This window comes from Homo sapiens, chromosome 6 (assembly GCF_000001405.40).
Source record: "Homo sapiens chromosome 6, GRCh38.p14 Primary Assembly".
In the NCBI taxonomy this organism is placed as follows: domain Eukaryota; kingdom Metazoa; phylum Chordata; class Mammalia; order Primates; family Hominidae; genus Homo; species Homo sapiens.
This window is the reverse complement of record NC_000006.12, coordinates 90484557-91061272: the sequence shown is the minus strand read 5'-3', so window position 1 is coordinate 91061272 and position 576716 is coordinate 90484557. Positions and strand designations below refer to the sequence as shown.

The following is a 576716-nucleotide window of genomic DNA, read 5'->3' as shown; positions in this document are numbered from 1 at the left end:
TATTACATTGTAATATATAATTAAATAAGTATCCAACTCACCATAGTGTAGAATCAGTGGGATCCCTGAGAGTGTTTTCCTGCAACCAGACAATCCCTTCTGGGGATAATGGAAGACAGTTACACATCATCAGGAATTAGATTACCATAAGCAGAGCGCAACTTAGATCCCTGGCATGTGCAGTTCACAATAGGGTTCACACTTCTATGAGACTCTAATGCCACTGCCCATCTAACAGGAGGCAGATCTGAGGTGATAATGCGAGCCATGCGGACATGCTATAAATACAGATGAAGCTTCACTTGTCTGCCCACCACTCACCTCTTGCTGTGCAGCCCGGTTCTTAGGTCACGGATGGTCCAGCACGTATCTGTGGCCTGGGGTTTGGAGACCCCTGGTTTAGAGAATGCAGACCACAACCCAGGTGGCTGGTCTGCCTGACCAAACTTGCTTCTGCTTTCAATCCCAGAAATGGTCCAGTCCCTGCTGGGGCTTGGCTACAGCACTGTTTGACCTTGAAACTGCAGCAAAAAATCATCTGCCAAGAGGTCCAGAATGAACTGCCCACACTACTGTCTTGGAGAAAAGGCTTGTCTGTTGGCTGACATTAGTCTCTGCAGTTAACCTGAAAGTTGCCCTGAAGCACTGTTCTAGCCTTCTTCAGCTGAGGTCCTAGCTCAGAGCTGTTCATACAAAGACACAGGAGACTTGCCCGTATATCACAGCCAGAGAGTCTGAGCTTCCCTTATGAGCTAGCTAACCTTCATTCCACAGATTCTGAGGAGGCCCAATAACAATTCCAGCCCCTCACTGCAGTTGGGGAAGCAATCCACCTGTGCTAAGCTCTGCTGGGAGATTTGTACCTGTTTGGACCAATGAGACTGGGCTCTCCAGCCTCCATCACACAACAGATCTGAAGGGGGCCCATTCTCAGCTCTGGCCCCTCCTGCAGTAATCGGGAAACCATCTCACCTGTGCAAGGACTTCCTGGGAAATACACATCTCTCTGAGCCAAGGAGCAGGTGCTCCAGCCTTGGCCTCAAGGAATCCAGTCTTATATCTAGCCTTCAGTTGGGAAAGTACCCTGTCTGTGCTGAGACCTGCTAGGAGACACGTGCCTCCCTGAGCCAACAAGACAGACTCTCCAGCCTCTATCCTATAGCAAATCCCAGGGGACTCAGTCTCAGCTACAGTCTGCAGTTGGAAAACTATCCTGGCTGTGCAGTGTCCTTGTAGGAGAAAGGTGACCCTTTGAGCCAATCAGGCTTTCCTGCCTCTGTCCCCTAGGAGATCCCAAGGGGGCCCAGTCTTAGCTCAAACCCCTCCTGCTACAGTTGGGGAACTATCCCATCTGTGCAGGTACCAGCTGGGTGGTGCACACTGTCTAAACTAATGAGACAGGCCCACCAGCGTCCTTTCCACTGCAGATCCTGAAGTTGGTCCAATCTCAACTCTAGCCCCTCTCACTGCATCTGGTAACCCATACCAGCTGTGCAGAGATCGGGGAGTCATGCTTGTCTTAGCCACTGGGGTAGTCTTCTAAACTTAAGTCCCTGGCTTGCACTCCCACACAGCCCCAGTACTCTCCTTAAGTCTTCCCCAGATCCTTCTGGACCAGAAAGCCATGTCAACCTTGCCCTTGTGAGACTCATGGCAAGCCTGGGTTTAGAGTGTCCTCTAGTGCAGGTACCTGCACAGATCACAAGCTCTGAAACACAACAGTCCATCAGCTTAGAGTCCTTGAAAAGACCTCTGTAGGACAGGTGAAAACAAAGACAGACTGCAAATACTAAAATAAATCCCTAATCCCTAAATGTGCAAAGATCATTGTGCATCCACAGACATCAAGAACATTCAGAAAAATATGACCTTACCAAACATACAAAATAAGGTGTCAGAGACTAGCCCCAAAGTTATGGGATGTGCAGTCTCTCCGACAAAGAACTCAAAATAGCTGTTTTAAGGAAGTTTAATAAATATTTTTAAAAGAGAGAGAGAGAACCAGTTCAGAAATTTATCAGAAAAAAATTTAATACAGAGATTAAAGTAAGTTTTAAAAATCAAACAGAAATCATGGAGCTAAAAAAAGTACAATGAATGAAATGAAAAATGCAATAGAGCACATCAACAGCAGAGTTGATCAAACAGAAGAAAGAATCAGTGCTCAAAGACAGGCTATTTGGAAACACAATCAAAGAAGGTAAAAGAAGAAAAAAATGAACAAGCTTACAGGAACTATGGGACAACTTTAAAAGAGTAAATATTCAGATTATCTAAGTTCGAGGGAACTGAGAAAGACAACAAGCAGAAAGGTTATTCAGTGAAATAATAGAAAACTTTACAAACCTGGAGATAAGATATAAATATCCCTGTATAGGAAAGTCAAAGGTCACCAATCAGATTCACCCAAATAAGAATATTCCAAGGCATATTATAATCAAACTCACAAAGGTCAAAAATAAAGACAGAATACAGAAAGCAGCCAGAGAAAAGAAGGAAGTAACATATAAAGGATATCCAATATGACTTGCAGCAAATTTCTCAGCAGAAACCCTACAGACCAGGAGGGAGTGAAACAATATATTCAGAATGCAAAAGGAAAAAAAAGCCAACCAATAATACTATACATTACTGTACCCAGCAAAGTTATCCTTCAGAAATGAGGAGAGATAGACTTTGCCTGACAAACAGAAGCTAAGGGAATTTATTGCCACCAGATTTGTCCTACGAGACATGTTGAAAGGAGTCCTTCAAACTGAAATAAATGAACGCTAATATGATTATTATAGTAATATTGTAATTGTGGTATTTAAACCATTTATATCTTCAGTAAGAAGACTAAAAAATAAAACTACTTAAATAATAGTAAATAAAACAATTTGCTAAAGTTAAACAGTATAAAAAATGTAACTTGTGACATCAAAAAATCAAAGTGGGAAAAAAAGAAAGTTAATAAGTACAGAGTTTTATATTTTGTTTTGTGTCTTTTTCTTTTTGTGATCAAAGTTATATTGGTGGCTGTTTTAACTATATCATATATATCATTATATATATATCATTATATATATATCATTATATATAACTATATATAATTATAACTATAGGATATTTTTTTTAGCCTTCATGATAACCAGAAAGCAAAAATTTATAATGGATATACTAAAAATGAAAGGCAATGACTTAAAACATATTAGCAGAGAAAATCTCCTAACCACAAAGGAAGGGAAGCAGGAAGAAATGAGGAGATGAAAGAAAGAAAAAGAAGAAAAAAGAAGGGAAGGGGAGGGGAGGGGAGGGGAGGGGAGGGGAGAGGAGGGGAGAGGAGGGGAAAGGAGGGAAGGGGAGATTTTATCTAAGCGTGGCAAAAAACACATTTTCCTCATCAGCACATAGAACATTCTGCAGGATAAACCACATCTTAGGCCATAAAACAAGTCTCAACAAGTTCAAAAAGTCAAAATTGTATCAAGTATATTTTCTGAACACAATGGAATAAAACTAGAAATCAATAACCAGAGGAACTTTGAAAATTGTATAAATTCATGGAAATTAAACATGTTCCTCAATGTACAATGAGTCAATGCAGAAATTAAAAAAGAAATTCTAAAAAGTTTTTGAAACAACTGAAAATGGAAACACACATACCAGAACCCATGGGATACAGCAAAAACAGTACTAATAAGAATGTTTCTAGCAATAAACACCTATATCAGAAAAAATAGAAAGACTTCAAATAAACAACCTAATGATGTACCTCAAGGAACTAGAAAAGCAAGAACAAACTAAACCCCAAATTAGTAGAAAAAAATAATAATAAAGATCTGAGCAGAAATAAATGAAATTGAGAGCAATGTATACAAAAGATCAACAAAATTTGAAGTTGGTTTTTTGAAAAGATAAACAAAATAAGCAAAACTTTAGCTAGACTAAGAAAAAAAGAGATGATCCAAATAAAATCAGAGACGAAAAAGGAAACATTAAAACTGATAGCACAGAAATACAAAAGATCATTAGACTCTTATGAATAACGATATGCCAACAAATTGGAAAACCTAGAAGAAATGGATATATTTCTGGACATACACAACAAGATTGAACCATGAAGAAATAGAAAACTTGAACAGCAGAATAATTAATAATGAGAAATTCAACAACACATTAAAAAGATCACTCACCATGATCAAGTGGGATTCATCCCAGTGATGAATCCCAGTTCAACATATATAAACCAATATACATGATATATCATCACATCAACAGAGTGAAGGACAAAAACCATGATCTGTTCAATAGCTGCTGAAAAAGTACTTGAAAAAATTCGATATCTCTTTATGATTAAAAAAAAAACCTAAACAATTTGGATATAGAAGGAGCATACCTCAACAAGATAAAAGCCATATATAACAAGCCCACAGCTAATATCAAACAAATGGGGAAAAATTTAAAGCCTTTCAAAAAGTTTAGGAAGAGAGCAAGGATGCCTACTTCCAACACTTTTATTCAACATAGTACTGGAAGTCCTGGCCAGAGCAATTAGGCAAGATTAAAAAAGAAAGATCATCCAAGTTGGAAAGGAAGCAGTCAAATTATCCTTGTTTGCAAACAACATTATTTTATATTTGAAAAAACCTAAAGACTCCCTTGAAAAATTATTAGAATGGGTAAATGAATTTAGTCAAGTTGGACTATACAAAATCAACCTACAAATATCTGTAGCATTCCTGTAAGCTAATAGTGATCAATCTGAAAAACAAATCAGAATGTAAACCTCACTTACAATAACTTCAAACCAAAAAATACCTAGTAATAAATTTAACCAAAGAAGTGAAAGATCTGATGAGAGAAATTGAAGAGGACACAAAATAATGGAATAATCCCATGCTCAAGTATTGGAAGAATAAATATTATTAAAATGTGCATACTACCCAAAGTAATCTACAGTTTCAATACAATCTTATCAAAATAAGAATGATATTCTTCACAGAAATAGGAACCTCAATCCCAACATTTATATGGAATCACAAGAGACACGAATTAGCTAAAGCAATCTTGGGGGGAAAAAAAGCTAGAGGGATCACACTACCTCATTTCAGATTATACTACAAAGCTATCATAACCAAAACAGCATGGTACTGGCATAAAAATAGACACATAAGCCAATGGAATAAAATAGAGAATGCAGAAGTAAATTCACATACTTACAGCCAACTCATTTTTGATAAAGGTGCTAAAAATATACATTGAGGAAAGTATAGTCTCTTTAATAAATACTGATAGGAAAACTGGATATTCATATGCAGAATGAAGCTAGATGCCCATCTTTTACCACATAAAAAATCAATACAAAATGGATTAAACAATTAATTGTAAGATCTGAAACTATGAAACTACTAGAAGAAAACGTTGGGAAACACTACAGGACATCAGTCTAGAGAAGGAGTTTTTGGGTAAGCTCTTAAAAGCACAGGAAACAAAAGCAAAAATAGACAAAAGGGATTATATAAAGCTAAAAAGCATCTGCACAGCAAAGGAAACAATTAACCAAGTGAAGAGACAACCTATACAGTGGGAGAAAAATATTTGCAAACTATTCATCCAAGGTGTTAATAACCAGAATATATAAGACACTCAAATAACTCAACAGCAACAAAAGTAAATAAATAATCCAATTTTAAAATGGGCAAAAGACCGGAATAAACAGTTTTCAAAAGAAAACATACAAATGGCCAACAAGTATATGGAAAAAATGCTCAACATCACTAATCATCAGGGAAATGAAATTCAACACCACAATGAGATATCATGTTACACCAGTTAGAACGGCTATTATCAAAAAGACAAAAAAATAACAATTGCTGTTGAGGATGCAGAGAAAGAAGAACACTCATATGCTATTGGTTGGGAAGTAAAGTAATACAGCCATTATGAGAAACAGTAGGGAAGTTCCTCAAAAAGCTAAAAATAGAACTACTATATAATTCAGGAATCCCATTGCTGAGTATATAATCAAAAAAAAGGAAATTAGTATATAGAAAAAATATTTGCACTCCCATGTTAATTAAAGCATTATTCACAATAGCTAAGATTGGAATTAATCTAAGAGTCCATCGATGAATGAATGAAGAAAACATGGTATGTATACATAATGGAAAATTATTTGGCCATAAAAAATAATGAAATCTCATTATTTGCAGCAACATGGATTGAATTGGAAGTCATTATTTTATATGAAATAAGCTAGTCACAGAAAGACAAATATTACATGTTATCACTTATATGTGGGAACTAAAAAAGTGGATCTCATGGAAGTACAGAGTAGAATGGTGTTTACCAGAGGCTGGGAAGGGACGGTGATGGGGGGAATATGGAAAAGTTGGTTAATGGAGTTTATCCCAGTAATGCCAGGTAGGTTTCTCATTTGAAAAATTGATAAATATTATTTACGATGTTGGCAAACTAAGAAGGGAAAACTATGATCATCTATTTAAATTTTTTAAAAAAACCTTTTTATAAGATCCAAAATGAAATATCTATTCCTGATTTTAAACAAAAATATCTCATCAAATTGGGAATAGAAAGAAACATCCTCAGCCTGATGAAGTAGATCTTTGAAAAATCTATAGCTAACAGCATCCATAATTGTGAAAGACTAAATACTTTCCCCCAAAGATGAGGATCAATACAGTGATGTAGTCTGTAACACTTCTATTCAACATTGTTCTGGAGGTTCTACCCAATATAATAGGCAAGAAAAACAAATGAAAGTAATCCAGATCAGAAAGAAAGAACAAAATAACTTTTATTCACAGATGACATGACATCTATCTGGAAGATTCTATGGAATATATTAAACAGTTATAAACTAATAAGTGAATTTAACAGGTTGCAAGATATGAGACCAACATATAAAAATCAATTGTCTTTTGATATACTACCCATTAAAAAATGGGAAATGATATTAAGAAAACAATGTCATTTATAAATAAGTAGCATACATAATATTTAAACACTGAGAGGTAAACCTAACAAGGTATATGCAATGTACAACATACAATGAAACTACAAAATGTTGCTGAGAGAAATTAAAAGTGACTTAGAGAGTTACACCATATCCATGACTGACAAAGAAGTCTAGAATTCATACAGAAACTCAAAGAACCTGGAATAGCCAAATCAACTTCAGGAAAAAAGAACATAGCTGGTGAACTGCACTACCTGACTTTAAGACATTACAAAGCTATAGTAATCAAGATAGTGCAGTATTGGTGTCAAGACTGACAGATAAACGGAACACAATAGAGAGTACAGAAATAGATCCATACACACGGTCAACTGATTTTCAATGAAGAAGCAAAGACAATTAAGTGGAGATCAAAAATTGGTGCTAGAAAAATCAGATATCCATATGCAAAATATGAAATTTGATCTATACATCACATCATAGACCTAAATTTAGTATATAAAGCTTTAAAATTTCTAGAAGAAAGCACAGAAGAAAAGTCCTGTGATGTGAAGTTAGGCAAATATTTCTTAGACAAAATATCATATCAAAAAATTCATTTTTTAAAGTAATAAACTTTATTAAAAAAAACCTTTTGCTTCTCCAAAATTATTGTTAAGGGAATGAAAAGAGAAGCCACAGACTGGTAGAAAATATTTGCAAATCATATATCTGACAAAATACTTGTATCCAGAATATATGGGAACTTCAAAACTCAGTAACAAACAGCTCAATTAAAAACAAACTGGCAAAAGATTTGAAGGAAAAAAATTACACTACCAAAGAAGATATATGGATGATAGATAAGTACACAAAAAGATGCTTAACATTATTGTTCATTAGGGAAATGCAAAACAAGGCCTCAGTAAGATGCCACTCCACACTTCTTAGAATGCCTAAAATTAAAATGATTGATGGTATCAAGTGTTGGCAAGAATGTAGAACAACCGCAACTCTCATGTACTGCTGGTGGGAATGTAAAACTGCAGTCACTTTGGTAAACAGTTTGCCAGTTTCTTAAAGAGTTATACATACACTTACCACAGCACCCAGCCATGTCACTTCTACATATTCACTTCTAGGTATAAACAAATCATGATTAATCAATGTCAGCCAAGATGGCCGAATAGGAACAGCTCCGGTCTACAACTCCCAGCGTGAGTGACGCAGAAGACGGGTGATTTCTGCATTTCCATCTGAGGTACCGGGTTCATCTCACTTGGGAGAGCCAGACAGTGGGCGCAGGTCAGTGGGGGCATGCACCGTGCGCGAGCCGAAGCAGGGAGAGGCATTGCCTCACTTGGGAAGCGCAAGGGGTCAGGGAGTTCCCTTTCCGAGTCAAAGAAAGGGGTGACAGACGCACCTGGAAAATCGGGTCACTCCCACCCGAATACTGCGCGTTTCCGACCGGCTTAAAAAACGGTGCACCACGAGATTATATCCCGCACCTGGCTCGGAGGGTCCTACGCCCACGGAGTCTCGCTGATTGCTAGCACAGCAGTCTGAGATCAAACTGCAAGGTGGCAGCGAGGCTGGGGGAGGGGCGCCCGCCATTGCCCAGGCTTGCTTAAGTAAACAAAGCAGCCAGGAAGCTCGAACTGGGTGGAGCCCACCACAGCTCAAGGAGGCCTGCCTGTCTCTGTAGGCTCCACCTCTGGGGGCAGGGCACAGACAAACAAAAAGACAGCAGTAACTTCTGCAGACTTAAATGTCCCTGTCTGACAGCTTTGAAGAGAGCAGTGGTTCTCCCAGCACACAGCTGGAGATCTGAGAACGGGCAGACTGCCTCCTCAAGTGGGTCCCTGACCCCCGAGCAGCCTTACTGGGAGGCACCCCCCAGCAAGGGCACACTGACACCTCACACGGCCGGCTACTCCAACAGACCTGCAGCTGAGGGCCCTGTCTGTTAGAAGGAAAACTAACAAACAGAAAGGACATCCACACCAAAAACCCATCTGTACATCACCATCATCAAAGACCAAAAGTAGATAAAACCACAAAGATGGGGAAAAAACAGAACAGAAAAACTGGAAACTCTAACAAGCAGAGCACCTCTCCTCCTCCAAAGGAACGCAGTTCCTCACCAGCAACGGAACAAAGCTGGATGGAGAATGACTTTGACGAGCTGAGAGAAGAAGGCTTCAGACGATCAAATTACTCTGAGCTACGGGAGGACATTCAAACCAAAGGAAAAGAAGTTGAAAACTTTGAAAAAAATTTAGAAGAATATATAACTAGAATAACCAATACAGAGAAGTGCTTAAAGGAGCTGATGGAGCTGAAAACCAAGGCTCAAGAACTACGTGAAGAATGCAGAAGCCTCAGGAGCCGATGCGATCAACTGGAAGAAAGGATATCAGCAATGGAAGATGAAATGAATGAAATGAAGCGAGAAGGGAAGTTTAGAGAAAAAAGAATAAAAAGAAATGAGCAAAGCCTCCAAGAAATATGGGACTATGTGAAAAGACCAAATCTACGTCTGATTGGTGTACCTGAAAGTGATGGGGACAATGGAACCAAGTTGGAAAACACTCTCCAGGATATTATCCAGGAGAACATCCCCAATCTAGCAAGGCAGGCCAACGTTCAGATTCAGGAAATACAGAGAACGCCACAAAGATACTCCTCGAGAAGAGCAACTCCAAGACACATAATTGTCAGATTCACCAAAGTTGAAATGAAGGAAAAAATGTTAAGGGCAGCCAGAGAGAAAGGTCGGGTTACCCTCAAAGGGAAGCCCATCAGACTAACAGCGGATCTCTCGGCAGAAACCCTACAAGCCAGAAGAGAGTGGGGGCCAATATTCAACATTCTTAAAGAAAAGAATTTTCAACCCGGAATTTCATATCCAGCCAAACTAAGCTTCATAAGCGAAGGAGAAATAAAATACTTTACAGACAAGCAAATGCTGAGAGATTTTGTCACCACCAGGCCTGCCTTACAAGAGCTCCTGAAGGAAGCACTAAACATGGAAAGGAACAACCGGTACCAGCTGCTGCAAAATCATGCCAAAATGTAAAGACCATCGAGACTAGGAAGAAACTGCATCAACTAACCAGCAAAAGAACCAGCTAACATCATAATGACAGGATCAAATTCACACATAACAATATTAACTTTGAATGTAAATGGACTAAATGCTCCAATTAAAAGACAAAGACTGGCAAATTGGATAAAGAGTCAAGACCCATCAGTGTGCTGTATTCAGGAAACCCATCGCACATGCAGAGACACACATAGGCTCAAAATAAAAGGATGGAGGAAGATCTACCTAGCAAATGGAAAACAAAAAAAATGCAGGGGTTGCAATCCTAGTCTCTGATAAAACAGACTTTAAACCAACAAAGATCAAAAGACACAAAGAAGGCCATTACATAATGGTAAAGGGATCAATTCAACAAGAAGAGCTAACTGTCCTAAATATATATGCACCCAATACAGGAGCACCCAGATTCATAAAGCAAGTCCTGAGTGACCTACAAAGAGACTTAGACTCCCACACATTAATAATGGGAGACTTTAACACCCCACTGTCAACATTAGACAGATCAACGAGACAGAAAGTCAACAAGGATACCCAGAAATTGAATTCAGCTCTGCACCAAGCGGACCTAATAGACATCTTCAGAACTCTCCACCCCAAATCAACAGAATATACATTTTTTTCAGCACCGCACCACACCTATTCCAAAATTGACCACATACTTGGAAGTAAAGCTCTCCTCAGCAAATGTAAAAGAACAGAGATTATAACAAACTATCTCTCAGACCACAGTGCAATCAAACTAGAACTCAGGATTAAGAAACTCACTCAAAACCACTCAACTACATGGAAACTGAACAACCTGCTCCTGAATGACTACTGGGTACATAACGAAATGAAGGCAGAAATAAAGATGTTCTTTGAAACCAATGAGAACAAAGACACAACATACCAGAATCTCTAGGACGCATTCAAAGCAGTGTGTAGAGGGAAATTTATAGCATTTAATGCCCACAAGAGAAAGCAGGAAAGATCCAAAATTGACACCCTAACATCACAATTAAAAGAACTAGAAAAGCAAGAGCAAACACATTCAAAAGCTAGCAGAAGGTAAGAAATAACTAAAATCAGAGCAGAACTGAAGGAGATAGAGACACAAAAAACCCTTCAAAAAATTAATGAATCCAGGAGCTGGTTTTTTGAAAGGATCAACAAAATTGATAGACCGCTAGCAAGACTAATAAAGAAAAAAAGAGAGAAGAATCAAATAGACACAATAAAAAATGATAAAGGGGATATCACCACCAATCCCACAGAAATACAAACTACCATCAGAGAATACTACAAACACCTCTACACAAATAAACTAGAAAATCTAGAAGAAATGGATAAATTCCTCGACACATACACTCTCCCAAGACTAAACCAGGAAGAAGTTGAATCTCTGAATAGACCAATAACAGGATCTGAAATTGTGGCAATAATCAATGGCTTACCAACCAAAAAGAGTCCAGGACCAGATGGATTCACAGCCGAATTCTACCAGAGGTACAAGGAGGAGCTGGTACCATTCCTTCTGAAACTATTCCAATCAGTAGAAAAAGAGGGAATCCTCCCTAACTCATTTTATGAAGCCAGCATCATTCTGATACCAAAGCCGGGCAGAGACACAACCAAAAAAGAGAACTTTAGACCAATATCCTTGATGAACGTTGATGCAAAAATCCTCAATAAAATACTGGCAAAACGAATCCAGCAGCACATCAAAAAACTTATCCACCACGATCAAGTGGGCTTCATCCCTGGGATGCAAGGCTGGTTCAACATACGCAAATCAATAAATGTAATCCAGCACATAAACAGAGCCAAAGCCAAAAACCACATGATTCTCTCAATAGATGCAGAAAAAGCCTTTGACAAAAATTCAACAACCCTTCATGCTAAAAACTCTCAATAAATTAGGTATTGATGGGACGTATTTCAAAATAATAAGAGCTATCTATGACAAACCCACAGCCAATATCATACTGAATGGGCAAAAACTGGAAGCATTCCCTTTGAAAACTGGCACAAGACAGGGATGCCCTCTCTCACCACTCCTATTCAACATAGTGTTGGAAGTTCTGGCCAGGGCAATTAGGCAGGAGAAGGAAATAAAGGGTATTCAATTAGGAAAAGAGGAAGTCAAATTGTCCCTGTTTGCAGATGACATGATTGTATATCTAGAAAACCCCATTGTCTCAGCCCAAAATCTCCTTAAGCTGATAAGCAACTTCAGCAAAGTCTCAGGATACAAAATCAATGTACAAAAATCACAAGCATTCTTATACACCAACAACAGACAAACAGAGAGCCAAATCATGGGTGAAATCCCATTCACAATTGCTTCAAAGAGAATAAAATACCTAGGAATCCAACTTACAAGGGATGTGAAGGACCTCTTCAAGGAGAACTACAAACCACTGCTCAATGAAATAAGAGGATACAAACGAATGGAAGAACATTCCATGCTCATGGGTAGGAAGAATCAATATCGTGAAAATGGCCATACTGCCCAAGGTAATTTACAGATTCAATGCCATCCCCATCAAGCTACCAATGACTTTCTTCACAGGATTGGAAAAAACTACTTTAAAGTTCATATGGAACCAAAAAAGAGCCCGCATCATCAAGTCAATCCTAAGCCAGAAGAACAAAGCTGGAGGCATCACACTACCAGACTTCAAACTATACTACAAGGCTACAGTAACCAAAACAGCATGGTACTGGTACCAAAACAGAGATGTAGATCAATGGAACAGAACAGAGCCCTCAGAAATAACGCCGCATATCTACAACTATCTGATCTTTGACAAACCTGAGAAAAACAAGCAATGGGGAAAGGATTCCCTATTTAACAAATGGTGCTGGGAAAACTGGCTAGCCATATGTAGATAGCTGAAACTGGATCCCTTCCTTACACCTTATACAAAAATCAATTCAAGATGGATTAAAGACTTAAACGTTAGACCTAAAACCATAAAAACCCTAGAAGAAAACCTAGGCATTACCATTCAGGACATAGGCATGGGCAAGGACTTCATGTATAAAACACCAAAAGCAATGGCAACAAAAGCCAAAATTGACAAATGGGATCTAATTAAACTAAAGAGCTTCTGCACAGCAAAAGAAACTACCATCAGAGTGAACAGGCAACCTACAGAATGGGAGAAAATTTTCGCAACCTACTCATCTGACAAAGGGCTAATATCCAGAATCTACAATGAACTCCAACAAATTTACAAGACAAAACCAAACAACCCCATCAACAAGTGGGCAAAGGATATGAACAGACACTTCTCAAAAGAAGACATTTATGCAGCCAAAAAACACATGAAAAAATGCTCATCATCACTGGCCATCAGAGAAATGCAAATCAAAACCACAATGAGATACCATCTCACACCAGTTAGAATGGCAATCATTAAAAAGTCAGGAAACAACAGGTGCTGGAGAGGATGTGGAGAAATAGGAACACTTTTACACTGTTGGTGGGACTGTAAACTAGTTCAACCATTGTGGAAGTCAGTGTGGCGATTCCTCAGGGATCTAGAACTAGAAATACCATTTGACCCAGCCATCCCATTACTGGGTATATGCCCAAAGGACTATAAATCATGCTGCTATAAAGACACATGCACACGTATGTTTATTGCGGCATTATTCACAATAGCAAAGACTTGGAACCAACCCAAATGTCCAACAATGATAGACTGGATTAAGAAAATGTGGCACATACACAACATGGAATACTATGCAGCCATAAAAAATGAGTTCATGTCCTTTGTAGGGACATGGATGAAATTGGAAATCATCATTCTCAGTAAACTATCGCAAGAACAAAAAACCAAACACCGCATATTCTCACTCATAGGTGGGAATTGAACAATGAGATCACATGGACACAGGAAGGGGAATATCACACTCTGGGGACTGTTGTGGGGTGGGAGGAGGGGGAAGGGATAGCATTGGGAGATATACCTAATGCTAGATGACGAGTTAGTGGGTGCAGCGCACCAGCATGGCACATGTATACATATGTAACTAACCTGCACAGTGTGCACATGTACCCTAAAACTTAAAGTATAATAAAAAAAAAGGAAAAAAAATTAATTTATCTTGCTTAACCCAAAAAAAAAAAAATCGTGATTAGGTAAATGATGGATTCCATACAATGGAATACTACTCAGCAATAAAAAGGAATGAACTAATGATACACACAACAATATGGATCAATCTCAAAATAATTAAGCTGAGTCAAAGAAGCCAGACAAAAAAGGGTACATTCTTTACATGTATGAATTTATATAAAATTCCAGAACATGCAAAGAAATCTATACTGACACAAAGCAGATTAGTGGTTGCCTAGCGATGGAGATGGGGCAGGGAAGGGGAGGAGGAGGGAGCTGAGGAAACTTTGGGGGGTGCTGGATATGCTTATGCTTATTATCTAATTGTGGTGATCGTTTCACAAGTTCATTCATCTTCAAACATCGAATCTTACCTTCTAACATGGACAATTTTTGGCATATCTATTATGCCTCAATAAAGCTGTTAAAAAGAGAGAAAAGACTTGGCTCATTCAAAATTAAGGGTGAAATGTAGATCAGAAATGACTCCCAAGGTTAGGCAAGCAGAAGTCAGTTTTTGACCTTTCCCAGGACACTAAAAGAAAAGAGATATTCAAGAAGTAAGTGATTTTAAAAGTATTAAAGGGCTCAGAAATGTCATCCCAAATATGATGGAGAAAGGCAAGTAATTTGGCATTTTTCAGGCACCAGCGATTTTCAGGGACACCATCTGATAAGAGGGATATGAAAGCAAGTTAAAATTAGCTTGAGAAATAAATGGAATTATAGAAGCAGATATGGTTAAAAACACCTTGATAAGGGGTTAAAAGAAATGGAATTAGGGAATACAGAATCCAGGACTTTGAAGGCGATGTACAGCCGCAGGAGGGATTTTCTGAGATGTGAATACCTGAGCATGTTTGAGGGCGGAGAGGAAGGAGCAGTGGAGAGGCACACGAGAAGGCAAAAGAAAAAAAAGAAGAGATGAAGCAAAGTTCTAAGTAGATAGGTGGATATGGATCTAAGAGTAAAAGTGGATCAGGACACCACAGAAAAGAGGAAACACTTGCCTTCCATTCAGAAATAAAAGAAAACAGTATTTATTTATTTATTTATTTATTTTTATTTTATTTATTTATTTATTTATTTTGAGATAGAGTCTCGTTCTGTCGCCCAGGCTGGAGTGCGGCGGTGCCATCTCGGCTCACTGCAAGCTCCGCCTCCCGGGCTCACCCCATTCTCCTGCCTCAGCCTCCAGAGTAGCTGGGACTACAGGCGCCCACCACCACGCCCGGCTAATTTTTGTATTTTTAGTAGAGACGGGGTTTCACCATGTTAGCCAGGATTGTCTCAATCTCCTGCCTCGTGATCCACCCGCCTCGGCCTCCCAAAGTGCTGGGATTACAGGCGTGAGCCACTGCGCCCGGCCGAAAACATTTTAAAAAGAAAGATGTATAGAAATGTAGGGTAAATGTGTCGGAGGAAAAGAAGAATTTGTGAAGGGGCTCTGTCCATATAATGAGAGTTTCTATCTTATCAGTGAAAAAGCAAGCCAAGACAATTTGCTGAATTGTGCTAGGAACTTTAGAAGAGGCCTAGAAATGTAGAATCATTTCTATGGGAACACCCAGAGATAAGTAAAAGTTTGGGGGTGTTATATTGAAGGCTCAACCAAGTTTATAACAAAAATTATTATAAAGCCGATAAACAAAGAAATGGGATTTTTTTTTTTTTATTCTAGAAGCAAAAGCAGAGAAAACAAATGTTTGGTTCCACCAGGAGTTGGAAGTTAGCCAAGTGGGTTCAGCCAAAGGTCAAGAAGGAGACAGAATTGCAGCTGCTTCTTAAAGTGTATTTGAAATGGTGCCTCAGTACTGACACATCCATCCACTCACTGAAAAAAAATAAAAATACTCATTTAGGATCTGGTAGAACTTGTGTTGTGGAGCATGTAAGAACAACTAACTATCTTCAATGAAGGTTAGCAGTATATAATCACTGGGAGAATAAATACATTTATTGATTCCTATGCTTTGTTGTGGACATTAGGCTGCAATTGAATCACAGTATCTTAGAACCAGAAGAGATTTTGAGGGTTATAAATTTCAACACTCTCATTTTATTGATGAAGAAACAGACACAGAAAAGTCTGAAGATTTTTCCAAAAGTAATAGGAAATAGAATAACATCTTTCTGGCTCCCAGTCAGTATTTTAGCCATTCACCAAACCTCTTTTTCAAACTTTCTGATCAACATTTAAAGGTATTTATATTGCACATTATACCTGAAAATACCAAAACAAGTCTGTTATTTTATGAAATAATTTTGATTAGGGAAACTCTGCTCTAACAGTGAGTTTTAAAATATGCTAGCCATGGCTATATCACCTACTATTTTCCAAGGTAGTTAAATTAAGTGTGTTTTAAATTCGAGACAACACCAGTATTAGACTATACTTATTCCTAGCATATTCCAGCTCTGATACTGTTTTTTTTATATTTACAATTGAAACTATAAGCCTATTTTAAATAGTGCTATTTTACTGCCTATTGTTTCCATTTTCTAACCAATTTCCTAATTAAAGTAAATGCCATATCAGGATCTGGTTTGAACTAGACACTTTGAGATGATAACAACAAAAAAGAAGAGCGGGAAGTTATTCCCAAATGGGAACATGAGATTATTGTAATTACTCCACCCTTACCCAAAGGATAAACTCCAAACTCATTATGATAATATGCAAAAAGCCTTTCATGACCTGACCTTATGACCCCTTTAGTCTCATCTCCACTTTCTCTCTGTTCCAGTCATATTTAATTACTTGCCACTCCTTCATGTGCTCAACTCTTGTATTTTTGTGGAGCAAGCCATTCCCCACCTGGGTCACAGCATAATAATCCCCATTCGTCCTTTAAGATCAAAGGCTTTCTGTGATACCTTGCCTGAGCTCCATGACACCTCTGGGAAGGGTAGACTACTTCCTATTTTGTGCACCTAGTTCTTTTATGAAAGCCACTAATATTCTTTCTTCCTTTCTTTTAGTATATTGATGTGTATGAAATTGTGATTCCTTAGAGGTCAAGAGCTATGTCTTATTCACCTTTAGTTTCATAACACAATAACACAGTTCCTGGCCCACAGAAAGTGCTTAACAACTGTTGAAAGAACAGATGATTGAATTAATGAGCATGTCATAAAGTTCTAGTGGATGAGAGAATGAAATGAGCAGAATGTTAAGGTTGAGAAGGTGAGTCAGCATGGTAAACTACGTAGCCTTATTTCATCCCGTGTCTGAGCTTTAATCTTCTAATTCAAATTCCATTAATATATAGAAGTCTTTGGCTTTGAAATATTAACCAGCAATAAAACCACCCTCTGGCACCACTGGATCTCACAGTGGGAGAATAGGGAATCAGCTGCCTGTAGAATTCTTTTTAAAATTAAATTTTCAATTAAAAGAGTAGGGAATTTCCATTTAAATAATTTTTGTTTTGCTAGAAGCCTGCAACCTAGAATGAATCAGTCTCAAAAATAAATAAATACCATCAATAATTTGAATTAGGAAGCTTCAATCCCAACTACATAAAGCTGCTTATCCTCTAGGAGAAGCTTTTGGTTTCCTCTACCAGTCAGTGTTTTACCTCACTATTCCAGAGCTCTGTAGGTCTTATCTTAGGAGGATCTTTGACTCCTTAAATACACATCAGATAAGCTTCAGAGCTGGACTGGTCTTTAGAGATACCTAGATCTATCCCTTCATCTTTACAGATGAAGAAATTGAAACCCAGAGAAGGCAAGTGCCCAAAATCATATTCCCTGCAAAGCCAAGCCTTTAACCTCACTCCTAGACCTTGTCCTCAATCCATCAAATGTAAAGTCAAAAGAAGACCAATGCAAATAAGGCAGTATGTACATCAAACCCAAAACACTACTGAACTCTGCCATTGTTGGATAACTTGCATCACCAGAAATGCTCTCAATGTTCCATCAGTCATTTTTCAAGAAGCTAGTTTGAACAAAAAATCTCACCCTTTACCATTTGTGCTACTAACATGCTTCTTTGTCCCACTCCTTTACTCAGTCTTCTCTAAAAAGGGGGACACTTCATGCTTCGTTCCCATTTACAAACTGAGAAATGACTCAATAAACCTTATAGCCCTTTGGTCTATAAAGTACTCGCTTTATATGAAATAATCACCATTCTTTTAACTTCACCACTCTTGAGTCTACCATCCTCCTTCCCGCTTTAAGGTGGTAATTATAGTAATGACCTCACCATCAGGTATTTCTTGGGAATTAATGATCAACTGAGGTTAATGGCCCACAGAATAGCCATGGTCCATCAACTCCACCCAGCCTGTCATTAATCCCCAGGAAATGTCTTGCTTCCCAATTGTTATGGCTTCATTTAGACTCTTTTCATTTTCATCAAGCCTTACAATATTGCTACATCCACCAAGAAGCTTTGTGTTGTATTTTATTAGCCTATGTTCTAATGGTTCAGCCAGAGTGGTTTCCCTAACTGCTGATTAAATAAAACTAGAATGTACCTTATTAAAAGTTACCTTAAAACCCATTAAACATCTCTAGACACTTTAATATTTTACACATTTTTATATAACTTTTAAATCAACAACTGGGTTAGGGTACTGTGTCCTTAAGGATACAGCCCTCAACACTCCCTCCAATTCACCCTTAGCATGCTCCTTTCTTCGCCTCACAGAATAAATCTAATCACTATTTTTACAAGTTACTCTCCTGGGCTCAAAGCAGTTTTTTTTTTCTTTTTTTTTCATTATTATTATTATACTTTAAGTTTTAGGGTACATGTGCACAATGTGCAGGTTAGTTACATATGTATACATGCGCCATGCTGGTGTGCTGCATCCATTAACTCATCATTTAGCATTAGGTATATCTCCTAAAGCTATCCCTCCCCGCTCCCCCCACCCCACAACAGTCCCCAGAGTGTGATGTTCCCCTTCCTGTGCAGTTTTTAAACACTAACTGATCCTTATATCCCTTACAAGCAGTTTGCAGACATTAAACAGCCCACACTGTTCCCACCTCTTTTACTTGCTTAACATAAAATGCTCATTTTACTCAGAGTTTCACAAAGCTTCGCTGGCCCTTTTTTTGTTTTATCTCCTTCTTTGGTGTGATGAATGGCGCTATAGTAAAGTTACGGAAAGTAGGAGTAGAAGGCATGGAGAGAGAGGTCTAGGGGCAGCATTTAACAAACCAGAACTCTTTCAGCATCAAAGTCAATTTAAAAAAAAAAAAAAAAGTACAACCAGGTTCCTACTGTGAGAAAAAAATATGTATTATCAACAAATAGTACTTAATAAAAATAAAGGTAAGGGCATCTGTATTGTCATCTTTTCTTCTGAATGTAAAGCATAAGGAGGAAAGTCTGGGGGCGGGGGTAGAGGAGAAGACCAATGCCACCTGTTAATTCTAGAAGTTATTTTGATACAATTAAAATGCAATAACAAATATTGAGGGATTCAAAAACAAACTGAAGGTGACATACAGAGGCATCAAGAGCACCCAGGAGACAAGACCTTTAGTCTTAGATCTGTCATTTATGATCTATATGACAAGTTATTTATTCTCTTTGGGTCTCAGCCTCCTCATCTAGAAAATAAGATGTTACACTAAATGTCGTCTTAGTTTCTTTTCAACAATAATATTTTATAAGTCTCTGAATTCATCTAGTAACTAACAGTCATAATAGAATTTGATTATATATGACATGCATTTTTTCAAAATATTTATGTTTTTTACTCCAAACTCATGTATTGACACATATATAGTCATATATATACACATATATGTATACATATATACATATACATACACATATATATCTATCTAATACATATATACATATATATGTATTAGACATATACATATGTCTAATATTTGTTTCCCAAATATTAGAACACATACTACTAGGTAAACAACGTATAATATACAGGTAATAGCACAGTGTTAATTTTTTTAAAAATGGTGATGGAAACATGTGACCCCTGCTCCCATGCAAAGTAGCTTAGACTCTAGCAGAGCAATCAGAAAATAATATCAGTAATGGCAAATGGAGATAAGTAAGAAGTAAAGGGGATAAAAACAGAGAATAAAGTGGGGCAGGAGGTAGCTGAGAGGCTGAGACAAAAAGCAGAAAAAAACTAGTCGTGTATTTAAGCTTAGGGTAGCTGGACCACTGGGTTAGAAAGCAAGAAGAAGGCAGGCAGGGTGGAGTTAAATTAGACCTCATAGTTCATAGCAAAGAATTTTGCTTTTATTTTAAGTAAAATGGGCACCTACTGGAAACTTAATTAATTTTTGAAAGTTAATTTTTGACCTTTCCAAGGAGAATATAAAAATTGTTTTATTTAACCAGAACATTAGAAGCAAAAGGTATTTCAGGTCTATCAAAGTTTGAACACAACTTTTAAAAATCACATTAAAAATATACATGTCAATATCTACATTAGATAAATGGCTACAATTTATTGAGTTATACTCCATCCTCTATGTCAAATTTGTACTTACATACAGAAGCCCCTGGTTTTTTACCTCCAAGAGGTGACAAAAGTATATAAAATATGTCACAATTTTTTGGAAAGGGTTCAGAATTCAGTTATAAGTCAAATGGATTTATCAAGAGAGAATGGAGTCAATCTGTACAGATATGCGACTAATAGAATGTTCAAAGACAAGAACAAGAACCAAACGTCAGTAAGGGCATTCATGAAGAAAAAAAGCGAACTATGTTTGGGCAGTAAAATCTCACAAGTGACAGCAATAAAGGAGCTTACTTTGGGTTTCAGGAACTGTTTGGTATGCTCCAGACTACTATGTGAGATAGAATCTTCCAAGGGAATTGATAAAAGCTTCAGCATTTGGGACTTTTAAACCCTGACTGGATAGCATATTAGGAGGGATTTTCAAGGAATCAGTTCTGCACTGGGAAGAAACTGAGCTCCATGACATGTTTCATCCTTCTACTTCTCTACTGTTCAATAACATTTTAAAGAATGGGGGAGGGGAGATTCTTCGGAATTCTTTTTATCTTCACAGATATTGGGTTTTATTTTTTTCCTCTCAAGCATAACTATACTAGTACAACTAATAAAAGTGAAAAATATAACTTGTATTATACCATTGCAAATTCAGATGTGTAGTGGATAAGATGACATCAACAAAATAGATGCAATTTGCAATTGACTGGAACTTAAGTAGTCATGAGTTTTTATTGAGACTTAAGGTAAATAATTTAGCTCCTTTGCAGCTCAGATTTTTCAACTGAAAAATGGGAGGACTAGGGATAGATCTCTATACAGCATGTTTACATGTTAATCATTGGTCTATGTTTATAACATATTTGCCAATATATAACATGTTTGCAACATAAACAAGTAATAAATACATGCATTAAATCAACATATGCATACTGTTCAGTCAAAACTCTTTCCTTAGGAAATTGAAATTGGCTTAAGCAAAAAAAAGGAAATATGTTAGTCATGAGGGTAGATCCAGGCACAGCCGGATTCAGGAGCTCAAATAATGTTTTCCTGAGAAAACTTTGAGCATGAGTATAAGGGTTGGGATTGAGGTGTAGTAGTGCTGGGAAAAGGCAGAAGATATAAAGGCATTCTGAGCAAGGAAAAACAATAAAATCCATTGCAAATTCAAACATACTTTTTTACTATGGATTAGGTTTAGCTGATAGTAACAGCAACCCATGTAAGATAGAATTTGATTTCTCTTTTTCCAAACAATCTAGATGTAGGCACTCCAGAACTGGCTTAGAAGCTCCTCTGTCATCTGCAAGCCAGGCTATTTCCAACTTTCTACTCTGCCATCCATATGGCCCTTGTCTTCCTTTTCCAGGATGGAGTCCTAGCCAATATATCCATATTCCAAGCAACAGGAAGGAGGAGGGAAGAAAGGTGGCAATGGGACTCAACAGCATTCTTTGAAAGAAACTACCTGAAAGTAGTCACACTAGATTAGACTCCCATTTAATCTCTTGACCACACTCAATGGCAAGGCATGCTGGAACCTGTAGCTTTTATTCTAAGCAGGCATGTGTCACCTACAAGTTGGGGATTTTCAGAAGGAAAGTCACATATTGGAGAAAGAAACTATTTCCCATAACATTGGTATACACACTCATGTAAAACATAAGTGCTGTGATCAGTATTTTTGTCTGTGTTGTTCACAATCTTGGTTAATCCCAGATTGTGAAACAGTTCCTAAAATATAGTAGGCACTCAATAATTATTTGTTGAGAGGATGAATTAGTGAATACATGCATGCATACATAAGTGCAAGAACATCTAAAATGTGTTACAGTAGTAGAAGTATACCAAAACTCCTTCATGGATTGCAACAGCATAAAGAACAACATAAAAGCAGATTTTTCATATTCCACCGACAATATGGAAAGAATGTCACACAGGTCTGGATTGCTGTTCCAGATTCACTACTTACTAACTTTGTGAACCTCGGAGATTTATCTCATCTTGCTGACCCTGAAGATGTAAAACTGGGTCCAAAAATCTAAATGTACAGGATAATTTAATGGAGTTAAGGGATACAAAAATGCAGAATAGACTTCCCAACACATAAGAAACCCTTAGTAATTGACATTTCTTTTCCTTTTTCAATTAAATTCTGTAATCCTCTAAAAACTTTGGCCAATTACTGCAGTTCTCTCTAAGATTACCTCCAAAAGATTTCTGCTTCTGAAAGTTATCCTTGGATGGGATTGATTGGTGCTCATGGCATATAAGAGCAAATGCAGATTTTCAGCCCAAAGCTCCCTTTGGTAGATTGTTATATGCAAATATGCTAAAGTTAAAGCCCAAAAAAGAAAGCCAATAATGAGCAAAGCCTTTAAAAAGAATGTTAAGTTTTGGAACCTGACTCTGTTAATCATGGACATCTTTTTGTTCTTAGATATATTCATGTGCATAAAATAAAGTATTTATTTTAATATGAATTGCAGGTTGTCATACTTTGCTACTAAGGTAGAAAAATCTAATTTGAAGAAATAACAACAAAATGATGGAGAAATATACCATAACATATTTCCTTAAAATTACAAACACAAAATAAAACATGAAAAAAACAGCCCACCTAATTTTTAAAATCATATTTTTTTAAACTGAAATAATTTCAAAAAGAAAAAAATAGACTACCAACTAAAGTAGAGTAGCCTGATCAAGATACATTTTATCTTTGAGGAGTCATCTAAGAAAGATTTGTGGCTAAGATGATCACTAAAGGTTGAATTTACTGGAAAAGCTCATTCTGAAGTAGGTCAAGAATTCCTCCAAAGCAGTAGATACAGTTAAAAACATCCAAACTGTCAACTGCAAATCGAGTAACAGTGTTGATCCTGCAAAATTTTCTCTCTGTCACTATGAAGTGAACTAAAAAATAAATAAACAAATAAATGAATAAAAGAAAAAGAAACCAAAAAAATGGTCAACACCATGAAAACTATAAATTGCTTTTAGGATTTATATTTTTCCATCCTTCTAAAGGTAGCATTTAATAAAATAATCTGAGTCTTTCTCCAATTCAATCATAGTAAAACAGAGATTCCCAAACCCAATTTGCTATTATTTCTTCAGCGTTTTAAGCACCCTTTATCCTTACGACCAGAGTCTCATTATCAGAAAAGGTATTTACCGGTAAGCCCAATAACTATTATGAATTTTTGAAGAAAAAGAACAATGACCTGCAGCTGAAAGGTTTTCCCTCCTAAGCCACTGTGTGGACAGCCTGTACAATGACACTAATCTCTGAGAATTTTCTGGGGCCTGTATTTGTGGGGAATTTGTTTCTTCATGGAGAAGGACAGAGAGGCAGCTGGCGTTTGTTGAGCACTCCCTCTGTGCCACACGCGTTACATACATTATAGCATTTTGTCTTCAAACAACCTGGGCAAATAGAAGTTAATATTCCCATGTTACATGTGAGAAACTGATGCTCTAAAAGAAGTGGTAACTGGCTAAAGATAACCCATCTAGGAAGTGTCAGATCCTGACTCAGGCAGGTCTTGGTCTTTATTGAGACAGGCCTCTGTCTTTCCAACGAAACAGCTAAATCAGCGTAGAAAGCTGAGGAAAGGTGGGGAAAAGATACACTTTGTCAGGAAGAAGTGAAAAGCCTTCTTGTCAAACAAACTGGTCATAACCAAAGGCTTTATAAGAACCCTGGGTTAGCAAAGAACTTTTCAGTCCCCCACAAGCTCTTCTTCCTGCCATCTCATGTATCCACAGCCACCACAGATACCAAATCAAACCGTGGAATCCCAGAGATCTTCTGGGGAGCAAATATTTACAGAGACTTGACGTCAAACTTGCAACTAAGGCAATAACAAGAGTCAGATTTCATTGAGTAGGCCCTTTCCTTTCTGTGATCAGGACGGTAGTAAATACAATGGTAATAACATCTACCACTTATTGAGAGCTTACTAGGCACTGTGGTAAGGCCATTACAAGCATTATATTATTTCATCTTCAAAAAGCCTTGTGGGGTAAGAACTGTGAGTTCATTTCTCAGGTGTAGGCAATGTGGCTTAAGATGCGAAGCAGCCCAGCGGAAGTCCCACAGCTGTCCAGCCTCAGTGTGGAGACGGGAGGTCTGATCTGTTGGACACCCGAATCCACATATAGGGGTGCTGGGTGCCTCAACCACTACTTGATCCCCTGTGCCACTTCACCCCACCTTCTCCCAAGGATGGGTTTATTCAGGCTTCAGGGTGGACACCACAGAAATTGTGGACAGAAAATTTTCTCTAATTTATGCCCTTTTTCTGTAATTTATACAATGCATATAATTTATACAAAAATGTCTTCTTTCAGCATTTCCTTTTATTGAAATCAGCTTTTTTTCTCCCTTTACCACCCTTCTAAGCTCTACATAATATGTGTTCATAATATTAAAAAGTCTTTTTAGCCTCAAAAGTAAGGTGGAGGTTTCATTCCCAGCCTCTCTTAAGCAATATGATTTGCAAACAAAAGAGACCCACTCATGAGAGAGGCACAAATCTTTTCCTATTCACGTTCTTCATTTATCTCCTTTGGAATATTTTTCCATTGCTTTGTTAGAGGAGTGTCTTAGTATCTTTCCCCCTTTTATTGCATTAGCAAGTTCTCATTTATTTTCAGTCTTCTCTTGTTATCAGCATTGTTTCCTATCTTAAAAGCAGAGTTATAAGTTCTCTGTCCCCTTAGACTTTATAAGATAGCAAAAATATAACTCTATGGAGACTTTTGCCTTACTCATTTTTTTACTCAGCTTGCATGTCAGAATCAAATCATTCTAGTATTAATTGATTGAAAAAACTGGTATACTAATTCATAACTAGAAATAAAAGTGAATGGTTTCGACCTTGTCTTTAAGGACACATATCGTCAAATCCATTTGGGAATTCTATTTTTAAGAATGAAAATAGCCAGGTGAATTTTGTTGGTGTGTCATTTCAATAGATAGGTGTCAGAAACATAAAATACATTTGTCTCCTTTTTCACAGAGGCTCTTGGACACTGTTCTGTGTTATGAATCTCTAAAGTAATGAAGCTGGCTCCTACGTGTTTCAGTTGACAATCTCCTTCTTGCTTTCACAGTGCTTTTATTTATACACTCATCTCTATCCATCAGTGGGAGTATCCATGAAATGTCCCACAATATTTTAAATCAGAATATTGTATGACCTCAGAAAATTTAACTGACAATTTTTAAAGCACATAACTTGGGTAAAGAAAATACAACCTCTGTTATCGATAGAAGGCATTCCTGTTTATCCTGCCAGTCATCCTGATTACTTGAATCGCAGGATGACTTCCTTTTAACTGCTAAAAATATCCTCTCTAATTTGGGTTTAAAGGGGTTTCTAAATTATCTGTATTTCCTTTTCACATTTGGAGAGTAAATACTCTATAGAAACTTGAAAATTACTTATAAAATTAAAGCAATGTTTTAGTGATGTGACTTCCTTGGTTATTTATTCATTTTTTACCCAGTGAAATAAAGGATTATCAGGTATATTTCAGGCACTCCTGCAAGACTGAAAACACTTAGCAGGCAAAGTAAAAAACTGTCTTAGGTGGGAGGCTTCCAGTCACACCTTTGATATAAATCAACCAGAAAGCCTCAAGACACAACACCGGGGTATTAGCTTATTGGTTTGGAATCATCCCACTGCAGACCCTAATATAGAGCTTCTAGAAAGTCAAATATGGACAGCAGGTAGTTTCAGTTGTGGCAGATCCCAGCTGAGAAAGAGGAAAGCTTCTGTTGTTGTCACAGATAATCTGATATTTCCGGCACTGTCACCAGCTACAAAATCCATGTTAAATCCTTGCTATATAGAACAGTCATGTTTTTAGGATTACTAGGGGAAGATCAGAGCCCTAAATATTCACTAATTGGATTCCAAATAGATGATCTGATGCCTATGACTTTAGAGTACTAACACAGAGGAGAAAAATCAAATCTATCAGCCCTTTTCTCGCTGAAAGAAGAGCTTCCATTTTTCAGGCTTTAGGGAGTGTAACAGGAGTAGCAAATGCTCTTAATCAGAGGTAATTAGCAGCACTTTAAAACCCCCTTCACAGGGCTCTGGGGGATTTTTGGCCTTAGCCTGTGTGTCACCATGTTCTCTAGTCTTCAAGGGCAAAATTTTCCCCCAAAATGTATTCCATATTCCTAAATAATAGATCAAAACCTTATCCTGTGTGACTTCAAGAGTCTAACATTTCACCAAGTTCTCCTCCCCACTGAGGGCCCTCTTAAACATTCAATAAACAATCAGTGGAGCAGAAAGTCATAGTGTTCTGCACACAGTAATGGGTGCAACAAACAATTTCCCAAGAAATGAATGAAAGCAGAATTCAAAGGCTATTCTCCATCAGCCTACCTATGACACTAAAATTGCCATCCATCCCACCCCCAGGTGGAATGAATTGTTCCTCTGTGCTCCCAGGAGGCAGCTACATTCCTCTGTTGCATACAGTACCTACCACCGTATAGTGTGGAGGTTTGAGTTTATGTGTCTCTCTTTCTAAAAGACCCTTCAAAGCTTATATAATATGTTCTTCTTAGTTGAATTGACACCTAGCAGAATTCCTGGCATACCAGCGGTGCTTTATAAATGTTTATTATTTAGCTATTTTATCTTTCAAGGAAAATCCTAAGAGAGTTAGTTAGCTGATATAACAACTTCAGCCAAGCACTTATTTGTGATAGACCTAAATTGCCTCAAATTCAGTATGCTGGTAGACTAAAATATCATATTTTCCTCTCTCTTAATGCTAGAGGACTCTTAAGGTTTTTCACATTCATGGAGGAGTCAACAATATGAGTGACTAATTTATTGATCTCCTACTATGTGCTAAGTAGGAGAGAGAGGGAGGGAAAGAGAGGGGAGGGAGAGACAAAGAGAGAGAGGGACACTCATTTAAGCCACTTAACATTGTAAGGTAAATATTTAGTGTGAGAGAAAATAGACTGAAAAAAGAATGTATTGTACAAATTAGACATTTTTGAGATTCATAGTAATGTATTTTTTAAACTAACACAATCACATTTTAAATATATTTTTGCTGTTTTAAAATCTTTAAAACTGTACTTCTTGCTGAATTTTATCTCATATCAGAACATGCTTTAAGTCTATTTCCTTAATTATTCATTTTATAATCCATATTTAAGATTTTTTTTAAAGACAGAAACAAAATGTCTACGCCCCAAATAATATTTCTGTCATCCTGCCTCATATTTCACAATGGTCATGAATGAGTTTACCGTCAATCTTCCTTTACCCAAATGTAAATCCTCTAGGTCACTATTTTTCAAATGTTTAATATAGACTAAGAATCTTTTCTTCGGACAAAATCTGGCCATATCCATTTTAAAACACACACACAAAACCACATCTCCACTTCCCAGGTTGCCGCCAGGGCTTACTGTAGAGGTGGAAGCTGTTGTCCTAAGGACTAAGTTGATTCTTACTAAGAAATGAGGCTCTTAGAGAGTCTTCTGCTAAATAAACATCAAGCCCCACCTCACAGATATTTTATGCTTAAAACAAATAGCCAGGAAAAGTTTATTTGCACTGATTAGTTTATTTAAATAACTCCTATATTTCTATACCCATAAAAATAGACATTGGTCCCCTTGTATCTGTACAAGTTAAAATTAAGAAAATTGAGCAGATGATTTAAAAAGTAATGTGTTCAATTATTCTTCTAATTGTGTTTGATTTCTTGAGATTGTCGCTGTAAGTCTCACTGGGTCAAAAATACACAAAAAGTCTACAAGATACTTAAATAGCAACTCCATAGAAAATAACAATGTACTATTTTTGTTTCATTTTAGAGTTTGCAAGTTTATTTTATGTGATATTTAATTCTTGTCCAATGCCAAGCATCCTCATTTTGCAGATAAAGAACTAATGCTCTTTCGTGTGGCTGAGAAGAAAATAAAACCAGTAAGAGTAGATTCAGAATTAAATTTTTGATTCCCCAAAAGACTAGTATTTTTCTACTGTTTATTGTTAAGGAATAATTGTCAAAAGGGTATAATCACAACTTTCAGACAAACATAAAATGAATGCATGTCAAGAGTTGAATATAACTCATTAATTAATGAGGTAGCCAGCAAGATGATAAAACTGGTCCAAAGATCATTGAAGAAGCTAGGTACACATAGACAATTTAATAGATTTCTGAGCTAGATATGAAATTGGTTAGTGTCTAACAGAGCCATAAACCAAAACGTTTAGGGTTATCGGTTCTACATGACAAAAATCTACAAGTTAACCTCTGCCAATATATGATTTTAAAATAACCCAATAATTTTTTTAAAAATCAAGTTCAATTCTGTTCTGAAAGAACACCCAGTATTCTCTTTTGCTTATTTCTACGTTCCAGATAATTTTCCTGACAGTATATTATAGCTGTCTTACTATAGACAGAAGAAAACCTAAAGACACATTGCTATGAAGTTTCAAATAATGGGGAATTGGTTATGAAATGTTGAGAAATTATAGTACAGAGAAAACTTTGCCTGAAGGCATTAGGAATAGTAGCTATTAATTTTCAGTAAGGGAATCAAGAGTGTCTGCCTAAAAGGAAGAATTGCAAATAATGCTAGGCTTGGAAAATAACAGCTACAGCCATAAACCAAAAGCATGCCTCTGTGAGTCTATTTTCATTGACTATCTCACAGGGTTCCTGCTCTGTGCCAGATAAAGCAAGTATTCAGACAAAAAAAAAGACAAAGTCCCTGCCTGCCCTCCAGGTTTCACCATACAGTGGGGAAACCAGTTCTTCCATAGTAATCTGTAGCAGACAAGCTCCTGGGGAAGCACAGGTGACGGGCATTGGGCTCCTACTGGGAGAAGCAGTAAAGGGATTAAGAAAGACTTCCTGGAGGAAGCAGCTAGCCCTTGTGGTTTGAAGGAAACAGAGCAGTTATTAGTGAGAAGGGAAGGGAATTCTATGGAGAACAGATGCACAGGCTTTTGCAGTGTTCGTGTGACGTGTGACGGAGCAGGAAGTTGGGAAAGTGTAGTGAGAAACAAGGTTGAGGAGCCATCAACAGGGGGACAAGTTGGGAGCTTCTCTGAGAAGATTCCTCCTTCCTGCAGGCAAAAAGGACTATTGTAAGATTTTACCTCAGGAAATAAAATGGTTTAACTGGGTCTCTGGCTGGGGGATGAAGAATATACTTAAAGTGGAGGGACCAGAAACAGGGAAACCAGTTAGGAAACTTAATGTGGTATAAGGTAAGGAGGTGACAATGGAGATCAGGAAAGTCTGATCCAAGGCTGTACTAAGTTGGGGGAAGATGTTACGTTTCCTGCAGATATTCCCCTAACTAGCTCTTTCTTCTCACTTTGTTTTCTTCTTTGGCAACAGAAAAATAAATGGTTTTCTGCTTCATGGGATGGGTTAGCTGGAGGAGAACCATGACCAACTCCCCTGGGAGCCGAAGGCAGGAGACAGCAGGCATCCCTGAGATCTCTGGCGAACCCTACAATGGCCCCTGCTATCCATGGCAGCCACCTCTCCATCCTCACTGCTCTCATTCTGTCCTGCTGCCCGACTTGAAGCAAGATACATGTATTTCTTTGCCTCATTTTTCAGTTTTCACACTGTGGGCTCCATCAATGACTTCTAGAAGAAAGCACTTGTTCGGAAAAGATCCATCCATGTAAACAGAGCACTGGGGCTTAAGCAGATTTATTCAGCAGTTTCTCCACAATTACCCACTTCTTTCTCAGGGCCAAAATGTTGAATCAGCTTTGAACTCCAAATGAAACCCCCCACGTATTTGCTGGGTACTTCATTTTGAAAGTAAGGGAGTCAGGGAGAAAAATATTACCTCAGACTCTGCAATAAAATAAATAGAAAATATTTTTCTCTACCCGAATCCATCAGCTACCCCTGCCTTAGTTCTTCCTCAAACTTTCCTGTCTTAACATACCCTAGGAAAAAACAATTGTTAGTCTGGTTGCTGTTTGTTTTTTGTTTGTTTGTTTCTTTTGTTTTCTTTCTTCTTCTTCTACTTTGTTTTTTTTCTCATTTCAAGGTACTTAGTAAAGTCAACAACAGTTACTGATACATCTCATTTGACATATTCTCAGTCAAGGGGTGCCTGAAAATGAAAGCACAAAGGCTCAGTTGAAATATAGAAACATCCCATAGGTGCTGAGTACCTCAAAGATGCTTTCTAATTTTGTACCCTTCAACACTTGAGAACTTTAATTAAGAAAGGATATAAATATAACAAATGTGGAAGAATTCCCTGAAGTTTAAGATAGGGACCCCAAGATTATTCCAGGGATAAAAACTGTGCCTTGAAAATTCTTGATTGACTCCACTAATGAGAGGCTGAGATTTCTTCCGCATAACCCTGTGCTTGTCTCCCGATTAATTTCCTCCTGTACTTAATCTTCAGTGCATGACACTTTAACCACTAGGCTTATTATTCTAAAAATAGTATTCTAACTGTGCCATCTTAGCAGATTTATATGTGAAGATCTCATTTCTACATGATTTCCTTAGTTGTTTAAATATTAATATCAGACGTGCACAAAATGAAATAAACAACCATACTCACAGATAAGTAAATTTTCATCCAGTTCAATTTCCCAACTCCTATATGTAAAAAGACTTTCACGTATTTTCCCACTCTGAAACCTCTCTGGAATTGGTAGATATTCTTTTATGGGAACAAAGAGGAAAGTCACTATGTTTCCATCTGAGAGCAGTTGTGTATCTCTATCTATACAAACAGATCAACGTAGCTCATTCCACACCACCTTGGGCTGTGCGTTGTCAGTGTATTTTTATGACAACTTCTAAGATAAAAGTAAATTATGGAGGATTTTATCGAGAATCTAGGTTAAGAAATTTATTATGCCAGGGGAACAAGGCAAGAGTCAGGCATCAAGACAGAATCAGAGGGAACAATTTAGGTGTGGTAATAAGATGAGATTTATGTTTCAATCCTCTTTTCTCTCTTGGCAGTGTTAGGTGAATAGATACACAGAAAGACATTTCAGTTTACATAAAACCTTTACCGGGAAAATGAGACATCCTAACACCTCACTGTACTCTACTGAAAGTACAGTACTTGCTGTCAGGAATGTGGTTCCCTCAGTGTATCAGATTTTCCTAAAATTGTAACGTGATCCCCGCTATTACCACCAGCTGGAAACACTGCCCTGATTCCTGGGCACACTGCTCCCTCCCTCACGAACAGAAGACTCAAATGGCCAGAATGCAAGATGAGCTTGGCTCTTTGCCAATGTGCCCAGGAACACATTATCAATAAGAAAACCACACCGACCTTGGATTTCTCCTTTGCCAGTGCTCAAAATAGAGGTTCTTACCTCACTCTCTGTCCAGAAAAAAAAAAAAAAGTCGAAAATTACCCATATATTTTGAGGCAGCATTGTTAAATAAATTTCTGAAAAAAAAAAATCTCAGTGGCTTATTACAGCACATTCTAAAAGTTTTTCTCTTCCTCAACATCATAGCTTTTTAACCCTCATGGTTTAGGTGTGAAACAGAAAACATTTAATCATCACTTCACAAGTCTGGGAAGGCATAAACACAGGTGAATGATATTATACTGTCAATATTTTTAAAATACTGATTCTAATGAGGTTCCAGTAAGCTATTTACACTTTCTTGTGCATTGTGCAAAGACCCTTGAAATTGCAGTACTTAATTATATGACAACAATTTTAAGATGGTCAGAAAAATATCACACTCCTCTGACTTTATCCTCTTACCAACCACAACAAAATAGAGAAAAAAGATGGAATATGTGTAAATTGAAAAATCTCTTGGCTGTATATTGCCTAACACAACACATTTGCTGCTATGTATCAGTAATGCCACAAATTCATCCATGTCATCTCCAGACCTCTGGGTCATTCTTCATCCTCTCAAGTCTGTCTCCAGCCCAGGATCCAGTATTATCCTACAAATAGGATGCAATATGCACATGATGGCTCATTCAATAATGTGGCTTCTTGGTTCCTTGTCGTCTCTATCTCCAGAGACATTCTCTTGCACTCATATGCAGCCATCCACTTTATGCCAGTATTAGAGACTCTGACTCCTCTACTTCTGAAATAAATTCAGACATCTCACTCTGCCACCACAACGTTGTAACCTTCCAGCATTCTTATACATTACTACAAATAAACTGTTCTTTAGGATCTCCAAACCACATGCCAATCTTTACTCTCTATTTTTTAATCAATTTCCTATCGGTTTTATTTTCCTATGCAGGTTAGTCCCACCACCCTGCAAATGTTGTTGACCATGTCATCAATTTCCTTTTCCTATTGTCTTTCTGTCCACCCACCTGGAAAAAATACAGAAAATTCAGTGTCTATTAGACTAGCCAGATTGTTGCCAACATTAAGTAACAGTCACCAATATCAACACTGTCCAGATACGATGCTATATTTCTCTGGTTGGCACTCTTTCCAATTCTCCGTTATAGCTATTTCAAACATTCTGGAACTGAAGAGACAATGCTTTTCTGAGATACAGATGTTGGGGTTATTGGCATATAGTCAGTAAGTGAAGCTAGGGAAGTGGATGCATTTGCTCAGGGAGAATGCGAGGAGTGAGAAGGACATGGGCCCAGGAAATAGCCCCGAGTAACACCAATAATTTAACTGATGTTTAATAGAAGGGAATACTAATTTGCAAATAAAACTCACAAGAAATGGCCTAAAATGCAATGGAAAAATACTAGGAAAATGTGGTGTCACGGAAGCCAAGTGAAGAGATTATTTCAATAAGGAGGCATTGGTGAAAACATCACAACTTACTGATCAGTCACATAAATACTGAATACCAGCCAGCCAAGTTTAAAGAGTCATGTCATGGATGACCATGGAATGGGAAGTTTCAGTGTGAAAGTGGGTGCAGATGTCAGATTTCATCAGGTAGAATTCTAAGAAGGAGCTGAAGAATTGAAAAAGAGCATAATCATTTCTGATAAGAGGTTTGACCAGGAACATAGCATGAAAAGTGCTAATCAGAGGGAAGTATAGACTCGAAAAAGAAGTTCAATATTACTAAAAGACCCCATCTTTTTAGTATTTAAGAGTGAGTGGAGAATTTATGGAAACTGGCTGAGATTGCCTCTAATGACAGAGAGAGAACTAGTCCACAGAGCTGATTGGAAAGGGACAGTGCTGAGAAAGATGGAATTGTATCAAGTGAGTGTCCATCAGTTGTTCCAAAAGCCTTTATGCTCTAAATCCTTCATTCATTTTCCATTGTCTTTAGCATAAACTCAAACCCTTCAGTGTAAATTAAAGCTCCTTCCTAGCCTGGCACCTGCCTAGCTCTCTCCTGGGAAGTCGTCCTTCCGCCCTCACCCCCTCTGCCCCCAGACTCCCTGCTCCAGCCACAATGACAGCCTCTTGTTTCTCTGAATGTCTGTCCTACTCTCTTTCACCTCTGTGGGTTTAGATACAGATTCCATCTTCCAGGGATGAGATCTCCACTATTTTCCTGGCCAGCAAACACTCCAACTTTCATCTTATAATTGTTTCATCAAGGGAAGCCTTTCCTGTTCCCACAAACAAGGTCAACGGCCCTACCTCCACGCGTGCATACAACTTGCACTTTCCCATCCCATCTTCCTTCTCATAATGTCCTACAGCTAGATCTGCCTTCACCACACATTAGAATTCCATGAGAGCAGAGACCACATCCATCATATTACCAAAATTTCTCCAACAACTAGTACATTGCTTGGCAGATAGTTGCTTAATAATACCATGTTCCAAAATGACAAATTAACACATTTTAAACAATATTCCAGTAAAAGCATATGCAATGTTAACTGAGATTCTTGAAACTAAGGGTATTTTACCTATTACTATTGTGGCATAAAGCATTTTTAATAATGTTAATACCTCATACCATACTTTTCTTTTTCATAACATATTTCATATTCTAACATAATATGTAATTTATTTATTCAGCATGCTTATTATCTGAGCTCCCTTTTTGTCTCCATGAGGGTAAAAATCTTTTTCTGTTTTGCTTATTGATGCATTCCTGTATAATGATATTCTGACACATGAATAAATAAAAGAATGAATGAAGTGTATAGGTAGTGGTTCTGCACATCATTTTCCTTAATTAGCAATTTTATAAGCTTTTCACAACTATGTCTGAAAGTGTATAAAATAACTCACATATTTAAACACAATACAACATAACATTTGTATTTCAAATAAGTTGAATATACCCAAAAGTAGCAGAACTTTCAGTAATTAAATTGGAGAATATTACATTTCTTGGACAATTGATTCAACACTAAGTTTATTAGTAGATAAGGTAAAAGAGAAACCTGTTGCATTACATTGTTTTTATTACCCTAATAACAAAAAGAATAAAACTTTCATCTGTAGAAATCTGCTTTTGCAACTATTCTCATGTAGGAATTTATGGTAAGAATCCTTGTATAAATACACATTCATACAATGGATAAAATCAAAAATTACATTTTTTTTTACCAAAGGCATAAATATAATGGGCAAGAGGACAATTCTCACATCAACAGAGGGCACACCATTTTATCGTAACTCAATGAAGGTATTTTTGTAAAAGTCTGATAAAATGGAGTCTAGCCATTTTGCTTTTGGTAATCTAACTATATAGAGAAAGATAATCCTTGATAAAAATGAAAATAGAGACAAATTAACTATAGTTAACTATAGTGGAAGTTTAAGAGACAAAACATAGATGGCTTACTTTTTAAAAAATAATTTTATCATATTAGAAAAGCAATACTTGCTCACTGTTCAAAGTTTGAGAAATAAAACAATGTATACACACGAATCACCTAAAATCCTGCCACTCCAAGCGAACTTATTTTGGTATACAGATTTCCATATAAATCCACCACACACACACACACACACACACACACACATACACACAAACACGCAATCCTTAGTCAGGTATAGGCAAAGTGAAATTATAGATCTCCCTTGAGTTAATAATTCAATATATTTTTACACAATTATATGTACTACTATGTTTTAACTGAAATAAGGTCATAATATGCACAGTGTTTTATAATCTGCTTTTCTCCCTAATTACAAGTACAACATGACCATCATCCACATCAGGCCAAAGGGCATGTGCTTTTATGCAGAATATATACATATATATATTTTTTTTAATTTTCTCATATTTCTTTACTATTGATTCATTGTGATCTTACCTTTCTACATCATACAGTGTAGAACGATAGAACCTGAGCCCGAAAAGGTTTTAATCCAACTGTCTCCTCCCTTCAATAAAGTGAAGAAGTATCAGTGGGTCTTTGCTTATTACCTCATAGTCTGAGTATGAAACAAGCCACTGAGTCAACGAAAATATTTTACCTGCAAAATACATCTCTAAATACCTAAGTAAGTTATCTGTTGACTAACACAAGCTAACATTAAAAATAAAGTATGCCCTCTGCCTAAGGGAGAATGCCAATCTTAAGGAATCTCTTTGGGATAACTATGCAGTTCAATATCCTTTACAGCTCCAATTTCCTTTTATTCATATACCATCAAAATATGGTGGAAATTCTAAAACCACAGTTCCAGCTTGACTCTAAAACATTACATGAATTGTATCTGTTTTGTGCTTCAAAGTGACGGTTATATAGCTTACAGTAAACAGAACCAGGTCTCTGAGTTGTTTATCAAGTTGTTTTAATAAATATTTTAAAAGAGTAGCATTAAGATGCCTGTTTGATATGATTTGGAATCACATCTCATGAGATCCTTTCCTCTTGTTATGATTTTAGCAGCAGTATTTAGAGACATACTTAGAAATATACATATATATTTCTAATATATATATTTCTAATTTACATTCATATTTCTACTTTGGAGAGAGAGAGAGTCATCTCTGGGTATCCATGGATTCAGGATCTCCCAAGGATACCAAACTCCACAGATGCTCAAGTGTCTGATATAAAATGGCATAGTATTTGCATATAACCTACGCACATCCTCCCATATACTTTATATCATTTTTTAGAATACTTATAATACCTAATGTGATGTAAATGCTATGTAAATAGATGTTATGCTGTATTGTTTAGGGAATGATGATAAGAAAAAAAACCTATACATTTTCAGTATAGACACAATTTTTTATTAATATTTTCAGTCCATATTTGGTTGAATCTACAAATGGGGAACCTACAGAGACGGATGGCTGACTGTGTGTGTGCATATGTGTGTGTGCATGTGTGAGTGTGTGTGTAAAATAGAAATATAACATTAAAATATTGAGTGTCTAAATCTGCCTACGTAGATGACTTCTACTTGTTGTATTAGTAGTTAATGATGATTTGATACTGCTGAAAACATTCTCAAGCTATTCTGACACTTTCATCAATAAGATGAAACCGGGAACATCAGTGATTAACATACCTAACTGTCTAAACTTAAGTCATTCTTCACACAAAGGATTAATTTGAGAAACCCCAGCCCTGCACTTTAGGCTACTGAGGGAAAAGGTAGCATGTATTTCTAAACAAGGTCTAATAAAATAACTGGCCAGCCCATCTGAGATAAAAAAGTATCTTATTTTTATAGATGAGATGGAGTACAATTTATATGAATTTTGAAGAAGTTAACTCGAGCCAATCGTTTAGCACGTGAAGGAATTCACTCCTTATATTAGTCTGCTTGGACTGCCATAACAGAATACCAGGCCACTTGAGAACCATTTGCAGGTGCTTCAGTTGAAAACCCCAGCTAAACTCTTAGCCAACAGCCAGCATCAACTGCTTGCCATGTGAGTGAGCTATGTTTGCTGTCCATCTCAGTGCAGACTTCAAATGACTGCACCTTAGCTGACATGTAATTTCAACCACATTGAAAGACCTCAAGTGTGATCACCTCTCAGATGACCACAGTCAACCCACAGAACTATGAGAAAGAACCACAAATCATTGTTTTAAGCTACTAAGTTCTGAGGTGGTCAACAGGAAGAAATGCTCAATTTGAGGTTGTTTATATCATTACAATGTAATTCTTATCTGGTTCCCCACAAATAAATAAATACACATTCAGAAATATCTCCTCTCAGCATGGATGTGTTACGTGTGTGCACACATATGTGTGTATGTATGTGTTCAACATGAGGAAGACAGTGGAAAGGTTGAAACTGTGGAAGAGACTGAATTTTATATCTAGGTGAAAGGGAAGCATTAAAAGCTTGCATGAATACAGGCAGTAGTAGTAATCATGAAAATATACACTCCCTAGGGAAATTTCTAGAAACATTTGGAGTTATTTAACTTCTGCATGATATGGTACTGGGAACTCAAATGGCAAGGAAGTATCAGCTGCCATCAGCTGAGGTTTATCCATTTCTCTACATAAGGGACAATCAAAGCTAAATATGATTTATCCACAACTCTGTCTTACCTGCCTGTCTCCAGTGCCTAAAATCATATGTAGCACATAATACGTATTCATAAATATTTGCTGGTTGTTCAGCACATAAGAAAGAAGATCATATTAAGAACTATTTAAGGACTCATTCCTTATGGACTCATGCCTTAAGGCTCAGTAAACTGAGATACTCCCATTCAACCTTTTCCTTCATATCCCCAAAAAAAATCACCACTGTAAGAATGAGACTAGGAAATGATAAATCACTAACAATCTGTTCATACAGATAAAGAATATGGATGCTGATGATTTGATAGTCAGTGTATTGGTACCACAGTTCAAAGTATATACCTATATCTATTTTCTTCTAAATTTATTCATGAAAATGTTATTTCTTTAAAAGAATGAGATGATAAAGCAATTTCAGAGGGTGCTTTCTTATTTGGTATAGTCAAATATTCCTAGAGAGTGCTTTTGGATTAACTTCAGATGAAGAGCTGATAGAACGATATTTCAGTTTAAAATTTCCAGAATTAGTAACTAATAATATTTTTAAGTACACACCCACAGACACATTTTTAATTTATTCCTTCTTCTATCCAAAACAGATTGGAGGCCATTGACAACATCATTGTGAAATGGGAAAGGTTCTCTTGTCCCCTCGCAGGGCGTGTGACAAGGGGAGTGGCTCGCTTCTTCAGTGCCCCGCTGCTCAATCCTCTAGGGGAGCATACAGATGTGCAGGCTGTGGGGCTCCGACCCCACAGCGGTGTCTAGGAGTGAATGTTTATAGCTGAAACCCCAGTGGGTGTGTGTTACAGGGTGCTCTTTTAGTTTAGCTGTCCATAGGCTGCGTGTGTTAGCTCAATTAAACCCCTGCCATACGGCAAAGACAGAGGGCTTTCTGTGTCCCGGGGTTCTTGTCTTGGTGTACGAGAAGAACCAGATCACACATGGGCTTGGAGAATGAGTACAAGGTTTTATTGACTGGAGTAGCTCTCAGAAGATGGGGAAGCCAGAAGGGAGATGGTTTTTCTCTGGAGTCCGGCAGCTTGATGGCCTGGGCTTTCCTCTGACTGCCCCAGCCAAACTCTGCCTTTTTCCACTGGTAGATGGCCTGCTGTCGTCTGTTGTGCACTCTTCTCCTAGCGTGCTACCCTCGACATCTTCTTGATGTCTAGCCAATTGTGTCTTTGTCCGCCTATGTGTTCCTCTCCACGTCTAGCTGCTTGTGTCTGCCTGCTAGGGTCTCGGGGTTTTTATAGGCACAGCATAGCGGCGTGGCAGGGCAGGATGCTCTTCGGAAATACAACATTTGGGCGCAAAGGCAGGAGTGCCTGTCCTCAAACAGGTCCATGGGCACAGGCTCAGGGGTAGAGCCGTAGCCAGGGACCATGCCCTTCCCTTCCCAGCACTTCCCTGCCCCCTTTCTATATCAATTCCATCAAGAATAAAATATAGAACCAAGAATAATAGGAGGACTCAAATAAACTACCCACAAAATAGTGCACAGGCATTGGGCCTAAACTTCAAATTTGCTTCAGAGTTTTCTAACCTAAAATTCAAGAAAAGATTATATAGATTTCATTATCAGAAAGCACTTTAAAGATATACTCAGAGTCTCTCTGATTGATTCCAAATGACTAAGGGATTGTTGCATAATGTATTTGATGCAATCTATACATTATGGATTTGTAAGAAGATGAATCAATACTGAGATGAGTAGGTTCACAGTGAAAGGTTCATTCAACATGGAGACTCTGGTCTTTGGCTAAAGATAAATATACATGAGGAATGCTCTTCACATGGCAGATCTGAATTAACAAAGCATTAAACATAGAGATAGGTGTTAGGAATGTTGGTACACTGAGTCTAATGGCATAATGGAAAGTTCTGCACTCAATTCTATCTGTTGAACAAGTTTTATTAAAGACATTGATACTCCGCTGGTAACATTTGAAAATTATGTGTAACTGGAATATCATTTAATATGTTGGATAAAATCATCAGAATTAACAAGAAAAAAGATTTTAGCAGATTGAACTAATGGGCTATCTTTAAGGAACATACTGATGGCCATGTAAGTGTCCTCAAGTCAAATGCAGATGTCAGATGAAAGATAAGGAGAAATGGGATCCACATGGGACTATCTATGCTTTCACTTAAGAGAAAGTGAAAGCTCACTGGGCCCCAAGAATGTATCTGAGTCAACTAATGCAGCCACGTGGAGAAAGAGAGAAAAGTAACCCAGGTCTCAGAGATGCAGAGAAATAAACTACATGGAAGGAAGAAAAAGTTCAAGAGAGCAAGGGAAAAACCCAAGTTTGTGCTTTTTAAAGTACAGTGACTGTACCTGCTAGTAATTTCAGACTAAATAATGTCTTAGTGCTGAACAAGCAGATTGAAAACTTCCCCCACCTCTATTGAGAGAAGGCTTAAAAAGGGTGATCTCAGTTGTTTGGCCCTAGAGCAGGGAGAGGGGCATTCTTCTTCCTATGTGCCTTCACATTTTTCTTCCTTAGCCCATTGAACATGACAAACAAGCCAATGGCTAAGCAGGAATAGGACTAATCATTTCCAGGAAAGAGCCCATGATTATGGCTGGGGAGACCTGGTCCCACTTTACTGAAGCCATTTCTCAGTATCTACATTATTCTTATGTCCTTCTGAGGATGCTGAAATGGGTGGTCTAGCTGTGGTGATGTCCCAAATGTCAAAAGGAATAATTTAATAAGTATTAACATAAATCAAAGACAGAGTCAACAGGGTGTTGAAAGGTCATAAAACACATTTTACCTGAAAAATAGCTAAGGGAACTGAAGATGTTAAGTCTATAGAAAAGAATGCACACAGGACCCAAAAATCTTGTAATATTTAATAAAGTGTCATGTGGTATATGGAAGGCAGATTAGATATATTCTGTAAGATCCCAGAGAATCAAAATAGGCCTTCTGGATAGAAGTTAGAAAAAAACAAATTTTTATTTTATTTAATGTAACAGTGCTATGATGGTTTAATCATTCTTTTAGGAAACACACCATAGTGTCAGGCAGTATACAGAGTTCTGGCACACAGCAATGCTAAAGGCAAAACTCTTGCCCTTACAGTATATTCTGATGATGGAAATCAATACATGTAAAAACAAATAAAGAAATTATAAGTAGTTATTATTGTTATAAAGAATGTGATCAGGGTGTTGTAAGAGCCTGTAACTGAAAGAGGCCTTTCTTAGGAGGCCAGGGAAGTCTCAATGAGGAGCAGAGGATGGAATCAGCCAGCCATGGAAAAAGCTAGGAGAAGACAGAACAATAAGGAAAAGAGCCAGAAGCACAGAGAGCTTGGTTTGTTCAAGGCACAGAGAGAAGGCCTGTGCAGCTCAAGCAGAGTGAGCAAAGGGAGGGAATAATATGAAGTGCAGTCAGAGAGGAAGGCAGGAGCCAGGTCCTGCAGGACTTTGTGGGAATGGTGAGGAGTTTTGATTTTATCCCAAGGGCTTTGTGATGCTGCCTCTTATGAGCTCTGAACAGAGGAGTAAAATCATCTGAATGTGTAATAGGAAAAGAATAACAGAAGACCAGCAGGAAAATTGAAGACCATAAATAACTGTAAATTACTTTCTTGTCTAGACATAAAAGAAAAGGAATGAATAAAGATAACAGAGTCAGTAGGAAACAAGAGAAATATGGCAGCCATCCATGAAAATAATTGAGTTAATTCCCACCTGGTGGAATTAACAAGGGTTCTGTGACATAGAGACAACAGAAAAAAGCAGGGAAAGCAATCAGTGATAACTGCAGGGCACATGAAAGGAGGCTGAGGAAAAGGAAATTTTCTAGGGTGAATTAGAAAATATTTTTATCCAACTATATCACTGAGGTATATTGGTGTGAGGGGCTCAGCTCTGGGGAAGGAGTAAACTACTGTTCACCCCAAAGAAGAAACAGCCAACATCAAGCTGAGAATGGATAGATGTCCTTATGGTCAGGAATGCCCTGGAAACAATGGGAGCCTGAGTAGTAAATCCCAATGGCTCATGCCCACTGAGAAAAGAAATAAAACATTTATGTTGCTGCTTCAGAGGTCAAGTTGATTGCAAGAGGTGGGAGTGGGTATGCTATGAACTAAATTGTGTCTTCCCAAAATTAAAATGCTGAAATTCTAACCCCCAGTGTGATAGTATTTGGAGATGGGACCTTTGTGGGGTAACTAAGGTTAGATGAGGTCCTGAAATGAGGCTTTCATAATGGGATCAGTGCCCTTATAGGAAGAGACAACAGAGAGTCTGCTCTTTCTCTTTGTTCACACAAAGCAGAGGTCATGTGAGCACACAGTGAGAAAGTGGTCATCTTCCACCTAAGGGGAGAGCCCTTACCAGAAACCAACCATGCTGGCACCCTGATCTCAGCCTTCAAGCCTCTGGAACTGTTGGCTAAGTGGAGATGAAATAAAGTTTTGTTGTTTAAGTCAGCCAGTCTATGGTATTTTGTTACGGCAGCCCACGCAGACTAATACAGGGTATTTGTTCCAAAATGAGGGTTGCAATGCATTCAAACTTGTCTTTTGGGGCATAGTACATGAAAATGGAATGCACGATTAAAGTCAGCTTCTAAGCAAAAACCCTAAAGCAAATAACTACCTAATTATCAGTCAGTTATGTTAATTTTCAAAATATTAGCTGCCCATCCCTGGAGAAGGATTATGCTTTGGTGTCTGAGGTGGCCTTGGGACTATATCTCTGGCAAATAAAATATGAACAAAAGTGACATGTGTCATTTTCAGATAGAAGCTTTAAGATCATGGGTGTAGTCTACCACAGTTCATCTGTCATCTCTGCCATGAGACCAACAGAGTTCCAGATAGTTGCAGCCATCCTACAATGGACACATAGCATGAGCAATTTACAGATGTAAATCACTGAAATTTGGGGTTATTTTTTACTGCAACATAAATTACAATAGTCTGATTTGTTCACCATTCCTCCAAATAATACATCTAAAAAGATGAGAAACATACTTAGACATAGAGCATCATTGCTTTGCTCAGGTCCATTCTTGGGGCCTAACAGTCCTTGATTTCTTTGTGTGGTTAATGGATAATCCTAACTCATTTTGGATGCAGAATGTATTTTGTTTTGTTTTGTTTACTGGGGGACTCATTACTGATGTTGGCTCCAGTGCTGGTAGGAGCCAGAACTTCTCTAAATAAATATTTGTAGGGGGCTGGGCACGGTGCCTCACGCCTATAATCCCAGCACTTTGGGAGGCCGAGGTGGGCGGATCACCTGAGGTCAGGAGTTCAAGACCAGCCTGACCAACATGGTGAAACCCCATCTCTACTAAAAATACAAAAATTAGCCGGGCATAGCGGCTTGCGCCTGTAGTCCCAGCTATTCGGGAGGCTGAAACAGGAGAATTGCTCAAACCCGGGAGGTAGAAGTTGCAGTGAGCCGAGATCACACCACTGCACTCCAACTTGGGAGACAGAGAGAGACTCTGTCTCAAAAAATAAAAATTATAATTGAAATTAAAAATATTTGTATTTCCTGTTCAGAGTAATCTTGCCTAATGAACTTTATGGAGTTTAGTGCAGTGGAAGCATTGATGAAAAAGCTTAAAGGGGGCCACTAGAATCAGAAAGCCACAGGATACATACATTTATGCCCTCAATGAATTCCATGATATAATCCTTAGGTTTCCTTAGGCACAGAGTCATAAAAGGAGAGCCAAAAATCCTTTCTATTTATATGCCTTTTTCTAGGATTTATGCAAGTGAACACAATTCCTATATAACTCTTGATGATCCAGAAAGTGGCTGCTGTGGTTTAAATGTGCCATCCAAAGTTTAAGTGTTGGAAATGTAACCCTAACGTGACAATGTTGAAAGGTGTGCTCTTTAAGAGATGGAATAATGTCATTATTATCTCCATGATTCTCTCCTGAGAATGTCATTATCATGGAGATAATAATAACATTCTCAGGATAGTGGATTTGTTATAAAACCAGGTTCTTCTCTCTCTCTCTCTCTCTCTCTCTCTCTCTCTCTCTCTCTCTCTCTCTCTATCTATCTTGTGTGCTCTCACCCTCTGCCTTCCATTATGGGATGATCCATCAAGGAGGCCCTCACTAGGTACTAGCCCCTTGACCTTGGACTTTCCAGCCTCCTCCAGAACTGTGAGAAATAAATTGCTTTAAATTACCCAGTCACTGGTATTCTGTTACAGGAGCACAAAATGGACTAAGACAGTGGCCTCAGAGTCAATCTGGGTGGCCCAAAACTTCCTGGGTACTGATGATATTAGAGCATCAATAAGCCAGAAGAACATATGAGAAGTAGAAACTGTGAAATATGATATCCTAGCTGCAAAGTTGTAGCGTATTTTATATACAAATAATCCTATAGCAAGATAAAGGGACAAATCATGCTACCAACAATGTCCCTATCTACTTGGTTGATGTGCTCTGTTTGGGTATCAGTCTGTGGGTGGTGGGCTGAGGGAATGTAACCTAAGGATCTGAAAGGTTTTCTCACCCATGTGAGAGTGGCAATTGCCTCAGCATTCCATGCCTCATTCTACACTTCAATAGCACTATGAGATATGTTGAGTTATTATTCCCCTTTTAGAGATGAGGAAACTGTTGTTCTCTTGAGATTAACATCTGCCTTGGGCTAGCTGCCTCTGGGTAGTCAAAACTTTTTAGGAGATTCTCAGAAGTGGTACCTTGTACCTTTTGGTATTTTGAAATTCTTATAGAAGGCATCTGCCTGACCATTTGGACTACCTGATAATGAAAAACAGAGTTTCAAAGAATGATATCCAATGCCTCTCCAAGCAAAGTACCTAGGCTTCTAAATTCAAGCTAGGCTGTGGCAATAGGCCAAGATAAGAAAAGACTTACTTGCTAGCTGTGATAAATGAAGCCAAGGAGGATGATCCAGGAGGTGTTATCCAAGGACAAATTCAAAATAAAGGGCAAAGTTTTTAACTGATAACAAAAATATCATAGCAAAATCACTTTCATGTCCCCTCTCTAAGTAAAATCCTGCTGGAAATTCTAACCTTTGGCCTTTGTCTTTCCTCAGACTCAGCTGTTTTGGGTTTGTTTTGTCTTTCTGAGCGGGGAGAGGGCCAGCTATCCCCCAACAAGATATGAGATTATCTCTTGGGGAAGTAAAACTCAGAGGCAACTTCATGTTAGAAATTCTCTACACAATTTTTGAGGTTCTGTTTTTCACTGTGACTTTCTTAAAGACTTTTGTTCCATAAAATCATAAGCTTCGCTTTGTTTTTTTTTTTTTACTTTGATGGGATGTTCCTAAACTTCATCTGCTAATAAATATTTGCCAAATTAAAATGAGCCTAACTAAATTGAAGACTAAAATTATTCAGTGGAGGACCAGACCATTTGCTTTATTTTCAGGGTGAAGAAGACCTGGATTGCTCTATTCAGGTCTCTTAGAAAAACAGGCATACACATGAGTTTCTAGTATCCTCAGCAACACACTACATCATACCTTACCCTGGGTAATCCTTCAGAGCACTGTCAGCAATCACCTCAAAATCCCTTCCCTAAAGACACATACACTTGGAGATTTACTCTTATCACCTACTCCTCCCTACTCTTAACATGAATGATCTCAAGGCTTTTGGGGGGAAAAATCAAAGTATCTATCTTTTTTTTAAGTTCCTTTCAAAATGCTTAGGGACCAGTGACAGAAGGAAACAGCACTGTTAATAGTTCCCCTGAAACCTCTTTTTGATCTAAGCTGTCCTCTTAATGGAGAGCATACCAATGATAAGTATCTGCATTTGCCACCTCCAAGAGAGTCCATGGAGGCACATCAACCATGCCAGGTAGCAAGTTGGGTTCAGACACAGTCTCAGGGAGCTACCTGGAGGGAAAAATAAATCTAGTCTCCCCTGTTTGGGACTAAAAATTATTAAATGAAATAAGGTTGGTTAAGATATGTGGCACAATACTCAGGGGTATTTTCATGTTTAGAAAACCATGGAAATAATAAAATGGATTGAGGATCATATTATTAATAGCAATTGTGTAACAATAAATGACTAGACTAGAAATCTAGTATTTTAAATTGATTAATATGAATGTGTCAGTAAGGGTATACTAGGGAAGCACAGAAAATATAGATGATACTGACTTCATATGAATCAACCATAAGGCAAAGAGCAGCACCAAACTCTATAGTTTACTTAACTTAATTTGGATATTAGCAATTACAGCTCGTGCTTTCAAATTCCATAAAATGCAAAGCTACCATGAAATAGAATTAACAGGGAGCTTTAGAAATTCATTAAACCAAACTTTAGTAGCAGCATCATTTTTTTGTCTAATCCAGGAATATATGTCTGTGCATACACTATTTATGATACCATTTGAGACTTACATAAAATATAAGTTGAGAGAATGTGTTGCGTTCAGTAATTTACAAAGGAAGAAAATAACAGCAAGGGGAATTGAGAACAAACCTTGTCTTTTCTCTTACTGTAATATACAGATATTGCATCTGTGGCTTCTAATACAGATTCTTAATTTGAGCACAGACAAGCGTTGCACTGTGAAGAGATTAAAGGGGTATCAGAGGGAAGAAGTATAGATGCTGTTTCTGGTGCATAATCATGTTTGCAAACATGTTAATCAAATCTGGGTGCTTGCTAACTTGATAATTAAGTTTACAAATGATTGGAAATATTTGCCACAGAAAGATTTAAAGTCATTCCAGAAATCCTAATGACAGCTCTAGCAATATGTGTATGCCTCTTGAAGGCCCAATGAGGATAGATGGTATTAAAAATATAATTGGCTTTAAAGCACATTAGATTAAATTTTTTCCTATGATTCATTCTCTCTTCTTTGTATTCACCTTTCAGGTCATTTTCTGCTTCCTGAACAACATACCCATAACTCAAATGAACTACCATGTGAATTTGCTTATTTTTATTCAGTCCAACTAGTTCCAAAATATTTTGTTTTCATTTAAAACTATGAGCTCTTAAATTAAAAGGTTAAACCTTCAAATTAAGTAATATTTAGAAAAAAAGCTGTCAACGGTATTTGAAATCTGACAAAAGGCACATTATTAAAAAAATAAAAAAGAATTTAAAAGACCAAAGTATAAAGCAATTGGAAAATTAGTTGAGGTTGCTATAAATTTACAAAGAAAGGAAACTTCACTTACCAGGTCCAATTTTAGCTTTTCCATGTAGTTTCATAGCAGACCTGACATATTACATTTACATGACAAATAAAAGCATTTTGGGTGAATCAGAGTTTTTAAATGATGCATGAACATTCAACTGCATTAAATGAGTTTCTAACAGAATTTCCAACCCCCTGTTGGCAGAAAAACATGCCAACTTCCCAATTTTGTGTGGCTGCAGCTTGCAATACTGCATGGAGTATTCTTTTGAATTCACACATTAAAATGAGGTCAAGGGTCTTAGGAATAAATTGGTTGGCAAACAATAACAATGGTGCCCTGGTCTGACCTTGTTCATAATTGTTTGCACAACAGAGCTGAAGAGCAACAACATGGTTAATCTGTGCATGTTTATTTCTAGCCATCCAGGGACCTTAAGGGTCAATATGATTTACTAACATTCACTAAAAGTTATTAAAATTGTTGTACAAAGTTGATGGAAAGGTGTTATTGCTTTTGTAATAAAAAATGACTTTCATGGAACAGTTTATACATAACTTTTATTAGATTTTGCTTCCCATCCTCCTCCTCACCCCTTTAGAGTTTCACAGTTGGTAACAGTTGATTATTTGTGCTGTCTAGTGGCATTCTTTATTTTTTATTTGTGTAGTACCATGAATGTGGATAGTACGTTCCAGGACTTAAATTATAAATGAGGGAGCTCTCTGCCCCAGATAGCTCCAAGGCTCCTGTCTTTACAAAGGACACCAGGAGGAAAGCAGTTCGATTTGCCCTCAGAATAATATGATCACGGTAACTGTCCAAATTAAGAGATTTGAATGATACTAGAACTTTCATACTTCTCCAGATTACTCCAGGCAGCCAAAGAGGGCTGTTTGAAATTGCATCAAATGAATTGTTAACTGATTTTTTTCTACTGAAAATAGAATTATCAGTTTAAAAAGATCCCATAGCCACCAGCAGACCTGGATAGAACAGCAAAAATGAACAGCACAGAAGTCCAGCAAAGACTACATACAGGTGTAAAAAGAGAGTGGGAGAAGAAAAAGAAACAGAGATAAAGGGCAGAAGGTAACAGATTATCCTAATCACAAAAACATTTATTAATCACAGCATCAGGCTAGATAAAACATAGATATGGCTCCTGCCAACTGGGAATTTAACATCTAAAATGTTACTCGAAGAAAAAAAATAAAGTTATTCAAGAACAAACTTAGAAAAAATAAGCCATATGAGGAAAACATAAATGCAGTAACTAGCAGAAAAGACCAGTTTTAAAAATTTAGTTCAATTAGAATACTCTAATAAGATATGACAATTACAGTCATACGTGTCCAATATAATCTATGTGATGTGGTCTCATTGCTACCATGCGTTTTATTGCCCACTGCTTCAGACCAAAGCATAAAGCAGAAAAAGTATCCTATCTAAACTGTGTTTGGTCTTTAGGGAAAAATAATAGGGCCACATGATTCTTATTCAGGTTTTAGCAAGTACCTAATAACAGTGCAATATATTCTTAAAAATAAACAAGTGACTCCAAAATTAAAATTATTCATAATTCATTATACGGAACTCTAGATTTATTTTTCACTTTAAGTACATTTTAGTAGTTTACATTCTCTCTCACTGGATGCATAATATTTCAGATACAAAGAAATACCCATCACGTTTCTATCATTAGAACTCAGTGCATAATCTCAGAAAACATAGTTCATCATTATAAAGTAATTTTAAATTTTAATTTAGGTTGTAGGTTATTTTCTTCTTTAGGAATAAGAACAAGAAACTGTAATGAGATTCAGATTAAGCTAACGTTTATTGAACACTAAATATGTGCCATAGACTGTTATAAGTGCTTCTGCAGTAAAATCAAAACCAACAGAATTTTTAATTTGTCACTATGAGAAAATGCCAAGAGAAGTATAATTATCTAGCAAGAAGAAGAAAAAGTAAAGGGAACAATAGTATCAAGGATTCCCTATGTCTACCTAAGGGAGAACAAAAGAACATATCAACATACCTGAAAAATATTAATGAGAAAATAAGGAAAATTTCAAAGTAGGACTTATAACTTAAAAATAAGCACATGAAGTTAAATTTCTTTCCATTCTTCTGTGGGAACTCATTTTAAAGCAGGACGAGGAAGAAGAGAGAACAATGCAAACACCATCCCCAGTGAATCTGACATGCCTGAAACTCTGAATCACAAAATAGAAGAAAACCCTAGCAAAGCACTGAAGTTCAAAAAATCATGTGGGAAGGGAAGCTATAGAAATCAGAGAAAACTTGCCAAGGACAAATCTGAGAGTGGCAGATACTGAAGTTTAAAACAATACAAAGAAAACAAACAAAAATAACATATTTGCAACAGTGGGAATAGACAGTGGAGACTAGAGGCAGTACTTCACTTGATCCCACTTGGCACAAACTCTAGAGAAAGTAGAACAAGAGGGGGTGGTTCAGCCTCTAGGGGTGTGTCTGAGGGACAGGGGTTGGCAGTGGTAAAAGAGGAAAGATTTGGCAATATGAACAGCCTTGGAGTGCATATAAAATCTCTTTTTTTCTCTCTCTCTCTCACACACACACACAAACACACACACACACGCACCCTATAGGAAGAATTCCAGCTAGCCCTGGCCACTCTCTACCATGAATATCCTGCAGTAGAAGGTTAAGGAAAAACTGTAGTCAAGAATGAGAAATAGTATAAAAGGAATGAGCAAAGAAGCTACACAATACCACAAGGATAAAATTATGGAATGCTGAAAATAGAAATGGCAGATGCAAAATGCTCACACACACACAACACTCAGTAATAAGCAAATAAAAAAATTTGACCTTGAATTTTCAAAATCCAATGAAATAATTTGCTTAATAAAAGAGTACACAGAAGAAAACCTGTGCTCAAGAAAACGTGTAGTGAGTATGTCTGTATGGGTGAGTGTGAAGCAATGATGTGGACAATCATAATAATGAATGTCTGAGTGGAAGCAATACAAGGGGACTCAGAATTGGCGAAATCATAGTAAGAATAATAAAAAGACAAATTTGAGATAGCAAATATAATAAGTGAAGTGAAAATAAACAAAGAATTAAAGGGAATCTGGAATGAAAATTATTATATTAAAGATTGGCAAAGAGAGCACCAAAATACAAAATAAGTGTTTGTAAATAAGAGAACCAGGAAGTCCTAGCCAGAGCAATCAGGCAAGAGAAAGAAGTAAAAGGCACCCAAACAGGAAAATAAGTCAAACTGTCTCTCTTCACTGATAATACAATTCTATACCTAGAAAACCCTGAAGGCTCTGCCAAAAGGCTCCTGGAATTGATAAACAACTTTAGTAAAGTTTTAGTACAATAATCAGTAGCATATCTATACACCAATAAAGTTCAAGCTGAAATCAAGAAGGCAATCCTATTTACAATAGACACACACACACACACACACACACACACACACACACACACAAATAAAATACCCAGAAATACATCTAACTAAGGAAGTGAAAGACCTCTACAAGGAGAACTAAAAAACACTGCTGAAAGAAATTGTAGATGACACAAACAAATGGAAAAGCATCCCATCCTCATGGATTGGATAAATCAATATCATTAAAATGGCTAAACTGTCCAAAGCAATTTACAGATTCAACACTATTCCTATCAAACTACCAATGTCATTTTTCACAGAATTAGAAAAAAACTATTCTAAAATACATATGGAACCAAAAGCAAGAGACTGAATAGCCAAAGCTATCCTAAGCAAAAAGAACAAAGCAAGAGGCATCACATTACCCAACTTCAAACTATACTGTAAGTCCACAGTACCCAAACCGCATGGTACTGGAAATAAAAACAGACACATGGATCAATGAAACAGAACAGAGAACCCAGAAATAAAGCCACACATCTACAACCAACTGATCTTCAACAAAGTCAACAAAAATTAAAAATGGGGAAAAGATACTCTATTCAATAAATGATGCTGTGATAATTGGCTAACCAAATGCAGAAGAATGAAACTGAACCCCTACCTCTCACCATACACAAAAATTAACCCAAGATGGATTAAATACTGAAATGTAAGACTTTGAATTATAAGAATCCTAGAAAAAAAAAAAACTAGGAAACACTGTTCTGGACATCAGCCTTGGAAAATAATTTATGACTAAGTCCTCAAAAGCAATTGCAACAAAACCAAAAATTGACAAGCAGGATCTAATTAAACTAAAGAGCTTCTACTTATCAAAAAAAATATGAACAGAATAAACAGACAATCTACAGAATGGGAGAAAATATTCGTAAACTATGCATCTAACAAAGGTCTAATATCCAGAATCTATAAGAAACCTAAACAGTTCAACAAGTAAAAACAAATAACTTCATTATAAACTGATCAAGGACATAAACAAGATACTTCTCAAAAGGAGATGTACAAATAGTCAACAAACATAAGAAAAATGCTCAACATCACTAATTATCAGGGAAATGCAAATCAAATCCACAATAAGATAACACAATAAGATACCATCTCACTCCAGTCAAAATGGCTATTACTAAAAAGTCAAAAAACAATAGATGCTGGCGAGGCTGCAGAGAAAAGGGAACACTTATATACTGTTGGTGGTAATGTATATTAGTTCATCCTCTGTGGAAAGCAGTTTGGAGATTTCTTAAAAAACTAAAAGTGGAGCTATCGTTAGACCCAGCAATCCCATTACTAGATATATATCCAAATGAAAATAAATCTTTCTACATAAAAGACACATGCATTCATATGTTCACTGCAGCACCATTCACAATAGCAAAGACATGGGACCAACCCAGGTGCCCATCAATAGAGGAATGGATAAAGAAAATATGGTACATATACACCATGAAATACTACACAGCCATAAAAAAAATAAAATCATGTCCTTTAAGGCAATATGGCTGCAGCTGGAGGTCATTATCCTAAGTAAAGTTAACGCAGGAACAGAAAACCAAATACCACATCTTCTCACTTACAAATGCAAGCTAAACGTTGTGTTATTGTGGACATAAAGATGGCAACAGTAGTCACTGGGGACTACTAAGCAGGGAGTGAGAAAGTTTGCAATGGCTGAAAAACTACCTATTATTGGGTATTATACTCACCACCTGGGTAAGGAGCTCAATTGTATGCAAATCTCAGCATCACAAGATATAAACATGTAACAAACCTGCACATGTACTCTCTAAATCTAAAATAAAAATTGAAATTATACATATAAAAGAAAACCAAAGTAACAGAGCAGTATAAGTATTTAAGGATATAATTCAAGAAACTTTTCAGAAACAGAAAGGATTTGAATCTATGAAATATAAACACGCTATGTCCCAGGAAAACAAAAGGAAAAACTCATACAGAAAAATCAATCCAAAGGCATTTCTTAATAAAGTGACTGATTTCTGTGAGACAAAAAAAGATGTCAGACAGAATAATAATAATAATAATGTTACCTATAAAACTTAAAAAAAAAAATCTGACTCATACTAGATTTCTCCCTAAAAATACTGAAAGAGAATGGGTAATTCCTGCAAAGTATTCAAAGAAAAAAAGTGATTCATAATTATATTTCTAGGCAAATAATTTTTCAAGTAAATGAAAAGACATAAGCATTTACACACATTCATTTAAAATAAATTAAAAAAATTCAGCCAACAAAGTAATGAATGGAAAAACTTTTTGAAAATGCCTGGCAGTGACACAGAGTCCATTTCAGAGTAAGAACTAAGATTAAAGCAAATGTGAGGATGATGCTTAAGTAAGAGAATAAAAATGTCATATATGCTGGGAAGGACAAGGGGAAAGCAGAACTTTTAGAGCTGGAGGAGGTCAAGACATTTTAGTTGATAAATCAAATAATAGAGCTTAAGTTTATTTGAAGTTATAAGCATGAAAACTGAAAAGGAAAGAAATGAACAGAAATGAGTTCTGTCATTATTTAGTAAGTATAGCATAAAATATGACAACATACCTACAGCAAAACATATGTTTCATATAAAAATACAAATGAGATAAACTTACCTATTAAAATAGATTTTCAGATCAGACTACAAAGCAAATCTCAATTACATGCTATATTCAAGAGAAATACTCAGAACATAGTGACTCAGAAAAATGATAGAACTAATAAATAAACACAAGAATTGGCTATAAACACACACACATATGCATACGCAGAGAGTTAATTGATACATCACTAAATATCACTCAAAACAAAAACTGAAAAAGCACAAATATGCAAAATAGAAAATAATTATACAAAAATAACCCCAGATACAAGAAATCAAAAGAATCTTAAAATACCAATGTGCTTGCTTTTTGTAAATAATTTTAAAAACTAGGTTAAAATGGATCATTTTCTGGAGATTATAAATTAGCAAAATATCACAGAAGAGAGAGAAATTGTGATAGCTCATTACAAGTTGAAAACATTACTAAAGCTCAAAACCTCCTCAGTATACTGAGCCTAAACAGGAAAGATCAGAGGAACAGATAACTCTAATACTATTTTAAAAGATCTAAGACATATTAACATAATAAAAACTTCGAAAATATTTTTAGAACAAAAGAGTCAAAGATATTTAAAATCAATCTCACTCTGAGTATGGCTGCAAAAATACTAAATAAAATGTTAACAAATAATATAATAATAGATAAAAAATAATTTTCCATGACAGCATATCATTATTTTAAGTATATGAAGGAAGTTCAGTGTTAATATTAATTTTCATACTAACAGATTTAAAGTGAAAATTTATACTATTATCTTTATGGAAGCCTAAACTCATCAAGTAAAATTCAACAGTCAATCTTGATGAAATAAAAACTTAATAAAATAGAAAAGCTATATTTTTTCTAATATTATGCATATCTTAATATGATAATATGCATACCATATTTGACCTAAAAGCAAACATCATATTTATAGGAAAATATTGAAAGCTGTTCCATTAAAGTCAGAAACACAATTAAGTTATCTTTTATCACCACTATTATTTAATATCATTCTGGAGTTGCTAGCCAAAGCAGTTAGTTAATATAATTACATCAGAGGGATATGATTTATAAAGTATATAAAATTATAATTCTTTACGGATGATCTTTTTAATCTGGATATTTGAAGAAAATGAACTCTATCATGAAACAAAATAATTCGATGAGGGGATGACTTGACAAAAAATAATAATAATTGGTAGAATATAACCTTCATGTTACAAACAACAATCACTCAAAAGCTATAATGGAAAAAAAAGTCTATTTTCATTAGCAACTAAAAAGATAAAATTTACAAAATTATTATTTTTCCCCCAACCCCAGTACTTATTCTTTGCTTCTACTTTAAGTAATAGAACTCTCTGAGTTTAAACCATAAGCATGTTTGCTCACCTGAATACCCGGACACTCCATGTGCAAGCCTTTCTTTCAGCTAGGTGTGCTATATGCTTATTTTGGGAGCCAATAAAGGTAAGCAAAGGTAATATGGGAAATGTCCTAATCATCTCCTTGAAGATCCTAGACCACTCTTTTTCCCTTTCCAACAAGATCCAAGATAGATGTGATGGTATTAAACTGACTTTTACCAAAAGAGTAAGTACACCCTATAGAACAGTAAAGCAAGAAGAGAAAAGCAACCTGAGTCTCTGAAAAATCTAGAATCATGAAAATAAACTTACCTTGTTTGTTTTGCTTTGTGTGTGTTGTTTGTTTGTTTGCAATAACAGCTGAGCCCATACCATAACTGACACCAAAAAAAGGGAAAAGTTCTATATGCTGTATATGGAAAAAAATGTTTAAATACTACGAAGTGACAGAAAAAGCTTAAATAATTGGAGAGTTGAAAGTCACATCATGTCTTAAATAAGATGTCAACATCACAAAGATATCCATTCTTCTCTGGTTAATCTACAAATTTAACATGATCTCAACTAAAATGCCAATATATTTCCTTTGGAAACAATAAACTGAAATGAAAAAATTGTTGTATAAAATTATCCATGAAAATTTGTAAAACAACATTACCTGTTAGATAATAAAATATATTATAAAGTAATATGGTACTGCTATATGAATGGAAAGACAGAACAGTGGATTCGAATAAAAATTCCATAGCAAATTTCAGTGATAAACTTGATATTTCAAATAGTGAGAAAAAGATGGATTATTCAATAAATGGTATGGAGATAACTTTTCAGCCATATGGGAACAAATAAATTGGATCCATATCTCACATCTTACACAAAGATAAATTCTAGATGATCAAAGATTATTAAAAGATTAAAAAATGAAGCCCCAAAATGTTTGGAAAAAGTATTTCTTATAATCTAAGATTGGGAAAAGATTTGTTAAATATGAATTAAAACTAAGTGTCGTAAAAGAGAAAAATTAATAAACTTTACTACATTAAAAAATATATGGCATAAAAATGCCTTAAATGGTCAAATGGCAAATAGCAAATGTGGCTAATATTTCGAGTTTATATCAGAGACATTGGCTATTTTTTACCATAACAAAGAAATCATATAAATTAACTAGAAAAAAATAACCCTTTAGGGAAAAATGAAAAACACTGACTTTAGAGAAAAGAAAATACAAATATCTTTTGAATCTGTGAAAAGACAATGACTTTCTCAAGAAGAGAAATAAAAATAACAATTCCAATGAGTAATAGCTGATTCAAGGTCTGGGGGCAGAAATATACAAGATGTACCTGAGAAATCTTGTTGTGCCAGAAAGCAATGAGACTATCAAGGACTAAATGGGCCATGTCAGAGGGACACAGGAGGAAACATGAAGGGGATGGGATTGGCCAATATGTGACAATTTGAGCTTAAAAAAGAGTAATGGGCCGGGCGCGGTGGCTCACGCCTGTAATCCCAGCACTTTGGGAGGCCGAGGCGGGCGGATCACGAGGTCAGGAGATCGAGACCATCCTGGCTAAGGTGGTGAAACGCCGTCTCTACTAAAAATACACACACACACACACACACACACACACACACACACACACACACAAATTAGCCGGGCGTAGAGGCCGGCGCCTGTAGTCCCAGCTACTCGGGAGGCTGAGGCAGGAGAATGGCGTGAACCCGGGAGGCGGAGCTTGCAGTGAGCCGAGATTGTGCCACTGCACTCCAGCCTGGGCGACAGAGCGAGACTCCGATTCAAAAAAAAAAAAAAAGAGTAATGAATGCAAATGATGGAAGAACACGAAACAAACAAGGGTTCATATTGATAGCGCCCTCAAAAAGAGAAGAAGGAGAAACTAAAATTTAAACAAAACTAATTTGGACACCACTGAAAATAACTAGGGCTCTAAATCCTTATTCTGAAAACAGGCAGTTAAAAGGAAATAATTTTTTCTGCCTTTCCTGGATGAGGTATACTTCAAGAAAATTAATTAGCCCTAATTGGTGGGGGAAGGCAATCCTTTACGAAGAATTCTAATGAAGAAATGTGGAGGCCGGGTGCAGTGGCTTACGCCTGTAATCCCAGCACTTTGGGAGGCTGAGGTGGGAGGATCACGAGGTCAGGAGATCGAGACCATCCTGGCTAACATGGTGAAACCCCGTCTCTACTAAAAATACAAAAAATTACCAGGCGTGGTGGTGGGCGCCTGTAGTCCCAGTTACTCGGGAGACTGAGGCAGGAGAATGGCATGAACCCGGGAGGCAGAGCTTGCAGCGAGCCGAGTTCATGCCACTGCACTCCAGCCTGGGTGACAGGGCGAGACTCCGTCTCAAAAAAAAAAAAAAAAAAAAAGTGTGGAAGAAAAGGTAGAAGTTTTATTAAATCACCATTCTACAAATCCTCATAAAATAATGAATTCAACCAGTGATCACATGGGTAAAGCCATTTTATAAAAGGTAAATGGGAATTTTACAAGAGAGATAAGCCTGTGACTGCTTGAATCCACTGATCAACAGGCTAATTGACACACAAAGTGACAAAAGCAGATGTTATGTGTCTCTTGCTTCGATGCATATTGTAATGTCTATTACATCACTTGTCTTTGCCAAATGTTGAGCCTGAATCTAATCAAATATCAAGTGCCAATTTTTCTCCACAAAGGATAGATGAACAAGTTAAATTATACCACAAGGAAGCAAACAGACAAACCAAATGTGGACATTCTGCATACAATTAATCCAGTTGTTACTAGACAATGGCAGGTGGTCAAAAGGAAAGGACACTGTTCTAATTTGAAAGAGAGTTAAGAGACATAAAAACCAAACATAATGGGTGAATCTTATGATGATCCTATTTCAAACAAACCAGTTTTAAAAGAACAATTTTTTCCCCACATCTGAGGAAATTTCCTTACAACTTTTTTTAGATGATATAGAGCTATACGAGTATTGCATTGTGGTTATACAATAAATGTCCACATGTTTCAGAGATTCACGTTGAAATACGGGGTGAAATGAAATAATGTCTGGATCTTCAAAATACTTCAGCAATGAAAAGAGAAAAAAAGAAAAAAATAAGACGAGGGGGATCACTGAAACAAATATGGCAAAATCCTGATAACTGTTGAATTTGACAGATGGCTATCTATCTGAAGGTTCATTCTTTCTGTTTGAGTATCTTGGGGTTCATTTTTCAAACCAATCAGTTTGAATTTAAACCTGTGTAAGAAAAAGTTACTCTCATGAAGCTAGTGGAAGGTTAAACCGATAAATCCTATATGGAAAATATGGTAACATTTATAAAAAATTTAAATGCACGTGCCCAGCATTTACATTTCTAGGTGCTTATTCTACAGATATATTCTCATATATGCAAAGTGCCATTCATTGGAGCAGTTTGTAGTGACAAATGATTAAAAACTACCTTAAAGTCCATAACTAGAGACTAATCAAAGTATCGTGCAGCCAGACAAGGGAACACTCTCCATAAAGCATGAGGAGAGAACTAGCTCAAGCAAAACAACAGGCAAGATCATCTAAATACTACATATTTTTTAAAGTGATTAAAATAATTTTGAGGTTCACTTAAGTACATGAGTAAACTTTCTAGAAATTAAGGAAATCCCCAAGACTAAGCAGTAGAGTTCAAGGGACTTAAGCTAAAGCAACTGGCTTCCCTGAGGGCACTTACCAAGCCTGTTGACCTAGAATGAGGTTTCTCAGCCTGGGCACTAGATAATTCTTTGTTGGGACTGTCCCCTACTTTGTAGGATATTTAGCACCTCTGGCCTCTACCTACTAGATACCAGCAGCACCTTCTAATTTCCCCCAGTTGTAATAAACAAAAATGTCTCCGGTCTTTGCCAAATGTTCCCTGGGGGCCCCACTTTCCCACCCCAGGACTGAAAACCACTGCTCTAGGATATCAGTACTAAAGGATCTTTGGAGGACAAGAGTAAGAAGACCTCCCCCCTAAATAAATCTTAACACCAAGGAAAGGAGGAATAAATATGAAATCTAACCAGTGAAGAAAGAGAACAAGGAAAATGATCTATCTTTGCTTTGGCTATGAGTAGAAGGAAAAAACCCTCCCATGAGAAATTATGATCATGAACCAGTTTTCACATGGATTTTAATGCCCATATTGATTCTATCTATAAGATTTAAATAAATAAAACACAAGTTAATATTTTAAAGCAGACATGTTTTGGAAGCGGCAACTGACAAGCAGAAATACTCTCAGAAATATCCTGCATTTCTATCCTCAGTAGAAATGCAGTCTTCAGGTAATTCTCACAGATAAAGTTCCAATAAACAGAAACTCTCAATAAAAAAAAGCTAAATACTTGATTAAGCAAGGTACCATGAGCAAGGTCAGTAGAAACAGCAATCCACAAAACCAGGCACAAAAAGACATATAAATATAAGAATTATCAAATATAGACTACAAAATAAGTATTTTTAATGTATTTAAAGAAATAAAAGAATTGAAAACAAATATTAAAACAGCAATTATCAAAAATTACCAGAAAAAAAGAATAATTAAATAAAACATCTAGAAATTTAAAATATCTTTGAAATTAGAAATTTATTAGAATAGGATATGACAGTAAATTAGACTGAAATGAACAATTAGTGAACTGGAAGCTAAAACAGATAAAAGTTACTCAATGAAGCACTGAGTCAGAAAACATGAAATATGGTTTAAGAATAAAATGAAGGATAAATGAGTATGTCCAATATTCATTCATCAGAATTTCTGAGGGAATCCATAGAAGAATGGAAGCAAGGTAATATTTGAAGAGATAATGACTGAAATTTTTCCAAAATTGTCAAAAGACACCAATCCTCAAATCCATGAACTACAACATATTTCAAGCAAGTGTAGTTGATATTCTGAGATGTCATAATAAGAATAACAATAGTAGCTACCATATTGAGTGCTTTCCCTGCACTATATATTAAACCATAGTACATACATTATCTTAGTTGGTAGCTTTTTAAAAACAGAAAGGCAGATGGAACTGCCTGATAAAGATTAGACATTAAAAGAATTTTATGAGACAACCAAAACCAAATGCAATGTTTGGACAATGTCTGAAACCTGATTCAAGCAAACCAATTATAATTATATTATTTTGTCTCTCTCTGTGGCAAGATTTAAACCCATACTTGGCTGACTACACCAACTTTGCCCCAGAGTTATGCAATGTATAAACCACACAAATATCTGAAAGTTTCTCAGGTTCTGTACTCTTTCTTTTCTTAAAGAAAAAAAAAAAGTAGTTTGATATAAAAATATTTTTTCGAGCTCCTACTGGAATAAATGAAAATGAGCATAATGACAACTAAGGTCTAAATTATGGACAGGGTAAAGATAAAGAAAAATTTATGATGAATAAATTATCAAAAAGCAATCAAACTAATGACAGACATAGTTGATTCATTTCTATTTACAAAGAGTTATCCCATAAGAATGTAATGCACTTGGTAGTTCTGTCAGAGGTTCTTATAGCAAAGATGCAAGAAATCTGTTTTTCATGTTATTATTTTAAACTGAGATATAAAATGGTATGCATAAGGAGACTGTATTAGTCTGTTTTCACACTCGCTATAAAGAACTGCCTGAGACTGAGAAATTTATAAAGGAAAAAGGTTTAATTGACTCATAGTTCTGCAGGGCTGGGGAGGCCTCAGGAAACTTACCATCATAGTGGAAGGCAAAGAAGAAGCTAGTACCTTCTTCACAAGAGAGAGAGCCAGGAGGAGGAACTTCCACAATCTTTTAAACTATCAGATCGTATGAGAACTCATTCAGTATCACAGTAACAGCATGGGGGAACCGCCTCCATGATCCAATCACCTCCCACCAGGTTCCTCCCTCCACATGTGGGGATTACAATTTGAGATGAGATTTGGGTGGGGACACAGAGCCAAACCATGTAAGACACAATATGTCTCCATAGACAAAACGAAAAGCTTTTTACATGCCTTTCTTACAGCTTTGCTACAGAGAGATGAAGAACACATCTCTTTCTCTTTCCATCACCACTATATTGTTCTTGTGCCTGAGCAAAGATAAGTTCCAAATTGAGCCCTGGAAAGGTATTTACTGTCAGGGACCCCAAGGGATGAGTGAAAAGGCAGAGAAGACTCAGGATCACCATCAATGGACACTGAGGTCTACTTTTTCAACAAGGTACCACTAGGAAAAGAACAGCTGTGGGCAATAAGGAGGTTGGAAAGTGAGAATAATTAGAATTTGGTTCTAAACTGAGAACCCAAGAGATGGGTACCTCTCTCCTGTGATTCTTGTACTGGGTATTAAATAGGTAGCCCTAAATAGCTTATACTAAACTGAGATAGATCTGATTCGCACACCCCATGAATTTTGCATGCCCAATAAACATTCCCAGTGCTGAATCTCTAGTTGTATTATACTGGGCTAAGTCGCCTGAATCCAAAGTTAAAGAAAAATAAAAACTATCCAAATGAATCTAACTTCTTTACTAATTTTATTTGGATAAAGAGCCAAACTAGACATTTTATTCAGAGTACATGTAAACAGAGCAAGGTAACTGTCACATTAATTTCATTTGCTAACTTTTTATTCCCTTTTCTCTAACTGGACCCTTCTGCTTTTAATGATAAACTTATTTAACTTTCTATTTAACAGCCTAGATAGGTATAAATGTGTTTTAAAATATTTGATTTGATTACCCTAAGGGAGAATTTGGTAGAAAAACATTCTGTCAGAAAGGGGAGAGTGTTGCTATGAAAACAGGCAACTTGGTTAGTTTCCTGCTCATATGAGTGTGTGCCTGCACTCAGGGAAAGTGAGAGCACCAGGGCAGTGAGTAGGAAATATTTTATTAGAAGAAAGTCAAGAGGAAAAGGCATGAGTGCTGTTAGTATTCCCCATTTTGTAGACATACACAAGGGAGCAGGAGAGCATAAACACCTTTCATTAATGCATTTCTGTTGTTGAGACATGCAAAAATTACACCAGATCAGAAACGTATAAAAGAAATTACCCGAGGCTGAGGCACTAGGATCATGAATTGATTTGTAACAGATTTCAGATGAATTGGAAAGAAGCCACCTACTCAGTAATGAGGAGAAAAGATTAGGTTAAGTTGCCACTTGTTTGTTTGTTTGTTTGTTTGTTTTTAATAATCTTTTTTTTTTTAAACAAAGATGAGATAGAAAAGGTATGCTTTAAATCTTATTTATTTCCAACATCGCAGGCTCCTGGTTTATGCTTTAGCATTCTTATACATGGTCATGTTTCTGGCATCTTTAAAAAGAAGAACAATTAAATATAAAAAATATTATTTATCCATGGGATCCTTAGTGTTTTAAATAAAAAGTTATTAGTTAGAAAATGTCTTGCAGGCTGGACACGGTGGCTCACGCCTGTAATCCCAGCACCTTGGGAGGCCGAGGCGGGTGGATCACCTGAGGTCAGGAGTTCGAGACCAGCCTTGCCAATATGGTGAAAACCTGTCTCTAGTACAAGTACAAAACAATTAGCCAGGTATGGTGGTGTGTGCCTGTAATCCCAGATACTCGGGAGGCTGAGACAGGAGAATAGCTTGAACCCAGGAGGTGGAGTGGAGGTTGCAGTGAGCAGAGATTGTACCACTGCACTCCAACCTGGGCCACAGAGGACTCCATCAAAAAAAAAAAAAAAAGAAGAAGAAGAAAGCAAGAAAGCAAGAAAGCAAGAAAGCAAGAAAGCAAGAAAGAAAGAAAGAAAGAAAGAAAGAAAGAAAGAAAGAAAGAAAGAAAGAGAAAATGTCTTATGGTTGGGAGAGCAAGGAAGCAGGAGGAAGGGGAAATGAGGAGTAGCACATACCTTCTGTGTAGTGTGCTAGGTGTTTCACATAACTCTCACAACACTGCCAGCTGGTAAGTATCCTGCCACCCATTTGAAGAACAGTCAAATGAGACAGAAAGAGGTTAAAGAATCCACTGAAATCATTCTACAGTAAGTGGTTAAAATGCAATTTAAACCTTGATTATCTCTAGAGATCTTTCTGTCATTGGCTATTTGGGCAATTTGCTTTTAATAAATAAACCTTAAACATGAACCTGAGTGGCATAGTCCTAAATATGTGAAAAGGCAATCGGTGAGAAATGGTTTGGTGGTGTCTGTTGCAAGTAGTTTTCTCTCTGGTTAAAATCATAAGTCAACTGTTACTGCTATGCCACTCACTATCTCCAATTTACATAAATTATTCCTTCTAGACAAAAAAATCATTTTTGAAAATTGTTCATCTATTCAACAAATATTTATTGCGTACCTAACTATTCCATGATTGTGCTGTATATTGGAACATTGACAATAAATAAAACAGACCAAACAGACAAAACAGACATGGTCATGTATATCTTACAGTCTAGCAGGAGCTGACTTTATCATCTATTCAAAATGTAGAAAAACATATTTTCAAATATTGACTAATGCGTCTCCACAAACCAATAGTGTTTTCTTTCTCTGTTTATCAATATAGTACTACAACTTTTTGCAATACAAAGAAAACTGAATGAAACAAAATCAGATATTGTGACCCTCTGAATATAGCTAGGTCCCTTATCTCAAAAGATTGTCTAACACAAATAACAGAGAATAACAAAATCTAGTTTGGTCATCATAAGTCTTTCTCAGACTTTCCAAATTGGTCATATTATCAACAAGATGCTTTTTCTGACACAATTAACAATACTTCTTAACTTTGAATTTGGAATTTTCTGCATTTCAAAAGCATAGTATTAACAAATGACTACTTCATTGACTCATTTAACAGAAGTGTCACTAAACTTATATTATCCATCTTAGTCACATATAAAGAAAAGAGATTTTGGCAAGTACTGATACAACTGTGTAGGAGGGAGATTAATGGAGAGCAAATTGGGGAGTAATTAATCAACCCGCATAAGAAAATGAAAAGAAGAAACAAAGATGCAAGATTTGACAGGAAAATTCTAAGCTCTTTGTACTTGGCACCAGTCAAAAAAAAAAAAAAAAAAAAAAAAAGAGGCATAATAGGGCTGAAAAGTTCATGAATATGCTCCAATTAATCTGTATGTGCACTGAAATGCTTTTTAGTTTGGTTCATTTAAATCTGAAATTCCCTTCCCCATTGATGTCAGCCAGTTAGCCAAGATGGTGCATTACTGTTATGATCACTGCAGCGCACATAATTTAGATTTATCTCTTTGGGGACTCGACTCCACCCCCTGCTAGCTAATATGCTCACCATGTTTAATGATGCAAAAAATTTCCCTGAGTACAGGTTATTTATCTTTATCAGGGGCTGCGTTTGGCTGGCTGGCTGTTATCAGCAGAATATTTGTTCCTAAGTGGTTGGTTCTTATACATATTCCGGGGCAATCCTGAGGCCCATATTATCACTTAGATTTGCAATAAAAGTGTTTCAGTTCTTTAGATACACCTTAGTAATACTGATTTGTGAGTTTGAAACAGCTGAAATTATGATCCAGTCTATGAACCCTGAAATCATTGTCATGAAATACAAAATCAATCTAAAATCTGAGAAAAGAATTTCTTTGGGGTACTTTGGGATATACATACTGAACAACACAGGAATATGAATATTTAATAAGGAAAAGCGTTATAAATGATCTTCCAGTAATTATATTGTCAAAACATAATCTGAGAAGAAAAACTGAGGGATGGGCAAGCAGGTCCAAATACAATAGTCAGTAACCACTGACCCTCATCACCTTTCCTCCAAAAATAAATGAGGAAAATAAAATGAAGGGTCCTTGATAAGACAGTGAACAAACACAGGCAACTGGCGCCTTTCCCTGAACCCAGACTCAGAGATGTACAGGATCAAAGGAGATGTGGATAGTTCTGAGAGTACAATATTTTAAAATAGCAACAAAATGCTAGAAAGACAGAAAATTTTGATTTATAAGAGCATGAGAGGGTTTGGGTGAATGGTCTGGGTGTCAAGAATTTTTTAGTTGAGCTCTTTTTAGCTCTTTAAATTACCTGTGTGGATTACTATCCACCCACCTAAAAATCAAATAGAAAATGAGATTTTATTCACAATATAAATAAAACTATCAAACATCTAGCCATTATTTATTAAAAAATGCCCATGACCTTTAAAAAGAAACTTTTAAAACTCAGACTCAGAAAAAAATGGAGGAAATATTATGTTTGTGAAAGAATGACAATGCTACCTGAATTAATCTATAAACATAATTATAATTAAATTGCATAGGAAATTTCTAAGAAAACTAACAACTTATTTAAATTTATATAAAAAATGAAAGATGCATCAGTAGGGAAGTCCATTCTGGAAAACAACAAAAAAGACAAAGAATGTACCTAACGAAAGATCAAGAAATTCTGCAGAGCCCTAGAAATAATTTTTAAAATAATAACAATATTATACTAAAGTTTATACACCAGAAGAAAATGAACAGACTAGAAAGCAAAAAAACTCATTTAAATACCGAAAATAAAAGCACCACAAATCAGAGGGAGATAGCTTAGTAGATGGAATCGAGAAAACTGACTCAATATAGAGAAAAATAAAGCCAGACTCCTATCTCAATCCATGTATAGTGGAAGGGCTGATGGGTTAAATGAACAAATGTGAAAGGTAAAACTCTAAAGATAAAAATTTTAAAGGCAAAAAAGTAGGAGACTTGCTTTGTAACCTTAAACAAGACCCCAAGATGACAAAGCATTAGGTTAAAAAAAAATCAAGTATCAAAATTAAAATTGTCTTAACAAAATATCTCAAAGTTACAAAATGTGATATGCTAGGAGAAAATGCTTGCAAAGTCTTTGAAACACAAAGGATTAATATCTAAACTACTATAAAAGGACTTATAAATTAACAAAAGAAAGACAGAAAATCCAATAGATCAATAGATAAAAAAGCAGGCTGGCGCGGTGGCTCACGCCAGTAATCCCAGCACTTTGGGAGGCCGAGGCGGACAGATCACAAGGTCAAGAGATCGAGACCCTCCTGGCCAACATGGGGAAACCCCGTCTCTACTAAAAATACAAAAACTAGCTGGGTATGGTGGCACCTGCCTGTAGTCTCAGCTACTTGGGAGGCTGAGGCAGGAGAATTGCTGGAACCTGGGAGGCGGAGGTTGCAGTGAGCTGAGATCACGCCACTGCTCTCCAGCCGGGTGACAGAGCGAGACTTCTCAAAAAAAAAAAAAAAAAAAAAAAAAAAAGCCGATATAAATAAAACATAAAAGAAGTAGAAACCCAAATATCTAAAATGTATATGAAGAGACACCCAACCTCACCGATAATCAGAGATATACAATTAAAACATCAATCAGAAAACATTTCACATAATACAGATATTTGGCAAACATTTGGAAAAACTGATATTCACACTTATCGCTGGTACAGACATGCTCAAGAGAAGCTTGACAGTGTTTAATAAAATGAGGTATTATATATGTTAAGTACTATAGCCCAGATGTATCCCAGAGAAGGAGAATGTCCATTGTCAACTTATTTATTGGAATAGGAATAAAATGAGGTATTATATATGGTAAGTACTTATAGCCCAGACATATCCCAGACAAAGAGATTGTCCATTGCTAAGTTATTTATTGGAACAGGGAGTTGGAGTCAGCGGAGGTGACCATTATTAAGAGGAATAAATCAGTAAGGTGTGGTTATTGCATATGATGGGATGTAAAATTGCCATTTCTACAAGATCTCTGATCACTTGGTGCATTTGGAATACCCTTCCCATGTTTGCAAGCATCTCTCACTATTTGAGTCCCACCGCATCAATGTCAGAAACTTGCTTTCTCAGCATCCTTTTCAGCTAGGTTCAGGCATATGACCTAGGCCCTGATAATGAACTGCACCTGTGCGAGACTGTGATTCAGAGGACAGTGAAGAAAAGGGTGTTAAGAATCAACTCATGTGCAGATGGTAGAATCTTGGAAACAACATGCGGATTTCAGAGGCATCATTGGCAGAGGTCCAAAAGGCAGCATCCCGTGCCCACTGCAGTGAGTTGTGATGCCCATGTAAATTGCTATGGCAAATAGAGTATCCACTGGGCCATCCAGGATTGTATTAATAATTGGGACATCATTTCTGCTAATAATGCTGGCACCTTGATCTTGTACTTCCAGCCTCTAAAACTATGATAAAATAGATTTCTGTTGTTTAAGCCAACCAGTCTACGATATTTTCTTATAGCCGCCCATGCTGACTGAGACAGCACATATTCCTCTAGAAATGGAGGGATACTGAGGTGGCATAAAGGTAAAAATTTTCACATTACATTGTTGAAGGCATTAAGCCATACACTAGAAAATACTATTTCTCTCTGCTCAAATAGTGAAATTTGGTAGCAATTTTTAATGAGCAATGATTACAAAATGATTATGGTTTTTTTCCTGGTACATTACAAATAAAAATATTTGTTATAAGACTCTTCGAGGAGAAATTAAAACTGGTTATGACTCTTTAAAATGTCAAGGTCATGAAAAACAAGGAAAGACTGAGAAACTGCTACAAATTTGAAAGAGACTCAGGAAACATGATGACTCAGTAAAACATGGTATCCTGAATAGGTCCTAGGACAGCAAATGGCCTGACATTACTGTTTCATGTCATTTATTACTGTGATTCATTGTGACTCAGAATGAAGCACCGTCTACTTGAGGTCCCCTCCCTACTACCCTGCAAACTCTCCCAACTTTAGCATTAAGAGCCCCAACCTTCTGTAATCGTTATCCTGCAATCTAAATTTTGCAGGAACTTAAGGCACAGCTAAAGTTCCATCTCTTCTATGACACTTCTATGATTAGCACAGACCATGATTTCTATCACAGCTTGGAAATCCAGAAAGCAGTTCAAACCTTCGATATATCTTGAATTGATTGTATGTTACCTTTTGCTTGTTTCTAGAAGTTCTTGAAGTTATATCTGGATATCAACATATCTTGAAATCCTCAAAGTCAGTTATCTCCTAGTTTTTGTTGCATGTGCATGTGTGTTTTAATCTTCTATCGTAGCTAATCTGCTACTGCTGTACAATCACCATATAATGTTATTTTCTTCACTATTTTATTGCTCAGAAACGTATATCATTCATATTTATATTTGTGAAGGAAAATAACTGATATAAAGATGTAAATTAAGTGCAGTTTTCAGCAAAATTCTCATTGCCATTTAGTTCGGACAAAATCATGTCCAAATTCTGGGGAAAACACCTAAATGAAGCAATCTTCACAGGAAGCTGTTGACCTGTTAAAACACCATGAAATACAGATTATACTGAAAGGGGATTTAGTTGTTTACTCTTTGATTCAACTGTTCAGATAATGTACTTTCATTTAAATCAGAAGTTAAACTTGAGAAAGGTAGTGGTATTTTTTACACAGGCCTAATGAGACATTAGTTCAGTGGCACAGGTAATATAAAAAAGGATAAAGCGATACTGAGAAGACTTAGTTACACTGACTCATGCCACGTGGCCTCCTACAGAATTATTCTGGGAAAAGGCTACTTTTCAACAAAGTTGCCTATCTCATCAACCTATATATCTGTTCTTCTCCAGACTCTGCCACCATAGGGTAGAATATTGGCCATTGCAATTGCCAGCCCTTTTCTCAGAATTTTTCACCACCCTACATCCAAAGGTTTATGTTCCTTCCAAAAATGTGCACAAGAAGGAAGCTCGAATGGCTGGATCCTTGCCTCCCCATGTAAAATGATCTCAACTTAGAATCCTTTTATAACCAACATATTTATATAATGGAGGCATTCTGAATTCCTGTTAAATAAGCTTTTAGCAAAACTAAAGATAACAACTAGATATTTTCCATTATTTATTTATTAACACTTCAGAAAAAAATCTAATTGTTTGCATATTGAAAAAGAAAAATAAAGCAAAGTTTGTAAATGTACATACTTTGACGAAGAGGAGAGATTAAAAGAAAAAACACAAGTTTAGTGTTCAGATGGTATGTGAGAAGTTTATTGACCTAGTTAGGGCAAGTCTAACACATAAACATGTGCAAATATCTCAGTTATTTAACGTGATTGGATGCTGGTTACAGACCAGGGTCTATCTGTAGGAATGCTGGTCCCTGACTGCAGTGATTCTGCCCCCTGTGAAATACAATCTGCTTTCCCTTTGACAGCCTGATTTATCTTCCATTTTTCATCTTCCTTTGATGTGGTTGGCAGAACAACCCTTGTCCTATGGTCTTCTCCAAACTACCTGGAACAAACTCCACTCCCTTTACTTTTGGCAAAGTGTTAAAAGGGAGACCCTCAAGTTCCCCTCCTGATATGATTGGTGATTACAGTTGTTGTGCCATCAGACTCCAGATGATGTGTTCCCTTCTCTAAGCTGAAGGTATAAAGCAACAGAGCAAGGCCACATGCACCAGCAGATATGTCTTAGATGGCTACTTAATATGTAAGATGCCCACATTTAAAAATCAGGAGACTTTATATAAAATACAGATTTTCAACTTATTTTGAAAAAGGGAAGCATATGCAGAAGTCTACCATAGCCCATGCATCTGCAATCAGGAGGGATATCCCCCTTAAGCAGGATGGGCATACCACAGTGGCCACAGCCCGGTCCATTTGCTGTGCTCCCTCACACTAAAGCTGAGTTTCAGCTGCCAGTTACCACTGAGTTTTTGTTGTGCCTTTTGTTACATCTGATGAGCTTCAGTTACTATATTCCATGTCTGGCACCTGAAGGCAATTATGTTTATGACTTCTGACCATGACTATAATTCAACTGTCTCTGAACATCAGAGACCTGGCCATTGGGTTATAAAGGTAAACTGAGCATAGTCGAGAAAGTCTAGTTTGTTCACCACTGTATCCTAGTGCTTGCATAGTGCTTGGGACGCAGTGCAACATATATTAGATGGGACATCCCATTGGATGGGACATATATTGGATGAATGAACCTAAGAGTAAGGAATTATGTTTTCTCTCTAGCCTGTTTCAAATCTTGTTCCTGCCTAGGATTGCTTAAGCACCACCAGCATAGTCTCCTTGCCCAGGTAACTTCAACTCTGTAATGGGTTAAATGGTGAACCCTCAATACTTTGGACTGTGACATTATTTGGAGATATAATCTTTAAAGAGGTAATCAAGTTAAAATGAGATCCTTAGAGTGGGCTTTAATCTAACATGACTAGCATAGAGACAGACTCACATACAGAGAGAATGTCACCGGAAGGTGAAAGCAGAGGGCAAGGTACTGCTTCTACAAGCCAAAAATGCCAACAATTTCCAGAAGCCACCAGAAGCTGGGGGAGAGACAAGGAACAGATTCTTTCATAGACCTCAGAAGGAACCAACCTGCCAAAGCCTTGATCTTGGGCTTCTAGCCTCCAGAGCTGTGACAGAATAAATTTTTGTTCTTTAGCCACCCAGTTTATGGTACTTTGTTACACTAACCCTAAGAAACTAATACGAAAAGGGACTAAAACTTCACACTCCAGCCAAGTTTACCTTCTACCTCCCTACAAGACTCTGCTTCCCTATTCTGTAGGACTGCTGGATCACTCCCTTCCTGGTCATTTTTCGATACATGGGAATATTCAGTTGGTTTGAACCTCTTGTTAACAAAACACTGTCATCCTGATCTGTTTCCACCCAACTCCAAAGTCTGATAAAGCAGAATTCTTAGAAATTCCTGAGATGTACATACTTTGAGGTTGGAATTCCATGCTCATAGGTAGATATAATTTATAGGTGTGTTTCAGGAAGAGTAGAGAAAATAATAATGTTTATGCATCATGGCAATGATGAAAGGCAAATTCGTGTATACCTTTAAGCATTGTTGTCTATTTATTAAAACATACCATTGGTGGAACAGGTCTGAAGAGACTAGATAATTTCAGGAAAATCTTGGGATAGCTTTGCAGTCTTCATGAACTTTTTGAATTTCTATTAATTATTCTGGCTTTTAATTTTTACATTAATTTTTGTCATTTACGCTTCTTCAAATTATTTGGCAAGATTTTTAGGAATGTTAAAATTTTGCTTCTGCCACTAAATGAAATGATCAAAAGCAAATTGGTCACAAATGAGTGGTTCTAATCATGAATTAAATAACACTTTTGAATACTAAGCTAATTTCCCTCCCCAACCCCAATTTTATCAATTTTTAGCAATATTACATACTGACTAAAATTTATTTGTCAGCAAATGATTAATTCTTTTACTAAACCATGCTTCTATTTTCCCTTAAATTTCAGCAGCTAAAATAAAGCTTCCTTCATTTAAAAATATGCAACGGTAATGAAAAATAGTTACAGTTTTTTATGTAAAGACAGCATTAAGATTTTAAGTTTAGTTTTAACGCTGGAATGTGAACAAATAGTGAGCCATAATTGTCAGGATCATCTTCATTAATCATAAGCATTACTCTTTCATTTATCCCAAAGGCACCAATTCATAACTGGAAAGTCCTTTTTGCTTATTTCAACTAATCATTTAATAAAGGTCAAGCATGTGTCAGTGGTTGGTTGTTGTCAATGTAAAAACAACGACAGAGCTATTGCTTTACTTTGATCTTTGAACAGGTCAAATAAACGTCACCAGTCAAGTTTTTAAGTTACCAAATAGTGACTTAAAATATTCTATTTTTATCATTTTTCTCACTTCTGCAATTTAGTAGACTAACAAACGGTTTCCAAATGTATTGATAACTGGCGATAGGTTTGAGCCATGGGAGTGAAAATTAAGGAATAAATATGTGCCGTAATCAGTTTGAGTAGACCAGTTTTTCAAATCAACCTAAATGGTTCTATGTGAAACTTAAGTAATAGTTTTCCCAAATTTGACAAGCCTAATATGACAAAATGGAAACTGAAAGTCAGTGTAAAATTCGGTGCCTCTTAGTTAAGTGAATGACATGCAAATTATAACTAAACTTTGGATATCTTGAATCTATTATTATATAGTCAAAATCTCAGGGATAATAGTCTTTCAGGCCTGGAAGAAGCATAAGGATTCAATGATTCAGTGAGCCCAAAGATAAAAAGATAATCATTTTAAAGTGACTCTTGGATGTTTCCCTGGGAAATGAACAACTGGAGTGTCATCTTCGATGATTAGCAAAGTTAAATGAAGGAAACACTTGAAAGACAAAGGCATTTATTCTGGTTTCTGGCCTCTTAATCTTGAGAAAGTCTTAATGCATTCAGGTGGACACATCCTTTACTAAAAATGGACTTCAATCAACAAGAAAATTTAGGAGTTTGAAAGAAAAAAATGGCTGTTTTTCTTAAATAGATATTAGAGAAAAATAAGGACACTTCAAAGATCATTTCTTATAATATGCCCAAACATTTTGAAAGGCATGACAATGGGATGATGGCTGTCACCTTAGGCTACCTAAGGACCACCAAAGAGTGTCATTCAGAGTCTAGCAACACTAGCAAATGAAAACGCTCAAATAACACTTACTTTGAAAGGAACTTCTCTCTGTTTTGGGAAAAATGATATACAGCAGCATTTTCAAAATGTGCAGAGGTGGAAAAATAAAGAGTTCAGCTAAAATGTTTAGACCATTGTGGGAAAAGGCCCAGTTTAATGTGCTTTTCAATTCTGAACACATTGGCAGTGCTCAAAACACATTACAAAAGTAATAACATGATAATGGAGTTGGGAATCCTGTAAAGGTTACATAGAATTCAATTTACAAATCAAAATGCCTAAAAATCAAACTTGGGCCAACTGCCTAAAGGTATTGGATTTTTACCACATTGAATAAGACAAGCATCTCATAACCATGAAAATAAACAGTGACCAATATGACCAGGGCCTAATTTTAAACTATTCAGACTCTCTTTAGCTATTCTTCCTCACTCTTTAAAAAAAAAATTCCTGCAATTTTTATTGAAATCTAAGCTGAGAGTCTAGAAAATCTGAGTGTTTGGTAATAGCCAAATATTTCTGAATGTGAGAAGCCAGAAAATGGGATAGCCTGAAAAGAGAAAGAGACGCAGTGCTTGTCAAACCACGTGATCCCAATATGATTGTCAGCAGTGGAATTAAACTCCCCTCAAAACAAAAACAAAAAAACACTGAACTTGAAACCAGTTAAATTAGGTTATTTAAGTTATTTTAAAGTTTTTAAAAATTATTCTTGTGAAAATGATTTGTTTCCTTTGGCAGCATATGGCCTGGGAGTTTGTAAGGACCAAATGAAGGTGCTGGGGCTGTTTAACAAAGAAAGAGAAGAATCTGAAGTGAAGCCTTCTCAGTGTGAAAGTAAAAAAGGAAGCTGAAAGTAACTTTTCCGACCAAGGACAGGGCAGACAAAGTTCTGACTGCTGGGAAAGTATCATTCCACTCCATCAATGAGATCTGCCTTTCTTTTCCTCTATTAATGGATCCAAAGACAGGGAAACTGAGGCAGAGGAGAAAGATATGACTGGAAGGCCACCCCCTGCACTCTGGTATGTGGTGAGAAGAAAAGGTAGGCAACTTCAAGGTAGAGGACAAGCTTCCGGAAAAACTTTTGGCCCCCAGTCTTAGCTAGGATTTTCTAATGATCCTGGGATGTGTACATTCAAATATAAAGAGGCTTCCAACAGAAGAAAATTCAAGGAAAAATTTAAATGATGTTTCTGAAATATGTTCAGGTTTAGAGTACTTGCTTATGGCAGAAAATCGTCTGTTCATTTAATGTAATTATATGCAATTGGGGAAATTTTATTCCTCAATTTATAATTTGGGTAATATAGAATTAATATCACAGGCATGGTTGTCCAAGTGAAGAAACAAAATGCTGAACAAAGAAGCATGGTTGTTTCCTAATTTCATTTGTATTCATTTGATACTGATTTGCAAATTTTATTGTCTCCCAGGACAATAAGGTAAGTGAAAGTAATTAGTTATCAGTAGTTAAAGAAAAAAATGTAATATTTGGAGCGCACACATCAGGCACTATTCACAGCACTTTGCACTTTGCATATCTTGACTCATTTAATCCTTTCAACAAGAATAGGAGACAGCTCTTAGTGTTATCCACATTTTAAAGATGAGGAAACATTAGGAAACGAAGAGAAATATACATTTAGAAAATGATATCCATTAAAATAATGCTTTCAGAAAAGTTAGGAAGATCACGTATTTAATTAAGTAGAAGAACATTTATGGTTCGTTTTGTGGAATAATAGTACGTAAGAATTACTGATTTAAGCAATAATTGATAATGTTTAGAGGAAAAGTTATCAAAAAGACTTAGGTACTTACTGGATTTAATCATTTGTTTTCTTTTCAAAGTTCTGCACATTTGTTTGGGAAGTAATCTTTGACTTTTATATTTTACAAGACGTTAACCATGAAAGTCATTGCATAGAATCTCAGTTTCAATCTTGGCCTTGTCAAGTTCTGGTTGAGGATTGCACTTTTGTTCTCATGCTCACCTCATTCTCTTTGAAGCCAAAGTTAACTCAGGAAAAACAAATAACTTCTATAATATGTATCTTACAAATCAAACTAAAAAGTTTCAAAATATTATAGCAACTAAAACTTTAAAATACGTCTATTCCCAAGAGAGTGCACATGGATAAATTTCATGCTGATAGGATGCTAATAAGATACATAGCAAAGTCCATGGAAAATAGTGAGTCAAGACATTTTGAAAGTAAAATGCAGACAGAAAAGGTTGTCCAGGATATCCAGATTATATCTGGCAGAGTGTTTTGTATATTTGAATCACTTAAATATTTATTGCATTAAATATATGCATGAATAAAGGAGAATGAGAACCAAGTCCCCTTTTCCAGGTGGGAAAAATACAAGTAAAAGTCATTCTGAGAAACTGCTCTCTCCCACCAAATATCTTTATTATATTTGGAGAGCATGATGCCTAATGTCCATGACATCCAAAATCACAACAAAAATGACCAAAAGCCCTGCTCCTCTGGGAACCAGGCTCAGAGATTGTATAGAGAAAGAACTATGGAAAGTTCTACTTAATGCTGTAGCAGTGACTTTAACTATATAAGAATAATTGCTTTGATGATTGGTCAACTTGGTTCTGCTGATTTTTGAAGGATTAAAAAAGAAAGTCACTTCTTCTAGCTACAAATTTATGTACATATCTTAAATAATATCCTTAAGATGTATTCTAAACTAAGATGCCAATTTAGTTAAACAAAAGGCTTAAATAACGACAACCCTCACTTTCTGATAGTACATTCTAATAGAGACTTAAAAAGTATGTTATGAGAATTAATTCAGTTCTCCAAAGAAAAAAATCATACTTTTAGAAGTTTTTCATCTTTTTGGTACTTATACTGGGCATGTACAATTATAATAGCCTTTTACCAATTAAGATCTTGAGAGAACAGTGACTGTGTATGCGCCTTGGGGGTGAAACATAGGGATTATGTCATTTACCTCTCCCCTTACATATTTTTATACTCTCCAAATTTTCTTTATTGAAAACATTTAACTTTTATAATAAAACATAAATATATGAACTGGATATGTATCTAGATAGAGAAATTGATAGATACATCTCAGAGGAAAGAAATCTTGGATGACAGGCACTTCTCCCTTTAGCTTCTCCACAAAGCCCTATCAGTATAAAACCTTCAATCATGTGCTTATGATTTCTGTATATCATTTATTGAAATCATTATAGGTGTACTATTCTATAGCATTATGACCCTTATAAAACTTTTAATATAAATTAGAAAACAATGATATAAAAATAAATATTACCGGAAGTTCAAATGTTTTCTTTTTTCACTACAATGCACTATTTTGCCTCCACAAAGTGACATATATTCCACTTTGGGTTCCCTTGCATTAGACTGTAAAGCAAAAAAAAGAAACAAAATAAGAAAGAAGAAGAATAAAGGAAATGGTATGACACTATGACCTTGGAATTTTCAACATAGAACTCATGATAATTGGAATGTGAACTGGACTGTGTGTGTATGTCTGTGTGTGTGCACACACGTGTGGACACACACATATATATGTTTTAGAATTGACCTAGATTTTAAAAATCTAAAAATATTGCCCTAGTCTGAAAATATGTTATAAAATTTCAAGAGAAGAAGCTAAGATGGTATTAGTTTTATTGAAAATATGCCTAAAGGTGTAGTATTTTCCCACAAACTTCAATGGTTTGCTGATTTCCTGGCTTTTGAAATCTATGCCTTTTAATTGTATTTATTCCATTTTCCATTTCTTCAGTTTGCTATGACTCCCCTCCTTTAATCTGTTACTCGTAGGTTTCGATTTAGACACCACCAAATCACAACTCAACACATGACCTTGGAGAGCCTCTATCACACTTCTTCATTCCTGGAGAAGTTAAGATTCTCAAGGTCATACAGGTAGCAAATGGTAAACATGGGTTTAAAACTCAGGTTTTCTGTCTGTAAATATAGTGTCCTTTGGAATACTACAGATTAAATTTCCTTTTAACATTTTGAGCTCATCTGGGGAAAAAAATCATATATTTACACAAAATGTATGGCACTACCTCATTCTAGCTAATCTATGCCGACTGAAAGTAGTCTCTAAAGATATTATAAACACCGTTATGTTCTGGTTCATATAAAGCTAGCAATTTTTAAAGTTAAGTACTTAATGCCAAGTTTCCTGGGAATAATTTTCCCTTTATACTTTAGGGCAATGCTGTGGAACATATTGAAAGGCCAAATTTTGCTAAACTATTCACCTTGCTTTTTTTCCTCCTTAAACTATTCTTGGTTTATTTCATTTAAGCATAAAAGTTATATTCTAAGATGCCATGTATAAACCCTTCCCAAAACAAGGTTTGAGTCTTTTGTCTTTATTCAGGGTCAAAGCGGAAAGTTCTAAGAAATAGGAATTTTATTGAATGATAATGATGTATTTGAAAATCCTTGTTTTAAACTGAGAAGCGTGTTAAAAAGAGAATATTAATGGCCATTAGCATCATACATTTAAATGCTTTTGTTTGAACTAAAATTCCACTAACCATAGCTATGTAGTTCTTGTGAATAACAAAGTGAACTTAAAGCAATTATCTGACAAACATTAAGGTGAAGGGGGTATTTAAAAGGAAATATACTATAAACACAGGACAATTCTGTCATAAGATTTTATGAGTGCCATCAGTTAATTCATTCAATGAACATTGCTAGTGATGCTTTGCCTCCTCACTTTGCACTCAGAAGCAGGCCAAGCTCATGTGATAGCAGACAGAGATGTAAAACCAGAGCCAGAATAAAATATATGTGCAGTGACAGAGTTGGGAAGAAAATGCTGTTTTCTTTCTGTCAGCGAATGAGTAGCTGGTTGCCACGTACAGCCCAGGAAAAGGACACTCCAGATCCAAAGATGGCACACAGTGTCACAGAGGAGTGAATCAACTTTTGGTTTCCAGATTTAGAGAGAAATTTAGAGCACTTGGAATGCAGGAATTAGAAGGGCAGTGGTGAGATAAGAGAATAGAGAGCTTGTTTGTGGCCAGGCCGGCAGCAAAAGACTGTGAGTTTTATACTCTAGTCAGGAGGGATCTTTTAGGGATGTGCACACAACAAGTGCATCGATTGTAGTTGGCTCTATATTTATTCAGAACCACTCAGATCTGAGGGGAGGGGAAATGCAGCTTTCCTTATTTCCTATAAATCCCTTTATTTCCTATAAATCTCCATACTAGCTGATGACAAAAGTAAAGAATAAAATTGTGCCAGTTAAAGATCACTGGTTGGAGGAGGCTGTGTGAAGAGGGAGGCAGGGATCAGAGGGACATGGTCACAGGACCGGGAGTGCCTGGAGCCACCAGAAGCAGGAAGGGGCAGGAAAGAGCCTCCCGGAGAGATTCCAGAGGGGATATGACCCTGCTGACCCCTTGATTGCAGACTCCTGGCCTCCAGGACTGGGAAAGAATCAATGTCTGTTGTTTAAGCCCCGAGTCTGTGGCACTTTGTTACAGCAGCCATCGGACACTGACACAGATGCTAAGCTTGGGAGGGGCAGTGGAAGGATTGGGGCCTGGTAGGGGCTGTCCTGTAGGATGCAGACAGCTGAAAAACACTGGACTCTCAGGCAGGGTGGAATATGAGGACTGTAAGGTGATCTGGAAAAGCAGGAACCTGGGAAACATGCAGGCCCAGTGAGGATGGCGGGATTGGCTGTAGGAGGCCTCAGGTTCACCCTCACCTAAGGCTTGGCCTGTGGGAGAGAAAGACAGCAGGAGGCACAAAAAGGCAGCTGGAACATCTGGAAACCTGTGGTGGAAAAAGAAAGGGACCCAGAGTCTGAGAGACATGACTTATAGATCCAGCTCTGCCAGGAATAGGCCATACAGCATTGGGTAGCTTACTTGTCCTCTCTGAGCCTAGGTTTTCCAAAGGTTCTTTTATTAAAGACTGCAGATAGACACAAAGGAAAACTGGGCACAAAGGAAAACTGTGTGTGTGTGATGTGGTCAGGGCCTGAGTGAGCGCCCTTTGGACATGGAGCAAGGGTAGAAAGAGGGCATGGGGGAGGGACGAGGGGAGGGAGGGAGGGAGTGCTCATGGGGTGCTGGAGAGGGGGTAGGGAAAAGGGAAAGAAGAGAGAGAAGAAGGTGGGAGGTGAGATGGGGAAGGATGAAAAGGAGGGAAACAGGGGTGTGCAGGGAAGATCTGTCTCGGAAAAGAGTCAGCCAGTGACGCCCCCGCTGTGGAGCTGGGCTTGGGCCTGTCTCAGAAGAAGGAGGCAGCTGCAGTGGCCAAGGTGGAGACTGTGGGTCAGGAAGAGCTTCCAGGCAGGAGAGAGAACTGCTCTCGCGGGTGGGTGTCCCAGCTGAGCAGCAAAGACACCAGGCAGGAGGCTGCACCAAGGGCGGAACCTGCACTCCAGCCAGTGTTGGGGTCTGCTGGTCTTATCTGGCATTTGCTCAGATGATGACACTGCCAGCAGCGACAGGGGAGCCCACAGGTGCCTCAGACACCAAGGAAGGGAGCCTTCCTTGGGAAGGATCTGAAGTCCCGAGAGGTTGGAACAAACTCTGGCGTTTCCTTTTCCTGTCTTCCTATCCCTTGGCTCTAGACTCAGGTGTAGTCCCAGGAAATGGGCAGCAAACAGATTGCCTCATGCCCAGGCTTTTGGCCAGAAGATGGAACAGGTGATGTCCTAAGAACTGGAAAGTACTACAGACGCAATAAAGAGAGAGGGAGAAGAACTAGGGAAACCAACCCAATAAAGTGTTTCTGAGCTCCCGGTCTCATCAGGTTGAATGTGCATGACATGATCCTAACCAGCACACCAAAGACATTGAAAATGCCGCCAAGGGACAGGCCCATCTCAGGCCCCAGACTGGCCACTGGGTGGTGCACACAGGGCAAATCTCAATGCTGCTGCAAAGACTTCAAAAATGGAACTGACATCAAAACCAAAACTCAGAGAAAGCTGGTAGAAACCTGTGAGCTAGTTTCAACTGGATCAATTTCCTACAGAAACAAATATCAACATTCTCCATAGGATTTAAACAAGACCCAGAATCTCATAGCATAAAATTCTAAATGTCCAGTATATGATCCAAAATGACATGGCCCCTGAAAAGCAGGGAAAACTTCAACTAGTGGAAAGGACATTCAACAGCTACCAATGCCAAGATGACCTCGATGTTGAAATTAGCTCATGAAAGCTTTAAAGCAAGTGTTACAAAAATAATCCAAAAAGAAGGGGTGAACACTATTGAGATGAAAGGAAAGATAGAAGGTGTCAGCAAAGAAACAACCTATAAAGAACCACATGAAAAACTCAGAACTTTAAAATACAGTAATCGAAAATTTAAAAACTCACTGTATGGGCTCAACAGCAGAATGGAAATGACACAGAAACATATGAGTGAACTTGAAGATACAGCAATGGGCCAGGTATGGTGGCTTATGCCTGTAATCCCAAGACTTTGGGAGGCTGAGGTGGGAGGACACTTGAGGCCAGGGGTTCAAGACCAGCCTGGGCAACACGGCAAGACCCCATCTTCACAAAAAATAAAAAAATTAGCCTGGCATGGTGGCACTTGTCTATAGTCCCACCTACTCTGGAGGCTGAAGCAGGAGGATCACTTGAGCCCAGGAGTTCAAGGCTGCAGTGAACTATGATTGCACCACTGAACTCCAGCCTAGGTGACAGAGTGAGACAGTATCTCTAAAATAAATAAATAAATAAATAAAATAAAGCAATAAAATTATTCAACAGGAACAACAGAGAAAAAGATTTAAAAATGAACAAAAAATCCAAAGCCTTTTCATGATAAAAATACTTAATAACTAGGAATAGAAGGCAGCATCCCCAACCTGATAAAGAGAGTTCGCAAAACATTCGCAAGTAACTTTCTACTCCATGGTGAAAGACTGGGCGCTCTCCCCATGAGATCAGGTAGAAAGCAAGATATCCATTCTGGCTACCTCTGTGGTACGTTGTACTAGAGGTTCTAGCCAGGACAATTAAGCAAGAAAAAGAAATAGAAGACATGAAGATTGTAAAGGAAGAAGTAAAACTCTCAATTTGCAGATGATATAATCTTATATATAGAAAACCCTAAAGAATCTACAAAAAATCTTATTAAAGCTAATAAACCAGTTGAGCAAAGTTGCAGGATGCAATGTCAATATACAAAAAATCAGTAGGATTCCTGTAGACCAGCAATGGATAACCCAAAAATAGAATTGAGAAAAAAAATACCATCAATAGCATCAAAAAAATAAAATACTTAATAAATTTAACCAAAGAAGCACAAGACTTATTCACTGAAAACTGCAAAACATCGTTGAAAGAAATTAAAGGAGATCTAAATTTTTTAGAAAAGATCATTGGTTTCTTCTGGCTTAAAAACAATGCTACATATTTAAATCAATGCAAAGTTTAAACTCTGTTAGGGCTAATTCCTCCTTTTCAGGGTCTCTTTTCTGTATTTTCTGTTCTGAGTTTATGTTTGGTAGCAGGACAGTAGAGTTCATGCATTATCAAGGAGAAAGAAAACAGAAATCTAGTCAGCTCCCTTCCTTCTTAGTCCTTGCCAACTTCATCGAGAGCTGTGTGGATGTGCACTCAAGTGTGGGTGCTCCCTCCTGGTCTTTTGGGTTATCATGCTTTTGACTGAATCATACCAAATCATGCCCATAGAAGAATCACACAACCATGCCCTTTGTCATGAGTCCATGAGCTGTTTCCCAATTGTCTCCCACAATGGGCAGAGAACATTCTGGCCATGGGTAACTGGGAGGCTACTATTCTGCTCCATGTGTCTTGATACCTTTCTCCATCATCCTGCTGGTAGCAGCCTAGAGCCTGACAGAGCTCTCCTCCAAGAGATTTGCAGTTGCCCCAGGAATATACAGGAAGTGGGGGCTCTAGTTCCAGCTTTCCTTGATTCGTCAACCCTATCTGAGTTGTTCTATAATTTCTTCATTTCAAGAGTTGTAACAATTAAGTATGAGCCTAGACATACACATCCCAGCACCTCCCCTTCTCTTTTCCCCTCCAAGTTGCTCTCCTAGCACTGTAATAGGAAAATTCAGTCAATTTGTCCATGTTGGAAGTTTTCTCAGTGAAAACAGAATGCATAACCATTCATTTAAGTGAAGTATGAGGCTCAACTATCAGTGAAATAGTCATCTGTGCCTACAGATATATAAAATTCTATATGCTATGGTTTGTCCAGACAAACATAGTGTGTAAAAGCCAAACCCATAGGGGGATATTTTTGAATCTAGAAAACCCTTTCATCTCAAAAGTCCAGTGAGTTAATAGCACATAAATGCCCTTCTAATTATATGAGATACTAGGAAGTGTCTAGGCTAGGAATGTGGTGATAGCGTTAGATACGGGTTGTTAATAAAATAAAGCATGCAAGAAATAATGGGGCCACAATTAAGAGGCGCACAATAGAGTTGAGGAAAGAGGCAAAATCTGAGTGATATTTAAATATTTAAAAGGTGGAGTTGACAGGGTCTGATGACTCACTGGCTATGGAAATGTGGGGCTAAAGGGATTTGAGGGTTAGTTGAAGGTGTGTGTGTGTGTGTGTGTGTGTGTGTGTGTGTGTGTAAGCCTGGTGGGTAACAATACCATCAGTCTTGATTAGGGATATAAAACTGATGGATGGGTTGGGGAAACAGGTAAAAGAGGTTTAAGTTTAGTTTGAGGTGTTTACATTTGGGCCTCTAACACCACAAGGTGACCAGTAAGCATATGTTATATGAATGAACAAGTATATCATAGGGATGTGAAAATGCATAGTCAATGAACCAGTGTCTAAAATTGGCTTCTCTTTCTTCTCCAAGTAAAATAGAATACAAAACCATTCATTTAAGTGAATTATGAGGCTAGCCTAACAGTGGAACAGCAATCCGTGCCTACAAAAGAAAAGCAACAAAAAAATGATGTTATGCAGATATTTCCAAAAGCTCAAACATGGACTATTAAATGCAAATGTCTTTGCCTTTTCTATTGCATCCTAACATTTACTCAAGAAATACTTCATAGGGAGTTAACAAAAATAAAACTAAATGATAGGCTTTCTTTTCCTCTATCTTTCATATTAATAATTCACCCAAAAGGCCTAAAAACCCAAATCATCATAATTTAAAGCAATTCATTTTAACCTGCCAACAAACTTAGAATGAGAGCCTAAAACCTAAAAATGAAAATGGGAATGAGTTAACCCTAAGTAGGAAACCAAAATAAATTAACATTAGGCTTTTATTTAGTCCTTTGTTGAAAATATAGGGCTAATATGACAGGGCCCTGAAGCAGGAGAATTAAGATGAAAGTAGCAATATCACACAGGGAAAAAAATTCACAGTATTTCTCTCCTGCCGGACAGTTTAGTCCCATCATTCATTTCATATCCCCAGGACTCATTAATGAATGAAATGGAGATACCCAAAGGACACAGTGAAATTCTTCAACAGAAATTAAATAGAGAAAATAACAGGTTATGGAACCCACATTCTTTCTAGTAGTACATTAGGGTTCCTGGAGCTACAATGGACACAGCTGGCCTTGCATTTTTTAAAAATTGCCTTTAAAAAGTCATATGTTCAAAATCAGGTTTTGATTTCTGTTTTTAACTCTTTTATATTCATTATTACTAGAAATAATGAAAGCTTAGGTATGTCTAGTGTATTTTCACAAAACTATGAATGAAGGATTAGATAGCAGAAGCCTGAATTTGGACTATAATTGATCCTACTGTCGATTATAGCTTTAAGGAATATGGCACTTTTAAAAGGTAACTAGTTTATAGTCTGTATCTGAGACAGCCTTGGGAACAGGAAATGAGAACCGACTGTGGCTGAGTCAAAACACTGGCCTCCTCTACCCAAGGCACAGCTCAGAGGGGTCACTCAGACTACAGCCTCATAAGCCAGAGACATTCAGTGTTCGTTTCCTAGGGCTGTCATAACAAATTACCACAAACCTGGTGGTTTAAAACAACAGAAATTTCTTCTCTCACAGTTCTGGAGGCCAGAAATTCAAAATCAAGGTGTCGGCTGAGTTGCTTCCTTCTGGAGGCTGTGGGGAGGATTACTGTCTCATCCCCAGCTCCTGGTGGCTGGCAGCAATCCTTGCTGTTCCTTGTTTTGCAGGCACTGCACACCAATCTCTGCTCCATCTCTACGTAGCCTTATTTTTTTTAGGCTCTCATCTCAATCCTTGTTAGTTACATATGCAAATATCCTGCTTCTGACGTTCCAGGCAAACATGCACATTAGGGGACATTTTCAACTTTTCAACTCACTATAGATGTTTACCAGAAAGAAAAGGCAAAGCTGAGGGAAGAAACTTAAAGGACCAAGAAGACATTATCATGGTTAATAACTGAAAGTCAGCAAATTATCAGCACCAAAACATGCAAACACCAGAACTTCCACATCAACCCTTTCTACAAGTAGAAGTGCCAGTAGAAAAAGTAGCAGAAGTACAAGAGGTATACATTGATTAGACCCCTGGGACCTAGATGGCTTAAATCCTGATGAAATCACACAGAAACATAACAGGCTAGAAGGAAAGATACCATAATCAGTTTAAATAGAATGGGTGCACATATTTGGGCAAATAGGATTTTTTTAAGTATTTGTCTAACATAATTTGGTCAATTTATTTATGCTGATAAATAAATTAATTGATGTTGAAATTATAATTGAATGTTTTATCATTAAACGGATACCCACATACTATTTTTCCAGGAATTGTTAGTTTTTTTAATTTCTAAAACTTTCCAGACCTAAGTCACTCTGTGTCATGTCTTAAAGCTCTACACATTAGTAGGTATGAGCTACAATACATAAAGAAAAATTTTGGAGAGGAAATTTTCCAGATTCAGTTTGAAATTTTACTAAAACTTTTATCATGCTAGATTATCATTTTGTATATTTAGCTTGACTTCTATCTACTTGAGGATGCTATAACTTATAATCTTAATGTCTTTTAGGAGATTCAATCATTCAGCATGTAAACTAATCAATCATTTAGATGGTAGGAAATGCTATAAAGGAAATATAAGAGGGTAATGAAGGAAAGAGTGCAGTGTGGGTTGAGGTGTGAGGCTTATAATAGTCAAGCTAAGAAGTAAATGATGCAAAGATCTGGAGATAAAGCATTCCAGACAGAAAACACAAGTGCAGGATCCTACAGTGGAGGAGTCGCTGATGAGCTCTCAACAGCAAAATCCCACCAAGAAGCTAAAGGCATGTTGGCAAGCCTGCCATCAGGTTCTAAGGTCAGAGATGAAATGGAAACTAGCTTCATAGAGGAGCAGGGTTGGCACCATGAACTCCAAGAGAAAGAAGTGCACTGGCCCACAGGCTTGCCCAGGATAAAAGAAATCAAAAGTTCTAAAAATATTAACATGACTCAAGGCCACAGGTCCAGGAAGAGCTGATCAGGTCTAGCATGTGGTGCAGACACCTAACTCCTGGAAAGAGCTGCTTGCATAAGTCAGGCTAAACTGCTATGACAGAGTCCTTAAATACAACAGATTAAATTAGACTCTCATGCAATAAGCCAGAGACGAACATTTCACGGTAAATGGGGGAACCTTACCATCCTTAACACATGCCTTCCATCTTTGGATGTGAGATGGCAGCTCCAGTTGTCACCACTTCTCAGGCAAAAGGAAGAAAAAAGTGAAATGGAGGAAAAACAGTTCCTTTGCTTAAGGGCATAATACAGAAATAGAACAGATTTCTCTCACTTTAATTTTTTTTTTCTTTCCAACTTTCATTTTAGGTTCAAGGGGTACATGTGCAGGTTTATTCCATAGCAAATTGCATGTTGTGGGAGTTTAGTGTACAGATAATTTTGTCACCTAGGTAATCACACAATTTCATTGTCCAAATTCCCATTTCATGTGTCACATAGCCACACTGAAATGCAAAAGGCTAGGATATGTGGTTTCTTGTTAGATGGCCTCCTGCCAAGGTCAAATGGATACTGGAGGGCAATTAGCAGTTTCTGACACAAATACGGAGACAAAAATTTGTAAAAGAGGTTATAGTTATGACTAGGGGTAGAGATGAGGATGAGCTGTCCCCAAAGCATCATCCCAGCTCCTGAATAATGTCTGTCCCTCATCTGTCGACAGATGAGGATGACAAGAATAGGAACACTAGTAAGTAGTGACCACAGTATGTGGCTACAGTTGTCACTGAGACAATCCCAGGATGGTCAGTAACCCACAGGGAAGCAGGAGCAGAGGCCTATATCAGATTGAAAGAAATCTCCAAGACCAAGCATACAAATTAGAAGGGCTGTGTTTTCAAGCATCCAGCATATGGGTGCTAAGCCAGGGAATAACTGTAGCTTTTATTTTTATTAATTGTTGTGTCCTCTAGACTGAGGAAAATGTCCTGGGTAATATTACTTATATCAGTTAAAATTGTTTATTATATACACATATTCCTCTCTATGCAAATCTATTTGGTTCTTGAGTATAAATTGCTATAGTTTGGATACTGGTTTCAGATAGAGAGAAGTATTAAGTAAGCCAAAAATCTGTCCTGAATTTTACACAAGGAGACATCAGGCAGCAAGAAATACCTATAATTAAATTATGGGACATAATATCACATGTCCTACTGCTTCCATGTTTCACCATGAAAGTTTTTTATTGGCATAATTTTTATTGTATTCCATTTTACTATATTTCTGGTAACTTTCTCTAGTTGGTTTTCATTACTCCAAGTAAAACTACCTATTTCTTGTTCATTCATTATTCTAAGTTGTTAAGAAAATGTTCAATTATCTTGCTATTCGTGTATCTAGGCACAGGACTTACAAATTATCTAAGGATGACACATCATTTTTTTCTCTTTATAATTACCACCAAGAATTTACAAGGCAACTAGTTTATATTTTATATTGTTACACGTTTTATGAACCTGTGTCACATTCCTTGAAAAATACATCTTCCCCTATCCCTTAAGTCATTTGATTAATAGAAGAGGTTGAAAAAGATATACAACCAACAGCTCCCTCTCCCACCTCAGTGCCTTAATGGCTGGTCCCAGAAAGAGGCAAGACAAGTGAAGTAAGTACATAGGGGCCGGTTTATAACCAATTGTTTCAGATTACACCTAATTCTTGCTGGGCTTGGAAAGTGCGCTTATATAGGACTTAGATTGGAATCTAATCTAATTTAGTGTCACAATCCTAAAGAATTGAAATGACCTCAATATTAGTTCTCAAGTAATGACAATGACCCTAGTGGTTGAGCAGTTGAGATGCCGCATAAAGAAGCTCTATCATTGGCTGGGTCAACCAGTCTCTCTCTCTCTCTCAATCTTTTCCACCCTGCACTTTCCTTCTCTAACCTCCCACTGCACCCTTTGGTTTCCCTATTGGAAACGCAGGATTCTCTCTCACCCTGAGTCAGCCTTGACTAAGGTAAGCTATAACTAAGTTGCTCTATCAAAACCACTTTTAGATGCATGGAGAACTCTATACCCTCTACTTACTCCTTTGAAAATATACAATGAGCACTCACTATGTACCAGGCTATTTTCTAGGCACTGGAGAGGCAACAATGAAGAGGCAGACAAGATATCTTCTTCCCATAGAATCTACATTTTAGTGGTTTTGCTCTTTAAATTATCCATACTATAGATCTAATCTGGATGTTAACCTTTGGCTTCCCACACTGATTCCCAAATGTTGGTTGATATGCTTTCTCCTTCATCATAAGAACTCATTTGAATAACAGGTCCTATATGTTTGAGTTTCAAAGCCAAGTCCCATAGTTCATAGGATAATTTCTTAGCTTTTATCTTTGTTCTAAGATTCTGCTCTGATAAATCTATTTTCCAGTCTTTTTCTATGGCTTGAATTCCTCCCAGCTCTTGCCAGTTTCCTGAGTTAAAACCCAGAAACATTTCATTAACACCAAATATTCGAAAGTTTGGGACTGGATACCCACCAATGGTTGGCCCACCTGGTCTCTGAACATTATATCTCTGAGTCCTACTGTTATATTCAAGTCACCAGATGAGACCTGGTGATACCATTGTAGGACTTGTAAATGCTGTTTTCCTGACCATCACTAGAGATTGCTAAACTCTCATGGACTTTATGCCTTTACCACTTGGCTGGACATCCTTTTTCACATTTGGGAAAAACATCCTTATCCTCACCCAAGTGTCTGTTGTTAATCCATACACATCTGTGTCATCAAATAGAAAACTGAAGGCAAAACCATAGCCCCAGAAACTCCTGTATCTGCTTCTCTATCTCTTCAAGTACATAGACTACACACTATTTGTAAATTGCCATCCAAGGTTTGTCACTGCACAAGGGAATGTAAATCTTTTCAATTATGACTGATAAACACCATAAGTTTCTGTGGACCTTGGCTCTGTGGTAACAGCTGTCCCTTTGGAAACACCCTACTCAAAATAAATGTGCAACAACATTGGTCCAAAAGCCATTAAAAGCAGCAGTTGGTCATGAGCTAACATTTTATTGAAATCCAACATATTGGAAAAACACAACACATCAAAAAAATTAACCTTAAAGTGAAATACTTAATTAAAATTATATTATCCCTTGCTCTCTATTTTTATCTGTAAGTGCATTGCTAACTGATGCTATAACTTATTTCAGCTCTTCCCCTAGTAAAGTGTAACATATCCATCATCCTGAAACACTTAAGTTACAGGCAGTTTACTCACATTAGATCTCATTAGCAATTATACTAGTGTTCAAAATACATTACCTCATTTGTCTCATAGCCCATATAGTTTTTACATAATGAATTAGACCAATTAGTCTCACATGACATAAGGAAATCTTAAATAACACTGTCCTTACTTTAAGACAAGCTTGACTGAAGTGCAATGAAAGAAACTATAAAATTAATTTGTTTTGTAAGATAGTAAAGGGAATTAGATAACCAAATTTCAAGCTAAATGATTGTGGTTGGGATTGGGCACAGAGAAAAGTAGCCAAAAGAAGGACAATGCTTCACTCAGTTCGGTTTTTGCAAGACATAAATTCATTATTTGTATAGCTAAGAGCCATGTCTAAATGTCCAAACTAACTTGCTTATAGACTTTTCAATTGAGGCCATTATTGTCCTTTGGGAAAAACCTTGCTGATTGTAATCAGCCAAGAAATTTACAGCTATTGCACTGATCAATAGCTAGAAACTTTTGGAAGCACAAAGCCAGCCCTCTATTCATGTGTTTATTTTGCCAACACAAAGTTGTTTCTCAGTGTCCCTGATACTCCCTTCAAATGACTCTTTCCAACATCGAATCCAATTTCTCATCCACTGTTAGTATCTCTATCTTCAAACTTCAGATAGAATCATAAAACACACAGGGTTAATAGGTGTTACTCAACCAAGGGTACATTTTACTCTTAGGAGGCAAATCTTAAAGGCTCCCAGCACTCCATCTGTGCTCTCTGCGACCCTGGAAGGGTCCTGTGCCTTGGTGCTCATCAGTATAGTAATTATCTGTCGTCTTTGTAGATCATAATTACTTTCCTCATTGTTCTATCAAGGACTGTCTTTGCAATGAAATGACTGTGAGCCTGTTAACTAGTCAAAGTGCCCCTAGTCTTCCATTTATGGGCATTATAAATTGTGTCACCTAAGGAGTCAACAGAAGATACAAATCTGGTAGCAAATCGGTTCCTAAAAATATGCTCAGGAACCTAGAGGCAAAATTTGACCCAATCATTCCTCTTTAATCAAGGTGACTCTTAATATGTCTCTTTTAATGTCATAGTAGTTAAAGATAATTTAGCACTGAAAGGGAAAGTAAAATAAGGATCCTGGGTCAATAGGAAAAGAGGTTTTCAGAGAACTCTCACATTATGAGAATGAATCTTCCTCTTCCTTCTAAACCAAGCCTCCTTTTCGAAGGAAGTGTACATTAGAGAAAATAAATCACCAAGACAGTAGAATTAGAGTCTTTTGAACACGACCATTCCTACCATTTTCTTCTACTTTTACAAAAATATTTCACATACCAAGTTATCTACCAGACTTCACTAAAGCATGTGCCTTATGTTCCAATTGCATCTTTTAAACTGGCATAATTAAAAAAAATAGGCTTTTAAAAATACTTATCACTGGCAATTTGAAAAATGTTCACTCCAGCACTTGCTATTCAGAGTTGAACTCAGAAAGTCAAGAACATTCCAAGTTAACTTGTCTTTTTCTCAACTCCCACAATTCCACCATATTATACCTGGTGGGCAACTCAGGGAATCTTGTGCCGCTGCCTTAGGACAAAATAGAAATGTAAATTCTGAATTTGCATCCTTAAGAGAACTTTAGTATTGCTTTAAAAGCTCAAAAATAACCCAGTTTTACCAAATGAAAAATGCAGAATGTGCTCTACACAGGTGGTTGGAAACTTGTTTTAATTAGTGGTTTTTTTTTTAAATAAATTCCTGGTATTTAACTTTTTGATGGTCACATTTGAAGATCCCTAAAATTACAAGAAATGAAATAATCACTGCCCCCCAACACACACACGCAAATTTTGCAGTCTACATAAAGAAGTGGTTTATGCATGCAAAACAAATTTCAAGACTGTATCAGAAATGATAACCTAAGGTAACAACTGACACTATTAGGGAGAGAAAAGATCAAAGTGAGACAAAGAAGATGGCAAAGATGGAACTGAGTATCTTTACTGCTAGGGAGGTTTGGCTATTTGGATATGGTTCAGAGATCCCATATGTTCCCTCAAGAGAATTTTTAACTTTGTCTAATTGATCTCCAAGCAAAACTCAGTCCTTCTCATGTTTAAGAGCCTCCCTGGCACAAAGTGGCCTGTGGCTCCCATCTGCCCTCAATAAGTGACTCACACTATGTGGCCCAAAGTCACACAATGAGGCTGTCTTGAAGAACAGGCAGGAGCTGCTTTCTTCTTTCAAAATACTATGGTCATTAGAAACAGCAGATCTGAATTGCTACTCTTACCCTTATTCCAAATACTTATCCCTTTATTATTATTTAAATTATAAAGTTCTGTTGGTTTCCTTGCTTTCTTTAGTGGATGTCAAAAGCAAAACAAGGCAGACAACTCTCTGATGATCACTCAAATGCATGGCCTCCCTGTGCAGTTACTTAGCATTGTGTATGCTTGGACAACATAGCCTTGAAAATCTGTTTAAAGTTCTCTATGTATTAAGATGCTGACAGTGTAAGTACCCTCTCCTGTCATTTCTAAGCCCAGTGGATTTGCAGTGAGAGATCTATGTCATTTGGGTTTTATTATCATGACTCTAGGCCCTCCACAAAGACACTTTCTTCAATCTTTCCTGGGCTTTAATCATTCAGTTCTCTAGTCCTATGAGTAGCCTGTATGCAGGGAGATCCTGTACTTCTAACCAAATCTAGACAGGAATAACTGCAATAAAAGTAATGAACATTTATTGTATGAATATTATGTGCCAATCACCGCACCATGGAATTTATGTGTAATAGCTCATTTAATCCTCACAACCATGCTGCAAAGTCACTATCATATCTCTATTATATGGATAGGAACCAAGGCTCAAAGAGTTTAAATGACTTACCCAAGGCCACTTAAAGATGATTCTAATCCATCTCTGATGCTGAGGTTCAAATCACTGTAGGGCCTTGTTTGGGAATGAAAAACAAGTCTCTCTTGTTCACACTCTCCCAGAAAAGTGTCTGCCTATTTTCTGTCTGTTAGAGTCCCATAACATACAGGAGAACGTTGTTTCTGCTCCACATACTCTGAAGACTGTGGAAAGGGCTCCTGAAAACCTGGCCAACATGGCAAAATCCTATCTCTACTAAAAAAAACAAAAATTAGCTGGGCATTTTGGTGCGTGCCTGTAATTCCAGCTACTTGGGAGGCTGAGGTGGGAGAATCGCTTGAAACCAGGAGGCGGAGGTGGTGGTTGCAATGGGCCGAGATCACGCCACTGCACTCCAGCCTGGGTGACAGAGCGAGACTCTGTCTCAAAAAAAATAAATAAATAAATAAAAGAAAATCTAAAATCTCAAAGCTGAAAGTGACCTTAAAGTTTAATTAACTCCAAACCCTTTTGTTTTTAAAAATGTTCTTAGTGTCAAGCAGTTCCTTATTGGCAGAACAGGAATTGGAAGCTATAAACTTATTTCAAATCTAAATAGTTACTGTTTTCCTGTTACCTCATGTAGCTGCCACATGATTTTAAATACTTTTCTTGTTGAGTTATTTAGAATAGTGAAGGTAACATGAGCTTTTGTAATTAATAAATACCAAAATTTCATGGGCTCAACATATTCATCATTCATTATCAGTTTAGTGTGGATGTTTCTGCGTGGCAAGTGGCTTTTCTCTAGAGGGTAACTGAGGAGCCAAGGCTGCTATGGATATCGTGGATTCATCTTCTGGTATCTCAGTGTCCTCTGTTTCTGGCTAACATAATAGGATGGAAAAGATATTCTTGGACTTCAAAATGGAAGTGAGGCTTATTTATGCCCACATTGCATTGGTGAAAACTAGTCATGTGTCCATACCTGAATGCAAAAGGGACTGGAAAATTTATTCACCATCCGATATCTGCTTTCCAGCAAAATAATCACTCTGGGGAAGGGAGAACATAAGTTTTTCGTGGATAGCTATCCATCTCTGTCATATTTGTTTTTCTGCCACATCCCTCCTAGATAACAAATTCCACTTTCAAACATCTACTAGTGAGTTGAACTAGAAGACTTCTAAGTTGTCCTAAACATCAAAACCTTGTAGGACAGATTGGATTATTTTTCCCAAACTTTTCTTCCCTCCATTAAGAGAATCAGACTTCCATGCCCTTGGCCATGAGTACTTGTCTTCCACTATGGGCAGAGAAAACATTTTACCACCTCATTGATACTGGAATTGATAAGATGACTGGCTTTGGCCAGTGAATGTGGGTGAAAGTGACAGTGTGCCTGTTCTACAGTTAAGCTTTAAGAAACATTACATTTGTCTGCCAGCCTCTTGTTTCTCTGCCACCCACTGTGAGAAGAACACATACCACAAGTAGACACTCTTCCCAGAGCAAGTAGTTATATGGAGAAAACCTGAACCCAACCTCAGTCTGGAAAAAAGCACAGCTGATTTCGGCCAAACCCAGCCAAATATGAAGCCAAAAGAAAAAAAAAAAAGAAAAGAAAACAACCACCTCGTTTTATAAGCCACTAAGTTTAGGGGGCTTTTTTGTCATGCAGCATTACTTCAGCAATAGATGACTGATGCAAAGAAATTTGATCATTCTATAAGTAATTATCAGCTGGCCTTCTAGGAAGGAATCTGTATGCAAAATGACCAGCTTAGATTCAAGAAAATCAAAAGTTTATTTGACCAGAAAAAAAAAAAAGCGGGTTTGTTTTCCATTGATGTGACTAGAAGCATTTCATTGTTTTCAATAGTTTTAGGAAAATGATATCTTATTATCTTTTATTACTAGAGGAGAGTAGTTCCCCTCCAGGAATAAGTCCAAGAACCCATGGAAAAGAGGTAGGAACGCCAATTGAAAAGTCCATGTTTTTGCCCAAGGTGGCATAAAAGGCATTCCTTGGGCCAGTGAGGAGGAAATAAAACTTCTCTGGATTTCTTGCTCAATTTCTTACTGAACCATTAAAACATATAAGCTCTAAAGATGGAAATTGTTTTCTTTTAATTATCATAGAAACATTTTCACATATATAAAAATTAGCTCTGTAGCCATGTGTTTCCCTAATTGTACTGATTCAAAGGATAATAAAATTTTTCTTACCTCTGGAAAAGCCAAACAGTTAATCCCAGGACAGGCACCTAAGTTAGCACTGAAAACAGGAAACATGACCTTTCTACATATTTACACATCAAAGGAGAGGAAGACCAGAACTTAGAGACATCTCTAGGTTGGAGACACCTGGACCTATCTGGCTCCTGGACACATTTTATTTCCACACCAAAGGGTTTGAGTTAGGACTCAAGACCTTTACACTTCCAAGGAAACCTGTTTAGGAGGGAAGGGGCAGCTGCCTCTCTACCTTTTATAAGCACAGAAAAATCCTTTTGCCTCATTTCTAACCTATGGAGTGTCTGGCTACTCACACAGGGTATTTGACTTGGTTTTCATCACTGTGTCCCAGGGATAAGTCCTGAGGCAAGAAGACCAATGCACTTATTATTTACTGTGAGGTAATTCATAAGAAATCTGTCTCTGATCCATAATGTTTCATGTGTGCGTTGCTGATAAAATTAATAAAGATGAATATTAGAAACTCAACAACAACAAACTAGACTTAAAGAAGTAATACATAACCTTTGTCCATTTTATAATTTTTCCTGACTTTGGCCCTAATCCCAGGGCAATTAATGCTAAATGAAGTACCCTCTTATTGTCTGCAAAATCTTGAAGAGGTGACGAGCACAGACTGCATATGGCGTAAGTCTCATGCCACAATAGCTAACAAGAAACTGAGAACGCCTTCCAGCAACCAAGTGAGTGAGCATGGAAAGAGCTCCAGCCCCTGTCAAGCCTTCAGATGACAGTATTCCTGGCCAACAGCTTGGCTGCAACCCTGTGGAGACTCTGAGCCACAACCATCAAGCCAAGCCACTCCTGAACTTTTAACTCTCAGAAATTGTGTGAAATGATATACACACTTGTTATTTCAAACTGCTATTTTGGGGTAGTTTGTTATACAGAATAGATAACAAATACCTGCATGTAAAATACTTTTGAGGACTATATGACACAATCTAATCTCAATAAATATTAGCCTTACTACTAGTTAGCAATGACTGTGCTACTTATCTCATAATCAGGATGCTCTTCCCTCCTGGACATAGTATCTCAGAAGTCCCTGAAAACCAAAAGAGAATGTAACAGAGCTAATATTTGAAAAAATACTGTCTTAGAATATTTCTAACTAACAAAAAAAGATGAGACTATAAATTCAGGAAAACCAAGAAATTCCAAGCAAGACAAATTTTAAAAGTATTCATACATATACACCTCACAGTGAAACTATAAAAGGCTGAAGACAAATAAAAAGTCTTGAAAGCAACCAGAGAAAAAAGATCACCTTCCAACATGTAATTATTTGACTGCTGACTTGTTCTGTAGCAACAATGAAAGCCGTAATAACAGAGTGGGTTATCTGTCATCTTTTAATTTCTAAAGTAATCACATGGAAGAAGAAAAATAGGGCATAAATTTCAAACTATTATAGGAAGAAATGTAAAAATTTTAAAAATCAGTTCAAAAATGCAAAAACAAAAAAAACCCCAATCAACAGTGAGACAAATGGAGAGCATAAAATAAAAAGCTGGATTTAAACTCCAACAGATAAATATGATAAATATCCAGGTGAAAACCATGGTTTCAGAATGCAAAAAGAATCCCACAATACAACTATATGCTCCTTACAAGAAATATTTTAAAAAGAGCAAAACAAAACCTTAGAAACTTGGAAAGTAAAAAGATGGGAACTGTTACAGAATGCTAACACCACTGAAAAAGCTGTCATATCTATACTAATACTAGAAAAAATACACACCAAGATGAAAAGTTTTATTAGAGTTAAAGCCACTTCATACAGTAAAAAATTATTACCATGAAGATATAACAATTTTTAATATATGTGTACCTATCTCAGAATGTGCACAAAGAGGGCATGTGAGCACATGGAAAGATGGCAGCCACCTACAAGCCAAGAGAAGAGTGAAACCTACCTTGTCAGCACCCTGATCTTGGAAATTTCCAGCCTCTAGAGCTGTGAGAAATACACTTCTTTATTTCAGCTACCTGGTTTGTGGTATTTTATTATGGTAGCCTGAGCTGACCAATACACTGAAACAGACTTAAGGAAAAAAATATATATATATTATATATATATCTGAAAGCAATTGAATCAGTCCTCAAAAGTATTTCCACAAATAAAACTCCAAGCCAAGATGGCTTCTCTGACAATTTTTACCAAATACTCAAAAATCTGTTGTTCCAATCTTACCAGATCTCATCGAGAAAATAGGGGGAAAAACAGAAGAACCTTACAAGTCATTGAATGAGGCCAACATTACCCTGATAACAAAGCAAACATGAACAATATAAAAAAGAAAAGTACAGGTCAATCTCACTCAGGAAGTTTGATCCAAAATTCCTAAACACAATAGTAGTCAATTAAATTCAGCACTATAGAAAACAGATACTATATCATGACCAAGTTGGGTTTACTCAGGAAATTCACAGTTGATGTAACACTTTAAAATCAAAGCAATTTACCACACTAACAGAGTAAAAGAAAAAAAATTATATAAAAATCAACACAATAGAAGAAGAAAAATAATTTGAAGAAATAAAAATGCTTTAATGATTTATAATTAGATAACAATATTAAGTGACTAGGCAGCAATGTTACACAAATATAAAAATCTCTGAGGGGAAAAAGATATAACTTTATTAAGAAATATTAAAGGATACCTAAATGTATTGGGAAATAGATTACCCATGGGGGTTGAAAAAAATCAATATTATAAAAATGTCAACTTTCTTAAAATTTATCTTTAGATTCAGTGTAACCCAATCAAAATTCTAGAAATTTTGCCTTACAAAAAAGGAAAAATGGCTCTGAAACTTTATATGCTGAAAAAAGCCAAGAATCAAGACAACATTAAATAAGAAACACAAATTTGGAAACTTATCCAAATCATATATAAAGATTGATTATAGAACTTTAGTAATTAAGGCAGTGTAATAATGGTGCTAAGATGGAAAAACAGGCAAATGAAACAAGATAAAAAGCCCAGTACCTCCATGTTTGCTACAGCACTGTTCACAATAGCCAAGATTTGGAAGCAACCTAAATGTCCATCAATAGATCACTGGATAAAGAAAATGTTGTAAGTATACACATGGTGGAATTATGCAGCCATAAAAAAAGATTGTTATCCGGTCATTTGAAAAAAACATGTATGGAACTGGAGGTCATTATGTTAAGTGAAATAAGTCAGGCATAGAAAGACAAACTTCCCATGTTCTCATTTATTTGTGGGTGCTAAAAATGAAAAAAATTGAACTCATGGAGACAGAAAGGAGAAGGATGGTTACCAGAGATTGAGAAGGGTAGTAGGAGTTGGGAGAGTGTGGATGGTTAATGGGTATTTATATATATAAATACAGTACTTTTATATATATAGTATACATATATAGTGTATATATAGAGTATATATACACTATATATACACATATATACATATATTATATATGTATATATACACACTATGTATATACTATATATACATACTATATATACTATATACTACATAGTATGTATATATACTATATATAGTATATATAGTATATATATACACACACTATATGTAGTATATATACTATATACACAATATAGTATATATACTATATATATACTGTATATGGTAGATATATGGTATATATACAGTATATATACACCATATATAGTATATATAGTATCATATTTATATATGTGTGTATATATACTATGTATAGTATGTATATACTATACATAGTGTATATACATATACAGTATATATACTGTATATATAGTAAATATGTATATATAGTATATATACATATATGTATACATAGTATATATACAGTACATATATAGTGTATATATACAGTACGTATATAGTGTATATATACAGTACGTATATAGTGTATATATACAGTACATATATAGTGTATATATACAGTACGTATATAGTGTATATATACAGTACGTATATAGTGTGTATATATAGTACGTATATAGTGTGTATATATACAGTATGTATATAGTGTGTATATATAGTATATATATATACTATATATATAGTGTACACTATATATACTATATATAGTGTACACTATATATAGTATATATAGCATATATAGTATATATAGTGTATACTATATAGCATATATAGTATATATAGTATACACTATATATACTATATGTAGTATATATAGTATACGCTATATATACTATATATAGCGTACTATATATATACTAAATATACACTATATATACTATATATACACTATAAATACTATATACTATATATACTATATATAGTATACATAGTGTATATATAGTTACTATATATAGTGTATATAGTGTATACTATATATAGTATGTATAGTGTATATAGTGTATATATACTGTATATAGTTTATACTGTATACTATATATAGCATATATAGTATATAGTATAGTATATAGTATATATAGTGTATAGTATATAGTATATATAGTATATAGTATATCACATATACTATATATACTGTATATATATACACTATATGCATACTATATATACTGTATGTATACTACATATACATATATATGTATATATACAGTATATATACACTATAGTATATATACTGTATATATATACGCTATAGTATATATATACACACATATATAAATATGATACTATATATACTATATATATATGGTACCCAATATATATTTTAAATGTTAAATTATTTTAAAATGTTACATCAACCATGAATTTCCTGAGTAAACCCAACTTGGTCATGATATATTATCTATTTTCTATAGTGTTGAATTTAATTGGCTATTATTGGATTGTTCATAACACAGAGGATAAATGCTTGAGGGAATAGGTATCTCATTTTCCATGATGTGATTATTATTTATTGCATGCCTATATGAAAATATCTCATATACCTCATAAATATATGCACCTACTATGTACCCACAAAAATTTAAAAATAAAATTTTTTTAAATTCAATGAAAGAAAGCCCAGAAAGAGACTATACATATATATATGGACATTTCCTTGAGAACAGAAGTGTTAATGCCAATCAGTGAAAATAGGTCAGACTTTGTTTTAAACAGATATTGGCAGTGCTCTGTGGCTCCTGTCTATAATCCCAGCACTTTGGGAGGCTGAGGCGGGCAGGTCACTTGAGGCCAGAAGTTTGAGACCAGCCTGGACAACACGGCAAAATCCCATCTCCACTAAAAATACAAAATTCAGGCAGAATTCAGAATTCATTAACCAGGCATGGTGGCACACACCAGTAATCCCAGCTACTTAGGAGGCCGAGGCATGAGATTTGCTTGAACCTGGGAGGCAGAGGTTGCAGTGAGCCAAGATCTGGGCAACAGAGTGAGACCGTGTCTCAAAATAAAAATAAGCAGATATTATTGGGACAATTTGATGTCCATATGGGCAAAAATTAAATCATCATTTCAAAGCATACACACAAATTAGTTCCAGGTGGAATAAATATCTAAGACTTAAAGGCAAGGTACTAAGCTTTGGTGTGATAATAGAGGAGAATATCTATACAACTTCAGAGTAGGGAAAATTCCCTAAGTAAATCACAAAAGCCCTGATAATAATGTACAAGATTGGTAAATTTAACTCTAGTAAGCTAAGAACTTCTGCTTATCAAAAGCATCACAAAGAGAGCAAAAAGGCAAATCACAGAGTGGAAGAAAACATTTACAATACATACAAATATGTATATTTTAAATATACAATTTATATACATACACACACACATACACAATTTAAAATTGAGCAAAATAATCAAAAAAGCATGTCCAAAAACAAAAGCACCAAATGGCCAGTAAACATATAAAAGGAGATTGACCTCACTGGTAGCCTGGGAATTACACATTCAAACAACTGCAATGAGATAATACTATATGCCCACTGATTCCTAGGTATCTACCCTAGAGAAAACATTTTGGACATACGCCCCCAAACACCCATTTAAACATTGTTCTTAGGAGACCCAAATTGAAAATACCTAAATATATACTAGCAGTAGAGTGGATTAATGACTATGGCTTTCCAGAATGCAGTATTAGGAACTACCCTTGTGAATTAACTGTGGCTATATACAATATCAATGGATCTTACAAATGTGATATTGAGTAAAAGAGGAAGACACCATAGAATTCAGACTATGATTTAATTTAATAAAGTTCAAAAATACATAAAAATAGACTATATTGTATAGGCATGCATACATAGGTGGTAAAATACAAAGAAAAACACAGAAATTATCACACAATTCAGAGTAGCCATTTCCTTTAGAGGAGGGAGAGAGTTATCACAATGAAGGAATGCGTAGGAGACATTTCAGGTCTTGGCAGCATTATATTTCTTGACCTGGGTCATGGAAACTTACAAGTTCTCTTTCTATTACTTATTAAACTATGTATTTATGTTTTATATATTTTTCTGTATATATGACTTACTTCACATGAAAATATTTTTTAAGTTTAGATGAAAATATTATCTTATGTTTATTTATTTTCTCTAGTAAGTCAATCCTAAAAGCCACACTATTATTCTTTAAAATTTCCATACAAGGTAGCTATATATGTAATATATAACATGCCAGTTGGTTTCTTACTGAGTCAAGGAAAGAGATGAAAGTAATGATTATATCAACAGATTCATCCAGACACTAAAAATGTAAGTGTAAAACCCTTTGGATAAGTATACTCTTTGGATAAGTAATCATGATTTTGCAGCATTTTAAGTTTCCTCTGAGGTAGTTCAGTGATGTGGAACTGAATGATTAGCCAGTTCTTCAATGTGTAACTTCTCTTACCTGTGAAGAGAGGCAGAAAATGAAGTGTCTGGAGTAGAACAAAAAATTCTCGTTAGCTGAATGCTGAGAGAATGGCACAAGTGGCTATTTGTGAGATTCAAATATCACTTAAAGAAGTCCCGAGGGATATGGAAGTTCCTATTTCTCACAAGGTTGATGGCTATTACCTGGAGATCTTTAATAAGCACAGCTGGTAGGCTAATGGGACACAGAAATGTAAAGAGGCACAAAGATAATTCCAAGAACAGTTATGCTTAGGGAAGTCCCTCTGCCACCCTTGTTTAAAACTATCTTTTCTTTCCACCTCTCTTCTTTGCTGTCTTGGACTGACTCCTCACTAACTACTGACCTTTCATTTATCTGCCCAGTTTGCAGTCAAAATGGTGATGAAGAACTAAGGAAGAAAAGGATATCAAATGACATCAACCAAAGATTTCTGATTCCAGCAACAAAGGAGAATTAGGGACCACACTCATCTTGCCACATTAAACAACTAGAAAACTGGACGACACCTATGAAACAATGGTTTCATACACTCATCTAGAGGGAACACAAGACCATGACACCTGAGAGAAGGGAAACAAATAAGGTGAGCCCTGTCATTGCACAGGCTTCCTGCCTGAAGAATTTTCAGGCCACAGAGCAGAGAGGAGGAACTCCAACAGATTTCAGTTGCCCCACTTAGTTGAGGAGACAGAGATTACAGTTTGGAAAGACCAAGGCAGTTAAAACGTGTAGGGCAAAGTAGCAGAGAGGAGGAGGCTGTCCACAGACTGAATGCTGCCAACATGCATGAGGGTTACTCTAAGACTGGCTGAGCTCTGCTTTGTACATGTAGGAGGAAAGCTACCTGAGGATAGGGAAGAAACCACCAGAAAGGAGTAGTTAATACCTAGAGCTTTCACAGGGTTGGGAATCGTTTTGCTGTCAACTACTAGAGGGATAAGACATGCGTCATTGAGTGGAATATTCAGAGAGTATTACCTCAGCAATGGACTAAATTAGCAGTACACTAAAGCTGCTCTGGACTTGCCCTGTCAATGCTTAAAGGAGAGTCTCAAAAAGATCTAATTGAGTCTATAAAACTTACCTGCACACCAAAATGAACACATCATTATTTAAAAACATGTAATAAAATCCAACAACCAATAGTATATGACTCACAATGTATGCCATCCAATCAAAACTCATGATGTCTGGCATTCAAAGAATGATAACACTCTGCAGGTTACCCGACATGCCAAGAAGCAGGAAAATATGATCCAAACCAGAAAAAAAAGTCAATCAATGGACACAGACACAGAAATCACAGTGAAGATAACACTAGTAGACAAGGATGTCGAAACTACTATATGTACACTTTAAACATTAGAGAAGACAGAGGAAAGCATGAATATCATGAGGAGATAAATAGAAGATATTACAAAACACAAATGGAACTTCTAAAGAGGGAAAATATAGTATGTGACATAAAAAATACACTGGATATAATTAGCAGATTAGATACTACAATAAAAAAATCAATGAATTTGAAAGCATAGCAATGGAAACTCTTCAAAATGAAGCTATGAATTGGGAAAAAAAAGACTTAAGAAACTGAACTCAGCATCAGGGTTCTATGGGACAATACAAAGCAGTCTAAAATATATACTTGAAGTCACAGAGGGAGGCAGAAAACTATTTTTTAAAATAATAATATTGAAAATTTCTCAAATTTGATGAGAACTCTAAACTCTTTAAGAACCTCAACAAACCATAAGCAGAGTAAATCTATGAATTTAAATAGAAAACTAAATAAAGGTGAACTATTTATATAAAAAGAGAAATAAATATTATTATATATAATTCTATATAAAGAAATTGTTAAGAAATATGCAAAAGTAGAGTGTATAAAAGAAAAGAAAACCTAATTTGCCTCAGTATATGACAAAACAATACAGCATATGTGGTAAAACACTTCTAAAAGAAAATGAGATTAAGGAAAACGGCCTCCATCTCCATCCATGTCCTATCCTTAGCAAGCTAACCCAGAAAACCAAATACCGCATGTTCTCACAAGTGGGAGCTAAATGATGAGAACATCTGGACATAGACGGGAGCAACACACACTGGGGCCTTTTGAAGGGTGGAGGGTGGGAGGAGGGAGAGTATCAGGAAAATAAATAATGGGTACTAGGCTTAATACCTGGGTGATGAAGTAATCTGTACAACAAACCCCCATGACACAAGTTTACCTATGTAACGAACTTGCACTTGTACCCTGAACTTAAAAGTTTGAAAAAATAAGTGTGGCAAATATTTCTAATCATTACAACAGAGAGAAAATACTCTTAATGAAGAAAATGTTTGTCCTAAGATTTTAGGGTTTTTTGTTTTGTTTTGTTTTGTTTTTTAAGATGGAGTTTCACTTTTGTTGCCCGGGCTGGAGTGCAGTGGCATGATCTCGGCTCACTGCAACCTCCCCATCCCAGGTTCAAGTGAATCTCCCACCTCAGCCTCCAGAGTAACTGGGATTACAGGCACCCACCACTACACTCGGCTAATTTTTTTGTCTTTTTAGTAGAGATGAGGTTTCACCATGTTGGCCAGGCTGGTCTTAAACTCCTGACCTCAGGGTGATCCACCTGCCTCGGCCTCTCAAAGTGCTGGAATTACAGGCGTGAGCCAGCACACCTAGCCTTAAGTTTTGTTTCACAGAATCAGATCCTGAGACAAGGATTTGTGTAAAAGTCATTAGGAAAATTGTCAAGGATTGAGGCAGAAGGACAAGAAAGGAAAGGAAGCCAGGCAAGGCTGAAATATCAAGCAAATACGTGCAGAGGGTAACCTAGGGTCATTCATGCAGGAGACTTCCGACACAGTGCAAGTCACACTTCAGATTTGTCTCCTCCCTCATGGGCTGAGGGAGTTTTGGTGTTTATAGCTATGTGCTTGCCAGTCAGCCCTTGGTTGAGGACACCACTGCCCACCCCTTAGGCACACAGCAAATCTACTTCTGGAAGCCCCTGTGCAGAGAGATAAATATACTTCTTGTTGGGAGAAAGAACATAATCAAAGCCAGTGTCTGAAAAAATGGGAAAGAAATCTGAGGGCATGTGGGTGAAGTACCAATGTTTTCTGCTACAGTGTTCTTTAAACTAAACTAAAAGAACGACATTCTTATAAAAAGAAAAAGTAATTCGCCAAAATAAATAGAAATAATCAATTGACCTAACAAAATATATTGACTCTCACAAGTAAATATAATGAGAACAATAAGGAAATAACATGTTACACTTATCCACTGGAAAAATTTTAAAAGTCTGTTGATACTCTGGGGGAAACGGTACTCTTGCTAAATGCTAGTAGAAATATGGGTTGAGGTAAACTAATCTGGAAACATACCTTAAATGATGTATTCCATTAAGCCAGCAATTCTAATTCTGAGAACCTGAACTAGGGAAATAATTACACATGTGTATAAGAATGTGTGCAGACGTATGCTGAAAAAAATATTATTTATAATAGGAAAAGGTTGACAAACCTAAATGCCTCAATTTAGAGATTTGTTTTTTAAAATTTCAATGCATTTGTAAAATAGAAAATTAACACACCCATTAAAGTGATGCTATCAATTTTTATTTGTTAAAAAAAGATAGCACTAACGAACTCTATGATTTATAAACACATGCACATACATACTCACCCTGAATTGCTTCTAGAATTGTTTCTTACTCACCTATATTGTGTCTAGTCAACGACCATATTTTCAGCAGTTCCCAAAGTAACTTATCTTTGAAAGAACTGAGTCACTTTACTTAATTATAAGGCAATTTGAAAATCATCCCAAGTGATGTGATATAAAAATGTACTTATAATTAAATTAATTAAAATGATTATTGTGTTTAGAAATTCAGAACATCCTTTCACTCAACAAAAATATTTCTTGGTAATCCCAACATTTCTTCTGCTTCATTTGAAACCAAGGTTCTCCTGTGATTATTTCATTTTTCTCCTGATTTTGACTGATTCTGTGGGCCCACAGCCATCACACTAAATAAACTGCATACAACAGCAGAAAGCTGCTGCCTCTCCTAGGAGATATGTTCATTGCTTGCTGATCCTGTCAGGGGCCTCCTTCCAATCATGTGAACTGGGACATTGTAGAAACACACCAACAGAAGTACATGCTATATTTGTTTTTTCCCAAAATAACCATCCTTCAGACTCTTAAATCATGACTTTTATGACCTCCTAATGATCAGTGCCTGAAATCTCCAGGTTCTCAAAGCCCCTTCTAAAATGCAACACAAGATGCATTGAGCGTGGCTGGCACAACTGATGTCTGACATTGCTTGACTTGGGAAACCTACATCTGTTCACATAGTCCAAAAGTATACAAAGTCTTAGAGCAAAAGTGTGCCTGTTGATTCATTTTGAACTTGTATTACCCAAAATGATAAGGTATTTTTATATGAACTACCATCAAGCAAAATCTAGCCAAATACTCCGTGAAACTAACTTAAGATATTGATCTCCTATTAAATTTCTTTCTTTTTTCCTTAGTCCATCAGTATTATTTTAATTTAATTTCCTTAGTCCAACATATTCACTATTTGGTGATTTATAATCACAACTTTTATAAACAAGCACTCTTTGTCTTCCTTAGTATTTGTAGTATGATATAGGTTTAGGTTATTAAATAATGAGACAGAAAAAAATTAAGGACAGAGAGCCTTAGAGATATTGATACAAGAGAGTCCAGGCAGTGAAGAAGAGGAAGACAGGGGCTTTAAAATGCTGGTAGAGAGCAGAGACTCCAAGTTACACATTTGATCTTTGGAGTCCTTGTTACCCTTAAGTCCATATATGTTGTTTAGTTTAATTGATCTTGACAAAGCAGTGATGCTCTCTCCTCCAGAAAAGGACAGAAACAGGTTACAAGATTACTTGGCATTTACAAATAAAGCTAACTCTACCCGAAGATAAACTTTAGCCAGAATTTATTTTTGCAATTTCTAGTACATTCAGAGAATAATAATGGGTAATACCACCTGCACATTTACAGAATTAATATATTTAATAAAATATATTGGCTGGCTCCTCCTGCCACAAGGAATAGTTTCTTGTATGAGTACCGGTGAAAAGACATCTGTGTTGGGTCACTCTTCCAGGGTTAGATTCTAGCTCTTATACTTAATATGTTAATCTCAGATAAGTCATCTTAACCACTCTGTGCCTCAGTTCCTCAGTTTACGCATCTGTAAAAATGTTTACCTCTCTGTAAGAGATAATCAGCACTAACATTTATTGAGTATTATGTGCCAGGAACTGTTCTGAGAGTTTTAGATATTTTAATGTATTTAATCATCGATAAAGATAAGTGCCCGTTTCACCAATAAGAAATACAAGACACAGAGAGGTTAAACACTTGCCCAAGCTCACACATTTAGTTAAGTAACAGAGCCCAGATTTAAAACCCAGTCTGGATCCAAGACATAAGCTTTTATTTACTGGACTATCCTGATTCTCTACGGGGTAAAAATACCACATACCTCAAAGGGTTAATATGAGAATTATAAGAAACATTATAAGAAAAATACTTGGAATCATTAAAGTTCAAATATGTATCTATTGTTACTATTGTTTTAAAACCAGACATTTTTGTGCCTCCAATAGCACATTCCCCACACACCTTTCAAGGGATTTTCAATGCAGCACAGGACAGCTTATCATTTTAAAATACTACATCAATTTGAACAGTTTCAAAATGATAACAATTCATTTCAAATATGTTTTACATCTAGTATTGTAATTTGCTATAGACACGTGCTAATTCATACCATACCACATCTACTGAATATCTAAATAGAATTTTCACAAATAGAATTAATTAGAGAGATATTTGGAGAGTTTAACATTTAAAGAAATCTCAAGATAAGTGCTTTTTCAGGCAAATAGTTCTTTTGAAACAAAAATACTTTACCTCACCTTCCCACGTAAACCTATGCTTGGTAGTCTCAGGGCAGAGCAAAACTAAGGTGTCAAATGACAAAGGTGGATGTGTCTGAGCTGTTAGCTACCTGAGGCCACAGAGCAGTGATGGAGGAGTGTTTGGGTCACATGTCTACACTCATAAGCAAGCAGCCAGCCACCAATTCCAAAGAAGAACCTAAAAGAAAAGAAAAAAAAAATGCCATCAAACTAGCAGGCCAAACTATGCGCTAGTGCAAAGTGTAAAAACGGAGAGATAACACAAAGGTTAGAGAGAAAAATACAATCCCCTTGCTTTGTCATTGTGTCATCTGTCGGCGAGTATGAAGATTTCTTTGCTAAGGAGTTGCCTAAGCCTCTGAGATACTCAAAGGCATAAAAAGTGTAGTACTCTTTCTTCACAAAGGAGAGGACTGAAACACCAACCAGCATAACCAATAGGCTTAGTGACTCAAAGTACAGCATGGACAAGGAGCCAGAGAAAAACCAAGAAGTAGGTTTACGAGTCCCTGAACAAGGCCAATAAATCCTTCAGCACATAGGTGTCAAGGCCTCAGTCTGTGCACCAGATGCAGCTTGATGGATGGGTTTATCTGCCCCAAAAGGCATATAGAGATTGTTCTGCCTTTGGCCCCACACATAGGTGAGACAGAGTTCTAGTGTTTTCCCCCTCCAGCCTTTTTAAAATGTATTACATGTGTCCCACTCAGTATTTCCAATTCTTTGCCTTCCAGTTTTAGCACTAAATCTTAGATCCAAAGTATACAAGGAGTGTGTTTACTATGCTTAGACTTCCAGGACATCTTACTTTTGAACAAAGTCCAGAAAAATATAATATCTCTATTAATTTGACTCACTTGAAATAGAATGATATCTTTTCCTCCTGTGTCTCACAATAATCAGGATCAACTTAGCACATTTTGGAGATGTTTCCAGTGTTCTTCCAATCACTTATAAAAGATAGTATTTAGCAGCACAGACCCAGGAAATAGTCCAGTGTGTCTCAGGCATACTTTCTGTTCACTCACCACTATCTATATAGGTCAGGTTCAAATGCTGGCCAAAAAGGTCCAGAAGTGAATTATAGAATTTTGTCATAGGAGAAATTCAGCCCACAGAGACGTAGCTTTATGAATTAGAGAGAGCACAAAGTTTAGCTCTGCTTCCAAAGAGCAAAAAAGGGTAACATATGTGGTCTGAATCAATAGAAGAATTAGGGTAGAAGATAAAGGGAGATGTTCAAGGAGCACACTGCCCTGATAAGCACTGAATTCCTTGCCTGGATAATTTGTCACCAGGGATGTCCTAGATGGAATAGTACTCTCATCGGACCATGCTACTCAGCCATCTTCCAAGTAGACCAAACATCCTGCTAACTCAATAGCTTCATACTTGCTGACCTCTCTTCTTGGACTGCTCTTCTCTGAGACCTTTACATATCCCATCCCCTACATCTTCATCCATGCCCATGTTTCATTTATCCCAGGAATGCAAAGATAGTTTGTATAAAAAATGAGCCATTAATGGAAAATATTATGCTGACAGATTAAAATAGAAAAAACTAAATGATTAGCTCAGCATATGCAAAAACAAGTTCAACAAAATTCAAGACTCATGATTTAAAATAAAATTGTTAGAAAGTATAATGCTGTTCTAGGAAATTTTCTTGACCTCACCAAAGGCATCAATCAAAACCCACAGCTCCAGTATACTTAAAGATGGTTAAGAAAGATGTGTTATGTGTTTTTTACCAGAATAAAAATTTCTGATCTTAAAAAAGTAAAATAAACCTGCAGCAATCAGCAGCCTGTGACTGCATAATACTGACATCAGATAAAAGACACAAAAGCCTTCTATTATAGTTTCCATTCAACTTTGCACTATATATTATAGATGATGCAATAAGACAAGAAAAATAGAAAACATAAAGGCTGAATGAAGAAATAAAACTGCTTGCCTATGCAGAAAATTGAAGGAGACTTACAAACTTATGATTAGGGCTTTAAAAGAATAGAGTACTTCTATATACCCATATATACAAATCAAAAATTATAAATGAAAAAAATACAACCTTCCATTTAAAATGGCAAGCAAAATCTTTAGCTTCTTCAAAATACACCTAAGAAATAAGACTCAACATTTTTATGGATAAAAATATAAAATATGAGGAAAATATAAGTGAAGCACATAAATTGTGACCTAAATAGAGCACTATGTCATGCTAGTGGATTAGAAGGCATATATAAAGATATAAGTTTCTCCAAATTCATCTGTATCACCAGTGTATTCAGCTTATAATGCCAACAGAGTTTTTCATGGAACTTGACACAAAAGAGCAAAATGTCAAAAGTAGTTTATTTTTAAAAGAAACAAAGTGAAAAAAACCGTAACAGATATTAAATGTATTTTAAAGCTATTTTGAAATACGCTATTGATGCAAGTTAAACACGTTGATGAATCAAACAGAATAGGAAGCTCAGAAAGAACACTTTGCATATATGGCTACCTTTTACATGACAGAATGGACATTATAAATCTATGAAAAAATTAAAATAGAGCACTCAAAACTTTTGTTGAGATAATTGGTTATCAATACGGAAAAAATAGAAACATACTTCACACCATAAATAACAAATTCCACCTGAACTAAAGATCTATGCATAAAAACCAAAACTCTTATAATTTTCATTAAAAAATGTAGGCATATGCCTTTACCAACTTGGGTGAGGGCAGAATTTTCTAGACAAGTTGCAGAAAAGCTCAACCTATAAAGGAAACAACTGATGCATTGAACTAATTATAAGATTTAAATTTTTTCACAAAAAGATAGTATAATCAAAGTTAAAAGACAAGTCACAGACTTGGAACAGTCTGTTACATCAATAAAACGAATAGATAATTAGTATCTAAAAATACTTAAAGAACTCCTTCAAATCAATAAGGAAAAGAAAACTCAATAAAAAATGGGCAAGGGATGGATGGAAACTGAGGAGGAATAGCAAATGGCCAATAAACACTTGAAAAAGGCTCTCAGCCCAATTGATAATAAAATGTAAACAATGAGATGCCATTCATTCCCATTTCACACCCACCAGATTGGTAAAAATGTTACAGTTGGCAAGGATGTACAGCAATGGAAATTCTCATGCACTGACATTAGGAGCGTGAATTAGCCTGACTGTTTGGAGAGCCATTTGGCAGTAACAAGTAAATCTGTTGGTGTTCATACCCTGTAAGCCAGGAATTCCTCTTCTGAGTGTTCTTCTTCAGATATTTTTGCATATCATATTCAGGCACTGCACGCAAAAATGTTCATTTTCTTTTTATACTTCTCATTGAAAGAAGTAAATACTCATCAATAGGAGAATAGATAAATATATTATGGCATATTTAGACAATAATATATGATATAGCAGTTAAACATAATTTTAACAATAAGAGCAAATACATAGTGCTTACAATGTATTTGTAACACAAAGCCTTGTGTTGTTCTAAGTGACTTATATATGTTAATTTATATAATATTTAACTGTATTCTTATTAATATTTAATATTAAGCACAAGTCACAATAGTAGCAAGCCTGAGAGATTGGTATTATTATAATCTCATTAATAGAGGAGGGAACTGAGGCACAGAAAGAGCAAATTATTTACCTGGTCATACAGCTAGTTAGTGGCAAAGAAGTATTCCAATGCAGTCTAGCTCTTAACTTCACTAACCTACTACTTCCAAACTAAAAACAAAATTGTATAGTATGATACCATTCATATTTATTTTTAAAACTGAAAAATAATATAAAATTAAAAGATATGGTTATACATTGCAGAACTATAAAAATATAAATCACATTTATATTTATTATATAATTTATAATAATAACATTTTATAATAATTTGCAATATATAGTCCACATTCCAAATGTCTTATGCCATCCTTTACTTCTGATTCAAATCTCTCCCAGGTAAAGAAACATGAGGTCATCAGCTGCGATAAAACACCTGATGATGTACTTCTCGCTTCAGTTCACTCCCTAAGGCAGTGAACAGATATGGTCGGGTAAAGCAGTCACTTCCAGCCTCAGTGTCACTGCAGCCATAGTACAGTGGTCTTTGATATGTCTGTGACTATAGCAGGAGTGTTTGAAGAGACTAAGAGTGGAGAGAGGTGGGGGTCAAGAAAGGGAAGCGAACACCACCCCTTCTCATATCAGGCTTCAAATCCACCTGTCCCAGCTTTACATGGGTTTGTGCAGTCAAAACCACCAGTTTGGGCTTCACTACAGGTTCAGCCTACAATGTGGACACTTCAAAGACTTCAAAGGTAGGGGACACAGTACTGTATCTGGAGTGAAACCAAAAAATGTGAGATTTAGCAAAGCTTTCGGAGGGTGGTCCAAGGGCTTGAAGTGATTTCCACTTAAATACACTGTAAGTGAGTGAACAAAAAAAGAATCAAAAAATAATAGGCCAGAGAAAGAAAAAAAATCTCATTTTTCTCTTTTGTTAATGCTATAGAAATATCAATGCTGGGGGCTTGGTGAGATTTTATAAAGTCTGATCCACATATCTGAGCCTGACTTTCAGCAGCAAAATTCAGGAGGCTCTACTTTCATGCTTTTCTACCCAGTTCCATTTTTAAATAATTGATAGGTAAAAGGAAAAGAAAGGAAAATCTAATAGGAGGCTGCTCTATGCCAAGTTACATGCTAGGTGTTCAATTATGTTTTATCTCATACTCATAACAACCCTATGAGGTAGCACAATTATCTCTTATTTACAAATGAGTAAACTGAGGCTTAAAGTGGCTAATTCAATTTGTTCTTCTAAGGTACAGAACAGAATTCAGTCCAACATTTTTGAAGCTGCGAAGCTCATGCCTTTTCACCATGCCATGTGGCTTTATGATATTTGAATACAAAAATGGCCTAATGTAAATAAGCCAAAATACCATAATTACTACTAGTTAAAAATACTCATTTTTTAATTTATGTACAAGCTAAAAATGTTTCTTTGGATCTCCTGAAGAACTCACTGGGGGTGTATATTGTTTGAATTTGGTTTCCTGCAATATGCTTAGTGGTTTCATAAGGTTTTAACTAGTGCCCATCAGTAGTAATGGTGTGTATTGCAATGGGGGCTTGGGGGCTCTGAGTCCATTCTCTGAAGGTTTTCTGGCTTCTAGTGTTTGGGTTCTAAACAACTAGGAAAACAAGACATGGTTACAAGAGCCTTTCTAATTGGAAAATATAAGGTTTTTAAAACCAATTTCTCTATGAACTGCCCTGGCAAAATGAATATTGTTTAATTTTCATTTTGTATTAAAGACCTGGAAACCTGAGTAATATAGAAACTAATGATGAACTGAGCCAAGCGGAGGCTCCTTTGAGAGCCATAGCAATGTATTAAAACAAGAATTATTTTGTACACTGTGCTGTACTTCAACATCGGATCCTCAGCAGACTGCAAAATAACTTTCTAGATAATGAAATTATAAAAGAATTTTAATTTCATGTTAGAACTTGTATTACAAATTATTAGGAAAAGAAACAGGGGAGGAAATAATTCAAGCAAATTCCTCCTGTGGATCACCAAACTGGAAGGACTTTCTGCTTAGAAGACTTGTGAAAAGTTTCATCAGAAGCAGCAGAAATACTTTACATTTTCTAAACACAAAGTCTGTTTAAGAGCCATAGGAATGCATGTAAATGTCAAGGACATTTGAGGGCTATAAGTCAATAGCACGAAAAAGGGTCATTTTCACAATTATGCTAGACAAACATCACACCGTTTTAGGTATTAGGTTGGTGCAAAAGTAATTGCAGTTTTTGCCGTTACTTTCTCTTTTTTTTTTTTTTTTTTTTTTTTTTTTTTTTTTTTTTTTTTTTGAGACGGAGTCTCACTCTGTCGCCCAGGCTGGAGTGCAGTGGCACAATCTCGGCTCACTGCAAGCTCCGCCTCCCGGGTTCACGCCATTCTCCTGCCTCAGCCTCCCGAGTAACTGGGACTACAGGCGCCCACCACGACACCTGGCTAATTTTTTGTATTTTTAGTAGAGACGAGGTTTCACTGTGTTAACCAGGATCCACCCGCCTCGTGATCCACCCGCCTCGGCCTCCCAAAGTGCTGGGATTACAGGCGTGAGCCACCGCGCCCAGGCTTTGCTGTTACTTTCAATGACAAAAGACACAAATACTTTTGCACCAACCTAATACCATCGTTGCTTATTAAAAGGGATCATTGGATCAACAGCGAGGAGCTAAACATCATCAAGAACATCACATTCACGTTTCTGTAGGAGTTGATCCTGCGCAACCACATTCTTATAGAGGTAACGAGCTACCCCATTGCCCACAGAGCTGCTTCGCAAACATAGCTGATTTCTCTGTATAGACTTGGGATTTAGTCTATATGGAATAACTTGTGTACAAACCATCCTCAGTTTAATGAGGCAAAAGGTATTTCCTCAAAAATCTAAGGCAATCAGAGCTGATGCTGTAATAGAAGAATGTTTAGGTTGTTGTCCAATGGTTGGAATCTTCCCCATCCTATTGCTCTCTCATTTCAACAACACAATTGAGGGAAGTAAGTGTTCCCCTGGTGACTCCCTCACACTGTTACAGGATCCCTGGAGTGTCACTTTTCTGGCCAGAAACCTGTGGCCGGTGGCACCTTTGCCCGACTTTTGCTCAGGCCTGCTGGGCTCATTCCACCCACTCAGCCAGGCAGGCTGTGCTAGGCTCATGCTACTGACCTGGATCCACACCTGCCAAGGGTGAGCCAGGCGTGGAGTGGCGAGGGGTACACGAGCCAGTGTGAGTTCTGGCCACTGCGCATAGTCAGATGCTACTGCCGCGGGTTGGGCAGCTCCATGTACCGTCACAGGCACCAGCTCTCTGCAAGGCTGTGGCTGGACCAGGCACACTGCAACCAGCTTCCCTGGCTGGCAGCAGGCTGGCAGCAGGGAATACAGTGGTGCTTAGAAGCTTGGAGATGCCAGGAACTGCAGGGCCTCAAAGAGGGCATTACAGCCCTGGCTCTGAGAGCTCCCAAAGAGCCACAGCTCTTCTCTCCTCTTTGCCTGTAACATGGAGAGCAAGGGGCATGTTTCAGCCCTGTTTGTATTATCGCTCTTTTAGTCTTGCCATTCAGCAGGTGCCAAGTTCTTGTCCTGCTACCAGGAAGAATGAAGTATGCAGACAAGTAGGGGGTGAGCAAGATGAAGAAGAGCTTTATTGAACAGTAGAACAGCTCAGAAGAGACCCGCAGTGGGCAGCTCCTCTCTGTAGCCAGGGAGTCCCGACAAGTGTTCAGCTCCCAGCAGAGAGGGTAGTTGCTCTCTACAGCTGGTTGTCCCGTAGTCTCCTCAGCTCTCCTTCCTCTGAGTCTGGCTGAGTCCAGGGTTTTATGGGCCTCAGAGGGAAGGAAATGCACAGATTTGTCCGTGGGCAGCCATGGGCTGGCCAGGAAAAGGCACCACAAGTTCCCACTTCGGTCTGTAGGACTGGCACCCCAGCGTCCAGCCTTCAGGCCCTCTCTGGCATGAAGGTGGGGCCTCACCAGGGACCCACTCCCTTTGCCCAGAAGCCTGTCTGCCTCCTGCCACTGTCCATGGTGCCCAGGCTGCTCACGCCAAGGGGAACCTGCAGGCCAGCAGGTAGCCACACTTACACTGCCCTTGGGTTCCTCCCATACTCATCCATGCCCAAAACCTGGAGGGGCCAAGGCAGCATGGCGTTGGTGTGTCAGCAGTGCACCAAGTCTGTGCACACCCAGCCAGGCTGTGGCAGTGACTGGGCTCAGCCCCAACCCCACTCTGAGATTGGACAGGGCACCAGGATTAGGGAGAGGCCAGGCGGCGGGAGAAGACACTCCCCAGCCTGCATGGGAAAGGGGGGCCTTCCCAGGCACTCATGGGTGCAGACTGCAGAGACGCCCGGGTCCTGTGCCTGGGAAGGCAGAACTCCCATCAGCTCAGTGGAGCATGCGGGCAGCCCTGGCTACACCTCCTCCAGCCTGGGGCAGGAGCTCCAGGTTCTCTCTTAGGCCCTCTCTGCCCGCCCCTCCATGCCCTACCTTGCTGCTCCCGCGCTAATAGGCGGCTCCGCCTGGCCTCATTGCGGCGGCTTCCGGGGGCGGTGGGCTCCTAGGGGATGGCTCTCGCTTGTCCCCGGCTCCCGCTGGCTCCATGGAGCGCAGCACCACCCTGGGCCCAGCTCTGCCTCCTCGCTGCACCCTCCCCGCAGCAGCAGCCGGGGAGAGCAGCAACATGGGGCCAGGGTCCGAAGCAGCAGAGGGTCCAGGCCTGGGAGCAAATCCCGCCCCACCGTGCGAGGGTAGGGGCGGCTCAGTCAGCTGCATCGGGGATGTGGGGCACAGGGGACCAACCACTGCCATTGCTGCTCCTGCAGCCACCCCTGCTGCCACTGCCCACGCCTTCCCGGCTGCAGCCAGCGTGATGGCAGTGACGGCTCCAGATGGCCGGCAACTGCCATCAACACCAGAATGAGAGAGTGAATGAAAGCCCCTTCTGGTAGTTGGTCAGGATTTTTGCTGGCCTACAGGTAAAGTGCCTAACAAAAATCCCAAGCTAATTCCAGCCTGTCATAGATGGCTATCCCACAACAGGACAAAAGACCACTTTCAGGGTATACAGTATATTTCATCAAAATGTGCTCAATACCCATTAGAATAGTGTGGGTCATAAATAGTCATAGCTATTAGATAATGTATCATTGAAATTACATTGAAATTAATAATGATATTATAATATCATGTATATATTGAAACATGCCAAGGAAAGCAAACACATTTACCTATTTATATATATATATGTGCATATATATGTATATATACATGTATGTACATTTATATGTATGTATATTAAATTCAGTATAATTTGAAAGCTTTGAAAAGTACTTGAGGTGGCAAAGCAGAAGGATAGTAAATTAGTTTTTATTGACATTGGTAGATTTAGGCTACAGCTTGTTTTTTCATTCATTAGCCTAAAGAGAAAAATTACAAAATTATGCATAGTGTTTTATCTACAAAACAAATTTATAACTAAGTCGTCTAATGTTAAAACTGACGTTAAATGTCTTACATAAGTCCTCACAGGGCTAAAAACTTGATCTAGACTGAGAAAACATGTAGACATGAAGATAAAAGCAAGAATAGTACATTCGGTTTCATGTTGGAAAATATATCTACCTTAGAGCCCATGTTTCAATATCAGCTATGTAAACAAGTCTTTAAATCAATTTTATTCTGAATTCATTGTTGTATTCTGACCACCTTTAACAGACCTTCAGGAGATGTGCAATCTACTGGAAATGTGCACCAAAAGAACTTTGGTGGCAAAAAAAAAAAAAAAAAAAAAAAAAAAAAGCATGCTCCTCAAGTTCTCTCCTGTTGCTTTGGAGCAGACAGATGGACGTCTATCTTAGTGAAAAGCTTTAAGAGCGATTCCTATGAGACGCAAAAGCTGAGCATAGGGTTGAGAGCGGAGCCCCAGACACTGACCAATTCTAGCCCCCTACAGAGGACTTGTAGGACCTTGAACAAGCTACTTAACCTTTCGAAATCTACAATCTCCTTATCCTTAAGGTAAGGACAATAGTGCCTGCCTTTCGGGGCCATGAGGAGAAAATGAGATAGCACCTGTTAATCTCTCAGTGTCATTGTGGGCTGGCCTATGGAAAGCATGCAGGTGCTGGGTTTTCCTACCTGCTATAATTTTCATCATTCTTTAATTATTATTATATGCATCTCCCTTGCAAAAATGAACACATGTAGGTTGGGTAATCTTTGACATTTTTAAGTTAATTCTTACTGCGTTTGTCCTTTTCCCAGTCAGAGTTGTGTCCTGTGTTTTAGGGCTGAAAGCAAAAGTTGACTAAAACATCCCTGGGCCACCCCCTGGCTTTGGTTTCAAATGCTTAAATTCATAAAGGACTTTCTCAAAGACTTTTCAAGGTCAGGTAGAAAGTGGAGAATAGCAGGGCCTGTGTCTTTCTCCACAGTGTGTCCCAGGAACATCTCAGGACCACAGAAAGCAATTGCTTTGTGGTGCCCCAAGTGAAGCTGGTTTGGAGTTCTCAGGCTCAGCAAATATTTCTGAAACCAACCTGGCCTGGAACAAGAAGAACCACCATTTTTTGAGAACCATAATGACATCAGTGTGACCACTGTGACCTGAAAACAAGAGGGCGGTCTGTGAACATACTACTGCATATATTAGGTTGGTGCAAAAGTAATTGCTGTTTTTGCCATTGCTTTAATGGCAAAAACTGCAGCTACTTTTGCACCAACATAATAAAATTCCGGGCTTTTGTATCAATCTTCCCAGGAAGGGAGACATAGTAACGAAGGAGACTAAATTCCCTGCCACCCTGGTGTGGTGGGCACTCAGGATAACAGAAAAATAATACAGAAAAATACAGAATAATACAGAAAGATAATATGACATTTCTTGCACAACTGCATGTGTTAGTATACATATGCTCATATATGTACACGTGCACACACATTTATACATAAGGAGAAACATCCTGATTTTGGTAATTCTGGCAGATGATGGAATTCTTACTTTACAGACTGAAGTGAAAAGATGACAACAATAGCAGTATCTATTCTGTGCAATATCCATACAAACCAGAATTAAACTGATCTAACCTCCAAAAAATTTTCACCATTCACATTACTGCATTTAAAAATATCATATCTCAGAGGGCTCAGTAAGTTGATTGCTTATTGACTTTCCGGTGGGTCCATATAGTGTAATGAGTCTTTATATCTCTGTTTTTATATTGCTTATTGGATTTTTAAGATTAAACAAAGCCTATGAGAAAAATTATAGTGTTGGAAATTAGAAGAGGTGGTCAAGTGAGTACATTATTATCCTATCAAAAATACATTTAAATTTTCCAGAATAAATATTAAAACACTAGAAAGGTTACTTTTTAAAAGCTTCTTTTATAGAATTTGAAGAATAAAGCTTCTTTTAACAAGCAGTTCTTTATAAATTGACTATCTTTTTACAATGTTAGTTACCATAATACAAATTTCTATCGCCATGTAAAAGACTAACGGCCTTCTCCAGATTAGGTAATAAAGTCAGTTCCCAACTTGAATGAATTTGTGCCATTATATAAGAATTATAATGAGACTTTCCTCCTGGAATTTAGAAATAGCAGAAAAATTTCATGTTTGACTATAAAACAGTATAATCAGAATATTATTATAGAGGCAAAACTGATGACGACACCCCTCTATTTAAAATACTTTTAAGTGACTCCATAGGTCAGTGGCTAGAGCAATGGTCTTGTGAAACACTTCTAAGGTTTCCCATTATTCTTAGACTAGAGACCAACATTTTCAATATGGACTGTAAGTACTGCACTGGCCTCACCAGCCCAATCACATGCCACTCTTCCTCTTGGTTTCTGTCTCCACAGGCTTTGTTTCCTTAGCCAAAAACACTTATCTCCTGCCCATCTGGCTCCTCACTGGGCTAACTCTGTCCTATTCTTTCTCCTATTGTGTGTATTCTAAAGTATGCTACACTGGTCAGGCACAGTGGTTCACACTGTAATCCCAGCATTTTGGGAGGCTGAGGTGGGAAGATTGTTTGAGCCCAGGAGTTTGAGACCAGCCTGGGCAACAAAGTGAGACCCCATCTCTACAAAAACTGAAAAAGTTAAAAATAAAATAAAGTATGCTACATATCACCACAACATTCATTCTTCACATAATCAGTCATTCAGTGTTTGGCTTCCCCTAAGTGGTTCACTTATTCACTGCTGTATTGAGCCCTAGATTGAGCAGCAACAACTCAGAATCCTATTTGCTGAAGGAGTGACTGATGTCCCCGTGACACCTGATCCCAGCTTTCACTCCAGCCCTCTCCTCCACCACATAGAGACATTATGAAAGCATCCCCTTCTTGCAGTGAGTGAACAGAATCTCACTCCTCACCATAATAATTGCTCATGTGTTAGGGACCCATTCCTATGTTATTCTCAAATACTACATTTGCTTTGGGAAGAGTTGTTGTTGTTGTTGTTTTTAATTTCACCAAGCCAGCTTAAACTAAAAAATAATAATAAACTAAAATAAACCTCTACTAAGATTTAAATCTTCTTCTACTCTCTGCGTGTTTTTCTTGATAAAAATCATCCTTGAGAAACAATAGTGCTGAAGGGTAGAAAAGCCTCACAAAGAAGACACAGAACAGAGCACAAAGAAGATGATTAAAATCTGTATGGTCCCTAGACATAAAACCTTTTTTTTGAACCAAATCACCTTTATAGAAATTTTTGAATCAGGGAATGTACATTTGCCAGAACAAACAGCTCAGAACATGAATGAACTACATAAATCAGAATATAATCAGTTTTCACTCTGCCTGTTTATTGCTTCTGATGAAATTCTCTTACCAAGTCCTACTGAATTTGCCATTATCTGCTGTACCTGGGAAAAAAAATGATCCCAAAATACCCTAAATAATATTTGAAATGTATTTTAAATCTGGGGTCTATTTGGTTAGTGAGCTATATTACATTTTAAATACGATGCTAGACTATTACGTATTTATTTTCATAGTTTTCTTTACTGATTTGGCACAGTTTAGTTCAAATTGTACTCATAAAACCTAAGACAGACAAATGTTCAGGTCACATTTATTCTGGTCTTTTAAACTGCTCTGTTGTAACTACACAATGAAGCTAAAAGAGACATGGCTTTAGTAGCTGTGAGGATTTCTATTCATTCATGCCAAGTTCCACATTATATTTATCTCCTTGCTATCACTCAAGTACAGGCTCAATTCATTAAAAAATGGTCTTTGTGCTACCCCTATGAATCCATTCTTCTGGCTATATAAAATTAACTCCAAGTTCCCTTTGCATTTGTCTCAAAGTTTTTTGTTTCTTTGCATTCTTTAGTTGTATTTCTTCTATTGCTGAATGAATGGGAAAGAATTTAATTTGTAAATTCTGAGTCTCAGGTCCTCCGGGAGCCTATCTCTGCCTTAGGTTCCTTAGACCAAGGAATTAAAATGTTCCATAAGGTAGATGTTTCTGGACTGTATAAAGGGACCTTTTTTCTCTTAGCCTTAAATTACTGGACTATGAGAGTCAAGTTAATTTTCCTTCAGCTTTTTCTGCTGGGAGTGAAACATTTCAAATTTAAAACCATTTTTCTTTTTGTAAGCCTCAAGTGAATTATAGTTCTATGTGTTCGAGTATGTAAGTCAAAGAAAAGTAAAGTGACAATTGATTGTGTCATCTAGCCAAAAGATAGCAGAGATTTACTCACTCTGGTTGAGATTCAGGGTTAGGTCATGTAATACGATGACCCAACCTATCATAAGAACCAGGACAACTGCCAGTTTCATAAATCAGGACAACCGTGCCTGAGGGAGCGGTACCTACCAGAGTGATATCGCTGCCCCAGCCCCGTCTGGTACAGCTATCTTGCTGAGACAGCACACAGGATCGCCAGTGAAAGGCCTTCCCCATTTCCAATTACTCATTCATGTCAGTAAAGGAGTATGCCACTGTGGGGAAAAGCTACTTTTTTTTAATGGGGTATAATTACATTAAAATATGTGTTAAATTGCTCAAAATGAACTCATTCCTTCCCCCACATACCTATTCCATGTTTGGAGGACCCAGGTCCAGGGTGGCAAGGGGTTTAATCTGGCATTTCCTTTCATGAGCAAGTTATCCTGCAGCAGAGTGGCTCTGTGAGTAGCTATGAGAGAACCATAGTAGAGTGGCTATGTGATTGCCATCATCCAGCCTAAAACCATCAGGAAAATCTGCAGACTCAGAGTCAGGAAACAGAGGACCCAAAAAAAGGGAGTTCTAGGAACTCTTATGTCCTTCTGTGTTTTGAGCTCAAAAGAATTCACTCCCAGGAAGAGTGAGAAAGGCAGCCACCACTTTAGTAAACTCATTCTCCTTCTACTGCTGATTTGTAAACAAGCAGGAAATCATCCATGAAGAGGCTTCTGAGAGAACTGTTCTCAGGCTGTTTGACTTAGGATGAGGAAATGTACTTATAGGGAGGTTTTTCTGAACAAAAATTGCATTCATTTGTATATTTCTGATATCTCAACAGGCAGCCTAAAGTCTCATAAGCACTTCTGAGGTGAGTAGTTTTAGGAATCCAAAAGGATGAATGAGAGAAGTGAGAAACAGGAAGTGGGCATCAGGAGCCTAGGCCTGCCATTAAAGCCTCAATAGATTTATAAATTGCCTAACATATAAGTAGGATGAAAAAAGGAGCTAGAGTTATTTTTGGTTTCTTCTTCCATTTGTGTTATTTCCATGATCAATTACGTATGTTTCATGGATAGAGTTTCATTAATCATACACCGTATTTATTAAAAGCTGAGCAAATATGAAGCCTGAGTGTCGACCTTGGCTAAGATGAGGAAGACTTCTTCAAATTGCAACACAACATCACCATCTAGTGTCCAAAACCTGAAACTTAATTCAGTATCACTGACCTATAAAATCACGTACAGCAGCCTCAGGAAGAAACCATATTCAACAGATAAGGAAACTGAAACCCAAAGAGCTAAAATGATTTGCTCGTGTTCATAGAGCTGCAACTAGCCCAATCCTGGTTGCCCAAACTCAATTCAGTGTGACAAGGGAACATAACAGCTATTAAGCATTCAGATATTCTCAAGACAAAAGAGAAGATTCTCTTTTATAGCAGTCTTCACCTTTAAACAGATCTACCCTCAAGTTAGTGTATTAGAAGATAGCTACAACGGTATCAAATGTGGACAACTAGTTAGGAGGAACTTAATATAGATATAATTAATATAGATATAATTAAACAAACATCCAAGTTTATTTAAACAGAATAAAACAATAAGAACAGACAAAACTATAACAGCATTAGGTAAAGTATTTCCCAAAGGGCTTTAGTTAATAGCCTGTAAGATTCAGTACATCAATATCAAAGGAAATATATACCTTACTCATTTAATATTTTGCTTGGAAGTCAAAAGAAATGTTTTGAGTGTTTGTTTATCATTACCAGCTGTTCTGTCTAAACCCTCAAGAGATAGATTATAAGAGGAACTGAAAACAAGGACTATGGTGAGTCTCCTAATATTAATTGATGACTCTCTTAATATTCTATTATACAGATAAATTCTTCTAAACATCACATTTTAGCCTCTTCTAAGGTTTGTACACATCTATATCATTTATGAACCCATATCTAGCAGGATGTTTCTGTATCACAGACCTCAGGTTACTGTGGACTAGATTGGAGAAAGTGGGAAAGTACTTGGATGCAGTTTACTTTTCCATCTCATTCACAGATCCAGCATCAAGCAGATTAAATGTCAGTCTCTGTCCCTGCTTGCCCCAAAGGCAGGTTTTGTTCTGAGGTCTTCAGCCTCCTTCCTCCCAGCTGCTCCTGGGTTATCAGCAGCTAGTGTTCAGTACATACGGTGGAGACAGCTAATCATGCTAAAAATGCTTATGGCAATCTTCTGCCTTATGCTTGTTGGCTGACCTGTTATCTTTGTGCTTCTTCATGCCTTAGCTGACCAGTTGTGACAAAACCCCCTGCCAACTTGCTTAGCTGGAGTCCTGTCAGGGCCTCCACTGCCCTTCCCGCCCCAATTCCACTCTTGCCTGAGGGTTACAAGTTTTTAATCAAAGCCTTAATGCCAGGATTCTTAAGAAGGGGCAGGGAGCTTATCAGAATCACCTGGGGAGATTTTCCTAATTATAGCCCCCCACACACCTCATCTTTTCCTTACAGAGGGAGTGTTCCGTAACCCTCAGGTACATTGAGGAGGGAAAAAAGAAGTTGAAACCCATTGGCTTCAAGCAATGAGAGTAGTGAGGTTAATCTTCTTTTGATTCAGATGGAAAATATCTCAAAAGAGGGAAATGAAACCTTGTCTCCTAAGGATGAAACTATAATAAAACCTTAATTAATTTGGACCCCATTAATTCAAAACGTGTGATAATTAGAAAAATGGTTAGGTTAAAGTTTACCTTTCCTCTAGCTAGGGGAAAAGTGGCTGAAGATTACTTCCCTGTACCTAGGAAAAGTGAATTTGCTAAGCAAATTAATATTTCCAAAGAGAAAAATGTTTAACTGATTGAGCAAGTAAGTAGTTTTCAGGCAATTTAGGTACATTCAGCAGACAAACAAATGCTATTGTAATTATAAATGATCCCTTTCTAGTAATAGAATAGGCTTGCCCAAGGTTCTTTCCTAGGCAGCATTCTAGAAATAAAGTTATCCATTGGAAGTAATGAAATTAAATTTATTTTTGGACTCTACACAATTCTGACTGATGTTTTCTTCATTTAGAACAAACTTCCATGGTTTTACTGAATCCTACCTACTGATAAACTCAGAAAGCAACCCAAGTATCCCTGGCGCCTTGTTTCAGCCATCAAATGTGTGCAAGTAGTATATGTTCAAGTTCTTATTTCAGCAAAGAGAAATAGTCAACGCTTGGGAAGGAGTAGGAAATCAGGGGCAGGGGGTGAGGGGAGGAAGGCTTCACAATATATACATATAATTGGTTGAAAAATAAACATATGTGTTATCTGGAGTTTCTTTTTCCGTTCCATAGGTTATAAAATGGTCTTACTTGGGGTGAGAGGGGAATCAGAAGCTGTGTGATCAAAACGTCTTGAAAAACAGAAATGATGGTTTAGACAAAGTCAAGTGGGTTGCTTTATGCAGGACTTCTAAGAGCCTTTCCTAAGCAAGTGGGCAATGTCTATTTCTGAGAGAGTGGTGTGATATTTCCCAAAGTTATCTTCAAAGGGAATCCTGTCTTCACTGAGCATCCTGGGAACATTATTCCCAATACTACAAGGCCACTCTGGGAAACACTAAACCAGTTGTGTAGCAATTTATAAATAGCCTCAGAATTCCAATAGTTAACTAAAGATTTTCAGTTTACTATTTCTGTTGCCTAATTACTTTAACGCAGTTAACAGAAATAATAACAGAAAGTTATACCCCATATTATTATATTTATCCACCCTATTCCATTTGAGTTTCTTACAATTGCTGGCTGTACCCTGAGGCTCTATGAACTGAAGTTCCTGTGGTTTGATTTAAAATATTTTAATTAAGTGAAGCTTTCTGCCCCCAGGCTTTCTAAAGCAATTTTCAAAACCTCAGAAACAAACAAATAAACATCATACCAATGGTGTTACCACTGAAAAACCACAACCATTTCTAGGCAGGCATTTCTTGCTTTGTTGTACTAAGCATAGAAGTATTTTATTCCAAATGACAACAATAAATCATAAAGTTAGGCAAAGCAGTACCAAAGTTATATGCCTTAGGCATCATGGGAAATACAAAGCTCACCACAAAAAAACCTTCTGAAGCTGAAGAAGTCATTTTATATAGCGTGTATTGTGACTATCTAATTTAGGACTAGGGTTATCAAAGTTTTTCTGATGAAGATTTTTTTTCTGATTTCCCATAAAAGTGTTATGTTTTCATTTTAGGAATATACATGTGCATTTTCTTTTGGTTTCTGGAGGGAATCAACAAGGGTTTCAGGACATACATAGTAATGTTTCTCAACTGTAGTCCCAGTACCAGAAACTTTAGCATTCAGGGAAACAGAAATGCAAATTCTCAGACCCCCAAGTCAGACCTACTGAAAGGGAAATTTTGGAGATGGAGCCCAACAGTTGGTGTTAACAAGTTCCTCCAGGTGATTCTGATGTTCACTAACGATTGAGAACCACCCAGTTAGAGCAGAAGCTTTGATATCATAAAGACTTGGATTTGAAGTCACTTAATGGTTCTAATCCTTAGTTTTCTTGCCTATAAAATGACTTTGAAAAACAGTAACATCACCTGCCTCAAAGGGTTGCTTTCAAGAAGGGAAAAACGAGATAGACTCTACAATGCCTGGCAGCAGCCAGCTTGAAGACAGAACAATTAAGTCATTTATCAGCCCACTATTTAGGGTAGAAGGGAAGCCTTCATTTAGGGAGAAAACTAAGCTTTCGTCTTTTTCCTGCAAATATCATTCTCGAACAGCCAGCTCAGGGACCCCTGGTATGCTGTGAATCCTTTCAGTTATGCTCCCAAATTTTGTTCAGTGTATGAAATTGGTCCTTGCTACTCAAGTGCATATACTTTTATTACCACGGATGTCAGAAAGAATTTTTTGCTGAGTGGGTCTTGTGATTTAGTAAGAGCAAAACTACAGCTTGCTGTGAGTAAGGTAAAAGACAGTGCACCTTTGCCCAAGAACGATTTCATATTGACTGGCCAGGCAAGAACTTGGCCTCTGGAGCACTGCGGGAGTGTTCTCAGGGCAGTGAAGAGGGGACAGTGACAGGTGGGAGTGGGGGTCCAAGAGGCCAGCGTCAGGATGAGCACTCACAAGGGCCAGGGGCAGTGACCTCTCCATCTCACCCCTCTGAAGGGGTCCACTCTTCTTCCTCATTTTATAGATGCAGAATCTGATGACGAGAGTCATTAAGTAAGGGGCCTAGTGTCACTGAGCCAGTACCCAGAGCTCCATCTGTCTACCCTTCACGGCAGGCCCGTCTAGCTCCCAATCCCTGGGGTGCTATTATGAACACGGTGCCATTATAGTCACACCATAGCGGTGATTGGGTTGAAATTATTGCTGAATTGCTTAGTTTTGTTTTGAGCTTTTGAATTCCTTCAAGTACACCACTAAAATTTCTAATATCCCAAAGTGTGCCAAGAACACAGAAAGGATGATAAGCAGTGGGCTAGGTTTTAATGGTAAGTTTCTACTCAGTTATTCTGCCCCGGTGCCTTGCCTTTGGAAACCACATTGCAAAGCTTCAGCCTCCTTTGATCCTGACTCCCACTAAAATGAGTTTCTCTAAAGCGGGTTTAAAACTCATATTTGTATTCTACCTTGAATGCTTACAGTGACCCATAGTCTCATTTCCCATCTTCCCCTTTGGAATTCACCCTGTGGCTTCTGTTTCCTGCTTCCCCAGTCTGAATTCTTAATTGGCCTTATCTCCCCCTCATCACCTCTGGCCCTGCTGGTAACCAGTCCCTAGAGAAGAGCTGGCAATTGTAACAGAACAGGGAGTGCTTTCCTCTCATTTGCTGGAATGATCCGGGGACTGGGTTCTGCACGCCAGAAATCAATTGAACCCATACAGCTTAGCACTTTGGCAGCTTTTCGACCCCCACCTGCTTTTCCAATATCATCTTATCCGTTCCCTTCTGATCCAATCCATTACATGAAACTGAAGTATACTTCATTTATTAGCTGCTCTTTTAAAATTCTGTTAAGACAGGGAACGGAAAAAGGCAGAAAGAAAAATGCTCGAAAATGGAAATTTTGGTCATTTTGGGAAAGGGGTGTTGAAGTCTCCGTACTTGAGGGGTTTCATTATATACTTCAAAGTAAAATTAACGCTATTGCTGAGTTTTATTCATTCCTTTCAAAATACATATCCATGCTGGCAGCATCCCACCTCTCACTCTTAGTAAACTCGCATTTAAGACTGATTGATCCTCTTATCTTTCACTAAGACTTCTTGGCCTTTGAAGAGCATTTCCTGTGTCATTAAGATTTTGATTTCCAGTTCTTGAAATCGACAACAAACACCACTTTCCTAGTTTTATGGGACAGTTGGGCCCTTGTCATTAGCACACACTTCAGGTTTCTGAACTGACATTTTGTTCAAGAGTATAACAGAAGAGCTAATTATGCTGCATCTCTGCTGTAGAGCTTTTGGCCTTGTAGAGGTATTCAGAACTTCGCAACTTGGGTTGGGTGGTTCTCAGGCCAAGGAAATCCCTATAGTTCGATGACACAATTAGAACGGCCAAGGCCTCCAGGATGTTTATCAAAATTACCCTCAGAATTTATCTCCAGAAACAATAAAAATAGAGATAAAGACAAGGTGAAGTGGGTGGGGTTTTTTTTTCCAAGTATTTCCTCATCAACTTAAATAAAAAGTAGAAGACAGCAAATTATATTCGCAGCTGAGGTGTTTTTTCTCTATTGCACATAGTTATCTGGTTTCAAAAACCAGTCACAGCACACACAATGTCAATTGCTGGAACTTTGGGGAAACAGAATGAGAGCACCTTGTTTTAGGAAATTATCTGTCTTAATTTTGAATCCACCTTAGTCGTCATCACTGGGGATTTGGAGAATGCTAAGCCCCTCTGATTTCTGACCCAGAAGGCATACAGGGGTTTTTTATGCTGAGGTTAATGTCACAACCTACGTGTTGAAAAGCATTTCCGACACTTCTTCTACAAAGTTAATCAGAAAATCCTAGTTCCTCTAGCGAAGCGTTAGCTGAAGGCCTCAAACGTGGCGATTAGGCACCAGCTGCATTTCTCATGTGCCCTCCTGCTGAACTTCCACCCATGTCTTAAAAAGAAGCCTCCAGCATCTTAATCCTAACTTCATGTCACTATTTGAAAGGTTACTATAGTCTAGACTTTCTTCATAATCTTCCAAAACAGAGTGAGTATTTTTACCCAAGCTGGAGATAGGAAGAGAAGAACAAAGCTCTTTTCTCTGTCCATGGCTCAGGCTAATCAAAGTTTCAATCACCTTCCAGCAACTTCCTGAACGGAAACCAGCCAGGTCTCTCATTTCTTTATCTATCGTGGCCTCGAGATAGCACAAACCAAAGTGCCATGGATTGTTTTCCTTATGATTTACGGAATCTTTCTGCTTCCTCTCATATTCACAGTATCCTCTCTTTAACTGAACAGCAGCCCCTACAATTGGGCGGCAGCATTCCTAAAGATTTAAAAAGTCTACAGCCCGAAAAACAAAGCCAATAGACATTTTTCATGTTAAATTCATGAGCTAAAAGAAACGTACAATGTTCCTCATGATATAATCTTTTTCCTCTTAGAGCTTCTATTCCTAATAGAATTTTTTTTTCAATTGTGATTATTATTTTTGTTTTCAGTAAATGTTACCTCGTCCCATCAGGGAAAGGTGAAACCCAAGACTTTCAGATGTGAATTTATTGTTGCTTCACTTTTCATTATGTGTTTAAATTGATATCTGGTAGATATATTTATAGTCTTGACTATTTCTGTTAAGACAGCAGCAGTATAACTGGCTTAAAACAGAAAAAGTAGAAAATGGTAATCTGTGATTAAACTCACATTCCGTAGCCTTCCAGCCAGCCACAGGCTAAGAGAAAAGGTGGTTTTCAGTTGTAGAGAAAAGAGTCAAGGGACACGGGGCAGGCAGGCTATGGTGGGGGCACTTTGAGGTATTTTAAAGCTGTGTCGGAATGTAATGATAAGCTCTCTCACAGAAGCAGCAAAGATCTGTGAACAATCCCTTTCTCCGAACTGCTTCAATTTATATCCACAATTGGTCATTTACGCTACATGTAGATGTGGTAATTTCCTTGACCATTTTAAAAAGTGAAATCTGCTAAGGATTTTTAAGAATTATTTTGAAAACTTATTACAACACCGGGGCTCATTCAGGGGCACCAGCCCCAGGCTTCTATTTCCATAGTTTCTCTTCACTAACCAAGGAGAGTACAATTGGTGTTCACCTATCAGCTAAAGTGACACATTTTGGTTGGATCCCTGTGAATTTATACCTATTTAATTAGGATTCATATACAATATGCTCTCTCTTCTTAATATCTTCTTTTCTAGCTTTTGATCAAAAAAATGAGAAAAAAGACAAAGCATCTACATTTTTGGCATATTAAAAATATTTGTTCTCATTGACAGTTCTTTCCATGGCAAATGGCATTATTTTGAAAGAAAGCTTGATTTCTTTACCTTATATTTGCTGGGCTTTACAGAATAGGATCCTGTTACCATTGAGGAAATGTTTTGGGACAATAGTTTTTCATGAGCTCCAGGAAAAAGTTATATAAAATTGTCAATCTCAAAATTTACATGAGTATTTTACATTAACATTTTTTCCCATAAGATTTCTCTGTTCTTTCTTCATTGTTAAGCAATTGTCTGTCTTGCAAAAAAGTATTAGCCAGATTTTCATAGTTAGTATTCAGACATTCTGATGCAAAACAGTACAGTTAGTACTATTTCATATGAAACCATTTGGATTTGTATCTGGTAAGATTATTTTTACTCATTTTTTTAGTCCCTTGTTCACAGTACCCATTTAAAGTCATTTATGGATTAATTAATTGACAAATGAATGCGTGCATGCCTTATGGTCCATCAAAATTTTTTTTAGCTTTTTATAGTATATGAACTTTCTGTGCTGTTGCTGTTTCTTTACAAAAAGGCCTTCTCATACTCAGAGGTCTATATACTTAAAGAACTTTTAATAATGTCATCAAAGAAAATGGACACTTTGAATTCAAATTCTAGCTCATTCATTTACCAGCTGTGTGATTTTTGAAGTTAAAAAAAAAGGAATAATAATACCTACATGGTAAGGTTGTTCTCAGAGCCAGAAATAATGTGTTTTAAATGCCTGTCACACAGCAGGCATTCTATATATTGATGTTGGCATTTTTTTAGCACTAGAAAAAAAGTCTTAAGAAACCCTGAGCACCTGCCACACTCACCAACTCCTTCTGAATAAAGCATCCATAAACACTTCCTTAGGCATGATCCTTGGTTTCTGAGACCCCACTGTTTTTCCTAGATGCCTAAATCAAGGGTTAGTATCTGAATCTAAAGCAGTCTGACATGCATTGGCCATCAGCCTGTGGCATCACCTTGTGCGAGAAGAAATTCACACAATAACAAGACTGCAATAAATAAGGACAACCGATCAATCCTATCCTCTCTTCTCTCAGGGAGTTTGAATGTAAGTCACCCACAGATCAGATGTGGAGCAGAGCTGATGTGAAATGGTTTGTGGAGAAAAAGCGGCATGCAGAAGCTCTCAAAGAGCCAAAACAAGAGGGGGAGTTAGGAATAGCATAGAAGCAGATTCAGTAGAAGAGGCTGAAAGAAGGTGACTTGAGAATGAGGAAGTGATGGACAAACCCACTCCAAGGTGCTGCCTCCTAGAGTGGCTACTGCTGTCCCAGAGCATGTCAGATCTCCTAGCTGTTCAGCTGTGAGCAGCCAGTTGCCTGTGCCTCATTATTTCCCATTATATCTATCCCTTGTAATAATTCACCCCCCACAGGTCTTGCCTCTGTTCCTTGTGACCAACCTGTGTATTACCCACATGGTAATAGGGAGCAGAAGGTAGAAGCCAGAGCAGGAGTGAGGGGTGCTGACCGATGGTGGGGGACATCTCACTTTGTCAGCTTTTTATTCTTTCCCCTCTTGCTTCCATCTTTCACCTGCACCACTCAATCCACCACAGTGTTGAAAAGGAGCACAAAGGTCACTTATGCTAACTGGTCATGGGGACATTTGTAATTCAACATTCAACATTAATCCCCCTTCCTAACTATACCCTAAATTTTCTTCTTTGAAAACTTTCCCCTCCTCCTTTAAGAAGGATGGTGAATCCAACTGCCCTGATCCCCCTCCCATGATGCTAAAAAGGTCTCTATAAAATTCTTCAACTATCTTATGCCTCTTCTCTTCCTTATTCCGCTAAGGAGTGAGCACAAGTTTTAAGGTCAGCTAACAGATTCTTTCTCCAGAGATTTTAACCCTTAAGCGGAGAGACCGAGGTCAGAGGAGCAATTGACACTCTTATTTTCCCATCACTTTGCCCTTCATACTCTCTATCTGGCCACACCCTCTCCTTATTGCTCCTTAAACACATTTTGCAGCTCCTTTTCCTTCTTTCTGCCAAACTCTCCCCACAGGGTTTCTAGTACCTTCCTCAGTATTCTGTTCTGTTACTATATTTCCTTTCAGAACTCTTCTTAGCACTTATCACTTCTTGGAGTATTACATACTTATTTATTTATTAGTTTTGTGTCTATTTACTCACTAAAATATAAGAGCACAAGACCAGGACTCTTGTTCATTCCTTGTAGTATCCCCCTGCCCAGATCTTATGAGTACCCAATAAACATTTATTAAATAAAGTAGGAATTTGTTCTTTCCATTGATGGTGTCTTGCCTGTATTGTGGAGTGGTTTTGCCAACTAGACCTTTTGGAGTTGCCTGGATTTTTCTTTTTTCCACCATAGGTCTACTAGACTCTATTAGCAACTCCAAGCTTTCACAAATCCTTTCAATACATTCCCTTCTTGCATAAGTTGCCTAAGATATTTAATTTTGCTTTTAACAAATGAACCCTAGTTTACACACTTCCTAATCAATGCTTGAATTACAAAACCCTGAGTTCTCACCTGAATTCTGGGCAGGCAACAAAAGAAATGGGAAACTCATCATCCCACAAGTTTTCATCTTAGAAAATGTTTTTGTTCCATTATAGATCCTACTTCTCCCATCTGGGACAAAGGTAAACCAACTTAATGCCTCCTCCATTGATCAAAGTAAATCAACTTAAAGCAATTGCCTCCAAGACGGTATGAGTTATTGGTATCTTTAAACTGTGGGCACTAACTTGAATTCCAAAACAAGGAACTTAGAAATCTAAAAATAATTTGTAGTTTTTTTATGAGCATTGGATGACAAAGGGACAATTTACTTAGGTTAGCTTCCTTGTGGTGCTTCATTCCTACTCCAACTTCTGATATTTTCCCAACATTTTATACCTCTTCCTTTCTCCTTTATTAGAACACCAAAAAGAGAGAGAAGAGAAAGCACACTAAAGAAAAGAGAAACAAAGAAAAGAGAAGTAGTAGAGCAACCCGAACATTGTTTAGCAATTTCCATCCACACATTTCTCTTCACATGTTACTTTATCATAAGTCTGAATGTGTACTATTGTGATGGTTTGTGTATTGCACCTTATACGTAATATATATTACATAATATATAATATATATTTCATATTTATCTATATATTAAAATATATATATAATATATAACTTGGCTAATTGTGACCTCATTCATCTAACATACATTTATAGAATGAATAAAATATCTTCATTTCCTAGAAGACTTAAAACTTTGAAATTGTAAAATTAGAAAAGATTTAAGCTCTTTGGCTCAGAGAAGCAGGACAGATAAATAGAAAAGTAACCTGATTCCAGGGTAAATAAAATTATGCAGTAAACTAAGAAATTTGGAACAGAAAGAAAGTTCCAGACATATCTGTGAGAACAGTCTCCAACATGAAACAGGACTAGGTTTTGTATCCTAAAACTGAATATACCTGTTCTTTATGTAGTTTGCATTAGGTTATCCTTACATTTGTAGTAAAGAGGTTTTGATTGTACTAAAGAAAACCAGCCCAATAGCATGTAGCTGCTGTGATGATTCACCACCTGGAAAAGTAAAAGAAAACAAAAGGTCCATATTCCTAACGCCATAGCCATGAGAAGAACCTTAACATGGCATGAGCAGTAAATCAGCATCAAAACTGAGTCTCCTCTTTCCTTTCAAAACCCTAGCTTCATGTTAGTTTACACACCCCTGGCATCAGTTGCCCTGGACATCTCTACTTAAATTCTGCTCCACTGCCCTGCTTTCTATCAGACATAAATAATTCCTATTCTCACTACTTCTAATCCTCTTATTTCCTTCCACAAAATTATACTAATCTGAATCTTCCTATTCAAATGTTTCTTAAAACCACTTTTAAGAAATTACAGGTTGAGAATCCCTAATCCTCATAGCAAAATCCAAAATGTTTGCCAATCTGAAACTTCCTGAGGGCTGACATGATGCTCAAAGCTTCCGATTTTGGATTTCTGGATTAAGAAAGCTGAACCAGTAAGTATAATGTAAATATTCCAAAATCTGAAAAAACATCAGAAATCTGAAATGCTTCTGATCCCAAGCATTTCAGATAAAGGATACCCTACCTATATTAGCTAACCCACTTACTGACATAGTTTTATCATGTTGCTAACAATAAAAATATGAAAAGCAACAGTATGCAGCAAAAGCATTGGCCAAAACTTGAAAGGAAAATTTGTTTTTACAAAAATTTATCTCCATGATATCTATACTCATCTTCTACTCCTATAGCTAGGTCTGGCTTAGAAGTGACAAACTTCTAAATGCAACAACTATCAATTCTAACTCAACTTTTAAACTGCCCCTCAGTTATAATATCAATAACCTTCAATCTGTCTCTCATAACACTAGGCAGTCTTTCTAAAATACAAGTGGAGAATACAAATTCTGGTCCATGAACACAGATATGCATATGTAAAATAAAGGACCCCCATGAATATGGACCCTTTTGTTTTCTTTTACCTTCCCAGGTAGTAAATCCTCACAGCAGCTATATGCTCTTGGGCTGGTTTTCCTCACTACAATCAAAACCACTTTATTACATTTAAAAACTTCTCAAATCTGCTGAATAAGAATCTTAATATTTTGGAATTTAGAAAAAAGAGGTCAAGGCAAATTTAAAAAAAAAATCAATAAAAAACAGTTTAGCTGTGGTTTATAGGGGACATAAATAAACAAATAAATCTGCCTTGTGCTAATGCCTTTGTAACTATTGTAAGATGCCACAGTGTCTTGCATTCTGCAGTCTTCAATCCCAATATTCATATTTAGTATACTGCTATCCTATTAATGTTCACATACATACAGTAAATTTGTAGAAAGTTCAAGTCAAAAATACTTCCCCCACCTAAATTCAACTCAGTAGCTAAAAAATGGGAATAGAACATTGATTTTTATTCTAATTTACTATTTTAATTTTGGAACCTAAATTGTTTTGGTAGCAAAAGCAACCATACTTCTGATATCCATCAACATTCAAAGCAGGATGCAAGTCAGGAGCTTGTGGTAGTCATCTGTACTACCAGATTAGTACAGATGCTATCTGAGAATGAAGACTTCAGGAAAGAAAGCAGCACCTGCAGAAGGACAGAAATGGATTCCTGCTTAGATGATCAGGGTAGCTAGACCTAGCTGTGAAACCCACATATTATCCAAACATTAGGCGAACTCACATATTATCTAAACATTTCATGTGTATCAGGCAATACATTATATTTTAGCAATATGAGTTCAATTTCTAGCACTGCAACCTGAAGAATTAGGACTAATACAGCAACCTATTTATGAAATATCAAAATGAACAAAGAAATCTAGAAAAGGAATGGTCATTCTCCTACGAAAAACATACCCATGGATATTGGGGACTTGCCAAGCTTTCTTTGTGGAAGTTGCTAGAGATTAGTCACTACCTCATCTAATCACTGTAGTCTGCCCCAACCCCTCTCCTAATAGAACTTCTCTACACCCCTGAGAATTCAGAGTCTGTTTACACAGCCCCAGTGAATGGCGGCTGAGCTGCAGGACCTCTTCCCAATCACAGCTGACTTTACCAGGAGTAGTCACCATACTCAAACTAGCCAGTCCAGTTCTCTCTCTGTAAAAACTAAAATTATGTAGTCTCTGGTGATTCTTAAACTAAAAGGACACAGCTTGGTGTGGACATTTTATACATGTGCTCATTTTAAAAAATCAGATGAATAAGAAAAAACAACTTGCTGCAGAAATAACAAAGAATTAAGCTAGTATCCAACATGCATCAGAGAGACCCGGAAAAACAGTAGCTCCCTTGGTCTTAGACTTATTCTCCTTCTATATTCTGGCTATAGGTCTAAGTTCTGGTTACATTGTTTGCCCTTCTAATAATTCAATATATTTTTCCTTGCAGCTTGAGCTAGTTTGAATGGGTTTTGGCTATTTGCAACCACTCTCTCTCTGAAAAACAGATTACCTAGTATATGTAAAATATTTGAGGTATTTTAAAGAGAAAGTTAAATCAATTCAGAGTATGAATAAAGGTGGTCCCAAATTTTAGGTTCAATTTATGCTTTTGGCAACTTCAACTTTAAGAGAAATTCCACAAAGGTAAATCCCCTTGTCCGTGCACTGTGTGTTTGCAGGTAGTTAAGTGCAGGTCCTTAGCTTTAGCTATTTGGACATTAATGAAAACCATTCAAATGATTCAATACAGGCAGAGAAAAATGCAAAACAGTGATAGGGACTATATTTTTAAAGCATTATCTCAGACAGACCTATGAGTACTTGCCACCAGAGTGATCCTTCTAAAACCCTAAACTGATCGTGCCTTTCCTGCTTCAAATCCTCTTATAGTGCATCATTTATTTTAATAGAAAATGCAAACTTATTGGTTTAGTGCTTACCTACTTCCCCAATCCCATGTCTCACACTCAGTTCCTCACATATACCTTACAAGCACTCCTCAGTCTTTCAACACAGTATCCCAACTCTAGAATAAAATGAACACATTATCTTGGGGTCTAAGGGCATTGCCAAAACTGCTCTTGCAAGCACAAAATTTATATGAAATACTCATGCTTGGTTGCATAAATTTTTACATTCTTTTCAATAACATATTCAAATATTTTGAGATATATTTCCCAAGAATTGAAAATCCATGAGTTTTAAGATTGTCTAATTTATTAACTATCCCTGATGTCTGTTAGAGTGCCTAGCACAGATTAGGTCGTCAATAAATATTTGTCAAACCAATAAAAAGTAAATTTTGGGGGGTAAATAAGGTCACATCTATTCTGTGGCCTTACATACTCCTGTAACACAAGTTTGTCTGACAGCTTGAGAAGAAGTGCTCTGGTTATTCTGAGTTGTATATTTCCTGACTCATTCCTACACACTCTTCAAGATACCATTAACTATCATCTATTGGGAGCCTTCCTTGCCTTCCTGAGGAGCACTTCTCCTGTGCCCTGTAAGCATCTCTAGCATAAAATGCAGTATACTGTACAGTAATGATTTGTCTACTTTGCTATCTTCCCTACAAGATTAGAAACTCCCTTAGGTTGTGATCCATGTTTTGTTCCCATCAGTAGCTCCAGCACCTGGCCCATTGAAGGTTTGCATGAACATGGTGTTGAATAAATGAATGAAAGAGTCAATGATTCAGATCACCTGGAATAAACACGTGGCTGCCACCATTATACTTTTTTGTTGGTCACCACTAAATGCAGATATCAGCAGTATGAGACATGGTAAAACCTGGGATATCCCTCTGGCTGATCCATCATCTCTTACCTTTCCTTTAGAAAAACTGAGTAGAGGATGAAGTTATATAACCAGAACACTTTAGATGCAGACACAATAATTTTTAAACTGTGTTTGTGCCAAGAGCCACTATACACTACTATTTCTTCCATGCTTATAGGGCTTATAACAAAGTAGTCATGAACTAACAAAACACTGATGCCCTAAGAACAAAAGTGCAGCCCTCTCCTCTGATCTATTCCTTCAGCTGCTTGGCCTGTTACTCAAAGAGGCCCAGTTACCACAGCCAGAACCTATACCCAGTTGTGACCTGTCATAAAGGAGTGTCAAACTTTATTCTTAGCACAACTAAGTATTTAAATATGTTGGAAAATTAAACACTGATGAATTAATCTGACATCCCAAATATTTATCTTTTGCTTTAGAAACACCAGAGGGAGAAAATCAGTAGTTTATGCAGTATGGGTCATGAGTACATAGAATAAACAGCCAATCTCCAGTGCAGCTTGCACCCTTCTCAACAGCAGGAAACCCTTCCAGCATTACTGTGTCCTTTATAATCTATAACACTTTGGGGAATCTGGAAATTGTTTTGCCGCCAAAGCATATAGGGGGAAGGAGGGGCAACACGCCAGCACCTCTTAAAGCAAGCACAAAAGTGCCATTCTCTCATCCAGCAAAACAATGAGATTAGCTCTTTTATCACTAATTTTTTACTCTCCTTGCCTACTTTGTAAACACGGCATGGATGACTTTGCTCCTTATCAGCCGCAAACTGAATCTGCCTTTGTCGAAGCACTGTCAATCAGCAGCCTCTCTGTGCATACACTCAGTGATATACCCAACTGAAAAAAGACAGACTTTCAATTTCCCCGCAATAACAGAAAAAACATAAAAATAAACTGAATGAAAAACAGAAAAGACTCTTCTGTACAGTGTAATCTAGGGTTCATTTACTCTGCTAGACAGAATGAGATTAAAAACCAATGAAGGTCAAAGCTATTAACATTTGGATCAGAGGGCATTTTGCCTGTTAGGATCTAGTTAGACTGGGCCTTTGTAATTGCCCAGTTTTTTTCCAACATGTCATGTAAACACTAACATTAGCTAAAGCCTGAGTGGGCTCAGGCTCCACATAGGCAGCTTTATCTTTGATTAGCAGCAAAAACACGTAATTCTTTATATATCAATTTGAATGGTCAATGAACCTCTTCAGTTTTGCTAGTACCACTTGATTGTGACATTTCCAAATGGACCATAATTTGATTTCCCTTTAGAACCCTTCTGCTGTTCATTTTTTAAAGTATATGATTGACAGCTTCCTTGCATACTAGGCAACTTTGAGGGCCAGCACATTAGACTTAACAAAGAATGCCCTTGATCATCAGGAAAGACTAAGGAAATTTGAGTGCTAGTCTAGAAGATAACCTTTCATGATTAAATTACTGTCAACATACCATGAAACAGCTCCTTCCTCAAGCTCTGGCAGTAACATCTTTCCTTTGTTCTTATGTTTCCTGAAAATGAAAGCTGAACTGTGAGAGCACCTTCTAGACAAAACTTAGCACCCTCTACTCACATTGTCTATTCCCATTGCAAGCAAATAATGCATGGGAACTGTGTGTGTGACTTTGAATGCATGCCCAAGCCCTTCAAAAAAAGCTGAACAATATTTACATTTCTATCAACATTGTTACACGTAAAGGAAGCTTTTCCACCTTCCATGTCTCCATTTTCTTCTCTACCCACACAAACACCTCTGTCCTCATGTCTCAAATCCCCTTGAAGTCTTCCCTGACATCACTAAATATCAGGAGCTTCTGATGTTATGAATGTACATAACACTTCCAGACTTTATTGTAGACTGATGTGGTTTGCTTTTGTTTCTTGTTTATTCATATAAGAGTCTAACATTATAATTATTTGTTAATTTCCATTTCCCCTACTAAGCTCTGAGCTTAATAAGGTAGGACTATGTCATCTATGTTTTTAATATCAGCATCCAGTCTTGACACTGAATCATTGAATAAACTAATCCTTAGAAGAGCAGAGACCATTTCAGAGTACTATTCTTTTAGTCCCAATGACACTTTAGTTATTTAAACTAAGCAGGATGGCTGTATGTGTTACCCATATCTTTATACTATTCTTAATAAAAAGTTACATTCGTATGTTACATACAAATGTTGTATTGTAATTTCTGTAGAGTCAGCTTACCTTTTAGATTATGGTTTAAATTAAATGTCATTTGTTGCATTATTCTTACTGCTTGCTTTGGCTAGACAGTTTCATTGCAATGAATTAAATCCCCAGGAAAGCTAGCTTTGAAAATAGGAATTCTCAAAAATCCCAGCCCAGATTGGGAAAAACTATAATAAATTCAAACATCTACCTTTTGTCCCTGTCTCCACTTTTGCTTCTCAAAGGATCATTCCATTCTCTCCTTCACTTCTATATGGGACATCACTGCCACCTCAATAGGGTGGCTTCAGCCGCTGAGTCTACATAATATTGCAGAGCCAGAACCCAGAAAAATATGAATTGCTCTGTCCACATCACAATTCAAACTTTGGGGATGAAAAAACTAGTTGGCCCACTTTGGTTTATGCTTCTACCTCTAGTCCAATCATTTATGGACAAAGTCACAGGATACATACGCCTACACATTCTTTAAGAAGGGAATGGAAGAAAGCACACACCAAAAAGACATCTTCATTACATGTATTTCTGAACATTTCTACCACACACAGGAAAATCTGAATTCATTGTTTCATTATTATTAATCCAACCAATATTTACTGAGTACTAACTGTTCAAGTTTCTAAGATAGATTCCCACACACAAAGATGATTTGTAGACTCAGGGCAGGAGAAATACATACTCCAATGTATGGAGTATGCATGGAAAAAGATAATTAAAATATATTGTGATGTGATCAAGAGTACTGTCATCTTTTTAACAAATAATGCTGTTGGAATGTTTGGACGTTCATATGCAAAAAATCACAACTTTGACCCAAACCTTACATTTTACACAAAAATTAGTTCCAAATGGATTATAGACCTAAATGCAGAATGTTAGACTGTAAAATGTTTAGAAGAAAACATAGGAGAAAATCTTCTTGACTTGGAGCTAGGCAAGGAGGTCTTGTATGTAGTACCAAAAGCATAATCCATAAAAGGAAAATTTAATATATTAAACTTTTGCCCTACCAAAGACACTGCTAAGGGAACAAAAATGCAAATTAGAGATTAAGAGAAAATATTTGCAAATCACATATCTGATAAATGACTTACATCCATAACATATAAAGAATTCTCAAACTCAATAAAGAACTCTCAAACTCAATAGTAAAAAAAAAAAATTTAATTTAAAAATCTTTTTTTAATGGTCATAAGACTTACATAAATGCTTCACCAAAGAGAATATATGGATAATGAATAAACACATGAAAAGATGTTCAACATCACTAACCATTGAAAATTACTTAACATTAAAAAAATTCCTTAATGTAAAGATGAAAAACCACATTAGCATCTCAATTGAGGCAAAAACACAAATAAGTAAAATACAATTCAATACTTCTTCATATGAGAAAATCTTACTAAGCCAGGATTAGAAGGACAATCTGATAAAGATTATCTGTCAGAAGCCTATAGCAAAATCATACTTAATTATCAAATATTAAGAACATTTTCTTTACATAAGAAAGACAAGAATTGCCACTTTCATCATTTCTATTCAACATTGTCTTATGGATCTTAGCCAGCAATGTAAGAAAAAGAAATAAAAAGATATCAAAATTAGAAAGGAGGAAACAGTCACTAGTAACAGATAATAAAATTGCCTTGTTACCTACTTTTTAAAACATATTTTAAACTTTGTTTCTGATAACCCTAATATCTGGACCACATCTAGGTATGATTCTATTCTCTGAGTTTTGTCCTGGCTTTCCCTCATTTGGTTTTGTGTCCTGATATGCCTGATCAGCATTTATTGAATGTTAGACATTATAAATGCAAAATTGGAGAAACTCTGAATGATATTTTCATCTTCTAGGGAAAGTTCACATTTCTTCCAGTTGGCAGTTAGGGTTGGAGCAGATCACCTTGACCTAATCCAGGAAAGAGTGATTTCAAGACTAGATTTCAGGCTTCCCGAGTTTGTCTTTACTCTTAGAGTATAGCTTACAGAGACTTAAAGCGTGAAGCATTCACTAGGGCCTCTCGTAGAATTCATCTACAAAATAATCTAGGCCTATTGTTTTCTTGGGAGAAATTGGTTAAAATGCTAATTTGAATTTCAATGATAGTAGGACTATATAAAGCTTACTTTTCTGTCTTGTCAGTTTTTAATACATAATTCATATTTTCCCAGAATTTTCCTCTATAGTCTGTTTTAAAATTTATTGAAAATAATAAAATCATGTTTGCAGTATTATAATATTTTCTTCTTATCTCTGTGGTAGCTGGTTTCCTGTTTCATTCTATAAAAAATTGTGTCTTCTCTTTTTTTAAATGTTGATCAATCTTTCCAGAAATTTGTATAATTTATTAATCTTTCCAAGAACAAATTTTGACATTATTGTTTCACTTTATTGTATCTTTGTTTCCCATTTCAGTTGTTTCCCTATTTTTATCAATTTTTTCATTCTACTTTCTCTATGTTTATTTGGGAATTAATTTTATAACTTCTAATATTAGCAACTTAGTTCATTAACTGTCTTTTTAACTAACATAAGCATTTAAAATTATAAATATCCCTTGAAACACAGTTGTATCTCTATCTAGCAAGTGATGAAGTGTTTTCAATTAACATTCAGTTAAAAGTATTGTTAATATTCATGTTTTGTTTGGATCATAACTTTTTTAGATGAGTAGTTTATTATTTTTTCTAAGTATAGAGCTGTTTGGGAGTATCTCTTTGTTACTGATTTTTAAGTTGATTGCATTTTGATCAGATAATGTAATATATGTGATACCAGTACTTCGAAATGTGTTGACATTCACTTTATTGCATACTGTATATCTTTTATAAAAGATCTGTGTTTGCTTGAGGAAAACAAATATAATTGCAGGCTCATTAAATCAATCTTATTGAGTTGTTCAATGTCTTATATCCTTACTAAAACTTTTTTACCAATTGGTTATAGAGAGATCTTTTGGAAAGAGTTGATTTGACAAAATTTGCTTTATGTATTTAGAGGTTCTTTTATTACGTGCATGTAAGTTTAAAGTTTTCAATCCCTCTGGTAAACTGAACCATTTATTGTTGTGTGGTCATCCTCTTTATTGCTGTATATGGTTTTGGTCTTTATGTCTAACTTTTCTAATGGTAGTTTAGATAACTCAGCCCTTATTTTGTTAATATGTACTTGGTTTATATTGTTTCTTTTATCTTCAGCTTTTCTGTAACCTTAGATTTTAGTAGCATCTTTCATAAAGAGTATATAGTTTGATTTTTTAATATATACTACTTGACAATCTCATTTATTGGTGAGCTTAACCCAATACATTTATATATCTGGATTTCTTTCTATCATATAGTGTTTTTTCTTCATTTATCATGCTTTTATACTGCTTCTTTCTTCTTTGGGATTGTCTGCTTTTAAACTTTTTCTTACCCTGTTTTTTCTCTTTGCTAATTTGAAATTTATAGTTACCATTTCTATTCTTTCATTTTACCAAGATATTTAGAATAACAAAATCTACAGTTAATGTATATCTCTACCCTTCTTCCAAAAATTACTGGGATTTTAGAGTGTTCTGACTTGTCTGAAACCCCACACCTAGATTACATGCTACTTTGTCTAATTCTTTATACTTCCCTTGTTAGTGGTATTATTTCTGATTTTTATTATTTATTATTGCTGTTTTAGCAAACTCTTGTTTTCTAGGTTATTCATAGTTATCTCTCAGCATTTTATACATTTTATGTTATTATAGATCCCCTTTTGCTATTAAATGTTTGCTTTAATTTACTATTGCTTTATAGGGAATGTCTCTTTTCTCTCCATTTCTGTTTAATGTCGCCTCTTTGCCTTTGCTATTCTACATTTACACTATGGTCTCTGGGTATGTATTTCTTTTTATTTATCCCACTTCTTACATTGATGGATTTACACCTATTAGACATTATCTCTTTAAATATTTACTTGTTTCTATTCTATTTTCTTTTTTGGCAACTCACTTACTTCTGGGTCTTTTATTGAAAAATCATCCTTTATATTTTAAAAATATTTCATAAATTTTATTATATGTTTCTATTCAAATATAGTCTTTTTAAAACAAAATTTATGTTTTTCTATTGAAGCTGTTCTTATCAGATTATGTTCTTATACATTTGACTGTTTTTAATTGTAAGTTTACATTTGTCTAAATTTAATGTAGGTGATTCCTAAAAGGCCTGAACTAGGAATATTTTTCGTCAAGGAAGATTCACATTTGCTTCTTCTTGATAGGTTGGGATACTACCACACTGAAGCCATGCTATTAAATTTCCCCAAGTATAGATTCTCTTGTCTTTAAGGTAGCATAAATTCAAAGCCCCAACTTGCATTCTTAGTCAGAATATGTTTCTTGATCAAGTCCCTTCACAGATTTGCAAACACTGTATTGCGCATCATTTCATAGACCTATAGGTCCCTCATGTGTCCTAGCCTTCTATATGTGTCTCAAGTAGTCTCAACAACCCCTATCCATTTGTCTGGGCCCAAGACTTAGTCTCTTCTCATTCTAGGTGACTACTAATTTTTGAAATTCTGGTTTCTTAGTATTGGCTTTTGCCCCCTAAGACAGCAACATCTTCTGCATCAGTGTTAAACTATCTGTATAGTTTTAGCTCTTCTTCAATATTTCCAGTGTTCACAAATATTAACTCTCTTGTAAGCTTAGCAATACATCTTAAATTATATTTGTTGTCATTTAGTCAGTATCTGAGTGTTTTATGTTAATGCAAGTCTTTATAGAATGTCTTGTCTGCCATACTGCCAGAAGCAGTTATGTGTTATTACTAGTTTTTAAAATGTATTGTCACCTAAAACTTTACATTTCTGTTGCTATTCCCTGAGCATTTAAAAAAAGAATTTTTTTTCCTCTTGTAAATTTAGTGTTTGGTACCTATTAATTAGACCTATCCTATCCTATTCATTATGATACTTAGGTCTTCTTACCCAGACTTTTTGTCTACTTCATCAGTTATGAAGCAAGAGCAGTGAGTTAATATTTCCTACTATGAATGTTTCTGTATATTACTCTTTGAATTTCTTGTCATTTGTTTTATAAATTTTCATGCTATGTTACTTAGTACAGAAATCTTCACTGTGAACTAACTTTATAGAATACCTTTTTCATGTTATTTAATGTTTTTGCTCTAAATTCATTGCAAGCTCATATTGATTTCAATCCTCTTTTAATGGCAGTCCCTTACAATGCTTTTGCTTATCATTTATTTTCTAATATTTCTTTGCTTACTTTGTTTTCCTCACATACAGACATAGTTAGATTTTAGCCAACTACCCTTAAACCTTTCTGTCTATGCGACAAAAAAAAAGAGAAACTGCTAGGTTGTTTTTTCCTTTTAGAATTTGATAATGGGATAAGGAGCATACTTAGATCTGAAAATAAATTTCAGTATTGATATTCTTCTAATTAGTTTTCTGACTTTTAGCACTTTCAGAAAGCATTGGCTTATATTTTCCCAGAAGTTAGATTAGAAAAATAACACCTTCCCTGTTTATCATTCAAGGTTTCTGAAATATGAATACAGAAAAGCTGCTATGCTTTAAAGTGGTATATTATATATAATATACTACCACTTTCAAAATACATTTTATCTTTCCCTGTTAACTTAATCAGGAAGAGCTAAATTTAATCTCTCATAAATTCATAGCCATTCATGAAACAATCCAGTAACTTCCCCATTTTACTATGTCATAAATCATGGTAGGAAAGCTGTGACCACCACTCTGAACCACCAGAAAGTAAGACTGCTTTGAGTATAAGAGACACAGCCATGCAATGTGTCCATTGCATGATAATTGGTGAATTGTTTCTGTGTTACTGATTAAATTGGAAAAAATACATTTTGAGGCATTTCTTTATTCCAGATACTAATTCTGATTTATGTTTTTGGAGTATTTTATTTGTATTGTCTGAGGGTCTTCCTGTAAAAATGTTTTGACATCTTACTTCTGTATGTTTTATGCCACTGATTTCTTATACAATGTTCTTATGATTCATGGTTTCCATCTTAAGTCCTTGTTGTTCTTTCCCTCACAAATATATTGTGCTCGCTTTATGTTTCTGCCTAGAGAATACTATGTGAATACATGTGGTTTCTGGTATATTTCTTAGGCTATTTACCGAAAAATTTATTTTGGCCTTTATTTCATTTCTATAGTCTACGGCCATTGTTATACTCAATAAGGAAGATGGAGTTCAAGGAATTTATTGGCCAAGAAGTTTGAAAATACTGGCCCATGGAAGGCCTATATAATTTTTTCATTATCCCTCCCCCAAGATATCTGTGGCCAAGAATTCCAGGGTAGATATTAGGGAGGTAAATTGCAACTTAGTCAACGAGAGTTATGAAATCTAACACAGAAACATTGGAAAAATGATTATATTTTTGAAACTTTTAAGCCTGTTATAAATTACAGTTTTACAGAAAAGCACAATCTAATTTCAATTTACCTTTCTGCTGGGCAAAAGAAAACAAAGTAAGCACGCAGAAATAAGTCTGGATGTTTCTAGTCTTTCTTCCCCCCATGAAATGGAGTTTTCTTCTCTAAAATTGGAAGCATTTTCTAACAGATTTTCTGTCAACATTTAAACAGAGTTGCAGGTTAACAATCCAGGAAGTCCTGTGTGATCATAGAATACTTGAGTCAGAAAGGTTAGGCCTGAAAGGACCTTTGGGTGTCATTTAGCCCAGTCTTCTAGATGGCAAACCTGAGGTAAATTATTAATAAAGAAAAGTTTGTGGTTAGATTTCTAAAGAAATCTTTATGAGAAAAATATTTATAAGGAAGCATATTGTAATTTGTGAGAAATGTACAAGTATGTGAACAAGGATTTAGACATCCAGTTCTTAATTGTCTGCTCCATTCCAATTTACTTTTCCTAGTACACAAGAAAGCCAAAGTCAACGGAAATTGTAACAGCAGGAAAAGAAACCATCATCTAAGAAATCTGATCACAAGTTTAATCCCCCAACTACTATAGACTTGGATCACAGATGTTTTTAGTACTTCCAGGGAGGTTGTGCCTAACACATTTCTCTCAAGCTGATAAAGGCTCACAGTTTATTTATTTTAGAAAAACATTCTAAAATAAATCATGTTATGGCACTACAGCAAAACAATATTCTTTTGAAGTGGGGAAAGTTTTGTAATGGGCCTCCTGAGTCTCTTTCCCACATGGACTCTTAGCACCATTAGTAAGGCATCATTCTTTCAGATGACAGGAAAATGCTTATGCTGGTGGACTTGTGGCACCTTAGTTCCCATGTTTCTGTTAGAGGTTGAAGTTGCTTGATGAATTACAGAAGTTACATACAGCAATCGATATCTACAATATGATAGGAGAAACATACAATGGTGGTTATTCATGGTAATATAGGGAGAGACTCTGCTTTTACCATTTCTGCTGTTAACTTAGTAAGTGGCTCTTTGCACTCTGTAGACAGATGCCCATGAGTCAACCACTTCTGCCTTAAATCTCACCCTGAAAATCACTTTGAAACAAGCTTTTAAAAACAGATAGGAGTGTATTAGTCTGTTTTCACACTGCTACAAAGAACTGCCTGAGACTGGGTAATTTATAAAGGAAAGAGGTTTAATTGACTCACAATTCAGCATGACTGGGAGGCCTCAGGAGACTTACAATCATGTTGGAAGGGGAAGGGGAAGCAAGACACCTTCTTTACAAGGCAGCAGGAAGGAGAAGAGTAGCAGAGTGAAGGGGGAAGAGCCCCTTATAAAACCATCATATCTCATGAGAACTCACTCATTATCATGAGTACAGCATGGGGGAGGCCACCTCCATGATCCAGTCACCTCCACCTGGTCTCTCCCTTGACACGTGGGGATTATTGGGATTATGGGGACTACATTTCAAGATAAAATTTAGGAGAGGACACAAAACCTAATGATATCATTCCACCCTGACCCCTCCCAAATCTCATGTACTTTTCACATTTCAAAACACAATCATGCCTTCCCAATAGGTCCCCAAAGTCTTAATTGCAGCATTAAACCAAAAGTCCAAGTCCAAAGTCTCATCTGAGATAAGGCAAGTCCCTTCTGCTTATGAGCTTATAAAATCAAAAGCAAGTTAGTTACTTCCTAGATACAATGGGGGTACAGGCATTGGGTAAATACCCATTCCAAATGGGATAAATTGGCCAAAATGAAGGGCTACAGGCCCATGCAAGTCCAAAGTTCAATAAGGCAGTCATTCAACCTTAAAGTTCCAAAATAATCTCCTTTGACTCCATGTCTCACATCCAGGTCACACTGACACAAGAGATGAGTTCCCATGGCCTTGGGAAGCTCCAACCCTGTGGCTTTGCAGGGTACAGCCCTCCTCCTGGCTGCTTTCATGGGCTGATATGGAGTGTCTGCAGCTTTTCCAGGTGCACAGTACAAGCTGTCAGTGGATCTACCATTCTGTGGTATGGAGGACAATGACCCTCTTCTCACAGCTCCACTAGGTGGTGCCTCAGTGGGGATTCTGTCAGGGGCTTCAACCCCACTTTTCCCTTCTGCACTGCTCTAACAGAGGTTCTCCACAAGGGCTCCACACCGGCTGCAAGCTTCTGCCTGGACATCCAGGCATTTCCATACAACCTCTGAAATCGAGGCAAAGGTTCCCAAACCTCAGTTCTTGACTTCTGTGCACCCACAGGCCCAACACCATGTGTAAGCTGCCAAGGCATGGGGCTTGCACCCTCTGAAGCAACGGCCTGAGCTGTACATTGGCCCCTTCTAGCCACAGCTGGGTCACAGGGCACCAAGTCCTGAGGCTACACAAAGCAGTAAGGCCCTGGGCCCAGCCCAATAAACTATTTTTTCCTCCTAGGCCTCCCAGCTTTTGATGGGAGGGGCTGCCATAATGGCCACTGACATGCCCTGGAGGCATTTTCCCCATTGTCTTGGTGATTACCATTTGGCGCCTTGTTACTTATGCTAATTTCTGTAGCCGGCTTGAATTTCTCCTCAGAAAATGGGCTCTTCTTTTCTATTGCATGCTCAGGCTGCAAATTTGCCAAGCTTTTATGTTCTGCTTCCCTTTTAAATATAAGTTCCAATTTCAGATCATCTCTCTCAAGTTCAAAGTTCCACAGGTCTCCAGGGCAGGACAAAATGCTCCTAGTCTCTTTGCTAAAGCATAGCAAGAGCAACCTTTGCTCCAGTTCCCAAGAAGTTCCTCATCTCCATCTGAGACCACTTCTGCCTGGACTTCATTGTCCATATCATTATCAGCATTTGGCCAAAGCCATTCAACAAGTCTCTAGGAAACTCCAAACCTTCCCACATCTCCTGTTTTCTTCTGAGCTTTCCCTCCAAACTGTTCCAACCTCTGTCTGTTACCTAGTTCCAAAGTCATTTCCACATCTTTGGATATCTTCATAGCAGCAACCCACTCTCTGTGGTATCAATTTACATTATTAGTTCATTTTAATACTGCTATAAAGAACTGCCTGAGACTGGGTAACTTATAAAGAAAGCATTTTAATTGACTGACAGTTCAGCATGGCCAGGGCGGCCTCAGAAAATTTACAATCATGGCAGAAGGTGAAGGGATAGCAAGGCACCTTCTTCACGAGGCAGCAGAAAGGTGAAGAGTGGCAGAGTGAAGGAAGAATAGCCTCTTACAAAACCATCAGATCTCATGAGAACTCACTATCACAAGAACAGCATGGGGGAAACCACCCCCATGATCCAATCACCTCTACCTGTTCTCTTGACATATGGGGATTATGGGGATTACAATTCCCCCCATGATCCAATCACATCCACCTGATCTACCTTGACACGTGGGGATTATGGGGATTACAATTCAAGATGAGATTTGGGTGGGGCCACAGATCCTAACCATATCAAGGAGCAACAGAAATTTCCAATAATCTTGAAAGTTTAGGCAATGCTGTGGAATGGGCAACTTCTACCTTAAAGAGCTGTGACCTGGATTTTTATTTGTCTTACTTGTTTCTATTCCCCCTTTGTTATTTTCTCTCCCTTTAGTATAGTCATATCTAGTATTATTCTAGGAAACACTCCCACCTCTCCATTAAACATATTCTTTGAAAAAAATGTAGTAGACCATTTACCCTGAAGTATAATGGACAGATAGTTTATTGTGCCAACCTCCCTAAAGGGAGGGGATTATTTTAAACAAGCAATGTTAAAAATCCTTTTAAGTATCACAGTACCCCAGATTATAACTGCTTACTACTAAATCAACAATGCTACTAACACACCAAAGTTGAGTATTAATAAGTAAAAGGGATCTAATAAACAAAAAATACTCTTTTTAGTATGAATCTGAAAAATCAACAACCAAAAAACAAAAAAAAAAGAAAGAAAGAAAAACTTCAGGAATACACTCATTCTCTGGAATCAAAGTTCAGTCTCACCCCTTTTATTTCTAGAATGAACAGTCTCAAGAAATGTCTATAATGGGCTCTGAGATGAGGTCAAGAATGAGGCCACATGCACTGTTCCCCATTTCTGGCTGTGAAATGTGCTATAATTCACATACATCTCTCCCCACAGAGGTCTAAGGTGAAGGAAGCTATATTTTGATACAGTACTTTGGGATATAAAACAAGTATGGAAAATACGACCAAAGATATTTAGCTCAATAAATTAGTTCTTCTCTGAACTCTCCCTTAAGAAGTAAATAACTATGTATTAGATATGCTTTATGTTCCTAAAAGCTTAGTTTGCTGACTCTAAGTGGAAACTATATACATTGTTCTTTATGGTACTTTTATACAAGAAAGTATAAATAATTTCCCAACACTAGTTCATTAATCCTTGAACACCTCATCAGGGGGATGGTGAGGAGGAGGGCGAGGAGTATGAGAAACACATGATAAATGTGCTCAGTGGGGTGGTTAAGTTTCCTAGTACTGATTTTATTTTTGTCTTGAAACATAAAATAGTGCATGAGTCCTGCTTGAACTAAGAGTAGGAACAAGAACAGCCCCTTACTGCTAGCTTTGAACAAGTCACTTTGATCCCTATGTCTGAGCTACACACACCTCTGAAATAGCAGGGTTTTGTAAAATATGTCCAAATTTCATCAGGCTTTGATATGTTCAGATGAACTAAATTATTGCAAAGGCACTTGGCCCCATAAGGTGATCTCAAATGGCTACCAAAACTTCATCTTAAAATACGCATGGAAATTATAAAATACTGTCCCATAGAAAGGTCAATTTGTTGCTAGATCCACAAATTCTAATATTCCCAAACACTAGCACAATGCAGACTACGTAATTTGCAGGCAGGATACAAAATGAAAATGAGAAGTCCCTTGTCCAGAGAGCAGAAAGGAAGCTTTTCCTTTCTTTGGCAGTCTCGTCCTTGACCTATCATGGTGTTTTGCGTTTGCTCTAGTACTGCACTCCCTCAGACATGCCTAGTTCCATTCTTTACAGAGATCCAATATGGTGTGAGCTGCTTGAGCTTCAGCTCCTGCCCACTACTCTAACTTCACATTTCCCCGTCCATGGATATCCCACTATATGTTTCAAGATAAATTTCAAAATCAAAATTATTATTTCAGTATACTTTAAAAGCATTTATGTATGTTAGAGAGGGGAAGAATATGTCCTTCTACTCAACTACTCCATCAGGGAAAACTTCTACCCAAACTTCAAAAATGCAAATTTTAAAAACCAAATGAAAACGCTGATTGGAATTATGTGCTATAAGACATGAATTAGTACCTTACATTTGATAACTGAACAGAAGCCTTAACTATCTGAATTAGTTAAGTTTCTGAATAATTTTCTCTGTTTTGTTTGTTGTTGTATTAACACATGAAAGAGCCCTGAGTCCTTAGATCACCCCTGGGAGGGTGACTTACTATAAAACATAGAAGTTATTTTCTCCCACTCAGGGTAAACATGTCCTTGGTGTGTCTAAGATCTGGGTTCTCACTCCTGTGGGACATCAGGCATGTCCCAGGTCCCATCCCTTTGGAGAAGAGTTATAATTAGATTCACATTCCTTTGAAAGGCCCAGCAGACCTGGTCCAGGAGTGGTCTCACAGAACACTGGTGCAGGGTAGATAAGCAATATAGGCAGAGGGAGCCACAAGGGTGACTCGAGATGCCCACAATAGGTAGCAGTTGCATGGGCCGGGGGACATAAAACTGGTTATAATTAAATTGGGGAAACTAGCCTGAGTATTATACAACAGTTCATATTTGTTTTATTATGGTAGCTCTTCACATTTGAACTAAATTCTCACTATCTGAACCCAGAAGCTGAAAAAATTCAGAAAATGAAGAAGTACACACCCACAAGGATGAAGTGCTTTGTCCACCTCCCATAAGAAGGAAGTGGCTGAGGCTATCCCAGAACCTAAAGCTTATTATTTTAAGTCTGTTTATATGCACAGGAGATAAGATTTCATGACTTTTCTCTGAGTAAACATTATACGACAGAAGCTAAGTGCTGCTACAATCACTACAATTGCTGAATTGCTGTCCATCTTTTACAAATGATAGATAAGGCTCATTTATCATTTAGTCATTTATTTTACATACCTCTGTTTTCTTCTCAGGTGTCTGCATCATTCCCAATATTATCATTATAAGGATATACATAGCAGATTGAAAGCTAATGATAAAGAAGTGTCCATTTAATTTATATTTTGTACATACAAAATATACTTACTTTTATACAGCTTCATCGTCATAAACATTGTTTTCCAACAATAAGTCCAAGTATCTGGTGATTTTTTTTTACCTTCCAAGTGCAGAAATCTTATCTTTAGAGAGCCATATACAAGTGGAGAAGAGTTGGCTATTTGTACAGTGTGACTTAAGAGATTAACAGTACCCCTACTGACATCTAAGAAAGGAGGTGCCATTTCTTCCCAGAGGCTGGACCACTCAACAAGAGAAAGTGGGAAGGAGACAGCAGGCTTCTGTATAAAAAATCAGAGGCAAGTGGAGGAAGCAGTGTTTAGTGAGCCCCAGAACAGGGCAGGTATGGTCCTCAGTCCTTTCCTGCTACCTCATTGAATCCTCAAAACACCTTTCCAGTCTGACAGATGGGGCAAAGGGCAACAGGGGTCTGAGAAGATCATTAATATGCCCAGAGCCATACATAAAGTGAGGGCAGAATAAGAGCATAAATCAATGTATGATTAAATCTCAAGCTCTGCTGTTTCCATCTAATCCTGCTGCTACTTCAACAGCAGCATAAAACACATGTGCGCACGCGCACACACACACGCGCGCACACATTTGCCTAGGAAGCAAAGAAGAGTTCTTGGGGTTTTATTTAGCTTTCTTACAACATCCAATTATCCCAATTTCATTTATCAGATAAGGGGTTGTCCTGTCCTGGAAGACAAAGAGAAGCTGACCCCAAGACAACTAGGTAGAGAATAAATCAGTCTAAATGGAAACGATGATGCCAAGGGGGCCTACAAGGCAGAGGTTCCTCAGCAGATGGAGGTCGGAGGGCCCTAAACACAGTCTTTGCCTTTTCTTCCAGGTGTGGGCTCCAGTCCTTACTGCATTTGATATTTCCACCTACGCATCCCTCCAGCTTCTCCTGTATCCATCCCTTAAGCCCCACAGCATCCAGACCTAGAAATCTTCAAGGGCTCATACCCATATTTCTTTTTAAAAGTTCAACAACAACAAACTCTCAATATGAATATGAACCTTTTATTTCTTCCTGTATGCTCTTTTTCTGTTAGAATCATCCTAAAAATAAAAGGAAACGAAATCAATCCTATTTCATGTTCGGATTTCAGCAATGTGTGAGAATTATTTGAGCCATTTCCTTGTCCTATATAGGGAAATATGTTTTCCATGACATGGTTGGCTGGAACCACATAGGTAAAATAAAATCTTTAAACTACTTCCCTTCAGATCCAGAAATGATGAGCAATTTGACATCCTGTATCCCCCCAACTACAAACTAGAAACCTCTCTGTCAGAAGCTATTCTTGCAATATTATACCTCTAATGTTATGGGAAGTTGTTTGAGGCAAAAGGCAGCCGTAATAATGGGATTGTGTTTTGAAAAAGAGCTGGCTCTAAGGCCATGCTGTAAATGAAAAACATCATAAAAGGAACGTTACCACTCTTAAAAAACAGTGAGACTGCTGGAATAACTCATTGCAGTCTATTTTTATAGTCCCCTAATTCTGTTTTTAAAATCAAATGCAACTCTAAAAAAATAGCTCACTTCAAGTTGGGAAGAAAGCCAAACCTATGCAGTTTATAGAGAACCTCAAATCTTACCTGTTAAAATTCATTCATACAAACAAGCATGTATTGAGTACTAACTATATGTAAAGTATTGAATTAGTTGGTGCAGAGCACTGCCCATGCAGTATTTGATAATCAAGTAGAGGAAATAAGACCTATCCATAAATGAATGATAGAAAGTATAAGGAGCTAAATGCCCTAAGAAGAAAACAAAGGAGTAATGGGAGTGAGAAGTTGGAAAAAATCATTTCTGGCTGTGGGGATTCTGGAAGGTTTTATGAAGGAAGTGCATTTGGGCTAACTCTTGGAGGATGGGGACAAAAAACACCATTGGCAGGAGACACAGCTTGAGAGAAGGCAGACATGTAGTTCATGTCCATAATCCCAGCAGTTTGGGAGGCTGAGGCAGGAGGATTGCTTGAGCCTAGGGAGTTCAAGACCAGCCTGGGCAACAAAGCAAGAATCCATCTCTATAAAAAAATTAAAAAATAAAAACTAGTGCATGCCTGTAGTCTTACCTACTTGGAAGACTGAGACAGGAGAATCACTTAAGCCTGGGAAGTCAAGGCTGCAGTAAGCTATGATCGCACCCCTGCACTGCAGCCTGGGCAACAGAGAGAGACACCATCAAAAAAAAAAAAAAAAAAAATAGGAAAAGAAAACGAAAGAAAAGATATGGCAGATGTGACAGTGTGGAAAGGCAAACAATTTTATTCACCTGGAGTCTGAAATAAATTCTGGAGACAAGGCTAAAAGATAAACTAGGGTATCATCTGGAGAAGACAGGATGGTGAGGCCAGACATGCAGCAAATCACCTAAGCAGAAAGCAGACTAGGAAGTTCTAGTTGGCTGCTTGAGTCACCTGCTTTTAAGGAGAACACAATGGGGACTTACAAATCTAATACATAGTCAAATAATAAATATGAAGGTATGAAAACAATTTTTTGCTTTGGTTGTTATGATGTTCAAAGTTAACTCTGAGGCCCTTCTGTAGCAAAGAAAGAGGACTCGTTGCACTTACTTTGTAAACTCCCTAGTTTCTGGTTTCATCTTAGTTTTCTTAGTCTCATTTTCCTATTTCCCCACATAAAAATATATTTCACATTACAGATTTTTATTATAAAGCAATAATCTAATAAACAGATACAACATAGAGATATAAAAGGACAAAGGAGGGAATGGGAGGGTATGCCTCCAAATGAGTTCATTTTCCAGAAGTTATGTAAGTAACACTTTCCAAACATTATATACTGTTCTATGTAGTATTCCCTAATAATCATTGACTAACAAGTTCTATAATTGCTGAAGCCAGAAGCTTGTCCCATATGTAATTTTATATAGCTCTTGCTCTATAAGTACAAGTGAACATTACTTTATGTAGTACCATGTCTTTTATAAAAGAAGAAGTGAAATTCTTACCATGGCATTGTTAGGCACTGTCAAGCAAAAACGTTTTGTTTTTGTTTTTTTTTTACCAGATTCAAAGCAACAGCCAGATCTACTTCCGCAGTGCCCCAAAATTAATGTCTACAACAGCATTCTGATACTGCCAAGTCAGAACAATCTGGCATGCCCAAACATGACATGACCATTTTAGTAGCAGTGCTGATGGATCATGAACCATGCACTCTAGGACATGAAGGACCTATGCAGCTCCAGCTGATTCATCCTTCATATCCTCCTAAATGAGTGGGTATTTTGTCTTCATTAAGATATAAATCTGAGTACTAAATATTCAAACTTGGATGGAGCAAGGTGGCAGAATAGAAGCCTACACATTTTTAACCCCGACAGGAACATCAAATTTTAACAACATCTGCACACAGAAAAGCACCATCACAAGAAACAAAAATCAGATGAGCAACCATAGTACCTGATTTTAACTTCATATTGCTGAGTCATTCAGGAAGGTCAGAGAGACAGTCTTGAATTCCAATGCCACTGCTTCCTTATCCCCTGGCAGCCGCCAGTCTATGCACCTGGGGGAAAAAGAGCACAGCAACTGAGGGACTTTTTATTGGACTCAGTGCTGCCCTACCATAGTGGAGAGTAAATCTGTGCTGGACTCAGCTGGTTCCCATGCATGGAAGGAACATCTGGACCAGTCCTAGCTAGAGGTGAATCACCCATCCCATCAGTGGGAACTCGAGTTTCTCAGCAAGCCTGGCAACCGCAGGCCAAAGTGCTCTGGGGTCCTAGGTAAACGGAAAGGCAGTCTAGGACACAGAGATTGCAATTCCTAGGCAACTCCTAGTGCTGGGTCAGGCTCAGAGCCACAGGACTACGGTGGCACATGACCTAGGGAGACACCAGCTTGAGGGCTGAAGGAGTGCTTGTGCCATCCCTCCTCCAACCCCAGGCAGTGCAGCTTGCAGCAGTGAAGGTGACTCCTTCCTTCTGCTTACTAGGAGGGAAACAAAGAGTAAAGAAGATTTTGTCTTGCATCTTGGATACCAGCTCAGCTACAGCAGGATAGAACACCAGTGAGAGTCATGAGGTCCGCATCCCAGGCCCTTCTAAACACACCCTGGGCCAGAAGAGAACTTGCTACCTTGAAGAGAAGGACCCAGTCTTGGCAGAATTCATTACCTGTTGACTAAAGAGCCCTTGGACCTGTAATAATCAGCAGCACTACCCAGGGAGTACACCGCGGGCCTTGGGCTCTGAGACATGCTGACTACAGGTGTGACCCAGAACATTCCCAGCTGTGGTGGCTATGGTGCAAGACTCATTCTGTTTGAGAAAAGCAGATGGAAAACTAAAGGGGACTTTTCTTGCACCTCAGAGACCAGCTTGGCCACAATGGGGTAGAGCAACAATCAGGCTCTTGGGACCCCTGAGTATAGGCCTAGGCTCTTGGACAGCATTTCTGGACCTGCACTGGGCCACAGGAAAGCCCACTGCTGTGAAAGCTGAGTCCCAGGCCTGGCAGTATTTACCACAAGCTGACTGAAGAGGTTGGGCTTTAAGTGAACATTGCTAGTGGCCTGGCAGAACCCCTCCATGGGTTGTTGGTGGTGGTGCCCATAGAGAGAGGCTCCCTTGCCTGTGGAAAGAGAAAGAGAAAGGAAGAGCAAGAAGGACTTTATATTGTGGTTTGAGTGCCAGCTTAGCCGCAGAATAGAACATTAGGCAAATTTCTAAAGTTTTTATATTCCAATCCCTGGCTCCCAGACAGCATCTCTGGACATATCCGGGGCCTAGGGGAACTCACTGACCTGAAGGGGAGGATACAAACCTGACTGGCTTTGCCACCTGCTGATTAGAGCACTAAGGCCTTGAGTGAACATAGGTGGAAGCCAAGTGTAGGTACAGCAGGTCCTGGGTAAGATCCAGTGCTGTGCTGGCTTCAGGTCTGACCCAGCACAGCCCCAGTGGTGGTGGCCCCAGGAGTGCTTACATCACCTCACCCCCTATTCCAGGTGGCTCAGCACAGAGAGAGAGACTTCGTTTGGGAAAATGTAAGGGAAAAGAACAAGAGCCTCTGCGTGGTAATCCAGTGAATTCTTCTGGATCTTATACAAGACCACCAAGGTGGTACCTCTACGAGTCCACAAAAACCACAGTGACATTGGGATTGGGGCCCATGTCCCTTTGGATACCTGGAAGCCTTCTCAAGCAGCACAGTCATAAGCCCAGAATGTGACAACTACAATAAAAACCTGACTCTTCAGTGCCCAGACACTGACGAACATCTACAAGCATCAAGATTATCCAGGAAAACATGACTTCACCAAACTAAATAAAGCACCAAATACCAATCCTGAAGAAAGAGACATGTGACCTTTCAGAGAATTCAAAATTGCTGTTTTGAGGAAACTCGAAAGAAATTCAAGATAACACAGAGAAGGAATTCAAAATTCTATCAGATAAATTTAATAAGGAGATTGAAATAATTAAAAAGAATCAAGCAGAAATTCTGGAGTTGAAAAATGCAAGTGACATACTGAAGAATGCATCAGAGTCAAGAGCAAAATTGATCAAGCAGACGAAAGAATTAGTGAGCTTGAAGACAGGCTATTTGAAAATACACAGTGAGAAGAAACAAAAGAAAAAAGAATAAAAAAACAAGGAAGCATGCCAAAAAGATCCAGAAAATAGCCTGTAAAAGAGACAAATATAAGAGTTATTGGACTTAAAGGGGAGGTGGAGAGATAGGGTAGAAAGTTTATTCAGAGGGATAATAGGAGAGAATGTCCCAAACCTAGTGAAAGATATTAACATTCAAGTAGAAGAGAGTTATAGAATACCAAGCATCTTTAACCCAAAGAAGACTACCTCAAAGCATCTTATAATCAAACTCCCAAAAGTCAAAGATAAAGGATCCTAAAAGCAGCAAGAGAAAAAAAATGAATTTTCAAGCCACTCACGTATGCCCCTAATACTTTCTGTTTACTTCAGCATTGCTTTAGTTGTAAACTAGCAAACGTCAGGGATTATATCTATTTAACTGTATGCATGCTGAGACAGGTTAAAAGTAAATATGAAACCAATGACCAAGTGGTTTGCCTTGTTCTAGTTGAAACATTGTTGTATCCATGTGAAGCAGTAAGAATGAAAATAAAAAGCAGGGATAATTAGAGTTGAAGTTCCTCTAGCTCTATAAATATTTGCTATGTGCATTGGGAAGAGATAGTTGATTACACACATGGTCGGCTGGTTGGCTGTTCTACCTATTGCACAGTATCTTCACAGCTATTGAAATAGATGCTTAGTTGTGAAATACATGCCTGCACCCTGGGTGTGTATGAGAGAATAGGGGGAGTGTAATGTACTCCTATACCAGCCTACCCAGGGGCGCAAAGATAATCCCTACTTTTAAACATGGATACATTTCCTTAAGTGATTTTCTTGCATTTTCTTGCATATAGATTCTTCAGCCAATATCGTCCCCAAAAAAGTAATATCAAAAAAATAAAAGCAGGAAGCTTTCACATTTCTACCTGCATTAACATGGCAGAACACAATAGTTTTGAAACTGTTTCTGCTTAATAAACACCCACATTTGCATTTGAAGAGTACCTCAGGGTGCCATAAAGTCAATACAGCATAGATAATTCTGAAGCCAACCCTTCTCCTTCTCTGAAAGGTCTTTTGACTATAAAAACCAATTTTAATAAAAGGTATCTGTGTCCATTACACAATATACTTCATTATAACATGTTTGTCCAGAAGACCAACTTTAAGAAATTCACAATACATTAATTATTAGCCATGACTGAGTACAAAAAAAAAATCATGTGCTCACGGCTCTTCTAACAATGGGTAAAAACAAGAAATGGAATTAAGTTAATGTAGGATAATTCCTTAGTTGCCCATCTACTCTGGTCATTGTAGGAAGAATGGGGTTAAAAATGAAGGTCTTCTCATAATCTGTTAAAGACACTAACAAAGATATTGAAGAGAAAGCCACACAGGGAACACTTTTGGCTAGAAGTAATAAGATTAAATGACAGTACTCTAAATGAAACTCCAGAAATGTCTCTGTTCATAGCAGGAGATGGAAAAAACTAGGATCCTTCATCCAACATGCCCCAAACTAAGATTATCAGCTCATCTGAAGTGACGAAGCTCATTGTATCAGTCCATTTTCACACTGCTGTAAAGAACTGCCTGAGACTGACTAATTTATAAAGGAAAGAGGTTTAATTGACTCCCAGTTCAGCATGGCTGGAGAGGCCTCAGGAAACTTACAATCATGGTGGAAGGTGAAGGGGAAGCAAGGCACCGTCTTCACAGGAAGGAGAAGTGCAGAGTGAAGGGTGAAGAGCCCCTTATGAAACCATCAGATCTTGTGAGAACTCACTATCAGAAGAACAGTATGGGGAAAACCACCCCCCATGATTCAATTACCTCCACGTGGTCTCTCCCTTGATACGTGGGGATTATGGGGGTTACAATTCAAGATGAGATTTGGATGGGGACACAAACCCTAACCATATCACTTTTAAATGGTGAAAATTTATAAAGCACACATTAATATCAGAAATTTAATGTGTTTGCAATTAGAGCTATTCTTCCACATTTTTGAAATATTACTTCTTCAGAGAGGCCTTTCTTTACCACCCTATCCAAAAGTAGCTACTTCCTTCCATCTTAGTCTTGAAAACCTCTTTTACTTTTCCTCATAACATTTATCTACCACTGACATTTGTATGCTTTTTATGTTTAGTGTGTGTCTTCCAATTAGTTTGTAACTTCCAGGACAGTGAGGATTTTACCTGTTTGCTGTGCCTAGAACAGTGCCTGGCACATAATAGGCACTCAATATTTGTTAAGTGAGTGGATGAATTAATCAAATTGAACAGGAATTAGGTCAATAGGAGTCTCTCCCTCCTTGTCTCCCACTGTGAATTCCTCCAACCGTGAGGGCAGTGGGGCACCTAGTCCCTAAGGAGTGCTCTGTAACTATTTTGGAGGTGACTGGTGTATAGACTTCCTACCACTCCTGTAACAAATTATCATAAATTCTGTGGCTTAAAACAACACAAACATTATTTTACAGTTCTGTGATCCAGAAGTCTAAAATCAATCCACAAGCTGAAAATCAAGGTGTTGGCAGGGCTTAATTCTTTTCTGTAGCTCTAAGGTGCGTCTGTTTCTCACCCAGCTTCTAGAGGCTGCCTGAACTCCTTGGCTGGTGACTCTCTTCCACAGAGCAAGTCCTTCTCACATCTCATTCTTCTGACCCTGTTTCTGTGATCACATCTCCGACTCTCTTCAGCCTCCCTCTTCCACTTTTAAGGACCCTTGTGATTATGTCAGGTCCACCTGGATCATCCAGGATAATCTCATCATCTCAAGATCAACTGATTCGTAACCTTAATTCCCACCTGCCATGTAACATTCATACTCACGGGTTCTGAGGATTAGGATGTAGACTCCTTTGAGGGGCCATTCTTCTGGTGGGTCAATGAGTTGGTGAGTAAAAAAGCAAGTGAGATCTGAGAGAGTGAGTGCATGCACCCACAAGCCAGTGAAAAGACTGAACTACACCGTGGCTGAGTAGGTTATATAAGGCTGGATTAGCAAGGCCTAAAATACTCAAAGATGTTTTGTTGTTGTTTGTTTTTTTGTTTGTGTTTTTTTTTTTTTTTTTTTTTGAGACTGAGTTTCAGTCTTGTTTCCCAGGCTGGAGTGCAGTGGTGTGTTCTCGGCTCACTGCAACCCCTGCCTCCAAGATTCAAGTGATTCTCCTCCCTCAATCTCCTGAGTAGCTGGTATTACAGGTGCGCACCACCAAACCTGGCTAATTTTTGTATTTTTTTTTTTTTAGTGGAGACGGGGTTTCACCATGTTGGCCAGGCTGGTCTCGAACTCCTGACCTCAGATGATCCACCCACCTCAGCCTCCCAAAGTGCTGGGATTACAGACGTGAGCCACTGCGCCCTGCCCAAAGATGTTTTTACTTAAAAAGGAGACACGGGCAATCCCTGAATCCACTTTTGGTCAAGGAATGAGATAATGAAATCTGAGTTTCCCAAACACTAGTCAGTGTTAGATACTTCAGAGAGAAATGGAACTAGAGGCAGTGAGACCAGAGAGGAAGAAGGTGTGAAGAGACTTGGACATAAGAGAGATGGGTCTGAACTAGGGAAAAGAAGAGGATCAATGTGAGACATTCTCCAGAAAATGACTGAGTGATGATGGGGGACCAAAGAGACACAAGTCAACGATGTCTACAAGACTTTGAGCCTAGGAGATTGATGAAGAGACCAAGAAGTAGAAAGTGGAACTAGCGTTCAGACATGAAAGGTATTTGGCTCTTGGAACTTGAGGTGACAAGATCTCTAGTTCAGTTTCTAGCCAACCAAAATTTGGATAAAACGTCAGGGCAGAAAACCATCACTTTAGACTTGGAAGTAAATAATAGTCCCCAAGAGGTAATGTGATGATAAAGAAGCTTCCTGGCCTAGCTGCAGCCAGTCATCTTGAGTTTGGTTTACTTGGAATGAATCTCACCTGCATTCTAAGCTCTTCACTCCATTGTCTACCATGCCTGCTCTCACAGCTCAGCACAGTCATCACAGACACCTGTAGATGGGCCATTCTTAAGGAACAGTCACCTGTGCTCTGATTTCTGGTGCTCAGCCATATCTTGATATCCTCCTGGGCTCCAGCCAAGTTCAAATGAAAGTTTGGGTTATTAATTTCTGTTTCTGATCTCTGACCACTGTCACAGATGTCCCTAAGCCCTTGTTAGAACTCCTGTGTGTGAATCCTTGCTGTTTCTTGCATCTACGGAATGCTTTTTCCCTGACCTCTCTTTAAACTTTATGGACTTTCTGCCGTTATGATCTCTAGTGCTTCATCATGGTTTTTCCCACTATTTGCCTGTACCTTGATTTTCTTATCCCGTATTTACTATGATCTGGAGGTAACTCAGCTCCCTGCAATGCATAGAACAAAACTCCCAATCAGTATGCAGAAGCACATGGATGTGCCCCATTGGGTTACAGGTGTGCCAAGAGATTGCTATCCTCAGACCACATTCCCATCACCTTCAGAATCAGGCAGCCTCATCTGGGAACCCCCACGTGCCACACAATTATCATCACTTTCAGCACTATAAAGCACGAGTCTGTAGTAAAGATTGTAGAGAGGATGAAGAGCAGAAAGTAAAGTCAGAGGGGAGAGAAAGAACCAGGAAATAGAGTGTCATGGAAGCCAAAGGAGAAAGACATTTCAAGAAAAAGGAGGAGGCAGTAGTGTCAACTGCAGCAGAGCGGCCAAGAAGAATGAAGACTAAGAAAAGGCCACTGGGTCTATAATTTTGTAAGTTCATTTTTCATGTCAAGCAAACAGTAGATTCAAAAAGGAAGTGTAGGGCTAAAGGGAGCTAGAAAAAAGGTCAACTTGATGCCTGAAGAAGCAAAAGAATGTTAAAAGGTATCAGTAATGCTTTACTAGTAAGTCCCAAAAATATGCCAGAAAACTTAAAGCTATCTTCAACTAGCAATAACATAACTAACAGAAATCATTTACATAACTGAGGCAGCTTATTAAGCCAACCATAACCGTCAACATTTGTTTAAGTATCTCAAAACAAAAAGGAATGAGAGGCAAGAGCTTAAGATACATAAAAATTAATCCAATTCACAATCAAATGGAAATGCCATGGGCCCAGAGAACATTTATGTGTGGGATTTTGTTTCAAGACCCTAAATTTAACAAGCTGAAATTAAGTACCATGGCATTCAACAGTTAGAAATAAGGAACTTCCCTTTAATGGGATATTTTCATTTCATTTTTAAAATGAAGAAGAAAATAGGAACAAAGCATCCTTAGTCTCCAGAGAAGCAAGTATTTCTTGTGCTATAAAGATAAGCTTTGTAATGGGGTAGAAGGGAATTGAAGTTATCCCTTCTCAGCCTGCTTCACAGTCCCATCCAGGCATTCCAACCCAGACCATGTTTCTTGCTTGCAAATGGAGGCTTGATGCTGCAAGTTGTACAGGCAGCTATGTAAGCATGAGTGAGATTACATGTCTTTGGGAAAAAAACCAACTCATATTTGCAACCTGCATCTCAGTACACAGGAGTGTTTTATTAAACACCCAGTTGCCTGTCTCCAATGGGAGGCAGAATGATAAAACAGAATTGAGTAAGAGCTTTGGATTCAGACAGAACTGAGTTCAAATATTGACTTCAATACTTAACTGCGTGATCTTGGGCAAATTACTCTCCCCAGATCTAGGTGTAGCACTTTTAATATCTAACTTAGAGTGTTACTGTGAGTGTTACTGTATATAAATGGCTTAGCACACAGTTATTTGTACTGGTTCTTACCCCCTCCTTCACCTTAATCCATTTTCCACTCCTGTTCCCTGTAGAACCATTTTTCAACCTTGGCCCGCCTCCTCTGACCTGACCTCTGTCCTCTTCAGCCCCATGTTCTGAATGGTTTAGGGCTTTCCAGTAGGCCTCTCATACTCTGGCCCCAGCTGACATTTCAGTCTGAAGATCTACTAGGAGTTGGCTCTCTGGGAAGCTAAGTATCAAGGGAGACAAAATACCAAGAAAAGAGCAGTTAAATGACGTACACACCAATGCCCATTCAACTAGAATTGCTGGAATGAAACCAGCGTCACTCAGTGAATGAGCAGGACAGTTTTCAGCAACCCAAGTTGCAGTCAAAAACCCAAGCAATGCAGTCTTTTATTATCTGGAAAGGTACTCTGGCCAGCTTGTATCTCCCAAGTCACTGCAGTAAGCAACCTTGCAAACCTAATAAAACTTCAAAAGACCCAATAAACTTAGGGGAAAATAAGTCTCCTGATATACATCACATCGTTCTCACTGGGCTTGGCTTTCCTCATCTTAGTGCAAACTCTCAAAGAATTGATCTAAGACTTGATTACTTGATTACCTAGAAGCAAAGAAACAACATGGAAAAATGTTAACTCATTTTTCACCTTCTTATGTATTAAATTTATTACTGAAAATATCAACTGATGACAGGAAAAAAGTTAGAGGAAAATGTGACTGGATCAATTCAAATACAGGGTAAAGCAAAGCTACTTTGCCACATATGATCAAGCAATGAAACTGAGCTCTCTGTAAAGTTTTAACTTCCTGCTTGCTTTAAGGAAATTTAACAACACATTCAGAAAACACCTTAAATCAGTAATAAGTAGCTCAAATTGTAAAAACTGATGGAAGAGAATGTGCTTTAAATCCTATTCCCAAAAGCTTGAACTCTTTTGAACCATTTCAGTAATTTAATTAAGAAATCTATTAGTGATAAACTAACACATTCTTAAGTCAGATTAACAGTACTCAGGACATAACCATGATTGATGGCTGTTGGGTAACACAAAGATCATTCCTAGAGAGAAGATATTATTCTGAAGTAGCCTCTTAGATCATGTACCCAGGGTTGTGATTCTAGGTTCAAAAGATTTATAACTATACATATCTTACAAATAAAAATAAGACAAGGAGAATAATAGAAAAACAGAAAGTCAGTGTTAGAGGAAGTCTAGAATTGAACGCTTACGATCATTGAGGAGGAGACTGAGGCCTCAAACTTGCCCAGTAACACAACCAGTTATTGGCGAAATCACAACTAACAGGTGTTCTACTGACACCTGGTCCAGGCTGTGGATGTGTCATATTGTTACTACCGCATGGCTCAGGCAACATCTAATGACTGGGGTCTCTGCTGAGTCTGCTGGCTCAGCCAGTCAGTCCATGTAGGGTTCAGTCACAAATCCCCAGTCTATTCAAAGCCTGGCCTGCCTTGTCCATCTGTCAGCTCAGACAGTCATGGGGTTTTCATGATATACCAACCAGTCTATGGCAGAAATGAAATAGCAAAGTCCCACTGATTAAAATTTAAAAACACTAATATCCATTATTTAAAAATCAAATTATACAGAATATTTAAAAAAGGAAAGTTTTCTGTCGTACTCCCCATTCTGAGTTCTGCTACTCTTTGGAGTCACAGTTTAGTCATTGGTGGTCATAAATATGTCCAATGTCTCTTTCATGATTTCTCAATTATAGATATTAACTTTTTGACTCAGTGATACAAAAGCTGAGAAAATTACCTTAATTATATTTTCTCCCTTTCCCTCCCCAACAGGTGTTATTAGCACTATTATTTTTAGTTTTTCTACTGCTTAACTTTATAACTTTAAATAAGATCTCTAAGCCTTCATATGTTATTTCATTAGCTTTTAATTTTCTCTCTTGACCATCCATTACATTAGATGAAGAGATTACAGCCCCACCCTACATCACATCTCCTGCCTACCATCTATTCCTACCTCCTGACTTCTGTCAACTTGACCATTACTTTCACTTCACAGGGTTTATAGCATTCACATTCTGTTCTGTAACTATAGTTTAATATTCAATGTTTTGTTTGTAGGCTGATGTTAAAAAGTGATATTCAGTTGAAATAGCACTCAAATATTTTGATGATGATTATTTTTCACTACAGAAACAAGGCATGTCATTGGACCTGAAGAGAATGAAACACATTCTTAACAGCACCAAATCTCCAGGGAGAATGATGCAGTGTGAGCATTTGAGTACTGAGGCACCCCAGTCTCAGAAGAGCATTAGCATTAGAGCCCACTAAGAAAATCTTCCTTGTGATAATTATCTAGGAAAAAAAAAGCTTCTTACTGCCTCAGTATATTTTAATGTTCAGCAGACATACAAAACTCTGCTCACTGCAGCCAAATCTAGCTGCAGATATTTAAAGCAATATCTCAGATTTTGCATAAACAAATTAAAGTTTATAGCAAAAGAACTGCAACAAAAAGCGGGAGCTCATATTCTACAAAGGGCTTGTACCTTCAAGTTCAACTTCTGTTTTTGCTAAATAAATCATTGTGAATACATCAATATATTCCCTGAGCCTCAGTTTCCTCATCTTAAAAAATGAGGTTAAAACCACCCTTCACATAGGCACATTGTGAGGATTAAGTTAGAAAATATATGGAAAAATGTATCACAAATTATAAATTGCTATGCAAGCACAGGTATTATAAGGAGCACAGGATGCTGCTTCCAACAAAATTGAAATGCAGTACAGATGCCTAACATCAAGTTAAGGCCATTTGGAGATAAAACAATCAAAATAGTAGGTGCACAAATTGGTGTTACATTCCAGGCAGGAATTTAAAACTGCTCAACTTGACATTAAGAAACCTGCTGTTTTAGATAACTTATTCAATACATCAATAATTTTATGCAAGACACAGACTCAGCAAGGAGCCTTGTTCCTCCCTGCTGATTGTCAAGGACAGTAGTTGCAAGAACTACCAAATGGAGCATTTCATTGGTCAAGAGAGGACAAAATAAAAATGGGCTTTAAGGTTTTGTGTCATGAACCTACACCTGAGTCCATGTCAATAGTAAAGAATGAACTCAGAGATCATTTCAAGTCTCTTCAAAGAGAATTTTTAAATGTCTAGAAATGTAGGTTTGTTGAAAACACCGTTAGTGCAGCTCTTTGGACAGTCTTCCCAAATGTTAATAACAATCCCTTTTATCAGTTCCAACACATACAATACACAATCCTACAGGGTTGCTAGAGTATCATTCTAATTCAAAGGACTATGAAGACCAAAGAATCAGATCCAATTACCCTAGGGATGTAAAAGTGAATCCTAGGTCTAATGATAGAATTATCTATGGCATAGGTTACTTTGTATTCCACTAAGAACCCCCAGTTCCAAGAAAAGAGAATACCGAAGAATATTATTCCTCCAACTCAGGGGGAAAAAAAAAAATTTTAACTTAAGGGTTCCATGTCAGTGCTAAGAGTTTTCCTTCCGTATGTGCCTTTTCGTAAGGTTAATACAGACAACCCTGGGGACAGAAATCATTAAGCTCTTTCTAGGGTCTGCTGAGACCAAAATATGCCCAAGAAACATCTGCATACCAATAAGCCAGTTGCCATCCAGTGCAGGAAGATCGGACTCATTAGAACTACAAACCTGCTGAACTCTGGTCATCTTCATTCATATTAAGAGGATGTCTCTTTTACCCTTTATGGCAACTGGATTTTTCCTCAGCTGTTGATGAGAAGAATCTCCGTCTTTATTGAGTAGATATTTCCCTCAAGTGTTGCTCTCCTTAATGGCAATTTTACCCTATTATGTGTATTTCCCAGGGAGCCAAAGAATGTTAATGAATGTCAAGCCCACATTTCTCTCAGTGGCTGGATTTCCAAATGTGGTTAGAGCAGTGGACTGCTGCAAGCGCTGATGCTAATCAGGCTCCATCTGCACAGGAGGCTGCTTGCAGAAACAGACAATTATTTTGCTCCGTGCAGGGCTGCTTGGGGAGGGGGAGCAGCTGCAGAGAAGTAAATTCCCAGGGCTTAGGATGATTAGGGCCCCCCCAAAGTACACTTAAGTCTTTGAAATAAATACCAAAAAAAAAAGTTTCCAAAAAGCATGAAAAGAAAATCTTACTCTTTGGGTCCCTTTACCATTTATTTCAAAGCCTTTCCATCAGAGGAAATATTTCTCTCCAACTGATTCAGGGACGAGGGCCCAGGCATGGAGAGCTATCCCACTGAGTACTCAGTAGTAGGGGAGTAGCTTTCCCTTTCAACTAAATGAAGAAGTTCTGGAAAAGGAAGCCACAGAAAATGCTGTGCCATTGACACTTGAGAGTGAAGAATATTAAATATCTCACCCGTTGAGTAATCGTTTCTCTACTGCAGTGTGCCCAAGGGGGGAAGTCATAAATGAATTACTGATCATCATAGGAATGTTGAATTTACAAACCACCAGACATGCTCTCTGGTGGCCTCAGTTCCTCAAATGGACAAATTTATGGCTCTTTAGATACTGGGAAACTCTAGCCCAAGTAATCATTTGACATCATTATTTTGATGTTGAGAAAATAATAGATGATTGTGCTTCTCATGTTTCACCTCAAGCCTTGAAATAATTTGAGGGAGGAGAGGGACACATGCACGCCACCAGACTGCAGGGATCACAGAGGCAATCTGATAACTGCAATGTTGGATAATCTAAAGTGCTGCCCGTTTCACCACATACCACTTCAATACGAGTTTGACTAACAGAAAAGAGCAATTGTCACATCATCCCTCGACCCTCAGAAATTCCTAACACACTATTTTGGGTTCCTGAAGAAGAAGCAAGATCAGACCAGAGTGCCAGGGTTTTTGTTCAATTTGGAAATTTCTAAAAGCCTCGTGTGAGCCTCAAAGAGGAGAACCCTTGGAAGGTCAGGGACTTGGCCCGTCCTAGGTCAGTGAGGCATTCATTAGCTTTTAATTTTCTCTCTTGACCATCCATTACATTCTGGAAAACCAGGGCAGAGCTGGAGCAGCACAGAGGCTTTCCTACATTCTGCAGTTTCCCTGGTGCCCCCAGATGCTCCTGAAATAAGGCAAAATCCTTACAGGGCACAGCTTTTACTGGTGCTCCAGAAAAGACTAGAATCCCCAATCTACTCCACTCTGAATGATTTGGGGAGAGGCCTAGGGTCAGAGTAACAACTCACTAAGGCAGAAAGAAAGAGAACAGAGAGGTCTCCACACACAGCTGGGTACTTGGCACCACCAAACAGAGACTCAGTTCTGAGATCCACTCAACGTCAGTGAAGGCTTCCCTGCCAAGGAGCCTGCCAAGGCTTTTCCTGAATGACTATTTAGCAAACTGATAAAATTGGCAGGGTTGTATTAACACCTCCTCTGGAAGGATGGACCCGATAGCAGCTGACACAGAAAAGCGGATAGAGGGGGGAAAGATCTGCCCACTAACCAAGAAAGAGGAGAGACTGGAAAGATGACAAACACCTGTAACCTACCCCCTACTCCACCAGCCTTGAATAAGAGCAGAAAGAAATAAAGAAATTAAAGTGAAAATTCGTCCTCCAAGAAACAACAACCGATGAGGAAAATAACTCAATTTGCATGTATAGATAGAAATTATAGAAATGTATTGCTCTGATGTATGGTCCAGAAATACAGAGGGAAATGATGTCACTGCCTACAGCAAGTCTCCTTGCATCCCATGCGGATGACCTGGCCACAGGAAACCCTGGCAGTGTGACAGCACAGACGCTTATCTTAATCTCGATCCCATGAACTCACCTGGCTTTATGCTAACTTCACTTCTGTGCTCTATCCTTAATCCTGAGTGACGGTTGTGGAGCTAGACTAGGAAGCAGACAAAGCTTCTGTGGACTTGATGCAAAATGTTTTAAGAGAACTTTCACTTGAACTGCACTCTGATGTTAAGGTTTAATAATATCTTCCCGTTTGTTGCCTCCTTTAATCCTCACCATAATATTCAGAGGCAATTCTCCTGTCTGTGGGGTAAGGATTACAAGTCTCATTTCTCAGGTTCAAACAATGAAGCAAGGAAAACATAAGTGAGTTTTCTGAGATTACTCAGCTTCTTAGTGACAGCAATGGCATCGGAAACTAGACCATCCAAAGCCCAGTCCCACCCTCTCTCCACCAGCTCATTAGCAACCCAACAAAGAAATCCCCGAGACTCCAATGGGCAATGAAAGCAAGAAAACAAATTAAATGTGAGGTTCCTTATGGTTTTGATGTTTATGTTGTTATGCTTTGTTTTATTTTATGCACAAACAAGAATAGCAAAAAAGGAAACTAAATGGAGGCTGAAGCCTCCTCCTCTGTTAATGTTACAAATGCCATTTGAAATCGGCCTTTACTGCACATAGACTTGGAAGCCACAGCTGACCACTGAACAGTTGACGAGGCATAAGTGAGATGATGCTATAGGGAAAGGCCTAGCCCTAGAGCATGGTGCTTTTGAATTATTAACTGGTTTACTGGTTTTGCATTTCATTTGTCTGGTGGTTCTCCTCCTGTCCTGTCCTGCCTTGCACATTTACAATGTTTCCCCTTTCCTCCCTCGAGTAGCAAGGCCATCTGATACTTGCTTGTTGCACAGAAGAGGAAGCAGCCACTCAGCAGCCCTCCACAAGCCCTTTCCCTCACGCATGCCACAAGGCCTCCTTGGAGGGATATCGGGGTGTAAGGGAAGCATCCTCCAAGTCTCGTTCTGGCCACTGAGTTTTCAAAGTTCAGGCTTCCCCAACAGATAGAGAGGCCTCCTCACTCCTCCCAGTCTTAAAGAGTCCCTTGTGCCTTGGCTGAGATAAGGGAAGAGCAGACAAGAATCTGTAAAAACTCATCTTTGGTGAGCCAAACTTATCTTTGGTGAGCCCTTTTATGAGCTGAATTGTGTCTCCCCAAAATTCCTATGTCAAAGTCCTAACCTCGAATGCCTCAGAATGTGACTGCATTTGGAGATAGGGTCTTAAGGAAGCAATTAAGTCATTAGAGTGAGCCCTCATCCAATATAACCGCTGTCCTTATAAGAAAAGGAAATTTGGACATAGGTTCAGAGAAATAACCATGTGAAGACACAATGAGAAAGCAGCCATCTGCAAGCCAAGGAGAGAGGCCTCAGAAGAAACCAGCCCTCCTGACATCCAGCCTCCTGAGTCGTGGGAAAATTAAATTCTGTGGATTAAGCCACCCCATCTGTGGCACCTTGTTATGGCAACCCTAGCAAACTAACACTAACCTCAAAGAAAGAAATCATTAGTCTTCCCAGCTGGTTGTAAGCCAAGGCCCTAGGGTGAGAGAGACACTTAGAAAAGTGGCTTAGCTTTTTTATACCTTCTTCATTCATCATATAGCAGACTCTCAAGGATTGTTTACTATAATTGTTACTCAGAATGAAAACCAGATTGTCAATTTTTCTGTGACCCCTCAAGGTACCTCCGGGCAGTAAATTCTCAATAAATGACAGTATTGGTCCACTCTCATGCTGCTATAAGGACATACCTGAGATGAAGTAATTTATAAAGGAAAGAGGCTTAATTGACTCACAGTTCAGCATGGCTGGGGAGGCCTCAAGAAGCTTACAATCATGGCAGAAGGGGAAGCAAACACATCCTTCTTCACATGATGGCAGCAAGAAGTGCAGAGTGAAGTAGGGGAAAAACCCCTTACAAAACCATCAGATCTCTTGACAACTCACTCACTATCACGAGAACAGCATGAGGGTAACCACTCCCATGATTAAATTACCTCCCACCAGATGTCACCCCAGCACTATTCAGATTACAATTCAGATTACAATTCAAGACGAGATTTTGGGTAGGAACACAGCCAAACCATATTAAGAACCAACTAAATGTTCCAAGATTAACTGTTTTAACAAAGGGGAATTTAAAACATAATACTCATGAAAAATAGTAAGTTCATATAGCTGCCCGAAAAGCAGGTGTTTTGAATTGCTGACCATCTAGCTGTTAAAACAGGTACAAATAAAACAGAAGTCATAGCTTAAGACAAATTGGAGTCACCTGTTTAAAATAGATTAAAATGGGGCTCTAATGGTGTTCACATACCATTATTTAGCTGTTGGTATGCACTCAAAATATCATGGAAAATGAAGCACGTTTGGACTCAGAAACACAAAATATCATTATCTAGCAAATGCTACCACCTCAGAAAGGAAAATAAAAAGCAAGGGACTGCATTTTATTTTGCATTAATATATGACATTTTCTGTCTCAGGGAAGTTCAGAGCTGTGGTGCTCTTTTACTGTTTATGTTTTGTGTGTGTGTGTGTGTGTGTGTGTGTGTGTGTGTGTTACCTTTTTTCTTCTTATGCATTATGGTTGGATGTAATGATTGTGAGTAAAGTTAATTCTTAGAAAGGAACAGTCTTACCTCATACATATTAATAAGTGCTTTCTTTGAGAAGCAATGACAGCCCTTGATACATTTTGACGAAAATGAAAGGGGAAAAAAAAACTGGCACCACTATTAAGAACACCCCTGAGGTGATAGAGAGCCACATCTTTGATACATCAGCCTTGGTCTCAATGCACACACTTATTAACTCACCTGTGCACCAAGAATTAGAATGAGCTCCTTCTTTAGACACATATTCTTAACAGCGGTCCCAACAGACATGCTGGAACCAAAAGCAGGGCTTCCATGTGGGTTGGGGTGTAATTTTCTCACAGTCTCACAGTACAGTTTGTACCGACAGCATCTCTCAGCAGATTAGAGACAAGCAGCATGGAAGTGATCGTTAAAAAGCTCAGCAAGGCCAAAAGGGTGGAAAAAAATATCTCGGCTCCAAGCAAAATGCCGTCCTTTACTAAGAGAAGGGCATGAGGTTGTGCCTTCCAAATTATTGCCTCAAAGATACCAAACTATGTGAAATAGATACACAGGGACAAACGAGTGCCAACTCCAGATATCCACATTTATATGACTAACGTGCCTTTTCCCTCAGCGAGCCTCGGAGTGCTTTGCAAACACTGTCTCATTAATCCCCTCCGACTCCCTGAAAGGAAGTTGGGTGCTGGTAAGTACTATTAGGTCACTGTAGTTAGAGATGCAGCAACACAAAGAAACCCAACTAAGTGCTGAAAAGGTTTCAAGAATGTAATGCCTTGACTCTCGGGCCAAAAGCATCCACTGCAGCAGGGTCGTAATTTAGAGGAAATAATAAAAAAGAAAGTGGATGCAAAACACCCTATAAGTATTTTTCCTCCCTTTACTATTTGGCTCTGTATTAGCCCAGATCCTTGAACTCCCTAGAAAGTGACACCCACAGGGATGACAGTTGATTGCAGGAATGCTGGAAAGAGGAGGCAGCCTGGGGAGCTGCCTCATCAGCTGCCAGAGCATTAGAAGTCCCGGGGCTTTGACTGCATGGAAACTGGGGATGGGGGCTTAGCAACATTCAAAACCACCTGGCTCAAGGAGCCTATTTAATAGTCCTTTGTTCTTTCCCCTAATAATACTTTTTTCCCCTAAAAGTAGAATAGTAATAATAATAGCTAACTTCACTGGTTAGCTGTTGCTGCATATCAAACCAATCAGCTCTTCGTGCTTTTAAACAATGATCATTTACTATCACTCATACATCTATGCATTGGCTGAGGTTCGGCTGGTCGAGGCTGGACTCTCTGGGCAACTCTGCTTCAGGCTGCAGCACCTGGTGGCCCCACTTCTCCTTTGACCACGTTTAGGAAACCAGATGACTCCATCTCTAACTCAGAATGTATTTCCAGTCACACCTCTGTTTGTACTAGGGGTTCAAGAGTTAAGCCATATAAAAATGAGGGTATCTTCCAATAACTAGATACTGAAAGGAAAAGATTCTGTTTCTCAGGGGTGTTTGAATACCTTCAGTTTGATATTATTTAACCAATATAGACAAAGGAGTCAAATATCTGGCTTCAAACACCTTGCAGTCAGTTATTGGCTTATTAATAACCCACTACAAAAGAGGAAACGGCAAACATAAATAATGGAAGCAAGAACTAACCCATTCATTCTGCACCAGTGCTGTGGCATCACATCAGGGTTTAAATATATTATAAACATCTAGTCAGAATAAGAGGTGATCCCACCCTGAAGAAGCTTAAAATCAAGTAGGTTAATTTTGTAGCTCAAGCCGTTCATTCTCATGACATCAGATTCCTTGGTAGTTTCTGGGGCAACAGCTAAAAGCTTCAAAGCCCCTGGCCTAGAGCTCTACATGTCTCTAAGAATAACTCTCCCATTAATTCTCACACAGTTTCATCACTTTCCAGATCTATAACAAATTAAGAAAAAGGCATTAAAACATGAAAATTAGGGGAACACAACCCCTCAAAATAGTGGAAAGCACTGTGAAAGATGAACAGTGAGAAAGAAACTGATGAAAGAAAAGCGGAGTATATGCATTCACAATGCTCAAAACTAGAAATGTCCCCGAGACACGTGTGATAAGAAGCCTGTGGACTCGCTATTAGATGCATGTGGCAGATACAAACTTCCAACCTTAGTTTTCCACTTCATTCAAATATTTTAATTGGAAGTTCTAACACATCTTAAGTTCAAGTATTTATAGGCAGTATTATTAAAATTCACAGATCTTTTTTAGAGTACCTCACATATACAGCGATATGACCCATGAAATGTGATTTGCAAGTCCAGATGCTCCAGCTGTGATGGAGGCCATATCTCCCTTCCTACACACTCCCATATCACTGCTCACATTTTTATTTCACTGCGGTTGAACAGGGCCCTTCATTTCATTTAATTAAAGCCCGAGGCACCAAATAATCTATTTTAAAACTAATTCTATAACTAATTTACTTTAAGTAGGTATTATTGAAGAATTCAGTTCTTACTTGCAGCAGTTCTTACTTTTTAGTATAATGAACTTTCACACAAATTGTATGGTACCTAGAACCCATTACTTGACACTTGTAAGCAGGTGCCCAGATTTATCAGCCTGCTAAATAACCACACCCGGTCATTCACTCCTAAGAAATTAAACAAATGAAGCAAGTCTGGATAGGCAGATACATTTTCAAACCTGTTAAATTCACTCAAAGCTGAAAATTATTATAAGACCATTGGCAATTATTATCATTTATCATGTTCATTTGACAGCAAAAGAGATGATGTTGGATGATTAATTAGATAGATTTTATGCACTTAAGTGAAATTGAAAAGAAGAAAATGAGAACTTCAAAATGCACTACAACTTCTGAGAGAACACACTGCTGGAGGATTCATATATTGAGATATCAGATCCAGTATAGTGAAATATTTATTAGAGCTAAGACTTAATGTCCTATATAGTTCTAATGACATGGGTTTCCTTATAAGAAAATATGAGACTAATTCTTCTTTCACAGTAATGCAAACAATAGCGAGATAGTTTAGTGTGAAGAATAGCATACTTATTGAATGAGTTATATCACATAAATATGTTTGAAGATTTCCTCAATTTAAAAATGACATCACATGCTTCATAATTTTTTAAGACACTACTGGCTCAAAATAGAACTCTTACTTCATAGCCATTATACTTTCTTTCCACCCCCTGTCATTGATGTGTATTCTCTACTGCAATCTTAAAATTGGTAGGAGCAGAAAAACCCAAATTTTGAAGAAAAACACAATCTCAAGGTCTAAGCCTACATGGCAAAAAAAAAAAAAAAAAAAAAAAAAAAAAATGCAGATATCACCCTACTTAGAATCAAGTGTAAATCAAAGTTGCAAGTTAGATACACTAAGGAGAAACTTCCCTGAGCCATTCACATAAGACTACAGCCAGAATTGAGGGACAATGAGTTACAAATTAAGAAAACACTTATCAAGCCATTGTTCTCAGAGAGAGACTTTAGAGAATAGTAAAATATAGTACAGACTCCAAGGTGCGAGTGTTATATACTAATGACATGGGTTTCCTTATAAGAAAAGATGAGACTAATTCTTCTTTCACAGTAATGCAAACAGACAACTGTAGCAAGGCCTGAAGCTGGTAAGAAACAGAACAGCTTCCGAACTAGTCCACAAGAAGAGAAAATGATGAGCTCCACAAAATGTTTCAAAGTGACAGAAATTGATTTGATCCCAACAAGAGAACAAAGGCCACCAAAGAGATGGTGGGAAGAGTGTTTACATGCTGAAGAGCTGAGTATTTGCATCTTTTCTATCTAAAATAAAACTACTACAAGGTTATGCATAGGATCTTAAAAAAAATCAATACTATAGTATTGCAACATTATGCATTCCCTGCATGGTCAGCAGAATTGCTTTTGATGCTGTATCTGCTTTCCAGGTATGCAATGAAATATGGCTAGAAAAAAAACTGAGTCTTAATCATTAAAAGGTTATTTGTCAATAATCATAATAATAATAATAATAAACAACTTCATCTCCCTTATGTAGCAATTGTATGCAGCAATTAATGATATGGTTGGATTTCTCAATAAACTGCCATGTTGTCACTCTCTTCTGAATCATTATAATTCCCATATTACATTCCCTATTCTGGTTTTGTATAACCACCGGGTTAATCTTTTCTGGAGAGAAATTCTTTTTTTTCCAATGCAGTTTAAAACAAAGGAACTGTTATGTGTTGTGTCTGTTTTAGATAGCAACTTTCTGTGGCAATGGTTTTATTATGTGACTAAAATGACCACTTTCTAAAAGAGCAACAAGAGTGTAAATGGCATAGTTCAAAATCAAATACCTGGCCTCATGAAAAAATAATAATAACCTCAAACCTATAGTACATTTAAGCCTCCTAGGGAAAATATCTTGAAGACTCATTGGGGACAAATTCTGGAATACTGCTGTTAAACATATTATGGTTCTCATGGTCCCACTGCACATGAGATATAACCCTCTCCATCAGAGCCACCAGCACAATTTGAGTGAATCTTGATTGTTGCACCTCAATAGTGGAAATAAAGAGGAAAGAAAATCCGTATGCTACTTGACCCTGTCAGGCAAAAGAAGATTCATAAGCCTATTATTTTATAAATGCAAGAAAGTGCATAAGAACATAACTCATCTTCCAAATCCCATTTATTAAAGTTAAGTGAAATCTTTTCCTTATAGATCTTTTGTTCAAAATATTTTCCTTTCAATTTTTATGAATAGTCATTTGTTTTCATATTTTAACATATTGAGATATATTTGGTGGTAGTTTACTAAATAGCATGATTTATTTCACAGGTGAGGAATGCACATTTGTTAAATGTATTCATGGATTTTTCTCTTCTAAGCAACAGTATGTTTTCCCTCTGTAGAAAATACATAGAAAAATCTCATCATATAGAAAATCTCTCTCTCTCTTACGCAACACACATCTTCAGAGTGACCCATAAATCTCTGAGATTCAAATGCCCAGCTTCTTCAAAACTAGGTCTGTTTAGGTCTACCAATTAAAATCGCCTTAGAAATTACAAGAGACATTTTCTGCATTACGGAATGTAATATTGGAAATCATAAGGCCATATCTCCCCTTAAATGGCTGAACTATATAAAAAATAAAAATCAGACTTTTGAACACAGCTATCTCTCAATGAGTTAAAGACATAGATGTGAATCATCCAAAACAGAATTTAAGCCAAACTACTTATTGTTGACTCTATAATATTATCTATTATAGATACTTGCCTATTCTGATGTATATTTATATCAGAATTGTATTCAAAATTATGTAAGGTGGGATAACATTGTGGAATATTAATAGATTATTTTCTCTCCCACCAATTTGCCTATCTAAACAGCTATTCAACTCTGTATCCTCACCTCAAGAAAGGGCTATGGTCAAAAATAAAGGATTCTTTATGATTTGGTTTCCAGAAACCTATACCTATTAAGAGATAATACGATGGAGCAATTGGATTCAGGGGATTATGACGGACGGGAGGCAGGACTAGATTTCAGCTCCGGACAGAGCAGCATGCAGAGGCTTGCACTGTGAATTTTTAGCTCCAGATCAACTGCAAGAACAAATCAGCAATCCCAAAAGGATCCACAGACCCTCTGAAGGAAGCAAACTGCTCCTGCAGGACCCGGGAGACCCCCCCAAAACTGTGAGTGCCCCAACTGTGGATGTGGGAAAGGGAGACCGTCCTCTCCTGAACACACACCCTGACGGGAGAAGCTGAAGGTCTGTTTGTGGGAGAAGTTTCTGAGTCAAGTTAGAGATCTGAGCGAAATACAGGGGTAGAGGAAGCAGCAGAAAGGCGCTGGGAGCTCGCTGGATCTCCAAGCTGCCCATTCCTGCTTGACACCATAGAGATCCATCGGGAGGGTGGCCAGAGGAGCAGGGGGTAAAACTCCACAGGGAAAAGGAATTCTCTAGCTGAACTTTGTAACAATTTGAATGGGGTGAGAAACATCTTGGCCAGAACTCAGGGCAGGGCATGAATCAGGCATGCAGACTTCACAGGGAGGGAAGAACTAAAGCCTTTTTCTCTTGCAGCTGGGAGGCGGGTAGCCTCGGGCAAGTTTTCAAGCCACCTCACCCTCTGCCTGGAAACAGACTCGGGGCTGTCCAGGCTCGGGGCTTTTGGCGGGGGGCACAGTGGGCTTTTGGCGGGGGGCACAGTGGGAGTGAGACCAGCCCTTCAGTTTGCATGGGAGCTGGGTGAGGCCTGTGACTGCCGGCTTTCCCCCACTTCCCTGACAACCTGCATGACTCAGCAGAGGCAGCCATAATCCTCCTAGGTACACAACTCCAATGACCTAGGAATCTCACCCCCGTCCCCCACAGCAGCCGCAGCAAGACCCACTTAAAGAGAGTCTGAGCTCAGACATGCCTCGCCCCACCCCCACCTGATGGTCCTTCCCTATCCACCCTGGTAGTGGAAGATAAAGGGCATATAATCTTGGGAGTTCTAGGGCCCCACCCACTGCCAGTCCCTCTCCACACTTAGCTGATGCTTTCTGGAAAGCACCACCTCCTGGCAGGAGGCCAACCAGCACAAAAATAGAGCATTAAACCACCAAAGCTAAGAACCCTCACAGAGTCCATTGCACCCTCTGCCACCACCAGAACAGGAACTGGTATCCATGGCTGAAAGACCCATAGGCGGTTCACATCCCAGTACCAGTCTGGAGCCAGGTAGACCCACTGGTTGGCTAGACCCAGGAAAGAGGCAACAATCACCGCAGTTCAGCACACAGGAAGCCACATCCATAGGAAATGGGGGAGAGTATTCTGTCAAGGAAACATCCTGCAGGACAAAAGAATCTAAACAACAGCCTTCAGCCCTCAACCTTCCCTCTGACAGAGCCTAGCCAAATGAAAAGGAACCAGAAAACCAACCCTGGTAATATGTCAAAATAAGTCTGTTCAACACCCTCAAAAATCACACTAGTTCACCAGCAATGGACCCAAACCAAGAAGAAATCCCTGATTTACCTGAAAAAGAATTCAGGAGGTTAGTCATTAAGCTAATCAGGGAGGGGCCAGAGAAAGGCAAAGCCCAATGCAAGGAAATAAAAAAAATAAATAAAAAAAAAAAAAAAAAACAAGAAGTGAAGGGAGAAATATTTATGGAAATATATAGCTTAAAGCAAAAACAATAAAAAATTCAGGAAACTTTGGACACACTTTTAGAAATGTGAAATGCTCTGGAAAGTCTCAGCAATAGAATTAAACAAGTAGAAGAAAGAAATTCAGAGCTCGAAGACAAGATCTTTGAATTAACCCAAACCAATAAAGACAAAGAAAAAAGAATAAGAAAATATGAACAAAGCCTCCAAGATATCTGAGATTATGTTAAATGATCAAACCTAAGAATAATTGGTATACCTGAGGAAGAGGAGAATTCTGAAAGCCTGGAAAACATATTTGGGGGAATAATCAAGGAAAACTTCCCTAGCCTTGCCAGAGACCTAGACAGCCAAATACAAGAAGCACAAAGAACACCTGGGAAATTCATCGCAAAAAGATCTTCACCTAGGCACATTGTCATCAGGTTATCCAAAGTTAAGTCAAAGGAAAGAATCTTAAGAGCTGTGAATCAGAAGCACCAGGTAACCTATTCAGGAAAACCTATCAGATTAACAGCAGATTTATCAGCAGAAACCCTGTAAGCTAGAAGAGATCAGGGCCCTATCTTCAGCCTTCTCAAACAAAACAATTAGCTAAGAATTTTGTATCCAGCAAAACTAAGCATTATATATGAAGGAAAGATACAATCATTTTCAGACAAACAAATACTGAGATAATTCGCCATTACCAAACCACCACTATGAGAACTGCTAAAAGGAGCTCTAAGTCTTGAAATAAATCCTGGAAACAAATCAAAACAGAACCTCTTTAAAGCATAACTCACACAGGACCTACAAAACAGAAATACAAATTGAAAAACAAAAACACAAAAATAAAACCGAAGTACACAGGCAACAAAGAACATGATGAAAGCAATGGTACCTCACATTTCAATACTAAGATTGAATGCAAATGGCCCAAATGCTCCACTTAAAAGACACAGAACTGCAGAATGGATAAGAACTCACCAACCATCTGCTGTGTTCAGGAGACCCACCTAACACATAAGGACTCACATAAACTTAAAGTAAAGGGGTGGAAAAAGGCATTTTATGCAAATGGACAACAAAAGTGAGCAGGGGTAGCTATTGTTATATCAAACAAAACAAACTTTAAAGCACCAGCAGTTACATATAATGGTAAAAGGCCTTGTCCAACAGGAAAATATCACAATCCTAAATGTATATGCACCTAATGCTGGAGCTCCCAAATTTATAAAGCAATTACTAAAAGACCTCAGAAATGAGATAGACAGCAACACAATAACAGTGGGGAACTTCAATACTCCACTAAGAGCACTAGACAAGTCATCAAGACAGAAAGTCAACAAAGAAGCAATGGTTTTAAACTATACCTTGGAACAAATGGACTTAACCTATATATATAGACTATTTCGTCCAACAACCCCAGAATACACATTCTATTCAACAGCATGTGGAACTTTCTCTAAGATAGAGCATATGATAGGCCATAAAATAAGCCTCAATAAATTTAAGAAAATTGAAATTATATCAAGCATTCTCTCAGATCACAGTGGAAGAAAACTGGAAATCGACTCCAAAAGGAACCTTTGAAACCATACAAACACATGGAAATTAAATAACCAGCTCCTGAATGAGCATTGGGTCAAAAATGAAATCAAGGTGGAAATTAAAACATTATTCGAACTGAATGATAACAATGACAAAACCTATCAAAACCTCTGGGATACAGCAAAGGCAGTGCTAAGAGGAAAATTCATAGCCCTAAATGCCTACATCAAAAAGTCTGAAAGAGCACAAACAGACAATCTAAGGTTACACCTCAAGGAACTAGAGAAACAAAACCAAACCCAACTGAAGAAAGGAAATAACTAAGATCAGAGCAGAACTAAATGAAATTAAAACAAACAAAATACAAAAGATAAATGAAACAAAAAGCTGTTCTTTGAAAAGATAAATAAAATTGATAGGCCATTAGCGAGGTTAACCGACAAAAGAAGAGAGAAAATCTGAATAACCTTACTAAGAAATGAAACAGGAGATATTACAACTGGCACCACTGAAATATAAAAGATCATTCAAGGCTACTATGAACACCTTTACCCACATAAACTAAACAACCTAGAAGAGATGGATAAATTCCTGGAAAAATACAATCCTCCTAGCCTAAATCAGGAAGAATTAGATATCTTAACAAACCAATAACAAGCAGTGAGATTGAAACGGTAATTTTAAAATTACCAACGAAAAAAGGTCCAGGACCAGATGGATTCACAGCAAAATTCTACCAGACATTCAAAGAAGAATTGGTACCAATCCTTTTGACACTATTCCACAAGATAGAGAAAAAAGGAGCCCTCCCTAATTCATTCTATAAACCAGCATCACCCTAATATCAAAATCAGGAAAGGACATAATAAAAAAGTAAAACTACAGACTGATATCCTTGATGAACATTGATGCTAAAATCCTTAACAAAATACTAGCTAACTGAATCCAACAACATATCAAAAAGATAATATGCCATGATCAAGTGGGTTTCATACCAGGGATGCAGGGATGATTTAACAAATGCAAGTAATAAATGTGATACACACATAAACAGAATTAAAAACAAAAATCACATGATCATCTCAATAGAAGCAGAAAAATCATTTGACAAAATCCAGCATTCCTTTATGATTAAAACATTCAGCAAAACTGGCATACAAGAGACATACCTTAATGTGATAAAAAGCCATCTATTACAAACCCACAGAGAATGTAACACTGAATGGGGAAAAATTGAAAGCATTCTTGCTGACAACTGGAACAAAACAAGGATTCTTACTCTCACCACTCCTCTTCAACATAGTACTGGAAGTCCTAGCCAGAGCAATGAGACAAGAGAAAGAAAAAAAATGGCATCCAAATTGGTAAAGAGGAAGTCAAACTGTCACTGTTCACTGACAAAATGATTGTTTACCTTGAAAACCCTAAGGACTCCTCCAGAAAGCTCCTAGAACTGATAAAAGAAGTTAGCAAAATTACCAGATACAAGATATGTACACAAATCAGTAGCTCTTCGATACACCAAGAGTGAACAAGCAGAGAATCAAATAAAGAACTCAACCCCTTTTACAATAGCTGCAAAAATATAAAATTCTTAGGAATATCCCTAACCAAGGAGGCAAAATACCTCTACAAGGTGAACTACAAAACACTGCTGAAATAAATTACAGATGACACAAACAAATGGAAACACATCCCATGCTCATGGATGGGAAGAATCAATATTGTGAAAATGGCCATACTGCCAAAAGCAATGTACAAATTCACTGCAACCCCCATGAGAATATCGCCATCATTCTTCACAGAATTAGAAAAAACAATTCCAAAATTCATATGGAACCAAAAAAGAGCATGCTTAGCCAAAGCAAGACTAAGCAAAAAGAACAAATCAGGAGGCATCACACTACCTGATTTCAAACTATACTATAAGGCCATATTCACCAAAACAGCATACTACTGGAAAACAAACAAACAAACAAACACATAGACCAATGGAATAGAATAGAGAACCCAGAAATAACTCCAAATACAGCCAATTGATCTTCGACAAACAAACAAAAACATAAAGTGAGGAAATGACACTCTTTTCAACAAATGGTGCTGGGATAATTGGCTAGCCACATACAGGAGAATGAAACTGGATCCTCATCTCTCACCTTATACAAAAATCAACTCAAGATCCATTAAGGACTTAAAACTAAGACCTGAAACTATGAAAATTCTAGAAGACAACATGGAAAAAACTTTTCTAGACATTGGCTTAGGCAAGGATTTCATGACCAAGAACCCAAAAGAAAATGCAATAAAAACAAAGATAAATAACTAGTACCTAATTAAACTAAATAGATTTTCCACAGCAAAATGAACAGTCAGCAGAGTAAACAGACAACCCACAGAGTGGGAGATAATCTTCACAATCTATTCATCTGACAAAGGACTAATATCCAGAATTTACAACAAACTCAAACAAATCAGTAAGAAAAAAAACAAACAATCCCATCAAAAAGTAGGCTGAAGACATGATACACAATTTTCAAAAGAAGACATACAAATAGCCAACAAACATATGAAAAAATGCTCAGCATCACTAATGATCAGGGAAATGCAAATCAAAACCATAATGTGTGGCCGGGCACAGTGGCTCACACCTGTAATCCTAGCACTTTGGGAGGCCGAGGCGGGTGGATCACGAGGTCAGGAGATCGAGACCATCCTGGCTAACACGGTGAAACCCCATCTCTACTAAAAATATAAAAAATTAGCCGGGCCTGGTGGTGGGCACCTGTAGTCCCAGTTACTCGGGAGGCTGAGGCAGGAGAATGGCATGAACCTGGGAGGCGGAGCTTGCAGTGAGCCGAGATCGCATCACTGCACTCCAGCCTGGGCAACAGAGCAAGACTCTGTCTCAAAAAAAAAAAAAAAAAAAACCACAATGTGATACCACCTTACTCCTGCAAGAATGGCCATAATCAAAAAATCAAAAAAACAGGAGATGTTGGCATGGATGCGGTGGACAGGGAACACTTCTACACTGCTGGTGGGACTGTGAACTAGTACAGCCACTATGGACAACAGTGTGGAGATTCCTTAAAGAACTAAAAGTAGAAGTACCATTTGATCCAGCAACCCCACTACTGGGTATCTACCCAGAGGAAAAGAAGTGATTATTTGAAAAAGATACTTGCACACACATGTTTATAGCAGCACAATTCACAATTGCAAAATCGTGGAACCAACACAAATGCCCATCAATCAACAATTGGATAAAGAAACTGTGGTACATATATACAATGGAATACTGTGCAGCCATAAAAAGGAATGAGTTAACAGCATTTGCAGTGACCTGGATAAGATTGGAGACTATTATTCTAAGTGATGTAACTCAGGAATGGAAAACCAAACATCATATGTTCTCTCTGATATGTGGGAGCTAAGCTGTGAGGACGCAAAGGCATAAGAATGATACAATGGACTTTGGGGATTTAGGGGGAAGAGTGGGAGAAGGGCAAGGGATAAAAGACTACAAATATGATGCAGTGTATTCATGTGTGATGGGTGCATGAAAATCTCACAAATCGCCACTAAAGAACTTACTCATGTAACCAAATACCACCTGTACTCCAATAACCTATGGAAAAATAAAATAAAATAATTATTTTTGTTTAAAAAGACATATAATACCATGCACCAAAACTAGATTCTTCCAGCTGGGTTGGAGGGGAGAAGGAAAAAAGAAAGACTTGAGTTTCTGGGGGAAAGGGCGAGATCTGAAGAGCCATGCAGGCAAGATCAACAGACACCTTAACAACAGCCCTACACTGGGAGCTTGTATGAGTTGCCAAGAGCCAAGTGGGAATGGAATAGTTATCCATAGACTGTCTACCCTTCCCTGAAGAGAGCACTATCCCTCGCCCAGGCCCAGAGGCTAGAGGCTGCACTGGGTTGTTCTTTCAAGGTCTGCTAAGGATGGCCCCTCAGGAGCAGCCTGGCTTGGCCTTGCCCAGCAAGAAGGATGCCTTCCTGTTCCCTGTCTTACTCACTCTGAGCAGAGGATGATGAGCTCACAGCATCCCACAGGACCAGAGAAGGTCATGGACTTTCAGAGTAGTATAGGACCTAACGGGGTAGTATAATGCATATATTCTGAGACCCCTGAACAGAGACAACGTTTATTCACCCATTTATTTAGATGCTTTATTTAGATGTATGCTTTACTTAGATGATGTTAAAATTAGTTTGTAGCAAACATCCTGAATTCTGGGGGCCACACCTTGCTCCCATTCCCACCCAGGGAGCATGCTATATTAAGGAAGATAATCCCTAAAGAAATATCATGTGAGCTTGTGAGGAGTGGAGATCTCAATTTGACTTTATGGAACATCCTTGCAAACAAACCACTGTGTCCTATCCTAGGGGCATCCACACCAAAGTAAAGGGTGAGAGGGAGAGAACAAGGACCCAAAATCAGCTCACACTTCACATTCTGTATCTTAGTGCATTTTCCCTCATCACAGAGAGCTCACCTTCTCCCTCCCTCCACCGTATTTCTTCAGTATACTGGAGTTTCCCTACTCAATAATACATGCACCCCTGTAGTTAAAAATGCTAAAGTTTCACTAACTGGACATCTTTAAGAGAAGAAAAAAGAAATGGCAAGGGGATATATTCTTCACCTAGTAAATAAGACCAGTACCTTTGATTTTATCTTTGAAGGTCTCGTCTTCAGAGGTTTTAGAGCCTATTCACGAGCACAGATACTTAATTATTGAGATAGATTACATCCGCACAACCAAACATATTGCACATAGTCCATTTGTCTTCTGGTGAGCTCTCTTCACGTTGAATTATTTAGTTTTCATCATTTTTGATTTTCTAAAGGTTAGATGTTAGATGCTGATAGTGATACTGGAGAGGATGAAGAAATCAATCTTAAAGTCATTCTGAGGCAGAATGAGACAAGCAGTTTGTCAAAGTTGGCCTCAGTAAGTGCCACATTTCCCCCCAACCCTTACAGCATTTGACTCAAAAATTACAAATTTATCATAACATTTACACTGGCAGCACTATCTTTGGGAATTCTGTGGAATCTTTCTAAGTAAAGAAGAGCAGCAACAGCCAGACATTCATTTGTTTACTTTCATTGTTTTATGCATTCATTTACTTGTTCATTCAGCAAATGTATACGGAGCAGCCACATGTGCCTAGAAAGTCCACAGAGAGAGGGAAATGCTTGAGCTTTGTCTTTTAGATCAAGTAGGTGCTTGCCAAGTGACCACCAGGAAAAAAGGGGAGAATTCTAGGCAGAGAGACAAGCATCCGCAAAGAAACAAAGCACAAGAGAGCATGTTGGGAAGACTCCAAGCACTTCAGGATTGATGGACAGTAGAGTGCCAGGGTTAGAGACCCAAGGGAGATGTGGCTGGAAATGACAGCAGGAGCCATGCAGAGAGATTGGCAAGATCACTGTGGTCATAATGTGGCAAGATTTGAGACAGACAAAAGTGTTAGAAGGCTGTTGCCGACAGTGACGGAAGATATATTTAGAATTTGACTCTCTGCAATATTTCAGTAAATAAAATAAGTGCTGATTCTTCACTTCATGCCACATGATCATAAATTCAGGACTCGTTCTAGCTCCCATCTGTATAAGGTATGACTTACCTGGTCTAATCTACAAATTTTTTAATTTGAACATCAGTTTGGGAATTAGTGCACCTAATTGCAGATGCTTCTCTTTAATAACTAAATTATTAACTTGGAAACTTAAAGAGGCAACTAAGAAAGTTAATAAAAGTCTGGACAGAACCACATAGAGTTTACTAAATTTACAAACAGATTGAAAGTACCTTGCAAATCTAACTATAATGTAAATCTGGGGCAATCTTCCTGCCTTTCTCTGAGGTGCATTGTGAATTCCCTAGTCAAGTAAATTCACAGGAGAGGAAAAGTGTTCACCTTAGTTTCCAGTAGGATTTGCAGTTCCCAGATGAGAGCTGCCTGCAGTCCTTTGCGGATCCCATACTGTACCACTTCCACATGCTTTTCTGCATCCAGAGCTCATAGGTTTCCCATGTTATTCAGGGGGCTGGTCTCTTCCTTGTATTGATGCAGATGGCAGCAAACAATTCTTGGTCTCTCACTTCTCTGGGCAATTGAGTCAAGATCTGACTAAATCAACTGCATTTCTAAAAGATTAGCTATGGCTGGGTATGGTGGCTCACACCTGTAATCCCAACATTTTAAGAAGCTGAGGCAGGAGGATTGCTTGAGGCCAGAAGTTCAAGATTAGGCTGGGCAACATATCGAGACCTGGTCTCGATAAGTAAAATAATTAGCTGGGCATGCCTATAATCCTAGCTACTCGGGAGGCTGAGGAGGGAGGATTGCTTGAGCCTAGGAGTTCGAGGCTGCAGTGAGCTATGACTGTACTACTGCATTACAGCCTGTAAGACAGAGCAAGACCCTGTCTCTTAAAAATAAATAAACCGAACATTAAATATTTGCATTATGTTAATGAAGGGATTCACACACATGCTAGGAAGTCAGCGTTCATGATCCTTGCCCTAAAAGTTCAATAGGAAATGTGCCTGCTACAAATGCCAACTCCTCTCTTGTGTCTGTGCTGTAGGAGGGGGTCTTAAGCCTTCCTAGCTTTTGGAAAGGAAGGAGAGAATTCTACTCTGTGCACCTACTGAGAGGTTTCCTTCTATTGCCCTGAAGCCCTCCATATTTTCTTCCATTGCCATGCTACAAAATCCACAATCAACTACTGCTAAGAGTCATTTTGTGTCTTCTTATATTTGTGTATTAGTAACACAGCCTCCACATCCCCCACCTATAAAATAGAGAAGGCAGTGTTTACATCTAATCCCTAGTATAAGATCTCTACCTCACAGTAAATAACCTTGGAAGCCAAGAATTGCCTTATTCACGGTCAACCTAAACAGATGTTTTTCAACATCTAGTAACAGCCAAAAGAAACTGCTCTATGAAGCTCCAAGTTCTGGGCCTGTCCTTTAATTATTTCACTAGCCTAATAACAGGATAAGAGGCTAAATGAAGTTAGGATTGACTCCACCGATAGGTATGTTATAAACCGCTAACAACAAACACCTACATTCCCACTATCTAAGCAAAAATAGGGACAACTTTTAGCAATTTTTTTTAAAACCACCTGGAGGAGGGATGCAGGGCAAACAGAAAACTTTAATCACAGATGCCAACCCTGGAGATGCATTTGATAGCAAAGTCTTTTCCCTTCATGCCTGCATTAGTGTGGCAGCCAGAAGAAAAGCAGATTTTTCCTGTGGGTGGAAACCATATGCTTCTGAGTAGCAGCAGAGATCAAATTCAACTCCTCTGTCACAGCCTGCTCCGTTCAACTCTCTTTCCAGCATCCTCCTTTCAAAGAAGTTCCCAGGTATGAGCTGACTACAGACCCCTCTTTTCCCTGTTCTTTATCCGACAGCTTGGTTTTGAAATGAAGAGGTTGCTGAGGCATGTCTCAGCTCAGCGTGATGGATCCATACAGTGGTTATTTAAATGGGCTGTTGTTCCAGGCTTGCCTGGAATGTCTATAAAACATATGACAGAATTCTCCATTTCTCCTGAATCCCCCTTTTTTTGGTCATTTATGAAGAGACAAGCATTTTAAAAAATAATAAATCACAGCAAAAGCTTTTGTGAGACCTGTCTATAAACTCAGAGTAAGCATGAAAGCCAAGTAGGGAAGGCCGTCTCTCTGACAAGCAGTCATTATTTGGGGAAGCATTCATGTCACCAGACAGGAGTTAGAAGCTGATGACTGAGGGGCAATATTCTTGATACAGTTTACTTTTCCTAGAATGTGTGCTAATTAACTCAGGGGAAAATTTATTTCCTATCTTTGACTCAAAATTCAATCCTCCCCCAATTCATTTTTACTTCAGGTTACTTTGCCTCAGGACAAACTCCTTAACAAACTACCCTCGCAGGTTTGAAACAAGTAGAGAGGAATTAGGTATTGGCAAGCAGCCCTTCTTTATTAAAAGTCAGACCTGACTACTTCCTCTTTCTGAGGCAATCGTGATTCCTTCCAGCTTCACAAAGATCCAGTCGAGGGTTCTCCTTCAAATGATTAAGGATGAGACCAAGATATGCTTTCAGAAAAATGTTTTTCAAGCAAGTCTATCTTAACGGTAGCCATGCAAGAAGCCATTTTGAAAAAAAAAAATCATACAATTATGAAATCTCCCTACACCTGGGGCATCAAATGCCTCAGCCTCTGGACTTTAATTTATATGCATCCTCTACACCAGACTTTTGAAGGGAAAAGTTTTAAAGGGTTGAATCTGTCATTTTTATTGTCTTACTAGCTTTAAAATCCAAAAAATATAGCAAATTTTTGTTTTTTCTTTTATTTATTTGAAAAATAGATACTAATTTTCAGCAATTCAAGCAATTCAGAAAAAAATGCCTTTTCCTCAAGTGAACAAATACATGGAATAAAAATTGATGTTTTCCTTCTCTTCAACCCTCTACTTCCTAAATAACTTAAAGTTTGCAGTAGAACAGCAATGTCCCCAAATCCACAGTGTACACCACTGAGTCCTTGAGGGACTTAGCATGTAAGAACTAGCTGCATTTTCTCATGGCATGCACCAAACAAAATTGCTAAAAGTAAAATTTTCTAAACAAAGCAAGCTAAAGATTCTGAAGAACAGTGAACATCCAGAATTGTGGAGTAGCTAAAAGAAGTCCTGGAGTCTCCCCCAACCCCCTTGTGCCTCAGACTATCTTCCTTGAACTTCCTGAAATATCACTGTTAAATGTGCATGACTTTAAATTAGCAAGTCCTTCTAAAGGAAAATATTTTTGCAACGGTTCTCAACCATTCGGGGATCCTAGAATCTTTTGAGACTCATTGAAAGCTACTGATACTTTCTATAGAATAAGGCGCATAGTTCCTCAAAGACAGAATTTCGCCTATGGTTTCAGGGGTTCGTAAACCTGAAGTTAAGAAATTCAACCCCAGTGTCAATTGATTGAAGAAGATATTTTCTCCACATTAGAACTGAATAAGCATATCGACAAAGAAGATGGATGAGGGGAGGGGTGGGTGATGGAGGAATGAGGTTCCATGAGCACACAAGAGGCAAAACATAGGTGCTCAGGAGTGATGGGGTTTAAAAAAACTCTGCTTCATGCGAATGTCTAGAACCAACTCAGCATACATGTAATGTATTTTTTCTAAAACATTCTGTTCTTTTCCCTGATTATTATGATGTTATTTGTATACCTATTTTTCAGATGATCATATTAAGGTGAAGAGGGCATTTCTGACCAGCCGTTCTGTGAATCTTGGGCAGAATGACATTTACATCCCCTGGTTATTGAGCTAAATCACAGGCAGTCAGAATGTGATCTTATGATCAGGGCTGGACAAGGAATATGTGTGAAGTAATTGCTGCATGTGCTAACAATCTGTGCATCTTAACAGGCCCAGATTAACTGAAAGGGAAGACAGTGAATACCTTCATTACATTTTATTTTTCCAAATGTTTGGTCAGGTTGGAAGGGCAGTGGTAATGGTAGAAGTGCATAATGCTGAATTTTATCTATGAAGAGAGGCTTCTGGGAGTACAACAAAATATCATGTTTGTATGCTTTAGGATAAATTACTGAAAGAGTCATAAATCCTGTTCTTACTATTTTCTTATATTTTCAGACACCAAAAGTTTGCTTTGAAAGCATTTAAAATCGGAGAGCTTTAGTGAAGCTAAAGTTTCCCGAGAAGTTATGCCCAAGAACTGACATCACAGCATTAACCCTTATCTTTAAACTCGGGTCATTCCTGTTCTCACATTGTCTAAATGTACCAGAAGCTTCTTTTCTTTCCTTTAAAGATTTTGACTTTTGAAAAGAATTTTACAAGTTCAAAGCACAGTGCACTGCAACTCTGCCAACTTGTGATATGTTCCGCCTTCCCCCGGCCAGTGGAGACTGAGAACCTTTCAAGTCAGAATGAGTTCGATATGTGAAGAGAGAATGAAAGAAAACTCCAAAGAGGCTCAGAGCAGCAGCTGCCCTTACTAAGAACTGTTGCTGGGAATTCAGCGAAGAAGGAAATGCATGTGCCACAAATAGAAATTCTACTGAGGAGAAAAACCAAGACGCCGTCTGCCTTGTAAAATTCCAACCCATGTTGGTTTGAAGTATGGTCTGTAGTGATAAATACAGAAGGATAAATACAGAAAAACGGAAAATTAAGAGAAACCTAAGCAAAAGGTGGAGCAATTTTTATGAGATGACAAGCTCTGTCTGACTCAGATAGCCATGGAGAAATGGAGATAGTCAGAAGGAATGGATATGCTGAGGAAAAAAGCGATCAAGACACACATGTCAGAGAAGTGTCACATTGATTTCGACAGACTGTAATCTTTTTCCGTTTTTTAAAAAACACTGATAGAGTAGATAGTTTGATATCCACTCTGAAACTATCAATTTAACAGCTACTGAAGCACGGAGTAACGAGATGTCAGAGTCTTCCAGTCAACTTTTAGGTTTGTTGAAAGTTCCATCCATGAAAAAACTGGAAATTGGAGGGAAGAAGGGATGGATAGATGTTTTGTCTTATAGGAACAAAAAGAAGACATATAAAATTGAACTTTTGCGAGGAAGGAAAGTCTAAGACAAGGAATAGAAAGTCTAGCATATTTTAAACCATAATTAAAGGAAATGTTAATCCAGACAACTTTCGGAGAAGCAAAAACTTGTATTTATTCCTCTCTGAGCCGAAATGGTTTTTGTCTATGTATAACAGCGTTTCTCGGGTTTTATTTGGGATTTAGAATGCTAAAATACTATTGAGTCTGCTCTTCAGACCAAAAAGCCATAAACAGTTGGTACAAAGTAGATTAAATAGCCCCTGAAAATCTGAGAAAAGGCTCTGAAGTAAACCTTGCTATTTCAGCAGACAGGCTACCCTCGCCATCATGTGGCAAATCTCAAATAGGGCTGGTGCTGCAATCTGGCTCAGCAGGCACTGCCCAGTGATAGCCCTCTGACCTCCTAGTTGCATAATTATAATCACAGAGAGCTGCTCACAAAGAAAAAGTAAGTGAGAAAGAGAGAGAGATAAATCAATTCCCCAGAAAAATATACTGCTGACGCCAATCATAAAATGCCCAGAAGGAGAAAACTTTCTTCACTGCCTGGGGAGAACAACGAACAATCTCAACAAGTTAAAATGTGGCTGGGATATTAGCACAGGACTAGGGTACTTTGTCAATAGTTCTTTTTTGTTTTTTGGTTTTTTAATCAAGTCATGATTCTGCCACTTCAGTTTGCGAATAGAGACACCATCAGTAAGTTTAACAAATGCTTTTTCCTATTTATTTTGTTCAAGAACTATGGATTATGAGAAAGAGACAAAGGAACTAGATTGTTAGACTGTGATCTTGTTATCAGCAGCAGCTCATGTAAGGTAGGGTCTAGGGTATGGCAATCATGCTTCAGCTCACCACTGCTACCAGGTCGTGAATGTGTCTCCATTATCTGCAGCCTTGGACTTCATGGGCCAAGACATCATTTTAACAACCCTCCCCCTGCAAGATCTTTTTCATATCTGTATTGGATGGAAGTAGATCTAGTCTAACCCAAAGCTCCATAAAATATTTCTTCAGATCTCCATAGGCTCATCAAAGATATATATTCTATTCACCACATTATTCATCTCTCAGGTTACCCTTGATGACCTTCCCTGAGACCGAGATCCACATCTAGGCATTGATCAATGTGATTTCTTCCTCTCCAAGGTTAAGGTGGAATAATTGGGTATGTAGGGTGAGAGAATGGAGTGAGGGTCTAGTTAAGTACCAGATTAGATGTGAAAGGACAGAGATTTTCCATATGTTTATCCTCCTCTTCTAGTGATGGACACACAGTTCAATTCCTTTTCGTGCTATGCAACATGACATATAACTTTATATATATGTGGTCTGAATCTCTCCTTTTCCTCATCCTTGTTATCTTTGCCTTGGAACAGTGATACTAGATAGAAAGGAGGAGATCCGAGATATCTAAACATGCAATTTAATATGACTTTGGGTGTGGGAGGTGGAGGTGAGGGCTGGAACCTGGAGTGACTTCTAGATTTCTTGCTTGGGCAATAGGTTGGATGGTGGCACTATTCACAGAGATTAAGAATCTAGAAGAGAAATCAGGTTGAAGAAATATAATGTAATAAATATTATATACTTCGAGTCTCAGGACTCAGTAAGCAGGTGAAGATGCCTGCTACAGTACTGAATACAGGCTCTGGAATGCAGAGAGATGTTTCATTGGGAGAAGTAGACATGAGTCAACAGCATAAAGATGGGAGATAAAGCCATGGGAATGAATAGGATCACTCAGAGGGAATATACAGAGTGAAAATATGTTGTGGTCTGAGACTCAGAGAACACCAAGAGTATGGGGCAGGAAGATTAAGAAACCACAAACAAGGTATATTCATTAGAGCAATGCTAAGTATTCCAACAGATAAACCCCCAAATCTCAGAAGCTTAACTAATAGAAGTTTACTTCCCATTCATATAACTCTAGTACAGATGTTCCCGGTTAGTAGACAGCCTTCCACATGGACACTTAAGAACCTCAATTCCTTCCTTCTTGTGGCTTTACTAAATGGGGAAAGAACGAAGATAGAGAGTCAGGTGAGAAGTTTTTGGGGCCAGAACTGGGGGAAGCATACATCACTCCTGCCCACATTCTGTTGACCAGAGCTCCATTTTCATGGCCACTTAATTCCAAGGGAAGCTGAAAAATATCATCTAGCTGTGTGTCTGGGAAGAAAATAAAATGGGTTTTGTAAATAGCCAGCCATTCTCTTCTTCACAAAAGGAAGAAGCAACAAAGAGGTAAGCAGAGATTTTTGAGGCAGCAGTGTGTTGTCTCAAGAGTAAAGGGAATAAAAAGAGTTTCAAAAATAAATGTATTTTTAAATTGTGATGACTATAACACTGTCACAAAGATCCTCCTTTACATGTAACATTTTTTATCTGCTCAATTATTTTCTTAGCAAACATTCATAGGAATAGAATTACAGGGTCTCATAGGATGAACATTTTACACTTATAAATTCAATTTGGCAACTTTTTCAGCCATAACCCAAGGCTCACAGCACAAAGAGTTCAGTTTTGATGCTTGCCATCATTTACGCCCACAGAGTCATCTGGCTAATGGTCCTTTATTGCCTCTCTGCAAAACCTCATCCATCAGCCCTATTAATTTTTTTCCATCAGTGCTGTAACCATAATCTGCTCTGGCCATCTATTCTGAACGGCACCATCATCCTTCAACCATCTAAACCTCCTGAACACCAGCCCCTGCACCACTGCCTGGCCTCTCCACCGTCCTCAACCTGTCCGCCATGGCCCCTGGCACTGCTGTTTCATAACCAGTCAATTCCTCTATATCTTCAGCTTTCCCCAGCATCGCCCTGACCTCTCTTTAATTAAGACATGGTTTTAATTAAAACCAGGACTTTCTCTGAGAACACTGTTCCCTTACAGTCTCAGAAGACTGGGTGTTTTTTATGTCATACCTTATCTACTCCAAGATCAGAATGTTCTTTTGTCCACTTCACTCCACTTTCTGACCATTGTGCCTCAACCCAAAAGAAGAAAGAAAGAAAGGAAAAAAGGAAGGAAGGAAGGAAGGAAGGAAGGAAGGAAGGAAGGAAGGAAGGAAGGAAGGAAGGAAGGAAGGAAAGAAAGAAAGAAGGGAGGCATGGTGGCTCACACCTGTAATCCCAGCCCTTTAGGAGGCTGAGGTGGGCAGATCACGTGAGGTCAGGAGTTTGAGACCTTCCTGGCCAACATGGTGAAACCCTGTCTCTGCTAAAAATACAAAAATTTAGCTGTGCATGGTGGTGGGTGCCTGTAATCCCAGCTCCTCGGAAGGCTGAGGCAGGAGGATCACTTGAACCTGGGAGGTGGAGGTGGCAGTGAGCCCAGATTGCACCACTGCGCTCCAGCCTGGGCAACAAAGTGAAACTCTGTCAAAAAAAATCTAAAAATAAATAAATATATATTTTATATATATATATATATATATATATATATATATATATATATAAAATAAAAAAATAAAAATAAAAAAGAAGGGAAGAAGAAGGAGAAAGAAATTCTCCTGCACTTTTGAGGCCTAGCCTATTTGGCTCTACTACCTTCTCCCTCTCTGTCAGGGAGGTTTCATTAGGTGTGAGATAAGAAAGCTTTCTGTTTTCCCAGATTTCTCAACAAGTAGAGCCTACTACTGAGGATAAAATGCACGAAATAACCCAACCCCTATCCCTGGGACCTCTTTCCCTCCTCACCTCCACCATCCCTGTTCTGAGATTAGAAAAACGCCTCTCCCCAACCTTTCTTGGGATTAATAGACAGAAGCCTTCTGTTATCAGATTGGACACTCCAGCAACAACTCCCAGCACTGATATGATGAGGGTTACAAGGGGTGCAGGTCTTTTATGGGGCACAAGAGTAGTAGAGTTGTGAAGGAACAACCATCTGTCTTCCTCCCCATATCAGGTCATGGAAGATTATTCCAAATATGCTCTTCTCCTTTCAAGATGAGGGGATCTCTAATCTGCCCTTCCACATCCACTAAGTCAGGGACTGGTGATGACAAACTCCCTAAATATGTTGGAGCTTCTAAACTCTGAACAGGCTGAAGGCCTGATAATGCAGGCCGCTGGCAGGAATTTGGAGATAGGAGAGAGGGGTGGCAAAACAAGTAAGGAAGTAGAGAGTGGGACTAGAAGGTTGGGTAGACTATATTCCCTCCATCTCAGATGGCAAGGGTGAGTGAGTTTCCATGTTGGGGTGGTTTGGACACTTGCAGAAGGTGACTAGCTCTCAGTCATCCTGCTATTCACCCCCAGGACAGCAAGCTAGTTCAATTACCTTCTATAAGATGACTTCCAAAGGTGTAGCTCCAGGACTAAGGGCTTCTCTGAGCTGCAGACATGCATGTTTAGTTACTTGTTTCATCTCCCCACTCAAGTGTCTGAAAGCCATCTGCATTAGTTTGATAGGGCTGATGTAACAAAGTACCACAAACTGGGCAGCATAAATATTAGAAATATATGGTGTCACTGTTGTGAAGACTAGAAGTTCGAAACTAAAGCGTCGACAGAATTGGTTCCTTCCGCTGTGAGGGAAGGATTTGTTCCCAGCCTGTCTCCTTGACTGGTAAATAGCCATCTTCTCCCTGTGCCTCTTCACATCATCTTTCCTCTATGTGTGTCTGTCTCTGTGTCCAAATTTCCCCTTTTTATAGAACACCAGTCAATCCCAGCACTTTGGGAGGCCGAGGTGGGCGGATCACGCGGTCAAGCGATCGAGACCATTCTGGCCAACATGGTGAAATCCCATCTCTACTAAAAATACAAAAATTAGCCGAGCATGGTGGCACACACCTGTAGTGCCAGCTACTCGGGAGACTGAGGCAGGAGAATTGCTTGAACCCAGGAGGCGGAGGTTGCAGTGAGCCGAGATCATGCCACTGCACTCCAGCCTGGTGACAGAGCGAGATTCTGTCAAAAAAAAAAAAAAAAAGAGTCATATTGGATTAAGGGACCACCCTACTCCAGTATGACTTCATCTTAACTAATTACGTCTGCAACAACCCTATTTCCAAATGAGATCCTGGGGATTAGGACTTCAACAAATGAACTGGAGTTGAGAGGACACAATTCAATCCACAATAGCATCTCACATTCAACCTGTCGCCAATTGAACTCATGATCTCTCCTCCAAAACCTGATCCTTTCCCAGGGTTCCTCATTGCAATGAATGATGCTACTATCCATCCAGCATGGAAGCCAGGCTTGCCATTTCCTGCTTTTCATTTTTTGTTTTGTTTTCCCCCACAAACTTTGCTCACTACTCTATTCTGGCATGTGCAAATATTTCTATAATCCATCCACCACTTTCTCCTATATCAACATCTTCCTGGTCTAAGCTACCATCTCTTTCTTGGCCTCCTGTAACCAGCAATTTCAATGGTTGTCCCTACTCAGCTACTGATTTTTTTTTCCAAATGCAAATCAAACTATGTCATCACCACCACTTAGAATAATTACATGGCTTCTCATCTCCCCTGGACCAAAATCCTTATCACCTACTTTCTAGTCTTATCCTTCCATGCCGCCCGCCATTCCCATTGTACTTAACTTTGCTCAAATGTGAACAATCTCCTTCCCCTGCCTTTCTCCACTACCCACATTTAGTTCATTCTTATTTTCCATTAAGTCAGTCAGTCCAAAACCAAGTGATTTCTAGGTGACTAGGTGTGGTCTAGTCACTTGGGGTACACTGATGAGCAATTTATTAATTCCTTCCCTGTGGAGCTCACAGTGGAAGCTCCTAATGGAGGAGACAAACAATGAACAACAAACCAAATAATTGGATTACATAGTATGTTGGAAAGTGATAAGGGCTATGGCAATAAAGAAAAATCAGGAAAAGATTGGAATGAAGTGGGGAGGACATGCAGAAGGGGAATATGTGAGTGACAATTTTAAATAAGGTGGTCAATACAGGACTTACTGAGAAGACGACATTTGAGCAAAGGAGGTGACAGAGTTAGCCATGTGGGTATCTGGGAGAAAGAACACTCCAGGCAGAGGAAACGACCAGCCAAGGTCCCTGGGAAGTGGTACACCTGGCATATTTGAGGAATAGCAAGGGGGGCATTTAACTGGCACAGACTAAACAAGTGGAAGAATCATAGGAAGCAGAATGACAGAGGAACAGTGCTGGGAGGGCACAGATCATGTATGGCCTTGTAAATCCTTGTCAGAACTTTGTTTTTTACTTTGGGTGAAGAGGAGATCATCACAAGGTTTTATGCAGAAAAGAAATAAGATCTTACAGTTTAAAACATATCATTCTGGCTTGCCCTATTGAAAATAGACCTTAGAGGGCAAGGGTGAAAGTGGGAAATCCAATTAAGAAGCTATTAAGTAATCCAGGCAAGGAACGACAGTGGCTCAGACCAGAGATGGTGGTAGCCCAAGTCTTAGGACAGTACTTGGCAAAGAGGCAAGATCAATTTGCAATGCCACTGGCTAATATTACTGTGTAAGATTTACCATGCACATTACCCACATTCCCCTACAGGCCCTTCCAGCCCAAAATGCAGCTCTCCTTTGTGTATCTTTTGCTAGCACAGAAATATCTAGAGTCCTTCATTCCATGCCCTCAATGTCTGGTTTCCTGGACCTCACCAGATGACACCAAGGGTCCTCATGCTCTATCCCTCTTTGCCACTGCTTACCTCTGCCCCAGCATGCTAAGCTGCACAGTTTATTTCAAACTACTGTTCCACCTTCTGACTCCCTAACTTTCTCTTCTCATCACAATATCGCTCATACTATTTCCTAGTGACTCACCTTTCACTTTCTCTTCACTCTCCCAGGTCAGAGTTTAGCAGGGACTGCATCTTAATCACACTGTGCTTCTCTCCATGGATTTTCCTGGAGCTGGCCCTTATATTTTGTGTCTGTACTCAGCGATCAGTCTTAGTCAAGGGATGCTCACCTAGACCTATTAATCCCACTGCAGCGGAGGGTCACTGTGCCAGTATTCATTAATTCTTTCTCTACTTCCTCCCCCATATGTTTCTTTGTCTGCTTTCTTTCTCCTCTCTTGTCTGAAAATGGTCCTGAATTCCCTTTTTCCCTTTTCTTTTCCCTTTCAACCTCTGACAGTTTCTGCTTATTCATGTCTCAAACCTCAAAAATATATTTGTTAACCTTCATCCTGACCTTTCTTTACAAGGACTTGACTTGCCCATTCATCCACAAGCAATTGCCAAGGAGGCCAGATAAGTTAGTGTCTGCATCGAGCTCTTCTGAATGCTCTTATCAACACCAGGAGCCCTTCAAAACGAGGCAGCACATAATGCTGTCTCTCTCCACTTAATGGCAGGTGCCCAGTGAATCAGTAATATTGTCCCCTATTACCAGAAAAGGATTAAGGACAATACAATAATATTTCATCTAGAACTTTACAATAAGCAATGTCACCTTTTCAGAACACAGCTTCGAACTAAGAAGAAAGTAAAGAGGTCTCAAAGCAGCCAAAATATGCCACTAACTCCAGACACTAAAGCTGAGGCACTTGACTCATAGGAAAGCCACCTGGGGTTTTATCATCAATCATTTATGCTTATTTTTCCCATGATTCTGAAGAGTGGGGAGCTGATTTCCAATATCATAGCTAATTAGGAGTAACACATATGAAGGAGGGACATAGACTACCTAAGGCAAGAAAATGTTTAGCAGTGAGATGAAATAGTGTGCAGTCTGGGAGGACAAAACAGCTGTAAAACTTAGAACTCAAACTGCACAGACATGGAGTTTATAGGTGTAGAGCGAAGCATGCTCAGATCAGAGGTATGATGTTTTGACAACATGGGCCTAAGAGGAAGAGGATAAAGATACTGGGATGTTGGAGTGGTGGGACAGCAGAGGGTCTGAGTTTGTACATGAGGGGCTTTCATGGCCAAGAAATGATGCAAGGACTCACAAGCCTCCAGTGCTTCATTTGCCCTGAGGCCACACCCCCATCCACCTTCTCTGCACCCTATTCTGAGCCCACTGATTTTCACACCTGATCACATGTTCCAGAGGCACGGAAGAATTACCATAGCTTTCCTTGTGGTGGGACAGTGTTCCACTCACCCTGTGAGGCCAGCCAGGGATTTCAGCACCTGTGCTGACCACTAGCCTATTCCATTGTGACTTCCTATGCCAACTTCTACACCTGGTCCTTTCAAACTCAACCAGCATTAATTGTGAACCTACTACAAGCTTGGCACTGTCCCAAGAGCTTTCACAAAGGTAAGAGCACTTGATCCTCCCTGTAATCTGTTGGGGAGATATTGCCATCCCCATTTTATAAAAGTGAGAACTGAGGTTTGCTAGCAGAGGAGATAAGACTTAAACTCAGTTCTACCAACTCAAAGCCTGTGGTTGTTACACAACATCATGCTACCCCAAAGTACATGCAGACATAATACCAACTCACTCCCGGGGTGCCCATCCATGCTTCAAACCACTTCAGTGATCCTCTTCAGAATGCGTTTTCTTTATCCTTTTTTTTAGAGAGCCAAAAACTGTATGTTTTTGAAAGTTTCCTGGTGTTCTGTTGGTTACAGAAAATTATCCAAGTCCAAATACTGTAATATAGGTGTTGAAGATTAGATTAGAAGGATTTAGAAAAAGTTTCTCAACACTGCTGATCTGCAACTTACCTACCTCTAGGTTATTTATATTTAGCAAACAATATATTAAGCAAAGTCACATTTTTGGTGAGGAATGATGTTCGCATGATTCCCAAATGACATAGGCTACGTGAAAACAGTGAGCACAGGGTGTGGCTTATCTCCCGAGTGGTTTAGTGATGCTTCATTTGTTCACTAGATTCTGGCTTTGTCTGTATGCTAATGATGGTCAAAATCAGTAAAACACAGAGTAAAAATATTCCAGCTACTATCATTGCCATAACTGCCAGTTTCCCACCTGTATTCAAGGAGTTTCCTCAAAGGCACTTTAATGATATCAGTTGTTTAAGCTGATGTAAGCCCTGGGAGGGAGGGAGGCAGGAACCGAGATGTATACAATTTTAATAGATTTCTATGTGTGCATCACATATCTGGACTTGAGCATTTCATATATTCCAGTCTAGAATAATCACATCCTTGCTGATTACCCAGTTGGTCAGTTTCTACATTCCCCTTGGCGCTCTTTTTATCTTCTTCTAATGTAATGGATAATGCCTTCAGCCTTCTGCAAAGTTTACTCTGGTTAAAGCAGCAATTATTCACATGCTTGTAGAGCAGCTGTTTTCTACACAATCTGGCCTTAAATCATATCCTCAAAAAAAAATCCTTATTCAGTTTCAAGAGGGAGTAAAAGAGTGGCTAATAGAGTCACCCTCTTGATGTGCATATCATAAATCATGTCCATTTCTGTTACCAGTACACATGAGGAAAGTAGCATCTTTCTCAGTACAAAAACTTCTCTAAAGTCTGCAGAAGAGTGATCAACACAAAGGAGCCCTGCATAATGCATATGTTGTTTTCTACTGCTTGTGAAGTATAGTGGCAAGTCATGCATTTTAAACCATCCCATAAACCCCAAGGAAATGCTTCCTGACCCACTAAAATTGCCCATGAATGATAACTGAGGCTTCTTATTTGAACATAGTAATCATGAAAATGGAGAAGAAAAGACAGAATAATGAAATATAGCAGGATCTTTTATCTTAATAAATATTCATTCATCCGTTCAACAAATATTTATTAAGGAATTACTGTGTGCAAACCACACTGGTAGGAACTGGGTTAGGGGTTGGACAAAGGAGGAAACCAGATGGATCGGTCATTGTGTAGCATTCAGGGTCCAGTCAGGAACAGACAAACCACACTGGATATTTCAACAGGGTATTTATTATAGAGAATTGATAATGCGGGTGTTAGAGAACCGAAACGACCTTTTAGAAGGAAGGTTGGGGCAACATAGACTTCATAATTGCAAGACGCGGTGCATTCTTGGGCTGAGGAAACATAGGGAAGGACCTAGAAGCTAGAGGAGGGCCCACTCAGAGCTGGGCTCTAATATCTGAGCAGGGGCTTCTACTTAGCAAAGCTCACAGGACAGGCCTCAAGGAGCTGGGGTCCAGATGCCTGAGAAACATGGATGATGCTGGTGCCTCTGAGGGACACTATGAGGTGGGTTCTGGCATTTGGAGAGAAGCTGCAGGCTGGAACCAACTGCTACTGACTGAGTGATGTGCCATCCTTGGAATATCGTTTTCAGGAACATGAAGCAAACAGGAAGAAACAATTTCCGTCTCCCTCCCACCTCTTCCTTCCAGTTTCTCCACCTGGTGCCCCTGACAGGAAGCAGCCAGCAAACCAGACGTATGGTTTGCATAGTATCAGCCCCAGCTTCATATGCAGAGTGAAAAAGGGCAAATTGAGCAGAGAGTCAATAGCTTAATAACCAGCACGCACGGCTTACGTTTTCAAATCTAGTAAGGAAGATAAAACACATGTGCAAATATAAAAATTAGTAAGCAACCTAACAGGTATAGAAACTGTTGTAAGTGTCCTGTGAAGAACATATGTATTTCCAAGTGGGGAAATCAGGAAAGCGTTATAGAGGGGTGGATTTTCACATCCGCCTTGAAACAGGATAAAGTTTTAATAAAATAGAGAAGATTAAATAAAAAACACTTCAGGCGGAAGATACAGTGTGAGCAAAGATGGAGTGGTCAGAAATCACAGAGAACAACAGATTGGGAAGTAGGCTGGAAAAATATTGGAGAGGGCTTTGAATTCCAGATTAAAGAATGTTCTGAATTTTTATGAATTTTTGAACACTTTGAATACTTGACCTTGACAGATTATTTGAATTCTAGGAGAAAAGATTCCAATGTAGTGCAGAAAGTTGGGACATCTCTTTTTAGAGGAACAAAAACCCACAAGATAAAGCAGATTGTAAATTCCCTCAAAAATCAAGTGACTTTGCAATTCTCTGCACTGGGCAACAATGCCAAGCTCTCTAGGAGTAGCCAGTATATTGAAGAAGTGTCAGACATTTCACGAAACTTACTGTGGTGTTTGGACCATTTGCAGTTCATTTTTGGCATGGTCTATAGGTGGAGACATTTTCCATTTAAATCTCTGCCCAGCTGCTGTGTGCACAATGGTTTAAATGGCACACCAGCTGCGTAATGCAGTCATCTGTCTTTCCTAAACATGAACAAGAATACCATCAGTTCTGTGAATAAATATATTTTTTTCCAGTTAGGGAGGTTAACACATGGAAGATTAACTTCATGCGGTGTGCCATTAACCACATATTCAGGGGTGTGAAATGACAGAATCAACTTGGAGTTGGGGTTCTTCATTGGAATCCATGGTCTTACATAGTGGTGGGCAGGTACACTGGCTTGGAGGATGGGAGGGAAGAGCCCTGACTTTTCATGGTGTTGGCTGATTTTTGTGGTGTAAATACTCCCACCATGGCCAATTTAAGCTTTCAACCTGACGTCACTGACTGAGAACTTGGGAAAAGATATGCAAAATTGGCTTTCCCAAGCCAGTCTGAGCTAACTCCAGCACAGTGCTGGTAGGTGTTAGGTGGAGGAGGAAATGATGAGATGCAGCCAACTGCAAGAAGCCTAGAAATAAGGACTACAATTTAAGCTAAGCGAGAGGAGAGACACAGATTCAGGAACCAGCAGAACTTGAGAGAAGTATTGAAAGCCCTTGAAAAACAGTGATCATAGGGAAGAGAAGATGAAAGAACTGACCAAAGATGACCAGCCATAGTCAGCTGTCTCCCTGGTGATCTAGCTTGGCAAATTGTCTGACCTACTTTATGGAGAATGAGCATTTTATCCCCTCCCATAGCTGACCCTGATATTTTCCATATAGAACTTGGGAAAATAAGTTGTTGTCAGTTAAAACTTCTGAAGCTAAGACACGTGAATTTTATATGAGAAATGGGGCCTATGCGTAGCTTCCATTTTTTTTATTTGAGAGATCAAATGTTTTCCTCATGACTTTGAAAGATGTCCCATTTCTTTGTACTGAATAGGTTAATAGTACAGATAAATTTCTACTGTAGTATTTCTGATGCTTGGCCTGACAGTCCTATGTAGTCAATTGCTAATGGCCTTGTTCACAAGCTTGAGTCTGGTAAAATATTTAATTCAGCCATAAAAATGACTACATTAAAAATTAAATTAATAATGATTAAAATTAAGTATTAACTATTCAATTAAATTTAAAAATAAATCCAGGAACTTTTAATTCTCCTTATGGAGAGAAACAAACAGTGTTAATATGCTTGACAAACAATAAATATTTAACTTCATATTTACACCCTATATGGAGAAGAAAAAAGTTAAAATTTGATATTATGTTATAAAACTGTCTGTGGCTGTGCTTTTACAATGCCCTTGAGTTGAACTAGAATGCTGATGGAGAATGAGCTTGCATTTTCAATCAAAGAGAAAGCATATAAACCAGAGCCAGGAGTAGGTATGCATTTTCATAAACCAGGGCGGTCTAATCATCTAACACAGTTTCTCATGGAAAGCAAAGGATGGGGTGCCAGCAAATTATTAAACTACGTGGCATATTCCCCTCAAACACAGACGTGAGCACACTCACAGAGAAGCAGCAGCTGCAGCTGCAGCAGTGAAGGTAGGGGCTAGTGACCAGCTCCTGCCTTGCAAACAATGCAGCATCCCCGCCTGGCATTTGGAGGATCGCCTTATGCTTATTCTGCCACCTTGTGTGATGCACATATATTACAAGACAAAACATCTTCAGACACTAGTTCTATTAGCCCTTACTTAACACGCTGTTTTACTTCATTTAAAAAAAAAAAAAAAAAAAGAATTGTCCTGCTTCAAGGTTTACCCCTACCAAATCATTGGCGCAGCTGAAAAACTGACTTGACTCCTGAGATAAATATATCTCAGGAGTATTAGCTCATGGTGCAAAGGCACAGACACTGGTCCACAAAAACACACCGGCAAGGATAGGCTCATAAAGATGTGAGCATGCTCGCACTAGGCTCAGATGGCCCTTGGTCTAGGTCACCAACACAGAGATGAGTTGGAGCACAGGGGACCATGGCATTTATTTCCAGTCTCTAAGAAAGTGACCAGTAGGGCAACTGTCCTTGGCATTAGCCCATCTGTCTCATCCACCACTGTTCAAGCCTCGAGGCCAGTTCCCACATGGCTGCGGCTGCACTGTTTTTGCTTTTGCTTAGTAACAGCAGCAGTGATTTGGAACAAGACATTCCAAAGGACTTATCTGACCCCTTTGACTCAACGTAGGAGGATGAACCCAACAGCCAAAAGTCGAGCAGCATTTGGAAGTAACAGACACTGTGAACTGCTGAGCCTACCGAGCAGGGACACAGTTACATCTCCCAGACCACCCACTCCAGACAAATGTGTAGTGATAGCAGGACAACTATCTTTAGACAGAACATAAAGACGTGTCGTTCTGATCTGTTTGGACAAGGGAACCGTACTGTATAAACTCTGGTTTCAAAGTAAATGTCATATTTAATTTTTGGCATTACTGATTCCTGCTAACACTATCTTAAATACTGCCACACTGGAGTAATGGCTATTTAAATCACAATACTTGGAAAATATTATTATTTTTAATAATATTGCTTCCCCTTGTAAGTGCTGTATTTGCTGATAAAATTGCTCTTTTGATTTTTAGAAGTATATCTGAAATCTTATTAGTTGTCAAAGAAAGCTTATAATGACCCTGATGAGGTGTGTTGTAAACATGTGCAGGAAGCCCTTCTTAGGAGGTGGCTGTATCTGTGGAGAGAGGACTGCAGCTCTGGCACCTGTCAGGCCTGGGCTTGAACCTCCACTCTGCCTCTGGAACAAATCTCTCCAAATGATTTCAACTTTCAATGTGTAAATGAGACATAATAATACCTACCTTGGCAGAGTTTCTGTGAGTATTGGCTGTAATAATACATGCAAAATGTCCAACACATCATAAGAGGCACATGATAGGTGGCTACTGCTAAGTTATCAAGGGCATTCAGTCAAGTGTGCTCAGAAAAACAATTGCAGAGAGAAAGGGAGAGACAGACCAGAATTGTCTTACACCTGAGACTAAATAGGATGCCTAAATCTTATACGTACTTTGATATCCCTAAGAAAATAAGGGTTTTCCACCTTTTAATCTTGTGGTTATCATTTATTGACAAGAACTTCACAGGGATGTTATATTATACTATGTTATGTTATATGATTTTATATAGTGCAGTAAAGGTCAATTTGTGAAATTCCTACTCAAAATTTAACAGTATCAGCACTGACAGCATCGTGGTAATTTACTGGATATTTTCATGGTCCTTATTGCCCAAGTTTCCTGTCGCAGAAGAACTGACGTTGCTGGATTTGGAGAGGTTAAGGTTGCTGCCTGACCTGATAAATTCTCTCTTCAGAATCATCCCAGTGAGACCATTAAGAAAAGGTTGTAGAGAGAGGTTTTATTAAACGAAAGCAGCAAGGAACCCTGAACTTTGCATGTGGAGGGAGCATGAGAGCCTCTGCCCGCAGTGAGCATCACCTCCTCCACTTCAGATCACAGGGACCCAAGAACCCCCCAGGACTAGATTCTGTCCCCTCCCTTAGCACTGTGCACCCTCTTGGCTCTCCAATTCAGACCTGCTCCAGACTGGGAGAGGGGCCTTTCTTAGCCTCCTGAGGCATTGGCAGAACTTTCTGCATGTCCTGGTTCACAGCAGCAGTCACTCTTTCCCGCAGTCACTAGGATTCTTCACACCCGCTGTCATCACGGACGCCCATAGGAAAAATTACCTTCCTCTAAGCACACTCCTCTTTTTTTCTCAATTACAGCATCCCAAGCAAAATGCCCCTAACTGGCATATTAGGAGTGTGCAAGACTTGCCATTCTCACAACTTATGAAATGCAGGGATGAGGTGAGCGCTGCCTACATCCTTCTGCTCTTTGTCAGCTTGTCCCTCAAGAAAAAGAACGACATCTCAATCACTGTGCCTGAGCTTCAATACAGGGACCACATGCATGAGCATAGTTATTCCTTGAATGGCCAGATGAATGAACACAGCCCTGTGTTAGGCACGAAGTTTTCCAATAATTATCAAGGGTTAAACTGTTCTGTTTTAGCACATATTCTTATTTTGCCTTATCTTCCAGAATGACATCTAGTGATCTTTTAAACAGTTTCTGCCACCTGCTTCTATATTTGTTATCATCCATTTCTTCTCTGTCAGAAATCTTTGTGTTATATTTAACTGGATCCTAACAGAAATTTAACATCTCCTGATCAGCATCTTTTAATTAGCATATTGAGCTTTCCTGAATGTCAGGGTAAATTGCAGTATTCATCGAAGCTACTAATACTGACAGAATTGGAAAACACTAGAATATTAAAACAACTGGTGCAAATCGAAAATCAATTTCCAGAGAGCCCCTACAAGGTAGGAAAACAAGAAATAATGACCAGAAAAAATTATTTCTGTTTGCTTGAGAGAAATGTCAGAATCTTTATGCAAAATGATTAATTTTTTAGAAACCCATGAGGCTTCAATAATGCACATCTACTAATTTGGTAAAGCATGTAATGACATGTGAAGTGCTTAGAACACTGCCTGACACATAACAAGTAAGCAGTCAAACATGTTATTAAAAAAGAATTTTTTTAAAAAAAGCTTACAAATATTTAAGAAGGTCACAAAGAAAAAAAGGCATTAACAAGATTAGAAACTAGATGCACAAAAGAAATAAGAATCTCAAATTGTTCTGCCTTTTAAAACTGTGATTTAATTGGTGCTTGTATTACCACAAGGAGACAAGACACCTAACCGGATCTCCATCTCTGTGGAAAATGGAACCAGAAAAATATGGACTTAAATTTGAAGGATTTGTACAACCTAAGGTAAAGAGATCCACAAAGTAAAGATGAATCAACACTATAACAGTCTACCTAAGGAGATTTCAAGATCTGCTCCAAAATATATTTAAAGAAAATGTTAGTTGGACTTTCAGGTTAACCTTATTTATCAATGTAACCATATTTATTGATGACACAGAATTGACTGGGATGAAGAAACCTTTCTAATTCTCCATGAAGTTCCAGCAATTGGTGATTTGTATGTAGTGAAGCAAGAAGACCCCCCAAAAGAGTCTGAATTCCTCTTCCTTGCCTAGAACAGCAAAACAGAAAACAAAACAAAATTACATAATCTGAGCATCAAAAAATGTGCACACCCAGATGGAATAGAGGTTCAAAGGAATTCTGTAAAAATCAGGACAGCCCTAATGTGCTTACCTGTTCCGTTTGGCTTCTAGGAGCATTTGTCTTTGTGGTACCATTTCTGCATTCCTCTTGTCTATCTCACTCTGGTAAGCAAGAAAACCAAAAGTATAGAAACATTCTTTTCAGGTGCTTAAGAGAGCAAGAGTCTATGTATTCCAAATGTTGACTGCCACAGAGATAAAGCGTGCCAAAACACCAGCTATACATGATCTTGCTTCCAAGTCTCTGGGGATGAAAACCTTCCAGATTAAGACTGAATCAGCCAGAAAGCAGAGAAGATAGATTCTGAGCAGTACTTGTTATGGGAGAAAAATACATTTTTTTATTTTTTAGACTTACAATCAAGATCAGTGGATTGAGACCATTTGGGACTTGTCAGGTTTGACAATGCCCCTTTGTATAGTAGCAAGGGTTCTGCAAATTTCTTACAAGATTCTAGAGCAGTGGTTCTCAAAGTGCAGCCTGGGACCAGCAGAGTTAGAATCTCCTGGGAACTTGTTAAAATACAAATTCTTGGGTCCCACCCATATCTGCAGGATCAGAAACTCTGAGGGTGGAGCCTAAAAATCAGTGTTCTAAAAAGCCCTCCAGTGGATTCTACTGCCTGGTGATGTTTCAGAACCTCTGTTCTGCGGTTCTAGGGTAATGGTACAAGGTTTTCTGGGACCACATTTGGACTCATCCTTAGCCGGAAGAATCAGGACAATCATTTGCCCATTCTAGTCTATCATAATAGAATACTCTGGTATGAAGAACCGAAGGATGCAAGGGAAATAGGTCAATGGTTCTGAATGACTGAAGATAATTAAGAAGAAAACAAAAAGGTCACAAAAATCGTGACATGATCTACATCAGTACATGATGCTTATATGATGAAATATGACCTAATTTGTTACAGCTGATGTGTAACTAGGTGATGTTGATGTTAGATACATCCTGAAATGAAACAAATCACCTACTAAAAACTGAAACTATTTTGGGAAAGATAAGACTATGTGCCCTGAATCTTGGCTGTATGCTCATATCAGCTTAGTAATTGATGCAGAAATTTACTAGCTAAATATGAAACAGTGAGCAGACCAGTTATGTTATACATGGCCACTGGGTGTGGTTGGTGTGTGTTAGTATCACCGCCCCATTCATAGAAAAAAAAAAAAGCCATATGTGTTTCCTAAATCCAACACTGACACTAAACACAAAAGCTACATGTAAAGAATGCAAAGAAAAAAATAGAATACACTCTTTGGCACAACACATTAAAATCGTAAGTAACATATTCAACCTAAAACCCCACTCATTAAAAAATAATTTAGAACTACCCTCTTAAAAACAATTAGGTCAATGAGGAAATCAATCTATATAAACAAAAATAATTTTCTATGTATTTATTACAGAATTTGAAGGCTATATTTGGCACAGTCTGAAGTAAAATATATGCTATAAGGTATATATAAAATTTATTTTGGGGAGTTACTGAGGAGCACCATATTGAAAATAAACTAGTTCTTTAAGAGCAGCTGTAACTGAAGAATAATGTAAAGATAGACAGATGTTCTTTGTGTACTTTGTGGCCCTGGGATCAAAGAAAGCAAATAGCCCTTTAAACATAAACCCCAAAACTCTGTTTTTTACAATTGCAAAAGCAGACCCTCTACATTGCAGCTGCTGCAATGTAGGTAACTGTTCACGGGGATACTCTACACAGTGATCTAAGACCAGGAGCACTGGGTCCAGTGTTTCTCCTAAGCCACTTAGTTGTTTGCTGGACTCAGACCTCAAAACCTGGGGCCACCTGCTCTCCTGGACCACAGTTTGCTTTGTGTCTTTTGATCAGTGTAAGGCAGAAACTACAGAATATCAAAAAACAGACAGCAGTGTTTCTTCTCCTTTTATTTTCCACCTAATGTGATGCCAAGTACTGTCTTGATATCACTCATCTTTCCCATGCCCCAGTGATAGGAGATTTTGATAATCTGAACATTCTGGGTTCTGCAGCTGTTAAGACTGGAGATGAAGATGGACCCAAATAGGTTTTTCCTGTAGCCTATGGCCAAGACTCACAGGGAGATGATCAGGAGGCAATTCCAGCCAATAGTGAAATAAGACCCCATTTATTACTTTCCTGGGGCAGGTATCAAAATCTATAGTTATACACAGTCATAACCTTGTGTAAAATCTTAATTGGGGTATAAAGGGAGAGGTTTTCCTCCAACTTACTTATGGAGACATTTGCATCAAAGGAATAAGCAAGCAGGATTTAAAAACAGAAAAGCAGCTCAACACAATGCGTCAGACCAGACTCTGAAGCCAGACCCGTGGGGTTCAAGTCCTGGCTCTCACTAGCCTCTCTGCCCTGGTTTCCCCAACTGTAAAGGGGGAAATAATACCTATCTCCCAAGGTTTTTAAAAGATTAATTGCATTAATATTCATAAAATGCTTAAAGTGATGCTTAGCACTTACTAATTGCATTAATATTTGCTAAATAAATGTAAAGTGGCTTTAAATAGACACTTTGAAGGTCACATATATTCTCTTCTCTCTGAGCAAATAAGATGCTAAAATTTTACAAGGATTTCAGTGATTTCGGCATATCTTGCTTCTCAACAGTCATCTCAGACTATTAGATCCAGCAGATAAAATTAGAAAGAAATAGTAATGCATAACAGAGCCACAAGTCTTAGGTTAATTTAGAAGAGTTTTCTCAAGATCTTCAACAGTCTAGCTAGTAGGGCAACAAAAGGTTATTTAGATACAACAAAGATGAAAAATGAAAAAATATATTAAACTTTCTGAAATTCATAGATCTACTCACAGGCAAATTTATGGCCAAAGGTATTTATTGCTTAAAAAGCAAAAGAGAAAGGACAAATCAAATTAATATTTTAGGAAATCAATATTTAGGAAAAGCAAATGGCTTCAGAAAATGGAAATGTCATAATAATAAAATCAAAAGTTAGGAGAAAAATTGTGGAGTTAATAAGTTCAAGCAGTAGCTCTTATAAAAGAGAGGCAGAAACAGTGCAATTAGAAGAAAGGAAAATATAGAAAGACAGTTGCAGAAAATATTTACGAAGTATAAAGTATGCTATGGATAATTATAAGAAAATGAATTTGGTAATCTCACCAAAATAGACAATTTTCTGGAAAAAAAAACATAAATTACCAAAATTGATTTAAAAACAGAAAGAAAACTTTACAAGAGCAATACTGAGGAAATTATGAATAGAGTTATTAAAGAACATCCCCTCTAAAAGCCTCAGCCTATTAACCAGGGAATTATTCCAGACCTTCAAGGAACAAAGAATTCTGCTGTTGGATACAAACAGTTACTGTATTGAATAAAACATAGGAAAATGCTCCGTCATCTAATGGAGCAAATATAAAGACCTGATACCAAAACCTAACAAAATTGGTGCAAAAATGAAAATCATATGCCAATTTCACTTATGAATATAGATGCAAAAATCTCAAGTACTGTAAAGTTTAGTAAAGACAATTCAAGGTATTTTTTTAAAATAATCCACCAATCTCAAGTAGGTTTTATGCCAGGATTCCAAAGAGGGTTCAATATTGGGAACTTTTTGTTATATCATGTCGTATTAATAGACAAAATAACACAAACTAAATTGTTCAACAGATACTTAAAAGACACTTAGTATTCATTCCTTTTAATAACATCTTTAAAAGAGAGATAAATGGCTACTTCCTTGGCACTATTAATAAAATATTATCCATAGTAGTCCCAGCATTGTATTTTATGGGGATATATAGTATTTTTTTCCAAATGCGAGTTCCCCAGAGCACTGTCCTCCAAAACGTTAATATGTGCAGTTTTTTTCAAAAAGAATGTAGGGATCCCTTGTTCAAATATGTGTGGAAAATGCTGAGTTGAACAAAGTTAAATATATATCTGATGGCAGGACTTCTTGGAAACATTAAGACAGTGGTGTGAATTCCAAATCTCAATGGAATGCAATGTTTTTTTACTCAAAGCACTGGTCCCCTCAGAACACAGTTGTGAAAATGTTGTCCTAGAGGGATTCCTTTTACATTCAAATAAAACATGGATGCCTGTTATCTCTATTATTACTTATATTGATTTAGAAAGTCTGGCTGGTAAAAGAATAATGTGGAAGCAGACACAATAGATAAGAATAGTAAAGAAAGTAAAAAATACAGAAAATATATATCATATAATCATCTATAATTATATTATCTATAATTATTATGATTCATGAATATTCCCAGTAGCAATAAGACATATAAAATTCACGAATGTTCTCAATGAGAAACATGGGCTATATGAAAAAATGTAAATATTTATGAAAATAGAAAATATTATAATAAGTGAGCAAGCACATGATATTTCTGACTGAGAAGGTTGAATATTACAATCAAATCCTATTTGCATTTTCAGGAGCTTAGAAAGACGACTGTCAAGTTTACCTGAAAAATATAAAATGAGACTAGGTTCTTTCATACCTTGATGGTATGATTTAAATTACTAAATTCTTTTGGAAAGCAACATGATACAGCAAGTCAAGAGTCTTTAATCAGAACTACCCAGAAGTTGCACTCTGGAGTTCTAGCCAAAGAAAATAACAGAAAATCTGTAAGCGTTATGCGTGCAAAGATGTCCCACATTACATTATTTATAAGGGCAAAAACTGGAAAGAGCCTTAATGATAAGAGCTACCATTTCCAGATCACGTATTGACTAAACACATGACAGATTTTACAGACATGAAGACTGAGGCTCAGAGAAGAGAAATAACCTTCCTTTGACCATGGAGCAAAAAAGTGGTTGAGCCTGCATTTAAGGCCAATTTCTGGGCAAAGTCCATGTTCTCTTCATTGTCCCATGCTGCCACTAAGGCTATAAAACAAGGGACTCTTTAAACAAATGTTCCTCATCTATTCTTCAAGGTATTATGACTCGTCACAATTAAGATGTTGAAGATGTTGTAGTAAAATGAACAATATTTATAATATAATGTAAAATGTAAAGAAGCTATCAGTATATATGTACACTGTAACAACTAAAGAGGAAAATCCACAAGTCCAGAAAAAAGACTGGAAGGAAGAAATGCTAGTAGTCTTGTGTTAGCATGGAGACTTGTGGACAATATACTTTTTCTTGTTTCCAATTGGGTTGGTAATATATTACTTTTATCAAACAAAGACAAGCTCATAAATTGAAAAAGAAGTAAAAACATTGTAACACACAAGAGTAAATTTCATGAGAGAGGAAAGGTGCCAGAGCTGTGTCTAATACAAGCTGTGTTTCTTTCACATCGACTTGTATGACTTTATACATATTAGGAGCTAAATAAATATGTGGTGATTAGATTGAAGCATATCCACATATTATATTTAGCCTTTTGCAAGAAACTTAATGCTCACCAAACAGCTTTGGACAAGAAACAAAAACCTTATCTGATTGAAATTACAAAGGAGATAGGAAAAATACAGTATCCATTTTGAAATTTGGTTTCAACATTGTATTCTATTGATTTTATAATGTCCAGAGCAGCTAAATGCAACAAACGCATAATGTGCTATGCAATATAGTCTCTGAAGTTACTTTGGTCATCACCTAAATTTCAGAGAAAAGGTAGGGGACATAAAGACACTATCGAAGAAAATTGATTTTTTACAGCTAATAACCTTGTGCTTGGTGGCAGAACACAGTATCAAAATCACCATTTTGTGTTCAGATAATTTCACCAGCCTCCCCTGCTGTTACCCCGACACTCCCACAGCTCTCCATCTGCCGCCAGCTACCTCCTGCTCCTACACATTCTGATGACCACACAAGTAGGGTTCAAAACGTGACCCAGTAATTTGTATTGCATCTTTGATCCTCAGCTCTGTTTCCACTGTGATAGAGAGACTAAAGTTTCAGGAAGGGAAAAGTGGTGACTTATCTTTCAGGGAAATTGAATTTTTCCTACTAGAGGTGAGAACACTTGAGAGGACACTTTATCCCCCATACAACATTTCCCCTACTTTAGGAAAACAGTTTGGCCTGGAATGGATACAACATACTCTAGATACAACTCCCAGCTCTCCTCTAGCAAGGTTATTTATTACCAAATGAGTCCTCCTCCCAGGGTTAGATGAAATAAGCCCAACACCAATAAACTCTAGAGAATAGTCTTAACATCTGGATTAAACCTACATAAAATGCTAAGAAACACTGAACCACAGTCAGATGCTGGCAGTCCCCTTGAGGAGACTGCCAAATATCCACAATAAAGGGAGGGCACCAGAAGAGCCAGATGAGTTACTCATGAGCTCTTTTCGTGGCTTCTAATCTTTATTTAATCTTTCACTCATTTCCACTCATTGAGCAGGACTGACCAGGCTGTGGTGGAGACACAGGGTAAGAGGGTAGCTAGTCTGTCCGTGTGAGAGAGGCATGTATAGAATTCCATATATACAGAACAACAAACCTCCGAGTTCTCACTGAAGAGAGAGGTCAAGACATACCAGCAGTGCATTGAAAGATGGGCAGTATTCCAACAAGACTTTTTATTTTGTCTTTCAAAACAAAACGATTTAACAATTTTAAGAACTAACCAGCTACATGCCCAACACTGAACCAAGCAGTTGGGAGATAATGAGCTTAAATAATGTAGTCACTTCATGAGTTTCAGATTTCAGTAAACACACACACACACACACACACACACACAAAATGGAAGTTTAGAACAAGAGTCAGGGGAGAAACAAACAGAAATTGTGGATTGAGCTAAAGCCAAGAGGATTTTGAATATATTTTTTGAAGATTCAGGATTATCATAAGGAAATACTCTCATGATTGCCAACAGCAGAAGAAAAGGAGTAATAAACAATCAAATTCATTAGTGGAAAGCACCTATTACAGACTTGTGTATCCATTACTATTTACTCAATTTACTTTTGAATAAACAATTGTTATTTTAAATTTTCCATTCAAATAGTATTTGCTTGCTCCTCCTTCTCCATCCTTCTTCTGACTGATGTATCTTCCCTGGACTCACTCCATCCACCTCTAGACCAAGAATCCCACTCCCTGGGGCTGATATCACTCAAGTATTACTCCGATATAAGCACTTTGTACCAAGCATAAATGACAAATAGATTTAGTCCTCTCAGAAGGTTTTTACAAACTCATTATTGACCTCAAGGGTAGCAGTTTTTAGAAATAACCATCTTAATGCAAATGAAATTCAGGAAATCTCTGCCATTTAGACATGTTCTGTAAGCATCACCCTCTACCAGCCCTACACCCAACTCATGAGCTTTGTGATTTTGCACCATAGTCAGTTTCTCATAAAAATCTAGAACCCCAAGATTAATACAAAATTGACATCAGCATCAGAATTCTTTCAATGTTCTGGGTCTCTTCCACTATGTTTCTTAAATTTCTTCATTAATGTTAACTTTGTTTCTAAATTAATTTTATTTATTTATGTATTTATTTATTTAGACAAAGCATTTCACTGTTAGCCAGGCTGGAGTGCAGTGATGCAACCATAGCTCACTGCAGCCTCAACGTCCTGGGCTCAAGTGATCCTCCCAACACAGCCTCCAGAGCAGCTGAGACTACAGGCACATGCCAACATGTTGGCTAATTTTTTTTTTTTTTTTTGAGATGGAGTCTTGCTCTGTCACCAGACTGGAGTGCAGTGGCGCAATCTCGGCTCACTGCAACCTCCACCTCCCCGGTTCAAGCGATTCTCCTGCCTCAGCCTCCCGAGTAGCTGGGACTACAGGCACATGCCACTACGCCCAGTTAATTTTTGTATTTTTAGTGGAGACAGGGTTTCAGCGTGTTGGCCAGGATGGTCTCGATCTCTTGACCTCGTGATCCACCCGCTTTGGCCTCCCAAAGTGCTGGGATTACAGGCGTGAGCCACCACATCTTGCTGTGTTGCCCAGGCTACTCTTGAACCCCTTGGCCTCCCAGTGTTCTGCAGTTACAGGTGTAAGCCACCATGCCTGGCCCTAAATTAATTTTGAAAGCCGCACTTGCCACAAACTGTAACTTCAGATTCAAACAATATAAAGACCTCAGAGATTCCCAACTTTTCTGGATTTGTTTTGTTTTCAACACATATAGCACTGGAAATTAAATTGACTTTTTTTATTTAAAATCCCAGCACAACTTAAACTGAAGAAAAGAAACTAGTAGTATTCAGGTAACCCAGAAGTCACATTTGCAATGAAAGAAAAAGGAAATTAGTTTGCCCTGCCACATCTAGTTTAATAGTATTTTCCCATACATAAATTAGAGATCAAGAAAAGCAAAGACTGTATGTGGTAGAGATGGATATGCTTCAAGATCTGTGATCTCAGAAACTCTGCTCCAAAAAATTAAGAAGATCTAAAAGAAGCACAAGATATGGGTCTAAAACTATTTATAATATAGATAAAGATGTTAATACAGCTATATAGACATAGCTACATAGACAGCATTCTACCAATGACCTATATTCTGGATTTAAGGTTGTAATTCAGGAACACTTCAAAATGATCTCTAAAAATAAATGGTAACTTTCATGAGTGCTCGTATAATAGCAGTGAAGAGAGTAAAATGTACTATCATTGCTAAGCTAAGGAAGGATTGCCCCAGCAAAGAAGAATGGCTCCTCTGTGCCTCATGAGGGGCTCCTGTGTGATTATTATGTATGATTATATACATAGAGGTGAAGGGTAATGGATAATGCTCTCTCCCAAAACTTGTCATCAGAGCTGCTGTATTAGAAAATTCTGGGTAATTGATCCAAGGGCAGAGATATTTAATCTGGGGCAGCAATGAAGTCAGCCTAAGAGATAAATTAAGGTGTCCTTAGTCTAGTTAAACTCTGTTCAAAATTGCAATTACACTGATGAGAGGATATAGCTTCATTCATTTTCTCAAAGAGCAAATGTGGATATTACTTTTTCCCCATTTGGGAACAAAAGAGAAAGGGAGTCCATACACTCTCTGTAGAGAGATTTCCCACATTTATCTTCTCTTTCTCCATTGGCCATGTTGACAGCAATGATGCAGTAAGAAGCATACATCTCCAAGTTTACATGAAGGGCTAAGTCAAGCAAAGAAGATACTTTTAATTAAGAACCAAATGGTACCTTTAATTATTTCCAATGTTATAAATAGGATGAATAGAGGACCTGTGGCTTAAACAGGAAATCATGATTCAGACAGGTGGTTGCCACATAGCTGTTATGAATTCCTGGAGCCATCTAGAGGGGAAAAAAGGAGAAGAGGAGGAGAGGAAAAAACCAGGACTCACTTTCTGAGCATTAGCATATGATAAGCACTCTGTCTCATGCTTTACACATAGCATGTGCTATTATGGTATGGCTCTACAACATAATTCCAAGAAAAATAGAAAAGCCATTCAAATTTTTAAAAATCAATATAAATGGAAGACTGGTTACATTAAACTGCAAATAACAATTAAGTATAGATGAAAAGGATTTTTTTTAAACAATTTTCAAAGTGATTATTTAATGTACTGATATATAATTGATAGGTTTAGTATTTGGAAGAACTTACTATTTTAAATTGTTAATAGTAAAAATGTGCCATTCCAGTCTGGATTCTGGGAAAGGACAAGCTTTCTAGTTCCAGCCTCTTCAGAGGCCATGTGAATTAAGGCTCATCACTACCAGGTGTTTGCACTTCACTTTAATTGGCACAAAGGTATGTATGGGAGAAAAATTGCCTCTGCAAATATTGCCCACCTAAAGTTTAAAATTCAAAAGCAGTGCTTCTCAAATACTACTATTATAAGGGTCCCCTGAGTGTGCGTGTACATGTGTGTGCATTAAATTCTAATATAGCAGATCTGGTGTGGGACCTAGGATGAGAAAATTTGGCAAATGCCCCTACATCAGATGATTCTGATGTAGGTGGCTGGGATCTTGCTTTAAAAGTATTCACTTGTTATTTAATGGGTGCCATGATAAGATGACATTGGCCATAATTACTCTCATAGTCTGAAGACTGTGTTTCAGGTACAGGAAATTGAACTAGCTCAATCAATGTTGGCTAAATTTATTAATTAATTGACCCAGTGAAATCAAGATTGAAGCAAAAATCCCTGGAAAATATAATCAGGGTTATCAGCTAAGGTATAATGAGCCCAAGTCGTTGTAATCTCAAATTTGGCTGCAGATCCTCCTTATTCATCCACATTTTCACCCTTCTAACCTTTTCAAAAGACCAGCATCTATATAAACTGCTTTTATTAATTCCAACTAGGACAAATTGTTACTTAGCAACAAACTTGGAATCCCCATGCTCTGCAGGGCTGGGGAGGAGTCATCACTACATCAAGAAAGTCAGAAGCTGTCTGCTGCGGCAAGCCACGCCTGTGCCCACAATGCATCATGTCTTTCTCACTCCTTCACTTGGCTGGGACTAGCTGTTCTGTAACATCTTCCCTGTTCTTATTCTTCGCTTCCTGCCTTACTGGCAATTTGAGAATCTGTCTCAACCTGCTGATACCTGTGGGCCAGGTGAAAACTTGCATGCTCTACATTTGGCATGCCATAGCTCTGAAGTTTTCCCAAATCTGTTTCTACAGACAGGAATAGAAATTTCAAGAAATGCATCCTTCCTGGCAAGAATATGTCTGCTGCAATGCCAGAAGAGCCTCCTCCCACTCCCAGCTGACTCCTTTGGACAGCCATAGTCTTCTCTCTCTCTCTCTCTCTCTCTCTCTCTCTCTCTCTCTCTCTCTCTCTCTCTCCCTTTCCCTGATGTCTGCATGCTCATGATTCACTGAGTATGCCCTTCACATTAGCTCTGATGGAAGGTAGGCTTGTGCCCTGAGGAGATAATGGGCCAATCCACCTGAAGAAGTAAGCCCTCTGAATGCCTGAGGCAAATTGGTACCTGCCCAAGAAACATCTCAGCAGTAACATTTGGGCAGTCCCACCCAGTCGAATCAGACACAGTCCTCACATTCCTACTCACATTTTCTTTGCCATTCTCAAACTTCAGAGAAGTGTAATGCACTCCAGCTAAGCTTGTCTGGAAACTCTTTACTTTCATCTTCACGGAAAGAAAAGATTTTTGAAAAGAAAATTTAAATGAAACTTCAATCCTCATTAACCATCCCTCCACAGGGAGCCTACTGGCAATGAATCACAAGACTACCCTGCCAAATGGGAAATGTAAGCTGATGAACTGGATTTGAAATCTTAAAGCCAACCTGGGCTGAGCAGCTCTGGCTTTTGTGGACACTGAAGCCTGCAGCCCATGAGGAGATTCCTCTGTTACACTCAAAAGACAGCTTAGCCAGGCATGGTGGCTCACACCTGTAATCCCAGCACTTTGGGAGGCCGAGGCAGGCGGATCACCTGAGGTCAGGAGTTCAAGACCAGCCTAGCCAACACCATGAAACCCTGCCTCTACTAAAAAAATACAAAAATTAGCCGGGCATGGTGGCATGTGCCTGTAATCCCAGCTACTCAGGAGGATGAATCGCTTGAACCTGGGAGGTGGAGGTTGCAGTGAGCCGAGATCACGCCATTGCACTCCAGCCTGGGCAACAGAGCAAGACTCTGTCTCAAAAAAAAAAAAAGGACACTTTAGCAGGCATGAAGAAAACTTGTCTTTATCATTCTGTCTACTCTTGCTCCAAGACTTATTTGTATTTATCAAGCATTTTTATTTGATTTAAGTAAAGTACATTAATGAGAAAATAAAGTCTTTTCTCACTTCACTTTCTGCACCACCTGAATTTCTGTGCCCTTTGACCTTGCAGTAAATCGCAGTAACATTCAGGAAAGCCAAAGAGTTAAGAAAACTAAGTCTTGATTGGGACATAAAATTTAAAAAAAGAAAAGATTATGCACAGAGATGCAAGGAAGGACAATAATCATATGATATACTTGCACAATATTTACTAATTTTTTCAGAAATTTTACATCTATTGTCCTTCTCAGTGCAATTACATCACCCTTTCTGCTCTGAAATGTTTTTCAGATATTAAAATGCAATTGTAATTATTTCTATAGGAAATAGCAGGCTGAAAAGACCAAACTCCTATATGATTTCTGGTAGTGTTTTTCTCTTATTTAAACTGGATTTAATGAGCAGTCTTCTATGCTCAATAGGGAAACCATAGCAATACTCCTTTCTACAATTACTGATACTGAGTTTCTGCAACCAGTTTTCTCTCTCCTGTTTTCACCAACTCACCATACATACAGTCTTTTCTTTCTCAATCCAGCTTCCTTGCTGCACCCCAAGTTCGCTTTGTCTTCAAAGTTCACACCGACTTTCAGTAATATAGTCTTACTTTAGATACTTTCTCTTTAACAGTAAATGACACTGTTAGATTTTTACATTTATGGTAGACACACAAATTTGGAACTAAATTAATAATTAGAAGAATAAGTGTTACTATTTATTGAACACTTTGAGTGTGCAAGCTATGGACCAGACCCTTATATCTACCTGGTAAAGTAACTCCATGGCAAAATAGGTATTATACCCATTTGATAAACGATAAAACTGTAGAGAGGTTCAATAACTTGCCCACTTTCATATTGCTAGTAACTGAAAAACTGGAGATTTAAAATAAGATCTGTTTGGTGGTAATGCCCTTATTCTTAACCATTATTCACACCCTCTCATGAGCAGACAGGAGTCCTCTTCTTTTCCAAGAAATCTTTATTTAGACTTGGCATTACTAGCTAGGGAGAAAACATACATAGGGCAATAGTTGGCACTCATTTGTTTGTTTGTTTTAACCATGGCCATAATTTCCACTGCTACTCTTGCTGTTTACACATCTCTTAACTACGCAAATGCTATTAATGTTTCTTTTAATTTCATGTTTCATAAACAATAATATTCAATAAAACACCCATAGCACAATCAAATGTGCCTATACAAACACTCACTGCATACTAGTTTTAGGAATTCTTAAGAGTAACAATGTTGATACTATTTTTTATTGGTGCTCCATTGATATAGAATTGGCCTATCTTCATAAAAAGCATTAATTGTAGATGCCTGCAATTGATTTTGATATTTTTATTGCATGTGTTTTGCTGTGGTGGTAGCTGTGTGTTTTAAAGTTGATTCCCATCTCCACTCCACCCCCACCCTAGTACCTAGACAGTGTTTTGCCCATGGTGGACATTCAGTAAATGTTTATTTGATTTGGCTTGAACTACTTTAGAGACACATTATGCTCCAGAATGCATGGAAGAGTGAAATAATCCATCCAGCGAGCTGTTAATCTGCTAAGCTATCAATTAAGGGCACAGCCATCCATAACAGCAATCATTAAAGACTACTAAGTCATTTACCTTGAAGTCTGTAAAACAGATTTCTGTTGGCAGACTTGGACAGCTCAAAGCATCTGCGATATGAGTGAATAGGTCAATAATCCATACATTAAATGGTTGCTAAGTACTAAAACTCTTTGAAATGATAGGCCATTAAGGCTAAGACAGTTTCATTTAGGGATATAAAATTCACTTTTAAAACAGTCTCTAGATATGAATTTCTATGATAAATCACCGAAGATGTACCAAAAAAGGTAGGTATTCATTCACTTACTCAAAAAGTATGTACAACAGGTTTTTTGAAACTGTTACTTTAAGCAAAATTACATATAAAGAAACTAATTTTACCATAGGTTAATTGATATAAACAAGAGTCAAGTACATGTAAAAAAGATTCATAAAAAACAAGTAAGACAATTACTTAACCAGTTATTCCAATTCAGGGTCACAGGTGGCTGGAGCCTGTCCCGCAGCTCAAGGTGCAAGGCAGGAACCCAACCTGGCCAGGATGCCATCCCATCATGGGACACACTCACGCATACACCCATACTTCCTCAGACTGGAACAATTTAGATACACCAATTCACCTAATGTTCACATCTTTGGGATGTGGGAGGAAACCAGAGTGTCTGGCGAAAAACCCATGCAGACATAGGCCACAGCTGGAAATCAAAATTTTTTCTCATCGATGTTATAATAAAATGACACTGAATGAAACAACGTTATTTGAAGGACCTGCTGTATTGTGCACCTGCCATAGCAGTGTAATGCAAGTTACAAAAGATACAAGTTATGAAAGAAAAAAATGTTGTCCTCAAAGAGTTTACAATCCAGTTGAAGTCTTTTCTAAACAGATGCATAGTTCAACAAGTATAAATCTGTATTGTAAATGGGCAGCATCGTGAGACATGGAGCCTATAATGTGAAATGAGGGTAATGTGCCATTTGAGGTGAGCTTGGCTTGGCAGAAGGGGACTACAAACACTTTAATGAAAAAAGATATAGAAACTTACCTGAAATTAGGGGATCGCACAGAGAGGTAGCAACCACACTGTCTCCTCACAGTTTCCCAAGGCCCCTCCCTAACCTCGAAAAGTGGTGTATAGCTACTAGTGATACTTTCCAAGCAAGGTAGGGACTTGTCAGTTCCATAAAGCTTAATTTTGCATTGTAACATAGTTCTTTTATACTTGGAGGCTTACGTCCCTATGCAGAAACACCCATCTATTCATTTCCATTTAAGGTAATACTTACAGACATCATAAGTTTCCTACTTCTAATATCAAGCTCAATACTACTAACTGTAAAAATAGATCCCCAGCTGATGTGATAATGCCCATGCATACATTCTTCTGACTCTGCCTCCAGCTATTTGGCATCTAAGAAAGCCCACATCTGACTTTGAGCTAGTTAGTAGAGGGTGTCATTAAAAAGAAATTTAAATTAAGAAATTAACAAAAAATATATAGACCCAAAGACTTGTGGATAAATGAGTAAAATAATGATTATAAGACAGCAGGGTTGTAGAATGCTTTGTATTCTTGCACATCACAAAAATATGGGAAGCCAAGATACATATTTACTAAAATCTGACCACATAAAAAGGAAACCCAGGTAAAGAATGCACTCTAGACTTCCAATTCTAGCAATATGGTACATAGATATACCAAAAAAAAAAAAAAAAAAAAAAGAATCCTTTCTGCGTGAAACACCTAGACATATTGGATGAGATATAACCATCAACTTTTGAAATGTGTAGCTGAGAACATAAAAATAAAAAAGAAATGGTCACAAACTGAAAAAAAAAAGGAAAACCAGCATAATAACCTAATGTGAGGTTTGGCTTCTTTAGGCATTTGCTCTTATTCCTAACGTAATCACTTGCTTTTAACAACAACCTCTAGGGTAACAAAACCTAAGTACTGGGCTTTCAAGTTAGGAACTAAGACCTCTAGATAAAGTCTGGATCTTTGAAGACCTACACAATTAAAGGGTGGGCATTACTTGGAAGACAAGCCTAAGGAAATTGCCCCAAATGCAACACAAAGAGATGGAAATCATGAAAAATAAGAAACATGAAAGATAAAATGAGTTACTCTGAGTTATGTCAATTGGATTTCTAGAAGAGAATAATAAGAATGGATATTAGACCACATTTGTAGAAATTATAACTGAAGATGATCCAAAACTAATTTTGTAGATATAGAATCTTAAGAGTTAATGGCAACAATGGAAGACAAAAGGTAGAGATGTAATAGCATCAAGCATCCAGTGAAAATAACTGTCTGCCAAGAATTGTGTATACAGATAAAAAGAACAAGAGCAAATTAAGAGAGTTGACTAGCAACTGAACACCATTAAAAGAATTTATAAAGGATATACTTCAGGAAGAAGAAACATGGTGTTAGGGGCAAAGTTTGAGAGGCTAGAAGAAGTAGGGAATGAAGAATCTAGCAAATATGTGAACAGATCTAAGCAGACTGTATAAAACAATTAACTTGGAGGATATAAAAATGGGGTAGAACTTAGATACTGGATAACAGCAATATAGATAGTAGGAGTGGTAAAATCATGTTCAAAGAATTCTGAAGTTATTTCACTGTTCAAGAAGAAGGTAGTGATATTAAATTTAGATTTTGTTAAATTAACTAGGCATATTAAAATGTTATCAGTGGTCACACAAAGATTAACAATAGTGTATATAGCTCCCAAAGCAGGTGAGGGTATGGAATAAAACAAATGAACAAACAAAATCTCAAATAATTCAAAAGTAGGCAGAAAGAGAAAAAATATAAAATTTAAAGCAAGATGTCAAGTGAGGGAGATAAATCAAAAGTATAAGTAATCACAATAAATGTAAAGGGTCTAAACTGTTTAGTTAAATGGCAGAAATTGTAAAATTGGGTTAAAAAATAAACAGCTCTAGGCTTTGTACACAAAACAAATAAAATGTAAGGACTCGGAAACATTTAAAATAAAAGGCCAGGAAAAGTTATTAACATTAGACTTCTAAGAACCTAACATCAACGTACATGAGGCAAAAAGCTGACAACACTGCAAGAAGAAATGGGCAAATTTACCACAATAGGGGAGATTTTCATATGTTAATACTTCTTTCAGAAATTGATAAATCAGGTAGAAAATGAGTAAGAAAATAGAAGATTGAAAAACACTCTAAACAAGTTAGATTAACTAACATATACAGAACTCTGCATAAAGCAATTGAAAACTAAAGATACTTTATGATAATTAGCCACATAATGGGCCAAAAGCAAATCTCATTAAATATCAAAAGAATCATTATTATAAAGTCCATGTTCCCTGTCCACTGTGCAACTAAATTAAAATCAATAACAAGGCAAAACCTGAGGGAAAGAAATCAGATCAGTTGTTGTCAGAGGCTGGGAGATGGAGTAGGAGATTGATCACAAAAGGACATAAGGGAATTTTGTAGTGTGATGGAAATATTTTATATTTGATTTTGGTAGTGGATTCGTGACTGTATATATTTGTCAAAACTCATCAAACTAAACACTAAAAATGGGTAAATTTTACTGTATGTAAATTATGCTTCAATAAACCTGACTTTTAAAAAAATCAATAGCAAGCAATAACTTTCAAAAGTCTCATGCATTTAGTCCCCAAAATTAAATAACAGTGGAAATTAGAAATGCTTAGAGCTGAATGATTATGAACATACTCCATTTCAAAATTTGTGATGACTGTAGTTGGAAAGAAATGCATAACCTTTAACAGCTTAAAAACGCAGCAGGGTAAGTCCAAAGGACATAGTTTCAAAAAAATAATAAAACTGAGTGCAGAAATCTATTAAATAAAAGGAGAAAAGGCGGTTCTATGAAAGAATAATTATTAAAATAAAGCTCTGTCAATTCTGAGCAAGAAAAAATTAGACACAAGTAAATACCAGGAATGAAAATTAAAACATACCTAGATTCAAAACAGATTTTAAAACTATGTCAGTGATATTGAAAGTTTACACAAAACAAATCCCTAGAAAAATATAGCTCATCAAAAATTATCTGAGATTATGTAGAAACACTGAATACAACTATAATTATTTTTTAAATTAAATTAATAGTTTAGAGTCTATCCACAAATAACCAACAGATTCAAACGTTTTTATGGGACAGTTCAACTAACCATCTAAGGATCAGATGATTCCAATCTTACGCACACTTCCAGAGTACAAAAAATATAAAGACACTCTTCAACATATTTTTATGAAGGTAGTGTATCATTAATACTAAAGCTTTATAAGAATTCCAGAGTCTAGAACCTTGTTTAGAGCTGCCACCCATTTATTTTGACATTTCTGAAGCTGAATTCCTAAAACACAAACTTTGACATAAAAATATGAGTCCTCTACCTTCCAAGGAGTAAGATATGTTCTTGCTCTGCTCAAATCCCCCCTGCCCTTTCATTTTATCTCAAAATATTTTTCCTAACATAAAATAATAGTCTACCACTTTCTCACCTCATTTTTAAACATAGAAACAAAAATAAATTATTGTTCTAGTGCTCTATTAGTCAGGGTTCTCCAAAGAAACAGAACCAACAGAAGATATAGATACCGGCCAGGCGTGGTGGCCCACACCTGTAATCTCAGCATGTTGGGAGGCCAAGACAGGCAGACCACTTGAAATCAGGAGTTCAAGACCAGCCTGGCCAATACGGTGAAACCCCATCTCTACTAAAAATACAAAACTTAGCCAGGTGTGATGGCAGGTGCCTGTAACCTCAGCTACTCAGGAGGCTGAGACGAGAATCGCTTGAACCCAGGAGGTGGAGGTTGCAGTGAGCCAAGCTCATGCCACTGCACTCCAGCCTGGGTGACAGAGGGAGACTCTGTCTCAAAAAAATGATATAGATAGATATGGATAGATATATAGAGATACATATACAGACAGATATGGCTCTCTCTAGAGAGAGATAGATATAGATATATAGACATAGAGAGATTCTAAATAGGGTATTAGCTCATACCTTATGCCTTTTAAATATATATATTTTTTCAAACAGGTATTAGCTCATGTGATTATGGAGGCTAATAAGTTCCAACATCTGCCATCAGCAAGCTGGAGACCCAGGACAGCGAGGGGTGTAGTTTTAAGGCCTGAAAGCCAGAGAACTGATGTTATAGATTCCAGGCAAGGTGTGAAGGCCTGAGAACCAAGAGTGCTGAGGGCAGGGGAAGATTGATGTCTCAGCTCAAGCAGTCAGGCAGATGGCAAATTGAGTCTCCTTTCAGCTTTCTGTTCCATTCAGACCCTCAACAGATTAGATGATGCCCACACACATTGACGAGAGCCATCTGCTTTATTCAATTCACCAACTCAAATGCTAAGAAATGATGCTTAACCAGATATCTGGGCATCCCATGGCCCAGTCAAGTTGACACATAAAATTAACAATCACAGCAACCAAATCCAAATATATTTTTATTTTTAAAAAATGGCCAAATTGGGTTTCTTCTAGAAACACAATGATGGTGATCTTTGTCAGATTGGGGCAGAGCCGGGCTGATCATTTCTGCTAGGAACACACATCTTTCAGAGCCTTCCTTTATCTGAACAGTACTAGAGAAAAACGTTTCCAGAGCTTTTTAATAAAAAATTATATAACTTATTTTTTCTTGTTATAAAATTAATGTTTATTTTAGAACCATTATAAAGAAGGCAAAGAGAGAATGCTTCTATTTGGAGGAAACCACTTTCAAACTTTCACACTGCTGTATGATCTTCCATATCTTTTTCCCCACATATTTACTCACCTCTTTACTGCCCTATCTCTTAATTGTTTTAAAAAAAAAAATTAAAAATACCAACTCTCTGAAGTGACTCAATGACCATTGATTAGCCATTGCATATATTTGTGCTGTGTCTACACATTATCCCTACAATATAAGAAAATAATCACATACCAACAGTGCAGGCAGAGGGTCATCATCTTAAAATTCTTAATAATCTTATCTTTGAATAGGTATTTTGTAAATGAAGGCTGAGTAGACAACAAGGCCTGCACAGAGGTCTTAGATACTTATCTCCCAAATGGCAGTGCCCCTTCACTTCCCCAGGAAGGATTCTCAGTTGAAAGCCCCCAGGCCCCACCTAACAACCACTGCAGCCCTCTGTCTGCCTGCAGCGGAGGTCGAGGCACAGGTGCAGGGAGGGCTGAAGTCAGGCTCATGCACTTGGAGTTGCAGACTAGGACACCCCCTAACACCTGAAAGGGTCTGCAATCATCCAGCAAGTGTATCCCCGTGCCCAAAGGAGCACAACATTAAATCGCAAATTTAAAAACAGGTCAAGACAGAGAAGGGAAAGAAAGGAAGAGGCTTTTTCCCCCTGCTTTGAAAATGTGAAATGTTACGCATTTTCACACTGAACTGGACCCTAAAATTATGTAGTCATCCCAGCGTAACGTTCACTTTCCTGCTACTGCTGTGCCCGTGCTCAATGTGCTGCTACACTGAACTTTGTTTTGTTGTTCAAACAAGCCCAACTCACAATTTTCCAGGCTTCTACATACATTGTTCCCTCTTGGATGAGCCTTCTCTGACCATCACCATCCCAGGCCTATTTGGGATGTTCCTGCTGGATACTTGAAGAGTTCCCTTCTTCCCTGTCCCCTTGCTAAGCACAGTGCGCTGTAAATCCTTCTTTAATGGTCTTGTCCACTGTTCCTATTGGACTGTAGACTCTGTAAAGACCAGAATGTGGTGATTTTCCTCAGACACCAGCATGAGCTCATGAATGAGCCCTACGTTTCTATAACATGCACCAATTTTCCAAGCACTTTCATCTTTTATCTCATTTCCTCAAACACACACATGGGCCTTTATCTGGCTAACATCATTATCCTTATTTTATGGAAGGGATAAAGAAGCTACTGTGAAGTTAAATGATTTGCCTAAGGCCACACAGCCTGTGGCATTATAAAAATAATTACAAAAACTAACATTTACTCAACACCTAGTATATGTGCCCCACTTTGTTTGAAGCACCTTACACATGTGAAATCACTTCATGTTTACCACCATCTGTCTTGGTAGGCACTGTTATTATGCTCCTTTTTAAAGAGGCGATGTGAGAGGTTAATGAGTAACTTACCCAGGTCTACAAAAGCAGCGAGGATCAGAGCCAAGCGAAACACCTGCAGTCTGGCTGCAGGCCTGCTCTATTTCCCGACATGCAACCTTGCCTCTTATTTGGCGCTGCAGGTAAGACACATGGTTTCTGGTCTCAAAGTGGTCAATCAAAGACAGAAATGAGATATCAATATATACTCCATGATATAAGAGATTTTGTATCCTAATTAGTTCATAGATAATTGATGCTCTAGAAATGGAGAGATTTTCCCTGTTTCACACCAGGTTTTTTCTAGACTGGAACCTCCATGAGCATACAGACTGTGTCTGTATGTTACATCCGTAGGGCTTGTCATGTACAAGGAGCTTAATGATCATCGGTTGAGTAAATTTTAAGAACCAAAATACCTGTTGTCCCAGGTGATGGAAAAAAGTTCCACAGAGCAGAGAGCACTTCAGCCGAGTTTAGAGACTGGCAATGACCTGGATACGTGGTGGGGTGGTGGGAGCACCCTTTGGATGATGAAGAAACACTACGCAAAACACACACAAGGGCGGAAGCATGCTTGGGTAGTTGTCAACCAACTAATCTGAAATAAAATGTAAGATTATTCCTTGGAGAGATCAGGGGCTAGGTGAATATAGATTAAGGAGGCTGCTGGGGCCAAATTATGTAGGGACTAAATGCCAGTATAAGGAAGTTGGATTTTATTCTCTGGGCTCTAAGACATCTTTAAGGTTTCTGAGTAGAATAATAGTACAATTGAGTGTCACTTCCAGAAGATCAGTATGGCATCTGTATATGGGATAAATTAGCTAAGAATAAGAGTGAAGAGAAGAAGACAAAGAGTCTTGCTTAAGTGTGAAGGACTGAAACAACAGGAACCTAAACACTGATGGTGGGCAGAGGTAAAGAAACGCTCAGATTTAAGAAGCATTTTGAGGGATTTGATTAATGAATGGAAATCTGCTACCATTTCACTAGTATGTGGAGAAAACAGGGGCATTGGAAGGTGAGTAAAGGGAAAATCTGGAAATTACCAATCATATTTTTAATTGGAACAATATTGCTGATGAGTGACTTTTAAAAATCTACATGCTCAACCCCTTGCAGTATCTTTCAGCTATACATTAGCACATTTTTCCAAATATTAAATACATCTGTTGGATAAAACATTTTTATTCCTAGAAATATCAAAATCAGCTGCCTGTGCATAAAATGCATGAATTTGAATTATGGTATTAAGAAGCTGCTGTTAGCTGCTGACAAATCAAACAGAGTAGCTGGCCACCTTATTTCACCTCTTTGTCTATAATTTTAGGTATTACTACTGGTGTGGGGCTCCACAGATTTTTTTTCCCATTGCACCCTGTTCCAAGTAAATAGTGAACTGCAAAATAAAGATGCTCTGTTAATTTTACACTGAAGCATTGGCCCTTAGAGCTAAGACATTGACACTGAATTTTTATCATTAGATAAGATACTGTTAGCATAACAATATGTAATTTGTGACTGACTAACCCTTTGAATTAAAAAAAAATGGCATTCAATGTTATGGTGAATTGCCACCCAGTTTTCTGTCAAAATATTTTAATCTTATTTCAACTCCCTATGTACATATCTATACAATATAAGAGACAGATCTAGGTTTTATTATGTTCTAATGGAGTTAAATCATAAGTGTATTTCCTTCTTATAAAAGCAAGATAGGTCCATCCCCAATAAAAGGATTCACTTGGATTCTGAATGCTTAATAAAGTATCTTTAACATACTAGCCCTTATACAACAAAATATTATTTCCATCCCAAGGAAAGGAAATGCTTCCCACCCCACACTGAAGACAGTGCACAAAAATAATGTAAAATATTAAAGCTTGGTGTTTTAAGACAAATTTTCTAAATTTAGGGCATGCGGGGAGTGGCTGCAGAGGGAGGAGTTTTAATGGTGTTAATATGAAAGGGCCAGGACACTCAAAGGAGGAGGATCTATGTCTAGCTAAAATGCAAAAGGATGAAACTCTTTCCTATAAAGGGCTTTAAAATCCTTGTTTCCACAACACGGAGAAAACAGCCACCTAAATAAGAGGACACTGACCTTTGCAAAAAGAGACAGTAAATTACAGAAAACTTGGTTTAGAGCAACCATCGACAAGTTTAGCAAGTAAGAATTCAGTGACAAAGTGTATGTCAAGGACAAGACTCATTAACGTGTATCCATGCTCTTGCTCACCTCACTTGAAAAAAAAAAAAATCTCTTCTTCCACTCAGCTTCTCTCCCTCCCTGATCTCCTAAAGACTTAGAGCGGTCTCCTTGCCAGGCCAGTTATAGTGGAGTTACTCTGGAGAGTGAGTATAACAGAGAATTGTAAAAGAACCCTGTGCTCAGAAGAGCCCTGTGCTTGATTTAATGCTCTACTGTAGTCATCTGGAAATTGTTAATTTTTGAACAAAGGGTCTCACATTTTCATTTTGCACTGGGTCTCACAAATTATGTTGCCAGTCCTGATTGCAGGTGGTGGAAAAATTTCAAGTAGCAGCAGCAGCTACCACACAGCATACAAACAGGCCAGACAGGACAAGCCACACTCAGCAGATGTCAGTGACTAGGGAAGTCGAAAGGGCTATCCAGGGACCTCGCAGAAGACACCAAGCAGGCCAAAGCTTCCACCCCACGGGCATAAGGTCCACCTTCTCTTTTACCTGATGCCCTCTTTGGAAAGGACAGTAGACCCTTTGAAAGGGGAGAAACAACAGTGATAGAGTTTGAATTTTAAATCAACTGAATATTTACTCAAAGTATAAAACCAAGATGTCTTTATAAATGTAAGCTTTTTCAACCATTTTCAGGAGCTCGAAAAGGAGCATCAAATAAAGAAAATAAAGTTTTTTCTTATATTTTTATCCTATCTAAACCATTGTGTATAAATGTTGACCCCTCCCCAGAAGGTAAAGAGTATGCTTTCAGAAAATGAACTATTTGAGGTTCATTGAGGGAGGTTTTCCCACACGCGAGTTATTCATGAATATTTTAGGTGTATATGCCCCAGTTGAGATTCTTTTTGGCTAAGCATTCTGAATAAAGGATGGGCAAAATACTGTCATGGGGGTGTAGGGGTTTTGTTGGTTTCTTTTTTTTTTTTTTTTTTTTGTACTCTTCCAGCAACCATCTGATCATGCGGCTCTGAAATAGGGGTATTTGCAAGCATGCTTGGCAGTAAAATACGACAATCCAGAAAATATGTAAAATATACATTCCAGAGCAGATTTAAAAATATACCAGATGGTTAGTCATTGTTTTTTTTTTTCAAAGTTTCTCATAAAAACATATGAAATACTTTGCTTCTCTTTAGATTAAGCCTACTGAAGCACAACAGATGACATGATTTCTCACTTTGGAAAATGTTTCATTACTTCAAAGTAATAGAGATGGCTATAAAATGGCCTTTTCTTATTAAATTAAGAGGTGAGCTCACTGGTATTACTCTTCCCATCTGTTTCTCCCTCATATGCACCCTTTCTTCACCAAGAAGCTCTCTTCCCCTTACCCTTTCTCTTTCATTTAGTCCATGTGGTGGCCTCTTGTGCTGTATTTTACTAAATAGGAACAGATGGCATGGCAAAGAAGACAGAAAGCTCTAATGGAAAACCATCTACAGTTTACTTGGGAGTTCAGGACCAAGAGCAATGGGATTGAACCTCCCAAACTGAGATAACACATGTAAAACCCATAGTGCTATACTTAGTGTATAATAGGTGCTCATCTCTTGATCACTTTCACTATTTTTCCCTAATCCCTAAAGACAGTCCTTCTGCCAGCTGTATCTGTGCTGAGGCCTCTATGCAGCCTCCAATGCCTTTTTTGAGCACCAAACACTGAACTTGTGAAAGAGTTGGTTCAGAATGCGCAGGAAAGTTTGAAGTGAAAGTATTGCTGTGAAAAGCTAATTCTATTATAAAGGAATAAGGGTTTGTCTCATGGTTTTATGTGGGAATGTCATTTTATAATCTATTGTAGAGTTTCTGAATTTATCTATCCATATAAAAGCACCATGAAGTCAATGACCATGCCCATCTGACTGAACACATCCTAGCACCTAGGATTGCACACAGTAGGCATTTAATACATGTGTGTTAAATGAATAAGCAAATCAAACAAATCATAAATGAGGACATTTAAAATCACCTAGCCCATCCATTTCACAGTAGCCCAGGGACTTGCCCAAGGTCAATGGAATATAGAGCTAACCCTAAAAGTAATGGATTTCTATGTCCCACTGCACAGATCCCTGAATTATTAGCACTTTCTCCAACTGAAATAACATGAACATAATTTTCTTCCCAATTATTCTGGCTGAGAGATATACAAAAGGTGTCAGTGGGTGGAAGATTTACAGCACAGCTTCTGGAAAGCCTGGAAACACCATGGGGCAGCTGCAAAAGGTCTTATGGTAATTAAATCGAGAAACCAAGGAACCCTTGGAGGCACACTTTGTGGGCTCCAGGACAGCCCTCCTGGAGGAAGGCATTTTCACAGACAATCATAATATAATAGATCTTTAGGCAAGCAAGACTGAAAGAAAATACAAGAAAGGAGAAATACCTATGGTTTCCTATCGTTTCCAAGGTTGTCATATATGCTAACTTTTAACATAGCCTTCAGCTCCACTACCTATGAAATATTTTTCTCTCCTATTATAACAAGGTGAACAACTCACACAATTCATCTCCTAAAATTCAGTTATACCAAAAACAGTAACTTTCTTTGTATCCCTAAAGCTGAACTAAACTGATGAGCACCCCCATCTCCCTGGGAATTGGGGGAATAGGGAAGGTGGTGATGGAGGCGATTAAAGAAGGAATTTTAAACTAATGAATTAAAGGTTTCTCTGTCCACGCTGGTTTAAAAGAACTTTTTAAAGTCTCATTTGGAAAAATACTCGTCTCTCAAGTTTTCTTTATGACACCTGTACTTTTTTGAAGAGAAGATGTCATGTGGATATAAAAAGTAGCTTACCAGTCCTCAGTGTAATGGGGCTGGGAGGTGGGGCTTAATCAGCAGAGTGTCCTCTCAGCTTTGGGCCCCAAAGTCCTGGGTTGTGACAACCTGTGGCAGCAATGTGCTGGAGCAGCTGCTGAAGTCTGTAGTCAATGTTGCCTATTATAGTTGAGTGTACCTCCTGATCCTGACCCAGACCTGCTGACCCCTTCTACAACTGGATATTTCTCCAAGAGGCCCCACGGGAACTTTGGGATACTCTGCATCCCACCCACTGGCTTTGAAGACAGAGCAATGTCAGGTCCATCTGCCTCAATGCATCCCTAACCGTGGCCAAATCACCTCCTGCCACTATTAGCATCAAGCTCAACCTACCGCTGTTCCAACAGGTCAGCTGCCTCTCCAACCTACTCCTAAGGAACTAAGATATTCTCTTTCCCCTCCCAGTACTACAGGACTTTCTCTTCTGCTTCCTACTTGGTGAGGAAATCCTGAAGGTCATATCCCCCTCCTCTACCTTGTGGACTGATTTGTTCTAAGAGGTGTCTGCCTTGCCTTTTGTAGGACATTATGATTGAAGGGGAATGAGAAATATATCAGCTTATTATATTTGCAAATATATGTATATATATTTGGATATATGTAGTGATATATATATACATATATATGTATATATATATGTGTGTGTATATATATATGGGTGTGTGTATATATATATATATATCGCTATAATTTCAAAGAGTTAAAAAGGATACAGGTCTGACTCCTATGATTTTGGCCAGACATGGTTCAAAGATTAAGCTACAATACATTACAGAACCAGAAAATAAGTTACATAAAATAATATAGTAAAAAAGTCCTACTGAATGTAGTAGAGTGAACTATATTTAACATCTCCAAGACATAACTAAGCCTTAGTTTTTGTATCTATAAAATACAGATAATAACGTCTGCTCTGCCTACATTACCTGGGTGTAAAAAAAACCCAACACTTTGAAAGCTATAAAGTTTGGAGAAATGAAACTTAGAGTAGGAAATCTATAAAATGAATTTTATCCCTGAGCCCCAACCCTATGGCATAATGGGATCTGACTATATATATGGCCTGACCAGATATCAACTGACAACCTCCTGAGAATTAAGCAGCAGTATCCCATGGCATGGCATAAAGCTCAGTGGGGTATATAAAGTTGCTATTGAACCAGATTTTAAACGTATTCTTTCTCTTCTATTCATAGAAAAAGCCACATTTACATGAGTGTGGTTGAAAAGATTTGCTGTAGAGCAGCAATTTTATGGGAGCATGTGTGGGGGAAAGGTTTGATTGAAGTGCATATGGCAAACCTTTAAGACTGATTTAATAAAGGGAAATGCCTGCCAGCATCTGAAACCCTGGACTGGAGTAGCTCAGAGCCCACAGATGATACAAACATTTCAGGAGCCTTCGACTGGGTAGAAATTGGACATACTTTGAATCAAATCATTCTACAGAGTAGCTTATTCTGCAGTTGTTCTCCCAGCATCTGGGATACTTTGCCAAGAATGATCATATTTTTGTAACCTCAAATCCATAATAAGTTACACAGGGCAGGACCTCCTCTAAAAGACTGGCTGGAAACAGAAAGGTTGGGAAACACAGTGGCATGATATCCATCCCCGGACGGATCCTCCTCCATTTTCCTTCTTGCAAGGTTCTGTGCTTGCACTCACTCCCAGGACTGCTGCAGGGTCTCTATAGTCCATTTTCTCCTCGTGTGTCCATAGAGTAAACTGCTCATTTCACCTTTCATCTAAAACGTCAGGTACGTGTTTTAGGGATTTTTTGTACATATGGCTAGATACGTAGAGTCCTGAAAAATAATATGAAGAAAGTTTGAAAATTTAAAAATAACACCTTAATTAGTTGTGACTTTCAGGTAACTTCTAACTCAGCCAGGAGCAGTTGCTCTCATCTCATCAGCTGGACATTACAATACCCATCTTATGGCCTGTGCTTTACGGTTCATGAGACATTTTCCCATGCATTGCCTTGTGTGATCTTCTCAACAACCTTGCTATGGCCAAGTACTGCAGCTCACACCCGTAATTGCGGCACTGTGGGAGGCTAAGGCGGGCAGATCACTTGAGGTTACGAGTTTGAGACCAGCCTGGCCAACATGATGAAACCCGGTCTCTACTAACAATGCAGAAATTAGCCAGGCATCTGTAATCCCAGCTATTTGGGTGGCTGAGGCACAAGAATCACTTGAACCCAGGAGGCGGAGGTTGCAGTGAGCCAAGATCGTGCCACTGCACTCTAGCCTGGGTAACATAGTGAGACCCTGTCTCAAGATTTAAAAACAATTAAAAAAATAAAATCTTGTAGTAACAGCAATGCAAACAAGGTAGAGAATGACCCAGAGATAATATGTAGAGAACATACTCACCTACTAAGGAGAGTCAGAGTGATAATCCAGATCTCCAAAGTCCCAGATGAATCCCTTTAACTTTTCCCATGACTTCCCAATCATGGATGTTTTGAAGCTTATTAAAGAAAATGACAGGCAGTCATGATTCTTTCAGCTGCAGTCATTGCAACTGATGTTTACTTATACCATTTTCAAAAAGCTAGATGTTTCAAACTCCAAAATCAATGTTCTTTCCCATTCCTCTGTTCACGTGATTCTCTGCCATCCACAGGGAAAATGAGTAGTGATCATTTCTCTCCCAGCATAAAATGTTCAGTGCTATCAGTTATTTTCGTCTTTCAATACAAGATGCAGGTATAGATAGAAATTAGGATTCTGAAAGAGTATTGATTAGCCTTTGTCAAATAAACTGTGTAATTTATGAAAATACAAGGATCCAGCTGACATCTGACTAGAAGGGAAAAAAAGTTCATCTTATAAAACAAGTTGTATATGCCATGCTTCTAATAAGGGATATTCTATTTCTGAAATGTCAAGATCAGGAAGGACCACAGTGGTGCCTGGTCTCCTCTTCCAAGCAACACCACAATTGGCCAAGGCAATTAGAAAAGGCTCTGCAGAGTCTTTGGGATGACACCAATACAGTTGCCTAATTTTCTGTCTTCCAGATTCCTAATAAAATTGTATAGAAAACACAATGTGGAAAAGGCTATATTTTTAACAGGCACAAGCAAGAAGTTTTATCACAATGCTGTCAGATACTAACAGGACTGGACTGAAGGAGATATAGAAAGGCAATCCATGAATCTCCTTCTAGAAAAAGCAGAAGTCAATAAGGACAACCTGAAAGAACCAGATAGAAGCAGGAGATGGAAGTAAAATGTTGCTGGTAGGGCACTTGCAGTGACACCTGAAATTCAACAAGAACGTCAACAGATGTTCCTAATGTTGCCACACACATCAAGAGGGGAACTGAATTAAAGATCTAAATTAGAAAGCAAAACTTTGAAACATTTAGAAAGCAAAATATAGAGTAATACCTGTATTAGTCCATTCTCACATTGTTGTAAGAACATACCCAAGAGTAGGTAATTTATAAGAAAAAGAGGTTTAATTGACTCACAGTTCAGCATGGCTGGGGAGGTCTCAGGAAAATTGCAATCATGGCAGAAAGGGAAACAAACATGTCCTTCTTCACAGGGTGGCAGGGAGAAGAAGAATGAGAACTGAGCGAAGGGGGAAACCCCTTATAAAACCATCAGATCTCATGAGAGTTCACTCACTATCATGAGAACAATATGAGAGGAACTGCCCCATGATTCAGTTACCCCTGACAAGGTCCCTCCCATGAAACATGGGGATTATGGGAACTACAGTTCAAGATGAGATTTGGGTGGAGATACAACCAAACCATATCATTCCACCCCTGACCCCTCCCAAATCTCATGTCCTCACATTTCAAAACACAGTCATGCCCTTCCAACAGTCCTCCAAAGTCTTAACTCATTCCAGCATTAACTTAAAAGTCCAAGTCTCTCATCTGAGACAAGGCAAGTCCCTTCCACCTATAAGCCTGTAAAGTCAAAAGCAAGTTAGTTACTTCCTAGATAGAATGGGGGTACAGGCATTGGGTAAATACACCCATTCCAAATTGGAGAAATTGGCCAAAATGAAGAGACTACAGGCCCCATGCAAGTCTAAAATCCATAGGGCAGTCATTAAACCTTAAAGTTCCAAAATGATCTCCTTTGACTCCATGTCTCACATCCAGGTCACAATGATGCAAGAGGTGGGCTTCCATGACCTTGGACAGCTCCACCTCTGCGGCTTTGGGGGGTACAGGCCCCCTCCCAGCTGCTTTCACACTCTGGTGTTAAGTGTCCCAGTGGAGACTCTGTGTGAGGGCTCCAACTTCACATTTCCCTTCCACACTTCCCTAGCAGAGGTTCCCCATGAAGGTTCTGATCCTGCAGCAAACTTCTGCCTGGACATCAAGTCATTTCCGTACATCCTCTGAAATCCAGGTGGAGATTCCCAAACCTCAGTTATTGACTTCTGTGCATCCACAGGCTCAACACCTCATGGAAGCTGCCAAGGCTTGGGGCTTGCACCTTCTCAAGTCACAACTCAAGCTGTACTTTGACCCCTTTTAGCCATGGCTGGAACAGCTAAGACACAGGGCACCAAGTCCCCAGGGTGCACACAGGAGGGGGCCCTGGGTCCAGCCCATAAAACGATTTTTTCCTCCTAGGCCTCTGGGCCTATGATGGGTGGGATTACTGGGAAGGTCTCTTGACAATGCCCTCGGACATTCACCCAATGCCGATGGACAATCACCCATTGTCTTAGTGATTAACATTCAGCGATTTGTTACTTATGCAAATTTCTACAGCAGGCTTGAATTTCTCCCCAGAAAATTTGGTTTTTCTTTTTTATCCCATCACCAGCCTGCAAATTTTCCAAACTTTTATGTTCTGCTTCCTTTTGAATGCTTTACTGCTTAGAAATTTCTTCCACCAGATACCCTAAATCATCTCTCTCAAGTTCAAAGTTCCACAGATCTCTAGGGCAGGGACAAAATAATGGCAGTCTCTTTGCATAGCAAGAGTGACCTTTACTCCAGTTCCCAACAAGTTCCTCATCTCCATCTGAGACCACTTCAGCCTGGATGTCATTGTCTATATCACTATCAGCATTTAGGTCAAAGCGATTCAACAAGTCTCTAGGAAGTTACAAACTTTCCAACATTTCCCTGTCTTCTTCTGAGCCCACCACAGGGTTCCAACCTCTGCCTCAGTTACTCAGTTCCAAAGTCACTTACACATTTTGAGTATCTTTATAGGAGTGCCCCACTCTCTGCAATGCCAATTTACTGTAGTAGTCCATTCTTGCACTAAGGAGATACCCAAGACTGGGTAATTTATAAAGGAAAGAGGTTTAATTGACTCACAGTACAGCATGGCTGGGGAAGCCTCAGGAAACTTGCAATCATGGTGGAAGGGGAAGTGAACAAGTTTTTCTTCACATGGCAATAGGGAGAAGAAGAATAAGAGCTGACCAAAGGGGGAAGCCGCTTATAAAAACATCAGATCTCATGAGAACTTACTCACTAACATGAGAACAGGATGGGGGAAACCACTCCCATTATTCAATTACCTTCACCTGGTCCCTCCCATGACCCGTGGGGATTATATGAACTAAAATTCAAAACGAGATTTGTATGGGAACATAGCCAAACCATATCAATGTCTTTTTGACCTTTGAACAAGATGAACCTCTTAAAGGAAAGACTAAAAATATAAATCACAAATTAAAATATGGATAAATATGACAAAATTAAAATATATACTTTTGCTCATCAAAAGACAATTATTTAAAAGGGTAAATGAGAAGTCACATACTTGAGAAAGATATTTGTAATGAATAAAATCAATGTAGAATTCATGCCCAGCATATGGAGAGAGAATTACTAAAAATCAATTAGAAACAAAAATTGTTTAACTGAAGCAATAAACAGACAAATTAGACTTCATCAAAATTAAGAACTTTGTGCATCAAAGAAAATTTTCAAACAAGTGAAAAGACAACCTACAGTAGAAATTTTTTGCAAATCATATGTCTGATGAGGGGTTAGCATACAAATACATAAAGAACTTCTAAGATTCAACAACAAAAAGACAATCTATGTTAAAAAATGGACAAATAGGTTGAATAGACATTTCTTCAAAGAAGATATACAAATAACACATGAAAAGATGCTCAATATCATTAGTCATTAGGGAAATGCACATCAAAATCACAATGAGATACCACTTCATACCTACTAGAATGGCTACAATTTTGTTAATAAAGAAAATAATAAGTTTGGTAAGGGTATGGAGAAATAGTAACCTTGTAGGTTTACGATGGAAATGCAAAATGGTACAGGTTCTGTGGAAAGTAGTTTGGCAGCTCCTCCAAAATTTAAACCTAGAATTACCATATGACCCAGCAATTCCACTCCTAAATATACATTCAAAAGATTTGAAAACAGGAACTCAGACACTTGTGTGTTACTGTTCACTGCAGTATTTTTCAGAACAGCCAAAATGTGGACACCCTAAATATGCCAATAAAAGGATCAACAAAATGTGGTACATATATGCAATGGAATATTATTCAGCCATAAAAAAGAAATGAAGTTCTGATGCATACTACAACATGAATGAACTTGAAGACATTATGCTAAGTGAAATAAGCCAAATGCTAAAGGAAAAATACTGTATGATCTTATTTATGTGTATATATATATATAATAGGCAAGTTCATGGAGACAGAAAGCAGATTAGAAGTGACTAGAGGCTGTGGGGAGAGGTAAGAAGGAGAGAAGAATTATTGCTTAATGGATATAGAGTTTCTGTTTGGGGTGATGAAGAAGTTCTGAAGTAGATAGTGGGAATGGGTGCACAACACTGTGAATATACTTAATGCCACTGAGTTGTACAACTACAAATGGTTAAAATGGCAAATTTTATATTTCATATATTTTACTACAATAATTTTTTAAATGATAGAAAAAATGATAATTAAATCTGTTAGTAATGGGCAAAACATATGAACATAAATTCAGAGAATATGAAACCAAATGGCCAATAAATATATGAGTAGATGGTCAGTCCCATTAGTAAAAAGGGGTGTGAAGATTAAAGTCATAGAAGATACCATTTCTTACTCATCAGATTAAAAAACATTAAAGTCTTAAAGTCACAAACGTTGGAAAGCATTGGAACAACAGGAACATTGATTTGCTGTTATTGGGAATGTAAATTAGTATTCACTACTTTGAAAGTATTTCAGCAGTATCTAGTAAAGCTGAATTGCGAATCCAAGGAGTACACAATTCCTCTCCTAGCCATGTATTGCAGAGAAATTCTTGCACATGTACACAAAAAGGCATGTTCAACAACTCTCATAGTAACAGTATTGGCAAAGTCAAAAGCAAGAAACGATCTGAACATCCATCAAGAGAAGAATGGGTAAATTACTTACAGTATATTCACACAATGAAAGACTACAAAGCAGTAAAAATGAACCAACTAGAGCCATACATATTCTCATGGAAGAATTTCACAAACATAATGCCAAGCAAAAAAAAAAATGCTAAGTTTCAATGGAATAGATTATTCCATATGCATAAAATAGTAAAACATGAAAAATTGTATTCAACATTATATTCTATTTATTCTCTGTGTTACTGTCTTTACTAAAAGAGTAAAATGAAAAGGAAATGACAATTACTAAATTCCCTCTGGTGGGTGTGGGAAGGGAATGAGATGAGAAGGACACAAGGAGTTTCAAGTTATTGGTACTATTTATTTCATAAGCTCAGTGGTGGATACACAGCTATTCATTATATTAGTATTTAGAGCTTTTCTATGTTTTAACATCTCATGATAACTTCTAAAAAAGAAGTCTAAAAAGAATTATACATGGTTATTGAATAAACCTTGCCAAAGATACTGTGCCTGACATTGCCAAGCTGTTGAGCACATGATCTAGCTGTGGGTAAGACATTTGCAAAAATACATGATATCTAAAGTTCACAGATATCAGGCTGCATAATATAAGAATTGAGAAAAGGAGCCTATAAACCCTATAGCCAAGTCCTGGAAAATTAATTCCATAAAACCTTAATAGTAGATTCAAAAAATGGAGAGAAAAAAGTATACTTAATTACCTCTCAACTCTCCACCCAGTGTTTCAAAGGTTTGTGCCTGATTTATTTTTCCTCATCTAATTTCTTTAAGTGTTTCATCCCCATAAGTCATACAAAATTTATTCTCAGAGAGGTCAGATGTGAACAAATGAATGCTTCATCTTGGTTGCCTATACCAAGGCTGTAGGAATTCTGTCCCATATTTCCAGAGTTTGACATACTCATCCTGGGTGGGTTTAAGTATGTTTCACAGTACTTTATCCATCTTTCCATTTGCAAAGTAAAGAACCAGGAGTAATTTTCATATTCTCCTTGTTTAATAGTTTTATACCTGCCCAAACGCAACTTTCCTATGAAAAGTCACACAGCATGTGGGAAGTAGAAAAGGACACTAAGTGCCCATTAAGAACTCACAAAATTATTCTTCTATATTAATGCAAATATATTCTATATTCCATATTTAGTATAAAATATTTAAGGGTCTCTATCCATGAGGGAGAAAAGAAGTAAAGTTTATTCTCTATTTTACCTTAAGAGTAAAACTTAGTTAAATGGCTTGATTCACATTGCACCCCAGAACTTGATAACTTGAGAAAATTATCTCACTTAATGTGTGCAACAATTGTACTATTAAATTAAATATTATTAATAGTTGCTATTATCATCATTAATATTATTCTCAGGAGCAGAGTCAGAATGGAAATTCAAATTGCATATTTTTAATCCCTATGTGGTTTTCAGCACATCGTCCCATCTCCAGCAATGATATTGTGCCCTTACCCTGGTCCAGAATGGGAAAATAAATCCATTTCTACTTTGCCTCCTTGATGACAGGAGTTCCCAATAGCAGTGTACAATATCAACTCACCTTATTGAGAAAATGGTCACGGAGGCTTTTCTTCATGTATTTTGAATTTCCCATCATTGAGGAAATGTTCACTATACATAATTGCATGCTTTCTAATACTGCTTTCCTTCAAATTGGATTTTTCCCCCATGGATTTTAAAGCTACTTCCATTAGAGAAAAGTAAAAACAGTTGTAATTTCAGCAATTTGCTATTTTCCTCCTTTTGGGATAGTTTTACTCATTGTATCTGAAGGATAAATAACTAAATGATCTTGAAATATTTAATGTGAAAGAGATGCCAAGATTTTCAACACAAGAAAGCACACCTAATATGCCATAAAAGGTAGCTTGAAAAACAGAACTCTTTTCAGTAGATACAAAAACTCCTATTTAACTACTAGCACTTTCTATTTCCTTATTCCTGCCCTATAATGAGCTATTCCCTGTTTACTGTTGCTAAACTTGGTTACTAGTGCCACTTAATATAATCCCAGATGGTTAAGGTTTCGAGAAGCTTCACACACAAATAAGTAAATCAAACAGGAAGGGAAAACAGCAAAAGGATAATGTAACTGAAGATCCAATTTGAGGGTAAAATATAGTAGTGGGTCCTCTCAGATTGCAGAGATTTAAACACATCATGAAATTTTATCAAGCATCCTGCAGTGGGCCACCATACTGCTTTTACATAACTTCACATCCTAGAAATGTTATGATCTAGAGAGTTGCATTTTTTCAATTGGTTTGGACATTTGTTCTTCAATTCATCAGATTTTCCATTGGCCTATCTTAAGTTATATAAATCAGAAGTATTCCCTACTGAGAATCAAACTTTGAAGACAAAGACTATTTGGTAGAATATATTATTTTTGTATTATAGATTTATAATGAGTGCTTATCCCCTTCACCTCATATCACACTTTTGTTTTGTTGGAAGAGTGGTTTTACAGCCCCTCTCTCACCAAGGGGTCCTCATATTGCATTTACTTAGAAAGCTAGTCTTGGCCAAGTCAATGAACATCAAGAGCCATGATCATTTAAAATATCAGCTTTCTCAGCTACTAAAAATAAATCCCAAGAAAGGACTGAGAGTAAACCATATGTTACTCTGAACACTTATTAAAAGAATACTAAGGGACTGGAAACCTCATTTAAGTTTTTAGTAATAAGGTAGAATCCTTTTATTCACCTTGCTCTCAAAGGATCACTCCCAGGGCATGAGTAATAAAACAATGACTAACACACAGTACTTACTATGTCTCATGAATTGTTGTAAGTGCCACATGTATTAAATAACTTTCTTCTCACAACAACTCTATGAGGTATATTCTACTAATTTCTTCACTTTACAAAGGAAAATACTGAAGCAAAGAGAGGTTAAGTAATTTGTCTGAGGATGCACAGACAGTAAGTGTAGAGCTTAGAGTCAAATTCAGACAATTTGGCTCCAGAGTCTATCATTTTTACTCTGAATACTGTGGTACACACAATGCTAAATATTAATCAAAATACAACCTAGAACTCTTAACCAAAGACAAAAGCATGAATTAAATAATTATCTTGTTATTATCTTTTGATCATTCCACATACTATGAATTCATTTTTTTAATTCAACACATATTTATTGAGAATCTACTTGGTGCCAGGCACTATCCTAGAGAGTGAAGTTAACGAGAAAAAAAGAGTGGCTTTAAGATGCTCAGAGACAATCAGGAAAGAGAAAAAAAAAATGAACAGATACAAGCATGTGAGAGAGAGAAGCCCAGGGTGCCAACCAGTAAAATACTTACTTATACAGTGCGAGTACTAAATTGACAAAATATATCCTGGCTTTAAAAAAAGGAAGAAAAGAAAAAGAAATTTCTCTTAACTGATCGTTTCTGAAAGCTAAAATACAGGCTTTTTGCCTCCTACCCTCCACTGCTATCATCCCCAAGAGCGTAAGGTTTATGGCACCTTTACTCAAACATTTTTCTTAGCATTAAATTAGAATTCCAATGTTACCTTTATAGTTTTCATATTACTTTTGATATTTTAAAATCAGTATGAAAGTTGACTTTAAAAATTTTCCATTGAGAGCAAAGGTTTATTATGTTAGCAGCTTCAGACAATGCAGGTGCTTGAAACTCCAGCACAGATGTCTAACCCCTCCATCAGGCCGGCCCAACCTGAGTGAAATGATTAGAATTCATGTGCCAATACAATGCAATGACATAGCTCTTTATAAACCTAGACTGTGTCGCTATCCAGGCTCTTCAGAAACCATTTGCAGGCTGCAGATGGAGATAACTGAAATGGCTTGGACTAAGGAATCGGAAACCAAGAGGAAACAGAAAGACCAATTGTCCTGGGACGACAGCATGAGGCTGGTTTTTCATAGACACAGACTAATTCTGCTTGAATTAAAGTCATGCCTTGTTTCAAACATATTCCACCTCGGGCTGCCTGCTTGAGGATTCACTGCTAAGTGAGACCGTAACTACTTTCTTTTTGAAAGGATTAGGCCACAGGCTGAAGCTTCCAATACTGGTTTTGAAATCCACAGTCATTTAGAAGATGGCTTCTCACATCTGTTCTGCTTCCCTGCTCCACTCGAAGCTCCGAATCTCCCTCCTCATCCTAAAGAGATTGCAACAGTCATGAACTAAACCATTTTAGTTCTCTTCGCTAGAATTAAATTGAGCTTCCTGTGCTGTTTGGATTTTATAATTTTTAAACAGAAAGACAAACCACACAATAAAAACAGGTTGGTTCCTGCCCTTTATACTGCCTTATACTACTGCAGGGCCTTGGGCCATTTATTTTATTTTATTTTATTTTTTGGCTTCAGTTTCCTTTTCTAGAAAATAACACTCCCTATTGATATCAGTTTATAAGCAACACAGGTATACATTTTTAAAACTATGTTCATTGACTCAGTTCCTGAAAGATGTCTTTATGAGTTTTTCCTACAGAAATTGGAAGCCATTTTTATTTCCTTATGCGCCATTGCACCCAGGCATCACCAGAAGTCTATCTAGCATCCCATAATTTAGAAAGTGCTGATCTTGCGCACCTCAGCTGACTAAGTATCAGGCTTCAGGCCTAATTGCTGTTTAGTCTCTGCCTAAGTCACTTACTTCAACTCCCCTTCTTCCTTGCTTTTCCAACTCATTCAACAATTGTTTATCAATCAACTATAAATTATGACAGACCCTGGGTAAGTAGTAGAAAATAACTGTGCACATGCCCAGTCATTGCCTTTAAAGATCCTGCATTTAAAAGGGTAAGACAAGCAGGGAAACTTCCCACCAAAGTCAGCCTCAGCTTGACCCTGGTTCATCAGGCAACCCTGATTTAAAAGAGCAAACTCTTAGGTAGCTTTAGCCTTTTCCCCAACAAGGCTCACCCCCAGCACCAGTCCAGGCCATTTTGGCTCAGATCACTATCCCAGACTATCAGGCCCAGAATGCAAAGTTAGTGATTTCCCAAGACTCCTCCTCTGACAGCTGGAATGACATAACTCTCAATGACAACTGCTACTGGGAAAACACTGCTCTCTCTGTGATGTCTTCATTCCTTCCTGGCAGCATGCATTCCTAGGGTTTTGGAGACCAAGTTGGATACTGTGTGGCCCAGTTCCCATGATTGGGAGCTTTCACATAGCCTTTTAAAAAAAAAAAAAAAAAAAAAAAAAAAGTTTATATTCTGTTCATTTGCCTGATAATAAAAACTCAGCTAAGCAGAGGGGCCCAGGGGCCCAGTGTCATTCACTCCAAGCCTGCACCTAGAAGGCTAAATCTGTCACCTCATTCCCTGGAACACTCATACATTGTCAGTGGGAATGTAAATTGGTACAGCCACTATGGAAAACTATATGGAAGTTCCTCAAAAAACTAAAAATAGAATTACCATATGGTCTAGTAATCCCACTGCTGGGTATATATCCAAAAGAAAGGAAATTAGCACAGTGAAGCAGTATCTGCACCCCCATATTTATTATAGCACTATTCTCAGGAGCCACGATAAGGAAGCCACCACATTTTAAGCAGATTTTTTAAATGTAGTATATACACACAGTGGAATATTATTCAGCCATAAAAAATAATGAAATCCTGTTATTTGCAACAATCTGGCTGAAACTGAAGGTCATTATGTTATATGAAATAAGCTAGGCACAGAAAGACAAATGTCACATGTCCTCACTTATATATGGGAGCTAAAAATTGATCTTATGGAGGTAGTGAACAGAATGGTGATTACCATGAGCTTAGAAGGGTATTGGGGGTGGGGAATAACAAGGAGTTAGTTAATCAGTACAAAAGTAGAGTTAGAAGAAATAAAATCTAGTTTTCAGTAGCACAATAGGATGACTATAGCTAACAATAATTTATTATTTAATTCAAAATAATTAGAAGAGTATATTTGGAATGTTCCCAATACAAAGAAATGATAAATGCTTGAGGTGATAGATATCCCAATCACCCACATTTGATCATTACACACTGTATGTTTGTATTAAAATATTATGTGTACCCCGTAAATGTGTATAATTATTATGTATCCATAAAAATTAAAAAATAGTGTTTAAAAACTTAAAATATTGATAAAACATCATTTGTTCAAAGTGTGTGTTAGGTACTTAATACAGAGAATTGCTATTTCATAACTTTGTATTGCAAAATAGCTATATGTATATGATTACATATATCTAGTTTTTATAATTTTTTATGTTACATTTATTGATTATGTTAATTATTAAAATGTAATTTTGTCAGATTAATAAACTACTCAAACTTGTAAACAAAGAAAAAAATCTGCCTCCCTGAACCAAGCTCAGAGGGGAAACTGGAATTCGGTTCTCCTGCAGACCGTTGAAGTCACTCTCACACCACTCCAGGTCCAGGTCACTTTCCTGACACACTATCTTAGGAATGACAACACTTCAACTGGGCTCCCTAAGTGCCAGACACTGTTCTACTCTTCTATACTGTGACAGGGGTGAGTGTGTGTGTACATGCTTTTCAATCCTCACAACAAGCCTATGAGCTAGGGACTACTATTATGCCCATTTTATAGATTATGAAACAGAGGCACCCAGAGGTAACTTGCCTATGGTTACATAGGTAGGAAGCAGCAGAATCAAAATTTGAAACCAGTCTGGTTCCAGAGCCTCCAATCTTAACCTCTGTGCTGGGACTCAAAGGGAAAGTCTGCCATTCCAAGAGAAGACTCCTTGCGCAGGGTCAAATGCCATCACTTATACCAATTGTTTAACAAATTCTACACATAAATTCATGTATTGATAAGGGGACACAGCTTTATGTTGCTATTTAAATTTTGTTATTTTCTATTCAAGTGTGTTTTTAAGACATATTCTAAGAACTCACAAAAAAGCTGTTGCTCAGGAATACTTCCATATTATTTGTGAATAATTAAGAAAAATTGTTTTAAAGTCCAGCATGACGGCAGCATGGCTTAATGGAACTAGTCAAGATGACTTCTCAGAACACTGCCCTTCAGTCCTCAGGTGGGCACCACCAGTACAACTGTATTAATTTCCAAATTTTCTGAGCCTCTGGTTTTACACTGGAAAATGGAGATGATAAGGAAAATTCTGTCTACCTCACATATTTGTTTTGAGGCTCAATGAGACACCATATAAAAAGTACTGTGTACTACAAAGCTTCATGTAAAAATAAGTTTTCATCAAAGATAAAAAGATTAAGAAAATAAAAAATTAATTATTGCTAAGAAAAGAGGCAACTACATGACTTTACACAAGCAACCATAGGTCATAGGTCTTTGTTCTGGCATCTGCTAAGATAGAAAGAAAAGAAGATATAAATAGGAGAAGAATAAATTACTCCTGAGGACTCTCTTGAGAAATTGGCTCTGGGGAGAAATCTTCAGGGGAAGAATCATTCAAATGAGCAGTCTGGGGAGTGCTGGAGAAGGTCTGCCTTCTTATTCATGATCTCTGATAGTTTCCTTCTTGGGGGTTCCTTTTTGGACTACTAGCACCAGAGTAGAGTGGAAACAGAAGAAATGACCAGCACAAAGGAAACTATTGCAACAGTAACTTCTAATACAAAAGAACTTCAAATAAATTAGGAGGATAGGAAGAGGGGTAGTCAGTGAAGCTAGTTTAAGACAACTTTCCTTGAAAACTATAATGTTAAAAGTGTACGAACAGACTAGGATTCAAAACAGTTACCTAGAAATTTACATGTTTGAAACATTGCTTTAAATCACAGATGTACTTCATCAAGAAGTCAACATCTGCAAGGTTGGTTCAACATACGCAAATCAAAAAATGTGATTCATCACATAAACAGAACTAAAGAAAAAACCACATGATTATCTCAATAGATGCAGAAAAGACCTTCAATAAAATTCAGCATACCTTCATGTTAAAAATTCTCAATAAACTAGGTATTGATGGAACATACATCAAAATAATAAAAGCCATGTATGACAAACCTACAGCCAATATCATACTGAATGAGCAGAAGCTGGAAATATTCCCCTTGAAAATCGGCACAGGGATGCCCTCTCTCACCACTCCTATTCAACACAGTTTTGGAAGTTCTGGCCAGGGCAGTTAGGCAAGAGAAAGAAATAAAGAGTATTCAAATAGGAAATGAGGAAGTCAAATTATCTTTGTTTGCAGACGACATGATCCTATATCTAAAAAAACCCATTGTCTCAGCCCAAAAGCTTCTTAAGCTAATAAGCAACTTCAGCAAAGTCTCAGGATACAAAAATCAATGTGCAAAAATCACAAGCATTCCTATACACCAACAACAGGCAAGCAGACAGCAAAATCATGAATGAACTCCCATTCACAAAAAGAATAAAATACCTAGAATTATAGCTAACAAGGGAAATAAAGAACCTCTTCAAGTAGAACTATGAATCACTGCTCAAAGAAATCAGAGATGATACAAACAAATGGAAAAATATTCTATGACCATGGATAGGAAGAATCAATATCGTGAAAACAGCTGTACTTCCCAAAGTAATTTATAGATTGAATTCTATTCCCATTAAACTACCATTGACATTCTTCACACAATTAGAAAAAACTATTCTGAAATTCATTTGGAACCAAAAAAGGGCCCAAATAGCCAAGGCAATCCTAAGCAAAAAGAACAAAGCTGGAGGCATCATGCTACCTGACTTCAAACTATACTACAAGGCTACGGTAATCAAAACAGTATAGTACTGGTGGTACAAGAACAGACACATAGACAAATGGAACAGAATACAGAACTCAGGAATCAGATCACACACCTACAACCATCTAATCTTTGATAAATCTGACAAAAACAAGCAATGGAGAAAAGATTTCCCTGTTTAATAAATGGTGTTGGGAGAACTGGCCAGCCATATGCAGAAAATTGAAACTAGACCCCTTCCTTATACCATATACAAAAATTAACTCAAGACAGATTAAAGGCTTAAAAGTAAAACCCGAAACTATAAAAACCCTAGAAGAAAATCTAGGCAATACCATTCAGGACATAGGCACAGACATAGATTTCATAATGAGAACACCAAAAGCAATTGCAATGAAAGCAAAAATTGACAAATGGTATCTAATTAAACTAAAGAGCTTCTGCACAGCAAAAGAAACTATCATTAGAGTGAGCAGACAACCTACAGAATGGGAGAAAGGTTTTGCAATCTGCCCATCTGACAAAGGTCTAATATCCAGAGTCTACAAGGAACTTAAACAAATTTACAAGAAAAAAATCAGACAACCCATAAAAAACTGGGCAAAGGACATGAACAGGCTCTTCCCAAAAGAAGACATACATGCAGCCAACAAATATACATAAAAAAGCTCAATATCACTGATTATTAGAGAAATGCAAATCAAGACCACAATGAGACACCATCTCATGCCAGTCGGAATGGCTATTACTAAAAAGTCAAAAAAACAACAGATGTTAGAGAGATTGTGGAGAAAAGTGAACACCTTTACACTGCTGGTGGGAGTGTAAATTAGTTCAACTATTGTGAAAAACAGCATGCGATTCCTCAAAGACCTAGAGGTAGAAATACCATTTGACCCAGCAATCCCATTACTGGGTTTATACCCCAAGGAATATAAGTCATTCCATTATGAAGATACATGCATGCATATGTTCACTGCAGCACTATTCACAATAGTAAAGACATGGAATCCACCTAAGTGCCCATCAATGATAGACTGGATAAAGAAAATGTGGTCATATGCCCATGGATTGCAGCCATAAAAGGACTGAGATCATGTCCTTTGCAGGACATGTATGAAGCTGGGAACCATTATCCTCAGCAAACTAATGCAAGAACAGAAAACCAAACACTGCATGTTCTCATTTATAAGTGAAAGCTGAATTATGAGAACACATGGACACATGGCAGGGAACAACATACACTGGGGCCTGTAGGAGGTTGGGGTTGGGGAGGGAGAGCATCAGGCAGAATAGCTAATGGATGCTGGGCTTAATATCTAGGTGATGGGATGATCTGTGCAGCAAACCACCATGGCACACATTCACCTATGTAACAAACCTGCACATCCTGTATATGCACCCTGGAACTTAAAATAAAAGTTGAAGAAAAAAAAAATCAACATCCTGCTGATCCAGCCCGTTAGTCTACTGGAAAGGAGATAAAGCCTAGTAAATTTCATTTCCCAGGGTCTGTATCTGTCTCATTCACTTCTGCTTCCACAACAATTACAAGTGCCTGCCATAGAGAAGGCCCGCATTATAATTAAATGAAAGAGACAGAGTCGAGTTTAAGCCCTGGCCTTGCCATTAACTAACTTTGTGACTTCAACCTCTCTAAGCCTCATTTCCACCATCTCTAAAGTCAGAGTGTTAAAGAGTCTCTAAACTCCCTTTAGTTTCCAAAATTCTGTGGTTCTATTGTTCTCATTGGAAACCAGATACTTAGGAGAAAGTGAAAAGCCCCTGGAGCACCAGCCTTTTAAATACAAGCCTACAAAGTGTAAGTATGAAAGTTGGAAGGTTTCATTGATGAATACAGCCTAATGTACAAGGTAGTCTGTTCACCTTGCCTTCATGTCTAGCACACAAAGGAAATCATTATTTCCTGGAGAAATGGTGAGAAGAGGACATTTGAATGAGTAGCACATCTATCATCACTACGCACAAGTCACTCAAAGCATAGACCCTTTGCTGAGTCAGTTCTTTGTAGAAAATTGTGGCAGTAGCATAAGTGCATTATCACCAGGAGGTATTCATGAGTTGCCAAAATATCATGAGCACAACACTAAATATGAACAATACAAAATGAGCAGCATTAGCTTAGCCCTGGCCTGTAGGAGTTTATAGTGTAGGACTTTCTAATGACAAAATGAACAGAATGTGATATCTGGGGGTCTTAATGGCAAATTTTAAAGGAGTACACATCATTCAATCAAGTGTATGGTAACTAACTATAGCAAGTTGAAAAAACTTAGTGAACTAACATAACCCATTCCCTGAAGTGCTAAATAACAGAGATTAAAAGGGGAATTCAGGAAAAAGAAACTATTACTATCATTTTTATATTGGGCAAGATGTATGTAATCCTTGCACACTGGGGTTTCACCTGAATTAGAAGAGTAAGAAAGATGAGGAGAGGTGCACAACCAACGCATTCACTGAGAAGCAACACATTCACTCTCCTCACTCCCAGAACAGAATCTCCATCCCTCCAACCCCAGATGCACTGTCTGTGGCGCTGTTCCTTCCACGGCCTTCCCTCTGAATTGAGTGAGCACACAATTGAATTAGATCTCGCCATTAGAGAAATTGGTCTCTGGAGAGCAGCTCTGAAATCATCCAAGCAGAAAAGTGAGAAAGCACGTTTTATGGTTTGCTGAATGATTCCAGGGCAAGGTATAAACCCAGAGCCGAGCCTGCCGTGCACTGGGCTCCATCTATGAATTCCACGTTAGATCAAGGGGTGATAAACACTCAGATAAACATTTTTATTTTATGCCTCAACAATTTATCCTCTCTTCCTCTTATCTGACTCTGTTGACCCAACTTACTCGGTGAAAGCACGCATTCAGCCAGTAATTGTTTACCTATGCTCACTCAAGCAGGTGTGCGCTCAGATTCCACTCATTTGTTATCCGGGTTACCTACTCTCCTTTGCCCATTCATCTTGATTTTCTCTGCCTTGCTATTGATTTTATGAAGGAGGTATTTTTTTAATTTGTTCTTCATAAATGGTATTGACATAACTGTGTTTTGCCATTGTACCTTACATATTGTACTGTAAACATGTTGTGTGAGATATTTCATTTTCTTCCACGGGAAAAAGCCTGGTATGGGTGCTACAATAGCAACCCAGGGGTCAGGAGAGAATCCCTTCTCCTTGACAGTCTTTCCAAATACTGGGGACATTTGTTTAAAATCATGCCAAAACTCCTTGCTTCTCTCTCTCCATTTGTAAAGCAAGAATATAAGGAACGGCTAGTATTGTGCAAACAGATGAGTCTACTTTTGTAATGCATTGTAATATCACAACAGAAGCAGTCTATAAAAATCAGAAACAATAGCATTGCTATTAGATTTGTGAATAACTTCACCACAGATGTATTTCTCCATGACACTCATAAAAACAAGAAATGAGGTATTTGGGAGATATATGCATATCATTTTAAAGGCAGATTTTTATTTGATGTCTAGCATTGTCATGGGTTGCCATAACAAACTATAATTATTATTACTTAGGAGACATTTTTAAATATTTCTATTGTAAAATCAGTTTAATCAGAAACAAACAAAATAAAGTCAATATGTAGTGGGGAGGAGGGGGGTCCTAATACTTTATTATGAAATTTAAAATTATATATGTATTCAAAGGATTCCAACAAATATCCTACTTTTATAGTTTTTAATGTTAGCAATTTTTGTTGAGATTAAACTTGGTCTAGAATATTGCATTTTCTTGAAAATAATGAAATCATGTCTTCAATATTAACTATATATTTGTTTTGGTTTGGTTTTACTTCCCATTTTCTTACAAAAGATAAAATGAGAGCAATATCTCAACCTTAGTGATCCTCATTCTCTACTAACTCAAACTTTCTAGTCCTCAGAAAGCATGCGAACATTGGCCTTTATGAAATAGTGTTCTTTTCTCTTTTAGACTTTGCAGAGTATAGTCTAATTAACAATATATATTTTCCCCCTTTAGCTTCTGTTTGTGTCCCCAGGCGTGAAACAAGCCTCTAACAGAGAACTTTGCATAAAGAAGCTCAAGAGTACATAGAGATAGATTAAAGTGCCTCAGAGGCCATGCCAGAGGCAAACACATCCAACCCTACCTTGAGTTTTGGCCCCAAACTTTGCCCTCAAAGAAATCAAGGAAAGATAGCATGTTAAAAAATAAAAACAAGATGTAGGTATTGATACCATTTTCAATCTCTCATTTGAAATTTATCTTTCAAAGCTTCTTAAATTTTTGGATTTCAGTCTGTGACTGTATTTATCATTTATCTATCATCTATAATTGGCCAACTAAGAAAGAGAACCCTTTTTCAACGCATCAGACACCTGGTTTAGGGGTTGAAAGAATTGTGAGGAAATATTTCTTCAGGTAGTTATATTTGTACAATAAGAAATACTCAAGTTCCTCAGCACTGGCTTATACTATTAATATTTCAACACAATGTTTTATTTTGTAGACACAAGAAAATGATGAATTTTATTTTAGATCACAAAGATCCCACATTGTTGGAGGTTTTTTGTTGTTGTTGTTGTTGTTCAGAATTATTTTACTATTATTAACTAAGACTACCATTGTTGAATACTCACCAGCACTTGATATTCAGATTCCTGAATTCTATTTTGAGGATGCTGAGAATATGAGTATTTCAAAACCCTACAATAGTCTTCTTCTAAGTAATTCTAATATCTTACTATTCAATTATTAATTTTAGAAAAATCATATAAACTGGATTCGGCTTAAATAATATCTATAGACAGTCAAAGATTCTTAAAGAGTACCAACTACTTCTGCTAAGGCATTCAGGGATATTTGTCTAAATCACCCTGTTATGGGCTGTTTTCCCCTTGGCATTTCAAAAGGTAATTATGGTAAAATGGTGTTTTCAGGGTAGGCCCTAATCCAACATAACTAGAGTTCTTACAAGAAGAGGAGGTGAAGACACATACATACACAGAGGGAAGTTCATTTGAAGACAAAGGGAAAAGATAGCCATTTATAAGCCAAGAAGAGAAGCCTCAGAATAAAACCAACTCTGTCAAAATCTTGATCTTGGATTTGTAACCTCCAGAACTGTAAGGAAATAAAATTTCTATTGTTTAAGCCACCCTATTTGCAGTCCCTTGTTATGGCAATCCTAGCAAATATACACCCCTCCCTCAACAACCTGAAAGAGTTACTTACCCAACTTAGCAACAGAGGGTTAGTTCGACACCCTAAGCAAAATCTACTTACTAGTTGACAGCGGCACACAATTTTTGTCAATAGAATGCCAGCAGATATCTAGGGTCTGAGTCTGCTGACGCTGAGGATATTACAGGGCTGCTCCATAAGAACTTTAGGGCCTGTCTATTCCATTTTGTCTGCCCTGTGTCTTAACACCATCTCAAAATGCAACCCCCTATGGCTCCATTATCTTCTCAAGTGGAGGCAAACACTTACAGTTCTTCGCTCTGTATCCCCAGGTAGGGGAGAAGCCCCCAGGAGGGTGGAAGGCAAGGGATTCTTCACTGTCTTCTCTCTTTTTTAACATGAGACATCGAAGTTCTGACTTTTGGGCATTACTATTTCTCCTTAATTTTTGACTTCTTTTTTTTTTCCTATGTTCCTTGTTTGGCAGCAGGCACTGTTGTTTCTCAAAGAATCTTTCTTCTGTATTAATTTGTATCCCTTAAATTACCATTGGGTTCATGGGTTTTCTAAAAAATGAGGTAAAACCTATTCTGAATCTGTTTGCTTTTTTATTTTTATTTATTTATTTATTTGAGACAGCGTCTCTCTTTCGCTCAGGTTGGAGTGCAGGGGCGATACCTCGACTCATTACAACTTCCGCCTCCTGGGTTCAAAACATTCCCAAGCCTCATCCTCCCGAGTAGCTGGGATTACAGGCATGCATCACCACTCCCAGCTAATTTTTGTATTTTTAGTAGCGACGGGGTTTTGTCACATTGGCCAGGCAGTCTGGAACTCCTGGCCCCAAGTGATCTGCCTGCCTCGGCCTCCCAAAGTGCTGGGATTATAGGCTTGAACCACCGCGCCCAACTTGTTTGCTATGCTTTAATCGATATGCAAGTGTATTTTCTACCCAAAACCAAACACAGCTCATTATAGCAGGGTCAGACATGGTTGAATCTATTCCTTCACTGTAGTTTCTAAGTATGCATGATTTGCTGACATTTTTGCATTCTTTTTATCCTGGCCCAAGTTTCACTTTCTTGAGCATTAATGGATTTTTTTATAATTATTTTTAAATAAAACTTTCCACAAAAGACCAAATTAAAACCAGCTAAGCAGCCAGGTTGCTCACTAGGGAAGGTCCCCCAGTGAGATGGCAAATAGCCATGTCTGCTTAAGGAAGACTGAGATAACTAGGCCTGGAACCTATCACTCCTGGATGTAAAAGTGGCTGTTCAACACAAGAAGTGGTACCTAAGGCCACATTTACAGAAGAGGCCAATCACTGTAAAGCATGTTTAGCTTCCCCAAACACCTAGAAATTTGAATGTGAACCAATTTAAAGCTATTAGCATATCATAGTCTCTTCAGTGTTTCAAACAGTGATAATATCCCAGTTGGAGTGGGAATTTGACCGAGGAATTATCTTTTCCTCAATTAGCATATTATGTGAATATTCTGATCAAGCAAAACATTTTAAATCTGCCCATAAATTTCTTCCACCCTTGGCTCACTCAAGCAGTGGTAAGTTGGTATCGTGTGTTGTTGCCTTTTGTTAACTTATGAAGTGCAAATTTAAGAAAAGTTTTGCTTTATTAATCAGTTTCCTTGATGAAAGAGTACTGACCACAACATGTGTGTTTAAACACAAATTTATGTGTCCATCAAGGATAAAATATTTTTTGTGGGGTGGTGAACAAAAAAACCTCTAGAATCAAGCCACTCTCAATTCTCAGCCTCAGCTTTCACCACTTCCAGCCACTTCCTTTGGCCAGTATGGCCAAATGCATAGACCACCATCCTCTTTTTTCATGTTGGAGCAAGCTACCCAGAATCAGATAATTCCCTAACCAAAGGCAGAACCTTCCAGAAACCATTTCAGACAAAGAATAAAATCCCCTCATAAGTGTGAGGAAGAACTCAAATGATGACACATTACAATGACAGTCTCATTCACAGGATTGAAATGCTGGGGTATAAGGTATTTTAGGTGAGACACAGGTGGACTCTTCCATTGTAGTAGACATATATTTATTTAAATAAAATAATAGTTATATTTTCATTAGAAAAATTATAATTGACATATCAAGCCCATGATTTCATAGGCTTTTTCTTCTATACTGATTTAAACTAATTTACATTTTTTTAAAGTCAGTTTTAAAAAAGATATTAAACAAATAATGGTACAAGTAGTCAGCAGAAAAGGCAAACATTGTGAAGGTAACCTATGAATGATGGAAATCTAGGAAAGGCAGCACAAAAACTCTTGTCTAAGGCTGTAGGCAACTCTTTTTTCTGGTCTACACTTTCAGGAGTCCTAAACAGGATGAACAAAAATGAATTCTGCCTAGGCACATGGTGGAGAAACTGAAGTACAAAATAGACAAAGATAGTTTATTTAAAACAGAGAATCCAGAAAGCAACAGTATCTCATTGAGGACTTTCTAATTAACAGTGATAAAAACTAATAAAGAAAGAAAATAATACAAAGTGCCAAAAGAAAATAACTGTCAATTTCCTATTATATGCCCAGCCAAACTATCCTTGAAGAATGAGGATAAAATAGATGCTTTCAGATTACAAAACGGAGTATAATTACCATTAACAGATCCCTATGGAAACATGTTTTAAGAGATACATGTCAGCCCCACTGAGTGAATTAGACTTAGAATGAAAGAGTGTAAAGAAAGGAAGGAAATGCAAAGAGGAATGGTGAGCAAAGAACTAGAAGTGTGGGGTAAATTTAAATACACATTGGCATGCGGGGCTTAAAACCTAGGTGACGGGTTGACAGATGCAGCAAACCACCATGGCACATGTATACCAATGCACATTCTGCACATGTATCCCAGAACTTAAAGTAAAATAAAAAATAAAAGAAAAAGAAATTGAAAATAAATAAGATAACTGGCTTGATAAGATAATAATAATGACTAATTTTGAGTTTTTAAAAACTATATAAAACTAAGATATCAGATGACAACTACATGCAAGCTAATAGAGAAGCGATGAGAGCCACAGAGTCTGAAGGTCTTTATGTCATTTGGGAGGAGGGCAGAACATGGACTAATACTTGACATTACTAAGTCAAAAAGGTGTTAAAAGTTAGAGTGCCATTAAGGAATTTAAAAGGCAATAAACAACTTTCCAATGAGGAAGGGGCAGTGAGTGCAAGTGGGAGGGAATGAAGAAAATCCCATCATCCTATAGAAAATAGGGAAGGAGGTAAAAGAAGGATAAAGGAAGCCACCAACAGAACCAAAGCAGAATCTAAACCAAACCTTGACATTATGGAACGGCTACATCCAAAAGCAGATTGCTTATTTCAAAATGCAAATGCTTTTCAATTCACACACAGCATACCCTGTTGCTGCCATTATTATCACAACCACTTTTTGTTACAGAGACTGCCAGATTTAAGTTGCCAGGGTCTAATTAGGAAGCCCCCTCCATCCACAACTGCAGTTATAAGGCTCACCCACCACAAGATCCTTATTATCCCAGTTGGTGCTCAGTTTCAGAAGGCATCGATTTGGAAGCACATAACAAAAACCATTTCCAAAAAAAGAGCTCACATTCATAAGTACACATGGATACACTCCAAAACTCTAGAGCTTGTTTCACTCCTTTTCATCTTGATCCTGAGTATGTACTGTACAGACCCCTGAAGTCAGATCCTCTTCCCACTATAATTTAGCTAAGGATTGTGTTACAACCATCTGCAAAAGGAATTTAATTTTTCAGAATGGAAAGTAATAGAGCTCACCCAAAACTGAAATTGCAAGGTTGGAACCTCACTGCTTCTTAGCATCAGCAGGCATGTAAAAAGAATAAGATTTATGTCCCTAAACCTAAAATATTCTGAAGCAATTATTTACTTAATATTTTGCTAAATTACCTAGGATTGCAGTTTTGATTAGGAAAGCAAAAGAGAAGTCTGCAGGTGGCCTGTAAAGCTAATTTTGAAGATAGCTCTGCTAAGCTCATGCAGTGGTCTTGGAGAATATTAACATAGTGTTACAAACCACAGTATCCTTGGGGTGTTCACCTGCCACAGAATTTAATTTATTTTATATCTCATCTAATAGACTGAGCCTCATCCATTAGGTAAATATAATGTGGAAATATTGTCTTGTTTCTCTAAAGAGGAAGCCAGCAAATACAGGAGATTTATTCTCACGGAATCTTTTGCTACTCTAATTGGGTTCAAATTCAGGCTGTGTTGTGACCTATCTCTCATTAAGGTTCAGTGTACAGGATGCTGCCCACATATAGTAGGATCATATGTGTTTCCTGAGTATATGGAAGATAAATTTAAAAATGAAATCAAATAGACAATTTCTGTGATGATAAATTTACCAGTTGAACTTCAGACGTCATCCTAGTTGCCTGACATTAATAGGCGGAAAATATTTTTAATCTATGGACTCTACTTAGGTGTCTGAGGTATTCACAAAGCCTAGTAGGGCAAACAGACCCAGAACTGGATAATTCTGAGAAATGTTTTATATTAGTGGTGACAGAGAAAGAGGCTTGGGGCTGTAGGCAACCTTTAAAAATAAAAATAAGAAGTAAGTGAATCAAATATGACATTACAATAGAAAGGAAATTGAATTCATGTGCACAAGATAAGGGTGGGTTCATTATTCTTGGGCGTCCTGGCTGTGCTGTGACACCAGAGACTGATGAGGCCACCCCATCTCTGGAAGATAAATTCAATACGTAAGGTATTGTTCTAATATATTCTTGAGTTGTACAGAATATACTTAACAGATGGCAATGGAATAGTATTTTTATCTTCAAATGTTCATAACAAGAAGGAACATAATTTGCAGCAAAGCAAACCTGGAATAAGTTTCATACAGACTCACCTCCCCAATTCATTTGGCAAAATTAGAACAGTTTCTCAGGAATACAGAGTGAAAGCCAAAGGCATTAGGGTGCTTTTATAAGTCACCTTGGTAGAATTGAGTTCTTCAACATCAATAAAACAGCTGAGAAAGTGCTATCACTAAGCCTTTAAATAAGAAAACCTCTAAACATTTGGAGAAATCATCCAAAGACAGAAAATTTCAATAAAAATTTACTGATTCATTTAGTTAGTTTAATCTTTGTTGGCCAAGGTTCTTTTTTTTTTTTTTTTTTTTAAGCTTCTTAAATTCTCTCTTGGCAACTGATAATTCTTTCTTTCTCTTCATCTCCTCCCTGACTCCTCTGAAATTATAAATCCAGTTGAAGAGAAGGCAAATGCCCAAGTCTCTACCCACGCATTTCCAATTTCTAACATGCTCTCCTGGGGCTTTATCTCATCTTTTTTTCCAATTACTTGACCACCTGATTTCAGCAAATTTTCCCATTTACAAATAACTTTTTGCCAGCCATATAATGGATTTCAGTTGAGAGACGCATGATTTCTCCAAGATAGAGTTACCTCAAAACATGCTTTCCAAGTATACAGTCTAAAAGTAGCTAAAACAAAGGTGAAAAATGTCCAGGAGAAAAAAAAATGAAATCAACTTAGTGGCATGAGATATTGCAACAACCATTGGAGCGTTTTTGGAGAAAGCTTTGGACTATAGAGGAAACTACTTGTCCAAATGATTGTGAACCATCCAAAATACACAGAATTATTTCTTTGTTTCCAAATGCTAATGTTTGCTCTTTTCTAACTATAGAGGAAATCATTGCAAATGAGGTGTCATTGTCTCTGGGTTAACCATCCCATATGAAGGACTAGAGACGCAGCTTTCATTGAGGTGGGCGAACTCCAAACAGGAAAATTTCAGGATATACTTAAACTTGAGATATGTGTCTCTTGAGACCTTATCATTAAAATATCTAAGAAATAGTATCTCACGATGTTTGATCAGAATTCAACACTTTTAACCCCAAAATTCCATAAGAGATCACCTGACCTGTGGCTTCTCAGTTCTTTTGTTACATATTGGACTGAAAGAGAGGCTCAGGTTAGTGGCATAAATTTAAGTATTAGGCTCATGACCAAAATGTAAAGAGGCTTTCTTTCTTACCTGTTGTTAACTATAAAATAATTACATCCTCAAAAAGTTAGTGCTGTCTCTTTTCTTGCAGCCCTTTTTCTCACCCTCATCCACCCCATAAACTAGGACTATTAGATTCATTATATCATTTACTGAGATTTTTGTCCACTATTAATGAAGAAGCATACGACATGCAACAAGTGTAGAAAAATTACTACACCAAAATTTATATACAATTTTAAAGTTCAGAAAGTGTTCTCACATGCGTAATCTCATTTAACTCTCACAATAAGGCTGCAATGTGTTATATTAGCTTAAAAGACAAAGACTTTAAAATTTGGAGACACATTGTAACTTTCCCAGGTTTGCACTGCTATTAGGCAGCAAATGATTCTTGATTCCAAGCAGTATTTTCTTCATTTTAGTTTCTTTAAGGATATTCTGATCCAACCAAGATTGGAACAAAAAAATAATGCACAAATTCACTGGATTTTCTCTTCCTGGAGAGTAAAGACTCACTCCAAACCAGGATGACAGAGATGGGGAAAGTTCTTGGGGAAAGTGAGAATGTTTCAGTTCTTCCAGGAAATGCTCTAGGACTTCTTTGAAGAAACTACAGAAACCCAAAGTCACCAGGAGCCTGGAATGGCAACTGCTGGAGGAAGAATGCAGGAACAAAGTTGGTAGAGTTACCATGCATAGAAATAAGGGCAAGGTGCAGATATTTAGAAGGTGAAACTACCAGGCAAATCTTTAAGGAGAAGATTCCAAAGATTTTCAAAAAAGATCCTTTCTCTGGTCAAGCAAATACATATGGCATGTTCAAGTTTCCAGAAGTTAGTACTTTCTAAAAAGAAAAACTTGCTGCAACTTTCTGAAGGGAAAATTGAAGGAGACAGTCAGGGGCTGGCACATCCAGGGTTTTTGCTTTGTCAAACCTTAAACACTTGAAGGAAAACCAAAGTGACTTAACCCCAGATATCTCAAGAAAGCAAAAATAACCTTATAAACCAGAAAGAAAGACTGGCAGTGAAGAGGAGATGCACTTAAAGGAAGTATTTCAGAAAACCTCCACATTGTTTGCCTGACCCACTAAGAGGAGGTCTCTCTACTTAATGATGTTAATGATGTTAATGATCTGTTAATGAATGGTCATCTAGATAATGATAGCTCAGCCCAAATGGCCATTTGAGATAGCTCAAAACAGCAGCCCTATGGACGTAGCAACTGAAGAATTCACAAATCTAGGACTCAAAGTTAGATCTAAGGACACTGAATTATATTCTTTTCTTCCCTATCATAGAAGAGAAAAGGCATGCACATGAAGTGAAAAAAAATTACAAAGAAAAATTAAATATTATCCATTCCCCTTTCACATTCTCATGTAATTTCTTGCTTGGACAACTGTGACTGTCTCCTGATAGGTCACCATTCCTCCTTGCCCTGATCCCTCTGCCACACGGTATCCACAATGATCTTTCTAAAATATGAACCTGGTTGTGACATCCCCATCCCCTCCACTCTCCCATACATGCTTAAGATGCTTTAATGACTTCCTGCTGAATACAGATCAAAGTCTAAATTCTTCAGCAAGAATATTCCTTGTACCTTTTCCATACCGGTTTCCCAGACAGAAAGCACTTCACCCTCTGTGCCTTTGCTGATGCTGTTTGTTTTGCCTGGAATATTTGCACACTCCCTTCTTCTGTCTCTTAATTCCTGCTGATACTTCCAGGCTCACGTCCCCTAGACAGCTTTTCCTGACCCCATCTCCCAGTGTATTTCTTCTGCTTACGTAATGTGATTGCGTTTTTGCACAGATGTGGAACAAAATGTTATTTCTGGTGCCAGAAATTCTCTTAGGAAGAGAATTGTATTTCTTGGGGAAAAGTATATCCTAAAAATTACTAGAGTAAAAGGTGAGATCACAAACGTTCTGAGTGTGGAGAGAACTTTTAGGAATGAGACAATAAAGGAAACAAGTTGTTCTGCAGAAGAGTAGGGAGGCAAGTGTCAGAGTGAAAGAGAAGGAGGGGACAGAGGACTCTGAAAGGGCATATTAAGTAACATTCAAGGAGACCCCTTCATGAATAATCTAGAATTATTGGTGCATCCTGTAAAAATTCAAAGAAATCTTTAAGTGGGTAGATTTATACTCAGAAACCAATATAGGAATGAATTTCTGTGTTCCGGAGAAAATGGATAGAGAAAGAAGGCATTAATGCAGAAGATGGACTGTAAAAGTATTAATTTACTAAACATTCCATTCAAAACTCGAGATCCAGAAGCCAGGGCCTGACCCAAGGCCTGCCACTCTTCCAGTTCTGCTATCACCTCCTGGCTTCCTGCAGCCTCTCCTCTACCTGTGTTCTGATGCTGAACACTGCCCTGTGAATTCACAAAAATTTTAGAAGGCTCACATATACCCATGCAGTATATGAGGCACTGCTGCCTAAATCTGTAGAGCCAGGAAGACCCAAGCTGACAGCTAGGTTACCCTTCAATTATAGCTCTACTCTAGTCTGTCTTGATTATCATTAATTATGTATATGTCTGGCTCTCACACTAAATTATGATCTCTTATGGGACAAGGACCCAGGCTTATTCACCTCTGTATTCCCTTACACAGGGAATATAGCAAAATAGTTATGAGCAAAAACTCAACAAATGTTTGTTGAACTGAATAGAATTGAATTATTGATAAGAACACTTTCAAAACATTTAGAAACTCCACAATGATCCCTTTCAGGGGCAGTTTTCAAAAGTCAGCCAAAGTATGAATGGGGAAGAAGAAAAGATGATGCAAGTGCAGTGGTAGGGAAGGTTGGGAAGAGATAGCCATCAGCATGGACCAACATGTAATGTGAAGCCAACATGTAGGAGATACATCCTTAAGAATGCCTTCTTCCTTTAGCTTTCACAACCTCGACACTCTTGACATGCTGGATCAGATGATTCTTTGTTGCAGGGGGTTGTCCTATGTACTATACAATGTTTGGCAGCATTCCTGGTCTTCACTCACTAGATGCCAGTAACATCTGCCAGTTGTGACAAGCAAATATATCTTCAAACATTGCCAAATGTCCCCTGGAGAGCAAAATCACCCCCAATGGAGAACAACTAGACTGAAACGTAGAAGCTTTAAAGCACCTCCTGAGGCAGAACAGATTTCCTGGGTCCCAGCTTCTAAAAAGGATGGGGTGACTGCCATGGAGAGAAACTATTGCCAAGACACACTCCACTGACTTGTTCGCACGCTCACTCATGGATTGTCAGCCTCACTCCTAATTTCAGCTCTTAGCCTTCAATGCCCATTGGTGCCTGACTGCCACATCTTCAGCTTGGCAAGACTTAAGCCCTGTTAGGGTGAATACAATCTCTGCTGTCTGGCTAGTTTGTTGCATGGCTTCTTACAACCACTTGTTTTTGTAGTTTTAAGTATTTATCAATTTGTCATTAATTTACTAAACATTCCATTCAAAACTCAAGATCCAGAAGTCAGGGCCTGACCCAAGGCCTGCCACTCTTCCAGTTCTGCTATCACCTCTTGGCTTCCTGCAGCCTCTCCTCTACTTGCGTTCTTATGCTGAACGCTGCCCTCTGCATTGGCATCAAAAGATCAGCATGCAATTTATAGTACATAGATCACCACTAGGGACCTAATCTATAAATAGGAATCACTGAATCCCACTAAGCATAGCTTCAAGATGTAGGATGGCATTTTGCTTTGTGGGATCTCAGTATTCACAAACTGCCACTGAAGGGAAAAGGACCTAACAGTATTAAGAAAAGTGATGACAGTATTTTTGCACTATTTCAGAATGCAATCCATTCCAAAGAAATGTACACAACAGTAGCACTGTGATAGAGTTTCAATATTTGCCCCCATAAATCTCATGTTGAGTTGTAATCCCCAGCGTTGGAGGTGGGGCCTGTTCGGGGGTGATTGAATCATGGGGGCAGATTTCTCATGAATGCTTTAGCACCATCCTGTTGGTGCTGTCCTCGGATAGTGTGTGAGTTCTCAGGAGATCTAGCTGTTTTAAAAGTATGTAGCAACTCCTGCTCCTCTCCCTCTTGTTCCCTCTCTCACCGCATGACGTGCCTGCTCCTGTTTTACCTTCTTCCATGAGTAAAAACTCCCTGAGGCCTCCCCAGAAGCCCACCAGATGCTGGAACCATGCTTGTACAGCCTGCAGAACCATGAGCCAACAAAACCACTTTTCTTTATAAATTATCTAGTCTGAGGTATTTCTTTATAGCAATGCAAGAACAGCATAACACACACTCTATATCTTGCATTGCTATAAAACAATGTAAGCTTAATAATGTAGATTACTTAAGACTTCAGAAAAATAAAAGAAACCAGGACACTATCACTGTGACCACATCAATCACTTCAGAACAAACGATATGGTGGAATGGAAAGAAAATGGAGGATGGTGAGAAAACAGGAGGGTGAAGTCTCCATCCATGCAGAAATGAGGAGAGGCTGCTGAAAGAAACTGCCCAAAGACAAGCCAATGAATAACTCAAGAATAACTAATGTTATGTATGAATTACAAGTACCCAGGATTCCTCAGAAACTTCTAATTCTAATTAGAATTGAGAGAGTTGACTCTGAAAATGAGTTATGGTAATCAGTTTCCTATGAGACTTGAGTCCCAGGAAATCAAGAGTTTTAAACTATTCATTGACTCATTTCATAAGAAAGATATATATTTAAATCAACTTGGATTTCTCTGTTGATCCTATTTTACACAAAGAGAAGAAAGAATGAGAGGGTGAGATATTGAAGCATACAACCCATATCTGATTAGAGACTAAGAATTTAAGATATGTTTTACCATTAAACCCCTAAAAAGAAATATCGTTATTTTTCTATCAGATGCTGCTTGAGCACAAGAGCTCTACCTCATTTAGTTTTCCAATTACAATAATTAAAAAACATGTAGGTGGACTTGCTTTAGTCCAAGCTTATCCAAACCATGACCTGTGAGCCACATTCAGCCCAAGACAGCTTTGAATGTGGCCCAACACATATTCATAAACTTTAACGAAACATTATGAGATTTTTTTTGTAATTTTTTAAATCTCATCAGTAATAATATATTTTATATGTGAGCCAAGACAATTATTCTTCTTCCAGTGTGGTCCAGAAAAGTCAAAAGATTGGACACTCCTACTTTAGTCTCAAACGTGAGAATATTTATCTCACACATACAAACATACACGCTTCTAATCATAAAACAAAGCCACTCCATTTATTGTCAGTCATTTATTCAACAGATATTTATTTATTGAGGACCTCTTATGTGTTAGACACTGAGACTAGCAAGGTAACTTCTAGTGGAAGTGTGCTGCTTACAGTCCCATCCACGGCAATCTTCCAGGTCTACAGTCCTTGCTCAAGGAACAGACACATTTTGTTATCAGATGGCTCCCAAAGCCCCACCAAAGCTGATTGGCCATGGATGGTCCCTGACACAAGGGCAGCCACTCCAGAGGTTGGCCAATAGTCTGGCCTGAAAGATTAGCAGAAACCAAGAGATTTACCCTCAAGAAATTTAAGGAGAGGATCCTAGGAGACTGAAGTCGTCCACTGTGAGAACTGAAATCCATGAAGTAAGAGGGCATCAGAATAGTCACAAGGCTGAAGTTCTAAGGAGGCTGTCCTGTGAATCTATAGAGGAATCCTTCAGGAAAGGAGCATACATGCTGCCTCAGCAGAGAGCTGCAAATGTGACCACAAGACCCTAAGAATACCAATTCCCCAGAGTTGCCTCACTTCTGATCACTTCCCGTCCCAGTCCACCAAAATTTTAATAATGAACAAATCTCCTTTTTCTTGAGGTATTTGTGTTTCTCCTCTCAGTCCCTGAATGACAAAGCACAGGCATCAGACAGTCATATGCTCAAGATAGCAACAACCCATTTGAAAAATTAAAAACAAACAAAAATCTGGAAAAAGCTCACCCCAGTATTAAGTCAAAATTCAGTTTTGATACAAGCATTGATATGTCAGGCCAGAAACTTAACAATCTGTTTTATATGCAAAACTAGGACACCCCCTACATCCCTCCCCAGTGAGCCTTCTGCTAGTTGTTTAGATCTGCGGAGGCACTTCCATTTGAATCTGTACCTCCCCGTCAGGTTCTGGTCTAAACTGCATAAATCCCCCACATTGCTTACCCTGGAGTTATGAACAGGAAATAAAGGCAAAGCGGATGGCACCTAAGCTAGCAGGGAGACTAATGTAAGTAAAACACAGTATTGTACTGCGGAACTTGTAATTGGTTTTAATCATATTTAACATCTGTTTCTCTACTTTAGCATATAATTTAGATGAAGCAGCTTAGAAATCTCAGCAAGAATCCATATTTTACATTTATTGAAAGAGGAGCACTTTCCAAGTGATCAAATTGCTCTCCTAATTCACTCATAATAATGTAGTAATTTGGAAAGTCTTTTTTATTTTCCTCATGAAATGTTCTTAATTAGTGGTCCTAGCTAGTAAAGACTTCCCATCTGCCGTAAAGGCAATGTAAGATTATCAACCCAAGAAAACTTCTCAGAATTCTCCCCTCCTTGGATATGTCTCTCTCCTCTCTCTCTCTCTCTCTCTTCACTTGGCCTCTACCTTCACCTTGCCAGTGAAATTGCTCTCTGGAAGATCACCAACTACCTCCTACTTGTCAGGCTTAATGCAGCATCCTGACTTCGTCTTTCCTCCTACTTCTCTGAACATTCCATCTCTATCTACCTCAGAAGGAGAGACCCATGGCCCCTGGTCTAGGTCAGGGACACAGATATGTTCTATTTGTTCTGCACAGTGGTTTTTAAAGTCTGACTTAATGTGTTACAATTCCTTGATTCCCATCACAATCTAGATTTATGACTTCTCTTGAAAACTCAAAAGATCTGCAACACTGGGCCCCCTCATTAAAACTGTGTCCCAGTGGACCCCTTAAAACAGACCCACCCTCCCTAGTGCCCCCACAATTCCCACCTTTTAATAAGTAGGTGAGGATGTTCTGACCCCAAGCTCGCCTCCCAATTAAGTTACCTTCCTGACTCCGGTAGGTTTTTCCTACTCCTGATCCCACAAAGCCTTCAGCCACATCCCTTCACCTGCAGTGGATATTTGCCAGTGTTCTAACTTCAGCTTTCTTATTCCCTTTCTCTTTTCAGGAATCCTACTCATTTTCATTGCTTCAAATATTACCTGCTTTGAGATGATGCTTAAGTGTATACTTGAATCTTTAGCTCTCTTCTCGGCCCATACCCAAATTCCTAACAGCCTGCTTGTCACCCCCACTTGGAAGCCTCACTCACAACTTAAATTCAGCATACTACAAATTCATATCATGAACTACTCCATCTTGCTTACCCCACAGACCAGCTTCTCCCAACTTTTTCATTTATGTTATTTCTCTTTTCCTATGTCACCTGGGCCTCAAACCTCCAAATCGTCTTTATATCTCCCCTGTTTCGATAAAGCCAGTGCAAAGCTGTGTAAGTGGTGCGTCTGCAAAATCTCTTGAATGCCTCGCATGCCCACCACCACAGTTCAGCATCATGTCATCATAACTTCCTTGGCCATACAGAGCCAAGTCCTAAACTAGCTGTTGAATTGCTAGGCCATTTCCTAGTGGGACTACCTCAGTCTCTATCTCTCCTTGCATGTTTGAACCCTCTGATGCATTCTACATGCTGCTACCAGATTAATTTTCCAAAGCACAGCTCTGTCCCAGTTAGAATATGTTCTTGTTTTTTCCTGACTGCCAGCTATGTGAAGAACATCCACAGTACGGCCCAGTCTACCCTCTCAGATCCATCTCCTCACTAGTCTGGTGCAAATATCATGGTGCGCACAAACTAGGCTACTCACTGTTTCCTGCACACGTGTTATATTCACCCAACTCTTAGTTTTTCTTTATACTATTTCCTCTTCCAGCAACCATTTCTAATTTCTATCCTCTCTGCCTTTAGAAACCTACTGACTTTTCAAGACCCACGGCAAAATCCACTTCTTCATTGAAGACATCCCTGTGTTAACTTTTCCCTAATTTCCATATACATTAATTGTGCTATCAATTTATTACTTGAGACTCAACCAGGGGTGACCTAAATGTCCATGACATGGTGTAATTTATCATTTGAGTTGCATACATAACAAGGCTATTGAGTAGGAGTGAGTCGCTCCTTTTGTGAATTAGCCCAGTCTGCACAAGCCTACACAGCCTTGTCCCCCTGTCATACATAATCTCATTGGACCCACACTTAATAACAATGAACTGTGAGACAGATATTATTGTCTCTCCTTTTACAAATGAAAAAGCCAAAAAAAAAAAACAGTTGACTGTGGTAATATCTAGGTATGTAGGGATTCCAAGCTTTCTAGACAATGAGGAACTTACTGTACTTTGGGTAAAGCATGAACTCCTTAACTCAAATGCTTACAATCATTGTGTCTTTGTCCAATTTGTTATCTTAGATTGTATTTTCTTAGAGCAAGCTATCATAATGCCAAGCACATAGTAGGCATTCAACATATTACAAAATGAAATTGGGGGAAGTTGATTTTTCATGTTCAGCTTTTTCCTAAAATTTTTGAATTTGGAATAATTCAATAAGCATCAAAGCATGAAATGTGCCATTGGAAGCACACAATTTCAATAAAGAGTCAAGTGGTGTTCATTCCTGCTTCTCAAGGAATAGAATGTGAGACACAAGAAGAATCAGTATCATAGGCCAACCCCCTCAGGGCAGATGGGTTAAAATCTCCACAGTGCTCAGAAGGCCTCTTGACTCAGCTGCTCTAGGGAGTAACTGGATGGAGACCTTTCCTGGGGACTAAAGCCCTGATGAGGGAAATTTACTTTCAGCAGGATCCACTTAGCCTGATGCTCCTCATTCTTGCTTCCTTCTGCCATGGCACATTTTCTTATTTAAGCTGTTGGCATTTGAAAGGTCCCTCTGAATAACTGATGATTTTCTGGAAATATGCAAAGAGCATTTTTGCCAAGAACAGGAGCCCCATTTGGGGAGTTGGTCAGATTAGAAATTCAGTTTCAAGTCCAAATCCCTTTCAACCTGAAACCTTCTGTCAGCTTGGAAAAGGAAGGCCAGGCCTGGTCAGCACTTGGCAAGGAAATAGCCATACATAATTAGGAAATATTTTTTAAGTAACAAATATCACTCATTTCAATGAACAAAAGCGGCTTTGGGAATAATTGTCACTGTCATTATTCTTTTGTAGTGCACAATCACTGTATATGATATCACTACATAACAAATCTCATGTCCCTACATAAGCACAAAGAATTAAGGTCATGTCTCCACTTTATGTGACTTTTTATAAATCGTTTACCCATCGCTGAGAAGGTGCAAAAACATATTGTTAAAAGTACTTTTTAACCAATGTATGGGGGAATAAAGGAAAGAGCAAAGGATTATGACCCCTTTTCTCATGCAGACAGTTTTGGCACATAGTTGTAACAAAATGTTGCCTTTCCAGTCTCCATTTATAATCACAATAGACTTGGTCAGTAAAGGGATTCTTTCTTTGTCAACTGTGAGTGAGACTCCTAGTCTTCAAAGTTTATGACCAGTTAATTCCCAAATACAGACAATCTATGTTTTTAGCTGCCATTAGATCAGGGTTTCTTAACCTTTTCTGAGCCATAAATCCCTTTGGGAGTCTTGGGAGTCTTCTGTGTTCGTTCCCAGAAATGTTCCTAAGAGCATAACCCAAAATAAATGAGATCACTAAGGAAGCCATGTATATCACAAGATATATATCATAAAGATACTTGTGTAACTTAAGGTATAGTAATCTATGTGCTTGTTAATATATTAAATAACAGGACATAGTGGATTTGTCTATTAACAAACATAATTTCAAAGCAGAGGTGAGAATACATGGTACATCAAGATAGCGGCATCAACAATAATATGATATTCAAAAATATTGAGCCAACGTCACAAATACTGCTCCTTGCTGCGGTGGGTTTTGTTTTTTGTTTTGGGAGGGGGTGGGGCTTGGCCTACATTCATAATAGATAAAAATGTGAAATTTTAGTTAAAGTTCAGTAAAATTGCAGATGTAAATATGTTTCATCCAAGTTCACAATTCTTTGGACTTTATTCTCATGAAGAAAAGATGCATATCCTTTTAATTAGCTTGGCTGGTTATTTTTAATTCCTCAAGATTTTTAGAAGCTTTATACTCACCTTCAATTAATACATAGTATGTGTTTGTTGGTCCTAACACAGGCATCATGAAAGGGGCCGGGAATAGGGTTTGTTGCCTGTATAGGCAGACTGCAGATCTGTAACTCTTTCTTCTGTTCACTAAATTAAGTGATGCACATAAATATTTTTCATTGTACATCTTCCCTGTTAAGATTTTCATTAAGTCTGTAGATTCTTATGTAATGTTAGGATTATCTGATTTATTTGTTTAGACTGGAGAGCTCCTATTTAGCATGCTGTAGTGCTCAGTAAAGGGCTTATTACAACAAGCAAAGATTTAAACAATCATTTTGTAATCAGCAGGCCCTCAAATCACATCTTAGCTCTAAGCCAAGGTACAAATCAGTGGGCTTATTGTGAACAAAGCACCCCATTTATTAATATAATCCTTTAAAATTATTCATGGGGTGAAATTCTTATTAGGCTCTACACAGAATCTGAATAACACAGGTGTGTATTTTTAATGAATTACTCCAAAATATCTATTGAGAGAGTACCTGTTCTTTACTAGATATTGAGGAAAGTCAAAGAATATGAAATGGACTCCTTCCTACTTTCAAGAAGTTGATAATCTAGACGTAAAAAGAGGAAGGTCTTAGAAATTAGAGATGACAATTTAAAAGTCACAGTCTTACCTACATTGTGTTCCACTACCCAGTTGTGAATGTTAAATAGGAAGTATGTCTTCACCACATTGATTGCAGGCAAATCAGATTGTATGCAAGGGAGGTTTTCCTAAAGAGGTATTTCAAACCTTGCAAAATTCAAGACTAATTTTCTCAAAGGAATAAATTTAAATAGGATATTTCATTCTCTGAGTGAATACCACTACACTCATGATAGTCTGGGGGCACATTATAGGGAGTTCATCATACAGCCACATCTCCACAGTCTTACCCATTTTTTCCCATTATCCTCAGCTGGATATATGATGACTTTAAAGAATTTGAAAGGAGGACTGCTTTACTATTCCTTCTTTGTTTACTCAGGATTATCTCTAATATTTCCCAGAGTTCTTTCTGCCAAATAATTGAGCAGTAAAAATGGTATTTTATCACATCTCAATTATGTTGCAAGGTTACTACTTTGGAAGGTAGGAAAAAAAAAAAAGAGGATTCATAGCCCGAATGCTAACACCACTGCTTGATAAAAGTTTGAATGATATTTCTTTTGGCTCTTCATATTGTTTCATTATAATACAATGAATTTTAAATAGTACATTTTGACACATGGTACAAGGGCCTGGTTCACATTTTTCTGACAAAGAATGAGTGCCTCTTTTCTTTACCAGCTAAAGTGGCACTGCCAACCAACAATAGTCAATGCATAGTTTATAGTTTACTCAGGCCAACAGCTTTGAAGTGGTATAATTTTGGCAAGTATTTTTTAATTTGGAAGGCTTTTATCTCAAAATTTGTATATAAAATGAGACATTAATATTTTATATTATAGCACTTCAAATTTACATAATTCACATTCATATATATGTAAACGAAATTGCATTTATGGTCTAAATCACTATTGTAATTACTTTTTAATCATCATTGCCCCAGCCACATTTAAACTTCTCACATCCTCAATAGTGGGGCTATATTAGCAGCTTACAGTCATATAGCATTTAAGATTTGCAAAACATTTTCTCCTATTTTATTTCATTTGAGCATTATAACCACAATGTTCAGTAGGTAGGAAAGTTAAAATAGATTCTCATTTGAACAAATTGAGGCTCATCAGGCTTCTTTCCAGCAAGTCATGGAGCCAGAATACAAACTCGGAGTTCCTGATTTTAACTGTGGAGAACTTCTTCACCAAAAATGAAAGACATCAGGAGAGGAGGTAGGTAATTAACTGGCAGGTAAACAAACAGTAACTGCTACGATGATTTGAAAAGGCACTGGAAAGTATAGTGGTCAGGAGGGTTTTACAAAAACAAAACAAAACAACTGGTGTCTGAGCCATTTTGAGGGAACTGAGCAGGATCACTGAAGGGCACAACTTGGCTCAGAAGATCGGTATATGCCAGAGCAAGTGTGAGAGACCGACAGAGAGTGAGAAAAAGAGAAAGCAACAGTCTTTCAAAGAAGACTATCACTGACAGAGCTTCAGCTGGCTCACCGATGGAGCCATAACACAGTCATAACACACGGCCCAGAGAGCAGCTGGGCCATAGGAGCCACAATGTGTTTCAGACCTGGAGAGTGAGGAGGCCTATGTGTGGCATGAAAGCCTGTGTTATGGAATGAGAAATCCAATGCTGGCCCAAAGATTGTTCAGCCTAGTTAAATATCCTTTTGGGTAAAGCAAGCCACTCATCCTCTGGGAGCTTCAGCTGACGTGTCTGGAACATGACTGTTGCCTTGCCTGGTTCACAGGAAACTGGATGAGTAAATAAGAAAGCATTCTATGGAAGGATTCTGTGGACTCTAAACTACTTTAGAAATACCAGGGGGCACCAATGCAGAGTATAACAGAATGCTAGCTAATGAGGGAGTCCTGTGTGATGGCAGGCTGCTATAGGTACTTAGGAAAGAGCAAATAATAAAACCCCTTGTTTCCCCATATTCCTGATACTTGCTGGTATATTTTTTGCAGTTATGAAAGTACTACATGGTCACTGTGAAAGTTATTCAAACAGCCCAGGAATTAAGGAAGTAGAAATGATTTACCCTTCTCCTCCTATCCCATTCCCCCAGAAAAAACACTGTCACCAGTCTGGTGTACATTCTTCTGTAGGCCAAACATCTTCAGCAGCATAATGACAGGAAGGGAACAAAGTACAGATGCCCATCCTCAGTTCTATCTGAGGAATGAGACACACTCTCTACCCTGACCTTGGCCCTGGGCTGTGCAGTGTAATGCAAGTGTTAATGCTGACTAGAGTCGCGCCAAATGCCTTGCATGTATCTCAGCTGCTTTACTCAGGCAGAACTGGAAGTCTTCACTATCTGGTCACCACCTTCCCTCTCTGACAAAGAAGATGAATGGTTTGCTGTCTTCAGTCTGATTAGTGACCGTTTTAGCCAGCCTGTGGGATGTGGCCCTTTTTCCTCACCAGCACAGGCATGTCAGAGCCGGAGGAGCCTTGGCCAGCTCGAGGCTGCTGCCTTGTAAATCAAGCCAGCGCAATTCGATGCAGAGAGCAGGACTTCCCAGAGAGAAAGTGGACTCACTCTGCCAGGGGTGCTCTCAACTCCTGATTTATAAATCACTTCCTGGAAAACCAGGTGCAAAATCCAGGTTTGTAAATCAAGTCTTTATTTAGGATTTATTGGCACGATTTTAAAATCTGTTTCAGGACTTGTAAATCTATATTAGGATTTGTAAACCCATTTAAGGATATGGAAATTAATTTTTGGACTTATAAAACACTAAAAACCAGTTGGCTACAACTACCATTAAAAAGAGGAGAGACTTATAAATCAAAAGCAGGCTGCTAAAATATATGGGCAGGTTCCATAAATTAAACCCTGAGTTTTTAACTTCAAGTGAGTTTAGATTTATAAATCCAACTTGTGAATCATCCAAAAAGTACAAGATTTCTATTATAATTTGAAATATTACAGGGCAGTATCACTGCTGATGCCCTATTGATTAGTTGAATATTTCAAAATAATGGTAAAAATGTATTCAGATTACAAGGACTTGATTTATGGAACCTATAGGTGTTCTCCGAAAAAACGACGGGATAGGTGTCTATGCTTCTATCTGGGCTGCACTGAGAGAGCTGAGAAAGTCTGAGACCATAGACTAGCTGTAGTGGTTGCGTTTATATGTCCTCTTGACTGTGCTAAGGGATGCCCAAATAGCTGGCAAAATATTATTCCCAAGTGTGTCTGTGAGGTGTTGCATTTGAATCAGTAGACTGAGTGAAGAAGATCACCCTCACCAATGTGGGCAGGTGTCATTCAATTTGTTGAGGGCCCAAATAGAACAAAAATGTGAAGGAAGGGCAAATTCTCTCTCCTCTTGAGCTGGGCCATCCATCTTATCCTGCCTTGGACATTGGAGCTTCAGGTTCTCAGGCCTTCAGACTCTGAGACTTATACCAGTCCTCCTTCCTCACCTTCACCCTACCCTATCCCTCACCCCTGGTTCTCAGGCCTTCAGACTGGGAATGAATTACACCACCAGATTTCCTCTGTCTCTAGTTTACAGACAGCATATCGTGGTGCTTCTCAGCCTCCATAGTCCTGTGAGCCGATTTCCAGAATAAATTCTTTCTCTCTCTCTCTCTCTCTCTCTCTCTCTCTCTGTCTCTCTCTCTTTCTCCTCTCTCTCTTGAAAGGGGTGCCAGGGGTGCCCTCAACTCCTGATTTATAAATCATTTCTCACGAGAGAGAGAGGAGAGAGAGATATATATTATGTTGGTGCAAAAGTAATTGCGATTTTTGCCATTACCATTGACACTATTGGTTCTTTTTCTCTGGAGAACCCTGACTGATGCAATGGGCATAGCATGGCAAGAAAATCCCTATATTAATTCTGAAATTCCAGGTCACTTTGGCTGTGATCTGGAGTCTTTAATAAATGTTCAGTCTCCACAGTGCAAGCCAACCTCAACATTTTATCTATTAGATCTCATTCTATGTTACACTTCCTGAGTAAAAACATTGCCCAAATAGGCTGGTCACAGTCACCAAAATTGTTCCTATAGAGAAGTGGTTCTCGAACAGGGAAATTTTGCCTCCCAGGGAAGATTTGGCAATGTCTGGTGACATTTTTGGGTGTCATCATGGAGAAATGCTGCTGGTGTCTAGTGGGTAGAGGCCGGAGATGCTGCTAAACATCCTACAATGCACGGAGCAGCCGCTCACGACAAAGAAGATCTGGCTGAAATGTCAATAGTGTTGAAGTTGAGAAACCTTACCATTAAAGAATATTTAGCACAAGCCAGCATAGGATGACCCCATCAGGACTCCTCCATCTCTGATTCCGATTATTCTACCATTCAGGACAACCCAGGAGCCTTTCCCTATTTAGTTAATCCGAAAGGAAAATATGTTCAAAATTCATAATGCAGTAAATATGAGAGATCATATTACAAATATATTTTGCTACCACAAGTGTGCTCTATATTTGATCAACAGGTCTTTTGCAGAAACTGAAGTTATAGCATTTAGTGAAATTATACTATTTGAAGAGAGAGACTCCTTCATTTTATTTGAAAACAAGTACGTGAGTTAGGAAGGGAATATAAGGCAAGAATTCTTTCTAGCTTTGTTCGACAGTTTTATAAAGCAACCCCATGTAGTGAACTCCTAGGGAGCCTGAGACCCTTTTGATTACATGGTGTTTGGAATAAAATAAAACAAATCCCATGTTCTTTTATTCTGACCTGAAAACGATTTCTAAATGATCGCCTTGGGTGTTCTTTCCCTCTACTTATTGCTGTGTTCTTCCATTTGAATTACTGCTGAGCATCACCTCAGAAGCCAGCTGAATATTGGCCGATTGTAAGAAGGCAGTCTCATAGCGAGATTATAGCAGCTCTCCCCAGACTTGCTCTATCTGTGGGCCGAGCCATTATAAGAACCCTAAAGATAAAGACAGGACTCAACATTCAAATGGTGCATTTGAAGCACACAGTGAAGTATATTGTGTAAATGCAAATGAACAGAAATATGGCATTGTAAGAGCTCAGCCACTTGTGCAATTAGGAAGGAAATCAGGCTTGTAGAGTGCAGCATCCAGCTGAGCACTCAATTATGCACATGAAAAAAAAGTTTAAAGAAACTTGATGTGGTGATTTGGGTCTTTGGAGAGTTTAAATCCAAAATATCTGAGATGCAACCGGTATATAAATAACTGTAATCATGCCCCCCCACCTTCTACCCTCTGCACACATTTCCCCATTGACCTATAAGAATGCATATTATTCCCCTGACTTAGACAATGTTTTAGTCCATTTTAAAAACCACAGCTCTAGCTCAATAGCTTCCAAACTCATTTTCCTTGCCACAGGGTCCAAAAGTATCAAGCTATGTGAGGCCAGCAAGGGCGGGGGAGTCTCCCATCAGGTCATTTGCGTTGTTCATAGCAGCTTAATATATAAACACAGATTTTAATGGATCAGGAAAATACTGAATGTCTTGCAATTTCATCATTATATATGAGATGGCACTAAGCAAACATAAAATTTGATAGAAGCAGTGGTCTCATTTTATACTGTTATATTATTCATTATCTAATAGGTGAATGCGTAAGAAAAGGATATAGGACATGTTAAGGCTGACCTATGAAACAATTCAAAATAATAGATATTTTTTATCAGATAACACACTCCTTCTCTTACTATTCCCAACTTCTGCCCAATAAGCTTCCTTCTGCTGCCTAGGATGTCCCATATGAACCAGTCCTCCCTTAAAAGTATATAGACCATTTCCATGATCCTTTTCAAACTCTTTTCTGTCCAACCACAGCTGCTAGAATTTTTAGGTATAGCCTTCAGATCTCAATTCACCCAGCAAATAATCATTCAGCCAATATTCATTGTGAAAATAGGCCTTCTTCGATTCTGTTAGATGATGGGATAGAAAGATGAATAAGTCACCCTCTAATACCAAGGCATTCACATTTTAATGAAATAAACAGACATTGCTAGGTTTCAATGCTACCTCCCCAAATCATGTTGAAATTTATTTGCCATTCTAACAGTATTGAGGTGGGACTTTTAAAAGGTGATTAGGTCATGAATGGATTGGGTTACTTATCAAGAGAGTGGGCTCCTGAGAAAAGGGTAAGTTTGGCCCCCATTTTATCTCTGCCTCATGTACTTGCTTGCACTTCCATTTTCCACCATGAGACAATGCAGCAATAAGACCCTCACCGGAGTCTGGTACCATGCTCTTAGGCTTCCCAGTTTCCAGAACTATAAGCCAAATAAACTTATTTTCTTTATAAATTCCCTAGTCTGTGGTATTCTGTATATCAGTAGAAAACAGACTAAGATGAATGTGTAATAAATAGTCACAACACAACCTATCCCATGTGCTGAAATAAAGACACTTAAATATATATAGGAACACAGAGGAAGGTGGTAAAATCTGTAAAAGGTTACAGTGCTTAAACACATTCTTTATTTTATTTTACGTTTATGTTTATGTTTATTTTTTTTTTTTTTGAGACAGAGTCTTGCTCTGTCACCCAGGCTGCAGCTTGGCTCACTGCAACCTCTGCTTCCCAGGTTCAAGCAATTCTCATGCCTCAGCCTCCTGAGTAGCTGGGATTACAGGCATGCATCACCACACCCAGCTAATTTTCGTATTTTTTTAGTAGAGACAGGATTTTGGCATGTTGGCCAACCTGGTCTCGAACTCCTGGCCACAAATGATCCATCTGCCTCAGCCTCCCAAAGTGCTGGGATTACAGGCGCGAGCCACCGCACCCAGCCTTAAGCTAATTCTTAAAAGATGAATAGAGTCTAAGAGGAAGCCAAGCAGAGAAGCGGTAGGAAGAACATTAAAATGAGGAAGCAGCAGAGTCAGACATGGTTTCATAAGGAGGTCAATATTCAGAGTATTCAAAATAATTTGGCATAGCTAGAGCAATTGTTTTCAACCAGGAGGAGAAACAGAAGTAGAGTGATGATTTTACTTCAGTGAGGAGAAGGTGGTGTCTGAATCACCTGGGGAGACTTAGAAAACTACATACGCTGTGTTGGTCAATTTTATGTGTCAACTTACATAAACCGTGGTGCCCAAATATTTGGTCAAACATTATTCTGGATGTTTCTGGGAGAGTTTTGGGATGAAATTAACATTTATGGTAGATTTCAAGTAAAGCCAATCACCCTCCGTAATGTGGGTAGGCCTCATCCAATCAGTTGAAGGCCTAAATAGAAAAGACTGACCTCCCCCAAGCAAGAAGAAATCTGCCACAGACTGCCTTCAGACTTCATCTGCAACACTGGTTCTGCCCCGGATCTTTGCTTGCTGTCCCACCCTACAGATCTTGGACTTGCTGGTCTCCATAGTCTCATGAGGCAATTCTTTAAATGAAATCTCTCTCTCTGTCTACACACATACTATTGGTTTCTTTTATCTGGAGGACCCTGACTAATGCATGTGCCTAATCAAAAAATCACAAAAACGGGGGCCTGGGCTGCATGTGAAGAACTTTGAGAAATAAGATTGGAGAGGAAGGCTGGTGGAAATAGGACAACCAGATAATCAAATATTTAAATACTGCCAAGCCATTAGTAAGATGTTTTTTGCCTTGTGTATTCTTCTCTTTTCCCTTAAAATGCATACCCAGAGAGATACCTTATGCTTTTCATTGGTTTGGCAAGTGATATCAACCTTATAATTGCATTCTCTCATGACACTTCATGCAATAGCTCAGGTAGTACAAAAGAAACAAAAGAGAAACTAGGGATCTGGAGAGTCTGATACAGTTTGGCTGTGTCCCACCCAAAATCTCATCTTGAATTGTAACCCCCATAATCCCCACGTGTCAAGGGCAGGACCAGGTGGAGGTAGTTGGATCATGGGAGGCGGTTTCCCCTTTGCTGTTCTAGTGATAGTGAGTCTCAGGAGATCTGATGGTTTTATAAACATCTAGCATTTCGCCTGCTTGTACTCACTTTGTCCTGCCACTCTGTGAAGAAGGTGCCTACTTCCCCTTTGCCTTCTGCTATGATTGTAAGTTTCCTGAGGCTTCCCCAGCAATATGGACCTGGGAATCAATTAAACTTCTTTCCTTTATAAATTACCCAGTCTCTGGTATTTCTTCATAGCAGCGCGAGGACAGACTAATACAGAGTCCATAAACCATATCGCTAATTTCCAGACAATTCAATATTGATTTTATTAAGCTTTTCTTGTCATCAAGACTTATTTGCTTTATGAATAGTCAGACACAGAGAACTTAAGAAAACATCATTAAATCATGTCCAACTAGACTAGCTAAATTTAGCACTGAAGTATGGCTTTTAGGGAATGATCTCAGGGATGTGTTATATATATATACAATATTTTCTCAAGTTTCTTTAAAAAAATCTTACTTCTTCATATAAACTTATTTCCAGTTTCTCTCAGGGGTTGGAAAAACATCTTGATAACTACCCAAATCTTTCCTGTAAAGTCTTTCTGGTCCTACTTATGTCAAAACCAATAAGAAAGTAAATTTATGTGGAAACAATTCATGTCAGAAATGCAAAGGGGAGAAGACTGAGAGATGCCTGCCCTCAGATTTTTCAGAGCAATAGCTCTTTAGACCAGAGGCATGTAAATTGGTGTTAGTCTTCCCAGGCACCCTATGAGAAGGCTGGAGGGCTTTCCTCGGTGAATGTTGCCTAAATCTTTCATGTCTGCTCAACAGAAATTTCAGTTTATGAGGGAGGAAAATTATAAATTGAAACCCGCTCTTTCTGTAAAACTCTGGTCATAATGTTCGGTGAAGTGATAAATGAATAGGTTTTTACAGGCAAACTACAGTAATTAGGTCATTCCTCATTTCTTTATTGGAGGCAGACCTAGATGTTTAATCATCATTATGCAATAATTTGATTTTAGCAATGCATTACTGTTGGAAATATTATACATTTACTTTACCTCCCTCACTTTTAAAGGTGGGGCTGAAAGGAAAAGCAAAAAACCTTTAAATCATGTCTGAAGTTTAAAGAGAAATAGGACCCTAATTTTAAATGTCAAATAGTTTAGTACCTTTTTCTGATTTTCACAGTAATACTATATGATATGCTAATAATATTGTAGAAAATGTCACAAACACATAAAATATAAGAAAAAAATTAATATAATCACCCACGATCCCACTTTCCAAGAAAACCACCATTGTTAATATTCTGGTTGAATTTCCTTTCAGCCTTTTTTCTTTGAGAATTTCATTTTCAAAATAATATTCACAAAATAACAAGATTAAGCCTAGTATCAGACACACAGAGGCATTCCAACGAAGGCAGCAACAAAATATGATTATTTTAAAAGGCAATCTTGGAAAACTTAGAAAGCGTTTTCATACTAATCACAGACCAGGCATGGCCACAATACAGAATTAAGTTTTTCTTCTTATCTTTGTGCCTGAAATCAACTAGGGGAAATGAATAAACACAAATTAAGAACTTTGAAGGAATAAATATCTTCAAAGAGCTTGAATCTGTAATTTCCCCAAAGAACAGATTTATGATCTAAGCCCATTCTTTTCAACTTAATGCATCGACTCTTCCATAGGCTGGTAAAAAGCAGTTCAGTAACCGCATCTTCCATCCTCGGTGATAAGACCTCCTGCAATAGGATCAATAAGACCTGCTTTCATAGAACTTTTTTTCTTATCCCATAACCTCAAAAATCATTTTGTGCCACAATGATCACTACAGGGAGGAAAATAAAGAGATGTTGAATCTATCAAAGTTTTTCATAGCAAGGCTGGTTTATTTCAAACCATCACAGCATGGCGGTTAACAGCTCTGGAACAGCCAAAGGATGGAAGCAGAAGTAAAAAAGAAACTCAAAGATCCTCTTCTTTCTTTACAGGAACCTTCAAAGTTAAAGGAGAATAAGATTCATATTCCAGGCATTTACTACCCAATTTGGCAACGGGAATTTCAAACCAGGTTTATTTTTTAAATTTCACTCTTCACTACAAGGGAAATTTCTAAAATAAGCTGGAATTCAGCATTAATATGGGAATTGTTAATAAGTGGGATAAAAAGAAAGTTCCAAGCCCAATTAAATTTGGGAAGCGATAAACGAATACATTTATTTTTGCAGTATTTCTCAGGGTTGTAACTATGCCATTTACACTGTGAATCTCCCAGAGAGAACTTAGTAGATAGTATTCCCCACATTTATGTTTTCATTTTTCCCCTGCTCTGAGTTCCACAGAACTCATTTTGAGCAATAATTGTTTTGTAGGTTTCTGACCACCCAAATAGAGTAGGTCTGAGTTCCACAGTCTGTTTCTTATGTTTCTTACAGAGGTCATTCTTATAAATACAAAGTCACATTTATAAATGACTTAATTGGGATGAAAGCTTGCAGCATAGCATTTGGGAAAATATCTCTGAACATGGAATCAGTGGTGTAGGGAACAATGACCACTATATCACTTTTTAGGTCTATGACCTTGGACAGATTATCTAACCTTTATGAATCTTGGTTTCTTCTCTGTGAAATGGAAGCAAAAGTTTTGCCTATCTCACAGGATTGTTGTGAAGATCAAAAAAAGCTACTCAGAAAACAGAGACTAAAGAAAACTGTGGGGAGTTATTGTAATTGTGGCTAGAGTCTGCTTTAACATTAAAACACATTGTCTTTGCTAGATGTTTTCAAATAAGTTATTTTAAAAAGGCTCTGCATCTTGTCCAGCAATTCCTTTTCTATTTTAATGTCTCACAGTGCTGTTTTATCCAAAAATTTTTTTCTGCGTCTTGACTAAGAGATTGATGATATTACATTAAGGTAGAGAAGATCATAAGTATAGTTGAAGTTATCTTATAGAAAGTGTGTTCATTGATGCAGATGTACATATTAGAAGATAGAAGACTCTTACCTATGCTACATTTCTGCTAGAATGATATTTATATACACGCTTTAGTTAAGTAGCAATTTGGGTCAAAATAGTCTAACCATCTAACATGTTAAAACAGTGCAAGAGTCTTTATTACTGAGATAAGTAGATAACGATGATTATCAAAAAGAAATACTCCCCCAAAAGCTAACAGGCAAACCAAGAGAGATCAGAAGTAGAAAGTGTGAAGCAAGGTGATAAATCTACTCTCTCCAAATAAATAATGTCTAATTCCAAAATAGCTTTATTGCGTTTTAAATAGAAGGCCGAGAATGCAAGACCTGTATTTTTCCCAATTCTGTTTGCAACTAGAGGAAAAGTTTTATCAGAATGAATTTTGAGGCAAAACTATATTTGAATATTTTTGCTTAAGTTGTCATTTAACCACACGGTTTCTACTACAGCAAGACTGTAGGTCTTGCTCCCCGTTGTTTAAGTCAGTCTTCAAATCTTCCTTTCAAAATATCCTTAATTGAAAGCTGAGTGTACTTACCCTGGGAACCTGGAGGCCCACCTCTGCCAAAGCAGTCCAGCATAAATGTGAAATTTCTTTAAAGTCCTATGTTTTGTTTATCTTAAAATGCAGGGAAGTTGTTCAGTATATTCCTAATGCATTTGTGCCTATTTGAATACAAAACACATTTCTTATCATTAAGGAAATGAGATGCTCCAGGAAGGTGTGCAGTGTGTATATGGTATGCCTTGAAGGACTACCTGGCATGCACTGAGTGTGAGGATCCCAGTAAGTCATCGGAAAATCATCCACGCTCAGCCCTTCAATTTTAGCAATGATATTAAGCCCTTTCTTCCATGTTATCCAAAGACATACTACGAAGATAAAAAATATATTTGCTTCTTTAAGAAAGAGAATATCTGAAATTCACATCTGGGTTCTTGTCATGCAATAATAAAGAAATTTTTTAAATGGATGAAGAGCTATAGTGGTGAGACTATAGCATTACTTCATGCTCCAAGCAGAGTACATGAACTTAATGAAGCTAATGCTTCTATGTTGAACTGAGAAAATTTCTTCTTAATGGTTTTTTTCTCATTGTAACTTAAATTTATGTCAAGGAATCTTACATTTCCCTAAGGAAACATGTTCAAGGTTTTTTCCTTCAAATTTCATTGATATACAAACTCTCCTAAGTCCTATCATGGGAATGCAAGCATTGTGCCTTGCCTTTCAAGAAAAAAAAAAAAAATCTTTGTAGTATTTGCTCAAATCTAAAACTGTTTGACATAAGATGCTTAGCCCAACAGTATCTGAATATGGTGCATTAAATGCTATTTATAAAAAGTAAAGCTATGCTAATGTGCCTATCTGCCCCCTACTGCTTAACAGTATTAAAGATTAAAGCCAATTGTTTTGTAAACTGAAGAGGCTGTAATGGTTTCTTGGGAAGTGCTCCCTGTCAACATTCCAGATAAGATTGCTATTAAGTTTTTTTGCTGCTAGGATGGCTGGTTTGGGTCATTATACACTTAAATTGAGTTGCTGTCATTGTTATATAATGAAACGAAAGAGACTTTGGCCTATACTAATGTGGTGTGCCTTTTAAAGAATGGGTAGCACTACCTGATTTATAAAAAAATGGGTCTGGCTGGGAGTGGTGGCTCACACCTGTAATCGCAGCACTTTGGGAGGCTGAGGTGGGTGGATCACCTGAGGTCAGGAGTTCAAGACCAGCCTGGCCAACATGGTGAAACCCTGTCTCTACTAAAAATACAAAAATTATCCGGGCTTGTTGGTGGGCCCCTGTAATCCCTGCTACTCAGGAGGCTGAGGGAGGAGAATCGCTTGAACCCGGGAGGTGGAGGTTGCAGCCTGGGTGAAAGAGCAAGACTTCATCTCAAAAAAAAAAAAAAAAGTCTGTTTGCATTCTCTTACCAAGCTTCTGGGTGTTTCAAAGTGATTTAGATGAAATGCCCAAAGAATTTTCAGGTATATCAAAGACAAATAGCTGAGTTTTGCATTAACCTGCTTTCAATAATCATTGAAATCTAATGAGTGATTATAGGGGGTAGCAGATTCATGGTTCTTTTTTCCTCTCGTAATTTAATTATGTCTCACTCTGTAGTGGGGTTAGTCAAGAACCTGGATTTTTCATAATCCTATAAATTACTTGTTCAGATTAAAGACTTGTTGTCCTGATCTCTTCATTCTAAGCATGTTATTTGAGAATCCTCTTACTGACTTGAGGAAGCTATGCATTATTTTAATTTTTAAGTGGGCCAAAAAGTCACAAAAGAAGATGAAAGCTGACATCACATTTCTTAGGTTTAAAGTCTTTTTCCTTTCTAATAAAAACTGAAAATTCCAACTAACCTTTCCCTCGTGAAAAGTAATTTTCTCCTCCCTTTCCCTAGTTTGTGCCATCTTAGCACACTAATTATGGAGAAGGAGGCTAGTGACACTTTCAAAATATTTATTTATGGCTATTACCTATGTTTTCAAAGTGTTTTCTCTTTCTCCTCACATTTTTAAAGTATACACATACTGAAATTCCCTTTTCTTATATTACATGTCAATCCAGGAGAAATATAATAATTTTCTTAATATTTTAAAATTAGAAATTAAAAAAAAACTGAACTGAATTTAAGAACTCAACAGATCAACGGATTTGGTGGCAATGCGGATCTTTGCCATCTCCAATTCACGGCAATGTGAATTGCTTTGTTAAAACTCCAAGTCAGCAATATTTAAATTTAAACTTGCATGGCCACTTTTTTTTCATTTATAGTATTCTCTAAAATTTGAAACACTCATGCATTTTGAATTGATCCAATAGCTCAAGAATACCTGAAATTCTAATCATTATCCCTTTTCTGAGTTTTTTAACACTTCACATACCCTGTTCTTCTTCTCTGGGAGAAATATGTTTTCCTCCCCAGTGTATCTTTATCTTCATCTGTGTGCTTCAAACAGCAGAGAAAGGACACTCAAATGCTTAGAAAGGGTTTGCTTTATTATGTGACTCTATTGAGTCTGAAAATGTTGCAATCACAAATAACCCTCTGAAGATGCTTGTATACTTAAACAGACACATGACTTTTCCTAGCAATGGAAAGCAATTTACGGCTTTTTCTATTGCTTCAGAAGTCCTTTAGAAAATAGTACTTGCAAGAATAATGTTATAGCACACAATCAAAGAAGACATATCTTTAAGGATTAACTGGCTGTCCAGACTCTTGTAACCATGCCAGCTAATGTTGGTCAATAGCAAAAATGCCAGTCCTGTTGGCAGCACACCTCGTCAAGTGAATGGGGCATCTGGTTGCAGTATGGTGCTGGAGAGTGAGCATCAGTGGTGCAAAAATCACCTTTGGTACCTCATTCAGGTCTGAACTGGGACCCCGTGTTGTTTCACATTTTTATCACAATAGTTCTGTAGGAAGATGCAGCTTCTTGCAATCCAAGCCAGTCTGGAGAAGATGGACCCCTACGCAGAATTGAGAAAACCCACAAAAACCAGGCATCTGTATTTTAGAGATTCTTTTCCACCCTATGTCCCAAGTTATACCTTTATGATCTAGGTTCCGAGGTAAACTATTTAGGCTTAGTGCTAAGGTCTGTGTCATAAGCTGGTGTCATGGCATGGAAATTAGCAGCCAAGTGGAGTTTTATGTGTGAGGTAGCCACTCTTTCATAGCCAGTATCAAGACTATGAAAACGTAGGACTGACTCCCATACACAATTTTATTTCATTTTATTCATCAACAAACCCAATTTGTACTAAATATTTGGAAAGTTGTACCAATATGGTTTCTGCCCTCAGATAAGATATTAATGATGCATTATTTATGAAATCAAAGTAAAATTACATTAGTCATAAAATACTTATAGAACAAGATAAGAACCTGTACTAGAATAATAATAACATATCACATCACATACTTATATAATGTTTATGGTTCTAAGAATTTTATGTATATTAATTCATTTAATCCTCACAACAAACCTCTAGGGTAAGTTCTGTCATTATTTGCATTTCCCACGTGGAGAAACTGAGACCCAGAAATGAATGAGTTCTCTCAGTTAGTGGTAGTAAATGAGATTCAAACTCCAGCAGTCCATCCCCAGAGTCTGTGTTCTCAAACTCTCTGCTCTAAGTAGATTGAAATTGATAAGGAAGAGGTAGAAGGTAAGATGAGACAGGAAAGCAGGGAAAGAGGGTGAGACTGTGAGGTCACAAGCCTGGCTGGAGTGAAGTGATCCTAAAGGGGAACAATAAGAGATCACTTTGAATGGGTATAGGGCTACCAGTCATTGGAGGGTTCTGAATGCCCTGTGGAGAGTCTTTTGATCAGAATGTCATTATGGATTTCGGGCATTTAAATAAAGTAATTTAAGAAAATATATTCTAGCAAGACAAGTTCTCATAGGGAGAAGCTACTTTGAATATAATCAAAGATATGAACACCCTATGAAACAATTTGGCATTACCTTGTGATGCAACATTTACACACTCAATGACTTAGTTTTTCCACTTATAGTATCAATCTTTTCTTTTTCTTTTTTTTTTTTTTTTTTTGAGACGGAGTCTCGCTCTTTTGCCCAGGCTGGATTGCAGTGGCGCTATCTCAGCTCATTGCAAGCTCTGCCTCCCGGGTTCACGCCAGTCTCCTGCCTCAGCCTCCCTATAGTATCAATCTTAAAGAAATCCTTACACATGAGTATCAGCAAGTGTGTAGAACAACATTTGTTCATGATAGTAAAATGCTAAAGATAAAATTAAATAATTTTCAACCAGAGAATGAAAAGATAAATTACAGCACATTCACACAATGAAATAGTATACAGTAGTGAAAAATAAATGAACTGCAGCTATACTCAACAACATAGATGAATTTTAGTAGCATGATGTTGATAAGGCAAAACTAGAAGTCTTCATTGTCACATGAGCATTTTATAAAATCCTGGAACAAGTAAAACAAATATATATTATTTAGACTATATGTATGATAAAAACTATTTTAAAAAATAAAACAAGAGAAAGATAAATACAAAATTGAGCTCAGTAATTATGTCTGTTGGGGAGACCAGGGCTTAGAATAGAGAAAGAACATGTAGGCAGATGTAAGTTATTTTCAGTGTTCTATCCCTTGAGTTAAGTGGTGGTTCATAAATGTTTTGATTTTATTAATAAATAAATGTCAAAAAAAAGGAAAAACATTCAGAATGATCCAGATAAAAAGGAAAAGAAATGAGAGTAAGACAGAAGAAAAGAGGGAAGGAAAGAAAACCAGCAAAGGTGTCTTCAGTGTAATGGTGACTATGGAAAAGGATGACCTGGAAATATCTCTTCAGCTTCTGGAATCTTCTGGTTCCAAGGTCAGTTGTCTGTCTACGCTTCAAAATTGGTCTTCTCTAATAATCTAAGTTCTGTGATCAAATCTTACTCATTTTTATACTGTTCAAACATCTAACTTGGAATTTTTATGTCCTCAAAAATTGTAAGGAGAATGAATACAAGTGAGAGAAAAAGACACCTACATGGCCAAACCACGCAGATGGGCCTCAGAAATCACTGTCTCCTGACACAGAAGTCTCTTTGGCAACGTCCCTGGCTTTCTCCTTCTGCTAGAACACATCTAGTAATGAGTAAATCACTGTTTTGAAATACCTTGTCCCATTGTCAAACAGAATGGCTAGAAATGTCTTCTTTATGTGAATCCCAAATTGATGATAATAAGTAGTTCTTCTCCGTAAGACAATGAAAATCAGTCTATTCTCTTTCCCAGGAAACCACCTTTCAAATATTGAAGAAATATAGTAAATCTTTGTAATTTGACTTTTTTTTCCCGAGATAAGCCTTCCTAATCTTTATAACATGATTTCCAGGCCCTATCCTTTTTGGCACCTTCTCTCCCAGTGCTCTCCAGAACAATCAAATTAAAGCACAGTCTCCACAGTCCCCAGAAATGAGCTCAGTTTTTCCAGATGAGACCTGACCAGTACAGAGTAAAGAGGACTTAACACAACTTTTTTTTAATCTGAAGCCGATGCTTTTAAATTTGCTGTGTGGAAAGAGGTTGGCTTTAAATCTAAGAGGCAAAGAACTGGAGTTGAAGGCTTAAACACAAGCAAATTTTCCTTTTCTCAGATGGATTATTTCATGGATATCATAAAAATAACAATATGTGATCTGCAAAACTGTTTAGAGTCTATCAAATGCTTTCATGGACATTATCACATCTAGTGTTTGCAGCACTTTCACGGTCAGGTGTTAGTACCCCCATTTTCCAGTTGGGAAAACCAAAATCATGGAACAAGCAAGAGAGGGAGCCAGAGCTAGGACTCAAGTATTCTCACCCGATAGTCTAGCACTCTTTCCACAGAAGAAAGCTGCCTCAAATAATCAAATCATCGTTAAATGCCTGGGCTCCCTCTAAACAACAAACGAGGAAACAAATTTTGCAACAGAGACCTAAATACGTTATTGACTTTAAAATCAATAAGAAAAAGACAGGCAATCCAATAGAACAATGGACAATGAATTCAACTGCCAGATTCACAGAAAAAGAAACACCAGTAGCCAATAAACATGTTTTAAGATGCTCCATTTGATTCATAGTTTTAGAATGCAAATTAAAACAACAGGAGGCTATTATTTTTCACTAACCAAATTGACAAATTTAAGAAAAATAATTATAATACACAGTGCTAGTGAGAGTAGGAATAACAGAAACTTACTGAATGAAAGAATAAATTGATTCTTAATTTATTAGGAATTAATATTCTGTGAAACAGAATTTATTAAGAATTAATATTCTGTGAAACAGAATTTATTAATTCACAGAAAGTGAAAGTGAACTCTACTACAAATTTTTGAGTGGCTGCTATGGCTTGAATGTGTCCCCCAAAAGCTCACATTTTGGAAACTTAATTGCCAATGTAACAGTTAAGACGTGGGGCCTTTAAGAAGTAATTAGGTTCTGAGGGCAGAGCCCTCTTAAATGGATTAAAGGCCTTATCACAGGGAGTGAGTTCTCATAAGAGCAATTGTCATAAAAGGGAGCTCTGTTCACTCTTGCAGTCTCTCTGTCTCCCATACTCACTTCTGCCTTCCACCTTCCACCATGAGATCTTCAACAGATGCTCTTGGACTTCTCAGTCTCCAAAACCATGAGCCAATTAATTTTCTATTCTTTATAAATTACTCAGCCTGTAGTATTCTGTTATAGCAGGAGAAAACAAACTAGGAGAGTGGAAATTTGTCAGTACCTATTTAAATTTGAATATGTTTATCCTTTGGCACAGCAATTCCACTCTTAAAATGTGTCCCTAAGGTATATAAGTGTGCAAAAATATCTGTCCAAGGATGTTTATTGTTGCATTGCTTACATTACCCAGTAAATGGATACATTCTACATGTCTGTCATTAAAAGATTATTAAATAAAACACAGTACATCCACACAATGGAGCACTGTGCCATTACTAAAAAGATGAAGAATGTCCATTTTTAGTCTACAGAAATAGGTCCATGTAATATGAAGTGAATAAAGCAAATTGCAGAACAGAATATAATACAATTTCACATGTGAAAGAATACACATATATGAGGTCATTATGTATATCTATTCATACTATATCAATTATATACATATATACACACACATACATTTATGAAAACAAAACATCCAGAAGAACACAATACATAATGTAATGTCTAGAACATTACAAAAAGTGGTATACAATAGTTTCCTTTTAAAACAGAAGTCCATCAGCTCTATTACTTTTTATTTACTAAGCAATTACTTTGCATCAGGCATTACACTAAGCAGTTCATACACTTTACTTTGAATAATCCATACATTAAAACACATGTGAGTTAAGTGTTAATATCCATCCTTACACTGAAAGTATGACCCAAACCTGCCAATGTTATGGTCCATTGCCTCCACCAGGCTATAAGGGATGCACATGTTTAGCCACCTGATGGTAAGAGAAATCAAAATAACAACAATTCCAATTTTAGAGGACTCCAAGAGGCATGAAGTTTTCAAGCTCACAACCAATGGAATAGGAGAGCAGGGTATTAAAATTATTTCATCTTTGCCATTGAAGCCAAAAATTGACTATATTTCTAATGTCTAGGAAGTGTCGTATATTTTAGGTTATGGTTCACCATTCTTAAAAGGTCCTGGGCATCCTGAAGAGGTTTTCTCTGAAAATAAAAGTTTCCTACAGGATTAATTTCTCTTTCCATCAACCGTCATCTAGAAAATATTCAGGAGACTTTAGATTCTGAAATGCAGTCAGGGCAAAAATTATATATATCAATTGAATGATTGATTAAACCTATTATAGGCAATGAGATCACTTTGAAAAAAGCACCAGGAGAGAGAGTGGAGATGTGGGAGAATGCTTGAAATCATGTGTCTCATCTATTCATGTGTCTTTTTGAAAAATGGAAGGGATAGATCACCATGTGAAAGCACTCTTCAATATTTAGAGGATGTCAATTGAAGGAGAGTTAAATTTGCTTTCTTCCATTCCAAAAAAAATTTTTAAAAAAAGAACTACATCCAATAGAAACCAGATAAAGATTTCAGTTCAATATATGAATAACTTCTTAATAAAATTGTCCAAATGGAATGGACTATTTCAAGAAAAAGTGAATTCCTCATCTTTTAAAATTTAAACACAGTCAGGATGACCAGTTGGTAGAATGCTACAATAGACTTTTATGAATTGAACAGTTCCTCAAATTTGATGTCCTTTGTATGTTCTTGCACATATTTTAGCTCAACTTCTATTCTCTTCTATATCTTGTTTTGTTATTCAAACATAGCAAAGCATGGGTGAATCTGTGCATATAGTTATCTAAACATTAAAAATAGAGAAATAAAAGTTGACATTTACTGACTACTTATTTCATGCCAGGCACTATTCAGAGTGCTTATGCATTAACTCACTTAACCACATGAAAAAGGAATCAGTTTCTAATACGATCTCCATTATACACATGAGGGAACTGACATAAAAAGAGGTTAAGGAACTTGGCCAAGGTAACATAACTACTAAGTGGAGAAATCAGGATTCAGCTTTAGTCTGTCAGGGCACTAAACAAAAGCATAAGGCTCTGTTAAAGAAAAAAGCCTATATTCTCAACTCTATGTTGATGACTAGGAATGGTATTTTCTAACTTAAAACAATGGAATATTTCACCAGTCAGAGGTCTACATAGAATACATATCCCTTTAAAAAGTGCATCATAAGGATGAATCATATGAAACTTAAAATTATCCACATAGACACAGAATTCAAATTCAATCTTATTTTCCAAATTTCTAAGAACATTTGCACAGCCCTACATAAATAGAACAATTTTCACTCTCGAGCTTAGAAGTGCAGTCTCTGCCATGTTTGGTTTGAAGGTGAAAAGGGCAAGGGCATGGTACTGAGCTGCAGGAGGTCTGATTGTGGTCTCAGTCCTGCCACCAGCACACTCTGAGATGTTGGGTGAGCCACTTGGCTACTCTTTAAATAAAACCATAGGGCTCTGTTAAAGAAAAAAATCATTCAATCATACTTGGTAAAGCTCAGTAAGGAAAACTTTATTCAGGACCATCACAATAGGCATAGAGACCACTGCAACAGGGTCTTGCAGTTGGGGAGGGAGACTGAGCTCAACTCAGATTACAGCATTGACAAGTGGGAATTTATAGGCAAGAAGCAGTGTGTGGATCACTGGATGGAAAATTACCAAGTGGAAACCTCCTGGGTAAGGGGGAATCTGGTAAAAACCAACCTCACAGGACTCTTGCTAAAGACAGGTCAAGGTGATCAGACATCACCTGGGGAATGGTGGAGGATGAGGAACCTGGTCAGATGTCAAGGATGATCAGATATCAAGGATGAGAGATCTTGTTACACTGAGTTAGCAGGATTCTTTGCTAAAACTGGATTTTACAAAGAATTGCACAAATGGGCATAGAAGAAGATGTGGAAGCTTGACTAAAATTAAACCAACCAAGGAATCTTTGTCAGCTCCAGGAGTTCTATTTAATCCCAAAAGATCCCATAAAACATTTAACTGAGAATTGTGTAATATGTATTTATGGCTTTTGTTTTTCTTACACAGGACCTTCATATTTATTGCAATGCAGTATTACCTTACTCTGAGCTGGTCAGAAATATGTAGATCCCCTTCCTCATGATTCATCCATCTCTCGTGATCCCTCAAACTTTTCCCTGGAGATCTTAGCTAGAAAATGTCTATCCTATAAGAAGAGAGATTAATTCACAGAGGTGGTTATATTAACAAGGAATAACATGCTGCATAGCCAGTGAAAACACTTAAAGTTAAAAGGAAGAAGTAACTAAAGTAATTGACTACATAATCTCATAAATACATATAAAATACCCTACATTGCCAAAATTTTACTCAGCCCATCAAACAGACATTATTTCTCACAAGTGTTTTTGTCTTTCAAACAAATCCCATTTCCTATTTTTTTTGACACACGAGCATTTTTTATAACCGTGATACTGTAAAATATATATCTGGTCCTCATCCTCATTTCCTGACACACAGTCCCCAAAATACTTGGAATCTCTGGAGTGATAAGAGGGTCTTTTGTATGCTAATGAGATGGCTGGTGACTGACAGCCCCTCTGTAGCTTCAGGGGAACTGGTTGCCTGAAAGACCAGGATTATGGGGTTTGGGAATTTCAGCCTCATTCCCTAACCTCCAGGGAAAGGAGAGGGGCTGCATGTTAAATTGATCATCACTGTCCAATGATTTAATCAATCTCATCCACATAAGAAACTTCCATAAAAACCCCTCCAAAAAAGGACTAGGTTCAGAGGGCTTCCATAAAGGTGAATAAGAACACATCCATGTGCTGGAAGGGTAGTGCACCCCACTCCACATGGCCAGAAGCTCCTGCACTCAGGACTCTTCCATACTCCGCCCTATGTATCTTTTCATCTGGCTGTTCATTTGTATTCTTTTAAATATCCTTTACAATAAACCAGTCAATACAAGCGTTTCCCTGAGCTGTGTGAGCTGCTCTAGCAAATTAAGCGAACCCAAGGAGACGGTCATGGAAACCCCAATTTACAGCAAGTCAGTTAGAAGTTCTAGAAGCCTGGACTTGTGACTGGTGTCTAAAGTAAAGAGCAGCCTTGTGGGACTGAGCTTTCAACCTGTGGAAACTGACGCTACCATGAGGTAGATAGTGTCAGAACTGAATTAGAGGACACTCAGCTGATGTCCACTGTGGGACTGATCACCTGTTTGGTGTATGGATCCACCCCCCCACATCTGGGCACAGAAGCCTTCTTGTTATGAGAGTATAGTAGGAGAAACAGACAGTTTGGGATTTTTCAACCCAATAACTGACACACTGACAATTCACCAAATCAGACCACACTAACCACCCCCAACCAAAAAAAAAAAAAAAAGGCAAAAGCAAAATGTATTAACATTTCTTATAAATGTTTTATAACAAGTTTTTACACAAATTCTTTGAAACAGCTCACAAGATTACTTATACTAAAATGTAAATAAAGGAAATCATATCAAGACCTGGAAACATATAAATTAGGATAGAACATCAAGACCGAAAGAAAAGTCAGATTTGCATGTATGTTGTATGCTATTACTAAAATTGAGCTAGGCCAGGCTCAGTGGCTCATGCCTGTAATCCTAGCACTTTGGAAGGCCAAGGTGCATGGATCACTCGAGGTCAGGAGTTCAAGACCAGCCTGGCCAACATGGTAAAATCCCGTCTCTACTAAAAATACAAAAATTAGCCGGGCATGATGGTGGGCACCTGTAATCCCAGCTACTTGAGAGGTTGAGGCAGGAGGTTCACTTGAACCCAGGAGGCAGAGGTTGCAGTCAGCAGAGATCACTCCACTGCATTCCAGCCTGGGCAAGAGAGCAAGACTTTGTCTAAAATAAAATTGAGCTAAAATTTTGCCTCCAAGCATTGGGGCAACTTCTAAAGAATGAAACAACAAAATCAAACATATGAATTTTTTTGTCATATAAAAAGAAGAATTCAAAGAAGTTCACAGAGAAGTTTTTTGCAGGCCTTAATTCAATAAGGAATATAGAGGACAATGTTTTTGTTTGTATCCCTATCATATATGCATTAATGAGTGTTACAAGATTTTTTTCCCTTTGCATAGTAACCCGAGGGAAGAATGCCAAACCGTAACTTGGTGAAAATAATTTTGCAGAGCATGAGGGTAGAGAAGGGAGCAAAAGATTGAAATTGTCTCCCCCGTCTTACACCTATGCTAGTTATTTTAGTGGATTCAAAAAGCCTTTTTAACTGCAGTCACCATGCTGTATAACAGATCTACAGAACTTATTCATCCTATAACTGACAGTTTGCACCCTTTGACCAACATCTCCCCACTCAGCAAGCCCTGTATGGCTACTCACAGCAAGAAAATCCACTGAGGCAATAACCTGACACAAATCCTTATAAACCAAGAAATGCACAGAAGTCTTTGGGAGAATAAGCTCTAAGGTCTCCAAAATGTGATGATGTGGGATCCCATCCTTTTTCCCAGAACAACTGTCAAACCTTCCGTGAAGGTAGAGCTAACTTGGTCATATGTAATTTCACCCAGGATGACCATTTACTTCCTTTCCACATTGTTTCTCTCGTTATGATGTTCACTGATGGGAAAAGGGTGTTCATGGCTATACAGAACAGTCTCCGGTGGATTTTGATTTATTTGGCTGATTCCAAGTTGTCTTATTCTTGTGATCCCCAGAATATGAATGTTTCTCTTTGAAATCTTGTCTTACTGAATGGTTGGTGCTCTTCTAAAATCATTGTCTTATGTTTAATTTTCATGTACTAAACCTTATCTATGTCTCTTCTCCAGTATGGTAGATTTTCTTTCTTATAAATTTACCCAACATTTTCCAACCTTTTACATGTCTTTCTAAATATTTTATCTTCCTACAAAATAAAGTCCACTTACATATTTTCATAACTTTCTTCTCTGATATTTCCCGCTTAAGACTCAAAAATAATAACAAATAATGTTTTTTCAGAGTTTACTCTATTTTGGTCCACTGTTTGTGGCTGTTAATTTGGATTTTTACTTAAACTTGAGTGTAAGATGTTTGTGATCTAGATTAATATACAACATTGGTATACCTCCCTTCAGTTTCCCTAGGAAACAGTCTATGTCCTCCAACTCTATATAGAAATTAAATATTTAATATAATGTTTGTATCTGGATCACCCTTTTAAGAGATTTCATCCTTAGTGATGATTTCTGTAGACAAGGACCCACTCAGGCACTGTTCTTGCCAGTGCCGAGAAGATATCTGGACATGGGCCCACTAGCAACATTCCCAGGGTCCTTTAAGAACTCCTCATTTCCTGACCGGGCACAATGGCTCACACCTGTAATCCCAGCACTTTGGGAGGCCGAGGTGAGTGGATCACTTGAGGCCAGGAGTTCAAGACCAGCCTGGCCAACATGGTGAAACCCTATGTCTACTAAAAATAGAAAAATTAGCCAGGCATGGTCGCACAGTCCTGTAATCCCAGCTACTTAGGAAGCTGAGGCATGAGAGTTGCTCGAACCTGGGAGGCAGAGGTTGCAGTAAGCCTAGATCGCACCACTGCATTCCAGCCTGGGCAACAGAGCAAGACTCTATCTCAGCAAAAAAAAAAAAAAAAAAAAAAAAAAAAAAAAAGTCCTCCTTATTCCCCTTCTGTTCATTGTCATTGTAAAATACACTTGTACTATTTCTCACATGTTGACATTTCTGAAATGAGATATTTTGTTGGTTGGGAACATAGAATACAATCATTATTTTTCAAACCTTTATTTTAAATCATTGGTGAAATTTACAATTAATGGCCTCTTAGATTCTAGGAAACATGATAGTGGAACTGATGTTATTACTTTAGAAACACTGAGTTAATAGGACCAGTCACATATTCAGGCCTCTCTTGTTGCGTGACAGATAAACCATACCATGTAATAAAAAAGAAACTTCTTTATGATTGAAGACTATGTTTCTGTATCATTCAAAATTCTAATAGTTTGTAAATAACCTGTAAACAAATAATAAAGGCAGGGACAGAATACAGCCTTCTTTATGCCCTCATGAATTTTTCTTTAATCTACAGAAGACCATACATACCTACCTAGATGCTTTTTTAAAAACACGTTTATTGAGGTACAATTGACAAATAAAATTGTATAAATTTAAGGTGTGCTTTAGATTCTTGGTGCAATGTTAAGACACAGAATTTGTGTAGACATCAGTAACTGTATCAAATTCATGGCATTTAACTTTGTTCAGACTAGCTATTCAAGGACATGTTCACAGTCCTGTGATTACTAAGAACTTTATCATAAGGCAATAAAGACTATAACATTGGCCAGTCAGGAGGTATCCTAAAACCTGTTGGTTCCACAAATAAAATACAGACATGAGAAACCCAAAAATTATTTAAAGAAGAAACTATCATTAAGTGTGGATGGAATGTCCAATAAAATATGTAGTTTAAGGGGTACAGCATGTTGCCTTTTATAAAAGGAGAGAAATTTAAATCTGAACCACACAGATGGGAACTTAACACATAGAATTTGATGAAGAAGGAGTCCTTGAAAAGACTTTGAACAATTCTGATGAAAAAAGAAAAAAGTTCACCCAGGACTTTTTAAATAGAGTCTTTTGATGCATATTTTTAGGGTGGACTTAATAGGTACACTGGTTATATTTTTAAATTACCAAAAATTAAAAAGATAGAATTGCCTTGAAAATGTATGTCATTCTAGTTACGGGTCATAATAATGTGTATTTGCCTAACTTAGACTAAATCTTTCTGAGTGGAGAATGAGACATCACAATTGCAAAATTTGGGAGTCCTTTTATATCTTACAGCATATGTCTTGGAGAAGAAATTGCCATTACAAACTAGATATAATAAAAATAAACATTTATTAAACATTCACCAAATATTAGGTGCCATGCTAATCATTTTACATATATTAGCTTATAAAAGTCAACATATCCTTTCCAAGTAGGCACTTTATTATTCTCATTTTACAGGTAATGAAATGAAAGTCAAAAAAGATGTAGTTTGTTCTGCAAATAAGTGGCAGAATAAACTGTCAAACCCAAAGGATTTGGTGCGAAAGCCCCTATCTTGACCACTATGCTATCAAGGACCATGGACATTCCTGTTGGGCAAGCTTTGTATGTAAACCCTCAGTTTGGTTTCTCTGCAATTCCAAGGTGAATGGAAAACTATTTTACCTCCAATAATGATCCTCAGATCTGCACACATACAGCACTTCTATATTCTGAGAAGAGAGGCTCACATATAACTAATTCCAAAACTAAAACTTTTTTCTCTCTACTGGATTTAATTCGAAGGATATAACTAACTTGATTAAACAGCTCAGTGGCCTCACATATTACCATTTAGAATGTCATACTGCTACCGTTCTTAATTCTACCATAAGTGCCCTTCCCTTTCAGGTTAACTGCATGACCGATTAAATGCTCTGCACAAAGGCAAGGTGACTCTAGAAGGAAACATGCAATTATGTAGTTTCTAAGTAGTAATTATCTCAAATTAATTGCTGTTTTATGGGAGTTTTGATCAAACCAAACAATATTTACAATTGTAATTCAATTTCAAGATATCCTGTTACTCTGCTTAGCTATTTAGCTATCCGTTCAGTCATGCCTTCTCATGTTTGGGAAACATATATGACTTATGGTACAGTTAAATGAGGTTTCATTAACTCCAAAGGGAGCTGTCTGAACAGGAAATATATGCCACAGTGTGGAAGAAATAATGCTGGGGAACCCAAGGGGACTACGAAAAAAATACTGGCCTTCCTTGTGTCCACTTAGGTCAACATTTCTGACTTCTATTATAAAGTCTACTGTTGTTATTGGTATAACCTCATCAAGAAAATTAAGGGTTCATTTTCCATGCTTTTCTTCAATCCTCTATCCCTTGTCTGCCACCAAAAGATAAGAGATCTAAGATCCTGTCGCATTTAAACAATGAGTCATGTTAGCCATTTTTTCAGTCTCTCAGGATAGTGATTTGCCTATGTTCTCTTTTTCCCACTAAAAAAGAAACTTTAGAAATTGAAGACTGGGGCTTATTCTCAAAGATCCTTTGTTGTTAATAAGCACAGGAAATTTGTATCTCTGATGTCTATCACATATTTAATATGAAGATATAATTACTGCAAAATGGTTCTCTGTTTGAAACCAATGACCATTTCTATTATACATCTCTTTGAAATAACCACTTTTGATGAAAATACCAACCAGGAGTGTTTACTGAACACTCACTGGTGACAAAGCACCAGGATAAGAGTGTAATCAAATAATACTTGTCTGAGGTCTCTGACATTCTCTGCATTAAGAGGGACAATATTAACATCAATAGACATGAAAACATATGACTAAGCTTACATTAACTTCCACTCAAAGTCCCCATGCTTCTAGGCAACTCCCTAAGAAAACACATTCATTTAACATTGATGAGATTGGGTTCAACCTGATTTATAAACTTTTCAATGTTATATTTTGCTGTTGAAGCTGTTTCAAAATCAGAATTCTTCCCTCTCTCCACCCATCCATTTCTTCAAAAGGTTGCGCTCATTCTAAAGCAGAGGGAAAAGACTTTACCATTTCAATATTCTCTGATGGAAAGTGTCTTCCTTTCCCAATCTCATCTGTCCCCAGTTTCTCTCCTGCAAGTCAGCTGTTTCTCAGTCAGTGCATTTCTGTTTATTCCTCCATATCTTCTATCTCCACATCTTTTGGCCCCCTTTTCCTACAGGGTTTAAAGTGAGGGGAAGCACACTCACACTCAGAACCCCAGAGAAAGGGACTAATCGAGCTGTTACAACTCAGCAGTGAGACCATCAGGCATCTTAGAATGTAGAAAATAAAGGGAAATCCAGTTCATTTTTGAGTCACTGCTTTTAATCATGAAATAAATATTTCTCAATGGCATGAAAGAAGTGGGTATCTTGTATATGTGAGTGAAGTTTCATGTATCATTACTTCTAAGGTGTCACTTTGGTGAAGGTTAAAGGGGTTGTACCTTAGTAGCTAGGCTAAGTCAATAGATATTTATGAACAGGCATTTCTCCTTCCTAATTATTGGGGAGAGTGAACAGACAGGATGATGTAGAAAAAAACTCTAAGCAATGAAATATAATAAAACTTTATGAACAGTAGTCTACAAAACAATAAAAAAACTTACTACAATGCAAAAGAGTGTTCACAGAGCTTCTCATGCTTCAAACTTTGCAGTGGAGTTGTCTGTCCATTAAAGTAAAGGAAGTTGCTGAAGTCTTTGACTCCGGAAATGAAACTTAAGCAGTTGACAGCACATATTCCAAACATCTAAAATATAATAACTGAATATATATCCATGATTTTCTGATAAACATTCTTTCCATCTGCTGGGCTAGTACCTTGAAGAACTGCAACTAATTCCAGAATCATTAGTGTGTGTCCCTGAGTCATAAGTACACTCCAATCCTCAAGTTTCTAGGGAGAAAGGCTTAGCTGACCCACTATTACCATCCTACTCGAACATAATCTCTTATAATTCCCTTGTCCTTGCACAGAAAATCACGGTGTTTCTCTGCAGATTAGGTTTGCTAAAATATCCTGAATTCAGACAGATCAGAAAATTTGCTAGAAATATTTTTTTAAGTTCAACTGGAGGGCTACCGCAAATTTTCAGTGGTAAGAGATAAAGATTAAATAGATAGACAGTCAGATAAAGCAATTAATTGACTGACTCATTGACTAATCTTGCCCCTTCCTCTGAGTAAAGAGATCTCAGCTTTTTTTTTTTTTTTTTTTTTTTTTTTTGAGACAGAGTTTTCACTCTTGTTGCCCAGGCTGGAGTGCAGTGGTGCAATCTCAGCTCACTGCAACCTCCACCTCCTGAATTCAAGCAATTCTCCTGCCGCAGCCTCCCGAGTAGCTGGGAATACAGGCATGCACCACCACATCCAGCTAATTTTTTTGCATTTTTTGTAGAGATGGGTTTTCATCATGTTGGCCAGGCTGGTCTCAAACTCCTGACCTCAGGTGATCCACCCACCTCGACCTCCCAAAGTGCTGGGATAACAGGCGTGGGCCATCGTGCCCAGCCATGAGATCTCATCTTTAATCACCTAATCTAGTCTTGGAAGTCACTTTCAAAATAAGTTCAAGAAAATCACATTAGATTTAAAAAGTTATACTTTCTTCAAACACAATATTGTCATTCCATTCATTGCCAACCAATTTCCTAATAGAATTTGCCAGTGCTTTGAATTCTCCTGTCCCAACTCAAAGACAAAATTTGTACGAAAACAAGTCCAAAATGATAAGTAAACCATTACACATTTCTCTGAGGCCCATTGTTTGATCCATTTGAATAGCTGAACCCAGAATCCAGGTTTTGCCTTTTATATTTTACCTCATAAACAGTCTAATTAATATTCCGTCTCTGGACAGTACAATTTCATAAGCCAACCCCCAAAGAGAGAAATATGCTCTTTTCCTTGAGATCTGGAGAATGCAATCAACATCCACTTTATAAGAAGAAGGATGCTAATAAATAAAACTACAAAATTGCATCACCTACTGGGAGCAATCCATTGCCAAGGAAAGTAATTTTACAAATGAAAAACCAAACGGCAATCAGTCCCCAGTGCCAGAGGATAGTTTTGATGAAAGAGCCACATGAAAGAGGGATTCTCACACTCAAATGGTTATTAGAATTATCTAGAGGACTATGAAAATGTACCAAATCTGAATGTCTCTCTAGACCCACTGACCTCAGATTCTCAAGAGGTTAGCCCAAGAATACAATTTTTTAGAGCTGCCAGTGATTCTGATGACCCACCAGATAGGCAATTCATTGATACAGGACAGTGGTTCTCAAATTGTGGATCCCAACCAGCACCATCAGCATTAGAAGTGCACATTATTGGGCCTCCTTGAAAGCCTCCTGAATCAGAAATTCTGGGGGACAGGGCCCAGCCAGCAACCTGAGCTTTAGGAAGGCCTCTAGGTGATTCTGATGCAGGTGAAATGTGAGAATCATTGCTCTAGAGAACTTCAGTCAAGCCTGGGCCAAAAAGAACAAAAAGATTTCATCCTTACCTAGTTACTTTCTAGAGATTCTGACAGTAATTACTTACAGAGGGAGCAAACAGAGCATAGGACTGTACTAAATATGACTATGAGGAAGAAGAGACACCTAAAGATGCTTAGAAGATTTCATGCCTGACAATAAGCATGTGAGAGAGTAATTGGGGAACTTCTGTTTCCTGACATTTGCTGGGGCATTTTAAAGAGCTTGTAATAATATCTTCTAGTTACAGGAATAAACCTAACTTAATTGTTTTATTTATGTGAATTTTTGCCTGTCTGAACAGAAAAAAATTCTCTTATGATGCTTGTGTATTTGTCCTTTTCCCCATTTCCTTCTGTTCCTGCAATCGTTGCACATCTATTTTCATTCCTAAATCATGCTTGATAGCTTCCTCTCTGATCTTTGTAACTTTGACTATTTCTCCAAGAATCTGAAACTTTAGAGCAATATTTCTTAACCGTTTTTTATTATCACATCTCTAAGGAGGCTTTTAAAACATTTTTTTCCTAATCTCTTCTCCCCTGTTTTATACCACAAATACATGGCATAGCTGTTTCTGTGCTACAGTTGATCCTTGAACAATGCTAGTTTGAACTGTGTGGGTCCACTTACTTGCAGATTTTCTTCTGTCTCTGCCACCCCTGACACAAGAACACCAGGCCCCTCCTCTTCTTCCTCCTCCTCCTCCTCAGCCTTCAACATAAAGACTGTTATAATGATCCATTTTTACTTAATGAATAGTATGTATATTTTCCTTATGATTTTCTTAATAACATTTTCTTTTTTCTAGCTTACTTTATTGTAAGAATACAATCTGTAATTACATGTAACATTTAAAAGTATATGTTAATAGACTGTTTATGGTATGAGTAAGGCTTCCAGTCAATAGTAGGCTATTAGTAGTAAAGCTTTGGGGGACTCAAAAATTATACTCAGATTTTTCGCTATGCGGGAGGTCACCACCCCTAAAATTCAAGTTGTTCCAGGGTCAACTGTATATCTATACCTGTTCTTCATGCATAAAAAAAGAAAGACTTCTTTCACCCACTAAGAACTAATTTATATCCCCTTGGGGGATATCACCCTGTTGAGAATGCGCCCTTTAGAGTTATAGGTACGGTTGTGTTCTGATACATTAGATGTAAAAAATATCCCATTTATTTTTCTAAATCAAATTAAATCTAGATTAACAATCAAATCGAAAACATGGGGCAGAAAACCCAGTCTCAGTCATGTTGGCGTACACTCACAGCTGGAGTGGTACAGTGCTGGAAAATTGCAGAAGGGACCCTGGATTTCAGTTCATCATGACGGCCACTGAGATGCTCACAGTCCTGCCCCTCCAGGGGGCCGCAGCAAATCAGAGCAGAGGTTTCCCACTCCTCACTCTTCTCCTCCCCCTTCCTCTACTTGCCGAACACACACAAATAATGCACATTCCAACTTTTCTAGAATTGGGCAAATTTTCTGCTCCTTCAATCCTAGGAGTTACCTCCCTATTAATCCAACTCCTTCACTGAGCTCAGACTTTAAAAAACAAAAGCCTTTTAATTTAAGTTCCTCAGATACAAGGCTAACCTAGGTCACACAGAGCTGCCCTCTGAAGGTGGGGCGGGACATTGATACCTCCCATCCTCTGGGGTAAACCAACAAGCCACTTTTTTTTCTCAATTACTTTTTCCTGCTATGTCTCAATTCTAGACTTTTCAGAGCTGGGCTAGATTTGACTGAAAGGGACAGTTTTAAGCCCTGGAGAAATCTCTTCTCCAATAGGCTACTTGTTGGAAGAGTTCTTTTTTCAAACTGACATCATTCTAAAGAAGAAGTTCATGTTTGGCCTCAGCAGGACAAGAGTTCTAATCCCATCACCACCATTTAATACCTATATGACCTCTATAATCTTTCATGTCTTTATCTGTAAACTGAGATATAATAATAATAATGCCTACTGAAAAGGGTCATTGTAGGGATTAAGAGAGCACGCATGATAAATTCTACCACAGTGCCCAGTATAAGGTGTAGGCTAAATAAACGGCAATCTTATCATTGTTAGCACTAACTAACTCAATCAACTCAAGTAAGATTTTTCTCATTCATTCATTCATTTTAAGCACCAATTCGGGGAAGTGTCAAGGAATACTGATTGGATAAATAACTTCACCATAAAGATTTCCTCTCCCTATGTCTACAAATGGAGAAGATGATTTTCTTTTAGCTCAAACCCTAGCTATCATTGTCCTAAGGAAGTAGCCAGTGAGGAAACTATATTCGAAAAGAAAGTGAAGTAATTCCTGAGTAAACACTGCCTGAAGGGGAAAAGCGAACTAAACTGAATATACCACAAAGTAGAATTTATTATTTTGGGACCCTCCTTGATTATAATCAAACTGTATCTGACCTCATTCCCTGGAGTGCAATGCCCTATCACCTGAGGACACTTCTCCATTGACACCTGTTTTGATCCACGAATGTAATGTTCCAAGCTTAGAATTGGCTAACAAGAAAGTTAACTGTGAACTGTAAACAGGTATGAATTGATATTCATCAGTAGATTTTTCTAAGAACTTCCCAACTTTTGCCTTGCTGTACTGCTCTTATAACTGATGCAGTCAGCCGGGAATAATTAGCAGCCATGCCACACGGGAACAAAGTGTGCAGACCTGAGTTGATGTTGTGCTTAATGAGCCTATTTAAAAAGTTACAAATCACCCAGCTTCCCATCAACCTCCCTCCACTTAGCACTTTCTCATGTAGAGTGTGGCAAAAATCAGAACCCATACTGATGGGGCTAACTCAGCCTTGAAATTTGCCATTTGCCTACATGCCAAAGGCCAAGGTATGTAGCAAACTAAGAAAGAAGGCAGCTTTTTCTCGTTTGTTACATGTACAAATACTACTGTGAGGTTAGTGGGAAATAAAGATCAGGAGAAACTATCAGCTGGTGACTTTCTTTGAGATATTTGAATGGATAAATGTATGTATGACTATCATCCTGATCATCAAATTATATGTGAGTTACTCCTTTTAGATGGCAAGAACTTTTAAAAAGGGGCTGTCTTATAAATGTCTTAACAATGTGCAAAGTCATTTTTATTTTGTGAATTATTTTCCAAAATCTTCTTCTTTATGTTGATCCTTCCCCAGGTTCAGAGAAGAAATTTCGCAACCACTCACAATTTGCTGCATAGTGACTCTATAGAGATCCTCTTTTAAAAAGTCTAATGAATTTTGCACAATTGGGATGTGGGAGAGTCAGAGAAGGTGGTGGGAGTCATCCCAGGGCTGGCTCTTAAGCTGCCTCTTGCTCAGATGGACACCTCTCTAGGAGACTTCCCACTCGAAGAACAGGGAAGGTTAAGTTCGTTGTCTTTTACTTTTTCTTATTCTCCTTTTGCTTTCTGTCTTTTTCTTTCTCCAGTTAAGCTTGTCATATATCTTATGCAATTGCCACTCTCCTTTTCAAATCTTATCTTAAGGGGAGTAAAGAGGGTTTTTTTCCTGCAAAATAAGCAGACGAATAGGGATGTTTGACAAAACAGCTTTGCAGATTCCCCATTGCAAGTGTCTTTGATTTGCCACACCTACTCGATGACACAGCTGCCCCACTGCCCCACCCCTTCCTTTCCTCATCACCTACCTGGATACCTCTTCTTGACACTCCTCCCTCTCCCACTTGTACTGCTTATTGCAAACATCGTCAGATTAATGTTTTCAAAACCCAAGTCCTCTTGCCTTGCTGTTGCCCACAGCAGCCACCAACCAAGAAGGAGCCAAAATTCAACAGTTACTAATAGAAAACTATAGTTATTTATTTCTCAAATATTAATACATCTTTTTTAAGCATATGTAAATGGGCCCTGATATTTCTACATGAGCATGTCATTTTAGGGACGTAAGCACAATTACTATACTTCAAATCATAATATCAATATGATTCAGAATGGAAACTTTTCCTTTTGTCATCCAGGAGCCACAGATAACACCCTGAAAAACTGCACAGATTTCAAAAGCTAAAGATCAGCTAATCCCACGATATGCTCACCCAAGAACTTACGTCTGAATGTCAGAGTCTTCAATCCCAACCCCATAGTGACTATCCAACCCCTGACAAGTTCTCTAATGGGATCTTGCCCCTCTACTCAGACCTGACTCCCCAATTTCCTCTACTCTGCAATCCATTCCCTCAGGATATTAGCACTGCCAAACAATGTCCCGTTTGTTCCGCCAATTCCTTTCAGTTCTATATATACCAACACTGAAGACCCCTAAAGAATTACAAATCCATGCTGTGCCATGCAGGTGTACCTTAAGTTTCTATAGCTTCTTCATGCTATAGAAGCAGTGTGATGAGTTAAGCTAAATTTGAATAGATTGTCTGGAATGTCTATGTTGCAGCTTCTTAAATCTTTCAAGAATTCTTCAGTCTACCACAGTGCTTCCCTTTAACATTTCTGTATCACTTATGTAAGAATGAGTATGGCTTGCTAACCTATTAGTATGAGTCTCTGTTTGTTTCATGTTTATAATTCACAATTCTACAACTACATTGTACATTCTTGGTGGGCACGAGCCCTGTCTTTATATCTATTTTATTACCAACAGCATTCACCTTGTGTTGAGCACATTAATAAATGTTTGTTGACCTAGCTTTTTATCTTGACTAATGTTTCATCTATGCTACATACTTTAGATTGGAAATAAATTTTACGATTTTAGAAATATGTTTCAGTATTATGGATGAGTAGTACTATTAAGGGAATTAGTCATAGTAATAGTAGTTTAGAGGTAACTAACCTCATAGGCCACTGGATATCAATTAGAATAAATTGAAAATATGATCTACAACATGCATGCATGATTAAGTACAAGCATGACAAAGGAAAATGTGACAAAGGAAAAAAGGGTGGAAGAACAAACACTATTCTAAAAAAGAAGCCAAATAGCATACAATAAAATTAAGAAAAGATTGTTGATGAACTTCTCCAATAATAACAGAATCCTCCTAAAAGAAACAGTTTTACATATAAAAGGAAATCTCTTTGGATGTACACCAGGAGTGGGCAACAGTTACTAAGTGTCACTACATGGCAGATACTATTAAGTATTTTACACATGATAATATTCATATAAGGGCTATAATTTAGGATTAGCATCCCCATTTATCAGATGAGAAAAGTAAGGCACAAAGAGAATAAGTAACTTGACTAAGATCATAAAGTTTGTTGTTGGTAAAGTTGGGGTTTGAACCCAGACAATCAGGTCTGGAGTCTGTACTGGTAACCTTGTGTCTTATAGTGTTTCTACATGAAGCAGAAGTTGGCATGCAAAAAGATTTTAGACAGTTTTTCTTAAGGTTTTTAGTCTCTATGATATGTCTTTGGAAGAAATGTTAAAAATCTGAAATTAAAACTAAAGAAAGTTCAAATGCAGTTTTCTTTTACATGCTAAAACCTATTTTCTATTTTAAAAATTAATTGACTTGAAAACAACTGGTGATAAATAAATATGATAATGAAATTTGGAAGTGGCTGAGCCTGCTTGTTACCTGGGAAAACAGAGTTTGAATCAAAACATATCCAACAAGCATTCACACCACCAGAGATTTTCCATTATCTCTATTACAACACACTTCTAAAAATGTTTCTTTAATAATTTACTTTATGGCTGGATCAAAAGCCATATTACTTTTCACTCTGTGAAAATAGTATGTGAAAGTTGAGCTAAATTTTAATCAAGTGTTTGCCTTAAGCTTTCCAAAAAGCATATTGGAGGTTCATAATAAAATAGGAAACATTTCAATTTACAGAATATCTTTGTTACAACTTTAATGAAGTATAAAATTATTTTCATTAGATTTACAATTCAAAATGGCTAGAATAGATTTATGTTGTGCTATGGTAACAAAAACAAATCAGTAACTTAAAAAAGAACAAAGACATTTCTGTCTTGTGCTACCTGTCTAACTGTATCTATAGGGATCCTGTTAAGCGGAGGGCAGGGGAAGAACTCTGCTAATTTTGTCACCAAGGATGCACACTGAAAAAGGCCCTACCATTTTATGACTTCATCTCAACTTAGATTTCAAGCTCACCATGGCTGGGGAAAAGAGTGTATAGAATCACACACCAGATCTTTGATATGTCCACCCAAGAGTGGCACTTCATTATTAAAACATGTCACACAGCCATACCTAACCTCAACATAGTCAATGGAGCTTATGCCCAAAGGAGAGAATTCTACAATCTTGGTGAGCATAAATGATGACATCCACACATTTTTATTTTCATTAACTTTTTTAAAGTATATCTTGTTACATTAATGTATGGATCTAAAAAGTTACTAAATTCAGATATTTCATTTTTAAAAACTTACTGTACAACAAAAGTGAAAGCTTAAGTAGTTTTATAATTTTTATATTGACATGAGCTGCTTTGAGAGAAAATTTATTTATTTTACAAATATTTATCAAGCTTTTGCTTATGTGAGATTCTCTTCTAAGTGTTAACAGCAATTCAAAAATAAATTTTAAAATATCAGGCATCAGGCTGTGTGTGGTGGCTCACACCTATAATCCCAGCACTTTGGGAGGCTGATGTGGGCGGATCACTTGAGGTCAGGAGGTTGAGACCAGCCTGGCCAACATGGTGAAACCCCATCCCTACTAAAAAAAATCCCAAAATTAGCCAGGCATGGTGGTGTGCACCTGTAATTCCAGCTACTTGGGAGGCTAAAGCAGGAGGATCACTTGAACCAGAAAGGCAGAGGTTGCAGTGAGCCAAGATTGCATCGCTGCACTCCAGCCTGGGTGACTCTGCCTAAAAAAAAAAAGAAAAAGAAAAGAAAAATCAGGCATTTACTGCCACAGAGCTTAGAAAACAGATGAGATAAAATGTCTAAATAAATAAACAGGATATTTAATAGACAAATACACCAAAAAGGGTAAATGTGTGTTTAAAGGAGAAAGAGCTTTGAATAACAATTTCAAGGCTAGGCGCAACCTTAGGCATTGTGGGTTCTAATGCCTTTATTTTAAAGATGAGGAAAATAAGACCCAAAAATATTCATAGAGACTTGTCCAAAATCACTGAGTTAGGTAGTTGTTCAATGATTGCTCAAGGAGTAGAACTTATTTGCTGTGCTATAAATAAATGCTGCAGGAAAAACAAATACAAAAAAAAAAGGAATGAATATAGAAGTTCAAGGAGCACTAAGAGAAAAAAAAGTTAGAGTTGACTAATTAAAAATCAAAATTTCATTTCCGATTAGAAAAAGACTGATTTCCATAATGGTTAGACTAACACATTTACACTTTCAAAGCAGTGCAAGTAAATGCTATTTTTAATGAACTCATGTACCTTTAAAAATCCGTAGTGAAACTGTTTCTATACAACTTATTTTCTTGTCCCAGAAAGCACTAACCAAAATCTTTGAAAACTGGAATAGTAATTTAAATGCTAGTACCTTTTCAAAAAGCCAGAGAGGAAGAGAGAAAATCCAAGATTCAAATTACAGCAACTTTATTAATTGCTGTTCAAAATGCCAAATTTACATATGTTTAAATAAATCTAGATGGCAGAACTGACCGCTAAGCATTTTTAGACGAGTTTGAAAAAAATTAATTATGTTCTTCATCTTTAAAAAAACATCTTAATATTCCAAGCATTTGCCTTTTTGACAAAGATAATAAATTTGATTAAGTTTATATAAATTACACTGTACTAAACAAGATAATAACTAAAAACACATGGAGAATAGAGTCAGCCTTACTCATTGCATCACTTCCAAATTTAAACCTAAGACCAAGCATATATGCTTGGATTAGAGACTTTTTCTAGTCTTCTTTTTAAAGCTGCTATTCATAAAAAGGTCAATAGGTTGTCTTTTAAAAATAAATCTGTAATCACTACAAACTGTCACTGTATCTGACCAAAACCATGATGAAAGACCAGAGGCTAAGACTTGAGTGCAGTAGCTCAAAGAGTTAGAATGAAACAGTAGATGGAAGAATTCAAAGGCAGGGGCCAAGACCTATCCCAGTCCCTCAACTAAAACAATCTATTTGACTTTTGATAGTTGTAACCTAGGCCATCTGAGTATTTCTTAATCCACAGTGACTCTAAGCGATGAGCTCACTGTTTCCAAAATAGTAGAAAACCACCATGAAGCCATGGGTCTTAGGTTACCTTCTGAATCTTGCTGGGGAAGTTTCTAGGACACCACTATTTATTCTCCACAGCAGTGGCTTTCAACCGTCTTGCTTCCCCAGCCCACCGATGCAACGCAACTCACCAGCCAAAAGAATTAAATCACATCACCAGTGGTTTTCATCCAGGGAAGGTGGGAGGATGCAAACTTAAGGAACATATTAAAACCCCAAGTTGCCTCCTAGTTCAGCATTTGTTTCTTTTCCTCCACAATGACTATCAGTCGAAGAGCACTTCTGTAAAGATTTGCAGTGAAACATCCTGACTGTTCAAGTTTGTATTGTAAGCCTGTAAGGCTCGGTGAAATGGAACGATGTCTGCTGAAAGACAGCCTCAGATAACACTGTTGACATTAGTCAGTGGGCAGAGTGTGAGCTGTGCACACATGCTTATCATGCAAACTTTAGTGTTCACAAAGCTTTAGAAGTTGAATACTTAATTCCCAAAATAACCTCATAAAGAAGGTGTTATTGGCCCCATTTAAGATATCCTAAAACGAAGGTGCAGAGCAGTAAAGAGTCTGCCCAAAATCTCAGAACAAGAAAGTGGCAACGTGAAGAGCCAGACAGGCTTATTTGACCTTATAAGATATACCCCAGATAATTCTACAAATCTACGTCTACTAGATCATATCCCAAAGACTGCTCCTACTTCAAGGGTAAAGAGGGAACAAATGGCAGTCCCAGGGTTCTAAGACAAGCACTCTCATGGGGACCACTGATCTTGGCACTGCTCCACCTCACTCCCAGATCCCACTACGCTGTGTACACATTAAATTGATTGAGAAAGGTGAAGCCATAAATTCTGATTTTATTGCACATATCTCTCCATAGGATAAAGTCTGAAACATCTTAACACAGCACCCAAAACTCTTCACAACCCCATCTGAACACATAGTGACAAGCTCAACTGCCATTGCGGCCTAAGTGACTGTAACTTCTAGTTCTGCCAAACTAATCCGTTCACTCTTCCCCAAGCAAATGTTGACTTGACCAACCCACTCCAGACTAGCCTCTCCTTTATTAGAAGTTTCCACGAAATCCCCACATGACCTGTTCATTGGGCATCTATTTTAGAATGTCCCTAACTGTACTTTATGTGACAAGAGTGTCTTGTGTCCATAGACTGGTGACAGAAATACAGAATGTCATAGCTAGGAGACAGCTGAGAGATTGTCTGGTCCAAAGCCCTCAGATTATAGAAAAGGAATGTAAACCCAAGGTCACGCAATGGATGGACAAATCATATAACTATGATGTTTATTCAAACTTAATTATTTTATTGTACTATTTAGATAAAGGAGTTATCAATATTAGTTATCAGCTGTACATTAATTATGTCGCTAGTCAAAAACTGGCAATGAAATAAGTTATGGCAGAGCTGGGCTTAGAACCCTATTGCTCTGGCTCCTTCTTGGAACCCAAATCTCTGTTAATCAGATGAGTATATTCCATAGCAGCTGGCCCAGGATGTGTAGACAGCAGGCATTTATTAACTGATTCCTTAATTACAGTGTATTTATCCCAAGAAGTTCCCATCCAATTAAAATGTTATTCATATGCATGACACATGTAAACAAGATTTATCAGGCCAATAATCTTTTAAAGGAAGTATTCATCCTTGATCCCTCCCTTTCCCTTGTACACTATATCCATGTGCTTTTCATTTTATCTCCAAAACCCATCTGCTCACTTCCCACTCTCTTCACTTCCACCATCCCAACCCAGGCCATTATCATTTCTTTCCTGGACTAGCACAAAAAATTCCCATTGGTCTCCCTTCCATTTTCCCTCAGACCTCGTTCAATCATTTCACTGCACAAGCACATCATCCACCCACCCACCAACTTAAAAACATTCCATGGCTTCCCATTTCACTTAGGGTAAGATCTAAACCCATTACCATAATGTGTAACCTGTCTCTACATTCTCTCATCCTTCATTTTCTGCCCACTCACTGCTTGGTTTTCCTTCTGTCCTTCAAGCAGACCGAGCTCTTACTTGCTCCAGAGCCTTTCATACACATGCTGCTCTCCTGCCTGGAAGTGCTTGCCCCTCCACGCCTCTTAGGACTGTCTTTTCAGGCTTCTTGAGTCAGTTCATGTCACGTCCTTGGAGAAGCCCTCCCTTTCAAATCAATTCCCTCATTGCTACACCTCCATCATTCCTTACTTCAATATCTTCTTTCCTACATTCTACTTGCTACAATTTGTATTTATTTAGGGTACTTATTTTATACCTGTGTCTCCTTCACACCAACCCAGACTGAACAAATGAAGACAATATCATGGCTATGTTATTCTCACAATAGTATACCCCTGTCTGCCATCAAGCCTGGCTCAGAAGAGCTACTCAACACATTTCTGTTGAATAAATACATGCCTTCAAATATTCACAAATATTTATAGATAGATAGATGATAGATAGATAGATAGATAGATAGATAGATAGATAGATAGATATGACTTCATCTAAGAGGCTACCATAAATAAGATAATATTTTACCACAAAATGTAATCTACTATATGTATATGAGTTATACTGACTTATTTTGTTCTTTTACAGAGAAATGTGGTTGAAATAGTAAATCTAGATTTCAACAGAGATTTGACTACTCCTCTGATCATATTCTTTTGGAAGAAAATGTCTTATGTATGAGTTATCAGTGTTCCTAAGTTTCTGAAGCTTCCCAGGATATTCTGTCTGATTCAGTGACTAAGGGATGACACTAGGAATTTGACCTTATAAAATATACCCCAGATAATTATTTTGATCAAAGAAGTTTGGAGAGTATTGGGCTATATCAGTTGTTTCCAACCTTGGCTGCCCATTAAAATCACCTGAGGAGCTTTAAAGAGTATTAATGCCTGGATCCCACACCAGAGATTCTGACTTAATTGGCCCAGCACGGGGACTAGACACCAGGATTTCTAAAAGTTGTTCAGTTAACTCTAATATTCAGTGAAAGTTGAAAGCTACTGTGCCTGATGACAGCATGATAAGATAGATTGGTAATGAATTGAACAACCATACCAAAGAGGCACCAATTAACAGATTGATGACAACCTGTGAGCCAGTTCCTTCAAATAGTAAGTACAGGCTTTGATATTGAGGCTTTCCTGATCAGGATTTACCAGTGATTTGGAGCGAGGTAAAGAAGCATGCCTAACAGTCTTTTCTATTGCATAAAACTGTGAAGAATAATAAATAGTTTGGAGACAGAATTAGAATCTAAAATATTCACCAGGCTGGAGCCATAGGACAACAACTGTTCTAAATGAGTAACTGCATAAAGATAGAATGGAAGGGACACTGCTCGGCAGCACAATAATTTGAAAAAGACAAGGATTTATCTAGGAGTGAGCTCCATAGGTATTTACAGGATGATATAGCTATCAAGTGTATTGTTTTCCTTAAAGGCAATATAATATTTGGCATCAAAAATTATTTACCATATATTTATTTTGTATATAATATTTATTTAGCATAAATATATTTAGCACCCACTATATCCTGTAATCGGGAGCATCATAGAGAAAGAAGGACATGATAAATGAGACCACACATTTGCAGAGTGGAGCAAAGTAGCCTGTGGAGAAAGAAATAGGGATAACAGGAGAAACAGACATGACGTTGTCTTACAAATATTTGAAGGATTTTGTGTGGAACACGAATTAGATTTATTTTGAAGGCACCAAAGGTTAGAACTGTGAACAATAGATAGAAGCTGTAAGAAGACAGAGACTTCAGCTCAATGTGAGCAAGAACTTTCCAATAGAAATGTCTAGAGGTAACGTGAGCTGCCTTGGAAAGTGGGGTATTCCTATCACTGAGAGTCTTCCAGGCCTGGAAGGAAGAAGCCTCAGGTGATCGTATCTTTCTACGTAATCCGTCCTTACTGACCCATTTGTTATTACAGTTGCAAAGGCACAGAGTACACGAGAAAAGTTGGCAAATATCTATTAGAGTCTTGAACTTTCTTGTTTGGATAAGGAGGATTTTGCCAAGGCTTGATCTTTATCCTAAGCAGTAAACCTCTCCACTTGTGCTTCCCTTTTTGTCTCATTCATCCATTTTTTCTGGTTCAAGCCCAATAGTCCCCTATTTCTCTTTCCAATCTAGTTTTCGTAGCCCCTGAAAAGAAAAGATTCATAAGGCAGTCTTTGACTTTTTTTTTTTTTAATTAGAGACGGGGCCGTGCTATGTTGCCCAAGGCTTGTCTTGACCTCCTGGTCTCAAGCAATCCTCCCACCTCAGCCTCTCAAAATGCTGGGACTATAAGCATGAGCTACTGTGACTGGCCTTTGATTTATAACAATACCCAGTAATTTGGCAAAGGTAGTTGTAGAATTTACACTTTTTTCAAACTGTTTATTTTAGTTTCCTCCTTTTCCCCAGTTCCAACAAAAAACATTATGAAAATAATGTATAAATCTGTCTTGACATAGTAATCCCATGTTTATTCCTAATTCTGTCTAAATTCTGCTTAAATTTTAGTCTTTCTATCCTCCACTTTTCTTCTTTTCCTCTCCTGTCATGGGGAGATTATTCTGTCAACTCAGAAACAGTTTTCATTTCAAAAAGGACTTCCCTCCTCTTTTACCTGTATTTTTACCACTGTTGCTAGATAGGTATGATCCAGTTTGCAAAATCAAAGAAGACCACATACTATTCATCAAGATCAATATATTAAGGTCATCTGGAAAAACTCATTTCCATACAGTGAGATATTTGCCATGTGCCCTCTTTGTCAAGTACACTCTAACCTTGAAACGTATCAGAAAAGTACAGAGTTCCAGACTTGTTAAGCATTTAAAAACTGTATATCATTTGTTCACTACAGAAAAATACATATAATGGTTGCACATCTGCAACCAGTAAGTTCATTGCTGGTGCCTGGATGGAGTAGAGAGGAACGACTAACCCTGTCCCTGTTCCCACAGAACTCTGGGGGAGAAGGACATGAATCAAATAATTACCCCAATAAATGTGGAATGAAAACATGGTCAGTGCTATAAAGAATAATACATGGAGCTTTTAGAGCAGAAGAAAAATTGAACAAGGTCAGAAGGTCATGCATGACTTGAAGGCAGAAATGGCCCATATAGCTAAAAGTAGACATTTTCAGTATCTCCATAGAACTAAAAGCTGAGATGCACGGTAAAAGTTCAGTCCTTAGAAAAGTCTTCTCCTCCCTCCATTGTCACTCTCTAATGTATTGCCAGTTTTATTTTTCCTATAGCATTTATCTCTTTTTTTATATAGTCACTGTTGACATTTTTATTTTTTGTCCCTTACTAGAATCTAAGCCCCAGAAAGGCCATTTTTTTCTGTCTTCTTCACCACTATCTCCTCAACCACATATAGTAGTTACTCAATAAATATTTTGAGTGTTGTTGAATATTTTAATCTTGCTCATTTGTAAATGGCTTGCCATTGCAAAGAATGAGAAACATACTCAACAAGTATAGAAAAGCCATTTGTGACCATTTAGAACCAAAAGAAGTATTAATATTTTGAAAAGGAGATTTTCATTAACATAAATAGTAATTTTCTGTCACAGTTATTTCCTCAGGCAGCCAACCTGAAGCTAGCATTGGGCAAAAGTGGATAAATGTCATCCCCTGTGAGTGTCTCCAAAAAACTGTGATCATCACCAAGTTCAAAGAGTCTCTTAGCTTCCCTATTGCTATGAGATTATTCCAGCCACTTAAGAGCTCAGCTGGGGCACGGCATCCACCAAAGTTGCCCACAGGATCCATGTAACACAAGCTTGGCCTCCAGTCTCAAAGCCACGTCTCTTCCCAGAAGTCCACCTGCCCAGGCAAGACCTTTCACATATACTACCCTCAGTCCAGCCAAAGGGAGCTCCTCTCGTTCCCTCCTCTGACCAGACCAACCCCACAGAGCATGGAGTCTCTGAGTCCCAGAGTATATGGATACTTGCAGCCCAATCTCTCTCTTCCTATATAACCCTAAGCACTCAAGAGTCTGGAGCTCCCTACCCCAACAACTCCAAGCCTGATTTAAGGCCTGCATGAGGCTCTTCCCAGGGCTCTGTCCTCCCAAGGGCAGATGGAGCTACTCTGCACACCTTCAGGCCTCAGACGCTGCTATTTGTTGCGGAGGGACTAGGACACAATTATATGGGGTGTCCACATGCTTGCAGGAGAGGCTCTTCATGGTAAGGAATGGAGCTGCAGGTGAGAAGAGAAAAGGCCCATTTGTCCCCTGATGCCACTCTCCCTACAATGAATCTACCCACAGGGCCTCTGCCCTTGTCTCTGGGGCCACCCCTAAGACTATCACCCCGTCCCTGCTGATGTAGTAGTCTTTCCTCTTCTTCTCTTCTCATCTCATGGCACATCTGATTTAAGTCTTGGGTTTTCTTAAGGCTATTTCCATACTACCAAATCCATCACCTCTTCTTTATTCCCACGACTACACCCTATCTTTTTAGAAGCTATCCCTAGATAACTTCTAAATGTCTCTATACTCTTCTCCCCAACACCCACCTAACCTCCATCCTATTCTGCCATTGTGAGAAGTTTTCTAAATTGGCTTAAAAGTCTCTGGAGGCTCTCCAGCACTTTCTGAATAGATTTGAAACTCCTTAGCACGGATGGAGGGTCTCCAGCCTATTGCTCCAGTGCCAGCTCCAGTCCATCACAAGGGAGGACCATGTGCTTCCACACCTCTGTTCTCTTGCACCTGCATTCTGCTTGGTCTGCAGCACCCCCTCCAGCCACTTAGCACTCATTCTTTTCCCTGATGTAACTTAAGGGGCACTACTTTTGGAAAGCCTTTTAGAACTTTCTTCTGACTTAGGGAGCCCTCCTCTGTGCTCCCAAAACACTGAAGCACCACTCTGTCATATTTCTCTACTTTAACCTAAAATAATAAATCCCTTAAAAGCAAGGATCAACTCTTTTGTCTCTATTTCCACCACCAGAAATATAGATGACTTTTTTTAAAAAAAATCTTTGTTAAAATCACCGTAAATAGCTGTATGTAAGGCACTCAGACTTGGAAAATCTTCCATAATCATTTTGAAAACTGAAAATCGCTTTCTACTTCTGGTTTGTGAGAGCTGTATTTACTATTCTTAGCTTAACATAAAATAAAGACCTTGAAGGTAAAACTACACAATTTACATCAGTGAAAATACTATTAGTAAACAAACACTGTGAAAAATGCTCATCCATGCTAGTAATCAAGAAATGCAAATTAAAGCAATGTTGAGAAACATTTTGCACATTAGACTAGCCAAAAATATTTAATGACAAAAAGCTAGGGTTGATTAGAGTGAAACTGTTACATCTTTGACTATTTCTGGCATTGCAAATTGTTACAACCTTTTTGGAAAGCAATTAGGCAATATTTATTTAGAATTCATGAAGATATTCATACCTTTTGACCTAGTAATTGAACTCTTGGGATTTAGCCTACTCAATACAAATTTTTTAAATTCTACAAAATGCTACAAAATATTCAATGGTGCGTTATAATAGCAAAACCCTGAAAGTAGTCTAGTTGCCCAAATGTGTCTTAATATACATAAACATAAGCTGGGATAAGATGTTTGCAACCCACATAATAACCAATAAGGAATTCATACCAAAACAAGATTTTAAAAACTTCTACAAGTCAATAAGAAAAAACAAACCAGCAGGAAAATATTTGAGCAGGCATGAAATGAAACATTTTATCTCAAAGATTATAAAATATTAATTGTCAATAGACATTGAAAACAATGCGCCACTTCATTGAGTATTCAGAAAAAATGTAAATTAAAGCCAAAATGAGCTATCATTTACATTCACCTAAATGGCAAAAATAAACAAGTGACAGCCAAATGTTGATTGCCCATGACTTATAACCCAGGAATTTTTGTCTTCAGAATCTGTCTAGCCTAGAGGACCTGGAGTTACACTACAAGATAGGCACAAGAAGGCTGGTAGCAGCAGCTTTTGTGAGAGCAAATTACCAGAAATAGCTCAAATGTCCATCGGCAGCAAAATAAATTATGGTATATTCCACAATGAAATACTACATACCACAAAAAAACAAATAAACCATACTGTACACTGCAACAGAGAGGAATCTAGGTTAAATTGTTGGGTGGATAATCCAAGTAAGATGAAAGTGTATAAAGTACAATTCCATTTGTAGAAATTTCAAAAAAATTCACAATTAGGTTTATTGGTTAATTATTGGCTAACTAATTGGTTAGAGACATGCTAATATGAAAAACTGTAATTAAAGCCATGGGGGAAAAATACAAAATTTAGAATAATTTCCTCTGGGGAGGGTAAGAAAAAGAGATTAGAAGGGGACACAGGAACTCACAGGTAAGGGAGGGTTTCCATTTCTATAATTGGGTGGTTAGCATATGAGAATTAGTTGTATTATTGTTCTTTACATCCCCACATATTTTATACATATCATTTTATATCTTCTCAATATTTAATAAAAATTCTTTATATTAATAAAAAGGAGTAGGTCACAAGATGGCAAATATAGTATGTCCCACCCATATAAAGTAGAGACATATCAGCACAAATGGTCACATGAGATGTAGACAGGGTAAGTAGACAGAATGTTATCAGTGGTCTTGGGCATGGCTACAAGGCAACTTATATTTCATTGGAAAGGTTAAATTTTCAGTATTATTATGTATAATCTTAATGTAGCAAAATAAAATTATAAACTTTCCATTTTGGAAAATAAAAAGAAGTAGATCCATGCGATGGGATTGAATTTGGATATATTTTGCCTGTAGGACTTTTCCTGCATTTCCTTTTTGTCCTTTTCCCTTGATAGCCATCACTTTAATATCATTCACTGTCTCAGAGGTCATTCATTAATTGGAGGACACCAAAGAGAAAAAAAAGAGAGGAAAAACTCTTGGCTTTGAACTTCAAAATAGACTGTGTGCATCCCTAACAGAGGAAAAGGCTTGAAAGCCAAGGCTATTGATTTGCCAGATCATGCATTTGGAATTTACTGAAGTAAGCTGAGCTTAGAATTCACGCAATCCATAATAACTGGTAATGACAGTAGTTGCAGAGCCTGACGATACTTGAAAGAACCCTAATTTCTCTTGTATATCCAAAAGGGGTACAAAACAGGACAGGTAGAGCCTTCTAATTAGGAGTAAGGAAACATAAAGTGAGCTATATGGACATAACTCATGGCCCGGGCAGACTCCAGCATATCAGCAGATGCAGCAATGCAGAGACCAGCAATTAAAGATAAAACGGATGAGTTACACCTCAGCAGATGCCATAGGATGTTGGCCATATGCCCCTTCCCGCTATTGCCTAAACACAGCATAACAACACATCACCCGAAACTAAAATGTTACACTGAGGAGAAGCGAGGGGGTGAATTGACTAAAAACTCACTTCAAAAAGCTGAATCTATCTAGAAGTAACTCCTTAGGTTTCATCATTAGGAAGAATGGACCTGGAATAAAAATAAAGTTTGTGATAAAAGAAATAAAGGCATATTTGCTGCACAGAGCTTGGGAAATGTCATAATCAATACGTCTACATTTTTAATCTCATTAAAAAGACATGTGGGTTTACACAATATTCTGAAAAGAACAGGGGTTTTTTATTCATATATATATATCCTAAAATATTTTACAATAAGCATGTGTTTTGAGACTGGACAAAAATTATAAAGCTAACTCCATTTTAGAAAAATAAAAAAACTATGTAAATTCAATGTTATTACTTTTCCTCCTTCCCAACACCGTGTATTTAGCATCTGAATTATTGTAATGTAGGGTTTTTTATACCTACACATATATTACATTTTTTATGAAAGTAATGCATTAAAAGAATATCCAAAAGATTTAATCAGAAAACAAACTAAGAAAATTCATCATGACCTGTCCTGTCCTAAAAGAAATACGAAAAGGAGTTCTTCAGGCTAAAATCAAAGAATATAATATAGTAACTCAAATCCACAAAAAGAAAAAAAGGTCAACAGTAAAGGTAATTACATAGGTAAATATAAGAGACAGCATAAATGTATTTGTGTTTGTAACTCTTTTCTTCTCTCATATGTTTCAAAAGACAACTGTATAATGCAATAATTATAAAATTTTGTAGGTGGGTTTATAATGTATAAAGATGTAATTTGTGTAACAAGAATCACACAACTAGAAGGTGGGAATGAAGCTATATTGAAACAAAGTTTTGTACTGAAATTAAGTGGATACTAATTAGCAAATAAAATTTTAATTGATGTTAAAATCTCCAATGTAACTACTAACAAAATAACTCAAAAAATACAGTAAAAGAAACAAAAAGGGAATTAAATAGTACATGGGAAATATCAATTTAACACCAAAGAAGGCAGTAAAATAAAAAAAGACATCAGACTTACAGATAACAAATAGCAAGAGGTCAAATGTAAATGCTACCTTACCAGTAATTACATTAAATGTAACTGATTAAACACTTTAATCAAAAGGCAGAGATTAGCAGACTGGATAAAAAAAAGAAAAAAGTATGATCCAAATATATGCTTTCTATAAGATACACATTTTAGTATCAAAGGCACATATAGGTCAACAGAAAAGACATGGAAAATATATATCCTACAAAGAGTAACCAAAAGAGAATTACTAAAGTGGTTATACTAATATTCAACTAAATATGCTTTAAGACAAAAATATTTTCTAAAGACAAAAGGTATTTTATAATAATAAAAAGACCAGCCCATGAGGAAAATATAATAACTATAAACCTATATGTACCTAATAACTGAGCCTCAAAATGTATGAAGCAAACAGTGATGGAATTGAAGAGGAAAATAGGCAATTCAAAGTGAACAGTTGGAAATTTTAATATTCCCACTTTCCATAAAGAATAAAACAAGTAGGCAGAGATCAACAAGGAAATAGAATACTTGAATAATTATCCCTAACAGACATCTTATAAAACACTCTACCTAACAGCAGCAGAATATGCATTCTTCTCAAGCATACATTCTCCAGGATATCTCATATGTTAGGCCATAAAACAATCCCTGATTTTTTTAAAGAATCAAAATCATACAAGGTATGTTCTCTGACACAGTAAAATGAAAATTGAAATCATTAAGATAAGGAATGTTGAAAATTTATAAATGCGTGTAAATTAGATAACAAACTGTTTGTTTGTTTGTTTGTTTGTTTGAGACGGTGTCTCGCTCTGTCGCCCAGGCTGGAGTGCAGTGGTGCAATCTCGTCTCACTGCAAGCTCCGCCTCCCGGGTTCACGCCATTCTCCAGCTTCAGCCTCCCCAGTAGCTGGGACTACAGACGCCCAACACTACACCCTGCTAATTTTTTGTATTTTTAGTAGAGACAGGGTTTCACCGCGTTAGCCAGGATGGTCTCGATCTCTTGATCTTGTGATCCGCCCACCTCGGCCTGCCAAAGTGCTGGGATTACAGGCGTGAGCCACCGCGCCCGGCCAAACTCTTAACCGTTGGATCAAAGGAGAAATCACAAGGCAAATTAGAAAATACTTTGAAATTAATGAAAATAAAAGCACAACACAGTAAAATTATTAGTGCAGTCAAATATGGGCTTAGAGGAAAATTAAAAGCTCTAAAAGTCTATATTTTGAAAAGAAGAAATATGGCAAATCAATAACATAATCTTCTACCTTAAGAAGCTGGAAAAAAAACAAAGCAAACTAAACCCAAAGCAAGCAGAAAGAAGAAAATAACAGAGTGAAAATAATTGAAATAGGGGATGTAAAAGCAATGGAGAAAAATCAGTGAAACCAAAAGTTGAATCTTTTAGAAGATCAATAATACAGACAAATCTTTAGCTAGACTGACTGTATCAGTCCACTAGGGCTTCCATAGCAGAATGCCCTAGTCTGGGTGGCTTAAACAACAGAAATTTATTTTCTCACAGTTCTGGAGGCTATAATTCCAACATCAAGGTGCCAGCAGGGTTAGTTTCTGGTGAGTTCTCTTTCCTTGGCTTACAGAGGACTGCCTTCTTGCTGTGTCCTCAGATGGCCTTTTCTCTATGTGTTCCTAGTGTGTCTTCCTCTTCTTACAAGGACATCAGTCTTAATGGATTAGGATATCACCACTATGATCTCATGTAACCTTAGTCACTTCCTTAAAGGCCCTATCTCCAAATATGATCACATGGAAGTTAGGGATTCAACATATAAATTTTGGAGAAGATAAAATTCAGTCCATAATACTTACCAAGAAAAAAAGAGACTTGAATTACTAATAACTGGAATGAAAGAGGGGACAGCACTATCAATTTTACAGAAATGAAAAAAGGATTGTAAGAGAATACTATAAACAACTGTACAACATATTAGATGCACTTGATGAAATGGACAAATTCCTAGAAAGACACAAACCAACAAAACTGACTTAAGGAGAAATAGAAAATATGAATAGGCCTGTAACAAGTAAAGATATTGAATTAGTAATTTTTAAACTTAACAAGAAGAAATCCCAGGCCCAGATGGCTTCAATGGTAAATTCTACTAAATGTTTAAAAAATTAATGAAAATTCTTCCAAAATTATTCCATAAAATAGAAGAGATGGAACATTTCCCAATGTTATAAAGCCAGTATATTCTGATACCAAAACCAAAGGGACCACAAGAAAAGAAAATTAGAGACCAATATCCCTTCTGAATATATATGCAAAAATCATCAACATACTAAAAAGCCAAATCCAGAAAAGAAGAAAAAGGATCACACATCAAGACACAGTGGGATTTATCCCAGCAATCAAGCTTAGTTTAACATCCAAAAATCAATCAATGTAATGTACCTATGAAGAGAATAAAGAACCAAAAGTACATGATAATCTCAAGAGACATAGGAAAAGCATTTGACAAAAGCCCAACAACTTTTCATGACAAAAAGAGTAAACAAACAATGAATAGAATAGAACTTTCTTAACCTGATAAACCACATCTACAAAAACCTCCACAGATAGCATACTTAAACGTGAAAAACTGAAAGCTCTTCCCTAAAGTTAGGAATAAAACCAAGGTGTCTGCTCTCCCCACTTCTATTTACCATTGTACTGGATATTCTAGCAAGGGTAATTAGGCAAGAATAAGAAATAAAAGATATCCAGATTGGAAAGAAAGATGTAAAACTACCCCTATTTGTACATGATATAATCTTATATGTAAAAAATTCTAATAATACACAGACACACACAAATACTGTTATAACTAATGAACAAGTTCTGCAAGGTTGAAGCATGCAAGGTAAATACACAAAAATCAATTCTATTTCTATACACTAGTGATGAGCAATACAAAAATGAAATTAAGAAAGCAATACATTTACAATAGCTTCAAGTGGAACGAAACAGTTATAAATTTAATAAAAGAACTGCAAGACTTGCAAGCTGAAACCTACAAAACATTGTTGAAAAATTTAAATAAAAGCTAAAAAAAGGACAAGATGCTTCATGTTCATGGATTGCAAGACTCAACATTGTTAAGAAAGCAATACTACCCAAAGTGGTCTATAGATTCAATGCAATACCTATCAAAATCCAAGCCGCTTTTTTAAAAATAAAAATTGACACAGTAATCCGAAAATTTGTATAGAAACTCAAGCAACACAGAGGAACCAAATGAATTTTGAAAAAGAACAAAGCTGGAGGACTCACATGTCTGGATTTCAAAACTTACTACAAAGCTACAGAAATCAAGACAAGGTTGTACTAGGCAAATTGAAAATACGGACAAAAAACCTTACACTTATAGACAATTAATTTCAGCAAAGGGCTCAACACAATTCATGAGGTAAAGAATAATCTTTTTAACCAATCATACTGGAACAACTATATTTCCACATGCAAATGGATGAAGTTGAGCTCTTACTTCACACCATACATAGAAATTAACTGAAAATCAGTCATAGACCTAAATGTAAAGGCTAAAACTATAAAATTCTCAGGAGAAAACACAGAAGTAAATTTTTGTGCCCTTGTATTAGGAAATGGGTTTCTTAGATATGACACTAAAAACTCAGATGACAAAAGAAAAATAGACAAATTGGGCTTCATCAAGATTTTAAAATTTTGTGCTTCAAAGGATATCAAGAAAGCTAAAAGGCAGCACAAAGAATGGGAGAAAATAGGTCAGTGGCTGGCAAAATGGCTGAATAGGAACAGCTCTGGTCTGCAACTACCACCAAGATCAACACAGAAGGCAGGTGATTTCTGCATTTCCAACTAAGGTGCCCAGCTCATCTCATTAGGACTGGTTAGACAGTGGGTGCAGCCCATAGAGGGCGAGCCAAAGCAGGGTGGGGCGTTACCTCACCTGGGAAGTGCAAGGGGTTGGGGAACTCCCTCCCCTAGCCAAGGGAAGCCCTGAGGGACTGTGCCATGATGGTGCATTCTGGCCCAGATACTAGGCTTTGCCCATGCGCTTCACAACCCACAGACCAGGAGATTCCCTCAGGTGACAACACCACCAGGGCTCAGGGTTTCAAGCACAAACCCAGGCAGCCATTTGGGCAGACATCGAGCTAGTTTCAGGAGTTTGTTTTTTCTTTTTTTCATACCCCAGTGGCACCTGGAATGCCAGCGAGACAGAATCATTCACTCCCCTAGAAAGGGGGCTGAAGCCAGAGAGCCGAGTGGTCTAGCTCAGTGAATCCCACCCCCATAGACCCAGCAAGCTAAGATCCACTGGCTTGAAATTCTCGCTGCCAGCACAGCAGTCTGAAGTCAACCTGGGATGCTCGAGCTTGTTGCCGGAGGGGCTTGAGTAGGCAGCTTTCCCCTCACTGTGTAAACAAAGCCACTAGGAAGTTCAGACTGGGCGGGGCCCACCACAGCTGGGCAAAGCCTCTGTAGCCAGACTGCCTCTCTAGATTCCTCCTCTCTGGATAGGGCATCTCTGAAAGAAAGGTAGCAGCCCCAGTCAGGGACTTATAGATATAATTCCCATCTCCCTGGGACAGAGCACCTGGGGGAAGGAGTCGCTGTGGGCGCAGCTTCAGCAGACTTAAACATTCCTGCCTGCCGTCTCTGAAGAGAAGAAATCTCCCACCACAATACTCGAGCTCTGCTAAGGGACAGACTGCCTCCTCAAGTGGGCACCCCCACCGCCCTGTGCCTCCTGACTGGGAGACATTTCCCAGCAGGGGTCGACAGACACCTCATACAGGAGAGTTCTGGCTGGCGTCTGGTGGCTGCCCCTCTGGGACAAAGCTTCCAGAGGATGGAACAGCCAGCAATCTTTGCTGTTCTGCATCCTCTGTTGGTGATACTCAGGAAAACAGGGTCTGGAGTGGACCTCCAGCAAACTCCAGCAGATCTGCAGCAGAGGGGCCTGACTCTTAGAAGGAAAACTAACAAACAGAAAGGAATAGTATCAACATCAACAAAAAGGACATCCACACAAAAACCCCACCTGAAGGTCACCAGTGTCAAAGACCAAAGTTGGATAAATCCACGAAGATGAGGAAAAACCAGCTCAAAAAGGCTGAAAATTCCAAAAAACAGAATACCTCTTCTCCTTCAAAGGATCACAACTCTTCTCCCACAAGGGAACAAAACTGGATGGAGAAAGAGTTTGACAAATTGACAGAAGTAGACTTCAGAAGGTGGGTAATAACAAACTCCTCCAAGCTAAAGGGGCATATTCTAACCTAATGCAAGGAAGCTAAGAACCTTGAAAAAAGGTAAACGAATTGCTAACTGGAATAACCAGTTTAGAGAAGAACATTAATGACCTGTTGGAGCTGAAAAACACAGCATGAGAACTTCATGAAGCCTACACAAGTATCAGCAGCTGAACTGATCAAGTGGAAGAAAGGATATCTATCAGAGAGACTGAAGATCAACTTAATGAAATAAAGCATGAAGACAAGATTAGAGAAAAAAGAATGAAAAGGAATGAACAACGCCTCCAAGAAATATGGGACTATGTGAAAAGACCAAAACTGAGTTTGATTGGTGTACCTGAAAGTGATGGGGAGAATGGAACCAAGTTAGAAAACACTCTTCAGGATATTATCCAGGAGAATTTTCCCCAACCTAGCAATATAGGCCAACATTCAAATTAGAGAAATACAGAGGACACAAAAAAGATACTCCTTGAGAAGAGCAACCCCAAGACATGTGATTGTCAGATTCACCAAGGTTGAAATGCAGGAAATAATGTTAAGGCAGCCAGAGAGAAAGGTCGAGTTGTCCACAAAGGGAAGTCCATCAGACTAACAGCAGATCTCTCTACAGAAACCCAGCAAGCCAGAAGCGAGTGGGGGCCAATATTCAACATTCTTAAAGAAAAGAATTTTCAGCCCAGAATTTCATATCCAGCCAAACTAAGCTTCATAAGCGAAAGAGAAATAAATCCTTTATAGACAAGCATATGCTGAGAGATTTTGTCACCACTAGGCCTGCCTTGCCTTGTTTAGTTGCTCTTGAAGGAAGCACTAAATATGGAAAGGAAAACTGGTACCAGCTACTGCAAAAACATACAAAATTGTAAAGACCATCAACACTATGAAGAAACTGCATCAACTAATGAGCAGAATAAATAGCTAGCATCATAATGACATGATCAAATTCACACATAACAATGTTAGCCTTAAATGTAAATGGGCTAAATGCCCCCAATTAAAAGACACAGACTGGCAAATTAGATAAAGAGTCGAGACCCATCGATATGCTGTATTCAGGACACCCATCTCACGTGCAAAGACACGCATAGGCTCAAAATAAAGGGATGGAGGAAAATTTACCAAGCAAATGGAAAGCAAAAAAAAAAGCAGGGGTTGCAATCCTACTATCTGATAAAACAGACTTTAACCCAGCAAAGATCAGAAGAGACAAAGAAGGGCATTACATAATGGTAAAGGTATCAATACAACAAGAAGAGCTAACTGTCCTAAATAAATATACACCCAATACAGGAGCACCCAGATTCCTAAAGCAAGTTCTTAGAAGCCTACAAAGATACTTAGACTCCCACGCAACCATAGTGGAGACTTTAACACCCCACTGTCAATAATAGACAGATCCATGAGACAGAAAATTAACAAGGATATTCAGGACTTGAACTCAGCTCTGGACCAAGTGGACCTAATAGACATCTACAAAACTCTTCACCCCAAATCAACATTATATACATTCTTCTCAGCACCACATCACACTTATTCTAAAATTGACCACACAATTGGAAGTAAAACACTCCTCAGCAAATGCAAAAGAATGGAAATCATAATGAACAGTCCCTCAGACCACAGTGCAATCAAATTAGAACTCAGAATTAAGAAACTCACTCAAAACCGCACAACTATATGGAAGCTTAACAACCTGCTCCTGAATGACTACTGGGTAAATAACAAAATTAGGGCAGAAATAAATAAGTTATTTGAAATCAATGAGAACAAAGACACAATGTACCAGAATCTCTGGGACATAACTAAAGCAGAGTTTAGAGGGAAATTTATAGCACTAAATGCCCACAGGAGAAAGCAGAAAAGATCTAAAATCGACACCCTAACATCACAATGAAAAGAACTAGAGAAGCAAGAGCAAACAAATTCAAAACCTAGCAGAAGACGAGAAATAACTAAGATAGAGATAGAGAAACGAAAAACGTTTCAAAAAATCAATGAATCCAGGAGCTAGTTTTTTGAAAAGAATAACAAAATAGACCGCTAGCCAGACTAATGAAGAAAAGAGAGAAGAATCAAATAGACACAATAAAAAATGATAAAGGGGTATCACCACTGATCCCACAGAAATACAAACTACTGATGGTACTATAAACACCTCTGATGGTACTAAGAACAAGTGTATGCAAATAAACTGGAAAATCTAGAAGAAATGGATGAATTCCTGGACACATACACCCGCCCAAAGCTGAACCAGGAAGAAGTCAAATCCCTGAATAGACCAATAACAAGTTCTGAAATTGAGGCAGTAATTAATAGCCTACCAACCAAAAAAAGCCCAGGACCAGATGGATTCACAGCTGAATTCTACCAAAGGTACAAAGAGGAGTTGATACCATTCCTTCTGAAACTATTCCAAACAATAGAAAAAGTGAGACTCCTCCCTAACTCATTTTATGAGGCCAGCATCATCCTGATACCAAAACCTGGCAGAGACACAACAAAAAAAAATTTCAGGCTGATATCCCTGATGAACATTAATGTGAAAATCCTCAACAAAATACTGGCAAACTGAATCCAGCAGCGCATCAAAAAGCTTATCCACCACGATCAAGTCAGCTTCATCCCTGGCATGCAAGGCTGGTTCAACATATGTAAATCAATAAACATAATAAACATAATCCATCACATAAACAGAACCAATAACAAAAAGCACATGGTTATCTCAATAGATAAAGAAAAGACCTTGATAAAATTCAACACCACTTCTTGCTAAAAACTCTCAATAAACTAGGTACTGATGGAACATATCTCAAAATAATAAGAGCTATTTATGACAAACCACAGCCAAAATCATACCGAATGGGCAAAAGCTAGAAGCATTCCCTTTGAAAACTGGCACAAGGCAAGGATGCCGTCTCTAACCACTCCTATTCAACATAGTATTGGAAGTTCCAGCCAAGGCAATCAGGCAAGAGAAAAAAATAAAGGGTATTCAAATAGGAAAAGAGGAAGTCAAATTGTCTCTGTTTGCAGATGACATGATTGTATATTTAGAAAACACCAACATCTCAGCACAAAATCTCCTTAAGCTGATAAGCAACTTCAGCAAAGTCTCAGGATACAAAATCAATGTGCAAAAATCACAAGCATTCCTATACACCAATAATAGACAAACAGAAAGCCAAATCATGAGTGGACTCCCATTCACAATTGCTACAAAGAGAATAAAATGCCTAGGAATACAACTTACAAGGAATGTGAAGGACCTCTTCAAGGAGAACTACAAACCACTGCTCAAGGAAATAAGAGAGGACACAAACAAATGGAAAAACATTCCATGCTCATGGTTAGGAAGAATCAATATCATGAAAATGGCCATACTGCCCAAAGTAATTTATAGATTCAGTGCTATCCCCAGCAAGCTACCATTGACTTTCTTCACAGAATTAGAAAAAACTGCTTTGAATTTCATATGGAACCAAAAAAGAGCCCGTATAGCCAAGACAATCCTAAGCAAAAAGAACAAAGCTGGAGGCATCATGTGACCTGACTTTGAACTATACTACAAGGCTACAGTAACCAAAACAGCATGGTGCTGGTACCAAAACAGATATATAGACCAATGGAACAGAACAGAGGCCTTAGAAATAACACCACACATCTACAACCATCTGATCTTTGACAAACCTGACAAAAACAAGAAATGGGGCAAGGATTCCCAATTTAATAAATGGTGTTGGGAAAACTGGCTAGTCATATGCTGAAAACTGAAACTGGACCCCTTCCTTACATCTTATACAAAAATTAACTCAAGATGGATTAAAGACTTAAACATAAGACCTAAAACCATAAAAGCTCTAGAAGAAAACCTAGGCAATACCATTCAGGACATAGGCATGGGCAAGAACTTCATGACTAAAACACCAAACACAATGACATCAAAAGCCAAAATTGACAAAAGGGATCTAATTAAACTGAAGAGCTTCTGCATGGCAAAAGAAACTATCATCAGAGTGAACAGGCAACCTAAAGAATGGGAGAAAATTTTTGCAATCTATCCATCTGACAAAGGGCTAATATCCAGAATCTACAAGGAACTTAAACAAATTTACATGAAAAAAACAGCCCCATTAAAAAGTGAGCAAAGGACATGAACAGACACTTCTCAAAAGAAGACATTTATGCAGCCAACAACATATGAAAAAAAGCTCATCATCACTGGGCATTAGAGAAATACAAATCAAAACCACAATGAGATACCATCTCATGTTAGTTAGAATGGAGATCATTAAAAGTCAGGAAACAACAGATGCTGGAGGGGACGTGGAGAAACAGGAATGGTTTTACACTATTGGTGGGTGTGTAAATTAGTTCAACCATTGTGGAAGACATTGTGGTGATTCCTCAAGGATCTAGAACCACAAATACCATTTGACCCAGCAATCCCATTCCTGGTTATATACCCAAAGGATTATAAATCACACTACTATAAAGACACATGCACATATATGTTTATTACAGCACTGTTCACAATAGCAAAGACTTCGAACCAACCCAAATGACCATCAATGATAGACTGGATAAAGAAAATATGGCACATTTACACCATGGAATACTATGCAGCCATAAAAAAGAATGAGTTCATGTCCTTTTCAGGGACATGAATGAAACTGGAAACCATCATTCTCAGAAACTAACACAGGAACAGAAAACCAAAGTCTGCATGTTCTCACTCATAAGTGGGAGTTGAACAGTGAGAACACATGGACACAGGGAGGGGAACATCATACACTGGGGCCTGTCAAGGGGTCGGGGGCTAGGGGAGGGATAGCATTAGGAGAAACACCTAACGTAGATGATGGGTTGATGGGTGCAACAAACCACCATGGCACGTGTATACCTATGTAACAAACCTGCACATTCTGCACATGTATCCCAGAAGTTAAAGTATAATAATTAAAAAAAAAAGAATGGGAGAAAATATTTTGAAATTATATCCAAGAATTATAAACAACTATTCTAAGTCAACAAACAAAAAATAGCAAACATGGAGGAGTAAGTTCTAGTGTTCTATATCACTGCAGAATGACTATAGTTAACAATAATGTACCACATCGTTTCACATAGCTAGAAAGAAGATATTGAAAGTTCCCAACACAAGGAAATGATAAATGTTTGAGAAGATGGATATGCTAATTACCTTGACCAGATCACTGTACATTATATGTATCGAAACATCACTATGTACCCTAATATGTGCAATTATTATTTGTCTATTTTTTTAAAAAGCAGTGATATATCCCCCCAAAAAAGGCAAATAACCCAATGAAAAATGGGCAAATAATTTGAGTGGATGTTTTTCTGAAGATGTAGGGTTGGCATATGAAAATACCCTCAGCGGGGAACATCACACACTCGGGCCTGTCGGTGGGTGGGGGTCTAGGGGAGGGATAGCATTAGGAGAAATATTTAATGTAGATGACAGGTTGATGGGTGCAGCAAACCACCATGGCATGTGTATACCTATGTAACAAACCTGCATGTTCTGCACATGTACTCCAGAACTTAAAGTATAATAATAATAATAAAAGAAAATACCCTCAAAATACCCTCAGCATCATTCGTCGTTAAGGAAATGCAAATCAAAACAATAATGTGATACCACTTCACACCCATACCCACTAGGATGGGCTAAAATGACACCAACAGATAATAACAAATGTCAGTGAGGGTATGGAGAAACTGGAAACTTCATTCATTGCAGCAAGATTGCAAAATTGTGCAGTTGCTCTGGAAAACAGTTTGGCAGTTTCTCAAAATATTAAACATAGAATTATACAATCCAGCAATTCTACTTCTAAGTATATACCCAAAAGAAATAAAAGCATATGCTCACACAAAAACTTGTACATGAATATTCACATCAGTGGTATTATTATTATTATCGAGACAGAGTCTTGCTCTGTCGCCCAGGCTGGAGTGCAGCAGTGCAATCTCGGCTCACTGCAACCTCTGCCTCCTAGGTTCAAGCAATTCTCCTGCCTCAGCCTCCTGAGTAGCTGGGATTACAGGCACCCACCATCACACCTGGCTAATTTTTGTATTTTTAGTAGAGACAGGGTTTCACCATGTTGGCTAGGTTGGTCTTGAACTCCTGACTTCAGGTGATCCATCCACCTTGGCCTCCCAAAGTGCTGGGATTACAGGCGTGAGCCACTGCACCTGGCGTAAGAGCCAAAAAGACACAACCCAAATGTTCATCAACTGTTCAATGGAAAAACAAAATGTGGTATTACCACACAGTAGAATATTATTTGGCCATAATAGAAGGAAGTCCTGATACATACTATAACTTGAGTGAGACTCGAAAACATGTTAAGTGAAAGATGTCACTGAGAAAAGATCACATATTACATTATTCCATTGATATAAAATATCTAGAATAGGCAAATCCATGGAAACAGAAAGTAGATGATGGTTGGCAGGGGCTGACATGAGGGCAGGTGAGGAATGAAAAGTAACTGCTAATGGGGATAGGATTCCTTTTAGTACGAGGAAAATGTTTCAAAATTTAGGCAGTGGTAATAGGTGCACAACTCTGTGAATACACTAAAATTCACTGAATTGTATACTTTAAAATGGTGCATTTTATGGTGTGTAAATTATACCTGAATAAAGGTGGGGGGTTTTGGAAAAAATAATATTAAGAGCAACATTATATTGATCATGCCCCAAACTGGAAACAACCCAAATGTCCACCAAAGGTAGAAAAGATAAATGGGATATTATACTACAATGGGAAAAAGCAAACTGCTCCACTTGCAACAATGTGAATGACTCTCGTAAAAGATAAAATGAGCAGAAGCCTGTCATGAAGAGCACGTAGTGTGGTGTTGGAGATTATAATAGAGACTGCAGTGGCGCATCAGAGGGACTTCGAGGGAACTGGTCATGTTTTGTTTATTCATCTGGATGCTGGGTGCTGATAACGTGAACGTGTAAACTTTGAAAAAAAAACTCTTCAAACTGTATATTTGTGATTCATGCACTTTCATATATGACTATTATATTTCAGTAACAAGCTTGTGTAAAAAAAACTGTATTTCTCTTCTGTACTATTTTCCAACGTAACCAACCAGAAAATATAACAAAAAGGAATTAGATACCATTATAATTATTTAATTATGTGTGATCATTTGATATTCTCTAACTCAGTGGTTCTCAACTGGGGACAATTTTACTATCCAGAGGACATTTGGCAACATCTGGAGACATTTCTGATTGTCAAAGTTGAGGATGTGCTACTGGCATCTAGTGGGTAGAGGCTAGAAATCCTGCTAAATATCCTAAAATGCTCAGGAAATCTCCAAAACAAAGAATTATCTAGCCCAAAATATCAACAGTGTCAACAGCGTGATCTAGTTCTTCCAACAACTGTAAATCCCCCGAGGACAGCAATCATCTGTTTGGTTTATATCTTTATACCTAGAACCCATCAAAGTGCCTGGAACACAATAAGCTCCAATGAAGTCGTTGAATTAATGAATGAATCCGTTTCTGTCTCTCCCTTTGTTTTTCCCTTCGTCCCTCCCCCTCCCTCACATACACATGCTCATGGAAAGATGCACACCTTTTGTCTTGCATCTTACAGTTTTCTAACTCTGTCAGGCCTAAATGCACTGCATGCTTTAGAAGAATTTGCCTTTATAAAACCAAGGCATACAGGCAGATCCCAAGAGGTGGCCCAGGAAAAATGAGGCATGAAGCAGCCCACTCAGACTTCCATGTAGTAAGATTAAGCAAACTGGTAGAGGGAGACTTTGAGGATCAAACACTTCAAAACTGTCACCAAGAAAAAAAATCAAATAGGAATTTGGAGTTAAATCCTGAGATGATATTTTAAAATATGATTTTTCCCAGAGAGTTCTCTGTCCTTTATATCATATCCTTCAAAAATTTAGAACTGATTATAGCTGCAGTAGGTGGGCAGCTTCCTAAAGGATCTAGGATCATAGCCATTTCTCTCTGACTGATGGTCTGCACCTCTCATTTTGAGAAAAGCTGTCTGAAAATGAAACATGTCTGGGTTTAATTTTTAAACTTTTTCTGAAGTCCTGAATGGAGGACCTCTACTGTCTACTTTCAAATCTAACCAGATAGTATTTAGAAGACACGGGCAGCCAGCAAAGAAGCTTAATAAACACCTCTCAAATTATTTGTGTGAATTCGGACAAGCCAGTACTTGCAGGCTTTAGTTTTCTCATCTGTGAAGTATGTGAATTAGACTGAAAAACCTCAATGCCTTTTCACCTTAAATTTGATGATTCAATGATTGAAAAAGGCAGAAATTGTAAGCTCTAATGAGGTGACATTTTGAGCTTTGCCACATCACAGGGTTTTTCTAGATAGTTTCCCTATTAAAGCACAAAGCAACAGCTTCACTTGATACCACCAACAGGTGTGTAATTAAGCCTGATCTTTCTCCAGCATAGTTCATTTTCCACTGATGGGTCTACAATTAAAACAACTCCCTCCCCAGAGAAGGATACATCAGTGTTATACTTTTCATCTTTAATTACACTGGTTGAAGATGAGTAAATGCACCCGAGATCCCAACTGGGAGGGAGCACATTCATTAGGTGGTTGGTAATGTGCCATCCAGTCTGCATTTCAGGTTACTGTCTGCACAGCAAAGATGGCCTTCAACAAATCTGCTCAAATATCTTGATGATTAAGTCCATCCGCTACTGCCTACCTTTGCACTAGAAATGTAATTAAGGAATGTTAAAGATCTCAACCTCTCAGAAAGATAAGTACAGTGTCAAAGCCAAAGGTAATTTACTACTTCAATGCTTTTAGTAGAAGGGCCAAAATAGCCTGTTAATACTTTATAGAAGAAAAGGGAGAGTTTCCAAATTTTTATATTACCATCTCCTTCCCAGTAGATCTCTATTACAGTGTGCACTCGCTCGCTCTCTCGCTCTCTCTCTCTCCCCCTCTCCTCATAGCACTAACACAATCAAACTTCATCTATTCATAATTATTTGTTCATTTGTATATTGTCTGGCTTCTTTCTTCATTGGAATTTCAGCTTTTCATGTAGGGAGTGAAAGGGCATCTGTTTCATTCAAAACCGTGTGACAACTAGCAGCACAGTACCTGACCTTTGGCACCCACTAAACATTTGGGGGTTTGAGGTAAGCAATGTTGAGCCAGTTTGCCAGACTTGGCATTTCACTGGCATACTTAGTAGGGTTTTCATCATTTGATTTTCACTCAATTCAATGACTTAATATTCAATTTCCATAGATCTAGTTAGGCCAAAGTTTTTACGTCTGGAACCCAATCTGGGAGTGTTGTCCTTTAGCAACAGGTCTAGGTGCTCAGCTCATCCTCTCTGGGCCCAATTCATCTTGGCTTCTGCATGGGAGCATTAGTCACCAGGGTCTAATTCGCCTGCTCCCTAGGCTGCCTCCCAGCTACTGTGGGGGAAATTGGCCTGTTTTTCAGGCAGAGAAGCATAACAGAACTTGCCTGAAGGAGCTTGTGAAAACATACTTTCCCCAGGCCCCAGTCTGACCTCCTATTATGTTTCCCACCTCCTGTCTGAACACACCATCCTGACTTTGTGTAAATATCCTGAACTCAAAGCAGAGAATTAGGATTTTCAAAACCTGTAAAACCAGACCCCTAAATGGTCTTGGATTCTGGGCTGCATGCAGAAAATATCTCTCTTGGCAAAAACACATTTTCTTCTGTCTCTGCCTTCAGACAGGACTGCATCTACCTGAACTTGCCTTTTTTTCGGTAGGACGTTACTGAGGCTTCAAAATATAGTCCATAAGATCCAGTATTTCGTCAGTTTGCTACCAAGCTCCTTAATTAATGTCCCAGCCTCGATAAGCACATGGCCCAAGCAACAAAATACCAAAAGTGGCACTTTAATCATCTGCTTCACTATCGCATAACACAGCTTTCCATTTCACAACCCAAGATAATATTTACAAGTGTGAATTTATTGAAGTGTGATGGAAGGGTCTTCACTTTCTTCCACTCAACTCTAAATCAGCCTGCTTATTTTACATTATGAAATCATTTTTTGTAACCCCAAATTCTAAAACTTTGTATCAGTTAGAAGTTTTTCTGATGCAAGTGAGAGAAAATATAGCTTAAGCAACATCAAGCAAACAAAAATGTTTTAATGGCTCACATAACTAAAAGGTTCAGACTTGACTAGCTTGAAGACACAATGGATTTAGATGTATCAAAGTGGTGGCCAACACTCCAGGATTACATCCTCCTAAAGTCAAATCTAGTGGAAAAGAACCCACATTTTGGCCGTTCAATCACAAGGACTGGATTTAGGATTAATCCAAGCCAATTGGTTTGATTTTGGTCATATGCCCATCCCTAAATCAACAGCTTAGGTACAGAAATGGCCAGACTATGTCCTATGTTCAGTAGTGCCAGGGGCATAGTCAACTCCATCTGAAGCAAGTGGGTAGAGAGTGTGAGAGGAAGTTGTTTCCCCAAGGAATATTGAAATGCTGTTGCCAGAATGACAGTACAGCAACTAAATCCTGGAAGGTCAAAATCACAGATATCCCTGACTGCTGGGTTCTCAGCTGGGGGTTATTTTGCTCCTCAGGAGACCCTTACCAACATCTGAAGACTTTTCTATTCTCACCATTGGGGGAGATGCTATTGGCATCTAACGGGTAAAAGCTAGGATACTGCTAAACATTCTACAATTACAGGCCAGCCCCCTACAAAAAGAATTACCTAACCAAAAATGTCAATAGTGCCAAGATTGACAAACCCTGCCCTACAATAACTGAGATGAAATATTTCTACGTGGGTGCACCAGAGGAAATGGAAGTATGTGCTGGAGAAGGCAGAGAATATCAACATACACAGAAGACTCACTACTCAGGTATATTAGTCTCACACTGCTATAAAAATACTACCTAAGGCAGGATAATTTATAAACAAAGGAGATTTCATTGACTCACAGTTACATAGGGCTGGGAAGCCTCACGAAACTTAACAATCATGGCGGAAGGGGAAGCAGGCGGCTTCTTCACAAGGTGTCAGGAGAGAGAGTGAGTGTGTGAAGAAGGAGCTGTCAAACACTTAAAAAAACAATCAGATCTCTTGAGAACTCACTCAGGATCACAAGAACAGCATGGAGGAAACCGTCCCCATGATCCAATAACCTCCCACCATGTCCCTCCCTTGACATGTGGGGATTATGGGGATTACAATTCAAGATGAGATTTGGGTGAGGACACAGCCAAACCATGCCACCAGGCAACTTATGGGATGAAGTGGGGAAAGGGTAAGTTTTCCCAAACATCTGACAAATAATGCCTAAGACCTATGTGCATACATTGTTCAGCCATATCTGAACTACTCTTCCAAGAAGATGGCTACTACTATATATTAGTTTTTCATCCCACCAAAATTGTAGTTTCTATACAGTAATCATTAGGCTAAAACTAATTGTTAAATATAATTAATGACCATCTTTTAACTCAATGGTCATATTTTAGTTCTTATTCTCATTGACTTCTCTGCAACATTTGAAATTTTTTACTACTTACCCATTTCTCATGCAAAATTCTCTCTTGGTTACTATGGCTCCATGTTTCATATTATACTCCATCTGCCCTCCTCAGCTATCTCATTGACTTTCTCTTTTCTTTAAATAAAACTTACTGTGTATATTTAAGGTACACAACATGATGCTAAGGGATACATATAGATAGTAAAAAAGGTTACCGTAGTGAAGCAAATTAACAGAGCCATCATTTCACACAGATACCCACTTTTCTTTGTTTTTGTGGCAAAAGCAGCTCTGTAGTTGTCAGATTAAACAGTGTGTCAGCACCTACACCCAAAGTCAGCTCCCTAATTTCTGTCCCACTCTAGTAGAGAGGTCTCATTCTAGGCCTAGCACCCTCTATCCTGGACTAACCCACCCAGTTTTAAGTAACTGACCAAGATCCACTTCCTTCCCAAAACATCATGCTCTCTGATGTCACAAATATTGCCCCTGCTTCAAGCCGAAGCTGAAACCACACTCTCCTCCCGAATTACCCTCAAGGAAGCATAGCCTGACAATGAATCTTCAGTCTGAACTAATTCCTACTCTTTTTATACTGCGATAATATATGGCCTATACAATTTATTTGACAATTAATCATACACTGCATTTTGACGTCTCTTCTACTACTTCCAATGGCTATTTGAATCTGAGTTTATTTTAAGCTCCCACACATCTCGACTCATCTATTTCAACAGTACAGGAGGCAGTCTTTTCACAGAGGTTAACAGTATGGTTTCTGGAGCCAGATGGCCAGATTTAGTACTGCCTCTTCCTCTAGCTATGTAATCTCTAATTGCAGTTTTTCATATCTAAGGTGGTTAAAATAATAGTCCTTCCCCCATAAAGATTAAGTTATGCACATGAAGCGCTTTGGACAATATAGTTGTGCTTATTTTATAATCAGAAAGTGCATGTTACTTTTTAAATATTATGAAAGGAGATGATTTTTACCTCAGATAATTACTGTCTGTAGTGCCTGGTATATCCTTAAGGCCTCAGCTCCAACAGAGAGGGTGCATAGGTTAACAGCTGCAATGGAGACAGGCAAGCAAGTAGGATCCAGTGGCTAAGCAGCCACAGCATTTATAAGAATGCTATCACTACACCCTCTGCTTTGGGCCCAAGTTGTTTGCTCTTTGCTCTATTTGTCATTGTCAGCTGATCACAGAAGGCCTTGGAAAACCAAGTTTTGATCGAGGCGCAGGATCACAGGCTTCCAATCACGGAGCCATGGATTTTCAAATCTTGCCCTCAATTGAGTTACATATGGAAGTGCAAGGACTGCTTTATGGTGTTTAGGTTTTTAAAGTTGTCTCTGAGCTGCCAAAAGCAATTCACACGGGAAAGTAGTAAAACATCAAAAAGTAAAATAGCTTCATTTTTAAATTAATTTTATTACTTAAAAAAGTTTACTGCATACTCTTCTAATGTCCTTCAACATATTCATTTGTTATGGAGAGACATAAGGTTAGATCCAACGTGTATATACAACATGTTTGCAATCATTGAAATTTCTACAGTGTTGTTAACAATTTTGGTTGCTTGCCACCAAATCAACAATAGTGATTCAAATATCCCTTCCCCTCTCCTCATATTTTGAATAGCCAGGATTGGCTCAAAGGGTTAACTAAGCATGAGAGCAAATGTGCGTTTTCATTTGGATTTTGTGTGTGATGGATGTTGTGATGGCAAGACCCCTGAGAACCTTCTAGATGGTGATTCAGGAGTTCCCAATTAATGCAGTCATGGAACCCATCCAGCCTTCTCCCTTTTCTTCCCCAGTATGTCTTGCAGGAGTAGTGTTCTTTAGGACACCAGTCCAGAAAATGCAAAGTCAAAAACCCTTTCCAGGACACATTTATGTCTCCAAAACTAACCCTGGAAATATCAGCCTGCTTGATAGAAAAAGACTTCTGATAATTTGATCTCAAATCCTTACTCTCCAAGTTTTCAAGGAAGAAATGTATTAACTTGAAGAATATTTTGTTTTACTGAATTGAGGATTTTTGTTTGTTTATTTTCCAGGCATCAGAAGCTCTGTCTACATGTTTCCCAAGCAAACATTCAATGATTTTTATGAAATTCCATTAGGATGAGGAATTTTCAAAAACTTTCCACTCCAAAACAAGAGAGAGATATGATGTGACATGCTCGGATCGATTATTAGAACGCAATTTCTAAAAGGCAGAAGAATACCATCACCACCACCATCACCTGCCAGGATGAGGACAGGCATTTAGAAAGTCTGCTGCATTGGAGTAAGTTTAAAAAAACCTCAAGAGATTCTGATATAGTTTCCAATTACCAGGTAAGACTAGGTGAGAATGGTCCTTCTCTCTGCTCCAGTTAACAAACCCTAATGGCTACTGACTCATTTCCCCATCTTCAACAAGTCAACGACTGGAGAGCTTCAGCTCTGAAAGAATTTGTGTACACAAGTAGAAAGCTGACAAATATGAAGTATATCTTTCCTGGGACAAAATGAATCTATTTTCAACTAAATAGATAATGACCAATAGATAATTTTTTCTTTTAATTATAGAGTTGTGTCTGTATAAAATTTGTGGTGATTAGAATTCCAAAAACATGGAAAACCTAAAATGACTACATTGTAAGACAGCAGGAGAAATAACCACTCACCTTTTTTCCCAAGGTGAGAAACAATTTATTTAAGGGAGTAAAATTGTATGCTGATTTTGTTCATTTTTATCATCAATGTAATACACATGGTAGAAAGAAGTCATTTTTTTAATAAGTGGGCTAATAAACTTTTTGCAGTTATTTATCAGGCTATTATAATGCAATCTTGGCTACATATTTCTAATCCCATAACTTCTTTATTTCTTAATTTCAGAAGGTCAGCAACATAATGGGGCTGAGAATTTTCCTCTGCTACTAAATCCCCAGAGTTGAAGCCTTAAACTGATCACTTTTCTTTTACCTCTCTGCAAAGTTCAAATTGCTAATCAACAGAAAAGAAAGTCCCAGTTGTGTAATGTTTTTACATTAACTTCTTTGGCTATGTACTGGGTTCAATAGTCTGAAAAAAGATTTCTCTTAATGCTACATTTTTCCTAGAAATTTACATCAGATGAAAGTCCCCAGGCAATATTTAAGATAATAAATGAGTGTCAGGATGAGGGATTATCTAAATCTTTCCATGGCCCCTCAATCAAAATGCAATTAATAATGAACTCTGTGCCTGATAAAATATATACAGTCCGTCTCAGTAAATAAACACAATGAGAGCAAGAGTTTCTTAGATGAGGTGGTTTGTGTTATGACAATATTCACTTCAGGTAAGAACATAATAGTTTATATTTTTTACATTCCTATCGTCTGGCACAAACCACTCTGTACTTTTTGTTCATTCATTAATTTGTTAATTGAAAACCACAGAACAAAATGTAAAGTGATTATTATGAGTGTTTCCATTTATTATTATCATTATTATTTTAGTTCACAAGTTTCTTAACTAGTCCCAGTTTCCATACGTGGTTAAGCCAGTATTTGAACCCACTAAACTGCATTACTTCATGGAGCACATTTGTGAACATTACAATTTCATCTCCAGAACTAAGAGTTTGTTGACTTAAGAGCTAATGCCTTGATTATAAATCCCCTAATAAATTTAAATTGCTATGTTTCTTTTAGTTTGCTTTTCCTCCTCTCAAATTTTGCTTTCATGAGATTTCCACTTTGTAGTAAGAAGCCTGAGCTAGAAAGTATTTCCTTGTGGTTACATTTCTGATAAGGACACAAATCCTAATTAAACGAAAAATAATAATTTACTTGAAGAGTAACTGTGGACAGCTTTTTCTGCTTCACATGGATGTTGGTTGGGTCTGAGTTTCTAACAATATTCTAACAATTGTATAGAGGCTGGCACACCCAGTTTGGTTTGGAATGGCTATAATCTGTCTACCAAATAGATGACTACAAAATCCACCAAGGACATGATTAAAACAGTAATTATTTATGGACAGTATGTTTCTGTTTGTTAACAGACAACAGTAATAACAGGGAAAGTGGAAAATAGGAAGTTTCAGTTCAAATTATGTTCACATTCATAGGACGAGACATTAAAGCCATGTGTCTCCTTTCAATATAATTTGAATAAGTCATACATGCAGTATAGTTACCTTCTAAAAAAGAAACCACTTAACTCATTTCATTAGATTTTCTTATTTTACACAGCACTGAAACTTGAAACAGTCTTAAAAATAATTGTGCAGGATCTACCAACCTAATGCTTTTTACTGTTTCGCTTTCCTATAAAGAAGTGAGTAAATATTGACATAAGATAAACTTAAATTCTTTGTCAGACAGTGTTTAATGTACCCTTTATAAGTCACAGGATGAAGAGCTAAATAGCAATGGTAATAATAACTATTAGTAATTGCCTGTTCAATATAAACCACCCACTCTTGTAACAACAATCCCACACATAAATTACTCTTGGTATATACATTTTGCAGCTGAGAAAAAGTATGGCTTTGAGACATTAATTAACTTGCCCCAGATCACACTGTAAAGAAGTGACAGAGCCATGTTTCAAACCCAAATGTATCTGACTCTAACTCTTATGCTACACTGTCTCCAGAGCAACGTGGGCATCATCTCTGTCCTAAGGAAGGTTCCATTCTCTACATAGCCCTGGCATCCACACACAAAACCCTTAAGATCATTTGCCAAGGCAAAACTTATTTGTCAGCAAAGAGATAAAGTGGATTCAAATTAAAGCATTTGATCTCCAATTCAATGACTGCTTATTGAGTGCCTAGAGCTAGCCTGGGCCATACACTGGGTGCCTGGGGTTATACAACCAGAAAGGTCACAAGCCAGTCCTGAAGGGCCTTGGTAGCGAATCACAGTGTATGTCACTATCTCTCCTGGAATTTCAGAGGAGCAGTATCTCTGTTCCTGACCCTCTCCTCTCCTCTCTGCTGGGAATCCAGCACCTAGCCCACCTCCCCTGAAAATGCTGTCCATGACTACCCAACTTATATTAATGCTCCTCTTTTCTCTAATTTTTGGTGATTTTTATATTATTTGGGATTGTCTCTGTGGTTTTGTTCTTTTCTTGACCTAAACACCATTTCTGTCTGTGACAGTCAACCTCAACAGCTACCACATGAGATCACCAACGGGACCCACAGATTTGCTGGGCCAGTCGTGACCTCTCTCCCACCCCCCATTCCAGGGCCTCAGCCTCTTGCTAAAGAGTGAGTCTAGTCTAGTCACCAATCTCAGCCTCACAGGTAACACAACCAAGAAATCAGGGGAGTGAATGCCGTCTGGAGTAAATCTGAACCAACGAGCACAGAAGACAGAAAGGGTCAACAAGTCAATTCCTCACCCTTCTTTGGTCCCAGGGTTACTGGCTCCCTAAGGCCCCTTCAGAGTCACAGCATTTTGACTACACTGTGTCTCTCACAAAGCTCAGTAATGTACCACCTGCTTCTGTGCCTCCCTTCACTTCCCTCCTCACTCTTGCTGCTTTGGTATTGCACCACTCCCCAATAAAGCATGAGCAATTTTGCCTCAAATATTCTGTTTTCTAGGAAACCTAGCTAATACCATCACACAATTCCCAGACCTTTCATTGTCAGTTATTTCTGGATCAGCATCTCTTCTCAAAAAAAAAAAAAAAAAAAAAAAATGTGTTCCCAGAGCATTAGTGCATCTAAAGCAGTTATTGTTCAACATCCCTTTCTTGAGACTCTTGATGGGTACTCCCAACCTAGAGAAAAACTTTGGAGTAAAACTTTTATTCATGATTCCATTAAGCAAACACTTCTACTGTCATCTCATTTACAGATTCATTCCTATGTACAAGCATTATTGTTCCCAGCCTTCTCTTAACTTAGGCATCCTTAACAAGGTAAGCATTATGTTATTCAGCATGGTTCATGTAAATTAAGTTATCTGTTTGATAGATTGTGATTGATCTAATCATTACAACACACTTAGAGAAAACTAAGGCAAAGACAGCATCCTGCATATGCCTAGGTAAAGTTCTCCTACATCCACCACAAGGATCCAGGAAATTTGAGGCGTCAAGAAACAGGAAGGGATGCAGGAAGATGAGATGGGTGAATACGAGAGACCATCACACATGCTTCACATTCTAGCCAGGGAGAAGACCTACATCTATAAAACAATAAGTCAATTTCATTTCTTCTTTCCTTGTAACTAGTTTTTTTGGTGTAAAAGGCTTCTGTAAACTATTTTTAAAACAAGTTCATTACAAATTAAATAGAGATTTTTAAAATGAATTGCTCTGTTGTGTATTCATTGCCATTTGGAATACTTTCCTGGCCAAGACCTCCACCAGCTGAAATGAAAGGCAGAGCAGAGGACCAGAGAGCATTTCTAGAGGAGGGGAGAGAGAACCTCCTAGAGGCATTGGTGCTGTGAACAGTCATTAAATACTTTTGTTGCTGTACAGTCCATAAATCATCATGTGAATAGAATCAAATTTTAAGCTCCATGAATAATAGCAGGGTTCTGACTAGGAGCCACAGTAGAAATCTGAGAACATGTAGATGAAATGGCTAGTGAATGGAATGAATAGTGAATCACTTGGTACGACTTGCAAAGTGCCCATGTGGGCATAACATTTTAAAAAGATAAATCAGAAATTGCAATTTAAGATTTCACAGCCACTCACTGTGAGCATTTAGTTAATCTTCACTCATTTGTAACTCTCATATTATTTCCAAACTAGTTGTGGTATCAGTTATACAAACTAAGAGAAAGCCTTAGTTTTAGCAACCAACTTTTCTAAAAATAAAAAAAATAAAAAATAAAAAAACAGACTAAACTGCATATTGCTTCCTCCTGAAACTGAGTTCTTGACCTTTTTTCTCTTTTTTGTTATCTCTTCTTGACTTCCTCATTCACCTCATTTTGGCCAGTCTATATGCTGTCATACTCAGTCTATTCATTTTTCTTGGCAAAAGAAGGCATTTAACCTCTTGGTCATGGAACAACTTTCAAGCAATACAATACGTACTACCCTCCAAAATTTCCCCGTGACCTGTGCCTGGAAGCTGCCCTCCATTGGGTTTAAGGTGTACTTACATGCATAACCTGCTTTGACACTTTTGACTGACTTGACAGCTCATGTGCCTGATTCATAGCCTTTCTGCCTTCTGGAATTTCCAGAAAGAATTTTGCTTAGTGTCATGATTGGAAAGAGAGGGGGTGGTTTCATTGAGCAGATGTAGAAAGCTGTTTCAGACAAAATCATAATACTTTCTGTCTGATTTGCTTCTAACTTTCCAAAATACTTTCACATCCATCCTCTCATTTAATGTCTAGTTTGATGTGGGAAAATTAAGGGAGGTCAGAGTAGAAAGAATAAGAGAAGATAAACTTAAGAGCCCCAGGAGAGGTTTACTTTACTATAGTATACGGGGGGAAAAAGTTAGAAAGCACAAGGGAACATAAGTAGATCTGTAGTGCTGGGAAACCCACTAGATGACCAGAAACACTTTAACTCATAGATGGAGCATGGTGAGTAACAATTTGATTATAATGGAAAGTGTAATCATTCTTCTTTTACATGACATGTTTCAACTGAAAACTTCAAAGTCTTTGTTCTGTGGTATACAGACTAGCACAGGCATTTGGAACATGGTCTCTGGTCCCTGACAAACCTGGGTTTGAATTCTGTCTGGCTCTGCCACTTACAAGTTGTTTAACCTCAGAAAAGTTACATATCTTTAAGACTCAGTTTTCCTCATCTCTAAAATGGGGATAATACTGTAATGGGACCAATGCCATAAGGTTACCGTGAGGATTGCACGCATATAAAGTACTTAGTACAGTGCCTGGTGTATATTAAGTACTCGGTAAATGGTAGCAATTGTTACACAGTAAATAAAAGTGTTTTTGGCATTGTCACCTTTTCCAAAAAAGCCTAAGGAAACAATGACTGGCCATAGTCAAACAAAAATCTCATCATGATCAATAATTCTCTTTATTAAGTTTTGTTAGTTCTCTTTACATAATTGACAACCATTCTTCTTCATGGAAATGAAAATAGTGATAAAGTTAAATTGATTAGATGATTATATGATGTCTATGTAAGACCAACTTAGTATGCATGAATATGCTAACTCTACCATTGAAGAGAAAGAAGTTTACAGATATTGTTGGCTCTTTTCATATCAAAAGTCCAAGATGAATCAGAGCAGGTCATTTAAATTTAGATTAGGGACTTTATCCTAATAGAAAGTTTCTGCTCCTTCCCCACTCCTCATATCACCCCCTAAAATGTACTTTTTAAGGAGGGGGTGATGCTTAATGAGTGCTTGTATTTGCCAAGTATTGTTCCCATATGTGCTTGAACAACTTGCAGAGGTACCATCAAGCTCCAGCAACAGCCACATCACTCTATAGGCTCCCGCTCAACCCATCACTTGGAAGTTCCTTTTAGCTAATGAGAAGTAGTACCACTGAAACCCTTCATGGATTTTATTATAGGTATTCATCGTGGTCACTCGGATAAAAACTTGGGACCTTCTTCATTAAAGAAACTGCATTTTGGGGGCCAGACAGCACAGAACACAATTCCATGTTTCTCTGTGTTCTAGCCTGGGGCTCCTTGGCAGAATTCAAAGGCTTTATTTCTCCTTAAACAACTTACTTACAAATAGAAACATTGTCCTGTACTTATCTCATTAAAAGAATCCAACCTCCAAAGAAATTTTATGTGTTTCCCCATCCTACAAAGACAGGCATGGTGCCTCAGTCTGGTTTATAATTAACATTGCCCAAGGACTAAATTGTTCTTTTATTTCCAGATAAATAAGACTTATAAAATATTGTGTAAAATGAGACCAGGCTCAACGTGTACATTCCTGTCTCTGAAATTGAGTGTAATCAGATGAAGTGAAGTGCCAGATGTAGGGTTAGGACAGAATTTTCAGTTACTAATTTTAAATGTGAGTAATTCTGTTCTGGAGGTGAGCAGGTAGGAGTTAAGTATGCTAAGAACCAAATTTTTTAATGGCTTCTGAAACAAAATCTTTCTTATAAATTAACATTTGTAATTTTAATGGGCTCAGTGTCAGGAACCAGAGAATATTTTGGCTTATCATAGTGTACTTTTTAAAAAACTTCCTATTATTCATGTATTTTCCAATTATTACTTAAAACATTCATTCTCCTCAGAGCCAGAAGTAGCGTGCCTAAGAAAATTGTTATTAACTTCATTTCTATGTTAAACGGAACAGAGGCAAAGAAGTTGACATAACTTAAAAATGCCAGGGTTAGAAGCCAAACCAAGGATTTCTCTGCCAGAGGAAAATTCTGTCTAAATACAGGTGGCATCACCCTGAGAAGGGCCTAAGCTGCCTGTTTTACTGCATCACTCCACAGCCTTATCAACAAAACCCTCCTCCCCACAAGGGATCTTAACCATGACACTCAGGTCAGATCCCCTCTTTGGTGTCAGTTAGCACAATGATCCTCAAATTTTAACATGCATGCAAATCCTCAGAAGCTAGTTCAAAGATAGATTCTGATTCAGTAAATCTGAGATGGAGTCTGGGACTCTGCATTTCCAACAAGCACCCAGGTGATGCTGATGCTGCTGGTCTGAGAACCACACTTTGAGTAACAAGGCTGAGCATTCAAGACAGTGTTGGCACAGAGACAAGACTCCCTATAACTTTGTCCACTTCTTGAGCCACATACCTCTGGATTTACATGAATCCTTCCCCTTGTATAACAAGTATATGATTGAGCCTTTACAGATTTTGCTCCAGTAATTTCAGTTTTCAAAAAGCACTCAAAATAGCTCACTGTACCAACAAGCACTCTTCAGTCCCTTAACTTACTCCAAGACTGGTGGAATCCATCACTGCTGTAGGGGGAAAACGCTTTTGAAATGGAATTGAATATTGGGTGCTGCCTAGCATATCAATGAATCCAATACTGGTTTTTTTCCCCCTTTCCCTTTTTTGTTACTCACCGACTTTTTTTGAGAGGCAAAAACAGGCTAGAAATAAAATTTCCAGGTGCTCTTGCTTCAGCCATTTGCTTCTTGCGTACACCTTAAAGCCCTGGCTGCCTCTGAGCCTCAGTTTCTCCAAGCATAAAATAGAAGGATTTTCCACTCAGCTCTGTTAGAGTAGGATTTATAGTCTCTAGTGAAACCTGCTGTGGAAAGATGCTATAAAAATGTAGAGTGTTCTTTTGATTATGGATCACATCTGCACCAACCAGAAACATTTTTAAAAACAGAAGAAGGACTTAGTGTTCTCCATTCTTCACATTTTTTTTTCTCTAATGAGGTATGGAACTATGTAGACCATAATGACTATAGCTTAAAGTGTAGTTTCAGTTACTATGTAATCTCATAAATCTCTCTTAGCCATAAGTAACAGCTAACCTCTATTTCCTCTGATATTTTATTTACCCTGTAAATCAGTTCTATTCTTTCACTTCACACAAAGGAAGTTGGGAGCCCCAGCTCTCCCAGGAATGTAGAGGTAGGACAAGCCACTTGTGTGTGCCCCTGATCCAGGAGCCTTCCTGCAGGTGGGCCACCCCCTAGATGGAGGGTGTGGAGCCCCATCAATCACTAAGGACAGTTATGCCAGCAGGGTCCTGGGAGGTGAAGAAAATACTGGGCTAAAAATCGCAGCTGCCTGAACTTCTGCAGCTCAACCATCCAGAACAAAGAATGGAATCACAGAAGGGGAAACATTTGCCAAAAACACTTGTTTGGCATCAAAGCGTGTGTCTTCCTCTATTTGTCTTTGCTTTTAATTAACTTCAATCACACAGTACGTGTGTAGACACAATGTGAGCAAACACACAGTGCAGCTTTGCTTCCTCACTGAAGATTTGTCCCAGGTGGGGTGAGGTGCGGTGGCTTCTTTCTTTTCGGAAGCAAGATGCCCAGCAGGTAGGACCAGTGACCTGTTTGATAGGAGTGGTGAGGTTTGATGCCCCCTCTTTTGTCTTCCTCCACCCTTGCCCTGCTCCAAGCGTATGGTATAGAAAGATAGGACATCAGTAGAATTCTAAGAAAAAAGACTTTATGTTAACCTATTTGTCAGGAACACACAGACAACTTTGATTTCAGTCTTTTAATGGAAGGCAAAATTTCCCCTAATCAGTTTAAAAGAGTATCTTTTGGGCATCGGTATAATGAAATACAGTACCCTTTAATTTCTTAGAGGTCATTTGGTGTCCAATTTTACAGACTTCAAAGAAAGGTTTAATCACACATTGAAGAGAAAGGCTTATAATAAAATTATGTACACTCCTCCTTGCTGCAGCTACGGGGAGGTGACGAAAGAAACAAAAGCAGGAAAACAAATTACAGAAAAAAAGGAAAGGTGAGGATGAATAGTGCTGGAGGCAAAAGGTGAATATGAGGTCAAAGACAAGATAGAATAAGTCTCAAAATCTACGTTACTGGAGATTGGTTTTGAGTTAGAATCAGGATGAACTTTGTAGTTAGATACAAGAGCTCCAAATTAAATACCAATAAAAAAAGGAGAAAAGCGGTCTTTTCTTAGATCACATTTTTTTAAGATGCTCTAAATTTTAAGTCAGCTTTGCCTGTAGTATCTAGGTCTACTAGATACCGTGTGTGTGCGCGCGCGCGTGCGCACACATCATAATGGCTTAGAAGAGATAAAACTCTGATTTTCCCCGTAAGTTCAAATCATTGACTCATGCTATTGCTACATGGATAATTTCCAAACCGAGCATTTTCTAAAGACGAAAACAAACCTATGTCTGCACCGCCTAAAAAGCATCCCAGATCACTTTCAGCTTAGTTGTCTCTTACCAAGATAAGAAAATTCTGCTCTGCTTGTCTATCCCACACTGAATCTCGATGATTCACCAGCTCACTCACAGCTGCCAGCTTCTCTATGTTTATAACTCTATATTAAATAATAAGCTAAAGCATACTAAGCATGCTTTCAAAACTACTAGAATTTATCTTTACAACTGCCTAGAAATTGAAGAAAACTCATAGTTTTGCATTATTAAACTGAGATTTGAACCATGGTGCTAGATCTCTCTGTTAAAAATCACAGTTCCGTGTTCATCTTATGATACCAACTTCCTTTGTCTACAGGCCAATTTAAAGAGGATTTTATACTCTTCCCACTTTTCCTGTGTTTAAATGAAGTGCTTCTTTGCATAGTTTTTAAGCTTTGGAAACAACCTGTTTCTTTAGGGCAACAGGGTAAAACTATAATAAGGTACGTCTCAACTGACAGCATTCATTCATTCATTCATTCATTCAATACACTGGCTGAATGAGTGTGTAGGTGTTTGACGCTGATGGGAGATACAAAAATAGGTATTGCGCTGTAGCTATGTCGGATGTCACCACTGAAGGGAGCTGAGGGAAGGATACATGGGACTCTGTACTATTTTTTGCAACTTCCTATGACAAGTCTATACTTATTTCAAAGTTAAAAGTTTAAAAAAAAATACAGTGACCAACTCTCCAGGATTCTATCAGTTTTAGCATTGAAATTACCACATCCTGGAAAACCCCTTTTTAGTACCTGGCAAACTAGGACAGTTGGTTATCCTATAAAATGAATTAGATACTGTCTTTGTTTTTGATGATCTCATATCTGAAGATTCCATAATAAAATTCATGGGGAAAAAACACTACTCAGGCAAAACAATGCATGGCACATGTGTGACCATGCCCACATGTCTCATCTGTGGTAGATATTACTAAAAAATCACAGCTTTTTTTTTCTGAGCTCAGACATAGCCTCATAATCCTTCTCAACCCCATGCTATTCCAGATAGCAACTATCAATGAACTGGAGTTGGATATAGAATTTGCTATCCCTGCATTCTCCTATCATACCAAATAATTTTTCAGGCATTTTTACTTTAATATACAAGCTTAAAAAGAATGTTTCAATTTCCAGGTTATGCTCCAAGCTGACTGGTAAAATAATTATTGAGAGTTGCTATATATGGTTTTGCATTTCTTCTGCAAGATCCTCTCAATGTTGTGCAGAGTATCCCAAGATTTATTTGATCACATTTAAAATCACAATCCTTCTTGTAGATGGCTTTAAATTACAAGCTGTTTCTGTAAGATATACACATACAGCAGTAAATTATTTTTTTCAATGAAAATGGTGCTAGAATTTCACACTACATGACTTGTAAAACAAATTTGCAAAATATGTGCACCGTCCCTTCAGACTCTGTATATTTTTTAGAAAAAAACTACATATAGGCTCACGCACACATTCTTTTTGTACTTTCTCTTTCTTCTACCTATCTTTCAGGCAAATGAATGGGCAAATAACATCTACTCCAATTCTGTTAAGTACACTTGTACTTACTAAGAAGAGAGAAGGCTCTCATTCTGATATACATATACTGTTCCAGACTCAAATACGGCTCTGTAACATCTTTGAACACTTAATGCAGGAGAGCATTAAAAGGTTTTAGAGTCATACTGGGCTGTGCTAAAAGACTGGCCCTGCAAATTTCTAGCTATATGACCTTAATCTCTCTGAGACCCAGTTTCTTCACCTATAAAATCATTTAAGTGGTCTCATTGGGTTACTGTGGAATTCAATAAGAAAAAGTGCTTAAAATACAATGTATGGTAAATAATAGCATTCATTTATTTTGTTATATTATTATTACTTTAGTTACCATCTTTGGTTTTCAATAATAATTAAAATCATAACTTACATTAGTAGGTCATTAGAAATTATTTTGGGATTTTAATATCCTTTTTTGATTATAATTATTTCTGTTATACTTCTAGGACTAGTGCTTATATGCCACACAAATATCAATTATTTCAGTAAATATTTGTAAATGTCTGATCAACATTCAAACTGTATATATACCACTGAAGCACTGCTATTTAGCAATTGTGTCACTATTGAGAGAGTGTACACCCATTGCCATAATGGGACCAATTGTGAAATAAATTTAATTTTAATTAAAAGATAATTGATTTTCCTATTCTAAACTATCAAAGTTTGAACTGTCTAATATCTCAGAACCACTTAAGTGGTCAACATTTAGGTGACAACACTCACCTTCAACTTTTAAATTTTTACATTAAACTAGCAGAAACAAGATTTTTAAAGAAATGAAATAGTAAAGAATTGGAATTTTTCCCTCTTAATTTTTTAAACATGCCCAAGACCCAGAAGATTTTCCATAAATGCTACTGCCAACTGGCTGAAAGGCAAATATCACTGTATGGAAACTGTACCCGTTAAATTCATATATTTGGTAAATGATGTAATTTCTAGGTTATTTAATTCATTAAATCACAAAATGTTCAACAGTGTGATGGGAGTGCATATTTGAAGCTGGTTGCCTTTGATCTCATAAAGTATTGGAGTTTTATAACTATACACATATATTTTTAACAGAGTTTATCTCCCCAGTAGTCTATTTGGTTTAATTGAGAATATTGAGTTGGGAAGAGGTTCTAAAATTATGATTCAATCACAAACCTCAATTATTAATTTGACAATGATCTTAAACAGCACATATACAAATGCTACAAAGACAATTTACAGATGAACAGACAGGCTAAGTCAATCTGATCGTGTAGGCATGAAATTTTCCCTCTAACTTGCACTCCGTTGAAAAAATCAAAGCAAGTCCTGGAATTACTGTTGCATTGGTTTCCGTCAACCCAGTTTCACAGTGTCCAGTCATTCTGTGTGTTCTATATTCAGTGCAGCTGTTGTTGTGGCTCTTGAGATGTTAGACTCACTAATAAGTTATTTTCCAGTCTTTTGGCAAGAATGAGGCTATAAGACAAATGGCTTGTCTCGATGTGTTCCAGCTGGAAGTAAATACGTTTTTCCATTGAAAAACAGGTCATTGCCTGAAGGTTTCCAAATTTTGCCTAACTGAGCACTGGATTAGGAGTTAGTAAGGAACCCAATGGTTTTACGCGATTAAGGAAATAGAGGGGCGTAGTGATCCAAGCCCCAGGAAGAAGCGAAGAACTCTTCATTTCAGTCCCAGGTTTCCTTGCTAACACATTTTACAACCTTGAAAACACCACTTAGCCTTTGGCTGTGCTTCCTTAGCTATAACCCTAATTATTTAATATTTGTTGAATACTCATAAAGAACTGGTTCCTGAAGAGAACATAATGCAAAAACAACTAGCTCTATTACTCTAGTGTTTATTTTATAAGGACCCCATTAGCAGTATTTCACAACCTACCGTTTTGAAAATGCATTCTGCACTAGCCTAGAAAAAGATCATTCAATATTTAGATAATATTCGTTAGTAATTTTTCAAATGGATGAAAGAGAGCAGATGGAACTGGCTTACATTTGTGACCCAGTGCACAATTCCAAGAAGTCTTTGGTCAGAACAAAGTGAAGGCTTTAATTCTGATAACTCGAGTCTGCACGATGAAGATGGACAAAGAAAACAGCCAAACATAGGGAGAGTTTGAGGTTTTATTTCTTTTGCTTTGATTTAGCTGAGTTTTATGTTCTTTTGGTTATTTTGTCAAAGACAAGTTTACAATGAGGCCAAGGAAAAGCAGGGTTTTCCCTCTGCAATAGCCTAGAGGAGGCTCTCTTGTGCTAAATGCACACCCCGTTTTCTTTGACCCATGTCACCAACACGTTTCATCCTCATCTAACAAACTGTGTTTGCATAGATATCACCAGAGTTGCTAAGAACTATTTGCATCTACAACCATGACTAGTCACTGAAATTTGCGATATTCAATGTGGTACCACGCTTCTGCAGCTTATTCATGGATGTGTATAACCGATCGGTTTTCCCTGCAGTGAGGAACTGTTTTCAAAAGCAAATCATATATGCCAGGATCTTTAAAACAGTTATGCTAGTGTGGGTTTTTTTTCTTTCTGTTTTGCTTGCAATCCGTGTTTTAAAATGAGGTTCCATGATTATTTATCCTAGCCTCAGAAGCCATGGTGAACTGTTATATTTGAAGACAACGACACAAGTTGAAAATCACTTAATCAGCTAGGGAGAATCATTTTTACCTGTTTTTGGATTCAGTATGTAAGTACCTCCACCACACTACAATTTACAGAAAGATACTTTTCTCCCATTTTCTGCGCATGCTTTAAATTTTTATAAGAAATCTGCTGTGTAAAGATAGAAGTGAATATAGGCAGGAAACAGTTAAAATATCTGAATGAATCTAACTACTTTTGCTTTCAAAATTATATTCTTGGAAACCTATCACTTTAGTCCTAACTACTTCAAACTGTATGATTATTTGTGCAAAAGCAATACTGAAGAATTTTACTTTAGTACTATCTCTGAAAAAAAAACCAATAATAATAGATTGCAAAGTCAGTACATTTATCCAGCCCCATTAGATAATAGGAAGTTCCACACCAATATATTTACTTATAAAAGAGCGTAAACTTTTACTGAACATCATTTGGCATTTTGATGACACTTTGTGTTAGCGTTGTAAAAATTATTGCTGCTCTATACTTTTATATAGTAGTAATCTCATGAGTATTGGATATGCAGGCTGGTTGCCCCTACGCTAAAAGGCCCCAGCCTGATAGCCTCAGCCTCATCCACCTTACACTGTGAGCTGTCATTTTTCAGTATTTGGCCCTATCTAAAACCACTTTTGCTTCTAAGGTAGAGGTGAGAAAATAAGCAAACTCCTTAAAGTTTGGTTTCTCCACTGGCTTTATTTCCACTGAAAGAAGAATTGACAGACAGGAGGCTGAATTATGAAATGATGGAACAACAGAACAGAAAATAATTTAACAAGTCCACAAATTATGTTTTCTGCTGGAATGTATACTAGCCATTATTTCCTATCTGATCACTGTACAAAATTGTTTTCTATGTTTAGTACTATAATCTTGTCTAGCATCGTCTTTACCAGACTTCACTCTCCTTTATTCTACTTCTACAGTGTACCAGTGTGATTTTAAATCCTAACCCTGTCCAACCAAAGTTCTATTTACCTTTCTATGGACATCTGGTAGCCCTATAGGTATAATTTTCTATTCTGGTCATACAGGTCTTTGATGAAACTATGACACTTTCACTAGGTTCAAGCCCAGCTCATTTTGAATACTGGTTATAACTAGTAGCTATACCTTCTGGTGTTAAAGACCACCCTTTGTAAATCTCATTAGAGAAAATTTCATGACTTACCTATAACGCCCTGACATAGGACAGCATTCCCTTCTTAGCCTCTCATTTAGTCCAATAAGCCAAGACAGGCTTCCCTGATAAACATTACCACCACCTCAGCACACAGTATAACAGAGCCAAGGAAATTCCAAACTGCTATTCATCACCCATGTGAGAGAAATACTTTATGACCTTTAAAGTCAGCCTTTGTCCATTAGTACAGCTCTCTGACAATGCTCAACACTTTTACTCATGGTGGATTTGGCTCTTGGCTCAATGAGATCTAAAGGAAGTTAACTCAAAACACAGAAGGGCAATTTTTATCGCTTATTTCTGTGGAAGCCTAGAGAACTTGCTTAGGAATGCAAGTCCTATAGCCCGCAGTACTCAAACTGTCACTGACACACACTGCAAGTTCACAGACTGGCAAAGACCACTTGGACCTCTCAGTTTCCCCTGAGGGGAATCAAATCTGTTTGTCCTACAGCTGTGCAGAGGTATATTTTAATAGTACCACTATTCTTTAAAATTAGTGTCTGTTTCATGACTAAATTTACAGGATTATGTGTGGCCATTAAATCAATATTCTCCTTTGCAGCATGTGGTACTCACTTCACTTTCAAAAGTTAAGGTTCCTTTAAAATCGTATTATTTTTATCTTCCAGAACAGCCAGTCAGTTAGAACTGTTAGAATCACCCTCAAATGATTATATTTTACAATGTGTTTTCACATTGAGCAAAGGCAGAAGTGGGGAAATGAGCCAAAATCTCTTCATCTACATGAAACGTAAAGAAGCCTAATTGAAGAGGTCATTTATCCAGAGGCCAGGACTGCTTCAGAGAGCTTAGATCAGAGTTCATCCTTTGGCAGACTACAGAGTCTGCTCTGTCTTCACCTGGGGTCAGTGTGTGCCAGGGGTCAAACCTGAAACTGAAAAGTAGAATAATTATCCATTCAGCACCTGACTCCACATCGTGAAATGTCCCACTAAATTATGCCTGGGTGATCAGAAACAATATCCAGGTGCCCCAGGTGCCCCTCCTGCTGAATGCCTTTCCCTGTCCACCTGCTTCTCTCTTAAGCCCGGGGCAGCCCATGAGATGGCCAAGGTTGACTCCATCTCTCTGCTTTCCCTTGGTTGCGATGTCTTTAAAGAATGGAAAATCTTTCTTTCAATTCTAACACCGCTCCCCACTTTTTGGTCTGTTTTCTCCCAAGCAATGTAACTCGAGCTGAAATGCAAACAGTCCCTCACTCTTTTTTTTTTTTTTTTTTTTTTTTTTGCCCCTGTTGCTTAAAAACTGAAAGGAGGAAACAAAGGCTTGCGTGAACTTTGGAGATTAATACCTCTTCTGGTCCCAACTGTCAGATTTATTTCTTCTTTGTCGCTAAATCAGGTCATTATGCTACAAATCTTTATTCTGGATGAAAGATTTAAATCTGCACAGAATTTGGGAACTTGGGGGAGGGGAGTATAATAAGCCATACATAGTAATTGGCTGTAGTTTTATCTGGATGTTTGTATAGAGGCTGCTATCAAATTCCGATAAACTTTTCCTGACCCCTTTCACTTTCCAGAGTCCCTGGGAATCCCAGCAACCAACTGCCATTGTCTCCACACTCAGACTTGTGCTCAATTATAAGCTCTCTCCACATCTAAGATGTTATGTTTCCACACAGCTACTTTAAACAATCAAAGAAATTAAAAGATCTTTGGGTCGCTTTGTAATAATAATAGTAATAAAAAAGTTTCTATAACTCAAGCATTTGTCCTTGGTATGTTCTAAATTATTTCTTCAGAACTTTTTTAAAGGCGGGCATAATGGAAGGCTTAGAGATTCTATTCAGCTGCTTTAAAATCAAAACCAAAGAACAGCGGTGGCAGCACAAGTCTGAAAAGGCATTAAGTCATCGAAATCGCCATTCAGTGAACCAGCTTTGGAACAGATGTCGCTCCCATCACCTTCATCCAAAGAACCAAGGAGGGGACATTGACTATATTATGAAGATAATAAAGCCAACAGCCTTAAGTCAGTAATGCCTTCATACAAAACTCTTCAGGCAGACTCACTAAATGGTCCTGAAGACCCCATCATAGTCTTTGCTTGATGTAACAACATCTTATTTTCTCAGCATTTCAGGGGGTGAAAGGATGATGGCTAGCATTGAGCCCTAAATCAGGATACTTATGCTGTACCTACAGAAAAATGAGAGTAGAAACTCTTACATTGGCCTGCAAGGCTGAATGGAGGCCACATTTGTTCAGGAGCCCCAAGCGCAAATCCAGATCTCAGCAGCGCCTTCTGTGCACAGGCCTCCAGGAAGCAGCAGTCACTGTAATTCTATGTGAATGGGTGCTCTGGAGCTGAGCAAAGCAGGGGCCCTGGATTTAGGACCTCTTTTGAAAATGTCCATTTGCTGCCACATGGTTAATCACGTTTCTTCCCAACTGCTAAAGAGGTTTTCTTTTCAGTTGTTTCAAGAACAGTCTACTCCTGTGAAGGAGGAAAGGTGGAGCCTGTCAAGGAGCAGGAGGAAATGCTCTTGGGTCAAAGTACTTATGTCAAAAGTCCTGTGAAAGCTGTTGGGATCCTGCCATAAATGTCTGAAATCCTGACTGAGACAAAGGCTAGAAACTAGGGCTGACCCTGCGCATAACCCCAAGGCCCCATCTGACAAAATTATCTTTGACCTGGTCCTGTCATCATGTCTGAAATTGCTCCCTCTGAAGACCTCGTCCCTGTTAAGTGTGTCTCCTTCAGAAGGTCCCTATTTAAATGCTAATGTTTTGCTCACCCAATATCAGTCATTAGTTTATCACATTAGCCTCAGTCACCCTGGGAAAATGGAACTTGGTCGGGTAAGCACTAATGAAAGACAAGGTGAAAGGGATGTTCCAGAACATGTGTGGGGAGTGGAGATGAGAGTGGTGGTGGGTAAGCAGAGTGTCCTGGGGTCAGAGCCAGAGTGACAGGCAATAAACCAGTCTCTCCTGGTCGGAAGTGGGGTGCACACACGCCTCCTGGAGGAAGATACTAAAAGGAAGATTAGGGGAAACCTTAATCAAGCCTCATCTCCATCATAGTTTTGTCTGGGGCTGGTCCTCGTTGGGTCTCAGCAACTCCAATAAACAAGAGAGAAGATATGAACCCACATCCTAACAAAAAGAGATGGTCAAACAGTTCCGACGCTTCCAGAAGAAACAGCTCAACTGGGAATCTGAAACACACATTTGCCCCTTGCCATTTAAGATGATCCACAGAAAACTAGGCCATCTCTATTTGACAGAATGACAGCAATTCCCACAGTGGCTTTAAGTTGTTATTTGAAAATCAGATTATTTATTTTTTTAAAGGCAACATCCATTGTCAGGCTTGTTTTTCTTTCAGTTAATCTAAATGGGAACATCCTTATCTGCAAGGACACAGATACCTTTTTGTGGAGCTTTCTGCAATACACAAATGTGTTTCATGGTAATGATCTTTCTGGTTAAATCAGGATGTTCTGTACTACAAAAGCCTATATGTACTAACAACATGGGTTAGATGTAGAAAAAGACGATTCCTCAGGTGCCTAAAAAAACTGAATAGCACAAAATGGCATAATATTTGTGCAAAGCTATTTTTTGAAATATATTTAAAATCCAACTTGTTTTCTTAATTTTTAAAAATGATGCTTATTCTTAACATGCTTAAATGTCTCCCAGAGGGGAAAGTGGTCTATGAAAAAGCTTTTGATCTTCATTCATTTTCAAGCAACTGCAAATTAAAGGACCTGTTGGGAAAATATTCTGCTCATTTGTTGGCTGAGAGGCACTTTTGTTTTCAATGGGAAGAAAGACATTCAGTTAAATTTGGAGAAAACCCCTTAAATTTAGGAAATAGCAGTCTCTCCATGCATATAGGAAAATGTGATTTCCCAGGTATTTTCCAGTGGCTGTACACTGGAAGGAAAGTTTCAGAATATTCAATTAATAAGGCAGGAACACATGTCCTTCAAAGTATACCTGTGTTAAAGAAGGCATCTTTGCAGTCATGGCATTACCATAATACCATGGAGATGGAGGATGTTTGAGGATGAAGGTGAGGCAGTTGGTATCTGGGCAGAAAACAGATGACCCAATGAGACAGAACTGAGTAGTGTTGGTAAAAGTAAAGCTTTCTGGTGAAACTGACATGGATTTGAACTCTAGGTCTAACACTTTCTAGTAATGATGAGTCTGGAGACATCACTTAATCTCTCTGGGCCTCAGTTACATTACGGAAAAATGGGCACAAAAACACTCCTTCTTTTATAAAATTGTTTATAACATTAAAATGAGATCATTCCTATAAATGGTAATGTGTAGATAATGCACAGTAGCTGGCATGCAATAAGCATACCAGAAATGACAATAATCTATCACATCAATTTTTCATCCTTGAAATTTTAGGCTATGCCTATATCAAGCCCATGATATAAACATTCTTGGTCATAACAATTTTGTGCAGTGAGGTAGGTTTAAGACAGGGAATCATTTACATAGAAACAATATAAGCATTCTAGACATTGTATACTCTTGTAGGTGAGTCCTCTTAGCCATATATAAAATATTGGAGTCAGTCATTGCACCAAGCTCTGGAAAAATGCTGGAAATACGTAACCATAAGCACTGGATCTAGAAAGGAGTCAAATCTCTTAACCAATGGCTGCTCCAGAGGCCACACCCATAAACTAAAAATCAGTCAGTCAATAAGAAGGACAGAGACCACTCGAAAAGATTACTGTCATGTGTGGCTCAATCCTTCATTTTTAGCTAGCATGCTGCAGACATCTTAATAAGAAAATTCTGATTCAGTCATTCGTCTTTCCATTAAAATTTTCCATCTGTTAACATAAAGAACCTTTGGTGTCCCTGTGATTCATTCACTAAACAATACCAAATATACAGAACCCCACTGGTGTTTCTTGTTCAAATCTTGTAGAGCTTTAGACATGCCTAAATTATAAAGAAAAATCATAAAGTCCATTCCCCATAATTTTACACATGAGGAACTAGGCCCCAGCGAAGCTAAGCACTTCACCTGAGGTTGGAAGTCTTGTTACTGGCAAAGCTGGTATTAAAGAGACATGGCTCCTGAGACTCCATCCAGTCCTCTTTCTACTATCCACATATGACTTAGAAGGAAGACAAGAAGCCTGCATCTCTTCTAATTCCAAAGCACAAAACTCAAAGGGAAGATTTCCACTGGGAGTTGCAAATCAGACCACTCCAGTGAAACCAGCAATTTTATCCATTGTTTATTAAAACAAATCAAGCCATGCTACTCTATTAACTTCGGAAAGCTGAATATACTCTGTTCTAATAATAACGTAAAAGAGTAGGAAACTATTTAAGCAATGAGAAAAGCCAGGCCATGGAGTATCAGTGATTAATGCACAACTTGAGAGCAGGGAAAACTGAGTTGAATTTCACTGATGCATTCAATGAAGGCATCGACTAGTAAATGACAATATTAACAGCCCAGTTAAAGATGTAAAAGTTTTCCTTTAACAAATAGGCTCAAAGTGAATCTGATTTTTAACTATAAAGCTTTTTCAAATAACATTTTTGTTATATATATATGAATTTATATAAATATATATGAATATATGATAGATATATATGAATATATATGATAGATATATATATGAATATATATGATAGATATATATGAATATATATATGATATATATATGAATATATATGATAGATATATATATGAATATATATATGATAGATATATGAATATATATGATATATGAATATATATGATAGATATATGAATATATATATGATAGATATATATATGATAGATATATGAATATATATATTATATATATATATTATATATATATAGGGTTTTTTAGGTTTTTCTCTAGTTACTCCTGTTCCTTCCTCAGTTACATTCTTGAGGTCTATTGAAGTCTACACACACACACACACACACACACACACACACACTCTATCCCCCATTCTTCTCTCATTTCTGCCAGAAATTGTACACTGTGCTAATTTCAATAGTACTTCTGCAACAAGAATAGTTGCCTTTTTCTCACTTTTTTTCTCTCGTTTTTTAATTCTGGTTTGTAGTCAAGGAGGGAGAAGTCAGGCGCGTCTCTATGTAGGGTGAAGAACTACTCAGCTAGTTCTCAGAGCTGGGAAGGTGTGTCTTTAGGAGGCTGAAGAGAATTGAAACATCAAGCAAGAATTTTTCTGTTCTCGTTCAGTCTGAAAACCAATATAGAATTGGAAACCTTGCTTCACGCTTCCTTACCCCAGTATCTGCAAAGCTCAAATAGCACCCTATAATTCAAACAGAGAATGAGATGGCCTGGGGGCGTTGTGTGAACGAGTCAGGAGCCAGGCAAGGCAGACTGAATTCAAGCGTTCCTGGTACTGATGACAACCGTTAGCTTCCACTATTTCTGACTTTTCCATGCTTGCTATCTCATTATGTCACATCTTGAAAATGCAGCAAGAGAAAATTCCATTTCAGCTCTAATAATAGAAATGGGTAATATTTACCACTTTAACAGATTGTGCTGTGTTGTGAACGAAGGCTGCCTCTTCAGTCACATCATATAGATGAACTTTTTTCAGCTATAGTGGAGCATATGGGAATTAGAAAACTAAGTATACTATGGGAGCAATGTGATTTTAAGAAAATAATTTAATCTAAATCGTGGTGTTAAATGGAAATCTCATCCTTAAAATAACGTATGTTGGAAAAGCAAATAAATGTCTAAATGGGGGGAAAGGCAATTTTAAAATGTTATTTTAAAGTATATTAGTGGCACTAAATCCTACTGTATTGAAAAATCAGATCATTTCCCAAACAAAAGCATACTATTTAAATTTATTAATAGCAATACATTATATTGGTCAAAAATAGAAGAAAATGCCAAGATGTCCTTGAGCCACAGATGAAAGCAAAATGACTGAATTGCCTTCTATATAAACCACAGCCAATATAGAAGAGCAGCAAGAAACAGTGTGAGTGAAGATTTGAATAAGGGTGTCTGAGGAGAAACTGTGCATCTTCTCTACCTAGATTTTCTCATTATTTTAAGTCTACAATTGACTGCAAATTTCAGATTGCCACCATCATCAGGAATATACTTTCCCAACAGTATTCAACCAGGAAGTTGTATGTGGACTCTCACCTTGAGAAAATCAGGAATGCTTTGAGCACATCAGAAATAATTCACTTTTTCCTGTGTCACAGTAGAGGACAGACAAATAATGTCAGCCTAGTGCAAAGTGCAGCAGTCTGTCTGGGAGAAAAAATGAGCCTGTTTGATAAGATGCAGCCAATCTGCAGAAAATAAACTTTTTGAGATACCAGAGCAATTGATTACATTCTGTGTCAATTAATATCCAACAAAACTTTATTGTGTCATATGTGTCCCAACAGCTGAGTAGGGGCTAGCTACGTAGCACCTGCCTTAGGTCCCTTCTAAGTCACCATCCTCAGTAGATCTCTCATGAGAAATGTGGGGTAAGCGGGACAATGGAAGATGGGGATACCCCCATCTTATCTTAGACCTTGGTCCCCTGCAGCCCCATTATCTGCATCCTCCCTCAATAGTTGTAGCCTTCTTACATCTCTGGTATAATATAGTGAGCAATGAAAACTTGCCTCTCTATTGAATCTCAGAAAAGAGTTTTACTGTCATGATACACACACGTTCTGGCAGAAAATTTGTAGATGTCTACATGAAAATCTGTGACTGTGTATATCATTTTTTTAAAAAAACTATGTTATCCTGCATATTTTACATGCACCATAGTTGAAATTTAAATGCCAAATTGTCTAGGTAGCACATACTGCCAAATGTGCCTTAAATAGACATAGAACTATGTTATTTATACCCTACAAAACACCATGAAAAATCTCATTTTCCTAAGTGTAAAGTGTGGAAGCTAGGATGAAAGAGAGTGTTTCACTTGACTTATAAGCTTTAAAAATATTAAAAATAAGTCACCCAAAACTAAAGATTTGTGAATGTGTACACAATTTTTAAAAATTCTTTCAGGGGATACAAAAGCAAAATATTTGAAGAACATGGAATTTTGCCCTACTGTGAATATCAGATCTTTTCGAGGAGCAAATCGTTTTTCAAGAGTAAAAGATATTTCAAAGGCTATGACTGAATACCTAAGAGGAGTAGAGAAGAACCGCCCAACAAAGGAAAAGGGATGTGGTGGAGAGATGAAGGTAAAGAGAATGCAGATGAAGCTGCCTATTTCATCATTTTGCCTATGGATGGAAGTAGCAGCTATGAGGATGCTCATTGCAGACATCCTGTAACAGGAAGTGAAACTGACCCAGGGGCCCCCTGCTGTTTTATGAAATCCTTCTCAGCCTTTGTCCCAAGGCTCCACTCTTCACAGGCAGCTGCCTGGCAAGGACGAGGTATACCAGGGAGTTCCTTGGAGACACGGGGCTTCTGTATCGTCCACCTTGATCTCAAGGACTCCTCAGAGGTTTTGTCAAATTTCCTTAGATTACTGGGCAGTCTAGGACACTTCCACTCAACCTCTCTCCCTCTTTCACTTATAGCCAGACTTGCCTCATGGGTCTGACAGTTCTCCCAGCTATACCTGGCTCCCTCTCTGTTTCCTTTCACAAGTATTTCCTCTAGTAAAAACCTTGCACGTTCAATTTCATCTTGCTGTCTGACACGAGAAAGTACACACGTGGCCTAAAAGACTGAAAGCATTTCTGCTTCCTGCAAGCCCTATTTTGCCTATATATACAGCCTCCAGAGGTTTCTCCCAATTTTCTCCAGAAAAACTGCATGGACTTTAAAAAATCCATCTTAGTAAATTTCCCCACCTGGCCAACTACTCACTCCTACCTGGAAGAAAATATTTCTGAACTCTTTGAAAAAGCAGTCCAACCATAATGAGACAGTTTGTGCAGAGACAGCTCATGCAGTCAGTTAAATACTCATCAAATGTTGGAAGCTAGGTTTTGGTTGAGGATGCCTTTTTTTTTTTTTTTTTCATATTTTAAAGCTCATAAATCAAGTGAAATACTCTCTTTCATACTAGCTTCCACACTCTACACTTAGGAAAATGAGGCTTTTCATGGTATTCCGTGGGTTATAAATAGCATAGTCCTTGTCTATTTAAGGCATATTTGGCAGTATGTGATACCTAGACAATTTGGCATTTACATTTCAACTATGGTGCATTTAAACTACGCGGGATGACATAAGACAAAAGCTAGGCTTCTAAACTTTGGCGTTTTTATGACTGATATTTAAAATAATGTACCAAGAGGTTAATACCCCCACTTGAAATTGTCTCTATGTCTCTTCCTACACACAATTGGTTTGACTGTTACGACTGTCAAGATAAATTAGAAAAGAGTTGAGCCAATTGTGCCTTTAGACACAGCTTTAAATATCCCTGCCATAGATGAAAAATGAAAAGGTTAAACTGGAAACTTCTAAGGTTTCCTCAAGCCTTAATAACATAGGATTCTATAATTCTATGGTTTAATGCAGTCAGATATGTTTAGAGTTCTCCCTCCCCAACCATGAGTTCCTTTTACATGAAATCTAAGTACAATGGAATTTCCTTCTCTGAACATTTTAGGCAACTGTGATGATTCCAGTTCTAATACATGGGAATTGCTGGGACACTTCTGTACCAGCCTCAATCAGATGATCAGGGATCACAACATTGGCTCTGTGGCTTTGACACATTTGCTCTCTAAATCTTGCTCTTCCTATCTTATTTTTCTTCTAGGTCCTTACGTTCTCTCACCAAAAAATTAATAAAAGTTTAAGAAACTCTTATACCATGAGGATTTTAGAAACTTAGCCCTTATGGGTGAAATGGGATTTCTGAACTCTGAATATCTGTAAATGCAGGGGAAAGGTTTCTTCCCTCTTTTCAAAGTACACAAATTCCATTCAAAACTATCTTTCTCCTAACTCCATGTAAATTATTGTTTTTAAAAACTAAATTAAAACAAACCATTGTTTGTTACTTTTCTCTCAACAAAAACTGCGTCTTAGAAATCAATTGAATTTGATATCAAGATTTTAATAGGACAAACGTTTTATAATATGTAAAATTTTTCATGTCAAATTGATTAGCAATGTTAACAGCATCTTGCTCTAGGTTCCACAAACAATACAGTTATTCTTTACCTTAATTGTGTGATTAGATCCAAACTCATCAAGCAAACAATGCTTTTTATTTCTTTATAGGTTCTGTCACCTGTGGACAGTTAGTTTAGTTGGTTAAAGAACTGCACTAATGAAACCAAGGTTAGGAATACCTTCTTTATTAGCCAGTTATCCTCTCTTAGTTTTAAGACAAAAGACTTCATCTAAAATCAGTCACAGTCTCCAATTTATGCTGTGAGTCACAACAAGGATTAGGTAAAAGATCTTTACATTTTTGGCTATTTCCTTCATGTAAATAAATACTTCAATTTTAACTATGAACTATTTCAAACATATAGAAAAGTATAGATAATAATGTAACACACCACAATGCCCCCTTTCCTCTAATTTAACATGTGTTGTTATTTGACAGTATTTGCCTCAGATATTTGTAAAATAAAATCTAGCAAATACAGATAAATAAAATATTGGAAATACTGTTTATTCCCTCCCTATAAAAGCCACCACAACACTATGTACCCTTCCTGTCCATATGTTTCATTTTTGACTGTATATGTATATATCTATAAACATGTAGTATTGTTTTTATGTATTTTCATGTTTCACCTAAATTTTACCATACCATATACTTTGATGACTTGTGTTTTTCCACTCAACATTGTAATTTGCAATATATCCATTTTGGTACAGGTAGATCTAACTTATTCATGATTAATGATATTTAGTATTCCATTAAATTATCTTTAGTTTCTCCATTTCTCTATTCTTGAACAATTATGTTTGTTCAAGTTTTGCTAACACAACAATGCTGCACTACCGTATTTAAGAATACCTCCTCGTTTAAGAATTCAACAAGTATATATAGCTTAAAAGTAGATTTGCTGCCTTGTAAGTTATACACATCTTTAATTCCATGGATATTGTTAAATTACTCTCCAAAGTGGAAGTACCTAATAGTAGCCGTTTTTGAAAGTTTCTATGTTCCCATGGTATTGCCAAGACTTTATATGATCAGAGTTTTTAAGTTTTGCCAATCTGCTGGTCATGGAATGCTGTCCCATTTTGTTTTAATCTTAATCTCCCCTAATGATCAATGAGGTTGTGCAACACTTTATGTTTTAAAAGATTTCTTCTTAATTGACTCATCATGTCCTTTGTTCTTTCTCTATTGAAATGTTTCCTTTTTATTGTTTTTTAGGCTTCTATTTAATACGTATTTTGTTTACTAATCCTTTACTGGTTGCTTGGACTACAAATATCTTCTCTTAGTCTGTGCCTTATCATTTTATGGTCTTTTATTCATATAGACCTTTTCTATTTTAAATGATTAAAGTTATCAATCTTTTTAAAGTCTGTGCTTTTTGAGTCCTGTGCAATAACTCTTTCCCTACCCTTCAAGATCACAAAGCTATTCTGGCCAGGCACGGTGGCTCACGCCCGTAATCCCAGCACTTTGGGAGGCCGAGGAGGGGTTAATCACTTGAGGTCAGGAGTTCTAGACCAGCCTGGCCAACAGCGTGAAGCCCCGTCTCTACTAAAAATACTAAAATTAGCTGGGTGTGGTTGCAGGCGCCTGTAATCCCAGCTACTTGGGAGGCTGAGGCAGGAGAATTGCTTGAACTCGGGAGGTGGAGGTTGCAGTGAGCTGAGATCTCACCACTGCACTCCAACCCGGTCAATAGAGTGAGACCCTTTCTCAAAAAAAAAAAAAAACAAAAAAAAAGATTATAAAACTATTTTTCTTAATTTTTTCATATTTTTCAACTCATTCTTGCATTTTCAATCCATTTAGGATTTATTTTTATGTGTAGTATAAGGTAGATTTATAATTTTTCTCCACATGACAAATTAATTGTCTTATCTAAAATAAATATGCTCTTTATTTTATATTTCTCCACTAATTTGAAAATCGCCTCTCTCATATACATGGTGGTGTCCAGGCTCCCTGTTTTGTTAAGTTGGTGTACATGTACCTCCCTCTACTGACACAGCATATTTTAATTATTATACTTTTATAATAACCCTTGATAAATGATAGAATAAGTTCATTACATTTAACTTTCTTCAAATGTTTTCCTTTGGCTATTCTTGGCATTTTATTCATCCATATACATTTTAGAAACAACTAGTCAATTTCTGAGAAAATTTAAGATTTAGATTGAACTGGCTTTTTATAGATTATTTTTGGGAAGAATTGGAAATTCAAAATACTGAGTATTCCTATCTATATATATGGTATAACTCTCCATTTATTTAGGTATTCTTATATCATTCAATAAAATTTCATAATTTTTTATAAAATCATGTATATATTATGTTATTAAGTTGGTGCAAAAGTAATTGAGGTTTTTGCCATTACTTTTGCACCAATCTAATTATTTCACATACTCTGTAGTTTAATGGCTATGAAAAATATGATATTTTTAAATTACATCTTCAAAACAATTTTATCTGGTATATACAAATACTACTAATTTTTGTATATAGTTTCTTAGACAACAACCTTTATGAACTTTCTGGTTACTTCTACTGTTAATAGTTGGCAAGGACATTCTCTTGAATTTCATATGTAGATAATCATATCATCTGTGATAGTGACAATTTGGTTTCTTATTTTTCCATTCCCCACAACTCTTGTTTATTTCCATGTCTTATTGAGCTGCTGTGGACCTCCAGTACAATGCTGAATAGAAGTGGTGACAGCAGGCATCTTTAAATTATTTCTGACCTTAAGAGAATGCTTCCAATGTTTCACCATTAAATGTGAGGTTTACATTGTTTTAGGTAGACACCCTTTTTTTAAAGGAAGTCCCTTTCTATGTATCATTTTCTAAGGTTTGTTAACGTGAATGGCTGTTGAACCTATTATGTATGCTAAGAAGAGTTATTTTTTCTTTCTTTAATATGTCAATATGGTAAGTTACATTAAATTTTATAAAGTTATATTATTCCTATAATCCTAGAGTAAACCCTACTGATATTTCTTCAGTTCTGAAAAATTCTCAGCTAGGCAGTATTCAAATATTGCCTCCTCTCCCATTCTTTCTATTTTCTCTTTCTGGAAACGTGTTTATATATAGATATAGATGGTAAAGAGAGAGAAATGTAGGGAATTCCTGTAAGATGTATACTGTTTCTCCTTATTCTATTGCACTTTCTTTAATTTTTTGTTTCTTATCTGTTTGTTGTATCCTGGGCAGTTTCCTCAGGGCTATCTTTGAAGTCACTAATTTTAATGTTTGACCTACCCACTTGATTTTTTAATTAATGACTACTTTTTTTTAGACAGGGTCTCACTCCGTCACCCAGGCTGGACTTCAGTGGCATGGTCAAGGTTCACTGCAGCCTCGACCTCCCAGGCTCAAGAGATCCTCCCTGCTCCACTTCCCAAAGTGCTGGGATTACAGACATGAAGCCGTTGCACCCACCCAATGACTACCTTTTGTATTTTTTAAACATTTAATTTAATTCTTTTTCAATATGCCTATTTCTTTTCATAGAACCCTACTATTTATTTATGGTCTTTATTTCTTTTTAAAATATTTTATTCATTTTAAGCATACTTATTTTCTAATCATTTTGGGATGGTTTACCTCATGTTCTGAGGGTGCTAATTGTTCTGCTTATTATGGCTGCTGATATATCAGTCAGGGTCCACTCAGGAGACAGAGACCACATCAGTAATTCGAACAGGGACAATTTAATATCAAGAATTATTAACTTCTAAAAGATGATTAACACACAAAAAGGCGGGGAGTAAAACAGGATGCTAAAGAACATAAGAATAGCAAATGTAGAAAACAGCTATTACCTCTAGGGTTCAGGGAGGGTATACAAAGCAGAAGCAAATTTGGAAATGGCCGCACCCCTACTACAGCCAATATTGAGACTGTGTTGGAGAGGGTGTGGTTACAGCCCACTGGATGGTAGAGTTTTCTAGGATTACATGGGTCAGAAGTGTTCCACAGAAAGCTGCCACTGAGGTGCCAGCAACATTTCCAGAGGTACTGTGGGTTGGAGCTGGTCTACTGAAAGCTGCCTGCTGATGTGTGAGCAGGTCAGAGCTGGCAAGCAAAATATTGCCCACTGGGGTACCAGAGAATTTCAGTGGAAGGTGAGCTCCACTGGGACTCCCACACACCACTGAAAGCTGGGCCTTAGGAGGAAGAAAAAAGACACAAGAACCAGGAAGAGAAGCCCCCTCCTCCACTGTGACCTGAAGGGCCCACCAGCACCCTGTATTAACAAAGCCTAAGATTGCATCAGCTGGCAAGGAGCCAAGCTCCATTAACAAGAATCAGGACAACAAAGGGCAGATTTGGATCTGAGAATCAGTAAGTTGATAACTGTCACAAATGACTTTTCTCTTGTGGTAAATCATTTCCTCCTATGGTTTGTAAATTTTTATGCTGAATTCATCTTCTCACGAAGGATTCGTTTTTCTGTGAACGTTTCCTTAGGGTTACATATCTTTCTAGGGAAATTTTACATTTATTTTTCTTCCAGATCTTCAGTGCTTTCTCTGGTCACCACTAAATTCTTATATAAATGTATTGGCTTAGCTGGGAGGCTGCAGCAAGTGGATCACTTAAGCTCAGGAGTTCAAGATCAGCCTGGGCAACATGGCAAAACCCCATCTCTATTTTTTTTTAATTTATTGGCTTAGGATTCTCACACAATACAAACAGAATAAATATCAACCTCAAATCTATATGTGGCACAGCCTTGTGACTTCAGTTTTCACGGAAATCTTTTTCTATTCCTCCCAGAACCTTGGACAGCATCCTAGCTGCGTTTCTGCACTTAATCCTTTTGGTGGATTTCCTATAACCATGTTCTGTGTGTTTGGAGCAGGGCAATAAGAAGGGGAGCTAGGGAGAGGGAAATGCCAGATTAGTCTTCTATTTTGTCATAAGTTGAATGCCTACCTCCCTCCATGTCAAAACTCTTTCCAGACTTGTCTTCTGTCAATAATCTATTATATGTTGATGACTCTCAAACCTATACTTCTAGCCCAAACCCTCTGTTAAGATTCATATCTACACATCCATCTTTATATATAAATCTACAATTGAACATCTCACAGACACTTTACATTTCTATCCCAAACTGCACTCATTGTCTCTTCCCCCAAACCTGCTTGTCTTCCTATATTCCCTATCTCAGAGAATGATGTCCCCAGTCCCCAGACCTCCAAGTCAGAAACACAGTCATTCAGGCTTCTGCCTTGCCTTCCCCAACATCCAAAAAATATCACAAGTCTTGTAAATGCTATTTCTTTATACTACTAGCCCCAACATCACTTTTTCATATCCATAGCCTTAATTCAGAAAATGCACTTTTTGCCTCCAGTCTGACCCTATACCAAGGCCTTCAGAGTCCTGCATGATCTTGTCCTGCCAGTCTTTCAGATCTTAACTCTGCTGCTCACTTACCATGTTCCAGACACTGGCCTTTCTACTCCTTGAACACAAGTTCATTTACTCCTTAATTCAGTAGAAATTTCATACTGAATTTTATAGACTCTATAAGATCAGTACTACTCCCATTTCACAGGACAGAAAACTGAAGTTTACAGAGGTGAAGTAATTTGTCTACAGCCATCCATCTAATAAATGGACAAAATAAGATTGGACTTCAATAATTTGATTCCAGAACCCCTGTCTTTTTTTTTTTTTTTTTTTTTTGAGAAGGAGTCTCACTCAGTACTGAGGCTGGAGGGCAGTGGTGCTATCTCAGCTCACTGCAATCTCTACCTCCCGAGTTCAAGCAATTTTCATGCTTCAGCCTCCCTAGTAGTAGCTGGGATTATAGGCACACACTACCAAGCCTGGCTAATTTTTATAGTTTTAGTACAGACGGGGTTTCACCATGTTGGCCAGGCTGGTCTTGAACTCCTGACTTCAAGTGATCCACTTGCCTCAGCTTCCCAAAGTGCTGGGATGACAGGCGTGAGTCACCGTGCTCGGCCAGAACCCATTCTTTTAACCACTGCACTCTCCTGCCTCCCAGATTCACCTCAGTTATACAGTCAATTAGGAAGCTGTTCTTGTGGTCTGAACAGGTGACCATGAGAATGGTGGTGAGAAGAGCTGGGACAGACATTTCAGAATAAGATATGACAATTCAGGTCAATTAAATATAACAGTTATCTCAAGATATCTCAACTTCAAATGTTCTATCCTGTGATCCATAAGGGCATTTGCATTTTACAGATTATAGGTTCATAAAATGCGGTCCTTGTAAATATAAGGCATACATAAAAATCAATAAATAAATCCTAACAGTAGCATTGAGTAACCCCAGTATTCCTTTTATATGATCTTATATAAGATTTATAACCAATAAACATTTTTATATGGAATAATTATGCAACCACACACATACACACACTCACAAACACACATCCTCAATATGCTTAGGTCTGAGTTTGTTTTTACACATGCCATAAATATTTTGAAACTTAAAATATTTCAATTAAAAGCAGATCATGTACACAACTTTGTTTAAAAGTGGACTTCTCTCCAATTATTCTTTTACTTAGTAATCTCCAGTCTTTTTTTGGCTTTTAGTGTCAAAAGATTTATATACAATAGTAAAAGCAATTGAGAGGATGTCTAATTGGGGCTTGTGTATACTCTAAACGTCCTTTCAATCACTTTATTATTGTGTATTGATCTTTCCACATGAAAAGAATGAACAAATTCAAGACACCACCTCCTCTAGAAGTAGCCACATCCTAATTCTTGGAACTTGTGAATATATTGCATTAAGTGGTAAGGGGGAATTTAGTTTCCAGACAAACTTAAGGTTGCTAATCAACAACCCTGAAATGGGGAGATTATTCTGGATTTGCCGATGGATCCCATGTTATCACAATGGTTCTTAGAAGTGAAAGAAAGAGAGGAGAGTCAGAGTCTGAGTGAGGCTGAGAGAAAGATTCTCCGCCAGAGCCTCCAGGAAGCATCGCAGCCTCTTCTGCACCTGGATTTTAGCCCTGTGAGACCCACTGCAGGCTCTGACCTCCAGAACTGCAAGATAATACACTGGCTTTGTTGTGAGCCACTAAATTTGTGGCAATTTGTTCATAGCAACCATAGGAAACTGATATGCCCTCCCCCACCGTTTGAATAGGAGGAAATTTTATACTTTAAGCCCTAAAATCTATGTTCAAAATAATTTTAAGGGTGATTTAATTGGTTTTATTTGTTTGGATATGCATCCACTGCCTGCTCAGATTGTCAGGCCTCCTCTGTGATTTTTCTTTTGTCTGTAGGCAAATTGCTCCCCAGGACTATGTCCTGCAGCTTCACAGTCAGAATTGCTATTTTAAGATAATAATGTCTCATTCATTCATCCAATCAGTCAGTCAGTCAACAAGCATGTATACATACCTCCAGCCACACCTTGCCCCTGAACCACAAACACAAATATCCAACTCATGGTCAGCATAGCCACGGAGACGCTCAATGGACACTTCAACTTAATATGTCCCAAACCGAACTCCTGATATTCCTCCCAATCTGCAAGGTCCAGAGTCTTCTTCATCTCAGTTGATGCAAAGCCCATTCTTCTACTTGCTCAGGTCAAAATCTACAGAGTCATCCTTGACACTTTTCTTTCCCTGACACTTCACATTCCAACACATCCACATGTCCTGCCTGCTCTACATTCAAAACGTGTCCACTTCTTACCATCTTGCCTATCCATCCAAGCCACTATTTCCCTCTCACCTGAGAGACCTTATTTGGTCTCTGGCTTTGCCCCCTGCAGGCTGTTTTCAACACAGCAATCACACTGATAATATTTAAAATGTAAGCCTGACCTCTTCCCATCTCTGCTCAATACTCCTCAATTTTTCTCATCTCAGAGTAAAAGCCAAAGGCCCTGCTCCATCCCTACTGTCCCACTGCCCTCATTTCTCTGACCCTCTGCTTTAATCACTCAACTCTAGGAACCCTGGCCTCCTCATTCCTAAGACAAGCCACACATTTTTGCCTCAGGGACATTATGCTTGCTGCTCCTTCTTGGCAACTGATTCCCTCAGTGAGGCCTCCCTTTCCACTTTACCTAAAAGATCAACCCAGCACCACTTACCCCTTCTCCTGTCACTCCCTGCCTAACTTAACCTGCTTTATTTTTCTGCATAGTACTCATTGCCACCTGACATATTGTATATTTACTTGGTTTGTTGAATATCCAATTCCCCTCAACACCACTAAAGTGTAAGCTCTATGAAGGCAAGCACTATTTTTTGTTCATCACTTTATCGCCAGAATCTAGAATTGTACTTGGCACTTAATAAGCATATATATGAATGTTTGTTGAATAATAAATCACTGTTCCAGGACCTAGGGATACAAAGATGAATGAAACACAATATTTGACACTGAGGAATTCACCATCTAGGGCAGCACTGTCCAACAGAACTTTCTGTGATGACGGAAATACTCTCTACCTGTGCTATCCAATATGGTAGCCACTAGAAGCATGTGGCTATTGAGCATTTGAAATGTGGCTGGTATGATTGAGGAAGTGGATTTTAATTTTATTTTAATTAGTTTAAATTTAAATAGCCACATGTGGTTAATGGCTGCCATATTGGATCACACAAGTGTAGAGGAGGAAATAGATACATAAACCCATAATACTGGTAAGAACACAACCTAATTACTGTCATGGTAGAGATGTACAATAAAGTGTCATGGGAACCCAGAGAAGGTAGCCACTAATTTTGTGTTTAGTCTCCTCCACTAGACCAGCCAAGACATTAAGTACTTTTCTCTCATATAACTTTACATTCTTGTAATAATAATAATAATTATTATTATTATTATTATTTTGAGACAGAGTCTCACTCTATCTAGACTGGAGTGCAGTGGCGCGATCTTGGCTCGCTGCAGCCTCCACCTCCCAGATTCAAGTGATTCTCCTGCCTCAGCCTGCAGACAGCTGGGATTACAGGCACCCGCCACCACGCCCAGCTAATTTTTGTATTTTTAGTAGAGACGGGGTTTCACCATGTTGGCCAGGCTTGTCTCGAACTCCTGACCTAAAGTGATCTGCCCACCTCGGCCTCCCAAAGTGCTGGGATTACAGGCGTGAGCCACCATGCCCAGCCTCTTGTAATTATTATTTAATGAAAGCTGGAACTGTGATCATCCTCAGCTACTGACAGGAGGCTTTGCACATAGTAGATGATCCATAAATATTGGTTTGACTGAAAACTGAGATGGTTATGGGAGGATTATAGAGGAGGTGATATTTGAGTTGGACCTTAAATGATGAGTAGGAGTTTGCCAGGGCAAGACAGGAAAGAAGGGATGTGAGGCAGCGAAAGCAACACACGCAAAGGCAGGGGGAGTCCTGGTGCTTTTATAAGTGGAATCAGGAGTTCAGTGTGGTTGTAATACCTATATAAAGGTGGATGTATTCAGTTCTCACTGCATGACAGTTCAAGTTAGACAATGACTTCATAAGTAGGAAAACCCAAAAGCCAGTGTTAAATAAAGAGTCGGGCAATTGCTTAGTGAATTGTGTCAAAGTAAACTTAGTATTTTAAGCATATTCAGCCCATTACAGCCCTTTAACAAGCACAGACTAAAGTTTCTCTAACTTTTCCCTGATCTAGAATATTATGACATTTCATCTTGTGAGGAATTTAGAGATTATTTAACTAAAACTTTCTTTGGTCAGATGAAGAAATTAAGATCCAGAACGCAGAGCTAATTAATTCAGAGTTGGGACCATAATCCAGATGTTTTAGCTCACAGTCTTGGATAATTACCAACACACAGTGAATACACAACCACGTTTCTTCCTCTCACCTGACACAAAGCAAGCTTCTGGTACCAAAATGTATCTGTTTATAACCTCCAATCACCACAAAACATACGGGAAGAATGTTCCATCATAAGTTATCTGTCCATGTATGAAAAGAATCATCAAGGTTGCTCAATAAAATGCAGATACAACAACCAACCATTAAAGCCTTAAGAAATAGTAACAAACTTTGAAAAATTTATTTTCATACTGCAGTGTAAAATGAATTGCTATCTTCACAAACACAACAGGGTATAAGAACTGTATGGTATATTAAAATGGCATCCATACTGTAGGTCTGGTTTCCCATCCTGAAACAACTGCTCACTAGCTAGGTTACCTAAGGAAACTAGTTAACCTCTATGAGTCTCCATTTTTAAATTCCTACAATGTAGGAATTAGGTCTTCAAGATCCTTTTTGGTTCCATGGTTTTCATGTTATTTTGCTGAGTTAGAAAGAGAGGAAAAGCAGCAGAACAAATTCCCACTTGGACAGAGGGTCATTTATGCTGCTTTACTGCAGTCAGATCAACAATCCTACTGATATTTCTTCTCTCAGTTCCTAAATCTGTCAGACCATGCATAAGTCACCTGTCCCAAAACAGGAACTAGTATTACAGCCTTTTCTATGTTCTGCATTTGATGTGTGTTCCAAAAATGTTGACTAATTATTGTCCCAATGTCTTACCTACCTTGGGCCAGCACTCCAAGATTCAAACTCATTCTGTGAGTTCTCATGAAGTCTCTTCCTTTGCAAGCTGTGATGTCTTCTTCACCAAACTACAATCAATTTTTTACATTAAAAATATATTGACTTCCACAGACAGAGATGGGATAGAGGATATGCTTTATCTATCTTCGTATAGTCTTTCTTCGAAATCTCTGGGGGTCCTGAAGAATGACAAAGTCTAACTCATAACAAATAAGAAGAAATAGAAATAGTTTATTGCTACGGAAGCAATTATGTCTTCCTACATGATATGCATATATGTGGGTCCCCAGACAGAATCACCATGGTTTATCTTTGGCTGTTTCAACCAATGAAATTGAAAATATCTCCTGCTTTTCAATTAGGTTCCACCTTTCATGCAGAAACACAAGTAAAATTTTTTCCTTTGACTAATTTGTTTAAATATATGTGATGCTGATCCCTACTTTCTTGGGCTATTCAGCATGTGCCTGAGCATTCACAGTATGTCTTTTAGATTATGAAAATAATCTTCTCCAAGCTCAATTAAGAACAGATGGTTAAAAACTTCAAGTTAGTATTTGCATAAAAAGATCATCTTACTTTGACACTGTAAAGTTTTATATTACTGTTAATTGTTTTCCGCGAAAAAAGCACCCCCTCCCTTGTCCAGAAGATAACAAGAAAATTTGGCTTATTTTTTTACTGAAAGGAAAGCATTTCATGCAAAGGCATTACTGGGGGGAAAAAGTAACACAAGAACATAAAACAATATGGACATACTGTCAATAAAGGTGTCACATCTGCTCTGATGTATGGGAAACTTACGCTTAATCTGATAGTTAGACATTAGCCACCTCACCTTCTCAGAATCCAGACCAACCCAAGTAATCCAAAAAGCCTCTAAGCCAAGATCATGTGCTTTATTAGAGAATTTTAAAAGTACCCTTAAACTAGGGCTTGTTGACTTACTCGCTTCTACAGATGAAGGTAAATCAAGCTTACTGATATGGTTATCTTATGTGGTAATTTTATGTTCCCATTACACTTCTGTTCTTCCTGCTCTGATTCATAGACTGAAGGTTGGATAACAGATTAGCAGCTTGTGAACAAGGTGATAGAAACAGATAGGGATGAACTATTAAAAGCAGACATAAAAATGGTGTTGTCAAATCTTCAACTAGAAAAATTCAACAATCTGGTCATTACAAGTGATTCATGAAACACAAAATAGCTCCTTCTGTAGAGGCAGCCTTAGATCATCATGTTTTACACCACAGAAATTTATCACCCAGACCACAGCTGATTGGAATAGGACTGGTCACGTGACATAAATGTAGCTGAAAGTGGCTGAGCAGTGAGCTTCAAGATAACCTGATCTAAAAAGCTTTGCTAGAAACAAAGAAAGGTCCAATAAGATTCTTGCTAAAAACAAGGAATGTTCCAATCCAATTCTACTTCGAATAATTTGATTCAAACAAATGGAGAAAAATCAGACTGTTAGCAGTGGGAACTAAAGCTGAGAAGATACTGTGAATTAGATCCATGAATGGTCAGCAGCAAAGCAAAGTCATGCAGAAATCAAAGACATAAAGAAGCACAAATCAGGAATAAGCAAGAGCTGTGATGTAGGTAAGGTATAAAGGAGTGAGTCAATGATATATTAGATGAGAGGAAATGTGACAGAGACTAAACAAGAGGAGATAAACTACGTTAACAACAGAGCGCTGAAATGTAGATTCTACTGTCAGGATCCTTAGAACTACTTTAGACCTATATCCAATCTTGTGTCGATTTCCTATTCTTGCATCTCCGAGACTCTATCTCTCTTAAAATTTATTCTTCAAAAAGTCCCCATTTACTTAAGCTAGCCCAGAAAAGGCCTCATTCCTTGAAATAAAAAATACTAACATATTCTTTGTCGATAAAATTTAACATACTATTTTTCCATAAACTCTAGAGTTTTTATCATTTCTCTTTGGTTTGTTAGAGTTCTTAACATATTGTCTATATGAAGAGTCAATAATATATTGACCTCTAAAAATAAAAATAATAAATAGTCAATAATATGTTTATCATTTGCCTTTTAACAGATCAGTATGCAGCATTTATTGAACAGTTATTGTGTTCCAAGCACTATAAAAAGCACTTTACAGAAATTATCTCACTGAGTCTTCAAAATAACCCTGAGATGAGAAAGTTTGGCACACAGAGTTTAACACATTTGCCTACACCCATTGAGCCAGATAAAACCCAGCTGTGCCTGACGCTAGAGCATGCTCTTGACTCTAAGCACCACCATTCCTCTTTTGTTTATTATTTTTTAAATTATTATTTTTTAAAATATTTTTACAAACATGCATAACATAAAATTTACCATCTTAACCATTTTTAAGCGTACAGTTAAATGACATAACGTACATTGTTATGCGACTATCACCATCATCCATCTCCAGAACTCTTTTCATCCTGCAGAACTGAAACTATGTACCCAATAAACAATAGCTATGCATTTTCCTCTCCCCTCAGCTTCTAGCAATCACCATTCTACATTCTGTCTCTAGGGATATAAAGAGAATCATACAGTATTTGCTCTTTTGCAATTGGTCTACTTCACCTAACATAGTGTCCTCACTGTTCACCCATATTGTAGCATGTGTCAGAATTTCCTTCCCTTTTAAGGGTGAATGATATTCCATTGTACATATATACCACAGTTTGTTTATCCATTCATGTCAAGGGACATTTGGGTTGCTTTCATCCCTAAGCTATTGTGAATAATACTGCTACGAACACAGGTGCACAAATATTTCTTCAAGTCTCATCTGTCCATTTTTGGGGATCTATACCCAGAAGTGGAGCTGCTGGATCATATGATAGTTCTATTTTTAATATTTTAGAAACCAACATACTATTTTAGACAGTGGTTGTACCATTTACATTCCTACCAGTAGCACACGAGTGTTTTCATTTCCCTATATCCTTATCAATACTTGTTTATTTTCTATTTTCTGTTTATTAGCCATCCTAATCGGTGAGACAACATTTTTTTCTTTTGTGTTTGAGTGTGTTTAAAATAAAGAAGTCTTAAAATTGATATGTACATAAATTATCTGTCTTTATCTTTAAGACTTTAAGTTCTCGCTTTAAAAACATCCTTCCCCATCCCAGTATTATATAAATATCTATTTCTACTACATTTTCTAGTACTTTCTTAATATATCTGAGATTAATCATACAAAGTTGACTAAACATTATTTTTGGTCTTAATGATTAAATAATTGTCCTGCCTTCATTTTAATAATCTATTATTTCCTGACTAACTTGAAATTCCACATTTACTATATGCTGAATACTTATCTATATTGGCATAAATATCTTGGCTATATATTGTGTTTCTATACCACAAAACACTGTTGATTACTGTAGCTTTATAAGGCATTAAAGTACTTGGTAGAGACTCCCTTCATTAATCATTTTTATCCAAAATGTTCTAGGTAATTGTTTTACCTCCAAATAAACATATGAGGTGTATATGGAGGTAAAACAGTTTCACATAACTTAATTACCTACCAAAGATATCACCACATTACAGAGTAATATATTTAATGTTCTTAATTATAAATCAAAAATTTATCATAAAAAATTTAAATATGCTTCACAGCATTGACATAAATAAAGCAAAGAAGAATATGATCCATTCTAGTGAGATTTATTAAAATACTAATAAACTGAATCTTCAGTTCTTCAAAAACTAAGGGACAGAGAGATTATAATATTAAGTATCCACCAAAAAAAAACCCTGTTAAGCACAGGAATGCACTGGTAAAAATTGGGTTTAATTATAATTACCACTTAAGAGTCAATAAAGCATCATTCCCAGAGAGATAAGATACCCAAATCCCCAAGTACAGTTGCACTTCCTTTCTTATCAAATCATCTGAAATTATTATATTCTTCTGACTGTATCTTCTCTCCACTATCATTCATTATATACAGTTGTTGGCTGGTTCTCTCAGGTTGCAATGATAACTATGATGCCCTTCACGATTTCAAAGAACATCCACCCACCCTTTTATGGCTAGAGATGCCTAACTATCACACAGCTTGTATTATAACATCCAACAAGATCTTCTTTCTTTGTCTCTTTGCCACAGGTCTAGTTCTCCAGTACACAGATGGCATTAAAAAGAGACTACAGAGGAAACTACACAAGTTGCAGTACACGCTTATCTCAGGATAGTGTGATGGAAGGCTCATTAACCAAGAACATTTGCAGTATGAGGCGCCAACATCCATTTGTATTATATTCAGCAAAAAGTCCACCATAGTAGCTTTCATTGACACAGAAGCTAGAAAGCACCTTGAGCAATATATTTTTTAATAGCATATTGTAGCCCGGAGAAGGCAAGACTGGCAGGACAATGGCAGTGTTTCAGAAAGCAATGGAAGCCTGCATCAAGCTAATGACAGCAGGAATAGAGGAAGGTGTGATGCCAGGCTGAACATGAAGAGAAAGGCAGAAGATTTCTTAGATAACTCCCAAGATAATTCTTAGGTTACTTACATATATTAGTGCAGTAAGTGTTTGATAAATGAATGAGAGAATGACTATTCAAAGTTAGGTCCACGGACTAACTGTCAAGCTATTTATTACTAACCCACATAACAGGATAAAGAGCTTGCTTCAGAAAGTAAGTGAATTAGGTCATGAAGCACATTGTTTAGTTCAACTGACTTCTTTTTTTCCATAGGAAGATTGTGTGAAGGAAGCAGTACATTGGTACATTCTCCCATAGCCTCACCTTCATTAGGAACCAGCAGTTTGACAGCATATGTGGTTCTGTTCAGATCCTAAACAATAGGTCACTACATTTGATTCGGCTGGGGATCCAGAGGCAGTAAAGTCTTCTGACAATATCTGTGATATCAGTGCTGAACAAAGATGCTCTTAGTGCCAGGGTGAGTCTAGGGCAGACTTTTGGAGCTGGAGAATTGATGGCTCTAAGGAACAATGCATTTGACTCTTACGAGCCAGTTCCTGCCTTGAGCTCAAAGAAATGGCTATGCTGATATTGCTATGAGCTAGAGCTGGATTAATGATAACTATTGTAATTGCACAAATGGTAAATTGGATCTCATAATCAAATGGCTGTTTAAAAGATCTCACTCACCAAACTGAGAGTATTAAAAAAATCACATATAATGAATAGCTTTGGTCATCTGCAGAACTTTTCCTGATGGTTTGTGAATATAAAATGGATATGAGAAAGTCATCCTTCAATTGATACATTCAGCTGCTTGTATCAAAAAACCTAAATTAAACTGGCTCCCACAAAAAGGGAATTTACATGAGTGAAAGTCTAGAGGCAGGCTGGGCTCTGGCCTTGACTTAATGCAATGACTCTGGCCCCATTTCCATGCATTGCTCTGTGTTCTTCCTTCTGCCATGAGGCTTTGTCTTCAGATTGTCAGAAAAGTAGCTTTAGCCATTCTGGCCTTACACCCATACTCTTTCTATGGCTCCCACTTAAAAGTAGGGAAACTTTTTCCAGAATAGCCCTTCTGCCAAGTTTACCTTCATATCCCATTTATCCAGACTGTCATAGCACAAATTCTTTGACCAAGCCCTCCAGCCAAGGATATGCTATGGGAGCTTAAGCCTCACATCCTGAAAACGGTACTGGTGCTGGCTTGGGAGTAAGGCTTTACTGGGATTTTCATAGACTAATTAGAGCTCATCCTTTTAGCTGAAATCAATGCCCCAAACCTCCTAGCTGCTGCAAAATGGATGACTCAAAGCCCCATGTTCAATAGAAAGTCCAACCCAAGCCTCATTAAAGAGCAGACGACCTACAATGTAAACTAATAAAGATAAATAATAATTTAGAACATTATAAAATGAAGTAATGTGACAAGAGATGTTTTTGATAATAGATACTTCCAAAAGAGAAAGATTGCCTAAAGAGAATTGAGAGGTTAGACTGTCTGTGTGTCTGAGTGTAGCAGTGACCAAGGAAAATTATGTTGTGATTCTAGAAGATGGATTCCAGTAATTTAGGCAGAAACAACCGCAGGGCAGAGAAGGATTAACTCCAAGTTAGGTTAGCCTGAGGAGACTTCCCTTGGGCAATACCTAATCTTTTTGTTGTAAATTCTATGCTTGCCAAGCAACCTTCTGAATTATTATTTGTCCTTCTGAGTGACTGACCCCACAAAAAGGGAATGCCTGGTTGAAAAAATGCTCCTGATTTTAAAAATAAGTTCTATTTCCCATGGTAAATTGGGACTGTGGTTTATAAATCATTCTCTTTTGTATTTTATTAGAGAGAAACTATCCCTCAAAGTCTGTTCACTGTGACAAAATAATAGAAGTGAGATCTTGAAAGGGAAAAGCTAAGACCTAAACCCAAGACCCTAATGTCTCCATCAAGGTATAATTCCCAAGAGGCCTGCCCTAAATCTGCCAGCTGCCTTCTCCTTACCTGGGAACTAATGTGAGAGCAGCCCAACAGAAAATCCACCAAGCAATCTCCTAATCCTTAATTGAACAGAGGGCTCTGAGAGAGATGCTTAAACATAGGGGTTATGAACCAAGTTTTTAAGATCAAAGAAATCTGGGGATAAGTCCAGGCTCCTCCTACTAACAATGTGACTATGGGCAAGTAGTTTAACCTCCAAGATCCAGTAACTCCAATGATGAAATGGTGAATATTTAATAGAGTTGTTACAGTGATTAAATAAGACAAAATTCACTAAGTGCCTGACATGTGATTAGTGGGGTTTTGTTTTGGTTTGGTTTTTGTTTGTTTATTTTTAGAGATAGGATCTCACTTTGTCACCCAGACGGGAATGTAGTGGCATGATCACAGCGAACAGCATCCTTGAACTCCTGGGTTCAAGCAATCCTCCTACCTCTGCCTCTCAGTTTAGCTGGGGCTACAGGCACATGCCACCATGCTCAGCTAAATTTTTTTAATATTTTGCAGAGACAGGCTCTTGCTATGTTGCCCAGGCTAGTCTTGAACTCTTGGCCTCCAGCGCTCCTCCTAGCTCAGTCTCCCAAAGCACTAGGATTATAAGCATGATACATTCCACCCAACCTTTTCTTTGTTTTAGTTTTTGTTTTTAATATTGTGGCCCTTGTGTCAATATTATGACTTCTGCATTTGACTGAAAATTGTCTGCTAACTTTGTCCAGTAAAGTGCTCCATGATAAACAAGGGCTCAGTAAATGTGCCTGAGCGAGGCCACTGAAGAAAATGAGAGAAAAATGTAATCTGAGAGGGCTCTGTAATTTGCCACATCCAATCTTACTCCAGATTAACTCAGTGTGAGACCCAGCATAGTCTGACTATTGTCTGCTTCCTAATCAAGTAGCAGTATAGCTACACAGCTTGTATTTATTTCTGAATTGTTAAGGACAGCAACCTAGATAATACCACAGAATATTAATCTAAAAGAGTGAGGAAACTGTGTTATGTGAGGAATCATTAAGGAAATTAAAGTATACTTACTTTAGAAACAAGGAACCAAGAGAGAAAAAGTAGGAAATGTTAGCCTTCCTCAAATATTTAAAGGACTATAATGTAGAAGAGAGAATAGAGTCCATCTACATTTTACTCGTCTGTCTCCCCAGCAGATTGATAAATGCCTTGAAGGAAGAGAATGTGTCTCATCCATCATTGTATTCCCAGAAATCGACTTGATACTGGGGACATTATAAATACTCAATAAGTGTTTGTTGATTGAATGAGAAGACAGATGGAAGGATGGGTGGAAGATGGGATGAATGGATGATAGGATGGAGAGAGAGTGACAGATGGATACATATTATTTAAACCATTATAAGATGTTAATGCTAGCATGAACACTGGAAAAGAGACATTGAGACTCTAAAAGAGAAAGGATTTCCTTAAGATCACTCACCTAATTTGTGTGAATGCTGACTAGACCAACAGAAGCCATGATATCAAGTTCAGTACCCTTTCTACTACCTTTCTTTCTATTCAAATCTGATAAACTGAGAGGATACCCATTATAATGTAATCCTGGTGTTGGACTCTTATGGGCTGAGTTGTAACCCCCTGAAAATTCATATGTTGAAGTCCTAACCCCCAATATCTCAGAATGTGACCTTATTTGAAAGTATCACTGTTACAGACATAATTAGTTAAAATGAGGTCATACTGGAGTAGATTGAGCCACTAATACAGTATGACTGATGTTCTTATAAAAAGGGAAATTCGGACACAGACAGGAATAGAAGGAAGATGATGTGAAGAGACACAGGAAGTAGATGACAATCTACAAGCCAAGGAGAGAGGCCTGGAACAGATACTTCCCTTCCAGCCTTCAGAAAGAACCGATCCTGTTGAGACTTTGATCTTGGACTTCTGGTCTCTAGAACTGTGAAACCATACATTTCTGTTGTAAGCTAGCCAGTCTATGATACTTTGCTATAGCAGCCTAACATAATAGGCTACATATATTATAATTTATAACTAATACAGATAGATGGTAAGGCCAGAAGATAGGAGCCTGAGTTCATGATTCCTGAATCACCTCTGACTAAAAGCACTTCACTGCAGATATACCTACATTGGATTCAGAGTTGATGAAGAAAGGAAATATTTTTGTGTGTCAAACCACTGAATTTTGAGGGCTTATTTATTATAGTAGTGTATAGTTTATCCTCATGCTGCTTATAAAGATATACCTGAGACTGGATAATTTATAAAGGAAAGAGGTTTTATGGGCTCACAGTTCCACATGGCTGGGGAGGCCTCACAATCATTGTGGAAGGCAAACGAGGAGTTAAGTCAGAGCTTACAAGGCAGCAGGTAAGGGAGTGTGTGCAGGTGACCTCCCCTTTAAAAAACCATCGGTTCTCTTGAGACATATTCACTATCACAAGAACAGCACGGGAAAGACCCACCCTATGATTTGATTACTTACCACTACGTCCCTCCCATGACTCATGGGAATTATGGAAGCTACAATTCAAGATGAGATTTGGGTGGGGACGCAGCCAAATCAAATCAAGCAGCTAGCATTACCTAACACAGACTTTAAGTAATTTAACTGTCAAGAAATTTTAAAAGTTATTTTACCTGAAAACAAATATGGACATAGCACAAAGAACAATGTAACATCCATGATTTTTTTTTTAAGTGCAGGCTGGTCTCTAACTCCTGGTCTCAAGTGATCTGCCTGACTTGGCCTCCCAAAGTGCTGGGATTATAGGCATGAGCCACCACACCCAGTCCATGAAAACTTTTGGAATTAAAAAAAAAACTTCTAAGAAAATTTAAGTTTACAGAAATACATTTTGGCATAATTCCCACAAATTCTCCCCAAGATATAAATTTACTCTCTTCTGTATTTGGAGATAAGGTCTTTAAACAGGTAAGTAAGATAAAATGAGATCACTAAGGTGGACTGTAATTCAATAGGACTCGTATCCTTATAAGAAGACATTAGGAAGACACAAGCACACAGACAGGGAAGACCATGTGAAGATATCTACAAGCTAAGAGAAGTCCTCAGAAGAACAACCCTGCTGACCCCTTGATCTTGCACTTCAAGCCTCCAGAACTGTGAGGAATAAATTGCTACTGTTTAAGCCTGTGGTATTTGTTATGGCAACTCTAGTAAATCAACAGACTCAGAGCCCTTTCCCCCATGTAATGTGAGTTTAATGTATTTAATCCAACTGCTCTATATCACAGCACTGAAGAGGGCACTTTGCCTGGTGTACACAATGGAAGCCTATCACGATTTTTGCCAAGGACATTATACTTTACTATGTCCTCATTACAGCACCACATATCTTTCGCTTGAACCTCAAAAGAACCATGTGACATTGGTAAGACACATAGAACATGAAGGCTTAGGCTGATTTAGTGACCTACTGAGAAATACAAAGCTGGTAAGTGGTGGAGCCACCCAATTCAAAACCCAGCCTTCTAACCCTTTCTCTCTCTAAGAACAGCTGCAAAAATTTATTGAGCACATACTATGTGCCAGCACAATTCTGTGTACTTTACATTCACTATTTTATTTAGTATCTGCAACAAACACATGGGACAGGGGCTATCATCAATCCCCATTTTGTAGATAAGAAAACTGAGAATTCTGCAGGATAAGTGACTTGCCCACAATCACACAATAAGTGATGATATCAGGCTTTGAACCCAAGCCACCTCCCTCCAGAGACTAGATATTTAACCATGCACCTATTGCTCTAATTCATCTCGGTCTTCTCTTCATGAACCTCTTTCTACACGTCAACCTGGCATAATGTTCTCTCTTTTCAGCAAATGCTCCAGCTGTTGCTAAAATATCCACCCTCCACACCTCCTGCCTTGCAGAGCAGGTGCACTGGGCCCACCTCTGGAGTCAGGGACTTCCTGCCCTCTAAATGCAGGGGGTGACCCAGGGCTTGACATTTGATGTCAATGAGTGACAGTTTCTGATTAAACCATGTCAGAGGCAGAGGAGTTTGCGGCTACTGTATTTTTTCACTCTGAGCACTCAGTGGCTTTCCTCCTTGATTCAGGATCACAGCCAACAGGGAAGCTGAAATCCTTTCTGACAACGTTTGCTGGATTGCCACAGTGAATTAGTCCAGATCCCCATGGACTGCCTTTCTCTTTGTGCCAGCTTGTCACAGTAGCAGCAGCAAGGAGGGTGACCCAGTGCTTTTCGTCTAGACACATAGTCATCAGAGGCCCTCAGGGCTCCGGGCAAATTTACAAGCTTTTGAGACAAGGACCTGTCTGATAACAAAACCAACACCTGATAACTGACACCCTCAAGATAGAGAGTGGTGCAAAGAAACATAGAAGTGACAGCCTTCTCATCATGTCATTCCATTTCACCTCATCTACTTTTGCTTGGTTTCACGATGTCAGCTTCATATGTACAGCCCTCTTTCTAAGAGACTCGATTCACCTCTTTGACACCTGAAGTGCCCTTGCCAGGCCTTCCTCTCTGCCTTGGGGAAGGTGGTGTGTTCTCCTCCTCCTTCCCTCTACTGTTTTCTGGAGTCCAGAGTTCCTGCTGATCTCACCAGCAACCCCTGCAAAGGCCGGTGGAAAAAATCCTACAGCTCTCACCCCCAGAGGCCACCATGCTCAGAACAAATACGTCTAGGAAAAGGCCTGCAAAAGAAATCAGACAGTCAGGCGAAGGTCTTTGTTTCTGAGATCTTTATGTCCGGATTTCCATCCAGGTACAGGGAGGGCTACTACAAAGGGAGAAGTGCCTAAACAGGACATGAATATACATAGATGGTAGCCCTAATTCAGATCATGGAGAATAAAAAGTATCCCTCCTTGAGTTTAAAAAAATACTCTCTACTCAGGATGAGCAAAGTAAAGCTAAATGAAGGTCAAGAGTTTTTCTCTCTCTCTCTCACACACACACACACACATACACATGCACAGCTTCTGAAATCAACCATTTTATTTATGAAGTTCTTAGAATGCTGGATGACGTGGCAATGTGTGAATTCCTTATAAAATGCAAGTGACATGTGCAGAAAAGAGTTTCAGACCATTCTACCCAGTCACTCTGGCTGCACTGCAAGTCCGGGCTCGAGAACTAAAAATCTATCTCAGATAATTGACATTTATTTGATTGAAACAGCAGGGTGCCCTCCATCACCATGGGAGGAGACCATATGGAAGAACAGTGCGAGTGAAGATAATGTTTGTCTACTGAGTGTGCCAATGTGTTTAGAGATTATTCACAGGGCTCTGGGGACTCCAGTATGATAATGTTTCAGCCAAATTAGAATCAGATTAATTGCTCTAATCTAATGGAAAGACAATGTTTATCAAATTATTGCTCTTTTCACCACATGATATTGCAGTGTCATTATTCTTTGAGTTTAAAAAAGGAAATGAAAAGACTCTTGTAACACATCTGCTCAAGAGTTACATGATAGTGCTTTTCCCACTACACACGGGACTGTAATGCAGTTGGCAATTCTGTGAAGTAACCAATAAATTAAAGTAAAAGATCTGTAGTGGATAAATCTGCTGGAGTCCTATGATATCAGTTCGTATTTTGATAAGACTATCTAAAGTCAATTAACTTTTTCCAGATTTGAGAGTTTTTCTGCTTCATATTATGTATGAAGTGTTTTCCTCTATAAACAGGGAAGTGCTTTTTTAAAAAACCATAAGTGGCACTTACAACAAAATTCTAAAACTCCTTTTCAAAATATCAAAAATCAGCCCAGTTTTTTAACACCCAGAGAGGAAATGGAACTCTTAGAAACTCATAACTTGTAACGCTCTATGGATTTATGCAAGAGCGTGAAATCGTCTCTGCCTTATAAGACATAGAGGACTCCATCAGCTCCTCAGCACTAAAGGAGTTGCCCATCTCACTGCCTCTCTCTGGCCCACCATTTGCATCCCTGAGAATTCTCAGAGGTGTCAAGCACCGACCAGGTGTCAGTCTAAGAGGTACAGAGAGTCACATCCAAGCCAGTGGCCTCACAAAAAGGCACTGGCTATGAGTCAGTGCTTCCCAACACCTACTAGGCTGTAAGCCCAGCTCCAACAGGGAATTTGGGAGGGAGATAGAGAAGGAATTTTCTCCCATCTACATCTCCACAGGGTGCCCTGTTGGCCCCTGCAGAGAAGGGAAGAAGAATCAAGCGGCACAATTTGTATGTTCATTCGTGTGCACACTGATTATTTCAAAATAACAGCAGTGCAGAGCCTTCAAATGTCCATGAAGGCTGTTAGGAGATAACCGTCAGGCTTCCAGTGGACCACATGACAAGTCCAATCATCACTTTTTTCTTTTAGAGCCAGTACCCCTTTGGAGAAGGATCTTAGCAAACAGGACAAGACAGAGGATAAAAAATTGAAATTATTTTTCTTATCACTAATTCTGCATTTATGTAATACTTCTAACAGGAGACAGAAATATCACCCTCATCTCCCTTTTGTAGTTGGCTCTTCAGATTTACCGCTTACAAATCATTGATTAATATCTCTAAGGTTACCCATCCTCCTTCTCCCTCCCCAAACATGTGTCATATTCTCTAATTCAGACTGGCAAACTCATGTAATCACAGAGGCTAAACCATCTAGGTTGAGATCTAGAATACACATTTTAATTTAAACCTTGCTAACTTTTCCTCCCTTGTACTCTAAACTCATGCTTTCGGCTTGAAATTTTTAAAAAGACCAAGATTATACCTATGATTACTGAGTTGGTCTAAACAATGTCTCATATGTCATTATAGCCTACATTTGTCGGGTGTTGAGAAAAGGTTAGGCACACATGAATAGAGTCGATTGCTCCCTGATCTGTCGAAGCTCAAATCTTGCTGTGATTTTCATGTTGCTGCTGCAACAGTGGACTCCCCTGTGCTAAAAAAGAGTTATTCTTAAGAAATAAGTGAAGGATATCGTAGCTGTATTGATGCCTAAGAAAACAGTGTATGTTTTCCAAGACAAAGCACAGAGCTGTAGATCTTCATTAATTACAATGCACTGGAACAAAAGCAAATACAACCACTGTAATTAACAACGTGATGCCTATAACCCTTGTCTAAATGCTTTCATTTCACTATTATTTAACAGTAAGAGACTGATAAATTATTTTAATCCTTATTTTTGCAGTTCACTTTGGAAAGGTTGTATAACTCAGTCTGAGGCATATTCATACATTCATTTACATTTTTAAATACTTTCATTATCAAACTTCTTTAAACCCTACCCTATCATTAGAACTGAATTTCAAAACTTTTATTGTAAACTAAGTATTTGTAGTAACATTAAGGGAATTCACACAAATATTGTGAATGTCAGGCCTCTGAGCCCAAACCAAGCCATCGCATCCCCTGTGACTTGCACGTATACGCCCAGATGGCCTGAAGTAACTGAAGAATCACAAAAGAAGTGAATATGCCCTGCCCCACCTGAACTGATGACATTCCACCACAAAAGAAGTGTAAGTGGCCGGTCCTTGCCTTAAGTGATGACATTACCTTGTGAAAGTCCTTTTCCTGGCTCATCCTGGCTCAAAAAGCTCCCCCACTGAGCACCTTGCGACCCCGACTCCTGCCCGCCAGAGAACAAACTCCCTTTGACTGTAATTTTCCTTTACCTACACAAATCCTATAAAACGGCCCCACCCTTATCTCCCTTCCCTGACTCTCTTTTCGGACTCAGCCCGCCTGCACCCAGGTGAAATAAACAGCCATGTTGCTCACACAAAGCCTGTTTAGTGGTCTCTTCACACGGACGCGCATGAAATTTGGTGCCGGTACCCCAACACCTTCTCTCCTTGTCTCTACCCCTTCTCTGCTTTCCTGGGGCAGGGGCAAGTACCCCTCAACCCCTTCTCCTTCACCCTTAGTGACAAGTCCCGCTTTTCTAGGGTGCAAGAACCCCCACAATCCCTTATTTCCGCACCCCAACCTCTTATCTCTGTGCCCCAATGCCTTATTTCCGTGCCCCGACCCCCCTTCCCACTTTTCAGGAGGGTAAGAACCCCCGAACCCCTTCCCTCCGTGTCTCTATGCTCTCTTTTCTCTGGGTTTGCCTCCTTCACTATGGGCAACCTTCCACCCTCCATTCCTCCTCCTTCTCCCTTAGCCTGTGTTCTCAAAAACTTAAAACCTCTTCAACTTACACCTAACCTAAAACCTAAATGCCTTATTTTCTTCTGCAATGCCGCTTGACCCCAATACAAACTCAACAGTAATTCCAAATAGCCAGAAAATGGCACTTTGAATTTTTCCATCCTGCAAGATCTAAATAATTCTTGTAAAATAGGCAAATGGTCTGAGGTGCCTGACGTCCAGGCATTCTTTTACACATCAGTCCCTTCCTAGTCTCTGTGCCCAGTGCAACTCGTCCCAAATCTTGCTTCTTTCCCTCCTGCCTGTCCCCTCAGTACCAACCCCAAGCGTCGCTGAGTCTTTCTAATCTTCGTTTTCTACAGACCCATCTGACCTCTCCCTTCCTCCCCAGGCTGCTCCTCTCCAGGCCGATCTAGGTCCCAATTCTTCCTCAGCCTCTGCTCCTCCACCCTATAATCCTTTTATCACCTCTCCTCCTCACACCTGGTCCGGCTTACAGTTTCGTTCCGTGACTAGCCCTCCCCCACCTGCCCAGCAATTTACTCTTAAAAAGGTGGCTGGAGCCAAAGGCATAGTCAAGGTTAATGCTCCTTTTTCTTTATCCCAAATCAGAAGCGTTTAGGCTCTTTTTCATCAAATATAAAAATGCAGCCCAGTTCATGGCTCGTTTGGCAGCAACCCTGAGACGCTTTACAGCCCTAGACCCTAAAAGGTCTAAAGGCCGTCTTATTCTCAATATACATTTTATTACCCAATCTGCTCCCAACATTAAATAAAACTCCAAAAATTAGAATCTGGCCCTCAAACCCCACAACAGGACTTAATTAACCTCACCTTCAAGGTGTACAATAACAGAAAAAAGTTGCAATTCCTTGCCTCCACTGTGAGACAAACCCCAGCCGCATCTGCAGCACACAAGAACTTCCAAATGCCTGAACTGCAGCGGCCAGGCCTTCCTCCAGAACCTCCTCCCCCAGGAGCTTGCTACACTTGCCGGAAATCTGGCCACTGGGCCAAGGAATGCCCGCAGCCCGGGATTCCTCCTAAGCCACGTCCCATCTGTGTGGGACCCCACTGAAAATCGGACTGTTCAACTCACCTGGCAGCCAATCCCAGAGCCCCTGGAACTCTGGCCCAAGGCTCTCTGACTGACTCCTTCCCAGATCTTCTCGGCTTAGCGGCTGAAGACTGACACTGCCCGATCGCCTCGGAAGCCCCCTAGACCATCACGGACGCCGAGCTTTGGGTAACTCTCACAGTGGAATGTAAGCCCGTCCCCTTCTTAATCGATACGGAGGCTACCCACTCCACATTACCTTCTTGTCAAGGGCCTGTTTCCCTTGCCTCCATAACTGTTGTGGGTATTGACGGCCAGGCTTCTAAACCTCTTAAAACTCCCCAACTCTGGTGCCAACTTAGACAATACTCTTTTAAGCACTCCTTTTTAGTTATCCCCACCTGCCCAGTTCCCTTATTAGGCTGAGACACTTTAACTAAATTATCTGCTTCCCTGACTATTCCTGGACTACAACTATATCTCGTTGCCGCCCTTCTTCCCAATCCAAAGCCTCCTTTGCGTCCTCCTCTTGTATCCCCCCACCTTAACCCACAAGTATAAGATACCTCTGCTCCCTCCTTGGCGACTGATCATGCACCCCTTATCATCTCATTAAAACCTAATCACCCTTACCCCACTCAACGCCAATATCCCATCCCGCAGCATGCTTTAAAAAGATTAAAGCCTGTTATCACTCGCCTGCTACAGCATGGCCTTTTAAAGCCTATAAACTCTCCTTACAATTCCCCCATTTTACCTGTCCTAAAACCAGACAAGCCTTACAAGTTAGTTCAGGATCTGCGCCTTATCAACCAAATTGTTTTGCCTATCCACCCCGTGGTGCCAAACACATATACTCTCCTATCAATACCTGCCTCTATAACTCATTATTCTGTTCTAGATCTCAAACATGCTTTCTTTACTATTTCTTTGCACCCTTAATCCCAGCCTCTCTTCGCTGTCACTTGGACTGACCCTGACACCCATCAAGCTCAGCAAATTACCTAGGCTGTACTGCCGCAAAGCTTCACAGACAGCCCCCATTACTTCAATCAAGCCCAAATTTCTTCCTCATCTGTTACCTATCTCGGCATAATTCTCATAAAAACACACGTGCACTCCCTGCCAATCGTGTCCGACTGATCTCTCAAACCCCAGCACCTTCTACAAAACAACAACTCCTTTCCTTCCTAGGCATGGTTAGTGCGGTCAGAATTCTTACACAAGAGCCAGGATCGCACCCTGTAGCCTTTCCGTCCAAACAACTTGACCTTACTGTTTTAGCCTAGCCCTCATGTCTGCGTGCAGCGGCTGCCGCTGCTTTAATACTGTTAGAGGCCCTAAAAATCACAAACTATGCTCAATTCACTCTCTACATTTCTCATAACTTCCAAAATCTATTTTCTTCCTCATACCTGACGCATATACTTTCTGCTCCCCGGCTCCTTCAGCTGTAGTCACTCTTTAAGTCCCACAATTACCATTGTTCCTGGCCCGGACTTCAATCTGGCCTCTCACATTATTCCTGATACCACACCTGACCCCCATGACTGTATCTCTCTGATCCAGCTAATATTCACCCCATTTCCCCATATTTCCTTCTTTCCTGTTTCTCACCCTGATCACGCTTGATTTATTGATGGTAGTTCCACCAGGCCTAATCGCCACACACCAGCAAAGGCAGGCTATGCTATAGTATAAGCCGCTAACCCACCTCTCAGAACCTCTCATTTCCTTTCCATCCTGGAAATCTATCCTCAAGGAAATAACTTCTCAGTGTTCCATCTGCTATTCTACTACTCCTCAGGGATTATTCAGGCCCCCCTCCCTTCCCTACACATCAAGCTCAAGGATTTGCCCCCACCCAGGACTGGCAAATTAGCTTTACTCAACATGCCCAAGTCAGGAAACTAAAATACCTCTTAGTCTAAATAGACACTTTCACTGAATAAGTAAAGGCCTTTCCTACAGGGTCTGAGAAGGCCACCGCAGTCATTTCTTCCCTTCTGTCAGACATAATTCCTCAGTTTAGCCTTCCCACCTCTATACAGTCTGGTAACAGACCAGCCTTTATTAGTCAAATCAGCCAAGCAGTTTTTCAGGCTCTTAGTATTCAGTGAAACCTTTATATCCCTTACGGTCCTCCGTCTTCAAGAAAAGTAGAACGGACTACAGGTCTTTTAAAAACACACCTCACCAAGCTCAGCCACCAACTTAAAAAGGACTGGACAATAAATACTTTTACCACTTTCGCTTCTCAGAATTCAGGCCTGTCCTCAGAATGTTACAAGGTACAGCCCATTTAAGCTCCTGTATAGACGCTCCTTTTTATTGGGCCCCAGTCTCATTCGACACCAGACCAACTTAGACTGTGCCCCAAAAAAACTTGTCATCCCTACTATCTTTTGTCTAGTCATACTCCTATTCACCGTTCTCAACTACTCATACGTGCCCTGCTCTTACTTACAGTGCCGGTTTACACTGTTTCTCCAAGCCATCACAGCTGATATCTCCTGGTGCTATCCCCAAACCGCCACTCTTAACTCTTGAAGTAAATAAATAATCTTTGCTGGCAGGACTATGCTGAATCTCCTTAGGCACTCTCTAATCAGATGTCCTAGGTCCTCCCAATTCTTAGACCTTTTATACCTGTTTTTCTCCTTCTGTTATTCCATTTAGTTTTTCAATTCATACAAAACCGTATCCAGGCCATCACCAATCATTCTATACGACAAATGTTTCTTCTAACATCCCCACAATATCACCCCTTACCACAAGACCTCCCTTCAGCTTAATCTCTCCCACTCTAGGTTCCCACGCCGCCCCTAATCCCGCTTGAAGCAGCCCTGAGAAACATCGCCCATTCTCTCTCCATACCACCCCCCAAAAATTTTCGCCGCCCCAACACTTCAACACTATTTTATTTTTCTTATTAATATAAGAAGGCAGGAATGTCAGGCCTCTGAGCCCAAGCCAAGCCATTGCATCCCCTGTGACTTGCACGTATACGCCCAGATGGCCTGAAGTAACTGAAGAATCACAAAAGAAGTGAATATGCCCTGCCCCACCTTAACTGATGACATTCTACCACAAAAGAAGTGTAAATGGCCGGTCCTTGCCTTAACTGATGACATTACCTTGTGAAAGTCCTTTTCCTGGCTCATCCTGGCTCAGAAAGCACCCCCACTGAGCACCTTGCGACCCCTACTCCTGCCCGCCAGAGAACAAACCCCCTTTGACTGTAATTTTCCTTTACCTACCCAAATCCTATAAAACGGCCCCACCCTTATCTCCCTTCGCTGACTCTCTTTTCGGACTCAGCCCGCCTGCACCCAGAATAAACAGCTTTATTGCTCACACAAAGCCTGTTTGGTGGTCTCTTCACACAGACGTGCATGAAAATGAATACAATGGGCATTTTTTTAACTTCTTCAGGTGGAAAAAATAAAGCCATTCTTAACTAAGTCAAAGTAATAACTTCAGCAATACATTCAAATAGTTGCCAACTGAGGTCAACTTACATACACATGGAAGAACAACCTGCCCATCCACAAATATTTATCTAATGTTTATAATGTATACAAGTTAAAGGAAAAAGACATGTCATTCTGACCCACAAGTTAGGGAGGCAAAATAAAAAGCAATGAAAAATTCAGAGAACAATTATATGCTGACTTAAGTGGCTGTGACCATAATTACAATAGAAATTCAAATGAGAGAAATTGGTTTTGAATAAAGTGAAAGAATGCTTTTATAGAGAAAGTAACATTTATATTTGTCCTTGAGAGCTAAATATGATTCAATGAAGGGTAAAAAGCATAACAAAATCTGAGCACAGAGAAGAGAAAGAATGAAGGATTGAGTGAGGAGAGGAAAAGGCCCACCTGCTGACCAAGAGAATATTTAGTAATCCAGACTAACACTAGAACAGTAGTGACAGGAAATAGTCCGCAGGAAATGTCAAAAACAAGCAGACAGACGTAACTTAGTACAGTAGGCAGTGTTGGAAGCAATGAGAGCCAGGCCCCTCCCACCCTCACACCCACCCACTGGGTTCATTACATTAAATCCAACTATAACCTCAACTAGAATTAAATTTTAGCCAAACTCCTCATTAAAGCATTTTATTAAATTGCAAATGTTTGATAAAATTTAGTTTTCTGGGCTAAATATTTTTATTTATAAGGTTACCAAAAATGACTCCAATACTAGCAAAGCATTTCTGCTTACTATGCTTTTATGAAGAGAATTGATGATATTTGTAGGAAGCTAGTAGCTGGATTGATTGGAAGAAGGAGGCCCTGGATTCAAAGAAGTAAGACATAGAGCTGACAAGATTAGGACTTCAGCAGGGATAGTGGCACCAGGCTTTTATACAAGCAAAGTAGGTAATCATACAAGCTGCTTATTTTCAGAGGCTCTTATTTATAGTGATTGAAACTCAGATTTAGAGCCTCATTGTTTCATTCAAAGCTTTGATTCCACTTCAATTTAAAGAACCTTGAGTTAAGCTAATAGGATTGGGCAATGTGACAAACTGTTAACAGATAATCCTACCTCAGGGATGATGAATTTTAAGAGTTTTTGTGTTTTTGTTTTTTGAGAAAGAGAATTTTGACTAGAGGAAGGAAGATAGACTGCCAGAACTGTAAACTTGAGGGAATCGTAATCAGATATCATTGAGGGTGCTCAGAGTCCACAGCTATTTGAAGGAGGCTACCCAAAGCAAATTTTGCAGGCTTCAGTTTTAACCAGGATGGTGCTGGGGGGTGGAGGGAAAGGCATACAGAAGATGAGAAAATATGAAAAGCATTTTGAAATAAAAGGACAAAGCTAATGCAGATTGTATGAAAGAGATGGATAATGTAAAACATAACTTCAAAGTTATTTGAAAACTCTAATATGGCTGGGATGACTAACAAAAATAAAGGGGCTATAAAAAGGAACCCATTTTAGAAGTAAGAGCCTTTAATTTTCCTTCCAATTAGGGTTCAGCTGTAACCAATTGGAGATGCACAATTGGTTCAAGGGTAAAAGTAGGATTATAAATGCAGATTTGAAAGTCATTCATCATAAGTGATTGCTGACATCAAGAGCTGTGTGGGAAATGGAGAGCAAAGAATACAGCTTTGGCTCTGGGAAACAGGAATAAGAATGAGAGTAAGAGTAGAATAGGAGGTAGCAACAGACAGAAAAAAGAGCAGGGAAAAAAAAACAGCACATTGCTATGAAAGCAATGAGAGATTTTTTTTTAATGAGTAGTCAGCATTATCAAGTGTCTGAAGGAGTCAAAGTTGATAGGAACTGAAGAAAGTCATTAGATCCAGAAAGAAAGAATTTATTAGTAATCTTTGAGAAACCCAATGCACTGGGGTAATACAAATATAAAACATAACAACAGAACCCAAATGACTAATTGTTAAGATGTCAGAGAAGAGAAAGATTTGGCAGAAAAGAGACAAAAATGGTAAGAAGTGATGTCCCAGAGTCCAAAGGAGGCTATAACCAGAGCTAAGATCCTGCTGCCTTTGAGTCTGAAAGGCGGAATGACAGGGAAAGAGGGGTGAACAATTCATTAAAATAAAGACAGAGGTAATAAAAATCTTGGAGTTGATCTCCACATTGAATACTTTGCCTTTCCTTCACTGTATTATTCTCTTTCCTCCTCAGTCTTCTGTATGAAATATATGTGATGGCAATGGAAGATTTTGGAGCTTAAGGAAAGAGAAGGGTGACTCTCATGAAGTATGCTTTAGGTCAATAAGAGATGAAAGTGGCTGACAAGCATAGTAGGGTCAGAGTAAAGCTGGGGAGCAGATGCTATGAACTGAATGTTTGTGTCCCCCAAGATTCATGTGTTAACATCCTAACCCCCAGTGTTATAGTATTAGGAGGTGGGGCCTTTGGGAAATAGTTAAGACATGAGGTATAGTGCCCAAATGAATGAATGAAATTAGTGACCTTATAAGAAGAGACCTGAGTGCGTGAGCTCTCTGTCTCTCTCTCTCTTTCTCTGTCTCTCTCTGTTCTCTGCCATGTAAGGATACACAAAAAAGATGAAAAGACAGTCATTTGCAAACCAGGAAGCAGACCTTCACCAGACACTAGATTTGCTGGCTCTTGGATCATGGACTTTCCAGCATCCAGAACTGTGAGAAGTAAAATTTTCTTGTTTAAGATACCCAGTCTATGATCATTTGTTATAATAGCCTGAACTAAGCTTATATCTGCCATCATCTAGATCTGTGTGACTCAGTTTCTCCTCTAGCAGTGCCTAGAGATTAGCTGCAGTAGAAGAAAAAGCCCTTGAAGGGATCATCAGGGCAGAATTAGCTCAATGCAGCATTAAGTAAAGGAAGTGAGGAAATAAAAATTGCTGGAGGGTATAGGATTGCTGTAGCTCACAGGCTGTCTGAAATGGAGGTCCCCAGTGTATCCTCAAGAAGCAATAGAGACCCACTGATATAGGATGGGCTTTGGGGAAGAATATATCTGGTTTCAAAGTCCAGCTTTACTTTTAACTAGCTATATGCCCTCTCAAAAATAATTTAACTTCTCTGAAATGTTCCTGGATCACACTGATGTAAGGATTAAATGCGTTGATTCATGTGAAGTACTCAGGAAGCAATAGCTGTGATCGTCATGATTGAATTTATGTGAGTGTATTGAGAGCAATAAACTAGTAGCAGATAAGGCAGCTGTTGTCAGAAAATGAGAACCCAAAGTTCAAGGGATCAGTAGTATCATTAATGGTAAAGTTGATCAGGGGTTACAGAAGAGTTTTGAGGAGTAGACAATAGTGGAAAATATGAAGACTGCAAAAAAAGTGAGTTTGCCTCAACCTCACATTTCCTTGAGCTGATTGCTGTTATTCCACATATTATGTTTATGCCATGTACTGTGTCTATGTCTGTAAAGAAGCATAGAACACAGTAGTGGCTAGGAAGAGGTCCTCCAGTGTCCTCCTTGTGTCCTTTCCTCAATTTCCTTAGAACCTGTTCTCAATGACACAGACAAAAGTCACACAGCTCCCAATAGCTATTTGCTGTCACACCACCTAAAGGATGACCTCAAGGTTTGGGAATATACACAGGAACATCCTGGAGAGCTGGCCGGGCACAGGGGACTACTTCTCTCAGTGCATCTGAGGGTATCTAGCAATCCAATACACATACTAGTGGCTTGTTATTTCTCTCCAAAACCTTGCTGGGACAGGGCCAGGTGATGAAAAGATCAGAATAAAAATAATCTGCCATATTATTATCCACTGAAGGACATTTCACTGTTGATTATCCTGGGCCAACATTTCTAGAAGAGCCTTCCATTGGAAACTAGTTCACTGTGACACTAATATTACTCCCATGGAAGAAAGGGTTCCAAGGTCAAATAATTTTAAGAACTTCTAAATTAAATGAAATCAAATGAGTGTTTTTCAGTGCAGGATTTCTCAGAGCCTTTAATATGTTAATGTTGTATTGTGAATCTTCAAGACTGATTTTTCACTTCCCAGACCTCTGTGACCCTAAAACACTTTGCTTATGGAGCATCTAGAGTGGACAGTGGAGAACTCCGTTGCTGAACCCATCGAGAATAACTCCGGTACCTGCAGCTCCAGAGCTAGTGCCCTTACCTACCCTTGAGGAATGAAAATCACTGTGCAGACAGCACTTTGGGAGGCCGAGGCAGGCAGATCACCTGAGGTCAGGAGTTCAAGACCAGCCTGGCGATCAATGGTGAAGCCCTGTCTCTGCTAAAAATACAAAAATTAGCCAGTCACAGTGGCTCATGCCTGTAATCCCAGCTACTTGGGAGGCTGAGGCAGGAGAATTGGCTGAACTCAGGAGGTGGAGGTTGTAGTGACCCAAGATTGCACCACTGCTCTCCAGCCTGGGCAACAGAGTAGGACTCTGCTGAAAAAAAAAGGAAAAAGAAAGAAAGAAAGAAAGAAAGAAAGAAAGAAAGAAAGAAAGAAAGAAAGAAAGAAAGAAAGAAAGGAAAAGAAAAGAAAGAAAGAAAGAAAGAAGCAAGGAAGGAAGGAAGGAAAGGAAGGAAGGAAGGAAGAAAAAGAAAAAGAAAGAAAGAAAGAGAAAGAAGGAAAGAAAGAAAGAAAGAAAGATAGAAAGAAAGAGAGAGAGAGAAAGGGAGAAAGAGAGAAAGGAAGGGAAGGAAGGGAAGGAAGAAAGGAAGGAAGTCATTGTGCATAGATTTAATATAGTCAGTAAGGGGTTCTCCTCCCTTCCCGAGACAGATATAAAAAGTAATACCTGAGTACCTGCCAAGATCCATCAAACCTGCTGACCACCGTACACTCCATGATGATATGAAGGACCCAACAGAAAGATACAGGAAGTATCCTTGGTGCAGAAATCAACAAAGGAACACTTATCCAGTCCTAAACATTTGGGCACCATTCACTCATTCAATCCTCACACAATCTTGGGAGTATCCAAGATGAAAATAATTATCTCTATTCACAGATTTTAAAAAGCAACCAACAAACAAACCTGAGTTTCACAGAAGTTAAGGCACTTTTCCAAGATCATTAAGCTTATAATTGGAAAAACCAGGACTCAAACCAAAGTGTTCTAATTTTGAGGGCAGTGTTTTTCCACTGCACCAGGAAAACAAATAGCTTGAAGACAAAACAACATATTTAAACTTTTTTAGAAGTGACAGGATTTTAGAGGAATACTTTGCTTTGTAGACATTGTCAAAGGGTGGGGTTTGTATCCCTGGACTCCAGCATCAGATTCCAGAATTGCATACCTTTAGCTATTGACAGGTACTTTTCAAGGACAGAGAAGAATATGTGTCCAGAGACTGAAAATGTAAGACTAAAAATAAAGCAGAGAAAAAGAGATACCAATAAAATAAGCAGTTACATTGAACACAAAATATTAAAAAAAGAAGAAGAAGAAGAAGAAGGAACAGTGCTAGAATTGACCAATAATTCACATGGGAAAATAGTGTGTAATTGGCCTAGACACAGTATTTGTATCTTCTTTGCCTGAATACCAAGGTCCAGGATATTGGATAATCAAATGTTTATCAGTGAGGAGTTTAAAAAGCTCACGCATTTGTGGAAGACACAAAATTTGACAGGATGGCTGCTTGAGAAATTCACAATCTAAGAAGCTATTGAGAAGCTAGAAAGGGATTTGCTAGATCTAAAAATTAAAACCTAATAAGGATAATGTATTATATTGGGCTTATATCTAAAAATATCAGCAAGTTCATGAAAGGAGTACCTATTTGAGTAGCTGCCTATGTTAAAAAGAACAGTGGATTTTTTGTTTATAGCAAACTCAGTGTGAGTCACAACAGCATAATATGGCCACTAAAAAAGCTATTACATATTATATTCATTATCATAATTAACACTGTATGCTGCCAAAAATCAGTTTTTAAAATAAATTTTATTTTACAGTCAATGCAAAGTCTTGTGGCAGCTTGGACAGCTCTTCCACACAGCTCTCCACCATGTGGTGACTCAGGACCCAGGCATTCTTCTACCTTGTTGCTATGTCATCTGGAGCCCATGACTCCCTAGGTGGCCATGGAGAATTCCTTGGGATGTTCTTACGCATCAGACCTGCAGGAGGCTTGTATTATTTCCACCTGTCACCCATCGGCAAGAATTAGTCATATGACTCCATCTGGATGCTTAAGACAAGGAAACGTTAAAAAATGTGCATTTACTGTGTGAGCACCAATTGTCCCTGCCACATAAACTCTAAAAATATTTAGCAAAATATAGCATTTAGGATGAAAAGGATAATCATCACTTTTTTCTGAAACCCTGATCAGACCTCACCTGGCACTCACATACTCAGCTTTAGTCCTGGGCTTCACTCTCTAAAAAAGATATTGAAACACTGAAATACCTTCCAAGGAGGGCAATAAGGACAATGAGGGCAATCAAACTATTATCATATGGCAAATTGTTACAGGAAATGAGAATGCTTAACCTACACTTCAGTCTAAGGAGACACAATAGCTGTGTTCCAGTACAGGAATGTCATTTGAAAGAAATTGTTAAAGTGCTTCTGCGAGGTCCTATGGGGTGGAATTTAGCAAGCTTTGTAAAAGTTAGAGCTGGTCAAGGACAGAATGAGCTGCCTCGACATGTCATTTTCCCTTTGCTGGAAAGAGTTAACCAGAGCTTGGAGTACCAATTGCTGATAACCCAGTGTCTCAGTCCATTTTATGATGCTATAGCTGAATACCACAGACTGGGCAATTTTTCATAAACAGAAATTTATTTGTCTCATGGTTCTGGAGGCTGGGAAGTCCAAGAGCATGCACCAGCACCTGGTGAGGGCCTTCATGCTGTATCATCCCATAGTGAAAGCCAGAAGTAATCACACGGGCAGGAGAGCATGTCAGAGACAGCAAGAGGGGGCCAAACTCACTCTTATAACAAGCCCACTCTCACAGTAACAAATCTACTCCCAGGATAATGACATTAATCCATTCATGAGGGCAGAGCCCTCATGACCTAAATGCCTCTTAAAGGTCCCACTTCTCTATTTTTAGTAGAGATGGGGTTTTTAGCCAGGCATGGTGGTGTGCACCTGTAGTCCCAGCTACTTGGGAGGCTGAGGCAGGAGAATCACTTGAACCAGGGAGGAAGAGGCTGCAGTGAGCCAAGATCAGGCCACTGCACACTGCACTCCGGCCTGGGTGACGGAGTGAGACTCCATCTCAAAAAAAAACAAAAACAACACAAAACAAAAAGTCCCTCTTATCAGTTGGGAATTAAGTTTCTAACACATGAACTTCAGGGGACACATTCAAACCACAGCCCCCAGATATAGTCAATCATCATTATTCACGGATTCTATAGTTGCAAATTTGCCTATTCACTAAAATTTTTTTGTACCACAAATCAATACTCTGGGGCTTTCACAGTTATTTACAGGCAGGTGCAGAGCTGCCTGTAATTTTCAAATCAGCCAACATGCACCTTCCTAGCTGAGGTCAAACAAATGATATTCTGCCCTTTGGTTTCAGCTCGCATACTGTAAACAAGTATCCTTTATGCAGTTTATTGAATACCATGATTTTTGCACTTTTGTGCTTTTTCTTAGAGATTTTTCTGTTTAAAATGGCCTCCAAGTGTAGTGCCAAAGCACTATCTGGCATTCCTAATCACAAGAATGTGCCTTAAAAAGAAAATGTGTGTCTTAGATAATCTTCATGAAGTCATCCGCTCTAGTGCTCTTAGCTGAGAGTTCAATGTTAATGAATCAACACTACATATTAAATAAGGTGTCTTTAAATAGAAACACACATAAAACAACGTTATGTATTCATTTGTTGACAAAAATGTGACCATAGGCTTGCAAGAGACTAACCCTGTATTTCCCCTAGGATCAATGGTTCAGTATTTGCTAACTCAGTGTTTGTGGCAACTTTGTGGAATATAAATACCAGGAATAATGGGAATTCACTCTACGTATTAGGAAACAATAGCAATCTTAGCTGACAATTACAGCACATTTATCAAGTACCAACAACTACAGCAGGCACTCTACAGAGATTATCTTCTTTAATTTCTATAATAATCCCATGAGATAACCAGTTTACCTGTTTTATAGGTGAGGAAACAGAAGGGCATACTTATCCAAAGTCCCAGGATTCAAACTCAGACAGCCTGACTCCAAAATCTGTAATCTGAATCCCTGCATGGTACTGAGTGTCACTAGTTTTGTCACCCTGAACTGGTAAGATTCTGTGATTTTTCCCTGAGTTATAAACTCATGCCTTTATCCTTTGGTACTTGTTACTTTGTTTCCTCACTTCCTTGTGCAAACACACACACACACACACACACACGCAGAAATACTGAGAGAGGTTACCTTTGCATTATACATACATATATATATATATATATATATATATATATATATGGTGGGAAGACATACACCTTGCATTGCATTCCAGTCCTCAGATGCACAACACCTACCAGTCCTTTAATAATTCATTGAAGAAGAGACCAACAGATCCTGCTGAACATCCGTTGTCTTAGTCCATTTGGGCTGCTATAACAAAATACCATAAGCCAGATAGTTTACAAACAACAGAAGTGTATTTCTTACAGTTCTCGAGGTTGGGAGGTCCGTAATCAAGGCACTGGCAGATTCAGGGTCTGATGAAGGCCCACTTTCTGGTTCACAGATGGTGCTTTCTCGCTGGTCCTAACATGGCGGAATGGGCAAAACAGCTCTCTGGAGCCTCTTTTATGAAATCACTAATCCCGTTCATGAGGCCTTTACCCTCAGAACCTAATCACCTCTCAGAGGCCCCACCTCCCTAATACAACCACCTTGGTATTAGGATTTCAACATATGAACTTGGGAGGACACACATTCAGCCCATAGTACCCCTCCTTGCACATCAAAAGAAACAGCACTCTCCACAATAACATCCTCCCTCTGACCCCAGCCCTGCCACTGCAGCCAGAGGAGGGGCTAAAACATCACACATTGGCCTGTCTTTGAGTCCCTGGATCACTGAGGACACTGTTCTTCCTGTGTCCTACTGCCTCTTTGTTCTGGGGGCCCAGAGCAAAGGGGTGGCTCTGTGACCAGGGTGCTGAATAAGCAGAACTCCTGAGATATAATTCACAAGTATCTTTACTTCTGCCTCCCACTGTATTTATAAAATTCATTCAGTAGAGAAAAGTTCTTCCACTCCCCAGATGTAACCTTGGGAAGTCTCGTAAGTTTTTGGTTCATGGTTAGATTACAAAATGCCCTGGTCACTTTAGGCCACAAACACAGGTTTAAATCACCTTGCCCCATGTTCTCTACTCCTATCCCTGTCTTATACTTCCAAAACCTTGTCCCCCATCTTATTGTCCTGTCATGGTTATACTGGGGAAGGCAGGAGAGGAAAGGGACGAAGGAACATTCTCATTTGATCAGTAGCATTGCAAGTTGACTTCATGCTCTCTAGGCCTGTCAGGTATTTAAACATCTTATTTTGGGGGCACATTTGAAAGCTCTTTGGGGATTCGCAAGTATTGCAATCCTCTGCAGCCACTTCATAGACTCGGGCAATGCAGCTCCAATCTGGCTGGTCGCCTGGCATTTTCTGCAGCTGCTGGGATGCTGTCGGTGACCTCCAGCTCGCTTTGTCTGCTGAGGTGCCATTGCCCTCTGCAATTAGAGAATCAACATTATTGAACAGGACCTAAGATGGCCACATCAACTCTTTCATTCATTGTTCACATCAATCATAGGAAATCCCCACAAATCCTTTATCTAAATAAATTCAGGGATATAAGCTATCCCAGCGCATTATATGCTGACCAGATGGGGCACATTCAGAGTGGTATGGCCGTAGACACACCCCTCATATTCTGGATTCCCCGGAGAAAAAGGCAGACACTGTCCATGATGCCTGGCTAATTGCCGAGGGCACATTTCAAGACTCCAGAGGGTCTTTTTGAAGACCAATGCAAGAGGTAGACACCATCTACCCATCTTCCTTGATAACGGAGGAGGCCCAACTCACAATTCACCCAGCACCTTTCTTCAAAGAAATCCTTTGCCAACAAATTCCTTGTCCACAGATATCTAGACTTTTAACTATTTTCTATACTCAAAGTGACTACAGAATTGAAGAGTCATAAAACCAAGTGTTTTTAAAAATTATTTTAGATTTAGGGGATACATGTGCAGGTTTGTTACATGGGCTTATTGTGTAACGCTGGGGTTTAGGCTTCTGTTGGACCCATCACCCAAATTGTGAACCTAATACCCAATAGGTAGTTTTTCAACATGTTCCCCCTTTCTCTTCCTCCCCTGTTTTGGAGTTCCCAGTGTCTACTGTTGCAATTTTTATGTCCATATGTACCCATTGTTTAGCTCCCACTTAAAAGTGAAAACATGCAGTATTTGATTTTCTGTTTCTGCATTAATTCACTTAGGATAATGGCCTGCATTACCATAATGGCTGCATCCATGTTGCTGCAAAGGACATAATTATTTCTTTTTTATGGCTGTGTAGTATTCCATGGGGTATATGTACCACATTTTCTTTACCCAGTCTACCATTGATGGGCACTTAGGTTGATTCCATGACTTTGCTATTGTGAGCAGTGCTGTGATAAACATATGAGGGCAGGTGTCTTTTTGGTAGAATGATTTATTAATATTTTCCTTTGGGCAGATTCCTGGGTAGAACAGTAGTTCTATTTGTAGTTCTTTGGGAAACCTCCATACTGTTTTCCATAGGGGTTTAACTGATTTACATTTCCACCAACGGTGTATAATTGTTCCCTTTTCTCCACATCCCTGACAACATCTGTTATTTTTTGACTTTTTAACAATAGCCATTCTGACTAGTGTGAGGCAGTATCTAATTGTGGTTCTAATTTTCATTTCTCTGATGATTAGTGATGTTGAACATCTTTTTCATGTTTGTTGGCTGCTCGTATGTCTTCTTTTGAGAAGTGTCTATGTCCTTTGACCACTTTTTAATTTTTTTTTTCTTGTTGATTTGGTGAAACTGGGTTTTAATCACCTACTTTGAAACTGCAAACAGATGCCCTGTCTCACAACTCCTTCCAGTGTCTGATATCCATCATACCTTGATAATATGGTGTACCTTAGCTAGCATTCCAATTTAACATTCCATATAATATACACTGCTCTTCCCAAGTCAAAAAATGTATTTTCCAACCACTCAATAATTTGGAAGGTGTGGTTCTAGTTGTGGATGCCATCCTGTAAGCCACCTGCAGCTACACAGAGTAGTCTTTATAATTTCTAATTGGCTTGTGTCTTCAAAACTCATGCAATTATAGTAATGGGAAAAATTACAAAATGCAGCAACAAACCTTTTACATAATTGTTTCCCAAACAGATAGTGAAAATTCTCCTCTCAAAAGTAATTCTGCAGGCTTAACGAGGGATGAAGTCCCTCGTGTACTGGGTTACATGCTCTGAAAAATAAACTAGCACAGCGTTTTTATCCAAATGACTATTAAATTTCGCCTAGGCAGGTTTTGTTTTGACAACTTCTATTTCTCAGGGACCAACTCCGTTTTTTTCTCTCCTTGTTTCAAGGTCAGTGGCTAGTCCTTTATCTTTGTCTTCTTATATTAAGAAAAAAAACAAGAATTTTTCATTAAGGCTTAAAAGGGGCATAACTTCTCGAGCAACTCTTAACCTAGAGTTATTTCTCATTTTTTGTATTCTTCTTCCTCTTTTTTTTAAATATGCAGTCAGAGCTAATAATTTTTTCTCTTAAATCTTCAGTTTTAATAGGGTCACAAAAAACGTTTGCTCAGTCTGTTACAGAACACAACTATTTGTCTTTCTACACTGAGGTAAGTCACCTCAGTCCTCTCCTTGTACCCAAAGCACCTTATTGTCCAACCTAAAGGGCAGAGGCTGTGGAGCTATCAAAGAATTTCAGAGGGCATGGAGATACTAACAAGGCTAGCCAGGTCTCCATGAGGCTCAGAGTGGCTGCCTATTCTGAAGAGGTTGGGATAATATGGTGTAAAACCAACTAATTTATTTGAATATACACACAAGAAAAACTTTAGAGGAATACTTAAAGCGTATTAAAGGAAATACTCAAAGGAATACTCAAAGCCACAAATACAATCCCAAAGACAAATTAAACTTCATAATTTCACCTGTCCTCCCATTAAATCACTTGTGTTTGTTTTCTAGTACTCAAAGCCGTGGTCTCTGAAATAAAATGTGGGTGCCCAGGGGATTAGCAAGATGAGTCATTGAGGGGTAGGAATAAAATGTTACAACTTCTATTTGTATTTACCTAAAAAATAAGAAAGTAGGTAAAGATTTTTAATGTTTAATATACACATTAATTTAGATCTCTTAGTCATTCATTTGCTTGAGCACGTTAGAACAGTTTACATATGTCAGTACTCTGGATTTAGAGATAATAGTTTTAACTAAACCAACCACCACAAAATGGGCAAATGACTTAAAAAGACTTTTCGAACAAGCTATGGATTAAAGAAAATGGTAATGATACCGACAAATAGCAAGAAAATGGTAAGACAAACATATCTCTTGTTTCCAGTTTGTGCTCTCAGTCAGCATCAAGAGGAGGTAAAATCATCAATGTGATAATCATACATATCACTGGGATACATTTATTTTCACACGCACAAAAAAAATCACAAAATTTGTTCCTTCTTGCTACAGGTGACAGTAAGGGGGCTAGAGTAACCTCTTTAAGGGAGAAACCTGTGCTTCAAAGAGAGCATTTCAAAAACAATGTTTTTGTTGTTATATGATGTTTGTTGCTGGAAATGGTATGCACCAGCTTCAAGAACTGCCTAATATAGGTACTTAAACTTACAGTTTTCCAATCTGCTTAAAAATGTTCAGGTGAACAGTTTGAACAGTTTCAATGGCTTGTGAACATATTGTGTAAAATATGAGAACAAATTTATTTGCATATTGATAAGCAATTGACAGCAGGGAAGATGTAAACATACTGGATGAGTTGAGACAAAAACTTTTGCTTAATTGGTGGATGGATTTGAAAAATAATTATCATAATTTGTAAGTGAAACCAACAATGTACTTCTTTCGCTTGAATCCGTGTATCTTTGAGCTATTTTCCAGCAGTGATCCCATTTGAGACCACGTATTTTAAAAAATTAATCTTGAAATGATATGTTCAAACAGCTGCATCACTAAGTGTTAAGCCAAAATTTTCAAATATAATTAAGCACATGCATTAACATTCTTCCCATGAAACATTATTGTTATTAAAATGCAGCCAAAATATATTTTGAAGCATTAATAACTAAAATAAAAATTATTTTGAATATTCATTTTACCTTGAGCTTGTCTTTTTAAAATATCTGTTTTTATGTTTTACACTGTATGCAATATAGTATTAATATAGTGATACATATAGATAATTTATGGAAAATAAAGATATTGGAACAAAAGCTCAAACTTTGACAAACAGAGAAAATGTATAAGCAAAGCAGAGGCCACAGGCTTGGAAGCTCAAGTTCAGGCTTCCTGGTCTGGCAGGTTCCTCCTACTCTAACTGCCTCCTTTTCTGTCAATTTTCCCACACTTCCCCCACGACCACAAAACACTGCCATGTTTTGATCAGTCTGACAAGCTATCTCATAAACACACCAAGCTCTCTTATACCTCTGCATCTCAGCCTAGAATATTTTGTACTCTCTTGTCCATTGCTGAATTCCCACTTTTCCTTTAAGACCTAGACCAAATGTCATCTCCCCTGTGGAAATTTAGTCTCCTAAAAATACATATCAGCAAAAAGGTCTGGTTTGTGGAGAAAAATGATAAAAGAAGATGTGGTGATTCTGAATCTGAGTTATGCCACTTGAAATCTAGGTATGAGGAAGTTACTGAAACTTTTGATCCTCAGTTTTCTCATCCAGAAAATGGAGATTCCACATTACCTTGTAACAGGAGCAAATATTTTCAGATTTGCAGACAAAATGGTCCCTATTGTAACTACTCAACTCTGCCTTTGGAGCACAAAAGCTGGCATAGACAATGCATAAACAAATTGACACGGCCATGTTCTAATAAAACTTTGCTGACAAAAACAGTTGATGGGTCACATTTGGCCTGTGGACAGCAGTTTGCCAACCCCTGCCTGATGGAATTATGGTAAAAACTGAAGTGACCCACACAAACATAAGTAAAGCAACCGGTGTATAGTGAGTACTTAGTTCATTATGTGTTAGGCCTGGGAAAACACCACTATACAAAAACAAGCATGATCCCCACAGTCATGTTGTTGGGGGGATGGATAGTAAACAATAACACAAATTATATCAATAAACCCACCCACCCCCACCTCCCACCAAAGCTTACAAAGTCAGAGTTAGATGGATCACAATCATCATTGATTCATGCGAGGATTGTCTGTTACCTTGTTTTATTTGTCATTTGTCAAGGGTTCTGTGAAGAAAATGTAGGTGGTGTTATGAAAGTGTGTCGAAATATTCTATGAAAATGACACTGCAACGTGAGAAGTGAGTCCGCCAGGTGAAGGCAAGCAGGGCCCGGGGGGAAGCTTGCTCCAGGCAGAGGCCAACATGTACAAAGGTCCTGAAGAGGAAAACAGTTGGTCCAGCTTTGCAAAACACAAGGAAGGCAAAGTTTAGAGGTGGAGGGAAAGAATGAAGATCAGCCTGGATAGGGAGGGAGGGGCCGGGGACCTTGTACAACATATAAAGGATTTGAGATTTGATTTTAAGTCACAAAGAAAGCCTCAAATATTTTTCAGTGATCTCATTGGTATATACAACATATGTTGGATATATATGTGTGATTATAGTTATTATGTAATCATTACTTATAAGGCAACAAAAATGTTTTGTGAACCACTAATTAATAACACCACTGAAAATAGTGCCTCCTTCAAATTCTCCCCAGCAACCCCTTCCGCTTGCGCCATCTCTTTCCTTGTGGGACCCTATTAGATGCACTCAGAAAATTGCTCCAGTCCTTGAATAAAACGTGTGGCCCAAGGCGGGGCATAGGACATCCTCCCCACTTCTGAGGAGGACCCAACACAGCGGCAGCCACAGGGACAGTGCACCACCCAGGCACAGCAGCCACTCACAGTCTCCAGAGCTGGCACCTGGTGCAGGGTGGCCACTGATGGCATGGGCAGCAGAAGTGGAGTTCTATTCTCAGGGAACTCCACAACAAGCTCTAGAGCTCAAGGAGAGCCCAACAGGGGACCACAAGGGTGCCACATGTGAGCTCAGGTGAGGCATTCTTCCTCCCCTTTCAAAATTAGATTTACACAGAAACAATTGCCTTAGTCCTTGTTGGAGGAGCCAGGGGTCTTACGGAAGCAGCTGAAACACAAGCCATGGAATTGTGGTGAATAGCACCCACAGTACTTCAGTTTTAACAGTGGGGAAAGAAAAACAAATGTTGGTGTTAAGGGACGGAAGAAGAAGATGAGGAAGGAAAAGCAAAGAAAATAAGATGAGAGGAGAAAAAAAGGAAAAGGGGACCCAAAGGAAAAGAATCCTCATAGTCCTCTCTGCATGACAGCTACTACAAAGGAAAAGCAACCAGGAGCACCAGACAGCAACACGGGATACCAAGAAACAAAATCAAAGAAGGGACCGACGCAGAAACTGAAAGGGGCAGATGAAGATGAACAGACAGAGCCCAAGGGAGACAAAATAAGCTCAATAGATTTCCGAAGTGCATTTATCAAGATAAATTGCTTTTGTCACATCCTGCTGTTTTCGAACATGAGCATGTTGTTGCCTGTTATCGCTGACCCTACAATTCTGATTAGCTGCTCAGCAATTAACCAGTATTCCTTAGATGATCTTAGCTCTGCGCTAGAGGAGATAGCCACAACAGGCCCCTGGCGTGGAGGAAGAAGAGAAGAGAACCTGCAGAGAAGGAAATTACTGCACCAACTGCAGAACCACGGAGCCTCCTCGTGTTCTTGCCTGTAGTTCTAAAAACTAAGAATCATTACATACATTTTTAAACTTAAAAAAATGCCTTCTATCATTTGCAACACAGCAACTTTTCCCCTCCACTTGGTGTACTGTAAACTTAAGGCAGAGGTGGTTGGTTTAAGTTACAAGCCAAACATCAAACAGACTACAAGACACGGAGGTGGGAAGTGAACGCTTGTCACCTGGCTTGAGCCACGAGCACTTTCTTCTCAGAAACCAGGTGGAAGGCCTGATGCCTTGCCCAGATATCAGTCCAGATGCATTTGTTCTTCTGAACCTTCGTTTAGAAACACCTTTGGTTCTGGTTTCATGTGATGAGATTGGTGGAAGACATCTCCACCACAAAGCTAAGATTTTGGCAACCCTTTCAAGCACCATCTTTAGATTCTCCCCTTTTTAGAGCAAGAGGAATTTGAGGCAGGGTGTGTAGGCTTACACAAAGAGCTTCAGTGCAGGGGCTAACAGAGATCTGAAATCACTCAGCACTCTTCCTCGGTCTCTATCATACTTAAAATATCCTACAATGAGCCCACAGGCTATCCTTGTATCTCATCCCTCCGAGAATTAAACAGGTCCACTATCATGATGAAGATGTAGACCCAGGGTAACAATATAAACATGTCCTAAGGATGGAATCCACATAATTATCCTAATTGTACATCCAGACTAATTATACTTTGTTTTATTAATAACAAGACAAACTTGCATTTTTGTCTTTATACACATAGATGCATTACAGTACCTTCTCATGAGGTTATTTGTTTTGTTTGTTTTGAGACGGAGTTTTGCTCTTTCACCCAGGCTGGAGTGAAGTGGTGTGATCTCGGCTCAATGCAACCTCTGCCCCCCACCCCACCCACTCCCTGGGTTCAAGCAATTCTCCTGCCCCAGCCTCCTGAGTAGCTGAAATTATAGGCACCCACCACCACGCCCAGTTAATGTTTGTATTTTTAGTAGAGACAGGGTTTTGCCATGTTGGCCAGACTGGTCTCAAACTCCTGACCTCAGGTGATCCACCCGCTTCAGCTTCCCGAAGTGCTGGGATTACAGGCATGAGCAACTGCGCCCAGCCTTATAAGGTCTTTATCACAACAAAAAAGTGAGGTAGAACAAGAAGGTAGGCTACAGTCAATATTTTTCCATATCAAGCAATGATGCTAATACAGTAGCTCTAAAACTGAGACAGCTCCAGAACAAATTTCATGGAAGTGCAGTACAAAATGCGAACAGTGGGCCAGGCACGGTGGCTCACGCTTGTAATCCCAGCACTTTGGGAGGCCGAGGCGGGTGGATCACCAGAGGTCGGGAGTTCGAGACCAGCCTGATCAACATGGAGAAACCCCGTCTCTACTAAAAATACAAAATTAGCTGGGCCATGGAGGTACATGCCGGTAGTCCCAGCTACTCGGGAGGCTGAGGCAGGAGAATCGCTTGAACCCAGGAGGCAGAGGTTGCAGCGAGCTGAGATTGTGCCATTGCACTCCAGCCTGGGCAACAAGAGTAAAACTCCGTCTCAAAATAAAAATAAATAAATAAATAAATAAATAAATAAAAATTAAAAAATCAAAATGCTAACAGAGTTTGGACCCAAGTGAGAGTATGCCATTGTAAGCTGAGATTGGAGGAACATACTAGGTTATCGCCCATCTTTCCAGGCATCATTCTGAAACAGTTGGGCCAACCACAGTCTTATTACTAAGTCCTTGTGGAATGCAACTCTGATCAGCGTACAGTCTGGAAGAGGAGAATTTTTTAAATGTCATTTACTATATCTAACACACTTGGAAAGTAATTAAAATCTTGTTCTTGCATTTATTTTTCACCCCACTGCGGGATGGGGAAGGAAATAAGTTTATACACATGACAGCTATAGTCAGCAAGGTCAGGTTGAGCCAGGAGGATGAATCATTGGCCCTCAATGCCAGGCAAAAAGCCACCACCCAGCAAACACAAGGTACCAGAGTTAATACCATGCAGTTCGCTGTCCCCCCTTCCCTAATTTCCCAGGCTGTGAAGGCCAAAGGGTGAGACAGTTCTCTAAAGGTAGAGGTGGAAATGACAATAGAAGAACATGTAAAATCCTTGAGATACATGTCAAGGGAAGGGTATGCATATAAAGGGGAGGAGAGAGGACATAGTTCTTCTTATACATCTGTTAACTTAAACACAGCCTGAGAAGCCATCACCTGATTTCCTAGAGCAAAAACAAAAACAAAAAAAGCCAGTTGGATCATTCTCTGCTTGGTCTAGTCATAAGTAGAAGGAAGATTACAGGAATGAGTGATGTCACAGTTTCCTCCTTCTGCATAGTCGGGCCATGGATATATACGGTAACAACTGTATGAGGTTAGCACTATTACTAGCCCCACGGTACAGAATGGGAAACGGGAAACAGGCTTGGAGGGGTTAAGCACCTTACCCAAGTCATGCAGCGAAGTGGCAGGTAGCAGACCAGAACACAGACGTACCTGATTCCACAACCATGTTTCTTAACCTGTCTATATTGTCACACAGCAGCTCTGCTCTAGTAAGGGAGCAGCAACATGCTTACTAGGGCTACATTTGGTTACTGAGCTTTGGTGACTATGCAGCCCAGTGCATTTCCTGATTACAATGACAAGTCAGATTCTGTTGTCACATAGAATCACTTTTTGTTTGTTTTGCAGAAAATCCATGGTTCTGGGCTAAATTCATGCATATTAAATATTTAAAAATTTAGTCATTGACCTAAAAGAGCCCCACATTAAGTCACAATGGGTTTAACTTGGCAGTTGTACTCAGGATTAAGATTCCCTTTGCAAGAAACTAAGCCTGAACATAGAAGTTGCTGCTAGTAAAAGACACATTACCGCAGTTTTATAGGGTCTCTGAAAATGATCAAGTTGACTTACAAGATAAAGATTTGCCAGACTGATATCCTTGGCAATGCACAGCTCCTTGTCTAAATTTCCACAAACATATGAAAATAGAAAGTTTGTGGAAATATAACTTATTTAATGGACCAGGCCAACTTATTTGGGTAACACAGTTAATAAAATGTGTTTTCAGGCAGCTGCTCTCTGCTATATTCTATTACAGAGCAAATTGTTACAGTTACCAGGCAAACCCCTAGAATAAAAAGCAAAAGGAGTCAGTATGCTCTCCCAGAATCATTGACATAACCTGAGCTGTAACGGTCCAAGTATATAGTTTCTATTCACAATTACAGACTCTCAGAGACATCCATGTACTCCACATCTATGTTTCTGGAAGAAAAAACCTCTTCTTAAATTGATTTGCCCTTTGTCACTGTCACAGATATGTTTTTCCTGTTTTGACAGGTAGTTGTAATTCTATTAGCAGCCCATCGACTTCCCTGTGAAATCGATCTGTGTTGGGCTGGCTGGGTCTTCCTAAACTGGCTGATTTATTGCTTCTGCATGATTTTAGAAAGAGAGGGCACGTGCATACTCGCAAGTGAGCTAAAGAGTCAAGGGGTGGGAGAGGATGAGGGAGAGGAAATCAGACACTCCTCTGTCACCAAACAGTATGAAGTATCTAAACAATGTTTTAAAACAAATTATTTGTAGCCTCACTGTTGGCTGTCTCCATGGCAGGTGAGCTGCGACCTTTTGTCAGCAGCCTAGCTGAGATGGCTGCTGATGCCTGCAGGTATAAGTGACTGTCAATTTTCCTTACTCATTTATCTTGCTGTCGCATGTTTAAACTAGAAGAAGTTGTTCATCTCAAGTGTCCTCAATGTCAATCTATCATGTTTGCCTAATTTTGCTCTTGTACATCACATCTCACAGTCACCAGAACATGAGTAGCTGTCTCCAGGTGCCTCTGTCTCTGTTATCTTGCCCACTGAAGGGAGAGCACTTAAGCCAATTTGCAGGAGACCACAGTTTGCCAGAGGTCAGAGACAGAAATCACCACTGCATTTTGTTTAAAGAATCACATCAGAAAAGAAAATAAAGGACAGGGAGGGAAAAGAAGGGAAACCTAATAAACACGCCGGTCCTAAAGTTTGATTCCAAGATTTATGACAGAATCAGGCAAAACTAAATTAAAATAATATCTGTGAAAACTGGACAACCTGAAAATAAGTTGATTTTTCCAGAGACCAAAGAACAAATCATTGCACAAACACATACCTTTTCAAACTGAAAATGATTCCAGAGTTAACTTCATGGACCTAAATATGAATATTAACATCTCACAAATACTATTTGTAATTTTATCCTTGAGCAGTATAGTGGAGAGGTGACTTCTAAGCAAATTATTAGTAGGAAGTAAGGTTAAGTGGGCATATTCCACTTTTACATCCTTTCTTCTCCATTTATTTACTTCCTGTATGTTTAGGGGCTTCCACCACCCTTATCCTCTGAAATAACACTAGAGCTTTTGCCATTTCCTCTACCCAAAGCTTCTCAGATGTTGGACCAGCAAGGCGATCAAGTTTGTTGTTTGTTTGTTTATTTGTTTGTTTGTTTGTTTGAGACTGGGTCTCACTGTCACCCAGGTTGGAGTAGAGTGGCACGAGCTCAGCTCACTAAAGCCTCCACCACCCAGATTCAAACTATCCTCCTATCTCAGTCTCCTGAGTAGGCCTCCTCAGCTGGGATTACAGGTGTGTGCCACCACGCCGGCTAATTTTTGTATTTTTAGTAGAGATAGGGTTTCACCATGTTGGCCAGGCTGGTCTCAAACTCCTGACCTCAGGTGATCCACCTGCCTCAGCCTCCCAAAGTGCTGGGATTACAGGCATGAGCCACCATGCCTGGGTGGTGATCAAGTATTTTAATATATCATGAAGTAATAGGTTTCATGTATTAACTCTCTCAGTAAGATTTTTCATTTTTACTGGGAATTTTTATGAGCATAATACCCTAACCCAAAATAGAGACTCATGGTGAGAACTGTGGGCACCAGTGAAGACAGTTCAGAAGATATTTGTTAGCAAGTGTACCACAGGGCAGGGGATATTTGTTAGCAGGCATACCTTTCAATGGCCCTCAAGTGGTAGCCCTAGAATGATGCAGGTTCTACACCACAAGCATCATCTCTGTCTACAGAACCCTGTAGAAACTGATAGTCTTGTGCTAGGCTGTGCTGTACTATGTCAACTTGGTTAAGCTGAGAACCCCGAAGCTTCCAGGTTAAAGTTGGCCAAAAGAGGAACTTGTGTGAGATTTGGAAGACAGAGGTAAAGCAACAGCCTTGACTCTTGGAAAGTAGTCACACACTTCTCCCTGGTCCTACTGAGGCAGCTGCATGTGCTTGCCTTCTCAGATTAGGCAACATAGATTTCCCTGCCAGCTCGCCCTTATCCATCATGGCCAGTACTTCAGACATACTGGCTAGTGACTCCTTCTCTGATCCTCCAACTCCTCCTCTGGACCTTACTTCCCCAGTTCCTCCCACATTTGTGTCATATCTAATTCCTATAAGAAATCTCTTATTTCCATGATACTCATAGGGCCTCTGCTTGCTGGCTGAAGCCTGGCTGATACAGTCCCCTGCAGAGAGCTTCAGAGAAGGCATAGGCATATCTTACAAGGCTGTGCACAGGTGCATGAATCATCGCCAAAAGTTATCTCGTGTTACAAGTACTAGAATCAAACTTAAACCTACATTATATGTCTGAGCCTCTGATTTGTGTTGTGTATGTGAAATGTAACTTACAATTTATATTTTCAAATTTTTTATTTTATCATTTTTAAAGCTGAACTTGATTTTCAATATGTGCTCTCTATATACCAGCTAAATTAATGAGGTTACAGACTCAAGTTTAAAAAAACCAATCACTAATAGAGCAATCATCAACAATCACCTTGAAACCCCAAGCTAGATAGATCATGTTATATCATATATCCTCTTAAGTAAGGGTACTAGGCCATGAATATTTACAGTTTCTGATCAAAATCAATATTATTCCTAAGTCAGAGATTGAAATGCTCTACATCTCAGGACAGAGTGGTCAGGACAAATGCAGACCCCAAAGTGTGTCCTACATGAGATTTTGAACAAGTTTTTTTTTTTTTTTTTTTTTTTGAGACGGAGTCTCGCCCTGTCACCCAGGCTGGAGTCCAGCGGTGCCATCTCGGCTCACTGCAAGCTCTGCCTCCCAGGTTCATGCCATTCTCCTGCCTCGGCCTCCCGAGTAGCTGGGACTACGGGTGTCTGCCACCATGCCCAGCTAATTTTTTTGTATTTTTAGTAGAGACGGGATTTCACCGTGTTAGCCAGGATGGTCTCGATCTCCTGACCTTGTGATCCGCCCACTTTGGCCTCCCAAAGTGCTGGGATTACAGGCGTGAGCCACTGCGCCCGGCCTTGAACAAGTATTTTTAACTTAATTACCTAGCACATATGAACAATGGGCCAAAGGTCTAATCACATTCCCACTAAAATCAGTGTTTAACTTACAGCCCCCAGGTGTCATAATAACAGGATTGAATCAATTATGTATCAACAATGATGCTGATCAGAATTAAGTATATCATTTTGAGTTGTTCAAGTCTAATTCTACTAAAATCATGTTTTGAAACTCAAGCCTTATCTAAGTGTATTAGTCTGCTAAGACTGCCATACAAATACCACAGACTAGTGGCTTAAATAAATAAAATTTATTTTATCACAGATCTGGAATATGAAAGTCCAATATGCCAGCAGGGTAGGTTTCTGGCGAGTCCTCTCTTCCTGGCTTGCAGGTGACGTCCTCCCACTGTGTCCTCACATAGCCTTTTCTCTGTGCATGCGTGCTCCTGATGTCTCTTCTTATGACACCAGTCCTTTTAGATTAGGGCCCCACCCTTATTACCTCATTTAACCTTCATCACCTCCTTGAAGTCACCATCCCAAATATAGTTACATTGGGAGTTAGCACTTCCACATATGAATTTGGAGAGGATACAATTCAATCAATAACTGCAAGAGATACTGACAAAAAGAAAATTGATTTGAATACATGCTTTATACGTCCATGACTCAAGGTTGAGTCATATCTAATGCTCATATGCCAAGCAGAGATGCTATCCACTCACAACTGCTATTAAACTTTGAAATGACATTCACAGATACCAATTTCTAATTTTTTTTTTTTAATTTGGAAATGCTTGTGATGGGTGAAAGGAGGGGCTGAGAAAAGGGAGAAGGAGTGCACAATGCCATAGGAAGCAAATTTGCAAAGAAAAGTAGAAAGTCAGGCACTGGCTAGTAAGTGGATGGCATAGGGTTACAAATAGATAATAAGGAGGACCTGGAGATGTAGGAAAAGTAATCGTGTATGTGTACATATGTGCACGCATGCTGCTTATAAAACATTAGGGTAGAGGAATTGAGAGGTAAACATCAAAAGATATAGACTAATCTGCCTATAGATGCTGCCTTTTGGCCAGATGCTCACAACAAGTCCATTCAGATTTGGTTGGGGGCAGGGTCACAAGTTACAATGGCAAGGTAACCACTCATAAGAAAGGTGTGAAGACTACAATTGCTCTTAAAGGGATACCTGTTTCCGGCATTTACCGTGGCATGATAACAAACTGGAACTCCAGGAGGGAAGAAAAAAAAAAACTGTTTCCATGAATTTTACCCCATTTACTGTAAGATTGAAAAAAACAATATTGGCCGGGTGTAGTGGCTCATGCCTGTAATCTCAACACTTTGGGAGGCCGAGCGGGGGTGGATCACCTGAGGTCAGAAGTTCAAGATCAGCCTGACCAACAAGATGAAACCCCATCTCTACTAAAAAATACAAAAATTAGCTGGTCGTGGTGGCAGATGCCTGTAGTCCTAGCTACCGGGGAGGCTGAGACAGGAGAATTGCTTGAACCTGGGAGGCGGAGGTTGCAGTGAGCCCAGATTGCACCACAGCACTCCAGCGTGGGCAACGAGTGAGATACTGTATCAAAAAAAAAAAAAAAAAAAAAAAATCAAAGAAATGCATCAGTGTGTACCACAATGAGAGAATTCCAGCTGCAATTTTTTCTTCAGAGTAAACTGATTTTTTTAAATCCTACCTTTAAACTCTTTGAAGCTAGAAAAATAACTGTAATATGCAGAGCATTTCTTGTTTGCTGTTAATATCAAGTGGTGATAGAGTGCTCAAAATTGCACAAGCCATACAGACAAAGAACAATTTCCACCTTCGTGAAGCAAAAACATTTTTAAGAACATAATTCAATAGCACAAATAAAAGAAGCAAACTTATCTCAAGTTGCTCAGGAGTCAGATTACATCTGCAAAATCAAAATTATATTACAATTTCCTTGTCTGATTTTTAATTTGCTCTAAGCCAAATAAACATGAGTAATGAGAAAGAAATCTCAGCCTAGGAGCTGATGACATCGTAAACCATACAAAGGACACTTGGTTGGTTTCTGTCATAACATTCCATCATAAAATCACACCTGCATGAAAAAACTTTTCTTGCCGGTTTCTGTCTTTTCCCCTCAAAACAGCCGTCCCTGCCAAGAGACATTCAGTTCAGTGCCTAGGACTATCGGTTGTTAAGGCTTGTCAGCAGTCAGAAATCATTCAAATATATTTCCTGCACCTTTCCAAAGCTATAAATAAAAAGTTTACACTAGCTCCTACTGAACAAAAGGATTTGGGCTCAAATGACAGCAGTCAGGATTTGGGTTAGATAGAAATGAGTATTTGGTGATAAAGGAACTTAAGACCAGAAAGGGTTATATTGAGAGAAACTAGAGCCCCCTCTCTGAAACTATTTGGAAACAATATATATTTTTCTCCAGGGTCTCCTAAATCAAGAGCTCAGGTAAGTGTAGGGCTTTTTGTATATTAAAAAATGATACCCACCCATTGGTTTATTAATTATCAAATCCTACAATTCTATGATTAAATCAGAAAAGGACCACAGGGGGACTCTCAGTCCTCATTCCTATTCTTCCACGAATGGGAGTCTTTTCACATCTTTATTGCTATTTTTCCGTCAATCAAAGTCACCCACAAATGTCATCATTAGTAAGTTGGTAATAGAACTTAAAGAATAATAGAAATATTTTAGGTTCCAGTTCCAACATAATTCTATAAGCTCTATGATCTTGGACACAATAAATCAAGTACTCTGAGCTTAAAATTATTTGTGAGTAAAATAATGTCTTTCCTACCTACATCATAGGCTTACCATAAGGGTCACATGCAATAACATCTGTAAAAGTGCTTTGCCAACTGTAAAACATTAATCAATGATGGTGTTATTATCATATATGACAAGTGGGCTGTAGAATCACATTCAAATCACAGAAAAGAAGATTTCTGTCAGTTAATAGGAATATAGAATGCAGATGCAGAGAATGGTATACAAACACCAAGATGGGGCAGGGAATGGAAACCAACTAAAATGTTTACTCAAGTTTTTCTTGAACAGATGGAAACCACAAGGTCTCTGCCATACCTCGTCTTCTCTGGGTCTCCTGTGTTTTAGGAGACAGCTTTTTCCCCCTCAGTTTTTCAGTCGTTGAGGCAGCTTTCTACCACTTTTTCTACACTGAGAATCACTGTGTTAAAGCCTGCTGACATCCAGCTCTCAAGAGTCTAGACACTTGTTCCACCTTAGAGAACAAAGAATATGAATCATGATTCTCTTTAGTAACCTGTCTTAGGCCCATGAGAGTTTAAATTTAAATTCTGAACGTAGGCTGGCCTGTCTTTGCTCTGTGGTGCATTGTTAATGTAGAAGACTTTAAACTTTTTGAAGGCAGTGACATGGCCTAAACTTTCTTTTAAGTAGGCAATAACCACAAACTCAAAGATATCAGAGAAAGTCATATAGAAATTCATATAGAATCATAGAGTATTTATGCTACATGTTTGTCATAATAATTAAAATTACTTCAAGGTGCCTGACAAAATACAAAAACCCTAAATAATAATTGCAAAAACAGATAAGTGTTTGATGACAGATATGGAGAAAAGATAAAGTGTAGCAAATAAGTTCTCTTTTCTTTTGAATCCTAATGTAACAGAAATAAATTGTGAAGTTCAAAGAGGCATTCACATTTCAAAACTCAGCCAAATTTTACCCAAGGACCTAACCAAGTATGTTATGGTTTACTTTGTGGCTGCCTTCTTCACAAAGTCATGGAATCTATTTTTATACTTTGACCTGTAAAACAATATAAAGTTTGAAATTGTACTTAATTTCTCCAGTAATTAAAAGTGGCATTCTTAAAACTGATCTGATATTGTGGTAGCATAGATGATTCAGTTCTTAGATGTACAATTTGTAATGAAGATATTTGAACCCCAAGTGCTCAATTTGTCAATTGCATGTAAGTAAACCAAAAAGAATTCAAGAGTTAATTTTATATTTAATAGACCAATTCAGTTCTTCAATTTCCCATGTCTGTTCTGGTGTATAATTTTTTTTTTATCATCTTACAAGTCATCCCTCCGACAGAAGTCTGGCTTTGTCATTTTGTTTTGGTTTTTCAAACATTGCGGTTATGGCCTGTCCCTTATTGTAACATGTGTGTTCCTGAAAGCCAGTAAACCAACCTGTACTTATGGTGTGTTGGGCTTCACACTCTGGTAGGCTGTGGCAGACACAGAAGGTGGTCCCCACACAGAAATCATTCAAAACCAAGCCTATAAATAAATTTAAGTGGTAAATCATGCCACAGAATACAAATGCTCTTGGAAACAGAGGCAAGAACACTGACGTTTGGAGTGGTTCAGGATAATCCCCCTGGAAGACAGGACTTGAGTTGGTATTTGAAACATGACTTAGGATTCAGAGGGAAGAGTACTAGATTTTCAAGGGGGGTAAAGATCATGATTAAATTCTGAGGGGAAATCAGTCAGAAGTCTACTGACTGTATATCAGGGATGATGTTAAAAAGTAATGATGGATTCATTTGGCTAGGTAGAAATCATTTTGTAGAATCTTGGTAAGCTGACAAACAAGGCAGACTTGATAGGCAAAAGGAAGCCATTAGGTTAGTTCTTGAAAGATGTGCATTTAAGGAAGCTTCAGGTGGTAATTATAAGCATAAGATTGAGTGGGAATGACACCAAAAGCCGGGACATCCATTTGGAGACACACGAATCACAAAGAATCCCTTCAGAATAATGAAGGAACATATATGACTCAATATCTGGAAGGGAATCCGCTGACTAATTCAAAGTCCTTCTTTTTTCAGAGGTAGAAGCTAGGACTTAGAATGATTATATGGTTTGTACAAGTTGATCAACTTCCCAGTTAGCAACAGAATCAGGACTGAAGCCTAAATTTCTGGACACCTAGAAATTTTCACTGGAGAAATTTTGAAGAAAGACATTACAGAACATGATAATAGGCAAGTTTACCAATAACAATGAGGAGGAAAAGTCTAAGCTTACCTCTACTGCTTAGAGACTAGAGGTGGGTGTCTTAGTGCCACAGTTAATTGTGAGAGAGTTAAGAAAATTATCTTGGGTGAAAAACTGATGAGTTCGAATTAGATTAAGCTGGATTTCAGGTGATGGTAGAATATCTAGGTAGACATGTCCTACAACAATTGGAAATAAGGACATGCTCAAGGCTGACAGCACAGTTCTATAATTTCTGCCCAGGACTCTCTCCAGAATTCCAGTATCAGCATATATCAAACCACTCATCTGACACTGGACCTCCAATTTAGACTGGCCAAAACTAAATTCAATATCTTTATTTTCTATCTTGGTTAGAATCATGATCCATGCCTTTCATTTTCACTGGACAAATATTTGTTATCACTGAAGTCAGAAACCTGGAACTCATCTTTACCTCTTTCTTTTACTTCATTGACTGCAGCCAATCAGTGACCAAATCCTAGTTGATTTTTCCTCCTTAATATTTATGACAATAGTCTCTTATCTGGCTCCACTGTCTCTGGCCTGGATCCCGTTTTAGCTTTCTTCCATATAACTATTATAATGATCTTCTGAAATGCAAATCACATTATCATGTTATACCTGTACTTGTAATTCTTTAATTACTATTTTCATAGTTTATATAGAGCTTAAGCCCCTCTCCCCTATAATCGTACCCTTATTTCCTTCTCAAGAGTTCCAGCCAAGAAGAATATATGGAATTGTCTGAATAGTCTATCTTGTTTGCATCTCAGTATCTTTGATTGGGTAACTCTCTCTACTTGAAATCCCTTCTCTCCACATCTCCCCTATTATACGCTACATTCCTTCTAGCTAGTGAACAACTGTCTATATTTCAATACTGAAACCAAATATGACCATCTCTACTTAACCTTTCCTGATCATCCCTCACTCAGTAGAATTAACCAACCTCTTCTTTGTGTCTTCTTTGTACAAAACCCATATCATTGTATTGCAAGAGTACTTGAATGTCTATAATGTCTTGAATGCCTCTTCTAGACTGGATAGCCTGTGAAGACAGAAACCTTACTCAGTTTACCACTGTATCTCCTGAAAGAGATCCTGATCCACAGTATGTACTTCATAAGGGCCTGCATTTATGCATTGTGAGAATTCTCTGAATAAAAGCAACACTTGAATGACACCAGAAATGTAACATTTCCAAGTGGGTTGATTCAGAGACCTGGATGACAGTTAAGGTCCAAGGTCAGCTAAAGAAGCCATAAAAAAAGACAATAAATGACAAAATTTGGCTGGGTGTGGTGGTTCCTGCCTATAATCCTAGCACTTTGGGAGGCCAAGGCAAGAAGATAGCTTGAGGCCAGATATGAAGAAAACCCCGAGCAACATATCGAGACCCCCATCTCTACAAAAATTAAAATAAAAGAATTAGCCTAGCATAATGGCACATGCCTGTAGTCCCAGCTACTTAGAAGGCTGAGGCAGAAGGATCCCTTGAGCCCAAGTATTCAGGGTTACAGTGGCTATGATTGCAGAAGAAAAAAATTTTTTAAGAAGGAATGGGAGAAAATCAAGGAAACTTCTTTTAATTATCAAAAGACATTTGTATTACTATTACTACACCATTGAAAAACTGAAGACAATATAAGCCTCCAAAATAAGGCACAGCAACATATTGTTTTGAGAGAATATTATGATGCCAATAAGTAGTTTAAATGAAATATAGGCAGATAAATGCTTATATAAAACAATGCTAAATGAAAAAGTAGAAAGCAATGTTATAGAACTCATTGATCACAACTATATAAAGATATATGAGCCCAAATTAAAAAGCAGAAGATGGAATAAGCATAGTTGCTGTATTAAAACAAAATAATTCAATAGATTTTTCTGAAATACTTATATGTTTCATTTAAATGCTTAGTATTTAAAATAATGGGTGTTAGTATTGAATTCAATTAAAAAATTCCAACAGTTATTTGTAAGTAAAATTATACCTTAGATGGGCTTGGTAATTACTACTCAAAAGTTCATAGCACTAGTTCCTTTTATAAAAAGAACTGAAACATGTGTAACAAAAATTATCAAGCTATAATGTCTTTGCTTCATACGTTCAAATTTTTATGTTTTGTGCTTTGTTTGTTTGTTTTTAATATGATATACCTGCACTGACTAACATAGTGTTATTGTATGCTTGTAATGGTCCTGTCTTTAAAACACAGATCACTGGGACTTGACTTTCTAGTTCCTTTTCTGGACTAAAATTTCCTAATGTCCTTTATAAGTCACATGCATGCTAAGTCAACCAATCAACATATATGGAAGCTCTAACTATTAGGAGTAAATGTGTTCAGTACACCAAGTCCATTTATTTCTAATCAGACACCTACCCAGAGTCATCATTACTTCCTTGAGATATCAAGGATAATAGAGTGAAGTTTGGGTATAGATAACAGATTTAAATAAGGGCGCCAAATTATAATGCTCCAGGCAGGAAAGGTAAATTAATGAATCAAATTAAGCTTGAGAGCACATGCCTATCAATAAGAGAGTAGTAGTTACTCAATTTTGTGACAAGCTGCTTTGAAGAAATGCCAGCCCAATATTGCTGGAGCTTCGTATTAAGCAAGAGAGTTTAAAATCTAGATTTGTCTGTGAAATCTCCTCATTTTAAATGACTGCTGAGTGAACTATGAGACTAGAGAGTAATTGAGGCCCATAGCCCTAGCTAGGCCTAATTACAGTAATGGTCAAACATTGAAGGTCACAGCTTGAAGATAGATTTTATTTTACGTATGCAGTGTTTTTAATAATGTTGAGCTTCTGCTCCCTTTCAGGCACTGAGTGAGGCAAAAGATTAGTGTGGGTTATTAAGAATGCAGTGATCATATAGAATGTCCCTCTGGTCACTCCCCTAAAGAAAGTTCACAGAGAAAAACCAGGAAGGCCCAGTCAAAAAACTGTAAGGACTGGTTTGTGCAATATCATAGAAGCCAGAGACCACAGAATTCTAGTGATAGAATTGAACACTGTTGTTAGAATTGGAACTTGGAAGTTATGGGTGACATTAAAGGGAGGCATTTTGATGAATCCTAGGACACAGGTAGAAGAACGTAGAGGAGAGAAATAAATGGGAGAAGAGGAATTAAATGCAGCAAATATGGACCACTCTTGTGAGAATTTTAAATAAGAAGGGGAAGAGATAGATTAGATGGTAGCTATAGGGTAACATAAGGGAAGAATTTATTTTAAAGATTTTTAAGGATGATAAAAATTTAAGCAGGTTTGTAGGGCAAGAAGAAACCATTAAAGGGCAAGTGATTGATATAGAATGAATGTTGAAGATTCAGGAGACAGAATGGAAGAAACTGGCGGATGCAGCAGCAGCTATATCAGGGCCCAGATGGAAACAATTGGTATTCAACAGGATGAAACAATCATTATCTTATAAGAATAGAGAAAATAGTATAAAAGTTGAGTGGAGATGGGAGGCAAGTGTCTACATGGGGTGGGGGCAAGAAAATGGTGTCAATTTTTTCTCAATACTTTTCTCTATAGAGTTGTGATGGACCACATATGAGCCTCAAAAACTTATCTTTCCATCCAACTAAAGTCCATGGATTCAGGTTCACACTTGCTTTCTCTTAAGCCCACACCCTGAGATTGACACCATAGATCTTACCATTTCTATAGAAAGAGAAGAAAGCAAAATGCATAAATTTTGATTTTCTCTGACACTAAACTAGAATTGACATAAAACACCTAGCCTGGGTTTTCTTTCCTAATTGGCCATCCTGGAGTACCAGCGTTGGTACAAGTCACCCCCAAACCTCATCTGCTGAGCATGATAAAGAAAAGAGAGCACTTTCAGAAGAAAGTTTTCAAAGAGATCCAAGAGAAGAAGAAATAATGTCCAGTTCCAGAACTTTCCACATCCTCTATACTGCTTCTACTAAATAAAGCTCAAGCTTTTAGTGGGAGAATCTTAGTGGGATTTTAGTTTTCCCATAATTAATAAGAAAACCTTTTCCCTGGAAAGGGACAAGGAGCATAACATATCGAACTGCTTGACATATTCACTCTTTGAAATAGTTAATTTAAAAGTATCTTTTCAGATGAAGATTTCCAGGTCTGGAAATAATGACATTCGCCTGAATCCAAATCTCTCCACAAATGCTCTTTTAAACAAAATAAGTAAAATTAACAAGGAATATAAACAAAACTGCACACGGCCCATCTACATTGCTCAGAGACACAGAATGCCATGAACTTAAAATTACCATAAGTAAAGAAATAAACACCACATTTCAACAAAGCTCCCCAACCATTGCAAGCTTATGAATTTGAAGAGTGAACAAGGGGAAGCATAAGAGACTCAGTGAAAAAGAGGAGGGGAGAACAGAGGACTGAAGCTAAGCACAGACAAAATTAGAAAGAGAAAGTCCAAGACCAAGTCATAAAATACTGAAAAACAAGACTTGGTAATTCATAGCACCAGCTGCAGGGAAGGGGCTTAGAGGTAAGTAGGATAGAGCATGAAAATATCCAAGAAGCACACTTCTATGGGAGAATCACATAAATAGAGAAAAGATGGTGCCTCTGAGAAGCATGGCCCCTTATTTCTTGAAGAAAAATAAATAAGGAAGAAGAAGATATTAAAAACTCTGCAGAAAAAAAGAGAAAAAGTAAACACCAATACCTCCACTACCAACATCATTGATTAAAGAGATTGCACATTACTATACCTCAGGAAAGGCACTTTTGAATTCGGAACCCTATCCAAAATATGCCTCAGAATAGAAAAGTTAAGGCTAACTCCACACAAAGCTACTGTACAAGGAAAAGAGATAATGCATTTCAGCTGATGAAAATTCTTCCCCTCCTCTCAAAAAGAAAAGCCATGAGATAGAAGAGTATAATACAATACTCCCAGCTGAATTAAATAGCATTAAATGAGCATTTTGAATTTTTTTTAGAGACTAAATGTAAAAATTCAAAATCTAGAAGCCTTTTTTAATAAAATGAAACTTGCAGGGAAAATATGCATAGGAGGTGATTAAACAGTGATTAAACACCGAAAGAAGTTGAAGTAAAAGGCAAACCATCTCAGAAAAGAAGAATAAATTACATGATGCCCAAAAGAGAATACATTTACATAAATATTTAATTAGAGATGTCAAAAGGGAAGAATGACAACCAAGAGAATGAAAATAAGATTTTTTTTAAAAGGAGTAAAAGAGAAAAATGCTTAAAAGAGAAAATAGAGAGGAAGGGGGTCCAACATACATGTAATAGGAGTGCCTGAAGAATAAACACAAAACAATAAAACAGAACCAAAATTTGTAAATATAATCAAGAAAAACTTTCTAGAAATAAGAGATAACTTAAATGTCACAGTTAGGAATAGTGACCCCTACTTGTAAACCCAACACTTCAGGAGGCCGAGGACAAAGGGTCACTTGAGGCTAGCGGTTTGAGACCTGGGCAACATAGCAAGGCAACTCTATCTCTAAAAAAATTTTTAAATATTAGCTGGGTGTGGTTGTGCATGCCTGTAGTCCCAGCTACTTGGGAGGCTGAACCACGAGGATCCCTTGAACCCAGGAGTTTGAGGCTGCAGTGATTTATGGTCATGCCACAGCACTCTACCCTAGGCAACAGAACAAGACCCTATCTCAAGCCCCTCCAATGCCCCCGAAAAAGAATATCCAACTGTATACATGGAAAAACTGAATAAAATAGTCCTTCTAAAATGACTGGGCTTTATAAATAAAGAAAAAGTAAACATGCAAGAACACTTGGAAAGTATTGAAAGAAAAAAGCTATAAGAGGGTACGAGCCCTACTAGATGTTATAATGTACTATGGAACAGTGTAGTACTGGTGACTGAATAGACAGGCAGACCAACGGACTAGAATAAAAAGTCAAGGAACAAACTCAATTATATATGAACATTTTTTTTAAAGAAATGTGATAAAGTATTTGATAAAATATTTTATAATGGTGGTTTCTCAAATTACTGGGGTAAAGATAAATTGAATGTTTTAATAAATTGCTTTGGAACAATTAATAGCCATTGATAAAAGATAAAATTTAATTCACTCTTGACACATACAACAAAACAAAATGAAACAACATAAATACTAGAAGAAAACACATTAACTTCTATAACCTGGCTGTAGGGAAAGACTTAATAACCATGACTCAAAATCTGGACACAATTCAAAAAAATTGATATATTTAACTACATAAAAATAAAGATATTTTCTTGACATAAAACACCACAAGCAAAATCAAAAGACAAATGCCAAATTGGGAGAAAAATCTGTGAGATATAGTGCAGAGAAAGAATTAGTATTTCTGATATAAAAAGAAATAATGAACAAAAATCCTATAGAAAGGTGAACAAAAGTCATGAACAGTCAACTCACCAAAAAAGAAAGACTTAACAATGACTCTAACCATATGAAAAAAATGTTCAACTTTACTCATAGTAGATGATAAAAATTAAAATTATACTGAGATACCATGTTTCACCCTTCCAATTGGCAAAAATTTAGAAGCTTGACAATATACTCTGTTGATGAGGTTTGGGAAGAAAATCACTCTCATACAACACCAACAGGAATGCAAAATGATATAACCCTTATAGAGAGGGCTTTGACAATATCTAACAAAACTGCATACATATTTGCCTTTTAATCCAACAATCCCATTTCTAGGATTTTACCCGGAAGTTGCACCTCTAACAATATGAGGTTATTTATTGCCACATTATTTGCAACTAAAAAATATTGGAAAGTACCTAAAAGCCCTAATGTAAGAGATTGAATGAATTAACTATGGCACAAACACACAGTGAAATATGATATAACAGTGAAAAGAATGAAGAGAATACGTATGAACTGATACGGAGTAATTTTTATGTCAGTACAAAAAATGTATATATAGTATGCTACCTTTGTATAAAAAGGAGGGAAAGCAGGAAACATAAGAATATGCTTGGCGAGGCTTGGTGGCCCACGCCTGTAATCCCAGCACTTAGGGAGGCCAAGGCGGGTGGATCACCTGAGATCAGGAGTTCAAGACCACCCTAGCCAACATGATGAAACCCCATCTCTACTAAAAATACAAAAATTAGCCCAGAGTGGTGACGCATGCCTGTAATCCCAGCTACTCGGGAGGCTGAGGCAGGAGAATCGCTTGAACCCAGGAGACGGAGGTTGCAGTGAGCCAAGATCACGCCATTGCACTCCAGCCTGGGCAACAGAGTGAGACTCCATCTCAAAAAAAGAAAAACAAAAACAACAAAAAAGAACTACGTATTGCACATACTCCTTCAAACATATTCCTTAACTTTTCCTCACAAAAAATAAAATATTGTCTCCCAATCCCCTAGAAGGCCAAAATGGAAGAGAAAAGGAGATGGAACACAGGGAGCCAAACTATGAGGGTTAATGAGAGAGGAGTCAAATTCCCTCTGTTGTGGCATAAACCATTCAGTTGCAATAGTGAAGGGCACCAGAAGAGAAAATCATGATCCTCTTCCGCAGAGAAATTAATTACTTTCTTAGATTTGAAACCTTTCCAGTGAAAATTTTCCTGTTGCCCAGAAGCACCTTTCTAATTAATGATCTTTAGTTTCTCAGGTAAGCTCATGCTACAAAAATCCCCTCTCAGCTCTTTAAGAGGAAGAGGCATTTAAGGCACGAACTGCAGGCTAATAGGAGAGTTCCATGGAGGAAATGAACTGGCAGTTGGAGTTCATGCATGCTACTCTCATGCATGGAGCCTTAGGATGAGGGGCCACAAGAATCTTTGCCCCCTAGCTTGGTGGACAGGAGTATGTGCTGACTCAAGGCTCCAGTGCATTCTTGAAAAATCACTGCACAGTTAGCTTCTAAATTAGTGAGAACAATTGTAAAGATCAATAGAAAACACCAAGCTCTAAAGACATTTCCTACAGCATAATTTGAAGAAGTAGAATACATGAAGCAGTGAGCCATAGAAAATCAGGTCTTAGAACTAATTAGAAAATTTCTAAGCTTTCTCTCTTAAGAAAATCAGTTCATTGGTTAAGGGGCCAATTTGAAACATGGTTGGTTTACAGATTTTCATCTGGACTGAAAAAAATTACAGCCAGATATTTAAACCAACATTCTAAATAAAATTGTGAAACTGATTAATTACTTACTGTTAATAAAATTGTAATGAAAAATCGATTATTCACTAGTAGTTAAAAGCTGTTTTCCATATGTCAGAATAAAGAAAACCTATAAAGCAGAAAAAAATAAAACACCCACTAGAGTTTCTTGTTTAATCAGAAAAGGGGGAAAGAAGCTTAATACTGTGTCCCCAGAAACATAACTTCCTCCCTTAAGCCCTCATTTTATAACATTTACTTTCAACAATGTAATAAACGTTTACCTCATGCTTAACTATGAATACTAACTAGCAAGGCAATCTTCTTCTCTTATAGCTTAATCCCATCTGACCCAGAATAGAGATGACCCAAAGAGCTATTCGATGTTTATCTATATGTGTGTATGGCTTTTTTCAAGTAAGTAGTTTAGGAGTCATTTTTGCTCCCCCTATCAATGGAAAATCCTGCTGAACTTCATCCAGATTCACCCATCTCATTTGATTTTTGTATGTTTGGTTCAACTGTTCACACTGATGTGACGTCTCAGGCATCACATCAGTGTGAACAGTTGAACCAAACATACAAAATGCCCTGAGAATCCATCTGCCAAAAACTATTCTTTTAAATAGAAATAAGAAAATAAACTCTCCTTGAGCAGATCAGTTGGGCCAAGATTTCTCCTCACTAAAAGGGATACACCGTGTAGAAATAGACCACCAGGGTGTTAGCTGACTCACCATCTTTCTCAAAGGATTGTCACAACTCCTGTCCTGACTATTGTGAAGGTCACTCCCAATAGTTCTATCTTCCTCCTGCCCATGTACAGATTCAAAAGGTGGTCTAATGTGGACTTCTTTCATCTCAGCCTTCTTCTATGCCCAGGTCACATCCTATACATATTATCTTAAATTTTCACTTCTATATTTGCAAAGCTAAAATTCAACTTTATTTTTCAATTGTCCTTTTTTTTTTTTTTACTGTTTCCAAATTCATTGTATCCTCTCATTTGTTTAAGACAAAGTAGGTATTATCTGTGTTTTATTTTGCCAAATTTTTAATGTTACAAGAAAATATATAAATATAAAATCAGAGAACACATAAACAAATAGGAGTTATAAATATATGTTAGGACTAACTAAATATCAGCAATATCACTAAATATTCTAAAGTCATATGAAAAATTTCCTGCTACATGTTGGGCAGACTGGATACTAATACATCCTTTTTATTATATAATTGAGTATATTTGTTACAGAAAAATTAGGAAGATACATATAAGCCTAAAGAAAATGAACACCTCCCTAATCCCACTGCTTAAGATGACCACTGTTAACATTTGGGGTATGTCCTGTTTGATTTTTCACATTCTTATACATGTCATATTTTTCTTACAATAGTGGGACTCACTGTATCATCTTTTTTGCAATGTGCTTTCTAGGTCAACAAACATAGATTTGAAACATTATTCTTTATGGCTGCATTTTATGAATTTTATGAATGCCATAATTTTGTTATCCAAATCTTCAAAGATTTTTAGATACTAAACCTGGATCCATTTGTTGCATGGAATTTTGACTTCATGATTGTTTTATAATAGTTAATGCACACTGACCAGGTTCCACCTAAAGCCCAAGAATGTATCGGAATATCAGCAATAATGTTTAGCTCTTAGAAAAACCACACATAGTAATGTGAAATCCAGCTAAATGCATTTTGTATTGAACTACAGCATTTAGTTCCTCGGTCTCGTCTATCAATTAGGGTGATAAGCAGGCACTCAGAAGCTAGCTTTTCAATTACGTTTTCTACCTTCAACTGAAATGTTCCTGTCATTGCATATCGTGTAGTAATTTTGAAAAGGCTTCATCTTAGCAACCAAGTGATAACTTTAAAATCAAGAATCTGAACCAATTAATTCCTAACATTAATTACTTCTTTTAAAACAAAAGACTCTTTAAAGTAAGTGACTGCAAATATACTTTTTATCCCACTAACGGTCCTTATCTCTTTTTCCCTCAGCTCACAATTCTGTTGACAACTCATGCTCAGTCTCAAATCATCATTCAAATCATAATTAAAGCATAATTCTGAGCTCTCTTTGTACATGCTAATTCCAAAACCACCAGATGTAAAAGCCACACAGAAATTCCTATAGAGTATTATTAGCTTGCAAGGAGCAGAATTAAGATGCATAAAAGTATCTTCTATAGCAAGTAAATATTTTGGTTTTAATTACATTATTACCTTGTTTTATGCTACTAATTACAATTTATTGCATAATTGACTCTCAGAGAAAAATATTAACAGAGCAGTTCTGCAGTCTTAAACTGAAGATAGTATATACTAATGATTTTGCCTAACTACTCACCTCCCTTAAAAAAATGCGAAGTATTTTTTGTAATAAGTTTGATAAATCTCTTTCCTATTTTTGCGCTAATATATAAAGTTAGGTACTACAGTTATTTGCTGATTTATTTCTCTATAAATAACAGGACAATAAAAAATTATGTTATTGAGCTGGGGACAATATATTATCTGTCTTTATTCCCTAGCACCCAGCTCAGAACTTGAAACTTAGTAGGTGCTCAATAAATTTTACTAAATAAAGTAATGAGTTAATTATTTAAAGTGATCTTTTAACTTGACATCATAAAAGTAGTATTACTTAATACTAGCTAGTGTCTATTTTAGCCTTTACAGATTAAAAACCTACAGCCTTTAGAGCAAAAGACTGATTAGAAATAATAACAGTTTGCTGTAGATTGAAAACAAATGAGCTCATTCTGAGACTGGACAGTCATTCATAAGCCACTTGAGCTGCCTGTCCTCTGGCAGTTTATGAACTCAGTCAAGACTTTCCAGTGAAATAAAGCCTTGTGTTCACTCCAGGGCCATCTATTGTTCTCTCTGTAATTTGTACCAAATTTTAAAGGTTATAAATATTTGCAGCGAAGCCTAGTTGCTGAGCTGCATTCATTCACACTTAGGTGCCTTTTATTATTATTATTAACTACAAGACCAGGGACTGGCATTTGCTTACTTCATACTTATTTCATAATAACTTGATCATACGTACCTGTGAACTCAGGATGTTCTTCAAATGCCATGATTTATTAGGTCCTCTTTGGTCACATAGCAGTCAACCTTGTCAAATGCAACTAGGTCAACCTCATTCTCCAAGGAGTAGTAGCTAGCAGAAAAAAGTGAAGAGTTATTTCTTATATGAAACTATATATACTTGAATTCTTTTTCAGATTGAAAAAATTTTCTGGATAAATTATACTGCAAATGACAATGAAATGAATGAAAATAAGCATAGTTAAATATATAAAGTTTTTCTGCCCCCCACTTCAAAGCCTATTTCCGTCTTATTGTTGTGCTTTTTCATTAATTTCTCTTGAACTAATGTGCCCTCTAATGGTTAAAATAAAAATATAATCAGAACCATAAAATAAGTGCCAACTTATTAATTGCAAGAAATATTCCTACTTAAAAGATACTTCTTTAACTCAAAACTATGCCTTCAAGATCAAAATGTATGTCTTTTAATAAATAACAAGAAGAATAAGCATTTTATTTTATTTGTTCTATGCAACAGACCATGCAAACGAGATGCAGCAAACTAACTTTCATCAATAAATTCAAATGCTAGTTCCTATAAACAAGGATCAAGTATTAAGGCTTGCATATACTGATAATGAAATACAGATTGGGGCTATGCCTATTTTACTATCCTAATAAGCATTTAAGAAATGGTACTACAAAAACATATTTCTTTTGTTCATTCTTCATTTTTATTTCTCTAACCTGAAATGAACGTTTGTCTTCACAACCTTCAAAAGAGTAAACATGTGTACACACAAAAATGTTAAATAGCTGTGCATTTTTGTTCACAATTTACCCTCAGTGTTCATGCTCTCTTATTTTTTGTCATACTGTAATATCAGAAAATAATGCATATTAAGTAATTACCCACTTAATGTGAGCAACGTCAATTGTCAATCCAGATAAGACAGGGATTTAGGAAGAAATTACTTAAATGGTTTATCTTGGCTGATTAAGTTCAGGAAAGGTATTGTAGTTTTATAACAGAATTTATTTCTAACAATAATTTGGTCAAGACAGAAAAATATAAGTAGAGAAAACATATTTAATTCTGTCTAGAAGGGTAGAGTTGAAATCAAAGACAGAAACAAAATATCATGCTAATAGACCTTCTGCCTTGTTTAACCATTATTGTTAGCAGTTGAGATAATTTGCTTCTTATCAAAACGTTACAATATGTACTTAACATGGAATTTTCAAGTCCCTTCCAATTGGTAATAGTTAAAAAAAAAAAAAAACCCTGCCTTTTTTTCCTGTCTCAGAAAGTAAAGACATTATTTTTTCTGTTGTATATATGGGGTACATGTCATTGAGGTAAACTGAACTATCAAAGACTGCACTGAGTTAGTGATGGAAGTCATATTCGAATTTAGAATTATTGATATGATTTGCTGATTTTGTTGGTGCTTTATGTGCATCACAAGAATGTTTTATTTTGTTAGAGAAAAAAAATTACACTTACCTGAATTAAATTTCTGCCTTTATCTTCCAGCACTCATTGGTGGAAGATAAAGATGTACAGATGTACAATCTATATTGCATGCATGATATTAATATTTTAAGTTAATACAAAAACAAAGAAAGGGCTGCAGGCTGAGGAACAGGAAACCTGGATTCTAGTTCTGTTTGTGCTACCAAATGACCCTGAGCAAGTTATGAAAGATTCTAATCCTTGGTTGTTCACCCTCTGAAGAGGAAAATTGAATTAGATAAACTGGGAGCTCCCTTCTAATTTAAAACCTCCAGTTTTTAAAATAACACACATTGAAAATATATATACACATTTTGTATGTATAATATAAAATTACAAGACGTTGTTTAGGTTTTTGTATTTTTTTATTATACTTTAAGTTCTGGGATACATGTGTAGAACGTGTAGGTTTGTTACATAGGTATGCAAGTACCATGGTGGTTTGCTGCGCCCATCAACCCGTCATCTACATTATGTATTTCTCCCAATGCTATCCCTCCCCTAGCCCCCCATCCCCCAAGAGGCCCTGGTGGGTGATGTTCCCCTCCCTGTGTCCATGTGTTCTCATTGTTCGAGATGCAGTGTTTGGTTTTCTGTTCCTGTGTTAGTTTGCTGAGAATTATGGTTTCCAGCTTTATCCATGTCCCTGCAAAGAACATGAACTCATTCTTTTTTATGACGGCATAGCATTCCATGGTGTACATATGCCATATTTTCTTTATCCAGTCTATCATTGATGGGCATTTGGACTGGTTCCAAGTCTTTGCTATTGTGAATAATATTGTGAATACTGCAATAAACATATGTGTGCATGTGTCTTTATATTAGAATTATTTATAATCCTTTGGGTATACACTCAGTAATAGGATTGCTGGGTCAAATGGTATTTCTGCTTCAAGATCCTTGAGGAATCACCACACTGTCTTCCATAATGGTTGAACTAATTTACACTCCCACCAACAGTGTAAAAGCATTCCTATTTCTCCACATTACCTCCAGCATATATTGTTTCTGACTTTTTAATGATCGCCATTCTAACTGGCGTGAGATGGTATCTCATTGTGGTTTTGATTTGCATTTCTCTAATGACGAGTGATGATGAGCTTTTTTTCATATGTATGTTGTCCGCATAAATGTCTTCTTTTGAGAAGTGTCTGTTCATATCCTTTGCCCACTTTTTGATGGGGTTGTTTGTTTTTTCCTTGTAAATTTATTTAAGTTCCTTGTAGATTCTGGATATTAGACCTTTGTCAGATGGATAGGGTACAACCCCGTTCTGTGGGTTGCCTGTTCACTCTGATGATAGTTTATTTTGCTGTGCAGAAGCTCTTTAGTTTAATTAGATCCCATTTGTCAATTTTGGCTTTTGTTGCCATTGCTTTTGGTGTTTTAGACATGAAGTCTTTGCCCATGCCTATGTCCTAAATGGTATTGCCTAGGTTTTCTTCTAGGGTTTTTATGGTTTTAGGTCTTACATTTAAGTCTTTAATCCATCTTGAGTTAATTTTTGTATAAGGTGTAAGGAAGGGGTCCAGTTTCAGTTTTCTGCACATGGCAGGCTAGTTTTCCCAACACCATTTATTAAATAGGGAATCCTTTCCTTATTGCTTCTTTTTGTCAGGTTTGTCAAGGATCAGATGGTTGTAGATGTGTGGCGTTGTTTCTGAGATCTCTGTTCTGTTCCATTGGTCTATATATCTGTTTTGGTACCAGTACCATGCTGTTTTGGTTACTGTAGCCTTCTAGTATAGTTCGAAGTCGGTAGCGGGATGCCTCCAGCTTTGTTCTTCTTGCTTAGGATTGTCTTGGCTATATGGACTCTTTTTTGGTTCCATATGAAATTTAAAGTAGTTTTTTCTTTTTTTTTTTTTTAAGGTGTCTGGTACTACATCTCCATTTTATTTTAACATTCAATAATAATCACAATGTCTATAGTTTAATTTTTGATTTTCTTTTTTTATTTATTATTATTATACTTTAAGTTTTAGGGTACATGTGCACAATGTGCAGGTTAGTTACATATGTATACATGTGCCATGCTGGTGCGCTGCACCCACTAACTCGTCATCTAGCATTAGGTATATCTCCCAATGCTATCCCTCCCCCCTTCCCCCACCTCACAACAGTCCCCAGAGTGTGATGTTCCCCTTCCTGTGTCCATGTGTTCTCATTGTTCAATTCCCACCTATGAGTGAGAATATGCGGTGTTTGGTTTTTTGTTCTTGCAATAGTTTACTGAGAATGATGATTTCCAATTTCATCCATGTCCCTGCAAAGGACATGAACTCATCATTTTTTATGGCTGCATAGTATTCCATGGTGTATAAACTAGTTTTTTCTAGTTCTGTGAAGAAAGCCAGTGGTGGCTTGACAGGTATAGCATTTAATCTATAAATTACTTTGAGCAGTATGGCTATTTTCACAATATTGATTCTTCCTATCCATGAGCATGGAATGTTTTTCCATTTGTTTATGTCCTCTCTTATTTCCTTGAGCAGTGGTTTGTACTTGTCCTTGAAGAGGTCCTTGACATTCCTTGTAAGTTGTATTCCTAGGTATTTTATACTCTTTGTAGCAATTGTGAATGGGAGTTCACTCATGATTTGGCTCTCTGTTTGTCTATTATTGGTGTATAGTAATGCTTGTGATTTTTCACATTGATTTCATGTCCTGAGATATGCTGAAGTTGCATATCAGCTTAAGGAAATTGTGGGCTGAGATGATGGGAATTTCTAATTATACAATCATGTCATGTACAAACAGAGACAATTTGACTTCCTCTCTTCCTATTTGAATACCCTTTATTTATTTCTCTTTCCTGATTGCCCTGGCCAGAACTTCCAATACTATGTTGAATAGGAGTGGTTAGAGAGGGCATCCTTGTCTTGTACCGGTTTTCAAAGGGAATGCTTCCAGTTTTTGCCCATTCAGTATGATATTGGCTGTGAGTTTGTCATAAATAGCTCTTATTTTGAGATACATTCCATCAATATCTAGTTTATTGAGAGTTTTTAAAATGAAGCGATGTTGAATTTTATTGAAGGCCTTTTCTGAGTCTATTGAGATAATCATGTGGTTTTTGTCATTGGTTCTGTTTACGTGATGGATTACGTTTATTGATTTACATATGTTGAAACAGCCTTGCATGCCAGGGATGAAGCCGACTTGATTGTGGTGGATAAGCTTTTTGATGTGCTGCTGGATTCGGCTTGCCAGTATTTTATTGAGGAGTTTTGTATCTATATTCATCAGGGACATTGGCCTGAAATTTTATTTTTTGGTTGTGTCTCTGCCAGGTTTTGGTATCAGGATGATGCTGGCCTCATAAAATGAGTTAGGGAGGAGTCCCTCTTTTTCTTTTGTTTGGAATAGTTTCAGAAGGAATGGTACCATCTCCTCTTTGTACCTCTGGTAGAATTCAGCTGTGAATCTGTCTGGTCCTGGGCTTTTTTTGGTTGGTAGGCTATTAATTACTGCCTCAATTTCAGAACTTCTTATTGGTCTATTCAGGGATTCGACTTCTTCCTGGTTTAGTCTTGGGAGAATGTATGTGTCCAGGAATTTATCCATTACTTCTAGATTTTCTAGTTTATTTTCATGGAGGTATTTATAGTATTCTCTGATGGTAGCATGTATTTCTGTGGGATCAGTAGTGATATCCCCTTTATCATTTTTTATTGTGTCTATTTGATTCTTTTCTCTTTTCTTCTTTATTAGTCTGGCTAGCAGTCTATCTATTTTGTTAATCTTTTCAAAAAAAACAGCTCCTGGATTCATTGATTTTTTAAGGATTTTTTGTGTCTCTCTCTCCTTCAGTTCTGCTCTGATCTTAGTTATTTCTTGTGCTAGCTTTTGAATTTGTCTGCTCTCATTTCTCTAGTTCTTATAATTGTGATGTTAGGGGGTCGATTTTAGATCTTTCCTACTTTCTCCTGAGGGCACTTCGTGCTATAAATTTCCCTTTAAACACTGCTTTAGCTGTTTCCCAAAGATTCTGGTACACTGTGTCTTTGTTCTCACTGGTTTCAAATAACTTATTTATTTCTGCCATAAATTCATTATTTACCCAGTAGTCATTCAGGAGCAGGTTGTTCAGTTTCCATGTAGTTGTGCAGTTTTGAGTGAGCTTCTTAATCCTGAGTTTTAATTTGATTGCACTGTGATCTGAGAGACTGTTTGTCATTATTTCCATTATTTTGCATTTGCTAAGGAGTGTTTTACTTCCAATTATGTGGTCAACTTTAGAATAAGTGCAATGTGGTACTGAGAAGAATATATATTCTGTTGATTTCGGGTGGAGAGTTCTGTAGATGTCTATTAGGTCTGCTTGGTCCAGAGCTGAGTTCAAGTCCTGAATATCATTGTTAATTTTCTGTCTTGTTGATCTGTCTAATATTGATGGTGGGGTGTTAAAGTCTCCCACTATTATTGTGTAGGAGTCTAAGTCTCTTTGTAGGTCTCTAAGAACTTGTTTTATGAATCTGGGTGCTCCTGTATTGGGCGCATACATATTTAGGACAGTTAGCTCTTCTTGTTGCATTGATCCCTTTACCATTATGTAATGGCCTTCTTTGTCTCTTTTGATCTTTGTTGGTTTAAAGTCTGTTTTATCAAAGACTAGGATTGCAACCCCTGCTTTTTTTGCTTTCCCTTTGCTTGGTAAATATTCTTCCATCCCTTTATTTTGAGCCTATGTGTGTCTTTGCAGGTGAGATGAGTCTCCTCAATGCAGCACACCAATGGGTCTTGACTCTATCCAATTTGCCAGTCTGTATGTTTTAATTGGGGCATTTAGCCCATTTACATTTAAGGTGAATAATGTTATGTGTCAATTTGAGCCTGTCATTACGATGCTAGCTGGTTGTTTTGCCTGTTAGTTGATGCAGTTTCTTCATAATGTCAATGGTCTTTACAATTTGGTATGTTTTTGCAGTGGCTGGTACTGGTTTTTTCCTTTCCATACTTATTGCTTCCTTCAGGAACTCTTGTAGGGCAGGCCTGGTGGTGACAAAAATCTCTCAGCATTTACTTGTGTGTAAAGGATTTTATTTCTCCTTCGCTCCTGAAGCTTAGTTTTGCTCGATATGAAATTCTGGGTTGAAAATTCTTTTCTTTAAGAATGTTGAATATTGGCCCCCACTCTCTTCTGGCTTGTAGGGTTTCTGCAGAGAGATCTGCTGTTAGTCTGATGGGCTTCCTTTGTGGGTAACCAGACCTTTCTCTCTGGCTGCCCTTAACATTATTTCCTTCATTTCAACCTTGGTGAATCTGACAATTATGTATCTTGGGGTTGCTCTTCTTCAGAAGTATCTCTGTGGTATTCTCTGTATTTCCTGAACTTGAATGTTGTCCTTTCTTGCTAGGTTGGGGAAGGTCTCCTGGATAATATCCTGAAGAGTGTTTTCCAATTTGGTTCCCTTCTCCCCGTCACTTTCAGGTACACCAATCAGGTAGGTTTGGTCTTTTCACATTGCCCCATATTTCTTGGAGTCTTTATTCATTCTTTTTCATTCTTTTTCCTCTAATCTTGTCTTCATGTTTATTTCATTAAGTTGATCTTCAATCTCTGATATCCTTCATTCCATTTGATCAGTTTGGCTATTGATACTTGCGTATGCTTCACAAAGTTCTCATGCTGTGTTTTTCAGCTCCATCAGGTCATTTGTGTTCTTCTCTAAACTGGTTTTTGTAGCCAGCAATTCATCTAACCTTTTTTCAAGGTTCTTAGCTTCCTTGAATTGGGTTAGAACATACTCTTTTAGCTCGGAGGAGTTTGTTATTACCCATCTTCTGAAGCCTACTTCTGTCCTTTTGTCAAATTCATTCTCCATCTAGCTTTGTTTCCTTGCTGGCAAGGAGTTGTGATCCTTTGGAGGAGAAGAGGCATTCTAGTTTTTGGAATTTTCAGCCTTTTTGCGCTGGTTTTTCCTCATCTTCATGGATTTATCTACCTTTGGTCTTTGATGTTGGTGACCTTCAGATGGAGTTTTCGTGTGAATGTCCTTTTTGTTGATGTTGATGCTATTCCTTTCTGTTTGTTACTTTTCCTTTTAACAGTCAGACCCCTTTGCTGCCGGTCTGCTGGCGTTTGTTGGAGGTCCATTCCAGACCCTGTTTGCCTGGCTATCACCAGCAGAGGCTGCAGAACAGCAAAGATTGTTGCCTGTTCCGTCCTCTGGAAGCTTCGTCCCAGAGGGGCACCCACCAGATGCAGCCGGAGCTCTCCTGTATGAAGTGTCTGTTGACCCCTGCTGGGAGGTGTCTCCTAGTCAGGAGGCCTGGTAGTCAGGGATCCACTTCAGAAGGCAGTCTGTCCTTTAGCAGAGCTCGAGTGCTGTGCTGGGAGATACACTGCTATCTTCAGAGCTGGCAAGCAGAAATGTTTAAGTCGCTGAAGCTGCACTCACAGCCACCCCTTCACCGAGGTGCTCTGTCTCAGGGAGATGGGAGTTTTATCTATAAGCCCCTCACTGGGGCTGTTGCCTTTCTTTCAGAAATGCCCTACCCAGAGAGGAGGAATCTAGAGGGGCAGTCTGGCTACAGTGGCTTTGCCAAGCTGTGGTGGGCTCCACCCAGTCTGAATTCCTGGCAGCTTTGTTTATACTGTGAGGAGAAAATCGCCTACTCAAGCCTCAGTAATGGCGGATGCTCCTCCCACAACCAAGCTCAAGCATCCCAGACTTCAGACTGCTGTGCTGGCAGCAAGAATTTCAAGCCAGTAGATCTTAGCTTGCTGGGCTCCATTGGGGTGGGATCCAATGAGCTAGACCGCTTGGCTCCCTGGCTTCAGCCCCCTTTCCAGGGAAGTGAACAGTTCTGTCTCACTGGCATTCCAGGTGCCACTGGGGTATGAAAAAACTCCTGTAGCTAGCTCAGTGTCTGCCCAAACAGCTGCCCAGTTTTGTGCTGGAAACCCAGGGCCCTGGTGGTGTAGGCACCTGAGGGAATCTCCTGGTCTGCAGGTTGCAAAGACAAGGGGAAAAGCATAGTATCTGGGCCGGAATGTACCATTCCTCACTGCACAGTCCCTCTTGGCTTCCCTCGGCTAGAGGAGGGAGTTCCCATCCCCTTGTGCTTCCCAGATGAGGTGACATCCCACTGTGCTATGGCTCGCCCTCCGTGGGCTGCACCCACTGTCTAACCAGTCCCAATGAGATGAGCTGGGTACTTCAGTTGCAAATGCAGAAATCACCTGCCTTCTGCATTGATTTCACTGGGAGCTGCAGACTGGAGCTGTTCCTATTCAGCCATCTTGTCAGACCTTAGCTTTTTTAAATACTATAATTTTTATTTTCAATTTCATCATTGTATTTAATCATTTTGCAAAAAATTCATAATATTTAAACAAATCGTCATAGGATAAAATATCTTGTGAAAGTACTTTTCAACTATAATCACTGAGAATTAATGTAAGTAATCCCACTACAATTTGCCCTTGTTTACATTGATTTTGATTAAGTTGTTTAGCTTTTGTTTTGTTTTGTTTTCTGGTATATGTTCCTGCCTCTATACTTTAGAGACAGAAATTATTTTCTTTATATCAGCTCCCCATGGTACCACTATTCAATAAATGGGTCCTCAATAAGATTGACCAACATAATCATGATTGACTATGCCAGTTTAATGAATAGAATACAACTGGGATCAGGTGAGTGAGTTATCAGTAAAAGAGGTGAATGAGTATGTTCTCATATTCTTTACGGAGAACTTAGGCACAATATATCAATGAGTTTAAAAGTTATGTAGTAAATGTATGTTTGCACTAAAATCTATATCATGGTAAATGATTGGAACTAGAGATGTTTTGGTGATAAAGGTGAAAATACCTAAAAAATCAACACAACTCACATTATACAGATTTAGAACAGGCAACATATTGAATCTAGTTCTTGAATCTCATAATGTCTCACTATGAAGAGATTTGGGAATAAAGGAATAATCAGTCCAATGGTTCCTCTGTGATTTCTCAGCACAGTAACAGCCAGGTGGAACCTCTGTTAAGATCACCAGCTGTTTGGAGGTAGCCAGGATTGGCAGGTAGGCCAAGAAACCTTGGTGCATTCATTAGAAAACCTCCCCTTGTCCTTGTTCTCCCCAGCTCTCTTTCATACTTTTATTCCCTGGAAGCAAGAGGAAGTCTTTCCCTTCTATCAAGAAAAACTGAAGCCTAGGTTGTGTGTATAGTCCAGGCGTAGATCGAATTGATGGTCAGGAGCCTGTATTCCCTACCTTTACTCCTCAATTCAATCAGATGCTCCTTTTCTTTGCCTCTGCCTGCTCACCTGGCTCACTGCATGGTTATTACTTCTGCTTGCTTAACACCATATGTCACACCCACATGTGAGAAACACACTGAAGGTCATCCATAACAGTAGCCTAATTCTCTAATTTCTGATATCAGATACCAGATGTTTTATCCTGGTCTCTAATTATTTACTTCATGACCTCCTACCCTGGCCCCTAGAACTGCAAACCCCTGAGGTCTGCTCAGCCCTTCAAACATTACTGCGATTGGAGACCTCCCTCTAGAATCATCAGTGCTAGAGGCATGAGAGGCAGAATAAGGTGGCTGCTAAGACATGGATTCTGTGGCCAAAATACCTGGGTTTTAATCCCAGATCTTTTACTTACTAGCTTTCTGACCAGAGGCAATTAACTTAACCTCCCCAGGTATCAGTTTCCTCTTCTATAAAATAGGGACAACTATAGCAACTTCACAGAGTCATCATAAGGATTAATCCTGTTTCTAAAATAAAATGTACAGAATAATGTCTGGCACGTAATAAGTGTTCAAAAATGTTTGCTGTTATTAGAGTGGCCAATTTCACTTTTTATCTCAGTCATAATGGCAGAACACTAAAAAGGCAATTAAATTAATTTTAATGACTCGATCATCTGGCAATCTTAGTTTCTATTTTTTATAATCAAGGTGCTCATAAATTCTAGTTTTCCAATTTATACCTGTTGTCCTGGGCTAATTATTAATAGCAACCTCTTTTATTCTCAGAAGTGTCCAGATTTGGACAATAACATATGTAATCACCCTAATTATAATATAGAGTACTCAGTTGTTCTCCTGTACAATTAGAAGAATGAATTAGATGGCCTCTGAGATCATGTAAAACATGAGGGTTTTGTGAAAATATATGTTATACATATGGAAAGAAATATTTGGGTGTTTTATAAATAAATTTTAAAATCTGATAAAGGGCCATTAGCTTCAGTGAAGATGACATAATTTGATGGCTTTTTAAATTTTTAAAATAAATAAAGAGCGAACTTACATGTATGCGGAGTGCTGATTTTATTTTGCATGTTCAAAATGCATAAGAACGTCTCTGGAACTGTTCCCTCACTCTCCTTTAGTTCTTCCTCTCCTCTTCCCTACTTGCTTTCACTCTCTCTTCTCTTCATTAGATTTGAGGTGGAGTAGGGAGTAGGCAAGAAGAGAGAGAGCTTTTTCCCTCTCCTAAAACTCAACCTATACTCTGTTAAATCAGGGTTCCCAAAAAAGCTTCATTTAGTTCATTACTAAACATTTCAAAGCACTTAAAGCCAGAAATAGCTTCTGGAGGATGACATAATTTTTAAGGTTAAATTAAATACACCACATGAGAATTGTTTTTATTTCTTATCTCTTTTCCATCATACAGATTAAGTTTCCCAATTCAAATATTGTACTATTTATGTCCATCTTAAAATTACTTTTAATCACTCTGCTTTATGTCATTGATTAGGCTTGTAAAATTTAAGCTAAATAAATAACACTTATAGAGCATATATTGCAATTAATACTACTTACTTTAAAAGTTGACTGATATATATAGTTCATAATTATGAAAATAGAGATTTTATATACTTCAGTAGACATGCAAAATTTAATCTTAAATATGAATCACACTATAATTGTGTGATTGTTGCAATGAGCTGAAAGAAAAAAAAACAAAAAACAAGGATCCTGCAGAGAACAAGAAATTGTGAAAGCAATCATTGTGGGAAATAATTGTTACATTTATGATTCTTTCAATTATGGATTATGGAGACGATTGCAAGGCAACCTCTTCAGTTTCAAGACAGCATGGTGTTTTATATAATAAGCCTCTGAATAAAGCAACTGTTATCAATAGTGTTTGCAACTTAATTGGCTACCTTTAAAGCTAAGGAGGTCTTTTTGCTCTCCAGCTTTGATTCCCAGCTATAATTTAAAACATTGGCATTCTGTCCAGCTGTTTAACCTCCATCCATGTTCACAGATTCTCTGGAGGATAGTGCATATACATTTTACTAGAGCTGAGCAACATTTTCACAAGGGAGAAATAAACCTTACAATAAGCCCAGAATCTGTTAAGCATTCATAAATGTATATGTTTATACAACAACATGCCCACACTGCACCTCTGCCCTATTATAATTACATTTAACATAAAAGGAACATCACCTCAAACCACAAGTAGAAGTGATTAAGTTCTTAAACAAAGCTAGCCTCTAACGCTTAGCCCATTTACCAGAAATAGTATTAACAAGGAATGCATTCCTGTTTCAAGGTTTGTCTAGAAGAAGCTTTGCCTCAAACAGGCTTTGGTCCCTCAAAGTCCAATGTTCTCAAAGGCATCTGCCCCAACAGGAATGTCAGCCAGCGAGGATAGCAGCTTGAGAAATGACAGTTTCATGGCCCTGGTTTGGTGTAACCAGGAAGAGAAGAGGGAGGCTTAGTAATACCAGAAAGTGGGGGGGGGGAAAGAAAGTACAAGTGTACAGCTTGTGATTAAAAAGGGGAGATCAAGAATTCTAATGACCCAAATATCTTGGAAGGTAAAATCTGGGGGAAGCAAACACTCATCTCAAGCTCATTTCAATGATCCATCTCATTTGCTTTTCCTATAGTGAGGTCTCAGCTATAATATAACAATATCCCCTTTAATTTATGTCATAGAAAAAAAAGCATTCATTTGATGTCTCTTGGCATTTAATCAGTAATACCAAAATAGAAAGTATGTAAGAGTGGATTATTAGAGACACCAATATTTTAAAAGCAATACACTGATTCGGAGTAAAGTTTCCCACAGTGATATTATCTCAAATAACTCAGCATTTGATTGGTTTTACCAAGACTATTTCTGGTTTTCCTGGATAATCAGTGCTTATCTAAAACTATTTGGAATGAAGTAAATGCAGTTCTGGGCAGTGAGGTCCCAGTCATGGTTTTCACTCAATCAGCTCCTGCAGAGGAGTCCTTCTGTCCCTCAGACAGTTCCTTCTGTTGCTGCCCCTACACCCTGCTGTCCTTAAACAAAGATATATAATCATTTCAGAGATGTTGAAAGACTCCCAAAATGCCTCCCCATGAAATTCAATACTGACAAATGCCTACTTTTATGGCTTTTCCTGTACCTCAAAGGATTTGTTCCAGACAGCCCTTATTAAAATACAGGTATGTTACTGGAAGTCCTAACACTTTGTCATCCACTATGATAGTAAAACCAACCTTGCAATTTCATAAGCTCTTTGTTAGGACATTAAAAAAATAGGATTCGTTTTCATTCATCCAAACATATATTGTCAACCAACCACAGCTAGACTAATTGCTGGGAATCTCAAGATAAATTTTATAAAATGTCTCTACCCACAAGTGGTTTACTGTCTGTTAAGGAAGATAGAGTACTACATACAAATCATTTAATTGCATGTAATAAATGAGTCTTAATAAGGAATTGTCTGATTAAAAAAAATTCACTTTGGCCAGTTAAATAAAGGAGATAGTAGCATAAAGAGTTAAGAGTATCTAATAAGAAATTGCAGTCTCAAGAGGAACTCAAACAGGAATTGATAAGCCAACAGGAACCAAAATGGTATCCTACTCATTCTCTCTTTCTTAGGCCCCCAAATATCTCTCATATATGTTTTTTCTTGCAATCTGCTTCATTTTCCTACTCTTTTCCACAGATCAGCTCTCTTGGCTTGCACGTGTGACTATGAGACCTTTAAGACCATGAGACCTTATTCATCCAACACCCATAGCCAACAAATTTACTTGCTCTGTATCTCCATATCAATTCCTTAGAAAGAGAATCTGGCTTAATGTACACCAGGTCTAAGGACACATTCTCTTAAAAGAAAGTGTGGTGATGAGAAGTAGACACTTGTCCTCTCCAGGACAGTAAGATAATTTCAAGGTGAGCTTTGAAGGAAAGGTAGGCATCTTTCAGAGAAACAAAGGGAAAAAGGCAGTCTATGACATGTTCAAAGGTATGGATGGAGCAAAGCAGCCCACAAATAGCCCATAAAGACCCATGTATAAAGATGCATGGCCAAGAGGCAATTTATGAAGCTGGGAAGATAGCCAGGGACCAGATGAGGAAGCACTTTTTATGCTGTGCTAAGGAGTATGATTTTTACCCTACAGCTGATGAAGGCAGGGTGTCAAAATATTTAAGCAGAGGAGAGACAAAAGCAGACCTGTGTTTTAGAAAGAAAACTCTAACAGCAGGGTGACGGATGGACAGGACACACCACTCAAGAAGCTATTTCAGTAATTCAGACAAAAGGTGGTGCAGACTCAAAATAAGACCATGGCAAAGAGGAATAGGGAAGAGGAAGGTTTCAAAAATATTAAGAAAGTGGAATCTAAATGGAATAGGGTCAGTTCAGAAAAGCAAAGATTCATAAGCTTTGATATGGAGAAGAGAAGAAAGTTTAAACCAAACCCAAGGCAGGTGGTAAGGGGTGTACCAGAAATGGGAAAAAAGAACACACTGAAAGAAATGATGGGCATATGAGAAACATTGTACCTTCTTTCTAACCTTTTTATGGGCTAGTCTATTCCATGGTCTCTGAGTATGTTAACCCAAACAAATAAAGGAAGACCCCAACTTTCCAGGGTGTGAGCATAAGAGGCTGAAAAATAATTGGTAATTAAGCCTTAAAATCAAAGGCATACTCCATTTATCCTGTTATCTTATTACAATGTGTTTCAATTCAACCTATCACACAAAAGGACAAGAATTCACTTCTAGTGAAGCCTTAACTTGTGAATGCTGGGCCTTGTTTTATTATGTATTTCATTAGAAGTTTTTGTGATGTTGTTTTCCTTTCAATTCCATGAAGAAAAAGTAAAAAATGAGGAATGTGAACTTCTCAGATGATCCTGTGACTTTGAAGCCACGTATCTAAATATATGATCTCTTGCTTTTGCATTTAGAAGCCCTGGGGAGCTACATTATCTGACTGATTATGAATGCATATATTTTCATAAGAATATGCAATCTTAACCAGCTCAGCACAGGACACTGAAGTGACTAAGTATCAAATTAAAGATTATTCTTTTTTGTGTAGAATTTGCTCCAGCAAGAAATTGAACAAGGGGATTTGAAATCCAAAAACAGTGGGACCACCTCCCGAGACAGTATTCATTATTAGTGGGTCCCTGTTTCTTATCTCCCTGTACACCCAATTCTCCCATTGCTTTAAATTATTATCATTATTTGCTAAATGCCTTCGGTATGCTCAGTACCCTGTCAAGCACAGAAAAAAGGTGCCATACCTGCCCAGGGGCTTTCTACCTAAATTACACAGATATAATTTAAGTTTGAAAATGAGTTGTAGTTGTCAGTTACAGTCTTTGCAATAAGCTTAGAAGCAATATGACAAAACTAAAAGAATATAGATTCACATATTGAATCTTTCCCCCCTCCTTGGATCTTCTTTCTATCCCACAGCCCAGTTTACTAACCCAGACAACAGCATCGCAGAAATATGCCACAGGTCAATAGTGAGAGGTCATTGATAGCTCAGAGAAAATCATTAGCACTTAGAAACAATCCTGTGTATGTGCCCCATTTCTTACCTGCCCCCACAGAGAGAGGGGAGCCTGTATTCAAAAGCAGCAGCAAGTGAGGAAAGCTGAGTGAAAGGTGAAGTTTCCACAACTGCCTCCCTCTTCCCTGACCCTACACCACCCAGTCCAAGGCTCTATATTGCTGGCAACACTCACATCCCTGTCCAGATCTTCCCCATCTTCAGAGGCCTTGTTCACCCCAGACCTCTCCTCCAACTCCTGTGACAAATGTCTAGAGAAGTAAGGTCTGAAACTTCAGTACCTCTGATTTCAGTCCTTTACATACCTTGAGAAACACATCTCATCAATATATATTGTATTAGTGTTTACATGCAAGTTCAAGTGTATAAAAGAAAGAGAAAATGGGGGTACTCTTTCACGTATATTTCTTCCCTTCACTCCCATTATTTCTAACAAAAACAATCCTTTTTAAAAATCAAAAATGCTGTGTTTTCCTCAGGGTCAGATTGGTGATACAGCAAAGGCAGTGAATCTGGACTCTATTCCACAAGATGGAGAAAACCCCAGACAAAAACCACAGGAGGCAGATGTGGAAAAGGAAAGCAGGACGACCATCCCTTGAGCCAGTGAAGCAAAGAACAGTAGGGGGCTTGGTGCAAGGGATGGGATATAAGGAAATGGCCTGAGACTTCAGAGAATAGCTGCAGGTTTACTTATACTAGAAAGTTCTTCCACACCCCCAACCCTACTGTTATTGCAGCCGCCACTAAACCGACCTCACCCCAAACCCTAGACCCTGCCAGTAGTTTGCCTGCCAGTGGTGTCTCCACCACCTATGGTTTGTCGTTAGGGCATTCCTTGTTTCCTCTGCCTAACAGGAAGGAGAAGAGGAATAATCAGTCCTTCCAGGATGCATAAAGGGGAACCATGCAGTACACTCAGGGGTTCAATCACTGAAAGTCATTTCCTGGCACAACATCATTCCACAGTGACACAAGTTCCACTGCCTTTGAGGGCTAAGCCAAGAACCTCCACATACACATTTTTCTATGGGAGGATGTTTGAGTTACCTAAATTTGAACACGTTTCTCCTTTGAAATATAAGTTCCTTGAAGGCAAAGCTCATGTCTGACCATGAATATAGTGAACAGTGTATATGAATACTTTTCTAAAAAATAAGTACTTACATACCCACTGCATTACTACCTGCTGGCTTTACCCTCTACCTTATTCACAGAGCCAGCTCCTCAGTCATTTCAATCCAGCCAAGTACCACCAGCTACACCCACTTCTACAATGCACAAGGCCAACTCTGCCACCTGCTCTGGCCATCTCTTTTGCTTCCTATCTGGATCATTCCACCATGCATTTCCTCCCCGATACATGCTTAACACACATTCATTATTGATTTAAGGGTTATTTACTGAATGCCTATTATGTACAATACATTGTGCCAAGTACAGGGTATTGTTAAGTTCAGAGTTTTTTGAGTTTTAACATTCCATTCATGTCTGCTCTAACCTAATAATTTCTAAAATGTCAAACAGGTTTTAGTCCACTGACACAATATGAATCTAACTTCTTATTCCTCATACTCCTGGCATTTGTCTGGAGGGTCTTGAATGTATGCATAGTTCATTTCTCACTGATCCTTTATAGTCTTGTTGTTTGGACCACCAAAACCTTAGTCTATTTTCATTCAGGTAAATAAAATAGCGTTCAATAGACAGCACGATGAAACTGTGTTTTGCAGACTGCATAAAAGCAATTTCAAAAGTAGTTATGTTCTTATGGGGCTTAAGATTTGCTACCCCAAAATATGGAACCTTGGCATATGTTGAGCTGAAGGAATAATTTAAGCTAAAATAATTTGAGAAAATGGCAAAAGCAGAAAGGTCTCCCTGATCTGTTCCCATCCTTCTCCCCTGAAGCAGATCATAAACCTGGGAAGGATTTTCTGACCTGCCCTCAAAGGAGGTCATAAGAGCCTCAAGTGAGAAGCGTCCTCCTTATACTCGGAGAAAAGAACATCTTTATCTCTGTAGAAAGAGAGAAATCAGAATCAAAAGTCCTTGCTAAATTTCCCTGAGTTTATCATATTTAGCTCAAACCCTATGTGTCCTATCATATTTCTCCGCAGATGTCCACTCTTCACCAAACCTACCAGAAAAAAACAGTCAGGTTTCACTGTTCTTCAGGTCTTCATTTCCTTATGATATGACATTTTCCCATGTCATATAAAACTTATATTTAATATATTTGTACGTTTATCTCTTGTTAATCTGTCTTTTGTTATATGGGCTTCAGCCATGAACCTAGGATGAGTAGAAGAAAATATATTTTTCCCCAAAATATGTACACCTATTCCGTATCAGGGAAAAAAAAAAGATAAAAAGAAAATCTTCACCCCTACAGAGCAGAGATGATGCTCAGGAGACAAAGAAAGCAGAAGGAAATATATATATATATATATATAATATATATACATATATATATACATATATATATATATATACAAATGTAAAACAAAATTGTAATTAAAATTGAAATAGCAAAAATCCTGAGAGTAAAAATTACTGCTACACCATGTTTACTTGAAAATACAGATTTTCAGGGCAAAACAATGAGGCAAAAGTGAGTTTGTGCTTGACAAAAAGATTCACAGTATCACTTTGCAATATGAATAAAGCATGGTTCAATCAGTAAAAACAGAATATACATATACATACCTCTTTTCTGGTATGCATGAATATCGCAAATCTGTAGTATTTGTACAATAATTACTCGATATAAGCTTGTTCAATAATGGATCATCATTTATCAATTTTTAGCTCCCATTCTGTCTTCTAAACCTTGCCAAATAGCTATAAAAATAAGAATAATCAGGTGGGAAGTATATTTTAAGAACGGGTCAAATGATTTAAGATTGGATCAGTCCTCCCCTTTCTCTTCACTGCCCAGACAAAGGCTAATACATGATTGTCAGATCTGGAATCCATAAATGTCATAAGCACAAAGCTAAATAATCCACATCATTGGGGGGAGGGGTGCAGAGGTAAAGAGGAGAGAAACAGAGAGATCACGTTTAAAGAAAACATATTATTATCATACTTTGTAAATGTTGGTTAAATAAATGTTTTAATCTTATTGTAATATATTTTTCCTAGTTTCCGTGCTGCCTAAATTTTTCCTATCTAAATTACTACCTGGATTTGCCAGTAAATTTCCTTTTTTTTTCTACATTTTCTATAGATCTTTTAATCTTATCTGTCTCCAGGTTCTCTCATCCCTGCCTCTCTCCAAACCCTTCTTTCATTAGTCTATATAATATAATCTATTTTCCTCTCAATAATTTTATTTTTTCTTTTTTAATCTTAAATCTGGTTTGTACACAATCAGGTATATAGACAACAGTAGTGACTAATACAGGATGCTAAAAAATAGGTATAAAAATAGCAACATCATTTTATTTTTAATTTTTTAATCAGGTTTTTTCCTCGGGGAGGAGTCTACCTTACTTTTTATTGTCATAATCACCTTTATTCCGTTAAAGGCATAAATGTGAATCAACATTTCCAACAAGAGCTCAAATCCTAAACTAGAAGTCCAGAGAATTCACGGTATGTAAAAACTTGTGGGTGCCTTCACTTTTTAATGGGAGTAGATTTGGGTCTGGATGAAGTCACCGATGTTTCTCAGAAGAAACAAATGTCAGCGCGACCTATTAAAGTCAACCCTGAGCTAGGCAGCAACAATGAGCTAGGGATTAGCATTGACAGCTCCCTTAATGTGATTCTTTTGGACAGGGATTAATTTAATGTGTTGCTGTCAAATGAAACAAAAAACGAGATGGATTTACTAATGACTCTATTCTATACCACACACTTTTCCACTCCTGATCTATGTCAGAATGAATCTGACAGCGAGAGAAAATAATTTTTTAAATGAAAAGGAAGAGACATTGCCTTCTTGACAAACTTTCAAGAAAGGAGTTTTCACTGGGCTCCCAAGAGGAAGGATGAGCGTGGGGTGCGCGCCCACGTGGAGGGAAGCACTGGGAACCGCTGCTCCAACGAACGCGCACAGCACCAGGCCCGGACCCGGTGTCAGGTCCCAGCTTTGGCACAAACTGGCAAGACAGCCTTAACTTCTGCAGGCCTCAGTTGCCTCCGATGTGAATGTTAACGGGTCTGTTACGCGGCTTCTAAATTTCCCCTTAGCTCTAAATTGCTCACCTCTAGAAGAGGGAGCCCCCAAACCCACCAGGAGCTCTAGTCTTGTTTCAAAGACAACTCGGCTGTGAGGCTGTGACAGAGAGGGGGCGAACCACAGAGCGAAGGGTTGATCTTTAGCAAAACGGTTTGCCAAGTCAAATGCTAAAGCCTCCTTAAAATAATTTGGATTCTTCTTTGTTCTCCCTAACAAAGAAACTTTAATTCGCAGTTCTCTGAGAAGAAAGACAATGCAGACAAGCCATTTTCAGGTGAAAGGTGTCTCGTCAATTGATAATCATTGAATAATCACTGAGGACTGGCAGGAGCTATTCTTCGAATGGGGTGCTCATAATATGCAACTGCATCGATTTACAATATAGACTGGGCAAGATTCGTCCTTGTGATTGTTTTGATTTGCCCCCTGAGGTACAAACGTTGCTAGTCTTGTGTATTTGTGTATATTCCTGTAAGTTACCCTGAGGTTTGTAATAGCCCAGGCCCCCTCGTGTCTGAGTCTGGTCTCACCGACAGGGATGCCCCCTAGCAGCGTCTGAGCCCAGGCAGACACGTTGTCCCCGCCCGGCGCCTAAGCCCTGGGACGTGTGGTTGACTGGGCTTCAACCCGGTGCAGCCCCCGCCTGCAACCCTCGGGGCGCGCCGGTGTGGCTGGAGAGGAAAGAGGTGTGGGCCGGGACGGGGACGCCCCGCGATGGCGAGGCTGGGAGACCTGCCCGTGGCGCAGGAAGAGCTTGAGCGAGACGGGGAGCGGAGGGATGGGGGATGCTTCTCCCCTCGCCACAGCCTAGACGCCTCCCGGCCCTCGCTCCCCTGCCCAAACTGCGGCTGGGGAAGGGACGCCAAGAGAGGCTTCCCGGTCGCGCCCCTGAAAAGCGCCGTTGCTTGGGGAGGAAATGGCTCCCCGCCCGGCCGCCTCCTCCGCGCGCGCCTGGCGCCGGCTCCTTCCCGGCCCCCGGCCGCGCTCTGCCCGCCCCGCGCGTCCTCTCCCCCGGCGGCCAGCGTGGTCTGGCCGGAGCCCCGATCTGGGGTGAGGAGCGGTGAGAATCCTGGCTCTGGCACTTAGCTCGGTGACCTTGAGCAGTCACCTAACCTCTCAAGGTCGCTGCTTTCCCACCCGTAAAGCGAGACTGAAGCCGCCGTCTCTGCGGGCTCCCGAGAGGATGAAAGGAAGGATGGAGACCCAGCCTCAAGCTCCCAGTGCCCGGCCCCGTCTCCGTCCGACTCGTTTCTTCCTCTTCTCTATTTTCTGCCTACTCTTCTCTAGTGTTTCCTGTCGTTTTTGATTCTGTGTTTTTCCTCTTGGTTTTGTCTCCCCAGTCTCTCGCAGAATCCATTTCCTTTCAATTCTCCTTTTTCTCCCGTGTTCGTTATTGTGACCAAATTCATCAAAGATTGGTTTCCACTCCATAGACCCAGGCCTCCCCAAGAAACCGCCCCCACCCCCATAATCTCCAGCGCCCCCTCGCCGGGCTATCCCAAATAAACAGACAGTCAAGAAAGAACTCGGCTTACTACACAAACACGGTCTTAAGACACACGTCCCCTTCGCACCATTTCCAACCATGAAATTTCTGCTACGTGGGACCTCTGAGACCACGGCTTCCCTGAGGACAGGAGCCACCGTGGCTTCTTTGTCACCATGTCCCCAACACCAGGCCCAGAAATCCATGCGAGGGCTGGAGGAACGTCGGCCCGCGACCGACGAGCCGAGTGGGGAGCTGAGACTGGAGCCCAGACTTCCAAATACTCCTCTTGGTCCTTGGTACAGAGAAAAACGAAATCGTATATGATGTTCCATAGTCAAATATGAACATATTATTTAAAAGCACAATGTTGACTTGTGTTTTTTTAAAAACCATGTTCCGTAACTTTTACCTGTAGAAATGAGGTTTGGATCAAGTTCTTAATTATGAAAGTTGGTTAAGAGAGAAAATTAAAACACCACCAAGTTGAATTGCCTAAAGATGAGCTGCATTTATACTCATTTATTGAAACATTTTAAAGATACTTAAAAATACACGTTATTTCTTTACAACCAAAAACCACACTGTATACACTATCATAGTATATATAACACAAAGATTATAAAATGTCGTAAACTATAACCAAAGTATGTACACGAACTTTTTTAAAAGAAGAAAAAAGCTAAGGAAAAAAAAACTCTTGTAAAGAAGGCTAAGAAGATAATTTTTAGTTGCTTGCAAGTTACTTCAAACCTAAAAGTAACAGGTTTCCTTTGAAATTATTTCTCATTTTTATTAGAATCTAATTGAAGATCACCTGTAAAAGGTGGGGGGAGGAAGACAAGTGGGGAAATAGCAGTTCTAGGTAAAGATTTTGGAAAAAGTAAAAGAACCACAGTACCACCTTGTGGGGAAGAGAGATTTTTTTCTCCTTCAATATTATGGTGGTTTTATTTCCCTATACTACAGTCACACACACACACACACACACACACACACACACACAAATTAAAATAAAAACAAAGACATTTGGGGCTCAAAGCAAAAATTTAGTTGTGATAATATGCTTTCTCTAATATTTTTAACACACTGGCATGTTCATATTAAAACTTTTAAGATTATACTAGAAAGTTAAACATAACAATATGTGATATTAAGAAATTTTACTCTTAATGCTGCAAATAATCCCATAAATCAAACGTCAAATGTTAGGCATGAAATAGTAAATATAAAACCGTTAGCACATTCTAACAGAATAATAATTGTTTTAAAATTAGCTTTGATTTCAGTATTAAATACAATTTATGCATTTTAAAAATATATTTTTTTTCAATTGCTTGGACTTGGAAAAAACATTTTTAGATAAATACAAAGCAATTTTTATATATTAAAGTTGTTTGTCTCATTATATCTAAGAAGGGTGGAGCAGCCAGACATTTATAGAACTCAACAATTGTTACCTTAACAAAACCGTTCTAGCCACTTTCAGGATATAAAGAGGGCACAGATCATAAAGCTTGAATTTTAAAAAGTAAAATTGTAAGACTCCAGAGCCAAGAAATGCAAAACAAAAACTGCTCCTCATCTATTGTACATCTGGAAATATCTTAAATGACATGAATGTTTCCTGCTCTAAACGTGTTTTCCGTGAGGCAAGAGGGAATTCAGGGGTTACCTGTAGGCATTCTTTATTCTTTGTGCTTTAGAATCACAGGGCTGGTATATCCCTCTGACCTTCAGGAAGGACTAAATCAAAAGCATCCCAGGAAGAGACCAGTGTATTTCAAACTGTGTTCAGCAGAGCCCTAGGGGCTGTCAAAAGATTATGAGGGGAGGGAAACACCGAGAGAGGCCCCTCACTCGCAGCTTCCACCAAGCAAGTCTGCTTTCATCGTTTTCACATTTAGGAATTCTGCCTACAATTCAATGTAAACAACAGGCTCTGTGGCTTTAAAAATCCAACTAATTTTGTATAAGTCTAATAAATAAATGTCGTAAGAAATGTCCTGATGCTTCCTGCAAGTTTATTAACAAATGCACTTCAGGAGCAGCCCACCATGCTTCCACATACTACATTCTTTTCTTCTTTAAAAAGATTCATTCACTACAAAATGTACATAGGTTGGAAAACGTTTTTCAATTAAAATGGAAGTACATTAAACTAAAAATCTCCTTCTCATAACCCCAACCCTTTCACTCCCCAGGAGTAACACAGTTAACGTTCTGATTTGTATCTTCCTAGACAGTTTCCCTGTGTGCACAGGCACAGGCCTGTATGGGTGCATACACATGCCCACCCACAACAGTGTTTGATTGTTTGTTTGTTGGTTTGTTTCAAGAAAACAGGATTATATACCTGTGTTTTTTCTTCTCAATAACATAACAACATCTTTCTGTGTCAGTAGCTACAGAACCACCTCATTCCTTGCAATGACTCCATGGTATTCAAGGTATGGATGTGTATAACTTATTTAATCTCATCCTTCCTGTTGAATATTTGGATTTTTCCTCTACTTAAAAAAATATTTCCTACACTTTTCACCTGGCCAACATCTATACATACAAGTTTCAGGTTTTTTAAATGTTTCTTCCTCAGAGTAAACCACACCATCAACTTATAAGAAGTAACAACTGCAAATTTTTAAAACATAATTTCTCAATACAATATACTTTTCCTGAAAGAACATTTTAAATACAACAGAATAGGATTTTTGTAAGCATAGTTTCGTATTAATTTCTTTACTGGGAAACAAATAAACCTACATCTTTTTAAGATTTTTTTTCCAGTACCACACAAATGAGATTTATGCTTTTTTGGAGAGCTACTTGGCTGCATCCATCGATATTTAAAATATTCATGTCTTTCAACCTAACATCAAGGTAGCTTTTCTATAGGAATATTCACACAAGTTCATTAATTCATTGAACACATTTATTGAATCGATCCAAGTGCTAGTCATTTTGCTAATTTCTCATGGAAGAGTGTTTAAAATAAAAAAATACTCAGGGGGATTATAGTATAGTGAGAGAAATCTATACTGGATAATCACATGGTACATATGCCATTATAAATTATGAAAAATAGTAATAGGAAAAGTAAATTATAATAAGTGATTTTAACAGTGGGTTTTCTTCCCAAAGAGCTACAAAATGTTACACCGTCTTCTCTCTCATTATACTTCACCTTTTAAGCCCAATCTTTTACGATATATTTCTAAAGCATCCCACATACATTTTTCTTTTTTTTTAATATACCTCAACACACGGACAAACCACTTAAGACTAATGAAACTTCAAGATTGACAAGTCACTGCTTTCAGCTCATTTTAGTCTTTGTCCCAAATTTATTATTAAAATATTATTAAGATACTTAGGCATTTGTATTTTACCAGCCCTTTCACTTTTCTATTGTGGATTCATTTTTCAAATAATGAGAAGTAAGGAGAAAATATAATAGAATATTCAAATATATAAATAAATATAGTTGTTTGGATAAAGCCAAGAACATGAGTGCAGCTAACTTTTTGACTGGCAATCAACACCAACCTACTACAATTTCAAAATCATTGCCGATAAGATGCTTTATAAGAGTCCAAATTTAGTACACAGAAGGTAGTTCAGGCATGCCAATCTCAAAGTCTGTACAGACTTTAATACATGAAAAGATATGTATGAAAGCTAAAAGCTAACATAAAGTGTTTTTTATTGTAGTGGAGGAATAAGAGCTAGAAAAAAGGTGTGGCAATGGTTTAGTTTTCAAGGATGTCAGTTGTGATAGTAGTAGGAGACACCAAGACTAAGCTGAGCTGTGAACCCACAGAAAATTTCGACAAGTCTGAGCATATTTAGAGGACAAGTTAGATTTGGCTACCAGGCTGGGCGCGGTGGCTCACACCTGTAATCCCAGCACTTTGGGAAGCCGAGGTGGGCGGATCACGAGGTCAGGAGATGGAGAACATCCCGGCTAGCACGGTGAAATCCCGTCTCTATTAAAAATACAAAAAAAAAATTAGCTGGGCATGGTGGTGGGCGCCTGTAGTCCCAGCTACTCGGGAGGCTGAGGCGGGAGAGTGGCGTGAACCCGGGAGGCGGAGCTTGCAGTGAGCCGAGATTGCGCCACTGCACTCCAGCCTGGAGGACGAGCAAGACTGCGTCTCAAAAAAAAAAAAAAAAACCAAAAAAAAAGATTTGGCTACCAAAGGTCTATTTGTAAAAGGTGCTCCTGGAAAATAACTCATCTTTAGGTTAACAGAGACTTTTATAGTACAGGTTTGACCCAACAAAGGATAATGAGCCAGTCTCATTAGAGGAATGATTTTGGCTGTGTTAGCAAGCTATGGAGACTTCCTGAAAGCACTGGTAAAAATTTAAGAGGCCAGAATAACTTGAGGGTAGATGGAGGATGGGGAGGTGACAATCAGAGAAGTACTGTTTTGTTTTTGTTAGTGTGAAACTGTGACCCTATGACCTCATTTTTATCCTGTATCTGGTGCGACCTAAGGAAATGTGAGTTAGATAACATAACAGTAGGCCCAACTGGAGAAAGTCATTATGAAGCTGACACTGGCTTTGTTGTGCTAAGTTCTTTCTTTCAAGCTTTGGCTGAGTTTGAATTTTGGAAGCAGAGTTCTTTCTATCTGAATCATGAGAAGAATAGATCACTATCAAAGAAAGATTATTTGAGAACTCATTAATGACTCCAGTTGGTATAAAACAATGTCTTGAAACTATAATAGAATAAACTCCCACTCTCCTTCCCCCTCCTCCCCCCCCCCAAAAAAAAACACACAACAGCCCTGGTCTCCAGCATTTGGGGTAGGGATTGACAGGGAAGGGGTATGAGGGAACTTTCTGGGATGATGGATAATGTTTTATAATATAATAGGCTTTCATTTATAAAGGTATATTCATTTGTTGAGACTCAGTGAATGTATACTAAAGATATGTGCATTTATTGTATGTAAAATTTTTCGCAGAAGAAAAATATGTTTAAAATACTGAATTCTTGTTAATGTTATCAGTGCTGAACTATTTAGGGGAAAATGTACCAATGACTGCAATCTACTTTCACTAGTAAATACATCAAAAATTAAGATGTAGTAATGGGTGGATAAAGGGCTAAATAGATGGATGGAGATGCATAAAACAAGCAGAGTAAAATTTTAATGATAGACTCTAGGTGACAGACATTTGGGTATTCACTGTAAACTTACTTCAAGTTTGATGTATGTTTGAAATGTTTAATAATAAAATATCGGGGGGAAAATTAATTCCTTGAATCCAAGAAGGTTTGAAGTCTAAAAGGGACAAGAGTAGACTAAGAATCTGTTTACACGCCATCTAAAACAACAAAGAACCAGAATAATGGGAATAGGCAAGATCAGAATGTCAGCTCTTCTAATTTTCCCTGCCTCTGACTCCCCTAGATCCCCACAATTGGTTATACTGGTTTCCCACCTTGAGGTCAGTTTTTTCCCGGTTATCCAGTCATTCTCAGTGTTAGGTAGTCAGTATGTAAGCAGATACAGCTGTTCATTACACAGCTACCCCTCACTTAACACACAAACATCACACTCGAAACAAGCTTAGAAGCAGACACTTGCCCATTTCTCAGTCTCATCACTGGCTTCCATGTTGATGCCTGAGCCTCTTCCACCCACAGTCAGGCTTGGGGTTCAGTGCCCTAGGGATGATAAGTAGAATTCTGGAATTATCCTGTCCCTTTCAATCCCAGCTCTGGGAAGCTCTAGTTGTAAGGGTGGAGTTTCTGTTTTGGTTCCTGTTATCTCATCATGTCCCTGTGGTCACTTTCCCACTTTGGAGCCTGAGACCCAGCCTATCACGTAAATAGATGATGACTGCTATACCAGAATGACCCCTAGGATAAAGAAGAGAGCTGGGAAGAGTCCTAGACTTGGAAGCATGAGACTCAAATAAGGGTTGAGAGAGTTGAGGCTACCACTAAAGAGCTTGAGGTCAAGCCACATAATTATTTAACAAATATATTTCAGTTTCTGCATTGTACTAGGCACTATGCCAGGCACTGACCAATTGGTGGCAAACAAAACAGATATAGCCTCTGACCTCACAGAGCTGACAATGGTGGCAGAGTTAGTAAACACCAAAATATATATGCATATAAATAGATATACATGAATATATAACAATTTATTATAAATACTATGAAAAAAACAGAGTTCTCTGAGATTATATTAAGGCAACTCACTTTAGATGGGTTGGGTAAAGAAGAGCTCTCCAAAGAAATGCCATTTAAGCTGGGACCATGTGAAGTGAAGTACAGGGTAGAGAGGGGAAGAGAGTCAAGACTGGCTGAAGAAAATATGAAAGTGTCTGAGACAGATTAACGTTAGAGGAAAGGGAAGAAATCTGGTGTGACTGGTGTAAACTGGTGTAAACCAGGGAAGGTATAAGTCCTTGGATAAGGTTTCGGACAAGTGAGTATGAACCAGATTTTATCACGCAGGCCTAAAAAGTATGTTAAGGCCTTTGGGTTTTTATTTAAGCACAGTGGGAAATAATTTAAGAGTTTTGGGCAGAGAAATGAAGTCTTCCTGAGTGCCACGTGACCCAGAAATAGCTCCAGTTCTAGGTACCAAAGCTTCTGAAATAATACAACAAGAATGTCAGCTTCAAGAAGTCAAGGGATTTTTATTTGTGTCACTCATTACTCTTTCCCTAACGTCTGAAATAGCAGGAGCTCAGTAAACAGTACATTTTCTTTACAATCATAGATTCAGGTCATACTCAGTTTAATGGCTCTGCATTTAACTATGAATTCAACACCACAGGGCACTTCTTTTGGCTCCACAGCAAAGAAAACCCTAACTCTGCCACACATAGGACAAGGGCCAATTTCATATTTTGATCACAAAACTCCTGTGGAGGGAAGGAGAACAATGGATTCATATAGATTTACATAGTAAGTATTGGGAAAAAAGTGAGAGAAAAACACAATCTGCGAAAGGATGGTGGGAGAGCGTTGGTGGAGCAGTTGGAAATTAATGGTTCAAGTAAGAGTGGAGAGGTGGATCTCCAGGCACTACTGGATCCAGATGCTCAGACTTTGTCAGTAGGTTTCCATTTCTCTCCATATATCCTCCAATTCCTTTTACAGGTTTTGTTTTCAAAGCAAGCTCTTCCCATATTGTCATAAGGATAGCTGCTATTAGCACCAGGCATACAGACTATCAGCCTAGGAACCCTGGAAGAAAGAGAATGCCTCTTTCCTACAGTTGTAGCCAAAGTTTACTGGTTCTGATTGGTCTGACTTGGTTTACATATCTACCCCTGAACCAATCACCAAAGACATGTTGCAAGAGAGGTACTACTCTCATCATTCACAGATGGTGTTCCCACCACTGAAGAGAGGAGCAGTCAACCTCACCTAAAACCCAAGTACTAGGAGAGGTCATTCTCCGAGGGAAAACCGAGATGTTAATGCCAAAACAAACATCAACGACAGACTTAGAAAGCACCATTTCTATGTGCAAAGAATGTTAATGGCAAAGAATGACTAATAAACCATTGTTTTCTTCAAATAAAACGCATATATTAATCCAAAGCTTTAAATAATGTACTGTATTGTACATAAGGTTTCTGCTATGTTTTCTTAAGGTCTGGCTAGTTGCAAATTTCAGGTGAACACTATAGTCAATGAATGCACAGGAATACAGTGACCATGAGAAAACCATAGTTCTTAGTTTATAAATGTTTACACTGACATATGACTATAAAAAATAACCATTTTTAAGATTTTTATGTATTTCTAAGGAAGTATTAACTTAATATTTTTAATAAGCTGAAAAAATTGCTGCAATGAATAAAGCTAAATATGGCACTTATTTCAAACTTCTGCATAGTATTAAGAATTATTTGTGCTTCAGACCACTTAATTAAAAAATGTATTCAGTTTTGAGAATTTTAATACTTAATCAAAAGCTTAAACATTTTTTAGCAAATATGCCTGAAATAAACACAAAAACTTTGAGAAATGCTAATCTCAGTGAGACATTAGTGGAGTAATAAACCCTGAAACAAATAAAATTCGACAATAATGAAAACTCATTCTCAAAAGAATGACCAATATAAAGAGCAAAAAAAAGAGAACTAGTTAGGTTGATGTACGAGATATGCAAAATCAGTATGCTGCAATCAATATAGAAGAGCACAGCAGAGAAAAATGTATTTCCACTCTGAGTATTGCAATGCAAGTACTAGGGAAAATAATCAGACACATTGAGTAAAACCAATAAACTCTTATTAACAGCCATTAAGATTTGCAAGAGCAGCATGTAAATATAGCTGTAAACAACAAAATAGCTCAACTTTAAGCTTCCATGAAAGCAGAAAGTTAAGACTAAGCAATCATTAGTCTTAGTCATTGTTATATATCTACCTAGCGTAGTACCTAGCACATAATAGATGCTCAGTGAGTTTTGTTCAATTGAAAAATTACATACATAATCACTCCACCCAGTGATTTATATTATTTAAAGCTATAATTTGGTAGGTCATTTGGTGATCTCAAAGTGAAACCAGTTAATGAAAAGTTCTTGGGTACATAAATTATGTGAATGTGAATTTATATATACCAGCATTTATGTGACTGTTAATCTGCAATCAAATATACCTAGTAAGATTCTGCCAGTCATATGTTAATGTTTTCAGGCCTGAAAAAGAAATAAAAAGTCTAACCACTATCTGTATTTAGTAGACCTGCACTGCTACAACCAAGGTTCCACCTGGATTGTTTGGACAATACCAAGTTTTTAGTTCAGTTTCCCCTAGAAGCAAAATCTGAGAAAACAATTATTGAGGGCACATGGGACAGTGTACTCAATGGACTTACAGAAAAAGTCCATGGAACAGTGATCCTTACAGAAAAAGGGGAAGATGATGGAGAAAAGGAAAAGCGGGCAGTAAAGGGTGTATTATTAAGCCAACTGCCCAAGTGACACCACAAGGAAGCTCTGGAATTAGTCCATAAAAACAGGTGAAGAGCCTGGGTATTTATACCTCTACACCACAGATCACTGGGTTAAGGGCCATCACCTGAAAGAAATTAATTTCCATCCCCTTCCAGCCGGCCCAGGTATGTGGGCAAAGTGGGTTTTGGCAACTCAAAGGTAGCCACCCAAGAAAGACGTAGTTGCTGCCCGTGGGAAGTCAAGCTCACATGTATGGAAACAGTAAAATAATTTAAGGGGATATGGGTGGGACACTCAGAATATCTGCTACACCTGGCAATTATTGGCAATTCTTACATAAGCAAAAGAGACCCTAAAGTAAAGAAGAGGGTATGAAAACAAAATATAACCGTAACTTCTTTTTAACTCCAGGCTAAACAGGCTTTACAGTATAGTGGCTACTACCGTCTACACTCAGTAAACCACTGTGCTTGATAAAGGAATCAGTGAATGATTTAGAAATGAACTATCCACATATAGATACACCACAATACAGCCATTCACACCCCACATGCACTGAGCTCTGAGTTTTAATTTACTTTTAAAACTTCACTTTTATGTAAGAAGGGACAGCTTTGATGCAGGACTTTTTCTTCCCTAAGAGATGGTCGCATACTCCATTTGTGGCCATAAAGAACCAAGAATAAAAATAATAGATTTAACTCTAACAATTTCTCCTAATATAAACATAGTTATGTAGCCAATTAAAAACCTAAAGTAAAAGAGCATCTTGAATGTAAGAAGCAAATTCATCTTACTTTTTGTTCTCTACATATTCTGAATCTCTCACATTCTTTCTCAGGATCCAATGGCAACTCAAGGCTAAATTTGTAATGCAGATTTTACATCTTATCATAGTCCTTCAGCTAATTTTGTTGCCTTCAGAAATCATTTTTATTCCAGTTCAATATGCTTCAATCATACATAAATTGTCAATTCTGATAATACCTATTTTTTTAATAAATTAAGCTAGAGACAGGGTATAATGTATTCTTTGTTTTCCAACGGAGATCCATCCCAGGCTTATTAAAATTGATAATGAGTGAGGGGCTGGAGACTGGTTAGGCTGAAGAAAAAAGTAGAAATCAATTCTGAGCAGGGGAGTTAAGGTAAGCAATACATGAAATTAAAACCAAAGATAAATCCATTTTTGTTAGTTTAATAAATACCATATGTCAATTAGAATATGCTATTGTTTTTCTTTTAATGAAGATGGCTTATATTGATTAATAACCTTTTGAATTGTCTGAATGTGTGAGGAGGTATGGAACTTACTCTCATTTAGATTGATCAAGAATTGCTTAATTTGATCTCACAATGAAATTTCCCTTTAGGCTGTGAATTTCATCAAGTTTGGATCAAGATAATGACATAGTAACCTTAAACAATTGTCATTTATCAAGGAAACCAGAAGTATTTATTAGAAAAGTTTAAGAAATGTAGAGGTTTAAAACCCAAACATAAACTGAATGATAATATTTGCTATTTTTCATCCTCTCAAAATCACCTATTTATATACTTAATATCATGCAGTATAACATTACATTTGATGCACTCATTATAGTACAGACTCCATTCCTAAACATCCCAGAGGATTCATTTCTAGGGATTAATTGACCTTGCATTCTTTAAAACGTTTTACTCTGCATAAATTTCAACTTTAATTTCTTCTTCCTAAAATCAAAGAATCTTTCTACTCTACTCAAGTTTTAAGAATAGTTGGCATCAGATAAGAAAAGAGAATACTATTAAGAAAACCATAGTGATGCAACACTAAAGTATAATTATCTCATCAAATAAGCTAACAGGAAAACCTCTTATTTTCCCAGGAAAGTCTATATTCAAAAAACATACTCTAGACAAGGAAGATTACAATTAATCATTTGTCTTAAGGAACTCTGATATGCCCCCAAAGGAATGTGATCATCTGATAGCTTCCATAGAGGCCTAGAATTGGAAATCCAGCTCTAAGCTTTCAGACAAGTAGGCTTTGGTGACTTTACATACAAGGAACCTTTAGAGATAATTAAAATGAAATGTCTTCCTGTGGTTACAAAGCTAGCTGTTTTCTTTTCAATGATAACCTGACCAAGTTGGTAACACAATTTTCTAGGACATTAAGAAGCTCACCGATAACTACGCCAATATCTTTTGTCAGTAGACTGCCCTTATCCAAGGGGAAAACGTTCCAAGACCTCTAGTGGATGCCTGAAACCATGCCTAGTACCAAACTCTATATACTGTTTTTTCAACCTGATAACCAAGATGGCTGCTAAGTGACTAATGGGTGGGTAGTTTCTACAGCATGGATACCCCGGACAAAGGGACAGGACAGAATGTGACAGCACAAGATTTCATCATGCTATTTAGAACAGTGCACAACTTTAAATGTATGAATTGTTTATTGCTGGCATTTTCACTGAATATTTGCAGACTGAATATGGTCACTGAAACTGCAGAAAGTGAAACCATGGATAAAGGAGAACTACTGTATATACCACTCTTTTAAAGTCTCCTTTTATTCATAAGCCTATTATCATTCTCTTCAGCTTAACCAGTCTCCAGCCCCTCACTCAGGACTAGTATACTATATTGGCTCTTTAGTTCATATGGTCACTAGTGGTTCTGGCAAGGAGGAATCAAAAGCCTAATCATCCTTTGAATTAACTGATAAAATGGAGTTATTAAGCTTACAAAACCAAAGATTACAGCCACGATCAAGGTATCCTTACCAATGTGTAACTGCCCCATGAACCCTACTGGAAATAGTCTTCAACTTCAGTGAAAAGAAATGTATTATAAATCAAAACAGCTAACACCAACTTGATTGATTGATTGAAGCAAGCTGTCACTCTGTCACACAGGCAAGAGTGCAGTGGCATGATCACATTTTACTGCAGCCTCAACCTCCTGGGTTCAAGCGATCCTCCTGCCTCAATTTTTTTACTTTTTTGTAGAGACAAGGTCTCACTGTGTTGCCCAGGCAGCGACTTTCTTCATTTAAACAATAGGAAAATGTGCTGAAGATTAAAATACAATCACTAATTTTTAGTTATTCAAAATGAATAATTCAAATTATTTATTAACATAAATGCTGCTGCCTATATGTGACCTCAAGGGCTCTCAACTCTGATTGGCCTGTGACATAGAAACTAATGCTGCCATATCAGAGACTTACTGATCAGAATCTATAGAATGGTGACTAACTATTGTTGTTGCATCATGTTGTTTATTTCTGTTCCTCTATATAGTATTTCATTCATGTTAACATTTTTGAAAACCACATATTTTCTAGGCTCTGTACTACATACTTTCACATACTGTTTCATACACACTAAAATATTTAGAAATGGATTGACATTTTAATATTTAACAAAACTGATATGATTCAAATTCCGATTAACAACTAAAACAAAATATTTTAATATTGATAGGAATATAGCATAGCTCACTTAGCTCAATACTTAGAGTTAGCATGGTTAGTCAGCCTTCAAATATTAAAAGTTTATCAGATTATTTCTTCATTTAACAATTCAAGCTAAAGCATGAGTTTAATAATCTGTGCTTAGATTGTCTTCTGCACTTCAGATAGAAAATTCCATTAAGAAATAGTTGTCATAATTCCACTTCCTGAATTTCTTCTAATACTTCTAATATTTCTTCGGATATCTAAGCACTAAATATCGATTTCCCAAACTTGTCAAGTGTAATAGAACAAGTGAATATTTTAGATTCAACTAAAACACCATTTGGGGACACTTTTCCCATTAGACAATTTCCCTTAACTTTCTGAATGCCTCTGGGCATAATTAAAAGACCCTGTTACTTTTCCTGTATCATGTGTTAAAGTTTAAGTGTGTTACATAATTGAATTGATTAACAATTTTTAGAAGATTAATTAGCATCCCAACAGAAATTTAACAGAACTTTTCATTAATACCTTAATCTTGATAGTACTGACTTCCCTCTCAGAGCACTTTGAATTCCCAGAGATGGCTTTTAAATATGGAGCCTCTATTTACTTAATAGAGCTTTGTGCCACTGAGAGTAGCTCTGTGCGGTGCTGGGGAACTCGGAGGAAGATGTGAAATGGGTTGCTAACGAACAAGAATGCAAAGTAGACCCTCTCAGCCTCACAGGTTTCAAGCACTACAATATCCCTTACCCTGATTATAGCTTCAGCAGAGTGGAGTGGTTTGTTTGTTGAAATAATGAAGAGTGGATGGCATCCATTTTAGTGGAAAGTTTTAATTTGTGATTTCCTGAGGCTGTGTGAAATGAAATACCCTTATTTATTCCCATAAATGAAACCAAATTGCTTCTGCAGTTTCTTCTGAGAAAGATCATCTAAGAACATCGATGTGACATATTAGTCTATGACATAAAACATTCAGTGAATGCACTTTTGTAGTGAAGAGCACTATTTCCATGAAGATAATTTTTTTGCTGACTCATGTTCTTATCTGATTAAGTTTCTGCCATGAAAAACCGATGCTGAAGTATATCATGATGATAAAGCTTAGCTCGGAAGCTCAGAAAATAAAACTCTGTCTATTCTCTCTATTTTTACATATTTTTTGATTAAAATATCAGTTATTTCTGAAAGTAATCATTAGTGCCATAATAACACCTTATTAACTTTCAACAAGCAAACTATTCAAATGAATTAAATAGGTATTTGGAAAGAACTAAAGTTTACCCTTGGAAAATCCAGGGGAAAAAAGTATCCTAAAACTTAGTAACATGAAGATTGGAGAGATATTTAAACTGACCAGGAGAATGAAGAATTTTCAAAACCCTCAAATACTCGAGAAATCTTCATTACAAATAGTTGGTATGCCAATTATATATCAATTTATTTATTAAATCTTCCCCCAGTTATAGAAAACATTTGGTTAACCCAATCCTTACACCTGAAATAAAGTAAACAGCATTTATTTAGAAATGTAGATACTCATTTACTTTCTAAAAAGTTATTAAGTGTCTACTAAACACTTACAATTCTCACCCCAGTTCAGCTAACATCCAATGGGCAGGGTCTGGTAAGGGGTAGGAGGACAGAAAATAAACAAGAGAGAAAATAATTAAAAAGATGATGTTGATAGGTAAAGGGCTAGAAATAAAACTTAGTAATAGATAGAAGTGAAGGGAGAGGGAGCCAAAGGGAGGACCATATCACTATCTCTGAGGTGCTGTTTGAGCTGAGACCTACCTGATAAGGTACAGACATCTGTGGAAAATTTAGGAAATAGCAAATCCAAGCTGGGAACATCTTACCTATAAATCACGAGTAGTACACAGGAACAGAAATCTAGCACTTACAAAAGCAGACATTCTCCTAACATCTGTGGGGCTCAGGGTAAGAGTACAAATGGAGGCTCACATATTATATGCCTAAATATTTATAAGCAGTAAATCAAGGTAAACTGGTAAATAAAATATATTCCATCCTCCTACCTTGACAATATTCCCTTTCACTAGAATGTAGTGGTATAAGCAAAGCTAGCCTCCAACTCCTGATTTATACCCCTGTCCTCCTACTCTGGGCTCAATCTACACTGCAAGGGGCCTTTACACACCCACATGTGGGCTCCCAAGCCTGCCCATCTGAGCCCATTCACACACACATACGCATACACAGATACACTTTGGCTAGCCCTCCGGAGGACAGACCCAGAGGAGAAACTTGTACACGTAGCTTTGGGGCTGTCTGGGGGCTATTTCAGGGGCTTGAGTACCTAGAGCTCTCATCCCATGACAAACATGGTATAAAAGGAGATTTTAAAGTGTGTGGCTCAGAGCAGAGACCCCTCTTACTGGGGCTAGTGGAAAGAGTATACATAAAAAAATCACCAGCACACTTTTTTCCCCTCAACAAATCTCCCCAATCCAGCCTCTCTTTTCTTTCCAATTTTGTACCAGTTAGCAACTAAGCTATGATGGGACAATAGTCTCCTATTATCTGTGATGGAGAACTGTTTTGCCCATTATCACCACACCAAGAAGGAAAAAAGGAAAACTAACAATTACTTCATATTTAATTTCTATGAACCAGTCACTTTTAATCTGCACCAAAACCTTTGATGTAGGTATTAGATAAACTAAAGTTGAAATTTTAAGTAATTTATTCAAGATATGTGGCAGAATCAAGATAAGAACTCTATCAGAATTCTAAAACCTGTGCTTTGAAGATAAAGCACAGAAATCCTAACTACAATTAGTTTACCACCCCTCTCTAAAGCATAAGCAAACTTGAAGCATTTTAAGATTACCAAAGAAATAGAATAGCTTTTGCATGAAGATACCCTAAAAACACTAAATTTAAATAATGTTCACGGATGTTCATCTCAGTGATATTTAAAGGGGGGAGGGGGGAGTGTTAAAAACAACCTCAATGTCCAACAGCAGACAGTTAGATGAATGACTCACAGACATCCTGACGTCTCAGTTCCTGCCCTTCTCAGTTCCCTCCTTTTCTCCCAATCGTATCTCAGATTGAATGTTGCCCTTACCTGAAACTGCACCACCTTTGAAATCACAAATTCAAAAGTCTCACTCTCTAAACACAACCCCAGATCCACCCAGTTTGCCCAGGAAACGTTCACCACACCTGTTCTTCAATCACATGGCAAACCTCCACCCTAGTGACCCTTCTACCTTCTCCCAAACTATCATACCCTCCCATCATCTCTTTATCCTCTCTTCAGGTTAGCTCCCATGGCCCATCATTCAGCTATACTCTTGCCAAAGCCCTAAACTCCCTCGCCGCAATGTGGGTTTAATTTATACTGTTCTGTATTTTGCCTTCCCTTAACAATCAAATTTCTCAAAAAGTTGTCCACATTACTGTCCTCATTTCTCTCACCTCTCACTCAGTCCAACTCATCTAGTTTCTGTTCCCACCTTGGAAACTGCCCTAGTCAAGGTTATGGGTGACCTCTGAGTTCCTAGACCCAACAGACCCTTTTCAAGATTTTCTCATGTTTAACTTCTTTTTTTTTTTTTTTTTTTGTGGAGATGGAGTCTCACTCTGTTGCCCAGGCTGGAGTGCAGTGACGCGATCTCGGCTCACTGCAAGCTCCGCCTCCTGGGTTCCCGCCATTCTCCTGCCTCAGCCTCCCAAGTAGCTGGGACTACAGACGCCCGCCACCACGCCCAGCTAATTTTTTGTGTTTTTAGTAGAGACGGCGTTTCACCGTGTTAGCCAGGATGGTCTCGCTCTCCTGACCTCGTGATCTGCCCGTCTCGGCCTCCCAAAGTGCTGGGATTACAGGCGTGAGCCACCGCGCCCGGCCATGTTTAACTTCTTGTAAGTATTCAACACAAACATCCTTTTCATGTTGGTTTCTACAATATCATAGTTTTTTTAAATTATTTTCCACAACTTTCTTTGGTAGTTACTCCAGCTCTACCCACTCCTTAACCATTTTATTCCTTACAGCTCTTTCTTAAGTCCTAGTCTCACTTTACATATCTTTCAATTTCCATGAATTTAATTATTAATATCATCAGTAGATCAGCATCTGTTTCTCTAGCTTTGTCTTTTCCCGGAAGATCAGCTGCCTACTTGATCATAATACTCTCTGGAACCTCTAGCTCAACATGTTTAAAACTTATTTCTTCATTCTCCTCTTCCCTAACCTTGTTCCCGCTCTTCTTCTTGCCTCTTGCAAAAGGCACCCTTTCTACAATGAATTGCACAAATGAAAAATCTGGAAATCCTCCTCTATATTGCCCTTTCCTTTACCTCCTTCCCCACTTCCAGTGTCAGTCAATAACTCCCACCAATCACTAACTCTACCAATTCTATTTCCTCAATGCCTCCCATTTATCCGTTTATCTATAACCCCTATGGCCACTATCCATGTTGTTTAAACCACTATTATGTCTTGCCTTGAATACTGCAACAGCCTCCTAACTCGGTGCTTCCCAAACTTTTTCATGTCATGGCACACATAGAAAATGATATATTGGCCAGGCGTGGTGGGTCACGCTTCTAATCCCAGCACTCTGGGAGGCTGAGGGGGGCAGATGACCTGAGGTCAGGAGTTCGAGACCAGCCTGGCCAACATGGTGAAACCCTGTCTCTACTAAAAATACAAAAATTAGCCGGGTGTGGTGGCAGACACCTGTAATCCCAGCTAATCAGGAGGCTGAAGCAGGAGAATCGCTTAAACCCAGGAGGCAGAGGTGGCAGTGAGCCGAGATCATGCCACTGCACTCCAGCCTGGGTGACAGAACAAGACTCCGTCTCAAAAAAAAAAAAAAAAGAAAAAGAAAGAAAGAAAGAAAAAAAGATAATATTGTAAGATACTCTGGGATAAACTAGAAGGGATTGAAGTCATCTATTCAGGGCTTAATTTTAAAAACCATCTTTTTTTTTACATTATATAATTTTGAAAAATGAAATACAATGTATTAGAGACAATGTTAAACACTAAATTTGTATAAAACACCAAATAGACTCTTTGAAATTTTAGTAAGAATTTTTAATAAGCTTTCCTTCATGAATATAATTTTTAACATAAATTATTATATTTGAAATGACTACCATCAATTCCTGATCCAGACTTTTTAAGGATGATCTCTTCAAATTCTTGATAGTCATCATCAAAGAAAAACTTTCTTCATAAAAGTAAATGAAAAAAGCATTTTTATAACCATTCTAAAATTTACAACAGTTCAAATTAAACAGCTCTCCTTTAGTTGTCAAATATAATGTTCAAATGTCTTGTGGTAATATAAGCAAATTTTGAGATAAGTTGTACTTTCTTATATCAAGTGTTTAGAAAATAATGGACATTTTTATTGGCAGAACACACAGACATCATCAAAACAGTCACCTATAACTAGCTTGGATGGGGATGGGGTTAAAGGAGAGAATGTTACCTGCAAACAGAAATGTCAGCTAACTGTGATGTCAGAGAATGTCTTGGAGCTGCACCTGCCAGAAGCCTCTACTCCACCTTTGCAATGCTCACCCTTAAAAGCTACATTGTGGGTAACTGGAACACCAACGCTTCCTGCAGCTCCATGAGTTGGCTAAGTTCCAGCTTAGTTTCTCCTGGGATGCCAGAGACCTAGGATGAAGATATGGAGGGTAGAAAATATAGAACAAATGCATATATTAAAGAAATGCTGCTCTCTAGCCGTGTCACTAAAATGCTGAGGGACTGGCTATCCTCTGCATACTCCAGTTCTGAATACAGTGCAGCAGAATACTATTTCTGAACTTCCTGGAAAGAATAATATTTAATTGGGTTGGGTGGGTTTGGGTCTCAGGCAGTAAAAATAGCACTTTCTAGGTGTGGAGCTTGTGTTAGGGCTTTCCGGAGAATCAAAACCAGTAAGATATATATAAGGAGATCTATTATGAAAATTGGCTCATGTAATTACGGAGGCCATGAAGTTACCCCATCTGCTTTCTGCAAGCTAGAGAACCAGGAAAGCCAGTGGTGTAATCCAGTCCAAGACCTGAGAACCAGGGGAGCCAAGAGTGTAACTCTCAGACCGGCTCTAAAGGCCTAAGGGGAGGACTGGTGTAAGTCCTGAAGTCCAAAGGCCAAGACCCAGGATCTCTGATGTCTGAGTACAGAGGAAATAGATGTCCCAGCTCAAGAAGAGAGAGTGAATCATCCTTCCTTTACCTTTTTGTCCTGTTGGGCTCTCAACAATGGGATGATGACTCCCTACATTGGTGAGGTCAGATCTTCTTTACTCAGCCTACTTAATCAAATGCTAATCTCTTCCAAGTACACCCTCGCCGACACACCCAGATATAATGTTTTGCCAGCTAGCTGGGTATACCTTAGCCAAATCAAGTTGACACAAAATTAACCATCACAGAGCTCAATCTGAATAAACATATGAATAATGAGCATTTGCTGGTTGCATACCCACCACCCATCAACCATTGCCTGCTTTGCTGTTCCTAAGAGTATTAAGATTTTCCTTCGGGTTAGCATCTCCTCCTCCTCCTTAGAGCCCATGTTTCCAGGAGCCCTCAATCTAAGTTAAACAACGTACAGTCATGCATTGCTTAACTACAGGGATAAGTTTTGAGAAGTGTGTTGATCGGCAATTCCACCATTATGTGAACATCATAGAGTGTACTTATACAAACATTATATACTTATATCATTACAAGATGACATAGCCTACTATACACCTAGGCTATATGGTATACCTAGGTATATAACAGCTATACCTGTTCCTAGGCTACAAGCTGTATAAACCATGTTACTATACTGAATACTGCAGGCAAATGTAACACAATGGTATTTGTGTATCTAAACATAGAAAAGGTACAGTAACGAAACAATATAAAAGATTTAAAAAAATGGTACACCTATATAGGGCACTCACCATAAATGGAGTTTGCAAGACTGGAAGTTACTCTGGGTGAGCCAGTGAGTGACTGGTGAGTGAATGCGAAGGCCTAGAACATTACTGTACACTACTGTAGACTTTATAAACACTGTACTCTTGGGTTACACTAAATTTATTTTTTAAAAGTTTTCTTCAACAATAAATTAACCTTAGCTTATTATAACTCTTTTACTTCATAAACTTTTAAATTTTTTAAAACTTTTTGACTCTTTTGTAATAACACTTAGCTTTAAAACACAAACACACTGAACAGCTGTACAAAAGTATTTTATTTGGATCCTTATTCTATACACTTTTTTCTGTTTATTTATTTTTTTATAGTTTTTAAACGTTTTGGCTAAAAAGTAAGACAAACATATGTTGGCCTAGGTCTACCTACACAGGGTCAGGATCATCAACATCACTATCTTCCACCTCCACATCTTGTCCCACCAGAAAGTCTTCAGGGGCAATAACACGCACGGAGCAGTCATCTCTTATGATAACAATGCCTTCTTCTGGAATACCTCCTGAAGGACCTGCCTGAGGCTGTTTTATAGTTTTTTTATGGAAGTAGGAGTACACTGTAAAATAACAATTAAAAAGTATAGTATAGTAATTATATAAACCAGTAACATAGTTGTTTATCATTATCAATATTATGCACTGCACATAATTGTATTATACTTTTGTATGACTAGCAGCATAAGTTTGTTTACACCAGTATCACCACAAACACGAGTAATGCACTATAAGTAATGTGTCATGCTATGACATTACTATGGCTACAATGTCACTAGCCAATAGGATTTTTTCAGCTTCATTATAATCATATAGGACCACTGTCACATATGAGGTCCATTGACCAAAAAATCGTTATGCAGCGCATGACTGTGTGTATCCTCAAGCATCCTGTTCCCCATCCCTCAAGGGTAAACTTACCAAGGGCTTTTGAAAAAGAATGTTTAACTGCTCTTCTGAGATGGCTACCAAGAGATGCTCTCGGTTGTACTTTGTGATGTGTCATGTGAAAAATGAAACTGCTAGTACATGCATTCTCAATGGAGGCAATAACACCTCCACAGGGGGCAAAAACTGGAGAGAGAAAAAATCTTACTCTTTTTACATAGAAAGCACAAATATACATACAATACATAAATAGATATACAGTGTATCTGAGGTATTAAAACTTTGAGGAGGGGCATTAAGATGTCTAAAAAGGCTCCTTAAAAGAACAATAATGAAAAAAAAGATTGAAAAACACTATTGTAGAATATAGCAAATACCACAAAAGGCAGAAGAGAATAATGGAAACTCAATTATTGATGTTATCATCAAGCCTATGATGGAAATATGGAACACTTGTCTGACATATATATGACCCAGAACATTAAAGTGGTGTTACTTTAGTCCCAGTTTCTGCTAAGCCTCCATTAAAATAGGTCCCAGATATCCCTACACCCAAAATGAGCCAAATAAGATCAGAATCTCATTTAGAACAAGCAAAGAGGTGGTGGGAAATGGATTTTGAAACCCTTGTCCTCTCAACCCCTGGAGAGTATAAAAGGGCCAAAATTGAAGACAGAGTTGGAAGTTAGAGAGTAGTTATTAGGGTGCTGACATGAGGGAGAATGGTGGAGGGTGCTCAAACTCGGAGGGACTTCAAGGAATTTACTTAAATAGTTTTGATATGTATCCGGAAACGTGTGGAGACACACAGACTGGTGACTGAAGTTGACATGAAATTCTGAGGTCAAGTTTCTATCCTTAATTCATGAAAGTTAAAGGAAATGCAAAGTCAAAATTGAAGTGAACTGAGAGAGGTTCAGCTCCCCTCCATCATTCCTCTGCATTTAAACTTTATTACTTAGGATTATTTGGTTACAAGTGACAAAAATACAACTTGGACCAGCTTAAATGAAATGGTAATTTACTAGCTCACATAACCAAATCACAGAATGTAAGAGATGGATTGGACCTTGGGAATGACTGAACCCAGAGACATAAACACTGATGAAACTTTCCATCTATTACTAGAAGCTAGGGAAAAGGCGCAGGCAGACAAAAAAGAAAAAAGTAATCTGCAAGCAAGTTGGACAAAAATTGATTTTAGACTGGCATCAATATTAGAAGTCCAAATCAGTGGATAAAACATAGAAGTGTTGGGGTAGAAGATATTCAAAATCATGTAATCAATTCACTTTGAAATGCATCTAGCAAAATGGTAGATGGATGTAAATATGGATGGAGAGATGAGATGCACATATGTATATTATGATAAAGCAAGTATAGTAAAATGTTAAAGGTAGAATCCTGGTGGTGGGCATATAGGTGTTCACCATAAATTCTTTCAACTTTTCTCTATATTTGACATTTTTGTAACAAAATTTTGGGGGGAAAAATCAAGCAGGAGAACTGCATCATGGCTGTGGTAATTAATTAGTCCTTTGTCAAGATTCCAGTCCTAAACTGAAGGTACAGGAAACATATCTTACACTCCAGGGAAAGGGAGGACTGACAAAAGCTATTCATTTGTACAGAATATCTAAGTATTTATTGAGTTCCCACCTGGCAGCAAGATCAAGGTGTTAAAAGGAAATCGGATATAGACCTGCAGAGTTATAGCACAAGGTAAGAAGTGACCATCCTTGTTTGGAAATGCAAGGGGAATGACAGGTGAAAATGACTGTCCCACTGATTATATCAGCTTCTACTGGGTATCAGTGCACCACGCATCATTTCACATGCCCTGATTTCTCACTTGGACAACCAACTGGGTGATGGCATCCTTAAGTGACATAGGAAAATAACATAGGAATATATTTGTGGTGGGTGACAACTTTTGAATTTGCTGTGGTATCTTGAAGTTTAGGTGTTTGTCTAAGTAGAGATGACCAATAGGTCCAGAATTCAGGAAAAATCTTGAGTATTTGGAGATTAGGAGTCATCATTATAAAAATAGTATGAGAAACAGAGACCTTGGGTAAGAGCATGCAAAGAGAGAGTGTACAGTGAAAAGAAATTATCGTTTCTTTCATTTTTTTATCCACTCATCAAACTGTCACTGCGTGTCACTAGAACTACGAATAAAAAGTGACAGAATGTTTCCCAGGAGTTTGTAACTTCTTGATGGTCAAATCCAATGATCTATTTGCAATCCCAAATGTGTTTAACATAATTCCACAGTTAGGCTTTATGTCAAACGGACTATATAAAATTCAACAGTTAGTTTAAAACTAAAACTTGTGCTGGTAGTACAACATGAGCAATACTGACCATCTTGGGGACAGAATGATCTAGTTTGTGAGGACCATAATTGCTTTAAACTCTCAGCGTGTTTTCTCATGTCCTGAAAATGGTGACAAAAATATTCGATTTTCAAGGCGACTGTTGATGATTCATTTACCAATCTAAAGCACTAGTGCCCCGCACTCGTAATCCATAACTTGAGATGAACACACCAAATTATAAATATCTTATTCACCTAATCCGTGGAAAGTTTGTAACACCAAAATATTAACTTCTGTTCTTGATCACTCAGCCTCCATAGTTATTCATGTTGCATGATCTGATTCGCTCTTTTAGAATTTCTCATAGCGTCAGGTACTAGCTCAAAATAACAGGAGCAACTGCTTCTTTCCATATCCCACATTGAGGAAAACACATTTTGCAAGCCGTCTTAAAGAAACAGGTCAACTTAGTTTAGGGATGAAACTTAAAAGTAAGCTTCGTCACAAAAAACACAGTTCAACACCACCTCGCCCGGCTGCAGGCAGCTCAGAGGACAGGAAGTGAGGCCAAGACATATTTCACGCAGCACAGACTAAACCCCAGCTTTTATCTTTCCCGCTGGTCCTTAAGGGACCAACCGTACTGATTTTCCGTCATGTTCCGCGCCACTTCCGTTCGCGCACTTTAATTACGTCAGGCGTCCTCTCTCGCGGTATCATCCGGTTGCTGAGGCCCTGTAATAAAGGTCTCGCGAAATTTGTTCTAGAGGTCCAAGTTTGCTTCTTAGCTTACTCCACCCCACCCCCAACCTGTCCCTCCTTTTCTTTCCAAGTCACAAAATTCTCCCCTCCCCTACCCCGGAGTTTACGGCCCTCCTCCTGTTTCCGATTTCAGCCCGGAACCGGAAGTGTAGTGGGCGGGGCCCGTCGGCGGAAAACGCAGCGGAGCCAGAGCCGGACACGGCTGTGGCCGCTGCCTCTACCCCCGCCACGGATCGCCGGGTAGTAGGACTGCGCGGCTCCAGGCTGAGGGTCGGTCCGGAGGCGGGTGGGCGCGGGTCTCACCCGGATTGTCCGGGTGGCACCGTTCCCGGCCCCACCGGGCGCCGCGAGGGATCATGTCTACAGCCTCTGCCGCCTCCTCCTCCTCCTCGTCTTCGGCCGGTGAGATGATCGAAGCCCCTTCCCAGGTCCTCAACTTTGAAGAGATCGACTACAAGGAGATCGAGGTGGAAGAGGTGAGCGAGGCCCGGCATGGAGACGCCGGTCCCGGCCTGCCCCGCCCCCGCCTCTGCCTGGTGCCGGCTCTGAAGGTGCCTCCCGGGGCCCCTCTAATTCGCGGGACCCTGCGGGGTCCACCCGGGAGACCCCACAGCCCTCAGTAACGTGGGAGTGGGGGTTACTCTCTGAGCTCAACTGCTCGGGAGTAGCTGCCTTTTTTCCTCTCTTGGGTACTCTTGATTTTGGATTTGATATTCCGGTGATAAACAGGAGAATGAACTGGTGAGATAGTGTGGTCCACCAGTTCTCGTATCTGTAAGTAGTAGTTTCAGCGAAGATCGTAGCCGTTCTGGAGTTTCAGTCCGCTGGACGTAATGTTCTTTTTTTTTTTTTTTTTTTTTTGAGACGGAGTCTCGCTCTGTCGCCCAGGCCGGACTGCGGACTGCAGTGGCGCAATCTCGGCTCACTGCAAGCTCCGCTTCCCGGGTTCACGCCATTCTCCTGCCTCAGCCTCCCGAGTAGCTGGGACTACAGGCGCCCGCCACCGCGCCTGGCTAATTTTTTGTATTTTTAGTAGAGACGGGGTTTCACCTTGTTAGCCAGGATGGTCTCGATCTCCTGACCTCATGATCCACCCGCCTCGGCCTCCCAAAGTGCTGGGATTACAGGCGTGAGCCACCGGGCCCGGCCGGACGTAATGTTCTTAATGGCCAAAGATTGTATTATATTCGACTTCTACTTCAGTACCTGGCATGTAGGGGATGCTCAATAAATGCTTGTTAAATTAGTAGATCATCAAGTCTAATAAAGTGTTTCCCTTAGCACCGAATGGTTCTCAATTTCTCCGATACCGCACAGCAATACTCGTAATGTTTAAATGCTCGGCTTTCAGTTGGGCTAATGTAGGTGAATTTCACCATAAGTAACATAGACTGGTCTACGATCAAAAGATGTTTCAAGTAGCATATTCTGAAGAGATAACGAATGATTTCGGTGACAATCAGAATATAATATTAGACTAGAAATCGCTATCAGAAAACCCATATCCTTTCTTTATTCTGCAGTAATTTATTTTAGAACAAGATATTTCAAAGTGACTTTAAAGCGTCGTTTTTCAAATTAACAGGTAAATTGGGTTCTAATGACTATAAAATTTAGAAAAGTAAAAACTGCATATATATTTTTTAAAGACACTTTAGAACTTGTTAAAAACTTTGGTTGAAAATACTATCTCTTACCATTTATTTGCCATTTTTTAAATTTATTAAGCACTTTGCGTTATATAGTCCATGAAAAACCTAGTGAAATATTATAGATTGTCAACGAGTTATGTCTACTTTAAAATTCTAAAATTATTTTTAAGTGTCAGCAAGTTCAAAGTAGTGAGATAACGTTCAACAAATAAATTTTTTTTCCTGTGCATGTTTTGGAAGAGTAATGGATTACTGAATTATATATGTTTTATCACATAAAGTAACTTTAGAGATTATTGAGAATATCCTCATTTTACAAGATAATATGGTGGAAAGAGCAAGGTCTTTGGAGTTAGAGGAAAGTTCAGTGTATCAGATATGCCATTTATTAGCTGTGTGATTTGGGGCAAGTTTCCTAACCCCTTTGAATTTTAGTTTACTCTAAGAAAGGGCTAATAAATTCTGTTTCATTTTATCTGCATAACAGATCTTAGTAGACATTATATGCAAAACACCTACCACAGGGCCTGACACATATTAGGAAACCTAGTTCCAGAGAGGAAATGTGACCTGCTTTAAGGTCATATGGCTAAAAGAAGACCTGTATTTTGAAAAGAGGGGGAAATGTTTTTAGTTTCTTTTTTTTTACATTGAGGCTATGATAAATTCCTTTTCCAGAAGTGGATAGTTGATGCAGCTTTCATGGCTAATATTCTTTTTTAAGAATAAAAATTCAGTGAGTCAGTATACAAGAATTGCAGTTTTTAAATAAGCGTTTACGTCTGCTCTGTGGTGAATTGCTATGCTTGTAGACTACAAATTGTTATATAATAATAACTTGTGCTTTATGGTCTACTAAATGCTTTCACAAACTTACTTCATTTGGTTCTTACAACCTTAGTTTTTGAATGCTACTTTCTAAAGCTTTTTACATTCTTGATTCAGGGAAAAACAAATTACTAAGGAGGTAGTTATCATTTTGATGTTCTTCCCCTAAAGCTATTTCGCTTCTGGTTAGGTTTCTGTGTTTCCAAGACCCTTCTCTCAGTTTAGATAATGTTTCAATCTTTGTGTGTATGTGGGTGTGTGTGTGTTTAGGAAATTTCTGGGAGTAGGTTTTTGTTTTTAGATGAAAATTTGTTTCTAATATCAGGCAGTCATTTGGGTTTTTTGTTTGTTTTATTCCCTTTCATGTTTAATACTTAGTTCATTTTTGCATTAAAGATTGAATTTGGACCTTTCTGATATTGAAAGCATTACATAATTTCCATCATCTTCTTCATTTGCATACATTAAACCAGTGTTACACAATCCAGGGTGAACCATGAACACTTATTAGCTATTTGTCAACTTAGATTACACTTCCAGTTCAATTGTAAGATAAACAGAGGAAGATGACCAGAAACAAAAACTATTTTATGTTGCTTCCAATATTTTATATTGTATGAGAATATTACCTTCTAAATTAAGAAAATCATGTATTTCTCAATGTAATTGAATTGTATTATATCAATATAATTAGAAACTGTAAAAAAAATAATAATTCAACTACAGGCCAAATATGCAGCCATTTAGTAGATACATATTTCTAAGACATTAGCTGATCTTGCATTTCTAATATTGTAACTCAGTAGTATTAGTTTGGCACATCTTAGATTCAATTCAATTCAGTCAAATTAGGTAAGGTCTCAGCCTCAGAAATCTGCCTAGGTACTTTTTAAACATCATTTAGTGTTTACCATCTAGAACTGGCTGTAGAGAATGTTGGAATAAAAGAGGGGATGGGTTGCAAGAAGTGTTACACAGGGTAGTATAGTGGAAAGTGTTCTGGACTGAAAAAGAAAATTTAGATGCTGTACTGATTCTGCCATAATATATTTTTGTAACTTTGAGGAAGTCACCACATTTTTCTGGGCCTGTGGTTACTCATGTAAACTGACTGAACAAGATCATTTAAGGTCTTTTCCAGTTCTAAAATGAAAACACATTCATGTTTTCCAGTATTTAACTGTTTTCTATAGTAAGCTTAGCAGTTCTTTAAAGACTGATCATGGTCTCCTATAGAATTCAGTTGGTGACCAACTAATCCTGGGTTGACAGGGCAAATGATATCCCATTGTACAGATATTGACAAGCAGTCATAGAGTTTGACTTGCCAGAAGCCGCATGCCTAAGTAAATGGTAAAGCTGGGAATTGAATATGAGACTTCTCACTTGTGAGTCAGTTGCCCTTTCCACTGGATTTACAGTGTCACTCAGTACTTTCTGAAGTACTCTATAACCAAACCTAATATGGGAAAGGGGAAACAAAATACTGATTTCCTTTTTAGTGTAGTTGGTCCTGAGCATTTAATGAACATTCTCATCTGTGCGTAATACTCTGAGGTACTATAAAAGATAAATAGGGCTTGGTGCGGTGGCTCACACCTGTAATCCGAGCACTTTGGAGGGCCAGTGCGGGCAGATCACTTGAAGCCAGGAGTTCAAGACCACCCTGGCCAACACGGAGAAACCCCGTCACTACTGAAAGTACAAAAATTAGCTGGGTGTGGTGGCACAGGCCTGTAATCCCAGCTACTTGAGTGGCTGAGGCATGAGAATCGTTTGAACCCAGGAGGCAGAGGTTGCAGTGAGCTGAGATCATGCCACCGCACCCTAGCCTGGACAACAGAGGGAGACTCTGTCTCAAAAAAAAAAAAAAAAAAAAGATGATAGAAGAATCCTAGGATTACCTCCTTAAAATGTCTGACTTAGTATGATATCAGACTGGAGTAAACACAGAACAGTTAACTATAGACCACAAATTTAAAACTGAATATAGTGTAAATTAAACACTTAAGCCATAATTTGAAAATAGAGTTAATCACAGAAGGTTCCATTGAGTAGGGACAAGTTTAAAACTAGGTTTTGAATAAAGTGACCATCGTGGGTTGGGAAAGTCACTAAGATGAATTTTCTTTGTAGTTGTTCCTCTGCCTAAAGCGCTGTTCCCCCATAACTTAAGATGACTGACTCCTCACCAGTCAAGTCCCACCTCAAATGTTATTAACACTTCCTTAGAGAAGCATTCCCTGAACAACCTAGATCTTTTGTCATTTCTATTATCTTTCATGGTACTTACCAGTAACTGAAATTGTGTCTCTCCTTCAGCAAAATGTAAGGCGCTTTATTCACTTTTGTAACCCCAATGCCTAGAACCTAGAAGGTTCTCTATACATATTTGTTCAATGAGTACATGAAAGTATCACAGCATAATCATAAGAATTAAATGCCCATCTTGTTCTCTTATATTACATGTGATAAAATAGGAGCTGAGTTATGCGATTTGGCTAAGGCAACACGTTAGAAATGAGATCCGAGTCTTGTTTTAATGTCGACTCTATTATAGTTAGCAGATACTTTTGTTTAGCAGGGATAAAAAATGCTGTAAAGGGCCAGATGCTATGAGTAAGCCACGTATGGTAGGTCTTTACTACAGAGTGCTAAAAAGACACTATTTACAATGGTTGCTTTTGAAAAGGGAGACCCATAATGCTGACCTCAACTATAGTGTAGGAACAAAGCTATAGTATTGGACACATAAAATTACTGCAGCATTTGTATATATTCTTCAGCTTTGTTAAGGAGACACACAAAAGTTTTGTTTTAAAAGCTAAAATATGCTACAAAGAGGAGATATAGATAGAACTTAAACAGTTATATGTACTTTGTAGGTTTAAGTTATAAATATATGGGGAATTGGTATTAGAGAAAAACCTAATTTATAGTGGTCTAAACAAACTGAGTACATAGATTTGTTAGTCACTATTTAATTATGGATACCTAAAATAATCAATACATTCTTTCATGTGAAAGTGACCACTGATTTCAGTAGAAATCTGGAATTACTATAGTTAAGAGGTAGCTACAGAGATAATTTTTGCATTGTACACGTGTAGCTTAAAAGATAGCATGAGCATATTATTTGAAATAAAAGCCTAGAAAATGGGTGAGATGTACTGTGGCAGGTATTAAAAGACTGCATGAAACATTCAGAAGAAAGTTTGAATAATCAAAGCTTTACTTTTATGTTATCAAATCCATCTTGTCAGCAGATGGCAGTTCCACTCTGCCACAGTTTATTAATAGATATTGAAGTTCTAACATAGTTGGAGGCTCCAAGTCCTAACTAATAAATGTATGATCTATGCTTGTTCTGTCTTGTTCCGCATTTCCAGCCAGAACAATGCCAGCATCACCAGGGGTCCATTCAGATAGTTCATAGAACAGGGCCAAATGAAACTGACAGCTGTAGTCACTGAACTAAAAATAACATGAATTCAGAACAATTAAAAGAATTATTTAATAATAAATTAAGAGCACAAAGGCATACATCCTTTTCCATTTAGGTTAGGTGTGTGTTTGGTTGTTTTCTTTAACATGACTTGTCTGAAGGAATGGAGTCATCTTACATCATAAAGAAATTAATTTTTAAAGGAATTTCTTTAAAAATAACACACAAACACACAAAACCTGATTTTTGTTTTTGTGCCTTTCAATAGTAGTTGCATGGAAATGTTCTATATACCATCTCATATTCTTCTGTATTTTTTATTAAGAAATTAAATTTAAATCTACTTAATTGTATGAGACTAAAGTTGTAGACCCAAAACAAAGAGGTTTCAACCATAGGGGGAGAAATGCTTATCATAAAGTAATTAATCAAAAACATTTTGATTTAGAAAACATTCATAAATTTAGAAGGAAATATTTCCAAATTGACCTCCCTTTTAAAACCAAAGTCCTTTTTGCATTCCTCTGTTTTTTACAAATGAAGGATTATGAAGAATATCTGAAATATTTATTTGTATGTCACCATTTTAGTTGGATGTGTGTGATGGGGAAATACTTGTAACTTGATATGTTCTCTTTTTTACTCTTGATGAAAATTCATCTTTGGGGAAAAAACAGTCATTTAAAATAATGTTGGGCTAGGTACGGTGGCTCACACCTGTAATCCCAACACTTTGGGAGGCCAAGGTGGGAGATTGTATGAGGCCAGGAGTTTGAGACGAGTCTGGGCAACATAGTGAGACCCTGTCTCTATAAAAAATTTTAAAAAACAAAAAACCTAATTGTTAATTACAGTGTGTCAAATAAACTGTATTATTCAGAAAAGAATACGGTTCAGAAAGCACGTTTGATTTGTGAACTTGGACTAGAAATTTGGTAGTAAATAAAAAGTGGCCTTCTTTCAGTGGTTTACAACTTGAATATTAAGTTTTTTCATTGTTTACCTCAGTTGCCAGTATGTCTCAAGAGTGGCCATCTATGCCACTTTTTTTCTGTTGATCTACCATATGTCAAGAAAAATATCAAATTTGCTTTCTGTAGTTTGTAACATTGGCTCATTCCTTATCTAATAATGTACATAATCTCCTTATGTGTTTTTAGGCTTGGCCTTTGCAGTCCAGACATACTATTATTCTACATCTGATCTTCTCCACGATTTTATGTTCTTGATTAATACAATAAGGAAATTTGTTACCAAGATATTTGCATTTGAAACATTTTCTTAGAAATATGTGATATATTTTTTAAAAATCTATACACATGTAAGATTTTCCCCAGTCAGTGGAGTGCTGTTTTACATAGCCTGAGAGGTGGAGTGCAGACAGTAATGAACTTTCTTAACCAGCGTTTCCTGTTGGAGCGGTGGTGTCCACAATTTTTTGTTTGTCTGTCTCCCACTGGTAAAACAAAACACTTTCTATTTTGTATACTCAGTTTTCAGTGTGTATGTATGAAGTCGGTATTTTTAAACAATGGGAGATGAAAGGTTTCATACTATCATTTGATCATGGCTCAAGTTGCAATAAGTACTTTCTAAATAAAACCTTTCTAAAATGTGAGAATTGACTTAATTAAAATGAGATAATATCTGTAAATCTACTTAACTAAGGTCAAGTAAACTACAATATACACAAGTGAGGGACTGATAATGGAGTCAGTATTTGACATATTGAACTTAATAAGCCTGTAGGACCCCTTAGTCTCAAAGGCAGTTTTAAATATATCTTGAGCTTGGGCAAAAAACCTGGATGGGAGAGATTTGAGAGTATGAATCCATGAGATTAGAGAACAGATTCAGAAACAAAAGGGCCAAGGACAGAACCCTGGAAAGTAGCAACATCTAAGGTTTGGACAGAGGAAGGAAGAATCAGTGAAGGAGGCTAAAATAGAACTCTTAAGCAGAGACAGGCAGAGAAGGGATTGTTGACAGCCATCTTTGGAGACTGCCATAAGCCCTTTATACACAAGCCTTCTATTAACCCAACTTCACTCTTTTCTTAAAGGAGATTAGGGCTTTTTAAAACCCCCTTCTAAACAGCTAAAATCTGATTCGAATATAATCTTTTGAAAAGTTAATTGTTGTTAGTTATCATACTTGCTGCCTTTGAGTAGCATTTTTCTCTGTACCAGGCACTGGACCAAATCCTGGCAGGCCTCTGTTTTGTTGGCACCATGAAACATACCTGAAAGCTGACTCTGATTTACTAATTACATGATCCTTGAATAGGTAACTTCAGTTCTTGGAGCCTTGGTTTTCTTCTCTCTAAGGTAGGAATAAAAAATCCTATATATTCATGGGTTTATGGTGACACTCAAACTCCATCATATTTGTAAGAAAGAGCTTTACAAGTTGTAATATATTGTTAAATATAAGGTTGCATTATCGTTATACAGATAATAAAATTGCATTTCTTTAAAATGTTATTTCTTGAAGAAAGGAATGAGAAGTATATTGGAATGCCCTGGGAAGCTTTTTTTATGCTACGTAGCACCTTCTGCCACCTCTAATTCCCATTCAGACTTCTCCCTTAGAGAGCTAATATCAGAATGGGGGGAAGGAGAGCAAAATATACCAGGAAACAACTTTATCCATTGTATATATCATCTGATTATTCTATCTTCTACTCTTATGGATATATGCTTATACTCTTTTTTGTTTAAAGCACAAAACTCCTGTCTCTGGCCAGGTGCAGTGGTTCACGCCTGTAATCCCAGCACTTTGGAAGGCCAACCCAGGCAGATCGCCTGAGCTCAGGAGTTCAAGACCAGCCTGGACAAGATGGCAAAACCCCGACTCTACTAAAAATACAAAAATTAGCTGGGTGTGGTGGCACAAGCCTGTAATCCCAGCTACTTTGGGGTGGCTGAGGCAGGAGAATCACTTCAGCCAGAGAGGCAGAGGCTGCAGTGAGCTGAGATCGCGCCACTGCACTCCAGCATGGGCAACAGAGTGAGACCCTGTCTCAAAAAAACAAACAAAACAAAACAAAACAAACTCCTGTCCTCCTGCCGGTATTTCTTACTTGTTTTTAAAAGTTAAGAAATGTAACTATTTTTCTATAAACTACTGTTTAATTATGAGTCATTCCTCTTTTCAACTCAGTAGAGAAAAGCATTTAATCTTGCCACAACAAGGATAATTTCCATGTAATACTTACCTCTTTTATGTATCTTTGTACTCAGAAATTTCAAGATTAATTCGGTTATTTCAAAATTCAGTCTTCCCCCATAAGGATTTTCCTTTTCCCTTTCTCCTGCCCAAGATGACATATGGGTGCTGTGGAAAGCTTCCACAAATAATATAAACAGCAAGGGAGAGCTCTCTGGTCTGTGTGATGGCTTCCACTGAAATATCTTGCCTTATTATCTGTTGTTAATGGATTAGCCTTGAATGCAGTGATTTTCAAACATTGAAACTACCTGGAGGGCTTGGTAAAACATGGATTGCTTGGCCTTACCGTCAGACTCTATAATTCTGGGTTGCACCCTGAGAATTTATATTTCTAATAAATATCCAGGTGATGTTGATACTGCTGAACCGGAGACCACACTTTTAGAGCCACTGGCATATGCTTTCACTGTCCTTATATCTGCTTTCCTTCTGGAACGTCTTTTTCTTTTGGCTTCTCTGACTCTCTCCTAGTTTGCCTGCTACCATATTGACTGTTCCTTCCTGTTCCTTGCCCATTCCTTCTCCTCTCTTGTGATCTAAATGTTGAACTGCTTCAAAGCTCAGTTCCTCTACTCCACTATCTCCATATTATTTTTGGTTACCTCTTCCAACTGATTGACTAGAAAAACTGACTACATGCTAATGACTCCCAAGTTTGTATCTCTTTGTCTGACTTCTCCATAGATCCTCTCACTCACGTTTCTACCTTCTTACTTGATATCTCCTCTTGGATATCCAGTAGGCATCTTAAACTTCATATGACTAAAACCAAACTCTGAGTTATTAAAAAAAAATCTGCATCATTCTTATCCCTCAGTAAACTGTTGTCCAGTCTAGGTGTTTTCCTTGATTCAGCTCTTTTCCTCTACACCTGTCCTGCCTGGATGCAGAGCATCAGCAAACCCTATTGACTCTACTTCTAAAACATTTCCCAGATCTGCCCAGTTTCTGCACTACCATTGACCTTGCCCTCGTAGCTATTGTTGCTTGTTTGGACTGCTGTAATGGCTTCCTAATGGGTCTCTATTTACATATCCTAGCTTCCCTACAATCCTTTCTTTAAGAGCTATAATGATTTTGTTTAATGTCACATACCATCCTTACTTCCTTGAATTTTTTCAGTTCCTTCACATTGCACTTAGACTGAAATTCAAACTCCTTTTTATGGTAGGTAGAGCCGTTCAGGATCCAACCTCTGCCTGTCCCTCCAGCCTTACCTTACAATCACTCTTCCCTTCCTCCACTATACACCAGCCACACCAAACACTCCCAAGTATTTCTCTAAATCATCACTAAAATGTCACCTTTCTCAGTGAGGCCTTGAGTGATTACCTTGTCTAAAATTGGAGTGAGGCAGAGTGCATACATGTGTGTATACACACACAATTATACTCCTTTTCTTCTTAGCACACAACTCCCTTCCTTTTTATTTGTCTTTTTCCACAAGAATATAAACAATGAGAACAAGGATTTTGATTTGGTTTGTTCACTCTTGTATCATCAGTGCCTAAAATAGCGCATAGCCCTTAGATTGGGCTCACATATTGGAGTAAATAAGGTAGTGAGGTTTTTCTTTTCCCTTAGGGCAAAGCTTTATATTAGTTGTTTCTTCTGTGTGTGTGTGTGTGTGTGTGTGTGTGTGTGTGTGTGTGTGTGTGTGTGTGACAGAGTCTAGCTCTGTTGCCCAGGCTGGAGTTCAGTGGCGCGATCTCGGCTCACTGCAACCTCGGCCTCTCAGGTTCACGCCATTCTCCTGCCTCAGCCTCCCCAGTAGCTGGGATTACAGGTGCCTGCCACCACGCCCCGTTAATTTTTTGTATTTTTAGTAGAGATGGGGTTTCACCGTGTTAGCCAGGATGGTCTCAATCTCCTGACCTCGTGATCCGCCTGCCTCAGCCTCCCAAAGTGCTGGGATTGGTGCCTTGTGTCATCCAAATGTCAGATTCGTAACCTCTTTATATGGCCTTTTCAAACTGCCCAGCCTGGAGCTGCCACTAGTCTCTTGGTCATAGCATCCTATTTTTTGTTGTTGTCGTTGTTCTATGTGGCATTTTTTTAAAGTCTGATTTTTTTCTTACTCATCTTTTGTTTGTATATCGATTTTCTTTTCTCCTCCCCTCCCTTCACATACGCTAGAAAGTACATTTGTGTAGATCAGAGCCTTTGTCTTATTTCTTTCTGTATTTCTGATGTCCCAAACAGTAGCTGGATGTAGTACACACTAAAGAAATATTGGTTTAAGGAGTAAACAAACGAAGTTCATTATTCTTTCAACATCAAGCCTCACTTGCATCCTTTGAAGGCAGAAGACCTAACCCAGTTCTCCCTGCTTGCTGACCAGGCCTTCCCCTTGGCTTTCATTAATCCTCTGAAACCCAGCTGTGTTCTTCATTAAGTATTTGAGCTAGCTACCATCCCACAGACCTCTAATGTAGGTCCCAACACTCTGCCCTACCGCAGCCTCCTTCCTGCAATCAGAAGACTCCTTACTTCTCAGTTAGCTTGCTTTTTGCTTCACAAGAGCTTTTCTTTATCCCTTACGTGTTCTACTGGGGCTGAGGGAACCCGGGTTAGGGCCTCCCTTGGTCTGTCTTCCTTGCCACAATCCTTACTCCTTTGAAGCTTCTGGTGTTTGCAGAGCACATGCTGTGAGGATGCCTGCTCTTAGGGATCTAAGTGAGAAGAGAAGGGTATGAGTCTTTTTTGCTGTTGAATCCCTACCCTAACCCTATCCTGAAAAGGGGGAGGGAGGAGTTTATTAGCCTTCATCATTAGCCCTTACCTTTGGCTCTCTTCAGCTGGTAAGTGTTTAAAAGTTTTTAAGTACTATTATTTAGTCTTAAATTTCTTCTCTACCGCACTTTCATTCCATGAAGGCAGGGGTCCATTCTTTATATATATTTTTTCTTCTCATCCCCAGTGTATCTACCTTTATGCTATTTTTAAAAATGGGAAGTCATTTTTGATACACACAAACTTAATTCTTTAAGTATTGACTGTGCTTATAATCTCACTCCTTTGAATTCACAGCAGTTATTATTTCTATCCTGTATTTCAGGTCAGTACAACCTTGGACATCTTCACCTTTCTTTATTATAACTTTAGATCCTGTCATTTCACTGTGCATGTGAAATATCTCGTGGCCCTAATAAGAATGGAGGCTTCTTAAGCCCATGGGCTCATCTTACAGGAATGTGCCTGTTTTGTATTTCAGGGTGTTCTAGAAAATTGCTTTCTTGAGCAAAAAGGAGAAAGTTTTTCATGTCCTCATTTGACCACATTTTGTTCCCATGGCTTTAAGTTGAAAGCTCAGAATCAGCTCTACTCTCATCACTAGGTGGCACTTGTGAATTACAAATAGTCAAATGAATTTTTATGACAAACATGTGATTCACAAATATAGATAATGTTTGGAATCCCTGCATGGACGTTCCTCAAAATGGAAGAAATGAAAGAAGGGGATTCCTAGTAAGTACCAGTTGCTGTGATGTATTTATAAATACATGGTTGAAGAATAAATTACTTCATAATCATTTCGTATTTAATAGTAATATCAATAGGTAAAGTCTGGTCTCCATGCCTGTGTTCTTAAACTAATGTTGCCACAAAGTTGAAATTTTTTTAGGACCTGCTTGCTATTCATCTTAGTTAATTGCAAGAGAAGTGAGTACTACAGGTCAGGTGCAGTGGCTCACACCTGTAATCCCAGCACTTTGGGAGGCTGAGGCAGGGCGATTACTTGAGTTCAGGGATTCAGGACCAACCTGGGCAACATAGTGGGATCCCATCTCTACCCAAAAGAAAAAAGAAAGAAAAGAAATGAGTACTACAGCCCTTTACACTGATTCATACCCAATTCCAAGCACTTACTGTTCTTTGTAGTATTTGAGGAAATACCTGGTTTTAACTTACGAATCCTGTAGATATTCATGAAGGAAAATGTCAGCACTTCTATTTTACTGCTGAGAAAACAGAAACTCAAACTTGTCCACCATTAAGAGATAATAGGTAGACAGAGCCCTACATTCAAACTCAAGTCTGTTGGATTTCAGAGCCTGGGTGTGCTCTTTCATTTATTCTAATGGTACCAGGTAGCCAGTACCCTCTATTCACAATAAAGTAACTGAATGGCAAGTACAAATGTCTGATGAGAATTGTGAAGGAGAACAAGAACCTAAACCACAGAACACTGAGTGCCCAGGGCTAGGACGAGTGAAATGGGAAGTCAACAAAACAAAGACTAGCTACCAGAGAAGTTGGCCTACTTTGAAATTTTGCCTAGAGGCAGCCCCATTTCCTTTAAGCCACTGATGAACAGAAGCTGAATATAGAGTATGTTCATCATTAGGTGCTCTAGGCTTCAAATTCTGGCTTCTCTGAATATTTTCTGACCATCCAATCTTGGGCAAGTTACAACCATGTGACTCCATTTGCCTCCCTTTTAAATGGAAGAGGATTAAATGTGTTAATGTATGAGAAGCACATAGAATAGTACCTGGCACATAGTAAACATTCAATAAATGTTAACCATTTGAGTAGCTTTAGACATTGAACAACATGGTAAATGTTCATTCTGCCTTATTGATACATGAAGTGGAATTTAAGCTATGGCTAGAGTGGTCATACACATCGCAGTTTACAACTAGTGTCCTAATATTATTATTATTAATGCCCTTTTTTTGATCTCCAAAGTGCCCTCAGTTAGATAATAACTCATTTGATCAACCTAGTTATAGTCAACTTTGTTATAGAAGAGTTTTGTGCCAGGAATTTGTTCATGTAAGTCTAAAGTAAAAGTTCCTCCAAGGGAAGATACTAACTTCTACTTCCCGACATGGGGCTTTATATATGTTACAAATTAGGACTGGTAACATTCCCGTGTTAGACTACCTGGCATCAGACTGCACTTTAACACTTGCTAGCTATATAGCCTTGGGCAAGTTTTACTTCTTTAAAGCTAGGCACTTCAACTGTAAAATGAGGACAGCATTAGTACCTTCCTCTAGGCCTGTGTAAATGAGGTAATGTATATAAAGCATTAGTTAAGTGCCTGCTGCATAGAAAGTACATATAAATATGGTTAAGAGATGCAGATTTTTTGCTAAAGAAAAAGGCCTTGATACAAAGTGCTTAGGTTCATTGGAAGCTGAGAGATTGGAGTAGGTGGTGCTTAACTAAGGTCCTTTCACAATGATAAAATCTAATGATTTTATTCTAACAAGTATCAAAAGCTATTTTTGTTTTCTTTTTTTATATTATGAAAAATGTCAAATATTTGTAAAAATAGGACTCCATGAGAGAGCAATGAACCCATGCAGTATTCATCAGTTGGCTTCAACAATAGTATGATACATGTCTGATCTTTATTTTTATGACTTTTGAAAAATAACTGTAATGAGATCTATTTTACACATCATAAAATTCACCCATTTGAAGTGTACAATTTGGTGGGTTTTGCAAATTTACCAGGTTGTCAGCCACCACCATAAATTAGGTTTTTGGTTTTTTTTTTTTAATAATTTCATCACTTTGTCAGGATACCAGCTACTCATTTACTGTTAATTCTAATTTTCACCCTCGGACCCAGGTATCTATCTATAGATTTGCCTTTTCTGAACATTTTGTATAAATGGAATCATACAATATGTGGTCTCTGGTGTCTGACTTCTTTGACTTAGCATAATGTTTTTGGAGTTCATATCGTAAGTAACATATATCAATAGTTTTTCTTGCGGAATAAAATTCCATGGAATAAATAATACTATATTTTGTCTGTCCTTCATAGCCGGTCTTTTAACATCTATATTTATATCGTTTCTCCTCCATTCCCTATCCCTGTTGAATTATTCAAAGGCTATTTTTAATTTCTTAAATATGATAGCTGAAAATATTTATTATATGTTCCTGCTTTTTGTTTTTCCATATCATCTTCTGTCTTCTCATTCATCTTGTCTGTTTTAGTTTTTTTTTCTCCATTTAACAAATCACTTTACTTTGTTCCTCCATGTGTCTTTTTTGGTTTTACTTGAGAATGAAAGGGTGTACAGATCATAAACTTTCAAAGATAGAGACAAGCATGCATTTAATTATCTTCTCACTTTAACAAAAATTCATACTTGTTCAGTGGCAAATCCAGATACTGTTGATTTCCATGTTTTTTTTTTTTTTAATTTAAAGTCTTAAAGATTGACTTTAGTTTTTTATATTGGGCTGATCTATTTGATTCCGATTCTTGTGGTGTTTTTTGTTTGTTTTTTGTTTGTTTGTTTAACTCAGGTTGTTGGAAGAGGAGCCTTTGGAGTTGTTTGCAAAGCTAAGTGGAGAGCAAAAGATGTTGCTATTAAACAAATAGAAAGTGAATCTGAGAGGAAAGCGTTTATTGTAGAGGTAAGTTGAGATTTCATTTCTTTTGTGTAGTTCTGCACTTAAGATACTCTGTGAATTTAATATTATGAAAAAGATTGGTTTCTCAGATGTCATTTCTTTGTATACATGAACATCAGCAATTCGGTTTAATCAAAGGTACTGCCATAGGAACATTTTCTCGTTCATACTCTTAATTCTGATTAAAAATTAGGGGAAAAGCGACTTAACTACATAAATGAATTCACCCCTGAATTAAAACAGTTTCATCCATGGAATTCAGATCTATTTCAAGGCGTAATATTTTAATTTTAAAATAGAAAAGAAATGGTATGCTTTCCCATTATCTAAAATTAAGAAATTTTATACACTTACTTTAAATGGAATGTTTTTAGAAACTCAGATTATTTTAAAGAAAAATTATTTCAAATTTGATTTTTCTCATTTAGCATGAAAATTTGCACCTATTCTTTTAGAAATAGATTAGATTGAATGATGAAAGAAAATCCAATAATCATGAAATTAGCATATTATCAAATTTATCCTTTACTAACTTTGTTATTTTGTATTTTGGATCACATTATTTAGTTAAATCAATGTTTTTATCACTATTAAACCTCATTGGCCAATGGATAAGTGGCCTGTACCTTATAAGCCTTCTGAATTTATATCTCTGTTTTTTCATTTAATCATAATTTCAAAATATACTTCATATTTTTAATGTATAACATGGAAAAATGAGGACTTAATTGTGATATGAGAAAGTGATTTGTAAGTGGCTGAATGAGTTGAGAAATGCTGATAAGTGATTTGATGTCAGCATGAAGAAAGATGATTTCTAGTAATATGTTCTAGGAGTCTAGCCTCAGCTTTGTTTTATGCAATATTTTTATTACAGTTTAGATAAAGCTATTGATCATTTCCTGTTACATTAGCAGTTTCACAAAGCTGGGTGAAATAGCATATGTGTTAAACATTAGGAATCACAAGTCAAAAAGATCGTAATAGCGTGAAGAAAATTTTTTAAATCCAGATGAGATGTGCATGTAATGTAAAAAATCAAATGGTTCTCCAAAAATTCTTAGTAAAAAAGACTTCAGTCTCCTGTACCTCCTCCAATCTAATTTTCTGCTTCCCAAAGACAACTACTTTGAGCTCATTCCTTCATGTTTGGTGTCCCCAGTCCAGATGCTGTTTATTACCCCTTCTCTAAAGAATCAACCTCTAGTCTTCTGCTGGGATGATAAGAGATAGTCATTGAGCTGTTTGAAGTCAAGGAAGGAATCTTTGAGTCTTTTACACTGTCCCCTGCCCTATCCTTTGATTAGCTCATTTGCATAGGTACCTCATTCTGCTGCCACTCCCCAACCTTTTGGAAGCTTTGTGAGATAAATCTGGTTGTTTCTCCATTTTTCTCATTGCCAGTTTATGATGCAGCTCTTCTAGGTCTGCTCTATCAGTTATTGCTAGTCATTTGCTTTCCAGCTTCCAAAAATGTATGCTGTTTGTGCACTTTGCATTCTCTTCATCCTTCTGAGGTTATGCCTTAAAATTTTTCAAATCTTTACCATCTTAGTGGGAATTAGGGAGAGAGGAGGAAAAAATGCTTGTATAATCTGCTATCTGAATCTCAGTGCTGAACCTTAGCAAGATGAAATATAGTAAATATATTTTCATATAGTAAATAAATATAATAAATAGTGATACTAATTCTATTGGACGAAAAATCCACACATGTTGGCTCTAGATAGATAGAGCTTTTTATTAGCATACAGTATGAAGGTTTAGAGACATTAGTGTACTGAATATGAGCCAGCAGCATAATGTATGTAATAGAGAAGAGGAAGAAGAGTGGAAAAAGGGCAGAAAAGAGAGGAGAAGGGAGAAAAGAATGAGCAAGAAGCAGTTTGCTGTGGAGCGGGATGCATTAATAGAAAGAAGTTTGAAGACAGACATGATGGTTCACATCTGTAATCCCAGAACTTTGGGAATGGCAGATGGGTTGCTTGAGCCCAGGAGTTTGAGATCAGTCTGGACAACATGGCAAAACCCCATCTCTACAAAAAATACAAAAATTAACCAGGCATGGTGGCTGTGCACCTGTAGTCCCAGCTACTCCAGAGGCTGAGGTAGGATTGCATGAGTCCAGGAGGCAGAGGTTGCAGTGACCCAAGATTGTACCACTGCACTGCAGCATGGGTAACAGAGCAAAACCTGTCTCAAAAGAAAGAAAGAAAGAAAGAAGTTTGAGATCTAGAATAAGAGAAGTGAGTATAGCCAAACCCCTCATTGACCTCTGTATGGATCATTGGATCAGGGATGATTAAAACTGAAAGAGGGAAACCAGCTAGTAGGCTATAATGATCACTGCAGCAGTTCAGGTTGGGATTACTAAGGCAATGGCAGTGGGAATGGAGAGGAGAGAATTAATTCAAGAAATGAGAAATGGAATGGAGGCAAGTATACAGAGGGAGTGCACATTTTAAGTCAGATAGACTAAAGTTCACACCCCACTTCTTAGCTATAGAACAGGTCATTCAACCCTCTCTGAGACTTGAGGTTAAAATCTCATCTTTAAAATGGAAATGATAATACCTACCTTGCGGAGTTGTGATAATTATACAATATCTATAAAGTGCACATTAGGGCCCCACGCAGAGTAGCTAGACTGTTCAACTATAGCTATGAAGATGATAACAATGATAGCATGACGTCTGGTTTGGATAATGCAGCTCAGTACCATCTCTGGGATCATATCCTAACATTTCTTGGCAGAGTTCATCTCTTCTTATTCTATATACTCATCGTGCCTTGTTCATAACTCCTGTTATAGCACTTTGCACATTGATTTAATTATTTGTTTAGATGTCTATCTCTCCAGCTAAACTGTATGAGCTGGAGAACAGGGATTCTGTGCCATTCTGGGCAGTCACTTGGTATTTTCAGTGACTATGATTGCAATGCCTGTTACATAGTAAATAGTGATTGTTGAATGATTTAAACAAATGTTTTGTACAACAGTAAGATTTTAATGATACTGTGAAATCAGTACTTCAAAAGTTATCACTTTTTAAAAGAAACCTTAATTTCTTAACAGCTTCGGCAGTTATCCCGTGTGAACCATCCTAATATTGTAAAGCTTTATGGAGCCTGCTTGAATCCAGTAAGTTTGTTACTTTTTCATGGTCACCTGTGAGAAATGACATGGCAGATGTGTGTGTGTAGTTTATGTAGCTATTTTTGGGTTTTTTTGTTTTTTTTAAGTTTTTCAAAAATATTATATTTTTTCAAGATAAAAAGGTACCTCCAATACTTTAAAATATCAGCAGTGATCCCAATAGTTCAAGGACTATATGAGTACATGTGGCTATTATACACGCACAATATGTCACCAACACACTCTAAATAGTGAGAATACAGCACCGTGGCATTGCTCCCATATTATTATTTTTTTCTTTCTCTTTATGTATTTATTGAGTTACTTACTTGTTTTTGATATCTTTTTTTATTATACTTTAAGTTCTAGGTTACATGTGCACAACGTGCAGGTTTGTTACGTATGTATACATTTGCCATGTTGGTGTGCTGCACCCATTAACTCGTCATTTACATTAGGTATTTCTCCTAATGCTTATCCCTCCCACCTCTCCCCACCCCACAACAGGACCCAGTGTGTGATGTTCCCCTTCCTGTGTCCAAGTGTTCTCATTGTTCAGTTCCCATCTATGAGTGAGAACATGTGGTGTTTGGTTTTCTGTCCTTGCAATAGTTTGCTCAGAATAATGGTTTCCAGCTTCATCCATGTCCCTACAAAGGACATGAACTCATCCTTTTTTATGGCTGCATAGTATTCCATGGTGTATATGTGCCACAATTTCTTAATCCAGTCTATCATTGATGGACATTTGGGTTGGTTCCAAGTCTTTGCTATTGTGAATAGTGCCACAGTAAACATACGTGTCCATGTGTCTTTATAGCAGCATGATTTATAATCCTTTGGGTATATACCCAGTAGTGGGATGGCTGAGTCAAATGGTATTTCTACTCTAGATCCTTGAGGAATTGCCACACTGTCTTCCACAATGGCTGAACTAGTTTACAGTCCCACCAACGGTGTAAAAGTGTTCCTATTTCTCCACATCCTCTCCAGCACCTGTTGTTTCCTGACTTTTTAATGGTCACCATTCTAACTGGTGTGAGATGGTATCTCATTGTGGTTTTGATTTACATTTTTCTGATGGCCAGTGATGATGAGCATTTTTTCATGTGTCTTTTGGCTGCATAAACATCTTCTTTTGAGAAGTGTCTGTTCATATCCTTTGCCCACTTTTTGATGGGGTTGTTTGATTTTTTCTTGTAAATTTGTTTAAGTTCTTTGTAGATTCTGGATATTAGCCCTTTGTCAGATGCGTAGATTGCAAAAATTTTCTCCCATTCTGTAGGTTGCGTGTTCACTCTGATGATAGTTTCTTTTGCTGTGCAGAAGCTCGTTAGTTTAATTAGATCCCATTTGTCAATTTTGGCTTTTGTTGCCATTGCTTTTGGTGTTTTAGTCCTGAAGTCCTTGCCCATGCCTATGTCCTGAATGGTATTGCCTAGGTTTTCTTCTAGGGTTTTTATGGTTTTAGGTCTAACATTTAAGTCTTTAATCCATCTTGAATTAATTTTTGTATAAGGTATAAGGAAGGGATCCAGTTTCAGCTTTCTACATAAGGCTAGCCAGTTTTCCCAGCACCATTTATTAAATGGGGAATCCTTTCCCCATTTCTTGTTTTTGTCAGGTTTGTCAAAGATCAGATGGTTGTAGATGTATGGTATTATTTCTGAGGGCTCTGTTCTGTTCCATTGGTCTATATCTCTGTTTTGGTACCAGTACCGTGCTGTTTTGGTTACTGTAGCCTTGTAGTATAGTTTGAAGTCAGGTAGCGTGATGCCTCCAGCTTTGTTCTTTTGGCTTAGGATTGTCTTGGCAATGTGGGCTCTTTTTTGGTTCCATATGAACTTTAAAGTAATTTTTTCCAATTCTGTGAAGAAAGTCATTGGTAGCTTGATGGGGATGGCATTGAATCTATAAATTACCTTGGGCAGTATGACCATTTTCACGATATTGATTCTTCCTATCCATGAGCATGGAATGTTCTTCCATTTATTTGTGTCTTCTTTTATTCCAATGAGCAGTGGTTTGTAGTTCTCCTTGAAGAGGTCCTTCACATCCCTTGTAAGTTGGATTCCTAGGTATTTTATTCTCTTTGAAGCAATTGTGAATGGGAGTTCACTCATGATTTGGCTCTCTGTTTGTCTGTTATTAGTGTATAGGAATGCTTGTGATTTTTGCACATTAATTTTGTATCCTGAGACTTTGCTGAAGTTGCTTATCAGCTTAAGGAGATTTTGGGCTGAGACAATGGGGTTTTCTAAATATACAATGATGTCATCTGCAAACGGACAATTTGACTTCCTCTTTTCCTAATTGAATACCCTTTATTTCTTTCTCCTGTCTGATTGCCCTGGCCAGAACTTCCAACACTATGTTGAATAGGAGTGGTGAGTGAGGGCATCCTTGTCTTGTGCCAGTTTTCAAAGAGAATGCTTCCAGTTTTTGTCTATTCAGGATGATATTGGCTGTGGGTTTGTCATAAATAGCTCTTATTATTTTGAGATACGTCCCATCAGTACCTAGTTTATTGAGAGTTTTTAGCATGAAGGGCTGTTGAATTTTGTCAAAGCCCTTTTCTGCATCTATTGAGATAATTATGTGGTTTTTGTCATTGGTTCTGTTTATATGATGGATTATGTCTATTGATATGTGTATGTTGAACCAGCCTTGCAACCCAGGGATGAGGCCAACTTGATCGTGGTGGATAAGCTTTTTGATGGGCTGCTGGATTCGGTTTGCCAGTATTTTATTGAGGATTTTTGCATCGATGTTCATCAGGGATATTGGTCTAAAACTCTCTTTTTTTGTTGTTTTTATGCCAGGCTTTGGTATCAGAATGATGCTGGCCTCATAAAATGAGTTAGGGAGGATTCCCTCTTTTTCTATCGATTGGAATAGTTTCAGAAGGAATGGTACCAGCTCCTCTTTGTACCTCTGGTAGAATTCGGCTGTGAATCCATCTGGTCCTGGACTTTTTTTGTTTGGTAGGCTATTCATTATTGCCTCAATTTCAGAGCCTGTTATTGGTCTATTCAGGGATTCAACTTCTTCCTGGTTTAGTCTTGGGAGGGTGTATGTGTCCAGTAATTTATCCATTTCTTCTAGATTTTGTAGTTTATTTTCATAGAGGTGTTTATAGTATTCTCTGATGGTAGTTTGTATTTCTGTAAAATTGGTGGTGATATCCCCATTATCATTTTTTATCGTGTCTATTTGATTCTTCTCTCTTTTCTTCTTTATTAGTCTTGCTAGTGGTCTATCAGTTTTGCTGATCTTTTCAAAAAACCAGCTCCTGGATTCATTGATTTTTTTTTTGAAGGGTTTGTTGTGTCTCTGTCTCCTTCAGTTCTGCTCCGATCTTAGTTATTTCTTGCCTTCTGCCAACTTTTGAATGTGTTTGCTCTTGCTTCTCTAGTTCTTTTAATTGTGATGTTAGGGTGTCAATTTTAGATCTTTCCTGCTTTCTCTTGTGGGCATTTAGTGCTATAAATTTCCCTCTACACACTGCTTTAAATGTGTCCCAGAGATTCTGGTATGTTGTGTCTTTCTTCTCATTGGTTTCAAAGAACATCTTTATTTCTGCCTTCATTTCGTTACGTACCCAGTAGTCCATTGTTCAGTTTCCATGTAGTTGAGTGGTTTTGAGTGAGTTTCTTAATCCTGAGTCTAGTTTGATTCCACTGTGGTCAGAGAGACAGTTTGTTGTAATTTCTGTTCTTTTACATTTGCTGAGGAGTGTTTTACTTGCAACTATGTGGTCAATTTTGGAATAAGTGCAATGTGGTGCTGAGAAGAATGTGTATTCTGTTGATTTGGGATGGAGAGTTCTATAGATGTCTATTAGGTCCACTTGGTGCAGAGCTGAGTTCAATTCGTGGATATCCTTGTTAACTTTCTGTCTCGTTAATTTGTCTAACATTGACAGTGGGGTGTTAAAGCCTCCCAATATTATTGTATGGGAGTCTAAGTCTCTTTGTAGGTCTCTAAGGACTTGCTTTATGAATCTGGGTGCTCCTGTATTGGGTGCATATATATTTAGGATAGTTAGCTCTTCTTGTTGAATTGATCCCTTTACCATTATGTAATGGCCTTCTTTGTCTCTTTTGATCTTTGTTGGTTTAAAGTCTGTTTTATCAGAGACTAGGATTGCAACCCCTGCCTTTTTTTTGTTTTCCATTTGCTTGGTAGATCTTCCTCCATCCCTTTATTTTGAGCCTATGTGTGTCTCTGCCCGTGAGATGAGTCTCCTGAATACAGCACACTTACTGGTCTTGACTCTCTATCCAATTTGCCAGTCTGTGTCTTTCATTTGGAGCATTTAGCCCATTTACATTTAAGGTGAATATTGTTATGTGTGAATTTGATCCTGTCATTATGATGTTAGCTGGTTATTTTGCTTGTTAGTTGATGCAGTTTCTTCCTGGCATCAATGGTCTTTACAATTTGGCATGTTTTTGCAATGGCTGGTACCGGTTGTTCCTTTCCATGTTTAGTGCTTCCTTCAGGAGCTCTTGTTCAGCAGGCCTGGTAGTGACAAAATCTGTCAGCATTTGTTTGTCTGTAAAGGATTTTATTTCTCCCTCACCTATGAAGCTTAGTTTGGCTGGATATGAAATTCTGGGTTGAAAATTCTTTTCTTTAAGAATGTTGACTATTGGCCCCCACTCTCTTCTGGCTTATAGAGTTTCTGCTGAGAGATCCACTGTTAGTCTGATGGGCTTCCCTTTGTGGGTAACCCGACCTTTCTCTCTGGCTGCCCTTAACATTTTTTCCTTCATTTCAACTTTGGTGAATCTGACGATTATGTATCTTGGAGTTGCTCTTCTCGAGGAGTATCTTTGTGGCGTTCTCTGTATTTCCTGAATTTGAATGTTGGCCTGCGTTGCTAGGTTGGGGAAGTTCTCCTGGATTATCCTGAAGAGGGTTTTCCAACTTGGTTCCATTCTCTCCATCACTTTCAGGTACACTAATGAGATGTAGATTTGGTCTTTTCACATAGTCCCATATTTCTTGGAGTCTTTGTTTCTTTTTACTCTTTTTTCTCTAAACTTCTCTTCTTGCTTCATTTCATTCATTTGATCTTCAATCACTGATACCCTTTCTTCCACTTGATCAAATCAGCTACTGAAGCTTGTGCATGTGTCACGTAGTTCTTGTGCCATGGTTTTCAGCTCCATCAGGTCATTTAAGGTCTTCTCTATGCTGTTTATTCTAGTTAGCCATTCAGCTAATCTCTTTTCAAGGTATTTAGCTTGTTTGTGATGGGTTCAAACATCCTCCTTTCGCTTGGAGAAGTTTGTTATTACCGATTGTCTGAAGCCTTCTTCTCTCAACTCATCAAAGTCATTCTCCATCCAGCTTTGTTCCGTTGCTGGCAAGGAGCTTTGGAGGAGAAGAGGTGCTCTGATTTTTAGAATTTTCAGCTTTTCTGCTCTGGTTTCTCCCCATTTTTGTGGTTTTTATCTACCTTTGGTCTTTGATGATGGTGACATACAGATGGGGTTTTGATGTGGATGTCCTTTCTGTTTATTAGTTTTCCTTCTAACAGTCAGGACCTCAGCTGCAGGTTTGTTGGAGTTTGCTGGAGGTCCACTCCAGACCGTGTTTGTCTGGGTATCATCAGCAGAGGCTGCAGAACAGCAAATACTGCAGAACAGCAAATGTTGCTGCTTGATCCTTCCTCTGGAAGCTTCGTCTCAGAGGGGCACCTGGCTGTATGAGGTGTCAATCTGCCCCTACTGGAAGGTGTCTCCCAGTTAGGCTACTCAGGGGTCAGGGACCCACTTGAGAAGGCAGTCTGTCCGTTCTCAGATCTCAAACTCCATGCTGGGAGAATCACTGCTCTCTTCAAAGCTGTCAGACAGGGATGTTTAAGTCTGCAGAAGTTTCTGCTGCCTTTTGTTCAGCTATGCCCTGCCCCCAGAGGTGGAGTCTACAGAGGCGGGCAGGCCTCCTTGAGCTGTGGTGGGCTCCACCCAGTTCGAACTTCCTGGCTGCTTTGTTTACCTACTCAAGCCTCAGCAATGGTAGACGCCCCTCTCCCAGCGTCGCTGCCGCCTTGCAGTTGGATCTCAGACTGCTGTGCTAGCAGTGAGTGAGGCACCGTGGGCATGGGACCCTCCGAGCCAGGTGCAGGATATAATCTCCTGGTGTGGTGTTTGCTAAGACCGTTGGAAAAGCACAGTGTTAGGGTGGGAGTGTTCCAATTTTCCAGGTACCATCTGTCACAGCTTCCCTTGTCTAGGAAAGTGAATTCCCCAACCCCTTGTGCTTCCCGGGTGAGGCGACGCCCTGCCCTGCTTCGACTCACACTCCATGGGCTGCACCCACTGTCTGACAAGCCCCAGTGAGATGAACCCTGTACCTCAGTTGGAAATGCAGAAATCACCTATCTTCTGCGTCGCTTACGCTGGTAGCTGTAGACTGGAGCTTTTCCTATTTGGCCATCTTGGAACCTCCTATGTAGCTATTTTGATCTGCTATCTTAGATGTATTTCTGAAAGAACAGTTATAGTTTGTTCATTTGACTTGTTTCTAGTCTTTTAGCAAAACTGTATCGGAAGAGTTCTTTTAGGTGATTTTGTCCAATAACCTCATCTTCTTATGAGGCTTTTGATGTCCTGTGGCAGCACCTACTTACTGGCACTGGAGAAAGTCCCCAGAATATCCTGTGATTGTATTTTACATACATCTTCACTGTTAGTGGACTCCTAGAAGACAGTCTTAGTCTTAGGTCATAGATACCTTTTCCTTCCCTAGTACTATTCACATAGTAGGGGCCAAAAGAATGATTTTTAATATATCTATAAAATCAGGGGAGTGAATTAAATTCTCTCTCAAAGGCCCTAAGATGATGGAGCTTCTTGGTTAATGCTTCTGATATATGTTTCCTTTAGGTGTGTCTTGTGATGGAATATGCTGAAGGGGGCTCTTTATATAATGGTGAGTGTCATTAGACCTGTCTTTATCTAGTGGATTAAAATAATTTGAAAAATTTTAATATAAACCCTAAGTTGTTTAACATTCTTCACAATTTGCCGTCAGAGTCCCAAAAGGGCATAATTTTTAAAAATCTGCTAAGAATAAAAATGGAAAGATAAGATTCTATAACATTAGTATGTGAAATTTAGAGGTCTATCAATTTTTTAAGTAGATGGTACTTTGCATTTCATTAAAAGCATTTAAGTAAAAGTTTACTTTTTAAATAGATTTTAAAATATCTTCAGATTTTTTTCTTTTTGCCCTCTCATAACTTTGAGCCTCCTCATTTTAGAATTCTTTAACCATATTTCGATTTCACTCTGCTTTATTTTTTCTTTTTTTTCAAAAAAAAATGTGAAAACTCACTTCACACAACCTTTTATTTGTAGTAATGAAAAAAAACTTTGTGTAGTTACATTGGAGAACAGAGTTCTTTTACCCTAAAAATACCAACCATATGCAGAAATGTATTGTCTCTTGTAGCACCAGTTATATAAAACAAATTGTTACATTTTATTTTTTAATTAGTATTATTTTATGTAAACTTTTACTTATATTTACTGCCCATGTGTTCATCATTGTGATGGATATCTAATACCCCATTGTCTTATTTGATTGAACTACTTCTGGTTTTTAGCCATTACAGAAAATACAGGTGCAAACATCTTGATATACATTGTTTTGTTTCTTTCTGTACTGTTCTCTGCCTCTCTCTTGTAGTAGTGTGCCATAAGACTGCTCATAATTTATATTACTTTATAAAAGTCTTTATCTGTTTGAAAAAATGTGGTAATGTATATTGATTTTACTTCAATGTAGGAATAACATTTAATAGATGTACTATTAAATGTTAATATCATGGCAATTATCCACTCAAAATTAGTAGATATTTTCATCCTTTTTATTTAGAAGAAAAATTAAAAGGCCAGGCATGGTGGCTCACTCCTGTAATCCCAGCACTTTGGGAGGCCAAGGCAGGCAGATCATGAGGTCAAGAGATCAAGACCATCCTGGCCAACATGGTGATACCCTATCTCTACTAAAAATACAAAAATTAGCTGGGCGTGGTGGCACACGCCTGTAGTCCCAGCTACTCGGGAGGCTGAGCCAGGAGAATCGCTTGAACCCAGGAGGTGGAGTTTACAGTGAGCCAAGATCGCACCACTGCACTCCAGCCTGGCGACAAAGTGAGAGTCCGTCTCAAAAAACAAAAAGAAAAAAGAAAGTAAAAAATTAAAAGCAGGACTGATGGAGCATATGTATATGTAGAAAAATACCCAGTCATGTGTTCTGATAGTGCTTGCATTCACATTGTGTCTTTTGTTATATGCAATAAAGTTCTTTTTAGTTTGTGCCTTTCTTTCGCAGTGCTGCATGGTGCTGAACCATTGCCATATTATACTGCTGCCCACGCAATGAGTTGGTGTTTACAGTGTTCCCAAGGAGTGGCTTATCTTCACAGCATGCAACCCAAAGCGCTAATTCACAGGGACCTGAAACCACCAAAGTAAGTTATAATAATGTGACACCCCTCAGCCTCTTCCTCCTTCTCTCTCACTCTCACCACCCCGAACCCACTCTCTAATTCAAGCTCATTATTGTACAGGAGTTTCTCTTTTCTCTATTTGGCTTACTCAGTGTTTACTTTTAACTCACCTTCATCATTTAGTCATTTATCTAAGCTTGTATTTTAGATGTTGTCTTTAGTGGGATTTTTATTTTTGGTAACCTCTACCTTAGATTAGCATACTTCTAGAATCTGTTAGCCTATAAAAATCTCATTTTGTGCCTGCAGTATATAATGTTGCTGTTAGACAATTCCTTGGGGGCAGAGATAGGTCTGACGTTTTTCTTGCTGTGTCCCTAACACCTAGCACATAAACATTCTACAGAAATTTGCAGAGTTGTTATTACTTGCTCTTTCAGAGGAAAGTAAAAGGGCATTTCTTGGCATCTGGGTAGAAATTGAAAATATTCTGGATTCTTCATAATGTGAATACTTGGGACTTTAAAAAACTTATAAATTCCTTAGATAAGTATTTTAAAAGACTAAAACTTTGGGGGTTTTGTTTGTATAGGTATTCAGTTAAAGAAAACATACACATAAAACATATTGTTTCCTTTTCTCTCTTTTTTTTTCTTTTATGCACCTGTGACACAGTAAAAATAGTCTCCACGTATCTTCTTTACCCTCCCCCCAAGCTCCCACCCCAGCACATTAGTCTTTACAGAAGAGGTTTCCCTTAGGAAATCAGTATAGTCTTCAGTTATTCCATTCTCTTGATACTGGTTAAAGCATTAAAACATCCCTTCTGGGTGCAACTTGTCACTCTCAGGTCTAATCTGATATACTCTACATAGGTTCCAACTCTTAGAATCACTGTTCTTGCTATGTATCTTATCTCTACTCCCAAACTTAAACTGATTTCTGTTTCCCCAGGTCACTGATAAAATAATGTTTAAGCTTTTATTTTTCCTGAGGCTATTATCTTAGTTACCTGCCTTAACTAATGAAAAAATCACTTAGCCTTTTTTTCTTCATTGTGAATATTCAGTCATCCTTTTTCCACTATATTAACAGAGTTGAATTATTAAAGCAAACTTATGAGAATCACAGCTCTTAACCAGCAACAAATTGACAAATGATCCAAAGGATATAGGCAAGCATCAGATACAGCCAAAGCATTCTTTTCCTAAAAGAGTCTGAACGCATCTGATGCAACACCCAAAAGTATCCCTTTTCTCCTCGTTACAGTATGTTTTGGCTTTGGAATAAATGATTAGTTATTGAACAATATATGGAGAAATATCTTACAAAAGGAAGTCATTTCCATTTTCTAACATCTTTTACATTGCACTAATTACATGGTTTAAATGACTATCCCTAATCTTCATCCAACTACACCCCATGAATTTTAGGTTTATTTAATCAACCTAGTTAGACCAGATATATCCTTCTAAAATCATTTGTAGATAGAGATTCTCCTTTTGCTAGTAAATACCATTAACATATTTACAGAAGGTCTGGTCTAGGTCATTTATTCCAGGCCTCTCCATGATTGGATTCATCTTGCAAATCGTCTTTGGAGCCCCTGGTATACAAGTTGGACTTTAGAATCAGAATTGATTCTAGTTCAGAAAGTACTGGGTAAAAGAAATTCTTTGGAATGGCTATGATTTTATATATAATTGGACATACATGAATACCTGCTATATCTTTATTTTTTAATTATTTTTATTATTATTATTATTTTTTATTTTGAGACACAGTCTCGCTCTGTCGCCCAGGCTGGAGTGCAGTGGCGCAATCTCAGCTCACTACAACCTCCACCTCCCGGGTTCAAGCAATTCTCCTGCCTCAGCCTCCCAAGTAGCTGGGACTACAGGCATGTGCCACCATGCCTGGCTAATTTTTTGTATTTTTAGTAGAGACAGGGTTTCACTGTGTTAGCCAGGATGGTTTCAATCTCCTGACCTCGTGATCTGCCCGCCTCAGCCTCCCAAAGTGCTGGGATTACAGGCCTGAGCCACTGCACCCGGCCAATACCTGCTATATCTTATTGTCAGTGGAAAACCTACAGATTCTGTGGTCAGGAAGAGTTCCTCAAAATGGTATCTAAAGAAGGTACCTGATGATCTAGGGAGGTGTTTTATACACTATCAAGTTGTGCTTGTGCTTGTATTTTATCTTTTGCAAGTTTATTCACATTTACATTAGAAATTAAAATGTGTTTTTAATCTTAACAGTGTGAAAGTAAGCCTACAAAGATAATTTAAGTTCAGATTTCAGTGAGCCCTGAATTTCCTGTTCAAGGCTGGTGAACTTTTGAAGTCGAGTAAAGGAGTACTAACATAAAACTCATTCAGGAAAATTATCTTGAATCATCAGAAATTATCTTGATATCTTGAATATACCAGTATAAAACAAGGAAACTAGTTACAGAGTTCTTATAATTTTCTTGGGTAAAAAGTGTAAGAGTTTGAACAAGAACATTGAGATGCGGGAAAAAAGCTTTGTTGAAGTACATATAGAGGTATACTGGATTTAGCATTCTTTTCACTGGAATGATTATGAGAGTCTTTTTGGTATTATGGAACTGTGAATAGTAGTTTATCTGACTTATTTTAGTCACATTGGACTAAAAGAGAAGAAATTTCCAAATAGTCTCTCCAGATGTAAAAAGTTTATAAAACTTGTAATTAAAATGAATTCCTATGTACTGCTATTGGATATTACTACAATGTGATGGTGCAAATTATATTACCCATTTCTATTTCTCTTTGTCATGAAAAGCAAAACCTTGTAAGTAAGAGTATGCTACTTGGTGACTGTAGTTGGGTAATAGTACACCTAGGAAAGTCCGAATCTTAAGTTCAGAAAATTTTCCAGAAATCTCTCATTAGGTCATTTTAGCTATAATAGATTTGTATTCCTCCCACACATTCATAGTCTAAGCACAAAAATGGTTTTGGGATTGAACATTTTTAGAAGTATCTTCAAAATAAAGACATTAAATTACAGACCATTTTTTTCCTTCTATATTGGATTATTTTCTTTATATAGTGTTACTATTTTTTAAGTAATACATATTTATGATTAAACTCCCATTTCAGGATACCGTAATGTTGACCTAACAGAAGTTTTTTAAACCCCACGTTTTATTTTGGCCAGATAGAAGTATGATCAGGAAAGATTTTGGAGCTAGAGATGAAGACATCAGAATGTGAGTCTAGCAGCCTTCCAAAGAGAGCTAGGTTATGGTTAATTAATTTTTGCTTATTATTTCTCTGAACTATTAGGCTTTTATAGTGACCAAGTAAATTAGTCATTTCACAGAAGTTGAATGATAACATTCATTTTGCTTAACCTTTTCCATTTCCACAAATGTCTCTTCTTTTATTGTAGAATAAAATGTTGGCCTTGTAACTTTTGATGTTTTTTGTTTTTTTTTAAACAGCTTACTGCTGGTTGCAGGGGGGACAGTTCTAAAAATTTGTGATTTTGGTACAGCCTGTGACATTCAGACACACATGACCAATAACAAGGGGAGTGCTGCTTGGATGGCACCTGAAGTTTTTGAAGGTAAAATGGCAAAAGTATGGTATGTTTGATAATCTCCCTCACTCCTTGTGAATTCATATGTTTTTATAGATTTTCCCCATTTCCATGGTTTTATTTCTGCATAATACATAAAGTATACAATGAAATCTAAGGGGATATTAAATATAGTGTTATATCCTAAATTTTATAGTAAGATTTAAATCTTCTATGCTTCTAAGCATATGTACAGTTGATCCTCATTGTTCACCAATTTCTTAATTGCAAAATTGCCTATTTGCTAACATTTATTTGTAACCCCAAAATTAATACTCATGGTGCTTTCATGGTTATTTGCAGACAGTGCTTTCATGTACTCGCAGACAGTGTGCATGCGCTGAGCAGTGCAAATTTTGAGTCATCTAACGCATGCTTCCAGCTGAGGTTGAACAAGACAACGTTTTTCCGTCTTGTTTCAGCTCTCATGCTGTAAGCAGGTGTCCTTTTTTGTGCTGTTCAGAGCCCTTTTTCATTTTTGTGATTTTTGTTGGTAATTTTGCTACTTAAAATGGCCCTCAAGCATAGTACTGCCTAAGTACAAGAAGGCTATGATGTATCTTAACAGACAATATACATATGTTAAATTATCTTCATTCAGGCATGAGTTACAGAAATGTTGACTATGAGTTCAATGGTAATAAATCAACAGTATATATGAATAAGGTGTCTTTAAGCAGAAATACGCATGAAACAAGGCTATATATTGATCAGTTGACAAAAACATGGTGACCAGAGGCACACAGGAACCTACCCCTGTATTTTCCTTAGGAGCAGTGATTCAGTGTTCACTAATTCAGTGTTCTCAGAAACTTTATAGAACATAAATACCAGGAATAATGAGAATTAACTGTGCTTTTGTATTGGTTTCCTAGCAATTAAAAATTGAGAGCCCTAAAGTTTAAATGAGGATGCCTTAAAAAGAATGCAAATAGCTGGGCGCGGTGGCTCAGGCCTGTAATCTCAGCACTTTGGGAGGCTGAGGTGGGCGGATCATGAGGTCAGGAGATCGAGACCATCCTGTATAACACGGTGAAACCCCATCTCTACTAAAACTACAAAAAATTCGCCGGGCGTGGTGGCGGGCGCCCGTAGTCCCAGCTACTCGGGAGGCTGAGGCAGGAGAATGGTGTGAACCCGGGAGGCGGAGCATGCAGTGAGCCGAGATCGTGCCACTGCACTCCAGCCTGGGTGACAGAGCAAGACTCCATCTCAAAAAAAAAAAAGAATGCAAGTAATTGGACAGAAATAAGATACTAAGAATTACAAATAAATGTCAAGCTTATATGTTTACCTTCTTTTATACCTCCATATGTCACTGAAGTTTTAAAAGAGTTGTCTGTAAATTATATGCTAGGTTTCTGTATAAAAACATCAAATTATCTTTTAAATGAAAGAAGTTGAACTGAAGGTATGTGATTTGTATGTTAGGAAGTGTAAATGCCCATAAAATTCAGATACATTCAGTTAATCAGACTCTGGTTATAGCTTATTTCTTTCAGTTTTGATGACTTTAAAGGGTTTTCTGTTTGTTTTTAGCCACCCCAGAGGAAGAGAAATTGCAATGCAACTAGTCACCTGAGTGGAGCTCTTTTGCCCTAAAATTCAATTTAGTAATAAATGAATAATCAGGTGTTATATTACACAAGATTAAATAATGCCTCCTGTTTCATATACAGAATGTATACATTTGACATTGTTTTAAAATTATTTACTTATTTAATATACCTTTATGTGAGTTAAAATGACCCAATGTTACTGTATGTGGAGAGCAAAAAGATTTGTTTATACAAAAGATTAATTTTATTGCTCTAGACAACCCTTAATTGTCTAGAGCAACAAAATGCAGACTGTTAGGCTGTGTAAGTTTCTTCATTTCTGAAAGATGTCAGTCAACCTGTAGCCCAAATTAGACTGTAGCATGGTTGTAGTGCTATATTACAGTGTACTGCTTAGCATGTAAAGCTATAGCTATAATAATTGTTCATTCTTACAGTGAGTTGAGTGTTTGTTTGTTTTTGGGAGATTATGACGGGTGCTTATTGTGCTGGCTGATTCAACCACCTACTTAGTTTGTAAATTTTGCTGTGTAACTCAGGTTATCCATAATTTTCGTTACTTACAACGTAATGTTTAAGTTTATAAATTAAGAATTTCCCTTCACCATATATTGAGGAAAAAACTGTAACACTAAATTAGAAAGTTCTTCTGCTTTGATAGCAGAGTAGTGCTGTCTGTCAGAGTGGGAAGAAAATTTAAGATTAAAATGTAACAGAAAGGAGGCCAGGCACAATGGCTCATGCCTGTGATCCCAGCGCCTCGGGAGGCCAGAGCAGGAGGATCAGTTGAGCCCAGGAGTTTGAGACCAGCCTGGGCAACATGGCAAGACCCCATCTCTACAAAAAATTTAAAAAATTAACCAGTTGTGCCAGCGCATGCCTGTAGCCCCAGCTACTCAGGAGGATCACTTGAGCCCAAGAGTTTGAGGCTACACTGAGCTCCAGCCTGGATGAGAGTGTGAGATCCTGTCTCAGAATAAAATAATAATAAACAACATAAAGGAATGTACAGATGTTTCATACTCTGCCCCAGAGAAAGTATCAGTCTAAATACATAAAAGTCAAGTCCTGTGCCTCTTGATGAAAAAACTGCCTCTTGATGAAAAAAGATAGAAAATAACTGAGTTTCTGAAGTAGTTTTTTAGTGTATTGTTGATACTTAATTCATTTAAAAATGTACTTGTTGAAAAGACAAAGTACTTCAGAAAGAGTAGTTTCTTAGTTCTACATGTGACAGCCTCATTTTTATCCCTGATACCCATTCTCAAAATTTAAGCCATTGTTTCTGTAAGTCATGTGGAAAAATAGTCTTTAGGTTATATACTACCTTTTTTTTTTCTAGGTAGTAATTACAGTGAAAAATGTGACGTCTTCAGCTGGGGTATTATTCTTTGGGAAGTGATAACGCGTCGGAAACCCTTTGATGAGATTGGTGGCCCAGCTTTCCGAATCATGTGGGCTGTTCATAATGGTTCGTAAAAAGAAATTTTTCTTAAAAGTACTTTTTGTGTTTTCTACTTGGAAGACTACTCCTGTCCCCTTCCCTAAAGAATATCATTTATCTCTAACATTAAAATGTACAATTCTTTGTTAAGAGACTGCTTTGCTATTATCAGACTCTGCCCTGTCCCTGCCCCAGAGTCCAGCAGAGCAGGATTGAGAGTAGTCCTGGTCTACACATGCGGCTGAGGATGTTCACTGGCTCCGCTGATTAGGGAAAGGCCATCAGTACGCAACCTAGACAGTTGGCTCTCTCTTAGGGAGAAGCATCAGGCTGGATCATGGAAAAAATAAAAAAATACATACATAAAATCTCTGACATGGTTAATATAACTGGAGAGTTATAGCCCTTTTCTCCTGAAGAAGCAAGGGCCTCATCAAGGAGAAGAAGCAAAGAATAATAATGCTTCACATATTTTTCCTGTTTATATTCTCACCCACCCTTAGAAGGTGAGTACTGTTGCCTCATTTTACAGATTAGGAAACTGAGGCCTAGAGAGGTTAAATAACTTGCTTAAGGTCACAAGATTAGTAAGTGGTAGAGCTGGGATTCAAATCCAGATGCTTCTGACTTGAATGCTCATATCTTAAGTCATATTGACTTATGGACTCAATGTCCTTGCATCTGTCCTGTTTCTTTTATAGTTCTGGTAATGTTGTTTTTAACCACATATGATGTTAGAATGCATCCTCTTCATTAGTAAAGTTACTTTACATTTGCTTGGGAAAATAGCTTTTCATGAAGGAAAATTACTTACCTTCTTAATTTTAGCGCCACTCTTAGTTATTTCATTTCTATGCCTTGTTTATAATCATGTGACTAATGGCCATTTTTTACATTATTCCACAAGTCTAAAAACAAATGTCTGCCTAATTATTTAGGTCATTCATAGATTTATCAAACAGTACCATCATCTGAGTAATCTTAGCTGTTTTTACCAGTTTCCTATACTGCCTTTAATATTACTACCATTAGTATCATTGTGGAGACTGTTCAGCATTGACCAGGACAGCTTGCTTGCTTGCTTTCTATCAGTTGTCAGTAAATAATTGAACGTCCGTGAAGTAAAGAGTAAAAGAACTAACTTGTTAATTGATAAAATTACAAAGCACTTTTATTACTCCAAATTACAGATCTTAAACTACAAGATCTATAAAATAAATACCACTTTGGAAATACGTACAAAGAGTTTGCATCATTCTTTGGGTAAATACATTCTTCCCCCCTTCCTCTCATTTTCAATTGTAGGTACTCGACCACCACTGATAAAAAATTTACCTAAGCCCATTGAGAGCCTGATGACTCGTTGTTGGTCTAAAGATCCTTCCCAGCGCCCTTCAATGGAGGAAATTGTGAAAATAATGACTCACTTGATGCGGGTATAATCCTTCTTTTGAGGGGCTTTGGATTTAGGGGAATTTAATATGTGCTGAGTTTTAATGGAATTTTAAAAGGGATGTTATTACTATATTCTGCTTTATATATTGCTATGTTTTCTAAGTGAGAATGGGCATTTATTACTCATAGTCAGAAGAGGAAACATTTCGAGAGGGAAAATCTAGTTCTTTATCACTGGAAAGATGGCTAGACTAGGTTTCTAGACTTGCTTTTTTCTTTTTGCTTACATTAGTGGACAAGTATGTTTGTCTCTGGGCCTGTTGCCTCATTTGTAATGTGGGAGAAACTGAAATAGATAGTCTCTAAAGCCATCACAGGACTTGGATATATTAATATTATGACTTCAATACATGATAAACTAAATTTTACATTTTTCTGATACCAATTTTCATCAAGCATTTAGTCATTTATGCAAGGCAATAGGTTGCATTCTCAGACACATTTATTTGAGTGACTTTTACTATTTGGCCTATTTTCAGGTTTTTATATCCCAGTAAAAAGTTAAACTTTCTTCTATTTAGAAGAACCCTTTTAAATGATTATCAAATTTTCCTAGTCTGTGAATCAAGCGCCTTTAGAATTATTTGGAATATTTTACGCCTCTGGTTTTTGGTACATTAACAAAAACTGTGAAGTGGTATCTTGGCTTTAAAAAGTTCAAATATCTATGAAAGTGCCTGAATTTTGAAACAGTTTGTTCAGTAGAAGAATCTTACAATCTCCTTAAATATAGACTAAGTAATTTCCTAAATGGTAAAACGTTGTTTATTCAATCTATTGAAAATTTCTTACGCAAAGCAGCTTGAACTAATCTACTAAAAGTTTACCATCGTATTTGGATACCAGTCATATATAGAAGCCTAGGCCTTAAAGGTGTGTGCATAAGAAAACAACTTAGTCTCTGTAGTCAGATTACTTAAAACTTTAGGATATATAAGTTATTGCAGTTGTAATTTTGCTTCTCTGTTCCTTGTCTAATTTGAGGAGAATACGTTTCCTTTTTTTCTCTAAATTCTAACATTTTTGTCCAGCAGATACTTTGAGTATTATGCCTCCAGTTTGTAGAAAGACATTCATAATCTATCCTCTTAATATTTAAAATGTTCTAACAATTATTCTATGGTATACTAGTCTCAGTCTTCAGACTAACAGTCACTGGAAGTTTACATCACTACTGTAAGAACATGAGTATGTTTTACATAATTATGAGAAATGATACTATTTTATTTCATATGTTTCTCTAGAGAAATATTTGCTGTTTTCTTCAAGACTATCTAGACTCCAATGTAAGCTAGATTCTTAGGTAGGTGCATGGCATTGATCAAAGTTGAAATCCAAGAGTACATTATTGTAATCTTTGTAAAATAAAAAACTTAGGCACCTACAAATTTAGTATATAACTTAGGGAAAATAAAACATTAATCAGGATTTAATTTGTATTAAGGAAATTTTAAGCTGTGGTTTACTTTTTTATATATAGTACTTTCCAGGAGCAGATGAGCCATTACAGTATCCTTGTCAGTATTCAGATGAAGGACAGAGCAACTCTGCCACCAGTACAGGTAAATGGATAGATTGGAAGAGTATTGACTTGATTTTTCTTTCATCTCTATTCCCATGAAATTATAATCAAGAAGTAATGAATAATGTCCCCATTTGCATTTTAATTCCTTCATTTCATATGATTGACTGCAATTTGAGTTTACAGGTGCGTCATTCTTCATGTAGGTACCCTGATTAAAGAGTTATTGAAGACCTGCTTCCAAGTCTTAGAATTCCTACATAATTATGAATAAAAAGATGGCATATTGTATTACAGTGAATGTCATTCTTAACTTGAAAAATCACTTTTACATGCATACTACTAGATCAAGTAGTATTAGAAATTATTGTAAATGTATTTAAACATTTCTTCATCACGAACACCCTAGTTTTTGTTCTCTTCTACAGAGGCTCTGATTTAAGAAGCTATGTTAAAAGTTCCTTAGTTTTCCGAAATGTGAAGTAGTAGTGGGACATGTAATTTGTGGTCATCAAAAAGATAGTAGAAATAATACTGTAACTTAGAAATATTGTACTTCTCAAAATATAGTGGCATTATAAGCATTTCATTATTAATTGAAACTTAAAGATATGTGTGTGTCTATATGCACATGTATTTACCCTGCATTTATTGAAAAATACTTTTACTGATCTATTTCTCCCACCTCAAGAATAGTTTTATTTATTTTAAGATGGTTACTGCTTGGCTAGTTATTCTCAAATTCCAGTTTTACTGAAAATATTTTGAGTTGCTCTGAATTCTAAAATGTACTTCTCTAAAATTCTATCATTTGTGTCTCCCACGTCCTCTAAACTCTCTCTTCATTTCCTTACTGTGACCTTGAATTTTTTGAGCCTCCCACCTTTTCACTGGTCCTCAGTCCTCTTAGGTCCTTTTTTCTTTCTCCCTCCACTTAATTCCAATCAACTATTATAATTCTTTTGGGAATAATTTTCATCTTTCTAGCCTCTCTCTCAAGCTTGCTTGGCTAAACCACAAGCCTAATGAAAGCTGACACTCGGCTTACTCCTTGCCTGTACCAATGCAGCTGAGTGTGGCTGGAGATAGCACAGGTTTACTATCCTCACGTGCATGTTTAGTGCTATTGGACAGTTGTACTGTATTGTAGTTCATCTCTTTCCTCCTATATGTCTTAATTTTATACTGTAGCCTCTCCTCAGACTTCAAACACCTCCTCGCCACTCCTCACTCTCAGCTGATCTTGTTTGCTCTTTCTCTGAGAAAATTGGAGTAATCGGAAGACAGCTTCCACAACATCTGTGCCCATCTACTCTGCTTTCTTCTGTTACTCTGGCTAAACTATCCATACTTCTGGCCAAAGGTGTACCTTTCTGCCTGTGCATTATATCCCATCTGCTCCTCTGAGCAATTCTCCCCTGTCTCTTGCATCATCAGTTTTAGCTTTCTACTGGATCATTCCTAAAACATACGTAGTCTGTATTTGCATTCACTAGCTTCTCTTTTCCCCTTCTTTCTTGAGCTGACTCCATTCAGACGTATTATGCCAGTACTTCAGAATTGTTCTTGTCAAGGTCACTAGTTATCTCTACATCACTACATTTAAGGAATCATTTTCATTTCTCATCTTGACTCTCAGTAGCACTTGACCTAATTCATTACTTTCTCCTTCTTACAGACAGCACTTTCTTCAGTTGGCCTCCGAGATACCATACTAGCCTAGATTCCATCTTACATCTCTGGCCGTCTGTTCTCAGTTTTCTTTGCTGGTTATTCCTCATCTCCCCAACCTAGAAATGTTGGAGTGCCCAGGGCCTGCTCATTTGGCTTCTTCACTTATCTGTCTGCACTCATTTCCTTGGTAACCTCATTCATTATTATGGCCTTATATACCATCTGTTGGCTCATAATGTTTTCCATCTTATACCTGAACTCTATACTCATATATCCAACTATTTCCTTTACATCTACTAGAAACTCAAACTTAATATTTTCCAAACTGAGTTCCTGATACTTCCTTCAAACTCACTCTTCCTTTAGTCTTTCCGCATCTCAATTAATAGCCCTCAGTTCTTCTACTAGCTCAGGTTAAAAACCTTAAGTTATTCTTGACTATTAGAAGACTATTTAGGCATCTTGGTTCCTTTTTTGTGCTATCCTTAAGTTTCTCTTAAAATGGGTTTGTTTGGATATCTTCATTAGCTTGAAAAGTCTTATTTTATTTCTGTTCCTGCCTGGCTAGTTTATAAAAGAATGTAAGTTACATAATACCAAGTGAAGCATTTGTATTATTTCCAGCCATTAGTCATAAATGTTTCTGCTTTTCCTAGGCTCATTCATGGACATTGCTTCTACAAATACGAGTAACAAAAGTGACACTAATATGGAGCAAGTTCCTGCCACAAATGATACTATTAAGCGCTTAGAATCAAAATTGTTGAAAAATCAGGCAAAGCAACAGGTTTGTTATGTTATTACAAGTAAAACTGGTAACCTTACCAGTAGTCACAATATTATACTAACTGAAATTAATTATTTACCATCTTCTATTTTATAAATCCTGAATTTTCTTCCTGAAACATGCAAAAGAGCTTACAAATAGAGACACGTAATGAGATTCTCCTACCATTTATTACCAAATGGTTTTTCCTTCTAATGATTGCTACCTTTGCCAATTCTAAATCCCTATCTATAATAATCCCTAAATGTAATGGTTGATGGTTAAAAATGTAAAATGGGTATATTTTGGCTGCGCTGCCCAGTTAGAGGAGTTGTTCTAAGTCTATCATTTCATGCTGTTCAGATTTATTATATTTTTGCCATTGTTGATTTTTAAAAATATTTCAAGGAGTGAGTTTATTCATTTTGCCTGAGGCATTTAGGTTAACGAATAATTGGGGCTTTTAGCTCCCAGTTCTAGTGACTGCCTTTTCATAAAGACAGTATCTGCAGCTTGCTTTCCCTTACCCCTGTAGCTCCCTCTCGTACAAACTTCCCTCTCCTTTCAGAGCAGAACAGGATCTATCAGAATCCCATTTGCCATCTTCCTCCTTTTAGGTTGCCTAAGATTGCTAAATCTAAAGAACTTCAGTAATTCAGATTGACCTGTAATTTTAACAGAGTGAATCTGGACGTTTAAGCTTGGGAGCCTCCCGTGGGAGCAGTGTGGAGAGCTTGCCCCCAACCTCTGAGGGCAAGAGGATGAGTGCTGACATGTCTGAAATAGAAGCTAGGATCGCCGCAACCACAGGTAAAAAGGAACTACAAGTCTGAAGAGTGAAAATGTATATAAGCCTTTTTGGCCATGGTAGTTTCAGTTGTCAAAGGTTTTTTGTGTGTGTCTTATATTTTTTTTTAAATAGGAAGTAGGTTTACAATATATTTTTCTAAGTTACTAGCAATAGTTTATGCATTTATCTCAAATTCCAAATAAGGAAGGTATGACTTGTAAAATTATTTGGATGAGAAAGTATGCCTTCCTCATTTACAGATTTTATCAAATGTAATTCTTTCTGCTCAAACATGAGTTGAAAGTCTAAGTGAGAAATTGAAATTCTGCCAAAACCAGAATATTTTGGGGATTTTCAGTGATACTACTAGATTTTTGTGCTGAACTCAAATAATAGCAAATATTTTGTTTCAAATTTAACAGAAAAATGTATTCCAGATCCATGTATGATTTGACCTTCTATCTGCTTCTTCATTCCAGTGACAAAATAATAGCTAAGCTGGTTGTGGTTAATTTTTTTAATTGTAAAATAAAATATCATAATTTTATTAGATCTTGAAAAAGCTAGCATTTAAATTCCATTGTTCAGTTCTTAAAATTATTAATCATGGAAGAACTGGTCAGCACAAAAACAATTACATGTTTTGTTACTTAAGTAAACTGACAACCTAATTCTGTGACCAGGTTTCATTTTAGTAATGCTGGTTTAATTTGGACGTTTTTGGTTTTTTGCTGATTCTTTCCAGGGATCAGGGGGAGCTGATTTTAAAAGTAAACACGTTTCTGTTGTGGAAAATGTGGAAATGTAAACAAGCCAAAAAAACTTACATAATTACCCCACTCAGAGATAAACACTTAACATTTTTGTGTATTTACCCCATCTTTTAACTATGTATGTGTATAAATGTATATATTCATGTGTATTTGCATCTTTTTTAACTTAGCTAACCAATTTTTTAGGTCTTTTTTTCACTTATTTGGTTTTTTTCTAAATAGAATATTCTCATTGTGTGTGGAGCTCTTTTCAGAAAGAAGTTGTCAAGATGGACCATCATACTATACTTGTCTTCAACTAATCATGATCATTGATTTTATCAGCTACTATTAGAATCCATTAGATATAACAGAATATCCGAAATAACAGTGTCTATAACACATAAGCATTATTTTTCACATATAAACAAGTCTGGAGGTAGTGGGCTCTGTGATCTTGAAGTAACTGGTCTCCTATTTCTGTGCTGTAATCCCTACTGTATAGCTTCCATTCTCAAAGTTATCCTGTGCTCCAAAATGGCTGTTGAAGTTCCATTTCATCACTTCTACATTCCAGGCAATAGGAAGGAAGACATGGGGGCAGGGCAAATAGACATCCAAGTTCTTTGAAGGAACATTCCCAGATGCCTCTCTTAACAACATCCACACATCATTGGTCAAAGTAACATGGTCGAATGGCTACACGTAGCTCCAAGGGAAGAGGAGATCTGCCCTCTTTTATCTGATGACTTTTCTGTCCTAAATAAAATCAGAGTACTATTGCTAAAACAGAAGGGAAGAGTGGAAACTGGCAGAAGATAGCTGTGTCTGCCACAGATGGGTCTTCAGAAACTATCAAGTTGAGTAGAAGTCACCAGCCACTGACAAGCCCATGAGTCTCCATGAGTCACAAGTATTTCTTTGGAGCAGGGTTGTCTCACTGTAGTGTCAGATGAACCCTACTCACCGGGACATACCCTCATGCTTTGAGGAACCCTTTTCACTTCAGGGATGTTGTTCAGGATAGATCTGCCACATACTAATTGCTGTCTCAAAACTGAAAATTGTTATAATAATGGTTTCATGTCTTCGCTAGTATCATATTTCTAGTCAAGCACTGGTTTTTTATTATTATTTACAGAAATGACTTTGCTAGAAGGATAACCACACACATTAAAATTTTGCCTAAGTGTAGAACAAATGCTATTGTACATCCCTTGAGTTTTACACAATTTAAATTTTTTCATGAATTGTCTTACTTGGAAAGAGTCATACTTTCCAGCCTTTTGACAGACTTTGTGTTTACTGTGAATGTACCCTAAACTTTGGAAAATATAATAAATATTTGGTACTAGAAATATGTATAAGTATGACTACAAAAGCATATACATTTCACACTTTGATTCAATAATTATTATTTAATCATTGGATTTTACTTTATAGCACACTTCAAGAAACACCTAACTTGAACATGTATTCCTGTGTTTGTGTAATTAAAACAAATACGACAACTTACTTTTTAACGCCTTTCTTCCTCTCCTCCTTCGTTCCCCCACCCCCATCACAGATCAGTGATTTCACTTAGGTAGACTGTTTCTATGAATATATTTGAAATTTTGCTTCCTCATTACCCTGCAGCTTTGTCTCTGTTCTTTTTATTTTTTTCTGCTAATTAAAACCAGTGTGTAAAACATCTTGTATTTGGTAGTTGTTTGCTCTTTAATCTCGCCTTTTCTGAGCATGGATGAAAAGTTAGGTAGTTCTGCATGCCATTCTGCATGAAATGTTATTAACATGAACTATTTGAAAATGAGTCTATTTTTGTAGTTAATCATTTTCCGTGTTACTGTTTGTGGTTGTTTGCATGTATACTGTATATATGTGTTTTTGCAGCCTATTCCAAGCCTAAACGGGGCCACCGTAAAACTGCTTCATTTGGCAACATTCTGGATGTCCCTGAGATCGTCATATCAGGTATCATAGACCACCTGAGTTGGTCTAATAGCTGTGGAACCGGAATAATGATCCCTGGTACTTGTAAAATGCTTCTTGCTCCAATTTTTACAAGACATGAAAATGGATACCTTGCATGCAGTAATTAGGGAGACAGATTGAAAAACTACATTTATTCTGAAGCAGTCTTGAAAAGATACCTCTGATCTACAATAAGTGAGGATAAAATAGAAGAGAAAGTAAACCTTTTTGGAGAAGGGAGAACACCAACCCAGAATTCTACCAACTTCCTCTCTACTTTTAAGTGAGCACATGAGCTAAACCCAGACCTTTTTTGCACCCAACAGAAAGAGGAAACAACTAATTAAAATTTGTTATTTTCCTTGGCTCCTTTCCTTCCTCAGTTACTGCTTTTTGGGTCCCCTCTAGACTTTCTGTCCTAACCTCTTTCTGTTGGTAGCAAGTGAATGTGAAGTTGAGAGAAGAGAGTTGCTAAATAGCATTTTGCCTTAACCTGGAAAACAAAAAGTAAAGCTAAATGAGATGTGCTGTTTTGCAGGGTATCTTGCCAAAGAATCATGTAAAATAGTTGGTCAATTCTGATTTTTGTGTATTATCAGGAGAATCTCATAAATTACATGTTTTTATACCTAACTTACACATGGTACTTTAGTGTCTAAAATTGGTAAACTGCTTTATTTCTTATGGTGATCATTTCATAGAGGAATATGTTACCATTTTTAATAGAAACTTAAATGGCATATTGACCTTCAGTATTGATTAATGTATTATCAAAATTATCATTTATTTATCCCTTTAGGCTTTTCTCTACCTCTTTACCCAAAATCTTGATAAGGAAATACATATTTTCCACACACGTTCATGAGTGCGAGTTGGATGAATTCTTCAGCATGCTGTCCTTTGCCTGTGATTGTGTTTTTAGCAGTGTTGATAATTCTAGTTGAATACCTAATGGTTATTTTCTCCTCTACTAAACTGAAAACTATGTAAGGATAGAATCCATATCTTTGTGCATTATTTTGTTGTTGTTGCTTATTATTGATTGTATCAGCAGTTGCTGGCTCAGTGCTTCACATATTAAGCATATTAACATAGTGTTTAATAAATACATTTATTAAATAAATGAACAGACCTATTGAGCATCTCCCCTGGTGAGAAACTAGCATACAAAAATATGAATTATACTATTCTTAGGTGCCATTTTGTCTGTATAAAACTATCTTATATTAATTTTCCCCTGGTTATCAAAGTGGTTTCTTATTTTACAACATCATTACTATTGCTATTCAAAGAGTAGAGTTAACCCATTTTTCACATGGTAATTTTTATTTATTGAATCTGGACTGCTTCAGAAATTAACAAAGAGATCATTTTACATGGAGATCAGTTTACCTCCATGCGGAAAGGTACTGTGTATAAGGGACGTACTTTAAAGAGGTGGAAGCATTTAAACTTACATACCGCTGAACTGTGCTTCCCTTAAATGTTTGAGGGAATCAGGAAAATTTAGACAGATGGCAGTGTAATCTTATGACTAAGCATTAAGAATAAATTTATATATGGCAGCGTAGCCCACGCTATACAAGATAATGGGGGAGGGAAAAATAAGGAAAGAATAATAGTTTATAACTGTCAGGTACTACTGGCATCTAGTGGGCAGAGACCAGGGATGCTGCTAAACATCCTGATGTGTACCAGGCAGTCTTCTCCAACAAAGAATGATCCAGCCCAAAATGGCAGCAGTGCTGAGGCTGAAAACCCCTGATTAGATGTTCTTTGTGCCCTACAAAGTAGCTTAAAGTACATCTTATTTTACCTTTATACAATCTTACAACTAGGTTATCGGATGAAATTATAGCTGTTTAACAGACGAAGAACTTAGATCTGATGATGTTTAGTGGTTTTTCCAGAATCATATAGCCAGGACCCCAACCCAGATCTTCTGACTCCAAGTCACATCCATTTTTTGTTCTTTTGTTTAAGTCAGAGAAGCTAGAGTAATTTCTTCTTGCTTTCTCTTAGTGTTCACATTAAGGAGAGCTCTTCAGCCAGGGAGATCCTCTTTTATGACATTGGGCCTTTATGGAATCAGGTAACCTTAATTCTCTTAATTGCCAGAGCAGCAGTGCTATTCATATGAAAATATTATTCAGTAATACCTTTTATTAAATATTCTTTTTAGGCTTTTCCCCCCTCAGATATCAAACATTAACTTACTCAGGTGCACTTTCTTTAATAGAAGAATACAAGCTGTAGAATTGACACTAGTGGACATAAAAGCCAATCATGAATGTGCTCATAGGTAATGTTTTTAAATTAAATATAAAAATACCGCCCATCCTTTGGGAATATCTCAAATTTCCTACATGACATTTTAATTGTAAAGAAGGGTGATACTTAATTTCCAAAATTTCTTAATACTTTCTAGAAATTGTTTTGTTCTAAGTGGATTTCCCACAAGCTTTATGGTATTAGCAAATACTTCTTGATATATTCAAACTGTTTAATTAGCATTAAAACCCAATTGCAAGGATTCTTTTTAAATATAGCTTTTTAAAGATCTTATTTACATGGATAAGAGTTTCGTTAATACTTCCCTTTGGCCAAGTGCAATGTACTGAGTCTAATGTACTTCTTGGAATGAACTACCTCTCTTAATAAGAGCAATCCTTCAAGCATCACAAAAAAGGTTTTGTATATATATCTTTAAAGTCACTAAAATGTCTAACCTAGTCATAGGTAAAGAAATGCAAAGACCCTAATCTTGTAATCTTGTTTTTTGCTCGCTCTTCAAAATGTGTATACTATGCCATCAGTCAAATGTGGAAGAAAAAGCAACTTAGCAAAACAGCACTATTTATCAATTTAGTAGTCTCTCAGATCATACAGAAATTAACCTTTAATACCTTAGGACTCCCTGTGGGTCAGACTGTACAATTTTTTATACCTCTTCTACCATATTACTGGCTCTGAAGAACTGACAAACTTTTGTACGGTAACCCTTCCTTCTTTCCACTGTCCATCTGCCCTTAAAAGAGTGAGCTTTATAGATTAGCCTGGCTCCTTTTTACCAAGGAAGACACGCAGCTAAGAGCAAATTACCAGTAGAGTGTGTGACATTTTGCTGACTCTTCCTTTGTAGAGAAGGTCCTGCCAAGTAGCAGTGTGCTACCTAAGCAAAGTAAATGTAAATGTGGAAGTTTCTTGCCCAGTATTTAGACCATATGAACTACAGTTTTCTAATGCATTTGCTTGCTGGTAAGTTGGAAGGGACTTCGAGAAAAGAAATAGATTTTCTTAAATGTTTTTTATTAAAACTTGAGTTTTAAAAACCATATCCTTTCTCCTTTCAGCCAGTACATCTAATTTGTTACATTTATATTTGAAGAAAAGGGAATAGGTAGCAGATTATTGGATTCTTTGAAGTTTTTCTAGATTTTTTTTGTTCTAGGACTTTAATAAGGGCAGTAAGAACACAGATCATTGTTTTGCATGGATTTTCTTTACTTTTTCCCATATTTTCTTTTTGTCACTATCTAAGCTTCCAAGAATCTATTTTTCACCCACCTTCATCTCAAGTACACAAATGAAATAGATTATTGGGATTGTGAAACTATGTAAGACATTCTAATGCAGTTCATCTGATGTTAGAAGAATACCTAAATTTTACATTTCTTTTAAAAATCCAAATGTCAAAGAGGAACAGGTAGAATGCCTAAATATTACAAAAAAAGAGGAACAACCTTTTTCAGTTTAACATGTAGAGTAAGAGAATAAGTAGTTAAGAAAGCGAATTATTTTTCATGCTTGTAGCATCAGTAATGGAAGATGGGTTGTTCTGCTCTGGAGCCTTTGTGTGAGTAGTTATAGCATTTAAGGAAATAAACTGTAATTATAATGCATTCTAAAATCTACTGGAAAAAAATACTGTCATATACATATATACTTACCACCTATAAAAGATTTAATTAAACATTAGTCTTCTGCACTTCTACTCTGATATAAAATTTGTTGTACATGGTTCATACCGGCTTGATTGCTTTTATAAAGTGAAATGAGTTTCCCAAATGTGATATGCAAAAGTAAAATTTTCTAAATTACAGACATTTTTAATGCTATTATATCATCATAGATAAATTTATTTCTTAGTTCAGATTAGATTATAATGCTTGATTTCAAGTACTTGAAAACCATCCATTCTATAGATGAACATTGCCTTGAAGTGCTTCAATTTGAGAACCTTGAACAGTGTTGCTTTAGTGTACCTTTTGTTATTTCTAAGCCTAAAATAATATGGCATAACATTCGAGAGCAATAAAATGCCTTGACCAAAGAGGATTTTCTGTCTTACATACTGTTCTTAAGGATATGCAAAAGAAGATTGAATATACAAATGTTTTTGAGTCAGATCTTACTGAAATAGATAAGATTTTTGCCTAGTTTCCTGAAGAACCTGAACTTAATTGATATTTATTGTTTGTTATATCATTCTTAAAGCTAAAAAGAAACCTTAGGTGTCCTTATGATTTCAGCCGCATTTAGATCTCTTAACTGAATAAAAAACGCGTATTCGCTTTTAATTTCAGTCAAGGACGTTTAGCTCTATTGTATATTGGTTTTTTACTAACAGTATGATAAGTAGTAAATTGGAGTAAGTAGAATGTAGAGAGGCCCAAACATTTTAACTGAAAAATAGATGAGTAGTTAGGCTTCTAATACTTGTATCTTGTTGCCCTCCTTCAGAAGTTTCAAATGTCAGGTATTGGCAAATAAATTATCTAGGTGGGGAGGGCTTTATAGAATGCTTAAACAACTGGAAGCAGAGATGCTTTTCAAGGACACCTGAGCACTATTTTGCTTTCTCCACCAGGATGAAAATATCACTTTTTTAATAGTATATTTGGTTCAAGAGCCGGTCGGTAACTAATGTTTGTAAACCTTTCTTTAACTGGAAGCATGTAAGTTATTAAATATTTCCTCCAGACTACTGCAGCACCAATATGAAGAGGCAAAGAGAGAAAGAATTGAGTTTTTCTAGATCTGGCAAGTTCTCACCTAGCACAGATAGTGTCATTAGCAGATGTAAGCCTTTGATAGGGATCCTAGGGCTAAGGGGTGCTATACTAAGATGTACTGTACTAGTTTCTGTGTATAGCCACCTCACTTTCAATAAAATTCTCTATTTGTGGCATATTAAATAGGGAAGTTAATCTAACTTTATAATGAATATTTAGGTGGCCTTTCTGCCATATTGTATAGTCTACCAAGATCACTTTTTGTAATCTAAAAAATTCAACTCTAAGCTAATAAAGCTGGTTTATTGGAAAGCAAATAAACCACCTGACGGACCTTTCCAGTGAAAGAGCCAGAATTTGTTAAAATTAGTAAAGAAATACGAAACTTTGGCAGCCTAAATTAGAACATATATTTTAAAATTACATGTTCAGTTTACCATGAAGCAGTAATGTAATGCTAGTGTATCATGCTATGCATTTTTTTAAATCTTGGGTATTTTACACATGAAGAGAATGGTGTCCCATAATGTGTAATATTCAAAACTCGTGAATCTCAAAATTTCTAACATTTAGGTTAAGAGAAGTCTCCAGGAAAATGTAGTGTTGATTCTTACATGAAGACAGTCTTCAGGAAGTTTTAAAGTAGAAAATAAGAGTAGTGTAAGTCAAGGAAAACTATGAGCTTAACTGATAAGAAAAATTACAGGAGTGGCTGTCTGGGACCTAAGCCAGCAGTCTCTGGAAGAAACCCGGGATAACTTTTAAATACCAGCTCAGGAAATCAGTTGTACTTAAAAGAGCAGCTTTTTTGAAGAGGGGCTCTGTTTTAATGACATTACTGTAAAAAGAATGGAACTGACCCCTAAGTTGCTTTCTATTTGCGGTGGGCAGGAGTGCAGATTTAGTATGCACTGGCAATGTGATGTATTCTTAGAAGTCATTCTAAAAAGTGGAATTTGTTCTCTATTATAAGACATGAACGTTCCAGAATTCATTACAGAATGAAATACTCAGGATAGCATATGCAGGTTTCAGATTCCTTGATCAGGCATCTGTTTACATCATGCTGTCCTCATTTCTACTACTTTTTCCATTTACACTACCATGTATAATATAGGTATGTACATATCAAAGGACCAAAAAAGGTAAAATGAGTGAATGTCTAAATTAGTATTCAGTTGCAAAAAACTTCAGAATCAATTCAAATTTACTGAGAACACACCCAGTAATTTTCATTTGAAGTAATAGGAGGTTGATTTTTCTTACATTCATATTTCTAAATTATGACTTAAAATTTAATATTGGAGCAACAAGTATTTGTTGATTGCAATCCTGTTTTGCTTTGTCTGAACTATCTGCCAGATGGTTTCTGCCATGGTTGTGCTAATTAAAATGCATTGCCTAATACTGCTTGCTTTGATTCATGCAGTAGCTTAAAGATTTCTCATTTTATGGCATTTGTTAACTGTCAGCTCTTCTTTACCTTACTTCCTTAAAAGGTTTTACTTCCCTTTTCTCCTATCCTTCCACCTAAATTTAAGTTCAGTTTTTGTTGTTATTGCAATGGTGATGTAATGGTTTATAGACACATGTGTCGGGTGGTTCCTCAGATTAACAAATGTTGCTGTGTTGCTAATCTGAAAAGAGAATTCCAGACACTTTTACAAGCCTGTCTCATCACCGCTAATTTTAGAATGAATGTGTTGAATGAAATGTGCCTAAAATTGCTTATTAGTCACGGTTGTGGGGATCCTTTTTGTCCTTGGGAAACAGGGGTAGTTGAAAGTATTCAGAAAAGTAATCTAGTGGATCTAATTCAATAAATGCACAGTTTTGTTGTTTTAGTTTGTAATGAAAAGTTGAAATTTTTGGAATAAAATGAAATTTGAAGTAAATGTGAATTCAGATAATGCAAAGAATTATAAAACGTAGCTTAAAATGGAAAAAAACTGATGATGTCTTACATTTGCAAGAGGAGTTACAAATTTGAGTTTTTATATTCACTACACATATTATTCTATTAAACATTCTTATTCCATTGTAAGGTCCTTTTAGTTTATCTGCAGCATAATAATGGGGTCATGTGGGTTAAGGTGCTAAATTATATTGCTGATTGGTTTTAAAAGGATGTCTCTACGAAAGATTCTGGAAGTCTAAAATTTTAAGAATGAATTCTGTCTACTAATCGGGAAACTACAATTAGAGTGAGTACATGTTCTAAGTGTTGCCCACTAGTTGAGAAATTACGTAATACAGATTTCAGAGTCAAAAGAATTTTGAGTATTGTATCAGCTGTTACTCAGTATTTTGGTGTTTCCTTTTAGACAGCTGATCTCTCACGTTAGAAGATACTGCATAAACAGCTTTATTCCCAAATAAAAGTGCTGAGTGAAGCCATTGCTCAATTCATTGTTTTGCTGAGGACTTATATGTGTAGAATTCTCTCATAAATTGATTTTTAATTAAATTAATTATAAACATAGAAGTTTCTAAAGCAGAATTAACACAATAGCCCATTTCAACAAGCTGTATATTTGAGAACAGAGTGACAGTTATTAACATCCAGTAGGAAATTAAGAGTTGTTGTTCACAAATAATAAATTACTAGATTCTGACAAAGACTAATGGGGATTAAGTAAGCGTGACTCAATATAACAAATTTAAGCCTAAGCATCTTCTAGGCCCTGAAATGAACAAGGTATTGCTGCCAGTTAAAGTCAGTTGTGTCTTACAACCTGCTAGCTGTCTTGCTGTAAAAACTGTAACGTAAGGCCCTTGAAATAGATGCCGTCATCAGCCCCAGCCCCCAAGCATTCATCTATTTAAACACATGACAGAAGATGGTGGAAGAGAGTTCAGCAGCTATTCATGTGGTAGAAGTGGTTATTGTATTAGGACATACTCTGTTGTAGGCCAGCAACTTTTGAGTTAAAACACCGCAGCTGTTTCTCTTCCTTTCTTTACATCTTTCTCTTCTTTTTTTTTTTTCTTAGCAATAAACTCACTTTTTTTTCCCCACAAACATTTTGTGTAGATCCAAGGAGCAACAAATTCCAACTTTCTGCTGTAGCAATTACACGCTTTTTGTCTGTTTGACTAGATTTTAGTATTTTACTTTTTTTCTTCTTTTTAAAGGCAACGGACAGCCAAGACGTAGATCCATCCAAGACTTGACTGTAACTGGAACAGAACCTGGTCAGGTAAGACAACATTCAAATTTTCTATCTTTGAAGAATACTAGGCAGAAAACAAGAATTAACTGTATTCTACTCTGCAAAATTAGTTTTATGAGTTGACCTAAAGTTGTGATAGAGAAATTCATTGCACCTGAACTTAAATACTTAGGGGGGAAAAAAACATAGGTGCCATTGTTAATTTAACTTGAAAGATAATTTATTAAAGTAGGTTTATTAAACTCCATGGAAAAGTAAATTGTTCATTAGCGCTGTATATATGTTATATGGTTTTATGTATGTTTTAATAAGTATTCAATTTTATAATTTAACAATTTATCATTAAAGTGTCCTTTAAAGTGAATCATTAATATGTCTCCTTTTTACTAATAAGGGTAGTAAACATTTCCCCAATAAGTTGCTACTCCTCTAGCGCCACGTAGGGCATTACATGGAGAACTCTAACGTCTTTTAACTTGGCATATCCACTGGATTAATATTTTTTTCAAATATCCTTAAGATAACATTTACTAAGCAAATGTGTAAACTCTCGAAAGGCTTCTATTCCAGTGGTTAAGATTTCATTGTTTATATTTCTGGATCCTCCTCTAAACTCTCCTTGTCTCTTTATCACTGCTGCTTTGCAGATGATGCAGACAGTGTTATAATTTAAGCCATTACTGATTAGTGCAGAGTTTTAACCCACCAGGTATATAAAAGTAGCTCAGTCATTGTTTTTTCTGTGTTACTCAGATTAATACACTTGACATATATAATTTATTATATACTATATTCTGTAAAATGAATGAAGATTAATTATAAGGTGTTTGTTTTCAGCTGTACAAGAATAAGTTTTATGAGAGCAGCATAAAAGTAATGAAATTAAGTAATGAAATTGTTACATATTAAGAAGTATTAAGTATTAAATTATTAAGTATTAAGTAATGAAATTATTACATCGTGACCCATATTTTTGTAAAATTTTAGCGTTTATATATTATAAACAATCTGTTGTAATTTATGATAATATGTATTAGTACTTGTCATCCTAAAAAGGTATTTTATTATTATATCATTTGTATAATATACTTAAAATTTGGGAGATCCTTTGTAGTCATTAATAAAAAAGTCTTTTATACCCATCAACCAACTTACCAAAAACCACTTCAAATATTTAAGTGGTGAATATCCTTGATCTTCATTTATATCTGGAAATATGTTTATTTCACAAAATGCTTATAAACACATATATAAATAAAATCTATATAGACACATTAATTTATTATGTTTTGTGATACTAGTGACTCTAAATCTTGATTTCATTATTTAGTGATAGTTTTTTTCAGTGCATCTGTTTTTGTAAGACCCCAGAACTTTTGGCTGAAGTTTCCCGTTTTCTCCCCCTCAGATACTTAAAAGTTTTAATCAGCCCATTTAGTAACAGATAGTTTGACATCTGCTATTTGCTTTGATTCTTTGGAGGTTTGATGAGCTCAGCCTTTTAAACTCTGTTTACTATTGCCACTGATATTCCAGTTATGAGAACTTCTAGCCAACTGTTTGACTAGGAATGAGAAGCTTGTCCTAAGACATGTCAGGAGCAGCTACTAGTTTGAAAGCTTTTCTGTAGACTCTAGAATAAAAGTGTTGCCATAATTCAGGACTGATCTTCCCACACCAAGTCTTACTTATTTCTTCACAAGTTCCACATTATTTGAGATTTTCGTTGTTACCCTTTTAATTCACAATACCTTCAGGTAGTAAAACGCTGGAACTGAGGCCAACTATGGGTGTGGGACAGTCATTTGTGGAATTGTCATAGACCACTCTGAAAGATTTGGGGTGAGGGAGAGTTTGATATGGGTGAGGGAGAGTTTGATATGGCAGTAAAACCTGTTCTGAAACAGGTGATGTATGACCATTGTGTAGCCACATTTTAAAACTGATCCACTCTTTCAAAATTATTTGTGTTATAGCCTTAAAATGCCTAATGTTCAGCTTGGCATGAGAGTGGCAAATACTAATCCTAATGTACTATGAAAACATTTCTCCCAAAAAATGTATGATAAGTGACCATTAAATCTTTTAAATTACTCACAAAGATGATATTCATTTGAGGAAGAAAAGTATTCACAATATGTGTTTTCAAAATTGGAAGGTGCCATCCTTTTTGAAGTCTGGCTAAGCGTGATTCCATCTTGCAGAGGAAAGTAAACTTATTGTACTGTGGCTCTTGACTCAAAACATAATCTTAGTAAAACCACTTAGAATTTCCATCTGTAAACTAAAATTAAATTGGTTGTTTTTCTGCTGCCATCCATTTGAGAGGAACAGTAAATGAAGCAAGCTTCTTAATTAAAAGTAATGATATAAGTATAGGTGTAAAAGATTGCATTCTTACAACATACAACTCACTTTCAAACATGGTTTTTTCATTAATTCAGGAAGCTTTTTAAACACTCAATAGATGTGACTTCCTAGAAGCTTTGAAAAGATACTGAGAAAGAAAAAAGCAGTCCCTGACATCCAGGAACTGGTTTGACACTGTGGCCTCACTGTTGTTAGTAGCTAGCCTTATTCTCAACGGCTGGCTGTCACAGCTAGAGCATGTTACTGTCTTATTGGACATAATCTCTCAGAACACCAATATCAGACAAGATAATGCTGAGACCGTGATAAAAGGAGACAAAACAAGACTACTTCGGAATGTTTTCTAAGCACAGACAAAAACAAGGTCACTGTGCCACCCACAAAATACCTAACATTGTCCTCTCCCAGCTATTAAGAGTGACTGCTGCTTCTTTACCAATTACAGCTTGGTCCTCACTCTGGACTGCCCTCCCTGTGGAATTGCCCTTGCTTTCTGACAGCGGCCAATCTGGAACGAACCCCTCCTTCCTTTGAGTTTCCCCAAAATCACTCAACCAAAGCCTAAATCCTATAATACTTTCTTTTTCTAAAACCCTCTTACTGAGACACCCCATGCTGCCCCATGGTAAGCATTCTCCTTCACTGCAATAAATATTAAACCCAACTCTTTCCACTATTGGTGTGTTCCTGGCAGTCTTTGGCTAGAGGGCTTTGACAATACCAATAAAGCCTATTCCGCAAGGACCTCATTTGGAGAGATCAGACTTATGCCCAAATCAATTAGAAAACTAAAGTAATAACAGCTTCCATTTGTTGTGCACTGACTTTGTGCCAGATAGGCTCTTAGTATACATTATCAGAATGTTAATCCTGTTATCAGGATCTTAGTCCTGTGAAGTTGGTACTTTTTCACCTAATTTGCAGCCAGGTAAAGTGAGGATGAGAGAAACTGACCTAAGTCTCTTACTTCCTTATACTGCCAGTAATTCCTATAACCAGGTTTTGAATCCAGACCTGATTGCAAAGCACACAAACTCTATACTTTAATCATTCTAACTTGCATGTGAAACTAGATGTGATGCATGCTGTTATAGCCCTAGATCTCTTACATTTAGGTATTTTGGCTTCTAATAGTCTGCATTGTCATTAATTATTTAAACAGTTGTTAAGTGATGATGAATTGTAGCTGTATCATATCATTGAACAAGGTTAACCTATCTTGATAATAAATTTCTACCAATGACTGCACAAATTTATGTTTTATACACCTGGGTGAGCCATTCTGTGTTTCACTAAAACAATATACATTCTTATAAATGCCTGAATACCCCTTCTGGAATTGTATTCAGTATAGATCTATATTCAAGAATTCTCTTAGAGGAGGCTGCAGTCAGTGAAAATTACGACTGCAAGATGATACAGTTATGATTATTTAGAGAAGTGGGCATATTACATTTCCATATGGACTTTATAATCTACTTTTACTAGTCAAATATGTGACTTTGGGCAAGTTCCTTAATTTCCCTGAGCTTCTGCACCCTTATCTGCAAATAGGGACCATAACACCCACCTCCCAGAGTTCTTAACAGATGTGAAAGTGCCAGGGCACACAGTAGATACTAATCCATGTTGTATGCCAGCCTCTCCACAGTGTGCCTCACCGGGCTCTTGATATCACTTCCTTGCTCTCATGATAGTGAGAAATAAAAAGAAAATAGCACTTGGAAAGAAGTAAAATCCACCAGCGTTCTTTCTGTATCATAAGGAAACCTTGTGTCAAGGATCATGGAAAGTATTTGCTTTAAAGGTCTCTTATCGCATATTGAGTGATATTAATATACATTGTTATTATTTATTTAAGGGATGTGATTTATTATACTACTTTTTTCCATCTTCATTCTGCACCTCCTTTTGTGTAAACAAATGTTCTGGTAAACTCTAAATCAGAAACTTATGTAATAGTTTTGAATAATTCCTTCTTCATAGTATACCTTTCTATTGGAGAATAGACACGTTTCTTCTTTTTTTTTTTTTTTTCCGAGACACAGTCCCCGCTGTCAGCCAGGCTGGAGTGCAGTAGTGTGATCTCCGCTCATTGCAACCTCTGCCTCCTGAGTTCAAGTGATTCTTCCACCTCAGCCTCCCGAGTAGCTGGGATTACAGGCATGTGCCACCACACCTGGCTAATTTTTGTTTTATTTTTAGTGGAGGCAGGGTTTCACCCTGTTGCCCAGGCTGGTCTCGAACTTCTGGCCTCAAGCGATCTGCCCGCCTCAGCCTCCCAAAGTGCTAGGATTACAGTCGTGAGCCACTATGCCTGGCCTCTGTTGGAGAACAGACACCTTTCTATTGTAGAAGACCATGTAAGAATAATAAAATTCTGAAATTTCCTTATGAAAAACTGTAGTGAAGCCAAAATAGATCAAGCCTACAGACCTTTAGATTAGAAAGAATATTTTCAGTACAACCTTCATGTATAGATTTAATTATCTGTAACTACCATAATAAGTACCCATGTAAATCCACATTACCAACTTATACCCATTTTAAAAATATTTATATTATTGAGATGTTACTTTAGCAAGAATATCATAGAAGTCATCATTTAATCTCTGTGTTTTGTGCTTGTATAATTTTAGCTACTAAGATTTCTGAGGGTATTAAATAGCTTTTAAATGTCAGTCTAAATAATAACACTGGGTGTAAATTCCTGACTTATGAAAATATTTTCCCAGTCTTTCAGGTAAGATATTAAAAGCTGAGCTTTATTTTTGTCTGTAAAATAACTTCCAATTCCTTTTTATAAATATAGGGATAAATTTCTGGTCAAAGGCCAATTCTGGTTCATGTCTACTGATGGTAATCTGCCCCTGAGGTTTAAATTTGGCTTAGTATTCTTTTGCTGCCTTAAATTGCTGTGTCACGTTTCTATACTCTTGTGACTTTCATATCCAGTTCTTTTGGTAAGTCAAGTTTGCCTATATCTCTTAAACTTTGCAATTAATGTGGGGATAGAATAAGTAATTTTAAATGTCTTAGAGGAAGGAGCAACTTAAATGAGTTTTAATAGTTTGAGAGCATTTGTGACCCTCAGAATTTTACCAGTGATTTTAAAAAATAAGTACTGTAAAAACTTCTTCAGTAGTTGGTTACAAGCAGTAACATAAATTCAGCCACAAACTAGTTTGAGTTTTTTCATTGATTGTCAGATGTTATGTGTTCCTCTTATTTATGCCTTGTATTATTCACATACTCAAAAACTACAGTTATGCCTTGTTTTTAAATATTTCCTTAGTTTTTTTATACAAACATATTAGCATATTTTTATTTATTGAGATACACATTTCTTAAAATATAAAGATTTATTTATTAGTTAATGGATTTAAATCTAACTGTGCTGGTCTAAAAACAGTTTTGAAACTTGCATTAAAAGTGCAAGCCTTATATTTCTTAGTTTCATAGCTGTTGGAAATTACAAGTGGGACAAACAAGCATGCACAGAAGGTGCTAAGAGTTTCTTGGAAAGTAGAAGGTGAAAAGAAAGGTGTAGCAAAGAATCATTTTGCAAAAGATTTAAGCTTAAGGAGTACTATAAAATTCCTATTAGGTCCAACTTATTTGTTTTAATATTGCAGATGTTCAGTGACCTCTTTTTTAAATATACTAAATCCATTCTCATTTTAAAAACCTAATTATTACTTCTACTGTATTTTGTTGATTTCTCACAACTGATACTGATTCTTACATGTCACAAACATGTGTTTCTCTTTTTAAAATGTGCATTAGCATTACACTGACTCTGAAACCCTGGTCTGCCACCACTTTGAAGGAAAAATGCCTTTGATTTATAATAGCAGTTATAACTATGGGCATATTTGTGTACTTGCTTTCAGTCAAAGAAAGTTAAAAAGACTCAGGAATAATTTCATAATGTCTATACTTGCTTTGTCAAGGGTAAAAGTATCCTAAAAGTAAGAGTGAAACATTTCATCACTGGTTTTCTTTGGTGTATGTCGTTGTTATTCTTATATACTAAAGGTAAATAAGCTTAAGCACCAATCTTGTATCTGAGTGCTAATAGCTTGTGTTCTCATTTTATTCAATGAGTATCTATTATGTGTTTATTATATATTCAGCAATTTCCCAGATCCTGGGAAGTACAATATAAAAAGTACGCATGGTCTCTGCCCTTAAGAGGTTATAATACTTTTGAAGAGGAGTAAAACTTTGAGACTACTATAATTTCGGGCACAAGTTGAAGTAGGAACTGACTATACAGCCAAAATTCAAAGAAGAAAAAAATCTCGTGTGAAGACATTTCATGTACATCATTTCATTTAATTTTTATAACCTTATAGATAGATAATACTGTCCTTATTTTCCTATTGAGTCTTAGAGGTTAAATAAGTTACCCAAAGCTGTACTAGTTAGAAATGGCAGAGCACAGTCAAACTCTGGGCTGTCTTGTCTCCAACACCCAACTTCTTACTGCTACTACTTTTTCTCATTCACACTTCATCAATGAGAAACCTAAGTCTCAGAGAGGCTAAGTTACTTACACAGGTTCACACAGCTGTAAGTGGCAGAATGGAGACATAACCCCAGGTCTCCAAAGTATTAGACTGAAACATGTGAAGTTGCTGAGTTTTCAACTACAAAAACACCAGTTTTATCTGGTTCAGTTTTATGCATGCCCTGTGCACTACGCCGTATTATCTTTAGGTGAATATGAGGTCAGGATTAAAAACTGCAAGGGAAACAGGGGCATGAGGAATTTTAAGAGGAGAGAAAATCCAGATGGGCAAGGTAAACCTGCTGATGGAGAGTCATGAATGCCAGAGTGAGAATTTCAGAATTGATTCAGTAACAATCAGTAAACGAACATTTTGCCTGCAGTACACTGTTAGGCACTCCATGTCCTCAAACACAAGGTCTGGCCTTGTACACAAACAACCAGAGAAGTGGCAAGAATCACCACATAATGTAGAAGAAAACCTGAGCTGGGCCTTACAGGGTGGGGAAGGATTAACAAGGAGAAGAAAAGAACAGAATGAGCAATCTTATATGGAGTTAAAAATTGGTTATGGTGTAGAAAAGCTTTTTGGAATTTCTGAAGCAATTTCAGTGGGTACCCAAAATGAAAGTCATATTTCATCAGTTTTTCTTCAAAGTTAATTTATGATTTTTTTCTCTGAAATTGTTAGGAAAGTACCTTTCACTAAAAGTATAATTAGATTGTTTGTAACACAAAGGATAAATGCTTGAGGGAATGGGTACCCCATTTTTCATGATGTGATTATTATGCATTGCATGCCTGTGTCAAAACATCTCATGTGCCCCATAAATATGTACCTACTATGTACACACAAAAATTAAAAATTATTTTTAAAAAAACAGAAATGAGAGGAAAACAAAGTACCTGTCACTGTTTATTATCCTGAATCCATTGTGGCTTTTCAAGACCTAAAATCATATAATTTTAGCACTATATGGAACACTTCTCATCACATTCTTAACCCAGCCCCAACCCCTCTCCAGATAAAGAGAGGTTGAAGTGATCTGAAGCAGACATTACAGCATAATTAGAACTCACATACGATGGATTCTACTCAAAGGTACTTTTGTATTGCATTTCATTTTACTTGTTGCAGTCTTGAATTTGAGTGTTTGTATATATGTTGAAGCTAGATATAAGATTCTTCATGAATTTATTTTAAGTTTTATTTTCTATAACTCCATGTTCTTTTTTAAGTCTCTTCTTTGGTACTCAGTAACACATCAAGAAAAAAAAGGTGCTTTTTAAAAAGTCCTTATGAGGCCGGGCGCGGTGGCTCACGCCTGTAATCCCAGCACTTTGGGAGGCCGAGGCGGGCGGATCACGAGGTCAGGAGATCGAGACCATTCTGGCTAACACGGTGAAACCCCGTCTCTACTAAAAATACAAAAAATTAGCCGGGCGTGGTAGCGGGCGCCTGTAGTCCCAGCTACTCGGGAGGCTGAGGCAGGAGAATGGCGTGAACCCGGGAGGCGGAGCTTGCAGTGAGCCGAGATCGCGCCACTGCACTCCAGCCTGGGCGACAGAGCGAGACTCCGTCTCAAAAAAAAAAAAAAAAAAAAAAAAAAAAAAGTCCTTATGAAACCCATTTTAGTTTCTGTGTCCTTTGAAAGGCTTTAATATATGAAATATAAATATGTAGACAAGAATGTATATAATGTATAAGTTATGAAAATAAAATGAGCACTTGTGAACCCACCACCCAGCTTAAGGAATGGAACATTAGCAATCCCAGTGGGGGTTGGTCCCTGTGTGTTCCTCGCCTGTGGCCTTCCCTGTCATTTCCCCACCAACCCTCAGTGCCATGTTCTGTCATATGTCATGTTTCCAGATATCATAAATACCTTTTATCTGATTAAGAAGTCCTCTTCCCACTGGGCACAGGGGCTCACACCTATAATCCCAGCACGTTAGGAGGCTGAGGCAGGAGGATCGCTTGAGCCCAGGAGTTCAAGACCAGCCTGCACAACACGGGCGAGACCCCGTCTCTACACAAATTTTTTTTAAAATTAGCCATGCATGGTGCCGTGAGCATGTGGTTCCAGCTACTGAGGAGGCTGAGGTGGGAGGATTACTTGAGCCCAGGAGGTCAAAGCTGCAGTGAGCTGTGTTGGTGCCATTGCACACCAGCCTGGGCAAGAGAACAAGACCCTGTCTCAAAAAAAAAAGAAAGAAAGAAAAAGAAATTCTCTTCTCATACATGGAATTTAAGTTTGTTAAATGTCTTTTTTATAAGTAGATGTTAAATGTTGTCAAATGCTTTTTCTGCATCTGTTGAGGTTTTGTCCTTTAATCTGTTGATGTGATTAATTTTATTAATGGAATTTCCTAATGTCAGATGAGTGACCTTTGCAGTCATTTGCAAAGTTGGATAAACTAAACTTTTTAAATGGTTTTTATTGCTTCTACACTGCCACATTATATTTGCTAATATAATTTTTAGAAATTTTGACTTTTGTGTCTTTTTATTTTTATTTTATTTTTTTGGAAGTGAGGTTCAGTTGTAACTTTCTTTCTCACACTGTCCTTACATATTGATTTTTACTGCCTTCACAGAATGGGTCAGAAAGTTTCTTCTTTCTTTGTTTAGGATAATTTAAGATTGGAAAAATCCTTATCTTGAATGTTTGATAGAACTTACCTGTAAAACCCTCCTCTGTGCTTGGTATTTTCTATAATGTATAGGAATTTTTGAAACTTTTTTTTAAAGAATGTGTTCATTTTTATAGTATTGTCTCCGATTTCAAAATACTATCTTTTACTATTTTTCATTTTGGGAGGCAAATTCTTTTTTTTAACTAAGTTAGATCTCTAGCTTATAAATTGTCAGTGTTTCTGGTTTTTTCATATATATATTTAGAATTAAATATTTTCCTTTAAATGCTCTTATAGTCACATCCCCAAGTATTAGCATGATTCACGTTAAAAGTCAGTTCAAGTACTTTCTAATGTCCCTTTTGTTTTCTTCTTTGACCAATGAGTTATTTAGAAGTGTTTTTCAAAACAAAAGATTTTTAAAGGTTTTGAAATCAGTATAAAAAGTAATTAAGTTATGATACTGAAATTTTTTTTAACTTTGAGATTTGCTTTATAGCTTAGTACATAATCAGTTTTCATTAGTGTCCCATGAATGCTTAAAAAGAATGTGTATTCTTCATTTGCTAGGCGTAAAGTCACTTATGTTTAGATTAAGCTTGTTTTTTATGGAGTTCAAGTTTTACTGTGTGTGTTTTGTTTTGTTTTTTTGGTCTCCTTTTATATAATTTACAGAAGAATATTAAAATATATTACTGTGGGGCTGGGCACAGTTGCTCACACCTGTAATCCCAGCACTTTGGGAGGCCAAGGTGGGAGGATTTCTTGAAGCCATTAGGTCAGCCTGGGCAACATAACAAGATCCCATCTCTACAAAAAGTTTAAAAATTAGCCAAGTGCAATATCATGTAACTGTAGTCCCAGCTACTCAGGAGGCTACTCAAGGAGGATCACTTGAGCCCAGGAGTTTGACGATACCTCCTTGAGCTTTTTTACTTTATGTGTTTATATGTACAGCATATAAATTTTGAATTGTTGGCCAGGCACAGTGGCTTATACCTGCAATCCCAGTGCTTTGGGAAACTGTGGAGGGAGGATCACTTGAGGCCAAGAGGTAGAGACCAGCCTGGGAACGTAGCAAGACCCTGGCTCTACAAAATATTTTAAAATTAACTGGGCATAGTTGTGTGTGCCTGTAGTCCCAGTTACTCGGGAGGCTGAGATGGAAGGATCGCTTGAGCCCAGGAGTTTGAGGGTACAGTGAGCCATGATGGTACCACTGCACTCCAGCCTGGGCAACAGAGCAAGACCCTGTCTTTAAAAACAAATCTCACTGTGATGGTGGATATGTCCTTTTTCCTTGCAGTTTTTTGATTTATCTATTTGTATGTACAGCATATAAATTTTGAATCGTTGGCCAGGCACAGTGGCTCATGCCTGTAATCCCAGCACTTAGGGAGACTGAGGCAAGAGGGTCACTTGGGGCCAGGAGATTGAGAGAAGCCTGGTCAACATAGTAAGACCCATTTCTACAAAAAAAAATTAGTTTTTAAAAAATAAATTTTGAATTGTTGTATTCTGAATTGAACCACTTATCATATTATCTCTTTCTCTAGTAATTTTTTGGACCCTAAAATACATTCTCTCTGATATTAATATAGGTACCTTATTTGGGGTAGTTTTTGCCTGGTTTTCTTTTTTTATCCTTTAACTTTCTGTTTTCTCTGTCTCTGTAAATTAGATATGTCTCTTATAAATAGCATTTAATTCATCCTGACAATCTGATTTTTTTTTAAATATCTTAACTGGAGAGTAATTCATTTACATTTATTGTGGTTACTGATAAGTTTGCTCTCTTATGTTTTATTTCTCTTTCTTTTCTTTCAAGTTTTGAGTTGAATAAATTTATTCTTCATTTTATTATTTTCTTTCTGGTTTGGGAGTTATATATTAATTACTACTTTTAGTAAATACCTTTGAAATTTTAACATTCATGCCCAACCTAGTAAAGATCTGTACCCTCATCCTGAACAATATTTAAAACAAGGAGTTTTAAGTCAGTGCTTTTCATGCTTGTGCTATTGTTATTATAATTTTAGTGCCATCTTGTTTGTTTGATAATTCTATAAATTCACTGTTTCTGTCACTGAATGTTTTCAGTGTGTAGATTTATTTCCCTGTTTATCACTATTCCTTATTGCATCTTGATCCTTCTATCAAGTAAAATTTTTCTTCTTCCAAAAATACATGCTTGAAAAACTTATGTGGTAAGAATGTATGGAAGGTAAACTCAGTTTTTGCCCATCTAAGAATGTTATTTTGGCCTCTATCTTCAAATTTTGTTGGCTAGACAATTCTAGACTGGCAGTTATTTTTCAGCACTTTGAAGATATTGTTCTGCTTTCTTCTGGCTGCTTTTTCTGTCTCCTGTTGATTGTTTCCTAGAATTTGAATGTATACGTTCCATGTTGAACTCAATTTGTGAGCTTCCTCCTATTTCTTATGCTGGGGATTTGTTGTGGTTGGAATTTGTTGTAACCTGCATCCAATCTGGAAATTTTTTGTGGATTCACAGTTAATACATTTCTCCCTTCCACCCAGAGCCACTAACCCAAGAGAGACAAATTTGTTTCCTGTCTGCTTTTGTAGGTCAGATTTTTTTTTTCCTAGTTGAGTGACCTTTTCTCTGAGAGTGAAGCCTTTGCTGAGTTTTAGCTTTAAGCAGAGGTTTCTCCAGTCTTACTTCCATCCTACAAAGGCCCAAGGCTTTATGGTCCATTCCTCTGAGTGCAGCAGCCTGTGAAAACAGTAGCTCTAGGCCATTGGTGTTTAGTTGAAATTCCGAGGGCTGTCAGCTTAAGCACTTACTAGTTTCCTGATATTGTTTTGTTTCTAATCTCAGAGTATTTCTTAGTTTCTTGCAAGCTCATCAGTTTTTAATAGGTATCATGCGTGAGTGAATATAAATTTTTACATATATATAAGAGAGGATTTATTTTGTTGTTTACAAGAGTTTTGGGGGGATCTCTAAGTCTCTTCTTGCCTTTTAATGGAAACGTTCTCGTCATTTTTTTTAATCAAAAAATCACATTTTGTTTCTCCTGTGACTTCTTCCTGTAGGTGAGCAGTAGGTCATCCAGTCCCAGTGTCAGAATGATTACTACCTCAGGACCAACCTCAGAAAAGCCAACTCGAAGTCATCCATGGACCCCTGATGATTCCACAGGTGACCAGTCTGTTTCTTCATACTTATGAAGTTGAATCAGTCATGTTTATATTCATTTGGCCATGTCATTACTCTAATGTTTACAAAGGCAGGCATTATACTGTTGTTTAGATTTTTATATTAAATAAACTATTTAGTAATACATGTTAAAATACCATTTTGAATACAGAGACAGAGACTGCCTTGCCTTCTGTATTTTTTTTAATCCAGATACTAAACATGTATTTTAAAGATTGTCTGTTTGGGGTTTTTTTCCAGTTGCGAAGCGTATTGAATTCTTGATACTTCAGCCTGTGATTTTCCTACTAGATTCATCCTACTAGATGATAGTAGTAAAGTCATTTTTTCAGTAACCAAAATCGGAGAATGGTAAAAATCATCCCCATCATCTTCATCTCAATCTTTTAAGGACACGAGATGTCATGTACCTTAAGTTGAAAAAAATTCTGACCATTGACCTTTTGAATTGTTTTTAACTGATAAGAGACACCATTTTCAGTTATACAAATATTCTATTAGACCTTTAGAAACCTGTGATGAGTTATTAAAGCTCCCCAACATGAATAACTAACTGTTCACAATATTAGTATTAATGTCTACCTGCCTAAAGGTAGTGACGGCATCGTTTCATTATGGGCAAACAGGAAATGATGTGCCATAGTAGAATTAACTTTTCCCTAACTTTAAGAGAATACCTTGATAAATGCTTTTAAGTGTACTTATGAAATTTTTTATTTATATTATATTAAGTCACGAAGGGAAAGATGATCTCTTAGCCCTTGGAAAATTAAAGCATTTGATATTTTATATAAGATCGACTATGTTATTAATAGTAACAATTAGATTGAAGTTTAAAAGCCAGCTTTCTGTCTTTACAAACTAAAATACAACTCAAGTATTTATAGTTATCTGATGTGGTTTGGTCAAGTTTATAATTTAATTTAAAAAATTAACTGGGTGGTTTTTCTGTGTGTCATGTAAGATAGAACTATGTTTAGCCAGGGTGTACTCTCTAGTTTTAGTAAGTTTAAATTTAGTGGCGGCAAAAACTCCTGTTTCACCCCTAGCACAGCCCAACCTAGGACTGTCCAGAGCATTCACCACTACGCAGCACATGTGTAGAATTCATTATAGACTTGCTCCTCCCCAGTGGTAGACAGGGCAATGCTCTTGCCCAGTTTTATCATTAACATTCAGGTGATAGCAGCTCTTTTTGATTTCTGAACCCCCTGGCAAGGGAGTACGTTCTCTGACATTACAGCATTTGCCCGGGTCTGGTACTCAACTCAGCAGAGCCTTCTGTCTTCAGTCTACACTAATCTGTATATGCCAGTCAATAGTGTGGCAGATTGTGACTTCATGGGGGTAAAATAAAAAATGTTTAAGGCTCTCTCTCACATAACTGCTACATTTCTGCCTCATATGTTGCTTCTACCTTCCAACTCCCGTCCCATTGTTTTCTTTTTCTGTACCTAGAAACACCACAAAATACCAATTGCTAGAAATAATTTGCAATATCAGCTGAATTTTGTCTTTGCCTTGAAATATATTGCACATGTGTGGCTATAATTTTGAATACATTTTAAAAATGGATGCTCTGGTTTAAGTTTATAATTAATTCAGCTGTGCAGTATTTGTAAGAAAAATATTGATAACCAAGCTAATAGAATAAATTAGGGAACAGATAGGTAAAGTCTTTTTCTTTGAAGGCCCACTGACCAAGGAAAAAATTAAGAGTGTAAATGTAAGTTAAAGTGACCTAATTAAATTTTTTTAATTTGAGAGGTTTTTGTATATTTTCAGAGAAAGCTAAAGAGCATAACAATTTAATAATCATAGCCGATAATAAGCGCTCTTCAGTTCCTATTTATAATATAATGGGTATTCAAAAAGACACACATACTGAGAGGATCTAGTGAGAGAGAGATCTAGACGCAGTAGAGGGAGCCGCAGAGGGGGAAACTCACTAAAGAATTTTCACCTTTGCTTAGTACTTTGCAAACATGTATTAATATAAAGTGTAAGACATGGCCCATTCCTTGCAGTCTGGTTAGAGTCATAATACTGACACATTAAAAGTAAACTTATACTATATAATAACTTACTAAATTTATAGTACAAGCTGAGTGTTTTGATAGTTGTAAGAGAAATCAGTTCAACAAGACTTGGCATAGTCTCTGGCCTTTTCATAAAATGATGAGACTTTTCTTTAGCCATAAAGCAGAAAGGAGAAGGCAGCATTCCACTGAAGGGAATGCATACTCAAAGAATATGAGATAGTAACAAGTGTTGTGTTTGAGGGGTCAGAAAAGAGAGTTTGCCTTAATTTAACCAAACCAACATGAGCTTTGACATTCAGGAGAAGCAATTAGATTTGATTAGCAATTGAAACACACACACACACACACACACACACACACGCAAAAAACTTTCATTAAATAATCTTCCGATCTGTGACCAATTATTGCTAGTAGAGATTGGAAGTTCAATATCAATTTAGTGTAAAGTGAGAAAGTGAAATCCCACTTCTTTTTTTAGAGAGAAGATGAAATTCAATGAAGGACCTTAAGTTCCCCACCATACAAGGGCTTTAATTATTTGAATAACACAATCCTTGGACTTTTTTTCTGCTCCCAGAATACCACGCAACACTGATGTATTAAGCTTAATTCTAAAATACATATCAGATACAGGGTGCTGATATAATGAGATATATAATGTATCAGTGATTTAAGAAAGAATAATAGGAATGGAAATCTTAAATTGAAACTTTTTCAAGACACTTAAATTTTTCTAGTAAATCAGGAGGAAATCAGTCATTTTTAATCAGTTTTAGTTTTGTGGAAAGCAGTGTTTATGTGGGAGCGTAGTTTGAAACCACTGTTGGGGTGGGAGAAGAGTTGGTCAGAGAAATAACAAATTAAGTATATTTCTTGTTTAGCCACTTCAGAAAAACACACATTTATGTTAGTACTGTATATGAGCCTTAAGGGTAAGGGTAAGTGCCTTAAGTCTCTACTGTTTTTCTGTATTGCCCTGCAATATTTAATAAACATTACTTTTTCAATATGGAATTCATACTATACTATTTTAAATTGTTCTTTCTAATTCTCCATTTAGTATGAATAATAATGATAACTACCGTCATGTATTGAGTGCTTAATATACGCCAGGATTTGCATGGTGTTCCTCACATGCACTGGCTCATTTGGTCTGATTTCGCTAATTAGCTTTTGGAGTTTCTTGAGAGCACGTTCTCAGTGGCTTTAAAAAAACAAAAACAAAAGCAAAAAGAAAAAAAAACACCTGGATTATCAGTTGACAATAAATTAGAAGATTACTGAGCCAGCAACCCTTCTTGAGTTTTTTTGGATTGCATACAGTGCGTCTGCTGTCTTCCTGACTTGCCTTTATCCACACCACTCCTTCAAGGAGTTATTCGTCAGAAAAAGGCTGAAGAGCTCACTCATTTAGCTCTTTTTTTGTCTACTAACAGTGGGAAAGCAACTACTTCTGAAGTAGAAAAGTCTGTATTGCTTCAGAGTTACTCTGTTTACTTCTGGAACTGTTCTACATAACCATAAATGTTGAGAAGAGACTGTCCCACGCATCTCAGTCAAGTTGTATGGCAGTTTTACCTCTTTTGAAATATAAACAAAAGCATTCTATTCAAATAATTTTATAAAATTGACTGATTGTTTGAATTAATCAACTTAACTGTTTTCGGCATGACATTGAGCCACAGGTTTCAACCTCATTTTGGTTCCTTACTGTTCGTATTTGTAATATACTCTCATCACCAACATCTCGTTTTCTGCAGTGATTCTTACTGGGAAGGGCAGGATGAGTGGTGGAGGTCACATTATAATCTATATAAATTGAAAATGATCCACTGGAAGAGAATGTGTCTCTGCTTTCTCCCTTTCCCTGTTAAGGAACATTGATATTAGCGGAGTTGATATAGCCTTCTATAAAATAAACTTAGCATGATAAAGAAAAGAGATGGGGAGTTTGATTAGATAGGGTCAATTAAGACTGAATTTAAAATATAAAGGTCTCATCACTGTTTTTGTTTTTAATTAAGAGCTTAGAAGCTCTAATATATTGTGTTCTATTCAGTTTATAGCCAACTTAAATTATAGGTATGAGAATATAATTGCATTCTAATATCTGATAATTGAATATCCTTTTTTTAACCTTTAGAATTCAGAAATAGACTCTTCAATTACCAATAGCTGTAACTTTTAATTTACATATTATTTACTTTAGGGAAAAAAAGCATTTCATTCATGCTTTCTTGCTGTTCGTTTATAATTATTTGTGACAGAAAATCAATAAAATACATGCTTGAATTCCAGATACCAATGGATCAGATAACTCCATCCCAATGGCTTATCTTACACTGGATCACCAACTACAGGTAAAGGAGTACTTTCTTATTGAAAGTTGACTTTTTTCTTCTTAGAGAGTTTAAGTTGACAATTGTGTTGCTACCTGTCATTGTATAGTCACTCCTTAATTTATCCTTTTAGTTGGCCTCCTTAAACTTTTTAGAATCAAATCAAAATAATTCTTTTGGTTAAGTTAATCAAACTTTAAATTGGCAGAATCATATTCTTATCTTTTCAGTCATCTTAAAATCCTCCAGTATCTTTCTTTAGTACTGCTAAGCATTACATTTTCACTCTTTAATTTTAGTGCATTAAAACAAAACTCATAAGCTTATTTCTATTTAATACATTTGTGATACATTCTCATGTTCATAGTGACTGAAAATGTAAATAATATACTTCAGTGCCCCCTCATGAGTATGAGGGCTATAAACATCATTTAGTTTGAGCCTGTTTGCAGCCTGAAATGTCATACCAGAGACTACAACTCCAACAATCATGATTCTCTGTAACAGACTGTTAAAACAGCAAGAATAGATTTAAATGCTGAGTTAATTCTGACAAAAGGACACTGAGATTTTCTAGGGCATGGTTTAACACTTATTTTTAAAAGATCATTGCTTTAGTGCTATAAAAATATATCACAGTCTCTGTCTTGACTCTCATCTTAGCTAGATATTGAAATTTGATTTAATTATGTTTTAACATTCCTGATTATTTTCAGCCTCTAGCACCGTGCCCAAACTCCAAAGAATCTATGGCAGTGTTTGAACAGCATTGTAAAATGGCACAAGAATATATGAAAGTTCAAACAGAAATTGCATTGTTATTACAGAGAAAGTAAGTTATTTTTTATGAATAAAAATAAAAATACATTAGTATTTTGAGTTTAAAATATGATAAGGTGCAATGAAAACGTAGTTTTTAGAATTAGTCATTAAGTATACTTTCAACTTGTTTAAGCTTTAAGCACCCTTTTACTAAAAATTTTTTATGCAAAACTCAATCCTTTTGACTATCATATTAGTGCTATGGAAAATAAACTGGTGCTTTATACTTGTTGTTTTATGTTCTCAGAGCTGTTTAGACTTATTATTATAAAGATTTATTGTTTTCTTGTAAATAGATAAAATAATTTGATTTATTAACATTCAGTTGTGCCTTATCTTAGAAACATTTTTGTAGATACATTTTTTCCAGGTGTATGTTTAGAATTGGATTACTTATTAAAAGACTGTATTTCATAACTGAGTGTTTTTCTGAGGAGTTATAGAAACTGCCTTCCTCCCTTTTTAAAGAAACACAGCCTAATTTCCTTACTACTGCATTCACAGTTCTTAAATATGTATGTATCTTCAGTTTTCTTAAGCATGACCTCCATGAAATTTTATACTTAGGTAACTGAATTGTTGGTGGTAACTAAAATGAAGTGATAAGGAAAAAATTTTGGCAACTTTATATATGTATGATAATAGGATTCCCTTCATTAATTTTAATCTAAATAAATGAAAGTTGTTTTTTTCTGAATTTGCGAAAAGCTTTCTGTATGTACTTCAAAAAAAAGAGAGAAAAAATTGTTTTATCATAATTTATTGATACAGTGATTTAAATGGAACCAACCTGGTATTTGAAAGGTAAGCCTAAATAGGAAATTAAATACTACAGTTTGGAAATCGTAGAAGTAATTATCAAACTGCTGGCACTTTTATGTTGAAAAAGCTTGATTTCTTATTTCACTTATTTAACCTATACTTTTGCCATACTTTAATCATTTGAAAGAAGTATTCTATGCTGGAAAAAACAAATGGTGGATTAGGGTGTTGGCTGTGAAAACTATGACAGTTTTAATCAATTTTAAATACTTTCAGAAGTAGTATTAGTTAGTTATTTTGCTTGAGGACTTTTTATTAATTATTCATTTATATCCAGTAACCTCACTTTAGGAAATGCCTAAAGATGCATCTTTTTCGGGAATACTTAATAGTTCCCAAATAAGAGGGACTTAAATAAGTTTATCAGACTATAAAAGAATGAGGGTCTTTCCTGAAAGTGCTTGCAAATGTAAGTGTTTTAAAAGAAGTGGTACTTTGTCATTTTTCTCACTGCTTTAAAATGGGAAAAAGCTTTAAATTGGATAGCATTTATTTTAATTAGATTGCAAATTTGCTATTAGCTTACCACTCTCTGCTATAGTTAAGTAGGATTGTGACTTCAGAATGTGAATCAGTATAAAAGTAGAATGTGAAGGATAAAAACTTCATGATATTTTCCCATAGCCACATAGAACCCTTCCCAGCCTTTTTTCATCCTTCCTACACAAAAAGAGGATAGAAAATGAAATTTTCTGAAACTTTTATTTTACCATTTTATCTGCTTCGCTAATTATCCAAGTACAGTTACTTAATAAAAGGATTATGTTATTTGTATGATTACACTAGAAGTAGATGAGAGTTCCATCCCAGCCCATAATTATATTTGATTAGTGTACCTAAGATGCAAAATGATAAACCAAGAATAAAAATTCTCATTAATTGAGCTTCCATCATCAGCTACTAAGGTATGAATTTTTCCATCATGTGTAATATTATGTGGTATTTGTTTGTAGGCAAGAACTAGTTGCAGAACTGGACCAGGATGAAAAGGACCAGCAAAATACATCTCGCCTGGTACAGGAACATAAAAAGCTTTTAGATGAAAACAAAAGCCTTTCTACTTACTACCAGCAATGCAAAAAACAACTAGAGGTCATCAGAAGTCAGCAGCAGAAACGACAAGGCACTTCATGATTCTCTGGGACCGTTACATTTTGAAATATGCAAAGAAAGACTTTTTTTTTAAGGAAAGGAAAACCTTATAATGACGATTCATGAGTGTTAGCTTTTTGGCGTGTTCTGAATGCCAACTGCCTATATTTGCTGCATTTTTTTCATTGTTTATTTTCCTTTTCTCATGGTGGACATACAATTTTACTGTTTCATTGCATAACATGGTAGCATCTGTGACTTGAATGAGCAGCACTTTGCAACTTCAAAACAGATGCAGTGAACTGTGGCTGTATATGCATGCTCATTGTGTGAAGGCTAGCCTAACAGAACAGGAGGTATCAAACTAGCTGCTATGTGCAAACAGCGTCCATTTTTTCATATTAGAGGTGGAACCTCAAGAATGACTTTATTCTTGTATCTCATCTCAAAATATTAATAATTTTTTTCCCAAAAGATGGTATATACCAAGTTAAAGACAGGGTATTATAAATTTAGAGTGATTGGTGGTATATTACGGAAATACGGAACCTTTAGGGATAGTTCCGTGTAAGGGCTTTGATGCCAGCATCCTTGGATCAGTACTGAACTCAGTTCCATCCGTAAAATATGTAAAGGTAAGTGGCAGCTGCTCTATTTAATGAAAGCAGTTTTACCGGATTTTGTTAGACTAAAATTTGATTGTGATACATTGAACAAAATGGAACTCATTTTTTTTTAAGGAGTAAAGATTTTTAATTCTGTGATTGTGTGTATGTGTGTTGAAACTGTAAAGCTTTTATGACTCTAATATTAATCTCTTAAATGAAATTAAAAGGCAAAAGAACATGATTGAGCTTAAATGATCATTTCTTCCTGCAGTGATTCTTGGATTGTTTTCTCATGTATTTGAAAAAAAAAAAATGAAGAAAAATAATGGAAAATGGAAGTAATTACTCCAGCTAAAAAAAGCTTGGACTTAGATTTCTTTTTATGATACCAAATGAGAAATAAACCAGGCAAATCAGAAGGAAGTTAAAGAAGCAAATATAAATTCAACAAGTGTCCTAATTATCCTGGATATTGGAATATTTGATTTTCCTTACAATCCCGTTCTAGAATGCCTGCCGCCTTTCAACACTTTCAAGAGAATTTCAACACTTACAGAGTATTTATATTGTTAACAGTAATTTTGCTACCAAAACCTTCAGAATAACTTTAATAATAAAATGACACTGAAATAATAGACTATACAAACTCTATATTTTTTCAGTTGGTGTTAAAATAAGTCACATTTTGATACCAGTACAAGATGTCTTTTAAATAAGGATGTCATCAGTCTGATTTTTATAGCATTAATGTTTTATGAAGAAAAAGTTCAAAATGAAAGCATTAATTGCTGTGATTATTAGAATTCTATCATGACTGTATTGTAGTTTTTGCTCTATTTCAGATAAGCAAGATCTAAGAAGTTATCAAAACTATTCTTTAAAATGCTAAAGCAGGTAACTTTTTCTTCCATTATTTTTTCCTCCTACCACTGAGTTTTGTAATGAATTCCTTGTGTATACAAGCAATACAGGTGAATACTAAACTGTTATTTTTAGCTTCTTCAAAAGCTATTTTAGAAAGCTTCCTGGAAATAAATGTCTTCTGTCATTTAATTTAAATAAAAGGAGTGTTAATTGTTCCCAAATTTGATTACCTAGCTGAAACAGATATTGGATTCAGCATAGTAATAGTAAAATAAAATTGGCAGAGAAAATAACTGTAGACTAGGATAAAGCATGACTCCTCCATAGCATTGTTGCTTGTATGTACATCTGTCACTCCACTGAAAGGGACCTAGTCACTTTAAAGAGGCCTTTTATCTCAGCACGAGATATCCAAGCGTGAATGCTAAGGCTTGATGTTTCCATTAGGATTTAGCATTCGAGATTTCAGATTTTATTTATAGTCATTGATGTGTTTTGCTGTATTATAACACATTTAAGGGAAATTTTATTATGGTTTTTACATGTAGTCATTTCATAAAAATATCCAGATAGGTAAATGGAAGAAAATAGTAGATTTTAGTCATGGTACCAAATGCAAGAGGCTGTTGAACAGTTGCTTGTTTGTTTACAGTAAGTTCCTTGAGATTTTCAGTACTGTAGTTGCCCTGGACATTGAGTACAGTTCAGCCTTACTCTGTTTTTAAGTAGTTGTGTTGTCAATTTCATGCTTTTAAGTCCTGATGATCCTTGGAGATGGGAGAAAAAGATACCAGGGATAATTAAAATCCACAGCCAGTTTCATCAGTTTCCTCATCCATCCTGCAAATAAAAATGTTAACAAGGAGCCAAACTTATTCGTTCTGGTTTTACAATTTATTTTGACCGTTTTTTGGGTGAAAATTGCAAACAGCCAAGCAAGTGGCTGGAATGCCCCAGTCTAAGAAATTCAAAAACAATCACTGAGTAAGCCCTAATTACATTAATTACATTTTACTCTTGACTCCAGGAAAAGAAAGCAAGCTTTTATCTAATCTAGAGGGAAGTATTCGTGAGCAATAAAAATCACTTTTTTGAGTTGAATAATAATCAGTTAAGAATATTTACCGCATAGCAACACAACATATAAAGATTTGTTACAAGTTGTTTACGGATGTTTGACTATTTTTGCTGAAGTATTTTAGAGTATTGAATGTCTTCTCTCTTCAAGTTTCTTTCATGTTCCTAATTTCAGCTCCTGTAGCCAGAGATCACAGGTCTTCCCTGTGAAACTTTGGTTTCTTTCTATAAATGTGTGTGGTTTTCAGCGCTCAACTCCTGTCTTCAAATGGTAGTAAGTTCTACTTCTACTTCTGTCATTCAGAACATTTTATGTCAAATGATGTAATGCAGAAATTCTTGTGCATATTTGTAACTGAAGGAAGCTTTTTAGATTTATTTTTGTTTTTAATAAAATTCAGATTCCTATTCTAAACTGGTACATAAAAGTGGTGAATGACTTGTATCAGCAAATGAGCTGCGAAGTGTTCTGCTCTAGCACCGTGTTTACCTTACACAGAACCTACTAAAAACTGAAATGTCACTTTTGTACGATAATCATGGTTTTTAAGAGGCTGGGTAATTGGCCAGTTAACACATCATCTCTTGCATTTCAAAATTTTGTGTTAAATGGAGCTCTTCACAATTTCATGAGTCCTAATTTGTGTGAAGCACAACACGTCATACATTGCTAAGTGATTCTTCTCATCAGAAAGCTGATTTCTTAGAGTATTTCTAAGTTAAATTAGGTATTTCATTCCTTTATCAACCTGCTGGCTTTCCAACCCTAACATATGCACACATTCTTATAAACTCTACCTTCATTTTAGTAAATCCATCCATTCATTTGCTCATTCTTTTAATAAATATTTGTTTATCATATATTATAAACTGCACTGCTATTACCAATACCAAGTTACATGTCCATTCCAGTCACACAGTAGTTTGATGGTATTCCCATCTTACAGATGGGAAAATAGGCTCCTAAAGGTTAAGACTTCTGCCTGAGTCTGCTTTTCCATCATCATCTGTTTCAGGCAGAATCTCATGCATGGGGACACTGTGGCCACTATTAGTCCATGATGCGAAGAAGAGCATAGGAAAAATCTTAGATTGAATGGCAAACAGAGGAATAGAACGAGATAACTTATAACTAGAAGATGCAGGGGCTTTGTGACCGCTCTGTAGATAGCAACAAAGCCAACATGGAGACCCACCCCCATGTCTTTTAAAACCCAAGTCTATGATCTAAACAAATTTGCCATGCTGTAATTTTAAATGCTCTCCAAATTCTGAGGTGATTTAGCTTTCACATTGACTTATTTGGCAGGTGGGAGATCTGCATTGTTTTAAATTGGGGTATAATTCATATATGATAAACTGCATCCAGTTTTTTAAAATGCAGATATCCTACCTGCCAAATAAGTCAGTGTGAAAGCTAAATCACCTCAGAATTTGGTGAGCATTTAAGTAAAAGTGTGCTGCTTACAGAGTTTTGACTTATGTATTCACTTGTGAAACCACCCCAGCAGTCAACATCCTCAGTATGTCTACCAGCCCCAAAAGTACCCTCCTGCCCCTTGCAATTGAGCCCTTCTCTCACCCCAGTCCCCAGACAACCACTGATCTGCTTTCTAACAATATGGATTAGTTTGCATTTTCTACAGTTTTACATAAATGAAATCCTAAAATATGTACACTTTACTTCTTAAGCCTTTTCCCCCACTTGAATAGTTTTTGTAATTCCTTTGAGAGGAATTTTAAGTTTTCTGTTGTTTTTCTTTTCTTTATTTTTTTAAGTTGCAGCTGCTTTCTGCTTGCTCAAAATCCCAGCAAAGACTAGGTTGGTTGTTATGCCACAGAACAATTGGCAAAACAATATTTTCAGTAACAGTGAAGATAGTCTTTGTAAAAATGTTTGACACTATCTCATACAGATGCTGTCAGTGGTCCTTCCTGATATGGTGGTGCACGCAGAAATAATATTTGCATTGGCAGATCATGTAACACTTAACACCAGGCTCTATGCTCCTTTTCCATCCATGACTAGACACTGGTCTTGGAGGTTCTGACACCCCCTGCCGTGCATTTCCACCAAAATGGAACGTCAGTTTAAATGACCTGCCCATCTGTTACTTTAGGCAGCCTTTAAATCAGTAGGTTCTATGTTATGCATAACTTGAGTCTTCCAAAATACATAAGACCACTTTTAAATGAAGCTTTTTTGAGAAATGAATGGCTATTTAACTGTATTTGAGTGTCATGGTACTTTCAAATTTCCAAGTCATGAAAGGCATTACTTTTCCTTTAATTTAATGGTTAATGATATCTTATCAGTGCCATGTAGCAGCAGGATCATTGCTTTGAAAGCACCAGAAATTACTGAGTAAATGCTGGATATTTATATTCTGAAAAGCAAAAGTAACTTACAAAATGCAGTTACTTTTCAGACTTGTTGCGTGTTTCTATTTGTGGATACCTCTTCTTTAGTTATTACTGGAATGATTACATTAATCATCGATTGGCTCATTTACTAAATTCAGACTAGAGACTGAAGAAACCTGAAACTGGGTGTAACTTTGGTTGTAGAATTAATGGTGGTATTCCCTCATCACATGCTCTAGAACCATTTTGGCTTTTAATCAGTTTCCTACAAAGGTCCTTAACTAAATATCCATCTAAAATGTGATAGACATCTTACTTAGAAAAATTGGCACCACTCTTGTTCCTTTTGCATGTACCATGAAAATATTATCTAAGCTGCATATGAAATGGATGAATTATATGCTTACAAAGCAGATCTACTTCTGTACATTGGGGCCATGATACTATTAGTACATTCTTAGAATTATGTAGTCAGATTTCAGTTTTACTATCTTTGCATTCATGGTTCCAAGTTTTATGTTTAGGAGGATTGAGGAAGTAGTATAGATTTCCTTGGCCTACACTGAACATTTCTTCCTATTGTGCTTTCTTTTTTATCCATATTAGAAAATTCCTTAACCTCAGTGCCTCAGACCATGTTCACTATCTCTCTATATTCACTAGGATGTAAGTTGGGCTGCTGCCCAAAATAATGGCTGAAACAAGTTAGCAGTTCTTTTTTTCTCATATAAAAAACTAAAGTAGTATAATTATATACATCTTCATTGCCGCCAAAGGGAAGAGGGAAAGGGTAGGAATTGTGAAGGTGCACATCATTTACACTCATATGTTTTGACCAGAACATAGTCAAATGGCCACTCCTAGCTGCAGAGAGGCTGGGAAACATCTCTATAATGGATAGCCACATGCTTCGCTTAGGAGATCAGATAGAGTTAAGTTACAGGTGGAGGATTGAAAGGTTATAGGAGACAAGAATAGCCTCTGCCACACTACCTTGGGAAGGAAAATAGGCCACTGCCTTGACCACTTCCTCCTTCCCCACTCTCCACAATAAAAGGGGAGCAGGAAAACCTGGCCTCTCACTAGAATGCACAAGTAACTTGCATCTTCATTAATGTAAAACTCTGATCAATATGGTGTACACATACCTGGAGATTTTCATGTATTTATAATTGATGCAGCTTGGAAAAATAAAACTTCAAAATGTGTTTTAAGTTGAAACACCTTAGCTGGAAACTAGATTTGAAATAATTTAAATATTCAGTATCAGACAGTGTCCCTTAGAAGAGAAACTTTGGTAGGAAGTCCATTATGAAAAGAAAACAAAATTTAACTTACAAGCATAAAATAGGTGTTAACAAACTTAGAGTTGTCAACAAAGACAAAGAGAAAGAAACTAACATTTATTAGGTGTATATTATGTTTCAGGCATTTCTTAAATGTGACCCTTGCTTTAGAGGTAAGCTGAAGCACAGAGGAGTTTGAAAGTTTGCCCAGGTAGTAAATTATGGACTCCAGTTCAAACCCAGGTCTTCTAAGCCTTAAGCCCTACAAAACTCTCACTTTTAATTAGTGTAGAACTTGGAGTGTATTTTCTTGTTAATAAAAGGGAAGAGAGCTAGATTCCTAGGCTCATTCACAAAAGTATATTTGGTCCTTAATATAAATGAAATAATAATGCAATTGAATGGAATAATTACAAAAGACTATGAGAGAAAATTAAAAAGTAAAGTGGTTAATGTCCAGATGTTGGCATTGTGGTGATTTTCCCCTTTTAAAAATCCTTTCCCTTCTTACTGTTTTCTGTGCAATAAAAATAAAAACCAAGAGGTGAGGAAGTCTTAGACAACACTCTGACCAAGTTTTATTGGCATGGAGAACTCCACAGGACAGCTTAATGGGCCAGGTACCCAGGCCCTTTGCCATGGACACAATTAGAGCCTTTGCCTTCATCCTACAAGAGCTGGAATTTCTCTTCCCACTATTGGCCCCAACCTGGATCCCTCCAGGTAAGGGTGGATCTGAAAGGAGGGGATTCTAAAGGTATTCCCATGGATTTGATGAGAGAAATTCTGCTCCCAGAGTTTGATGGGAGAAAGTACACATTCTGGGGAAATCCTGCTTCACGATGACAGTGTAGGACCAGGGATAAAACTTTTTTCCCAATTCCCCAAGTGATTCGGTTGCACAAATGTGAGAACCACCAAGACTTCTGGTTCCAAAATGGCAGCACAGAAGCAAGCTTGCTTTACTCCCCACCCCACTAACCCCCACACACAAAAAAAGACAAACATATAGTGCCGAGATTATCACCAGCAATATTCTAGAATTCAAATATAAAAAAGAGATAGTTCCCAGAACCATGGAGAAGTGAAAAGACTCCAAGTAGTCAGATAATTGGACCTCCATGTCCTCAATGCCCTTCCCCCCAAAATTTCACCCCTCAGCTCAGAGTTCTACATTGGAAAAGGAGATTAAGGTTAACAACCACCTTCCCCACCATCTTGAGTTCCCTGTCAGGAGACCTGTCCCTACCTCAACCCATGGGAAGCATCAAGAATGCCTGAAGGGAAAAATACCCCTGAGGTCATCCAAAGACAAAGGCAGGAGGCAAGCCTTGGCAGCTCTGTAACTCAGCCAAAAGAAACACCAAATCAGAGTGGCTTTTCGGCAGCATCAGGGTATATGAGGTTCATTCCACAGGCACCCTGGGCGTGAACCCCTGGCCAGCCTTCCACACTACCAAGATACCCCTTTGGGTACTTTTCCGTCCCCATTTGGGTGGGTGGCAAACCTGGGGTTAAGGCACCATCTAGTGCCAGAAAAGAGGCAGCGACTTAGTCAGGGGAAAATCAGTAGGTCGATGGCAAGAAAATCTCTAACAAACGTATCCAAAAAAAAAAAAAAAAAAGCCATACAGAGAAGATGAGTAAATAACTAATGCTTTGATGCAAAGACATAAATGTATATCCACAGGAAACATAAGCAAACAGGGAACTGTGACCCCCCAAACAGACAAAATAAGGAACCAGGACCCAAACAAGACTGTGATATGGGAACTCAACAAGAATGCAAAATAGCAGTTATAAGGAAACTCAGTGATTCTCAAGATAACACAGAAAATCAATTCAGAAATTTATCAGAGAAATTTAACAGAGATTGAAATAATAAAAAACATCTTGGAATTGAGAAATATTTGCTGAATTAAAAAATTCACTAGAGGCTTTCAACAGCAACATAGATCAAGCTGAAAAAGGAATTCAGTGAGCGCAAAGATAGCCTGTTTGAAAATAGAGGAGAAAAAAGAATGTAAAAGAATGAAGGTAACATACCAGATATAGAAAATTACCTCAAAAGACCAAATCTAAGAATTATTGGTGTTCAAGAGGGAGTTGAGCAAGAGCGAGGGGTAGAAAGCTTATTCAAAGAAATAATAACAGAAACCTTTCTAAAACTTGAGTAAGAGATAAATAGGCAGATACGGGAAGGTCAGAGAACACCAAACAGGTTCAACCCAAATAAGACTACCCCAAGGTATATAAGAATCAAACTCTCAAAAGTCAAGGACAAAGTCCAGGCACGTTGGCTCATGCCTGTAATCCCAGCACTGTGGGAGGCTGCGGCGGATGGATCGCTTGACCCCAGGAGTTCAAGACCAGCCTTGGCAACATGGCCAAACCCTGTCTCTACTTAAAATACAAAAAAAAAAAAAAAAAAAAATTATTAAAATACAAAAAAGTTAGTTGGGCATGGTGGCATGCACCTGTAGTCCCAGCTACCTGGGAGGCTTTGATAGGAAGGTCACTTAGTGCAGGAGATGGAGGTTGTAGTGAGCCAAGATCATGCCACTGGGGTGATCTTGTAAGTGGGGTTACATCAAGCTAAAAAGCTTCTGCACAACAAATGAAACAATAAAGATACAACCTACAGAATGGGAGAAAATGTTTGCAAACTATTCCTCTAATAAGGGATTAGTAACCAGAGTACACAAGGAGCTCAAACAACTCAATAGGAAAAAACAATACAATTTTAAAATGGGCAAAAGATCTGAATATACATTTCTCAAAGACACACAGGTGACAAATGGGTATATTAAACAATGCTCAACCTCACTAATCATCAGAGAAATGCAAATCAAAGCCACAGGGTAATATCATCTCACCCCAGTAAAAATGGCTTTTATCAAAAAGGGAACAGTTTGGTGAGGATATAGAAAATGAGGAACCCATGTGCATTTTAGATAGAAATGCAAATTAGTACAGCCACTATGGAAAACTGTACGGATGTTCCTTAAAAAACTGAAAATAAAGCTACCATGTGACCCAGCAATTCCACTGCTGGGTATATACACAAAAGAAAAGACATCAATATATTGGAGAGAGATCTGCACTCACATGTTTATTGCAGCACTCTTCAAATAGCCAAAATATGGAATCAGCCTGAGTGCTCATCAGCAGATGAATGGATAAAGAAAATGTGGGATACAGAGTAAATGTAAAACTCTAAATTATTAAGTTAATGCCAAAGTAATTGTGGTTTCTGTCGTTACTTTTAATGGCAAAAATCGCAATTACTTTGGCACAAACCTAATTTTAGAGATACACTATAATTAGGTTTATCACAGCATTGAGTAAAGAGAAAAAGACAAATACTCATTAATCAGGGTTAAATAAGTTATAATAGAGCTACACCATGTAATACTATGTAGCCATTAAAAGGCATGATATAGTTCAATTGGTGAAATCTGTCCATATTGAATCCCTTAAAATATTAAAAGATTGACACACCAAGAAGCAGGGTTTATAATACAAATGCAACATTTTCATTCATTATGTATTCATTATGTAACGTTAATTATGTAAACAATTATGTAAGCAATGTGGTGAATTATGTAATCAATTATGTGACATATTAATTAAACAATTTAGAGAAACTACACAGTTATATCAATAGATGACCAAATGACATTTGATAATATTCACAAATAAAACAGGATTAAAATGAAATTTCCCAAACTTGATAAAGAACACTCAACAAAACCAACAGCATATTAATTAGTGAAAATGACTACTATCATTTTTTAATTAAACGTGAAATAACTAGGGCCTGAAACAAAGCAGAGATTCACTTTCTATCATCATCTAACATTTTTTAAAAGTTTCAGCTCGATGAAAAAAGCCCTCAAAAATGAGAATAGTTAGTAGTGTAAATGATGGAAATTAATTTTTTTGTTTGCAGGATATAAAATTGTATAGTTCATGAGACTCTGCTTAAATACTGTTAGAATTAATAAGAATTTGATAAAGTGACTATCTGATATATATCAAAATCAGTAGTTTTTCTTTATAATAATCGGAAGTAAAAAATGATATTTTTAAAAACTTAGTGGCAAGAGCAGTAAAATTATAAAATATGAAGAAAAACATTTATCAGGAAATAGAAAGGGCTGAAGAAAAGTAAAAAGGCTTCGAAAATAATGTAAAACAAGACCTGAATTTAACATTTTCCTAAATGATAAGACAATATTAAATATTTGGTGTAGATATACGTGCATATAGATTATGGATTTGTTTAAAGTAATTTCAATTGGAAATCCAATGGAGTTGAGATTGGGTTTATTTTGAACTGGACAAAATGATTTTAAAGTTCTTAAGAAATAAATGCTCAAAGGTTGAGGTATAATTTATATGCAAACTGTACATTTAAAGTGTACAATTTGATAGGTTTTGACAAAATGTATTCTCCTGTGAAATGACCACAATCAAGAATGTGAGAGTTTCCCCAATCCCAAAAGATTCCTTGTTCCGTTTGATAATCCATCTCTCCTCCACCCTCATCCCCAAGCAACTACTGGTCTGCTTTCTATAACTGTAATTATTTTGCATTTTATAGAATTTCATCTTACAAGATTTAGTCTCTTTTTGGCTGACTTTTTCACTCAGCATGATTTGATATTCACCCAAGTTATTAACATATATTAATAGTTTCTTCCTTTTTAAAAGCAGGATTCCATTGTATCGATGTAACAAATTTTGTTTATCTAGTCACCTATTGATGGATATGTTGAGTTATTTCCAGTTTGGCACTCCTACAAAAATAGAGTTGATATTAATGTTTGTGTACAAGTTGTTATGTAGACATGTGTGTTCATTTCTTTTGGGTAAATACTTAGAATAGCTGAGTTTTATGATAGGTATATGTTTAACTTTTCAAGAAACTTCCATACCTTTCCAAAGTACTATGTAATTTTATATTCCCAGCAGCAGTGTATGAGAGTTCCGTTTGCTCCATATCCTTGCCCACACATGGTATAGTCAGTCTTTTTCATTTTAACCATTCTAATAGGTGTGTGGTGGGACCTTATTGTGGTTTTAGTTTGCATTTCCCTGATGACTACTTTTAGCCCCTTGGCATGTGTTTATTGGGCTTTTCTTTCATATAATTTCTTTGGTGAAGTGTCTTAAAATATTTTGCCCATTTAAAAAAATTGTGTTGTTTCCTTTCTTCATATTGAGGTGTAAGACTTTGGTATATTCTTGTTACAGTTTGTTGTCTGATATCTGTGCTGTGAATATTTTCTTTTCTGTTTGCCTTTCTATTTTCTTACTGATATTTTTCAAAGAGAAAAAGGTTTAATTTTTATGAAGTCCAATTTATTAATTTTTTATTTTAAGCTTCCTGTGTTCTGTTTTAAAAAATCTTTGCCTACCCCTCACAAAGATTTTTCCTTCTGTTCCTTCTAGAAGTTACTTATTAGGTTGGTGCAACAGTAATTACTTTTAATGGCAAAAACCACAATTGCTGTTGCACCAACCTAATAGTTGAGCTTTTACATTTTGGTCTGTGATCCGTTTTGAGTATTTATTATATTTGGTTTAAGGTAAGAATCAATGTTCATTTTTTTTCCATACAGATATGCAGTTGTATTCCAGCACTATTGATTGACTTTCTTTTCCTCATTGAATTGTCTTATTTCTTTTGTTGAAATCAGTTGACCATGTGTATATGAGTCTGTTGGTGAATTCACTATTTTTCTCCATTGTTGTAGCTTTTTCGTGTTGTAGCTTTATAGCACCTCTTGAAATCAGTAATGTAAGTTCTCCAATTTTGTTCTTTTTAAAAAATTATTTAGCAATTTCTGCAAAAATTTTAATATCAGCTTGTTAATTTTTACCAAAAAAAAAATGTCTATTGGGATTTTGATTGGGATTGCCTTAAATGTATAGACCCAAGTTGGGGAAAATTGACATCTTAACAATGTTGAATTTTCCAATCTATGAACATAGGAATTTTCTCCATTTAGTTAGATCTTTTCTAATTTCCCTCAGCAATGTTTTGTAGTTTTTAGTGTAGAGATCTTGGACTTGTTTTGTTATAGTTTTTACTTAGAAAGTATTAATATATTATTAATTTTGTTACATTTATTATATATTATATATGATAGTAGATATATAATAGATAATGTAATATGTTATATAATATCTATTATTATATTATATATAATTATATTATTTTGTTGTATTTATTACTTAGAAAGTATTAAATATAACAAAACAAGCCTCGATTAAAAGTAAAAATATACCCTTGGACACAACATTCCTACTTTGAAAAATCTATAGCCTTAAGAATATCTGTATGTAAAGACATAGATACCAAGAAGTTATTTGAAACACTGTGTATAATGGCCCCCAAATTTTTTATTAAAAAAATAACCTCAACAAGAAAAATGTCTATCAGTAGGGGAAAGATTGAATCAATTATGGTAAATTAATGTTTTTTAAAGGAATGCATTCAATCTATATACAGAGATCTAGATGGATGTCTGTGACCTATTGCTACATGAAAATAGGACATTGAAGAGCAAATATACTATTTAGGTCAAAAAAAACTGTTAAGCAAGACAAAAAATTATAATATGACATGCATATGAATACAGAAAACAAGAGAGAAGGATACTCTTAACAGTGTTTATCCCAGGAAGGGTGGATGGTGATGGAGAGCTTATTACCATTTTTCTTATACATTTCTTAATCACTTGACATAAAAATACATGGTGTAGGCATTATAGCATATATAATACAAGTGACCCTGATATCAACCTGCTATATTTACCACAGTCTGTAAATAGTGTGGCAAAGAATCTAACATTTTGAGGAGAGATGTGAAGGAAGGAGAGAAGACACAAGAGCCCAGCATAATGAATCAGTCGGTAACCATTGAGAGGGAACAAATTGTGACTAGCAGTTTTCCAGATTATTCTACAGTAATAGCCACCGACATATACGTGAATCATAAATCTTTCTGCAGCCCAATAAGGTTTTCAATCTGAAGCACGCAAGGAAAGCTACAGGAAGTGGTATTGTCTCTTTTGAGGGAAAGAAATGGAGGCACATTCATTAATCTCTGAGAAACAAATCTCAATCTCTGCCTGCCTTGGAGACACTTAGTTTATGGAGTTGTCAACAGACTCATCAACAGAACACACACATGAAACCTGTGTAGACAAAAGCACCTTTATGCCTAACTGATCAGACACTGAAACTGGGAACCAAAGGAGCATGTCATCTTCATGCTCACATACCTTTAAGAGCAGAGTGAAATGGCCTTTAAACTTTGCTTAGTCATTCATTCAAACAGATAAGGGGAAAGTTTCCTGCTGTGCTCTTGTTCAGGCCTTGCCAATAGATGACACTTGCCAGCCACTTGGGGACATCACAGCAGACCAGAAAAATTACCCTAGAGAGTTACCTTAGTTTTAAACATGGCTTAGCATATTTGCACATTTGGGAGGCATCGGGTTAATCTACTTTTTCCCATATTAGCCATGCCAACTATTGCAGTTAAAACTGCATACTCCTAATTTAGGTGACTTTATGTTAAAATCAACAGAAATCACACACTCTTTGGGTTGGTCTATAAATCAAAAATATAGGAAATATGCATTTTTTTCTTGCCTAAACAAGCTTGTAGCTGAGCCAATTTTGCTGCCTGAAATGTTTAAGCATTGTTGCTATAATTGGTCCTTAGAGCTTCATTCCTTAGTGCTTCATTTAGGATTTCAACAACCTGCCATTCCCCGTAAATAACAACCTGTCATAATGACAAATGTGGAGGTGGTTGGTCCGAAATGCAAAGTATTCAAGCAGGCTGTTGTAGCAGACTGTTCCGTGGATAAGCAAGAGGCAGGTTCATCAAAATGAAACAGCCAAGTTTGCCCCAACTCAGAGACAATTCTTTGATTATTTGAGAGAAAAAATGTCTTATTTTGTACTTTTTTCCTTTTATTTTTTGTTTTGTTTTGTTTTGTTTTTTGAGACAAGGGCTCCCTCTTGCCCAGGCTGGAGTGCAGTGGTATAATCACGGCTCACTGCAGCCTCAGCCTCCTGGACTCAAGTGATCCTTCCACCTCAGCCTCCCACATAGCTGGGACTACAGGCACATGCCACCACACCCAGCTAATTTTTCAATTTTTTGTAAAAACAGAGTTTCCCTATGTTGCCCAGGCTGATCTCAAACTTCTGGGCTCAAGTAATCCTCCACCTTGGCCACCCAAAGAGCTGGGATTACAGGCTTGAGCCACCATGCCCGGTCATTATTTTATACTTTCAAAAAGCCAAATGGGACCACTAATTAAATATTTATTACTTAAAAGATCTCCTTTACCACCTTTGTTCCAAATTCTCTTATACTGCTGGCAGTTAGGAGTGGGGCATTTTATTAACCACTAAAATGTGACCTTTCATCTCACAAGACTGTCCCTCTTTTAAGCTGATTTTGAGAACATGTGGATATGCTCCCTTTAATTGCTTTTATGAATAACATTTTTAGTGATCCTTTTATGTGTCTATATACACATATACACACACATATATGTAAATGTGATTTACATATGTATACGCAGAGGAACAGCCCAGATCCAATTCCAAATGCCTGTAATCTTTCAGTATTGTTAATGTTATCATCTCCATTCTCCACTAGGGATAATTCATTTCCTCTGTTACACATACTTCAGGTGTTAATGATAAAAATGTATCAAATGGTGGGAGAGGCCAGGCATGGTGGCTCACGCCTGTAATCCCAGCACTTTGGGAGGCCGAGGTGGGCAGATCACGAGGTCAGGAGATCGAGACCATCCTGGCTAACACAGTGAAACCCTGTCTCTACTAAAAAAATACAAAAAATTAGCCAGGCATGGTGGCGGGCACCTGTAGTCCCAGCTACGTGGGAGGCTGAGGCGGGAGAATGGCATGAACCCGGGAGGCAGAGCTTGCAGTGAGCGGAGATCACGCATGCCACTGCACTCCAGCCTGGGCGACAGAGCAAGACGCCTTCTCAAAAAAAAAAAAAAAAAAAAGTTGGGAGAAAAATAGAATTAATGTGAATTTGTTTATTCCTCCTTTTAGAAAAGATTCTAAATCTTCTCACATTTACAACAGTATTAACATAAATTCTTCACAGTCATCTTGAAAACATTACCTTGATTTAAGAATCAGTAAATATCCTGGGAACAAAGGTAAGGGTCAGGTTCCCAGTGGAAGATCTCTAGGACAGCAGGAAGAGTCCTTGTGCCAAGTTACTGCTACTCTGTAAAGGGATGTGTTGGCAATACCAGCTCACTGGCAAGTCTCTCGGATAAAATGGCAGGGTAGCATTCCCAGATACAACATATGACCCATTGTAAGTCTTGTCGTATAAACCTGAGGGACACTGAGAAAAACAGCTGCTTCTAAACATAAGTAAAAATTGAACTTAATGCTGTAACCACCATAAATTGTAGGATTATTTATGTAAAACCATAAATGTACGCTACGACTAAATGAGTCATTTACAGAATATCCCTTCAGTTATTAACGTGGCATAAATACTAATCCCTGAAGATTAAGTTGAACACTAATCACTTTGAACATTCAAGGACCTTTTGTAATCCCGAGTTTCGTATTTCCATATGGTAATTTCCCCTGTGATAGCCGAGTAGGGCGGATCATTGCCACGTAAGCAATAATGCATGACAAGGCATGCTGTAACAAGGAATGGGGTTTCCATCTTTTCTCCCAGTCCCCCCGCTCCACCTTCATTCCCAATGTGAGCTTAATTAAAACTCCTCAGAACTTGGCTCTGTTTAACACAAGGGCAAAACAAGCCCAGAAATGCTGACAAGTTCTTCCACCTCTGCCTGCTGGGTCAGCTCATTAAGGGTCATGATTTTATGGCACATGCATGGTGGCCTGGCCACAGGTTTGGAGAAGCCTCAAACCAAGAAGCAGAATACAACTTAGTAAACTAACAATTTGCCTTACTTTTTAAATGTCTTTTAATGATGAATTTTAATTTTTAAGATAATTCATGCACATAGTTTTTTAATCAATTTTTTTTACAAAATGAGCAGCTGCTGTCCAACCTCCTGCTCTGAAACCATTTCTTCTGTTTACCCATATGTGTAAATAACATGCTTATACTGCTGTTTCCTCATTTATCAATTTTGCACACCAATATTTTGACTAAACCATTTCTCAAACCATTTCTTCTATTTACCCCATATTTGTAAATAACATGCTTATACTGCTATTTCCTGATGTATCACTTTTGCACACCAAATTTTTGACTAACACGATAGTAATGGAGGATTTAGCTGGTTAACGCACACCTCTGCCATCTCCTCTACCCTTTTATCCCTATAGAACTGGATCACAATGTTAGAGTCGATCACAGTAAATATTGCATTATTATTTTATAATATCGAGCTTATGACTATATAAATTATGTTTACTGCTGATTCAAGTAATGTATTACTGTGATTGCAATGGTCTGAATGTTTCTGTCCCCCCAATATTTATATATTGAAATCTCAATCCCCAAGGTGATGCCATTTGAAGGCAGGACCTTTGGGAGGTTGATTAGTTTATGAATGTGGAGCCCTGGTGAATGGGATTGGTTCCCTTATAAAAAAGAGACCCTGGAGAACTCCCTCACCCTTGTACCATGTGAGGACACAGTGAGAAGATGGCAACTATGAACCAGGAAGCATGTCCTCACCAGAAGCCAAGTCTGCCAGAACTGTGTGAAATAAATTTCTGTTATTTATAAGCCACCTGATCTATGGTATTTTTTTGTAAAAGCCTGAATGGAATAAGAAAATAATTATATTGCCTTTCTCTTAAAATTATTTGTTTTCTCCTAGTACCTTTTTCATTTGCCTATAGATTTATCACCTTTTTAAATAAGTGCTTCAACGCATGTGTCACCCACACCTATCAATAATTTTTCAACACCAGACTGCTCAAACACCAGACCTCTCAGATCCATTTCTCCTGCAAAGACATCTTTCTGCAGCTGCCCCATGCAATTCCTCCATCTCCAATACAAACTCTCTCTAGGCCGGTGCTGAGCTATCATCTTGTGACTTCCTTTTGCTGTTTTCCTGGGATGGATCCCTATTTCCTGGATTTCATGTCTTTCTTTTTCATGGCTTACTCCTTCATTCACTGATTTTGCCCAGTGGCTTCATCAGAAAGGGCACAAGTGAGGTAAATTTTTAAATTCATTATATGTCTGAAAGTATCTTTATTCTACACCAGCTGCCCTGTGGCCCCTTTATTTCTTTCCCCCAAGATGCACCCAAGTTCTGCAATCCCTGCCTTCTTGCTCAGCTGTTTTTGGTACCATTTTAGGCTTCAGGGACTGGTCTTTTCAGCATTTAAATGTCCATCCTATTACCAGTTAAGGAAATTCTTGCCTTATTGTTATATACTTGCCTTTAAAAAAAAATCCTTGGGCTTTTTCTGTACAAGGACATGGATTGGGATGACAGGAGGGAGAAGGTACAAGTGAAGAACTCAGTGGCCTGAAATCGACTCTCTTTGGACTATGAGGACTTGGCCATTTTCCACAACAGAGAGTGTAGAGGAATGCTGTCTTGTGCTGCCGTGGGCCACAAGGTGTGGTGGCAGGTCTCATATGCTCCAACATCTGGCCATGAAGAATCATGGTTGGTCAATCTCAGAGGGAGGAATGAGCTGTAAACCTATAAGAAAATCAACACCATTATTTCCCTAAAGTATCCAAAGCAATTCTATGTACTTCTGACAAGGAAACAGGAAGGAGAATCTAGAGTGCTGCTCAAATTAAAGGGAAAAGGAGAAGAAAGATTATTGGCTACCACCATCTCTCTCACCCTTACCCCTTGCCTACCTCACTCTGTAGAGGCTAGAAACACAAGATTTGCACTTCCGGCTCCTGTTGCAAATCAGAGTAGCTGAGTGACCCACATTTGGCCAATGAGTACTTGTGGGGCAGGCTGCTGGGAGGCTTCTGATGGAGCCTTCTTTTTCCAAACAATCAGGCAGAGGCTTGGGAGGAAGCAAGCTCTTGCTCCCACCTGTCCTTCCTTTTTAGGATGTGCTGTGAGGACCTAATGTCTGCAACTATCATGTATGAAGGTGACAAAGAGCCCAAATGCGGCTGAAGGAGTGGAGAATGGGAATGACCTCGATGAGCTGCACCAGCAATCCTGAGATCACACATCTAACTTCTTAAGGAAGCAATAAATGTCCCTTTGCGGTAAGCTACAGCAACTCAGGTTTTCAGCCACTAGTAGCTGAAAGTATGCCTAACTGATGCCAGGAGTCAAGGAGAGCCCTTCCTATACCACCATGTCCCTGCCGTGATTGTTCATGTGCTTGGCTCAGTCCTATCCACAGATGGGGGATGTGGGCCATGCAGGGACTTACCATCAGCTTCTCTGTACTGCTCCTCTGACTCTGAGCTTGTACCCTCATAGGATGACTACTTCCCTTTAAGGTTGGAGTCCTGCCTTGATCTTGCCCTTGCTGGCCCTAAACCCACCAATGCCCCTCATGGAATCTGGAATTTTATACACCCCATTCTATTGGTAAGGACCCTCTTAGCAGCTCACCCATCCTTCTTGGGCTGGGCAATTCCATGCTTGTCTGGACAAATATGGTCTGTTCCCAGATGTCCCATCCAGCAGCTCATGAGACTCTGTCACCCTCTGGTGGACCTTTCCAAGGTCAGCTGCTTGCCTGAATGATCACACCATTACCTTCTACTGAGCACCTTGCTCTCTGGACACTAGAGTCCTCCTGCCTGGATAAACTTCTATCCTGACCTTCAGCTGAGTTTGCTGACCTTTCCTTCCCCAACCCTTGTTTAACCCCAGAGAGGTGCCTGGCTCCATGTCTTGCCCCCTGAGTAACATCGTAGTACCCAGCAGATGGCATCTAGGCCAAATGACTTTATCACTTACATGGCTTCTAGTCTGATTAAATCCCTCATTCTATTACCCATTATATTTAAGTTATAACTACTTCTACTTTTTCAGGTGAGCAGAGTATAATTGCTCAATAAACTGAAGGTTAATCCAAAAGTGGATAGAATAAAAAATGTCTCTATCATGTAGGTTTTGCTTGAAGAAAAAAAAATCATCCCCCCAAAAAATACTTTCCATTCCTAATTATTCCTAATACTGTCCCAGATTCTTTTATATCAATTAAAGGCTTAATTGATATGAAAATTAAGTTTAAGCTATAATGTCAGGGAATGTTCTTTTTTCCTTTCTTTTGATAGGTGGTGATTTTTTTCAAACAGGCTAGGGATTCAAGAGAATATTTTTATCTGTTCGACCAACATCATGGCTATGATAACCGGACCAAGGTTCCCAAGGCTATTGTGGCTCCAGAAGGATGTGTTTTGCTCCTGTGGGTGACTGGAGTGTGCTCCCCTGACAGCAGCAGTCTTCCTGGGCCCGAGGTCGACTGACCTGTCTTCACTCAGCAGACAAAGGAGTAGGTGGGGTTGTGCAGACAGGAGGTCCCAGCAGCCGCAGCTGCACAGCTCCTGTTGTTTCCCCTTCCTCAGATGGGATTTCTTGCTGATGCAATTACCAGCCACTGTTCTGAGTGTATTACAAGTATGAACTTCGTGATCACAAGATCTTTCTGAGTTAGGTAACATTATTATCCCCAGTTTACAAATGAGGATACTGACGGAGTTCAGAACACGCTACCCCAGAATACGTCATCTTGTCATACTATATATTTTAGACTTGAAGGAAATTGAGAAAACCGTAAAAACAGAAGGTCACGCTCTGATCTTCCCTCACCCTCTTTCCCCTGAAATGGGCCATTAAACCTCACTGACCTTCCCCTGAAAATCGGTCGTAAAACTCTCATTTCAGAAGGGCCCTCCCTATACCCGGAAGAAAGGAAAGAAGACAAGAGAAGACTGAACAAACAGGCCTTGCTAAATTCCACCCCCCACTCCCGCAGTCTATTACCATTAGACCGTAGCCTTTTGTCCTCCAGACATACTTCCGTACAACTATCCATAAAAATACAGAGCCCCCTCTTACTCATGGAGATACATTCCAACATCCCTAGTGGATGCTTGAAACCATGGATAATACTGAACTGTATATACACTGGGGTTTTTTCTGTACATACATACCTATGACAAGTTAAATGTATAAATTAGGCACAGTAAGAGATTAACAGCAATAACTGATAATAATATAGAAGAATAAGAAAAATATAACTAATAAAAGTTATGGGAAGGTAGTCTCTCAAAACATTTTAATATACTCACCTTCTCCTTGTGATGAGGTGAATACATTGGACAAAGGGATGTTTCACATCCTAGGTGAAACTCAGAAGAGTGCAGAGTTTAAAACATGAATTGCTTATTTCTGATTCCAGAAATTTTCCACTTAATACCTTCAGGCCATGGTTGACCTCGGGTGACTGAAACCATGGATTAGGGAAGACTACTACACCCATATTTCCCTGTTTCTTGAAGTCTTCATTTCTGAAAGCTCCCTTGCCACATAAAACTTATATTAAACAAGTTTGTATGCTTTTCTATTGTTTATGTTCATTTGTTTTTAGACTGGGTCTCACTCTGTTGCCCGGGCTGGAGTGCAGTGGCGCAATCTCAGCTCGCTGCAGCCTTGACCTCCTGGGCTCAAGCGATCCTCCCACCTCAGCCTCTCTAGCAGCTGGGACCACAGGCGTGTGCCACCACACTTGGCTAATTTTTTGTATTTTTTGTAGGGCTGGGGTTTCACCACATTGCCCAGGCTGGTCTGCAACTCCTGAGCTCAAGCAATCCGACCGCCTCAGCCTCCCAAAGTGCTGGAATTACAGGCTTGAGCCACCGTTCCTGGCCTTTTCTCTTGTTAATCTATCTTTTGTTATAGGCGTCTCAGCTGTGCACCTGATGGGTGAGCAAAATACTATGTTTGCTCCCTACCACACAAAGCCATGGGGAGGTGAAACAGTTTGCCTAATGTTACTTAGCTAGTGAGTGGCAGAGGTGGGATCAATGTGGGCAGTTTAGCTCTGGACTCAACATTATGCTGAGGTCTGAACACCACTCCAGGGGAGATAATAGGTGAATGTTTTGAGAAAATGTAAAGGTCCTGAAAAACATTGAAATGAATTTTTTTTCTGAATTTTTTTTCCCCAAAAGAGTAAAAACATTGGCCAGCACTTATAATCTGAGCATGAGATGTTCATTAGAATTATAATATCTTGATTAAGAAATCAGTTATAAACTGACAGTTTTCAGATTAAAGAACTGGAAATGTGATCACGAAAAATGAGGGAAAATTTTCTACTAAAAAGCATTTCAACGTTTTCCAATGTGTTCTCTTTACAAAGGAAAGTAATGGTGAGAGGCTTGTTCACCACTGAAAAGTTTGGAGAACTAAAACATAATTCAAATTTTATAAGGATGGAGATATTCTGAAAAGTGGGAAGAGGCAAGCACTTCAATAAGGGGCAGTATCTCTGGGAGATGGAAACGAACATCCTCAGGAAAAAAAAGAGAGGGGGTTAAACAAGAACTCAAGGGAAAATTGAGGAGCACCACTTGCATTCTAATTCATTTCTCTTGAAAGAATTCATTAATTTACTCAGGCGCATGTACTAGTGACACCAGAACAAATGAGTTTCTGCCCTAAGGAATTCGTTACTGAATGGAAAAAATTCAGGGGGATAAAGCAAGCTGTGGCCACCCACTGTGATATGCACTGTGATAGAGTTAGGCTCAAAGTGCTGGAAGGTGCTTCAAAGTCAGGCAGTATTAGAGCCTGGAGCCAGGACAACATCTGGAAGAAAGCGATGCCTTAGCAGAATGCTGAAGATTGGAGAAAACTTGGCCAGGCAAATATGGGGAAACATTCCCAAGGAGGAGCAGATTGTTCCAAGGCCTGAAGAAAAAGAGCTCACCTCTTGAACTTTCTACGGCTACAGCAGAGAGTGTGAGGTGGGCAGAGGGAGAGACGAGCCAGGGGACCTGGGGAGGGACTAGGTCGTGGAGCCTTGTGTGTCCCCTGTAGGGATATGGACTAAATTGACAGCCCCAGGGAGCCTTGGTCACCATTGTCCTTCCCTGTAGCTGCTGTGATTGTGCCCCTGCGGGCCATTTCCACAGAGCAGGAAGAATGAACTTGAGAACAGATAGACTGTTCTGTCATGGTATTTCCCAAGGCATTTGGGGTAAGACTGGGGACATGTTGCATGGCCTACAAAGCTGTACCACATCTGGCCCCTGCCTCCCCTTCAGTTCCACCCCATACCCTCTTCCTCTTGCCAGGGACATGTTCTTCTCTACATCCTTCTCCTAGCTAGCTCTTGCTCAGTCTTTAGGTCTCAGCTCAAAACCATCCTTGATCCCCAATCTAATTTAAGCCCCTTGTTATACATTTTTTTTTAATTGAGATGAAATTCACATAACAGAAAATTAACCATTTTAAAGTACATAATTCAGGGTGGCATTTAGTACACTCAGATTGTTGTACAACTACCATTTCTATTTAGTTCGAGAATGTTTTCATCACACCAAAATAAAACCATATACCCATTAAGCAGTCATTCCTTATTTCCTCCTGCCCCCAACCCCTGGAAACCACCAATCTACTTTCTGTCTCTATGGCTTTACCTGTTCTAGATATTTTATTTAAAAGGAATCCTATCTTATGTAACCTTCTGTGTCTAGCTTATTTCACTTAGCATAATATTTTTGAAGTTCGTCTCTGTTTAGCCTGTATCAGTACTTCCTTCCTTCCTATGACTCAGTAACATTCATTGTAAGAATAGACCACATTTTGCTTATGCATTCATCCTTGATGGACATCTGGATTCTTTCCTCCTTTTGGCTATTGTGACTAGTGCTGCTATGAACCTTCATGTGTTGTAGATATATGTGTTTGAGTACCTGTTTCCAATTCTTCTGAGTATATACCTAAGAGTAGAATTGCTGGTCATTTAGTAACGCTATGCTTAACATTTTGAGAAACCTCCAAACTGTCTTCCACAGTGGCTATATGCCTTCCAACTTTTTTTTTTCTTTTTTTAATGATTCTATGCATCTCCCTGTTTCTGTTTCTTACCTGCCTTGCAAGCTCTGTGAAGGTCCCAGCCAAGTCTGGTTTACTCACCATTGTGTCTCCAAGGGCTAACAAAGTAGATACTCAAAAATATTTGTTAGCTGAATGAAAAATGAGTGAATGCGACAGATCAGTCTAGACAGATCTTGACTGTGAGTCTAGACAGATCACTCCAGATGCAGGGTGGTGGGTGGATTGGAGGGACGAGGTGCAACAGAGACCGATAGGGGCCACTGTGCTAATCAGGAGCCTGACTGGACTCTTCAACCAGGTGAGAGACCGACCTGCTAGCTGTTATCGCCGCAGAGCACAGCTCCCTCACACAGCACAGCACACTGCAGTAGACCTGTTTGCTTGACTTCTTCCCCCATTGAGCTGTGAGTTTTTAAGGGCAGCTATCAAATTTTCTCAACATTGCCAAAGCTTATAGTAGATTCTCAACCAATGTTTGTTGAATGAATGAATGATTAATTAATGTGAATGGAGGAACAGATACTAGCTATATGATATTGGGCAAGATACCTACCCTTTTAAGTCTTAGTTTCTTCAGTGGTGAAATTGAGACAGTGATGTTCCCTGCCTCATAGGATTCTGGTGAGGAGTAAAAGAAATGAAGGCAATAGGGCTTTTGGCACAGTGCACAGTGCTGTGCATTCTTTATGACTCTGAGGTCATAACTAGAATGAATGAGCCTAAGGTAAATAGACAAAGTTTCAATAAAAAAAAATAGAAGAACATTCTAATGTAAGCCTTATGAGAGTCAGACCACGTCCATCTTGCTCCCTTTGGTATCTCCAGTAACCTCACACAATGTCAAGACAAACTGTTCAGTGAATGTTTAGTAAATGAGCCTGATCAAAGTGGAATGGGCAGCCTATGAGTAGACAAGCTACTCATCACTGGACAGAATGTGGGCCCCTCAACCTCAGACTTCTCAGCCTCCAGAACTGTAAGACACAAATCTCTGTTCTTTATAAATTGCCCAGTCTCAGGTATTCTACCATGACAGCACAAAATGGACTAAGACATCTGCCTTGGTAAGATGTTAGACAAATTTGCACAGAGATCCCTACAATTCTGAGATGATTCTTGTTTTGTGATTCCTCTTATGAGACAGTGAACTTCTCCAAGGCAATGATTGGAACAAAGGAATACAAAAATGTCTCCAGAGATAAGGGCTACGAAATACAGTATTTTTATGCTCTTTCATGGGAAAAAGGAAGTATGCATTCAAATTGCTTCAAAACTGAAAAGGACGAAGGAAACCAAAATTTGGAATTTTCTTGGAAGTCTAAGTTTAAGGAGGAAGGAAAGCTACATAAGATGCTAAGAGCCTAAGATTCTCATCGAATTGTGTATCAGTTAACATGCTTTTCCATAGCAATTGCAGATACTTTCATATTTGCCAGTTGTAAAATTCTGAATGTTTATTGTGATAAAATATACATAACAGAAAATTTACCATTCAACCACTTTCAACTGTACGGTTCAGTAACATTACGTACATTCATATTGTGGTACAACCACCACCACCATCCATCTCCAGAACCTTTTCATCATTCAATCTAAACATTCTTTTAAATATAAATATTTTACCTAGGAAATGTGTTCAAAAGTTGGAAGTATACTATTGATCGGCAGTTAGCTTTTTGTGTGTGTGTTTTTTTGTTTGTTTGTTTTTGTTTTGTTTTGTTTTTTTGAGATGGAGTCTCACCCTCTCACCCAGGCTGGAGTGCAGTGGTGTGATTTTGGCTCACTGCAACCTCCGCCTCCTGGGTTCAAGCGATTGTCCTGTCTCAGCTTCCCAGGTAGCTGGGATTACAGGCACGCAACACCATGCCCAGCTAATTTTTTTAATCTTTAGTAGAGACAGGGTTTCACCATGTTAGCCAGGCTGGTCTCGGACTCCTGACCTTGTGATCCACCCACCTCAGCCTCCCAAAGTGCTGGGATTACAGGCATGAGCCACCACACCTGGCCAGCAATTAGCTTTTTTAAAAAAAGGAAAACCAGGCCAGGTGCGGTAGCTCATACCTGTAATCCCAACATTTTGGGAAGCCAAGGAAGGAGGCTCGATTGAGCCGAGGAATTCAAGGCTGCAGTAAGCCATGATCATGCCACTGCACTCCAGCCTGGACAACAGAGTGAGACCCCATGTCTAAATAAATAAATAAATAAATAAAAGGAAAACCAAATGTAATGTTATTTTTGTCAATATAATCAGATGAAGTTGTTATCAAGAGGAATAAAGTAGCTGAACTTCCTGAATAGAAAAGGTGATTTCAAGATATTTTCTATGTTTATTAACTGTTGTTTAAATGTCCTTTATGGATCTGGAGAAACAAAAAATGATATAGATTTCATGCATGTAAACCATGCTGGTCAATAAAAATCCGCCAAACCTTCTATGTCAATGGTCAATAAATGCAGCTTTATAATCATAGATACTACTAGAAAAATTAAAATCATCAGCCTCAGGTAATCTGGTTATTTGCTTTATTTGCAGCTATATTTTCACAGCCAGCAGTATTAGCATCTCCATGTGCCCAAATCAGAATCCTACAGATAAAACTTGAAATCTACTAACAATCAAAGTCACTTTTGACAACAGAGTTGGTTCCTATTTCTTCTCCAGATGAAATGGTGCATCTTGAATCAGGCCAGCTCTGTGTGCAGGGCTCCATGGCGCCTAGGCTGCACAGGTCACAGTCACCTAGGAGGCCACACCATGACAGCCCCACCACAGGACCTAACAAGAATGCACAGCTGGCCCAACAAGACCGATTATAATCAGCTTCGTGTTGTTTTATTTTACTCTCTTCATTTGATAGAAACAAAATCACCAAATTCAAAAGATTACTAAGCAGCAAAGGTGAATGAAGCAGACAGCTAATATCAGACACCATTTCAAAAGCAACTGCCCGGATAAGCCTCTAATGGAATTTCCTAGTTTACAGCTCTGAAGATGAAGAAGGCAAGTTACCATGGAAACAAATAGTCTCTTTAAAGAGAGACAGGCTCTTCTCTTAGTCTGAGCTCTTTCCAGAAGGGAGGAGGGAGGAGGTGGAAAAGGCAGGCCAAGGATCTGTGACTAGAACAATGAAGGGAAGTTTTCTTCTCATTATTAAAATTTTACCAATGAAATCTGTGTGAAGGTTCAACTCAAGATTATTTCATTTTCTTGGCTGTACCATTAAAAAAAACTTCAAGTTAGATATTTTGAGATACTTAAGCAAGGTGACTTTTTACTGATAATTTCTTTAAATTGTTTTTCTTTATTCAGTTAGTGACACATGCTGGTAATACGTGGAGCCCTTCAGTACAATTTCACAAGAGGCAGAAAGGAATCATGTTTGCTCCTCTTCCACCTCAACACACAACCTCTGAGGTAACAGCCTGTTGTTTCTATACCTCTGCCTTGTCTATATATACATTTAAAGGAATATTTCCAAACAAAAACCAAACAACTTAATTTAAAAATGGGCAAAGGGCTTGAATAAGCATTTATCCAAAGAAGATATACAAATGGCCAATAAACACATGAGAACATGATCAACATCACTAGTTATTAGGAAAATGTGAATCAAAATGAGCTCTCACACCAAGATATCACTTCACATACTTTAGGATGGCTTTTATAAAAAAAAAATTATAACAACTATTGGTGATGACGAGAAGAAATTGGAAGCCTTGTGGCACTGCTGGTGGGAATATAAAATGGGGCAACTACAATAGGAAACAGTATGACAGTTCTTCAAAAAATTAAAAACGGAATTACCATGTAATCCAGCAACTGTACTTCTGGATATATAACCAAAAGAACTAAAGAGACTTCAAACCCCATTTATATACCCATATTTATAGCAGCATTATTCACAGTAGCCGAAAGGTGGAAGCAAACCAAGTGTCCATTGATGGACGAATAGATATAAAGAAAATGGGGCCGGGTGCATGGGCTCACGCCTATAATCCCTGCATGTTGGGAGGTTGAGGGGAAGGATCACTTGAGCCCAGGAGTTTGTATATACATACAGTGGAATATTATTCAGCTTTAAAAATGAAGGAAGTTCTGACACATGCTTCAACAGGGATGAACCTATATTAGGCTAAGTGAAATAAGCCAGTCACAAGAGGACAAACACCATATGACTCCACTTACAAGAGGTTTCTAGAGTAGTCAAATTTATAGAAACAGAAAGTTAAATGGTGCTCACCAAGAGTTCTGGGAAGGGGATTAGACAGTTATTGTTTCATGAGTATAGAGTTGCAGTTTGGGAAGTTGGAAAAAATTCCAGAGACAGACTGTGGTAATGGTTGTGTAACAGTGTGAACATACTTAATGCTCTAAATCTGTGTACTTAAAAGGGGTTAAAAAGTTAAACCTTATGTATATTTTAACATAACTTTTTTACATTAAAAAATATATATGCAGATGTTCAGGAGTGTTGGGTTTTGTTTTTGCTTTGCTTGCTTGCTCTTACTAAAAGAGAGTTATAATATACATATACTTCTGTGAAACAAACCACAATCCTTAATGGTACAAAACAGCCAGTTAATGATGCTTAGAATGAGGGATTCCATGCAGCAGCAATTTGACTTTGGTACAGAAGGGACAGCCGTGTCTGCTCCATGGCATCTGAGGCCCCCTCTGGAAAGACTCAAAGACTCAACAGCTGGGAGCTGGAATCATCTGGAGATTTCTTCACTTATGTGTCCAGCACTTGATTCTGGGTCCTCACCTGGGCGGTCCATCGGAACACCTACCTGTGGACCCTCCATGTGGGCAGCTGCTTTGCACTTCCTCATAATATGGCAGCCACATCAAAGGGCCACATCCCAAGGTGCCAAGCAGAAGTATATAGAATTTTTACAATCTAATGATAGAAGAAAAACTTTACCCAAAATAAATTTAACAGAGTATATTAGAGCAAAGAATGACTTGAGAATTGAGTAACCCTCAGAACAAGAAAAGGTTCCAAGAACTCCACTCTGCAACATGGGCAGTGAGTATTTACAGAGAGAAAAAGGCCACAGAAGGCGGAAACAAGGAACAAAAAGCAGATTGGTCATTTCAAAGCTACTTTCCTTGTAAAGCAGAGTGGATTTTCTTATCCTGCTGGCCAAAAGTGATCTGTTTCAGAATTTGGCTATTATTTCTCTCTCTTTCCTGATTCCTGGGGAGGTCAGACAAATATTGGTGTGGTGATATGAAACTTTGGCACGAATGATGCTGTTTTGGTTTGGTCTGTTGAGTCTACAGGAGCTCAGTCCAAAATAGTGAGCTCCTATAAACTGTATTGAACACTAGCCTCACAAGTTACATTGTGTCACTGCCAGAGGCCTTGGAACCAGAGTGACTTCCTCTTGAATAGGATCTGGGTAAAATAAGGCTGAGACCCACTGGGCTGCATTCTCAGGAGGTTAGGCATTTTTAGTCATAGGATGAGATAGGAGGTCAGCACAAGATACAAGTCACAAAGACCTTGTTAATAAAACAGCATGCAGCAAAGAAGCCAGCCAAAACCTGCCAAAACCAAGATGGTGATGAAAATGACCTCTGGTCCTCCTCACTGCTCATTATACATTAATTATAATGCATTTGCATGCTAAAAGGCACTCCCACCAGCACCATGACCATTTACAAATGCCAGGGCAATGTCAAGAAGTTACCTTATATCGTCTAAAAATGAGAGGAACCCTCAGTTCTGGAAATTGCCCATCCTTTTCCTGCAAGTAGCCATTCTTTTGCTCCTTTACTTTCTTAATAAATTTGCTTTCACTTCCCTCTATGAACTCGCCCCAAATTCTTTCTTGTGTGAAGTCCAAGAACCCTCTCTTCTTGGGGTCTGGATCAGGACCCCTTTCCAGTAACATCACTTCTACTATGTTCAGTTGAGGCAGTTACAAGGGTCTGTCTAGGTTTGGGGGAGGAGCTCAAAGGAGGAGTGTTAAGGTCCCATGGGAAGAGGAGCGTGCAGCAGGAGCAACCTTGTGACCATCTTTGGAAAACTCAATCAGTAAGGTGTAATTCCTCAATTTTTCTCATTTCTTCATCATTACAAAATTACTTAAAATTCTAAAAGTAATATAAATACAGTAACAAAAGTTAGAAAACATAAAAGAAAAATCCATAATTGTCCTCCTTCATGTAATCGCCCCACAGGTTCTTCCTGCCTGCTGTACAGACAAAATCAATCCACTGACACCATGGCATTGCAATAAAGAAAGAGTTTAATTGAGGTGAGACTGGCCACACCAAGCAGGGGCTGGAGTTATTACTCGAATCAATCTCTCCAGAAGCTGGAAGGTTGGGGGGTTTTCAGGTAGTTTGGTGGGCAGGCGCCTAGGGAAAGGGTGCTGCTGATTGGTGGGGGATGCAATCATAGGGGTGTGGAAAATGGTCCTCATGTGCTGAGTCCCCTTCTGGGTTGGGGCCACAGAACTGGTTGAGTCACAGGTCCAGGTGGGGCCATCCAGTCATCAGAAATGCAAAAGCCTGAAAAGATCTCAAAAGGCCAGTCTTAGGTTCTACAATAGTGACATTAATTACACGAGTAATTGGGGATGTTGCAAACCTTGTGACCTCGCCCATCCTCTTAACCTGGTGGCCTTTTATTAGTTTTACAAGGGTGGTTTTGTTTTTGGGAAGTGTTATTATCATTCAAACTGTAAATTTCTCCCAAAGTCAGTTTGGCCCACACCTAGGACAGATTGGAGGGTAGAAGGATAGCTTGTACATAGAGTTTAGGGAGATTTTTAATTTTTTTTTTTTACCTTTTTTTGAAGAGACAGAGTCTCACTCTGTCACCCAGGCTGGAGGGCAGTGACCCTATCATAGCTCACTGCAGCCTCAACCTCTTTCTGTTTCCCCTGTGGAGTATAGTACACCAAAGGATAAAATCCTCAGCTCAAAAGTTTTGCTTTGCTTTCACACTGCTGATAAAGACATACTCAAGACTGGACAATTTATACAGGAAAAGGGGGTTTTTTGGACTTACAATTCCACATGGCTGGGGAGGCCTCACAATCATGGCAGAAGGCAAGGAGGAGCAAGTCACATCTTACATGGATGGCAGCAGGCAAAGAGAGAGAGCTTGTGCAGGCAAACTCCTCTTTATAAAATGATCAGATCTTGTGAGACTTATTCACCATCATGAGAACAGTGCAAGAAAGACCTGTCCCCATGATTCAACCACCTCCCACCAGGTCCCTCCCACAACACTTGGGAATTGTGGAAGTTACAATTCAAGATGAGATTTGTGTGGGGACACAGACAAACTGTATCACCTACTCCTACCTAAAACTCAGTAGGAAAGATTGCATCGAGGCTTCCTTAGTCTTCCATCTTCTCTCTCTAGTGAGCATGAAGCACAGCAACAACACACCAATTACAGAAAGTGCTGTCAGGATTACTTTCTGACGTACTTTCAGAATGTCAAGTAACGCCTACTTCCACAGTTGTGGAAAGAGGAAGTGGGTGACTGCCCTGGGCGTGGAATGCCAGCAGGTGAATCTTAACTCACTTTTCTGCTAGAGAAGGTTGGCTTTGGGGTTTCTACAGAAAATATGGATCTAGCATATTTAGTTAAAAACAGTGGTTCCCAAACACTAAACTGCCAGTTTTCATTGGTCTCCTGTAAAACGATAAAAATAACTACAATGTGCTGTGTTTTTAATAAAACTAAATATATTCAATAAAAAAAACCTGGGCTTTATTCTGAAACAATTCCTTATTTTTTAGTATAAGACATTTATTTTCTTTAAGGCATAATTCCGGCCATATATTTTCTTCATATTCCTAATTAGCAAGATTAAAAGATGGCAATCCTACAGTCATCCCCATATTGAGTTTCAAAAATGTTACCGATTTGTGATATCCAGTGATCCCCTCCAAACGACCACCTTCTGGGGACTCTTTGGGGTCCATGTGCATTGCTTATTAAAAAGGGATTCCCTTCTGAGGTCAGAACAAACTGCTTGACATAAGAAACAGGTCCAAAACTCTGAATTCTGCCTGTGACAGTCCAGTTGCCTAGGCTCGAACAAGTCATTTATCCTCAGGGCCTTCTAGCCAGCAAATTCAGTAAATAACTCGGGTTTCCCCCGCTGCAGGGCCGGGAGAAGTGAAAGGCTTAATTGTGGCAAGAGCAGAGCGCTGTGTAAGTGCTGAGTGTCTTCATTGTGCAGCATCCTAGGAGCTTTCCTTCACAAAGCCTGCTCAGCAGGTCCCATAATAGCTGGAGAAAAAAATGTGAGGAGGGAGACTCTAACATATCAAGTATTTCCCTGGGAGTTTCTCATTTCAATGAGAAGAATATTCTCTAATTAAAATGCCACTACATTTTTTTTAAAACAAATTGCTGTCTAATTTCCCTTTGATCTTTTTTTTTTTCCATTTGGGTTGTAAGGTTTTACAGAAACTTTACAAACGTTTAGAGTCTGCAGTTATTTTCTTTTATTCTGATTAAACTTCAAAGGACGAAATGAAAAGCCATCATAGCAAGCTAAGCTTTTTTTCTGTGTATGCAATAAGCATTTATGGGGCATCTCCAGCGTGCCTGTCATTGTGCTGGGTGTAGGAGATACAAAGATGAATAAATACAACACAGACCTTGCCCTCACTGAGTTCAGTGTTTCCAGGAGGTGATCACACCATCAACAGAACACTGG

At 37.8% G+C, this 576716-nt stretch overlaps 1 protein-coding gene and 4 long non-coding RNA genes across 11 annotated transcripts, besides 21 other annotated features; 2 read left to right on the top strand and 3 right to left on the bottom strand.

Annotated features, from left to right (window-relative positions):
• Nucleotides 1-105401: 105401 nt before the first annotated feature.
• LOC107986623 (uncharacterized) lies at nucleotides 105402-429877 on the bottom strand. Its single transcript, XR_001744259.1, has 4 exons — nucleotides 429697-429877; nucleotides 399771-400832; nucleotides 153112-153217; nucleotides 105402-105932 (listed from the first exon to the last, which is right to left on the bottom strand). It is a non-coding gene; the product is annotated as an uncharacterized LOC107986623 (long non-coding RNA).
• Nucleotides 145660-146169: an enhancer, noted in NCBI's record as "NANOG hESC enhancer chr6:91624822-91625331 (GRCh37/hg19 assembly coordinates)". NCBI's record gives its function as "activates a minimal SCP1, AML or CMV promoter by ChIP-STARR-seq in naive H9 embryonic stem cells {active_cell/tissue: H9 hESC(naive)}" and the evidence as "EXISTENCE:reporter gene assay evidence [ECO:0000049][PMID:30033119]".
• Nucleotides 152557-153756: an enhancer, noted in NCBI's record as "MED14-independent group 3 enhancer chr6:91617235-91618434 (GRCh37/hg19 assembly coordinates)". NCBI's record gives its function as "activates an origin of replication core promoter dependent on BRD2, BRD4, P300/CBP and CDK7 cofactors, and independent of MED14, by STARR-seq in HCT116 cells {active_cell/tissue: HCT116}" and the evidence as "EXISTENCE:reporter gene assay evidence [ECO:0000049][PMID:35650434]".
• Nucleotides 280658-281202: an enhancer, noted in NCBI's record as "OCT4-NANOG hESC enhancer chr6:91489789-91490333 (GRCh37/hg19 assembly coordinates)". NCBI's record gives its function as "activates a minimal SCP1, AML or CMV promoter by ChIP-STARR-seq in primed H9 embryonic stem cells {active_cell/tissue: H9 hESC(primed)}" and the evidence as "EXISTENCE:reporter gene assay evidence [ECO:0000049][PMID:30033119]".
• Nucleotides 381942-382746: an enhancer, noted in NCBI's record as "H3K27ac hESC enhancer chr6:91388246-91389050 (GRCh37/hg19 assembly coordinates)". NCBI's record gives its function as "activates a minimal SCP1, AML or CMV promoter by ChIP-STARR-seq in primed H9 embryonic stem cells {active_cell/tissue: H9 hESC(primed)}" and the evidence as "EXISTENCE:reporter gene assay evidence [ECO:0000049][PMID:30033119]".
• Nucleotides 384056-385009: an enhancer, noted in NCBI's record as "OCT4-NANOG-H3K27ac hESC enhancer chr6:91385983-91386936 (GRCh37/hg19 assembly coordinates)". NCBI's record gives its function as "activates a minimal SCP1, AML or CMV promoter by ChIP-STARR-seq in naive and primed H9 embryonic stem cells {active_cell/tissue: H9 hESC(naive and primed)}" and the evidence as "EXISTENCE:reporter gene assay evidence [ECO:0000049][PMID:30033119]".
• Nucleotides 385966-386920: an enhancer, noted in NCBI's record as "OCT4-NANOG-H3K27ac-H3K4me1 hESC enhancer chr6:91384072-91385026 (GRCh37/hg19 assembly coordinates)". NCBI's record gives its function as "activates a minimal SCP1, AML or CMV promoter by ChIP-STARR-seq in naive H9 embryonic stem cells {active_cell/tissue: H9 hESC(naive)}" and the evidence as "EXISTENCE:reporter gene assay evidence [ECO:0000049][PMID:30033119]".
• Nucleotides 386921-387876: an enhancer, noted in NCBI's record as "NANOG-H3K27ac-H3K4me1 hESC enhancer chr6:91383116-91384071 (GRCh37/hg19 assembly coordinates)". NCBI's record gives its function as "activates a minimal SCP1, AML or CMV promoter by ChIP-STARR-seq in naive H9 embryonic stem cells {active_cell/tissue: H9 hESC(naive)}" and the evidence as "EXISTENCE:reporter gene assay evidence [ECO:0000049][PMID:30033119]".
• Nucleotides 389788-390742: an enhancer, noted in NCBI's record as "OCT4-NANOG-H3K27ac hESC enhancer chr6:91380250-91381204 (GRCh37/hg19 assembly coordinates)". NCBI's record gives its function as "activates a minimal SCP1, AML or CMV promoter by ChIP-STARR-seq in naive H9 embryonic stem cells {active_cell/tissue: H9 hESC(naive)}" and the evidence as "EXISTENCE:reporter gene assay evidence [ECO:0000049][PMID:30033119]".
• Nucleotides 390743-391698: an enhancer, noted in NCBI's record as "OCT4-NANOG-H3K27ac hESC enhancer chr6:91379294-91380249 (GRCh37/hg19 assembly coordinates)". NCBI's record gives its function as "activates a minimal SCP1, AML or CMV promoter by ChIP-STARR-seq in naive and primed H9 embryonic stem cells {active_cell/tissue: H9 hESC(naive and primed)}" and the evidence as "EXISTENCE:reporter gene assay evidence [ECO:0000049][PMID:30033119]".
• LOC105377893 (uncharacterized) lies at nucleotides 418589-419534 on the bottom strand. The gene is made up of 3 exons (XR_942782.2): nucleotides 419427-419534; nucleotides 418911-419067; nucleotides 418589-418653 (listed from the first exon to the last, which is right to left on the bottom strand). It is a non-coding gene; the product is annotated as an uncharacterized LOC105377893 (long non-coding RNA).
• Nucleotides 448485-449433: an enhancer, noted in NCBI's record as "NANOG-H3K27ac-H3K4me1 hESC enhancer chr6:91321559-91322507 (GRCh37/hg19 assembly coordinates)". NCBI's record gives its function as "activates a minimal SCP1, AML or CMV promoter by ChIP-STARR-seq in naive H9 embryonic stem cells {active_cell/tissue: H9 hESC(naive)}" and the evidence as "EXISTENCE:reporter gene assay evidence [ECO:0000049][PMID:30033119]".
• Nucleotides 450134-450203: a silencer, noted in NCBI's record as "silent region_17401". NCBI's record gives its function as "represses an Ori minimal core promoter by ATAC-STARR-seq in GM12878 lymphoblastoid cells {active_cell/tissue: GM12878}" and the evidence as "EXISTENCE:reporter gene assay evidence [ECO:0000049][PMID:35858748]".
• Nucleotides 450391-450891: an enhancer, noted in NCBI's record as "H3K4me1 hESC enhancer chr6:91320101-91320601 (GRCh37/hg19 assembly coordinates)". NCBI's record gives its function as "activates a minimal SCP1, AML or CMV promoter by ChIP-STARR-seq in naive H9 embryonic stem cells {active_cell/tissue: H9 hESC(naive)}" and the evidence as "EXISTENCE:reporter gene assay evidence [ECO:0000049][PMID:30033119]".
• Nucleotides 450892-451392: an enhancer, noted in NCBI's record as "H3K4me1 hESC enhancer chr6:91319600-91320100 (GRCh37/hg19 assembly coordinates)". NCBI's record gives its function as "activates a minimal SCP1, AML or CMV promoter by ChIP-STARR-seq in naive H9 embryonic stem cells {active_cell/tissue: H9 hESC(naive)}" and the evidence as "EXISTENCE:reporter gene assay evidence [ECO:0000049][PMID:30033119]".
• Nucleotides 463417-463982: an enhancer, noted in NCBI's record as "NANOG hESC enhancer chr6:91307010-91307575 (GRCh37/hg19 assembly coordinates)". NCBI's record gives its function as "activates a minimal SCP1, AML or CMV promoter by ChIP-STARR-seq in naive H9 embryonic stem cells {active_cell/tissue: H9 hESC(naive)}" and the evidence as "EXISTENCE:reporter gene assay evidence [ECO:0000049][PMID:30033119]".
• Nucleotides 470314-474479, bottom strand: LOC124901363 (uncharacterized). Of its 3 annotated transcripts, XR_007059679.1 has the most exons (3): nucleotides 473526-474060; nucleotides 473318-473390; nucleotides 470314-470625 (listed from the first exon to the last, which is right to left on the bottom strand). It is a non-coding gene; the product is annotated as an uncharacterized LOC124901363 (long non-coding RNA). The 3 variants fall into 3 exon arrangements; XR_007059680.1 differs by having other exon boundaries at nucleotides 473318-474479; XR_007059681.1 differs by lacking the exon at nucleotides 473318-473390 and having other exon boundaries at nucleotides 473526-474082.
• Nucleotides 474069-474265: a silencer, noted in NCBI's record as "fragment chr6:91296727-91296923 (GRCh37/hg19 assembly coordinates)". NCBI's record gives its function as "represses an EF-1alpha promoter that drives an FKBP-Casp9 reporter gene in an ReSE screen in K562 erythroleukemia cells {active_cell/tissue: K562}" and the evidence as "EXISTENCE:reporter gene assay evidence [ECO:0000049][PMID:32094911]".
• MAP3K7 (mitogen-activated protein kinase kinase kinase 7) lies at nucleotides 474201-547694 on the top strand. Of its 5 annotated transcripts, NM_145331.3 has the most exons (17): nucleotides 474201-474509; nucleotides 489466-489576; nucleotides 492650-492715; nucleotides 499606-499651; nucleotides 501059-501197; nucleotides 504649-504773; nucleotides 507687-507815; nucleotides 509094-509224; nucleotides 510724-510805; nucleotides 513096-513226; nucleotides 513886-514015; nucleotides 516641-516721; nucleotides 524872-524936; nucleotides 537490-537595; nucleotides 541954-542015; nucleotides 542711-542826; nucleotides 544592-547694. In NM_145331.3, exons 1-17 carry the CDS (start codon nucleotides 474390-474392, stop codon nucleotides 544770-544772), a joined length of 1821 nt encoding a protein of 606 aa, NP_663304.1. In that variant the 5' UTR covers nucleotides 474201-474389; the 3' UTR covers nucleotides 544773-547694. The 5 variants fall into 5 exon arrangements, with proteins under 5 accessions (NP_663304.1, NP_003179.1, NP_663305.1 ...); NM_003188.4 differs by lacking the exon at nucleotides 516641-516721; NM_145332.3 differs by lacking the exon at nucleotides 542711-542826.
• Nucleotides 474262-474381: a silencer, noted in NCBI's record as "silent region_17400". NCBI's record gives its function as "represses an Ori minimal core promoter by ATAC-STARR-seq in GM12878 lymphoblastoid cells {active_cell/tissue: GM12878}" and the evidence as "EXISTENCE:reporter gene assay evidence [ECO:0000049][PMID:35858748]".
• Nucleotides 519737-519937: a silencer, noted in NCBI's record as "peak5962 fragment used in MPRA reporter construct". NCBI's record gives its function as "represses an SCP1 promoter by STARR-seq MPRAs in K562 erythroleukemia cells {active_cell/tissue: K562}" and the evidence as "EXISTENCE:reporter gene assay evidence [ECO:0000049][PMID:32103011]".
• On the top strand, nucleotides 559993-567524 carry LOC124901362 (uncharacterized). The gene is made up of 2 exons (XR_007059678.1): nucleotides 559993-563200; nucleotides 564227-567524. It is a non-coding gene; the product is annotated as an uncharacterized LOC124901362 (long non-coding RNA).
• Nucleotides 564349-564643: an enhancer, noted in NCBI's record as "tiled region #8521; K562 Activating non-DNase unmatched - State 23:Low". NCBI's record gives its function as "activates a minimal TATA promoter and a strong SV40 promoter by Sharpr-MPRA in K562 cells {active_cell/tissue: K562}" and the evidence as "EXISTENCE:reporter gene assay evidence [ECO:0000049][PMID:27701403]".
• Nucleotides 565121-565677: an enhancer, noted in NCBI's record as "OCT4-NANOG-H3K27ac-H3K4me1 hESC enhancer chr6:91205315-91205871 (GRCh37/hg19 assembly coordinates)". NCBI's record gives its function as "activates a minimal SCP1, AML or CMV promoter by ChIP-STARR-seq in primed H9 embryonic stem cells {active_cell/tissue: H9 hESC(primed)}" and the evidence as "EXISTENCE:reporter gene assay evidence [ECO:0000049][PMID:30033119]".
• Nucleotides 565678-566234: an enhancer, noted in NCBI's record as "OCT4-NANOG-H3K27ac-H3K4me1 hESC enhancer chr6:91204758-91205314 (GRCh37/hg19 assembly coordinates)". NCBI's record gives its function as "activates a minimal SCP1, AML or CMV promoter by ChIP-STARR-seq in primed H9 embryonic stem cells {active_cell/tissue: H9 hESC(primed)}" and the evidence as "EXISTENCE:reporter gene assay evidence [ECO:0000049][PMID:30033119]".
• Nucleotides 566262-566921: an enhancer, noted in NCBI's record as "OCT4-NANOG-H3K27ac hESC enhancer chr6:91204071-91204730 (GRCh37/hg19 assembly coordinates)". NCBI's record gives its function as "activates a minimal SCP1, AML or CMV promoter by ChIP-STARR-seq in naive and primed H9 embryonic stem cells {active_cell/tissue: H9 hESC(naive and primed)}" and the evidence as "EXISTENCE:reporter gene assay evidence [ECO:0000049][PMID:30033119]".
• Nucleotides 567525-576716: the final 9192 nt, after the last annotated feature.

Bases quoted from the DNA above. Each gene is read 5' to 3' on its own strand.
- MAP3K7 (NM_145331.3), top strand. From the start codon at position 474,390: ATGTCTACAGCCTCTGCCGCCTCCTCCTCCTCCTCGTCTTCGGCCGGT. The intron at 489,577-492,649 runs GTAAGTTGAGAT...ATTTCTTAACAG, and splicing joins GGAAAGCGTTTATTGTAGAG to CTTCGGCAGTTATCCCGTGT. The intron at 492,716-499,605 runs GTAAGTTTGTTA...TGTTTCCTTTAG, and splicing joins ATGGAGCCTGCTTGAATCCA to GTGTGTCTTGTGATGGAATA.